The sequence below is a fragment of the Falco punctatus genome, assembly GCF_963210335.1.
Source record: "Falco punctatus genome assembly, contig: scaffold_56, whole genome shotgun sequence".
NCBI classification, from domain to species: Eukaryota; Metazoa; Chordata; class Aves; order Falconiformes; family Falconidae; genus Falco; species Falco punctatus.
The window spans coordinates 151,423-728,138 of NW_027660190.1; the positions used below are offsets into that span (position 1 = coordinate 151,423).

Genomic DNA, 576,716 nt, shown 5'->3' on the forward strand with positions numbered 1-576,716 from the left:
ATAAATGTTGTTACTGCAGCAAACTGGGTTTGGTGTACAATCAGCAGCACTCAGGGCAAGCAGCTTGGGCATCATCTCACTTGAGCAGGACTTGACAGCTGAAAGAATATTGAAACTTTATGAATACTGACTTGGTTGAGACCAGGACTTACCTCCATAAACTTATTTTCCCACATCCACACGGTCCACACAGGGTGGGCTGAACGTCATCTGGGAAAGGCCAAGTGACCAACAGGACTTTCAGTGGAATTGAAACCTTTTCCAAACCTGTACGAGTGCTTCACACGCAGGTTTCAGAAACCCTTTCAAGTACCATAATCTGATGTTAAGGTGCTGGGCAGGGATATGCTGGAGCCCAGAACATCCCAAGTCACCCTCATTTCAGTACGAGCTGGGATTTTTCACACCCAGACACATGTACACAGGTGAAAAGAAGGAGTTTAGGCATGTAAAGCACTGAAGGACAAGTTTTCATTGTAAATCATTACGCTCGTAGCAGCAAACATTTTCTCCACACTCATCCATAAATTTGTAGCAACAGAACCGCCACCACACACACAGTCTATCCAGGGGACAGTACCTGTGCTCCTAAGCAGCCCAAAGGACACACAATTTAAAGCAACCAAATCATACGCTAAGGGAAAAATTGTGACTTGTTCACATGGAAGAGCTCCATGCTTGCTTAAGCAATGCTAGGGACAGATCTGACCCAGCTTCGGCAGAAATTTAAGCAATGTTCACCTGATTCTGCGTAAGTCACCCTAAGAAGGGTGTGATCCATTGAGAACTACTGCTGCCTGCGAGCAAGTCAGTACTGATACACAGCCAAGCGAGGGAAACGCTTCCCAACACCTTAAACTGCTGTTTTGCTCTTAGCACTTCTGTTTCTTAATAAACACTCTGTTGGTGGCTCCGAAAGAGCAACCCGGCTGCTTTCTGTACGTGAGACACAGGGAGCCTGCCGTGGTGCCGGACACATTAGCCAGGGCTCGCCGCGCGAGGTCAGGGAACGCTGTCTGGTGCTCTGCACTACTCCTGCAATAAGCTCTGCACCACACCTCGAAAGACTGATTGATTAAACGTTTCTGCTTCACTTTAGCAATTAATCTCAGCAGCCTTTCACTTACCTGTGTGCTTCAAAGCTAGAGAGATAATCCCTTCATTATCCCCTTGCTCTCCTTCGCAATTCGTAGTTTATTTCAAAATAACTGCCACATTGTACTGGCAGGCAGGAATGAAATCCTGGGTTCTTCTCCCAGGGAGCTGCACATGTTCCTGGGAAATCACCCATCTCAGAGCCAGCAGAGAGTTTATCTCCGTGGCCTACCCACACAAATCACTTTTGCAAAGATTGACTACGGAGGAACCAGCTGTTTCAGTAAGAACAAGACTCTCAGGTTTTTCAAAGCAAGCCACAAAGATCCTGGCCCTAATTATTTACTCACTCTGTTCCGTCACAAAGTATAAACCCCACGGCCCTAGTCTCCACTGTCACTGCTCATCTGCCCCAGAGAAATTCTATCCCTCTCAATTTCATCCTATAGATTCTGTATAGGCATACAAATAAGGCACTTTTTTGTGCTTCCCTAGCTGATATTTCATTTATTCTTCCTAGAAACTGTTACCCAAAACAATAAGCTCCTCTGAGTGAGCATAAACCATTCTCCGTGAATATGTCAATAACTGGAAAACATTAGACAAAGCTGAAATAAGTCGTAAGGCTACATAAGCGTTTGGAAGATACAGGAGCATTTGTAACTTCCACAAACCCAAGACAACTAAAATGCTCTTTGCCGGGCTAAAGCAGCACACAGTATCACCTCGGTTAGGACACCACGCTTCCAAGGACCAACGCTGAGGAACAGGGACAAACCAAACCTCCCTCTCAGGCGAGAGGAAACACACGCCAAGTGCCTTCATGCAACTGAGGAAGCGTCTCGTTCGGCACCACAACATACCCCTGCTGAGCGAAGGCCGACAGAAGCATTTTAACATGACGCCTTTTCCTAAAGATATTCCCCACTTACTCTTGAGTGAAGCTTAAAGCTGATGGTGTTTCTGTGGCCTGATCTTGGCTTCTCCTAGCCTAATATAAATTTTACACCTATCTCAGGAGGCAGCGAGCTCTTCCTCCCATATCCCAAGAGCCCTCAAGTCCTGGCTGCATTAGTCATGATGTCGTGAGCTGTGGGATGCAGGTGGGTAGAGGGCAAAAAGAAAGAACAAGGGTCTGCGGCAAAACAATGTAGAAGCAGTGCAGGGGACAGATGTGTAAGAGACAGCGGCATTGGAGCGAGTCTGACAGAGGCACGCATTCCCACGTTGTGCTTCAAACATAGCACCGCCAAGGAATGAAGCTTCACACGTGCATATGCACACCGTAACGGAGAATCAAGGTTCCTCCCGCCTCCGACTCAGCAACTCCCAGCAAAACCGGATTCCAAAAAACCTCATTCCTGCTTGAGGGGATGCACTTTAAAAGCCCCCCTAAACACCAACTATTTGTCACTTTTCTTTGAGGCAAAGCCAGGACAGGGGAGATACACCTGGAGAGGGAGTTAAGGTGACCAGGACAACAGGGAATGATGGTAGATGACAGTCATGGGGGGGCTGGGTGGAGAGCACCCAGCCAACACAAGCATCCCCCAGGGAGAGGCCGGCACACAGCCACACAGAACAAGGGCACACTCAGCCTTTGTCCCTTACCTGCTCACTTGAAGCACCAAAACATACTGAGGTTCTGAAATACAAGGTTTTAGAAGTAGTCTGCAAAGCAAGCTTCACATTTTTCTGCTTTGAAAGGTCTCTGTTTTGAAGGACGCAGAGACTGGGCACCATGCAATGCCCAGACCTTACCTGTGTCGTAGTGTACTGTCAGGGACCTGGAATAATCACCCGTCTTCTGTGGGTGGAAGTCCACTGTTACTTGCATGGCATCGCCAATCCCAAGAGTCCCAGCAGAGCGATCAACAGAGAAAGGGCTGCAACACGGAGAGGCACATCAGGATTACTGTGGGACATTTGGGGACTACGCTCCTTCTGCCGTCTAGCTCACTCCAGCTCACCTGTATTAGCAAGGGGCCAAGAAACCACAGTCAGCAGCAGAAAAAGAGAACATACAGGGCCAGGAACTGAGCCACCGACCCAACTCCTGAAGAGCTCCAGCCTAAGCTATAAAGATCCTAAGCTATAAAATGACCTCATCTCCCCCATACCCTGCATCCAGTTCTCTGCAGCAAGGCTCAAGAGTCTGACTGCTAGCGGTACGATCGGAGGAGGGTTTTTGAAGGGCACAGAGATGGCAAGAGTTATTTGCATGCACAACTTGACACTGAGTTCCTCAGGAATCCGTCTTTTCCTGCCACCTATACACCTCAAGAGATACAAATGTCAAGGCAATGCCTGTCCCAGTGAGATTGCAGCCTGGAAATCAGACAGGGAGAAGAGAATTTCTTCTTGAAGACCAGAGAATAACTGGAGTTTAAGTTGCAGAATTCAACTCTTTTTTTTTTTTTTTTTTTTTTTTACCTTGAAAGCATCCTGGTTTTGCCTAAGAAAGGGCACATTTTATCAGTGTTTCAATGAAAGCTGCCCTAAGCCAAGAAAAATCTGTAGGAGTGCAAAGGCACATTAGAGTGATACAGAAACAAGAAAACAAGACACAAAAGGAGTATCCCATTTACAGCCTGAACAATTAAATCTCTAGCTAAATGAAGCACCATTACCAGGAGCATTTCAAGGCACCTTTAACAGGAGGTTTTCGGTGTATTCACAAGCAATGCAATCTGGGGCTCTGGGTTGTGATCCAGGCTTGGTAACTGTTTGCTTGGCCCGCTGGAGAAATTCTGTGCAATGCGTTGGAAATAATGATGAAAAGGTTTTGGTGTACTTTGGATTTAACAAGAGCAATCATGATTTGTGGCCAGGTAAACAGCTCTTGGCTGACAGACACATAATTCAGTCCTTTAATGCTCAGGGAAAAGTCAGATGCAACATGTTTCTGCACAACAGCAGCTGGGCTTTGTGGCTCTTGTACAGCCTCACTTAGAAAGCAAAAGTTATTTGGTTTAGCGCTTTGCTGGTGGTCAATTAACCTTAAAAATATGTTCTGCAGAGTTTCCCAGTGATTGGGGAATGCAGCCCACAAAAATAATGTGAAAAACTGGAGCCATGTGCAAGCTGAGCTTCGTTCATGTAAGCAGTGACAGCTGATGAAATTGCTGGAGTTCCTGCTCGTTAAGGAGATATTGCTGCAATTAGGGGCCTGACCTGCTCCCATTACAACTAGCAAGAACATCACCAGTGACTAATGGGGAAGCACTGGGCCTGCAATGTTCACGTGCTGGACCTGAGACTTTTGAGAGGGAGGAGGAAAGCCAAGGTGCCACCAGCCTCAGAACCGGACTGCTCTACATGGCCCTGCACCTGCACTGGGGGTTGTGCCTGGTTATACTGGGCAGGGCTCTGCTGGTGCTTGGCTGGCATCACTGCCTGCTGGGGGAAAGGCACAGAAAAATTCCCCCCCACCTCTTTTATTTTGTTGTTTTTACCAGAAACATTGCCGGAACAGAAAAGTTGCTGGTTAAGGGCCACACTTCAGCACTACCTCCCACCCCATCCCCTTCCTACTCCATCCCCTTGTCTGCATACCCCTGCCCTCAGATAGCTGGGATGGGAATGACACTCCCGAGGATGACTTCAGGGGATGCCCGAGAAAGTAGATACCTTCACATCTTCAAATTACCAGAGAAGAGGATCCCACCGAGGTCAGGACTCATTCTCAGGACTGAGAAACAGAGCGCAAGTCAGACGCTGCACCTCCTGCCTCCCACCCCACGCTGTACCCACAGGACAACTTGGTTCCTGCTGTAGCAGGAGCTTGTTATCCCTCACGTAGACCTGGTTCTCCAAGACCCAGAGGGATGCAAGGTCCATGCTTAACCTGAACTCTGAACTTCAGTGCACGTCACTAAGCTGTTCCCTGCAGCCTACAGATAAGAGATGCTAAGGAAACGTCCCTGGCACACTAATAGCCACATGAAAGCCACTGCCAAGAGATGAAGCTGGCAGGCTAAACTCTGGCCTTTTAGCCATTAATTGTGAGCTGCTCTTTAGGATAATTCTTGTCCTGTTAGATCTACCCTGTTAGTGAATCACTACTGCTCCTGAAACGACAGGAAAGATAAGGTTTGGAGGTTTATTAATAGCTCTTCTTCTGACATCCTTTTTAACTATGCCCATTTGTATGTTTGCTTTGTTGTACAACATCTAAACTGTCACAGGTCCAGATCTCCCAGCGGTGCCTTGCAATCCCCAGCTTGTATAAACTCATCTAGCTGCACCAATCTGAGGGAGACCTTCCCAGCACAACCTGCTGAGATCTTGCCTGTAATTGCCCTTCAGAAAGGGAACAACACCAGGTTAGTAAGCAATTTCGTTGTGATCTATCTTGGTGTTTACATCTTGCTTGCTTTCACCAGGCATCAGCTCCCCATCTTGACAAAGCCGGGCAAAAGTTAAATCCCATGAGGATACCACAGGCAAAATACTCCTGACAAGTCAGAAACACAACTGACAAGTGAACAAAGCTGACAATTCTGTGGCTCAGGATTTCCCGACTACCGCGCTGCCTTTTCTCCTGCAACCATACGTTTAGTCAGTGCAGTGTGCAAGGAGGCTGCAACATACTTCGTCCCATGGTATGTTTCTCTTCTACAACCACAACCCCTTTAGTCCACTGGTGCCTTAATTTGCATTATAAATCATCTGAGTTTGTGAGAATTGATTTCATTAAAAGCTGCCTCCAACCCCAAGACTGACAGTAAAATTACTGGTTTGAATTGCCTCATCTGTCAACTAAGACCTATTGCAGGAAAAAAACCCAAAGATCATCTAATCTTGGCATACAGAATGTTTTGGTAATGGTATAAAAGCCAAAGTCGAGCACTGTAACCATTCCAGTAAACACAGTCTGTTAGGTCAAAGCATCCAAGACTCCATCTCCATACTGAAAAAATCCTGCACAGAGCCAGCATCTGACAAGCTCTCTCTTTCCCTCTTTCCCTGCACATAGGCTCTGTTGTCACATCCCTGTACATCCCATGGTAACTCTCCAATCCCACGCCTCCATGTAGTATAATGGGCACTGCAGGGAGGGATGCAAGGCGGCTCCTAGCACTGTGCCATGTAGGATCATTTCCTGAGCTTCCAGAGCTTGATGGGACATTCCTAAATGGACCTTCTCAGACAGATCCTCTCTAACCCCGTAGCACAGCACAGCACAATGTAACATCAGGAAAAGGCAGTGCTGCACTGAGATCTGCTTCCAGGCAAGCTTGGGGGAGTACAGTCGAGATACCGGACTGCTGGGCTGCTATTCAGGGGACACAGCAGAACTGCATGCAGCCGAGGGATGGGAAATGCAAACACCTGTATTTGGGGTGGAAGAATCCCTGGCAGTACAGGCTGGTGGGCACGAAAACCTTTCTACGGAAAGGGAGCTTAGGGGCTGCAGCACAGGACGTACAGGGAGATGCTGGGATAAATGGCTTTGCACAGCCTTGAGAAGGAAAGACGAAGGTTGGTATCACTTGGTCTTACTTTTCGTGTTGTGTGCACACCTGATCAAACTTTGACACTTGCTTTGAGCAGTGTGTTTGCTCAGATGATCTCCAGAGGTCTCTTCCAAAGTTATTCTATGATTTTATCTTCTCCATCAGCCCAATTCCATTTCACATGTTCCCCAAATTTCCAATATTTCCTATACACCTGTGCATATATATAGGCAGATGGTAGACAGACAGGCATTAGAGGAACTCAACCTTTAAGAAAGTTCCCAATGAGGAATTCATTATGACATTTTGCTGAACACTTAAAGCCAAAAAAAAAAAAAAAAAAAAAACCAAACCAAAAAAAACTGAGCAAAAAGACAGGAACCTCAGAGTATTTAAAAAGAAATCTGAAGGAAAGTGGGGGTGACCTAATTAGAATAAAAAAGTAAAACGCTGCTTATATTCAAAGATCATCAGTTTGAAATTTCAAACTGGCTTTCAAAAGTTCATAACGAAATGGAAGAGATGACTGATGCCTTTGGCTGACATGGGAAATCTTACCAGCTTTTGATCTCTGCGCACATGCAATCCAGTTATTCAGAATTGTACTTACTTGTGTAGTTTGAAATAAAGCTTTCGTAACGCTTCCCATCCCTTTGTTGCAAATCAGGACTGAAACATTCAATTGCTGAAGTTCAGCATAAAAATCGTATCAAGCAGGATTCAACATACGCTGGATCACTCAATAGAAGAGTTGGCAAGGACGTTGCCAAGAGATGCTACACACGACTGGGTACTTGTTTTGGTGGTGACGACTAGATCTGGAAATCTCAGAGGGAAGCTGTACAGGGATTTACAAGGTCCTGCCTACGTATTTCCACAGTGACAAGCAGCAGCCTGCTTGAATAGCATCCTGGAAGCCTGCTTCAACAGCCTTGCCAGGCTTTGGTAGGAGCCTCTTGGACCCTCACGCTTCCCAGGAGAAAGAGCAAAGAGCCTTCTCTTGACCCCTGTTTTCCTGGGGAAGAAACTGAAGCAACTCAGGTGCACTAAGGCAGATGGCACGTCTTTGCTGCATTCTGGATGTCAGCTCCTGCACCAAGACCTCTGGGACCAAGCAACTCGGAGCTAACTACCAGCCAGCTGAACTGGTTTCCTTGCAGGTGCAGTGTCAAAAATGCATTACCTTCTCCAGTCCAGCAAACTGGAAAAACAGTGACTGTCTTCTGAGACCAACAGGAACAGTACAGGCTGTCCACAACACCGCACATGTCAGGCACCTGACCAGGAGACTGCCCAAATACCACGTGCTTGTGGCCTCCCAAGGAACGTGTATATTTGGCCAACAGGGCCACATACCCATTTCAGAAGGCACTGAAGATCAAGGAGCTTGCCAGTAGCTACTACAAAGTGCTAGAGCACTTTCCAGGAGATCTGAGAGAGACAAAGCTCTACAAGAGGCTCCCAACCCACGCACCAGGTATTTGCTGCATCTTTGGCCTGTGCCCCCGCTGTAAGGCATTCCTCTTTGGGGCTGTAGTGCAGCTTTGAAGCCACTGCCAGCTCATCTCCGCTTAAGAGCTCATTCTAATGAAGAATATTGGATCCCAGGGACCAGATCAAACCTACTGGAAAACCAGGTTCTGGACCCCACAGGGTTTTTGTCAGGGTCTCAATACCAATTGCTTTGATCTATCATCTCTGATTGCACTTGCTACTCTAGACAAACTGCTGATAAATTCTTAAATGTCTCTTCCACCAGCTCAGAGCTTGCCCATTTCTTAACACTGCCCTTGGTCTGCAGGAACTGAGCTCCTAGAGCTGTCGTCTGCCCTGCAGGATCTTCCACAGCCCAAGGGCAGTCCAGCTGCTTTCTTACAATTGCTCTTTCAGTCTAACAGAATCAGCCTTGCACGACTGTGCACTGAAGACACCGTTGCACTATAAAACTCCACTCTGCAGCTTGCAGAGTTTAAGCAGAGGTTGCGCCATGCTTCAAACACTATAATCAACAGCAAACCCCACGTGCCCTGCCCATCTCCAGCCACGGCAGCAGCACAGCAGCTCACATGCTCTGGTTCCTTTTTGTCGCTGTTTCCCAACTATATTATCACACCACAGTGTTTTGCGCAAAAAGAGATGAGCTCCCTACCTCTGCGTGCTGATGCAGTAGCGGGCCACCCGGTTACCAACGTTGCGAACCAGCAGTGTTTTCTGGGTGCTGTACTTGACGGGACAGGCTGAGAAGTTCACCTGGTCGGAGAAGTCCAGGATAGCTCGGGCACCTATAGCTCGGATAGGCACAACAAACTTCTCCCTTTCTGTGATGCAGATGAGCTTGTGGAAATAATCCTGCAGGGAAAGAAACAATCTCAGCACAATGCATTTAGCACCATTCCCATGGCAGAAGAAAAACTGCTGTTTTCTAGGACTGTAGCAGTATCATTCAGTAACGCAACAGTAGCTTTTACCTTCATGACCTTTCATTCCAGTAGCATGACTTGCACAGGGTCGTTAACTTGCAAAGAAACAAGCTCACTGATTCACCCGCTTTCGCAGCAAGCTGACAGCACCACAATTATCTGATGCTTTGATTCTGAGACACCAGAACAGTCTCTTCGTGCAAGGGATCACAGCACTAATGGAACCTGCTTCAATCGCCACCGCAGACTATTGGAAGCACCACTGAGAACCCAGCTGTGCCACAGCACTAACTCCAATGCCAGCAATGCGGCGACCTCGTTGAAGCTCGGCAGGGGATGCTCAGGTACGTTTTCAAAAGGACTTCACCACATACGTGAGCAACGGTCAGTCGCTGGGGAAATGCTTCACAAGCTGGTGACGTACGGAATTAGACAATTGCGGCAGTGTCAGGGCAGTGTAGGGTACGGGTGTATTTCCTGCCCCTTCTCACAGCGTTATAGGGCCAAGGCTGGGGACACGCACCCTTCAAAAGCCACCTGGTCCATCTCCCCACACCAGAGCTGGCTCAGCTCCAGACCCAAACTGTTTTTGCAAGAGGTTTCACAAGTACTTAAAAGCACTAACAGTTCCACCCCTGCCCTCAGCAGCCTACGCCAGCTCTGCGCTAGAGTTAAAGGGTGTTAGTTCTTCCTGTGTCTGAACTCCGTTTCCCTTTACATCTCACCCAGCCCCAGGGGACACAGAGACAGCTCTGGCTGATGCCTTAATCACACCCCTCTGTAAGGTCTGTTCTAGAGGAGTAAGTGACGGGGTGCCTGGTTAGCACACCCACCCCAGGCAGGCGGCATCGGGAGCTGCACACGGGGGACACTCAGACACCCCACCAGAGCAAAGCCGGCTGTGCAGTCCCAGCCACTGCCTTCTGCAGAACAGAGCCAGGCAATCCCCCCCCCATCCCGGCTGTCTGGCGTTTAGCAGCAGGAAGGCAAATCAAATTACCAAAATCATGTTACTGTAGAGATGAGCAGAGCAGTCTCCAGATGTATGGCGTGGCGTCGCTGCGCTGGAACTATCACCTTGCCCCCACTGAAATCAGTGGTAAAACTGCTGCCATAGGGCCAGGAGCCATTACCCCCAGCAGCGCTCTTGTTGATGAGCTGATAAAAGCTCTGCTTCTCATCACTCACTGGCTGCCCTGATGTTTTCCTCAGTGCTTTTAATTAATTTGATATTTTTATCATTGTTGAAGCAGCAAGCACTTTGATTTAGGAATTGCATACAGCAGCAAACTCCCTTCAGCAGAACTGATCCAGACTCCCCCACAGCTGGGATTTCTGCTCCCATCCCCACCCCCTCCTGGAAGGGCCCTAAGGCAGCCAGCCCAGGCACAGACACGTACCTATTGCTCTAACACAGGCGCTGACAGCCAGCGCCTCACCCACCACCCAGCACCTCGCCTACCACCTGCTCAGCTGGGGTTTAAGGTTGTCAACACAGATGCTGCCCCATCCAAGACAAAAAGAATAATCTCTTTTTCTAGACATCTCAAATATTAACCCTAGAATCTGCAGAAGGGCTTTTGCTTTTCCTATTTGGAAGGTAAAATACTAGGAAGGGAACTGCAGCAAGCAACCTGCATGATTTAATAGCGCATTTCAGGAAAGCGTTTCACCTTCAGCAAGCCATTCTGAATTGGCAATTTTGTACTCAATCTTGCAGCTAAGCCCTCTAAAATAAAAGCTATGGGCAGCCCATATGAATTTAAAGCACCTGTTATCTGGGTACTTCACGTCCTGCACTGTTTCGATCCTCAGAAACTCATTAGCAAATGAAGAATGTTATTTGCTTTTGTTGTTGTTGTTCTTTTGGCCACACTACTGTAACAAAGGCATTGCAAAGCCAATTGAAAGCTACCTGCCTTATTAAGTCTTGGCATGCCATATTTACTTAGCTCCCTCTTTCAGGTGCCGGGTAGGCAGGGGAGGATGCAAGTTCAGATCAGCAGGAGGATAAAGAAAAAAGGAACTTCAACAACTGGAGCTACTTGAAGGAAGTAAAAGGAAGTAATTGTCAAGTCGTTGTCATTGCTAAGGAGCAAATGGATCAACAGCAATGCAATTAAGAGCCCAAGAAATAAATCCCCCCCAAAAGCAAGCACTGGCAGCCTTCCCAGCTCCCTTGCTGGTGAGGGGCACTGGGACCACCTGCACAGCAATGCACAAGGGATTTCTCCATGGACCTGAGGGCAAGGCTAAAGCAGCAAGGATTTGGTTTCACAGAGACAACCACGAGCTTGGGAGAGAAAGCTGCCTCTCGCCATTCACGCAGATGCACATTATGCTCCAAGCCCCCTCTCCAGGGACACCGTGGGACATGGCATCCCGTGCAAGGCTTGACTCAGCACTTCAGAGCGGGCTGACCCTTCAGCCACGCTCTACCACCCCACCAAAGTGGGACCTTGCACCAGGCTGAATGCAGCATCAGCCCAAACAGGGGGAAAGCCAAGGCAGACGGGTGCTAGGCAGAAGCTGGCTGCTTGTGTCGCTGTGGACCCATGGTCCCTTAAGCTTTTGAAAGCTGAATTGCCCTCCCTTGGGGGTAAGAGGTTGCAAAGTCTCTACTGCAGCACTGCCTCGTGTTACCAGGGCGCTAACTCTGCTACGCACTTGCTTGTAGCCTAGGGGCACAGTTGAGACCAGTGCAAAATCTCGTTCTGCTTTGCAACTGCAAACCCTTAGCAGACTGTTTAAGACCAGGTTTCTAAATAAACGTGCCCGGATGACAGAGGGGTTGCATCCCATCTATGCTTTAAAGTTTGTTGTGTTTAGACACAGCTTCAGGCTATAGGTTTTCATGCAAATACGACTTCATCCTTCATACAACTCCCCTCTCAATTTCAAGGAAGATACAGACAGTTGTACAATGGTTCCCCTTCTCGTGCTCCCCTGTGACAAGCAGTAAATTACAAGCTCTGGCCTTCCCGGTATCACCACTGGCACCTGAACTGGCACCCACTGAGACTGAAGCAGCTGCTCGTCTTTGGTGCTGTTTCAGGCTCTTTGTAAACTCAGGCTAACAGTAATTACTGTCACACCAATATCAACCCTAACTGCCCAGAACCCCAAACTCAGATGTCAGTTTCCCTGCATAACCTATCCCAAACGCTTCACTGAACTCCTTGCAGCAGCCAACTTGCACAGAAAAGATCCTTGTAGCATGAGGTAACACGGCAAGCCAAGCAGGGAAAGCTCCCGCTGAAACCCTGATATCAGAAAGGCTGGAAAATAAGGGCCATCACAAGAGAGGAGAGACCGGAGGATGAAGATCTGTTCGCAGCAGAGGGGGTGCCCCTGCGCCTGCCCCCCTCACCTGCCGGTTCGCAGGAGTCTTTGAAATGAGTCACTTGGCTTCACGTTCATGTGGCGCCGCGCCATTTGCCTTGGTCTTCTGCCCCTTTCCTCCTCACAAGAGTCATCTTAAAAGTATTTGTGGAATAGCTTCTGTGCACAACAAAACATCTAACAGGGCTGGGCTGAATTTTAAAGGACTTCATTTCAGTAATGCAATAACTCGCTGTCCTGTCGTATTCCATAGTAATCAATGTGCATTAATTCAGTCTCCACCGAGCATTAGCAATGAATTTCACAAACCTCACAGAATGAACTTGCATTGCCTGAAAACAGTGCGCTGCTACAGTGGAAAGAGCAAGAGGACAACACAGAATAAGCTCTGCTATGTTTTTATGTGCTTCTTACTTCCTTCTTCCTTTACAATAAACTATTAATAAGCCTGTAGGACGCACAAATGGAAGTATTTCTGTCTGTTGTTTATCTGCCGGTCAGTGCCACAATGGTTTCCAATTCAGCAGAGGCTGTCAGACCATAACGCAAGAACACACGGGAACAGGGGCTGGCACGAGAACACCCACGCTGTACAACTGGAGCCACAAAACAGAAACGTGCAAATCAGAAGCAGCAAGAGTAACAAGTTGGAAATGTTGCCCAGCAGAAAAATTAGCAGTTCATTTATAACACAAGTGCCAATAAACCAAGAGGCACACCAGCTATTTCTTTACTGACAGTCCAACCACGTGGCACGTTCCCAAATGACTGCGAGACAGTAGGAAACTGCTCATTTTCCAAGAAAGGGCTACGTGGCATTTCAGCCACTAACAACTCACATGGCCCTATTACTTAGGGCTTAGCCACAATTTTACTCCTTTCAATCAGGAGTGACTTCGCTGAAGTCAGACTTACCCCAGGGAAGAACAGATTCAAAGCAAGAGAATTATACAAACCAACTCCCAATCAGGAAGACCCGCATCCCAGTTCACTGGGTTACCCACAGTCCCTGTGGATCGTGCAACATCAGGGATGTAGGGGTTGTTCAAAGGCAGCACTCCTGAGCCTTCCACAACTAACACAGATACTCTGCAGGCAAGCAACTGCAAGCCCAGCGCAGGTGGCTTTACAGAACCATTTCCAAAAGCCTGCCTCTTGGCCAAGGGCTTTGCAAGGTGCTCTGCACATCCTGACCATGCTACTGATGCATTTCTAGCTGAGCGACAGCACTGCGGGACTTTGCTGACTCACACTCCATCAAGTATGAGACAAAATTCTAATTTGTACAACATTCTGGTTCTGCTGTATAATCCCCATGTGCTCCTCACCAAGCAGCCCACATCCCTCTGCCAGTGCCCTGCAAGGAGCACAAAACCCAGTTCGGCAGAAACCGCCGTGGTGTCTCTGAAGCTGTGCAGAGGACCTTGCTGGCACAGCTCCCTAATGCCACACACTCACCAGTTCAAGGGCAAGACAAGGGACAAAGTACTGGACATGAGTGCTCCTGGGGGTTCTCTCACCCTACTTCTATTTGGGGTGATGTTCATCTGTTGCTCTGCTGCTTCTCTCTAGTTGAAGAGCAGCAATTTGCCCTTCATGGGAACCAATTTACTTCCACACCCAAAATGAATGCTAATTCATACTAATAAATCGCATTTTAAAGGAAACAGAGTCCTCTGCAAAGCCTACCTCGGTGAGATTAAGGTCTTGTGTCACTTGGGCAGTATGGAGAACTGCCCTAGGCCAACATCATTTTTACCTTCCATACGAATGACGTAAAACCATTTCTCAGTCCCTCCCCAAAGCAACAGATCATTTCACAAGCTCAGGGAGCCAGGGACCGCAGGGCATTTCCTCTCTAGTTTGCTACAGCCACGCTGTTTGAGGATAGGACAGGGCATTAAACTAAATCTAAGCAGCGAACGCAAGATGAGAGAACAGCTGTGCCCAAAGGGATCCTGCGCCTCTGGCCTGGTGCGGAAACGCCAGCTGGCTCAGAGCGACCCCCTCACCTTGCATCACCCACAAAGTCACACAAAGAACCCTGCCAAGAGGCAGCAGAGTGCTGGTGCAAAGAATCAGCCTGTCTGTCTGTGTTCCCCTGTAGGACAAGGCCTCAAGGACAAGAGTCCAAGTACTGATAGCCTGATGAATAGAGACTTGTTAGAACTTGCAGGGCACAAGCCCTGGGAACCAAGGAACAAGCTAACTGCAGACCCCTGAGCCGTTACAGCTGAGGAGGCAGCCAGGCGGACAGAGAAACAAGTAGCCAGATAAGGGAACGGATGGCGCCGATATGTAACTTTGTTAATCAAGAAAGCCGCCTAGAAAGAAACCCCCTAATTTTGGAATAGAAACTGTTGCTATGTCAAGGTAAACTAATAAGTTCCTATTGTTTTAACGGTGTGCCTTAAATGTCAACCAATCAGTGTTTTTTACGCTTAAGATTTAACCAATCAGTGTGTAATATGTAGAAGGTAGAAACGCATACAAGTGTAAGAAAATCACTAATAAACCGACAACTTGCTTGCATCAAGCTGCATCCCGTCTCTTCATTCACCGCAAATTGGTGACCCCGACATGATCCGGTGAAGGATCTGACGTGGACGGACTCTCGAATCGCCTAACTGAGCGACATGCAACGGATCCCACAGAACTTTGAATGATCCACTGAAAGGAAGCAGGAGCCGGCCTGAAATCCCTCCGGAGTTGAGAGGTGAGCTGTGGGAAATCCGTAATGGGGAATCAGGTTTCATCCCCGGAAAGAGACGTATATGAGCTTATGAAAGGTCTCCCTAACAAACATGAGAAAAGTATTTCTGGGCATGACCTTAAAGCAATGCTTAAGTGGGTGCAAGTAAATATGCCTGCAGTGACCGCAACTACAATTTTCACGCGGGAACTTTGGGACGACACAGGGGTGAAATTGTGGGATTCTGCGACAAAAGGCAATACTGAGTCCCACCGTCTGCTCTCTTCGTGGAGAGTTATTTTTGAGACTCTGAAAGCACAAAAAGAAAAGGCAGAGGAAGGAGAGGAGGAGGAGGAGTCGCAAGCTCCTATAGCCCTGTCCTTATCAGCCTCTAAATCACAGTGCTCTAAACCCCTGGGTGTCAATGCAGTGGAGTATCTGCCAGAAGAAGATCCCTTTGACCCAGGACTGGTAGAGCCTGAACAAGAACCTGATTTATACCCTCCTGATCTACGTGATGTGTGGGCAAAAATAAAGAAACAAGCCTTAAAGGAGGGGGATCTAGAAATGGCTAAAACTATAGTTGCTCCGGTCTTGTATTCTCAGGGTCGGGCAGGGGGAGCACGATGGGAGGCTCTTTCTTTTTCGGTTGTTAAAGAACTGCGCCGCACGGTTACGGAACGTGGTATTTCTTCTCCCTGTTTTATAAGTCTGTTATCTTCTGTGTTTGATGCTTATGTCATGACTCCTCATGATTTGAAATCTTTAGCACTATTGCTGCTAACCCCGACTCAGTACACGTTATGGGAGTCGCACTGGAGAGGGGGACTGCAAGCACTCCTGCTCACGTACGTTAACCATAATGATGCTGCATCAGCTGCGCTGGCAATAGAGCATCTTACGGGCACCGGTGCACGTGCTGATCCGGTAGCGCAGGCTCAACACTGCCCCCGTGCGGCTCTCGAGGCAATTAGAGAAGAGGCGAAAAAGGCTTTTTTCCAGGTCCCTGACGTACAAACGCCACAAAAAGCCTTTACTAACATCACTCAGGAGTCTCGAGAACCTTATATGCAGTTTATTGGTAGACTAAAACAGACTTTGGAACGTCAAGTAGATAATGCGGAAGCTCGGGATATATTGTTAACAAAACTAGCTGTTGAAAATGCTAATGTTGATTGTAAAAGGCTACTGAAGTCTCTTCCCAACCTGAACCCCGCTCTGGTGGAAATGGTGGAAGCATGTAACCGAATCGGTACGGTTGACCACAAGTTTGAAGCTATGGCTGCTGCTTTTGCGTGGTGTGGGGAATTGCTATGGTTGTGGTAAGCCTGGTCATCTAAAGAGAAATTGTCTTGCTCGGGCTGCGGGGAATAAACAACAACCTCCTGGTCCTGGAGTTTGTCCGAAATGTCAGAAAGGGTGTGATTATGCTAATCGATGTTGACCTAAGTATGACTTCCAGGGACAACCGATACAGGGAAACCGACCGCGGAGCGCGGGGCAGCGATGCGCACAGACACAAGTGCCACAGCTGACATTTCAACAAGCTCGGAGAGAAGCACCGACACCTCAAGTCTCTGTCCAGCAACCTCAGGCAGCGCTGGATTGGACCTGGCAACCTCACACACAGTAACACTGCATGATTCCTCGGTTCATTTATTATCAACAAATGTCAAAGGACCATTACCCCCCGATACACAAGCTCTGTTAATTGGTAGGTCTTCCACAACATTGTCTGGTCTCTTTGTTTTACCGGGTGTTGTTGACTCTGACAGTGTGGACGAAATCAAAATCATGGCATGGACTCCATTTCCACCTTGTACGATACCTCAAGGTAGTAGAATAGCGCAATTGATTTTGATCCCGGCAGGGGTAAGCTCTCTTACCACTGATCACCCTCTGCAGAGGAGAGGAGGTTTTGGTTCTACAGGGTTGCCTCACATTTTGTGGGCACAATCTATTTTTCCACAGCGACCTATGTATCAGTGTACCCTTATTTACAATGACCAACAAATAGCACTAAATGGGATCACTGACACTGGAGCTGATGTAACAGTAATTTCTCAAGCCAAATGGCCTCCACAATGGCCACTGACTAATGTCTCTCAGACACTGGCTGGGATAGGGGGCACCGGTAACAGTCGTCAGAGTTTGGAACTAATTCGAATTCAAGGACCAGAGGGACATGTGGCTTCTGTTAAACCTTTTGTGCTGCCTGTCCCTATGGTTTTGTGGGGAAGTGATGTATTGTCACAATGGGGAATGTCCATCCGTACACATTTTTAGATGGGGCCATTGAAGTGCGCGACACCCTGAAAATAACTTGGAAGACTGATGTTCCTATTTGGGTGGATCAATGGCCCCTTCCTTTGGAAAAACTTCACGCACTTCAAAACTTAGTCTCAGAACAACTGTCCCAAGGACACATTGTACCTTCTACTAGCCCATGGAATTCACCTGTTTTCGTTATTAAAAAACAAACTGGCAAGTGGTTCTTGCTCCATGATCTTAGAAAAATTAATGATGCTATGGAAGATATGGGAGCCCTCCAACCCGGGCTCCCGTCCCCGACTATGATCCCTTGACATTGGCATCTAACTGTCATAGATCTTAAAGATTGTTTTTTCAGTATCCCGTTACATCCAGATGATGCCCCGAAATTTGCCTTTTCATTTCCAAGCATCACCATGCAAGCTCCATTGCAGAGATATCAGTGGGTTGGACTGCCACAAGGTATGAAAAATAGCCCTACAATGTGTCAATGGTACGTTGCAAAAATACTCAGTCCTGTCCGAAATGCTATGCCTACTGTGTTATTGTATCATTATATGGATGACCTTTTAGTGGCAGCACAACATCACGAAGTCATGGAGAAAGCTGTAGCCCTTGTCACAGATGCCGTGAATTCGGCAGGTCTCTCTATAGCACCAGAAAAGGTCCAGAAGTTTCCCCCTTGGAAATATCTGGGTTGGCGAATAAGGAAAAGGTGACAAAAGGAACTAGTTGTTAGGCCATGTCCAGATATTTTCAGCACCATATTGTCTTCTGAATGTGGTGCCGTTTGCTCTATACCTGTCACTATGGCTATCACCAAGTGTTATTAGAAGCGAGTCAGGGACTGCACATGTGCTAGTGCAGATCCACCTTCACCGTTCCAAAGGAAACAACTCCATAACGACAGATTAGTGAGAAAGCAGGAATAAAGGCATTTTTATTTTGTATAGATATATCTGTTTTCAGAAAGGAATTCAGTTTATTAATAAAACTATTTTTGTTGAAGTTTAGCAGCAGATAGATAAAATTAGCTGGAGGGTTACTTACTTTCAAGTAGATCCAGTGTTCCACTCCTCTCCTGGCAGAAAAGAAAAGTACCTTCAGGTTTTCAAGGCACAGATTGTGTATTTCGTGTGGTATGAACTAATTTCTTTTAACATTCAGCTGTGCAACTCACCAGTTCCAAGAACTGCGTGTTATAGTTTGCATTCTGAACAAAGCTAAGTACCTTCCCTTCCAGGGCTCTTTTGTCTTCTAAATGCATCCTCCTTGGTTGTATTTCATCTTACTGTGTTCTCACTGCTTCTCTATAAATGGACATATTAATCCTTAATTTTCTAGGTTTCTTGCTCCATTTGCCAAAGAAGCATTTTCCTTCTCTCAGGAGCTGCAGATGCAGATTACCACTGTGCCAGCTTCTTCCTGTCTGGAGTGGTTTGGCAAAAGGAATTAGTTCAGGAAAGTTCATAAACGCCTATTTTTTTTTCACTTCTACTACACTTCACAGCTGTCTCACTGTGCTCTTGTCACTTTTCTTTCGAGTATACTTATGAAAACCCATCACAGCAGCTGAGGTCTGCAGGGTTGGAAAGCTGACCTTCCAACACAAGGGGCAGAAATACGGGAGGCAATCTTTCTCCCATCAAATAACAGTTCCTCCACAACTCTTTCACTGTTTGGGATATCCCTGAGAAAATGCAAAACCTCAATTTTGGCTTGTTGCAGCATTCACAACGATGGAGAAAAAGCTGTCAGGATTCACTTGTCAGCAGCTTAGGAGCTGTGGAACTTGAGGTCCATTTGAAAATGCTTCAGTTATTTGTATGCAGTAGACCTAGATGCAAGGGCATTAAAATCTGGCATGAAAGCCTATATGAGCAGGATATGCTCTAGTCTGAAAGAAGACAGGTTTGGATTGAGATAAAATGAAACACAGACAACTAGAAAGAAGTACAAGTGCAATACTGCTGGTTGACTTCATGTTTAAAAACATGGCCCATCAGTGCAGAGAAAAACTAGTCTGTAGCATCCAATTAGAGCTGCTGCATTTTTCTAAGCTGTCCGGCTTATTCTGCATCCAGGCAAAACTGTTCACAGAAATAGTATATTCCCTTTTTTATGTATCACTTCAGGAGAAAAGGAAAAAAAAAAACCAAACAACAAAACACGCAAAACCCCAAAACTGTTGCTATAGAGGTATCATCTATAGAGATAAAGAAGGCCTAAAATGAAGCAAGAATTCATAGAATCACCTTTCTAAATCTTCAGCTGCTCAGTCTTGAAAATATGGGGGAAGAAAGCTGAAATGCATGTGAGTTAGCATGCGGTTGCATAAAGCTATCCATGAGATCAACTAGGACTCTAGGAATTTCCAAAGAAGTTGATCCCACCACATCTGCTTTCTCCCTACCTGTGAGAAAGGACATTGTGAAAATCAACCTTCAGACAGATAAGATTCCTTCCCCCTTTGAGTACTGCATCGCCACAGAGAGCCCAGCACCCCCAGAACAGCAAGAGAGATGAAGGAACCGGCACTTACTGCCACAGAGCATTTCCAGTCGGTTTGATTCTGCAGGTCAGCTACAAGCAACAGGATCCAACTCATGTTCAAAGAGCTCCAGCTCTAAGTCTTATTGAACAATGGAAGTGGTGCACTCTGGAAACTCTAATTTAGATGTCCCACTATATATGCTGGTAAAAGCATATAGATAGATAGATAGATAGATAGATAGATAGATAGATAGATAGATAGATACACACACACACTGATTATTCAGACATAATCTGGGGTTTGCCTCACACCTCCTGCAATGAAGCCACTGATACTTACCTATCGTCACACATACAGGGCATTGCAAACCATCCTTGAAACAACTCATCAGCAACTAGTAGACTCTGTATTAAAACTGTAGCAGTATTAATATTTGATGTCTTCACAGCAGTAAAGATTTATTTATTTTTTAAAAAGCAGAAAAGTCTGAGAAAGCCATTATTTGTCACGGGATGATCCAAAGGCTGTTAATCTCCTGTCTACACCTTAAAGAAAGAAAAAAGGAGAAAAATCTAATTTAAACAAGTGTTATTAGGGATAAAAATTCAGACTGATGTTACATTAAATTATTTGGGAGGCTGAGGTATCCAGCCATGGTCTTCAGTATAAAAGAAAATTATAGGGTCTATCAACTAGAGAAGCGGTGCTCTGAGCCTATGTGCTGGCATGCTTACAGTTTTTTTAATGTCTGGCAGGATGTTTTACAAACTAAACTCAGCAAGGTGACGATTCCACCACAAGGTGCTTCAGATGGTTTTGCTAATAATTTCGATCAGCTGAAATGGAGAAAAACGTAACTTCATTTATTTGGCTTTTCCAGAACCTGTCAAGTCTGAGCACAACCATTCATTTCTCCCTTCTGCATCTCTCCCACCTTCTTCCAGAAAAGACGCACTTCAATTTTATTTTTTTTCTACAAGTATTCTGCATAATCAGCCTTTGTTCCCAAAACAAATTTCGGTCATTCTTTGTTCTTTTCCTTTGCTAGAAGGAAGTGCCATTTCTTGAGAATGTTCATTGGAGGCTGGTACTGCTACTGCTGCAAACATGGTTTGCTAACCACCATCTATTGGCTTTTCTTTTAAGAGCCTTTTAACCAACTTTGTTAATGGACTGAATGCAATTTAGGTATGGAACTTGGCTAAAATGTAGCTTCAATTGGCTATTAAAATTTAAGAGCCAACTAAGACAGCTAATTACAAAAAAAGCTCCAGTGATAATCTTAAGCAGAATTAGTAATAGCAAATGACAGGCTGTCTAGTCTTATTCCCAAAGGGAAAGAAACTCTTAACTAAGAAGTCAACCAGACAACGTGCAGAAAACCTAATTGCATTACTCTTATTATGGCATCCCAAATCTGGCAGCTCACTAGGATAAAACAGTGAGTAAAGTCTGTCAAACTACTCAGGAAAGCAACTGACCCTTCTTAATGCTAGCTGTAACAGACATCGGGAATTACGTTAATATTTTGTATTAACTTATTCCTGTAAAAATTAGCAAAGCAGCACCATCTAAAAAATATCTTATACCCATCCTGAATTTGATTCAAAACATATGTTTTCAAAACATAACCTTGGCGTTCATTCAACATTTTATGCTATAACATATTTATTTCAGTAGCGATTCAGCCATAAAATCAAGCAAGCATAGCACTGGGCATCCACACAAATACACCACCCACTGGCTCATATGCATTCGTTTTGGTTTGCCGAACTTCATAAAGCAGTCTCCCTGATAAGAATAATGTTCATGCCCTAACAATTTTTGGTTGGTTTTTTTTTTTTTTTTTTTTTTTTTCAGTATCTAAATGTAAAGTAGTGGTATTTCACACCAAAATTAAACACTGCATTTTTTTACTTACAACTCTGAAAACAAGACTCAAAGCCAGGCAAGGAAGTACTTTTAAGAAAGGTTTTGGAAGGTTACATGCTTCTCAACTATGAAAAAAAGGTAAACCATTATTTTGTTATGAGAAGCACATGCAAGTCAAGCTTTCACTGGAACTAGACACTTTACAAAATTATTAATGATTACAACTTTTCACTAACATAAAAAGAAAACCTGAGGGGGCAGTTGAGAATGGACCTTGGATTTTGGTTTGTTCTTTTCTTTGCCCTGGGCTCTATGTCTGAAATGCTGGTCTCCTCCTTTCCAGAGAAAATCTGAATAATTAGAAAAGTGACACAAACACAAATACTATGAAAAAAATAACTAACATTCACTACCTGTTCTCCAAATAATTGTTTAAACTTATTTTGTAACAAACTGGAATGCAAGGACGTGATTTTTGTCTTACGTTCTCTTTTTTCAATTCAAACACTCGAAAAATATTTAAAAGGTGTCTCTACCATTTCAGACTTCCTCTTGGTGTACATCTAAGTGTCCCTCAATAGGACTTACTCAAAATTAGAAGAAATCAGATGCAACACCACTGTTCTTTGTAAAGTACCCACAACAAAAGTAAATAAAGCTTTATTTCTACATTATAAAGCAGAAAAAAACACTTTAGTTTGCCTTTAAGATATGGATTTGTGTGTATAAAGAAAACACATCCTCACTTCAAAGTTGGCAAAACTTTGCATTCGTATTGAAGTATTCGTAAATTATGCAAATATTTTAATAAAAAATCTAATTAATAAACATCTATTTTAATAAAACATCTATTCTTCAAAACAGGTACAAACAACATTAATGTTTTCAGGATTCATCACTTTAAAAGGAAAGAAATAGATTCCAGTGCTACGGTAACCAAAAAAAAAGACAACCCAGAGGTAAGCCAAAGAGCAGCTTAATTTGTTGTTCCATCTATAATTTACTTCTGGACTCCCCTTCTGGATGCTGTGCCTTTCTTGGCTTTGGTGAGGTCATCTTCCGCCTTCTGGTAGCTACTGCATCAGCAATTCAAACAACAACAACTAAAAAAGACAAGCCTTTCTAAAAAATAACAGAAACAGATCAGAAGAAAATACGTATAGTCTTAAAGAGGACAGATCGACTCAAATCATGCATTTAGTTTTGACGGGGGGGGCAGGTGGACACATGATAGGGACTCAGAAGAATTTACCACAACTTCTGGGCACAACATTTTTTCCTGAAAAACATGTTGTACAATTCAGCTTCTCAAAGGGTAGCATTGCATACCTTGGAGCCAACTCAATAGCTCAGGTCCACTAAAGGATGAAGAATCAGATCCTCTTCAAAACCTGAACCCCTCCTTCCTCCCCATGCACCAACTTTTAGTTCCGCATTAAGCCATTTTTGGTGCTCTTTAGCCCTTGTGCTAAGCTGATCCAGCTCCACAATCTGGCAAAGAACTGTTCTTTTGTCTAATAGTTTAGCGAGCTGCAGCATCTTAGAGCATTCGGAATGAAGCTTATACAAGGGGAGGTGGAAGGCACACCGGCAGAAAAGAGGAAGATTTTTGTTTGGCACTGTTGAGCTGTTAAATCAGCTCAGCTATCAGTGCAACTTCACCCACACATTTCAAGCTACTATTTATTAACAATTTAATATATATATATAACTATTATAACAATTTATTAACAAGTGTAACAAACAGTGCCATCTAAGTAAGATTCCTAACAAACTCGGCAGGCAGGTTGTTCAAAAAGACCATACTCAAATGCAGCAATAAAAAACTCCCTGCACTTTGATTCTTTCCTGCCCACTAACAGGGAAAAGGGGGAAAAACCCAACAAAACACCACAGCTCATTTCTGTAAATCACATTCAACTGTAGTACTTTGAGAAAAAAAATATTACTTACCATAAAAATTGCTGCCATTTTCACAAATGCAGTAACAGTAATATGTTTTTCATCTCTTAGCCACAGTATTATTTGGTTTACATTTTTTTTTATCCTGACTTCCCCCTTGAAGTCAGTATGCCTAACTATTTAAGTTCTTGCTTGTAAAGCTATATGTAACTCTACAGTTCCTGTTAACCTTTTAATCTGGATTACTGACAAAGAAAAAAAGATAAAATTGAGTTTCACGGAAGTCTGTAAGAAAGAAGCTGCTTGCGTAAGACAACAGCCTTTGAGCCCCCTCCCCACAAACGTTTCGTGTGGGAGAAACGCCAGCTCTATTCCTGAAAACAGGAGAAGTCTTGTGTGGGCAGCACCGAATGAGGACACAAAGCTATTACAAGGAAAGGAGAGAGTTTGTATAAAGCAGCTTAAACTGAATTAGGTTGAAACAGCAATTTAAATGCGGAAGAACTCTATAGGCAAAACCAAACCAGATGGTGTCACTGCACAGCTTGCTTTGAGACTGGAACAAAGTTCAGCAGAGGCATAGAGTCTCACAGGCTCTAGAGGAATTACTAGGCAAGTTGACCATGATATCTGTGTAAACATTATTGTAAAGCAACTTTAGAAAAGAAGCCCAGCAGTACCATGTATAGTTTTGGGCTCTATCCTTCAAGAAAGTTCTGAGAAAAATGGAGGTAGGGGAAATACCAGGAGTGGTGATCATGGTTTCTAGCTTTAGGAAAAGATAGATAAATTGAATTTAACCATTTATCTGAAGAAAGGAAAAAATTGGAGAGAGATGTGATGTGCAAATGTGTACCACACGTGCAAAAGGTTGCTGCATAAAGCGAGAGCAATTTTCATGTCCACAGTGGATAGGACAACTAATAAGCTTAAGGGAAATTTGTATTAGCTACTAAAGATATCAAAACAAGATACTCAGCCTTATGAAATCCTTTTTAGTAGTAAGGACAGTAAAGTATTACAAGTGGTGTTGACCGGGGCTGTTTTAAAACCTTAATCATAGAGGTTTTAACAGAAAATATTGGCACCCGTGTAGAGAGATAAGCCTGTCCTTAGGCTGGTGTATAGAGCAGGTGACCTCTTGTCGTCCCTTCTCCTCCTGTTCTCCAAATCTACATACACTGTTCTAGAAACACACATAAGTGTTATAAGTAAAAGAAATAAAACTGTACCTGAATCAAAAAATGAGAGTTTTTATGAAATGACAGAAGTTCCTTTGGTAAAAATAAGCAGACACAGGAGTCCCCAAGTTTCCCACTCAGCTGCCTGTTTTGGTGGAAATGAAGACAGTGAGAGATTCTGAGCAAGAAAACGCAGCTAATGAGCAGATGAAATCAGGTATGATTTAGGTGATAATGGTGACTTCTAGGTTACATCATAGGCTAGCATATTTGAAAACATACATTTTTAGTCATACAGATTTTTAGACTCTAGGCAAACATCAGCAAGTGAAAAATCTCTATTGCAGGCGTGCTGGAGGTTAGCAGCTGCATCACTTGCATATGCTGAATTTACACCTGACAGAGACTGAGTACATGCCAGTCTCTGTGTAATGGCTGAAGAGTTCCAGGAATTCTAGTTAATACAAGCTCTTGAACTGATCATCATTAAAAAGCACACCTAATACCTTTCACCCTCAAAAGAAGCATATGCATCCAAGTGCATTGATCACACACCACCAGGTTTCCTTTCTTTAAAAAAAATAACCTAATGTGTGTTTACACATGTGTATAATCTGACGCATACACTCTGCTGTATGTTTATCTCTTTAAGAAATAAAGGTCAACAGATTGGGAGTGTTGGACCAGGCGCTGAAGAATTCTCAAGTGGTTTCTGGAAGAGATGTTCTCTAGACTCCACATAGATGGAGATAGATCATCATTTCTGTATAGATACCCAGTGTGCTACAGCAGGACACCTACGACAGAACCGACGTTTCTTTAATGCTGGTAACTTCATGCCACGTACACTGAACTGCCACAGTTAAGCTGAGAAGCGATGAAGTAGGAATGAGAGGATCGCTATGACCTAACACAACTCTCCCCAGTCAACTAGATATGATCTTACATATGTCACTAGATCAGATAAATTAATCCAAGAATATGTTTTGTTCATAGTGTAAGTAACTAGTTGTGGACTTGTAACCTCCAGAGGAGACAAATTTAGGACACTGTTCTTCAAAATTCCTCCATTGACCACAGCGTCACTTTTTACTTGCAAAATGTGTTTCAGTCATATTTCAGTTGTCTCTGATGGTACCAAATAACCAAGTCATGTTGCTGGATGGCTCCATAAGAGACTCTTTTCCTTCAACAGCCCCTTAAAAGGGTTCTACAATCATCAAACTGAAAAGGGAAAGCAAGAGAATAGAACCCATACAACTGCTATTTACATACGGAAGGAGTAAGGAAATGAGTAGCATTGGAAGCTGAAAGACTACACTCAGCGTCCAGCTGCAGACATCAAATGGGAACAGAAGCCAGGCTGTGCAGCATTTGAGGAGAGTTAAGCATCACACTAGTCTACCATTCCCAAACCAGTTTGGGCAGTTTGAATACGGTACCAAGGAAGAGCTACTTTTCTTTTAAGATAAAATAAGGCAGAGTATGTAGTCCTCTGACAAACCCTTTCCCAACTTGGCCAGGGAACACTGCACAGCTGATAAACCTTGTCGTGTAACACTTCTTAACCAAGAAATCTTCAGTACTTTGAAGGCTGTTGAAGGAACTGCAAGGGCAACAAACAGTAGTTGTGCTTATTTGGCATTCTCTCAGCAGTTCTTTTCCTCTACAAAAACCCCCAGAAGTATGATTCAGAAAAAAAGAACAGAGAGACCAGAAGAATGCAAATATGGATGGGAACTCCAGGAAATATGATTGCGGGGTGGGGATGAGAGAGGGAAAAGTAAGTTTGAAGAGTTATGGGATGGGATTTGGCTTTCGGTGCTCTGTTCCTTCAAGCCCTCTGTTTCCTGCAACAAATGAAGCTGACATGTTTCAGTATTATCATATGGAAAAACATCAGGACACAAGAACATACTGTTTGATGACTTTATGCCTGTGTATTTCCTAAAGATAACATCGAATCTATGAGTGCTGTTTTAAAAATTTTAATATAGAATTGTTCCAGATAAAACTGACTTACTTCCATTTGTAAAAATTGCTTTACTGAAGACATTCCAAAACACAATTGTACATACACATATAAATCAGCAGTCCCACACAGCATGCGTTTAAAATATCCCTCTTCACCTCCACAAAGCAATCTGAAGGAGGAACAAAATTTTAATTCAAATATATTGCTTGCAATCTTGAAAAAGGTTAGTACCCTGTAAAAATCTGAGTCACTGCAGTACAATTTTTCTTTCTTTACTGTAGAAAAATTTCACTTGCAAATTTTATATCCGAGTCTGAATTGCAACACTTGTTCAACATACTGCAACACATCTTCAGGTTACATACAAACAACAAAAAAGCAGACATCACATTCATGCTTAAATGATTTAGTTCTACATGTAAAGTCATTATACAAAACCTTAATCCATGAAAAAATTTCCTCAGAAGGTTTTTTGTTTTGTTTCTTTTGTTTTAACACTTTTTTATTAGCAGCAAACACAAGACAATCCTGTGAAGTGTAACAAGGAACTTAAATGTATTTACATTTTAAATGTGTTTAAATGCTAGAAGCATTCTGAAGACATTGTATAGAAAGAAACTTAAAATACAAAGGAAGACTAAGTACAAAACTGTTCTAAGCAGAGACAGGAGTAAACAGGAACACTCTCATACTTTACACCTTGGACATTAATGTTGCCCCTTTATTATGAGTGGCACACGTTCAAGGTGCTTTTCAGCGAATGTGCCACTTGCAAATTGTCATGGAAAACCATTATTCAGGAAGAACCACAAAGATACATTTGTTCTGTACCTAATTTACTTTAACCTTCCTACCCACAATACTTCAGGAGCTTTATACTTTAAAAGCACTTTCTACCACCCCTCTTCTACTTTAAATAGCTTTTGAAGATCCTCAAACAATTTTGGGGCGGGCCATAAAAAGACAGATCACTTCATATCACGTTTGAATATACTTAATGAAAAATACAGAAGCAAGTTTGTCGATATTTCTGAGAACTAAGCACAGTATTTCTCTGCTTTAAAACCTAAATCTTGCTGTTAATTTCTAGATACAACATAGCAGCACATGCTTTTAATTTTAACTTCTAAAACCAGATCAGGTAACTCTCATACTAGAACATTTAACCTGCAGCGTTCCTGAGGCAGGGAAGGGCAGGCTAAGAATGGCACAGAAAGGGACAGAACTTTAGGTGACTAGTCAGAGAAACAGATACGCTGTTGTAAAACTGCTATCCACTTACTCCTGGAGCCTGTTACTGATAATAGTCAGTATCAACTCCTTCACAAGAAGGAAAAGATGAATAACAGACAATTAGAACTACTGTACAGCTACAGGTTTTGTTGGAAATGTCTGTATTAGGGTATAAAATTAAGAGGTAAAAAAAATCTACCTATAACGTGAGCATTGGTGTGGAGTAGAAAGACAAGTAACAAGCGGCGCCATAAACAAGCTCAGAAAACCCGTATGATTTGCCTTCTCCTAAAGCTTGATGATAAGGCCAATAATTCTTTAAATATAAAAATGAGCCTAAGTGTAGATTTAATCCAACCTTAAGGAATAAATCTTGCTTGAATAAAGAAGCCATGCAATGTAAATAAACAAAGCTAAGTGCCTGTTAGTTGAGTAATACTAATAAACCTCCCTTTTGGAATGCCTTCTAACCAACCCATCAGTATAACCGTTTTGACATTGGAGCTTTTTACATAGTTTTTATTTAGACTGCAAGAGTAACCACAGACCCCAGTTAAGGCCTTACCATGCTACATGCTATTCAGCAATGCAGACATGCACAATTCCTACCCTGAGAAGCACTGACTATTAAAAAAAAGTCGTTTAAAGAAATACGGTACTTTCGTTGTCATGATTACTTTAGTATTTCTCTATACTGCAAAATTGCTTTAAAAAAATGCACAACAGAAAATAAAACAGGCTGGTATTAAAAAAATCCTATTCTAAAAAAATTCTGTATTTCTATAACCCAATCTCCATCAACCCCGAGACTGAAAAAAAAAAAAAAAAAAAGACTAGGCTTTGGACCTAGGATTATTTAAAAATTCCCATTAAACTCTTCCAGCATTTATGCCATTTTCACCAAAGCTCCCTACACTAGCTTCCTATTCCATGCAAACTGATTAAAAATAAGCATATGAGTCTCATTAATATTACACAGTACAACCCTGCAGAAGTGTTGCTGGGTATGTACAGTGTATATCAAAATCTGGTATTCTGCTTTAACAGTATCATCACTTATAAGCCTGTATTATTTTTACTATTATACATGAAGGCAGCTGATACAGAAAATAGAGCTGTGACAGCATGAAAAAAACTTCATTTAAATAAGAATAATTTCTTCTGATAGCATTTTTCCTGGTGGACAAACAGTGACTAATATAATACTTCAACATCATCCATATTACCTTAAAAAGATACCTCTTAAAATTCCACCTTCAGGAAAGAATATGGGTTCCAGTTATCACGGGGGGGGGGGGGGGGGGGGGGGGGGGGGAAGAGGAAACTGATAACATGCTAATTTAAACAAAAAACAGTATCAGAATTCCACAAAATGTTGTGCATCTTAGTTTGGAAGCACAATAGAGCTTGTTTCTTGAGAGCTTTCTAGAATTCTGTGTCTAGAGAGTCTAACACTCTTGCTCGACAGCTCCAGAAACACTGATGGCCAACAGGACTGAAGAAGGTGGCCTTCAGGGGACGCATCTGTGCGGCCACCATTAGGCTGAGAGCAACCGGGGGAGCAGAAGGAAGAAGCAAGAATTCCCAGCTGCCTGTCCTTTCTTTTCTCAGTGCCATTCTTCCTCGCTCCTCCACCAAGCCTGGGGGCTCCCCCGCCTCAGCAGTAGCAGGTTTCATCGCTGGCAGAGTCCCTGGAGCCACTGAGCACCCTGGTGTACTCCAAGTGCTGCACAGCTGAGTAGGGTCTGTTTGGGGCAATTGACCTTTTGACTGGGTTAGACAAACTGCACGGTCAGATGCGGTTCGTACTGAGCAGCTGAGCAGCAAGAGGCTGCGTGGCCGGCTCTTCTCGCCAGCGCTGGCAAGTCCAATAACTAAATAACTACCCTTCAAGTTCTGCAATTAATAGGTATCCAGAACTTATCCGTTTCACTGGACAGTAAATTTCAGGCTATTTTTTTAGTCACAGAACTAATTACATAACAGAGGAACAAGTCGATGGTAACAGAAACTAGCCAGATTTGGAAACGGAGTTTTAAATATTTCTATAATAGTCATTTTCAAATTATCAAAAGCATCAGAATCATAAGAGTATGAAACAGTTGCATTTCCCTTCAACAAAGATTTATGGATCATGTAATAAGTGGTAAAGTTTTTAATTCCAAATCTGGAGAGAACCAAATGAGTAAGTGCATGTATCACTTTTCACCTGAAATAATTTGATATACTTCCCCCACCTTGGTATTCATTCAATTGGATAGTATAAAAAGGTGAAATTAGAACCATTTCACCTGTAATTCTATTGAACTGGCAAGAGGAGGTTTAAATTTAAGGTTATGTCCCCCACTCCCTTTAAGCACTGGATGCTGAAAATAGATATATAACCTCCCAAATACCTTTGCTTAGTCTGAAAAAACCTTAGCATTTACAAAAAGCTGACACCACCACTTGGATTGCAATTCCTCAAGTTCTTCTTCATCTCTATCCATGACAATTTCAATCTACCATCCCAGGAAAAGAGAAGTCTAATATATAATACATAATATAAAATGAAAGTACATTCTGCTCATGTGTATCAAATCACAACCCGAATATAGTCAGCCATATCTAGTAATTTGTTATAAAGTCTTAAATAAAATCAAAAATGCTAAAACTATGAAAAAGCATCGGCCTCTTCTCAAATAATTCATTTTTCCTTGAAAGAAAGCATAATCTAATTAACACTTTTTCAGTCACTGGTAGACTAGAAAATTCATAATAAATGGAAGTCAACAATACAAAAGGCATTCAAGTAAAAGAAATAATCACTGATTATAATGATCAGAATTCTATAATGTGAACAGCTGAAAATGACCAGAGCAGTGTCACCTCCTGGAACATTAGCTTAATTACTTGTACTTTGTACTATACTGTTTGAATAAATACATTAGCGTAAATCCATAACTCACCGATATTATTACTGTCTTTGAAATGCTACATCTTCCTGTATAATGCCATACTCCTTCATCAAACCTTTTTTAAACAAGTGGGTTTGTTTTGGGGTAGACTCCAGTGCTACTGCTTTACTATTTTTAGACTACTTGATCATGGACAACACCTGGTCTTGTACTTAATAGTCTGAATCAAAAGCCTAACGCTAACCCCGGGTGGAGGGGGTGGGGGGGTGAAGGGTGCAGTTCCTGCTAACACAGGTTTAATTACCTTAAAAGGTCCCCTTAAAATTAGAGGCTGTTGGTGTATGGTTCGCTCCGCTTCTCTGAGAGCAACACTCACTACAAACAACCCTTTTTCCCAATTAGAGTACCGTTTCTCAGCATCCCTAAAGCTCCTGGAGAAAATCTGATCGGGCGGGCAGGACCTTCTGGTCCTTTTTGCCAAAGATGAACGGACAATCCTGAGTGTGCAAACCCCCACTCAATCTGGACAGGTCAGTGGGGTGAACAGGACCCAAAGCCCGGTGGGTGTTTGCTTCAGACACCAAAAGCTGTAACGCTTCATCGTGGGCCGGAGCCCATTCCCAAGCTGCTCCTTTTCGCAGCAGGTCATATAAGAGTCGTGCAATTATTGCAAAGTCTGGGATGTGTCTTCTCCAGAAGAACAATAAGCGTGAGGCATGCTGCAGCTCCTTTTTATTTTCTGGAATTTTTACCTGCTCTAGTGTTGAGAGGGTGTCCTGAGGAATACAGGCTGAACCTCCTCTCCACCATATCCCTCAAAATTTCACTTCATTTGCAGCAGTTTGTGTCTTTCCCTCTGGTACCTGGAGTCCCAGAGACTCTAAGTGCTGTACAATCTTTCCTTGTGTCACCTGTACTGGAATAATTTCATCCCCTCCTATCAAAACATCATCGATGTATTGATAAACTCTAACTCCCAGGTCTGGGAGAATTTGGGCTCATTCTCGTGCCGAAGCATGACGTGCTAAGGTGGGAGAATGTTTATATCCCTGAGGGAGGCGAGTGAAGCTGTACTGCTGTCCCTCCCATGTGAAAGCAAAACGATCACGGTCCTCCTCTTGCTGGGGACCCATGACAAACATCTCTTTCGCATCAGCTGTGGCCATCACCGCATGAGCCTGCTCCTGAACGAGTGAGATGCGCTCAGCTCCGTTAGGCACCGCTGCTGCCAAGGGAACAGTGTCTGCATTAAGTCGACGATCATCTACAGCCAGTCTCCACCTCCCATTTGATTTACCAACTGGCCACACTGGGGAATTGTATGGGGAGCGGGTGAATGTTAAAATGCCCTGGTGTTTAAGATCCTCAGTCACAGGAGCTATCCCCTCCGGGCCCCTAATGGCAAGGGACAGGCTGTCACATCAGTCATCCTGGAAGGGGGGAGCGTAGGTGCTGCTTGCAACAGGCGCACTTCTGCCCAGGACGTTTCAGCTAATTCTCTGATCTGAGGAGTGCCAAAGGACCATGCATTCCCCTGGGTATCATACCACTGCCTGCCCTTCAGCACATCTATGCCCAAAAGATTTGTTGGGAAAGGGCCTTTTGCAGCCTGGGTGTTACCTGGGTCTGCCTCCCCAGGCATCCATAATGTTACCAAGGCCACAGGGACCGACTGAGTTTTCCCTAAAGCATTTAGGACAATTGGGGTTTTAGGCAAAGTCAGAATTCCACATTGCTCTGCCTCACTCTGCGTCAGTGCAGTGATTTGTGCTCCTGTGTCAGTACTGGTTTTTTCTGTGTTCCAACGGCCACTGTAATCATTAAATCTCCTCTCAAATTTAAGGTGAGTTGCCTAATAAACATTCACCCTCCCTTCCCCCCCCACCTTTGGGGGATGGAGGATAGTTTCTTTACTTCATCAGCTTTTTCCCTGATGCCTATTGATGGTGGGGCACTAGGGGGTGGCTTGAAACTAACTTTGTGCCCTGACCATGTCTGTACAGATTTCTCCAGTCTCTGGGTCGGGAGCCCATCCATTAGATCCCAGTGAATACCTCTCTGGAGCCCCAGCTGCCACCATTCCTGCCGACTTAGGGGTCTCCCTCCCCCAGGATCAGTACATCGGACCGATTTAGAATTCTGACTTCCCTGAGCCTGTGCTAAGCGTCCCTCAGCTTTTCCCGCAGTTCTGCGGCTCTCGTTTCAGGTCTTTGCCAGGACCTACCAACGGGACCGTATTTTGTCCCAGAGTTAATTAGCTGTTGAGTGCAGGAGCGGTCTGGAAACTAGGACCATGCATGGCAATCAGTTAGCTGAGGGGAATGTGCTCGAGCTTGTCTAGACAACAATTAACATGATGAGGCATGTTTGCAGAGCACAGGGGAGTGGGAGACGGATTCGAATTCGTGTAAGAGCTAATGGCAAAGACTGGGGCCAAGTTAGATTTGTTTCTTGGCCTAGCTTGACGATCTGTTGTTTGATTAGATGATTCATCTTTTCCACCTGGCCCCTCGATTGTGGTCGGTATGGGGTATGTAATTGCCAATCTATTCCTAGATGGTGGCTGATCTGTTGCATTATTCTGGACACAAAATGTGGTCCTCTATCCGAGGACATTACCGCTGGGACTCCAAACCTAGGTATTATCTCTTGGAGTAGTATTTTGGTCACTTCCCGGGCTTTAGCAGTTCTGCACGGGAAGGCTTCTGGCCAACCTGAAAAGGTATCTGTTAGTACCAATAAATATCGATACCCCCCTTTTTTAGGAAGTTCCGAGAAATCAATCTGCCAATGTTGCCCTGGAACATTTCCTTTCCCAATTTTTCCCAACTTTGGCCCCTTGGTAATCTTAGGATTAGTCTGGAGACAAAGATCACATTGTTGGGTTACTTGTCTAATAGTAGTATACGAGTTTCGTGCTATTATGTTTTTAGTGAGAGCTTCTGCCCCCCAGTGCCTTTTTCTATGTTCTTCCCGAACTACTGACCATACCACGTAGGAAGGAATCACTATTCTCCCATGTGAGATTACAGCCCACCCTTCCTCATTATATGATCCCTCTAGGTCAGAAATCAGTTTGCGATCTTCTTTAGTATAGTCTGGTTTACCTTCTAGAGATATTTGTCCATCGGGTATTAGCGCACCCTCTACCTTGATTGCTTTTCTGGCTGCCTGTTTTGCTTCCCTGTCCGCCAGTTCATTTCCTCTTTCTAATTCTGTGCTCACTTTCTGGTGTGCCTTGATGTGCATAATTGCCACCCTTTCAGGAAGCTGGACCGCATTTAGGAGTTTCAAAATTTCTTCCGCATGTTTGATGATTTTTCCTTGGGAGTTTAACAGTCCCCTTTCTTTCCATATTGCTCCATGAGCATGTACCACTCCAAAGGCATATTTAGAATCAGTCCAAATATTTATAGGTTTTCCCTGAGCTCTCTCCAGAGCTCGAGTAAGGGTTATGATTTCAGCCTTCTGTGCCAAAGTGTCCGCTGGTAGCGGTCCCGATTCTATCACTTCTTCAGAGGTTGTAACAGCATATCCGGAATGTCGCTTTCCATTCAGCATATAGCTGCTCCCATCCGTGAACTAATGTTCAGCTCCATTAATAGGAACATCCTTGAGATCTGTCCTACTAGAATAAGTGGCTTCGATTGTTTCTAGACAGTCATGATCGACTGATTCGCCAACATTCCCATTAAGAAACGAGGCCGGATTGTCGATGTTTGTAGTCACGATCTCAACATCATCTTGTTCCACCATTATGGCCTGGTATTTTAGGAATCTCTGTGGGGAGAGCCAATGCCCCCCTTTTGTTTCAAGGACTGCAGACCCTGTGTGGGATACTAAGACAGTCATTTTCTGGCCCAAGGTAAACTTCCGGGCCTCCTGGATGTTTAGGACGACAGCTGCTACTGCTCTCAGGCAACCAGGCCACCCTTTTGCAGTGGCATCCAGCTGTTTAGATAAGTATGCCACTGCCCGTCTGTATGGTCCCAAATCTTGTGCCAGTATTCCTAATGCCATTCCCTGTTTCTCACGGGAAAATAGGAAAAATGGCTTACTCACATCAGGAAGTTCTAGTGCTGGTGCCGACATCAAGGCTTTCTTCAGTTCATGGAAAGCTCTGTCTGATTCAGCATCCCACTGAAGATCCTTCTGATTAGCTGCTATCAGGGAATATAATGGTTTAACAAGCAAGCCATAATTACATATCCAAAGCCTGCACCATCCTGTCATTCCCAGAAATGTCTGCAGTTCCTTTACAGTTCGTGGTCGGGGGGCTTGGCATATGGCTTCTTTTCGGGCCTTCCCTAGGACCCGTTGTCCGGCACTGATCTCGTACCTTAGGTATGTGACTTGTTGTAACACCACCTGTGCCTTCTTCTTAGAAACCCGATATCCTTGTAGTCCCAGAAAGTTCAGCAGGCTCACAGTCCAAATAATACAAGATTCTTCGGTTCTGGTTGCAATAAGAAGATCGTCTACATATTGTAACACTTTCCCTTCTCCTGACGGTGGTTCCCATAACTCCAAATCCTTTGCTAATTGGTTTCCAAAAATTGTGGGGCTATTTTAAACCCCTGTGGCAACACCGTCCATGTGAGCTGGGTCTTTTGACCGCTTCTGGGATTTTCCCATTCAAAAGCAAAAATTCTTTGGCTGGCTTCGTGGAGAGGGAGGCAAAAGAAGGCATCTTTTAAGTCTAAAACTGTGAACCAAGCTAGGTCAGGTGTCAGGGTGGTTAGTAAGGTATAGGGGTTAGCTACTACAGGATACAGATCCTCTGTTATTTTGTTAATGGCCCTTAAATCTTGAACTATCCTATAAGACCCATCAGGTTTTTTAACTGGGAGGATAGGTGTGTTAAATTCTGACTCACATTCTTTTAGTAGTTTTAATTCTATGAATCGCTCTATATTTGGACGAATTCCTTCCCTATCTTCCCTTTTCAGTGGGTATTGTTTAATTCTTATCGCACTCTGTCCTTCCTTTAATTTTACTATAACAGGTGATGCATTCTTGGCACGTCCCGGCATGTCAATTGCCCATACTCCGGGATATACCTGATCAATAATTCTGGTATCAATTTCCCTTTTTATAGGAGTACTGGCCAAAGATAGGCTCATAACCTGTATGTATTGGTGATCATTTACTTCCAGAGTAACTTCCCCTTTTTTTAAATTTGATTGTTGCCTCCAATTGTTCTAATAAGTCCCTGCCAAGAAGGGCCTTTGGGGAATTTGGCATTCTTGTTTGTTTTCTTAGTTTGTACTTTAAAGGTTTCAGGATGTTTTCCTGGTGGCCAGCAGCTCCCACAACTGTAACAAATAATTATTTTTTTTTTACTGAAGTTCAACAAATAAGTTGGTTTCGTATTCACTAAAATTCCACCTCATACCCATTCCCTGCCCTAAAGGGCAGTTAGGGGTCCTGTTGTACTGCAAATGCTGCAGCAATCGGGGTGACATTGTCAGGTCCTTCTGCTCAATCGTCAGCAACAGCAACCCCCTCCTCCCCACCAGCAGAAGGGTTCGGGGCAGGAGATGCTCTTCCTGCTCTGCAGGTTACACAAGCCTGCCTCTGCAGCAGCATTTCTGTTTTAACCCTTTCTTACCCTGAATGCAAATCTGCTCCTTGTTGCTTTAAGTCTGTGTTACTACATATCAGCCTTCGCAGGCAAATAGCAAACACCCTGCCATGCGTCCCGCAGGACTCAGCCGCACCTTCGAGGGGGTACGGGGGTTTGTACAAACTCACCCCAATACTTTAACACTTTCACAAGGTCTTTGATTCTCCACCACCCCCCACCCCCCTCAGGTTTTACATACATTAGTACAAATTTTTATCTTACAACGTGTTTCATTCTGGTTGCTCCACAGAAGGAACCGCAACCTGAGCTTTTAAACACAAAAATTTCAACAAGAACATCTTTCTAGTTTAGGTCTCAGTTGTTGGTTTTTTGGTTTTTTGGTTTTTTGTTTTTTTTTTTTTTTATCCTTTTCTAGAGCCATAATCAAAGATCAGGTGATGTTAATCCCGCACTCTTTCTAGTGTTAGTACCATAGGATCCCGAGGGGGTACTAATCCACAGTCCTTTTGCCACTCAGGTTTGTCCTGGAGGACAAAGAACATGTCTGCATATGATACTTTGTCCCATTTTCCCTCTCTCCTCAGAAACAATATTAATTGCAGGAGAGTGTTATAATCTAACGTTCCTCCCTCCTGAGGCCATTTCGCATCACTCCAATTTATACAAAAGCCACCACTGATTACAATATTTAATCAATTTCCTTCTATTTTCGGTACCACCATGTCCTACGATATCACTCCAATGTTTTAATATACAACCCAAGGGCGATTTTTCACAGGGCTTACTCTTTCCATTTCCCATTTTACAATTTTAATTACTTTGTTTTTCTCCGGCTGCCTTAGCCACCCAAGGTCGGAAACGCGGATAGAGCTCCTTACTCGTATTGCACTCAAACGCGTGTCTCAAGCACTCTTGTACTCACACTCAGTCAAAATAATTAAGCTATACACGGAAAATCAAAATGCGCATCTCAATCACACCATTCACACTCTCTGGGCAGCCCGCAGTCACACAAGCAGTATGTTATACGGTACCGTGCACTTATGTACAACTTTTAGGAACACTGACAGTTCACAAAGTATGCATTTCAATGAACAATTGCCAAAAAACAAACCACAAACAAAAAACCACATTTTTCCTGGTCTTAAGCAGAGTGTTAAGTTTTCCGCTATTTGCCACGAATTACCAGAATATTTTCAACATACATTTCATAACTCCAAGTTTTGAACATGTAACAAGACAACACATAGAACAAACAAGACACAGAGCGCTATTTCAGTTGTTATATTCTAGGAATTCCCCAATTCTTAAGACAACCCAATGGAAGTTTTTAGCTTCCCCCTTTTTCTTTTTTTTTTTTTTTTTTTTTTTTCCTACGCAAAAGTTTCCCTTTTACTTTTGCTATGAGGTCCCTCTTGTTCCTGTGAGATTCCGCCTTATTCCGTCCCGCCCCCCGCTTTCCATCACGAGGCCTCCGGGCTTTTAGGAATGGCAGTAACCTCGGGTTTGCTCGATCTGCCCTCAAGATCGCTAGCGGCCACCCCTTGGTCAGCAAACCCCCTCCCAAGGTACCTTTCCTCCTGGGGACTGCGCTGCGCGCCGGACGTCTCCGTGCGTCTCACCAGCCGCCCCGTTTCTAAACATACCATTTTATCCGCGGATCCAGGGGTTCTCTTCTGCTCCCGGGTGAACAGCTGAGAAGAGGAGGCTCCTCCGAGGAAATCTCCCGGGGCGCGCCTAGGAGTGTCCGCTCCGCAGCTGGCCCCTCAGCCGAGCAGAAATCCTCCTGCCTGGCTCGCCAAACTGACGTGCGGAATTTGACTCTATAACTCGAAAGTTATAAAGTAGGTATGTTTATTGCGCGCAGATGCACGGGGGATCGCTCCTCCACAAGCGTGCATACCCGAAGTGACAAACCATCCCACATTTATACAATGAAACAAATGAATATTCAATTAACGCCTATACATATTCGTTACCTAAACCCCGCTTCGTATGTTAATTAGCTTATCAGTCCATTTCCTGGAATGTGGTGGTCTTGCAGGTTTGTAGGTGATTCATGTTCTTGTGACCATCCAATCTTCTCCAGCAAGGAGACTTAGCACTCCCTCCCTCTAGATAGCATTTGAATGTCATCTTCTCTCATTCTCTTTTAAATAGCCCCTTTTGTTAGAGAAAGAAGGGCAGGCGTCTCCCCGTCTCCCCTTTGTTAGAGGAAGAAGGGCAGGCGTCTCCCCGTCTCCCCTTTGTTAGAGGAAGAGGGGCAGGCGTCTCCTCAAAAACTGTAGTTGTCTCCTCAGAGCTGTGTGCCTATGTGACCAGACACGCACCCATGACCAGTCACCATACCCACATTCCTGGGCAGACATATACAATCACAGTCGGTGTTAAGCGTCCCCATTTCACACTATTTCTCCATATCAATAGAGTCTAATTCCGCACATCACAAGGACATGGCTGTGAGGATTTTGATGGTATGCGCTGCATGGATTTTAGGCGCCCCATTGCAGCAACATGTTATCAAAATCTGAGAAGATGTCAGCCTTTTGGGCATCCATTCACTCAACTGGCAGTATTGTTTGTTTGCTGTTACCTTGGTTGCTGTCATGTTTGCAAGGGCCCTGCAGAACATGCCAAACCTGGTACCAGCTGTTCAAAAACAAAAAGGGGAAATTGTAAAATTGTATGGAACAGAGACAGTGGGTTATTTTGACACTGATAATATGTCTCAGTTAGTTTTTTATTTGTTCTATTACTTATACATTGTTTTTACTCGTTCGGTTTCAAAGGTTCTTTTTGTGCAACAGGAAGGGGGAGATGCAGGAGCGGGCTGGAAACTAGGACCATGCGTGGCAATCCGTTTGCTGAGGGGAATGTGCTCGAGCTTGTCTGGACAAGGATTAACATGATGAGATGTTTACAGAGCACAGGGGAGGGGGGGCGGATGGCGCCAAGGAAAGGTAACACCTTGCTGTTAATTGATGGCAGCTAACCACCAATCGGGGATTGCCTAGTATGCAAGGCTTAGCTTCAAGAACCAATTAGTTTCAAACGCGCAGCTTCTGAAAGTGTCTAAAACCTCGTGCTTCTGTACAATAAATTGACATTTGCTTGCATCAAGCTGCGTCCCGTCTCTTCATTCGCCGCAGTTGAGCAATTTCCCCTCACATAACTCTGCCTGATATGGGGGTATTTTGTATTTTCCCCTGTAGCTGGATCCCAGCGGGTTTTAAAGAATCAGGAAGTCCTGGAATTAGAGGAGTCATCCCTTCTGGGTCCACAGGCACCATCATGGGGGAGCCCTGGCGAGATTCAAGCCTCCTGTCATACATCATCTGCAGACAAGCTGCCTTTTGTACACTTCCTACCAGCTGATCCACCGCACCTGTTACGGCTAGGGGGTCTCCCCTTCCAGAGGGTTCACTCCCCCGGCCCAATACGCTGCCCTCTGCGTTAATGACCATGGGGCCTGATGGTTGCCAGCAGTTAAAAACACACCTGGGCCCCAGGATCCTTCTGCTTCCTTCTCTGACAACAAAATCCCATCCCCTCCTGACAAGGACACTTTCCAAACATATTCTGTTTCAGATTCTTTTGGAGTCTTTGCAAAATCCTTCCTTAATTTTACTAACTCAGTTGCTGTAAACGGAGCCTCTTTAATAACCATTTGGGCACAATTTGGGCACAAGTGTCATTGTCTGTCTCATACAAACACTCAGTCTTAACCAGGGGATACATGTGAGGAGGGTTTTCTGCTGCCTCTTTTTCCCCCTGGGCGTGTATTTGTCTAATCCCTTTCTCTGTTAACTTCAACTCCACCTCCCCAAACGAGTCACTTTGTTTCCACAATTCTTCTCTTAATGTGTCTTTTAACAAAGCATTCTGGTTTCTCTCCTGCTCTAATAGCTGTTTGGACTTTTCTAACTGCTCTGGCAGTGTTTTAACTGCCATTTTCAAGGAATCTACCATGGCATCATCTTGACACAATGTTTGGCTCCTATCTTCTATGGCTGCTGCAGGAGCGGTCTGCAAACTAGGACCATGCGCGGCAATCAGTTAGCTGAGGGGAATGTGCTCGAGCTTGTAGGTCACGAACCCTGGGAGAACGAGGAGTGTGAATAGACACAACAATTAACATGATGAGGCATGTTTGCAGAGCACAGGGGAGTGGGAGACGGATGGCGCCAAGGAAAGGTAACACCTTGCTGTTGATTGCTGGTAGTTAACCACCAATCAGGGATTGCCTGGTATGCAGTGCTTAGCTTCAAGAACCAATTAGTTTGAAATGCGCAGCTTTTGAAAGTGTTTATAAACTCGTGTTTCTGTACAATAAACTGACATTTGCTTGCATCAAGCTGCGTCCCGTCTCTTCATTCGCCGCAGGCTGCTGCAAACTTGCCCCTAAAACTGGACAAATTACGGATTTTTCCCTTGCCAGGCCTAACTTTAGCTTCCTTCTGCAATATCGTGATCCTATCCACTATACTCTGCGGTTGGAACCACTGATTTTTTGCCCATTCTCGCCCTCAGGCAGCTGGGCGAGCATGATAGCTTCCCAAAAGTCATCCAGTTTATAGAAATCTTCGCCCCATACTTCAGTGGGGGAAACATCATGAACATCTGTAGAAGTGTGGGCACACGCTTCACCAAAGAGGGGTTATTTCATCCTGAGAGGGCCTCACTGTAAATTCTCTTACCACTTCCCACCCCTGCCGCCGCCCTTCACTCTCAGGAGGTCACACTTGTAAACTTCTGTAGAGACTCATCTCTTGTTCAATTCGATCGCTTTGTCCTTCGGCTGTTTTCCTCACGGGCAAACAGAACCGCGGATCCAGACTCCGCACTCACTTCGCACCAAGGCACATCTCAGGCGCACACACACAGACACGCACACACACAGACACATACACATGCAGACACACACACACACAGATACACACAGACACACAGACACAGACACACATGCGTGCGCACGCACACAGAGACACAGACACAGAGACACACACACAGAGATACACAGACACAGACACACACGGATACACACACACAGACACACACACACACAGATACACACAGACACACAGAGACACAGACACACACACGTGTGCGCACGCGCGCACACACACACACACACACACACACACACAGAGTCAAGAGCCAAGGAACTTTATTTGCCTAACAATAAATCTGCAAATGCAAAGGGAGAGAGCGCGAGAGCTAAAGTGAGAGAAAGGAAGGAAAGAAATAAGGGAAGAAAAAGAAAGAGTTCAAGGCAATAGCCACCACCCCGGAGCTGCAGCGTCCCAACGGTCTGATTCGTTCCCCAGTCCGGTGGGGGAACGTTCCGTCCCATGTTACTTGGTTCTGGTTTTTTTATGGAGTTGCTACAAGCTGTTCTGCTACACCACACCTTCCACCCGGCAATGGTGTACGTGCCCAACACTCCTCAGGGGCCTCTGGGCACCCTGACCCCCTGACCCCAAGTCTGGGCACGTGCACAGGGGTTTGGTTGGGTTGTGCAGGATCAGCCTCCCCCGTTGCTCCATGGCGTCCGTCGGTTTACTCCTTTAACAATGTATAGACCGATCTCTGCGGTGGCAGCGGTGTTACCCTCCTGCCTTAAATCCCTTCTGTGCCGGTGGTGTTATCTTCCTGCCTTAACAATGTACAGATCGTTCCCCGTGGGGATGGCATGAGTTTCCTGCCACAGCAATGCTGAGACAACACATCTGCTGTGGCGATGGTGGGTCTCAGCAGCACAGTCTCTTACACCCAGTCAGAAGGGGTATCTTGAAATTTAATCTACGGCCCAATATGCTTTTAAAAATTATGACATTAAATTATAGTCTTGTGAATTTACAGTAACTTTTAATCTATAGTGGATAGCTAGATCCCTGTATGTATGTGGTGGAAAGAAAGCACTCAGGAAAAGTAGCTGATGCATTATTGAATTATAACCACCCTGAAACTATTTTCATTGAATCAAACCTGTAGTGCAGTCCAGCTAAAAAATAGGTCATCCCTGAAAGTCAATATTTTTTATGTCATTAATTTACTTTGATTCATTTCAATAAAGCAGGAAAAATAAATGGGATTGAAACCAGAATGTGGACATAGAGTGATGGCCTTGTATTAGTGATACTAAAACAGAAAGCTAGAGGATGTCAGTCCCCGGAGGAGGAAGAGCCTAGGGTGGAAGCTCAGCAGGTGTGAAGGCTGCGGATGTATCTTGACTCCAGGTGAACCCACACTGCAGCCAGCGTAGCAAAAGTGTTGAAAGTGGTGAAAAGGTAAAACAGAGAGGAAATGAAGTAGAGCTGAATTTGGGGGAGGAAAAGTTATTTCTGATGCTGAGGAGGTACGAAAGAGGACTGGAATGGAAAAAGAGCACCACAGATTACCGTTGTGTGCTGAGCGGGGGAATGCCAGTCAGTGGGTGTCAGCTGGCTGGGGCAAAGGATCTCTGCTGATTCCCACTGGTTGTAGAGACGTAGCAAAGCAAATGTCTCCTGGGAGATGAGGAGTAGTATTGTCTACAAAAAGCCTGTGCTTTACTCTTTCTGACGGAAAAGTACCCTCAACAAAAAAAAAAGTAACTCCCTTTTCAGACTTGAAGGCATTTACAGTGGTTCTGCCCACTGTGGCTGGATGGCTGAGCTGGTTCCTTGCGGCACGTGAAGAGCCCTGCTGAGATAGGAAAAGGGTCATCATAGTCCATAGTGCTCTTGGAAACTGTCTTTTCTGTGACGAGCGAGGGGAAGCAAGCGGCCGACTCAGTGTGAGTGATAAAGCAAGCTTCAATTTATTACGGCGCGATTATGTCTTATATACAGTTCCAGTTAATTTTATGCCTACAAATCATCTGCTAATTGGCTAAGCTCTAAAGGGTTACATTTTCATACGTCCTCCTATTTGCGGTTACAGCGGATAGCTAGCTACATATATTTTTTTCTCTCTTGTCTACGCGAATTCCTCAAAGTTATTTACAACATTAGGCACAAGGTCAGTGTTTTTCTCAGCTTCCTTATCAGCATGCCTCAGCACAGCTGCAAGGCCTGCTTCAGCTAACTTACGCTAACTTTGTTTCACAAAGATCTTTAAGGGAGTCATGGCCGTGATCACACAGCCATTCTGCAACACTTTTCCTGCAAAAAGCCTAGATTAAAGATTCAATAAATAACAGGCGATGTTCCCTAAAATCCAGTGAGTCCTTGCAGAGTCATAAACCAATTTTCCCAAAATGAGTAGGGCAGAGAAAGGTGATGCTAAGGACAAGAAGAAGTAATGCTGAATTGGAGGTAATTGTCATATTCCATTAAGTTTCCTGCATTGCCCTAGGCTGATCACTTCTTCCTTTTGTTTGTTTAATAGAGATCATGGAGTGAAAGGACAAGTCTTGATGAGTACTGGAAAAGGATGCCTCCAGTGAAATGACTGACTTGTCTTATAAAAAGATGAGTTACATTCATTTGTTGTGCATGAAGCAATGCAGGAGCCATCTTCTGTGGTCCAAGGGCAATGTCCCTAGTTGCAGTCCATGTGAAGTGCCTCCATGTCCACGTATTTGCAACCAAAGTTCTTCAAATACTGCATGGCCTATTCATTGAAAGAACATGGATTCTGTTTTGAGGACTTACTCCAACAGTGGAGAATTTCTGTATGACTCAGCCTTTGCTATCAACTATAGCCTGTCATCCTTAGTTCCTGGAGCATTTATTCTTCAATCCGTTTTATAAGTAAAGCAGCTGAGAGACACATTAAACACACTGTGCTAGAGCTGAAGGTACAGTACAGGTGGTTCGTATGATTTCTCATGGCCACTGCTGTACTACTTTCATAGCAAATGTGGTAACATAATTCCACCTCTCAGTCTCTGCTGCAGGAATCTGCGCTCTGCTAAGAATTTTATTCTGCAGATTCACACAGAAATGATCCTAAATGCCAGGGTTGAGTTCTCTGTGCATTGTTAAGAAAGAATTTAATTAATTCCACAGTTAATATGACAAATACCAAGCCATGAGCTGTTGTTCCTTTAGGAATTAAATGACAACAACGATGAAGGCACTTCTGAAGAAGGTAGAAGCCTTGATTGAAGAGACTTGGAAACTACGAATGTGAGTCACGCCAGTGAAACGTCAGGATGGTTTGTGCTTGCCAGTTATATTTGGTCTGTGGTGCATTTTGGCACCTGTGCATGCAACTCCACTAATTTTTACTAATTGTGTCCTTATTTCTGCTTTCTAGCTGGGGAAACAGCAGTTCCTTGATTAGAATCACAAAAGTAAATCTGTGGATTGTTCTTATTTTAAGTGGAAGAGAGTTCTTCAGTCACGGTAAAGATCCAGTAAAGCTGTGTCACGTAAATCAGTCTTTGCTTCCCTGTTGCTTAAATAATAAGACATACTTCATATATCGGGTGTGCACAGACAAACCGCAAAACCTAGATGTGCCAGAAGGTGCTATCTGTGTGGGCCAAGCCTTGAGGGAGGGAGGGAAGACTTGTACCAGGCTTAGGTTAAAAACATATGACAGAAGAGAGCAAAGAGCCGGGCATTTGTCCTGGAAGTCCTGTTCTAACAGCCTCTTCCAGTGTGCTATATTCTGTCTTGGGGACCTTTTCTGGGGCCTTTTTTTTTATAGTAGTGTTTAGTTATGGCAGAAATGCTGACATTTCTTCCAGTAGCAATGTTGTCCCTGAAGAAAATAAAAGCTTCACTGACAAAGGTGGAAATCAAAGCTGAAAACACAATAGCATTCAGACTTTTGCCAAGAATTACTTGCTAGCACTAAGGGCCTGACCTCACCCAGGCGGTAATACCTTCCTTCCTGGAGCCTTGCAGAACGTTCCAGAAACTCTGGAACTTGAGTGGAACAACGTGCTGCTGCCGTTCAGCTTTACATCAGGCACGGTGCTGCTGAACGCCGAGAAATTTCACTCAGTGCTGAACTCCTTGTCTGCTACTTGCACTTTTTGATAAAAGGTGTTCATTACTCAAGGGAGCACAAGGGCATGTGCATACGCTGGTTTTGTCCACCAAAACAGATTTACTGGCTGTCCCACCATCATCTTTTTGTTTTGTACTTCAGTTTTATCTTTAGTGCCAATTTTCTCAGCAGTGATTACAGTGCTCTGCATAGAAACAAGCGGAGATTATACAGGCGGAGAAATGAAAGAAGCTGGATTTGAAGTAGTGAAATCCACAAAAAGCAGAAGCAAGCAGAACACAAACCTGTTGAATGTGGACAAAGTCAGGTTTTAGAGCAGTGCCCATTATAGGGAAGTTTTCTCTAACACAGATACAATTCTTGTGCATGTCATTCATATTACAAGAAATACTGAGTAATTGTGAGAAAACATTCCCTACCAAGAAATATTTGAGGGCACTAGAATTTCATATGGAAGCTTTCTATCATAAAATGTTATTTTAAAATGTTGGTTCTTGCTTTGGATTTTTGCGCTTAAGTCTTTCGGAACTCTCACTTGTATAATTTCAGACTTCAGCTCTGCTTATGATGCAGATGGAAAACTACCTGTGTGCAGATGAATGCTGTGACGTTTCTGTGAAGTGGCCAGAGTTGCAGGTGGCATATGGCAAGAATCTGCAGTATTTGCACTGACGGAACATGCAGGTGACGTAGTGCCCTCAGATACAGGGGACAGATTGTCAAAATTGCATTTAAAGCAACGTGCATGCAGAAGACCAGGAAAAAACATGCAACAGTGAAAACCTATTTACAACCATTTCAAACCCATTCACAGCATTTCCAATGAATATAACCGGTTCTTGCCAAGTGCCACTTAAATACCACTTCATCTATACCATTTCATGCACACAGACCAGGTTTGGGGGGGTTCTGTTCTGCAGCAAGTTGCAGTGCCGAGCAGAAGCCAGGGCAGGAAGCGATTATGGCTAAAGAGCCGATGCTGATTGGAAGTGTGTGATGCTGCAGAGGAAATGTAACACCGTAGAACCTCAGCTAGTCTGGACATCGATTTCAAAACCAGGGCACATTAAGATGTAAACAGTCAATAGGACCGGGGCCCACCTTTCTCCTAACAATCAGGTCATTAGCAGTAGGAGTGTGCAGAATGATTTCCATGATTAAACTGCAAGTGCAAAATGCATGGAAGTGCGTGCTCATCAACGCTGAGCGGAAACAGCCTTGCTTTTTGCCATGTTTCTTCTCCTGCTTGTTCTAATTCATCCTGGATACAAGAGTCAGGCGTAAGGGCAGCTTATGTCTAGCAAGTGCAAAGAGGCCTTTGAAAAGGCTTAAGATTCTTCTGTGTAACTATACTGGGGAAGCATTGTGAAGAATTGTGCTTCTGATTTTCAAGGTTGCTTCCCCGAAAAGTCATCAGCTCATATTCAATTAAAATTGCCAGGATCTGAGTGGAAAGTGTCTCTGATGAGAAATGGAAGAGAATTCAAATATTTGGTAGAGTTAGCTATTGTTATAATGTAAGTGATGATTGTTATATGGGTGAAGGGGACAGCTTCCTTTTTATCTAGAGGTTAACATCTGGCGTAGTTTATAGTATCCATTCAGTAATTTTGAGTGTTATCTAACTTCTGATTCCACCATTTTTTAGAAGTCTGGTCAGTGTAGAAAGCAGTAAGAAAGACAAACTTTAACCTGGGACCCCTTTTTTTTTTTTTTTTTTTTTTTTTGGTAAGATGTGTATGATGCTCTACAATCACATTGTGTATGTCAGCAGTTTTGCTTTTCTGCAAAGTGCACGTGCCAGCAGAATTACTCATAGCTGAAAGGGAATTGCCAGGCTACCCTACTGCTAATGCCATGCTTCAACACACAGATGTACCCAGGGCAATGCCCTTCATCACCCTGGGCCTTTGAGCAGCTGAGCGTTATTTATGAAAGCACTGAAGTTTCCCTGCACTCTTCCATGTACCATCTGAGCCATAGTAACTTATTAAAGTGAAAAACTTCTAGAATGACAAAGGTTCTACTACAGCACCAAGAAAGGCTTAATCAGTGAAGACAATCTAGACATAAGGACGTTTAGGTAAATTGCAAAAGCCAGTGATCCATCGTTTTACCCCTGCACTTCTGGTGCATACTTTTCTCTTGTTTGCTCCTGTCTGTATGCCCGTAACATCGACACATCTTGTCTTCCATGTGCAAAATGAAAGCTGGTCTTTCTCACAGTGGCTCGGGCCCCTCATAGGACAGATGGCAAAATACAGGTGCAGGATTTTGTTGCAGGGATGAAGCTGGAATGCAATACAGCCAGTCATTTATAAGGCGAAGATTAAATTCAGCCCATGTTCAAAGTAATTTCTTCCTTGCCCCAAAATAGATGAGTCAAAAAATCCCCAAAGTATGTCCTTTTCTTGATGGGAGAAAGCTCAGCGCCATTGTGGATGCCAAGAAACAAGCCAGGTTTTAAATCCCAGCTTCTCTGAGATATTGATGTATTTCTGGGAAGCAGCCCTGCAACTCCTGAAAATTAGAGGGCAGCACAAAACAGAGTTTATGAACAGTAAATACAAAGACACATTGTTGATGAGATTGCTCTGAAGAATTATGTGGAAAAGGGAGCTGGAATGGGCCTGTGTGATTTAGGATTCCTTGGTAAATAATTTCTACTGTGGCTACCTAGTTGCTGTGAAAGGACTGTTAGCTTTGTACAGGGTTATTTTTGCCTTGATGCTCCAGAAATAGGTAAGCATGATGCTGTTTCATGAAGAGCCATTAAAGAGGAGCATTTGAGCTGGGTAATAACTGTCTATTCATTCCTGCAACAGGGAACGCAGGTTTATGCACAGGATTTTGATAATACAGCCGGAGGTTAAAAGGGAACTTTCTCTAAGGCTATGGCCAATTGGCACTTCACCAGCAAGAAGGTGACTGGCAGTAGTATTTGTGTAGATGCCACGGGTGTTTATAGATGTGAAGGAAGCTTGCTTGTTTGTTTGTTTGTAAAGGTGCCTGGAACTCCATTCTACATGAAGGTATTGCCGTAGACATCTGGGGGTGGGCCTGTGAGGTGGGAGCAGAACTTGTACTCAGTTTCTACAAATAGAACAGAATTTGCAAGGAAGATAAAAAGTGAATATTGTCCTTGTTGTTTGTGATACACAGCTGTGCTCAAAAGGCCCAACTAGTGTGTGGTCCAGATTATCCTGAATAAAACATGGACTGTGCTGCTTGTCTTCCTAACAGTCACTGTCCTTGTTGTGCTTATAGCAGTGATTAATAGTAATAACTGATCATTAATAATTCATCATAGTTAATAGGTAGTACAATGATCAGCTATCACAGTAACCTCAGTTAAAGTAGCGCTTATGCTTAGGGAGAGGCGGTACTATCAATGAAAAGCAATTTGCAAATTCAAGGTTGACTGTGTCAAGAAAGACAATTATAAAATCAACTTCATTTGCAGGTGCAAAGAGCCAACACCATCTGCTACTGGCAATATGTAACCAGTGGGCGAGAGGAGGGATAAATCAAACCGATGGTACAGTAAAAGCTGAACAACTGGTTGCCCACCCCTTGTCCTAGGGGCCTTCTCTAGGTACCCTGATACCTCCCAGCACCTGCACCTTGTGCTGCCATGCTGCTGGCTGTCACGTAGAGGAGCTCTGTTTGATGGTGGTTTCCATAGTCTTCTCAAACTAGCTGTGCTAGGAAAAGGCATGCAAAGACGTTATAATTATAAGCAGATCAAGAAGTTGTCTTTCACACTGCTATTTCTTTAAGCATTCTGTGATGTTAACCTGCTTTAGAAGTGAAAAGAAATCAGTTAGCCAACAGCAATGTTAAGTTAACAGACACTGGTATGAGGAGAGATTGGGACAGCCAAAGGTTGTCTTGCCAATTTCTTGGGGGTTTATGGGTAAATAACGGGTACAAGTGACACAGTGTGAGAAATCTGACCCACATGCATGCTGGAAGGTGTTGAGGCACTGAGGAGTTAAGTCTTGTGTTACGTGAGAAAAGCTGTTCTGCTTGCCTTCACAAAAGAGACAGGGAGACCGTGGTGCAGGTGGGGTGGGACACGGAATAATACCCTGCTCCAGCTGACCCAGGCCCATCAGAGGAGCTGCCAGCTCTTCACAGGCCCATCTGCACCAGCTCAGGGGAGCAGAGAGGCCCAAGGGTGGGCGGGAACCCAAACTAAGGACTCAGAGGAAGGGGCTTGCCAAATCCAGTAGGCTGCTAGAGAGATCCACGCTGTGTGTGCCTGTATCTAGCTAGGTATCTCCGTCTGCAGACACATCTGCATGCACGTATCTTTGTATACAGAGCTATACGTGTTTCTGCACTGTCACATCCTCAACAGCCTGCTGGATTTAGCAGTAGAATGCCTGACACTGTGGTCTGGAGCTGAAGGTGTGATGGATAGGAAAGAAACCAAAGCTCACGTTAGAGAAAAAGCTCCACTAATAGGCATAGTTGAAGAGATGTGGTTTGGTAGTGGGAAACATCTCTTGGCATGCTGGTTGTTCAAAGTCTCATACATTTCTGCCTTGCTTAAGAAAGGCATCCTTTGTCTGAACTCCTTGCTCTGGAGTGCAAGGAACACTGGCAGTGGGGTGGAGGAAGAAGCTGAAATTCCCTTGGTCACATGCAATTTGCCTGCACTGTTTGCGTTGTACAGACAAAATGAAAAAAAACCCAAAACAACCAACCCTCAGCATGCCCTCGCTGTGTGCGAATAGCGCGTGGTCAGGTACTACGACGCTAGGTAACTGGTCCAGACGCTTAGACAGAAATTATGCAAGATAGACACCTGCACAGAAGATCAGTTTCCTGTTTTATGGAACAGGATACAGCTCTGCTTCAGCATAGTGAGCTCGGGTATTGCCAGATGTGTTAGCAGCACGTCCTGGTTTCAGCTGGGATGGCGTTAATTACCTTCTTAGGGGCTAGCGCAGTGCTGTCTTTTGGCTTTGGTGTGAGGCACTGCAGTTCCTCAGGCCTCGCTAGCAAAAAGGCTGGAGGGGCGCAAGGGCTGGGGAGGGGAGACTGCCAGGTCCGCTGACCCGAACCAACCGCAGAGGTGTTCCATGCCATGGGACGGCACGCCTGCTCTCTGTGTACCTGGGGGCTGGCTGGGCAGGGGGCTTGTTGCCTGGGGACTGGCTGGGCATCAGCCGGTGGGCGGCCAGCAGCTGCGTTGTGCACCACGTGCTCCTTTCTTCCTTTCCCTCTCCCTTTTCATTATAACTATTATTGTCACTGTTGTTGCTATTCTTCCATTTTTATTCTGTTTCAATTATTAAATTGTTCTTACCTCAGCCTTTGAGTTTTGCGTTCCTTTCCAGCTCTCCCCATCCCTCTGGCTGAGGGGGGAGCGAGCGAGCGGCTGCGTGGCACTGGGTTACCAGCCGGGGTTAAACCACGACACCGCACCACTTGCAGGGTAGCGGGGGCTGTTTCCAACAAGCAGCAAGGAGCAGCCACCCACATTTGAGAGCAGGTTTCTCACTGGCAACCAGAAAACAGACACGTCATCGCTGCAGTGAATGACTGGACCGGGCTTTCCCTCGCTGCTGTGCTCGATGTTAACGCTGCTTTGCCCAGCAGCCAGTAACCTCCGCTTCTCGCTGGGAGCCAGCAGTAAAGCAGCATTTACCACTGGCTTTTCTAGGCACACAGAACGTGCAGCTGCTTTGTTTTTAGTCACAAGTGCTTTATCTCTATACCCAGGGAAGTGTGGTAGTTTACTCTGAGGTAAAGGCAGGATGAAAACAGGACACAGGCGGTCAGCATGCTTATAGGGTACCAGAGTTATGTTCCCTCTGCAGAGCATCAGTGGAGCGGAGTGGCAGCGATCAGCAATGAATTATAAGCAAAAGCCTGGATGTTTCAGAGGTCAGGACTCACTGGGAAGACATACTAGTGCTGCAGCAGCACTACTCAACCACTACTCTGCCAATGAGTAACTGAAAAACTAATGTTTTGTAGCAACAATTCAACATGGTATTTGGAAGACAGCAAAACCTGGGAAACTCCTGACACATTTGCTCATGAGGAAAAAGCAACTGGCATAATAAGATTTTCTGAAACAGAGTTGTTTATTCCATACAACTGATTGCAAAGATCTGCAACCTGCTTGTAGCTACTGACCCCAAAGGGTTTCTAATGTACCTGAGCAAAGAAATCAAGAAACACGCTTGCTTTCTTCTTTGGAAAGAGATCAGGAAGTTCCTGAACCTGAACTTGACTGTTCGGGCACAAGCCAGAGAAAGCCTTGCTAAAGTCAAGGTAAGCAACACGCACTGCTCTTCCTCTGTCCACTCAGTTACTCACACATCGCTAGAAAGGTACCAGGTCAGTGCGGCATGATTTCACCCTTTGCAAACCCATGCTGACTCCTCCCTACCAACTTCTTGTCCCCAGCATCTTTGGAAACAGCTCCCAGAGTACGTGCTCCGCCACCTTCCCAGGCAGCACGGTGAGGCTGCAGTTCCCAGCTCCTCGGTCTTGCCCTTCTTGAAGATGGGACAGACATTCCCTGTCTTCCAGGCCTCAGAGCCTCCCCTAAGTGCCATGCCCTCTCCTGCTTCATCAGGAGTGTCCCCACAGTGACACTGGGGATGGACTTTCGGGTGCAGGAATTGCCTGGACTTCTCTGTACCCCCTCACGCCTCATCATAACTGCTATCAATGCCGGTTATGGCAGATGCCAACACCGAATTTCTGTTCTGCTGCTCCACCAGCCAAGAGCTCTCCCCTCTCACTAAGAGCTGGCGGCAGAGAGCGGTGAGGAAACTTGAGCACAGGTCACGTCTGAGTTTATCACAGTGACTGACAACACAACGTGAATGTCAAGATGTTCTGTCCCTGTTTCCTCTGTGGAGAGACACTAGAAAGTGGCAAAAGCTGAACTTCTTTTTGACCACTCCGGTGCAGGCTGGAGAAATTTCGTTACACCTTTTTCCTTTGCAGGGGATCAAAACCTGTGGGATTTCCCAGCGTTTCACGGCCACCAGAAGCTCACCTGCTACCTTCTGCCCAAACCACAAGGAGGATTGCTCTAAAATACAGGGAAAGTCTGGGAACTGATCATGAGTACCGTAACACCAGCCTGTGGTCTTAACACAATTGTGGAGAAGGACATACACACATGCTGGCCTTTTGCCTGGCCTCCAGGACAGGCTGAAGGTGCAGCGGTGAACAGAGCTGAAAGGAGCAGAGCGCTCTGGAGAGCTGTACGGTTAGGGAAAGGGGTAGAAAGCGATGTCAAGAAGGGAAACGATAAAACAAAGACATATATTAGATGACAAAGTTTATTAAATTTCAAGCTGAAACAGAATATCTGGAATTAAATACAGTATTTTAACTTCACAAATATGTATTCATATAAAAAGGAACAGCGTCACAGCAACATTCATTGCTTTCCTCACTGCCTGTTAACTCAAGTCCTTGAATTAGTGGGTAAAACCCCCAGATTTTTCCAGTCTTAATTGATCTCGGGACAACCATTCTTCCTTTCCCAGAACTGGGACTTTGTTCTGTCATCTTCTGATCACTACTGACTTCTGTGGACAGGAAATGACAATGTAGATCTTCAGTAACAGGTAACTCCCTGAAATAAGTAAAACTGCTTCTTTTATTGACACAAATGTCCCAGAACACTGGCTACCATCTGGGCTACAGCCACCACATCATCAGCTGCTAGCAGCAACAAAAAGATTGGCTGTCCTATCATACAAGGTTTGGAAAGTACTGAGGAGACTGGAAGTTAATATTTTAATATTCATTTTTCCCGCACATGAAGTGTTTCAGGTACAGCACAGCTGCTGATGTAGTAACTGGGAATGTCTACAGCTGCAGCGACCTTTAATACAAACCCCAAGATGAATACCGTGAGGGGCCATGGGCACAAACTGAAACACAGAGGGTTGGGGCTGAACATCAGGAAATGCTTCTTTCCGATCAGGGTGACTGGGCACTGGCACAGGCTGCCCATGGAGGCTCCATCCTGGGAGATACTCAAAAGCCAGCATGGTCCTGGGCAACCAGCTCTGGGTGGTCTTCCCTGAGCAGGGGAGCTAGAACGGATGACCTCCAGAGGTCCCTTCCAACCTCACCCATTCTGTGGTTCTGTGATCCAAAACAAACATACCAAACCCACCACATAACTCTCTTGGCACTGCTACACACTCACAGTAATGTTAAACCTAAGGCGCATAAGGTGACAGCAACATAAAGTGCCCTGTCCTCCAGCATGACCACTGGTAAAGATTTCACTTTATCGGCAGAAACAGTCACGGCATCTGGACTGAAGCAGCAGACTCAAGTCACATCAAACGATGTCCTAAGCATTAAAGTAACACTGGAAACATTAAAAACACATAGGGTGAAAGGATTAAGCAGAACAAAGGGAATGCTTTTGTTAAAACACAGAACATCAGTGGAGAAAAAATAATGCATCTACCTTAATAAGAAACATTCTGACAATTCTGTCACGCTCAAGAATCAAGGTGAGTCATTCTGCTAGTCAGAAAAAAACAGGTGTGCTTCTTATGGTGAGTGCAAAATAAAACACCTATGCATCAATAAACCAACAGGCAAGTGCAATGTGCTTGACATCCATTTAATAGAATTCACATTCGGACTGCAATAAACACATTTTCACATCTGAACTGTGGGATGAGAAACTATAGACGCGCTATGTAAACAAAATCCTTTCCGGAGCTTTTTTCCCAGCATTTTGTTCAAATCAGGTAATTTTTGGTTAAAACATCGCGGTACTCCTGTACTGCCCTGCAAAGGGGATCCTGGTCCAACGTGGATACTTTTTGAAGATCTATCAGAAAATACCATGGGAGAAGCTCCAGCAGATCCAGCTTCAAGTTCAGCAGTGGCTAGGGAGAAGAGAAACAAGATTCCGGTGTTGCTTTTACACTAGACAGGGCCAAATCAGTCACTATGAAAACATCATGGATAACTGGAGAGACTATAATCCAGAAAGAGATTTAAAAACTTCCAAGGGATCGTAACAATCAAAGGGCTACGCACAAAGGAAGAAACAATCTTTTTCCACATTTGCTTACCAGTCAACAGTATTTCTAAAGCCAGTGAAAGAAATTCTATAGGCTACACAGCGAACATCTTCAGGGAATCCACAAATGACTCCGGCTTACACCAGTGCTAAACTGAGCCCCCCTGCAGATCTCTCGAACCTCCAGTATCTGTTTTCCTTGAATGTTCAAAGCAGTGATTTATTGGAACTCTACTCCTAAAAACCAGCTTCTGCCTTCTCTGTGACAAACTTAAAAAGAATCCGCCGGTGAAAACGCAAACACCTTTGCAATGCAGTCAGGCCAGGACAAGTCTCCTAGCCTGGCACTTTCTTTGAGGGGCGTCTTTGTAACTCACCCTGGCAAAACCCTCTTTCCTCCACAAAAACACATACTCAATGACAGCAAGCCCACCTTTACTGTTCTTCTCCAGCCACATTTTTCAGACAAGGTCCTGAAACCAAACACACTCTATGACACCTAGCAGATGCACAGTCAGGTTCAAAATGCACACGGATGAAATGCAACGGCTTTGTGTCCATTCAGACACACGGAACGAGCTGTGAAGCTACAGCTGAACACTCTCTGTATTACCAAAAGCATGCAGGAACAGAAGGAAATTCTCGCAGGGGCCACCTGCTTTGAAATAGCACCAGTCACTGCAAAGCAAAGCAGTGACTCTGGAGGAACGACTACCCTGAAACAGGTGGAATTCTGCTTTCGACACCTGGCCTCATATTATAGAGCATGTTTCATGCTATGTGTTAAAAGCATTCAACTCATCTTATGTTTGCCTAAGTGCTACTAAATCATTTTTTCCTAAAGAAAGGGTATCTTTCATCACTGATTATATTTTTCTTGCTTATTCAAAAAAGACTGCAACATAAGCTACAAATACAAGCAATGAATAAGAAATAGCAAAAAACCAAGGTCCAACAGCAGAGAATGTGCACGGTATGATTTAGTGCGGAATGCAACTGATGCACATGGAAGAAGCAGTGACGGCTGAAGTCTATAAACATCTTCTCTCAGGGCTTCTTTTATGTTTGATGTTTGTGCTCAAGGATTCACTCTAGAAAAACGTGACTTCAGCTTAAGCCAAGTGCACCCGTGTAGAGGAAGTGGGTTAGTTTTCTCTGCACTTGTCTTTTTCAGGCAACTGCATAACATTCTACACAATCTTTTGGTAAGCTGGAAGTTTTCACATTCAAGTCTAAACTGGAAAGCTAGCAGAAAAACCTCCCTGTGCTTAGCACAGGAACTTCACAGCTTTCAAGCCATTATGTTCAAGAGTTAGGAACACTCCTCTTTTTCCTTAAAAATGCCCCTAACATAGTGACACATTACCTTGTTTAAGTTCTTTAGCGATTTTTTCATCTAGTTCCTGCCATACCTAGAATTATACAGAAAATACAGTTAATATTTTAAGTTACGTTTTTCTAATATTAAACTTCTAAAACATTCTTAAAATCCACACATAATGAGAGAAAACCTAAAAATATAATTCCAAGTAGACACATCTTGGTTTGGGGTTTGATTTCTACTGAAGAGAAACTTTTGGTCCGTCGGGCTGCAGCTGCCTCATTGCTCAGCAACGTTAACAAAACAATTTGTAACTCACCAGCTGGATTATTACTGGGCATTTAACAAAATACACAGGAAGAAAGCAAGAAAGCCTAGCGCAGTTATTGCAGTGAAGGTATGGCTGAAGTTTATCATCAAACACACGAACAGAATGTCAGCTACATGCCGAGATAGGTACAAATGCCACCCACAGGGACAAATCAGCCAGTTGAGGCTGGCTTCTGCAACTTCACAGAGAGAAGAGCTGCACCAGCAGCTGCTGCAGGATTGACATACACCATTTGTATAGAAAAAAGCGTGTGCCAATATTCTTCTTTTCTCCACCTTAAGATGGGAAATTGAAAGAGCTCCTACAGATGATGCCAAAACTTCTTTATTGTTATTGCAAATACCACGACACGCATTTATAAAAACATAAAATCACACACAATTTTTTCTTGCAAACTGTGTACTAAGAAAAGATAACCACAGCTACAGCTTCTACGCAGCGAGTGCTGTGGGGTTTATTATGTAGCTGGAATCAGCCTGGATCACTACAAAGGAGCACTTACGCCTCTTCTCCCCTAGAATGTGGGTATTGTTACCAATTAAGTTATTCTCACTTATGATTCTGCCTTCAGAAGCCTTCACAAGAAGGAATCACATCTCTTAATTTAAGAGTCACAGTCCAAGCGCTATATGCTGCTGTTTACATTTGATGATACCTGCTACTCCTACATTTTTTCCATCAAATTTGTGACACACAGAAGTGAATTTCCAAACAGATATCATACAGCTTCCAGGGCTACGATGGCCATGAAGATGCTGCAGGGCTTGGACCTCGTGAGCTATATGGAGAGGCTGAGAGCTGCAACTGTTTCTTTACTGGAGAACAGGAAAACTCAGAGGGACCTTATCTATGTGTATAAATACCTGGTGGGGGGAGTACAGAAGATGGAGCCAGACTCTTCTCAGCCGTGCCACGCAAAAGAACAAGAGGAATAGGCACAAATCCAGATAGAGGAAATTTTAACACAAGGATTTTTACAATTATTATTTTTAAAAAAATTGTAAGCATGGACAGACACTGGAACAAGTTGCCAGAAAAGGTTGTGGAGTGTCCATCCTTGGAGATGTATAACACTTGGCTGACAGAACAGTGACAAAACCTGCTGTGGCTGACCCTGCTTTGAGCAGGGGTGACGTTGGACTAGATCATCTCTAGAGGCCCCTTCCCCTCACTCATTCTGCGACTCTCTTGATTTTAGTACTGAATTCCTGGGGGAAGGAGCATTTATTTTATGAAATGAGCAGACCCACCTAGCAGCATAACAACAACAAGAAGAACGGAAACACTGCACAGGGTACTCAACAGGACACAGAGAGCAAGAGCCTCAGGAAGGAAACCACTCTGCTTACCCTCACAAAAGGAGCAGTAACAGGCAGTAACTGCAAGGGTCAAAGGAGCAGGGCTGTAAACCAGCGAAGCGGAGGGAAGGGCTCTCTCTCCAGGAACACAGGGAAAGCTGGGACCAAAATCACCAGATCCTGCAGGAGAAGCACCACTCCGTGATACTTCATTGAAATACTCTGTGCCAACAGAGCTGCATGAACAATGGAAAAGGACCCCCCAAATCTCTAATTGTTTTCCAGCAGGTACAAGCAGAAGCAAAATTCCGGGGAGAAAGGACCCCCTAACTCCTGAGATGAGACACAGGTAACAGAAAGAAGCAGGAAAACTAATGCCTAGACCAAAATACGGCCCAAACCCAGGACCAATCCCAAGCAAAGTCGTAGTAGTTAGTGGTGTTAGAAGAAACCACCTTCCCTGGTTTCCTGAGTCTTCACAATGACTAGAAGGTCCACAGGACCCTCCGCAACATGTACAAATCAATCAAGAGAAGAAAAAGGTCTTGTTTTCCTCTTATTCATTCCATCAATGTCTTTGTGATTCTCATCCATGTCTGAGGGAAGAGAAATAGGTGGAAATAAAGCCAACACACTGATTTCTGAAAAGGGAATGAATGAAGAGCCAGGCAAAATACACCTTCGAGGACCTTAACTTGCCTCCACTTTTCTCCTTCCCCCCAAACCCCTGGGAAAGGCATCACAGCTGAGTGTCCCAAACCTCCTGAGCAGGTACTTCTCACCTCACTGCACATCTCTTCAGGCGGTAACACACCAGGTGTTCATTTGCAGCAGGCACCTTCTCAACAGTTCTTTTTCACAAAGTGGTGTTGACTTACTACTTATCCACACAGGCTGCTTTAGCACAGAGTAAGCTGGATCCTGTAAGACTCCGTGAAATGATGCTCCGAGTCTGGAGTACCGTACTGTTCTGAAGTTGAGTTCCTAGACACAACTGCTGCGACCACCAAGAACTTTTTGTATATCAGAAGTGGCAAGGAGGGTAAACCAGCCTACTCCTAGAGCTCAAAGTTCCATTATAACAGATTAAATCCATAGACTATCATCTCACAGATGGTTAACTACCACAGAAGCCATTGCATTACATCTCACAGATGGTTAACTACCACAGAAGCCATTGCATTACAAATACATAAAGCAGAGAAGTCCCCTGCAGCAGTCATTCTTTCACTTGGACAAACTAAAGTTCAAAATATGTGCAGTGTTAGGAAAATGTGAATACATCAGTAAGTTTTAATCAAAACCTAACAGCATAAACAACATTTCCAGTATAAAATACCATCCCAACATTAAACAATGCTGGCTGCAAACCTTGCCATGTATCTGGCTGCAGAGAAGAGAGACGGACAGATTTTTGATGAAGGAGCTGAAGAAGAAAGAAAAACGGCCTGAAGTTCACAGGTCTTCAGTGAGAAACAAGAACGTTGGCCTACATGTAAATGAAGCAAGTAAAAAAGCTAACAACAAAGACTGCTACAAGAGTGCAGAAAGCCAAATCAGAAATGGAACAGAAATTGGAAGATGAAGTAGGAAGCAGACATTTCCCTTCCCACATTAAACTGGTTTCATTTATCCACTGATTCACCCTGGTTGCAGAGTTCACTGTTCTTGTCTGTCAAGACACCCATGTTCATTTTCACCAGCCTTTGGCACAGCTCTGAGGATTTAAGCTTGACATTTGTTAAACCTAACAACAGGACTCCAGTCCCAAAACCTCCTTGCAGCACTTGCAGGAGACATTCCTTGCCTTAGTCTATGGACTAAGGGAGCAGGTCTGAAATACTGAATTGCTAGTTGCTACAGTCACTGTCTAATTACATGCACAGAATTTGTCAAGTACTTGTAATTTATTCCACATTACTGAAGCTCTAATACAAATAAAAACCACCAAAAAACCCCAAAGACATTGCATGTGATTGGGATTCTACTGGTTAATAAGCTTGTGCCAATATGAACTTTTTTTGTATTTTTAAAGATCCTTTTGCACTTCAAGGTTATTCATTTCTGTAGCGTATATATTTGATAAAGGGGAAGGGGCTATACTGTAATGGAACACATTTCTTTATGCTTTTTTAAGAATAACACGCTCATTTTTTTGCTGAACTTGTGATATGACCATCTTCAACATGTACGGCTCTATGTGTAATCACTGATAGTCATGCCTCATGTTTAGGAAAACGGTGCAATCTTTCAAGCCTTTAAACACCAAATTCCTTAGTTAAGTCTAAAGGAGAAACTGTGTCCACTTGCTACTGGAGCACTTCTTCCTCTTGTCAGCATCATTTACCAGGTTTTCTTCCAACAGCTGCAGGACCAATGATTACCATCATTTTGAATAATAGCAGTGTGAACTATTTTCACCTCTTTGCCCCTGAAGCTATTTCAAAGCTTCTGCACAAACAAAATTTACACAAACATCTTCCTCTTCAGAATGGCTGGCATGTTCCCTACTTCCAATAGCCTTTCTCACCTTGAGGAAGCTACTACAAGGAACACCAAATCTGCAGAGAGCTTTGACTAAAAAAAGAAGCCTCAAAGGACTGCCTGAGGCACACTGCAATTTCAGCTTCTTAACTCCCCATCATTTAGAGCTTCAGTGGCAGAAGCATTTGTCATCTCCAGCCAAGGCAGCACTGCGCATCCTGAATTTAAAGGCAAGGCAAATTCTGTAGAAAGGAACCAGGTTAGTGGGAAAACAAAACTGAGGCATAACTGAAGTAAACAGTGAAGTGAAGAAAAGGCTTAGAGTCAGAGAAATTCTTCTGTTTTGAAACAGTCTGGTGAACAGACAGAATACCAGGCAGCACAACCAGCAAAGCATTTCAAAATAGACTAAAACTATAATCTCTGATTTCTTCCCTCATGCTCCAACTTGCCTCCTGAATGGCACGGGACTCCTGCGGAAATGACAGCACAGACTGTGCATCTGGTGATTTTGCACTTGGAAACTGATTGAGATTTGCCACCCATTATTGTATGCAGAGGGATACATGCAGTTTTTCCCTTTTGTTACTTCCTGACTTCAAAGTCTTACGTTCCAATTCAGTCCTCTTTTCTCAGATGCATGTTATGCACATGACATACTGCACCCGACTGAGAACAATTAAACCCGCAGTTCTAAGTGAAATACTCACCTAGTCCTCCAGCAACTACTGCACCTCTGAGAACTCAGTTCCTTTCTTCTGAAGGACTCCAGAGAAGATCAGGTTTTAAGACTTCCCTGAATACACTGAACGTCAGGTGACTTGAGGCTACAAGCAGTGCCACTACAACTAGTCTCAGTTGTTCCCTAACTGGTGATTACAGGAAGAAATATCATAAAGAGATGTGCAGCTGGATTTAGTAACAGGGAGGTTATTCTTTTTTTCCTGTTTCTTCTTCAAAAAAAGAAACCACAACTGTTAAACCCTTTTCTTTTAAACTAGGACAGCTTTTTTCCTAGAAGTGGGATGGTTTCCTCCTTTGCCTTTTTCTTCTTGTAACATCTCGCTCCCATCTCTCTCTCTTTTCCCCCTGCCCTCACGTGCTCCCTGCTCCCTGTCCCTCTTGTTCCCTTGTCCTGGCTTTCTCCTTACTTCAGTTTTGCAGTGGATCCCTGAATTTCGCCTCCTTTCTGCTGCTTGCGTGCAGAATAATCCCTGCAGGTGGTACAGTACTAATTGCCTCCCACGTTCTTTAGGTAGTGTTTTGTCCGCCCCTCTGACACAAAAAACACATTCACAATGATACAGAAAAGTTCATCTCTTAACTGCCGCTGCTACGCATTACCTACACACTGCTTTGTCTATTTTTGTTTTGTTGTTTGGTTTGGTTTTTTTCTTTTTCTTAAACCAGGTGCAGTATGTAGACACGTTATTTTAAATGGATTCTTTCCAGTGTAGGTGGGACCACTGAACCAGGGTAAGACTTAAAAGTGAGCGAATGCTTCTCACATTCATTCAACAACAGAATATGCGAGGGACAGACACTGACTGAACAGGCAAGCTTGCCCATGCCTCAGTCCTATGCTAGGTGGGAAACGGATAACAACGACTGACATCTGTTTCCAACTCTCATGATATCACGTTTACCATTCTGTAAGGGATGTGCTATCATGCTGACTGCTAATTACAGGGCATATTTTGACCAGAGGTACGCAGAGGTTGCAGCTTTTTACCAAATTAGAAAGCTCTGTAGACTTCCTGAGGAGCAGTTACATATAACACCACATAGCAGGACCCACAAAATCAAATGCCTCCTAGGCATAGCATACGTCCCGCACTCAAGTGAGAAGTTACATGTCCTGTTCATACCATCCTTTTGTTGAAGCATCCCTTTGTTGGTATTGTACTAAAACAAGTTCTGGTGAAGAAACTGCTAGCATGAACATCAGTGAAGGAGGAAAAGGTGTCTCAAACAAAGATGTCTGATGGGATTTTGCACTCATCATAAAGTTAGGTGTTTTAAAAAAGGTCATCCACAGAATGGCTTGGGTTGGAAGGGACCTTAAAGATCATCCAGTTCCAAGCCCCCTGCCATGGGCAGGGACACCTTCCACTAGACCGGGTTGCTCCAAGCCCCACCCAGCCTGGCCTTGAGCACTGCCAGGGATGGGGCATCCGCATTAAATTTTACTGAAGAGCTTATTTGGGAGCTTCCTATGCCACAGTATTCTTCATCACAGTTTCTCTTGCAAAAGAGAACTTGCAAAAAAAACCAAAACTGTTACGCAGTTCATCATTTAGAACTCAGTATTTTTTGGTCTTTGAGCACTTCTGGAGATTTGTATAACCCTGATGACCAGAAGTCTTCGTTTCTACCACCTAGCTGTGTACTGTTTTGATGAGCAATTTGGTTTAGCATATTAGAGCATATGGTTTGGAACTAGAAATGGATTCTAACTTTAGACTGAAAAGCACAACCTTGCTTACAGATACTCTTCAACACTAGTTGAGAACAGTATTTAAAAACGCTTACCTTAGCCACATAGGCTTCAACTCTGTTTCTTGATGGTAACGTATTCACGGTTGGGGTTAGGAAGCTTCCTCCTAGATTTAGACTTCTATTCAGTGCCAGATCGTTGCTAGTATGTCCCAGTTCAGTTGAATACAGAACTGGACCACTGACAGCGCTGCTTGCAATTAAAGGTTTGCTTCTATGGCACTCCTGAAGGAGCTTAGCGTTGGCTTCTGCTCGTCTCTCATTAGCTCTGAAACATTCAGAAGCATACAAAGAATTATCTTTGGTAATAACACCTCCGCAAAGTTACCCTCCAGGTCTTTGACTATTATTTGACTTCTGAAAGTGGAAGGGATTAAGAGAGTCCAAAAAAACCGTCCATAATTTGATCTGAGGTTTTTTGAAGAGCCTATTTCTAGGTAGCCACACTACCTGCAAGAAGCAGCAAGAGTTAACCAATACTTTGGACTTCTCAGCATTAAGGCCTCAAAGCAGTCTGTGCACACCGTGTGTTTACATAGCTCTTCCTGAAAGGTACATCACCTGCATAAGAACTCTGGGCTACCCTTCCTTTCCCAAAGAAAGCTGAAACCTATGACATGCGGCTAAAATGGAAGCCAAAAGATTTTTGTTGTTCTTCTTCACAGCACCAAATGCCGTTCTCTGAAGGGCCTATCCTTATTCAAGCAGTAAAGGACATGACATTATCTTTTCTGCCATACTTAGAGTAAGAAGAGGAGATTAGAGACTGGCAAAAAGGCTGCCTGTTAAAACAAACTCAACTTCAAAAATATCCTATTAACACCCATGATCGGTGGTGTTACTGCTGGAACACTGAAGAGAAATGAAGATAGTTCCAATGAACAGGGGGGAGCCTTAAGGTACTTTCATCACAAATATGCTATCTTACGCATAATGCTGACCAGATGTAGAAAAGGTATTTAACGAAGAAAACTGCTTGAGGAAGAAGTAGTATCTTATTATCACCCCAAAAATGCATGGACTTACCCTTCCAGTTTATTTCCTAGGCATCTTCCATTTTTAACTTCCTCCAGGTACAGGTCTTTGTACTTTTCCGCTTCTGCCTGTGCGGATTCTTTTTGAAAAATACTGTCTCGTTGGGTATTTTTTATCCTGTCCAATTCACGTTCGAGGTCTCCAATTCTGTGTTCTAGCTGGTTTGTCAGCAAAGCATGACGACTGGCTCTGATTTGTTCTAATCTGTCCTGGGAGGCTGCCTGCATCTGAAGTAGACACACACTTTCAACCACCGCAAAGAAAAAGAGAACTCTCCTCGCCAGTCAATTGCGTGCACCCAATTTCAAGGGCCCAGCTCTATTCAGCGAGGCAACTGTGCCTCCTCACTGCCATCAGCGACCAGGGCAGAACCCTGGAACTACCACACCAAATGATTCTTTTCATTCAGAAAGAACTCCCATCTTAGCACTATTACTCATCAAAGCTACTGATGGAAGAACACTATCTCTGTAGGACAGGGCATAGCATTCCTCAAAGAAATTATGGAGATGCGGCACCCCCAGCCCCCACCCTGCAGCTTTGGTGACTTCTTTTCTGAGCGTTGCCCCTTGTGCAATGACTAAGGAAGATGTGTATGCCTGGCTGTGACAACTCTAAGTTGCAATACCCATTCAAGGATAAACAATGAGAACAGACCAGTGGACAGTGATACCCCTCCAAGAACTGCAAAATGAAAATCTACCTTGGCAAGTTTTTGATTCAGGGCCTGCAGGCACACTGCACGCACATGAAAGCATCTTGCCCAACCATATTCCCTTCTCCCACTGCCCTTCAGGAAAAACAGAAGTACAGCGTAACACATGGAATCAGGCACCACCCCCCGCCCCTATAAAATGACAACCAAAACAGAAGTCTATAACAGACACACATAAGAAATTAACTTACCTGCAAAATCAGATTGACTTCTTGCAGTTTTTGTCTTATTTCTTGTTCAGCTCACTCTTCCACCTCTCTTTTGTATTGTTCTATTTGGCTGCGATCCACCATGTTAGTCTCCATATGGTGTTTGAGGTTAGCCACCTCTTCTTTCAGCTGGCTTTTGCTCTTTTCCAGTTTTTCATGGCTCCCACATGGTGGACAACTCTCGCAAATCATGATTTTGTGCTTCTAGCTGCATGCCTTTTTTAGACTATCTCCAGCTGCTGGGAAAGTTCATCGACCTGTAGACAGGAAAGGGAAAAAAACAGGGAACTCAGAGGGATCTAAAAAGTCAAATCTGTGAAAATTGGTAAAGGAGGTAAAGTCTTGGCCATCAAGACTATTTATCATCTGCTGATTCACTTTTGTTTTAACACTGAAACCAGGCTCTTCTTTTAAAACAAGAACAGCTTTCACATCATTTCTGACAGCATTCCTCAGGTTCCCATCCTTCCTCAGTTCTGCAGTGGGTCACAGACCAAGAGGTACCAAACCAGCGGCATTACACCCGCAGGGCTAGGCTGAAAAGCACTAGGGCTATTCTTCTGCGAGATGTTCATACGATCATAGGAAATCAAACACACCCATACCCAGTTACATCGCAGCCACATTCTGGTTTCATCAGAAAAAAACCCATGTATCATGCTTCAGAGGAACTGTCACATGCTGTCACACGGTCAAAGCTTCGTCACAGAACTGACAAGGCAAGAAACAGATACCCTTTCCTTCCATTACGCTAATAGATCTGGAAGTAGTAGTTCAGAACACCACTTTTGCAGCAGTGGTGGCAGAAGACAGTCTCTTTAGGTCAAAGCTACGGTTTGTTTTCAAAAGATTTCCAGGAAATAATCAGAGTTCCCATAGGTCCCAATGGTCAACTACAGCTTCTATCCCTTTCTTTCCCCCTCCAGAAACATCCATCGTCTATACCTATTAACCATAAAACATGATATCCCATCATCTTTTATTTTTTAAAAAGAGGGGGAAACCACCAGAGTCAACACTTGAAAGTCTCTAAAATACGTAGAAACTTTACACTTATTTAAAATTGCCCAAACGTAATTCCATTCCCTGTCATTCAAAATAACTCTTCCAACAGGAAAAAAAAAATGCTGCTAACCTGTGAACTACAAATGAGCCACTCTCAAGGCAGTTGACTCGTTCTACAATAATATCTTCTAAAAAGGAGCATAACTTTGAAACACAGCTATCTCAGTAATGAGCGGAGAAGCAGCTAAAAGGTTCCACGCTACCGAACAGCCAGAGCAACCTCAAAAGCATTTGTGGGTCTCCATGACAAGGGAAAGACGGACCGAGTCAGCTACTAGTAAGCAACAAGTTACAGGGTTTTTTCCGCATCACCTCACACTGCATTGTGCCCTGCGAAGCAAAGACACCATTCCGAAAAGCAAACCCCCACCTGCCTCCTGCTCAACTCGTGCCCGAGACAGGCTTCAGGGGGTGACCTTGGGCAAGGCCAACTGCACAGAGTTGTTCCGAGTGATGGCTGCGTTACTCCCCTCTCTTCCGAGAGGGAATGCATCCATCGGAGCCCGACGATGCTGCCACGGCCTCAAGCTGCAGCCAGGCCTGTGCTGGGCCTTCACTGCTCTCAGCCCTGGCCCTCACCCATGGACGTGACGTCCCAGTAGGACTGCAGACCTGCCCATCCCTATGGACCGGCCTGGTGATCTGCACTCTTGGAGGACTCTGCTCACTGTCCCCAGAACTGTCCCCAGAACTCTTCTGCTCTTCTTGGTGAGGGCCTGTGGGGCTGATCCCTGGCCTGTGTGGTCACAGACCCTGCCAGCCTTGCTGTGGCTCTTGCTTTGCCCTTCCTCTGCAGGACAGCCTACCCCTGATGCGCCCTCGCAGATACTGCTGTGTACGTAACACTTCCATCTTTACCCCTAAGAGCTACATCAGTATTACAGTCGCCTACTACTGTGACCATAGAAGGAACATCAAAAACCAGCCAAATAATTTCAGAAATACAGCCAAGAAAAAAGTAGTCAAAATCAACAACATGAAAAGAAGTATAAAGAAAGAACAAAGGTTACAAAAGAAAAACCACCACAATAACCCAAACAAAATAAAGCTCACCTTTGTTCTTAATCTGCCAATTTCATTGACCATTTTCTTCACTTCTCCCTGCAAATTAAGCTGGGACAGTCCCCCTCTCGCCTCATACACCCTTAGCTCCTTCGTAGCTTTGCTCAGCAGCCTCTTCAACCTGCACAGCAAACTAGTCATGAAAACAATGAAGCAAAGGAACAAAACTGGACTTTTTCACATACTCTCATGTAAACAGCACAGACACAGCTTGCTTTATCTTTAATGTACTTGACACACCAGGAATTACCAGGAAAAAACAGTATTCCTGCGCCACATACACTTGGAGAGTCCAGATTTCACCTGAAAAGAGGAATGAAAGACTCCCTTTTTCCCAGGAGAACTGCAGGGCAACCTGCATCTGCAGTTGTTTTGGCAGCTATTGAAAACTAGGGGCTGGTGTACAGAAGTACCTTGCAAGAACTAACGCGAGGCTGGCATCTGCTCACAGTTAGGTACACCTATTTTTACACTAAAGTTTAATAAAACATGACTTCTACGCAGGGATACCTCTTCACCACGCTAAAAAGCCGTACCTCTTACAGTCTTTCTGCAGATCGAGGTTTCTTTTCATTTCTTGGGCCAGACGTAGTTCAACTGGGCGTTTCAACTCTACCAGCTTCTTTACTTCCTTTCTTTCACTCTCGCACTTTCAAAAGAGAAAAGAAAGATGTATCACGCACACAGAGCACAGGAAAAATACCTACGTACAGTCTGTGCATCTAGCGCTCTCCACAGAGAAGCTGCCGGACGTCTCTATCCGTTAGCCACGTTCCACAGAATGCCATGGGACGGAATTCCCGAGGCTATTCCATCCATCCCTTCAGGTTTCACATCAAATAGACCAATATGTAACTACAGAAACAGATGCCCTCGCCTGAAGCAAAGGCCATCCTCTTCTAGACATAACAGGTGGAAAAGATGCTGGAGAACACTTTTGGCAGTGCCTCTGCTAACAGTAGGGATTACGTAGGTATGCACTTCATGGGAGAACATCGATCCATCCAAAGCTTTCATGGGATCTTCCACCAACCAGCAGGCAGGGGCTTGTGGAGGAATCTGATCTTTTGGAGTTCTTCAACATTTTATTCCCCTCGGCCATTACCTCCACCTCTTCTGTGTGGGCTTTTACTTAGCCACATGCTGGTTTTCCTCCTCTTGGTGTTTTCTCAGCCACACCAGAGGAGAGCTGGCAGCTGTTTTGACTTTGTACTTCCATTTTCCCTCTACAGAAAAGGAGAAAAGGGGAAGGCCGCCCCTTGGCAACTGGCAGGCGCTGCTTGTTTCCCAAGCACTCGTTCATTTACCCAGCATTCCTTCAGTATGTTTTTCTGCAAGGCTTTTAAGCTCCCGCTACGCTGAAAACATACAGCAGCTCCTCCATACACGCACTGGAAACATCAAGCATTTTAAACCTGCCTAGAAACCAAGGGGTCAGAAGATGACCACACAAAATCCAAGGAAGAACTGGGAACTGTGGCCTTGCTCAATGTGCTCAACTGATAGCAAACCACACTGGGAACTCTTCCCAACAGAGCCACTCCAGAACTTACACAAAGATACCCATCTAGCTTTTATTTGCTTCCTCCGTGACCCCCAAATGATAAGGTACTCGCAGCCTGAATGGCAGGGATAACAGAAAGCAATGATATGTAAGAACCTGACCAGAAGGTGCATGTGGTTCTCCTGGTGGTTCTCCTGGGTATTGGCTCAGTGCCTGGAGAATTTTCTGGGCTCACCTGTTGCAACAGTTCAGCCTTCTCCTCGTCCAGCTGAGCAACGCGCTCTTCAAGGTGGGATCTTGACTTCAAGTGCTCCTCCCACGTGCTGTGCAAGTCCTTGGATGTCAGAGCCAGCATGTTCTGCTTCTGTGTCTGTGAAGGCAACAGTGGCAGAAGAAAAAGTAAGGTGGCCGGAAAAGACAAGAGCGCAGGAGAATGCAGTAACTTACACAGAAACAGGCCTAAGCTCTCCTCCACCCATCCAAGACCTATGGCCAAGGTTGATGTGGAGTGTAAAACACACCTTAGGAACCATAACCAAGAACAGCAGCTGGAGCTGGTAGGAAGAAGGTAGAAGCGACAGGATGAGGTTACAACTTTGGGGCATAAGATGACATGCACACACACACACAAAATCACCCTACAGCTTTCCTGCAAAGCTCCTCTGGTTCCCTCTATACTTCAGTATTTGTAAGAACACTGCAAAAGGTTGTGCAAAAGGACAACATTCGCTCCTACTTTCAACAGCTACACTCAGATTTATTCATATAGTTACGGACATTAAGTACCTTAGTTTTCAACTTTCTTTCCAACTCCTTTTGCAAGCGCAGCTTGTCTCTCTCCAGGTCACTGTGGTAGCGTGTAGTAACTTCAAGTGAAGCTGCTGGCATAGATTGCTTTTTAGGTGCATCAGCAAGCTCCTGCTGCAGTTGTCCAAACATGCCCTAACAAAACAGTTAAATTAGCATGAAGAAAGTTCTAAGAACATGAAATACGCCTTTAACTTATTTTATTATACAATTAGACCTGTCTAGATTGAACCCAAAAGTATGAAATTTTGCCTGCCAGCAGCAGGCATCTGCATGGATGATGACCTCTCGTCATCTTTCTCAGCTGAGAACCTTTGACTATCAGCAGCTGTTCATGAGGATTTCTGTTTCCTAACACATAAAATAGGCTCAGGTATTGTTCTTCCTTGAACAATACACAGGAACACACTGCCATCAGGTATTTTTTTCCTAACAAAACCCAAAGAAATCTGTTGTGATCTAAGAGCCACAGTTTGACTGCAAATATTACTCTGGTGACTGAAGGCAGGACTTTGTGTTAGATTGTTCTTTCTTCTGTTTCTTCACTATACAAATACAATTAAATGAATACAAATATCTGAAAGCTCCTTTGAGATACACTTTAAGGGTATGTTGAATCACATCCTCTTGTAGTCTTCTTACTCAGCTCGTTTTAGAAGTACTGATAGATTAGGTTTACAAAAATCTGCATAGCTCATATATATATATATATATAGCTATATACATATACACACACACACTCTCTCACATGATCTTCAAAAGGAACCCATTATTTTGGTAGTAAGAATACAAAGCAAGTCACAGTTTACAATGATTGACAGTACTGCTGGAGTGTGGCTACACATCATAAAAGAGAGAGCTTAAGGTCACCGTCTGACATGAACTTTGAGGAACAGGCAGGCCCCTCAGAACCCTCAAAACACAGACAGAAATCAACAGCTGGACATTACTAATACTCTTCAATCTTGATAGCAGCTTACAGAGAACCTATTTTTTCCCCTCTATAGAAGCTTCATATAAATCTATCCCCAACCACTTCACTTCTCTGTACCTTCATTTCTCAGCCCTCGTGTATTGGATGGTTCCTCCTTTTCTACCACTCTCATTCATGTCATCAGTGCAATACTTACATCAAAACCATCAAATACTTAAGACTATTCTATAGGGCATAACATGGACTAAGGAAAAGAGATGAAAAAAAGTTCTAGAGAAGAATCACCTTTCTTGATCAAAGCTTAGACTTGGATACCTTTTTTCTGTTCTCTGCTTAGATCTGAGGACTAATATCCCCGTTGCCAAAACTTTCCGCAATTCCGAGAGAAACATTACAAACCAGAACAAATTAGTATTCTTTGGTCCCATGCATATAACTTACACCGGATACATTAGGAACAAACTAATTTCAAGAATGGACAAACTTTAAATTGTTCTTTCTACGCATATACTTTACCTGTCTTTCTACTACGTCAGTCTCATATTTAAAGACTTGTTCCCTTAAATCAGTGCACTTGGCATTTAAATCCTTGTTTCGCTCTTCTATTAGATAAACTTGCTTTTCCCTATCAGCTCTAAGTTTGCTGAAAATGTCATTAAAACAGTGCTGCACATAATCCACCATTTTTTCTTTCATGATCCTCTTGTTCTGCATCTCTTCCCATTGCTGATGGAGTAAAAAGGTTTTTCACTCTGGAGCTGGGCCAATCGCTCCTGCAAGGACTCCTGTTTTATTACAAGTTTGCTTACTGGATCTTTCTCAAGTTGTCGAGCATGATCACATTCCTTTGCCCGACACTGGCCTTGACTTAATTCTTTTTTGCCATTTCTAAAAGCAAAGCTTTTTCTCTGAGCATTTGCTTCAACTGGTGAAGCTCATTTTCTAGCCTATTAGCTTTGCTTTTAGCTTTACACAGCTGCAGAGACAAGCTCTTGTTGGTTTCTTGCACGTCAGAGAGGTCACGATGGAGCTCGACTTGCAAGCAAAGGCATTCATCACGTTCTCTGTGAAATCTTCGTTCAGCATTGCTTTTTGATGACAAATGAAGTTCAAGTTCTTGAACTGCAGCGTTCAGGGAGGAACGAAATGATTCAATTTCTGTCTCTAGTCTGTCTTTGCTTTTGTTTGTCTGCTCAAGTTTGGAAGTCAGCGCTGCAGATTCTGTCTTTAGTAAGTCCAGCTCCGTGTTGAACTGAAAAAACATTTGTCTTAACGCTTCCTTGTTCAGTTTAAGTTCCTTTTTGAGAGCTTCATTTTTTTCTTTCAAGGTCTCATTTTCCTTTAAATATTTTCCTTCTTCCTCCTGGTGCCTAAGTCTTACTTGAGTGACTTCTAGCCTTAGCATAGCAATCTCATCTTGTGGTAACTGATTCTTGTACAACAGATCCTGTTCTCTGTCAGTGCTGGATTCCTGAAGGACAGGGAACATGAATAAAGAGCCAATTGGGAAATGAATCTACAAAAAACCTGCAGCAATAAACTGCATTTTAACATTTCTAGTACTAAAGCATGACTTCAAAGATGAAGTTTCAGGCAATAAGCTACTCTGTGAACCCATGCACATGTACAACGTACGTACACAACGGAAGTGCAACATATCCTTAAAACCTAAATGAACATCCCAAATATACAGTTACGTTTTTTTCCCCCCTTAAACCAGCAACCAAAGCTTTTAAAATGACAGCGCTTTCTTGTATGTGCATGCCTTTATAATACTGCCTTTAAGGTTGAATTAGTTGTGCTACAGATCTGGTAAAAACAAGGCTAGAAAGGGTATTTTCCTTCTCAAATGTCTTCTCTGAACACTTATCCTTTTGTGTTACTGGAAGTTAGCTATAAAACTCAATCACCCCCGGAATGCAATAGTCCTGTATATTGCCTCTTTATTGTATGTATAACTTTTTTCCACTTAAACACATTCACTCTACATTTATTGGGCAGCACAGCCAAGAACAAAAAGGCTTCCAGGCACTGCACATTCTTTAGGAAATTCAGTAAACTCTTTTCAAGATCTTCCAGGCACTGCACATTCTTTAGGAAATTCTGTAAACTCTTTTCAAGATCTTTTTTAATACAGTGCTTATGATTGCTTTTTCTCCTCCAGTTACTCTAACTCTTACAGAGAGTTGAATTCATTGCTGATATTCGATCATAAAATTTTAGTTATGTGGAGGTGGAAAAGAAAGGCATACTTGAAGTAAGTTCAATAAGGGAATAACTAATTTAAAAAAAAAAAAAAAAAGCAATGGAAACACAAACACTGTCAAACAACTTTCTTCCTGGTCAACCTTGCCATAGGTAGCTAGGTGTTTCACTGCTAGAAAGCCTAAAAAGTGATGACAAAATGTCTATGAAATGGAAAATAACAGATAGGTTAAGAAACGGTGTAAACAGTGTCTTCTATTAGTTTCCTACTTGCACAAGTAATTCAGGTACATACAGGAGTGATGCTGCTTTCCAGAACTTTTAGACATAAGAGAAAACAAGAAAGGTATTTACCCAGATAAGTTACACTGGTAAACAGTAAATAAACCATCAAGAAACAGAAAAAGTTATGTAAGATTTATTATGACTTTAAAACAAACATGGTGAAATTTAATTTATTATTAGAAAAAAAAATCTGCTTACCTCTGATTTTTTTCCTATAGATCTTCTTGTCTCTTCTTCTAGTTCCATTTGTCTCCCAAGGTGGTTGTTCAAAATTCCTTCTTGAAGGGCTCTGGCCCTCTTTTCCTGAGAGAGCTGTCTCTGTGTTTCATCACGTTCCTCTTCAACCTACAGTAATACAATAAAACTGCTTGCATCTGAAGAAAAAACAGAGCTAGCAATACATCTTCCCATTCTCCCTTGCATACTTGAAAACATTTTTGATTCCCCACCGTTATGATAATCCACCTATAAATAAATAAATTTAAATTTTCTTATGAAAATTTAAGAAGGCGAAATACAGGATGTTTTGTAGTAATTCAAAAAAAGGTAAGGCTTTGCCTGAAATACAAATGAAACCTTAATTTTGAAAAAGGAAAAAAGGAATAATAAACTGCAAAGCAAAAAAAAAAAAAAAAAACAGCCCAATTGTGAACCAACTGTACCCTACTGTTCTCAAAACCTGACAATTGTTATCCAACGCCTCTTCCGTGAACAAAGCGCCTCCTTCTCTAGGCATACTGGAATACAATTGAAAAGAAGCAGAAAATAAGACAAAGAGTTTAATTCATTATTTAATATACCTGTTTCAAGAGCTTTCTCAGTGTTCTTAACTCCATTTCTAAATTCCTAGAGTGTAACTCAAGTTTCTGTTTCTCCTCCATCTCTTTACAATATTGATCTTCTTTCCTTCGGAGGTCTTCTCTCATTTTCTCACACAGCACTTCTACTCTGAGCCTCTTTTCTTCTTGTTGTTTCAAAGAACATCTGGGATTTAACGGAGGATTTGAGAAACAAAAGCACTGATATAAAAGTAGATATTCCAACATGATGAACTTGCAGAGACAACTCAAACCATAAAAAATGTTAAATGTTTTCAGAGTTCATATTTTTACTGTACTTTTCAACTTTTTAAAGAATTCTAACTTCATTCCGTTGTGCATGGTATCAGTTGTACAAGATAGAGAAAAAAAACTTTGAGTGATTTATCCGTTATTTGTAAGTTTGTATAGGGAAACACACACCAGTGTGCACACTAGAAAAATAAAATTAAAAAAACCCATCTTCATATTACAGCCATTTTGTTGAAAAAGGAGTTTGTTGTCTCATCAGATCAAAGCATCGTAAACTTACTATGGTTAGTATACATTTTCTTAGTATACTGAGCATTGCCTACATATTACGGATTCAGTGACCAGAAGTAATACTGGTGAATCAGCACGCCACTTACCTATGGCAGACCCGACAATTTTTCAGCAGCCTTCTGTAAGTCTAAAACAACTGCTGCCCACAGGCAGAACAAGCAGCTTCTGTTTACTCAAGAAGGATGTCAGTGTTCAAAACCAGATTCAGAAATGCATGGGGTTTAAGCTGAATACGATTAAAAACAGTTTTAAACCTCAGCTGGATCTACCTCTGGGAGAAACTACAGCAATTTCATTTTGAAGCTGACTTACAAGGAAAGCCTTATGGAAGGTCAGCTTCTTTACCAACTGAAACAATCAGCAATGAGCACTGACATGGTAAAAAACGGTCCATGGTGTGCCCACGGTACCCAAACAAGAAAGCAGCTTTGTGTTTGATCATTATTTTGACTACTTTTTCCCATATATTCACAACAGTGAACAAGAAAAAAAAAAAAATCAAGTGTCAATGTAAGGAAAGAACTGCCAATTGAAAGCCTGCTTTAGAAATTCTGCAAGACAAGAATCAACCACCACTAAAATTACTTGAAAGACTGACAGAAACATTTGTATTTGAATGGCGTATATTGCAAGGAGAAAGCTTTACATGTAGTTTCTAGTGTAATTTCGCAAAAAGTGTAACTTTTGAAAGTATAAATTTAACGCTGCTTGGAGAATTCACTTAGAATGAAAATACTACTTCTTTATACTTGACAGATGTTTGAGGATTTTGAACACCTGCTGAAGTCAAACCCAGGCCAAGCTGGGACCGGCCTCTCTTCCTCGCACCCCCCTCCCCCGCGCTGGGAGGCCCAACTCCCCCAGGCCCAGCTCCTGCAGCCTCCCCTCACAGGGCTGGTGCTCCTGCCCCCGGGCCAGCCCGGCATCTCCCTGCCGACCTCACACGGACTGGGCAAGATCTCCTGGGCTGGGCGGCCAAACACCGGGCCCCGGGCTCGAGACACAGCTCAGCAAGCCCTGCGGAGGGGTGGGCACTCACTGCCCCCAGGGCCCTGGCACTGCTGCCCTCCATACAGCCCAGGCCGCTGCGGGCCGCCCCAGCTGCCAGCTCACGGTGGCTCCTGCTGAGCTCGCTCTCTGCCTGGGCCGCTCCCCAGCCACGCCGTCCCACCGGGGATCACCACAAGGAGATCTCCCCTCCCAGGCCAGGGCTCTGCAGTTGTCCTTGCTGAACTGCCTACGGCCTGCTGGCCACCCCTGTCTGACGTGATGTCAGCAGCGATGAGAAACCTCACGCCTCCGGGTCTAGCTCAGGAGTGTGGGGAAAGGGGCAATCCCAAACTTGACCTTTCCAACAAACAAACAGGTAAGCAAACAAATGCTCTAAGCTCTGGTCTGACTTGCACTGGGTGGAGTTAACAGAAACCCTAGTATTATAGGCCCACTGAAGCTGCAAGGACAAAATGAAAAAAAAAAACCACCACCCAACCATCTCTCAAATCTCTCTTATAAATCTGATTTCCCCATACACACTCTCTTGTTCTCTTTTCTTGCTAGAAAACAAAGTTAGAACAACATCCAGAAGACTGTACATGGAGCTGGTATCCGGACGTTTTTCCCCTCTCCTTCATAGCATAACTGGCCCACGGGATTCAAAAAACCCAAACCCAAAAGACTGGAAACTTCTCATCCTGTTGCCTGCACCATCAGTGTCTTTCGGAACAAAACCACTGACAAGATAATACATTATCAGACCACAATTTACATACTTAAGGCTTTGGATATCCCTTTTCCATTCTGCTTCTTGGTGAGCCAATACGGATTTCAAATCTTGAGTCTTCTCCGCTCTGAACCGTGACTCCCTCTTTTCATCTCCCAATTCCCTTACTTCGAGTGAGAGAGCTGTATACCGATTTGTCCCACGTTCTAGTCTCTGTTCATATTCAAGAAGTATGTTTTGCATTTTCAACAAAGTAGCAGAACCTGGTTTGAGACAGAAAAGACACAAAGCTGCACAAATACTGCCCAATGTACAAGCTGTTCAATGCTTTGCTGCATTAGGTGAAGGTGGCAGGTCTCGGTAGCGGGAAGGTCCCTGTGAGAAGGAGCCAGGGGTCGTCCCGTGCTGGACATGGACGGTTTCGATGGACCCACCGCAGGGCACAGCTGAGCCTCTCAGCCGTGCTGGCAGCTCCTCAGGAAAAACAAACGTAGGAAAGGGCAAAACCACCACACGGGCAGAGAAGGGGAAAAGCATGTGAAAACCAGCCCCGCAAACGAACACCCAGGTCAGCGAAGGAGGAGGGAGAGGTGCTGCTCCAGGTGCCAGAGCAGAGATTCCCCTGCAGCCCCTGAGAGAACCATGCTGGAGCAGATACCCACAGCGCAGTGCTGCGCAGGACCCCGTGCCAGAGCAGGCGGATCCTTCCCGAAGGACCTGCGACCCATGGAGGGCCCAGGCTGGAGGAGATTCTCCCCAAAGGACTGCAGCCTGGGGGAGGACTCACACTGGAGCAGGGAAAAGGGACGAGGAAGGAGCAGCAGAGAGAAACTGCTACGTCCCGACTGCAGACCGCAGCCTCCCCGTGCTGCCTGGGGAGGTGGCAGGGAAGGAGCGCAGCAGAGCTTGAGCGGGGGGGGTGCCGACGTGTCCTTCTCAGGTTTTGGGTCTTTGTTTCTCACTATCCAAATGTATTTTAATCGGTGGAGTCTGTTTGGCCAGTGACAGTCACTGGGAAGTGACAGCCCTGCCTTCACACTGACCCACAAGCTTTTTCACCCCGTTTCGTCAAGGAGGGGCAGTGGCAGCACTGGGCGGGGAGTTTGGCCTTCGGCCAAGGTTAACACTTGCCTGATGAAATTTTAGCATAGTTTAAGAGCCCTAGTAAGTGATGCTTATGTTTATATAATGCCTTGTGCATATATGCAAGCATCTCATGACAGTTGAAATTTGTTATATATATGTACTTACTATTTTTAAGCAAAGCCATTATTTTGCTGTACTCTTTGTCATTAGCTGTTGAGGGGTGTGCTGGTTGTGGCTGGGATAGTGTTAATTTTCTTCACAGTCGCTGGTACGGGGCCATGTTTTACAGTTGTGCCGCAAACAGGGTTGGTAGCACGGGGATGTGTTCCTTATGGCCCAGCAGCGCTCACACAGAGCCAAGGCCTTTTCTGCTCCTCACCCCACCCCACCAGCGAGCAGGCTGGGGGTACGCAAAGAGCCGGGCTGGGACACAGCTGGGACAGCTGACCCCAGCTGACCCAAGGGACGAGCCATGCCACGCGGCATCATGCTCAGCATATAAAGCTGGGGGAGGACGAAGGAAGGGAGGGACATCCAGAGTGATGGCACTTTGTCTTCCCAAGTATTTGTTATGCGTGACGGAGCCCTGCTGTCCTGGAGATGGCTGAACACCCGCCTGCCCATGGGACGTGCTGGATGAATTCCTTGCTTTGCTTTGCTTGCGTGCGTGGCTTTTGCTATTAAACTGTTTTCATGCCGACCCGTGAGTTTTCTCACTTTTCCCTTTCCGATGCTCTCCCCCACCCCACTGGGGTGGAACAAGTGAGTGGCTGGAGTGGCTGTGTGGTGCTTAGGTGTTTAGGTGTGGCTGGGCTTAAACCACATCAAGGGGATATAAAGAAGAAAAAGCTCTTGCTGACTTTTGATGACCGCATTAGAAGGAGCTGAACTGTACTTTGCAAGAAACTGCTTCTCCAGCTCTGACTAGACAGAGAACCAATGATAACGTAAGGCACGTCGGCTGGCAATGCAGGCAACATCTCAGGTCAGGTGACAGTTTCACAGCTTTTGAGGGGGATCTCTAGTCACAAAGAGATACTATATCAAAATATGAAATTAACATACTTAGGAGTGCATACAAAGAAATCATGTTTTAAGGGGAACTTGTAACAGCTGAAGACAGAGACTTGAAAACATACCCATATGAACCACACTAAGCTCTTCCAACAGCAGCATAGTCTCCTTGTAGGTTGAAGCTTGTAACCGGACATCCTCTGAAGGTGGGTCAGATGAGTGACTTAAACCAGGGTCATCAGTTACTTCCACTGGTATGCTGACCTACAAAAAATACAGTACTTTCTGTAATTCCACTGTCTAGTATTACAGACCATTACAAATGCATGAATGATTCATTCTCTCCTTCACAGCCCACAGATTTGTCTCAAATACAATAAAGCTGCATACCAGCAGCAATTTGTACATCTGGTTGATCACTACATAAACACTGCTCCCACCTAAGTGATTAAAAGCTGATAGAGACTGTTTATCAAGAAACTAGTTTTACAGTACCTCGTTCCTTTCACTCCTGGTTGTTGCTGCAGGTCTAGAAAACAAGAAATATATTTCAGTACTGAAATGCTTACTTTGCATTATGAATAATACCTACAGTTGCTTTGAAAACTTAATTGCAGAACTGAATTAAACTAAAATCTGGTATAGTAACTTTGCTAGATATAGTTCAAGACTGAAACAATTATTGTGTGCTATTAATGTCTACTGGAAGGCTAATTTTTCCTCAAGATATTAAGCAAATAGTTGAAATAACTGTTCCCTAAACTTCACGCAAAGTGACAGAAATCTTACAGCTACAGACATGTAGCTATACGCTTACGTGCATTCCCTGTTTAATACCAGGGGTTTAGCTCTCTTCAGTACCGAGAATCCTTCTCCTACAGGTCAAAGAACTGTAATTTTGGATTCTCTGGTGTCCTGGGTCTGACTGGGACGCAGTTTATTTTCTTCACAGCAGCCCACACAGGGCTGTGTGTTAGATTTCTGACCAAAACGGCATTGATAACACACCAGATTTTTAGCTAGGGCTGAACAGTGTCAACAACTTCTCTTTCTCACTTTGCCACAACCCACACAAGTAAGTTCAGGGTGGGCAAGAAGTCAGGAGGGTACACAGCTGCAAGAGAAAAGGTGGAGCGGGGAGCAGGGCAAAAAATCCTGAGATACCTGCAGTGAAAAAACTGAGATACCTCGCCCTTTTTAAACACATGAAATACTTCTATGCCTGTGCACACACAGTCATGTAATTAATCAGAATTTGTGCACGTGACCTTATTGTTGACTTGGCCAGCATGTTCAAAAGCACTCTAAACAGAAGTGAAGTGTTTGTCAACACAAAGCGCATCAGGTAGTCACAGGAAAGAACAAGAAAGAACAAGAAAGAACATCAGGTGGTCACACGAAAGAACAAGAATCTTCATATGCATCAGGTTTACAAAAAACCTTAAACACACAACAAAACCCCAAACTTGCCTCTAGCTCTCAGGCCAATTTTTATCATTAAGTGAGTTTTATTTTCAACATACCTTATATGCATACCTTCCTTCATCCTCAGATGTTTCACTGGAAGTGCTATCATCCGGTACTTGACCATGATTGCCACTGGAAGAGCTCATCTGCTGATGAGCCTTCTGCTTTGAAGGCTGTCTTTTACTTTCCTTTGCACCTTTGGCATTCAGGGCAATTTTACTGCATTACACAGAAAGAAAGAAAAAAAAAAAAACCACCAAGTGAGTAGGTTTATAAAAAAATATTTCTGTGAAACAGACATACTTAAGATGATGTCCAGAAACAACCGAGACAAAAAATAGCTATGATAAAATCACAGACTTGACTGTAAAGATCGTGGAATATGCCCAAGTATTTAAAACCCTTCCCCTAGAGTGAGGGGGACACGTGGAATCTGAGCTAGATCCAGGTTAAGCTGGACTATATCCAACAGCCACGTTACAGAAAGCATCTAGAGCAGAGATTCCTTTGAAGGACAGACAGAAAAAGCTCCTGCTTAGGTCTGCATAAAAATACGTGTGCCTTCTTTAGACTTTTGAGATTGGTTTGGTAATATCATCTTTTCCCCTCTCCCGACAAAGGGCATATTAACTTAATGAAAAGGAAAACACCAACTGCACGGAGATCACTAAAATCACCTAGAAAAGGGAGTAGTAGCAAACCCCAAGTTCCTACTTTTCTTTTCTAGGTGGCCATTTCCTACAAAAATAACTGCTTTTTCCAGTCTTCAGTTCTGGTTTTGAAGATGCATTTTACCTCAGTGTTGACATGGAAATCACAGGAATTTAGGTGGGCGTTTTCTTTTGTTTTCCCCTTTTCTTTTTTTAGAGCAGGCAATAAATTTGAACCTCCATCGTGCGCTTCATTTTGTCTAAAAAGAATTTTTCTTCATTTTTTGAGAAGCAGTGGACTACTCACTATGGCTTTCACCACTGAGGAAACTACTTCAACTACCACAGTATCAGAAAACCTAAAACACTTACATAGTACTACAAATAAGAGCTAGAGATTATTTCCTTAGCTTACCCTTTCATTGGCATTTTAATCAATTTTGAGCTCTCCCCAGATGAAAAACTCTTTTTGTCTTTTTCTTCTATCGTGTTTTCATTCACCATTTTCAAACAGTCATTCTTCCTTACAGTAATCTTTTGTTTCATTTGCCGATTAGTGATGTTATTTAATTTATCCACACATTCCTGTTTTGCCACGGCCTGCACTTTTGAACATCTTTGTTTGCTTTTTTCCTTCTTAACCTATAAAAATAAAGTTAAGCTTCACGTATTTCTAGAAGACAGAAACACCACATCCAAGATTGATTAATTCAGGGTTTACCCATGAAATAATATAAAATGATCTTTTTTTTAATTCATAGAGAAGCATTTTCACAAAACTACACTACAAAGTGTATTATGCCATTGAAAGTACTTTGAATTCACTCATGATGCAAGACATAACAAAAATACAGCCCTTAGAAAGAAAACAATAGTGTCTCTTAAAACATGAACAAGAAAAAAGTGAAAACAGTACTGATGGACAAAGCGTTAGGAGGACTGCACAATGTTCGTTGTAACACCACCAGAAAAAAATCAAGCAGTTCGCGAACAAGGGGAGGAAAGAAAAAAAGATCCCAAACCCACAAACACAACTGGTTTCACAGGAAAGAGGAATTTTAGTGAAAGGCAATGAAGAAACACCATGCAGATATCACAGCACATGAATTATTAGTCAGGACCCTGTTCAGAAGCTATTTTCATTCTTTGATTCAGAATCAGAACCGATAGAGTTCTATGGATTTCTTTTTATGGCAATGAAGAGATAACTACTTGCACTGGAACCAAGTGCCACCTACTGTTAAACTGGAACAATAATGCATTCTGTTTTCCAAAAATGGGGAAAAAAGACAACTCTGCACTGCCCTCTTTATTCACAAGTCACCTATTTCCATTAGAACAAACCCCAATTTGTAGGAAGCATCTTCCCTTCGTGACCAATAGCTAAAGTGAACAGGAAATACTCTGCCTGGCTCCAGAAGGCTGCAGGTCTCCCTAGGCTCTTTTACACACGCTCCATCGCTGCTATCGCTTCAGCAGCGGTTTTACCTACCAACAAGAGACTTCCTTAAAAACATATTCTGACTTTCCTGAACAGTGGATTGTATCTCACAGTTTCATTGATTTGGACAGCAGGATCCTGCAGTTTCCATTGAAGCTAACGAACACTGCGTGCTTTCAAAACCAAGCACATTCAGCACCTCCATCATAACTCTGAATTAGAGCTATTGCCTAAACAACTACATGTTGCACACGCTGCCCGTGCCAACCCTGGCTAGCCCAGCCCTGTTTTACCCATTCATCCAGGCACTTGCATCAGTGCATCTGACTTGGTGAATTTACACATGAGAAACCAGGCATTTCTGACCAACATCCATGCTCTTTAACTGCACCGGTTATTTTTAAATTAATGACACATTACTAATTAAAGTGACCAAGACAAGTCAGAACTACAGCTTGGTTGTAGTCAAAATCCCATGCGCCGCAGATTTTCCCTGAATTTCTTCACAGCATCACCTATGATTGCTGTTGTCAAACACATGACTGCTTCTTTCTTTACCTGCAGAAAGCTTGGCACAACACGTACAATATTGTACAACATACAGCTCCATCTGACAGTCAGACCAGAATGACCTTCCTGCAGTGCAGGCGGGCTGCGTATCTCCAGTAGCACCCACAGCCCCAGCCTGCACTGCTTTAGAGACAGCAAAGATCCGCGCTGATGAGAAACGCTCTCATGCACATGGCATTTCACCTTGTCCACGGATTTGAAACACGGGTTGCTTCGCGAAATTTAGTTGTATGGTTTCGTTCCAAGGCAAACCAGACTGTCCAACAACTTTTGACTTACACTAAAAACCATAAATATTCACCTTCCATATGAACGGATACATGCCAGGATATGTACTGCTGATGAATTTTTTCGCATGTTGCTGGGGAGCAATACCTGCACGTGTTCATCTTTTTGTCCACCTCTACTGGGATTCCTTCTAGCTGGGTACGTTGCATCTCAGGGTTGTATGGAGGGGATTACCTCCAAGCAGCAGGACAGACCACCCCTGTCGCTCCTAAACTGCCTCTGCTGAGCATCTCAGTGCCTCCCACAGTGGTGGCTTGCTCAGGAAGAGGTGGCCTGTGATGGCTCCTCTCCAGTGCACACGCCCACAGGACCACTGAGCAAAGGACTATCCCACACCATCCTTCCCCTCTTTGAGAAAGAAAGCACGTACCTATCTATGGCTAATCTCCCTTCTGAAGCAGTACAGCTCAGCTGAGACCTCAGACTGCTTTTCTGCAGCACCTGGGACTCTTACCAAAACTGTCTCCGTGGACTCTACCCGGACTCAGTTTTGTGCAGAGGAGGTATTTACTGCCGCATGCGCAAGAGCAATGGCAAGGGCAGGCAGTGCAGCGATCTCCTGGTACCGAACGTGCTGCTCTGGGACTCCCAAACAGGCGGTCAGTTATAGTTCTCCAGCAAAGCCACCCCCGATTTGTATCCACCTCAGCTGTACAAACACGGTGTAAACAGACGCGCAGCGGCTCTTTACCTCCAGCACTGTATGTCCCTTTCCTTCCCATGTCACCACCACCTGCAAAAGCGCCCATGGAAACGAGCAAACCCCACCCGCCAGAAAGAGGCAGGGCTTTCAAAGGAAAGGAGGGTATTCAATGGAAGCTGCAGATTGCCCTGCCTGAAGAAGGCACCACTGGCAACCCCTCCTCTGTGAGAGCTGGGGAGATGCAGAGGGGGAGGAATGCAGGCGTCGGGGAGTAACTAGAAGCCCTGGTTTGCTACTGCTGCAGTAGCCCTGGCTGCGGGGACAATAGAGCTCTCCATGAAATGACGATCAACCAAAACATTTCAGAGGGGCACAGCAGGGAGCACAAGCTGCTGGGCGTCAGCAAAGGGCTGTGCTCAGCTTTTCTGTGGCACGTTGTCATAGGCAAGGTGAACACGAAGCACAGGGAGGATCTGCAGTTCTACCTGCCTGGCAGGGGTTTGGCCTGAGCTCCCCCTTTGCAAACCAAGTCACCCTCCCACCACACCGCACAACCTCTGCTTAATGTATGTCCCAGCAACTGGGGTACCACATGCAGAGAAATCTGAGAGGTCCCCCCTGGTCACAGCTCTAGTCATCAGTGGTTCCAACAACTTCTGATGCTCAGGGTGTCCCCTGAGCCAGTGGTCCTCCCTCCAGGCGCCCCTCCTCCTCTCCATTTGCCCTGGAGTAGACAACTCAACATCACACCCATTCTGGGAGATTTAAGCCCCAAAGAGCTCAGAACTGCCTGAAGCCAGCACAAAAGCCAATCTTCTGGAGAGAGAGTTGCAGTGTCCTTACACCCTCCCTGTCCTTCCCGTCTAGATCAGAAACCAAACAGGGGAAGCGGTGCACGCAGATACACAGAGAACACTGAATGGGACACACTGGCTCCTCTTCCAACTCCTTTATTGTCTCAAAGGTGATTTCATTCTGTTGGAGGAAAAAGAGAGAAATATGTAGAGTCCCCAGGTTTATCCCTGGTAAGCATTTTCATACGTTTATTTAGTAAAGCAGATTAGATTGATTCCTCAGATTTTTTTTTTATTTTTTTTTTTGGGGGGGGAGGGGATTATAATGAACTCATTCAGTTTTTAAATCAGGCTTAGGAGCCACGACTCACTGGCTACGAATACATGTACACACATGCGTGTGCAGGACAGCACAGAATACTCTATTTACTCATATGCATCTGAAAATACATTTTTTTTCTATCATTTGTTGTTCTGTGCATCATTTATGGCTGGACTGCATGGACAAGATGGTTTTCTTAATTCTGTGAAAACACTTGCATCTATTGATGCCTGCACCTCTAAACATAGTGATATGGTCATACAGCCAAATTTGCAAAGCGGATTACTGTTCTTACACCATTCTGGGCATAGCAGACATACCCATAGAAACACCCCTAATGGCCTAATGGTCATGCCTATTTACACATTTATTTCTGCTACTTCATCCTCTGTAAAGAACAAGTGCTCTTTTCCTCGACCTGTCAGAGAGAAGGGGGTTAAGAGATAGAGTAAAGTTTAACGATTTTTATGATAGTCTGCTTAGCTGTTTAGGGTAATGATAGTCTGCTTGGCCGTTTAGGGTAAAATTTTAACGATTATAATAGTCTGCTTAGCTGTTTGCCAGATCTTACATGGTTTGTTTGGGTGTTGTGATAAGGTATACGGGAGTAAAGAGCCTTATGACCTTATAAGTCCAGCTTTATGACCATATAAGTCAAAAGAACAATTACAACCTTGCAAGAACAAGCTAAAGCCAGTTCTGCGGTTTGGACAAAAACCAGGACGCTACTGAGCCTGCGCCAGATGTGGGGGTAACTAGCAAGACTCGCCTGCCTTCATCCTCAGGACCCCTGACGACCACCACCAGGGGACACTGCGCAAACTCAGTCGAGAAAAAAATACGGAAATGGCTCGCAGAACTAATTTTAATACGAAGCGGGGATAGGTAATGCATATGTATAGGCGCATTACAACACATTATGAATATGTAATGAGATGCCTTATAAAAACAGAGCAAGTTTTCATGTCAGGCGCACACGGTTTTGGCGGGACTACCCCCCCCCCCCCCTCCCCGTGCTGCCCAGCGCTGAATAAACATACCTACTTTACAATCTTACTGATTGTGGAGTCTGCTTTCCGCATGTCAGTTCTGGCGAGCCAGCCAGGAGGATCTCCACTCGGCTGCGGGACCGACTGCGGAGCGGACGCTCCTAGGCGCGCCCCGAGCATTTTACTCGGAGGAGTCTCCGCTGCCGGCCGATCACCGCGGGAGTGGACAACAGCCTCTTGAAGCTGCAGATTTAACGGTATGTTTAACGAAGGGACTTGAGCGTACGCACATTCGGGGCTGCTGATAAATTGCGCAGAGACGTCTGGCGTGCAGCATAGTGCCCGTGGGTTGGGTACCTATAGGGTTTGGGACTGCAATTGGGAAACTCGCTGGCCGATAGAGCGGCCGGTAGCGATCTCGGGGATAGATCGACTGAGTTCGAGGTAACCAGGAGAAGCAGGAGAGGGGTAAGCGGACCTCTGGTAATTCACAAAATATTTACAGCTGCTAAAAGGTTGTTAACTGGAGCGATGCTATGTTAGATTTCTTTTGGTATTGATTTTGGTTATGGCAATAAAGGCATTTGGAATAGACTACCAATTTGAATTTGTCGAACCATAGTGTTTGTGTGAAGTGATGTGTGTGTGATTTTCTCTGAGTGCATGGACGTCCGTGAGAGTGGAATTGAGTGAGAATAAGTGAGACTGTGGCTGACAGGCGTGAAAAGAGAATTTAAAAGTCAGTTTAAATTCCTTAAGAGTATATTGAAAATGGGTAACACCCAAGGAGGGATACTAAAAAAGAGTCCTCTGGGTTGTATACTCGCCCATTGGAAGGATATTGTTGGGAAGGGAAGCACAGAAAGTAAAAAGACCCTCATTAAATATTGTAATCAGTGGTGGCCATTGTATAAGTTAGAGGGCGAAGTTAAGTGGCCATTTAATGGAACATTGGATTATAATACTTTGTTACATGCAGGAGCGGTCTGGAAACTAGGACCATGCGTGGCAATCGGTTAGCTGAGGGGAATGTGCTCGAGCTTGTCTAGACAACAATTAACATGATGAGGCACGTTTGCAGAGCACAGGGGGGTGGGAGATGGATGGCGCCAAGGAAAGATAACAGCTTGCTGTTAATTGATGGCAGCTAACCACCAATCAGGGATTGCCTAGTCTGCAAAGCTTAGCTTCAAGAACCAATCTGTTTAAAACGCGCAGCTTCTGAAAGTGTATAAAACCTCGTGCTTCTGTACAATAAATTGACATTTGCTTGCATCAAGCTGCGTCCCGTCTCTTCATTCGCCGCAAATTGGTGACCCCGACATGATGCGTTTAAGGATCTGACGTGAAGGGCTCTCGAATCGCCTATCTGAGCGACATGCAGCAAATCCCACAGAACTTTGAATGATCCGCTGAAAGGAAGCGGGAGCCGGCCTGAAATCCCTCCGGAGTTGAGAGGTGAGCTGTGGGAAATCCGTAACGGGGAATCAGGCTTCGTCCCCAGAAAGAGACGTATATGGACTCATGAAGGGTCTTCTAGTCAGATCCGGGAGTCCGTGCCTCAGTCTCCTCAAATGGTGACCCCTATGGTGGTGTTCCGAAGCCTTGGAAGAATACGGACGGAAAAAAGACAGCTCGTGGAAGAGGGCTGCGTTCCGGAGGAGACGGCTTGGCTGAACGATCGTCTGGCTGTCTGGACCAGGCGGACAACCTAAACCCCGAGGATAACACCTGTACTCATCGAGACAGGTGAGCAGCCAAGAAACTTTAGAGACTTTGAAAGAATGAAAGTGTGTACATACAGCAGCCAATTGTATGATGCTGCCGCGGAGGGGAGCTCCGTGTCGGGAATGCATTTAGCATCTTGGTGGCAAATTCTGACTACTCTTTGCCAAGTGTGGACTAATTCTACTAACGGTGCTAAACCAGAGGAAGCTGTAAATTCCACCGACAGCACGACTCTTCTCAAGACACCGTCAGTGATGGCGATTCCGTCCACACCTCCTCTGCCCCCAAAGCTTCTGTCACTGATTGCAGCGACCCTCACAACACAGGAGCAAGCACGGGAACAGGACAACTTGGACAATGATTCCATTGACACTGATAAACCTTTTGATCCAGGTCCTATAGATCTGGAAAAGGAGCTAGACCTTTCCCCCACCCCCTTGTCTCTCCTGATGCATTGATTGTATTTTTGGGGAGGGTGAAAGGGAGTCTGAGGGATTGGTGACAGGAATGCAAGCGGGAAACACTTCAGTGATGGGTTTTGGGAGTCGCTATGGCATGTTCAGTATTTTGTCAGACAAATCAACCTGCAGAGTGGCAGCCTGTGCAATACGAGGCTGTTAAAGAGTTAAGCAAAGCAGTGCGGGAAGGGAGGATTCATAATACATTTGCTATGTCCCTTCTTGAAGTGATGGCAGAGCCTTATACGCTCACACTGCATGATTGGAAGTCATTGCTTTGTATGGTACTAACTGATACAGTATATGATGTGGTTATTTGATTTTTGTGAGCTACGTGTAGTGGCCTTGACTGAAAACCTTAATCGGGGAATTGCTGTTAACTATGAGCAGTTGGCTGGAGAAATTAATTGTGCCGATTCTGTGACTCAGGCAAGGTATCCCAGGGACAACTGTTTGCAAATGAAGGAATGGCTATTAAGGCAGTCCGGATGCGGGAGTCTTGCCACAGTCTTGCAGGGTCCTAGAGAGTCACTAACTTTAATACTAACTTGATTGATTGGCTTCAGAATATTTTGCAACAAGTCGAACATCAGGAAGCTCAAGGGTTGCTTTTAAAACAACTAGCTGTGATAATGCCAATGAAAATTGTAAATGGGCAACTTTCACAATCGCAACCCCAACATGTGTCAAATGATTGTAACGCAGAACTCACAGCAGACTGCAATTCTCAGGCTGAGTTCTGGAATGCAGCATAACAGATTTTTGCTTCTCTAATCTCTTCTGTAAGAATAGTACACGCTTTTAACTTGCTTAGCAAATTAGGCTGCTAGCTTGCTAAACAAAGTAATACTACAAATACTATTTTTTTTCTGGCTTATTAACAGATGTTGATTCTGTCCATCATATGTTGCTTCAGAACCGAGTTGCTATTGATTTTTATTATTAGCACAGGGACACAAGTGTGAAGACTTTGATAGGATGTATTACGTGAATCTGAGTGACCACTGTGAATTAATTTACAAAAGTATACAAAACTCAAAAGCCTTAAAACAAAGATCTGCAACAGAGCCAGGGGTGGGATGCCTTTGGTCTCTTCTCACGGCTGGGAAACTTTGGGCCATGACTCAAAAGTATTACAGGATTTATTATAATTATCTTTAACCACCTTATTGATGTTTGCCTTATGTCTCCCATGCCTTTTTTTTCCTGTATTCAGTGTTTAGTTGATTGTAACATAAAGCAGGTCATGGTCACCCAGCTACACACCCTCTTTGCCTCGTCGCAATTAACAAGCAAAAAAGAGGATAGAGAATGTCTGAAGAGAGAGATAGGAGAGGAAGCTGGAGAATATGTGACCTAACAAGAGATGAGAGAACAGCTAGGTATTATGAAGGAGAAGAGGAAAGATAAACATGATTATCTAGTGTTTAATAGGTGTCTGCATGCTTGTAGAGATATATAGCTATGTAACTACATGAATGATTTCTGCCCTGAGCCTGGTGGATCATACAGCTGCGGTCTGTGTCCGGGCTCAGAGATGTAAATAGGGGCTTCTCTGTTACGGTAAAAGTGTTTCTCTTTGCATAAAAAAAGAGGGAACGAAGGGAATGACCCCAGAGGTATGTTCAGAGAAGGCACACTATGTTTCGAATTTTTTGACTGAACCAGTTCTTGTTTGGTGTGCCCTTTCACCTATGTATAATGTTAATCCAAAAGGAGATGATACTGTTTACACTTTGAATGTCGATCATTGTCTTTCTGTAGATGCTAATGTAGTAGGAGGCTATGATGGGAACGTGTCGCAGCGGTTCTTCTCTTATCCAGAGTAACAGCAGGGAAAGCATTAAAGAGTTAAATCACCTTGTTTGGTAGGCAGTTAAGAATGTGAGTCAAAATTGCCACTGCTTTTTGTTGTTGGTTCAAGGACATGGCTGTGAGGATTTGGATGGTATGTGCTGCGTGGATTTTAGGTGCCCCACTGCATTAACATGTTATGAAAATCTTTGAAAATGTCAGCCTTTTTGGCATCCATTCACTCAATTGGCAGTATTGTTTGTTTGCTATTACCTTGGTTGCTGTCATGTTTGCAAGGGCCCTGCAGAACATGGCAAACCTGGTCCTAGCTGTTCAAAAACAAAAAGGGGAAATTGTAAAATTGTACGGAACAGAGACAGCAGGTTATTTTGACATTGATAATATGTCTTAGTTGCTTTTTTATTTGTTCTATTACTTATACCTTGTTTTTACTCATTCGGTTTCAAAGGTTCTTTTTATGCAACAGGAAGGGGGAGATGCAGGAGCGGTCTCGAAACCAGGACCACGCGTGGCAATCAGTTAGCTGAGGGGAATGTGCTCGAGCTTGTCTAGACAACAATTAACATGATGAGGCATGTTTGCAGAGCACAGGGGAGTGGGAGATGGATGGCGCCAAGGAAAGATAACACCTTGCTGTTAATTGCTGGCAGCTAACCACCAATCAGGGATTGCCTAGTATGCAAGGCTTAGCTTCAAAACCAATTAGTTTAAAAGCGCAGCTTCTGAAAGTCTATAAAACCTCGTGCTTCTGTACAATAAATTGACATTTGCTTGCATCAAGCTGCGTCCCGTCTCTTCATTCGCCGCAGTTACAGCTTATGCTGTTCTTGAGAAGAGAAGGGAAATGGGATGAAGTGTCATATGCAGATATGTTTTTCACGCTGCGAAACCATCCGGAGTGGCAAAGGGACTGTGGGATAACACCCCCACAGGACCCTATGGTACTCGCATTGGAGCGAGAAAATAAAGGGGGTAGAAGTAAACTAAAAAGATGCTGTTCTTCCTGCAGCATTGGGCAGAGGTGTACAAAGGCAGACAAAGTTCACCAAGCCCCAGAACAAGACTTAAATGACTTGTTTAAACCTCCCCCCCGGGCACGGGACCAGGATGCGGACTCGGAAGGAGCTTCAAATCCTCCTGATAGCCCTGTATCTTCCCACACTCGGCAGAAGTCTGCCCTGACTATTTTACAAGCACCCCTCCGAGAGGCGGTGGGGCCAGATGGTGGAACAATGCTAATTAAAGTGCCTTTCTCCACTGCTGATTTGGGAGAGTGGAGAAAGATTGCAAAGGATTATAGAAGTGACCTGATAAGTGTAGCCAGGCATTTCCAATTTATCGTAAAACAACACAATCCCGATTGGAATGATATACAATTAGTATTGGAATATTTGACTGAAACTGAAAAACAGCTAGTTTTGAAAACAGCAGGAAATTTGGCCGAAGACCATTATAAAATTACAGGAGGGGATGTTAAGGAACATTTCCCCCTCCAAGACCCAAAGTGGGATGCTAATAGATCGGCACATATGCAAAGATTACAGGAATATCAGGAATGGATTTCGAAGGGAATGGAGAGAGCAATTCCCAAAACTATAAACTGGTCAGCTTTATATGCAGTTAAGCAAACTCCTTCTGAGTCCCCGTCTGAGTTCCTGGATCGGCTGAGGGATGTGATGCGCCGTAACACGCCGCTGGACCCTGGGTCTGAGGTAGGGATCCAGCAATTAGTTTCTTTATTCCTGGGTCAATCTGCAGGGGACATAAGGCGAAAACTTCAAAAGCTGCGTTCTACAGAAGGTAGAAATTTGGAAATATTGTTGGATGAAGCATGGAGGGTGTTTAGTAATAGAGAAGAAGAATATCGGCGGGGACAAAGGAAATTGATAGCTGCCATTCAAGAAAAAGGGGAACGGAGAGGTGGTAGGCGAGATTCGTCTCGATTAGAAAAGGATCAGTGCGCTATATGCAGGGGCTTTGGTCATTGGAAAAGGGAATGTCCTAGAAACAGGGAAGGGGGTCGGAAAACCTCGGCAAACGTGAAGATAGCCAATGTAATAGAAGACTGACGGGAATCTGGGGAATCTACTCTAGCGGATCCACTGGTTATAATTAAGCTAGGGGAAAAGCAGCAACAAGTGGAGTTTTTGATAGATACAGGAGCAACATATTCGGTTTTGAATCAAGCCTTAATGCCTTTAGGAGATGATTACGTTGTAGTACAGGGAGCAACTGGTCAAAGTGAAAAGGCGTATTTTTGCGAACCTTTAAAGTATAAATTGGGAAAACAATGGGGTATCCACAAGTTCTTATACATGCCCAACTCCCCAAAGGCACTTTTGGGGAGAGATTTGTTGGAACAATTAGGAGCAAAGATCACGTTTGAAAAAGGGGAAATTACTCTGGAGGTAAAGGATCGACAATATACACAGGCATTAAGTCTAGTCCTAACTAGTCTCCCCTCGGAAGGGAAAATTGATGAGGAAATTCTGAACCAAGTGTATCCAGGAGTCTGGGCTACTGATGTGCCTGGAAGAGCGAAAAATGCTCCACCTGTTGAAGTTAAGATAAAGGAAGGTCAACGACCGGTAAGGATTAAACAATATCCTCTAAAGAAAGAGGACAGGGAGGGAATCCGGCCGGTGATAGAAAAATTTTTGCAGCTAGGACTATTAAAGGAATGTGAGTCTGAATTCAATACCCCTATATTACCTATTCAGAAGTCCGATGGGTCATATAGGGTGGTTCAAGACTTGCGCGCAGTGAACAGGATTACTGAGGATCTCTACCCAGTCGTGGCAAACCCGTATACCCTACTGACTGCATTGGCACCTGAATTAATCTGGTTTACTGTTCTAGATTTAAGGGATGCTTTCTTTTGCCTCCCTCTCCACGAAGCCAGTCAAAAGTTGTTTGCATTCGAGTGGGAAAATCCTAAAAGTGGTCGAAAGACCCAGCTCACTTGGACGGTGTTGCCGCAAGGATTTAAGAATAGTCCTACCATCTTCGGCAATCAGCTTGCGAGAGACCTGGAATCCTGGGAAGCCCCGTCCGAGAAAGGAAAATCGTTACAGTATGTGGATGACATTCTGATCGCTACCAACACAGAGGAAGATTGTATGGTGTGGACGGTGAGTCTGTTGAATTTCTTAGGGCTTCAAGGATACAGGGTGTCCAAGAAGAAGGCCCAGGTAATGCAGCGTAAAGTGAATTATTTGGGCTATGAGATCAGTGCGGGACAGAGAACTTTGGGGCAGGCCCGCAAAGAGGTGATATGCCAAACTAAAAAACCCCAGACGGTAAAGGAATTGCGAACCTTTCTGGGAATGACAGGGTGGTGTCGATTGTGGATCTACAATTATGGACTGCTTGTTAAACCATTATATGCGCTGACAGCGACTGAGCAGAAACACCTCGAATGGAATAAAGAGGCTGAACAAGCTTTTGAACAACTAAAGAAGGCTCTGATGTCAGCCCCGGCTTTAGGACTCCCGGATGTGGGTAAGCCGTTCCTCCTTTTTTCTCACGAGAAACAGGGCATTGCCCTAGGAATATTGGCACAGGAGCTAGGTCCGTATCGTTGGGCAGTTGGCTACCTCTCTAAACAGTTAGACGCGACTGCAAAGGGCTGGCCTGGATGCCTAAGGGCAGTTGCGGCTGTGATACTAAATATACAGGAAGCCCGAAAATTCACCCTGGGCCAGAAAATGACTGTTTTTGTGTCCCATGCAGTGTCGGCAGTATTGGAAGCAAAGGGTGGACACTGGCTATCTCCACAAAGATTCCTGCGATATCAAGCTGTAATAGTGGAACAGGATGATGTGGAAATCGTGGTTACTAACATTGTCAACCCAGCTTCTTTTCTCAGCGGAAACACAGGAGAACCAGTGCATCATGACTGCTTGGAAACTATTGAAGCGACATACGCAAGTCGCCCAGACTTAAAGGATAGCCCCATAGAAAACGGAGAAAACTGGTTCACAGACGGGAGCAGCTATGTCCTGAATGGCAATCGACACGCAGGATACGCCATCACCACCAGTCAAGAGGTAATAGAGTCAGGACCTTTGCCCATGAACACCTCCGCACAAAAGGCAGAAATAATTGCCCTAACTCGAGCCCTGGAGTTGGCTCAGAGCAAAACTGTAAACATTTACACAGACACAAAATATGCCTTTGGAGTTGTACACGCACATGGAGCAATTTGAAAAGAAAGACGTTTATTGAACTCCCAAGGAAAGAATATCAAACATGCAGAAGAAATTCTGAAGTTACTAGAAGCTGTCCAACTCCCTGAGAAAGTGGCAATTATGCATATTAAGGCACACCAGAAAGTGAGCTCAGATTTGGAAAAAGGGAATGAACTGGCGGACAGAGAGGCAAAACAAGTAGCCAAAACAAAAATAAAAGTAGCAGGGGCTTTAATCCCCGATAGGCATATTTCCCTACAAGATAAACCAAAATACACTAGGGAAGATCAGAAACTTATTTCAGACTTAGAAGGATCATATAATAAAGAGGGATGGGCTTATACCCCACAGGGAAAGTTAATTGTCCCCTCATATTTACTGTGGCACTTAATACGGGAAGAACATAGGAAGAGACATTGGGGAATGGAGGCTCTGTATAAACATCTGATAAAAGATATTGTAGCTAGAAACTTATATACCACAGTGAGACAGGTGACTCAACAGTGTGACCTTTGCCTCCAGACTAATCCAAAGAATACTCCCAAATTAGAAATGGGCCAGATTGGAAAGGGTAATGGGCCTGGACAACAATGGCAGGTTGATTTCACAGAACTTCCAAGAAAAGGGGGGTACCGATATTTGCTGGTATTAACTGATACCTTTTCAGGTTGGCCAGAAGCGTTCCCAACCAGAACTGCCAAGGCTCGGGAGGTAACTAAAATACTAATACAAGAAATAATACCGCGTTTTGGGGTTCCAGCAACCATATCCTCTGACAGAGGACCACACTTTGTTTCAAAAATAGTGCAACAAACCAGCCACCATTTAGTTATAGATTGGCAACTTCACACCCCATATCACCCTCAGTCGAGTGGCCAAGTGGAGAAAATGAACCACTTAATCAAACAGCAAATTGTAAAGTTGGGACAAGAAGCAAACTTGCCATGGCCTCAGTCTCTCCCTTTAGCCCTTTTGCGTATACGGACAAGACCGAGGGCGAGGGAAGGACTGAGCCCTTTTGAAATTCTGTATGGACGCCCCTATGGAATACAAAAGGGGACATCAATGCAAATTGGGGATGAAATTATGACTTCCTATATGGTGGCATTGAGCAAGCAGCTCAATACAACTGGAAAACATGTAACTGGGACCCGAGGAAGGGGTCTGGATGGGCCTGTACATGATATCCAACCTGGAGATTATGTATATGTAAAGTCTCTTGCAGAAAAAACCTTGAAACCACAGTGGGAAGGACCATACCAAGTACTCCTCACCTCCTTCACAGCAGTCAAAATTAAAGAACAGAATGCCTGGATTCATCATACCCGTGTGAAGAAGTCGCCACAAAAGCTTTGGACATCAGAAATTCAAGGGCCGTTAAAGCTCAAGCTAAAAAGATAGGATGTGGGTTAAATTTAATATGATTCTGATAATTTCACAGGTGATAGACACAGCGGCCTGGCGAGAGAACTGGTATGTTCAGGCGATTCAAAACATCACCAAAATTTTAAATAAGACAGATTGTTGGATCTGTACCCAAATGCCAAGACATTCTGGTTATGAGATACCGTTAATAGGCATCCCACTGCCAGTTCCCCTGACGAACCGCCAAGACGGCTCCTTTTGGGGAAATACAATCTGGAGCACAGACCCTCAGGTTAAGTGGGGACGAGAATTAAAAATCACTGTCGAAGAGACCAGCACACTGGGGGATAACTGCCTGGTAAGTTCGGGAAAAGGACTGTTCGTGGGAGAACACCCAAATTGTAACCGAAGTCATACATTAAATATGACAGGTAGAGATTTGGGATTTTTGAAATTGAACTATACCGGTCTCCCGACCCCACGAGGGACAGGGTGGTATTGGTTGTGCGGCACAATGGCTCGTAAAGTCTTGCCCATAGGATGGCGAGGAGCATGCACTCTGGGAGGTCTGGTCCCCAATATTACTATCATTGACGGGTCAACACGACCCCCCATAAGGAAAAAACAGAACATCGTAAATAACCCCCTCATAAACAGACCAACGAGTTTCCACAGTTTTGCGCAATGGTTCATTCCGTTTTTAGGGGTTAGTGAGTTGGAAAAGGCAATAATAAACATCTCAGCTATAATAGAAACAGTGGAAAATAGGACAGTTGATGCTCTCCTGGCACTTCAGAAGGAAGTTACTGACTTATCAAAAATAGTGTCACAGAATCGTATGGCTTTAGATTTGCTATTAGCCTTCCAAGGGGGGGTATGCACTGTGATCAATGTAGATTGTTGCATGTATGCAGATCAAAGCGGGCGAATTACAGAGGACCTCCAAGAAATTAGGAAACAAGTAAATATTCTACATAAAGTGACACAAGATAACACTTCTTGGGGCTTTTCTGAATTATGGGAGAAATTGACATCCTGGTTGCCCAATCTAACATGGTTAAAACAATTATTTGTAATGATCATTGTGATTGTCTTTCTACTTTTAATTATTGGTATAGCTATCCGTTGTGGATTTTGGTGGCTTAAGGGAACTGGAAATTCCTATAGTGAATGGAAGAGAAATCAACTGCGACAAAAATTAGAATCTAATCAATACTTCGAGTCTGAGTAAAAGAATTTACTAATTTCTTTGAAAAGGGGGGACTGAGAGAGAAGGGGTTAAGAGACAGAGTAAAGTTTAACGATTATTATGATAGTCTGCTTAGCTGTTTAGGGTAATGATAGTCTGCTTGGCCGTTTAGGGTAAAGTTTTAACGATTATAATAGTCTGCTTAGCTGTTTGCCAGATCTTACATGGTTTGTTTGGGTGTTGTGATAAGGTATACGGGAGTAAAGAGCCTTATGACCTTATAAGTCCAGCTTTATGACCATATAAGTCAAAAGAACAATTACAACCTTGCAAGAACAAGCTAAAGCCAGTTCTGCGGTTTGGACAAAAACCAGGACGCTACTGAGCCTGCGCCAGATGTGGGGGTAACTAGCAAGACTCGCCTGCCTTCATCCTCAGGACCCCTGACGACCACCACCAGGGGACACTGCGCAAACTCAGTCGAGAAAAAAATATGGAAATAGCTCGCAGAACTAATTTTAATACGAAGCGGGGATAGGTAATGCATATGTATAGGTGCATTACAACACATTATGAATATGTAATGAGATGCCTTATAAAAACACAGCAAGTTTTCGTGTCAGGCGCACACGGTTTTGGCAGGACTAACCCACCCACCCCCACCCCACCCCCCCGTGCTGCCCAGCGCTGAATAAACATACCTACTTTACAATCTTACAGATTGTGGAGTCTGCTTTCCGCGCGTCAGTCTCAGAACAAATCTGAATACTTAAGGAATTAAAACAGATGAGTCGGCCAAAGGAAAATTTAAACATACTTACTTTAACAATGCCAAGGTGTTATTACTAAAGTGCAAGCACTTTGACAGCGGGTATCTTATGAGTGCTGTGCAAAGTGACACAGAAGAGCCTCAAGAAAAATCTACTAGAGTTTGGGTCAATACACTAAATCCCAGCACAATGGTTCAAGGGTAAGGGCACTTTAAAACAGAATGTGTCCTGAATCACGTTAGGAAGAAGACAAAGAACATATCCTGCTGGGAAGATCATTCATGATTAGGAAAACTCGATCAGGCTACTATAAATTTGTCCCGGGTTAGAAAAGGCCAAGAATCTTTCAAAGGACACTACAAAAAAATAACATTTAAGACAAAAGGCAGTGTAGGAGCAAATGGAATTAAAAGGAGTCCTAGAAAGTAAATCTTTCAGTAATAAGCAAGCAAGGCTAATAACAATCTAGGGCATAGAAAAGATTAGCTCAGCACCAGGATGCACAGCAGACAGGAGAGCAAATTAGTTCCCTCTTACCAAAATGTAAAGGGGGGGGGGGGGGGGGGGAGGAATTCAGTACTTAGTGTTTCTCTTTATTTTTCCTGCATCTAATTTTTAACTGTTAAGAGAAATAACACAAAAGCTTTATTTTTGCTAATGCCAGGCAACCAGAATCTGGAATTTAAATTAATCCTTTACACACTGCCATCTGGGGATCATTTCTACCAGATCCAACAAGGATACAAGGGATAGGACAAGAGGAAATGGCCTCAGGTTGCCCCAGGGGAGGTTTAGATTGGACATTAGGAAAAAATTCTTCACTGAAAGGGTTGTCAAGGACTGGAACCAGCTGCCCAGGGAAGTTTCAGGGTGGCCTCACCATCCCTGGAGGCATTTCAAAGATGTGTAGATGTGGTGCTCAAGGACACAGTTTAGTGATGGACTTGGCAGTGTCAGGTTAATGGCTGGACTCAATGATCTTAAAGGACTTTTCCAACCTAAATGATTCTATGCTGTTCAAAACGACCTACAGTCTTCCTTCAAAAAAGAGGGGGTATACTGCTGTTTCAATTGTACTGGTTATCGGGTAATCCAGCCTCACAGCACTCTTTAAATTAAAGTTTACAAGCACCGAGATATTCCCCAGTGACTGCACTTTAGCTAGTTTGATATTAAGCTATACATTTTTCTTAACGTGATTAGAGCATATCTCAAGCTATGTTTGAACATATTCTTAGGTGAACGGGAGATACTACCAGCTTTTCATTAGACAGAACATATGAATATTTTAAAAAGCCAAGCTCTAACAGAATACACAGCACAAGCATGTGTTTCTGCCAAGATATTTTCTATTAAGCAAATCAAATGCATATGTTCGTTCTCTCCCTCTTCTGTCCATACTTAAAATCCAGGCAAATTTGCAGAACAGCGCAAAGAGCAAGGTGTTAGAACTTACAGAGAAGTCCCACAACCGCTCTCGCACACACAAAGCTACGTGCTTACCTTTGCACTCCCATTTGTTACACAACACACTTTGGTGCCTGGGAATTTGATTGATTTAGATTCGCCCTGACAGAAGGAAACCTTTTTTTTTAACCGTTTGACCTTGTTTCACTTCTAACTGGAAGATCAGTCCGGCCAGGAAGGAGAGGTGAAACCTCACGACAGCTAGAGGGTGAATAATCGCTCTTCAAACTCTCAAACTCTGCGTATGAAGTTTCCTTTACGATTTGTACTCCACCGGGCTATTAAAGATGTACGAAAAGCACAGCAAGAAATCAAGCCACCCGTCAGTACAGAAGGTGCCAGCAGCTCCTCCTCGTTTCGCGAAAATCCAGCCCTCACACTGAGGCTGCGGGACCAAATCCTGTGCAGCTGGAAGCGGCAGCGAGCCCTGGCCCCGGGGAAGGGCAGCTCAGCACCCTGCAAGGACGAGGCGCATCGCTCCGCTCCCCACCACCCCGGGATGCCACACAGCCCCGACACCGGGCAGCGGCGGCAGCACGGGCTCGCTGACGGTAACGGCGACCCTCCTGCCTCCCCCGAACGCGTAACGAGAGGCGAAAGCACCGTCCGGGCCGGCGGGCAAAGCACCTGGAGCCGCATCTCCCACCCCGGCAGGCCCGCCACCCGCCGGGCCGCCACCCCCCTCGCACCCAGACGGGGGGCGAGCCCCGGGAAGGGACATGTCGCACCGGGACGTCGCGCAGCCCCGCCGAGCGCCGAGCCCGGCCGGGGCTGGCAGCGACCGTCTCCTCGGGACCTGATGCTGCCGTCGAACGGCCGGATCCCATCGCCCGCCGTGCAACCGATCGAGCACCCGCACGGCCGAGGGACCAGGCACGCGTCTCTGCGGGGATGGGAGCTGGGGGGCAAACCCACAAAGCTAGCACAGCTCGTCGCGACAGGAAAATACTTTATACACCTGGAAAAACCGTTTACGATGACCTTTAGTCCCACTTAATCCTCACTGGGTCTTACGAGCCTCGTCCCCATTTAAAGGCACAGCGGTCTTAACTTTCACTCAAGTGTTCATGCACAGTTCAAGTCATTTCTGTTTGGTCCCATTAACCAACTGGTTCTCCTTGACCTTACCTTATGCCCCAGCTTGACCCATGGCGTCTGTTCCCCCTCCCGAGGCCGTGTGCTGCCAAGCGCCTGCAACACGCTCTGTCCTCCGGACCCTCTCCTGTGCTTCGCTGCAGACACATCTTTTCTCTACGTCGCCACTTAAGGCGCAGAGCTGCCTTCTGCTGACCACCGATGTGCAAGCCGTCGGTCCGCAGCGCCTCCCGGGGCGCCGGGGGCTGCCTGCGGCGCGGCGCGGCGCGGGGCCGGGGGCGGCTCTGCGGGGGCTGCCTGCGGCTGAGGCGGAGCCGCGAGTGCGGAGCCGCAGCGCAGCCCCCGGGCTCGCCCCCTGCGGAGGGCTGCCCGCTCCCTTCCCTGCGCGCTCCCCGGCGCTCGCCGCCTCGCTCCGGCCTCTCCCGGAAAAGGGGTCCGGTCTCCGGCTGGCAAACGCCTGCCCCGAGCCGGGCACGGCCAGCGCCGCCGTCGCAGGAGCGTGCCGGGGCGAGGGGCGGCGGCGAAACGTCTCGAACCTCGGCAGCGACAGCCCCGACCGCACGGAGACCCGGCAGCGAGCCCGGGCCCCCCGCGGGAGGCGGCTCCGGCTGACCGGCACCTTCACGCCGCACTCGCGGCCTCTGCCGCGGCCGTTCCCGTCCTCCGCAACCGCTCGGGGGGCGCCCGTCACCCGCAGCTCCCCCGGCTCGCCCGCGCCGCTCCCGCAGCCGCCCCCGGGCAGGGCGGGGGGGGACGGCGGAGCCCTTCCCGGCTGCCGTGCGGGGTCTGCGGCCCGGGCACAGCGGCCCCGCCGGCGCACCCCGCAGCGAGCGCACCGCGGCGCGGGGGGGGCGGGGGGCGGCCACCGGGTTCCAGCCGCCGGCTGTCCCCGAGGGAGGGGCGGGCGGGGTCGCTCCAGCCCGCGGCACCGCCTGCCGGACCGCCCGCCGGCCGGGAGGGGTGTCCCCCCGCCCCGGGTGGCCCCCCGCCCCCCGAGCCGCCCCCCTCTCGCAGCCCGGGCTGCTGCCGAGCTCCTCTGCCGAGAGCCCGAGGGAGATCGCCGCCCCCCGGGCCCCGGTGCCCACCCGGGGCTGGAAAAGCGCAGCCCCCTGCAGCGTGCTTACAGGCACCGGGGGCTGGGGGCTGCCTCTGCCTGCCTGTGCGGGTATGCACACCGCATAACCTAGCGCTGACCCGAACTGCATGCACACGTGTGTGCGGTGGGCATGCCCGCTCGGCACGCCTGTGCCCACTGGAACACACTTCCTTGGCCGCAGCCGGGGCGGGGGCTGCAGCAGCCTCCCCTCTCTCCTGGGCTGGTACTGTAATAAGTAACTAAAGGTAATTCGCTGATCAACCAAGGTAAGCAAGAGGAACGAACCCGTTGTGGTGGTCTTAAGAACTTCCTGTTTAACAAGAAGAGACATGTCCACAATGTGATCTTGCTACACCAAACATGGGAACGTCCTGTCTGGCAAGAAACCACCACAACAGAAGCAGCAGAGGGGCTACTGAGGGTGTCAGAAGCGACCTCGGGGAAGAGAAAAAGAGCTGCTCAGCTTGCTTGAATTTGCGCGCCGTTGGTGGAGCAGGAGACTCCCCGGCCGCCCAGCGCTGTTTTGCTTACTTGTCGCTTGCTTTAATAAATCACATTTTCTAATTGGCCAGTCTCTGGCATTTCATTGGACAGGTAAACTATAACAATTTTGGTGCCGTGACTCGGATAAGGGCAATCTGGCCTGAGGTCCGTGGCAGGGGAGGCGCCCCGCTGGATAAGCGGCCCTTGTCGGGGTGCTTCTACGCCAAATCCTTTACCGACGAACCTCAAATGTGACAGTGAGCAAATAAAACCGGTTACCCCGTAATCTTTGTGCACGAAGCCCGAATGAAGACGCAGGACGCGTGAGTATAGGCCGGTGAACCGTTCGGTTGGGGTTGGGTATCCTGAAGCGTGCTTGTGTGAGACGCCCAGGGAGGGCGAAGTGAGTGCGGACCCTCAGTAGTGCGGTTTCCAGACCCCGCGAGGGGCTGCGCCACGAACCAGGGGAAGCGAGTGCGTGAGTGAAAGAAGGCGCCTCGGAAGACGGGACAGAGGAAAAGCAAAGCCCTGTGATCCCATGGGTGGTTCTGGGGTCCAGATTAGGCTCCCACAGATACCACCGGAGAGTCCGCTAGGACTAACGATAAAATTTTGGGATGCGTACCCTTCTAGGCAGGGTAAGAGTAAAGTAAGATTGATACACTACTGTATGGAAGTTTGGGGTGGGAAACAAATTAGGGGCGACCACCTCTACTGACCGGTCTTCGGGGCATCTGAAGACTGGATATGCCAGGCTTTGAATATATATGTGAATTCAAAAGACCCGTTTGCCTGGAGGAAAGTGAGTATGCTTCCTTATGGGTAGGGTCTGAAACTAGGGCCCTCGTGTTCCCGTTAAAAGAAAACAAGGGGGGAAAAAGAAGAAGAATAGAAGTGAGGATGAGATCCCTGCCTCTCCCCCTCCGTATACACCTCCACCGCCCTCCTCCCCCCCAGCTCTTACCACCTCCCTCACTCCCCTCCCGCTGCTATCTAGACCCTGTGAAAGTGTTAAAGTATTGGGGTGAGTTTGTACAAAGCCCCGTATCCCCTCGAAGGTGCGGCTGAGTCACGCTGGATGCATGGCAGGGTGTTTGCTGTTTGCCTGCGAAGGCTGATATGTAATAACACAGACTTAAAGCAACAAGTAGCAGATGTGCATTCAGGGTAAGAAAGAGTTAAAACAGAAGTGCTGCTGCAGAGGCAGGCTTGTGTAACCTGCAGAGCAGGAAGAGCATCTCCTGCCCCGAACCCTTCTGCTGGTGGGGAGGAGGGGGTTGCTGTTGCTGACGATTGAGCAGAAGGACCTGACAATGTCACCCCGATTGCTGCAGCATTTGCAGCACAACAGGACCGGTAACGGCCCCTCTAGGGCAGGCAGCGGGTCTGAGGAGAGTAAAGGTGAATCTCTGATGGGGAAATTTAGATGTTTGAAAGTCAGTTGTGAATAGGACTGGATAAAGGTTCGAGTTGATTTTTACTAAGGTAATCGTGATGTAGAAAAGTTGGTGAATACAAAACCAACTTATTTGGTGTTAAACTTCAGTGAAAAGAATTTGTTACAGTTGTGAGAGCTGCTGGCCACCAGGAAAATATCCTGAAACCTTTAAAGTACAAACTAAGAAAACAAATAAGAATGCCAAATTCACCAAAATCTTTGTTGGGAAGAGATTTATTAGAACATCTAGACGTTTAAAGAAGGGGAAATGAAACCAAAAGTTAAAAATGATCAATTAACTAAGATGTTGAGCTTATCTTTAATTCAACAGAAAAGTGGAAGAGAGGACCTCCCTGAAGTAAAAGAAATCTTTAACCAGGTATATCTGAAAGTAAATTCCAAGTAAAGGGAAAAATGCTTTCCCTGTTACAGTAAAAATGATAAACAGGAGGCCTGCCTAGTTCAGGTAAAACAATATCCCTTGGTCAGCAAGGCTGTGGGGAATATTGCATAAAAACTAAAATAAAATACACTCTGTAGTAGTTCTACTAATGTAAATCTGTGTTTTACCATGACTGTGACTTGTTATGGGATGCGCAGATGAAACTCTGCATTGACAACGAAGTACAAGGAATAAGGTTGGTCAAGTGCCTCCTACCACAATCAAGGGCAAGACTGGGTTGGCCTCTGTGTTTGCCACCAAGAAGGATCTTGAGCTCTGCTGCTGGCTGCAACCCAGTAGGCGTTGAGCGGTGGGGACATATGCCATGCCAGACCTTGATGTGAGGAATGGCCCCCTCTGTTATAAGAGGGTCGTCCAGGAAGGAAGAACATAAGATGGCCCATTAAGGCACTGATTTGGAAATTGGAAACCGCCTGGCCGACCATGAAGCCATACAAGTAGCAGAAGAGGTAGGAAAGAAGGAATTATCCTTAATACCAGATGGTAAAATCCAAACTGTAAGTACAGATCAGGAGCCAAATTATTCTAAAGAAAACTTAAAGGTCATTCAGGACATGAATGATAAAATAAATAAGTGGACTTATTTGAGGGATGGTCGTATAGTGGTACCATCCAATTTAATATGGACCACAGCCGTAATAGAACATAATAGGATGCATTGGGGAGCTGATAATTTATATAAAAGTCTAAATCAGAAATTGATAGGGCAGAACTTGTATACTGTAATAAAACAGGTGACTCAGCGATGTGAAATGTGTTTGAAAATTAGCCAGGGCAACAATGGCAAGTTGATTTTTCCAGACTCCCAAGAATTGAGGGGGTACCAATATTTATTAAATGAATGGACACCCCAACGTATCATACAGTATTATAAACCTGCAACTTGGAATCCTAATGAACTTATTAACGGTGCTCGAGAACCTATCTACAACCTGAATCATATCATTCGACTACAGGCTGTCTTGGAAATTATTACTAATCAAACAGCTAAAGCTTTTGACGTGAAATGCAACTTATCAACACAGGATGGTTCTCGATTACCTGCTAGCCGAAGAAAGAGGTGTTTGTGATAAAGTAAATGTTTCCAATTGTTGTTTGAAAATTGATGACAATGGTGAGGTAGTTAAACAAATCACATCAGAGATAGGGAAGTTAGCCCATGTTCCCGTCGGAGTTTTCCTGGCTTCTCGGGAGCCCCTGGGTAAAACGAATCCTATTTTATTTGTTATGTGGATTAGCCACCTTATTGTTTTTGCCATGTGCTGTTCCATGTTTTATAAGATTAATTCAACACGTTATAACTAACATGCAATTTGCTATTATGGTTTCACCCGATGGCGTTAAACAAATGCGAGTAGTATGACAAAATGTACACACAAAATAACATTTTAATAGCCAACAAGAATTTGGAAACAATTGACTCTTAACAATTCAGATAACAATGTAAGCTGAGTAAAAAAAAAAAATAGAATAGCAACAAAAACAAGCGCCAGGAACGCAAAGACGAGGATATGGAAACGCCTTTTATACTTTTTCACCTCCGCCATAAGTTCTTGACGTGAGACAACAGAAAAACGCACCCTCTGCCTAAACAGCAACAGGAAAAAAAAAAAAAATATATATATAAAATTTTGATCTTCTTTCTAATGAACCATATAGGTTAAACGTTTTGAGAACACTCACCTTACAGAATGTTCAGAGGGCGAAATGTCCACTCTAGACCCTTCTTCTCTGGCAGGTGACGTGGTGGTCTGGTGGTAAGAAAACCTTACATTGAAAACAGGGACCTGTCATTTGGCCATAGTGCCATAAATGTTACCATTAACAGACTTACCGGAGTGGTAAGCTCGGGAAATGGGTTTGGGACTTCATCTGGGCACGCAGTAGCCATTGTTGATCACGCGAATGGTCCGTGTATACCTTTGAACATGCGCATGCGCGATTTTAAAGCCCCACAGAATGTGTTGGAAAAATCTGGAAAGACCGCGCATGCGAAATCCCTATAGTTTTTAAGTTTTGGTTTTGTATGTTATTATTATATGTATTACCCAACTATGCCTATTGTAATTGTGACGTATTACCTTGTGAGTGTTATGATAAATGTTGGGATTGTGGAAAAAGGTTTACTTGCAGTGCCGAGAATGAAAGTAGCGTCTAATAAACAATAGGATAAAAAGAAAAAGGGGGGATTGTGAGAAACTATGGACTAGGGTATTGTTTATTAAGATTTATGTTAAGCTCAATGTAAAGTTTAGGCAACAAAATATATGAAAACGCTTATGCAAACAGCTACCAGACACTGCTTGTGAAAGATAAGATAACCGCCAGATGTCCAGGAACCGACAGAAACAAGACAGACAACCCCACATAAGGATATATGAGTGAAGGGTCAATACCTCCACTACTTCATGAACACGGGTAAAGATGTATAAAAAGGGACTGTTTGAACTGCTCAGGGCGGCAGTTGGTGGAGCGCAGACTCCCCTGCCGTCCAGCGCTGTTTTTGCTCATATTCTACTTGCTATAATTAATAAAATTTTAATTGGATTATGATCCGTTGTGGTCTCAATTTATAACAACGGGGGGGCTGCCGGGGTCTCCTGCGCCCAGCCTGCTGTGCTCCACAGGGGGCTGGGCGCTGGGTGCCCCATGGCGGGGCTGGGGGCTGTAATCCCCCGGTGCCTGGCCTGGGGCTGGCTCCTTGTGCTCCCGCTGGTGCCCGGGGGTCTCGAAAGGAGGGCTGGCGTTGCTCCTTGTTGGCGCCAATTAACAACAATTAAACACCAGGCCAGGGCGTTAAAGCCCCGCTTTGTGCCAGGGCACGTGCTGGGGGTGGCCGGGGGCACCGCAGCCGCTCTCAGCCCCTCGTGCGGGGGGTGCAGCGCTGGGGGCACCCCCAGCTCCGGGGGCCCGGCGGGGACTACACATCCCATCGTCCCGCGGGGGGGAGGGGCCGGGCCGGGCCGGGCCGTGCCGGGCCGTGCCGGGCCGTGCCGGGTGAGCCGCGGCCTTCCGGGGGCGGGTGTCCGGCGTGCTACCGGTGCGGGCTGGGGGGCTGCGGGCTCGGGGGGCTGGGGGTGAGGGGGCTGCGGGTTCGGGGGGCTGCGGGCTCGGCCCTGGGGGGCTGCGGGCTCGGGGTCTGGCGGGCGCTGGCGCGGGGCGCCGGGGTCAGGGGGCAGCGGGCGCCATGGCAACGGGATGCGCAGAGGCGGAGCCGGGGGGCGGTTGAGCGGTAAGTGGGGGGCTCCGCGCCTCCGGGCCGCGCACCCCTCGCCTCCAGCAGCGCTTTGCTTGTCCCAGGTCCCCGCGGGTGCCCCGGACCCAAGGGGGGGTGGGTGGGGGGGTTTCCCTCCCTCTGCCCCTGGCTGCTCCGCAGGCTCTGGGCTAAGCGGGACCCCCCGGGCTGTGCTGGGGTCGGGGGCGGCCGGAACCTTCACCCTCCCTGGTTCCCTGGGGGGGGTGTGATGTCCCCCCCGGGCTGCAGGAGCACGAAGCCGGTTTGGGGAGCGGGGGGGGGGTGTTTTTCAGACTCAAATGGAGCCTTGTTGAGAGGGGCTCGGGGGGTGGGCGCGGCGCGGAGCCAGCCTGGCAGGCTGCAGCCCCCCGAGCCGGAGAGGGACATCTCTGTGGGAGAGGTGCCTCCGGCCGTGGTGGCACATCGGGGAACCCTCCTCTCCCTTCAGGCAGGAGGTTGGTGTGGATGTGACCAGTGGTGCCGGGTCCCCCTGCAACGTGGAAGAAGAATCCGTAAACGGACGCTGATGGTGAGCGTGGCCCTGCGGTGCGGGGCTGAGGCGGGGCTGGGAAATCCGGATCTGATGCTCTGGCAGCTCTGCCTGGAGGCAGAAGTGGTCCCAAGGGCTGGAGGGTCCTGCCCAGCTGGCAGTCGGGAGGGGCTGTGCTCACCCGTGTCTCTGAAGTTGGAAATACCTTTGTAGTTCTGCATTTCACGTGTCATTTCCCAAACAGCACGGGCAGGAGGAGGGCCTCGCTGCTGTTTATGGGATGCTCTGGAGAAACCTGCCTCTGGCTTTAGTGTGTTTTGAGAAAGTCCAGGACAGACTTGCTTCATTTTCTAATGAGGGAATTTTTCTTTCTCCCCAGGCTACAAAACCCAAGAAAAGTTTAAGAGGTACGTACATATGCTGCAGGCTTTCCTTTTGCTGTCCGTAGGTGCTTCGATCTGCTGGGAATGCCTGGGGCAGGGGGGGGACGACACACTCTCAGGTGGCAGTCCTGGCTACTGAAATGTTTCATGATCCTTGTCTGAAAGCTGCAGATGGTTGAGTGCATCATCATGTCGTTCCTGAACCAGAAATTTTCACCTGCCTCTCACATCAAGCGGATTTGTTTATTGAGGTCCCACATTCCTTTCTTGTGGGCTTTCCCAAATTCAGGGGAGAATATAAGCATTTGTTTCAGTTTTTCCCATCACCTTATCCCTGTTTGGAGGGATACTGTTTGGAGGCCTCTTGCAGCCCCTGATACTGAAGCAGTGCTTTTGGGGTTGCCCAGGGACTCGAGATCCTGCGGGGTGAGAGCTCACAGGTTAAGTGCTGCTTGTGGCCAGTGACTAACTGAATACAAAGCAGCTGGTTCATTTGATAAAGATACCCCATTTCTGGCTAAGTGAAGCTAAATTTTTTATCCACAAAATACTGATCAGGTCCTGGCAGTTCTCTCTAGACTGACAAGGAAGGCCTGACGCTGATGATGCTTAAGACCAAAACTTTATTCTAGCAGATTTCCAAAGAGCAAGCCATACTGAAACTGGGAGCTTTCCTATGCCTGCTTGGTGAGCTCACCTGCCTCAACAGCTTAATTTGTCTCATTTCAGGCTCCATCGATGATGTGCTTGGTGACCTCCTGGGCTATGATGGTAAAACGAACCTTCTTCTCAGCTGAAAGGGCAGCGTCCTTCTATTCTTACTCCCCTCCTGGGAGCAGGAGGTGCTGGTGCAACAGCCATTGATCTGCAAGGGGGCTCCAGCTGTGAGGAGGGGATGGAGCAGGGAGCAGGGCTTCTCGGAGTCAGAGGCCATTGAATAGGCTGGACATCAGCTTTTGGGGAGGCAAAGTGAAGTTCACCTCTGATTAAAAGCCTCTGTGGCCCCGGGGTAGACAGCAGATCCCCCTTTGGAGTGCCTAGGTCAGGAATATGCCCGTGTCCATCATCCCCATCTCTCCCTGTCTTGTTTCCAGATGAAACCTCTGTTAAATCTGCCAAAGCTTCCCAGCCGGCTGTGGGCAGCAGTAGGAGAGCCCAGGACACTGGCTTGCAGGCCAGAAAGAAGTGAGTGCCTTTCAGACACAGCCTCTCCTGTGAGAGATCTCACTTGAAGATCTCTTTGTCCTCCCCAAATCCTTCTGATCTGCCCCATCCTTGGCTTTTCCACCTCCCTCCCTGCCCCAACAGTGATTGCCTGGGAAGGCGAGTTATCTTCTGCGATGCCTTTGGGAACTGGGAGCCCAGAGCCCGAAGCTTTCCAGCAAGAGTTGGGTGTCCCCCAGCCTTGTACATCTTCTGTAAATCTGCTTTGTAACAGTTGCTTAAATAGAGCAGTCCCAGCACTGCCGTCCTTTATCCCAGTGCTATTTTAGCCTCATTTTCTGCGTTGTACGATGCGGCTGGTGTGGCAGCCCTGTGTGGTCTCCTCTGCCTCCCGCTGCCTGGCCTGGCTTGGCTGTCCCTGGACACACTGGCCGAGCTCACGTGTGGTGCTGCTAACCCCCGGGCTTGTGTCATAGGTCCATTTTAGAAGATGATTTCTTCGACAGACTCCCTGCGAAGGACATAAATTCTGCAGAGGTGAGTCCAAGGTTCAGGAAAGAGCCTGGGAGTCCCGAGGGCTGGGGCTGAGCCGGGCCAAGGTTGCGGCGGTATCACCCCGGCCAGGTCAGCAGTGGCGTGCCAGCGATGAGCTGTGATGTCTGGCTGAAGAGGTAACCCCTCTCCAGCATCCCAGTGGGGTGGGGAAGACAGGACAGGGCGGGGGTGGTGGTGGAAGAAGGGCTTCCTGGTGCCTTGGGTGAGATGGAGCAAAGCTGGGGGGCACGTGCTGCTGCAGCCCAGCCTTCCTGCGTGCACTTTGGGTAAAGTGTTGTAGGAAGGACCTTCACCCAGAGCAACGGCCTTGGGTTTTCCTGATGCTTCTCCTAGAGGCAGCAGGATCTCAGCAAAGGAATTGGGGCACAGGGGGTTTCCAGAGAGGAGGACACCAGGAGGAGTTGGGCATGTATTCTTCTATCTCATAAAACGGATATCAAGGGATATGGGGTAAGGGGTGAGGAGTTTCCAAAAATCTCTTCCCCTCTGATGTCTCCCCTCCCTGGCATGCAGGGATCCAGTGTCTCCGACACAGACCCACAAGCTGTGCTGCAGACCCTGAAGGCAAGTCCTTAAATCCCCTCCATCTCCATCCATCCCCTCCATCTCCATCCATCCCCTCCATCTCCATCCATCCCCTCCATCTCCGCCCCAGCGCGCTGCCATGGCCTCCAGCACCAGCCTCCGAAGGGAGAAGCAGCTCTCACCCTGCTCCCCATCCTTGTCCTCTTGCTTTCCAGGATATGGACGACATGGAAGCTGATCTCCTGGGAATCCCGAAACCCAGTTCTGGGCCAGGGAAGGCAACTGTGAAAGGTCCTGGGAAATGTGACTTCTTGGGAGGAGGAGTAAAAAACACAGGGAAGCTGGTAGCTCCTGAGGAAGGTAAAAAGGAGATTCTGCTATTCTTTTCACACCCTGATTGTAAACGAGCAGGGATATTTTCCTATCCTTATCTGGGATACGGAGCAAAAAGTGGATTTGTTCCCTAAAATGCTTTTCCTGGTTGCTTTTTGCAGGAGTGTTATTCTGGCCATGTGTTATCCCTTAGGAGATCCCTGGACGTCACTCACACCAGCAGCCGCTGCCACCTCCCACCAAACACCACTCGGCTGTTCCCTGGGGCGGTGCAAAGTGTTTCTGGTGGGGAGCCCCCTGCTCTGGGGGCAAGGAGAGCCAGAGGAGCTGCATTTCAGATCTGCCAGCCCCTAAAGTGCCCTGATCTTCCCCTGGCCCTTTTCTCCTCTGCTTGCAAGGAGACCCCTCCGGAGAGATGTGCACCTGGCAGGGCTGTGGGGGGGTCTGTCCATCACAGCGGGTGCTTTTAGGGGGCTGCCACCCAAAAAGCGACCCTTAGCTAGGGTGGGACTGGGGCATTTCTGCAGTACCTTGTCTCTGAGAGCCGTGGCCTCTCTTTCTAGGAGAGAAAGTGCCTGCGATGGAAAAGAAGGCGCTCTCATCCCCTGCCGCTCCCCGACACAACAAGAAATTTAACTTTGAAGGTGGGATCTCACTTCACGCGGCTGCGGGGGGGCGCTGGGGGCTCTGCCCGTGCTCTTTGCCTCCTCGGTTAGCTGGAGGCTTGACTGGTTAATAAGATACGGAGTCCTTCACCCCTATGATGCTAGTGCAAATGTAATCCTTCAGAGGTGACCAAAGGGAAAAAAACCTCTGCATTCGAGGCCCTCCCCAGGACAGGACTGGGGGGTGATTCCTGGGGGCATTTGCATTTTTATATGTGCTTTGGTTTTTAATGATTGTAACACTTGGGAGCCCCTGTGTCAGGGGGGGTTCTGTCCAGCTTCTGAACAGGGGAGTGGTTTCCTGGCACAGCTGAAATCTGGTTCTCAAAGCCTGTGCTTTAACAAAGATCAGGATCTGTTAAAATCTGTTAAAAAAAAAACAAAACCAAAAACCCTAATGGGCTTTAGGTGATTTAGGTGGCCTTTCTCCCCTTTTTCTTTGCCTAAGCTGTGTTCAGGCATTAAAGCACCCACATTTTTGAGTTATTTTCTTCCGGGAGGATGAAAACGTGGAAAAACTGAACGGAAATCTAAGTCTTTGAGTGTTTGAAGTTCAGGGAGACTCAAGGGTATCCCAGGTCCCTGCAGGACCCGCGCTCATGGCTTTGGGCAGATACACTCTGCTGTCCCCACGTGCACGTTGTGGGGAACAGTGGCTGGCGTAGTGCAGAGCTCTTCTTCTAAATAACGTTGCGTTTGTTTGTTTGTTTTGTTATTCTCTTTTCCTGTACCTGCTGGGTAATTCCCAGATTTAGATGATCCTTTGGCAGGACTTTTGTCTGATGAGGAGCAGGATGCTCCCAAGAAACCAGCTCCAACAGGCGCTAAAAGCAGCTCTGAGGAAAAACCAGAACAGAGCAAAGAGAAAGGTAAGTGGGGTTGCTCAGTGCATCCTCTTTGTATTACATAAATCAGCAGCATGGATTAGTCTGTGTGAGATCCAAAATGATTACATTGAAAGCCACCTAGTCCTACCTCTTATTAGCCAGTAACGTAATTTATAGAGCAGCTTGGTAACGGGGTTAATTGTGCCACAGCTCACCAAGTGCTTGATACTTGCAGTGCGCCGCAGATTATGGAGCTGAGCTTTCCTTTCCAGGAATGGAGGCTCTGATCTTACCTTTGACCTCATCCAGCCCGTTCTGCACGCATTGCCAAATGAGAACAAATTTTCTGGGTCAGGATTTGCGTGTCTGAGAGCAGCACCAGTCCGTGCCACACCACAACTGGGGCACCTCTGGGTGGGATCCAGCTGTGGCTGTGTTACAGGCACTTGTCCCTCTTGTTCCTGCAGCAGGGATGCTAATGGGTCTGAGGGTCCCCTAAAATCACCTTTCACCCTGATAAATCTACTCTGGATGCAAGTAGCAGCTGGTGGGTTAGGGCAAGGTCTAAGGTGTGTTGGTAGAGAGGGACTTTAGGCAAAAGGGGACAGGAATTATCTGACTGGAAACTTTCAAAGCTAAAGAAGCTCCTGGCGTTATCCAGAGCTGGAAACCCCAGTGTCAGTGGCACCCAGCAGTGTCCCAGCAGTGGATGCATGGCTGCAGACCAGGCAGTAGTGCATTGCCGCTGTGTTACTTGCTGTGAGATCTGTTCGCTGATCTTAAAAATTACTTTTTAAATGGTCCTGAGAGATAAGAGCAGGCAGGGATGCTTTGATCTCCTGTTTAAAAAAAAAAAAAGCCCTGATCAAACCTTTACCATGTGTGATCCCATCCACAGAGCCACCTCCACCCCAGACGCCCCTGCACACCGTGGCCCCGGTCCAGAGGAGGGCTGAGCTCACTTTTGAAGATACTGATGACGACCTGATGCATGCGCTGGGACTTGGCAGTGGCTCAAAAGGAGCTGAGAAGCAGGGAAAGAAGGCAGAAAAGTAAGGGCAATGAAGAGGCAGTGAGAGTAAAGCAGGGGATGGCTTGTGCGTTGGGATGGTGCCAGCATGCTGTGGGCGGGGGGATGCTGGAGCTTCTGCCTGTGGGTCCCAGAAAGGGGCAAGAGCAGCCTCGTTTCACAGAGAAGAGCCAGAGCACCCTGGCAAGGCTGTGTGACAAGAAACAGCCCTGCCTCCCAGGGAAACCTATCTGCCACTGTGTCACCAACAGAGAGGTGCTCCGGCCAGCCCGCTCCAAGCTGGATGAGTTGCTGGGACAAAATTCCGTGGCCAAAATCCTGGAACAGCCAGGCACAGGAGAGCGCAGAGAGTTCAAACTGGATAAGAAGTACCAAAAGCAGCCAGGTGAGCGTGGCCAGGGATGCTGGGAAGGTCTGCAGAGGTGATGGCGTTGGCTTGGGAGGGCGAGATTGATTTCTAATGTCCTTGAAGGGGAAATACCCTTTCTGTAGTGGTCAGCAGGGTGGCTAATGGGCTCCCAGTCAGCTCTGGGGCAAAGGTGACTGATGCAAAAGTGTTGTACCCTGCCTTCGAGGCAGCCTGGGGGCATTTGCACAGCAGCTGTAACTCAGTTGCCTTTGGACATGGACTGATTCTCAGCAAAGCAACTTTTCCCAGCCACGTGGAGGAGACACGTTGCTTGCAGGTTTCCAGGGAAGATGTTTCCAGCTGTGTCTTCCCAGAGGCAGCAATCGCAGTGGGAATTGCAGGGGAGGAGGAGGAGGGCTGGTGTCTTTGCAAACAGCCACTCCTCTAGGCGCTGACTCAAGGCTGCTTGTCTGAACAGAGAAGGAAGACGGCTGGGACAAGGAGGATTTTGTCTTTGGAGCGTACCAGCCGACGGTGGCCTCCATGCCCAAGGGCCAGCCGGCGAGGAGGCAGCCTGTGAGGTATTGTGCTCTGCGTGTGGAGCTCCAGCCAGCAGCCACGCTGCCCCCGCGGCAGAGCGGGCAGGGTCCCCGGGCAGGGTCCCCGGGCAGGGTCCCCGGGCAGGGTCCCCGGGGTCCTCTCACAGGCACGTATGTGACTGCTTCTCCTTGCAGCAGGTTTCCAGCCGAGAACAGCAGCGAACCAAAACCAGAACCCCGCTCCAAATCTCCTCCTTCAGCCAGGCACAGCCCTGTGCGGAGCAGCCGGACTCGAGGTGACTGGCTGGGCTTGAAAGATGAGGATTTTATGGATGCGAAGCCAACATCTGCAGCAAAAGCCAATCCTGCAGTGAGCTACCCCAGCCCTGGCACAGCCCAGCAGCCCGGCCCCACCAGCCAGCTCCCGGCTGCAGAGGCAGCGCTGGCTAAACCTGACCCGCTGGAGGAAGACAACTGGCTGAGCGCTGCCTTGTCTCGCAAGAAAGCCCAAGCACAGGCGAAGGCTCAGGAGCAAAGTGCCAAGCCCTTGGAGTCCCCAGAAGGAGGGCTGGATCCCCACGCTCCTGTGAGGTAAAAGCACAGCTGGTGGCCACAGGGCTCCCATCATGCAGCTGCTCCAACAGGACGTCTCAGAAATCCTCTGCTCGGATTTAAGAAATCCATTTTAAGTGCTCGCTTGCCTCGGGTTGGGTTAATAACGCAGAGGTTTCTCCCACTGGTGCAGCCTGCAGGGCCATCGCACCTCTGGGCTCTCCTTCTAGTCATGGCTGAGATTGCATGTGCTGCCCCAGGTCCTGTGGGATTGTCCTGGATCAGCATACCCCCACGAGCTCCACGCATGCTCCTCATTCCTGCCTTCTTTCCCCTTCGTTCCTCCTAGTTCCAGGAAAACCACCTCCTCCAGCTGAGTTGGCACAGACAGGTTCAGGCTTGTGCCATTGGGATGGGACTCAGAAGTGAATTGCAGAGAAGCAGCCGCGTGTGTCGTGGGCAGGGGCATGTTGCCCAGGGGAAGGGGGTGGATGCAGCAAGGAGGAACTGGTGTTCCTCCAGAGATGGAGGTTCTGAGGTGTCTTTGCTCCCTCTGAAGCCAACAGGTTGAATCCTGCCGCAGCTGAGTGGGATAGGTTTTCACCTGCAAGGCAGGAACTGGTGTTGAGGGAAAGGATCTTGTCTTTCCTTGCCTCCTGGGCTCTCCCCCATGGGATGTTTTTTGCTTGCAGCCAGCCAGCCAGCCCCACAGGAGCACCGCAGCAGGCAGCTGTCCCGCAGGACCAGGCAGCGAGTGCAGATGGCTCCAGGTGAGGCCTCCTTCACCTTTCAGACACCTCCACAAGGGAGAATTCCTGTGGGAAGCAGCTGCATGTGTAGGTGGGGGAGCGGGGAGGGCTGGTAGCCAGCCGTGACCACTTTGGTCTGGGACCTGTGTAACCGGGAAGGAAGGCAGCGCTGAAGGATCGTCGGGCCCTTGCCTGTTCGATCACAGTGCGACAGCCAAGCTTTAAACTTGCAAAAATGCCAAGCGGGATAATGTCTGCGTGCCTCTCCCTGCGCTGTGACACTGCTGTGCGTCACTTGTGTCTCTGTGCCCACGCAGGCAGCCGGTCCCCTGGCTCAGCACCACGAAACAAGCCTCGGTTCAACCATCGGATCCTGCGAAGGGGCATCCCTCCAGAAATGCCGGTGCCTTGGGTGCGTTTCCTGTGGTTGTACGGTTCGGGCAGCAGAGATTTGTACAGTTTGGTATGCGGAGAAGGGTCTCCCTGCCCTGAAAAAAAACCAAAACCAACCCCCCAAAAAAAGGCAGGAACCACAGCACTTCCCTTGGCCACATGAATGCTGCCCAGGCTTTGACCAGCCATTGTCGGAGCAGGTTGCTGAGCTGCAGGATCCCACCATCCCCATGTCAGCTGGTGTGCTGGGGCACACTGAGCTCCGCAGTGCTGCCTTTGGGGTTTCGGAAGGCTGTGAGGGACTCGCTTTGCCAGAGCAATGGGTGTGCATAAGTTCACGCTGCCCCATCTGTCTTCCCTTTGCTGCCCCCACACTTGTCCCACCAGTGCTATGTGCTGGAAAGACCCCCTTCTGCTCTGGGCTGTGGCTGTGCGCCGGTTCAGAGGCCGCTGAAAGTGGCTTAGGGGACCCAGTCTCTTCCCTAGGTGATGGAGATGGAGGAGGAGCTGTGCTTTGTCCCTTGATTTACTCTGCAGAGCAGAGTCCCACCGTTGTGTGTGGAGTGGGGATGCAGACACGGACAAGCCTGTCTGACCCTCTGCCCTCATTGCCAGCTCCCAGAGCGGAGCGCGACCCTCATCGCTGTGCCCAGGAGACCCAGGCCCTCATCCTGCTGGGAGGGGATGGTTCCCATTGCTATATTCAAATCATGGACTTGTCCAATTTTCAGCCTCTACAGGCTCATTCCCAGGAAAGCAGGAGGCACCAGGACCTGCCCCGCTCACTCAGGTAGGTGTGCTGGGTCCGTGCCCCGAGCGGTGCAGGATCAGGGCAGCGATCGCGAGCCCTCCGCTGCCGACTCACCGCCATCCCGCTCTGTCCGTGCTCCCTCGGCCTGAGGAAGGATGTGCCCCACTTTGCATCTCTGGGAAGCCGTGTCCATGGAGGCAAAGAGTTTGGAGCTCCCCGAGGTGCCACAAGTTGCGTTTATCAGGCCAAAGCATGGGTGCTATGGATGCTTTGTAAATCATGTGTGTTTATAGCCCTGCATGGCCTGAGCAGCATTTACACAGTTCCCCAGGCATATATACATATTATATTAACTAGACAACAGAGGCTCCAGGTGATAAAGGACTTTTTCTTCAGTTGATTTTCCCCAGTATAGTGTTGAAGATGCTCTGAGATTATTTCTAGACAACTGAAGGAGAATTGAAGCCTTTCACAGAGAAGGCAGCTCTTGCTTGGTCTTTGAAGCCTCTCCTTCTCATCCAGCTGGGCTCCTCGCCCTGCCCTGGTGGTGGGACACATGTTGTCTCCCAGAGGGCTTGTGGTCTCAGCCTTGATTCTGCCCCCAGAGAAGGAAGAGCGCAGCATGCTTGTGTCTGGGGTGGGGGCTGCCGAGTGTCACCTGGGGAGAAGGGACCCACGCCAGCACGGGGATTGGGCTGGGGAGGGGGTGGGGGTGGTACTGCAGTAGGCTGGAGATGGATCGCCGTTTCCAGGCTAGGAGGAGATGTTCTCCCCAGGGCTTTACCTCCCTGAGAGCATCCCTGTGTCTCCGCAGGTTCCTGCACCCAGGGCACATGTCCAGGCTGCCCCGCAGCTGCAGGTAAGGCAGGTGCCTTCTTTTGGAGGCTGATGGCCGCACCACAAAGCCACTGATCCTGAAGGGCCTCGATCTTCTCTCTCCATCCTTGTAGGCAGAGTTCTCAGCCCCGGGCTTGCAGCATGAGACGAGGCAGGGGGCTCCCGCAGCCCAGCTCCATGAGGATGCATCAGGCTGCCAGGCAGCGCTGCTGAGCGCCCAGGCCCGTGTGGCAGAGCTGGAGAGCCAGGTGAGCCCCATTGCCTGCTGAATGGGGGACCACGGGTGACCCAGAGGGAGGAGAAGGAGCCATATCCTGTCCCAATAGCATCAGGGTGACAGGGGAGAGAGGTGAAACCTCCCTGTCCAGAGACGCCTATGGCCACCAAGTGCTGCTGTGGGAGTTCTGTCCCCAGGGCAGCACAAGGACTTTCTCTCCGGGTGCCTGGCAGGTCCGAATGCTGGAGCTGGAGCGGACACAGCACAAACTGTTGCTGGAAAATCTCCAGCAGTGGCACCAGGAGGAACTGAATCTCCTTGAGAGCACCCACAGGTACCAGCCTCTCACCTGTGCTTCCCTCCTCGCCTACAGCTCTGTCTCTCCTGGGGTGGGAGTGCTGGGATGCTTCCCAAATCCGCCCCTGGGGCAGGTGGGCGCAGAGCCATGTCGATGTGGACGTGGTGGGGGCAGAGAGCAGCCCCACAGGTGAGCCAACATGGGAGTCCACTCTCACCACCACTGTCCCCTGGGTGACAAGGAGGAGGGGCTGGTCCCATTGCCAGCGCACCCCCAACCAGGCAGCACAGTGGGCAGTAGCAGGAGGGTTCAAGGCTCAGGTCTGCGTGTTTCGCCATGCACACAGCAACACTGATCTGCTCGCAAACCCCTGTGTGCGCTCTGCGGGGGCGGGGGGAGTGCTGGGTATTGCTGTGGAAGCAACACTTCTTCCTGGCTGTGACCTCTCGGGGCAGGAACCAGGTGAAGGTGGTGGAGGACACCTACGGGCAGCGGGAGGAGAGGCTGCGGCTGGAGAAGGAGCAGCTGATGGCTCAGCTCCTGCTGCAGAGCCAGGATGCGGAGCGGGCACGGGCAGAGCTGCTGGCGCAGCACCAGCAGCGCCTGGCCACGCTGGAGCAGCAGAACAAGCTGGAGATGGAGCGTCTGCAAGAGCTGCAGAGGTGAGAGTGGCACGAGTGGCACACACGTGTGGCTGGTACCCACAGTCTCAGCGAAGGAACCAGGGAGTGGTTTGGGGACATGGTGAAAGGAGAAACCAGACTCCAGAAGCACTGGGTTGTGGGCAGCTTGGTGCCTTTTGGAACGGGGATTTGCTTTGTAGGTGGACACAGGGAGATCTGACTGGAGACGTGGTTTCAGAGTGAATGCATTGTATTTTGAAAGATGCTGAACCCAATGTTTTATCTTCCCCCAAATCTCTTTTATTCAGGTCAGTGAGTTCAGTGAGTCACTGATGTCCACATAGTTTGGGTCAATGACAAATCAGTTTTTGGTAGAGGAGCTCATAACCCCAAAATTGGGCCCATCCCAAATGTGGATGCCTGTCGGTGGAATGCCCCAGGACAGACCCCCATGCCAGCTCAGCTCCTGGCACCTGATTCTCAGCCCCACAACCAAGCCTCTCCCACAATGCCTATCATGGGGAGCACTGGTTTGTGCCAGCCTGTGGCAGGCTCCTTCCCCGTGTCCCGCAGGGTGTCTGTCCAGGAGATGCGCAAAGACCACGAAGAGCAGCTCCAGCGGCTGAAGCGGCTGAAAGACCAGGAGATCGATGCAGTGACCAGCGCCACATCGTACACCAGGTACTGACAGTTGTGTTCCCACATTGGTCCCTGGCCACAGCATTCCCTGTCCTACACGAACCAGGCTTGGACCATGGCAACAGGGGCCATCCCCTCTCCCACCCCCTGCCTGCGGGGATGCTGAGCTGTGTAATACCCGTCAGTGCCCCCCGGAAGCAGGAGCTGCATCTTCCTACTGCTCTGCTGTGACCCAGAGAGGTTCAGGGCAGGGCTGCCCGGCCTTTGGGCCACCAAATATCCCCCTCTCCATTGCGGTGAGATGAAGTGTGTCCCACAGGGGTGACCCTCCCCTCACTTCTCTCTGCAGGTCTCTGAATGGCATCATCGAGCGGATGGAGAAGTTCTCCAGCAACTTGCATGACCTCTCGCGAAAGGTGGAGGCCACACACCACACCACCTCCCAGGAGCTGGCCATGGGGGTACGGCAGCGGGACGAGCAGCTCAAGGGTATGTCTGCTGTTCCTCTGTGCCGGAACGGCTGCGGGGTCTCCACCGGAGCTGGGGGTACCCAGAAAACAAGGAGAAGTTGCTCTGAGTCAGCCAGAGGCTGGGAGCTGAGGCTGGCAAAGCCTTGCCTGCCTTGGTCACTGGACATCTCGGGGTCTTCCCTTTACAAAGCAGTGTCCTGGGGATGTGCCAGGGGTGATGAGCACAAACACACACAGTTTTTCTGTGAACATGGTGTGGATAGAAGGGAAGAACTTCCCGCCTCATGCTGCTCGTGCCTCTCCCCAAGTGCTCCAGGACAGGCTATCGCAGCAGCAGAGGGACATGGAGGAGGAGCGGAGCCGACTCCAGGAGGTGATCGCTAAAATGGAGGCCAGGCTGAGTGAGCAGACTCGGCTGCTGGAGCAGGTGAGCCCACACTGTGTCCTCTGCCGGGGTCGGCCCTCCTGTCTGGGTATGGGGTATGTGTCTCACCAACTGGAGGTTCCTGGCCTGGAGGTTGTGAATAGCATCTGTCACCTCTGTGTCTGAATGCAGGAGCGATGGAGGGCAACGGCAGAGCAATCCAAAGTGGAATTACTGCAGCACTCACTGGAGGAGCAGCGGCGAGTCATGACCCAGCAGCTGTCCATGGAGCGAGCAGAGCTGGAGAGGGCGAAGGTGAGGTGGGGCAGACATCTCCAGGGCTGCACTGCATTGTGTGGTGGAGGCAAGAGCTGGGTGCTGGGCTGCAGCATCCTTCTGCAGCTCTCTGCCTCCTCAGCCTCACACAGGGGGAATCGCAGTCAGGCCAGCCCTCTGGCTCACGGATGCAGGAGGCCGCGGTGTGTGCGCATGGCACGTGCTGGTTCTTGAGGAACACGGGACCAGAGCTCACGGTGACAGGGTTCACACCAGGCACCGTGGGCTTGAACCAGCCCCTAGGTGTTGCACGGCAGAGATGGGTTAAAGGAGAAAAATCCTGTGGCGAATGGGACTTAGTGCTTCTTCTCTCCCTCTCTGGCAACGCTCCCCAGAGTGCTCTGCTGGAAGAGCAGAAGTCCGTGATGCAGAAGTGCTCGCAGGAGCAACGGAAGCTGGCAGCCGAGTGGGCTGAATTTCACACCCAGCAGCAGCTGAGGAAGGAGCAGATGGAGCGCAACATGGACCGAGCCCTGAAGATGGACTCACAGAGAGAGGGCACCATCATGAGCCTGGCCAAGGTACCACAGTAGAGCCCCTCTCCATGGCCTCCAGCACCACCTGGCAGCTCACGGATGGGTCCTGCCCACCGGGGAGATGTTCAGCCCTGCCTTCAGGTGTTTAAAACAAGTTTTAAGAGACATCACTGCGGTGGTGAGAATCGGGCTGTTCCAGGAGCAGCCTCCACCAGCCTGTTTTAGATGTTGACTGAAGCATCAGTCACCTCTGTCTCTCCCCTTTGCCTGTGAGGAGTTTGGGCAGCCAGACCAGGCACAGCCGCCTCCATTGTAAGTCTGGTGAGAGGAAACCCCCATGGTGGGTTAAACAGAACCTCCCCATGCCATGGGGACATGTTTGGAGCCAGTTCTCCCCCCTGGAGCTGTCCAGAGGAGATGTGTGGCACAGACTGTGGCAGGGCTGCATTTCTGAGGGCTACCAGGGTGGAAAATAACCATTCAGGCTGGGTGTTTCCACTGCTGACAAACTGCCAAGCCTTGAGCATGTTTTAGAGTGTGTAGCGTGGGTGAGGGGCTCCGTCCTTTCTGGGGAAGGAGTGTGTGTGTGTGTGTGTGCCTGTACAATCCCAGCTCTGCCAACCCTGGTGCCCAAGGGTGGGTGGATGAGAGCATTGGTTGGGTACCTGGTGGTGTTGCTCTGCACCCCAAACTGGCAAACACAAGAAGGAAAACAGGGGCAGATCTCTCCCATCACTTGGGGGGACATGAGATAGTGTCCAGGATAGGGCAGGTAGTGCATTGATTTTCCCCATGCCCATCCTAGGAGCAGGCAGAGCTGAAGATCTGGAGCCATGAGCTGAAAACCAGGGAGGAGCAGCTGGTGAGGGACAGGGAGCTGCTGGACAAGTCCTGGCAGGAGCTGAGGCTGGAGAAGGAGAAGGTGGACAGGGCCACACTGCGCATCCAGCAGCAGGAGGAGCAGATTAAAAGCACGACCAAGGTAAGTGAAGCATCTGCGCTGCAATTCACAGCTGGGGTTTCACATCCCTCCTTGAGTGCTGAATCCCAGCGCTGTCCTGGGAGGGGAACAGGGGGTGCACAAAGGAGCCCTGCCCCAGGGCAGCGAGGGTCCCTGTCCCCAGCCTCCTCAGCTGCTCTGCCTTGCAGCTCTCGTCCCAGAAGTACAAGGAAGGGGAGCAAGCCCTGCAAGAGGCGTGCAGGATAGAGTCCGAGCACCAGAGGAGGCTGCAGGTCATGGAGCAGCAGCTGGAGCAGCTGAAGCAGCAGGAACAGCGTCTTCACGAGGCAAATACTCCCTTGCCTTTCCTTCTTGGCCTGGGGCCGCTGTGCCAAGGGCCTGAACCTTTGCCAACAGTTTCTCTCTCTTTCTCCCGGGGATGGGGCAGGAGCGGCTGAGCATGGCTCGCCAGAGGAGACAGCTCGAACAGATACGTGAGGAACTGCCCACCAACTCTGCGATGCTGCTGAACACAAACCAGGGCCTCAGTGCCCCTAGGAGAGGCCTCTCCAGCACACCGTGTAAGGCTTCCTGCACGCTGCTGGGGGAGGGGGGGGACGGGACATGCTGGGGGCCAGTTGCACTTGTATTCCACTTCTCAGGAGGCTTGGGATGTTCCTGGGGGCTCATCACACACTCAGATGTGAGTTGGCCTCCTCACATCCTCTGAAGGAGCTCAGCAGAGACCTCTGAGCCAGGGCAGTGCCAGGAGGGGGCAGAGGGGGCAGGAAGGGAGAGGCAGGTGGATTAAAGGCCGTTTGCAGTGGGAGGTTGGGGAGGACCCTGCTGCAGGGACATGCAGGCAGCAAAAAAAGGGACACTTGTCCGTCTGCTGTTCCTCTAACGGCAGTGGTACCACACGGTTGGGCTCTTGTTCCAGGTTTTCCACTTCCCACCAGCGCGCTCCCTTGGCATAGCCCAGGCGGTAGCAGGGACACTGGGGCTGGCCCCACCGAGCTCTACGCCACATTGTTGCTGCTGAAGCACAGGGCCCAGCAGGTGAGGTGGTGGGAAACCAGGGCTGGAAAGGGCTTCAGACCAGCTGGGTGGGAGCAGGGCTGGGTGAAGCCTGGGTTGAGCCTGACGGCCACAGGGTGGGTGTGAGATCGTTGCTGGGCTGGGTGGGCTCGCAGAAGCCGTGGGCACCTAGAAGAGTGATACCAGCAGCAAGGGTTGGTGCGTCCTCACGGCTTGTTTCAGGCTGGTTGATAACATCCTTGGCTTGATGGCGTTGCCCCATCCCTGGGTGGCAGAAGCCAGCTCTGCTGGGCTCTGGCTTCATGATGTCCCCATCCTCAGCCCCCTCCTTCCCTGCTGGGTCCTTCCCCAGGCAGGGATGCTCTTTGAGCCTTCCTCTGTGGGCCTCACTCGGTGTGAGGTTATGGGCTCTGTGGGGAGCCCATACACCCCGGGGGCTACCACAGATGGGTACCTGCCCGCTGCTCGCCGCACGGAGGAGGGTTTGGGATACTCCCATCACTCGTGAGCAGCACCCTGGCCTGTGACCCCATTTCTGTGGCACTCTGATATCCGTGCCATCTATCCCTCTCTTAGGACCATGATTTCTTAGAGAAGGAGCAGTTCTTCCTGGACACCCTGAAGAAAGCAACCTACAACACTTCATCTCTGTCAGGCTGAGGAGGTGGCATCCCCACGCACCCCAAGGGATGGCTGTGCCTGTCCCCGCAGGAGGCTGCTGTGGAGGAAAACAAACAATAAATAATCCCAGTTCTCTGCTGAGGAAGTGTCCTCTTTAAAAGCAACCTCGGAGTGTTCAGAGCGTGAAATCCATCCCTGGGCTGGGAAGTCTGGCCTCCATCCCTCAGGGCCAGTGTCCCTGGCCACCTGGCAGGCACTGCTAGGAGGCAGTGGCCACCGTGGGTGTGAGAAACTATGGACTAGGGTATTGTTTATTAAGATTTATGTTAAGCTCAATGTAAAGTTTAGGCAACAAAATATATGAAAACGCTTATGCAAACAGCTACCAGACACTGCTTGTGAAAGATAAGATAACCGCCAGATGTTCAGGAACCGACAGAAACAAGACAGACAACCCCACATAAGGATATATGGGTGAAGGGTCAATACCTCCACTACTTCATGAACACGGGTAAAGATGTATAAAAAGGGACTGTTTGAACTGCTCAGGGCGGCAGTTGGTGGAGCGCAGACTCCCCTGCTGTCCAGCGCTGTCTTTGCTCATATTCTACTTGCTATAATTAATAAAATTTTAATTGGATTATGATCCGTTGTGGTCTCAATTTATAACAATTTCTGGTGCCGTGACTCGGATAAGGAACAGTGGGCTTTGGTCCTCCGGGGAGGCGCCCCGCGACATTTCGCGGCCCCGCGACCAACAGCTTACTCCAACCTTACCGACGAACCTAAATTCTAGAATAATGAGCAAAGGAGAAACCGGTAAAATCCCATAAAAATTCTGTGCACGGGAGTCCGGACGAAGACGCAGGACGCGTAAGTATATTGCGAAGTTGTTCGCAAGGTTTGCCGTTCGGGCGGGATTGGGTTTCCTGGAATATAACGAGTGAGAGGTTCGATATACTGAACCAAGCGAGTGTGGACTCTTAAGTACTGCGTCTCCCATCTCCCGCGAGGGACTGGGCCAGGAACAAGGGGAGCGAGTGAGTGTATGTTTGTGGATATTCCAGAAGATGGGGGCGAAGGGCAGCAAGCCTTCGACTCCCATGGGAAGGGTACCCACTGTACCTAAGAATACCCCTCTGGCATATATCTTGGACAATTGGAGATATTTCCCTGGAACCCTAGGGAAAGATAAGCAGAAAGTGATAGAATATTGTACTAAGATATGGGGAGGGAAGAAGATTTCTAAAAATGTCTTTTGGCCAGTCTGTGGGTCAGAAGAAGATTGGGTAAGACAGCAATTAAACCTCTGGGTTAATAATAAAAAACCCCTTAACCCGGAGGAGAGTCAATATGCGGAGGTGTGGCTAAAAAACCGGGAGCTAGACTTTACCCGCTGAATGAAATAAAAAAACTAAACAAAAGAAAAAGAAGGGAGAGTTAGACGAAACCCTTCTAACCCCCCCTCCTTACATTCCTCCTCCTGCTCCTGCAGAGGTCCCCAGAGCGCCCACTCCCCCACCAGAGTCGGAACAAGGGTCTCCCCCTCTTCCTAAACGCGTAACTAGAAGTCAAAAAGGGGCAGCTCAAATATACCCCCTAAGAGAAAAGCCCATGGGGGGACCTCAACCTGTGATCGGATATATTTCTGTGCCTCTAAATTCGGCTGACCTACGAGATTTTAAAAGGACCGAGATGGGACACTTAATTGAGGACCCACTCGGAGTGGCAGAAAGATTAGATCAATTTCTGGGACCAAATCTTTATACTTGGGATAAGATGCAATCTATCCTTTGTCAATTATTTACTACCGAGGAAACCCAGGGACCTCAAGCAGATATTAAATGGCCACTCCAAAGACCTAACTGGGATAATCAGGATCCGGCGCATAGAAGTCATATGCAGGACCTGAGAACTATAGTAATTCAGGGGATTAGAGAAGCAGTACCCCGTGGCCAGAATATCAATAAAGCATTTAATGAAATGCAAAAGAAAGATGAGAGCCCCACTGAGTGGCTGGAACGACTGAGGAAAGCCCTTCAGCTGTACTCTGGGGTAAATCCAGACAACCCTTTAGGGCAAGCGCTCCTCAAAACTCAGTTTGTGGCAAAATCATGGGAAAAACTTTAGCGGAACACTTCACCAGGAGAGGACAGATAAGGGTAAAAGAAATAATTAAGCAAGAAAAGCAGATGGCCAGCAAGGGCATAAATTACCTTAGACTGATAAGAACACTGCAAATGAGCAAAAGGTGAAAAGTACACCATGAGGAAGACCTACAGCCTTCCTCCCATAGACCACTGCCCACATTCTAAAGACCCCGGCCCACAATTTTTGGAAGAATCTGCGCAAGCGTGAAAGACTGATAAGCTAATTAGCATACGAAGCGAGGGTAGGCGGGTTCAGGTAATGAATATGTATAGGCGTTAATGGAATATTCATTGTTTCAAGCTTATTTGCTGCAGTGTTGCTTATTTTGGTTACCGGATTTATGGAATGTGGAATTTGACTTTGATAATTGTTACTGTGATTTTGGCTATATTTTTGATAATAATAGTGAGCTCTTGGTGTTGCTGTAGAAAGATACCTGTGTGTTGCATTTTGTAAGTAGTAATTCTGTAAGTGATAAGTGTGTTCTGTGAGTGTAAGCTGGGAAAAATGGGAGGAAAGCAGAGTGGTGGGATTTTAAAGAAAAATCCGCTAGGGTGTGTTTTGAGTCATTGGAAGGATATTGGAGGATCCGCTGGTGGAAATGTGAATAGGAAAACATTGATAAAATATTGTAATCAATGGTGGCCGCTTTATAAGCTGGAATGTGGAGAAAAGTGGCCTTTTAATTAATAATTACAAGGTTATTAATAATTGTTATACTCATTTATGCTGGAAATGTGAGAACATTTCTGTATTCAGTATATTACAAATGTTGGTATGTGGTTATTGTCTTGAACATCCGAGGGGTGAATGTGAACCTCTGTATGTTTTAAAGTGTATATGGTGTAAAGAATTATTATATGTATGGTGGCGACAAGAAATTGAATGCCCTGACTGTAAGGTTTGGACGCCTTGGGATAAGAGAGAGAGCTGTAAGTGAAATTAGAGTCTCTGTGGCTGGGATAGCGATTGAGATAATAGTAAGAAAGGTCACTGGAAGGAAATGGGGGGGGCAGCTGGGGGAAGCGTGAATAAGAGAACTTTGGCTAAGTACTGCAATCAGTGGTGGCCCCTGTATAAGTTAGGGGACAGAGAAAATGGCCCTTAAACGGCACACTGAATTATAATGTTTTGCTAAAATTAATGTTATTTTTAAGGCGAGAGGAAAAATGGGATGAAGTAATGTATGCTGGTATGTTTTTCACTCTGAGGAATCACCCAGAGTGGCAAAAGAGTGTGGTATTAACCTAGCTCCACAAGATCCCTTAATATTAGCAATGGAAAAGGATCAGAGGGGAGGTTGTGGTTCCTTCTATGGAGCAACCAGAATGAAACACGTTGTAAGATAAAAAACTTGTGCTAATGTATGTAAGATCTGAAGCCGGGGGGGTGGAGAGTCAAAAAACCCTGTGAAAGTGTTAAAGTATTGGGGTGAGTTTGTACAAAGCCCCGTATCCCCTCGAAGGTGCGGCTGAGTCACGCTGGATGCATGGCAGGGTGTTTGCTGTTTGCCTGCGAAGGCTGATATGTAATAACACAGACTTAAAGCAACAAATAGCAGATGTGCATTCAGGGTAAGAAAGAGTTAAAACAGAAGTGCTGCTGCAGAGACAGGCTTGTGTAACCTGCAGAGCAGGAAGAGCATCTCCTGCCCCGAACCCTTCTGCTGGTGGGGAGGAGGGGGTTGCTGTTGCTGACGATTGAGCAGAAGGACCTGACAATGTCACCCCGATTGCTGCAGCATTTGCAGCACAACAGGACCGGTAACGGCCCCTCTAGGGCAGGCAGCGGGTCTGAGGAGAGTAAAGGTGAATCTCTGATGGGGAAATTTAGATGTTTGAAAGTCAGTTGTGAATAGGACTGGATAAAGGTTCGAGTTGATTTTTACTAAGGTAATCGTGATGTAGAAAAGTTGGTGAATACAAAACCAACTTATTTGGTGTTAAACTTCAGTGAAAAGAATTTGTTACAGTTGTGGGAGCTGCTGGCCACCAGGAAAACATCCTGAAACCTTTAAAGTACAAACTAAGAAAACAAATAAGAATGCCAAATTCACCAAAATCTTTAAGTGGAAAAGAAATCTTTAACCAGGCATATCTGGAAATAAATTCCAGGTAAGGAAAAAATGCTTTACCTGTTACAGTAGAAATGATAAGGGGAAGGTCTGCCTAGTTCAGGTAAAACAATATCCCTTGCTCAGCAAGGCTATGGGGAATATTGGCAGAAAAACTGAAATAAAATACACTCTGTAGCAGTTCTACTAATGTAAATCTGTGTGTTTTACCATGACGGTGACTTGTTATGGGATGTGCAGATGACACTCTGCAGCAGCAGAGGAGGTAGGAAAGGAGGAATTATCCTTAATACCAGATGGTAAAATCCAAACTGTAAGTACAGATCAGGAGCCAAACTATTCTAATGATTCTCGATTACCTGCTAGCCGAAGAAGGAAATGTTTGTGGTAAATTAAATGTTTCCAATTGTTATTTGAAAATTGATGGCAATGGTGAGGGAGTTAAACAAATCACATCAGAGACAGGGAAGTTAGCCCATGTTCCGTCCGAACTCGGAAAGACTGGAATATTGACTTGTTTTCCTGGCTTCTCGGGAGCCCCTGGGTAAAACGAATCCTATTTTGTTATGTGGTTTAGCCACCTTATTGTTTTTGCCATGTGCTGTTCCATGTTTTATAAGATTAATTCAACACGTTGTAACTAACATGCAATTTGCTATTATGATTTCACCCAATGGCATTAAACAAATTCGAGTAGTACGCCGAAATGTACAGTCGACAATACAGATTATATAGTTAACACAATAACAATTTAACAGCAAACAGGAATCTGGGAATAATTAACTATTAACAATTCATACAACAATGTAGGCTGATGAAGAATACAAGTAGAATAGCAGAGAAAACAACCATCAGGAACGCACAGACGGGGATGTGGTAACATCTTTTATACTTTTCCACCTCCGCCATAAGTTCTTGACGTGTGACAGCAGAAAAACGCACCCTCTGCCTAAACAACAAGGAAAAAAAAAAGGGGGGGGGTTTGATTCCCCTTTATAATGAACCATACAGGTTAGACGTTTAAAAAACACTCACCTTACGGGATGTTCAGAGGGGGAAATGCGCACTCCAGACCCTTCCTCCCTGGCAGGTGACGTGGCGGTCTGATGGTGAGAAAAAATTGCATTGAAAGCAAGGACCTGTCATTTGGCCATAGTGCCATAAATGTTACCATTAACAAACTTACCGGAGTGGTAAGCTCGGGAAATGGGTCCAGGACTTCATCTGGACACTCAGCAGCCATCTTTTATCGTGTATGCCTTTGAACATGCGCATGCGCAATTTTAAACCCCACAGAATGTACTGGAACAATCTGGAAAGACCGCGCATGCGAAATCCCTGTAGTCTAGCCATGGTAGTGACGCATATATGTATATATATATATATATATATATAAAAAATGCTTAAAGAAACTATAGTATTTATAGTTCATTTATTACTTAAGTGGAATGTATAGTTATAAGTGTTGTTTTTAGGTTTTGTTTTTGTAGGTTATTATTATATGTATTACCCAACCCTTTTGATTTATTTTGAAAACCGTGTGTTAGATGTAAAGTAAATTCAATGAATCATTTGACAACCAGCAAACAACAAATAACAATTTCTTAACAAACATGAACTAGAAGTTGAATAACAGAATAACAGTCCAGCAAAGTCTCATGTGAGGTGGAAAACAGGCTTCTTCACTCGTGAGTCCAGCACGGTCCTGAATAATGTCGGGGTGGTAACTCCATCTGTTCCCTCCACGATAGTCTGTGTCTGGTCCTTGGTATTTTTCTTCACGAGGTAACGAAAATGAACAGAAACAAATAACAAGTCACATGGTAACTGCTGGAGGTCAACAGTTTTCTTTTGTTTATATAACAGTCTCTCGCACTCTGCTTTGGTATCCCACGGGTTCCACTTCTCGGGGCGGATTGCGAGGAAGAGATCGCACTCTTCTGTACCGGCGTGACCAAAAACACTCACAAAAGCACATACTGATGGGTACTGTAGTCACGATGGGACAAAGGCTGAACAGCAAAACCGTACAGACTGTGTCATCTCCTGCTCCCATCTTTTCCAAAATGATAAGGATTGTTTGTGGCAAGACAAACGAATTGGTCCGTGACCCTCCTGGTCAAGATTCAGGCTAACGCCCTGACCAAAACTGCACAATGAAAATGCACGCGCAGCCTAACCTTAAAGGGGCATGAAAATTTACCCCTTTAAATGCCCACCTCTTGGCTCTTGATTCTTAACCCCCACAAACAAACCTTATATATGCTAAGAAATGTTTTATTGTGCTTTGTTATGTCATCCTGTTATGATAATGTTTTGAAATTAGCTTATGACATGTTTGAGTTTTGAGTTGTTAGCTAACGTTTGTTAGGGATTTATAGTTCTTGTTAGTCATTTGTAGTTATTGCCTGTTATTGTTTATTGATAATGGTAAATGGGTTTAATGCTTAGATAAAGATTGTTAACCTCCTTTGTATAGTTGGCAGAATCTTTTCTCTCTCTCTATCTATGCCACCCACGGAGCAGCAATGTTGAGCCACGGGACGGTGTGAAGGACGTTATTGGGACATCGCTATCTGTCTCACCATTGCTGGCTGACCGCAAAACAACACAGAGACAGAGATACCCAAATCACCCAGAATAGGAGATGTCCGGGGAATACCCTGCTTAAAACACCCCACTTCCAGACATTTATGTTGGGTTGTTTGCCGATGTCTAAATTGTAATAGAGATTGGTCCTGTGTTTCATTTAAGAGACAACCTTACTGTATGAAATGTCACAATGATTCGATACGTACCAGGGGACCAGAGGATCAAGTGGAAATTCGTAAATTATTTTGTGGATGGGAACTGTCAGTACCTGAACTTTGGGAAGTACATGAAACAGACTGGTACAGAGTTTTAAGAAGTGTACTATAAGATTCGCCTGGAAACGGACACAACAACCAAACAGGTGGAAATATATTTAAGAGATAACTAACTCTTTAGACCTTGGAAATTATTGACAGGATAACAGCAAAATTCCCCTCAAGACTACCTGCTGCTGCCGAGAAGATATTGATGTCCTGTTGCTCTCTGCAAAAGAGTAGACGAGGAAGGCAGAGATGTACTGAACAGTGGGGAAATGAAAGCTAGTATCCTATTAATGGTATTGATTACCATGACTTTAAAAAAAAACAAAAAAAATGAGCATTACTCTTCAATTGGACCTTAGGTTGATGGGAAGATTCAATAGAAGTTCGGTACAACGTGACAGCCGGATCCCCAAAATTCCAAGTTAAATTGGAAGATTTAGTCTTTTATGAACTAGACCCACCCGGTCGATGAGAAAGAACAATAAAACCTTTTTATCTCTGCCCCAGTTCGAATCCAGGGAAAAGCTATTGCAATTTCCCTAATCACTATTACTGTGCATACTGGGGATGTGAAACCATAGCTTCAAACTGGGACGTAGCCATTAAAAATAGATTCTTAACTATAACATGGGGACCCGGAGGATGCAATCCGCCAGCTCCTAGCTGGGATAGACACGTAGAGGACCCCCATCTTGGCAACTGTAAGCGTGTTATATACTAGAAATCCTGCAGCCTAATGACCACGGATGGCTATTAGGACGAACCTGGGGAATAAGATATTGGGAACCTGGAGCTGCTAGAGGGGTCTCTTCTATCTAGTTCCCCCAGTCTCTCCCCAAAAGGCAAGTAGTCCTGCTCCTGGCAAAGTTTGATGGCCCTCCACTGAACTCGCTCACGGATGAAAGACCACTCTCTCTTGCACTGGGGCCTCAAAATTATACCCAGGGAGCTGGACACAACCCAGGGACTGCCAGGTAGCAGCGTACAATCCCCTTCCTCAGTCCCCTGGCTATGCTGCTCTTCATACAGCCCAGGACACCGTTAACCTTCTCAGCCGGCAGGGCACCCTGCTGGCTCATTCTCAGCTCACTTTCTGCCAAGACCCTCTGGCTATTCCCAGCAAAGCAGCTCTCCAGCCAGGCAGCTCCAGCACGTGCTGTAGCAAACGGTTGTTCCTCCTACTCTCCTTCCATGAAGGTACGCTTACCAGACTTCTTCTGTCACTTCACCAATGTTCACTCAGGTCACAAACAGAAAAATGCAGGCAGCTTCCTACCATGCAATTTGATATGCGCCATCACTCCCATCATGTAACATGGACACCACAATTTTGCTTAGAAGATAAGACTTAGATGTGGATGCAGGAGAGCTGTGACACCTCCCCTGTGCACAGCACAGGCTGAATGACCAGCTTTTCTGGTCAACTGTATCTGCCTGAAAACTGGATATTTACTGCAGGTCGATACTTGAGCGTATTCAGGCGAGGGAACAGCTGGGGAAATGGTAGGTGAAGAACTAATTGCTTAGTGAAAAGGCTGCTTATTCCGTCTGACGTGCGGAATTAAACTCTGTAACTCGGGGTAAGTTATAAAGCGGGGTGTTTATTGCGGTGCCGGGTGCAAGGGGGGTCGCTCCTCCTAACTTGCACACGTAGTTTTACTCACGATACTTATTTACACAGTGAAGTTGGTTAGTTCTGCCCAAAGCCTACACCTACGAGATAATTATGGGTTAGTTGCCTTCTCGCTGCAGTTTAAAGGTAGAGTTCATTTTAAATTTCCTCCCCATGCTCCCCGGGCGGGGGGGTTCACTCTCTTCGGGGGGCCATTTGAGTAGGAGGTCGGGATCTCCCCCACCACAGTGATTGTACCCCGGTGTCCTTGAGCCTTACCCCTTCAGCAGCCCGTTTTCTTCCAGCAGCTCGCAGGCCCCTGCCAGAGGCTCCGTATTCACAGGCCAGTGGGGCTCAGCTCCCCCTGCCCTGGCTGCCCCCCGAGGCGCTGAGCGGGCGAGCCCCAGCCCCTCTCTGCAGGCAGGGAGGCTCCTGCCCGCCTGCTGGTGGCTGCTGGCCCCGGGGCGGCTCCTGCCTGCAGCCCGGCTTTCGGGGGGCACCGCGCTGTCTGGGGTCAGGGGGGCACAGCCCTGAGCGCTACAGCTTGCCTACCGGCAGGCAGAGCCGCTCGGCGTTAAGGCCAGCGTAGTTTTTGCGTGTGTTTGGTCGTGATTTGGCTTCCGGAGAATAATGCTTTTGAGGTATGATGGCATGAAATCATGATTGAAACAGAGCAGGCATCTGCAGGGGAAATACCAGCTTGGGTGTAAGTCGGTGAACTGTATTGCCTCTCCCCAGCATTACCGTTGTTCGTTGTTGGAGGGAAATCGGTCGTGCCAGAGGTATTGTTAGAGTTTACCTGTCCAATGAAATGCCAGAGACTGGCCAATTAGAAAATGTGATTTATTAAAGCAAGCGACAAGTAAGCAAAACAGCGCTGGGCGGCCGGGGAGTCTCCTGCTCCACCAACGGCGCGCAAATTCAAGCAAGCTGAGCAAATTCAAGCAAGCTCTTTCACTCACTCTTTGTTGCGGATGTCTTCAGTGAGCTGAAGGCTCTCCCTGTCATGGGCACTGTTGTTATGCTCCAAGGACACCGTGATTGTGGTGTTGATTGGTTCCGGCCCAAGCTCAACTATAAAGTGCCAACTCGAGGGAGGAAACTAGCTGTTAACTTGTCCTGCGATGGAGACATCAACAGAAGTGCCTCGGCTCCTCAGCATGTGACCTCTACTTGGGAGGACTATGTCTGGTTTCAAGCACCAGCGGCGCTCAAAGGCTTTCACGAATGACCCACACTCTGTAGAACTTCAATGGAATATCGAATAACCTTTGGTGCCGCTTTAAGCGATAACTTTATCAAATACAACTGTGTATTCTTGTCTGTCTGGATCCTTTATTCAGGGCGTCTACTACCTTCCTGTAGTTCAACCGTGTCCATCTGTTTTCATCTCCTGAATGGCTGTTGAAAGCAATTACCCTTTAAGGCACAGCTGCACAAAGATACAGTGATTCTTTGGGGACCTGAGTTATGGTACAGGAGACTAATTGGCGCGTTGGGAGTAAAACTTTCCTGCTGTGTACTTGCTGAACTGGCAAATACTGGATAAACCTTTTCCCTCCCGAGTTTTAATGTGGCCATTACTAAATTAGCTGATTGCTTGGGACTCTCTCTGGGTAATGTACATGACTATTAATACACTTGGCCTTTACTAAAAAGGCTATAGCCATTCTTACCCGTAAAAGGAGACCTTTGTAGTCTGATCAGGCTTGAGTGAGTACTCGAGTGTTTGCCTATCTATTTGATAAAATTAGACTTCTCTATAACTCAATTTCAGTTACTTAATAATCCAAACAAAGAGTGGGACTTCTGAGTAATTGGGAGGTCTTGTACTGGTGACAAAAAGAGATTGATTGGCCCTGTGGAAGTGGGGAAGCATGTCTTCCTATTTTTTTACTAACCTTTAGCCCAACAGCCTTGACGGTCAGTTAGATATACAGTTAGAACTAAAAGCAAGCGGTTTCTGCTCTAACCCTCTTCAGAGGAAGTAGGACTGCGGCGAATGAAGAGACGGGACGCAGCTTGATGCAAGCAAATGTCAATTTATTGTACAGAAGCACGAGGTTTTATACACTTTCAGAAGCTGCGCGTTTGAAACAGATTGGTTCTTGAAGCTAAGCCTTGCAGACTAGGCAATCCCTGATTGGTGGTTAGCTGCCATCAATTAACAGCAAGGTGTTACCTTTCCTTGGCGCCATCCGTCTCCCACTCCCCTGTGCTCTGCAAACATGCCTCATCATGTTAATCCTTGTCCAGACAAGCTGGAGCACATTCCCCTCAGCAAACGGATTGCCACGCATGGTCCTAGTTTCCAGCCAGCTCCTGCATCTCCCCCTTCCTGTTGCACAAAAAGAACCTTTGAAACCGAACGAGTAAAAACAAGGTATAAGTAATAGAACAAATAAAAAACCAACTGAGACATATTATCAGTGTCAAAATAACCCGCTGTCTCTGTTCCGTACAATTTGACAATTGCCCCTTTTTGTTTTTGAACAGCTAGGACCAGGTTTGCCATGTTCTGCAGGGCCCTTGCAAACATGACAGCAACCAAGGTAACAGCAAACAAACAATACTGCCAGTTGAGTGAATGGATGCCAAAAAAGACTGAAATTTTCTCAGATTTTGATACCATGTTGCTGCAATGGGGCGCCTAAAATCCCCGCAGCACATACCATCCAAATCCTCACAGCCATGTCCTTGAACCAACAACAAAAAGCAGTGGCAATTTTGACTCACATGCTTAACTGCCTACCAAACAAGGTGATTTAACTCTTTAATGCTTTCCCTGCTGTTACTCCGGATAAGAGAAGAACCGCTGCGACACGTTCCCATCACAGCCTCCTACTACATTAGCATCTACAGAAAGACAATGATCGACATTCAAAGTGTAAACAGTATCATCTTCTTTTGGATTAACATTATACATAGGTGGAAGGGCACACCAAAAAAGAACTGGTTCAGTCAAAAAGTTCGAAACATAGTGTGCCTTCTCTGAACATACCTCTGGGGTCATTCCCTTCAGTTCCCTCTTTTTTTATGCAAAGAGAAACACTTCCACCAAAACAGAGAAGCCCCTATTTACATCTCTGAGCCCGGACACAAACCGCAGCTGTATGCGCCACCAGGCTCAGGGCAGGAATCATTCATGCCGTTGCACAGCTATATATCTCTACAAGCGTGCAGACACCTATTAAACACTAGATAACCATGTTTATCTTTCCTATTCTCCTTCACAATACCTAGCTGTTTCTTCCATTAGTTTCCAGCCCGCTCCTGCATAGGACTCCTGCCCCAATATGCTAGCTTGTTCTCACTTAAGACAACAACAATAAAAGTTAGTTTCTTGCTTGCTTTTACTTCTAAGTCTTAGACTCTTCAATGTTTATGAAATGTGAAGAGGCGGTGAGGCGAGTGTGATCAAGTTCAGCACTATCTTTACTTGTCAAACTCCTGTTCAAAGTCAGAAGGTATTACTTGGGAGCAGAACTTGAGCCCTTTCTTCTGGCCTGGTGTCTAGTGCAGAATGGGAGAAGGAGGGAGGGTGAGAAACACTTGAGAGCTTTGAACAGTGTGTCAAAACTAGGTGTCTGCTGGACTTAACCTTCAGTCAGCTACTTAGAAGTGTCTGTAATGTAGTGAGCTTAACAGCTCCAAACAGCCCTATCCCATTTGAAGAGAAACTCGAGCCTACTGGTAGCAAGGTTGCTTGCAGCTTCTTGCTAGCAAAAATTGCACGATGGTGTGATAAGAATCGTTTGAAATGAGGGTAAAGGTTGAAGTAACCTGCTACGCTTGGTGCATATTTTAACTTTACCATTTGGAATGGAATGATAAAGAACGAAGAGGAAATTAAGTTGGTATTTTTGAGCTTGGAGCACACTAGGAACGCTGTCTCTGCCTTGTTATCCATTAAACATCTGTTTACATAGTGTAGTAGCTGCTAAAGCTAGCCGTAGGGGGAAAACCTGTTAGAATGAAGAAAGCTGCCTTGTGTGCAGCTGCCCACTTGAATATGTAATTCCTGGTCTCTTGAATGAAACATAACTTGAACGTAGGAGTGTTTGTGCTCAGGAGATCAAAACCCTTTACACTTCCACCAAAGCTGCTTGTGATGCATATTTCAGACGCTAGCACTCGAGTGTTTAAAGAAGCTTTTAAACAGAAGCCTTCGTTCTAAGGATCAAGGGGCTGGTTTCTTTCTACTCTCTTCCCCAGATGAGTGCAGTGTTACTGCAGTAAACCGTTCATGTATTCTGTTACACTTGAACTATGAGTGCAGCAATGATACGGTGCCGGGAGTGAAAGAAGACAAGTTGCTTACTTTGGGGTTTTTTCTTTTATTCTTCAGAAAAGCTTTAGAGCTTCATTAACAATTTTAGTACTGTAATGATTATCAAAATGAAATGTTGTTTTCTCTATGTGATTACATTGGATTTATTTGATCCCTCAAAGTGAAGGTTCTGCTGGTGGCAGAACAACTTGCTTCTGTTCTATATATGTATCTAAAGTGCATGTTCACAGCTGTTCCACCTTTCTGACAAAGTGCATGATGTCTTGTGCCAGAAGCTTTGGTTCCTCAAAGGCAGCAAAATGCCCTCCACGTGGCATGTAAGAGTAAGTGATGATGTTCTTGAAGACCTCCTTTGCCCAGACCCGTGGTGTATGTACTAGCTCCTGAGGAAAAAGCTGCAGTCCCTGTGGGAACATACACTGCAAACCTAGAGGACATTAACTAAGTGCCTTTTTGAAAAAAGTCCTGGGGAAATTCTATAAAAACCTCCTGACTCTAGTAATTGCCACAGTCAGCTGGCAGAGCTTCACCGCAGCGACACATTTTGTGGTTTGTACTCTGCTGAAAAGCTTTGCTTGTATTTGAGTCTCCTTGAGTATGAGAATATTATACCCAAAACCGTAAAGTAGAGCCAACTTCGCACACGGTTCAATCTTGAAACGTTTCCTATTTTTAAACTTACCTTGTTTTACAGTTTTGCGATAAATGGCAAGACGCATCACCTCTTTGTGACAGTCAGAAATGAGCCTGCTCAAGTTTACTTTAGAATTTATAGTACCAGCGTAACGAATGAGTTGAGGAAAGGTAAGCTGGCTCGGTCTACAAAGGAAAAGACTCTTCTATTTGTTTGTGTGATCAATCACATGGAATTCCGTTCTGCAGCATTTTCTGGTCAGCCTCTCTTATAGTCATCTTAAAGTCAGTGGCTGTTAGAAGGTGCTTGGTTTGTTAGAAGGTACTGCTCTCCAGATTGCTTCCCCAAGTTTGTGCTTAACACTTGTAGTTGTTAGTTTTATCCACCACTAAGCCGTATGCTTCCTAATTCAGTTTAAACGTCTCTCTTGGAAATGCTCCTGATTTTCTGTTTTGTTTTAACTGAACTGAGCCAGAGATCACATTTGTTTGGTGACTAAGTATATAGACCTGTATTTTGAACACAAGACTGAATATAGTTTGATATGTCCGCTGCATTGTCTTGGCTACAAGCTACTTTGTGTGAATTACAGGTTCAAAAGAAAAATGACTCAACTATTTTTATCAAAAGAAAATAAGAACTTAGATTATTTTTTTTAACAACTTAAGTTTGCTGTTTTAAAGTAATCTAAATGTTTATACAGGCAAACGTGGTTCAATCTCATTTGCAAATCTTTCTTACACCTACCACTTCATTACCTGGCATCACCTGTTAGACCAGGGTCCTTGGAGATGTTCTCCTTGTAGAATCGCATTGAGGACACAATGGAGGATGTCACCCAATAAATCATCACATTGCCCAAAAGCTCATCAAGAGTGTATTTGTTATTGATAGAAAAAGATGAAGACGTTTCATTGGAAGCTGTTTCTCAATACGCTATATTGGGCTCATGCCCTGAAGAACAGTTGTTCTTGTTCTCCACTTGTTTTCAAGCAGCAAATTAATTGGCACCCATGTGCCCAGAGCAAAACTGCCCGGTGCTGAAGCAGTAGTTTGCAGGCAGTCTGCTGTGAGTTTACACTACTACTTGTCATGTGTAACCTTTCATGCTCAAAATTCAGCTTTGGCCAGTCTTTTACCTATCTCCTCATTAGTTACCATCGCTCATTCTTTTAATGAGTCCTCTCATGGAAGAGCACCTGTTTTCTTACCTTTCCAAGCCTCCATCATCTTTATGCAGAAATGATTTATCTCTCCAGGTAGAGAATTTTTCCAATATATATGCAGCAAGCCCCACAGGGGAGTCATTCAGTCCACAACCTAATTCAAGAGAAGAAGAGAACCATTGCAGTTGCCTGGCATTGCAAATACTTCAGTGGGAGTTAAACTGGACTTACATCAATTCTTCAGAGTTTTCTATGAGAATTCAGTAAAGAGTGCGTTTTACTAGCCCTGGTAGTACTTTATTCTTGAAAAGTTCACCCCGATGGAATTTTGGCTATAACTGACAGCACTATAAAGTTGAGCAATTCCTATACAAAAGAAAATAGGAGTTAAGAAAATCCTCTGGGCTTCTTGGTAATGTGTGGCAGAAAGAGCAAATTCAGATGTAAAGGGATTACACTCTGAAAAGAAATTTCAGATAAACTGTTTGGGAGCACTGTCCTGCTTAGGATGGCTAACTGGGACCCTGAGTGCTGTTCACTTTCTATGTAATTTAAACAACAGTGGAGTGGTGTGTATCTGCTATCTGCTCCTGCCTTTGGGGAATGCTAACAAACATTATAAACACAGCATATTATATCTGTGTTTTAACCTGTAAAACGGGTGGGGATTACTTCAGCAGTGGTAGAGCTTGCCTTGGGAAAATTCCTGTACCACACTCCAGGCTGTAGTTTTACAGTATCCTTAGAATTGCCTACTCTCAAGTGTATTTTAGTGTGACTTTAGCACTGAATGACTGCGTAGAAGATGATGCACAATGTGATTTCAATTTAATAGTGGACATAGTTAATGCAAAGTAAGTTTGTGCATTGGCACAACAGTTTCCCTGTGCTGTCAGGCCTAAAGTGATTTGCTACACATCAAAGTCATGTAAATGCTTTGACCAGCAAAGGTAGGGCAGGCTAAAATGTGCCAGCTAACATATGACCCGTCTGGAGGTGAGCATTTTCTGAGCTGAAAGCTGTCCCCGAATCACTGTATTCAACTTTCATGGACTGGATGCTCAGAAATACCAGTCTTGTTTGCAGCTTACTAATGATTCAACCTGTACACATCTTAGGTACCACAGCTTCTGGTGAGTGAAAATACTGTAGCGTTGCTTTAAACCTGCCTAATGAGAACTAAACTGATAATATAGATATTTTTTGAGACTAAGCAGGGAATATGCATTTTTTCCCCCTATTTATTTTCTACCTTTCACAATTTTAGTGTGCTACAAAATCCCTGCTCTTCTTTTTTTCCAGGTTAAAGAGTCCTAGACTATGTACAGTGCTTGTAGGGAAGCTGCTTGGTCACTTTAGGGTTCTTTTTCTCCCCTTCTTGTATTCTTTTGATTATAAAATATATTAATGAAACAGGGGTGGAACAGATTCTAAATATCATGGATTTAGTGTTTTGTCTTACTCTCTTTTTGCTTTCTTTAAGAGTTTGTAAGATTCTCTTAAAGTCTGAGCTGGCTGACGTTTCAAAGCACTGTCCTTGACTCTTGGATTCTCTCACATAGCAGCAACCAAACTAGAGCCCATTGTGATTTTCTTCCTCTGCTTAAATTGCTTTGGACTTTGTTGACATCAGTTTTTATTGGCCAGTTTAATCAACCAGTCACTTAACTGCAGAGAGTTACAAAACCATTTATCTTTAGATTAAACCAAACCCTGGATAGGTGTCAGATTTTCACTTAACCATTAACTTTTATCTGTAGAGAAATTAAGATCATATTGAAAGGTACAGGTGCCAGCACAGATTTTTGTGATACTCTCTCTCCCCTGGAACTTGCTTACTTATTTATATTCATGAATTCTCATGTCAACTAGTTATTAACCCATGAACTTAATCTTTTTCTTAAGGCAGTTTAATGTCTTTAAGAACACTGGGAGAAGGAACCTCAACAAAACTTTTCTTGGAAAATAAATATGTTCCATTACTAGGTCCACAGCTTCTTGATCCTGCCAGAGCTCTGATATCTGAAGCGTGATTTCCCTGTGATATTATCACCTGTAAATGAATTCTCCTTTTAAAAACATTTCTGCTAGTTTTCTGATCAGACACTAGACATACTGGTCTTTGTTTTTCTGGGGGCTGTCTTCATTGTTTGGCTTTTGAAAAGAAAACCCATAAAACCCCAACCTGGTATCTGGTTTGTCTCCTTTTATTTCTCTGATATTGCAATCAGTTCAAGCAACAGACTAGGCATTAGCTGACGTTTCACTTTGAGTTTCCTCTTTTCCAGTTAAATGCCAGGATGGGGTGCTATTCCTTCTATGGTCTCCGTACCTGATGCCAGTCTGAGACAGCTCTGCTGTCTTTCCTGATGAGGGTTTATTTCAATAAAGGAATACCCCATAATCTTTGATAATATTATACAAATAAATCATGTAACTTTTCTGAGATGGCCATACCTTTCTTCAGACTCCTTATCTACTGGTCCCACTACATCATGCTTCTGGATTCAGGTATTATGGCTGTGTCTACCTTTCTGCAAGTTTCACATTGCACTTGCTTATGGTATTTTTCTTGTTTTCACCCACATTTATTTCTAGAAGCTTCAATGTCAGGGTCCTGTGCTTTACTTTAAGAGGCTTTTTGCAAAGGGTTTCTTTGCCATAGAGAAGTGGTATGCCATTTAACAGACCTTGAAAAGTGATATTTGTAGTCTCCGTCTTTTTTTAAGCGGTTCCTTTTCACTTCCTTTTACACAGCTCTTGTCCCCATGTCTTGCATTCAGTCACCAGAATTCATTGCTTCTCAAACATGGTTGGCTTTTGTTCAACTATGTGTTTATACGCCTTAAGCAGTCAGTATACAAAGTTCATAGTGATATAGAGAAGGTTCATTACCTGCAGTGTCTGGTTTGGTGGCTTGGATGTGTAAGTATCCAGACTCTCGCAATAGTTCATGTATATTCTTCTGGATGAAAGGATACATACGTCGAACATCTTCCCTAGTAAAGCCTATGAGCCATGGTATATAAGCCCCAAGCATCACGGAAATCATCCTTCTCAAACCTTCTCTGCCAGCAAAGATAAGATTCACAGATCTGAAATCAAGTTAATGAATAGAAGGTTAAATCAAGCAATTTTCTGTTTCCAAATTTTCTAGAAAATAAGTCTGACGGGAGCTGTAATAGAAGCATTTCACTAAGCCAAATACATAAGCCCTTCACATTTATCGTGATTTCCAAAAAAATTTGGGAGAGTTAAAAATGGTACAGCTGGTGCCATCTCCATCCAGGAAAGTCCTATGCTTCGTGGTACTGATCAGCTGCTGAAAGGCTGAGCTCCTTCCTTTTCTCCCTGCCAATTTTAAATTTATCTCCTTCCTGATTTAGAATGATGATCCTTGAGGTCTCAAATCAAAATGCAGCAGAGCTTACTTCCATGCCTAGTGAAAGAGAAGCCAAACAGCACTCCATTTTTCTCTGTACAACTCTTCCCTAGATAAGGGAGGCCAACAGCATCCTGGCTTGTGTCAGAAATTGCGTGGCCAGCAGGACAAGGGCAGTGATGCTGTACCCAGCACTGGTGTGGCTGCACCTCGAATACTGTGTTCGGTTTTGGGCCTCTCACTACAAGAAAGATGTGTCCAAAGAAGAGCAACGGAGCTGGTGAAGGGTCTAGAGAACAAGTCCTATGAGAAACAGCTGAGGCAACTGGGCTTGTTTAGTCTGGAGGAAAGGGGGCTTGGGGGAGACCTTCTTGCTCTCTAAAACTACAGGAAAGGAGGTTGTAACAAGGTGGGTGTTGGTCACTTTTTCCCAGGTAACAAGTGATAGGATGAGAGGAAATGGCCTCAAGTCGTGCCAGGGGAGGTTCAGATGGGATATCAGGAAAAATTTCTTCACTAAAAGGTTTGTCAAGCATTGGAACAGGCTGCCCAGGGAAGTGGTAGAGGTATTTAAAAGGTGTGTAGATGTGGCACTTAGGGACCTGGTTTAGCAGTGGACTTGGCAGTGTTAGGTTTATGGTTGGACTCAATGATCTTCAAGGTCTTTTCCAACCTAAATGCTTCTATGATTCTATGAAATTTAGAAAGCGTGAGAATGCAAATACCACTGTCAATGCAAAGCACGTGAATATGACTGAATGCACAGGGGTGGGGATACCCCTGGAGAAAACAAAGCAGAAGGCGATGAGAGGCAGGGCAAACAGAAGGCAGGACCCGGACCGTGGAGCCAGAAGGTAGGGTAAGAACTGGAGAAACCTTCTCTGCACTGATTCCCTTTGCTACTCACTGTGGCAGCATCTGGGCCATGTTTGTGGTAATAAGAGATCCCCAGTCTTCTCCCTGTAGGTAGTATTCTTTGGAGCCCAATCTATTCATCAGCTTATGAAATTTCCGAGCAGTTGCTTTGCTGACCTTTCTGTGCTCTAGGATATGGGTACTGCTGCGCTGCGTGCTAGGAGTGTTAATCCTGGAACGTAATGTGAAGGATAGCCCTTTTGGGCTTGGACACACTGTGGAGTTTTGGTAGGTGAGTGTGGTGGAGGCTTGCAGGCTTGGCTTAGCTAACCCAGGTGCCCAGCAGACGTGAGGAATTTCTTATACAGAAGGGAACTTCATACAGTCAGTACAGATATAACTTTCAACTCTGCTCAGTTATCCCATTTTTGTTGTTTTACAATCTTAGGATTGCATTGCATATCTCCTGCAACCATTGCTCCAAGCCATGTAAAATTATCATCTTGCAAAGAAAGCAAGAATCATTTTTTTAAAAAAAGGATGCAGCTGACCAAAGGTACTTGAGAGAGGGACTAGTCTTAAGATTTGTGGGACGATATAGATATAAATGTCTTATGGAAAAGAATATGCTGGGTGATTTGTCATTAATGTAGTGAAGAAGCATTGGTGGCAGAAACAAAGGCCTTATCTTCAACAAAGGGCTGCATATAAATTAGTATGTGTAGAGGGTCTATACTCAATGATTTATTTAGTTTAACAAAAAATCTCTAAAAAAGCAGTTAACAGCAAGTATTTGGCTGAGGCAGAAAGAAATGCTAGAGAACGATCTCCATCCTTCTCAATAACAATGATTGCTGCTGAGGATCCTGTAACAGCAGCTATTACGACAGGCCAGATCCCAAGCTGCTTTTCTCCATCCTTACCCTGGAAAACTCCTGTTCTTGCTTTCGGTGGGCATGAGTGCTCAGTGGCTGCGAGGGGTAGCTGTGTTGCAGAGTGGGGCGGGTTGTCTCTGTCCCACCGCTCTGCTGGAGCTCTGCACAGCCACCTTCCTGAAACTAGCTCTTACAACGAAGGGCTTCGGAGGGAAAAGGAGAAGCCCAAATCTAAGCATGGGTTTTGCAGTGCCATCAGCTGAGCATTAGGCGCTCACGGAGCTCCCACAGTCGGTATGGCAGGCAGCTGAAGGGCTGCTGGAGTGTGTGAGCTCCCCTTTGCAGGCCTGAAGAAACATGCAAGAAGAGATCTGTTTTTGAGACGTTGGTCTCATGATGTATTCAGTTCACTGGAAATTTTGGAGAGTTTTCTGCAATGATCCTGTGCGTTATTACCTCCCTTTTGGGGAACTGTGTTAGCTGTTTGGAAGTATTTGTGGCCTTCTTCCCAAATTATTTATTTCTCTATGGTTTTTCCTACTGTCCATTATTAGTTGTTATGCCTACATTGTATAACAACAACAACAACAGTAATATGAGGAGACTCATCAGGTCCAGAGGCATTAAGAGAATGAAGACTGAATCAGCTGAACTTCTGACATAAGGATATGATTTTCATTTTTCATTAAAAACATCTAGTCTGGAAAACGAGGGACGTTTGAGTATAATGTAATAACAGCACTGCAGATATCTCACCTAAAGAAAGCAGCACTATGGACCTTGAGCATTATATCAGGACCCACAAATACAATTGGGAAAATAATTAGGTATTGTATTTTAAGATATTGGTCTGAATATGGTAAACAAGATTCTATCAACAAATCTGTAAGTGTAATTTTTTTTTCTCCTCCAGCTTTTCAGCATTCTTGGAAAGACTTCTCTAAGCAAAATCCCAGATACGTAACTGACTGGCCCTTCCCAAAGGTACAAGGATAAAGCCCTTTGCAAGTGGCTGTTAAGAAAACTGGGCAGCAACAGCTGCAGGATTAATCCTTGCCTAAGATTAATAAGCAGTTCCACAAGCAGTGTAACTAATGAAGCCTTGTTTCCTACATGTATTTGCAAAATACAGCTACTATTTGCAAATACAAAGAATTTGTATTTTGCAAGTACAAACACAAAAACTTTCTAACAATTGAATTGTTCTAAGATTTTGTTTCCTTTAGGTATGTTTATAAAATCACTCCTGCACTTCCAAAGAAATCACTTTTCGTGAAATGTGTAGAAACACCTTTCAGAACTAATTTTGAAATGTCTGCTTGCCGAAGTTGGTGAAATCAGCAAACAGATCAAAAAGTTACTGAGAGGACACATCTATAGACATACCCAGTGATTGCACCAGCACTGGTTCTGCAGGAAGCAAGGAACAAAAATGAAGTTGTGAAAGAAAACATAGGAGAAAGCACCTATTTTTTAGCAGTGTTGCAGTGAGAGGAGTTGCAAGGCTCACAGAAGGAACATCCCCCATGATCAGTGCTGAGACATATGGTAGCCAAGAATGATCGAGTCCAGCTCATTTGGTTTTAATGGTGAAATCTTCAGTGCCATTGACGAGACCACCGCTTGCTTTTGCACCACATCCAGAGGATGAAGTGTTTAGTGAGGCAGCCAAATCTATGTAAGATAGAGAACGACTGGGAAAAACTTTAAAAGGCCCTAGTAAAGGCTGCTGCTCTGAAATCTAATTCATGTTTTGGCATTTGCCTTCAGTGGGAGCAGGAATGAACCAAAAGTTGGGTAAGTGGCACAAAGTGATTGCAGATGGAACTCTCTGTATGCCAATATAAGTTAAGGGAAGCTGGAAAAAATATTTCACTGACCTAATATTTAAATGAAATATTCTGAGTTAGAGCTGATTTCAGGGAAAAACTCCAGGCACCTCTGTGGACAGCACAGTGCTGAGAGAGAAAACTCAGTGCAGAGCAAAGCAAAGCCAAAATAAGATGTCGTGTATTAAATAGGTCAGGAATGTATATATCACCGTAACAATTCCAAAATAAATCAGCTATGCATCCCCACTTTGAAATCAGTGTTAAGTAGGGTCACTTCCATAACAAAAGGGCAGAGAGGAATAGAAAAGGCAGAAAAAAACCTGGCACCATAATCACTGGGACAGTGGAGGCTGTAACAGGAGAAAGGAATGAGTGAGCAGGACAGTTTAGCTTTATGAAGAGTTGAGTCAGGGGAGAGACTAACATTATGAATATCTAATTTGACCTTTAATAAAGTCTCTTGTCACCTGCTGAACGCCCTTCGTGACTTGACATGGATTATAATCTGGGAGTTACACAACACCTGATGTAATAAGGAAAGGAAATGTAATTTTATGATGCATAGAATTCTGAGATAAAAAGAATTGCTGAAAAATGTCACCAAGGCAAGTAGCTGTAATCATAAAATTAGTATTAATAAAGTTGGTGATGGTGAAAATCCGTCAGTTCTTGTGCCTCTTGTTTTAGGATTTCCATTCAGGTTTGTGTGGCTCACTGAAGCTGAGATTATTCCTGCTGCTCTTTAAGCACAGCAGCATCCACATGGTGAAATACACTTTAAACACGGAGAGTTAGAGCTCAGGATGGAGAGCCAGAAAAAGCCAGTGTAATCCTGGTTTCTGGCACAAAGGCATCACTTAAAAGAGTGCAGAGTTATCCATTCCACAGCTCTCATGCGGTTGCAAATCTCTGTCCTGAAGACACTGGATGGTTTCTTTAAAGCTGCATCTTCTCTCTGGAGTAACCACCTGAGGGCAACATCACAGACGCAACGGGACACACAGAGTTCCTGTGCCTGGAATATTGCACTCACTTTGAGTAACCCCATTACCAGAAAAATTGTGATGACTGGGAAACAGCTCAAAGAACAGCAACAAAGATGATTAGGAGGCTGGAGCTACTATGCAGAAAAAAACGTTACAAAAGCAAAATCTAGTTTGCCTAAGGGATGACTGACTAGGAGCAGGATCCTGGCCTTCAAATGTTTGAGGAGTGAAGAGAAATTATGTAGCGTAATAAAGGGAGATAGAACTACCAGTAACTGGTGGAAATGAGGCAAGGAAAATGTGCCTGCTCTTCCTCTTACATTTTTCCTACCTGTGAGATACTGGGTTGTGAATTGGAAGTATTCATATTCTAACTCTCTAATGAAAGATCAGGGTGAGGACAGTGCGGGCCAGGAGCACAGACCCTTGCTCATGGAGATCAGCTCACAGTCTACGTGACAGTCAGGAGATGACTAGTGAGTAAAGCAGACCACTGTTGGGTGGGCAGGAAGATAGGGATACCACGAAGTAAGAAATGATTTACAAAAGAGAAGTCATTCCTTCAAGAAAGTCCCAAGAAATCCAAGCTGTTCTCCCCCATCCACAACTTTCAAAATACATATGGCCCCAAGAAGGATCTTTCTTCTTTGCCAGCCTGCGACGTATTTGTGGGGGTGCTCTAGAGCAATACTGATTTCAGGACAGGGATACTTCACCTTCTCATGCCTTTCCAAGGAGGCAGGTGTTGGGGCCCTTGATCAGGCATGACAGTGGTTGGAGGCAGCCAGTGGGACACATCACCATACGCTCTGATTCTGGACAATTATTTTTCTGGTGGAGAGGGTAGTGGAGGCATCCTGCCCTGTGCAAACGCTGAGCTGGTGCTTAGAAGACGGAGTGGAAGGGAGCGCTGAATTTATAGTACCGATGTGAAATGCCACCTACGTGTGCAGAGAGGTCTAGAGAGGAGACAGAGAAGTCCTGCCTGCCCTGCAGTCCAGGTTTGGCTTCTTCACTGCATGGGTTTGTGTACCATGGCACAGCACTGGCAGAGCCTCATGGCAGTGGCTGATGAGGTGTCCAGGTGAACCAGGAGCAAGCTGTGGGCTGGAAGGGCTTTGCTGGAGGGACCCAAGGGGACTGGGAACTGGGCACTGTGCAGCGTGCACACAGCTGAGCACCTCCAATGGTCCACAGGATGGCCATGATGGAAGTCGTCCAGCCTGGTCCCTCCTCGGGGCAAGCAGCCCTCCCCAGCTGCCTGACCAGGTGGGAGGGAGGCACAAGGAGTCACAGCAAGGGGCTGAGAGGGATAAGGCAGGGTGAGCTGGATGCACTGGGCAAGCTAGCAGAGCTGTGACACTGCAAGCCCTGGTGCTGCCTGAGCCTCTTCAAAGAGCGGCTTTAGCAACCTGAGAACATACATAGTCGGCAGGATCATGCTGTGCCAGGGCTGAAGGCAGAGCTGAGCTGCAGAGCTAAAGCTGTGGCACTTGGGCATAGGTTAGTATCCGTTCTTTGCTCGGGAAGGGAAAAGCTTAACGCGGTGTTCAGGGGGAGGGGAGGCTCTGGGTGTTCCTGTAAGCACAACGCGAGGAAATGGTGCTAAGACAGAGGCATGACCCATCATTTGGTAGGAGGTGCCAGCCTGCCCAGGTTAGCAGTGCTCAGTAAAGCAAGTGTGACAAACCAGGGCAGTACAGGGGTGGCACCTCCTGTCTGCTCGTCCAAGCCCAGCCCGTACTTCTGCCATATCCTTCTCCCTTGTGGCACCAAGTGGGTGTTTTTGTGCAGGTTTTGCAGTTACTAACTCTTACCGCACCAGCTTTCCTGCTCTGTTCCCCTCTCAGTATCCCTTGCCGGTGAGGTCTGAGGGACACTGGTATAGCTGAGAGACATCTCTTCCCCTACTTTTCCCTCTGCCAGCTGTCAATCACCCACCTGGCACTCAAATTCAAACCTCCCCATATCAGGCTCTCCTTTTCTTCCCTTTCTGTCCCTCCATCTACCTCCTTTAGCCAGTGATGGGACCACACCAGGCCCTGGAACATGCCAGCATAAAAATGAGCTTTTTGTGCAGAGCTCCCTGCGTGGGTTTGGGTTTCATTTGCTTAAAAAGCACAGAGCCAAAAACTTCAGGGTGATCTGGGGCCACTGGAGAGCCCTGGAAAAGGAGCAGTTCTGGACCTGTCCAGCCTGTGGAGTGCCCTGTTATACATCAGGAATTTGCAGAAGGATCCACAAGATGTTTCTTATTTAAAATGCAATTGGAGAAGGGAATGCTACACCAGCAGACTCATCTAGCTCCAAGTCATTGGGATGCCAGCTGCAGTGTGGTCTAACAAGCTTGCTCAAGCCCCTGACTAGACTTGACTGGCCTTCCTGAAGTCTGTCTTGCTGTTACTTCATCCTTGTTAAGAGTTTAAATACAGTTGCTACGCTGCAGTTAAACACTGATGCTGTGGTAGGCATGCCCTAAGTGTGATGGAGCCTGAAAATTTGGGAAGCAAACCAAGCTCAAGTAACTACTCCAAACGGAAAGCAATAAAAGACAGCAACTCCTCCTTCCCTTCACAGATCCCCTACTTAAGAAAGAAAATCCTAATTCTTCTAACAGTCCCATTATAGGACTGAACTGCACCAATGATGACAGGCCTTTAAAAAAAAAAAAAAAAAAGATTGGCAAATCTATTGTCTCCTCTTAGAAGGCTTATTTGTAAATATGGCTAACCAGATCCTTTTCCTACAGTCTGCAGCAATATTTTTCCCTGAGATCGAGGAGTTAACGCTCAAATACATCAGCCTATCTCAGACCCTGGAGGCAGACTAATGCACCATCTCTGCTAGAGCATTATCCCTACCATCCACTGTTTTCAGGTTCCTGTTCAAGATTAATGATCAAAGAGCAAACAGCTTTTGCTTTGACTAATTCTGATTCAAGCCTGGATCTCTGTTTAAGCAAAAGCAAACCAAGCGAGTGTTCATTTGTTTTGAGAACCACTGGTTCCCAGGAAAGAGGAAAAATTTCTCTTTCTGTCTTCTGGGTAGTTGGTGCGGGCAGCTCTGTGCCTCAAAGGCTTTCCTGCCTCCGTGGCACAGCAGCTGGGAGCCGGCGGAGCACATAAACCCGTAAGACAGGTCCCTATCCTGCAAAGTGAGAAGATGTTAGGAAAAAAAAAAAAGTGATTTTCCAATAGAGGGCACTAACTCATGGCTTTTGTGGCAACATAAAGCCCTATCTGTTCTTTACCAGCACCCTCTGCAGGCTCCCAAACGGGGTATGTCTGAGTTGGGGATGAGAAGGGGAAAGGAGACCAGTTGGTTTCTAGTATCTTCTACTCATAGGTTCCACTGTTGCAAAGCAACATACAAAGGGTATCTGGCAATGCATTCAAGTACCTGACCTGTGCAGTGACATGAAGAGGGAGATACAAACTATTTTGTTATGGAAGGCATGGCAGAGGCTTCCCTAGCTGGAGGGGAAGTCACTGCTAGGAGACTGTTTTGTTTTTTCCTGGCAGTTCCTTCCTGGCTTTGTAGGGTCCTTGCCCATAGGCTGTTTTCCTGGGAGAAGCAGTCAGTGAGGTTCGTTTGATTTCATCACATCCTGTTTTCAGGGCTTCTGGAAAATAAAGCTGTTGTGAGGCTGAAAGAAAAAAAAGGATCGCGTCCTTGAACAATGACCTGTGGAACAGCAATAGCTTCCACACCTGTATGTGCTCCCCAGCCATAATAACCCCCCCTGCTGCACAGACCCTGAGGGAGGAGGTGTGAGAAAGTCCAGAATCCTCCCTCTAGCACAGAGATGGGGACAGGAAAAGGTGTCCAAATATCCACTGGTGCATCACCAACAGGTCACGGCCATTGCTGCCTCCTGCCTCTTGGACGCATGAGCAGGTGCCGTGGTTTAACCTCTGCTGGCAGCTCAGCCCCACACAGCTGCTCGCTCACTCTCCCGGCATCAGGATGGGAGAGAGAACTGGAAGAGTAAAAGTGAGAAAACTCGTGGCCTGATATAAAGACAGCTTAACAGGTGAAGCAAAAGCCACACACGCAGGCAAAGCAAACCAAGGAATTCATTCACCAGTTCCCACCGCAGGCAGGTGTTCGGCCATCCCCAGGAAAGCTGGGCTCCATCACCCGTAACGGCTACTTGGGAAGATAAATGCCATAACTCCAAACATCCCCCCTTCCTTCTTCTTCCCCCAGCTTTACATGCTGAGCATGATGTCACACAGTATGGAGTATCCCTTTGGCCAGTTGGGGTCAACTGTCCTGCCTGCGTCCCCCCCCAGCTTCTTGTGCACTCCCAGCCTGCTCGCTGGTGGAGCAGTGTGAGGAGCGGAACAGCCCCCGACGCTGTGTACGCCCTGCTCAGCAGTAACGAACACACCTCTGTATTGTCAACACCGTTTCAGCACAAATACAAAACATAGCCCATGCTAGCTACTATGAAGAAAATTAACCCTATCCCAGCCAGAATCAGCACAGGAGGGCAGCAGCACAGCTTTCCAGGTGTTTTTTCACTCTTTTACTTTAGCTGCAGAGTGCTGTTGTCCCACACTACCCCTTTTTGACTTCAAGAGGAGGAGAATGCGTCCACCAAAGCAAAGACACTTGCCAGTGTGAAATTATGTTGGTCTAGGAAATCTGAAAGAGCAGATTTCCTCTTAGGCTTGGAGGCCTCATGCTTCATTCATCCTCCCTTGCTCTGAGTTTTGGGAATATAGATCCAGCCAGTTTGTCTTACAGCTGGACATGGAAAAGGGTCATTTCACAATCCTTTGGAGCTGCTCTGGGGTTGCTAGCCTCCATTATCTGTCCCATTGTGTATTCCTGACATCCCTTTTCCATCTGAACTGCTCTTCCATGCGCAATATTGCCATCATTACTGCTTCTGAGTGCGGCACGCTGTCGTGCAGAAGCTGGTGCCTCACTGCTTCAGCTAAGTTCAGTTCTGTGTACGTTCCTCTGGCTGGTGATTTCCTGGATGACAGGCATTTGCATGGATCCTGGCCCTCATGTTTTGAAAGGCCCAGAGGTGGAAGACAGTTAATACTATCCTCCTATGCTTCCTGACCTGCAGGAGTTGCAGGACACCATCAAACACCAAGGCAGAAGGAAGTTATCTAGAGTTTCATGCATTCTTTGCAGAGAAAAGCACCTCCCCTCCTGAAGTCTGTCTAAATCCTTTGTATCACAAGCCTTCACACTCCAGGCTGCTGCCCTGGATGCTGCTTTGTGAGTTCCTTCAGCGGGGGGTTAAATGGAGAAAGATGCCAGAGAGTATCTGTGACTGCTTTTCTCAGCGGGAGAATGTCTTTGGCTCCCTTCCCAGGGTCACAGTGAACTTCTGGAGGCAGTAGTGGAAGCAAGACCTTTGTGGAAGACTGTTAGTATATTATTCCCCTCTTTCCATTTCTCCTAACACAACTGAGTATGTTCAGTTCAATGCATAAGCCTGAGGTTAAAAGTGTCAGTAGCTCCAGGCGAGCAGACCCTGCAGGCGCAGACACTAACTGCATAATGGGGTGTGAGTGAAAGGAAGCCCTGGAGGTTGTCCTGACACAAACCCCTTGTAATCAAAACAGCTGGAAGCCGTGACATGAAGGGGAGCTGACTTACACAGTTCAGCCTCTTCCTCATGGGGTCTGGTAAGCCCTGGGACTCCTGCTGGATCTGGTGGGGCAGGAGGAGCTGGGCCATCAGGAACACACTTGAGTCTGTAGCCTGCGCTGTCTCCTGACGCATCCCAGCCTCCGAGAGCTCTTCACTCCCAGCAGCACTGCGTGCCGGAGGAACCACTGTCCAGGAGAGTGGCTGGGGATGTGCCAGAGCATGCAATTCATTTCATTACACACAAAAGTGCTACAGCAAAACGTAAAGGAACAAGAGATTAAAGGGGAACCCATGTTGGCTGATCTTGCCCACCCTACTCCTGGGAGGCAGCCCTGGGCAGCTGCTGTCTGACTCAGGCTCTGCTAGCTCAGGGTAGCAAGGCTGGGATCTTTGCAGTCTTGCATTGCTCTTCAGAGGACAGTACCAAGTATGGCACTGCGGGTACCCTTTTCTGCTGTGGCAGCTTGTTTCATGGGGTGCCCTTTCTGTAAAAACTCATTTAAATGAATCCTTGTCATCATAAGGCATGAGCATTTAACTGTGGAATGCTGGGCCCCGCTGAGGTGAACCATCCAATCCATAATGAGAAAGGAGATCTGAACCACTGGATCATTAGTCCCAAACCAGGTTAAACCTCCCGTGGTGCAAAGCTTGCCCATCAGAAAAGCCAGAATGGGTTACTGACACTGCCTGATTCTATACACAGTTCAGCTGCCAAAACTCATTTTTTTCACTTAGTGCATAAGCCACATTATTCCCCATTTTTGTATCTTTTTCCTGCCTTCCTTTCATTGTCCGTAGCCTTCCTTTCAATACTCTCTCTATCCCTGCCTCCCTTACTCTGCGCTCTGCTGTATCAAGCCACAACTTACTCATATAATGGCTGGACTCCCTCTCCTCATATCCTCCTTGCCCAGCCTCTCTTTTTTTCTGAATCTGCACAGAAATGCTGCCACTCACACTGACATCTCTAATAGATGTTTAAAGGTACGTCAGCCAACTTCTGAGGAACTTGTGCTCCTGTGTCACTTAGTACAAAAAGGCCCAGTCTTCAGTCATTTAAATTTCTTTCTCTAGAGGGATGAAAAAAACCACTAACCAAGAAGAAACAGCCCAAATTGAACAGTTTATTCTCTTTTTAAATATTCTCCCTCAATATTTCTAAGCCCTTTTCACTGTTTAGTGATCCCTTACTTCTGCCAGTGCCTACCACTGGGAGCTATTGTCCGCCTAATGCAGAGCAGAACATGCCAGCAAGCTCCAGCCAAATTCAAACAATTAATTGTAATGTACCCACCACTACAGTATCTGCAAATAGCTGTGAAATCCCAGAGAATTAAGCTTGAAGACTTAATGGGTGAAACTGGCCTCTTGATTTTTGTTTGCATGTAATGGCTCACTCATACATGTTTGGTAACTGAGGAACTGCAGCTGTAACCGTGCAGTGGAGCTCATTGCCTTCCAGCATTATTTTTTTTTTCCTTAAATTGCCTTGCAGCTTTTCCTGCAAGTGTGTCCTGTGTCCTGCCTTCCCCATCTCCTATATAGTCAGAAACAGGAGAGGGGGTCAACCTTGCTGGTGCACCTCTTGGACTGTCTGTCCCCTCTCCTTGCTGCACGCTCCAGGCTTCTGCGCTCACAGGGCTATGCTGAAAGCCCAGCGACACGGCTACAGCTCTGAGAGTGCACCGTGCCTTCCCTGCAGGGCCACCTTAATAGCTCACTGCGTACCCCTGCTCACAGATGGGACTTCCCCAGCACCCAACACCACCAACAGCACCTTTCTGTGTCTCTCCTGATACAACAGCATATGCTACCTGATCCTTGCAAAAAAGAACATCTTTCTCAGCAGATGTCCTGAGCCCCCCAGGAAGTGTTTGCTCTTCTCTGTTTGCAGATCTCTTCTCATTTGTCAGGCCAGCCTGGTCACTCATCACCTCCTGATGTTAATGCTGGGAGATAGGGCCACTGAGTGCAAGAGTGGCAAAGCTGTCATGCTCCAGCTGGGCAAAAGTGGAGCCTCACTCAGTAAATATTGACAGGTCTGCAAGCAAACAGAAGGCAGCTTTCAGCAAGCAGCTCTCTGGCTCCCTGAGCTGATGCTGGACCAGAGACACTTGGTGCTCTGTGGTTATGAGCTGCTGTTTACAGAGGGCAGGATACAGGAATGGATCTCCAGCAGCTGTGATGACAGTGGCAAATTGATGGGCTCACAGGAGCCACCAGCTGCATGCCCGCTGCCCACCTGCAACACAAGAAGTGGCTGCAACCACTTCAGCCCGTGGAAAAACAAGCTGTCTTTTTCATTCCCCAGCAGCTTCCAGATGGGATTTCTTCAAGAGGATATTCAGGACAATCTCCATTGAAAATAGATAGGATAGCACAAACCAGATTTTTGTTCCAAGTCTTTAGTTCTCTGGTTTTCCTGTTCCAAAACAATGTCCTTAGCATTTAGGTGGTTATTGCACCTCCTGTAAGTTGTTAGATTTAGGCAAGTCACAAATGCAAGTGAGTATAAACATAGAGATAATCTGATTGAGTCCTTCTTATGGGTCCATGGAATTGAGTAGCCAGTCATTAGCAGCATCAGTTCTTACAGAAATCCCAAAGTTTAGTTCTTATACCTTATTAAAACTAACTTGCATCCTAAAATGGGAGATCTATGCCCCTTTCAGACTATTGCCTGTTAGCTAAGTGACCACATTCCCTACACAGGTGGAGCAGAGTTCTTATGCAAAGAGATGGGATTGCAAGCGAGGGCTCATGACGGATTGGGTTCACTTCCTGGCTCACCCTTCCTATGACTTTGGGCAGGTTATTTGATCTCTTAATGCTCTAGTTCCTATCCATGAAAAGGAGGTGATAATGCTTTCCAGCTCTTTCTTTCATCTACTTAGACTGAAAGGGACTTTGCTTTTTCTGTGCTTCAGTGTTTTCTGTTTGTATTATTCCTAGAACAGTTAGATTCTGATCCGCTGCAGAAGTTCCCCGGTACTGCAGTAAATGCAAGTAATTATCTGTTCTCATTTAGAGCCTGTGGGCACCATCAACAGCCAATAAACAAGAGGATGACTCAGGTCCTTAACTGACACTGTGTGGGTCTTAGATAGAGAACTAAGGAGTGGGACAGTAATTTCAGCAGTAGATCCCAGGAGTCACCATGCCGTTAGTCCCTAGTCCCTTTCGCTTCCTTTTCTGAATGTCCAAGCTGTTTCTTTACATTTGTTTTCCACTCTCTGGTTTGTTTCTACTACCTGCCTCTCACTTGCAGAGTGAAGACAACAGTTAATCTCCATTTCCTTTCCCCTGCATGAAATAAACACTAAGTAATGTGTGTGCTTTGGAGACAGGGCAGATCCCTGCCATGAAGGACATCTCTCTTCTTCCTTACTCTCTATTGCCATTTTTCATTTCTAAATCAGACTGACAGTTTCTTAGAGCAGGGACATTGTCTGTGTCAGGGAGTAAGCACAGCATGCCTAACGCACTGCAGTATGCTTGACAGGCCGTTGGTGTAGACCGTGCTAGGAAGGGTTTCTTATGTATTAATTTCCTAGAGTAAATCAGTCACTGGGAGTTTTCTGTCAGACAGCTCCTTTGCTGAACCAGGTGTTGGGTGATGACAGGTACCAGAAGTGTGAAAGAGGATGGCGGAACTGCAGCCTAGGGACAGTGGAAGAGCGACCAAGGATTTGGTTGGTGCAAGACCAAATGTCTCTGCTACAACTACAGCCCAAGCGCCATGCAGGGCCAGAAAGCACCTAGGCACTGCTTCAACAGCACTGGTCATCTGATCCAAACCTCAGCTTGTACAAAGCAACTGTTTGATAGTAAATCGTTTCAGCTGTTCCTCCCCTTCGGCCATCCCTGCTCTGTGGGGCCTCTGCAAAGCCCCATAAGGAAACCCACAGCTCCGGGATGGGGTCAGCTCTTTTGTCAAGATCACTGGAGATCATGCCAAAGCCAGTGCCAAAACTGCTGTGGGCCTCCAGCACTGGCAAGTCTACCAGTACAAATGAATTACAGGGAATGAACGTAACAAGACACGTCGATGGAGATCCAGGGGAGGGACAGAGAGAGGGGAGGGAAACATGGCAAAGGATGAAAAGAAAAAGAAGGGACATAGCAGACACAAAATGGACCTAAGGGTAAATGAGAAAGGCAAACTAGTGATACCTTTTGTTAAATATTCATTGAATAATAGTTTGCACAATTACAGCCAGAAGCAACATTAACAGCAGGCAGCGAAACTTCACTGTGCTGGCAAGCTGCATTCCTCTTCCAGAAGTCACTCATTCCGACCACTGCAACACTATCAGTGTAGGGCTGTCAGTACATGCGATGCCGGAAATTTTCTCAGGCAAGTTTTTCCTACAAACTCCTTCCAGTATAAGAACATACAGGTGGAGAAACTACACTGTATGTCACCTATGCATGGAAGACAAAATGAAGAATCCTGTTATTTGTGGCTGGTCTCCCCACTCAATGCTGGGAAAAGCTGGATTGGACTGCACCTCTGCCTTCCATGCTTAGAAGAGCACGAGCAGTAAATAATGTATCTGGAAGCTTTTTCTGGCACGGACAGATGTGTATAGACACAGAAAGGAAACACTGCTTGTTAGAAGGTCGGCATATATTGGTTATGAGCACAGGAATGTTCTCACAGGAAACACTGAAGGCTGTGCAGAAGTAAACGTACCTCCAGTGTGGAGTGGCACGGTGACCCAGCTGAGACCCTCTCTGGGGACTAGATTCCCAGGGATGATGCACAAGGCCCTTGGGGTATTTACACAGCCTGTTCTCTAAAAACCAGCTGCCACTCAGAACAGTTTATCTTCTTTTCCTGATTATTCAGTCTGTGTTCTCTTTGCTCCTCCTGGCTGCTTTTCCTCCAGTTCCTGGAACTGTGAGGAGCACAGAGGAGCCTCTATAGCACCTGTGTGTGCATGCCAGACACAGCAGCTGCCGCATCCCCCGATGCTCAGTGCTGCCTGTCCACCACACACATTTCCACACCACTGGGCAACAGGCTACTTCCAGATCCTTCCCATGCAGGTTTGTTCCTAAGACCAGAAACTTTGTATTTTCCTTGAGCATGAAAACTCTGTTCTTAGCCCTAGGCACCTCTGCATTTTGTGTTTCATTAGATCAAGAGGGCTACCCAAAAAGATCCACCTTCTTGCTGCCAAAATTAGGAGAGACAGTTCCAGCTTGTGACAAGCCTGGACGAACTCCAGTAGAGGCAGAGGGAATAAAAAGAGCGAGGGCCTCACTGGATTCCTGCATTTAGGTCCTGCAAAAGGCTCCAAATTCCAAGAGTCTTTCAGCAGAAACAGCATTTAAAGTGGACACAGTTCTAGTGCTTCTACAGAGGGTCAAAGCCCTTCTTTGTCTCTGCTGGCAAAGGCTTGTGTGTCCATATCTGCTAGATCTCCCTGCAGGGACACAAAAGATGCTCAGATACTTGTTGTGGTCTCCACTTGGGCTGGAGGAGCCCTGACTTCCACAGGATTTCCAAACACACAAAGATTAAGCAGGCCAGGCTAAACGGCTGGCATCTCTTCAAATTTTGCTTACTTCTTGCAACAGCAAGGCTCAGAGGGGTGCATTATTCTTTGTGGAACAAAGAGGGTACTATCTACCAAGCTTCTGCTGTATAAAATCAGTTCAGTTCAGTGAAATTCACGTTTGCTGCTTGCATGCTCCCTACTTCCACAGGCTTGCTGTCTCAACTGCCTTCATTAGTCCCATTATTTTTTGACCCAACTGCTGTAACAATAAAAAAATCAACATGAATTGGCCACAGAACACAATTCACATCTGTTTCTGGAACCCAGCACCTAAAAGGGAGATAGATTTCTTTATCCACCCAGGCCTTCTCTAGAGTCATAAGAAAAATGCACAGAAAGAATCCTTATAAAATATGATCTTCAAAAAGAGAAGTACTTATTAAATGTGCAAACAAAAGCTTCCCTTGCTACCTTCAAGTTCTATTAGCATCGAATATCTCCATTTAAGAACAGTGGAGGAGAGGAGAAATGATAATGTTACGATTCACGAGTTGTTCATAGCACCCAAGGATGTGCTGTTTAAACAGAAAAAAGATTTCTTGCCTGCTGCCTTCTGCCGAACCAGTTCTTACAGGGTAGGAATGTGTGCCTTGATGTTCTTACTACTGAGGGACCAGGGGGGCTGCCTTGGTGGGTACGAAGTCTACGGATGTTTACAAGGTAGGATTTCTACAGCATACAAGGGAGCTAGTCATCAGCCAAGGTTACTTCTGGCTTAAGCAATCAGTTCAATGGACTTTAGCACTGTTATAGAACTGTAACCTGAAGTCCTCTGGGAGTTTGAACCATGCTGTTGTGCTCTCACAACAAGTAATTTGTGAGGCATCTCTCCCCTTAGGAGTCCGTATCAGTCAGTAACGTGAAGCAGCTGTGAGCTCTCTGTGGGAGAGAGGTACTCCCAATGGCCAGAACCTAGGTCATACTCTCATCAACTCCCATGATGTTATCTCACAGCTTTTCAACAAAGCATGTAGCCACCTCTTGACCACTTTAACTTTCTCATCAAGTTCATATTGTAGATTTATAATTTTGTTTCTCCACACAAAACATCCAGCATCATACCCAACTTCACCACAACTCTTTTACTGCCATTTCTGCTACTGCCGTCCCATTGGCTCCTCATTTGCACTCCACAGATGAAATCCCGTTCCAGCAAAATCAATGAAAGCTTTGCTACTGACTTCTGCCAGACCTAGCTTTCAACTGGTAGCCTCTGGCTGTCACAAAACCTGTATCTTAACCCAGATACTGTTTCTGGTTTCAGATATTTTCACAGCACAATTCTTCTAACCATTCAGCAATACACACATCTAACAGCCCACTTGAGCTCCTATTTCTGCTTACATCAAGTAGATAATGTTTTGAAATAGGCTGCAGCTTTCACCTGCCCTCAGCCAAGTTCATACAGCTGTGGCCCATCAGTTCAAAGATAAATGAACTCAAGCTGCCAAGATGTGATTCTGGGTTAACAGGGGCAAAAATAAAGCTATGGCCAAATGAGAAGGAAACATTAAGTTGTTTCGTATTTTGAAACTGATTAGGCATTTGTACAGAGAGACCCACTTAAGTCCTAGAACTAGGCATCCAGATCAGTCAGTACTGGCCCAAACAGCTCTCTCTCTCTCCCAAAATAATTACACCTTAACTCATCCCTGCTGGTAGTGTAAAAGTAGCTGTAAAACAAATGGTGCTTGAAGTTGCCTCGTGGTGGTTCTCTGGGAAAGGAAATTTGGTTCACAAGCACCACCGTAGTCCAAGTCTGCATGTCCCAGGTGCTCAGAAGTTGGCAACAGCCCATCCCACAGCGATTCTACTGTGCCAGGCCAAGCTTTGCAATGTGTTGTTATTAGTCTGAGGTGAACCGTAAGACACACTATGGCTGTCTAAACCAGTAGTCCACCACAACACCCACTCCCCTGCCCTCAGTCCCAGTTTTCTTTTGAATGGAAAGCTGGAAGCATGGCAGGGAAGAGAAGGCAGACCATTACACATCCAGGCTGCATCCTGTCAAGCAACCAGGATGTGACTGCAGTGCGCATCTGGGCCTCTGAGCTGGAAAACGGTCCCAGGACTCACAGTTCCGGTGTGCCTCTGTGCCTCAAAGGTTGCTGTGAGCATGGAATTGCCCTGTGGCTGGCTATAAAGCCCGAACAACTGACTGTGTGAGACCCACCCCATTTTCCATTGGCACAGTGCTGTGCTGCTGCATTGACAAACTCACGGTGGGGGCTTGGCCATGTGATTTCTCCTATTGTTGTTGAGGAAACTTCCCTAGTTCAGACCTACAATGACCTCCAGCCCTTGCTGGCCAAGCTCAAGGTTACTGTGTTGCAGGAAATCCAGAGGTAGAGGCCAGCAGAACTAAAGGCACATCTAACAGCAGGAAAGCAAACTGGTAGTCATGATGTGTGACACCACTTGTATTCTCATACAGACTAAAGGCCACAAGTGAGACTGGGGGGAGGATTAATTCTCCTAGGTGCTGAACAAACCCAGAGTGACCCTCCACCCTTGCAGTTTACAGGTGTAAACCAGGCTTATGTAAAGGAAAATTTCTAAGTTGCAGCATTTACTTGCTCGCTTTTTTTGCTCTGAATACTTTCACTTACTTAAAGACCAGAAAACTTGAAAAGAGATCAAACCAAGAAAGGCTGGAGTCTGCAAGGAGCTGTGTGGCTCAAGCCTACAAATTATGATTTTATAGAGTTAATCTGGTTTTGGGAGCAATGCAGACAATTATAAACAAATCAAGGCAAGAAGGAGAGAGGTAGGAAATAAATGTCAAAAGATCGTAACTTATTAAGAGAAGTCTTCATGCATGCCCATGAAACCACAGACTGCATTCTCTCTTTAGATCAAGTAGGAGTCTCTAAGCAGACAAGAAAGAAAAATTTCTCCTACCGGAGCTCTGTCAATAAAGAAATGTCAATAAAGGTTCAGCTGATTAAAACAATTGCCCAACACAGAGGATAAAATAAATTTGACAGGGTGGTCTATTACTTCTTTCAGTGACAACCCTTCTCCTCTCAGTTACAAATAATTACTTAGCTTTTCATTAGCTATGTTGGAGGCACGCATCCATTTAGTATTTGGAATTTTTCACATATAATTCCCTTCTGAATGATCAGTGTGTGTTTAAGATTTTACTAAAGGAATAGGGACAAATTCTGCTCTTTGAAAATTTGATGTAAATCTGAAGTATCTGCCCTAATATAGACTTACACTTGTCGTTAAATCAGAGTAAATGAGAGGACACTTTGGCCTCGTGATACCTAGCACAGGGCCAGGAATATAATACAAGAAAGGGTTACTTTCTAACTGCTTGTAAGATTTAAGTCAGACAAATACATGATAATAGTAAGTCTTTGTTTCTGAAAGGAGATATTCAGTCTACCCAAAGCACCATCCAAGTCATTAAAGGATTCCCAGGTGCCAGTATTTGGAAAGGGTATTAGCTATTCAAACAGTTTAGGCAGAGGTCTCTGCTGTTCTCTCTCCTGGGTCATCTCAGATGTCCTCAATCTCTGCCCAGAACTGAGTACAGGCAGCAAAGAAAGGCTGGAAATTTCAGAGGAGTAACATTTTCTCCAGAACTAGACAGAACATATTTTTCAGTCTTGCGGTAAAAAGGAGGAAACCCCTCCTTTATTAGCGCTAAGCAACTCCAAGGCTGGCAGGGTGAGGGCCATACAGTGCATGTGGAGGGACAGACTCTGCAGCAGATGCTGTGCAGGGAGCCCTCTTTTCCTCCCCTTTTCAGATATAATTTACCTGGTTCCACTCCATTACTGGGAAAAGAAACCACATGAAAGTATCAGCATGATGCAGCTGGGTTGCTCAAACAAAGCAATTCAGCAGCAGATTGGAGGAGTGAATCCACACAAAGGCAAAAGGCTTGCTGAGGAGATGAGTGAGCTCCGCTGACAAAAGTCAGTGCCTCAGAGACAGGGATGCAAACACAGCAGAGAGGTCTCTGCGTGTTTGATGCTTGGAGGGTGCAGACAGTCATCTGAAGCCACCCACCCCACCTCAGCTGGTGTCTGGCTCCTGCACATTTTTAAAGATTAATAGTTCTAAGCAGGTGCCTGAGACTGAGCAGAAATTTCAGACTGGGAACTATTTTCCTGAGGAGGAAAAAAAAAAAAAGGTGTTGGAAATGGCAATCGCTATAGAAAGTGACATGAAAAAAGGCCAGTGGTCTCTGACTATCTGGCAAAGGGAGGGATGCAGATATCTCCAACGGGAATAACCTCTGCCTAGATAAAAGCAAAGCTAACTAGAAGGAGCATGTTTTCTGAAAACGTCATCTTTAATTAATGAGATCTGCCTTGTTGATTACTCTGATCCCAGAGCTCCCCTGGATTCGCTTCCTTACTTCTGCTCTGGGCTCTCAGGCAGTAGGCCAGAAACGCTTATCCCATCATCAGCTTGCTGCATGCTTTTCTCACGCATCACCCAGGTCTTCGTTGCCCCTGTGCTTAAATGGTTTACAGAGGTTCTGCCTGGAGCCATCTGCAAGCTGCAAACTTGTTGGGCTTTCTTCCAAGGACAAGTTGACGCAACCTTGTTATACCAAGACTGTGCTTACTGATGGCTGCCGATTCATTCCTCTCTGTCATATGTAATCTTGGTCATGGCTCTGAAAAACCTAAATCGTTCAGGTCCCTGCCACTATAAGACATGCTCTTCCACCACTTTGCTGTAGCAACTGCAGCTTGTAGAGACAAGATGAGTGTCAGTCATAAAAACTGAACTTGCAAAGACCAGGGATCATTGTCAGCAAGCTGCTTCCAGGGAATCACTAAAACAATTTGGCAGTATTTCATGCAGTGCCTGTCCTTGCTTAGGATGTCTAAAACCCCCTTTATTATATTGGAGTATATATTTGTGTATATATTAACTGCTAGTGCCAAGACACTAGGATGATGGGCAGCCTGAAATGCGGCTAATACCTATACCAATGCATTAAATCCTCCTGAAGCCTAATCACAGCCAGGACTACACTTACATAGCAGTTTCTCACCGTCCTGTTTTGTCTTTCCCAGGGTTCCTCAACAGCATCCTCCTACTCAGACTGCTGGCAGTTTGACTGGCAGTATGGTGGCTGCAAGGTCAGAGGGCTGCATCTCACCCCTCTGGGTACCTGAAAAACACAAAGACGGACGTGTGTGTTCAGCTGCCAGCTAGAAGAATCACAGCTGCTCATGTGATGCCTGGGCAAGATGATATAATCAGCACATTAGTACTTCTTACCCCAGTAAACTCTACCTGTCCCCTGTGCCAAGAGCAGTCAGGAAGACAGAGGCTATTAGGGGAGGGATGAAAAATACAAAATGAACCTTAAAGACATAGAAAACTTCATGTCACAAAATGACAAAGCTCTTTGGCTCTTGTGCCTTCTTCCTGAGTAGGGCAGTATAACACATAATGTCTGCCCCGGATTACGCCAAAGAGAATCTCCAGGGAAGACTTGTCACAGTCATCCCACAGATTCCTCTTTTATCTCAGCACAGCTGTTCCCATCCTGACCTACTAGCCTGATTTCTTGCTGCCTTCTTACTGAGAATGCTACTGCAGGGATTCGATTCCAGATGTGGAGGAACCCAGCCCACAGCACACGTTGTACCTTCACCCCTTCCTTTCCGAGTCTCCCAGTGACTGCACACAGCTAGCTCCGGTCTCAGTAATGGAGACAATGGCACTGGTCCCAGACAAGCCAAAAGACCCACATTCTTTGGACAGCTTGCAGTCAAAGTATTCCCAGAGTTTTTCTGTATTCAGTACGATCTCCAAACCAGAGGAAAGCGTCTATATTATACCAGGTAGGGACACCCCTGGTCCCTTCCATTCCTGTTAAACTGTTACTTGGCTGCAGTTCCTTACTTCATGCTCAGCACAGCTCAAGGCTTCATTTTGCAGCTCTTGAAGTTTGTCCAACTGTTCGTCACCCACAATCTCCTCCCCTTCTGTCAAGCAGCCACCTATCATGCCTTCCTTATTGAGAAAAACTGTACTTTTCTTTCTTGTTTCCTATCTTTTACTATCCTTACACAGTAATGACTTACACGCAGGAAAATGATTCAAAACCACACTGTTTCTGAAGCCAGACAGTCCGAACTTTTGAGATAACTGGAAGGAAAACGAGACCTTATATTCAACACACCTGGGAGGAATAACCCCAATCTATTTCTTGGTGCATCAGAACCAACTGCAGCCTGTCCCCACCACACTGAAGTGACCTGGATGGTGGATACCAGTATAACTCGTGAGCAGTGTCAGTCTAATGGGTGCCCAGGACAGTGAAACAGTTTGTCCTGCAAGAGTATTTTGAGGGTAGCCTTCTTAATCTGTACCAGCAGAAATGCTGACATGGATTAATAACTATTTTTCTTTCTCTTGAGATCAGTATACTACAGAATGCAAAGGAAGGTGAGCTAGCTTCCTCCTAAATCACTGAAAGTTTTTTCAAATGTTTTATAAAGCTGTGCAAGCATACAGGAGTCACTGTGCACTCAGCATTAACTTACAGGTACTTCAGGATTTTTAACTCTGATGCTGTAAACAGTTCTGTGAGCTTCATTCAGTACCTTGCTCAAGACGAGCGGAAGGGAACCTGAGTTTGATTTCTCACCCAAAATGATGCCAGCTCTAAATGAGTGGAGCTGGGAGGAGCTAAAGCTGTTTGGCACACAGGTACACACACGTTCTGTGCAAAGGCAGGAGAGCTCAGTCCTCTGACTGGAGCTGCTGGGCATTGCTGGAGCATGGCACCTTCCCTCCCTGAAGCAGGTGTCCACGCAAAGCCGCCTAGCCAGCAGCCGGCTGAATGATGCCTGGTGCCTCTCTCCCCTCCTGGCTGCCCGAGTGCTGCTCCAGCCTGGGATGGCAACGGATGGGAGAAACTGCTTTCAAACTGTTTAATAACAGTGATGGTAACCTCTGACCTTAGTGAATAGCAGCGCTTTTGACCTTTCATTTGTTAAATAATGCAACCACTTACTTCCCGATCCTTATCAGTGTTCAGTAATTGGGGTCAAGACAAAGCAAAGCAGAGTACAGTTACCCACCAGACCTCACTGAACCAGGAAGAATTTCCTTAAGCTATAGATTTCCTTTTTGATAATCTTCAATCAGGACTGGCAAAAACTAGACACTGGGTGGCTTAGAAGATCCATAACAGGCTAAAGAGCCTCTCAGCTGTTAGCATCTGGTTTGAATCCAGCTGTGGTTGACAGTGGCAGAAATTCACTTCAGATCTCAGGTTGACTCTGACTGGTTTGCAGTTCTGTTTACTAGCCAGAGAGCCATAGCATATTAACATGTGATTCTAGAGACATCAGTGATTGAATGAGCTCACAAAGCCTGAAAATGCCTATTCCCATAGAGAGAATCAGACTATGGCACAGTGGTAGGTGACAGCATGGACAGAAAGTTTGCAGTCACTCCTACATGTTCTGCCTGATTCGTGTCTAGGAGAGGTGGTTCATCTTCAGGAATCTGAGTCGCTTTTTGTGTGGCGTACATAAAACTAATGGGTCAGATTGTGTGCTGCACAGCTCCTTAAAGATTTCACGTGACAGATCAGCAGGTGATGATTGTTACAGGCAGCAGTTCCAGGATCACTGTTTTCCTTAGAAATGAACAGGAAACATATGAAAAAGAAACCCAAGAATTTATGATGTGACAATGGATTTAAATGTAAGTGCATACACATATATTTATTTATATAATGCACACATATAAAAGCTTCAACTTCCTGAAGATGTCAAACAAATTCTGTTTGTTTAAACAGCCACACAATCTCATTATTTATTGCATTTTGTACTAAGTCAGGTTGCAAGGGCAGGGACTGTTTCATGGCTGTCTGTATGGGATTCAGCAAAATGAGCTCCCAAAGAGTGACTTGCACAAAGAGTGAAAGCACAAAGAGTGCTGTCGTTTATAAACGAGCCAATTGATTATAGATGTACACGAGCTAGGTAAGAACTGTAAAAAAGACACTGCAAGTAATGAGATTCAGAGGTTTGGATTTTTTTAATTTTTTTTTTTTTTTTTTTGCTGCCGTTCATGTAACAAATGAGGAAGGTGGAGCCCTTTGTGGTATCCTTTGTGGTGTAATCGTATGCCCTCCTGCTTTTGGACGTACATTTGGATTTGGGCCTCTTGAAATGGAGGCCATTGACCTAGGCAGGGCAGCCACCCCTAACCGCATTCCGAGCGGGCTGCTGCCCCTCAGGGCCGGGGCTGGCTCCCCACAGGCCCGGCACAGCCTGCCCTGCCTGCCCAGGCTCTCCAGGGCCCTGCTTTCTCCGCCGTTGCCCCGAAGCCCGCGGTGCCCCAGGCCTGCACACGGCCTCCGGGCCGCGGCCACCCCGCTCCCCTCAGCCCCGCACCGCGCGGGAACGGCCGCCGCCTCGCGCCAGGCACTGAGGTACACCGGCCCCGCGCGGCTCCCGGCGCGCCCGGGCCCTCAGCCCCGGCACACCGGCCGCCTGCGCCCGCCGGCACCACCGGGAAGGTGGGACCCGCCATTGCCGTGCATAGTTTATGTCAGCGGTTAGCACTTATAGCTGCAGCGAGTTCTCTAGATATAGGGTGTAACCAAACGGGCACAGAGGGTTGGTCTCAACTCAGTGCCCATTGCTCATCTAGGACTGCAGTTAGCATGGCGTGCAATGCACATCATTGATGACTGATGTCACCCATTTCCGGCAAGTCTTTGGTCTTCTGTGGAGTCCACTGAAGAAAGACTGTGATTCTTTCCTATGTTGTGGGCATTAGAGAAACGATATGATACTCTATGGTGTGACGAACGTTAGCCTAGCTCACTCTGTTAATGGTCATCAGTGGCTGTTTGCAGGTCTTTCTTTGATGGAGGCAAAAAAGTTAAGTTCCTATTTCCATTTCACTGAGCCTGTTAACCTGAAGGATAAAACCCTGCTGGAAAAGGCTGACCTCGACCCATCCACTGACTTTCTAGACTCTCTGGAGCATGATATCCCACAAGGTAAAGGTAGAAGAATCGACAGATGCAATGAAAGGGAAGGCAGCCTTGAGTAGTCTGGGAAATGCTGAGGTGACAGGATGCAGGTTACTATGGAGTTTGGTATGCTTGTGAGGAGCTCCTGCAAATCTGTAAAGGAATTGTATCCTTTACTAACTGTTGTACTTAGTTCCCTTCTTTAGCAAATCTAAATGCTTACAGTGGTAGATGTAAGTGTACCAGAGCTGTTACATCCTCACAACAGATCTGACCACATCAGCAGTTAATAACCCCTCTGCCTGAGTGGCATATTGTCTCTTGGCTTGGGTAAAGCCTGTGACAGCTGGTGTCCCTGTGGGGAGAGATAACTCCGCCAGTGACAGAGGGAATTTATGTGGTTTGAAGTATTGAAGAGACCTCTTGTCTCACCCGGTATTGCTGCTCTTTATCTAAATGGGCTCTCATTAACACTAAGCTGGTATCTCTGAGAGGCTGAATTCAAATGTTCCTTTGATAAACTGTGTTAGATGCTGCAGTGTGGAATAATCTGTATTCTAGTGGGATTACACCGGAAGCAGAAAGGAAGATGTGCCTACTGGAATGTATTTTCAGTTCACATCTCTATTGTTCTGCTGGACAACTGTTAAGTATATTTAAAGCTTCTTCCCCTGGCAGGCTATTTCTCTAAAGAGATGGGCATGATTTTTATTTGCTTCTAACTACCTTTTGCTGATTTGTTGCATTTTTTTGGATTGGGCCAAGTGTTTTCATGGCCTGCTGTCTAGAAAGAACAGAAAGAAAGATTCTTGGGTCATAGTCAGAACTTAAGTTTGCTATTTTATTCCTACCCTGGAGTAGCAGGATAGGATAGTAGGTGACCTGTGCCTGATGGATTTGGCTGGAAGGACAGTGAATTACCAGTGCTCTGACTTTCAGACTTTACGTGTCTGTGATTAGACAAGATATATATATATATATCTTGTCCAATCTTTCCTTTGACTGAGAAGGAACCTAGTGAGCTCCTGCCTGAATTGTGAACATTTCTGACTGTTCAGAGCATAAACAGTGCTAAAATGTAAACCATTGTTCAACTTACTGGGAGTGTCCTTGCTGCAGTCGTTTTACAAAGGTGTAGTCTGGAGGGACTGCACATTTTTATGTATGCTGGCCCATTGAGCTGGCCCTTTTGACTCAAAAAGGAGTATTGCAAGGGAGATTAGGTCCTAGATACCTCCTAAGAAAATTTTAGCTGCAGTTTTGTATGGTAGTTCAGGCATTGCTACTGTTTGCATTCCCTGCCCACCCTTTTTTTCCTAGGGTTTGTGGTAGGGAGACTTTTTAATTTTGTGAGGCCTGAAACCATAGAGCCACTGCAACAGGCGATAAATCTGGGGTGCTTTCTATGTTTCCACTAGAAAACAGGCACCAAGGGCTGAGAGCCTGGAGACTAATTTGCATCACAGAGCTGGTTTTAGCCCCCTTCAGCTGTGGTGAAGAATGGCACCTTTGAAAGATTACAGATACAATTCTGTAGTGTTTCACATCTAGTTCAAGGGACCAGGCAACTGGCAGGTCATGCTGTGTGTTAGACATGAAGATGGCGGTTTTACTGAAGTCTTTAAATCAAATTTGACTTGTAGTCAAATTTTACACAGTGGCAGATAGAAAGCGAGGCTCAGCTGTGCCACTGTCGTGTTTGTCTTCCTGTCGCAACCTGCGGTCTGAGTAAGTGTGAACCTTTGCCCCGTTCCTGGGAGGTTGTTGCTGTTAGTGCAGATCTCTGTCTCCTCAAAAAAGTTAATTCTCAAAGACTACCTGAGCTCAAGTGCAGCTGAGCGCTTCTTAATGGAAGAAAAGAAGATTCATCATGGTGCCTGTGCAGCTCTGGCTGCTCTGTTCTGCTCCTTTTTGGACTGAACCTGAGGATTGATGGAATGAGCTGGTCAGGCGAAGGAAGTAAGACAGGAACTGGTTACAGGATCAGCAAGGCATGTAGCCTCTCTAATTGCACTCTATCACATGCAGATAGGAGCTCTGACATTAAAGAAAGATCAATCCACCCCCCTTTAACAAGCATACAGGTTGCCTGAAGTACTGGTTGCTTGTGAAAATGTAGGGGGAAAAAAAAGAACAGGAGGTAGACAGAGGCTTTCTGCTGACTTTATCTGCACGGCTCTGCCGAAGTCCCTCACTCCAGGTTGCAAGGTACTCAAACTCCGGGTCTTGAATTACCCTCTTTCAATTCTGCCAGTTCATGTTGGTCCTGACCCAGCGCAGACAGTGCTTTTTCTATTTCCTGACATGTTGTTCATAGCTCTGGCAAATCCCCTCATTTTGACCCGAAGCTTTTCTTGTCTTTCTTGGCTAGATCCACTCTTGAACAGTTATTGTCAGAGCAGAAGTAGGAATTCCCAAATCTATTGACTCTAGAATTGTGACCGAAGCCAAAATCATCTCTGCCCTCAATAAATACACAAAAAGTTGACCGGGTTGTGTAACATGTGAGTGACGCTCCCAGCGTGCATTAGGATTCTCCCTTAAAAGACCTAAAGAACAGGACTGAGAGATTAAGGGCTGATTTTAACCTGTCTAAAAGTAACAACTCTTTTGGAATAGTTTTCTTGATTAATTGGAAACTGAACATCTGTGGTGGCTGTCAAGGGTGTAACTGTCATCAAATGTATGGGGTGTCATAATAGGAGAGCAGAGGTGTCTTACAGAATGGAAAATTGGAGGCAGAGACAATATTTTATATGACAGCTGAGAGGTGGGAAGAAAGGAAGTTAAACCAGATTGAATAAAGGAAACAACAGTAAAAGAGAGTTTAGTGCAAGATTTGGGGAACCTGGAGTTTTGTAACAAAACTGTCTGCCACCCTCATCTTTATCAGTGATATCTGTGGTGATTGCAGGTTCCAGATTCTGTCCGCGTGTCTGTCTATTGGGTTATCTGTGCACTTCAGGAGTTCAGACTATGTTGCTGCTCCTCCCCTAATCATACTGTGTGTCTGTCTGGTTTTTCTTGGTGTCTCAGCTCCCAGAGACAAGTGACTGTGTAACTTAGATTTTACTTTAAAAATACATTTTTGTAAATGATTGTAGAGAAAAGTGGGAGAATGCAAACCCTGTCTCAAAAGCAAATTCAATTGGCTTATCCCCTCTAAAGTCGCCAGCTCTCTGAGCCAAACTCATGAATTTGAGTGGCCCGACTCATGATTTTTGAACATGGAGGGGTTGTGATACTGATCTTCTGTCACCACAGTATCAGATCATGTAATGCTTCTTTCTGATCCAAGTGGCCAGCTGGCCATCATGTTGCATGCTGGGATCTGTAGGTTTTGCTGGCCGTATGTCTGCATTAAAGGTAAGCTTGTTTGCTCTAGTCTAAGCAGACAATCTGCTCAACTTTATGCACAATTAGATATAGCCTTTCAGCTGCTGGCAGATTGCCACACTCTGTTGCATGGAGTTTGGCACCCTGGGTGATAGCATCTCAGGATCTAGAGTTGTGGCAGTTTTACATGTGCTTGTAGGTAATGGAATGGTGAAAAAAATAGCAGAAATTCCTAGCATGCCTACAGCATTTTCACTTGATGACCTAATGTGGCATAGGTATGAAATAACGGTCACCTGTCAAGCATTGACATGATGGGAAAAGTGAAAATGGAGGGGGAAGGATGATTTTACTGTCACCATAGTATCAGATCAGGCTATGCTACATTCTGCAAGGACGAATGAAAGGGAATGGGAGAAAGCCTAAGGTACTAGCATGGACTGGAAAGCTTGGGAGGAAGTAAAACAGGGGATGCAGAATTCAGGTCTTTGGTGCTTTCAAAGTACAGTTCAGAAAAGCAATAAATTGACTCTGAGTTTTGTTACAGATTGCTGACTCAGATCACTTTGATATGGAGATAAGGGACACCAACAGGTTAAAAACCTGATGCAGTTAAAAACTGATGCGGGAGGGGAGGTATGTTGGAGGCAAAGGAAAAGAAAAATGTGGATAGGAAAAGATATGAGTGGGAATAGGATTTATAAAAGAAGACTTTATTCACAAGTCATGACTGCCAGTCAATGAAGAGCTGCTTCTGGCTGAAAGCCTACCACAGTTCACAGGTGGAATAAGGGTAGGAATTAGAATTTAAAAAGCAATATAAAAGAAATACAGAAAGTTGGGAACAATTAATGATTGATATAATTTGGAATTTATATTGAGTAGAAAATGACAAGGAAGCCAGGATAACCTGCAGTAGTCCCTGACAACTATAGGGAGGACTTTTTCAACTATATTGATAGGAGAAGAAAGCATAGTAATGGTACTGGAAACTGTCACTAAATGGTGAAGGTAAAAAGGCTGATAAGAAATGTGGAAGAGCAGAAATGCTCGAATTTTTTTTCTGGTTTGTTTTGGGGAAGAATAAGGACTCACATGAAATGAAGACAATAAAATACTCTTTCAGACAGTTTTCAGACTGTTTGCTATGGGAGGGTAGTTAGACAACCTTTACTGTGTGTCAAAAAATGAAAATGGCTGAGCCAGATAAGTTACTGCTGAAATCATTATCTCAGGAGACTTGTGGCATACTTACGATGTTAACCTTTAATAAATTCCAGCATTGCAGAAATATTCCCCTAAACTTATCTTAATTGGTAGTTGTGATTTAGAAATCACTGAATGGGCGTATTTCTGGAGAGGGTCAGAAGGGGATTCAGCTGGGACTAGTGCCAGTACTGGTATTCTTCAACTTATTTATAAATGATCTAGGAGTAAAGAATTGGTGGAGAGGCAAATAATGACAAGGGCAGGACAGCTACAGAGATCTGGCGAACTGGGCTTGCTTAAAGAAAGTACATTTTGATGTAGCTACTTGCAAAGTCACAGACCTAAGAGCAGGGACTGGAAGCCAGACTGTGAGCTGTATTCTGGAAGCTGTGGCTCTGAAAGGAAATCCAGGCACAACCCACTGAACATCAGCTCCCAGTCGGATCCTGAAACTTAAAAGGCTAATTTGATCTGTAGATTTATAAACAAGGGGGTAGCAAATAGGAACAGGGAGGTGATTTTTTTTCTGTGCATGCTGTTAGTGGAATCAGGACTGGATTACTGCACATTGCAAAACTGGAGAGTTACAGAAAAGAGCCACAAAAGGATTCAAGGGCTGGTGAGAGACATAAACAGTTCAATCTGTTTACCTTGCAGGAAAGAACATGAGAATGACTGTATCACACTGTGTAAATACTCCATGGAGTTTAAGTATTGATTATCGAAGATCTATTTAGTATAGCAGAGACAGGCGTATCAGGAATCAGCAGCTGAATATTATAGCCAGAAAAATGAAAATGAGAAACTAGGTACAAATTTTAACAGTAAAATTACTACCGTCTAACAAGGATAATGGAGGAATTTGTGTCTCTTGGTATCTTAGCATCATTCTGGATGTCTTCCTGGGAATTGTGTTTTAGCCAAAGGCAAATCTAAGTTGCTAGTCCCAGACATGAGTAACTGAGTTAAGTTTAATGTAGGAGTACAGAACAGGTGATTTCCTGATATGCCTGGCGGTAAACTTGATGACAGCCATGGAGGGTGATTTTTAGTTTGGGCTTCTTCATTGTCAGTGACATTAACGCAAAGGTGGCAATGTGCTCCTGAGACAGCGACTCTAAGCACAGGACTCTCCGTACAGCTGGCTTTACGCTCTGAACTATGACGCATGAGGGCTCAAAAGAGGACTGAGGAGATTCCTGACTTATTGCCATGCATTGTGTAGGGTAGACCGGGGAGCTGAGACCCCTCAGATGTGATTGCTCTGGCTCTGTAATGCTGGGATTTCGTAGCGTCATTCTAAACGGGTATACAGCGGCAGGGTGGATCATAGTGAGTCTTGTCTAGTTGCTGTTTCATGATTCAGCCAGAGAAGTGCCTAGAGAGAAGATCGTTTCAGCTCCTTTACCATTTTGACTGCGGAAGAAGTGACAGCCACTCAGTCTGTAGCTCCGTTTCTTCACCTGAAAGTGCAGTGATTTTGAGGCATTCCTTACACAGCATTGCAGACAATGGGATTTGTGGCTGTTTCCTTGGCTGAATACTTTGGGCACCAGCCTTTCTGCAAATTTGCTGAATAGTAGCCTGGGTTAGAACACTCATAACCTCCTGTTCTCTGAGCTTCATTGGCACGCTTTTTACCGGTTTAGCAACAGCTGGTGCTTAGTGGGCCCTTGAAGATAGAGAGGCTGCGTTTCTAAGTGGGAGATAATTTCCTTTGGCCACTCTCAAGGCCCATTTTGGTAGCTCCATCTTGGTTGCCCCAAAAGTCCAGGTGCTGGAAGTAAGGCGGCCAGGAGGCATGAACCTGCTTTATCTCCATGCATTAACACAGCTAATTAACTCCCTTTCGACCCACCCTCCAGGCGATTAATCCTCTATCAGCCTAGTCTCCAGCCATTTGAAGAGTCTGTGTCTGCAGAGGTATTTACAACCCCCAGCTAGCGAGCAGAGAGCAAGCCTGCCCGTTATCAGGGCTCTAAGACAAATGGCTATCTCCCCAGTGGCCTTGCAAAATCCAGCAGTGCTATGCTGTGCTGGCCACCTACTTTCACCCAGCCTCCCTTCTCCGCTAACATTTCACTGATGTGACCTGAGCCCTCCCCTTTCATTGCTTAACAAGAAGCAGCACCTCCCCAGCTCTGTGAAAACTGAGAGCAAAAGCACTTTACCTCTTAGCCTGCCAAGAGCCACACGGGGACAAGGCTTTTCAAGCTGTCTTGCTGAAATTCAAACTAAAAGACCCATAATGAATGAGAGGGCAGTGCTTCATATTAGCAAGGATAAAAAGAGGTAGCCAAAACATAGAACAAAACTCCTAGTGTGGCTCACAGCTATCCTCATTCCTGGTTCGGAGAGGTGATCTGTAGGTCTGGCAAATGTGTGAAACTGAGCTACAGCATCCCATGGAGTTACCTGACATTTATAGAAGTGTTTTTGACAAACTTCATAACACAGTAGTGCAGAAGGAGTAAAACAGATTAGCGTGCATCAGAACAGTCGGCTTTCGGATGTAAGAATCGAACCAAACAGTTAGCTCAGTGGGCTATTACTTAAAGCGTTGGTACCTGAAGTTCTCTGTTAAAACTGAAGTCATCCATCCCTAGAAATAGTTCCAGGCTGGCCGTAGCTGCTGCTTTCCAGCAGGGCGCACTGTGGTCCAGGCGTTGTCAGTGCTGCGCACAGAAAAGGAGACTATAGAAAAGCAAAACGAGAAAGAAAAGCACCGAGAGCAGCATCAAATTGAGGAGAAGGTATGGCCTGAGTTTCCAGGCTGTATGTGGTATATTGACCTTCTGAACTGTAGGTATGGAGAAGCTACTCTGTCCCTTCCAAGCTTAGGCAATTTCTGGAATGGTCCTGGGGCTTTTCAATAGCTCTCTTCGCACCCTTAGTGATTACAGGCATGCAATGGATGTACGCAAATACATAAGCATGTCTCCTACATCCTTCAAAAGTAGAGACACTCTTCATGTTTTTGGACTGAGGAGCCTTTAAAGGCTGTTAAGGCTACGCCTGCAGCGACCCAAGAGCATTGCCTGGGAGCAATACAAGATGTTGTCCCCCTTACAAGCTGGGGTGCTGCCAGCTCGGGAGTTCAAGATCAGACTGGAACCTCTCCTGCTATGTTGCCACGTGAGGACTCCAGAGCCAGCTAGTATTAGAGCTTTTGACTGGCCGTCTGTGGTCTGCTTTGATTTCTGGAAAGGAGTCTGCTTTCCTTGGGCTTTGTGTCTATGGGTAATAAAGCAGTGCATTCACTGCTTTTGGGTCCTCGGTCTGTATCACCTCAGGGGTCTTGTTTAGTCAGAGACCTTGGATGAGTTTATACTGGAGCAGGGCTGCCCATCAACCGAGAGCCGTGGTGGAATCCTTCACTCTCCTGACTGCTGCAGTGAAAGGAGGAGGACAGAAGCAGAGTCTTCCGTAGCAACTTTCCAGGGATTATATTTGAAGTTTTTTCCTTCTCAGTAAAAGAAATCATGGTCCACCCTGTCTCCGTTTCAGCTCCTGGTTCATTGGACATGAAAAGGAGATGAACTTCTTGATGAACTGATGGGAAATGCGGGTGAAGCCTCTTAGGACCAGAAGTTGTAGTTTTATCACCACATCGGTCAGCCTTGGCCTAGCCCTTTCTCTAGGGCATGATGAAAAATCACTTGCAGGGGAAAGCCCAGGGCAGTCTGTATGTCACTGAAGTCACAACAAGGTCAGCTTTTGCTAGGAGTGATCTATTTCTGAGTGGCAGCTCCTGCCTGTGCAGCAGCTGGCATTGGTGCCAGCCCTGTTTATAGCTTTGCTTTGCTGTTTGCTGCCCCTTTGGCCATAGAACATTAGCAGGGAGGAAGTAATGGGCGTTGTCTTGCTTTACTGTATGCAAATGTCATATAGATTGAAATTCTGCAGGCTGAATGGGTGCGTGGCTGTGTGTAGAGGGAAAAGCATGAGACAGTTCATCTATGGGTATATTTGTATGGCAGTTGTGCTGTGCAGGTTGTGCTGTGCAGAGACAGCTAAGATATCCCAGGCATTAGAAGATGCTTAGCCATCTTTAGTGTTCAGAATCAGCTTGAATATCAACACAACTGCACCATGCTGTGTGGATACGCTCAGTGTGACAGTCTTCTCAGAAACTGGTAAGCTCTTCAGGTAATTCGGGCTAGATTTCAGTATCTAGTTTAGTATGAGAACATCAACAGTTAATAATCCATGCCATCTGTTCCTCACCCTAAGCCCTTTTAACTAGCCCTGCTAATCTGATGATGAGGTAAGAAGTACAACTGGGGGACTGACAGGGCTTGTAGCCTTGCCCCTCCTGCAGGAGAGCGAATTGGATGTCCTCTAAGCATTCGATGGGTTTTGAATCCCAGCATCGACTGCTTTGTGTTCTCTCAGAATTCGGAGATCGATGTGAGGCTCTTTGCCCCTAATCCAGCCCCTGTTCATCATTATCACCTCCTCAAAGTGGCCAGTGCTTTGTTATCAGGAGAGGCAAAATCTTACAGGGCGGCCATAATCTCCTCTGAGAGTCAGACAGATATTCTCCGTGGGTAAGAAAGTGACAGTGACCGAAAGCTCTAGGGGGAAGCAGGCTAGAACAAAGCTGTCCATTGCATCCTTTCATCAAGCTGTTAATCTTTCTTTCAAAGACATCACATTTGTTTGGTGACAAAAGCCCCAAAGAAGCTGAATTGAGCCTGAAATCCTGTAGCAAGATTTAGAGGAAGCGTCTTTCATTCAGAGCAGGGAGGGGCGAGAGACTCCTTCTTTTTCTTCCTACCAACCAATGGGCTCTCAGAAGCCCACGAAGGTGACGGATTAATGCAGGGGCTCCCCAGGTAGATGCTACGTGACTCCTGGCACGCTCCACACAGCGACCAGCTGAACAAGAAATATGGAGTGTGACAAGATCCAGCATAAACTTGTGCTTTGGAAGGAGGGTGCTTTGCCTCTCTGAGAGATTTGTAAATTTACTACAGAAGACCCAAGATACAATGATCAGTATTACAGTTGTCAGAATCCAAATAGCACAGATTTTAACCAGTTTTTCTACTCCTAAATTTTGATTGTATATTGTCTTGCTGTTTCCTCTAGTGCACAGCCCTGTTCCAAATCTCTGTTCTGGATGCTTTCTGTGCAAAGTCTGCATCTTTTTCTCAAGAACAACAACAAAAGTTAAAAGGATCCTAGCTCTATTCTAATTATCAGGCGGATTTAGGACTTAAGGGCAAACTAACTGGGCTATAAGGAGGCTGCAATTTGATGTGTGTTACTTCTGTGCTAGCTTTTTCAGTCTTTCCCATCCTTTACTGCTCATTTATGTCTGTGTATTGTCCCTTCTTTTGTGTTGGCATTACTGGCTGTGCAGCCAGATTTCAGCTGGAAAAATAATTTTATTTTTGGCTAAACTATTTTTCAGCCAGATCGTTTCCCTGACCTGGTTCACTGAGCAGTAAATAAACACTTTTGTGGTCTCTGTGATGGAAGAGTGATGAGGAGGGGAATAAGGGTTTGGGGGCAGAGCCTGCTTCAACTGGATTAAGCCGCACTGTTGTCAGATGTCTAAGTACGGCCTCATTTCAGCCAGTACTTGGAGGCTTCTGAATACTGTGCTCCTGGGACAACATTGCAATGCCTGGGTCTTCCTTGTCAGCAGGAAACAGGTACTTTGTGCGTAAATGGAAGGCCCAGGGCTGTCTTAATCATTTGTGCTGCAGAGGCATCCCCAGTGGGAGAGGATAATGGAGAGAAAAACCCTCTGAAGCAAGACCATTTTACTTTGAGGTTTGGGCATGGTTGTATTTGTGTGTCAAAGATGTGGCAGGCATTAGGACCACGCAAGAGCCACTTGGAAGCATCTGACTGTTTGTAAACTGTGCTTTCCTGGCTCTGGAGGCTTTTAAAAATAGTACCGAACCTGCAACCAGTCTGTGTTTTTATTTAATTATTATTAAATAGTTATATGGGGAATTGGAAATATTGACAGCAGTGTTAACGTATGGGGTGCAAGTGGTGTGTCAAGCAAATGAAAGAGATTTAGTTTGTAGCCAGTAAATGGCGTGATAGAGTCTGAGCCCCACATATAAGAGCGTTTGGATGTGTGTCCTTATGGCTGGTAGGCTGTGCCTCAAATGTCCGTGCAGCAAAATTTCCTTACAGCTGCTCTGCTGTGCAATTTGTCTTTGTTTCCTATCGACAGCAAATTAGAAGTAGGAAGCTCTTTGCAGTGCTAGATTTTCTGTTGGAGGGAAATGGAAGCTAAATCCCATGGGTGCAGTGTAGCTTTGTCAGAGCTAAGTGCCTGGGGTCGCGCAGCCAAGCAGTGGCTGCTTTTGCAAAGGGAAGCGGTTATGTTACCCCTCTGCGGGTTAATATTTGTGCTATAACTCCATACTTCACCCTCACTCAGAACTGAACTGCAGCAAGGTAGGTTACAACCTGCTCATGTGGCAGCGTATTGTGTTAATGGTAAGAGCAACCATGCTGACGCTGCTTTTCACTTGAGACATTTCCTCCTTTGAAGAGGAATTGATAATGTCACTTTTATGACCCTCTGTGAGCTTTTGCAACATGGAGCCTCTCTATCAGCCTGTCTAGCTCTTAAAGCTGTTTCTTCTCAAGCTTGTACTGAAACGAGGCATTGCTGAATCACCTCCGAAGCAGCAATGTTATGAGAGGTCATACTGAAAGTGGACCAGTTCCCACAGGAAAGTTCTGCAAACAGCCTTCTTAAAAGGCTCTTGTTTAAAAGCTAATGTCTCACGCACCCTGTTGCCTCTGTGAATTAGAAGATTCAGCCCATAGCTGAGACAGACATGGGGATGAGACAGGGATTTCTATTGGCAACTGGAAAGGAAGAAGAAGCTGAGAAGTAGGTTGACTTTTGAAATTCAGCTCTGGTGTCCTGGCAGCTGTTGAAGTGCCATAAAAAAGGCAGTGGTTTAACACTGGGTGAGCATCAGAATCTTCAAAGCACTTTCCTGTTTGGGAAAGATGTAAGGAACTCCTCAGAATTCCTGTCTGCGTTTGGAGGGGTGGAGGCTGCAGCCTGCTCTAAAGAGGGAATAGGAAGCTCCAGATCTTCATCCAGCGGATATTTTTCCCATGCTTTTTCCTCCCACACAGCAGCTCCCTCCCTTCCCTTCTGGAGCAGCAACAGGCAATAGTTTCAACACAGACAGTGCTTGGCTTCCTTAGGTTTGCTGGGTGCAGCTTCAGAACTAATTTGCTCTTTTAAAAAAATGGATTTTGAAGAATGGAAATCTTACCAGAGCGGTGTTACTGTTAGAAATCTCTGGCGTGAGAGCAATGACCTCTGGTTCCCTGTACCTCAGCAAGCATGATGAGTGAAGTTAACTCTGCTGCCTGATTTAGGGATAACATAGGCTACAGCTCACACGTAGATGCAAGTAAAAATCAGTATTTAACTCTAGGAAAGCCAGCTTTTACTTGCTGTCTCTTAGTTCTATTTGTATTCCCTCCAATGCAAATAATAGTTCGTAAATTTTTTTTCCTGACAACTTTTATCTAGGAGTCTTGGCGTACCTTACAGACTGATGCTCTGAGTTTCTCAGCCTCCCAGCAAGAGACATGTTGTCTGACACAGGGGCAATGAACAGTACGGGGACTGCCCTGGGATATTCTGAGCCAATATTAGAAAGGATTTGAACCCAGCATCCCACTCCTGCATTTTTATAGTAATAGAGACCTACAGCTACCTATGCAATGATTTTACTCCAAGAACCATTTGTAATAGCAGGGAGGTTTAAAAGAAAAGAAAAAGGATAAAAGAAAAAAAAAAGGATAAACGCAGCATTTCATTTTTGCAGTTCTCAGCCCTTTTTATATTTTATTATGAAATGCATTTCTAAGGCATTTTCTTGAAGGAGGAAAGAAGGCATATTCATTTTAAGCTATTATTTCATGCTGTTCATTAGCTTCTGATTAAAGTACATTTAGAGTGGTTTATGACATCATTATTTCAAACTCCTACAAGAAAGGTGGGCCTGAAAAAGCATTTTTTATTAATATAGTGAGGTTTGAGCTGTGATGGAAGAGAACACAATTGTCTTGAAGCTTTCAAGGAGAATAACTTGCTCCGTGTCTCATGAGTTCAAATAATTTTGTCTTCTGGACCATCTCCTCAAATGCTGCTAATGTGGTGAGGTATGGGAAAAAACAGACTGAGATAATGGGCTCTAAAAGGACCAAAATAAGTGGTTAGGTTTCACACCTTTAATGTGCTGCCTCCTTAGAAGGCAAACACCAGCACTGTGTATCAGTGCGGTTTCTGAATTGATTTTGTGTGTTGCAAAGGTCCAGCCTGGAAAAGTATACTGAATAGATCACCTTTGATTGCTGTGTTAGAAATATGTCCCCAGTGATCTGGTTAGTAAAAGGTAGAAGGTGGCACGGCTGCTGCTGTTTTGGCTCTGCAGAATAAAGAGCAGCTCTATGACTAATTCTTGCTGAAAACAGGATCTGAGTGAAAATGACATTACAGTTTCAGACAGTTTCATGTAATTTTTTTCCTGTCTTCAACGAGTGTTGTGTCAGTCCAGGTGGGATTGCCCTGAAGTAACCTGCTTGTTTTGTTCAGGTCCTTATTTCACAGGAAGACTTATGCAGCATCAGCAAAACTTTATTGTCCCTATTTGCATAGAATTAGATGCAGAGCCAAGCATCAGAGAAGAGCTAGAAAGCTGCAACAATGTAATATTCCCCAAAGGTCTCACATTTGTGAAATGACAAATCTGAGCCCTTTGGGAGTTTGCAGCTTGGACAGACAGTAGGGAAATGAAACAGCTGCACATCACAGCCTTCAGAGATCAAGCATAAAAGTGAATGGAGCTGTCTTCAATTACATCTGTCCATTTCTGCCAGGTGTGAAGGTACATGGGAAGTTCCTTTGATCAGCAGAGTTAACTGCTGATGAATCCTCTGCAGAGATAGATAAGCACACTGGGTAAATGTTGTGAGGAGATCATGGATCCATGTACTGTATTGCCCCAGGGCATAGATAAGGGGATTAAATCAAGTTGAACTCTATTTACTCTACCTTCTCTGTGAATTTGTCCAGCAAAAAGAAGTCTGAATCCAGATATAGTTCATGAGAGCATTAATATACCTGTTTTCCTTCTCAACTTTCCCATTTGTCATGCTCCAGGCATTTCTTTTCGTTCTTTGTAAATAGTTTTGGGCAGAGGATTCATCTGTGTACATGAACATATATACACACACACAAGCTATCACATGTACCCAGGCTGCTGGATGCTTCCAGTATGTTGGGAGACATTTAGCAAACCAGATAATCCCTAGAGGCTCTCACCACCCAGCAAGGCAAGGCACAGTCCTATTCTTGACAGACTTGCTTCTCAGAGGACTGGTCCTAAATCAAAGACAATGAGAGGTCCTCATTCCATTAGCTTTTTGTCAGAGAAACTCTTTCAAAAGTTTACAGTCACCCCCCTGCAAACCAATGTGTAAAGCCACAGCAAGAACCACCAGTACGTGATAAAGGGCTTGCAGATCATTTCTGCAAGCGCAAGCTGCAAGAACCCTGCACTGAAAGCAGAGTCGGTGTTCAAAGGAGAAATGGAAAAAGTTATTTGTCACATATTCAGACCTATTTGCTTGCCACTTGTTGCTCAACTCTCCTATGCATAGTCTAGCTACCGCCACGAGCAAATGGTGAAAATTTTTAGAGGCAAAGTTCAATAAACTGTTTGAAAGCTTGTCCTTTGACAGCAGATGGCTGTAGTGCTTCAGCCACTGGATGATCTGCCTCGTCATGAAATGTTCTTCACCTGGGATTCCACGCTATCCAAGTAGTGAAGTTTCTTAAGAACATGCAGATTTTGTCAGAGACCCAGTCAGTTAGAATTTGTAATCCCAGTGGCTGAACCATTAATATGTGGTTTTACTCCAGCTATGACCAAGGTCCAGTCCAGTTTGTGTCCATATGAGTAGCACTGGAGAGACTGCATGGGAGACTGGGGTTGCCTGGTCTGTGAAACCACTGTGTGTGAAGACACTAGCTCATGCTTTAACTAGGATGTGTGCAAGGAATGTTACAGTGCAAGGAAGATGGCACACACCTGTACTGATCCTGCTCTGTATTAAGTAGCGCTTTGCTTTACTGAGATTCCAGCTGTTTCTCTTTAGTGGCAACATGGAGCTGAGTGAGTCAGAAGTAAGCTCTCCGGTATGGAAATCTCCCAAGTCCTTAAAAGATTGTGAATGTCTCTTTTGTACTTCTATCCTGCAGCCAGAGTCACTTTGTTAGAAAGTTCAGTGACTGCCATGGAAGGCAGGTGTTGCTGTCCATTTAGTTCCATGTTTGCATGTAACTGAAGAGGGTGCTTTGGAAGGTAACAGATCAAAGACGACACGGTGCATATTATGATATAACCAACCTGTGGAACTTGCTACTGAAGGAGACAGGGGAAACAGTGGTGCCCAAGAAACTTCTGAAAAGTACAGAAATACAAAGAGAAGAGGGAGGTAACAGGTGAGCAGCAGAACTCACGACACCTGGTTTTACAGGGCTTTGAATTGTGGTGTTCCTTTCTGATTCTGCAGCCACCATATATACTGTTTCCTCTCAACTTCCCCCCCCCCCCATCGAGCCCTCAACTACTGCAGTTTGCCATGAACTGCTTCAGAGACTACATGTACTGCAAGTGAGTGTGCAAGAGCCCAAAGCTACAAGCACTGATTGCCCAGATAGCTGCTGCCGGGCAAGCCAAACAGCCTGTGCTGCCCCACAGCTGCTGGCAGATAAACAAATAGCTTCAGGAGCTGCAGTCAACCCTTGGGCCGTGTCCTGTGGAGACCTGTTGTAGGAACCTGTGGTGTTAAAACACTTCAACCCTTTGTCGGATGCCACTAAAATTGGCCAAGAGTCAGAAGTGAGTGGGAAGGGGAGGACTGGCAGCTGACAGCAATCACAGAAGCCCTTCCCCAGGCTAACCGTGACGTAAGTAAGCATGAGTCACAGCATAAACTGATGAGCCTAAAATTATCTACAAGGATGAATACTGTCTAACTGTCCCAAGGCATTATGGGCTTTCTGCTTACTCTGGAATTGGCACATTTTGACTTTGGGTGCAGACAGCCTGACCGCTTGACTCCAGGCCCGTAGTAGTATGACAGCTCCAACTGCACTTTTTTATTTGGGCCTGCTGCTTTTGCTTTTAGATGAAGATTCAGCAGGAACCTTCTTCCTTACATTGTAGCCTCTAGGCATTACTGATTTGGTGCTGAAGCTGGTATTTTCTTCTTTTGGCAGCTCCTTGCCCTCTGGCATTGAATCCAGGCTGATGCTCCAGCCCCCTCCCCTCCTGTGTTGTTCCCAGGCTGTCAGATGCAAAACAAACACTCAGTGGCTCAGAGCTCCTTGCATCCAGGAGAAATTGCATTTTCACACTGGCTCTGAACCTCCTCCGCAGAGCCAAAGCAAAATTAATGTGGAAACTAATCCCTTTGCCCCTACCACGCACATCCTCTTCAATGATGGAGCCAGGAAAGACTGAAGAGAATTAACCTTTTCTGCAAAATTCTTTGAGCTAAGAAATACCCTGCTTTTCATGCTCTCTTCCTCTTTCCCAGTTGCTGCATCAGGGAAACCAGTCTTCTCTGGAGCTGAAGTGTCTTCTTCCTCTTCTCACTACTAAAGCTACAAGTTTATTTTAAAAATAAATTCCATACTATGCAGGATTGCTATAGCTAGTCTTGGCTCTCTATAGCTAGTAGCTAGACCAAGTAGGTGGCAGCTTGGTAGAGTAACTGCTGCCCGCTCAGAAGCATCCAAGAATAGCTCTAGCCTCTCCTAGGGATCAAGTATACAAGTCTGGAGCTCCAGGGGTCCCTTCCTGTGACACATATGGCGTTACTATCATAGCCATGGAATATGCTACCGTGTGAAGCTAGACACAGACATCTGGAATTGAGGGCAGCCTGTAACACTGAACTGACAAAAGAAAAAAGGTATCAAGGTTTCTGGTCTCCCTCACTTCCCTTTTCTCAGGTGTCACAAACTCCAGTGCAGCCTTGTGCACTGTTAACTGGCCAGGCAGAACGCACTGCAGTCCCCCTCTCAGCTTAGGGACAGCTTGCTCCAGGAACGCTGCCTCTTTCTCCTTTCCAGGGACTGCACTTGTGACATACTGACAAATGGCATTTTCTTGCACAGGCTCCTGGACTGTCCAGCTAGAGAAGGGAGGCACTGTGGTGGTGCTGCGGAGCCTGCTGCGGCTGGGACTGATGTTCTACCATGTCCCAATGACCGAGCGATACGGCTATGTCTGCTTCGGCACTGGCGAGAAGAACTTGGATCTGCCCTTCATGCTGTGACTCGCCTGTCTGGGATGAGGGCTCGAGAACATTTAGATTTTATACTTAGGAGACTTTTGTTTACTGCTTGTTCTAATAAATGTGTGAAACCTCTGCACTTTGAGCAAGATTCTTTTGTGCCTGGATTCTGGCCCCAGTTCTTTTCTTAGGACTTTGCTGTGTGCGATCCTCCTTCAGCTCCAGGTTGAATTCCCTGTTATGTGTCACTGAAGATCCTTTAGATACTGATAGATGGCATTTTCTTCCACGATGGGTGAAGCCCCAGGTTAGAAATCAAACCTAGGCCATCTAGTTACACATGCTTACACAACCATGACACTTCCTTGACACCATGCTTACACAAAAACTAATTTGGAGACAGCATGAATGAATGCCTACTATCACCCATGAACGACAAACAGAACAGGGCTGCACTCAAGAGTAGAAAGCTCATGCATACTGTAAGGGATCTGTACTAAACCCTGAACTCGAGAAAGGCATATTGAAGAAAGTATTTTGTTTTTCAAATGTTAGGTTTCATGAAAATTAGAGAGGTCCTTCCAGCTCATGGCATTAAACTGTAGAAAACATTAACTGTGGGCATCACCTGGTCTTTTGCAAAATGTGCTCATTCAGGTTCATCTCAAGGCAGTGGTTTAATCCAGTGACTTTTCCATTAGTAAAGCTCATTGAGCAGAGCTACCTAGGCTAGAAGACGTAGTAACTTCTGTACGCAGGAGAAGAAAGAAAAATCTTTTCCCTTCTGAAGGGCTGTAGGTTTCAAAGCTTCATAAAATAGACGGTCAGCCAGAGATTTTATCTCAGTATAGTTAATGAAGTCTTAGCTCTGCCTCCCAAAGCAAAAAGATCTTGGCCAGCTCAAGGGGCTGAATGTAGGGCTTCCATTTCACAAAGTAAGGCTAAGAAGAACCATTATAACTTGGTTTCCTGGGTAAAACGTGTTTATCCTTACTCTCTGTTCCTGTCCATGCTGATAGGTATTAGCAGATGATTCTGATGAAAGCAGTACAAGGTTAAGTGGCATAGTAGTATATAAATAAGCTGTGTTGATCTGTAGCCCCCAGACAAATATCAAAGAAACGGAGCCAAAGCCATAATGACCCTGATAAATGTAATGACCTTTTCATACCAGGCCCATAAGTAGCACGTCTCAAGTAGCAGTGGTCAGTAGGTGCAAGGTACACGCACGTACTACTATACAAGGAGAGAAATGGTGCCACCTTTTAGTTAGAGCGTGGAAAATTATGCGCATCCATCAGGCCCAAACTATCCCAAGAAGCAGCCATACCACCAATACGGACAACTTAAGGCAAATGTATTTCCATGGGGAAAAAATCACAGGCCAAGTCATCAAGGATGTCAACATTCTGTATTTCCTAGATCCAGGAGTGAAGCACAAGCCAGAAATCCTTAAGGGGACGTGTAAGATACACACGTCTGTTTACCACTGCCATAGGTGTTCTGCTGCAAATTATGGATAGTACAGATAATTAAAAAAATTAATTTTGGTAGTCATAACAATTTCTGTTACTGCCAAGGAAATACAGTTCTGCAGGAGACTTTTTCTTCCATTAGTGTCACAGGTATAAAAGCCCAAATGAGGCAGATCTGAGCTGAAACACAGGTTAATGGGGAATCACCATTCATTGTTGGAAAAAGCGGGAAACATGCTTTTCCAAACCCAGTCGTGAACCACGATGAAACAAAAGCCTTCAGATCCTTTCCAGCTTTGAGGTAAAAGTCTTTGCCCCTCCTTTCTCCAAATCATTCTGCACACTGGACTTTGCTTTGCTAAATCTTGTATTCTGCTAGAGGAGCAGGTTGCAGCTCATTCACTGGAGACAGTATAGAGTACTAATGACAGTTTTGGCATAAGAAAATCGGGGATACTGACAACCTTGCAAAAAAAGCAGAGCAGTGGGAAACAGCTGTGCTTACTGACTATGCCAGTTCTGTCCATTAGTGGTTTAAACAGAGAGGCTCGTGTGTATGTTTGACATTATCCTTCAGCAAAGGGTGTCCCACTGGCAGAGGTTTTTTGCACCACTTAGGGCCCCTCTTCCAGATAAGCTTTGCAGATCTGACGGACCAGCGGGTCAGATACCTGTCAAAAAAACACAAATGCATTTCAGCTTGAGAGTGATCACAGAGAAGAGGTTCCAACTGAAGCAGGAGCAGGCACTGTAGCCTTTGCCTCCACACATGCCTCTTTATAAAAGGAATAACCATGAGCAGAGCCCCCTCAATTCAGAAGGGGCCACTGGAAAGGAATCTTTCTTTGTTTTGGAACTTCTGAGCTGCACCTCTGCACTGAACCCCCTGGCACCTGCTTGACTTCCAGTCTTACAAATCAGGCGTAGTCTCCAGGCTGCTGGCAAGTTGTCCACCTGTAGTGAAACTGGAGTGCCAAACCCCGTCATTGCAACCAAGTCCAAGACTGAATGCATCCAGCCTCTATGGGAGGTGTTATTTCAACAGCTGGCCTCAATAAGGTAAACGAATTACAAAGGCTAAACTCTGTGAGAAATAAAGTCTCTAAAAAGGGGTTAGTTTACTTCTGGTGGATAATCGGTTATTTCTTCTGCATGTGATGGGTTTCTGGCCTAGTCTTGTATTTTCATACATTCAGCTTTGCTTTAGTGTTCTCTGTACAATACTACTGCAGCTTGGTGGTGCGGGAAGTCAGAACCTACAGTGTAAGAGGTACTAGAATGGAATTATCATCACAAAACTACAAATCTCTGTGAAGAGCAATGTCTGGCAAATATCCTCTGTTTTTTACCATTTGAAGTTTTAGGCTTGGCTTTGCAAACAGGCAGGGGATTTCAGATCCAGAATCAGTTACTGGAAATCTTACCCTGCGGCTGGGTGGCCTAGAGTTTTGTTAGACTTTAAATCTTTTGCTACCAGTAGAGAGGGGAATAGAGGTCCTCAGAGAAAGAGGAGTCTTTTCGGACAATAAAGATCCAAAGTAAAACCCTAGCATAATCTGCAAAAATAATGTTCTAACAAATTAGAATTTGGAACAGACTGATAAACTTTGTCCAGCGATGTTTGCATGCCTCTGGTTGAGTAATCCCATGGTCTTAATGTAACCTCAATCAGTTATCCTCTCCCCAGACAGCTTTGTTACCTTCTATTTTGCATCGTGCAAATTTGAGATATTAGGAACTTTGGACAGAGACCATGTAGTGCATTTGTTTGAAGGCATTTGGCACATTCCTGAGAACTACAAAGCAAGCTTGCTATGCCAGGCAGCCACAGACTATGTAACAGCAAGCCCATTTTCCAAGCACTTTTCTTCCTCAGCAATTCTGAACAGCACAAATTGAAAAAAGAATCATATTTGGAAGTACCTGCTACTGAAACGAAGCCACTTCAAAAGGCTTTGCTTTTGCTTTGAGAAGTTTATGTTAGTTAACTAAACACCTAGAAGCAACAGCAGGAGGGATCTGGGAAAAGGTATCAAGCAAGATACAGCCACTTCTTCTCCTATGCATGCATTATATTAGTCTCTTTTGACCTTCAGAGTTATGCTAGTGCATTAGTGGAATCCTTTACATAACAACATCAGGACAGGACTCTTAATTTCTCTTGCCTTTAATTTCCCATGCAAGGGGAGTTCAGCGAGACCAAACACAGGTCCCCAGTTTGGAATCTGGCAAAGAACCATGGCAAGGCAGCTCCTTCGGGAGAAGCTGCAGGGGTATTAGATGGGCATGTGGGGCTTGGCCCTTCTTTTCATATTCCCCTTGCTGCAGGGGGAGGTCTGTAGCACAAGTTTTGGTATCGCAAGACGGCACTTACAGTGAAAGTGGAAAAAAAATCCCCAATTGTTTTAATGCATCAGCGTGCCAAGTGCACTTCTGGTCACGTGTCCACATGCTTATGGGAAAGTGCTCCCGTGATAATAAATGATCTCAGTGGGAGAGAAGTGAATGTGTGAATGTGAGATAGATACACATCAATGCTGTGTGCAGGTTTAGACAGACAGTGGCTTTTTAAGAAACCCCTCTGTTTCTGTGTGGGGGCTGGAAGTGCACACCCCAATTCTGCATAGGAAGGAGGATTTAGTAATGGCCTGATTTTAAAGCTTTTGTTATTTCTCTTTTGAGCAGGTCTAATGATTCAAGATTTGGCACTTTCTCTTGCTGAACCCAATGTCACGTCCTAGTGCCAGGAGAAACTGTAGGCTGTAGGAAGTGCTATCTTCCGGCAGAGATAACAGACCTGTCATCTTCCTCTTCATCAATGAAGAGTCCAGTGGTATGTTTTGTGAGAAAGTAAACCCCTGTTTATAGTATCCTGACCAAGACTGTGTGTGGAAGTCTTGTGTGTGTGTGTGTGTGTGTTTGTGTGTGTAAGAAACCATCTCAGTTTCCAAACTGCAGTGGAATCTCTCCTCATTTCAGACACATCTTGCTTTGTGCACATACATTGATTTGTTAGTGTATCTGAGGAGCTTGTTCTCTTGCTCACTAGGACAAGATGTGTTTATTCTTTTTGTTATAATTCTTACAGCCTTTTTTTTTCCTCTCTTTGAAGTGCTGAGGTGCAGTCACTCTTATTGGCTGTTTGTGGACAGCGCCGTGGTTTGGTTTGTGCATTTTGCTCCAGATGAAGTCAATTTCCTTTTGGAGAAAAATATTACTAGGAGGAAGCTTCTTGTGACACTTTATGGATGCTGTGGACCTCAACTGTTGGGATGTAATGATGTTAAATAATAACAGCAACCATTATTCTTCCTCTGCTGATCAGTTTTGGAGCAGTGCTCTGCTATTGTGCTTCTCCAGCTGTCCCTCCTCCTCTCCCGTTCCCCTCTGCCCATCCCTTGGCTTGCACCTGTACGTCCCACTTGCCCACTGTCCAGGTACCTTTGGGGAAGCACAGATATGTCTGTAGTCCAAAATCCTACTGTGACTTGTTGGAAGTGTTCCAGCAGTGGTAAAAATGCTACATTTCATAGCCAACTCAACAAAAAGAAAGGGCTTTGCATGGATGACTCAGTTAATTTCCCTTTGCCTACAGCAGAAGCAGCTGAAGGATTTCCAGTTGGTTGCGCCATTAGCCAGGGTGTCTCACTGCGGGTCTATTGAAATTGCATACACAGCAGCAGCCATGGCTGTTGCACCGGTGAGCTAAAGAGGGCACTTGAGGCTTTCGAGCAGCAAAGACAGAGTCCTGAGAATAACATATGGAAACCATGCAAACCATCCCTGGCCTGCTGGTCTTAAGTCTTAAGGTTAAGTCTTAGGGTTCAGTCTTAAGGTTAATTCTTAAGGTTAAGTCTTAGGGTTAGGTCTTTAGGTTAAGACTTATGGTTAAGTCTCAGGGATAAGTCTTAAGGGTAAGTCTTAATGTTAAGTCTAAAGGTTGAGTCTCAGGGTTAAGTCTTCACGTTAATTCTTAAGGTTGAGTCTTAGGGTTAAGTCTTAAGGATGAGTCTTAGAGTTAAGTCTCTAGGCTCAGCCTTAGGGTTAAGTCTTAAGGTTAAGTCCTAGGGTTAAGTCTTAAGGCTGAGTCTTAAGGTTGAGTCTTAGGGTTGAGTCTTAGGATTAGGTTATTTGGTTAAGACTTAGGGTTACGTCTCAAGGTTAAGACTTAGGGTTAAATCTCCCCCAGCCCGGAGAGCCTCCCCCAGCCCTCAGCAGCACAGGGGTGTGGGGGCAGGAGAGGAGAGGAGGGTCTCCCTGAAACCCCCATCTCAGCTGCTTGCCTCGCCCTGGCCTTCAGGACAGCAGGCACTGGCCCCTTTGGGGATCTGCTGGCAAGAGTCCCAGGGCACTCCCCCTTCCCCTTCTGGGGATGCATCCCATCCCCGCAGCAATGAGCAAAGCAGCAGAGAAGAAGCCAGTAGTGGCCCCTCTCCCCCAGTTCCGACACACACATTCCTCCCTCCCTCCCAGTTCTTGAGCCATATGCCAGCCTCTTCCCCAGTTCCCAGGGCCATACCCCTCTCACTCCCCGACTTGTGCAGCAATGAGCAACCAGACACAGAAGAAACCAGGTGTGGCCCCTCTCAGCATCCCCAGTGTTTTTATTTCAGGGGGGCCCTGGGGGGCCCGGCCGCCTCACTCGGTAGCAGGGCAAGGGGAGGCGGCGCGCATGGTCCCCTGAGCCCGGCTCATCCTCCAACAACCTGCGCAGCCATTGCAGATCTTCGCTGATGTCCGGCAAGCGGCGGAGGGGGCTGCGGTCTCTGTCCTGCGGGCTGGACATGCTGCGGACGCGCTGGCGGGGCATGGGGACTCTGCGCTCCCCAGCGTTGTCAGAGAGCCGCCGGCGCCGGGGACCTCTGGGGCCCCACTGCTGCTGCCACTGCCGCCACCCCTGCCACCGCCACAGCTCTACTTGAGGATGGAGCCGGCCGTGATGATGGCGGGCTGCCCCATTGTGGTCCACCTGTCCCTGCAGGTGGCAGATGGCCACGATGCGCCCCCGGCAGATGGGGCAGGTGGCAGCGACGGTGGTGTCAGCCCAGTGCTGGATGCAAGCGTGGCAGAATGCATGCCAGCACGGATCCACAGCAGCGGGGCCCTCAAGGGGACCCAAGCAGATGGGGCAGGTGTCCTCCCGCTGGGAGATCCTGGCGGCTCCCAGTGCTGCTGGCTCATGCCTGGACGCCTCCATCGCTGGTGCTGGAAGTTGGTGCCCTGTCAGCTGCTGGTGGCACTTGCTATCTCACCTGCCACTGGCAGGGCTGGATGGGTGCCGCCAGCAGGACTCGAAGGCTCGGGTGCTGCTGGTGGGTCGTGAAGGCTCGGGTTCCACGGGCAGGACTCTGGCTCCTCAGCTGCTGGCAGCTCTCAACGTCCGGCGTGCTGTGGCAGGACTCGATGGTTTGGGTGCTGCCCACAGGACACTCTGACGCTGGCAGTACCTGATGCTGGCAGTGTTGCTGTGCAGCCCAAGTGAAGTCAAGGGGTGACTGTGACCCTCTGGTGACATCACAGTGGTCTCAGGGGTGCACCTGCAGGCGCACCCAGGCGCTCGCCCAGCCTCAGAGACAGACCCTGCGATGCAAAGCCCCTCCGGCAGCGTTGCTTCACACCTCCGTGTCTGCTCAGGCCCCTTTCAGGCGGTCCCTGCTGCCGCTGGTAGTTGTGCCAGCATCACACGCTGTTGGAGCGGTTGGGGCTGGCAGAGCCCTCCGGGGGCCACCTGGTGCCAGCCCCTGTTGAAGGAGGGCCACCCTGAGCCGCATGGATGCTGGGCACCACTGGAAAGAGCCAGGCTCCAGCTTCTTTGCACCCTGCCTTCAGATAGTGACCTACATGGAGAAGGTGCCCTGGGCCTTCTCTTCTGCAGGCTGAAGAGTCCCATCTCTCTCAGCCCCTTCTCACCGGAGAGATGTGTTGTCCAGATGGTTGGCATCAGAAAGTTTGTGAAAAAGAAATATCACGGCCCAGGCCTTCCCTAGAGCCACACACCCACCACAGAAAGCCTTTGGAGACAATTGATGGAGAGACACGTCCAGAACTCTCTCCTACCTCTGCCGTGGGCCAAAGGCAGTGCTAGACCTTTGCCTCCCTCACTGGGGAGGGACTCCAGGACACATTTCACAAAGGTCAGAGGCTGCATCATCACTCCCATGCTAGAAAAAGAGCTGCCGAGATCAATCCCACTGTTGGCAGTTTCTCTTCTGTCTGTTGGCTCGCAGTTCTCACCCAAACTCTCGTGTTGCTCTGCACTGAAGCTAGGCAAGGTCTGGTCCTGACTTTCAGGACTGCCCCAAGTCCTCTCAAGTCAGCTGGACGGCACCATCAGAACTGGGTCCTGTGACAGGTCTCCCGGTCCCACAGCAAGATGTAGGTGCTCCCTCCAAACATTTGAGCCGAGTTTCATTAGGCAGGAGCTGCAGTTTTCAGGGTATGTCCCTGCCACGCAAATCCATTCCTGACCCTGCTGCTTCTTGCAGCGTTATTCAGGTGGCGGAGAAGGGTCCGGGAGCTTGGATTGCAACCCAATGCCTACTAATGAACAGGCACCAAACCGCCCCTCTCTAACCCCTGCCAGAGCAGAGGGATGCACAGACCACTCTGCAATCACACCCAAGGACACAGCCAGAAAAAGTAAAGTTTTTTATTTCCTTTTTTTGGGTTGGGTTTTTTTTTCTGTAAATATACAATTACAGAAACCTTTGCGTAACATTCTCAACAGGACAGGCAGCTCCGCGGCCCTGGGGGCGAGCACAGGCTGCCAGTTCCTGGCTCTGCCGTGCTGTGCTCCGGAGCTGCCCCTGCTCTCGGTGCAAGATGCCCGGCTCCTCGCCCTCCGCAGGGAAAACTGGCCCTCCTGGTGTCAGGGTGTTGCCTTTTTGTAGGTGATGTGGAGGTGCTGAGCCACGGGCTGCATACCATTACAGAAACAGCAGGGAATAACTGCTGCATCCATCATCGCATCTTTACAAATGGGACGTAACAACTCCTCTGGAGTGGGATCGTCTGAGGAGGAGGAGGAGGAAGGCTCCTCTGGTAAAAAGGGAGGCTTTCCTTCTTCCCTCTAGCATAAGCTTCCCTGGAGGAGGGGGGGGGGAGGAAAAAGACAAAATTGAAAGATGGGTAAAGGAAAACTGTTACAAGCTTTGGATTTTATCAAACGAAGGTGATAGATGGAAGCCTTCTCACGCCACTTTGGCCTTCTACAATGTAGGCATTTAGGTTAAATGACTTTCCTAGAGCCACAATATCAAAAGAAGGAGGGAGGAACAGTTTTCCTTCTGCAGAGCTCTCCTATCCATTGGATCAACTACAAAGCAATCTCAGACTGGAAAAATGATTGCTCTGCAGCTAGAGAGCAGGGGAAAGGAATCCACCCGCTCCTTTGCCAGAGGGTAAATGTAAATTGCTGGATCAGGGTAAAGTTCGTCCCCAGGTAATTTCATTTTGTAAATTAAAGAAGTCTGTGCTACAGCTTCTACAACAGGAGATCCACGATAGAAAAAGGGAAGTGCTACCGAGTGCACTTTCCAACAGCCACTCTTGAGAGCACACAGTAGGCATTTCTTAGTTTATAGCTACAGGAAAACTTCACTAAAAGTTAGAGGGGGAGGAAATCTCAGTCCAACGGCTATTTATTAAATTTTGCAAGAAGCCTTTGAAACATAAACCAGAAGCAAAACGAGTTTTCAAAGAGAATGATGCCAACTGTAAATGCTACTGAAATGCCTTGCCTAAATACAGGTTCTTAGCATATCCCAAGGTCAGCCAGCTTCCAGGGGCATGAACATTAAGACCACCCTATTTTAATATTGTAAAGTATTGCAGGTCTTAATGTTAAGATACGATTATAATGTTTCCTCCCTCGTAATGGCAGAGGCTGGCCACCTTGGCTACGTTGCCACTCAGACATTTTTACATGGTTTATCTCATTCACTTTTTGGTCAGGCCAATGAATTCCACACTTACACATTAATAGTTGGTATTGCATTTTTCCTAGCCTTTGTCAGCATGGCACCCTTTGTGTTGGGATCTTCCACCTCCATCATGAAACTTGTTGGAATTCCTGTGCTTCTTTTAATCCTGGGAAGAGACTCAACATTTTTGCCCTGTTAAGAATGGAAATGCAGACATCTCTCATCTTAAGACCCACACTTAATATGACATTGCAGTAATTATTTTAAGCACTGAAAGCCTTTAATCCTCCCCTTTTACCTAGCATAAGGGCTGTTCGACTGAAATATCTACTTTCCTCAGTGAATATAGCCAGGACCTACCAGAGCTTTGAGCAGTGTTTTGGACTCAGTCAACATTCTTTGGCTTAACTTCAGGACCCTTCAGGGTGAAACAGCCCTTTGCTCACCATCTGTTCGGAGCAGAGACACAAACCCGCTGCCCCTCCAAAACGCTTTGCAGAGTGAGAGCTTCATTCAGGGCTCTGAATCAGTCCCTGTGGCTTATTGATGCACGGACTCTGAGAGCAGATTGAAGACTCGAAGACAATCAAAGACACTTTACTAAAATCAAGCAAGCCTTTTTACCTTTACAGCAGGCTGACGTATCAGCCTGTGATTGTGCTCAGTAATTTTCCACTGTAGCTCTTTTTTCTGTTGCAGACACAGCAACTTAGCAACTGCCTTTACCTACAAGGCCACGAGCTCTGCAGACAACTCCGTATCTTAAAGTTTCTCTTCTTGCTCCCATGACTTCCTTCCAACAAGCATAACTGTGTCTCTCTCCCAAGGTCAGTTTTTGCTCACTGATGCTGTCGAGCTAGCTCGAGAAATATCCACAAGTCCCTGGGGAAACTTATATTCACCATCTATGTTCAAGGTTAATCGTAGATTAATAGCAGTATTGTCTAGGTTAAACTAGCAAGATTAGTTGTTAGCAGCAGTGAAAACACAGGTGCAGCAATAACAATATAACCACGTCCGTTGTACAATTCTTTCTGTGATTGATTTAGCCTTCAACTGAGTTAATCAGTAGATAAAAATAAATGGGTATGTTAAACAGTAAGTAATAATCAAATAAGCCTGTCAGATGATTATGATTAGATATAAATGACTTTTATGATTTTGAGTCAAGAAGACAACAGCATGACCTACACCGTCAACAACTGGATTGAATGACGAGGATCAGTTGATGGATGAGAATTCAAAGTACTTTCCGGCTGACCAAGAAGAACAGAACAATCGAAAAGATGATGAAACTTTAAGTGGACTGGACTTCAGGGATTATGTAATTGCTTTAAGAAATCTATGTAAGATGCAAAATGAAAAATTTCAAGTTGCCACTCACTGAGGTGATGCCCAACTCTGTATTGTGATTAAAAGCAAACCTAGAGAAACCCATTCAGCTTGTGGAAATTCTTTAATAATCCATCTATGAAAGCTGAATTCATACCTCTTGCATATACATTCAGTGGCTGATGTTAAACGGCATGAATACTCAGCCAGAGGCTTCTGGTAGTTAAAACTCACAGATATTCAATAGAGGGGGTCAACAGAAACATCTTGTTTTTATAGGAAATACTAAAAACTTTGAATGGTCATTGAACAGAGTTAGAAGCAGAAAAATTTCCAGTCCTACTGAAACAGACAAAAATAGGTGTGAAATTTCACTGAGAAAGATCTATGGACATCTTTAATGTCTGTGACCTAGAGAAAAGAAAATTTCACATTCAGAATTCCAGGCTTCCCTTGGATATGGAAGGGCTTTGCAACATTGCCATGTAACCTCTGTATTTCACCCCGAGAGAAACAATTCTTACTAGGAGCGTTCATGTCTTTGTCACATAAATGCCAAGGTAAAAACCCTAAAAGGTTCAGTAACACCAGAAGCACCCCACAACCTTACCCATTTTGTTGGGCAGTTCTTTCTATCGTGGCCAGGTTTTCCACAACGCAAGCAAATGTTCGATGGTGGAGGTGAATCCCAGGGGTCTTTCATGTAACTAGAAGTTTTTTGAAAAAGAAAAAAAAAAAGGAAAACGTATGCATGTATCTTTCCTCTTAAAACAAACATCTCTACAATGTTCCCATAACCTTCAAAGAACATACCTGACACTCACTTGACTGGGTTGTATTCACAGCAAGACTGTATCATCATAGCCTGTACCTTATCCTCTTTGGTAGCATTGTCTTCAGCCAGGTTGTCAGTCTGTTTAACAGGTAATGATTATTTGACACGCACGTTAGGCTACAAATAGGCTCTCTTTGTACCTTACATAAAGACTTGTGTAACCAATCCAATTTTCTTCCAAGTGGACTGAAGCTATGTTTAGAAAAAAGCCCACCAGCCAGCATTTTGAAGCTGAACTTTAAGCTCCAGACTGGTTGAAGAAGCGAGCCACGGTACATTTAACTGAGATGCATGCAAGTAGCATTATTTATGTTTTGCAGCATTAAAAGGACGCACAACTTAAGAGTTGTTGCAGATGCTTTTGCTTGCTGAAATTCAGCTTCAGACCCAGAAGCACTAAAAGGAAATCAGCTTTTGATAATCCCTTAGCAAGGGATTTAAGAATTTTCTGTTGGTTTTTGTCTGCCCACAAGCTCTGCTTCTGGCCAGGAAAAGGACTCCTTAACAGCGGCTATTGCCAAGTGCAATGGAACTGCAGGTCCAACACGTACTCAGAAGCTGCTCTTTGTTGATCTTCAATGTTTCCAAAACCATCCTCAGCACTCCTTTTCAAAACAATCGCCCTTTGACACCCAAAAGGAAACCTTTGGGATCAATGTGTCCCCGGGGAGGGCTCGACACAAAACCTCTGCCCAGACCTGCTGCCCTGTGATGCCTGCCAGCAGAGCTGGTGACGCGAGTGCTCCTTCCCTGTCTCTGCTGAGGATACTAAGGTTAGCAAAGCCCTCCTGTTTGTCTTGTTGACAGGTGTGCTCAGCCTGAAACGCAGTGAGGGAGCACTAACAGGCGGCCCTGCCAGCCGGCCTGAAGGGCAGGGGGGATGTGAAAAGCAGCTTGGGGCTGCCTGAGAACTAGCACAGGCATCGAGGGAGGGAACGCGCGGGAGCAGGGTGTTCTCTCGCTTTCACTCGCTGGGAATGTGCAATCCATTCCTTCCCTCGGAATCTCTCATCTCTAAGTGAGAGACAGTCAACGTTTTAACTAATGTTTTACAAAATGCCTCTTTGTAAATACCTACACATACCTACACATACACGTTCTGTTAAAGTAGCAAAGAGTATGTTTCCCAGAAAAGAAGTACCTGAATTTTGAGAAATTTTGAAGACTCTTTGATGGCCATCTGAATTGTGGACCGCATCATCTGATTTGTGGACCCCATCTTAAACTCTATTTAAGGAAAAGGAGGATTGGGAATGATACCACTATGGAAATAGACAGTTAGGCATTTCACAGGAGTCAGAAAATGGTGCGTCAGCCACAGCTGGTGACTACCAGCTCCAATATTTTGAAGATTAGGAAACTATTTCAAAAACTTGTTGACAAGTCTTTCCTAGAAGTGTAATGCTCTTTCTAAGAAATCATTCGCGCAGTGCATTGCAAGAGTTGAAAAGCCCCTCGTTCTTCTTCCTTGCAAAAAAAAAGAAAAAAACTGTTTACAGTTCTCTTCCTCTTCATTGTACTCCTCATTGTCATCTTCACCACTGTAGATGACAGTGGTGAAGACGTTAATCAGTGCAGAGCGTGTTGGTCTTAAAATATTCTCTTGAATTCTGCGTGATTATTTATGATGGGCTGGATGCAGAATCCCTTCCTGGAGACCCCGTTGCAATGGGGCATCTACAGCAAAGAACATTCTATTTATTTTGTTAGGAGGGAACTAGAACATGAAATCCAGGTTCAGACCAGCAGGCACAGTTTTTAAATCATTTTCAGGCTGAAGGAACACTTAAATGGACAGATTATGCCTTTTAGGAAAACTTGTCTGTGGTGGCTGGCAAAAACACTTCTTCCAGCTACAGAAAATCTGAAAAAAGATGGACATGACCTCCTCTGAACGGACAGGGGAGGCACTGCTGATTAAAGCCTTTAGATAGCATACAAAGCATGATAACCCCTGATTTCTCATTTTTATAAAAAAAGGAGTAATCTAAGGAGGTCTATAAAAAAGAAAGAAATGTTGTGGTTTATCTGTTTTTAAGCTTTTTGTGAGCTTTCCCAATCTTAATGGCTGTCCATTGCACGTTTAGTTAGAGCTCACAAAACAGAAGCCACTCTGTGCAGCTGTACCCTCAGCCCTCTGCACTACTGGCTTCTGCAGAAGCAGCAAAGGTACAAAGAAAAAAACCAAAACTCCACTGGTGAGGGGTGTATGTATTTACTTGACACAATGTTATTATTGCCAAAGGAATTGCATTTTAAAGACTGATCTTCAGTTTCTGAAAATCACAGGCCATCTTTACACTGCAGAACAGTGAAAATGTCACAGAGGTACCTTGGTGCCAAGAACCCAGCTCAGCAGAGTGGTGGGCTTCTCCTCTGCCTCATTTAACCTGCTACCTAATAGACCTTGTGCTGGCCAAGTTCCGTGGTTCCCAGTGATGATCCCAGATTGACCAAAGCCAGATCAGGAGCTTCTACCCTTTAGGTCTTAGGGCTGAATCTTAGGGTTAGATCTTAAGGGTAGGTCTTTAGGTTAAGACTTATGGTTATCTCTCAAGGATAAGTCTTAGAGATAAATCTTAGAGACACACTGAAACTCGCCGGTATACTTTATTTATTGAGAACTAACATTAGAAAGACACGGCAAAACCACAGGTCAATAATATCTACTAATGGTGGAGGAGAGGTCTGTCTTGAAGAAGCCTTGAAAACATGACCATTCAAACCATGCTGATGCAGCTGATACAGAACTGGACTGTACGAATACATCGATGACAGCGATAATGCTGTAGTCAGGCTTACATTTGAGTATCTGCAATTGTAATCAGATTCTCTGTCCTCCATAAATCTGAGGAATACAGCAGTAATACCTGGAGCACAGAGAGCAGCTTAGGGTGAAATCAAACTTAGAAAGGTAACTACTAACATTTGGGAAAGTGCCCAACTGCTTTCTGAGCTTCAGGTTTGGAAAAGATCAACTGTTCCTTCACCGTCCTGGCACAAAAGGCAATACGCTTTAGGATGTTGTTCTTTTTCTCTTGCCCGACATAGACATTGTCTTTAGGAATCTAATAGGAAGCACTTAAGAATGAAACTTCTTGTTTGCACGGTTTGCCAGCTGGCCACTCTCAGTCTTTCCTCTGGAGACAGTATGCAGCCCACACACACACCCCCCTTTGGGGTGTAAGAATACCCTGCCCCCCTCCCCCAAACAAAGGAAGCAGTCAAACACGGAGACTCGGACTGCTGGCAGATGGGAACAAATCACCAGTTCACACTGCAATGTGTCTCTCCGTTTACTCTAAAAGCAATACAAGCAAAAGCATACAATAAGGGATCTCTCTGCATAGAGGAAACAGGATGGAGAACTTGACTCTAAGAAAAATCAAGCCCAAGAACAAACCCAATTCAAACATCTCAACAGTTACCACTGTTGGAGCTTGAATGCCACGTCCCAGCGGGCTGAAAAATCTAAGTCTGCTTTGGGACAGATACCTTCAAATCTGCCCTGTCACAACACAATTTAACAGCAGCTTTAACAAGAAAGATACAACCTGAATGCCTCCGTAAACTAACAGCCACAAAGAAGGTGAACACACTGAAACCCCTCCCACAGGACACAACGCGTTACGGCTACTTACCCAAGGTCTGTTTTGCCGGTAGCTTTAACTCCTCTAACAGGGACTCCCCTAACAGTTACCGATGAGTGCCTTGGAATCAGGGCATTGTCATCTGTGTATTCTGGAAACAACATCAATACAGAGAAAGCATCAGTCAGTTTGTAAGAGTGATATTAACATGTCGTGACGTAGCACTTCAGGGAATCCCTTTACAGATAGAAAAGCAACATTTTACACACAGCGTCATGCTTTCATCATCTCACGGTACCTTTCCAGAAATCTTCAGGTCTGATAGTCAAACACAAGCAGCAAAATCTTTTCCATTTGTTTTGAATCGTTTCAATGCCAACAGCAAAATGGTCTCTAAAGTCACTAAAGCAGAGTCTGCTACAACATGAGGCTCTTTCCTGATCTAACTTCCATTGCTTTTGCTCCTGTTAGCTTACAAAACCCTAGAACATGTCTCTAGAATAGCGAGCACGGAAGAGGACACCCCCACCCCGCCTCCCACCTTTTCAAACACATCCCAACCATCCATTTTGCCTTCCCACCATCTTCAAAAAGAGTCCACCATCTCTTTTTTTTTCCCCCCAGTGATGTTTAAAATCCTGTTTACTTTTAGCTTCTATTAGCATTGCTTCTATTACGAGATTTCCGTGATCACGCGGCTCGGAAAAATCTGAACAAGTTGGCCATCTTCACTCAGGGTTCACTGAAGGGTCTTTCCAAGATCATGTCACCATTTAGTCAGGACTCCTGCACCAAGTTATAAAACCCACGACCATATCTCCACAGGGAAGATCTCCAAGAACCCCCTTTAGGCAGGACATCCAGGCCTAGTTCTTTCCTTCATCTTCTGAAGGTGACTTTAGGCACGCAGATGCTGTTCAATAAAAACGGAAATTCACGGTTATGTATAAAACCCCAAAATCTGGCATACATGTGTATGACACTGAATTGTATTCCTTAGCTTTGCTCTGACAACCGCTGGGGGATTTTTGCATTTCCACAGGGAAGACACCCTTACAGAAGTTCCAGTAAGCATCTGTGTCACAACCTGTACGTCTGCCTCTACCTGCATGTCTGTCTCTACTGCTGTATATGACACGCGACCCCGTAACACCCCCAAGACCCCTAACACCGTGCTGTTAAGTCTCCTCACAGATACTCTCCTGAACATACTTTACCTATCTGTAGGTAAACAGCGTGTTTAGGTCCAACCACTGGAAAGGCTGGGGCCAAAGTTACAGTTACCACAGCAGGCATGTCATTCTGTTTCAGTTTTAATACATCAAACAGGAAGAGGGAAAGCACCTATGAGAACACATTGTAAAGAAAAGACTGTTGTGAGAATGTCACAGAACCACAGGAAAAAAAGAAAAAAAACAAAACAAAAACCCGGTAAAATTTGAATGTTTAAGGAATGGAGACGGTTTCCAAGTCTTTGTATTTCTGTCATATTCCAAAGTCTTTAATCACATGCAAGCTTTGCCAGACGGTAGATTACCAAACTGAAACAGCACACTAAGTAATTCAAAACCATTACCGTCTCTGAGAATCAAGCACCATTTCTGAGATTCAAAAGAACTTAGGGCTTCTCGAAGAACATTTTTAGGTATATTCACCATAACTGATCTGCCATAAAACTTCAGTACTGCCCTGACACCGTCTAACACGCAGTACCACGACAAAAATGCACCGTTTGAAAGAAATGAAGAAATGATGCTCAATAGCATCTGAATGAACATGTCTTTGGTGCAGCAAAGAAGCTGTATTGGCAAGAAATGCCAAGTATACTTTAGACAGAACGCTCGTCTACAAGATGGCTTTCCAGGGTCTGCATACATTCTCACTCACAGATACACTCTTGATCCCAAATGTTGCTACTGAGCAGTTTCTGCAGCAGCAAAGCACCACTTTTCCAATGCGGTGGAGTAAAAGTAGCTGAAGACAAATTTCAGTCACCAAACCCACTTTTTTTTCCCCTTCAAATTAGCCACCCACTCCTTTTCTATCACGTTCAGCCTTCTCTGCCGGCTTTCAAAGAAATCTGGCAGGTTTGTGATGACAAGGCATTGTCCCACATTCCCTTCTCGTTTTACCTAGAAGGGTTCCCAGAAACCAAACCTCTTCCACGCGCGGTGTCGCACACGGACCCCGTACGCTGCTGTGCCTGGCTGCGCACACAGCCCTGACGCCAGCTGCCAGCGCACAACCACGGAAGAGCAGCTCTGAGGCCCCAGCACAAGTCACCGCTGCCGGCCACGGCCCAACCGCCTCACTGGGCGCCTGCGCCGCCGCCAGCCGGCCGGTCCCCGGTCCCCGGTCCCGCCGCCCCCACGCACCTTCCATGGTCTGGGCACTGGTGACCTGCAGGTCGCAGCGGGTCGCCTTCAGCCTCTCGCGGCCCATGATCTGGCGCCTGAGGTCCTGTCACCGCCAGGCTGCCACTGCCTGCTGTCCCCTCCTGTCACCCCCCAGGCTGCCACTGCCTGCTGTCCCCTCCTGTCACCCCCAGGCTTTCCCCAGCCACTGACCCTTCCCACCACCCCCAGGCTGTCCCCAACAGTTATCCCCTCCTGTCACCCATCAGGCTGTCCCCACCAGCTGTCTCTCCTGTCACCCCCCAGGCCTGTTACTACCAGCTGTCCCCTCTTGTCACCCCCGGGCTGTCCCCACCTGCTGTCCCCTCCTGTCCCAAGGCAGCCTGGGGGAGATGCTGGGGCTCTGCCGGGTGGCACTTGGCTGCCCGCACCGCAGGGACAGCGCGGGGAGGGGACATCTCAGGGTGTCGCAGTGTTGTCCTTGTTGTACTCCTCCATGGTATTAACGATGGTTCCTTTTGTAACTGGCTTTTATTCACTGTCTGACGGGGCTTTCTCTGGTAGAACCAGTGCCAAGAGGAAAAAAGGGCACAGTCCAGTCGTAATGGGTGAGGTGCACACTGTCATCTTTTGTAATGTTTCATAAAACAGCTTTTATTTAAATTCTGTATCAGCAGTATTTTTTCCAAAAATGTTCAGTTAAGGGAAGACGAGAGAAAGGGTGAGTCCACTAGCACGAGCGGGGAGAGCCATGTGACCTTGACCTCGAGCGGGGATAACCACGTGACCTTGACCTAGAATGACAGCCTCGACTCTTCTCTCTGCCTCTTCTTGGATACGGTGGTGATCGTGGGTAGGAATGAGAGGGGTCACGGCTAGATGATTGAGAGCAGCAGCGAGGGTGGGAAGGACCTGATCTTGACTTGGAGTAGGCATGCGAACTTCTAGAGTGAGAGGAAGTGGCACAGGGAGACCTGGACCTTAAAAAACAAAACACAACACAAAGGAAATTAATGAAGTTAATTCAAAACAGTCACTCACACCATTTTTTTTTCTCCCAAATTTGTTTGGGTTTGGGTTTTTTACCTCTCCATACGCTTATGTCAAAGTTCCTTTCAGCTGCTGATATACTGCTCCTGCAAACCGAAGAGCATGACGGCATGTAAAGGTTTCTGCTTACGAGCCAGAACAGCTGCTGCTGTGGTAGTGTAAAAACACGCAGGAAGGGTAAGTCTGCTCCTACTCACTTCTATCGCATGGACTACCCTAGCTATGGATGGATTTCAGGGGTGTCTACTGGTCTCTGCTGGTACATGGACATGCAGATGTCTCACTACCCAGCATCCACCTGCAGCGCAAATCACTCTTGTGCTTTGTAAGATGCAAAACAAGTGAGTCTTAATGGCCACAGCGCAGTATCAACTGTCAGGAAAGCAGGGTTTAGCCTGGAGGCAGTAAAGCTCCATTTGAAAATGCCAGCTTAGTCTATTTAACTTCACTACTGGCAATTTGTACAGGATGCAAAATGCCCCACTTCTAGCCAGTGGTAGCCAAATTCTGCACATACCTCTAGCTCCAACCAAGGCCAGTGACTGCATTTCAAGAAAAATCCTAGCTAAAAGCTTCTAAACTCAGTCTCCAGTAAGCTGACGGAATGCCACTACTCTGGGAAAGATACTGACAGCATTACTACAGAGAGCTCTTCAGATTCCTGCCCAAGGGCTTTTTAAGGACAGAAGACAGCAGCTATCTTTAGATTTTTCTTCACAAGTTATTCCACGTATGTTCATTCCTCCTCCAACTGAAGATTTCCTTACGCAAGTCTGATCTTTTAATTTGTAAGAAAAATTTAAGGATGTCAGCAGAATCTGAGCAAAAGGCACCAGTTTGCAGTCCAGGTTGCAATCCGTCTGTGCGAGATTAGATGACAGAGGCAACAAAGGCAATTCCTCTCACGTATCTCCTCCAAAGTGCTTTGAGGTAACAGTTACAGTCAGAGCACGGAGGCGCAGGAATCCACACCTGTCCAGTTTCTAGCCTCCTCAGGGCTGTCAGGAGGCGAAGGATGTCACTACAGAGAAGCTCTGGCAAAAGACACCCGTTCCTTCTCAACTGCTGCCCAGTTATAACTATCAGTCGCCTGTAATCCCTGCCATCTTTGAGCTAGGGGCCTACATGTGGAGCTCCCATCACTGCTCGTCCCTTGAACCATCCAATCCACCTAAGGATAGAGAGGTGGACTGGAACTCCTCCTGATTCTTCTAGACAATCTGCTTCTCCGTCAGGGACATGCAACGCAATTCCCTGGGAAATGAATGCCTGCACTCCTCCTGAAACTCCTCACGTGCCACCAATTCCATAGAAGAAGTGTTTGTGAACACTTTGGGTCTGGACTTTTTCTTTTCCCTGTTAAAATCAGTTTGACCATTATTATAATTATAGTTGGATATTTATTCCAAACAGACACCAAAATACAAAACACGGCCAAGATGAGAAAATGTCTACTGCATGTAATGCCAAACATGAACATCCTAGTCAAGCAAAACGAGTTTAGAATTCCCCCAGGATTTAGGGAAAGTTCTACAATTCCATTTGTCTTGCTTGAGTTTTGCACATTTACCATCTGCAATGAAAAGGTCTGTTGGATAAAACACGATGCCATTTTTGCTTCTGCCAGATGCGCTTTAGTGTAACTGCAGTCCAAGGTGCTAACGAAATACCAAAGCGCAAACCCGTGCAACTTCCTGGAGCCAAACACCTACTCCTTTTGAAGTCTCCGTTGTTCCCGTAAAACTCCTCCCTAGACAAGGGAGGCCAACAGCATCCTGGCTTCTGCCTGAAAGACGGTGGCCAGCAGGACCAGGGGAGGGATTGTCCCTCTGCACTCAGCCCTGGTGAGGCTGCACCTCCAACACTGGGTTCGGTTTTGGGCCCCTCACTACAAGAAAGACACCGAGGTGCTGCAGCGTGTCCAGAGAAGAGCAACAAAGCTGCTGAAGGCTCTGGAGCACAAGTCCTGTGAGGAGCAGCTGCGGGAACTGGGGTTGGTTAACCTGGGGAAAAGGAGGCTGAGGGGAGACCTCACTGCTCCCTGCAACTACCTGAGAGGCAGCTGTGGTGAGGTGGGGGTCGGTCTCTTTTTTTCCCAGGTAACAACTGATAGGAGGAAAGGAAGTGGCCTCAAGTCGCACCACAGGAGCTTGAGATGGGATATTTGGGAAAATTCCTTCACCAAAAGGTTTGTCAAGCGTTGGAACAGGCTGCCCAAGGAAGCGGTTGGGTCACCATCCCTGGGTGTATTAAAAGAAATGTAGAGGTGGCGCTTAGGGACCTGCTGTAATGGCGGACTGTGTAGGTTTAGGTTAACTGCTGGACTCAACGATCTTTAAGGTCTTTTCCAACTAAACCTAAATGACCCTGTGATCCTATAAAGAAAGTGCTGGTGTCGCTGGGAGGGTATTTGAATGAGTCGCTGGCCGTGCTGTTGGCTGATGACATGTTTGCAGGAGCTGGGGGATATTCTGGAGCGGGGTGGGGGTATACCCAGCAGATGGAGGCTGACCAGGTGGAAACTGAGGAGGTAGTGGTGGTGGTGGTACCGCCAGCGGGAAAGGAAGCACCTGGGGTGGGGGAGGATGCAAGGGAGGTGGAGGCACAGGTGCAAAGGCTGCTGTTGATGATGGCAGTGTCAGGGCCCGAGTCCTCTGGGTACGTGTGCTACGTGGATGTCCTCCATTTGAACTTCCAGAGAAACCCAAACCCGCGTGTCACTGTCACACTCTGCCCTGATTTTAAAGAGGAATGTGAATGAAGCGGGAGCACGGTGGCGAGCCCTTCTGGTTCTCAACCTGAGCATTTTTCTGGCAGCTTCCTGTCCATTTGAGCCTACCCTCATTTCTGGACCCTCACACTTGCCTTCCACATCCTCACCCCAAGTAGTTGCCTCAGGCTTCTCCCCCTCCATTCAGCTTTGTGACTGTGGGCAGAGGCTGCCCACGCTTAAAGGAGACTCCCATCTCCCAGGTGCCAGGTGCCCACGGCTCCTCTGCCACTCCTCCATACACTTCCTACTTCACACTTCCGAGCTTCAAAGTACTGCACAGATATTAACCAAGCTTCTCTCAAACTTCCTTTCAATTCTTCCCCATAAACTTCCTAGGTTGTTGCCTCGTGATGATCTGTTTGGCCTGGTCTTGCCCCTGAACTGTTCTTTCCTTGCTTACTGAACCTGAGAATTTTAGGTATCTCTGGGACGGATGCTGTGTTTTCTTTTGATTTATCTTTAAGATTTTATAAACACGACGCACACTTATAATCTATCCATAACAAATACATACCAAAAGGAAGAACTAACTGGTATGGCAATAACAGCAAAACCAGATTCCTCTCTCTCCAACAGAGAGAAAGCAGCTTGGCTATTTGAGATGACTAGACTAAAGAAATTCAAAATGGTCACAAAAAACCAGCACTGACTCTTCCAACAATTTGCTCCATCACTAAGTCATTAAAAATCAAATGTTGGAGGCTGACTTCAATTGGGAAATCAATTTCTTCAGCCCTATCCAGCCAGTAATTCGAAAGGGTGGCTTTGCACCTCATCCTGTCATTATGTTTAATTTTGATATATACTTACGGTTTCCTCCAAAAGCGTTTGTTTTTCAGAGTCTACTTTTGGGTCACATACTGGAGTTTGATTTGTAATCGTTTTACTGCAAGCACAGATCCCCTTTGTTAGAGCCAACTCAAGCTGAGCCACTTAAAAATGAATTGCCACTTGTATTCTCCACAGCTATCTGTGCACAGGCATTTCATTATAAATCAGCTACTGTAGAAGTAATGTAGGTGTTACAGCCTGGTTTAACAGGTTACAAGTCGTCATAGACTGAATTTCTGTGAAATACTTACAGTCCCCAGCCTGGTCTGCCACCTGCTGAGCGAACTGCACTGGCTCTCATCGGATGACCTTTTGGAGTGGGGAGAGGAAAAAGAAATAAATCCCATTCAGTTCATCTGAAGATAATTTTTTTAGAAGAAATTCTAAAGTTACGGTCACTCACCAGGTGTGGGTATTTTTTACTCTTGGGGGCCCAGAAGACATGGTACTGCCGGTTGTCTTGCTACAGGGACCGGAAAGCCCTTGTGAATAAATGCAAACAGTTGGAAAATAAGCTCTAATAAATACTGTATTTCAAAAGCATATGTTGAAATAAAACTTAACAGACCGCTGACTGACAGAGAGGAAGATTTAGAAAGTTTGGTGGCAGTCACCTGAGCAGCAGGTGTCACAGTCACAAGTGGTCGTGCAGGCGGTGACGGCGGCTGTCGCTGCTGCTGCTGAGTCTCCTTATGGAGCCCTGTTGTGTGGCCGGTTCCACTGTGGAAGTTGTTCACAGCCTAGAGGCAGAAGAACATTGACAAAAAGATCAAAGTGTCAGATTATGACGACAATAGATGAAGAAAAGCCTCCACAGGGTAAAATGACTTGTATAATCCCATACATGCTATCAAGCCTAGAGTAAAGCAGCACACAGAGATAGGAACACATCACAGGAAACACTGCTGTTAAGGACTGGTAGCTCAGAGTATCTGTAGTTAAAGGACTTCGGTGTTAACAGCGAATCTGAGAGGCAGGCAAGCATGTTTAGACAAAAGTTTGACCTGAGTTTGCCTGATTATCTCTAAAGAGTTGTCAGCTTCTGTAACAACAGACAACGCATTTGAAAAGAAAATGCAGCCTTATTCAGTTTATCCTTCTTTAAGGAGATGTCAACAATTTCCTCCCTTTCAGCTTTTTACAAACAGACTTTCCTTACAAACAGTTGATGAAAAAGTCACCACGTTACCTGGCGCAGGAAGTTGTTGGCAACTAAAGCGTCAGGAGAAACACCTGTCTGATGACACGCCGGGCAAGTATGTTCCTCTGACTCCAGTAAAGCTGTTCTAATACCTGTGTGTAATTAGAAGCGTCAAAATAGGTTTCAGCCAAAGTAGGGAAATCTTTGGGGTTCTCATCAATTATAAGAACACACAGACGATTAATGGGTGGATACGGTCTTGAATGGAGAGCATGAAGCTATAAATGGTCAGTAGTGTAAAAAATGCCCAGTACGCAGCAAATCGCTCTACAGTTTTGACATTCCCCCGCTGTAACAGCTGAAGACATAGAGTGGGCTGTGTCCTGATGTTTGGACTAGTCTTTTTTCCACTACCGAGTACAGCAAGAAGCCACCAACATCAAGGCTAATGAACAAAGCACATCTCAAAAAGCCGTGAGTCGGTTCGAGTTTTGAAGGTTTAACCAACTCCTGTGGCAAAGAATGTAGATTAAATGCCCGACTGCCTGTTTGTGGCGGACCAGAGTCAGTCACCAGAGCTGGCTCTATAGTTGTGTATGAGAGAAAGAGCTGTGGACAAACTACGTGCATTCCACATCTAATACTGTAATCACCTGCACAATTATGCACTCTTCTCATACTCGACCTTCCGCATGTGAAGAAGATTTGACTAGATACACAGAAAGGGAAAAAAGCTCTTTGGCCTTTGGGTTTGTTTTTTTTTTTCCCCCCGTTACGGAGAAGAGGCCTTTCCTACTCCGGGCATACTGAAGTATGAAATAGACCGCGTAGCACAGGTGATCTCCTATTCCTGCTTTCAGAAGATCCGATGTGGTGTTTTGGATTAAAAAACACGGGAGGGGAGTTTACTCCTTACATGACATTACTCACTTACATTCGTCACAGTAACTTGCTCCACAGCAGGGAATAAGCGCTGCATCCGTCGCTGGATCTTTACAAATGGGACATAACAACTCGTTTGGAACAGGCCTGTCTGCAGAGGAGGAGGAGGGCTCCTCTGGTAAAAAGGGTGGCTTTTCCTTTTTCTCTCTAGCATAAGCTTCCCTGGAGGGCAGGTGGGGAAGGAAAAAGAAAAAAGTGAAAGATGGGAAAGGAAAAATTTTCCAAGCTTTGGATTTTATCAAACGAAGGTAATAGGTGGAAGTCTTCTCACTCCACATTGGCTTTCTACAACGTAGGCATTTACGCTAAATGACTTCTCTAGGGCCACACTATCAGAAGAAGAAGGAGGGGGGAACATTTTTCCTTCTGCAGAACTCTCCCATCCGTTGGATCAACTACAAAATTAGCTCAGACTAGAAAAATAATTGCTTGACAGCTAGAGAGCAGGGGAAAGGAACCCCACCTCTCCTTTGCCAGAGGGTAAATGCAAATTGCTGGATCAGGGTAAAGTTCGTCCCCCAAGTAATTTCATTTTGTAAATGAAAGAAGTCTGTGCTACAGCTTCTACAACAGGAGACCCATGACAGAAAAAGAGAAGTGCTACCGAGTGCACTTTCCAACAGCCACTCTTGTCAGCACACAGCAGTAATTTCTTAGTTTATAGCAACAGGAACACTTCAGCCCGTTTCACACATGAGATTTGCTAAAAGTCAGAGGAGGAGGAAATCTCAGTCCAAGGGCTATTTGTTAAATTTTGCAAGAAGCCTTTGAAACGTAAACCAGAAGCAAAACGAGCATTCAGAGAGAATGATGCCAGCTGGAAACACTACTGAAATGCCTTGCAGAAATACAGGTTCTTAGCATACCCCAAGGTCAGCCAGCTTCCCGAGGCATGAACAGTAGGACTACTCTATTTCAATATGGGAAAGTATTGCAGATTTTAAGGTTAAGATACGACGGTAGTGCTTCCTCCCTCGTAATTAGAGGCTGGCCACCTCGGCTGCATTGCCACTCAGACATTTACGCATGGTTGCTCTCATTCGCATTTTGGTCGGTCCGATTAATTCCATACTTACGCATTAATAGTTGGTATCGCGTATTTCCCAGCCTTTGTCAGCATGGCACCTTTTGTGTTGGGATCCTTCACCTCCATCAGGAAACTCCTTGGAATTCCGGTGCTCCTTTTAATTCTGCGAACAGGCTCCACATTTTTGTCCTGTTGAGAACAGAAATGCAGACATCTCTCCTCTTCAGACGCACACTTAAAATGACGTTTCAGAGATAATTTTAAGCAGCGAAAGCCTTTAATCCCCTCCTTTTACCTAACATAATGGCTGCTCGACTCATACTCCTGCTTTCCCCAACGAGCATAGCCAGGACGTACCACAGGCTTGAGCAGAGTTTTGAACCCAGTCGTCATTCTTTGGCTTAACTTCAGGACCCTTCAGGGTGAAATAGCCCTTTGCTCACCATCCGCTCAGAGCAGAGACACAAACCTGTTCCCCCTCCAAAGCCCTTGGGCAACGTGTGAGAGCTTAATTCAGGGCTCCAAATCAGCCCCCATGGAAACTTACATTCACTTCTATATAGGAAGGCTGAATTCATCCCTCCTGCATGTACATTCAGGGACTGATGTTAAACGGCATGAATATTCAGCCAGAGGCTTCTGTAGTTAAAACTGACAGATACTCAATAGACGGGGTCAACAGAAACCTCTTGTTTTTAGAGGAAATACCAACAACTTTGAACTGTCATTAGAAAGAGTTAGAACCAGGAAAATTTCCAGTACTATTGAAATAGATACAAATATGTATGAAAGTTCACTGAGAAAGATCTATGGACATCTTTAATGTCTGTGAGCTAGAGAAAAAAAAAGTTTCACATGTAGAATTCCGGGTTTCCCTTGAATTTGGAACATGGCTTTGCAACATTGCCATGTAACATTTCGCCCCCAGAGAAACAATTCTTACTGGGAGTGTTCATGTCTTTGTCACATAAATGCCAAGGTAAAAAACCCTAAAAGCTCGGTAACACCAGAGGCCTGCCCCAATCTTACCCTATTTACCGGGCAGTTCTTGGCAAAGTGGCCAGGTTTTCCACAGCAAAAGCAACTGGATGATGGTGGAGGCAGATCCAAGGGTTCCCTCAAGTAACTAGAAGGTTTGGGGAAAAAAAGGAAAAGGTATGCATGTGTCTCTCTTCTTAAAAGAAACATCTCCATACTTTTTCCATAACCTTTGAAGACCACATTTGATACTTACTTGGATGGATCGTATTCATGGCAGGACTGTATCATCATCGCCTTTATCTTATCCTCTTCGGAAGCATTGGCTTCAGCCAGGTTGGCAGTCTGTTTAACAGGTAATGGTTATTTGACACACACATTAGGCTACAAATAGGCTCTCTTTGTACCTTACATAAAGACTTGTGAAGCCAATCCAAGTTTTGTCCAAGCGGACTGAAGCTATGTGTAGAAAAAAGCACACCAGCCAGCATTTTGAAGCTGGTCTTTAAGCTCCAGACTAGTCAAAGAAGCGAGCCACGGTACATTTAACCAAGAAAGATGTGTGCAAGTAGCATTATTTACATTCTGCAGCGTCAAAAGGACACACAACTTCAGAGTCGTGGCAGTTGGTTTTGCTTGCTGAAATTCAGCTTCAGACCCAGAAGCATTAAAAGGAATCAAGCTTTCTGGAATCCCTCAGCAAGACAAAAGATTCTTTTCAGCAGACATCTGACCATCATGTGCTGTAGGCAGTCCAAACCGCACGGTTCCGCCCCCTCCCCCGCTGCCACTCGCTTCTTCATAGGAAGTGACTGAACTACAATTTTTTTCCAGTTGGCACTGTCCTTTTAACACGCAAATTGTAATATAAACCTTACGCAGAACTAGATCTTCGAACTATGGAAGCCAGATGGTTTTTTTTTACACAGTACTTCTTCAAATGTTTCTATTCCACACTAGTCCAGATACAAGCAGGGTCAAAGGGGGTGACTGTAAATTATTTGGAACTTCAAGCACCTATCCTACAGACCAACTGCTCATGTTTTCCTTTTTACATGCATTCACTCACAAAAGCAACCAACTAGTTTCCACATGTGATTTCATCTAGCTGTTCCATATACGCAGGAACATAATCCAGATCGCCATCTATGAAATCATTTCCAGTAACATTTGCAGAGAACTTTTATAGACACTTGACTGATTTGTCTGAACCCAAATGGTTTACAAAACACACCCAAAACCCACAACACATTTCTAGGAACAGGCCGACATTAACTATGGCATTCAATACATAGTCATAGCAAAGCAGAAAAGTTCTTACTACACATTGCCTCCTGTGCCAGCCTGCACTAAAGAGGTTAGGGTAACAGTTCGGAGCTGCTTTGTTACCTATCTCCGTATTTCTGAAATCTTTGAATTTCTCAAAAGCTTGGACAGTTTAGAGTAAATTTCACATGCCTTTACAGAACCAAGGGACAGCCCTGAGGGAGACCAATGTCTTTTGGTGGCTGCTTCCCAAACTAATTCTGCACACACCCCCACCCCCACCCTGCCGCAAAATGTTAATTAACACAATTAAATTTCTGCAGTGAGCGAGGGAAGACGTTCCCAGTGGGAAGAGATTTCTTTCTCGTGGAAATGAGCTCTGGCCTTCATTTTCAGAGGAAAGAACTAGCTCCTCTGCGTTAGGCCCTGCCTTCTCTACTCTTTGTAACTTTAAAGACTATGTTTTTAATCACTTCTGTGGCTAGCACTACGCCTCTTCACCAAGTGCAATCACTAGTGTTTCCCCAGACAACGTTACACGTTGCTGAGCACAAAATACCAGCAGTTCCATTACAAAACATGCTTTCAGGCGGTCACGTCTGCTGATGTGCCTCGCATAAACACTGGCACAGTCCTATCAACAATTAGGTGCACTTGCACAGTTTGCACAGTCTGCATGTAAACAAATTAGGTTGCGTCGTCCTCTGCCTGTATGCCACAATTCAGGCAGTCCCGCACCATTCAAAGAATGGACCTGTAACTGTAATGACTAGAAATTCAAAAACAGCCATGCAATTGTCCATGTTCCAGAAACACGTCTGTTCTGGCTGTTGCAAAGGCCCTAGAAATGTCCATAACTTACAGCCAATTAAATCCTGCTGTAAAAATTGTGTTAGTTTCCAATGAACAATGAGCGGGACGTATGAAAAATGGTAAACAGCTTCTGAAGTGCTGCTTCTTTGTGTCTTGCAGATGGGTAACACTGCAGCATTACACTGAGGCCAGTAAGGTGCTCCCCTTCCCTCTTCCCAAGCTGGGAACTACTCTCTACAGGATAGTATCAAAGTAACATTTCAAAGTTAGGAGAAACACTCTGAATTATTAACAATTAATGTTTTGCTCATATTACAGCAGTTATCCAGCTAGAGAGCACAGTGTAAGGTTTACAAACACTATTTCACAAGCAAGTACATCTAAGCATACCTTAATAAGCTGGGCCAGAGAAAGAGGTGCAGAAGGGTCGCCAACCTATTCAGAAAAATTAAACACATGTTCAAGTTCTACAATCAAAACAGAGCAATAGTTCACCCCTACTGCTGTATGAAAGCCTGCGCTATATCCTCTGAGCGTCACCGGAAGAGCCATCTCCAAGCCAGTGGAATTTATACTTGTTCAAAACAAAGTCCAAACCTTAAACAGCTTAAGTATGCCTACGTTGTTAATGAGAAGAAACTAAAGCAACCAACCCCTCCTGAGATCAACCGATTGCTCAGAATACCTCAGAGGGGGACCCTTGTCAAATGCTCACAACTGCTTAAAAGACGGAGGGTCAAGGAAGCTGTCCATTTGCAGCTCGAAAGGATCTAAAAAAATTATTTCCGTTTATTTGAGAAGGAAGTGTCACTACAGGAAACATTGTCAGCGCAGTTTATAAATTAATCAGTTAATAGCTCATCATTTACTAAATGCACACAGGTGTGATACATGAACGCAGTATAGTTTTTGCGCTGTCTTTTGTTTCCTTTAATTAGACCCCAAGTTCACGAATTTCTAGATGAAGTTATCCTAAGAGCTTACAAAGTGATCAGATCCAGTGACCTAGAGCTCGTGTAATGCCTCACTCCATTCTAGTGAAGAACAAGCAGTTATACTTACAGATGAAAACCAAACACCACCACAAAGTAATGTTTGTACTATGAGGGCTATTTTGAAATGCATCGTTGCACGTAGCATTCCCCCCAAGGGCCAAATGGAGATTTAGGCCATTACTAGTCAAGTATCTCCTCGAGTTACTTATTCATGTCTTAGCAGCAGAACAACAGTGTTTTCTGACCGGAAGAAAAAGGCTGCCCCTTTTCCAAATGTGAATTCAAAGTGGTGGTGTACCAAGTTCAGTGGTGCAAACCTTGAACCTACAAGCTCTACAAATGAGCATACATTACTGGTACAACACACAGTCGTACAAGAAATAGTCTAGCCTAGTCAATACGAAATGCAATGCGTTACTAGGCACAAATACCATTATTCACATTAGAACCGTGCAAATGCTGGCATTGCTCAGTTTTCACTATGCTGAATCAAATACATTGGATTTACAGCATACACTGTGTTTCACTGGAAAATATGTTTTATATATATATTATAAATATTATAGATAAAACATATATATTTTATATATTTTTATATATATAAAAAGAATTAGCACAAGGCTACATTTCTTAGACTTAGATGCAGCATGTAGAAAAAAGTTTCAGCTTGTGTTTTTACATACCTCTTTTGATGTTCTACTCGCTGGCTCAGTTCGACTTCTAGAAGAAGAAAGAAAGATGATCAGAACTTAAAATAAAGCACTTGAAACCAACATAAAGCAGTGAAAAAAGTTTATAAACCTGAACATCAAAACATTGTGTTCTGGTAGTCTTATGAATACGGAAATTTATTTCTGTACATAAAGTGTGCTCTCCTGGTACATTCAGTGCAACTGAAATAAAGCCCAAAATCCCATTCCTTCTTTGTCCCCAATGACTCTAAGATACAGAATACAGCAGTGCAAGAAGAAGTCCTCACATATTTTCTTTCTGCCCTCTAAGTACCAAAACTGTGAAGACTGTGCTACAGTTTTCTGTTCTTGAATAGTCAGCCATCCAAATACGAAGGCACCTTCAGGCAATCTGTATAGCCCCACTATCACAAATAGGTACCAGATAGAGCACCTTGGTTTCTACACTCCTCTGACAAAACAAGAACAGTTGTCTGTAGAAAAGTGTTTCTTGGTGGAAGCCCCAGCACTGTGTTCAGGTACCTACCATACTTAGCCTAAAGTGACTACAAATAGCAGTAGAAACATCACCTGAAAGCAGTTCCAAGGATTTTCTGTGATCGAGGAGGCCTGTGTTAAAAAAATAAGAAAAAAAGTCTTGATTACCAGAACTTGCTTTAAGATCATCTTGAACATGCTACAATATTTTAGGAAACGCTTATGACACACAAGCCCTTGCCGAGATTCCACATACTCATTGGTCTGTACCTGCACGCTACTCATGAATCAAACATGCAACCGTCCATCAGTTAACAAACAATTCATACCTCATCCAAAGCGTCCCACGAGCAGAGGCAACCCAAAGGCTGCTGTGCAGGTCCTGCACAAATAGAAAGGCTCATACTTCCTGCCACTGCTACACCACCACCAGGCTCGCAAGTACAGCCACGTACCTCCTGAACATGAGGAAGCGCGAGGAAAAGCTTTAGATTACCACACCACGGTTTCTTCCATCCACTTGCCTTGAAGAAGTTACTACAAGGTGGCTAACGCATTCCTGAAGGCCTCTCCACCGTGACAGCATGCATTCACCATTCCCAAACACTAACGACTCTACCAGTTGTTTCCACAATGGCTCCAGCTGAAGGAATAGAAAGCTGACCTGTCCGATCCATTTGCAACTTTAGGAGAGCAGCGGCGTTCATCCCTTATCCCCACGTGCAGGTATTTCTTGGATCTTTGATGCTAGTGGCACCTAGCCTCTCATTTTAGGGCAGCATGCCAACACCAGGAGAGGGTGCCATCCAACCAGAAATGGAGGCTATATTGACAAGACAGCACTAAGCATCCCCATCTAAATTAACCCCCCAAACAAGGCCATGCTTAGCAGCACAGTGCTGTGGCATCCAGAAACTCTTGGTAGTGCTGGGAAGCACTAATATGCCCAAAGCTTACAGGAGAGCCACATAAATTCAGGGGGGTTTGCTTGCAGATGCTTCATGGGTACTAGGATGCTGCTGTACTGTTTGTTTGAGACACGCTGAAACTCGCCGGTATACTTTATTTATTGAGAACTAACATTAGAAAGACACAGCAAAACCACAAGTCAGTAATATCTACTCATGGTGGAGGAGAGGTCTATCTTGAAGAAGGCTGGAAAACATGACTATTCAAACCATGCTGATGCAGCTGATACAGAACTGGACTGTACGAATACATCGGTGACAGCAACAATGCTGTAGTCAGGCTTACATTTGAATATCTGCAATTGTAATCAGATTCTCTGTCCTCCATAAATCTGAGGAATACAGCAGTAATACCTGGAGCACAGAGAGCAGCTTAGGGTGAAATCAAACTTAGAAAGGTAACTACCAACATTTGGGAATGTGCCCAACTGCTTTCTGAGCTTCAGGTTTGGAAAAGATCAACTGTTCCTTCACCGTCCTGGCACAAAAGGCAATACGCTTTAGGACGTTGCTCTTTTTCTCTTGCCCGACACAGGCATTGTCTTTAGGAAACTAATAGGAATCACTTAAGAATGAAACTTCTTGTTCGCACAGTTTGCCAGCTGGCCACTCTCAGTCTTTCCTCTGGAGATAGCATGCAGCCCACACACACACACCCCTTTGGGGTGTAAGAATACCCTGCCCCCCTCCCCCAAACAAAGGAAGCAGTCAAACACGGAGACTCGGACTGCTGGCAGATGGGAACCAATTACCAGTTCACACTGCAATGTGTCTCTCCGTTTACTCTAAAAGCAATACAAGCAAAAGCATAAAATAAGGGATCTCTCTGCTTAGAGGAAACAGGATGGAGAACTTGACTCTCGGAAAAAACAACCCCAAGAACAAACCCAATTCAAACATCAGAACAGCTACCACTGTTGGAGTTTGAATGCCACGTCCCAGCGGGCTGAAAAATCTAAGTCTGCTTTGGGACAGATACCTTCAAATCTGCCCTGTCACAACACAATTTAACAGCAGCTTTAACAAGAAAGATACAACCAGAATGCCTCCGTAAACCAACAGCCACAAAGAAGGTGAACACACTGAAACCCCTCCCACAGGACACAACGCGTTACGGCTACTTACCCAAGGTCTGTTTTGCCGGTAGCTTTAACTCCTCTAACAGGGACTCTCCTAACAGTTACCGATGAGTTCCCCGGAATCAGGGCATTGTCATCTGTGTATTCTGGAAACAACATCAATACAGAGAAAGCATCAGTCAGTTTGTAAGAGTGATATTAATATGTCATGACATAGCACTTCAGGGAACCCCTTTACAGATAGAAAAGCAACGTTTTACACACAGCGTCATGCTTTTATCATCTCCACACACTCACGGCACCTTTCCAGAAATCTTCAGGTCTGATAGTCAAACACAAGCAGCAAAATCTTTTCCATTTGTTTTGAATCGTTTCAATGCCAACAGCAAAATGGTCTCTAAAGTCACTAAAGCCGAGTCTGCTACAACATGAGGCTCTTTCCTGATCTAACTTTCATTGCTTTGGCTCCTGTTAGCTTACAAAACCCTAGAACATGTCTCTAGAATAGCGAGCACGGAAGAGGACACCCCCACCCCGCCTCCCACCCTTTAAAACACATCCCAACCATCCATTTTGCCTTCCCACCATCTTCAAAAAGAGTCCACCATCTCTTTTTTCCCCCCCCCAGTGATGTTTAAAATCCTGTTTACTTTTAGCTTCTATTAGCATTGCTTCTATTACGAGATTTCCGTGATCACGCGGCTCGGAAAAATCTGAACAAGTTGGCCATCTTCACTCAAGGTTCACTGAAGGGTCTTTCCAAGATCATGCCAACATTTAGTCAGGACTCCTGCACAAAGTTATAAAACCCACGACCATATCTCCACAGGGAAGATCTCCAAGAACCCCCTTTAGGCAGGACATCCAGGCCTAGTTCTTTCCTTCATCTTCTGAAGGTGACTTTAAGCACGTAGATGCTGTTCAATAAAAACGGAAATTCACGGTTATGTATAAAACCCCAAAATCTGGCATACACATAAATGACACTGAAATGTATTCCTTAGCTTTGCTCTGACAACCACTGGGGGATTTTTTGCATTTTCACAGGGAAAACACCCTTACAGAAGTTCCAGTAAGCATCTGTGTCACAACCTGTACCTCTACCTGCATGTCTGTCTCTACTGCCGTATATGACACGCGATCCCGTAACACCCCCAAGACCCCTAACACTGTGCTGTTAAGTCTGCTCACAGATACTCTCCTGAACATACTTTACCCATCTGTAGGTAAACAGCGTGTTTAGGCCCAACCACTTGAAAGGCTGGGGCCAAAGTTACAGTTACCGCAGCAGGCATGTCATTCTGTTTCAGTTTTAATACATCAAACAGGGAGAGGAAAAAATCCTATGAGTACACATTGTAAAGAAAAGACTGTTGTGGGAATGTCACAGAACCACAGGAAAAAAGAAAAAAAACCCCAACCGATAAAATTTGAATGTTTAAGGAATGGAGACGGTTTCCAAGTCTTTGTATTTCTGACAACTCATATTCCAAAGTCTTCAAAGTCACATGCAAGCTTTGCCAGACGGTAGGTTACCAAACTGAAACAGCACACTAAGTAATTCAAAACCATTACCGTCTCTGAGAATCAAGCACCATTTCTGAGATTCAAAAGAACTTAGGGTTTCTCTAAGAATATTTTTAGGTATATTCACCATAAGTGATCTGCCATAAAACTTCAGTACTGCCCTGACACCGTTTAACACGCAGTACCACGACAAAAATGCACCGTTTGAAAGAAACGAAGAAATGATGCTCAATAGCATCTGAATGAACATGTCTTTGGTGCAGCAAAGAAGCTGTATTGGCAAGAAATGCCAAGTATACTTTAGACAGAACGCTCGTCTACAAGATGGCTTTCCAGGGTCTGCATACATTCTCACTCACAGATACACTCTTGATCCCAAACGTTGCTACTGAGCAGTTTCTGCAGCAGCCAAGCACCACTTTTCCAATGCGGTGGAGTAAAAGTGGCTGAAGACAAATTTCAGTCACCAAACCCACTCTTTTTTCCCCTTTAAATTGGCCACCCACTCCTTTTCTATCACGTTCAGCCTTCTCTGCCGGCTTTCAAAGAAATCTGGCAGGTTTGTGATGACAAGGCATTGTCCCACATTCCCTTCTCGTTTTACCTAGAAGGGTCCCAGAAACCAAACCTCTTCCACGCGCGGTGTCGCACACAGACCCCGTACGCTGCTGTGCCTGGCTGCGCACACAGCCCTGACGCCAGCTGCCAGCGCACAACCACGGAAGAGCAGCTCTGAGGCCCCAGCACAAGTCACCGCTGCCGGCCGCGGCCCAACCGCCTCACTGGGCGCCTGCGCCGCCGCCAGCCGGCCAGTCCCCAGTCCCGCCGCCCCCACGCACCTTCCATGGTCTGGGCATTGGTGACCTGCAGGTCGCAGCGGGTCGCCTTCAGCCTCTCGCGGCCCATGATCTGGCGCCTGAGGTCGCGCAGGGAGATGTGGGGGCCGTGAAAGGTGACCACATCAGAGCTCAGCCTGGAGGAGAACTTGTAGTGGACACATGACATGGCCGGGGCCAGGCGGTGCCCGCTCCGCGATGGCACCTCACGCAGCAGCTGGCCTCGCGGCCCCCACAGCAGGTCAGGGCCCACCGAGGGGCTGGGGCCAGCAGCGCGGGCTGAGCCCGCCGGCTCCTCCTCGCAGCCCTGGTGGGAGGACGATATCGACAGGCCCTGGCTCGGCCTCCGCTCCCTCCTCGCACCAGCGCTGCCAGGCCAAGCTGCTCGCTATGGCAACCCGGGCGGCTCCGCATTGTGACAGAGGGGCTCAGGGGGCCACTCAGCGCCCCTGGGGGAGGGGCCTTCATCAGCCCCGCCTGGGCCGCCGGTGTCCCTGCTGTCCCCCAGCCTGTCACCGCCCCGTGCCCTGCCACCCCCCAGGGCTGCGGTGTCCCTCCTGTCACCCCCTGGGGCCTTCACCACCCAGCGTCACCTGTCAGCCCCTGCGCCTCTGGTGGCTCTCCCAACGGCCCTGGGCACATCACCGCCCCGTGCCCTGTCACCCCCCAGGCTGTCACGGCTTGCTGTCCCCTCCTGTCACCCCCCAGGCTGTCACGGCCTGCTGTCCCCTCCTGTCACCCCCCAGGCTGTCACAGCCTGCTGTCCCCTCCTGTCACCCCCAGGCTGTCACAGCCTGCTGTCCCCTCCTGTCACCCCCCAGGCTGTCACAGCCTGCTTCCCCTCCTGTCACCCCCCAGGCTGTCACGGCCTGCTGTCCCCTCCTGTCACCCCCATGCTGTCCCAATCTGCTGTCCCCTCCTGTCATCCCCAGGTTGTCACAGCCTGCTGTCCCCTCCTGTCACCCCCAGGCTGTCATGGCCTGCTGTCCCCTCCTGTCACCCCTAGGCTGCCACTGCCTGCTGTCCCCTCCCGTCACCCCCCAGGCTGCCACTGTCTGCTGTCCCCTCCTGTCACCCCCATGCTGTCCCAATCTGCTGTCCCCTCCTGTCACCTCCCAGGCTGTCATGGCCTGCTGTCCCCTCCTTTCACCCCTAGGCTGCCACTGCCTGCTGTCCCCTCCTGTCACCACCCAGGCTGTCACTGCTTGCTGTCCCCTCCTGTCACCCCCCAGGCTGTCCCAATCTGCTGTCCCTTCCTGTCACCCCTAGGCTGCCACTGCCTGCTGTCCCCTCCCGTCACCACCCAGGCTGTCACTGCCTACTGTTCCCTCCTGTCACCACCCAGGCTGTCACTGCCTGCTGTCCCCTCCTGTCACCCCCCAGGCTGTCACGGCCTGCTGTCCCCTCCTGTCACCACCCAGGCTGCCACTGCCTGCTGTCCCCTCCTGTCACCCCCCAGGCTGTCACGGCCTGCTGTCCCCTCCTGTCACCACGCAGGCTGTCACCGCTTGCTGTCCCCTCCTGTCACCCCCCAGGCTGTCCCAATCTTCTGTCCCTTCCTGTCACCCTTAGGCTGCCACTGCTTGCTGTCCCCTCCTGTCACCACCCAGGCCTGTCCCCGCCTACTGTCCCCTCTGGTCACCCTCCACACTGCCACTGCCTGCTGTCCCCTCCTGTCATCCCCAGGCTGTCACTACCTGGTGACATAAGCTACATAAGAGAAAAAAGAAAAAAGAAAAAAAACAAAATGAAAACCTGCTTTGGTGAACACCAAAACACCCGTGACTTTCTCAGACTCTTCACTACCCCACATGTGAGTCAAGGGACAGGGTCTCCTAAAGGCTCTTTTGCGGGCACTTCCTGAAGACACCCCCAGCCCCCACCCCCCACCCCACCCTGCTTTTCTACAAGTGCACAAAGAGGTTAAGAAGAGTTTCATGTCTAAGTTAAAGGAGGCAGTTTCTGAAATTAGCTTAGGTGAATAAACCAAGGTGGTGTACTCATGGATTTTCTCCTCTGCAGAGCCATGAAGAAAACATGAAACGCACTCCCCAAAGGCAAAGGAGCAAACTGAGGGAGAGCAGCTCATTGGCGCCTTTCAGAGCTTCAACAGTCTGGAGAAACGGGGAAAAACCCATACAAAGATAAAGAGCAGCCAAGATGCACTTTTATAAAATGCACATTGGGGCCTCTTCCAGATCTCAGAATGACTTTCAATATTGCTTTGCATGACTATTAGACCAAGGCCTAAAGTGGAGTGATAGCTTCTGCTTGCCGGGGCATGGTAAGATCACTCAAACGAGCGACAAGGTAACAAGTAAACACCAAAGGCAATAGCGGAGCTTACCGTTTCCCTCCACTGGCGACCAGCTGTGCAGTAAACCAGCTTAACCAGCCTCCCTAAGGATGGCTCTAAAGCCGCTGAAAAGGAAAAAAAGAAGGTAAGTCCTTAGCCTGGAATGTAAAGGCACCCTCTTGGCTCCCAGGCAGGTGGCACTGATGGCCCAGCAGGGTCATGTCCCCACGTTCCAAGAAAGATAAAAAAAGTGCAGGACATGTTTGTGGGGTGGGTTTGATGCATCCTTTCCGTTTGCTGAAAGCCTGAGGAAGGATGTATTCCACGGCAGGACCGGTGGCACTTTAGACCTGAGGTTAAAATAGTGCTGCACTTCAGTGACGCTCCCCAAGCTGCTTTCACCACCAAAGAGAAAAAGATTTGCTCTCTCCAGTATGGTGGGAATGATACCATAAAGTCGGTCAGGGAGAAAAACCCTCTAAGCCTTGCTTGCAAGTTTCAGAGGGCCGGCATTCTTTATGGCAGTGCTGGGAGCACGGGGGAATGTTTCCTCTGAGCGTGCTCACCCAGTTCCTCGAGGGTACGCACTACGGACAGCAGAGCACTTGCACACTCATAGCGCATTACACACGCATTTTCAGTCAGGCACGGGATGGGTTACAAGTTGCTTGCTTTAATGCAAACGAGCACACACCCTCAGACAGCGCTGCTGAGGTTTTTTACTAGCTCCCCGTGCTCCCCAAGCGGGGCCTTGCCCTCTCTCGGGGGGCTATCTGAGTCAGAGGTCACGATCTCCCCCCACAACAATTACCTTTGTCCAAATTCCAACCAACATTCTGCGGATCGCAGCACTCTATCGGCTTGTCTCCTCCTGCGACCACAACGTCCTCACCCGCAGGCTCTTTCTGCATCACTGAAGAGAACGCAGATCTTTTCCCCATCCTTCCCAAGGCTGACTCCCTGGATGAGAGGTCCCTTAATTTGTCACTTCTAACAGCTTTAGAGAGTCAGCTTGGCCTAACCTTTGTGCGCAGGTGTGTTTAACGTAGAGCTACACACCAAATCAGTGTGGTAACTGGGGAGCTCAGACATCTTGTCCCTTTGCCGAGCCAGCAGCCTTCCCTTAACAGAATCCCTGGACACAAACGTATATACAGTGGAATCTATACGGTGGCATCAAAGGTCCCCCCAGACACCACATCCGTCCCTAAAATCCTTCCCCCCAAACAACCCTGAAAGATTTCCCTTGACCCCCTCCTCCACCCTGGCTGTTCCTAAAATCGTCCCCCACCTCCACCTCCCCGCCCTGGCCCTAAAACCTTTCCCTCAGACCCTGGTCCAGCCCTCAAGTCCCTCCCCCACCCTTGGTCCATCCCTAAAGGCCTTCCCCCAACTACCCAGTCCTTCCCTAAAGGTCTCCATTAACTCCCTGTCCGTCCCTAAAACCCTTCCCCCAGGCTTCCCAATCTGTTCTCTAAATAACACACACACCCTCAACGCCCCCCCCCCCCGCCCCCCCCCCCCCCCCCCGGTTTAGCAATACACACACCTCCACCTCCCCCCACCCCCCACCCCCCCCACACCCACTCCCACAAACACACATCCTTGCCCCACCCCCCACCCCCACACACCCCGCTCCATCCCTAAACACCTTCATCCATTCCCACCCGTCCCTCCCTAAACCCCTTCCCCCCCTCCCCTGCCCCCGTCCCTCTGTCCCTGGCATGGCCCAACTGCCCAGCACCACCAGACCACTCTGGCCCAAACACCATAAGGCAATGGTTCCCACCTGACAATAGCAAGTCGAGGAACTTTTTCGTTTTCCTAAGTAGAGAGAGTTTTACTTCGCACGATGCCGACTACGCCGAATTATGTTTTGCTCACTGACTGGATACACAGCAAAGCTGAACTCCAGATCAAATATAGTCAAATCTATCAAATATATCAAATAATGGAATATATCACATGCAGTTTCTTATATTACAATAAAAGAAAATAGCATGCAATATGATAAAAGGAACCAGTAGCAGTTACTGTGAGCAATATGATAAAAGAGCAATAGGAGCGAAGCATCCAATTGTTATTCCAAAGTGTTAACATGACCAAGGAAGGGAGACATCACCAATTCCCACCCCAATTCCCTTCGGCTGGGAGCCCCCTTGCAGCTGCTGCCACTCGGGAACTGGGAAATTCCCCTGGAGAAGGTACCAGGAAGGAATTCTCTTGCTGCTTCCCACTGTGCATGGCAGCCATGTGAGGCACAGCGCAAGGGTTCTGCTCCCTGCTTTCTGTGGTGAGAATATTGACACAGCACTTTAGAACTCATACAGAAGCAAAAAACATGGCCTGGGAAAGTGCAGCACGGCTCCCCTGGAGAGAGTTCCAGGCAGGAATTCTCTTGCTGCTTCTCACCCTGCCCGGGCAGCCATGTGAGGCACAGCACAAAAGTTCTGCTCCCTGCTTTCCGTGGTGAGAACATTGACCAAAACCTTCTGCACTCATGCAGAACCAGAGCTCACCTTGTGAAAGTGCAGCAGTGCTCCCTGGAGAAGGTGACAAGAAGGAATTCTCTTGCTGTTTCTCACTCTGTCCTTGCAGCCATGTGAGGCACAGCACAAATGTTCTGCTCCCTAATATCTGTGTTTTGAAAATTAACCCCTAACATTTGCAAACTTATAGAGCCAAAAAACCCCTCACCTTGACAAGTGCAGCACGGCTCCCCTGGAGAAGGTTCCAGGAAGGAATTCTCTTGCTCTTTCTCTCCCTGCCCTGGCATCCATGTGAGGCACAGCAGAAAAGTGCTGCTCCCTGCTTCCTGTGGTGAGCAAAATTAACCCTTCAGAGTTGCAGTTGTTAAGAGCCCAAAAAAGTCACCTTGGGAAAGTACAGCACTCCTCCCATAAAGAAGGTACCAGGAAAAATTTCTCTGGCTGTTCTCACCCTGCACTGGCAGCCATGTGAGGAACAGCACAAAAGTTCTTCTCCCTGCTTTCTGTGCTGAGAACATTGATCCAAAACTTTTGCACTAATGCAGAGCTAAAAGAAAAAAGAAAGTCTTGGGAAAGTGCAGCACTGCTTCCCTGGAGAAGGTGCCAGGCAGGAATTCTCTTGCTGCTTCTCACCCTGCCCTGGCAGCCATGTGAGGCACAGCACAAAAGTGCTACTCCCTGCTTTCTAAAGTTAGCAAAATTGACTGTCCACAGTTGCACTCATGTAGAGATAAGACTTTCTTACTCAAAAGCAAAACCCAAGAAGCCACGTAGCCTTGGGAACTCCCTTGTCCTTCCGTGTGGCTGGTGACTTCCCATGGCTCTTCCACAAGGCAGGACAAACAACCATGAATTTGGAAGCCCACGTAAATTCAAGTACACTTAGTCCTCTGACAGTCACTGCTTATGGGCCAGCGGTCCTCTCACCCCTCCACAGATCTGCCTCTTAGTCCTCTAGCAGTCATTCTCCATGGAGGGACCACAAGTCCTCCATACCTACCCACCAGCTCACCAGAAATGAGTCAGACCACGCCAGAAGTGACACTGCCTGACCTGCAGGAGATATATTAGACCAGTAACGATGGTTTCAAGACAGAAAAAACACCACCATCCAGCAGCACAGCAGAAAAACAACCAGAAGAAACTTCGTACACAAACCAAAGGCACCCATCCATACTTTACAAAGGAAAAAAAAGCTGAAAAAGGCACTCTCCACAAAAAAACCCACCACACAGATCACAAGATAAGATAAAAATGCCATAACCCCAGGAACGCAGGGCCAACAAACACAGATTCTGTCCATAACAATAACACACTTTGACACTGACTCGCTTGACCTCTGGCATGCTTGACCTTGTTGCCCCCAAACCCCAGCACATTGTAGCCCTAAGGCAACACAAAATGGAGCACAAAGTCCATGAAGATCTCTGCCAGGGCAAAAGCAAAGCACAGAGCCACACGGGAGGGGGGGTTGGAAGGGACCCATGGAGGTCCTCTGGGCCAAGCCCTCTGCTCCAGCACGCTCACCTCGAGCAGGTCGCAGAGAACTGTGTGCCCTTGGCCTTTGAAGATCTCCAAGGACAGAGAATCCACAACCTCCTTGGACAACCTCTGCCAGCATTTGACCGCTCCGAGGGGGAAAATTTGCCATTTCTCTCTCTCCTTTCACTGTACCACATTCCAGAACAGCCATGACATGACAAGCTCAGGCTTGAAAGCCAGTGCTGTGGCTGGCCTGAAATTCTGTCCCCCTATTTTTCATCCACTGGTAGCTAAAGGAGGACAAAGAAGGATTTCTTTCAAAGGAGAACTTCTCTTTTCCTCTGTCCTTCTTCTCTACCAGTGATCTGGATTCTGAGTGCTGTGCCACTGTCCTAATGGCTGGGACAGGGATACTTCTCGTAGGGCAGGGAGGAGGTGACAGTGGAGATCATCAGGCTGGGGAAGCTGAAGGAAAACGCAAGCAACTGGAGTTGCCTGGAGCAAGAGTGGCCAGCTTCAGAGCTAGGTCACCTCGTGTCCTCAGCTCCCATGCAGGAGCTGAACCACACACATGGACTGCAAAGCAGTGTGGCCCATAGAAAAAAACCTGCTTTTGGCTCGGGATCGCCCAGGGGCATTTAACTGCAATTCTGCCCTTGTCAGCAGGAAGGAAACATGCCCTGCAAGCACACACTGAGGCACGACACCTTGCCCGGGGCTAAAGGGTACCTCAGGAGACCTACATGGGACCCCCCAGCACCTGGATTGCTGGCTGGAGGACGGGTAGGTCAAAGGACCCTGACGGGAGCCCTGCAGGCTCCATACATTGGACCAACGGGCACCTTCCCTTGTCACACAGAGCATCCTCTCGGATGCTCTGCACAGTTTCTGGTAGATCTCTGGAGAAGAGCTTCTCCCCAGCCCTCTCCCGTGGGCTTGCTCACCCCCGGAGCCCTTCCCAAGCACAGCCCCAGCAGGTGGATGCAGCCGGCGATGCAGGGAAGAACAAGCAGCAGGCACCACAGTCAGCACTGCGGGAAAGCTGGGACCCCAGACACCCACCCAGGCTCTCCAATCCCAGCCTGGCCCACAAGAGTGCCTTTCTCTCCCTTTCCCAGAAGTGCTGAATTCCCCTTCCAGCATTAGCCACTGGACCCACGCTGCTTCTTGCTGCAGTGTACAACAGCCAACAGAGAACTTGCTACATGTCTCTGATTTCCTGCATTTTTCCCGAAAAGGGCGGGTGTGTAACTCTCTGAATGGCTTCTATTTGAAGCAAGGCATTGCTTAGGGTCAACAGTGAAACGAGACACGGGCCATCAAAAGCCGACTACGGGTCCCTTCTTTGCCATGGTCATGGCCTACCCCACAGACTCGCCCCTGGCCGTGTTGGCCACCGGCTGGGTGAAGGTCATGGCTAACAGGGCAGGGGCTCCTGGGTGCTGCTCATCCAGCCCTGATTGCCAAGGGGGAAGCCTTAGCACCCAGGTGGGATAAGGCCTTCCCAAGCAAGGGTGGTGCTCCAGGGGCACCACAATCCCTGCCGAAGCTCACCACACATTTCATTTACCTGTGGCGCCTGGCAGGACACGAGCGGCTCTTGACTGCTGCTAGACCCCCCGCCTTTTGGTAAAAATGGAAGTTTTTCCTCCCGGTGGGCCTGCTCCAATTCCAGCGCCTTGGGGCCTGAGGCCTAGCACGGCCTGGTTGCCAGAGGCCTTCTGACCGCTAGGCCGGCCTCCACCAAGAGGAGTCTGCCTCTAGCCACAATGGCCATCTCTAGGAAAAACAGCTTCTTTTATTGAGCAGGACCCTGTCAAAAAGCCAGGTGAAAGCGTTGGCCGCAGGCGCAGGGAGGTGGTCCTTGCCCCCTGCCCTGTCCTGCTCGGGGCTCCCCCGGGCAAGGCAGGGCCGGCCATACTGGAGAGGGCCCCGGCCCCGCCCCCCCAGGCTCCGCCCACTTTCCGTTGGGCTCAGACCGTTGGTCACGGGGAGCCCACGGCCACCACAGGCAGCACGGCAGAGCTGTGCTGGCACGCAGCGGCGCTGGCAGGAGGCAGCCTCTGGCCCAGGAGCGCTGCCACAGCACCAGCACCCCGCTTCCCAGCCTCCCCGTCGCCGGCTGGGCCCCCTCCTCGGTGCACGGCCAGGGCCCTCCTCTCCCGGGCAGGATGGGCCAGGCCTGCTGCTGCTGCGGCTCCAGGTGGGCTCCCCCCGGGCTCGGGGACACGCGGGCACAGCTGGGCCACGCAGCACTGACGTTGCTCATGCCCGCCGCGCTCTGCTCTGCAGGGAGGCTCTCAGCGACGCCAAGCCGGTGCTGAGCACGGACGTGCGGCTGACCCGGGGCCGCAAGAGGAGCGAGAGGCGCCTGCTCCTCCTCCACGAGGAACTGGTGGTCGCCAAGTTGCGGTAAGACCCTCAGAGCCCAGATCCTTGCCCCCAGCCCCGGCCCAGGGACACCCTGGCACCAGCCCCAGGCCCCGGCCCCTCGGTGCTGGAGGCACCAATGTCCGTCCCAAGGGCAGGTGGGGGACAGGGCTCTGCGCGTGGGGACCCAGCCCAAGGAGCCCCCCTCCAGCTCAGTGCCCGCCTCTGCTCTCTGCAGACATGGCACCAGCCTGCGCCCACAGCTCTGCCTGGCCCTGGACCAGCTGTGGGTGCTCAGCAGCGGGAAGGAGGCTGCGGGGCAGGATGGACAGGAGGAGGAGGAGCAAGGCACCGATGAGGACAGCACCTCTGTCATCCTCGCCTGGCCCACCGGCTCCTGCATCGCCACTTTTGGGTGAGTCGTGGTCGGGCAGCAGAGGTTCCCAGCCGTGCCCACGCCATCCCATGAACACAGGCCTCTGCCTTGCGTGCAGAGCTGAGCAGGGAGCAGGCAGCTCGGTGGCAGGGAGGGAGGGATGGGGGATGTTTCCCCATCCTGCATCCCCTGGTCACCTTTTGGTCCCCAGAAGGGAAGGGCAAACGCAGCCGCTCAGGCAGGACAGAGCGACCCAGGGCTTGGACAGCGCCTCTGTCCTGCCCCACGGGGCAGGGCTGTGCAGGCACCCACCTTTGCCCAGGGCTGGGGGCAGCAGGGCCTGACGCTCTCTCTCCTCTCTACCTGCAGATCCCAGGCACTGAAGGAGCTGTGGGTGGCCACACTGCTGGGGTAAGCCGGGGGGATGCTCCAGGAGAAGCTGGACGGACGGGGGAACACAGCCCCCAGCTGGGGAAGGTGCCCCCGTGGCTGCGAGCAGCTCTCGGGCACAGCTGCCTGACAAGAGACAAGAGACGGCTTGGGGCTCACCCAGCTCTCTCCCTCTCCCTTCCCGGTGCACAGGACACCAGAAGGACGCAAGGGAGCCCGCGTCACCCGTCTGACATCCATCAAGCTCCTGGAGAAGGAGCTGAGCCGCCGCCACGCCGTGAGTGTCTCTCTGCTCTGGGCCCTGTCCCTGAGCACTGCTCCTGCAGCCGAGCAGCAGACCCATGGCTGCTCACCTTCTTCCCCTCCTTCTCTCCTGCCCAGTGGAGGACACTGCGCGCCAGGAGCCTGGAGAGGCTGATGGAGGCACAGGCAGAGGTGAGAATGGCTGCCTTGCACCTGCCTCTGGCTGCGCCGGGATGCACAGGGACTGGGGTGACCTTGTGTGGGAGGGACAGAGGGTCTGACGGTGCCACTCAGGGAGCAGAGAGTTTTGGGGAGTCAGCAGCACGCCAGCATGTTCTGACTGGTGACACTGGGAGGAACCCTGCCACATGGGGAAGAGAGCCTGGGAGGGCAGAGTGTCCCAGCTCTGCCGCGCTCAGGCTGCTGGTGGCCCTTTCTGCTGCAGGGCTGCTCTGCAAGCACAGCCTGATTCTTGGTTCTTGCAGGCTCATCCCAAGCAAGGGCCTGCGACGGCCCCATCTGCAAACGCAGGGGGACTTTGCCCCACACCAGGTGAGTTTGGGAAAGCAAGGCAACCTCCTGCAATGCTGTGCTCACTTGTCCCGAGTGTCGCCATGCAGGTTGGGCAGCCCACGGAAGGATGTCACCTGGACGGACAAGGACAACTGCTGGGCCACGGCTGCTGGACGTGCTTCTGCGGGGACACGGAGCCTCTGCTGCAGCCCGCAGCTTGCAGGAGGGCAGGGCGAAGGCTGGCACAGGCTGACCCCGTGGCACAATGGCTCTCAAGAGCTTCTAAGTCAACACCTCCGAGCCACAGCCGTGGTTCCAGCTGCTGCCTCCCTGCCCATCCTGCCGCACCACACAGCACCGTGCTGCAGGCGGGGCAGCGCAGGGCAGGGCAGGCGCTGGGACCGCTGGCCTGGGGTCTCCATTGGTGGTGTCTTACTCTGTTTTCCTTTGCAGCAGGAGGGAGCAGCAGTGGGAGCAGCACCAGCAGCAGGAGGATGGGGCTGCCCTGGCCCTTCGCCCTGCGGCGCACCCCGGCCGCTGCCCAGGCGCCAGGGCAGGCGGCCTCCAGCTGCAGCAGGGCGCTCTTTGGGCAGCCCCTGGCAGCCCTCTGTGGGGAGGACAACACGCTGCCCCGGCCCATCCAGGTAAGCCAGCCTGCACACGGGGTCCCCAGCCCTCCCTCTGGCTGCTCTGGAGAGGGCCTGCGTGTCCCCAGCAGCTGCGGGGACAGGGTACTGGACTCTGCACCCCCAGAACCTGCTTCTGGTCCCAGAGCCTTTGTGGCGCTTAGGCAACCACGTCTGGGGCAGAGCTCTGGTCCTTGCCACCGCTTGGTTCTTCAGCCAAGCAAGTGGCCTCCTGCCTCTCCTGCAGGAGCTGCTGGCTGTCCTGCGCCAGCGAGGACCGACGACGGAGGGGATATTCCGCAGAGCTGCCGGCGGCACAGAACTTCGGCAGCTACGCGAGGCCCTGGACCGCGGCAAGGACATTGACATGGGAAGCCAGCCTGCGCTGCTGCTGGCCGTCATCTTGAAGGTGAGCGCTTCTGACCTGCAGCTGGAGGAGCTGCTGGCTGGCCTGCAGCGTTCAAAGGCTCACCTGCAGCCCTTGGCATTGCAGGACTTCCTGCGAAGCATCCCCACCAAGCTCCTCCTCATCGACCTCTACGAGGACTGGATGGCAGCCATGGAGAGGGCCAGCAAGCAGGCCAAGGTGGAGGAGCTGAAAGCGTAAGTGTGGGCAGCAGCCTGCCTGGTGAGCAGGGACCGGGAGAGTTCTGGGACCTGCCTGCCAAGGCACGGGCTCCTCAGAAAGCTGTCTTTTCGGGCAGCTGCAAAGCTGTGCAACACGGCTGCTGGCTCCCACCCGCCTGGGGCCAGCTGCGGGGACGGCTGTGGGCACCCTCTGCTTCATCAGCCTTGTCTTCCTCTTCCCTCAGGGTGGCCGACAAGTTGCCTGCGGCCAACCTCCTCCTCCTGAAGCGGCTGATGGCCCTGCTGCAGCACATTGGCCACAACGCAGCCACCAGCAGAATGAGCTGCAGCAACCTGGCCATCTGCGTCGGGCCCAACCTGCTGAGCCCACCCAACGAGGACCTGCTCCCGCTGCAGGCCATGCTGGCGGTGACCGAGAAGGTACGCCCTACCCAGCAGCCAGTGCTGCCTTCCCGGCCCATCGGAGCTTGGCTGTTGAGAGGTCCCTGGCTGCCTCCTCCCTTGAGCCAGGGCTGGTGGGCTGCGTGCCTGAAAGAGCAACCCCCAGCCGCAGCCGCCTGCGCAGACCAAGGGCCAGCAGTGGGAAAGGCTGCTTGACACGTCTGCAGGCACCTGGCTTGAGACCAAGGCTTTCATGTCTGAAGGTGAACGTGCTGGTGGAGTTCCTGATTGAAAACTGCGGGGACATCTTTGGGGAGGAGATGGCCAGCCTCTCCCCTCCATCAGCCGAGGAGGTGCCAGCACCCATGGACAGGCGCACAGGTAGGAGGCGGGACTGAGGCTTGTCACAGACACTGGGGCTTGGGATGCCAGAAACCTCAACGTTGAGGAGACAAGTGGTGTAGGGCTCGGCTGGGCTTTGCTTAGGTGTTCTTGACTTCCAAGAAGTCACGCTGCTGCACGTGCTTTTGCTTTCCAGAGCTGCAGTGCGAAGAGCAAAGTGGCCCTGCAGGCACAGCAGAGACCCAGCGTCCAGCAAAAGCCTTTTTGGATGCAGCCGCCTCTCTGCTGGACATCGAAAGAGGAGCTGGGGGAGACACAGGGGCAGGGCCCAAAGCGGCAGAGGTACGGCAGCTCCACAGACACTGGGGCAACATGTCTCAAGTGGGACAGAAATTTCCCAGGAGGCCAAGCAGCCGCTGGGGCTCCTCCTGGCAGCCGCTCTCTTGTGCCTTTGGGGTTCCTCCTCTCCCCCCAGAGTGGTGCGTGTTAAGGAAAACTGGAAAGGCTGTTTCTGGAATGCACTTCATTAAGTATGATCTGCTTCATCAAACAAAACATACCTACAAAATACCCACAGAAGGACAGAAAGGAGTAGCTGCCACCTTGAGAGGGCTTTTGCTCAAATCCTACTCCGTCGCAGCTTCATCAAGTCTAGGCTGCGTTGGCTGGACTGTGCAAAATGTGCACGATGCAAACCAGCATCTCCTCTGTAGAGCTCATACAGCAATTTGGCAGTCAGGCCCTCACTACCCCAGGCTGTCACTTGCCACCCCTTACCTCCCAAATTTCTGGTTTAGGCACCTCCAGATTTGCCTCCAGGCACCCCCGAGGGCACGGCAGAGTCCCTGGCACGCCTGCCACAACTGACCAGCCTGCCCCAGGAAACCAGGTAGGAAGAGCTCCCCTTGCCTGACCTGAGAGCTCACTGCAGGGGCTTGGGGCTTTCCCCATCTCATCACCCTGTGGGATGGAAAGGTTTGCAGGCTCCCACCAGGAGAAGGAAACGTCAAGGAAAAGGAAGAGAAAAGAAGCCTGGGCAGAGGAGAGGGACAGCCAAGCACAAATAAAAAGGAGAAGAGGGGAAATGATTTCGTGGACCCAAACCTGAGAAAATGCAGGAAGCTGCAGCACGTCAGGAAGGCCAGGTGCGTACCACGCGCTGCTGCCCATCTTTCCCAGCTCTGAACACGGCCCTAAGTCAGCCCAGCTGGCTGGCAAGGGCCGGCGAGGGCTGGTGCTGAGCAGGGTTTGGGATGAGCCCCACGGCTGCTCCCCAGGGGCTCCCCGTCAAGCCCTGCTGCGCGGCACAGGGGCACTGTCAGCATCCCTGCGCACGCACAGCTCCCTAGGGACATCACCCCTGGGGAGAAGGCCCCTAGTGGAGGCCAGCAAGAGCTCTCCCTTCTGGGTCATGAGGAATTCCTCAGAAACAGCGTCCCCCAAAGAGGGCGGAACCAAATCCTGCCTCTTCCTGCCTCTGGGGGTTTAGCAGAGCTTTCTGACTCTGTCCTTGCAGGTGCTGACTGATTTTCACCGGCTGAACAGCTGTGACTTCTGGGCCCCCGCAGCTGCTGTTGACAATAAAAGAATCTTTTCCCTCTCCTGACTGTGTCTGCCATAGGGTCTCGTGGAGTGGGGAGCGCTTGTGCTGGGGTGGACCCTCGGGGAGGAGATTGGGATCGTCCCTTGCCCCAGCACCCTTTCCAGCGGGCATCGGAGCTGAGCTGAGGGGCTTTAGGAGGAAAAGCAAAGCACAGAGCCACACGGGAGGGTGGGGTTGGAAGGGACCCGTGGAGGTCCTCTGGGCCAAGCCCTCTGCTCCAGCACGCTCACCTCGAGCAGGTTGCAGAGAACTGTGTGCCCTTGGCCTTTGAAGATCTCCAAGGACAGAGACTCCACAACCTCCTTGGACAACCTCTGCCAGCATTTGACCGCCCCGAGGGGGAAAATTTGCCATTTCTATCTCTCCTTTCACTGTACCGCATTCCAGAACAGCCATGACATGACCAGCTCCCTACAGCTCTGGCAAAACCAAACTGGGTGGAAATCAGAAACCGGTACTGCTGTGTAAGCAGCACAGCCTTTAAACCCAAACCAAGGGTTTCATTCTAAAGGTCAGCTGTTGGAGCACCATGAGGCTCTGGTGGGACAGCTCTGGAAAGAGTTAAGCCTACGCATCTTCAGAAGTTCTGCTCACCTTGGAAGAGGCCACATATGCAGGGCTAGCGCTGCCCGTACCCTGGAAGGTTAATTTAACCCTAATTTCTATATAGCACTGCAGATACCATTTGAAGGGCACATCACTGTCTGCCTCTGTCTCACTATGAGCAAACACTGACCTGCTGGCTAATTATTCAGCTGCTTTGGGGGGGCGGGGTGGTGGTGGTGGTAGTGGTGGTAATTTGCAGTAGATTTAAAAACCACCCTCTTGCCAATTCAAGTCTGCTCCGACTTCAGTGAGAGCAGCTGGGGAGAACTGCAGCCAATGCTGACATGCTCTTCAAAGCCTTCACTGCCTGCAGCCTGCACGGTTTGCTCAGAGAGCAGCAGAATCGCCCGTCAGCCAGAACAAGGAACAGAATCACTAAAGCAGCATCCCCTCATCAGAACTGTTTTTAAGTTTATCTCCTCCGTGTTTTGCTGTCTCTCCATATGGCCGTTTTGTTAATAAAGGCAGTGTCGCCAAAGGATTGAGGTAATAAACAATTAAATTAGTAAATGAAAAAAATTGTGTGCTAGAGGGGAGAAGCCAGTATGGGAATGGGAACTGCGTGTTCTGCCCTTGCTTACACCACACCTGACCAAGAGCCTTTATACATTGCCTGAAAAATCAGTTATCTGCAGTGAATCCCAGTGACAAGACAAATAGTTACGGCTTTTTTTCTTTTCTAAAAAAACACACAAAACTTGGTCTCTTCTGCAAGGTCAGCTCCAGTTGAATGTGACAGCAGCGCATCCCTGGGAACGCCGAAGGGGATCTGCATTGAGCCACCAGGCACCCTCCTGAAGACGACGCAGCTGGCTGTACGACCGCTGCTGGAAACCAGGCAGCAGCGAGCTTCACCTGGAGCACAGGGCTCTGGATCAGGGAGCTCAGGGCTCAGGCTGAAGGAGACAGCACCCCGCATTACGACTGTCATGAGAAGAGGAAATCCCAAGGAAGGTCTTCTGCCTCCTCCCTCGTTACAAGGCGCTGGGAAACCATTTGCGCCCTGTGGCAGCACATAACAGACCCAGCACGGGGGTTATGCAGGCAGAAAAAAGCTGCCACTGACTAAGAAACCTTACACCCTAGGCCTATCTTTTCTTTCCTGATCACAGAGACGTGACATGCAGCTGCCTTCTGTGATGCCAAGAGATGTCAGCCTTAGCAGCCACACAAAAGATCCCCGAGAAGACAGCATGACAAAGAACAAGTAGGAAATGATCTAAGAATGATGCTTTTTCCTTTCTGCAGGGAGAGCAAACACTTCCATCAGTCCATAACAAGCCTTTGGCACTTGTCAATATGGCAAAAATCAGGCACTTAGGGAGGCAGGAAAAGAAGATGACAGTGGAGCAAGGAGGAGAAACAGCCACTTTTGTCAGCAGGTTACATCAGCCCCCCGCTAAGCTGCAACAGCTCCATCATGTTGACCCATTCCTCCAGTCTTTTTTTACCCAAGACAGACACAAATCCTCCCCTTGCTGGATCCAGAGGATTCCCTAGCAGGCTGGGCTGCCTGGCAGCTGGGAAAGCAATCTGACAGGGAAAAGCACACCCGACAGACACAGGATTCGCTGGGTGAGCACAGGACGACACACTGGTCCCAAGGGTCGCAGATCTGCAGACACCCTGGCAAGCAGGGATAAGCCAACCGAGGACGCAGGTATGCAGTCCCTACACCCCTCTTCCCACCCAAAAAGCCCCATCTCAACGCACAGATTTGGCGGGGTTTTATTTATCTTCATTGGGTGGCAGAGATGCTCCCTGCTGCTCCCTGCAACTGAGAACAGAACAGACACAACTCACCCAGCAGAGAGGAGAGGGGTACAGGGAAGCTGGTGCCTGAGGGGAACTGCAAGTAATTCCTGAAGTCACTATCCCAAAGTGAAGCTCACCACAAATCATCCTGGCTTGCTCAGGTAATGCTCTTGTCTCCCCCAAAGCAAGCAGCAAGCTTGCCTTAACAGGAAGAGCAATGTATGCTCGACGGTTAAGAGTACCATTGAGGTGGCAGCACGGCCACCATCATTACAGCATTTTCCTTTTCTGTTTCCAACAAGACACCAGCCTTTCATTTGCCCTGTGGCTGCCTCTTCAGTTAGCCTCATTCAGTTTGTCAAGCTGCCCGTCAGTCTGCATAACATTCCCGATGCAACGCTCCTGTGAAAATTTCAGTCAATAACTCGCTCCTTCGAGTGGAGACCATGACCTCTGAGCCTCACAGCCACCGTTTGCAGATTGGCCAACAAATGGGAGACAGGGAAATGACGGCTCACCACCCTGCAGCAACCTCCAAGCAGGAATCAGAGCAGCGGCTTTGGCGCTTTAGAGGACACAAGGCTTGGGTTCAGGGACACGGGGGAATGAAGGATGCCTGTGTCACCCATCAGCTAGGCTAAGGCACAGCCCAGCCTGCTCCGCTCTCAGATGGACACGTGCACGTCACCCTGACACCCGACTGCATCCCAGGCTTTATCTCCACAATTATTCAGTCCCCTCTGCTTCCCGTCAAGGAGCTGCCAGGCAGCGTAAGGCAGCCAAGGGCAAAACTTCAACTGGGGCAGCAAAAGAGCAGCAGAGCAGGCAGCTGCTGAGGGCCAGGGCGCAGCTCGGGCACATCTCGCCCACGCCCGCGCTGCTCCCATCAGGCAGCCTCAGCAGCACCGTGCCCGGAGTCTGGCTGAAGAGCCCTTGGTGAAGCGGCTGACGGAGCAGGTTCCCAGGACCTGCCTCCTGGCACATCTCCATGAGAGCAGCAGCTGCCCTGAAAAGCAGAGATGCTCACCATGGGGGAACTCGGCCCCGTGGAGTCAGCAGGGGGGAGCATCACACACACACAGTCACAGGGCGGCTGGGGCTGGCGAGACCTCTGGAGATCATCTGGCCCCAGCCACTGCTCAAGTTTCTTTATTGCAGGGAAAGAAACCGTCCCTGAGCCGCCGCGTATTACTGCTCTAGTGATCGATCAGCCCCAGGATTGGCAGGGATGGCGGTGAAGCACGACAGGCTTTATTGCCCAGTCCCATGGGTTAGGGCCCTGAGGCAACGGAGGGGCAGATGTACCCTGCAAGCCCCCCGGCGACACCGCGAGCTGCCCGGGGAGGAGGGAAGGCATTGCACCGGGGCAGCAGGACCCGAACAGCTCTGCGGGTCACTGCCTGCGACAGGCATGCAAACCCATCATTTCAACACCAGTACCAGCCATCCCTGGTGGCTTGCTCTCGCCACAGATGGCAAGCGGGTTTTCATGGTGGATTCAAAGAAAGCTGCCCTGGGAATCCCTCCCCCACTTGGAGGTTACCGTTGTCCCCCAAACAGCTGGAAAAGCAGCAAGGAGGAAATTCGCCCCCCTCCTGCTTGGCCCAGGAGGCTGAGCCTGGCCTCTCACACGCTGCCTGATGCTTTACCCGCAGACCCAGCCAAGCCCACAGAGCCAGGCCTGGGTGAACCAGCTCCACAAATCCCACCCACCTAGCGTGGAGCAGAACAAACCTCCTCCCAACCCTGTTTTTAAGCCCCTCACAGATCCCACCTCCAGTGAGCGGCACATCCCACCCAGCCTCTGCACAGAGCCCTCCCTGGCTGCACCAGCCCTGCCCCCCCTGCCAGGGCAGCGACCCAACCTCCTCCTGCCACCTGCCACGCAGCTTGTCAGCTGCAGCATCCATCAGTTCAACGGCCTTTCCCTGCGGCTGGCCCCCGGAGATGCTCTGCAACGCGACGGAGCCCACAGACTCTGTAGCTACACAACCCTTACCGTTCTGTGTTTGTGCAACACCACAGCTGGTCGGGCCCCCAGCAGGTGTGAAACTCACCTCACCACAAGCAGGCCGAGGACAAACTTCACACCCCAGACTCTGTCACAAACAGCAGTCTGACACAAAGCAAACGCAGACCTAATGGGGAAAGCGTCGGGAAATCCATGCCCTTCCAGGAGCAAAGGGCCACAGGGGCCTCTTGATCTCAGAGCTCCAAAGACATGACTCTCCGTTAAATACCGTCCAGAAAACAAAGGGAAAACTTGTAAAGATGATCCAGACTCATTTCTGTGCAAACGACTATGCAAGCTGTCTATTTTACTGAGGGGTGCCCCAGCTAAAACTGCCCCCAGAGCCAGGCTCCTCTCGCTGCGTTGGGACGGAATATCTTGCTTTCTCTCCGAGACAGCAATACGGAAACGTTGCATGTAAAAATCAGGCCACGGGCTGCTACAGACCAGTCAATTTTCATTGGGAAATAGCCCCACAGATACTTACCATCTCTACACAGAAGGATGCAGGGATAACAGCCTGATTGGAGAGGTGGAGAGTTTTGGACGCATCTTGTAGAACTTCAATACTGTCAGAATTGATCTCACTTAGATGCACGTAGACAACCCGTCCTTCTCCAACACTCACTAAACAGATATTCTGCTCCAGGAAGCAGGTAGGAAAGAAAAAAGAAAAGCAGGGGAAGTTAAAAAATATGTGACAGCTCTAAGGGTCCTCCTCGACGGGGTGATAAGTACGGCTGTTGGAAGTTTTCAGTGTTCAAGGCTGAAACTGAAGGCCTGGGGCAAGTGCAGGCTCGGGAGCGATCCCATCCAAAAGCCTCAAGCTCCCGTTCTCAGGGGACAGAGAAACCCTGGGTCCCACGCTTTCCTTTCCAGACCTCCTCCACAGTTAGCTCTCCTTTCTCTGCCTTGTGCCTGCTCCTGCTCCTTCTGCCGCTCAGCCTTGTCCCAAACCTCCCTGACCGCTGCTGCTGCACAGCGACACTTGGACAGTTACTTCTCTGACATTCCCAAAAATGCACCTCTGCAAACCAGCAGAAGCCAGAAGCGAAGCAGGCTCTTCAGAGCAGAGATCGTGCAAGTTACGGCCTCTGATGTGTGCTTATGTGTATTCCCGGTATGACATGAATAACAGGCATTAATTATTCATTACATCATTCAAGCGGTGTTTTTTCTCTTGACAGTCAGACCCAAAAGCTTTCTCCTTGCAGAACTGGCACAGACTACTGGAGGAGGAACACAGACCCCTTTGCTAAACCACCTTCCCACATCATTAAAAACAACGAGAATTTGTCCACTCTTGCGGTAGATTTCGCTGGTTCCAAACACCTCAACACTTCAACTGGATCTGAATGCATAGAACTCCCAACACTGACCAGACGCCGTATGATTCACTGGAGGGCACAGAGTACGATTTAACTGAAAAAGAAACCAGCTTCCACAATGTAAAACCTTTAATGATGCCTGGCTCAAGGAAGTGGTATTGACAGCTGTCAGAATCACCAGCCCAACTCAGCCAGAAGCAGCAGCATCCAGAAATGCTCATCCCTTGACAGGGCACTGCTGCGTGCAACTAAGAGCCAAAAAACTCACCTACCAAGGCTGGGGCCTCAAAAATAAGGAACTGAAGCCATGCACGACGATGCATGTCTGGGCGATGCTGCCCAAAGCTCCCGGGAAGGAGGAGCTGCAGGGAAGAGCTGCGCCTCGCCAGCCAGCTCAGCTTCCCAGTGACAGCGGGACAGCAGCAGCAAAGGCAGGGCAGAGCCCTTTGGAGATGAGCGCAACAACATCTGGAGGATGCCCAGGAGAGCTGCCTTCTGTCAGCCTGTGTACTAACACCACGCATCCTCACCACCAAGGAGAGGGCTTCAAAAACCCCAACCCCTTCATCTACAGGGTTCTAAAAGGGACAAGGAAAATGCCATTCAACAGCCTTACAGGCAACATGGCACAGGGAAAGGCAGCAAGAAGTGATGGCAGCTCTGCCACCAGTAACGCCAGCGCTGGGATTTACCAGCTCCTTCATGCAGATGACACATGCCAGACTGGAGCTGGCACGCGGTCACCTGCAAACAAAATACCCAACAACAGAGCTGTGGAGGGACTCTGCACAACCTGGATGAAAGATCTGTACCACGTTCCGCCTGAAACGGTGGTAAAGACCAGGCATCGACACTGGGCACCGCAGCCTAAGGCAAGAACGAGCTTTGAAGTTCTATTGGAACACGCAGCCATTCCCAAGGTCAGACTTGCAGCCGTACGGGTAGGATCTGCCACCAGTGCAGGACACGTAACAAGACAGCCAGCTCTTCTGCCAGCCCAGAAAGCTTTGGGTGCGTCAGCTAGCAGGGAACTGCTGGAACTGCACTGCAACCAGAAGACAGACCTATAGAAAATGCAACGCATCTAGTCCTTTCTTTAGGGACAGCTACGCTTCTCCAGCTGAAACGCTCGCCCTTTGGGCAAAACATTGACACGCTCACGTCCAAATAGAAAACATTAAGGTAAGGTCAACTTTCAATTTATAAATTGTTAGCCCAAGGGTAAAAGCTTTTCAAGGTACCTGTAGTTCAAAATCCAGCTGACACATAAACAACTGGTTATTCCAGTGGGGAGAAACCCTCCTCTTTCGGGGAAGCATGCCTTCTGTTTGCAAGCAACTGTTTTGTCAGACTTGAGACTTCCCTGCAAAGCCTGCATTGCCTGGCCTTGCTGTTGACAGGTTTACATGCACATCCCCAGCAGCCAGGGTTGAGATGATCAGTGGCATCCAGGGGATTTGGCATCATCGTTTCAATTCGGTTTATAAAAAGTTTATATCCCTGCAATTGTTTTCAAAATGTCAGCCTTCCGTTCTGTTACAGAAAGCTTCAGGTTCTCGGGAATCCTCTGATATCCCCTTCCGTGCTCAGAGAGAGGACAAGACATTTTAAAACAGCTGCTTCAAAAGTTAGTATCCTTTTAAATTAAAGTTTAATTAACTATATTTGTTCTTGATTTCAGCCAGTGGAAGCCAGGACACCACATACAACATTCTCTTGCCTACACTTTGTTGTTGCTGCTGTATATGCCTGAATGCAAATGTCTTGTAGGAGCCTTTAGTCCAGGAATGCTTTGCCTCACCCCTTTTCAAGCTTGGTAGGGAAAAAAAAAAAAAAAAAAAAGAGAAAAAAGCCTTTGCCCCAGATGCAAGCAGTGTGGAGTCTCATGCGTCTTTGGCTGGGGCTTTTGGCAAAGAGATACGATGGTTATTTCTCAGGCGGGATGGACCTGACTTTCAGGAAAGCTTAAATCCAGCTTTAACAGAAACCATCATTTCAGCACGGTCTCTTACACCGCTCCTGCTTTTAGCGGCATTCAGCGATGTCCCCGTGAGCTCCTGAACAAGAGTTCTAATGAAGCAGCAGTTGCTGCTCATCTCGTAACGCACGAGAGTGAGAGACCCAGGAATTGCTCTGGGTTTCAGACTGGGCTTGTTATCCCGCCTCACACGTCCGTAATTAAACACCATCTCAGACACTTAGATTTCCACCTAAGAGGACACCACCCTTCTCTAGGCATTAGCTGCTACTTATGCCATGAATCCCTTCTTTCTGTGTCTGCACCAGCCACATATTATGACATTCTCCTTTTCCCTGGCAGAACCCCTGTACACTTTATGCCCACCAAGATGAGTCACACAAAGGCACGCATCTCGCCTGGCACTCACCAGCAGGGATCTTTCATTCCCAAACACTGAGACACTAGCCATAGTGTCCTGCCTTCCTATCGCCTGGGCTTCCAGCGTAAACGGGATCTCCACCGAGCTGTGAGGCTGGATAATCCCACACGGCACAGGGCTGGAGTACCACACAGCAGCATCTTCCTTGTGCTCTATAAGGGACAGAATCAAAGACAACTTCAGAGTGACCTCTGAGGAAACTTCAAGCTCCTTAACACCTACCACAACGGCAATTCACCCACATTTTTAAAAATCCCTAAGAGAAAGCAGAAAGGCGCAACACAAGGTGCAAGATTTATATAGGCCTAATTAGCATCCTCGCAGGGTCCAAAAGCTGCTGCACCCACAAACACCCACTCCGGTGCTGGTGGCCTCCTTGCAGCAGCTTTTCACAACCCTCAAAGTTCTCCTGCATGAAAGCACCCCAAAGACTAGAACCGAAACTGCTTCCTGAAGAGTTCAAACCGCTCCTGAAGTTCATATTCAGGTGGCTTCCCGTTCTCTCCAAAACTTTAGGTTTGAATATGAAACAGCAAGGTCTTATCCAAACCCCATTTTTTTCCTAATAAACTCCTCAATAACGACGTTTGAGGGCAGGAGGCGAACACGACGCCAAGCCTGAGGAAGGACTCCACAGCAGCCTGGAAGATCGCTGTCGTTCACAAGGGTCAGCATCCACTCGTAAGGGAACTTCAGACAGCACCATCCAAATGTCAGAACAGGGCTGAGCACGTGCAGCAGAGGAACGACACATCCGGGTGAAGAGATGACCAAAGGGAATTAGAGACACTGAGAGAATGTAGAAGTTGTTTACTCCCCAAACAGCATGAAACAGACACAACGCATTTGTCTCTGCCAGATAGACATTTCCTACCTCTACGGCAATCGATCACCTCTAACTTCTTCTTACTCAACAGCCTCTTGTAAAGGAGGGGCAGCCCCAGACTCCCGTGGCAGAGGCTGCCCAGTGCCCTGCCCCAGTGCTCTCTCATCAAGCTCTGCCCCTCCTTTGCCCCGGGAGGCCGGCAAGGACCCTCCCACAGTCCCAGCAAGGCACGAGCTCTGCGGGAGCCTTCCCGCTGGGGACCAGCGCTCCCCAAAGCTCAAGGAAAACAAGACTCCAGCATCTCAGTAAAAGCAACTCCCTCCTCTCCCGTACCGCTCTCGCCCTGCCTGAAACCTCAGCCGCTTGCCCCCGCGATGGAGGGCACCAGCACCGCCTGCCTCTCGCACTGGGTGACCAGCCTCTCCCAGCTCCTGCAGCTGCCTGGGTCCTCCACCCACCAGCCCACACACTGACTCTTCCCATTCCCACTCGTTTTACAAAATTGCAGCCCAGGCACCCAGTGGGTGACTCTGCCGGGGAGAGGGAACAGCGCCAGCGAACTGCGTCCCTCTCGTCATTAAACTGGCACCCGCTGTGGCGCAACGGCATTGAACGTGGCTGCAGCAAGAGCAGCTTTTGGCTTAAGTCTGGGAACGTTCATGCTCAAGAGAACCAGAGAAACCTGAGCTCACCTGCCACACCAAGAACTAGTTTCCCCTCACCACTCCTGCCGTAAGCCCCTTTCCCATTTGCACACGCCTTCACTAACTGAGCCAGACCCCAGCTTTCAGCAGGCTGCTCGCCGCCTTCCAAACAAATGCTGCATTTTGGGCCAACCCAGCACAAGCCCACCGCTTGCAGGGAGAAGCAGGGGCAGCCCTTTGGAGATTCGTTTCTCCTCAAGTCCCAGACAACAGGCCAATAGTGAATATAATCACTGCTCCCTTAAAAAAATATAAAATAAAAATAAGACACAGACATGGCCCTGAGCACTGAGCACATCTCATCATGGGCTGCTTTCAAAGCACGGCTGTGCTCACAGCGAGCTGGGCAGAACTAGCTCGTTAAGCAACATTTCTCATTTGGAGCTGAAGCCAGGACACCCCACGCCGGGCAGCGCGCTGGGCATGGGTACGCGGGGAAAGGTGGCCAGCTGCAAGGAAAGCGCCGGTACCTGGCTGTGAGAGGCAGCGCCAACACCTCCTGGCCAACACCACCCACGTCCACCACCAGCACCAGCTCGTATCGCCTCACCGTGTTGGAACACAGGGTGACTTGGTAGAGGAGAAGAGCGTCAAATACTTAATCACTGCCAGAAGCCATCAGCCACGCGTGGTGTCCTCTGGCTCTCACCCACGGTCAGGAAAGGGAGCGGTATTTTGCCTTACTTCTTCTGCTGGTCCACGTGTAGACCACTGTCTTTCCGAGTAACAAAACTCTTCTGGCGATATCCGATTTATTAAGTACGCCTTGCGTACCAGGGCATATGTAAGCTAAATTAAAGCACAATTAATGTTCTACTTGCCACTGGGACCAATTTTTACTCTCGACTACAACAGCATAAATCCAGAGGAAATCTGTTGACTTTCACAGAATGAGTCCAGTTTTACAGTGGGAAGCTGAGGGCAAAACGTGGCCCAGCAGCAGCTGTGCAGCTCACGGCTGCTGGAGCTTTTCCAGTCCTCGCTGCAGTGGATGCAACCATTCTGCTCAACACGAGAGGAAAGATAAGAGCGGGAAGAATAGCAAACTGCTTTATGCAATGACATCTTCCTTTCAACAGTCACCTTCTGCCCTCATCCTTCCTCGGCCCGCTTTAAATCAAATTGCTCTAAGCAGCTCAGACACACACGCATGGCTTCTGTGCTTGACCGTAGGGTACATGATCCTTGGCTTACAACTTTGGAAACAAAATGGTGCTCTGCCCCAGAGTACCCCAGCTCACAAAAACCTAACACGAACACCGATCTCTTACTTGCGTTATGCCCAAAGCCAGCAGCACTACAGCCCTCCTGCGCACCAGTGAAGCTTCAGCTCCACTGTTGAAGCACGTATGGCCGGGCTCGTGCCATACCTGGATATGCAGGGCTCCTTGGGAGCGGATGGTCCCCTTGCAGGGCATTATGGTGAATTCAGTTGGCTTGATGTGATGTTGGGCTCCCTTTCTCCAGGACGGGCAAGTGTTGTCTGATATCTGAGCAAAACTGGTGACGCTGCGCTGTCCTGAGCCATCGCCAGGGATGCGAAGGTTGAAAGTCATGGGAACCAAGGAGGTGTTAGTGAGGCGACACGGCAGGGTGCGAGGAAAGCCTGGGAAGGTGAGACAAATATCAGTTAAGTCCCCAGTTATCCCGTGATTCCTGGTGTGACTCTCCTGTTAGGACAGACCGGTGCTTGTTGTTTATCTCTTTTCAGTGTGAATGAGAGGTAATGGAGAAGCTCAGGGAGGAGTGAGTTGTGACTGGAGTTGCTTTTTCCATGGATGGCACAGCTTGCTTCCTTGGCAATGGGCAGTGCCGTTGGTGCTGAAGAGCTGTCTCTACCTGTGAGGAGCTCTCTCACCTGCCCCCAAACCAGCCCCAACTCTTTCTCACTGATCAGTGTGCATCCAGACAGAGCATTTATTCTGAAAATTCAGCCTGTAAAATCTCCCATTAACTCCATGAACATTCCCCCAGTTTTCAATATATGAAAGTAGGGCATTGTCATGTAAGGAAAAGAAAGGATGAAACTGGGCACTACAACATGATGCATTGCACTCTAATGCAGTTTCTCTAGGCAGGACCCTTAAGGCATCTCCTGTTTTGGGGCAACCAGACTGAGCACATGACAACTCAGCCCACCTCACTGCAGGCAAACCTGATGCTTCCTTAGAAATGAGCAGGAACTGTGTCTCACCTTACCTAACACACGGGGACATCACATCCACACTGCCTTTGATTACTGCCCACAAAGCCTGACATCACTTCAGCTCTGACACTTGCTTTCCACAACGGAAAACCAGTGGTACAACCACACTGGGTGAGGGGGTGGCTGTTCTGCAGAGGCAGGACACCAGCCCGCAGCTTGGTCTGGAACGGACACCAGCTCTGCCAGAAGACACCTCCCATGCCCTGCTTACCGAGTGCTATTTGAATAAAGACAGGGAGGAAAACCACCTGCAGACACAGCAGATAGTTTCTCTGTGCCCAGCAGCAGTGACCATTGCCCACCGCCAGCAATTACTCCGGCAGGGAGGCGGGGGTGGGGCACAGAAAGGACATGCACCGACTGACCCACTGCACAGCCCCAAATGGGACCGAAGTCACCAGATGCAGACAACAGCCAGCAGCACAGTGACAAGAAGCAAAAATACAATAGCTGCCTTCAGCTGAAAAGGCCTTGTTAATGAAATCAGATTAAGTAGGATGAATCTCCTATTACACAACCGCATTTCTGCCGGTGCGTTTCTTGTGGGTTTATTTATTCCAAAGGAAGCAGAGAAGTGGCCGAGTGGTGATGCAGGGAGAGGGGGCAGTGGCTCAGGGAAAGTATCGAGTTTTCCTAGAAAGTCCATGAACAGCATGAAACCACAGAGGCATCCTGGGCACAGAATGATCATGGCCCTTCAATCAATCCACAATTGATTCCACATGTAAACTTTAGATCATCTCAGTACAAAGCCTTTTCTCTGAGACTCGAGATGGAGAATCAGAATCTGCGTTTCAGTGGAGATGCTCTGGGTGCTCAGCCACCGGCTCCGTCAGTGGAGCAGTGCTTCAGCTGGGCAAGGAGGAGGAGCCCACATCTCTGGAGACATCACTGCCCAATCCAATGCCGAGCTACTGCCTGGGCTTATTACCGGGCAGGTGATAACGAGGAGCCCTCACAGCACAAATTAACAGCTCACACTAAAGGTCAAGTGGGTAAGTGGTGTCCTCGCCTTGCAACAGGAACGTTCGCCCTGAGCAGCCACAGGCTAGCGTGTGGCTCCAACTCCCTTCTCCTGCAGCCCCATCCCCTGGGCCCTTCTGGGACAAGGGCTTTCACCATCATTCTGCCGCCAAGGATTGGGAGGTTGGGGCTGAGCAGGCTCTGAGGGCACCAGAAAAATACTGACTTTCTATTCCTTTGGTCCTGTTGGATCTCACGGCAGCAAAATACCACCTGAGCAAGCGGCAGCCCTGGTTCTAACACCCTGAAGGCTGCTGTGGAGGAACACAAGCGACAGACGCTCCCAAAGCGCTTCATTTCAGTAAGGCACAGACCTCCCCACCGGCGGTCCAAGCCCAGGGCACACTCACCAAAGGAGACGTCGCTGAATGGAGGGAAGGTACATTCAAAGGGAAAGTCGGTCCGATGACACAGCCCCCGTAAGGACAAAGGCAGAGGAGGAACTGGCTTGGTCAAAAAGAACTGCAAAGCGTTCAGCTTTCGTTACCACCGGGACGGATAGAAGCTGGTCTCAGCAGCACAGTGGGCTTCAAATCAAGCCGTCACCCCTGCGCTCGGCACAGCATCCCTGTGCACAGGAGGCAGCCAAAGAAACGTGGTCAGCAGGTGGCAGCTGCTGAGGTGGCTCAGGGCACCAGGGCAGGCAGGGTACACCCCCAGGTTGCTGCTGGCCCAGTGAAGGACCCTGAACAAGTGATGGCTCTGTGCCTCAGTTTCCCCATCTGTCATGTGACGGGCAGAGCTGTCCATGCAGAAGCAGGTTCATTGTAACTAGCCCTCTCAGCCACAGGTTCCCTGCTTTGGTATCTCTTTGCTGGAACTGGCCTTTCCATGGGCTACATGGACATCTTCCTCAGACCTTATTCAACACTATCATTACACGTGCAGGAATTTGAGGCACGAATCCACAGGAGCCCCAGACATCTACTGAGAAACGCAGCACAAGTTCTACACAGTGGATGGTTGAATCTTGGAGGAAAGTATCAGCTTGTCACCAGTGCACCGGCTGACACATCCAAGAGCAAGACTGTTTGCACCACCCAACACGAGTGTCCTGAAGCCACCACACCAGCTCGCCCATCCCTAAATTCAGAGAGGTTCCAAACTCCAAAACTCACCAACATCCACTGAAATCAGCACTTGAAGCTGCACAACATTCATTCATTTCATGGTTGATGCCAATCAATGCCAGCTCTGCCTCTTGGTGAAAAAAACAAATACAAATCAAGGAGCACAGTGACCCGTGCCTCCTAGTTTATTCACAGGACTGCCACCGGGTCTCTCGTACACATGAACAGACCCCAGCCTCCCGCAGGAGGGACCTGCACTCACCCGTGGTGTCCCAGTTCCAGCATCCCTTTCTAAACAGCAAAAGAACAAGTGTTCAGGACCTCGTCAGGTCTGTTTCCAAGTAAAGAGTAATCACCTATGGCTTGGGCATCTTCTGACTGCACAATCAAAAAGCACTCAAAATCTGACTTTCAGGAGTTTCAGTCCCATGCTAATTCTTGATTCCTGGAGCTGAATTAGTTCCTGAGAACAAGTTAGGTAGCAAATCCCTTCTGACAATGAGGTTCCCTCTCCAAGGACCTCACGTAATCAGACTTAACCTGCCAAGCCCCAGCATCCTACTCTGGATGGAGCAAAGGGAGCAGACATGCTTTCCGTAATAGCACTTGCCAAAAGATGATAGAAAACTGCCTCCAAACCAGCCACACCTGGGTCTCACACTGGGAAACTGCCAAGGGTGAGCCTTGCAGCGAGGGGGGAAATAACTGCCGTTTCTGCTGAGCACACAGGAGCTGTGCTCAAGGAAGTCAGACCTGAAGGACTGCCCAGAGGGCTCGGCCAAGCAGCCAGCCCAGAGCCCTGTGCGCTACAGCCGGTAACAGCACAGCTTGCAAGAGAACGGGGGAAGAGGGCAGTCTTTATGGCAACAGCCACATCTTCCAATAGTGCTTCTGAAGGGAGATCGGGGTCCTCGCAGAGCAGGAAGGAGCACAAGGTAGGAGAGGAACCACCTGCGCTCCCACCGCTGTTCCTTCCTCTGCAGCCCCGTGTCCCACCAGCCAGCTCACCTCCACTCAAAAGATCTGGGAGTTTTTCCTCTCTGGAGAACTAAATCCAGTGCACAACCCCCCCTGAAGAGGGAGGCTCGGCTTGCCCCGGTGGGTGGGCATCTCAAAAGCATTTGAAACAAACAGCTTGAGTTGTGGGGCTGGAGAATGAGAGATAAGGGCTGGACAGGGATCCTTGAAACAAAGGCAAGACAGAAAGCAAGGAGACAGATGCCATCTCGAGGAGAGGAGTCTGCAGTGGGAATTACTGTGGAGGCACCCCCCAGGCTCCTGTAACCCTCCTCACCTGACGGTCAAGGTTACAGGTGCAGGGGACCCATCCACACTGAACCGGAATTCTTCTGTGAACTGCCCCAGGGCGGTGGAACTGAAGGAGATCTGGATGACTTGGAGGCCATCTGGTAAAACGATGCCCTCCTGGGGGAGAAAGGAGAAGCAGGAGCCCTGAGCGGTCGCTGGAGGGACCAACTTGAAGGGGGCATCGATGACTCCTTTGTTAAACAGGACCACCTGCAGCAGCAAGAAATCAAAATGGAAATACATGAGGAATTTTCTTTCCTTACAGAAGGCTGATTTGTTTTCTAATTAAACTTCCACAAAAGGCAGAAGATGCTGTGTGCTGCTGCTTGGCTGAAGCCGAAGAAAACACAACAGGACAGTTTCTGCCTTTGGGGGTTTGCATGCAAAAAAACCCAGTGATGACTTCACATAAAGAGAGTCACTCTGGGTTTATTCCACTGGCACAGAGCAGTCCGCTTGGACTTGCAGGGCTGAGGATGTGCTCAGCATCACCAAGGCGATGCAGACCTGCCCCAAAGAGCAGCAAAGGGCGGTCGCAGCATTACTAGCGAATCGTCACCTAACTGCTCCCGCTCCAGATGAGGCCAGTCCTGCCAAGGGCAAAACACATTCAGCTCCCATTACAGCCAGCAAGTTTACTGGATGTAGAAAATACCTCGGGACAGCCCCATAACCAGCTTCAGCAGCACTCCCCGACTCTGCTAGGGTACGTCAGTGAGGCGCATTTTATTCTTTTCTTTAATCTGAGAGTCTCTTTGTCTCTGCTCAACCAGACATGTCAAGAAAGGATGAGAGTGAGGGGCATAGCAGCTCCACCCGCTCTAAAGAATCTCTTTCATAAATATTCACAGCCATCATCTACTAATTTACCGTTATTTACTGTTCCAACAAGCTACACAATCCTGCAGCATTTGCTGAGATTCAGCAAGAAATGCCCACGCCTGCCTGTGAGTATCAGCACACTGGTGGTCACCAAACCTACCCAAAGCAAAGCTCTACAGTTTCCGAAGGCTGCAGGTGAAATCCTGCCATTTCTGTGGACTTATCTACCTGCTTGGCAGTTATTTTCCCTAAGTTTTGTCCTCACAAAACCTGTCAGAAAAACCGAGACAGAAGCAGAGGTACAGCCCTTTTTTTTTTTAATTTTGTAGCCGCTGTTGAAAACATTCATGTATTCAAATTCTGCACTGGTAACTTGGAAACTACTCATATGTTTTACACCTTCATTACAAATTGCACTTAGGGATCCTACACTGAGGTTTACCTCCAGTCTGGCTACTAATACAGCACTTACAGTATCATCTACTTATGCACATTTTCTCCAGTAATGAAACCAATAAATGGATATATATAGAATCAATAAAGAATCAGCATTCAAAAATGCATACAGCGCACAGTATTTTGGTAAGAAAACACCTTAACGTGTCCTTCCCTGTAAAAGTCAAGCTTTTGAAAGTGTCTGGCATGATGTATTGCCTCATTTTCTACCTCTTTCAGTCGCTGTATCTTTTTGTTTGCGGTTTTTATTTTGAGAAAACTTGCCACAATCGGCGGGGGGAGGCAAATACGCAGAAAGCTCCTTTGCTTCATTTCCAGAACTGCCCTGCTCTGTTCATAGAGCCAGAGGGGCACCAGGTCTGAAGGGTGGCAGGAGGCTGCTCAGCAGGGACAGCGCTCCCGGTGCCTGCGCGGGCAGCTCTGCGCGGGGAGGCTGCCCGGCTTCCCTCCGGCGCCAGGAACCAGCTGGATGCGCTTCACTGAAAGGTGTTTGCAACGGACTCGAGTCGGAACACAACACGTTTGTTCCAGCTGCTTTTTAACCGCCAGGGTACCAGGGTGCTGAAACCTGGGTGCATCATCTAGGGCTGAAACAAAAGCCCCTGACCTTTTTGACCCGGTGTTGCTTTCATGTGTCAAGGGCTGGATTTTCTGCACGAAGCCTCCCAGCTGATCTCAAGGGGAGGTTGCCAAAACGCAGGGATCGGGGCTTTGTGGACAACATACGCACCTTTCAGACCCCATCAAAACTATCCAGATTCTGCAAAAACTCCCACATTTAACTTACATCAAATAATCCATGCACATAACTGCCTGTGTTGCCAGAAATCCAGCAGGTCCACAAAGCTCACTGCTGCCAGGGGCCATCAGGATCCACCCCAACCCCAGCAAGCCCCACTGCTCACCTCATAGCTGTGGGCTGATCCAACAGAAACCTTCCCGATGTCCAGCTGGTCAAAGCTGAAGCGGAGCTGGGGCCCTATGCCGCTCCCTTCGATGTGCAGGGGCAGCCTGGTCTCACGGCCTGGGGAGAGGTTGCCATGTCAGTACAGAATTCCTTCGGTTCGCCTGGATTTTCCAGGCAGCCTCAGTGCTAGTCCCTGACTCCGGGCTGGGTGGCACCAGCACTAGGTGCTCTGTGAGAAGATAAACTTTGCGGCTGGTTTCTAACTTCTGACGGAGCCCTTGGGCTGGTTTGTAACTTAGCAATCAGTTTGCACCCTCAGAAAGTGATGCTGCATATAAAACATGATTTCTGAATTCCTTCCCATGCACTTAAACGAGCTTTGAAATCCATTCAGAGAAGGCACAAAGCTCACAAAACAGAGCCGGAGAGAAAAACCTGCTGTCTGTATCGCTGCAATCGGAGACGACCGCACAGGAGCTGAGAAGTATGAGCCCAAGCAAGGCAAAGCAGCCTGCTGACAGCGATACCCCAGCAGCCTGCTGACAGCGACGCGCGCACCCGAGCGCTGCCTCAAGCAGGCAGAGCATCTCAGCCACCACCTGCGCCTAACGCAGGGCTCCGTACCGGGGCGCTCCAGGGCTCACCACCTGCAGCAGCGCCTTGTTAAGACAGGGCTTTACGGTCTCCAGCGAGCAGCACTCACCTGTTCCCACCATCAAACCAAGAGCTCAGCTTTGTAAAGACGCCCCACCTGAAGCATGCCGAGCAGTTACGGAAAACCAGCCTCCTCGCTACTGAAACCAGATAAGCTCTAAGTGTACTGCTAACACACATACCCCTTGCTGCAAAGGCAACTGAGACCACAAGGCTTACAGCTGAACTCCAAGATGCTCATTTTCTTCCTTAAGTCTGCTAAGATGGCATAGTGCAGGATCTTTCAGTCTGAAGGCTTTCCTGAACCACTGGAGCAGCCTAAAGTGCCTGAATTCTAGCTCAGATTTTGGCTTAGGTCACCCTGCCATCCCATTCTACTCTTGTACGGAAAGCGAGTAGCACAAGGAGCAGAAGAAAGCCCCAGAAGTTGTACACAACCGTCACTGTGGCTTTTGTGCAAAACTATGCCTCTACCCTTTGAGCTCCTTTTGTGTGACACCCACCATTAACTAAAGCTTAGGGACTGAAAGTTGGTTTCTTTTTTTATAAAAGTCTGCTGCTTAGTCATTCCAGAATGTCCAAACCAGCCTCTTATTGCAAAGAGCAGCCCACGTGTGACTAGATCACGACTCGGAAAAAACCCTCCTGGAACAGCCTTTTCAGTGATCCCTGACTTTGGGCTTGCAACCGTGGCACGGGGATGTTTGATCACGTCCAAAGCCAGAAAGGAAGAGCTAGGGAGCTTTTGCTGAATTCGGTGGGTTTTAAGTGGATCCAGCCGAAGGCCAGCTGACAGCAGAGATGAGTTACACTTCACAGCTCAGGCACGCATCAGAGGGCTGTGTACTTCTATTGCACAGACACCCGAAAAGAGGCAGTACTGGGTGCTTGCTGTTCAGAAGATTTTTCCATCTTGCATCATATGTGGCTTAATTTTCATTAAAAACTTGACATTCTAAACCATCAGAGCTCTTAGAAAATGACAAAGATTTCCAAGGGACAAGTTTTGTCCATAATCATGGGTGAGGCATGTCCCATGGCCACTATCATCAAAAAAAATCAGGGGCCATTCTTTCCCTTCTGCAGCAGGCCCTCAGCCTCTCCTGGAAGGTCTGCGGAAGCTATCCTTTCTTCTGCCCCTACACTGATGCTGGAACTTTAGGAAACCCTGGGAGTTTTACGCTCTCTCCTTCCAGGTGAACCTCAGAGAGCGCTCTCCTGAAAGGAGGAGGAGCAGAGTAAAATACAGACCATTCAGGACAGCCGAGAGAAAAAGAAAGAAAAAAGAGAGTATGTCCTGCTCCTCGCTAGCAGCTGGGGCTTCCAGGAGCACCCAGCCGCTGCCCAAGGCCTGGGTACCCCGGGCTGGGACCGTGTGATGCTCCCACCACAGCATGTCCCAGAGCACATGGACCAGGGCATGGAGGGGCCGCAGCCTCCTTGTCCTCAGTCCCAAAGCCACACCTGGTTCTGTGGAGTGAGAATTCGGATCTCAGTCGGGTTAACGCCTTGGCACGTCATGGAGGGATTACAACTCGGCATTCAAAGAAATAGGGGTGTGGGTGGCCCAACAGCACAGAACTGTTTCCCAGGTCCCTAACTTCTGCTGCTTTCTGGCACTCATTTTTTTGCCCACAGAACGTCCCCAGGTTTTGAGATTGGTTTTGAATGTGATTCTCATCCAACCACATCAACACAGAGATCCAGTTTTACACGATGTAGGACACGGCAAGGTGAAGGAGTGATCAGCTTTTAGGATTTTGATTCTCCCTGCAAAAGTGGCTTAGAAATGGGTTTTGGAAGAAATCAGACGAATTCCATATCCAGAAAAACACAACAAAAAAAAGAATTTTAGGTGACTGAGCCCCCCCACCATGTGCTTCCTTCCAGCACTCAAGAGCCATGGCTTTATTTGCATGAATAACTAAGAAAGTTCATTTTGAGCTTAAACAAAACAGATTTCAAACCACTTCTTAACTGCTGGCTTTGCAAGTTGCACAGTGCTGATGAGTTCTGTAAATCACCTGATCCAGAAGTGTTCGGCTAAGCAATTTATGGAGGCAACTGCAAAAAAACGTGGAGGCCAGCCACTTCCCCGTGGGGCTTGAGATCCAGCTGCACATTTCACAGTGCTGCACTAGGGCAAAGCTTCTAAATATTCCCTGCAAGGGGCACACACTGTCTGCAAATCGTCCTCCAAAGGGATCTGTGACTGGCATGCAAATGCACGAGGAAGGCAGTCACACTGCTCAGAGTCGTCAAGAAGCAAAATTAATGACTCCCTAGTTAAAGATCACTGGTTTCTTCTTTAAACTCTTTTTGCACCCTGGGACAGTTTCCACCCTGACGATACAGCGGCTCAGCTCTGTTTTGTGAGGGATGGGGGGTAGGTGACCTCCTTGAGGTCCTCTCCCAAGGGGCCCATGGAAGAGTTCAGATCTCCTGAGGGACCACGAGGGTTTTTCCAGAGCAGGCTCCTCTTTCTAAACACCGATCGCTTGCCCAGCTCTGTTTCCTGTAACTCCCAGGTTGCATGTAAGTAATTTTCCTATTTCTCTGCCACAACAACAACAACAGCTCTCCAGGCACAACCCTTGGAGATCCCTACAGCAAAGTGATGGACAGCCCCACCACCAGAGCAAAAATCCCAGGGCCAGGAGCACAGCGCTGAGCCAGGATTCCCTTGGGAGCAACTTTTTAAATCAATCCTTTCCTTCCACAGCTCTAACAACTGCAGCTGGCGGCCAGGAAGGCGGTTTGTTAACACGAGCCCTGGTTAATTACTGTAGGTGGCATTTGCCAAGTAAACCCTGCGCAATTACCGTATAAATAAAAAGCTGTTTCATGGCCTTTGTATCTGTCAGCTTGGAGCAGTAAGGAATGGCTCGAAGCAGCTGGGTTAGTGATCTCAGCACCCTCCAGAACGGGAGCCTGGCTGCTGGGGACCACGGGCCTCGCACCTCCTTCCTCTTAGATGGGGAAACCCAGAGTGTTCCCTGGATGGAAATCTGACAGGGACCTCCCACTCTTGAAAAACACCTCAAGCAGCACCACACGGACGGAGAGGAAGGACAAGGTAACCTGAACCACGGAGCTTGCTGCAAGCATTCCCTGCCCCGTGCCAGCACAGCAAGGCCATCACCTCTGTAAGGGCAAAGGCGGCGTAACTCGGTGGGTCAGTGATAACCGCTCCCAGAAAAAGACCTGACAGCACTCCTGTAAGTCGGGAGGAGCATAAAGCTTGTCTAGCAGACTGCTCGCACTCTGACTTCTGGGGAGGGTGCTCACCCTGCTGAGGACAGCGAGCCCTGTAACACGCGACCCAGATGAAGCATAGACTTGAGCCACGAGGTGACGATTCCCACGCAGGGACAGCAGCACACGTGTGGCACTTTCACAGACACCCTGCGCTCAGCAGGGCTCAGCCACCTACGGTCTGGCAGTGCCTGGAGAGCGGGAGGTGACCCAGGGGCAGGGAGCACGATTCACTCAGCTCCTACCGCCTCAGGAGCCCAGTGGTGCATCCACGTAATAAAGGCTCCTCCTGGAGGTCTGTAGGGGCTTAGTGCCCATCCACCAAAGCTCTTCTGCTGTGTACCTCTCTGCCTTTACAAACACCTTGCAGCACAACGAATGCATGGTATGAAAGCTCGCTGCTTTGGCTGCTCTGGGATCAGCGGTCGGAGCCAGGCGCGCTAAGCCCTGGCTCTGCACAGACCAGCTGGGAGCCACAGGGACAGCAGGAAGGTGCCGGCACTGCCCTGCTGACCACCGGCCCTGACTAGAAATTCCGTGGGAACCAACTGGGCTGGAAGAGTATTTGTGCCTCGCCTTTGCTGTGGGTAGCAGGAGGAGGAGAAAGGAGCTGCACCTGAGATGTCGCAGTAGACTGTTGATACACTCTGGCTTCTCGGGGTTTGAAGATCACGTAAATTTCAACTGAAGAATTTGGCCAGACATCTCCCTCCTAAGACAGGAGACAACAAACCATTTATCTTCAAACGTTACATTTCTTGTTTTCAACCACAGCCCTGTAAGCCTTTATTTAGAGCATCAATGACGAGCAAGGAGCAAACAACACTTACAAAATGTGTAAGACTTTGGAAGCAGCTGTGAAAAAAATTAAGTCCCTTACCTTTACTAGCACCTGATAAAGGCTTGGTTTTTGGGTTTGGTTTTTTTTTTTTTTGTTTTTTTTTTTTTTTTTTAATTAGGGCTATAATAAAGGACCTAAACTGGCTGGCTTCAGCATATCAAGGCTCTCTTCAGAAGTGCCAGCTGACCTGAAGAAAAGATACGGTTTCCCTCCAAACCTTCCCTTATACCCCTGTGTCACTACAGCCATGTGAACACCTTTTCTCAGGTCAGAAGAGATTTAGCAAGTCAAATGGATTTCTCCATTCTTAGTTACAAAGATAGAAAGAAAGAAAACCAAGCCTGCCTTCATCATCGCAGAAGAGATCTGTAAACCAGCTCACAAACAAAGGCAAGGTCCCGTCAGAGCTGGCTACCCCGGCCAGGGCTCACTGTCCAAGCCTCCCTCTGCTTGCAGGCAACAACTGGCAGAAGAGGAATATCAGGGCTTTGCAATCTGCTCCGGCTGCCTGCGGGTCTCCACAGGGGGTATGAGACATCGCCCATGACACAAAGCCCTAGTTGCCCTGGCCTCCTCCCGTTCCTGCATCACCGCTGCTGTCGGAAGCAGAACTGGAGCTGGGTCAGTGCCCACGTGGCATTTCTCTGACACTAGAATGTGATCCTGGCTCAAAATAACCCAAACCGAACACCAAAATGGTGAACTTCCACTACACAAAAAAAATCCAGCTTCAGCAAGAACCTGGGAGAACCCTGCAAGCGTAAATCTTCAAACAGCGAGGGAGTGGCGATGGGTCCCGGCAGGTGTTATTCCCAGCGGCCGAGGCCCCAGCGGGATGATTTGCCCAACACCACCGAGACCACGGTGATTGCTGCAGTGTTGCTGGGATCTCTCTGTACGCTGTATAATTCACCAGATGTCCTGCCATGCTCCAGGAAGCCAGTCAGTGATGCAATAAGATCCTGGCAAGGGACATATCTCCCTACATCCAGGGTGCTGCTGGATCCCAAGGCACAGTCAGAGGAGACTGCTCTAAGGCATCAGAGGAAACGAGCCTACGGACGAGCAACACAACCCACCCATTCACATGCATCCGCACAGCTCTCTGCAACAATCCTAACGCAGCATTATTGATGGAGCCTTGCACTCATATCCTCGCTCCCAAGAAAACCTGCACCAGCAGTTAATAGACTCAAATCTCTGACATGAAATCACCGTTCTCCAGGATTCAATGTATTTGGACAGAAACTTTGGTCAGTACATCCACAATCAGCTTCCCTGTATTGTCAGTGAAGCTACACGCCAGACTGACTCAAAGGGAGAGGGCAAGAAGAAATCATCAGTTACACATTATTCTACTATTCTGCGGCTAAAAAAAAATTGCTAAGGCCATGACTATTTTGGGAAACCTTTGTCATTTCTCCCTTCATTACTGCTGTATGTCAGACCATAAAACTGGAAAATATTGCGAGTTATTTCTCCTGGGAAATGAAAATAGGCTGTTGGAAAGGTTCCTCACATTCCTGCTAGCCCATGGGAAGAAAGAATTGCTGGTTAAAAGGATACACTTCACTACTCACCCTTGGGGCTACTGCTACATAGGCGTACCAGCCCTGGGACACGGCAGGAGCCAGCGGTCTGCCGCGGCTGGCATATTCTCCATAAGATGGCAGTTGAGTCAGATCATGGAAAACTACCGTGGATGCCTGCCAGGACAGAAATGCAACTATGCAGTGCTGTGAACACGATATTGCAACACTTCTGGCTTAATGTCAGCCTCAGGCAGGCTGCAGCTGGCAGGTGGCATAAAATACAGACGGTGGATGTATGATGACCCAGCACAAAAACTCCTGCTGTTGCGCCCTGGCTTTGCTACAGCATACGGCAACGTGATACCCGAGGGGATGGCACACCATGACTCACCACTACAGAAGTGATCTCAATAAGGAGACCAACCGTAAACAGATGCAGATCCTATTTCCCCTCCCTCAGCCCCTAGAATAATGAGAATCTCCTCCATCTCCACCAGCCTGAAAAGGAAAAAGCTGGTCTTGGAAAGTGGGGCACCACCAACTGTCGGCCTGCTTTGTTTGGTGGAGGGAGAAGGTGATCCATGGAAAGGAAATCACTGCTCAAAGCACACCAGACCCCCAAAGACAGAGCTGGCAACACAAGTGCTGAAGTGACTCCCCAAAGTGCATCCTGTTAGTTCAGGGCACTCAGGGAAAAGGCAACGCCAAAGCCAGTATCTGCCCCTTCCCATAAATAACCGAACCCACAGCGAGCGGTGGGATGGACCACTGCTCCCACTGGAGATGGCGCCTTCTGCCAAAAACCAAAGTGCTCTGCAGTCCCCTCTCATTTGGATGGGGACCAGCTGGGCACCTCAGCTGAGGTGGAGGTTTGCAGGAACAAATATCGCTGTTATCTCCTGGCCCAACCTCTGCACCACCAGCAGCAGCACTTGCGTAACCTGCACATCTTGAAGACCACCTCCATCGGCTCAGAGCTGACACGTGGCACTGAGGAGTCGCTACCAGGCAATGACAAGACAGTGATAACTTGTCAAGGTAAGAGCAATGATTACAAATCCTTTTCCTCCCTTTCCTCTGGTTTCCATTTCCAAGGAGTCAGCTCCCATGTGTCTGTACTGTGACTTACAGCTAAGCTGTGGTGGGGAAGGTGCAGCAAAGGACTTTGTCCTTTGAGAGCCACCTGGGCTTCTACCACAGATGCTTCTGCTGACATACCATGCGTCTTTGCAAAAATAAATCAAATTTGAGACGCACTCAGAAAGTCAGAGAAACAGCTTGTTTCCCACAGGCTTGGATGGCTGCTCAAAATGTTCATGGTCACAGGCTGACTGCAAAACCACTCCTCCTCTTTTTTCTTATTATTTTCATCAGCAAGTTAACCTTATACAGGCTGAAACAGCCTGCTGCAGCTTCCACTGAGAGCAACACCTGGCAGCTAACAGCCCGCTTACACAGCAAAGCTGCTGCACAAACCCTGCAAAGCCACCCTGCCCAGAGAGCCTTTCCAAGGCTATCGTCCCTCCAGCAGCCTCCTAACCTCTGGAAACCTCCAGCCACTTGTTCCAAGGGTTTGATTCTTTCTGTAGGGTGCTCCCAGGCACCACAGGTGATAGGTGGGAAGAGCAGCCGCCGCTTTTGGCCAGGAGGTCCGAGGCAGCAAGGTCCCAGCTCTGGTGGGGCCCCTCCAGCAGATTTACACGGCGCTGCAAGAAGGGTCTCTGTCCATGCTAGAAGTTATGGGACTCTCACCGGGGAGAAGGTTGTGGAAGTCAGCAGCAGTGGATTTTTAGATTTTACATTTGATAGGAAAAAAGACTAACATTTGATGTGAAGACACCCGTACGCCAGGGGGGAAGACAGACATCAGCAAAACTATGAATGTGAAACCCATTGTTCCATAAATCATGGATTTAATGGAAATCTAAAGACTGATAATGCTGAACAGGACAGGAGGGGAACGACTCCTGTAGTATCCCACTTACACCCAGTCCTAAGCAAACTGTAACATCAACACAGCCATTCAGGAAAGGTTTCCACTCAAGACTTGAGGCCAGGCTACACTCTGGGTCCGTACAGCTCCACACGGAGCACCAGGACTCAGCGGGCAGCCAGGCTGCTGGACCTCACCCTAATGCACTTCAGGAGCCCAAGAGCAGGTTAAGCTCGTTATGGAGACCTAGCCCAGTTGTAATGAAGCAGGAGCCCTGGGACATGCTCCAAAACCAGCTGGCACAGCTCAGGTGATCTCTCTGCAATACCCCTGCTGCTCTGACACAGGCTCTTGGTCCCATCATGCTGCTCTCAGCTGCAGTGGTGTGAAACTGCAGCTGTGCTGACACGGGGGGCTCTCAGCCTCATTCCGGCTATAGAAGAGAACAAGATCCCCTTCCTTAAAAAAAAAAAAAATTGTTTCACCTACTATAAAAGAAAGAAGAGGCTCGGATTATTCTAGGGTTTGCTCCAAGATGAGAAGGGATTTTGCATTGCTCAGGCAGCAGGCATTCTTCATCTCAGACCACGCAAATACTCAGAGTCAGGGCTCTGTTTCATTGAAGGACATGAGGTTTTGATTGCGCAAACACAAAAGCAAAAAGTTTTCTCCAAGTCTGCAATGAAACTCAAAAAGCCCGTTTAAACCTGCCAGCCTTGTGTGCAGGCTCACAGACAATGCTGGCAGGGAGAGTCACACATGGTATAAATCCAGATTATAAGAAGGGATTGGTCTTTCCGTGATTAAACTTGGGCTGAACTTGGCCTCCTTTCCATAGAGGACCTTTTCATTCTTCAATAGGTGAACTAATGCCCATGGTTAATCCCCATACGCTACGTGTAAGGCCTGCCCTTCTATATAATAATCAGTACCCCTGAACACTGTAAGGACACTTATGAAGTGCCCTTAATTTACAGCTCTTGCAGCAGAGCTCAGCTTTAGGCAGGCTCTCGCCGCCTGCCAGGAGCTCACTGTTTAGAAACGCTTTTTTGCAACAACCTCTCCCAGCCTCACTAGAAACCTCATGTCTTCCCTCTCGGCACATCAAGATGCTGATGCGGGTATCTGCCAAGTGACCTCATCCAGGGAGGAGGAGGAGGAGGAAGAGAGGTTCTCAGCTATCACTTACCACCGGCTCAATGGCAAAAATATCACTGGAGAAAAGCACAGAGTCTTCTTGCACCTTTGCCCTCTGGTTCTGGAAGGCACAGGAGAGAAGGGAAAGGCGTTCTTGGAGCGTGGGGTCCATTGCACACTGCTTGAGAAAAGAATTCCTCTCATTCTCCTCCTGCTTCTGCAGCCTGCGACAGCGCCTGCAGCCATGGAGAGACACAAACCAAGCAGATCATTTAATAAAATTTGCAGAGACTGTTGCGTAAGCGCAGGAGCAGCAACGCCCTGGGGGAGGAACAGCAGGAGCAGCTCAGCAAGGGGCTGACCCCACGCCACGGGGTCCCAAGCAGATCAGGTTATCACTTGTTCGCTGGCATGGCAGGTAGTTTTACGCCACACTCACGAGCTAAGAGGAGGTTTTTGAAAGCTAGCAGCCCTCCGGAGAGCCTCCTGGCTCAAAGCTACTGCCACGACTAATGGACAACCCACCAACACCCTCAGATGGCTTTTCCTCCCGTAGAGGTGCTCGGGGGAGATGGATGAAGATGAAGGAGCACACACTGCAGTGCTTCGCTGGCAAGGGGAGAGCAGCTGGGATTCAGCTGCAGGTTACCAGCACCACTCTTTTTTACCTTCCCTTTTGGACTGGCAGGGATAAGCAAACTAGATCTGCTCCACTGCCTACACTGCCATCCAGCAGAGGATCCCAGAGCATTTGATAAGCAAACTCACGGACTTTCAGGCATTGCATCACTTCAGTGAAATTAACGGGTTTATATGCATGAAGACAGAGGCCCCGAGAGGTGAAGGGACTTTGCCTAGCATCACCCAATAACGAAGGCAGGACCAGCATCTCTGAATCCAAACCCTTACATCCAGCCTTGAACCACTTCAACATTTTTCTCTTTTTGGCCTTCTCCACAGAGCTTTGACACAGGTCACCTCTCCCTTGCTCGGTAGTTGTAGCAGCAATCATTCTAGTGTTTAAAGCTGCTCGCAACCGAGAGGTGAGAAGGCAGCACTGCTGCAGAGCACTTGCTTCCCAGCTGGCACATGGATGTGCCCCCTTCACGCTCCAGTCCCCTGGCCACCAAGGACCAGCAGGTGACTACTCGAGGGGGATGAGGGGAAGGCTCCATACACAGCACATCAGGGCAACGTGGTATAAACAGGACCGCAATCACCACCCAGCTAAATTCCAATACATTTAGAAAGGAAACACAGCCATGGGCATTACTAGCAGCACGCAGACAGAGCCTCGGGCAAATGCTGTCACCAGTGCCAAAAATACTTTCTTTGGCTTGCTCCCTGTGGAGTGACATGAGAAATGTTTTTCCACGGCTGACCTACAGCGTTGTGCATGAGGGGGGCTTCCAGGCACCGAGATGAGCAACCCTCAACTAAGCCTTCATCAACAGACAATAATTCCATTGTTGAATCCCAGAAAGTCCTGCAGGAGGGAGACAGAGCAAACCCCTGGGTAGACCTTGTGATGATCCAGGTCTTTTGGGGTGACAGCCAAGCGCAGGGTGCTGAACTGCCTCCTCCCATTGGAAAGGTCCTCTCTGCTCTGAGATCTCAAAAGCTTCTGCTACAGCAGCACAGTGGCCTCGGAGCTATGACCACCTCTAAGACTGCAAGTAAGGAAGAACAAAGCACTCTGCTCAGAGTGTAGAACACGAGCTGGCATAAGATCAAGTGCCATTGGAAAAACATTGGGTTGAAGTTAACTGTGGGGAAACCTGGTTGCTTCTGAGGGGAGAGAGGATCACTCAGGGTCCCATCTGAGATAGGCAGGTGGGAAGAGATGCTAAAAGAATGGTGCAGGGACGTACTAAGAGAAGGTCATGAGACTTTTTCTGTTAACACACTGATCTTGCACAGATGGCCTCAACGTTCGGGGCCAGCAAAGCACCCTGCCCTGTGCACTACTGGACAGGAAGGCTGAAGAAGGTTGCCATCTTATCAAAGGTGGAGTGGAAGTAACTGCAGTGAATATCACAGCAGGTACGCTGCCTGCAGCTGTTAGGTGCTACCGCTCAACGCCGTCCCAGGTAAGGAGTGCCGACACCTTCCTCAGCCTCACAGACCCTCTGCGAGCCCAGGGACCTGGCCTCACTGACTTAGGGCTCCCACAGATGGGAATTTGCTCTCCGGGGAAATGCAACCTTTCCCCCAAAAAACATCAGCTGGAACATGGATGGAACCGGAATGGGAAGCACTGAGCTCCATTACCCTGAAGCCCAGGGGGGGACACCCTGGTGTCGTGGATGGTTTACTTGCCCTATGCCACTCAAAAAAGCACCAACATCCCTCTGAGGCCGTACGTTAGTTTTACCCTTGGGCCGTGTATCTTACTGAAATGAATCTTCCCAGTGAACCTCAGCTTCTCCTGATCCTCCTCTTCTTGACTAACAAAAGCCTTCCACTGGAGTGGGCTATGACTTTACTCCGATTGTGGATGACGATGGATCTGTGGTTTGACAGCGTGATGTAGGTCTTCCCAGCTGTCAAGGAGTTCCTGCCTAGCCTGATGTTGACATCTTCAGCGGCTCCATGAAGGCTTGTGTGAATATCTTCACCTGGAACAAAGCAAAAGGGAGACTTTGCTCATCGCCCTTGCTGATGGGAGTACAAGGAATGGAGGAAGCCACAGGGAACAGAAGTGTCACAGCCTTTAGCTGTATTAGCAGTTCCACAGATCAATACCTTTGTCACATCCTGATAGCTGCACGTGTACAGCACGAGGATGTCCTGGACACCACCTTAAGCACCTTATTTCTGGGTGGGCTTGTAAAGATTTAACCCCAAGGTGACCCTGTCTACAGGGGGACTTTTTCAGATGTGCCCAGGTGGCCTTTGGGTTGCCATCCCACTCGGGTCACAGGGAATTCTGCATCTGAGTCGTTCAGGTGACTCTCAGGAGTCGCACCTCGGTCACGGCTCGCCCAGAGTCTCCTGCAAGCATACCACCGGGGTTGTGTCTCTCCTGATCCCTTGTTGCCAACAAGCGAAGGTGCCTGGGGCATGCAGGCAGAAGAGGGAGGCAAGCAAAGTGACAGCCCCCGGCAGGATGGGACGCAGATGAGAACTTCACCGTGTTGGAGCAGCAGGGCCCTCACTTGCTGTGGGTCTGTGCAGACAGGTCGGAACGAGACTGGTGGGGCACGGCCCACGCCAACCTGCCCATCACAGCCCTGCAAGCCCATTTCTTCTGCCTGGAGCCTGTCGGTGCCTGTGCCCGAGCGTGCAAGCCTGCACCGAGCATTCCCAAGCTGTCCCACAACCCGAGCGAGCACACCTTTGCCTTCCACCTCAGACCGAAGAGGAGAGAGCCCCTGGCTGCGCACAGCAGCCGATGAACGCCTGGAGTCTTGCTGGAGCACCTGCCAGCCCTTCACCCTCCAGAAGAGACCCCCACCAAAGCGCCCTCGCTGCCAGAGCTTCCAAACTTTCATTCTTCCCAACCAAGCAGCTCCTGGGAGTCAACCATCTCAAACTTGAGCACCGAGCCTACTCTGCCTGTTGCAGGTGAGGGTTTCCAGGTGAGAAGCAAACCACAAACACGAGACATTCTCCATCGAAATGGCACTTCTATGGAGCGTGTTTAAAGCCTCAGAGCCAGCCCCAGCTGAGAAGGGCAGCGACCCGGCCAGCCCTGGAGAGCATCCCCCTGCCGAGGCAGAGCCTTCTCCTCGCTGCACGGGTTACAGCAAGGCAGCAGGGGATGGACCTGCCTTTCCAAGGCTGCCACACAACAGCACGGGGGAGAGCTGGCGGTGTCCTACACGGACTCCTTAAACCCTAAGCCGGACACAATGCGGCGAATCACAGCCGTGCCAGGAGAAAGAGAGCCCCTCTCTTGGAGGGAGGTTGGGAATGAATCACCCTTCAAACAGATCTCTGCAGCCATTGCCTCACCTCCACACATGGAGAGTTCGGCCTTTGTGCCTGTATAACCTCAACCTCTCTGCTCTTAAGGGGGCCCAGGAGGAGCGGGAGGGATTCGTGGCCAGAGATGAGTTATGTTGCGAGAGAAACAGCAACGTCTCCATGACTGGACAGCCTGCTTTCTGGAATGGACAACTTAGCGTAGAAAAATAACTGAGGTTCAGAAGCGTTACAGAGGCAGGTGTGCTTTATAAGCGCTGCCTTCCCCCTCCGCTGAATCCTCAGCGTACGTTGGCAAGCAGAGGAAGCAGGACCCAAGAAATGGGAGACATGCACAGTGCTTTGAGCATGTACAACTCAGGTTCATGGAAACATGACATGAAAAATGCTCTACGAGACAACAAACTACTGCAAAATAAACTCCACGAAAACTATCATGATCTCGCTGTCTAAACCCATGGCCAGGTGGGTCTTGAAATAATGGGTATACTTCTGATCTTAAAAACCAAGCTGAAGCCTTTGAAATTTCATCTTTCTTTCTGCCCTTCTCTGAAGTACAGAGCAGCTTCTATACGAAGACTGAACAGGATTCCTCAACCTAGAAACCACATAGGAGATAGGTAGGTTTGTAGAAATATGAATGGCCTGGGAAAAACTTAACGCGGAAAAAATTGTCACAATTTGTTGTAAAACAGGAACCCGAGGGCCTGAAATAGTATTAGTCAAAATTAGAGAAAAGTAGTACTAGTACTTTTCCAAGGAATATTCCTTCCTTTGGAACGTACTGCCATAGCTGCCTACAGACGCTCACTGCTATAAATCCACAAAGCAACTGGACAAAGGCTTGGAAGGTAAAACCATCAGCAGCGATTAAACAAAGACGTGAATAAAGCCTCCAGCACAGAAAAATGCTGCCTCCAAGGCCCACGAGGGAGAAAGCATACGCACTGCCTGCTTCTACACGCTTTGCTGAGCATCCCCTACTGCTGCTCTCCTGGAGAGCACTTACACTCCCGGCTGCAGGCACCGAGGACGCTTCTGAAGGCTGGAGGGCTTTGCCGGAGCACCTTCTACCACAGAGAGAAGGATCTGGCATCGTGCTGACTGTGTAAACCCACAAACCTCCCGGTACAGACGAGAGCGTGCGGATGCCAGCGAGTCAGGAGGGAGCAGCAGGTCTTTCTGCCAGGCAGATAAACTGGCACAGAGCAGAGCTGTCAGGGTTGGCTCAGGGCAGCTGCAGGCTTCATGTCCTGGGTGCCAAATGAGATGTGACATTTATTTAAGACTCTTGGTTATTTAATATATAAGTCTGGAGGAAAAAAAAACCAACCCAACCACAAAACAATCTCTGTACTGTAACAGCAATGTAGCCCTAGGTGTTTCACTTGATGGGGTGATGTCCGTGGGTCTGTGCTTTGGGACGCTTTGCTGCCATGAAAGCACATTTACTGAATCCAGACGTACCTGCCCTATCGTTACTTACACAACACGATGACCTTATTACAGGCTGTCAGCTCTCTCATTCTTACATGCTTTTGACGTATTTCCCAGAGACAGCAGGACACAGCTCACTCTGCAACCTGAACAAAGCAACACCTGAACTTGAAATTAAAAGAGAGGCTTCTTATACAGCAGTAGAGCAGATGCTTTGGGCTGTGCACTCCTGAACGATGCTCTCTGAGACAGCAGGAACACCACCGTGTTTTATTCCAGCATCCATCTGCATGGCTATGGACACCGGTATCTTAGCACATCACGGTAACTTTTAACTATCTGAAAGTAAGAAACCCAGCACTGGGACATCCTCTGTGGGGCCTGTTGTGCAGGAGGAGAGGGAATTTACAGAAGAGCTAAAATATCTTTCCGAATATTAAGCAAACCCTTGAACAAGATTTCAAAACAAATTTCAGGTTTTATGAAGAATGCGTTCCCAGCATTCAACAGCCAGTACCTTCCTCTATCGATTACTGCTCTAAATATTAGGAAGCTGGTAGCCAGATGGATTAGACTGAAGAGAAACAAAACAGCACTCTGCTGCCTTTCGTCCTCACCGTAATATTCTCCCTCTATCCCTGTAACTCCCGCCTCGCTGCATTTGGATTTTAAACCTTTTTAGGACTGCATGACAGTCCGGTTCAGAATATTTGGGTAACAGGGAAAGCAAGTTTAAATTAATTTGCCCAGTTTGTCAGAAAACTATGCCTGGCTCTCACCTCTTCTAAAAGAGACAGGTCCTGCTGCTTTTTCACTGAAAATACAAGCAAGCAACAAAAGCCGAGCTCTTCACTCAGAAGGGTGTCATTGTACCTCCACATCGACCCTCTGAGCAGTTCTTTTGCTCCTGCTGCTATCACGATACCCAACTGCCTCACCATCACCAGCATATTCTGGGTTTTCAAACAGCGTGCAAAGGTCTGCTGGCACCACTTCACCACCGGAGAAGGGAGTCACTTCACCAGGCTAACGATCTCTGGAAAGCGAGAGGAGTCCCCTGCGGCTGGATCCAGCCCTCCCCACCATATGCTTTTTGCTGCACCTCCCATAGAGCTACCTCGATCAGAGTCAGGAGCGCTGCTCTGAGCTGTTTTGCTGTCAGGAAGCTAATGGCATCACCTACAAAATGTGCTGGGTCTCTGACAAAGGCCACCTGTCAGTCCCCACGCTCGTATTTCCAGCACTAGAGCAAAACACAGGGCAGTGACAGTCATTTTTAAGTGTTTCTCTGAGGCAGTGCTCATGAGCTACCTTCAGACATCATTAAAACCATCGTGCTGGTTACTCCAGCCCTAGGAGCAGCTTGTTTATAAACCTCACCATTAAATAACTGCTGCCAACACAGGGGTTTCTGCAGGACCATTGCCCAGGCTACAACAAAGCTCAGGGCACCCTAATCATCACTGCTGCCACAGCTGATGCTGTCAACAGCTAAAGTCCCCAGCAAAGCCCCCTCTGAGCCCATGCAGCCCATCGCAAGGAAAGGATCTGCTACCCCAGAGCACTGCAAGCCACCGTGAGACAACAAATGGGCAGGAAAAGGGAGATGGAGAGCAATGACCAGCCACAGCATCTACGGGACAGGTCGCAGGCTCTTCAGACGGCTCTCCTGCACTTAGGAGTCACTTTGCTTTCCACCAGGCTCCTTGCTGTGCATCCTCCTGTAATGGAGCACCCAAAGTATTCCCCATTACCTCCTCCGCACCGTGCTTAGGAAGGGCTGTTGGCTTTGTTACGGGATGAAATACTCCAGCGCAGGAATATCTGGCAGCCAGCACAGAGGCTTTGTGCTGCCCAGCGCGAAGGAGACTCGCAGAATGGATTGAAAGGACAATGAAACTGTTGGATAACGCAAGACAGCGCTGCCGCATATCCAGGATGCCGTGGGCTATTTTTAATCGTTATTGCCACTACAGCCATGAAACGCTGCGGTCCCTGATCAGCTGAAACACTGCTTTTGGCCCACGGGGAAAAACAGGGCAGGAACCTTCATTCTGATTGCCTGGCAAAGGCATGCTCAATACGCCACTTCATAAATCAATCACCCTTCAAGCTACTCTTCTGCTTCTCAGCAGACGTTGATTGATCCATGAGGAAAGGAGACTAATGAATGGTCAGTTCTGCCCCGAAATGCATCCGGGGTTCATGGCACCTAAGAACATACTAGTGATCTCCACTGATGATAGAAGAGACAAGCTGCAGTCCAGGATGCCCTGCAAAGAGCTGAAAACTACGTTCTTCCAGAAATCCTTCACAGGCTAAGAACGGGAGAGGCGGCGTCACATGGAAGTCTGCTTCTGGGGATGAACAAAACAGCCAAAAAGAGACTTTTAACCTCCAAATAACCCTCCTAGCACCCACCCCCCAGCCGTGCTCATGCAGTCAACTCCACGGGTTGCTTTAGCAGCATTTTTGTCAGAAGGGGTGACACATAGTTTTGGAGATATAAAGCCATGAATAACAAAAAAAAAAAGATCAAGCAAATGAAGCACAAACTTAATTTCTTTTCTTCTACCCTCAAAGCGACAGACCATCGGCTTTGAAACACAAGGCCCTAGAGAGGGGCGAAGGCCATACTCTGTTTGCAAGAAATTTAACAACCTTATCTAAAACAGTATATATAAAGAAAAATCATTGTTACAAGCAGTTGTGGAAAAGGGGAACAAAGACAGGAAACGGTTGTTAACTGTTAGCTGATCTGACATGAAGGAACACTTTGGAGACCAATTATACTCACCCATCAGTCTAATTGATTTGAACTATAAAAGCCTATATAACCAATTATTTGTATAAAGTATTAGTTACCAATCCTCAGTCCGTTGCAGCCCTGCTACGATTCACATGCAAAGTCAACATATAATCGCACAAAGTCCTATTTACGCCTCTTTTTGCCTACAGTATATGCCACCCTGCACTCGCTTTGAAGCAGACGTACAAGAACATAAAAGTCCAACAGAAACTAGCCAATCCTGCTGGGAATTCTCACAAGTGAAGGAAGAAAAGTACAACATGCACTCACGACCTGAGGCAAGCAGAAAGGAAAATCCCTTTGCAAAGTTCTTAAATGCCTGGCTGTCCAAGGAAAAGCTAGAGCAGCCTCTTGTAATAACCACGGCATCAGAGCCTGGCTTACACCTTTGGATAACATGGGAAACAAGATCTTTAAAAACTCACCAAACAAAACAAGTTTGTCTGCATCTGCTAGCACTAAACACAAACGGAAATAATTACATCACTTCACGCACTACAGTAAAGCTCTGGAGCCAAGAGGCTGCTGCTTAGGGAAGCAGAAGGTTTCCCCACCTCTCAGCACTGGTAAGAAGCCACTACCAGCCTGCCTGGTGTTGAAGGGTCGGAGAATTGCGCGGCGATGAAGAGCTACAGACCTGACCAGCAGTGGCACACAGCGGTGGCCACCAGAAGCTATGGGGCTGTTGCCGTGAATTTAGCTCGATAGGAACCGAACACACTGCGACATCAGAGCCCCTGTGAACGCTCACACCAGAGTAAGGTTAAAACCAGAAATGGTTTTGGCATTCCCACCCTGGTATCCCGCACGACACAGGCACAGCTCAGGTCAAGATGCAGCGAGGCAGAGGGTTTGCTCAGGCAAGTCCTGAGCCTCCTCCGCTCCGGCTGGAGTCGGTACAAACCGCGAGGGCTCAGCAACCTGAGTGATCTCAGGAACGTGAAACACAACAGAGCGAGGGCTGAACCTCAGTTAAACCCTGCTGCCTATCCACATCCATCAGTGGGTTTGCAGAGAAAAAAGACAAAGGAAAAGGCTTGATCTAGAGGCTAAGTCAATAGGATTTTCATTTTGTTTTCAGACAAGTTCCTGGAAGCTACCGATGGCAGTGCCAGCCTGGCAAGATGACAGGACCTTCGGTAGAAAGGGGGTTCTTAAAGGAAAGAGAAGAGAGGCATGCAGAGGTGGTTGTCTTCTCCAAAGTCTGCACAAAACCACAGACTAATATCACAGCAAGGTACTGTTTTACTCTTGCGAGTAGCTGAGATGCCCAGAGGTGATGGCACATCCGTGCTGCCGTTACTTGTTCAGCCTCAAACATCAACAAACACGTAGGGCTGGGATTTAATGAGCTTCCTGCGTGTGTACAGTGGCCACTAACACACCGCCAAGCCCTTGCAGAGGTGGCCTCATTTACCAAAGTAAGCCGATTCAGCTAAGCCCAGCATCAATTTCAGCTGAAGAAAGGGATTCAGCACCCCAACACATCGACATTCCCGGCTGGGAACCCCATGCTGATCTGTGCAGGAGCTGAGCAGTCAGTAACGCCCCTGACAATTCCCCTCGGCCCATAGGCAACGCGATGCAGCCCCTACCACAGTTTCCCACCGCGGCCGAGATGCAGAGGCTGCGCTTGCCCTCCTGCCAGCCGAGCACACCTGGTTCTGTAGTTACCGTCATCTTCACCAAACCCAAATGGCTCTAACACACCACATCAAACTCTCTGTCGTGCCACAGGTGACTGAAGAGCTCCACATCAGCTCCCTAATTAATCGTGTTTCATATGCCTTGATTTTTCCTGTGATCTCATGCCTCCTTTTCCCCCATTTGTGATGAAACCTCGGTGTTTTCTCAAGCTGGCGGTTATCACTCACAGCTCCAGAGGCTGCTGCAGCACAGAGAAGCTGCCTGTGGTTGGACCGAGAAGGGCAGAGGCACCTCAGGGCAGTGGCTCAGGCCATCCTGCGTAGGGCAGAAGACCCAGATCCTCTTCTGACATCCCCTGCCACCCTGAGCACTGCTGCCACACTAAATACAGTGATCCCCAGCCAGTTCTCCCAGATCTACCCAAGATGCTTACGTTGCCCTAAGGAGATCTTGTCTATCGTGCAAGTGTTGGTGCTGGCTTAGAGGAAGGGGAAGATCTGAGGCCAGCTCATCACGCTTACTGACCAACCCAAACCACACATCCCAGTAGCTCTCCAGTGCTCAGTACCAAACCCCCCTGCAGCAGCCCCCCGCGTGCGGACAGCCTAAGCAGCAGCTGCTGGCCAGCCTTCGGGACTGGGGGGCTGGCGGGACCCTGCCAGGGAGGAGACGGCTCCGGCAGGGCTTGCTTCTCCACGCTGCAGGCTGGAATCACCACCCCTGACGTGTTTGACAAACACACAGATGTGGTGCTTCGGGACACGGTTTAGTGGTGGGCTTGGCAATCCGGGGTTAAGTTGGACTTGGTCATCTTCAAGGTCTTTTCCAACCTCCATCATTCTATGATTCTACGAGGCTGATGGCATTTGCCCCACGCCTAGCAAGCAGCAATGGGGAGGAAACGGTGCTGGGGACCCCCTGCTGTCAGGGCCAGGCAGCAAAGCTCAGCGGCGGGGGAACAAGGCAGCCAGAGCCCTCCCTGACCCAGGGCAAGGCAAGCTCTGCTCCACATCATCTCCAGCTCCCAGCGTGCTGCACTGAAGAAGCCTATTTAGCTGCTCTCTCCTGCCATACAGGAATAACCTGAATCTGGCACAGAGCAAGTCTTGCCGCCCAGGGCTCAGGAGGGGAGACATGACTTCACCCACTTCCTATGGGGACAGGAACTGAGCCAGCGCAGGAAAACTCACCCTGATTAACAACCACGGAGCCAGAATCAGACCCTGCTCGCACCTTCTACCTGCCCTTGAAGTAAGCAATTGAGGAGCCGAGGCTGAACTCCCCCAGCTGTGCCCTGGGCGTGCAGAACCACAAAGGATGCTCTGAGCCTGGGTCTGCCATCCACAGCAAACAAGCCAAGATTTGCTTTAGCACAGCTCCTGCTCAGCAGCTGTCAGCCCTCCTGCAAGCTGTGTGGGAAGTTGAGGGAAAACAGGGTATTCATCTGCCAAACACCTAGATGGTTCCTCAGCAGGCTTTTAGCACAAGGCTGGAGGCTTCCAGCAGGACTAAAACCACCGAGAACTACTCCTGAGCCACACACGTTACCTCTCTTCTGGGGAAACTGCTTTTTGGGGCTCCGAACCAAGGGGAGAGAGAAGAGTAATGGAATAGGCAGTTCTGCTTGAGGGCTGCCTCCTCTTGGGTATGCTGTCTCCTAAAATACTCCTATGGGTATGGGTTCTGATCCTCCCCTCAAAGAGGGTGAGATCCTGCCCCCAGGCTTTTGCTTCTGCGTTAGGCTCACAGAACTACTGAAAGAGAGCCATCTGCATCGTTACTTTTATTACTGACAGCAATAAAAGCATCTCAGTATATAGCGCCTCTCAGCCATGCACAAGCTCAGTGGTGCTTTGCTAATTACTGAAGTTTTCTGTGCTGACAAAGAGATGCCAAGGGATGCAGCAACCAATGGGGAAAAACTGCACAGAGGAATTTCAGTGCCGCACCACAGATCCCTTGGGCTAGAAGCGTGTTGTAGCGCCTTGCCACAAGAGCCAGTGGGCACTGGAGGCACCCACATACAGGCACAGGATCTGGTCCTACACCTTGAAGACCACCCATCATACTATACTAGTACTCGTTGGAGACAGGAGCCTACTGTGAGTCAGCATTTAGGGAGCTCTGAGTAGAGAAGCAATTCTCCTTCCACAACTCCAAGCATCTCTCTGGCACCTCCTGTCTCTGGCAGCCTTCTCCACCTGCATGGAGCACCTGCCGTAGACGTTATTGTTTCTGGATGGCATTGGACTGGTGGATTTGCTTTGCACCTCTGGCACACCTCTGGAAACCCGTCATGCATCTCCTCAGCCACGTGTCCCTGAGCAAAGCTCACCTTCCCACACCAAGCTGGTGCTACGCTGCCAGGTTGCAATAAATGTTGTTACTGCAGCAAACTGGGTTTGGTGTACAATCAGCAGCACTCAGGGCAAGCAGCTTGGGCATCATCTCACTTGAGCAGGACTTGACAGCTGAAAGAATATCGAAACTTTATGAATACTGGCTTGGTTGAGACTAGGACTTACCTCCATAAACTTATTTTCCCACATCCACACGGTCCACACAGGGTGGGCTGAACGTCATCTGGGAAAGGCCAAGTGACCGACAGGACTTTCAGTGGAATTGAAACCTTTTCCAAAGCTGTACGAGTGCTTCGCACGCAGGTTTCAGAAACCCTTTCAAGTACCATGATCTGATGTTAAGGTGCTGGACAGGGATACGCTGGAACCCTGAACATCCCAAGTCACCCTCATTTCAGTACGAGCTGGGATTTTTCACACCCAGACACATGTACACAGGCGAAAAGGAGGAGTTTAGGCACGTAAAGCACTGAAGGACAAGTTTTCATTGTAAATCATTACGCTCATAGCAGCAAACATTTTCTCCACGCTCATCCATAAATTTGTAGCAACAGAACTGCCACCACACACACAGTCTATCCAGGGGACAGTACCTGTGCTCCTAACCAGCCCAAAGGACACACAATTTAAATCAACCAAATCATACGCTAAGGGAAAAATTGTGACTTGTTCACATGGAAGAGCTCCATGCTTGCTTAAGCAATGCTAGGGACAGATCTGACCCAGCTTCAGCAGAAATTTAAGCAATGTTCACCTGATCCTGCGTAAGTCACCCTAAGAAGGGTGTGATCCATTGAGAACTACTGCTGCCTGCGAGCAAGTCAGTACCGATACACAGCCAAGCGAGGGAAACGCCTCCCAACACAAACTGCTGTTTTGCTCTTAGCACTTCTGTTTCTTAATAAACACTCTGTTGGTGGCTCCAAAAGAGCAACCCGGCTGCTTTCTGTACGCGCGTCACAGGGAGCCTGCCGTGGTGCCGGACACATTAGCCAGGGCTCGCCGCGCGAGGTCAGGGAACGCTGTCTGGTGCTCTGCACTACTCCTGCAATAAGCTCTGCACCACACCTCGAAAGACTGATTGATTAAACGTTTCTGCTTCACTTTAGCAATTAATCTCAGCAGCCTTTCACTTACCTGTATGCTTCAAAGCTAGAGAGATAATCCCTTCATTATCCCCTTGCTCTCCTTCGCAATTCGTAGTTTATTTCAAAATAACTGCCACATTGTACTGGCAGGCAGGAATGAAATCCTGGGTTCATCTCCCAGGGAGCTGCACGTGTTCCTGGGAAAACACCCATCTCAGAGCCGGCAGAGAGTTTATCCCCGTGGCCTACCCACACAAATCACTTTTGCAAAGATCGACTATGGAGGAACCAGCTGTTTCAGTAAGAACAAGACTCTCAGGTTTTTCAAAGCAAGCCACAAAGATCCTGGCCCTAATTATTCGCTCACTCTGTTCCGTCACAAAGTATAAACCCTACGGCCCTAATCTCCACTGTCACTGCTCATCTGCCCCAGAGAAATTCTAGCCCTCTGAATTTTATCCTATAGATTCTGTATAGGCGTACAAATAAGGCACTTTTTTGTGCTTCCCTAGCTGATATTTCAGTCACTCTTCCTAGAAACTGTTACCCAAAACAATAAGCTCCTCTGAGTGAGCATCAACCATTCTCCGTGAATATGTCAATAACTGAAAAACGTTAGACAAAGCTGAAATAAGTCGTAAGGCTACATAAGCATTTGGAAGATACAGGAGCATTTGTAACTCCACAAACCCAAGACAACTAAAATGCTCTTTGCCGGGCTAAAGCAGCACACAGTATCACCTCGGTTAGGACACCACACTTTCAAGGACCAACGCTGAGGAACAGGGACAAACCAAACCTCCCTCTCAGGCGAGAGGAAACACACGCCAAGTGCCTTCATGCAACTGAGGAAGCGTCTCGTTCGGCACCACAACATACCCCTGCTGAGCCAAGGCCGACAGAAGCATTTTAACATGACGCCTTTTCCTAAAGATATTCCCCACTTACTCTTGAGTGAAGCTTAAAGCTGATGGTGTTTCTGTGGCCTGATCTCAGCTTCTCCTAGCCTAACATAAATTTTACACCTATCTCGGGAGGCAGCGAGCTCTTCCTGCCAAATCCCAAGAGCCCTCAAGTCCTGGCTGCATTAGTCATGATGTCGTGAGCTGTGGGACGCAGGTGGGAGAGGGCAAAAAGAAAGAACAAGGGTCTGTGGCAAAACAACGTAGAAGCAGTGCAGGGGACAGATGTGTAAGAGACAGCGGCATTGGAGCGAGTCTGACAGAGGCACGCATTCCCACGTTGTGCTTCAAACGTAGCACCGCCAAGGAATGAAGCTTCACACGTGCGTATGCACACTGTAACGGAGAATCAAGGTTCCTCCCGCCTCCGAATCAGCAACTCCCAGCAAAACCCGATTCCAAAAAAACTCATTCCTGCTTGAGGGGATGCACTTTAAAAGTCCCCTAAGCACCAACTATTTGTCACTTTTCTTTGAGGCAAAGCCGGGACAGGGGAGATACACCTGGAGAGGGAATTAAGGTGACTGGGACAACAGGGAATGATGGCAGATGACAGTCACGGGAGGTGCTGGGTGGAGAGCACCCAGCCGACGCCAGCATCCTCCAGGGAGAGACCGGCACACAGCCACACAGAACAAGGGCACACTCAGCCTTTGCCCCTTACCTGCTCACTCAAGCACCGAAACATACAGAGGTTTTGAAATAAAAGGTCGTAGAAGTAGTCTGCAAAGCACTTAACATTTTTCTGCTTTGAAAGGTCTCTGTTTCTCTGTTCTGAAGGACGCAGAGACTGGGCACCATGCAGCGCCCAGACCTTACCTGTGTCATAGTGAACTGTCAGGGGTCTGGAATAATCACCAGTCTTCTCTGGGTGGAAGTCCACCGTTACTTGCATGGCATCGCCAATCCCAAGAGTCCCAACGGAGGGATCAACAGAGAAAGGGCTGCAACACGGAGAGGCACATCAGGATTACTGTGGGACATTTGGGGACTACGTTCCTTCTGCCGTCTAGCTCACTCCAGCTCACCTGTATTAGCAAGGGGCCAAGAAACCACAGTCAGCAGCAGAAAAAGAGAACATACAGGGCCAGGAACTGAGCCACCGACCCAACTCCTGAAGAGCTCCAGCCCTCAGAAGATCCTAAGCTATAAAATGACCTCGTCTCCCCCATACCCTGCATCCAGTTTTCTGCAGCAAGGCTCAAGAGTCTGACTGCTAGCGATACGATCGGAGGAGGGTTTTTGAAGGGCACGGAGATGGCAAGAGTTATTTGCATGCACAACTTGACACTGAGTTGAATCCGTCTTTTCCTGCCACCTATAAACCTCAAGAGATGCAAATGTCAAGGCGATACCTGTCCCAGTGAGAGTACACCCTGGAAATCAGACAGGGAGAACAGAAGTTTATTCTTGAATGGCCAGAGAATAATTAGAGTTTAATTGGCAGAATTAATCTATCTATCTTTTTTTTTTTTTTTTTTTTTACCTTGAAAGCATCCTGGTTTTGCCTCAGAAAGGGCACATTTTATCAGCATTTCAATGAAAGCTGTTCTAAGCAAAGAAAAATCTGTACGAGTGCAAAGGCAGATTAGAGTGATACAGAAACAAGAAAAGAAGACACAAAAGGAGTATCCCGTTTACAGCCTGAACAATTAAATCTCTAGCTAAATGAAGCACCATTACCAGGAGCATTTCAAGGCACCTTTAACAGGAGGTTTTCTGCGTATTCACAAGCAATGCAGTCTGGGGCTCTGGGCTGTAATCCAGGCTTGGTAACTGTTTGCTTGGCCTACTAGAGAAATTCTGTGCAATGTGTGGGAAATATTATGAAAACGTGTCGGTGTACTTTAGATTTAACAAGAGCAATTATGATTTGTCACCAGGGAAACAGCTCTCAGCTGACAGACATAATTCAGTCCTTTAATGCTCAGGGAAAAGTCAGATGCAACATGTTTCTGCACAACAGCAGCTGGGCTTTGCGGCTCTTGTACAGCCTCACTTGGAAAGCAAAAGTTATTGCATTTAGTGCTTTGCTGCTGGTCAATTTGTCACCTTAAAAATATGTTCTGCAGAGTTTTTCAGTGATTGGGGAATGCAGCCCACAAAAATAATGAGAAAAATCGGAGCCATGCGCAAGCTGAGCTTCGTTCATGTAAGCAGTGACAGCTGATGAAATTGCTGGAGTTCCTGCTCGTTAAGGAGACACTGATGCAATTGGGGGCCTGACCTGCTCCCATCACGACTAGCAAGAACATCGCCAGTGACTAATGGGGAAGCATTGGGCCTGCAATGTTCACGTGCTGGACCTGAGACTTTTGAGAGGGAGGAGGAAAGCCAAGGCGCCGCCAGCCTCAGAACCGGGCTGCTCTGCATGGCCCTGCACCTGCACTGGGGGTTGTGCCTGGTTATACTGGGCAGGGCTCTGCTGGTGCTTGGCTGGGATCACTGCCTGCTGTGGGAAAGGCACAGAAAAATCGCCCCCCCCCCCCTTTTTATTTTATTATTTTTACCAGAAACATTGCTGGAACAGAAAAGCTGCTGGTTAAAGGCCACACTTCAGCCCTGCCTCCCACCCCATCCCCTTCCTACTCCGTCCCCATGTCTGCATACCCCTGCCCTCAGATAGCTGGGATGGGAATGACACTCCTGAGGATGACTTCAGGGGATGCCCGAGAAAGTAGATACCTTCGTATCTTCAAATTACCAGAGAAGAGGATCCCACCGAGGTCAGGACTCATTCTCAGGACTGAGAAACTGAGCGCAAGTCAGACACCGCACCTCCTGCCTCCCACCCCACGCTGTACCCACAGGACAACTTGGTTCCTGCTGTAGCAGGAGCTTGGTAACCCTCACGTAGACCTGGTTCTCCAAGACCCAGAGGGATGCAAGGTCCATGCTTCACCTGAACTCCGAACTTCAGTCCACATCACTAAGCTGTTCCCTGCAGCCTACAGATAAGAGATGCTAAGGAAACGTCCCTGACACACTAATAGCCACACGAAAACCACTGCCAACAGACGAAGCTGGCAGGCTAAACTTTGGCCTTTTAGCCATTAATTGTGAGCTGTTCTTTATGGTAATTCTTGTCCTGTTAGATCTACCCTTGTAATGAGTAACTACTGCTCCTGACAAAACAGGAAAGATAAGGTTTGGAGGTTTATTAATAGCTCTTCTTCTGACATGCTTTTTAACTATGTCCATTTGTACGTTTGCTTTGTTGTACAACATCTAAACTGTCACAGGTCCAGATCTCCCAGCGGTGCTTTGCAATCCCCAGCTTGTATAAACTCATCTAGCCGCACCAATCTGAGGGAGACCTTCCCAGCAGAACCTGCTGAGCTCTTGCCCGTAATTGCCCTTCAGAAAAGGAACAACACCAGATTAGTAAGCAATTTCATTGTGATCTGTCTTGGTGTTTACATCTTGCTTGCTTTCACCAGGCATCAGCTCCCCATCTTGACAAAGCTGGGCAAAAGTTAAATCCCATGAGGACACCACGGGCAAAATACTCCTGGCAATTTAGCAACCAACTGACAAGTGAACAACGCTGACAGTTCTGTGGCTCAGGCTTTCCCGAAACCGCGCTGCCTTTTCTCTTGCAACCGTACGTTTAGTCAGTGCAGCGTGCAACGAGGCTGCAACATCCTTCGTCCCATGGTATGTTTCTCTTCTACAACCAAAACCCCTTTACTCCACTGGTGCCTTAATTTGCATTATAAAATCATCTGAGTTTGTGAGAATTGATTTCATTAAAAGCTGCCTCCAACCCCAAGACCGACAGTAAAATTACTGGTGATTGAATTGCCTCGTCTGTCAACTAAGACCTATTGCAGGAGAAAAACCCAAAGATCATCTAATCTTGGCATACATAATGTTTTGGTAATGGTATAAAAGCCAAAGTCAAGCACTGTAACCACTCCGGTAAAGACAGCCTGTTAGGTCAAAGCATCCAAGACTCCATCTCCATACTGAAAAAATCCTGCACAGAGCCAGCATCTCACAAGCTCTCTCTTTCCCTCTTTCCCTGCACGTAGGCTCTGTTGTCACATCCCTGTACACCCCATGGTAACTCTCCAATCCCACACCTCCATGTAGTATAATGGTACTGCAGGGAGGGATGCAAGGCGGCTCCTAGCACTGCGCCATGTAGGATCATTTCCTGAGCTTCCAGAGCCTGATGGGACATTCCTAAATGGACCTTCTCAGACAGATCCTCTCTAACCCATAGCACAGCACAGCACAATGTAACGTCAGGAAAAGGCAGTGCTGCACCGAGAGCTGCTTCCAGGCACCATTTTCAACTGAAATGTACTGGAATGACATTTATCTCCGTGAATGCCGTGGAGAAGAAACTCACTATCCAGCCTTAACAATGAGAACGGCAGGAAGAGATTTTTTATATTTATACTATTTTTGTTATTACTACGCTATGCAGTGAAGAGCTGGGTATGGACATGCAGGGGGAGGACAGGCACAAAGACAAGCTGCATAATGGGCAGTGCTTCGGTGTTAGGGTCCCTGCGCCCCCCCGCCCTTATTAAAGAGGAGTCAAAACGTGGCCATGTTTTCTGGTAGATCCCATGGCAAGGGAGAGTTCTGAACAAGCAACAGCAGAAGGATGCTGAATTGGCCCCGTGGATTCATTTGAGAGCTCTGCCGTGGAGTGAAATACACCACACAAGTCCTTAGATAAAGTTGTAAGAGGCAAGGAATGTCCTTATGAAGTGACCCGCTGCAAGAGCAGAGCTCGCAGTACTGACCGAGAGGAAAGGTTAGCATTGGAGATGGGCTGAAAAATGCACTGAAGGTGAAAGCTGGTAGGTTACGCTTGATGCCATAGAGAAGGGAATCTTGAGAAAGGAGGCAGAGAGAAGTGACAGGAGCAGCACATTGGACTAGGAAACTGTGGCGCCTGCAGCTGCCTTGCAAAGGGGCAAGAGCCTGAATTCGCCCACGCCAGATGACAGAAGTTGCAGCAACTAAGAAGTCTCAGTTGTGCAGAGAGAGAATAAAGGACACCGAGGCCAGCTGATGGTCTACAAACTTTGATCTCTCATTCCCTTCTACTCCACTAAGCCTCCTCCCCCTCTCACGTGCACGCACGCTTACACATAGCGGCACACAAAACTATTATGTGATATTAATGTTGGCTTTAACACAACACTACATCCGTACTCAGCAGAAGTTAAGCACACACTAAAGCTGCTTCAGTTCTCCACTAACTAGGAAGAAGCTAAAACAGTCCTGAATTTAAGTCTGTAAGGCTGGCACTCCTACCACCTATGCCATAACTCTTAAATACTGCGTCTCGTATCTACACATTAAGCTCTCCAGGACAGGAAACATCACGCATTAATGTCCAAAGCACAGGTTTAAGTGTTTGTGATGCTGAACAACCATTACGGGAGTCATTCAAACGAATGCATGACATTAAACGAAAAACTTCCCCTGTCATTAATAATGATGCAGCCTTGGTCACAGCCTCTAACGCAGGGAAATTAATCCCCTGACATGAGGAGGAAAGCGGTCTCTCCCATGAAAGCCTCTGTAAGTAGAGTTGTTCAAAGACAATTAACAGCTAATGACCTAATCGCCTGTGGAGCAGTGTATTGGTGTGACTCTCCAGCCAACTTGTCATGCCAGCCGGGAGGCCAGTTCTTTTCTGCTGGGGTTGCTGGAGCCACTGAGCTCACCTGGGACGTCGGGGCAGGCACAGCACAAGCAGCAGGGAACCCACTGTCACCCGGTGCAGTCCCCAGCACTGGCTGGAAAAACCACTCCTGGCCCACCATGGCCTCATCGCACAGGGAGAACGTGGTTGTTCTGCTCCCAGGCTGCAAGGGGACGTGGTGACCTGGTCAAGAGTGGGCAGCACTCAGATTTTGAGTGGAGGATACAAGCTTGGGGGAGTACAGTCGAGATACTGGAGGGCTGGGCTGCTATTCAGGGGACACAGCAGAACCGCATGCAGCCGAGGGATGGAAAATGCAAAAACCTGTATTTGGGATGGAAGAATCCCTGGCAGTACAGGCTGGTGGGCACGAAAGCCTTTCTACAGAAGAGGAGCTTAGGGGCTGGAGCACAGCACATACAGGGAGATGCTGGGATAAATGGCTTTGCACAGCCTTGAGAAGGAAAGACGAAGGCTGGTATCACTTGGTCTTACTTTTCGTGTTGAGTGCACACCTGATCAAACTTTGACACCGGTCTTGCTTTGAGCACTGTGTTTGCTCAGATGATCTCCAGAGGTCTCTTCCAAAGTTATTCTATGATTTCATCTTCTCCAGCAGCCCAATTCCATTTCACATGTTCCCCAAATTTCTCATATTATTTCCTATACATCTGTGCATATATATAGGCAGATGGTAGACAGACAGGCATTAGAGGAACTCAACCTTTAAGAACGTTCCCAATGAGGAATTCATTATGACATTTTGCTGAACACTTAAAGCAAAAAAAAAAAAAAAAAAAAGAGCAAAAAGACAGGAACCTCAGAGTGTTTAAAAAGAAATCTGAATGAACGTGGGGGCGACCTAATTAGAATAAAACGCTGCTTATATTCAAAGATCATCAGCTTGAAATTTCAAACTGGCTTTCAAAAGTTCATAACGAAATGGAAGAGATGACTGATGCCTTTGGCTGACATGGGAAATCTTACCAGCTTTTGATCTCTGCGCACATGCAATCCAGTCATTCAGAATTGTACTTTCTTGTGTAGTTTGAAATAAAGCTTTCGTAACGCTTCCCATCCCTTTGTTGCAAATCAGGATTGAAACATTCAATCGATGAAGTTCAGCATAAAATCCGTATCAAGCAGGATTCAACATACGCTGTATCACTCAATAGAACAGTTGGCAAGGGCATTGCCAAGAGATGCTACGCACGACTGGGTACTTGTTTTGGTGGTGACGACTAGATCTGGAAATCCCAGAGGGAAGCTGTACAGGGATTTACAAGTTCCTGCCTGTGTATTTCCACAGTGAAAAGAAGCAGCCTGCTTGAATAGCATCCTGGAAGCCTGCTTCAACAGCCTTGCCAGGCTTTGGTAGAAGCCTCTTGGACCTTCGCATTTCCCAGGAGAAAGAGCAAAGAGCCTTCTCTTGACCCCTGTTTTCCTGGGGAAGAAACCGAAGCAACTCAGGTGCACTAAGGCAGACAGCAGGTCTTTGCTGCATTCTGGACCTCAGCTCCTACACCAAAACCTCTGGGACCAAGCAACTCGGAGCTAACTACCAGCCAGCTGAAGTGGTTTCCTTGCAGGTGCAGTTTCCAGAACGCATTACCCTCTCCAGTTCAGCAAACTGGAAAACCACTGACTGTCTTCTCAGACCAAGAGGAACAGTACAGGCTGTCCACGACACAGCACGCATCAGGCGCTTGACCAGGAGACTGCCGAAATGCCACGTGCTTGTGGCCTCCCAGGGAATGGGTATATTTGGCCAACAGGGCCACATAACCATTTCAGAAGGTACTGGAGATCAAGGAGGTTGCTGGTAGCTACTACAGCATGCTAGAGCACTTTCCAGGAGATCTGAGAGAGACAAAGCTCTAGAAAAGGCTCCCAACCCACACACCAGGTATTTGCTGCACCTTTTGCCTGTGCGCCCTTTGGCATTCTGCTTTGGGGCTAAAGTGCAGGTTTGTAGCCGCTGCCAGCTCATCTCCGCTTAAGAGCTCATTCTAATGAAGAATATTGGATCCCAGGGACCGGATCAAACCTACTGGAAAACCAGGTTCTGGACCCCACAGGGTTTTTGTCAGGGTCTCAATACCAGTTGCTTTGATCTATCATCTCTGATTGCACTTGCTACTATAGACAAACTGCTGGTAAAGCTGACGATAAATTCTTAAATGTCCCTTCCACCAGCTCAGAGCTTGCCCATTTCTTAACACTGCCTTTGGTCTTCAGGAGCTGAGCTCCTCGAGCTGTCGTCTGCCACGCAGGATCTTATACAGCCCAAGGGCAGTCCAGCTGCCTTCCTACATTTGCTCGTTCCATCTAACAGAATCAGTCTTGCGCGACTGTGCTCTGAAGACACCGTTGCACTATAAAACTCCACTCTGCAGCTTGCAGAGTTTTAGCAGAGGCTGCGCCATGCTTCAAACACTATAATCAACAGCAAACCCCACGTGCCCTGCCCATTTCCAGCCACGGCAGCAGTACGGCAGCTCACATGCTCTGGCTCCTTTTTGTCGCTGTTTACCAACTATACTATCACACAACAGTGTTTTGCGCAAAAAGAGATGAGCTCCCTACCTCTGAGTGCTGATGCAGTAGCGGGCCGCCCCGTTACCGATGTTGCGAACCAGCAGTGTTTTCTGGGTGCTGTACTTGACTGGACAGGCTGAGAAATTCACCTGGTCGGGGAAGTCCAGGATAGCTCGGGCACCTATAGCTCGGAGAGGCACAACAAACTTCTCCCTTTCTGTGATGCAGATGAGCTCGTGGAAATAAACCTGCAGGGAAAGAAACAATCTCAGCACAATGTTTTTAGTACTTTCCCCACGGCAGAAGGAAAACTCCTGTTTTCTATGACTGTAGCAGTATCATTCCGTAACGCAACAGTACTTTTTACCTTCATGAGCTTTCATTCCAGTAGCATGACTTGCACAGGGTCGTTAACTTGCAAAGAAGAAACAACCCCATTGACTCACCTGCTTTTGCAGCAAGCTGGCAGCACCACAATTATCTGATGCTTTGATTCTGAGACACCAGAACAGTCTCTTCATGCAAGGGATCACAGCACTAACGCAACCTGCTTCGATCGCCACTGCAGACTATTGGAAGCACCACTGAGAACCCAGCTGTGCCACAGCACTAACTCCAGTGCCAGCAACGCGGCGACCTCGTTGAAGCTTGGCAGGGGATGCTCAGGTACACTTTCAAAAGGACTTCACCACATGCATAGTCAACGGTCAGTCTTTGGTGAAATACTTCACAAGCTGGGCACGGTAACTGCGGCAGCGTCAGGGCAGTGTAGGGTACGGCTGTATTTCCTGCCCCTTCTCACAGCGTTACAGGGCCAAGGCTGGGGACACGCACCCTTCAAAAGCCACCTGATCCACCTCCCCACACCAGAGCTGGCTCAGCTCCAGACCCAAACTGTTTTTGCGAGAGGTTTCACAAGTACCTAAAAGCGCTAACAGTTCCACCCCTGCCCTCAGCAGCCTACGCCAGCTCTGCGCTAGAGTTAAAGGGTGTTAGTTCTTCCTGTGTCTGAACTCCGTTTCCCTTTACATCTCACCCCAGCCTCAGGGGACACAGGAGACAGCTCTGGCTGATGCCTTAATCACACCCCTCTGTAAGGTCTGTTCTAGAGGAGTAAGTGACGGGGTGCCTGGTTAGCACACCCACCCCAGGCAGGCGGCATCGGGAGCTGCACACGGGGGACACTCAGACACCCCGCCAGAGCAAAGCCGGCTGTGCAGTCCCAGCCACTGCCTTCTGCAGAACAGAGCCAGGCAATCCCCCCCGTGCCCCGGCTGTCTGGCGTTTAGCAGCAGGAAGGCAAATCAAATTACCAAAATCATGTTACTGCAGAGATGAGCAGAGCAGTCTCCAGATGTATGGCGTGGCATCGCTGCGCTGGAACTATCACCTTGCCCCCACTGAAATCAGTGGTAAATCTGCTGCCATAGGGCCAGGAGCCATCACGCCCAGCAGCGCTCTTATTGATGAGCTGATAAAAACTCTGCTTCTCGTCACTCACTGGCTGCCCTGATTTTTTCCTCAGTGCTTTTAATTAATTTGATATTTTTATCACTGTTGAAGCAGCAAGTGCTTTAGGATTGTAATGGTTTAGGAATTGCATACAGCAGCAAACTCCCTTCAGCAGAACCGATCCAGACTCCCCCACAGCTGGGATTTCCTGCTCCCGTCCCCATCCCCTCCTGGAAGGGCCCTAAGGCAGCCAGCCCAGGCACAGACACGTACCTATTGCTCTAACGCAAGCACTGACAGCCAGCGCCTCACCCACCACCCAGCACCTCGCCTACCACCTGCTCAGCTGGGGTTTAAGCTTGTCAATACAGATGCTGCCCCATCCAAGACAAAAAGGAATAATCTCTTTTTCTAGACATCTCAAATATTCACCCTAGAAACTGCAGAAGGGCTTTTGCTTTCCCTATTTGGAAGGTAAAATACTAGGAAGGGAACTGCAGCAAGCAACCTGCATGATTTAATACCGCATTTCAGGAAAGCGTTTCATCTTCAGCAAGTCGTTCTGAATTGGCAATTTTGTACTCAATCTTGCAGCCTAAGCCTTCTAAAATAAAAGCTATGGGCAGCCCATATGAATTTAAAGCACCTGTTATCTGGCTACTTCACGTCCTGCACTGTTTCGGTCCTCAGAAACTCATTAGCAAATGAAGAATGTTATTTGCTTTTGTTGTTGTTGTTCTTTTGGCCACACTACTGTAACAAAGGCATTGCAAAGCCAGCTGAAAGCTACCTGCCTTATTAAGTCTTGGCATGCCATATTTACTTAGCTCCCTCTTTCAGGTGCCAGGTAGGCAGAGGAGGATGCAAGTTCAGATCAGCAGGAGGATAAAGAAAAAAGGAACTTCAACAACTGGAGCTACTTGAAGGAAGTAAAAGGAAGTAATTGTCAAGGCGTTGTCATTGCTAAGGAGCAAATGGATCAACAGCAATGCAATTAAGAGCCCAAGAAATAAATACCCCCCAAAAGCAAGCACAGGCAGCCTTCCCAGCTCCGTTGCTGCTGAGGGGCGCTGGGACCACCTGCACAGCAATGCACAAGGGATTTCTCCAGGGACCCGAGGGCAAGGCTAAAGCCGCAAGGATTTGGTTTCACAGAGACAACCACGACCTTGAGAGAGAAAGATGCCTCTCGCCAGTCATGCAGATGCACATTATGCTACAAGCCCCCTCTCCAGGGACACCGTGGGACATGGCATCCCGTGCAAGGCTTGACTCAGCACTTCAGAGCGGGCTGACCCTTCAGCCACGCTCTACCACCCCCACCAAAGTGGGACCTTGCACCAAGCTGAATGCAGCATCAGCCCAAACAGGGGGAAACCCAAGGCAAGAGGGGTGCTAGGCAGAAGCTGGCTGTTTGTGCCACTGTGAACCTACGGTCCCTTAAGCTTCTGAAAGCTGAATTGCCCTCCCTTGGGGGCCACAGGTTGCAAAGTCTCTACTGCAGCACTGCCTCGTGTTACCAGGGCACTAACTCTGCTACGCACTCGCTTGCAGCCTAGGGGCACAGTTGAGACCAGTGCAAAATGTTGTTCTACTTTGCAACTGCAAACCCTTAGCAGACTGTTTAAGACCAGGTTTCTAAATAAACGTGCCTGGATGACAGAGGGGTTGCATCCCATCTATGCGTTAAAGTTTGCTGTGTTTAGACACAGCTTCAGGCTATAGGTTTTCATGAAAATACGACTCCATCCTGCATACAACTCCCCTCAGTTTCAAGGAAGATACAGACAGTTGTACGATGGTTCCCCTTCTCGTGCTCCCCTGTGACAAGCAGTAAATTACAAGCTCTGGCCTTCCAGGTATCACCACTGGCACCTGAACTGGCACCCACTGAGACTGAAGCAGCTGCTCGTCTTGGGTGTTGTTTCAGGCTCTTTGTAAACTCAGGCTAACAGTAATTACTGTCACAGCAATATCAACCCTAACTGCCCAGAACCCCAAACTCAGATGTCAGTTTCCCTGCATAACCTATCCCAAATGCTTCACTGAAGCCCTTGCAGCAGCCAACTTGCAAAGAAAAGATCCTTGTAGCATGAGGTAACACGGCAAGCCAAGCAGGGAAAGCTCCCGCTGAAACCCTGATATCAGAAAGGCTGGAAAATAAGGGCCGTGACAACAGAGGAGAGACCAGAGGATGAAGATCCGTTCGCAGCAGAGGGGGTGCCCCTGTGCCTGCCCCCCTCAGCCGCTGGTTCGCAGGAGTCTTTGAAATGAGTCACTTGGCTTCAGGTTCCTGTGGCGCCGCGCCATTTGCCTTGGTCTTCCGCCCCTTTCCTCCTCACAAGAGTCATCTTAAAAGTATTCTTGGAATAGCTTCTGTGCACAACAGAACATCTAACAGGGCTGGGCTGAATTTTAAAGGACTTCATTTCAGTAACGCAATAACTCACTGTCCTGTCATATTTCAGAGTAATCAATGTGCATTAATTCAGTCTCCACTGAGCATCAGCAATGAATTTCACAAACCTCACAGACTGAACTTGCATTGCCTGAAAACAGTGCGCTGCTACAGTGGAAAGAGCAAGAGGACAACACAGAATAAGCTGTGCTATGTTTTTATGTGCTTCTTACTTCCTTCTTCCTTTACAATAAACTATTAATAAGCCTGAAGGACGCACAAATGGAAGTATTTCTGTCTGTTGTTTATCGGCCAGTCAGTGCCACAATGGTTCCCAATTCAGCAGAGGCCGTCAGACCATAACGCAAGAACGCACGGGAACAGGGGCTGGCACGAGAACACCCACGCTGTACAACTGGAGCCATAAAACAGAAACGTGCAAATCAGAAGCAGCAAGAGTAACAAACTGGAAATGTTGCCCAGCAGAAAAATTAGCAGTTCATTTATAACACAAGTGCCAATAAACCAAAAGGCACACCAGCTATTCCTTTTCTGACAGTCCGAGCACGTGGCACATTCCCAAATGACTGCGAGACAGTAGGAAACTGCTCATTTTCCAAGAAAGGGCTACGTGGCATTTCAGCCACTAACAACTCACATGGCCCTATTACTTAGGGCCGAGGCACAATTTTACTCCTTTCAATCAGGACTGACTTCACTGAAGTCAGACTTACTCCAGGGAAGAACAGATTCAAAGCAAGAGAATGACACAAACCAGCTCCTCATCAGGAAGGTCCGGACCCCACTTCACTGGGTTACCCACAGTCCCTGTGGATCATGCAGTATCAGAGACGTAGGGGTTATTCAAAGGTAGCACTCCTGAGCCTTCCACAACTAACACACAGATACTCTGCAGGCAAGCAACTGCAAGCCCAACACAGGTGGCTTTACAGAACCATCTCCCAAAGCCTGCCTCTTGGCTAAGGGCTTTTCAAGGTGCTCTGCACATCCTGACCATGCTACTGATGCATTTCTAGCTGAGCAACAGCACTGCGGGACTTTGCTGACTCACACTCCACCAAGTATGAGACAAAAAGTCCGATTTGTACAACGTTCTGGTTCTGCTGTAGAGTCCTCATGTGCTCCTCACCAAGCAGCCCACATGCCTCTGCCAGTGCCCTGCAAGGAGCACAAAACCCAGGTCGGCAGAAACCGCCAGGGTGTCGCTCAAGCTGTGCAGAGGACCTCGCTGGCACAGCTCCCTAATGCCACACACTCACCAGTTCAAGGGCAAGACAAGGGACAAAGTACTGGACATGAGTGCTCCTGGGGGTTCTCTCACCCTACTTCTATTCGGGGTGATGTTCATGTGTTGCTCTGCTGCTTCTCTGTAGTTGAAGAGCGGCTCTTTGCCCTTCATGGGAACCGATTTACTTCCATCCCAAAAATGAATGCTCATGAATACTAATAAATCACATTTTAAAGGAAGCAGCGTCCCCTGCAAAGCCCATCTCGGTGAGATTAAGCTCTTATGTCACTTGGGCAGTATGGAGAACTGCCCTAGGCCAACATCATTTTAACCTTCCATACGAATGACGTAAAACAATTTCTCAGTCCCTCCCCAAAGCAACCGATCATTTCACAAGCATGGGGAGCCAGGCACCACAGGGCATCTCCTCTCTAGTTTGCCACAGCCATGCTGTTTGAGGATAGGACAGGGTGTTAAACTAAGTGTAAGCAGCAAACGGAAGATGAGAGAATAGCTGTGCCCAAAGAGAGCCTGCACCTCTGGCCTGGTGCAGAAACACCAGCTGGCTCAGAGCGACCCCCTCACCTTGCATCACCCACAAAGTCACACAAAGAACTGTGCCAAGAGGCAGCAGAGTGCTGGTGCAAAGAGTCAGCCTGCCTGTCTGTGTTCCCCTGCAGGGCTTCCTCCCTTCCATGCCAGGTACCAAACCCTTTGGCGTTAAGAAGCCTCCAGGTAACACCGCCGCCCCTTCACATCACGGCACAGTGCCAGACTTGCCAGGGCCACAGCACCGATGCTCCAACCTCTGAGCAAAAGCATGGCACACGGGGCAGGGAATAGGTGCCAGCTGACACAGCAACCACAGCCCCATGCACGCAGGCACAGCCACACCAGCGTGACTGCCCAAAGGCTCCAGGCTAACACTCTGCCTGCAGATTCTACCTGCCCCTTCATTCCTGTGTGCGCTCCAGATGCCTCTGCAGCACACCAGCCTCCTGCTGGTTAAAGACATCTGGAGCTCAGCGTGTCTGTGCCAGGCTGGCTCCCTGCCACGAGCACAGCGCATCTTCTCCCCTAGAATCACAGCTGGAGCACAGGTGGGCAAGTATCCTCAGGGGCAGCACAGCGGCAAGGCTGGAACACAGAGGGTATGAAAAAGCATCACCTTCGCTCCAGCCCAGGCTGAGGCAGGGAACTGGTTGCCAGATGGGAAAGGGGAAAGCTCTCGGGATCTAGCCATTCCCCTAGCGTTTTCCATCATAATTAAGCCCCTAACATCGAGTAGAGAGGTGCGATGGCTAAACACCTTATCAGCACCCCTCCCTGCCGTTTCCCTACTGTCCCACGTGCACCTTCCCCTGAAAACGCCCAGGAAAGCACAGGGAGGGAACGCACAGCTCGTCAGTCCCTGCTGCGGTGGCATCGCATGGTGCTGCCAGCCAGGATGTGACCAGCTGCAGGCTGCCTGACCACAGCCTAGAGCAAACCTCGCAGCACGGCATGGGCTATAACCGGTGTGCAAGAAAAGTGCCGGCTTCAGACAGAGCGTTCTGCCGTCTCACTACTGCGGCCAACACGATACGCATTCAAGAAGCGGCTCCAGTTTTCAAAGGTGGTGGTCCTCACTCTGATCAGGCTCAGCTTTGGGTCCAACAAACAACACGTTTGTATTTATGCAAACAGGCTTTTGTATTTATAATTATCAGAGCAAACCCCTAATTATGCAGCAATGGTCAGATACTAGAAACCAACACCATGAGAGGCCACCCCACCACACAGTGCACTCTTATCCCTGAAGCCAACAGACATGGCATTAAACGTTCCAGCACCGAAGGATAATCACAGTCTGAAGCATAGAAGAGCCTCCAGCCTATGACAGCATCATCTTCACCACAGGAAAAGTTTCCCCCAGCTGTAGATCCAGTGCAATGCCACTGAAACCAGGACAGCGCCTCAAAACCCACAGCAGATGCCCTGTTCTGAACCCAGCCCCGCAGGTTCACCTCCCACTGAAGGCACACATCTCTCGGGACCTCCAGTCTCACCTTGTTCTCATCAGGGGAGAAAACGATGCGGAAAGTCGCAAGCATGCCAGGCAGTACCTTGCGGCACACAGCATGGTGGCTGATCAGCTTGAAATAAGGTGAGCTCTCCAAGATGACCTTCACCAGCCCAGGAACCTGCAGAAAAGAGAGGGAAGTACGATCTTGCAGCTTGTGGAAACAGGAGGAGAAGAGACCTGGTGACACCACCTTCGCAAAGCACTTTTAGCTCTGGAGGTACATGCACGTAACACATAAGAGTGAACATTAATCCCTTCTGCCTGGGCAAAACAGCTCGAGGCCAGAGGCAGCAGGGCGATGAAGGAAGCGCCAAGCAGGGAAGACACCAGCAGCACGGAGGTATAATATCTGAATCAAGTCACCCGTGTATTCAATAAGCCCAGAGAATCTGCTGGCTTCTGCCCGTACGCATCCAGGCAGACATGCCCCTAGAAGGGGCATGTATTATCTGAAGGCCAAACAGTACGTGTTAATCCTGGGGGAAGGAAGAAATCCACTTTAACGTGCTGGGTTTGAGCGGGGCAGTCTAGCTGCGGTGCTACAGCCATGTAGGCAGACCAGCAAGAGGGGACCACAGATACTGTGGCCTTACTGGGAATAAAAGCAGCAAATGAAGAGCAAAAGGAGGAGACACAGGAAGACAAAGAGACAACCCCAGAAACAGAGAGATGGCTGGGAAAATCCAAAGGGAGCTGGAAAGAAGCAAGGGAGAAGCACAATAGGCTACAAGGAAAGGCTGATGCAGAGGATGAGAGCCAGCAACCTGGCACAGTGATGGAAAGCCAGGCGACCCCCCAGGCTGTGCCTATCAACTAGGGGCTTCAAAGGCATTTTCTGCCCCGAGATACATGACTGGCACTGGCTGGTGGTGGTTTCATTATTAAAAGCCAACCTCTGCTCTCCGGAGGCTCCTGCTGCCTGTGACTGCAGCCAGGCAGCTGCCAGCGCAGGCAAGCCAGATCCCCGGGGACCCCTGCCCACCCCCAGCAGTCCCTGCAGGCACCCTGCTGCACGGTTCTGACCTCTGGGGCACCACCAGCACACAGACGGCACACAGGCATTTTGCTAGCACACAGACAGCAACCCCTGAGCGCCAAATCTCAAAGTCTGAAGCAGGTGATTTGGACTGGTGGGCAGCTTCACGGATCAACAACAACCCCACATGAGGCTTGGAAAAAATGGAGGCTCATTCTGCACCACCCACCCGAGCCTGGTAACCCACGGCCAAGGCAGTCCTGAACTCTCCAAAGGCCCTTGGAACCCAGCAATGTCCGGGGGCAGCGAGTTCCAGGAGCCAACTTCACAGTGCAGACAAGCATTTTGGTCACCATGTCCCTTGGAAGAGGAACACGTGTGGCTCAGACCTTCAGCAAAAGCCACCCAGAACATCTGAGGGTGCTGAGGAACAGCCTGAAGATAGAAAAGCAATTTTACAACACGGGTAAGAGCAGGAAGTATATAGTACAGCACTTCTGTAGTTGCATGATTACAGAGCCTCTATGCGGAATATATTTTGCTGTCAGCTGGATTTTTATGGGGCAGACAACTTCAGGCTACCATGCAGTGTAACTCAGTATGATTCAGAGGAATGGGGGAAACTGGCACGAAAAACTTGAGACAGAGCACAACGTTGCTTTTCTCCAGGACATCGCCAAAAGCCAACCGATTTAGAGTATAACACCCTCGCAGGATTATCCTGTCCGTCTTTCTGTATTTAAAACATACCAAAGATTTTCCTGGAGCTTATCTTACTTTTACACCCATGCTCTCCAATGGTTGAGCTCTTACTAGCTTCAAAACTACATTGTTTTGGGAAAAAAAACACAGTTCACACATTGCCTCCCCCTTCACAGGGCACGTAAATCCCAAGGTGCAGCTTTACACAGTACAAGTTTATTATCTTTTACTGGGAATGGCAGAAATGTTAATGCAGATGATCTTTTCCACTTGAGGAAGCACGAATAGAGCAAATTAACTGTTTGCCTGTTGGCTGGTACTTGGCAAAGATAAACATTTTTAAGTGCTGCATGGATAATGGAGCAGGTGAAGCCAAAGACTCAGTGGGAATGAAGCAGAGAGTAGGAAGAGAGAAACCGAGGCACATTTTAATCAGGGACGAGGATACCTACAGCAAAGACTGCCCAAAACTCAGCGCAGATCACACCAGTGGCATCCCCCGGGTGCAGGCGCCCATGCTGCATCTTAGCAATGTTCCCAAGTTAAATGCCAGACCAGGAATGGTGCAGTACTCTCCCGGAATAACTGAGGGAGCACACCTGCATCCTTCCTTGCCAAAGGGTCTTCCATTTTCACCCATATCCCTGTCACAACCTGTTATCTCAGGAGATACTTGGACTTCTCTTGCTGTTCTTCCACCTGCAATATGCCTCGACAGCTTTTTTTTGTTGCCCACCTGTTTGTCCTCCCCAACAGGGACATTTGGAAAGGAGGCGAATTCACCGTCTCTTGTGCACACTTCCATCTTCCCATCCCACCCTGCCCTCACGCATACCTCTTCCTCTCCATTACAGAAGAGTATCCTTAATTACACCCCTCCTTCTCACCTGTCTCTACTGCCCGTGCACTTACTGCTGCGTATCAAGAGAAACCCTTGCGTGTAGGAAAGCGCGCAGGGAGAGAACACCGAGCTCAGCTCCTTTCCTCCCTCCTGCCTTTTCCCACCAGCTTGCCCTTGGCACATGCCTCATTCCAGCAAACGTTTCCCCAGCTGAAGTTCAAAAGGTCCCAATTTCCCTCTTGACAGTGGAACAAAACCGCTGACATTTTTCGACTTTTCCATTCTCAACTTTCTTGGGAAGTCTCAAAATGATCGTTTTTTTTCAAGTAAAGGTGGAGACCTTTGAGGGCACTTTACTCCGAACATGCTGTGGCTCTCCAAAGGGGAAGCAGAGCATCACGTTGTCTCAGGAAAACCTGAGCAGAACCCAACTAAGCTTAGCAGGAGCCTGAAGGGGCACCTAAAGGCCTCCCGCTGCTGATGCTAAATCAGCCTGCTTCCACTGCTGTTTCAAAACACCTTTCCTGAAGCGCTGTTACCGCTAATTATAACTTACTCCAGCATAAAGTGGAGAAGACCCCACCCCGAGCTCTGACAGCCCGTTCAGCTCTCTGTGCAGCTCACCCAGAGGCAGAGGTGCCCTGTGGAAACTGAGATTAACCACGGAGCCACCAGGACGCGGTGCACACTCGAGGGAAAGCACGAGGGCAGGGAAGAACTGTACAGCCCCCAACATTCCCAGCCGTGCAGGGCTTCCACGGGGAAAGGTCCTGACTAGAAAAGCTCCTTCCAGCGAGGTACTACCAACACACAGCCAAAACCAGGGGGAGAAACCTCAGCATGGGAAGATTTCCACCGTCTTGCAAAATAAAGGCGGTGAGACGTTTTATTCTGGATGCGCTGTGCTGCAGCAGGCGACTGGCTACGCTGTGCACCGCGCAGATGACACTGCTCTCCAGTTCCAGCACAGGGTTAAACTTCCACGTCCCAGCACTTACCTTGTCCACGTTCCTCAGAATCAGTGGCACTTCATAGACCTCATCGGGGACGTAGCTCTGAAATACCACCTCTGATGGGAAAGGCTGGAAGAAGCTCTGTTCCGGGGCAACTGCCGAGAACTGGAGATGCAAAAGAGAGCAGAGAGTTTCAGCCGCGGGGAGAAAGACTCATCGGTGAGAGAATACAACACCGGCCTCCAGCGAAGGACAGTCCCTTGGTGAGTACGCCTGCCCAGCTCACGCTAGGGGAACAGCAGCTCACCCACCTGTGTTCTGAGCAGACCAAAAGTTTCTGGGCCACACCGAGCAGGCTCAAGCGAGCAGCTCTTTTGGCAGGCGTTTCTCCAGGTCTCCTTCTCCAACAGGCAAGGCAGCACTTACCTCCGGCAGAGCCCTGGGCTAACACGGTCACACAGCTCCAGAGCACTCACTGCAAGAGCTGTAAGCACTCGTGGAGCAAGGGAAAGCCAAGAATTTACAGGAGACCCCATGGGAAACAATTTGGGGATCATCTTTACTTTGAGACACAGAGACCAAGCCCAACACATCCTCAAATCGCTTTTTTGACACACAGCCCAGAAACCAGGAAGAAGAGAAGACAGGCCAGAAAGGAACACCGCCGTTAAGAAAGCGACAGATGAGGTGGTAAGTTCCAGGTACTTTCCCAGCATCACTGGGCAATCTGAGTAAGGCTGGACTTGGCATCTCCTTTTCCCACGAGCTTTAAGTGGATGCTTCATTATATTCTATTACTGCCATTTTATTTAATACCACTACAGAAGCAGGTCTGAAAACATACAGAAACAGCAAATGCTTACAGCGCCCGGGCGTTACTTTGAGAAAACTCCTCCCTGCTCTGCCTCCCCCCTTCCAGCTGAACTCTTCACACCCACAAGACACAGGCACATCTCCTGCTTCTCCACAGCAGTCAGGGTCGTGCTGAAGCCAGCGGCCACAGCACACGGCCAGTTCTGTGTGTGCTCGTCCGAGGCGTTCCCAACCTCACGCGCTGTCTAGGGCAATCCTTAACCAATTTGCTACAGGTCTCTCGCTGGCAGTTTTCCACTCAACAGCCTACCTCAGTCATCTACCCCTTTGGAACGTGTGTTATACTAAGCCGATCTGTAAGAAAAGCAGCTTTAAACACACGTGTAAATAAACATTGATCCAGATAAAGCACACCCACTGCCCTCTGCCCAGGGCCATTCCCCTGTGTACCTGGCAGCCTGAAAAATCTAACACCCTGTATGGGTCCCACTCGATGTTCCAACCCAAAGCATTCATGCAATTGCTTTAGCTACACCTTGAGTAGTTACCGTAGGCCCTCAGCCCTCAAAGACCAACACAGCCACCACTGAGGGCATCCTATGACCCCAAGCGTTTGACAGAGACTACACCCAACCAAGGGCTGGCTATTTCAGCAGGAAGGTGGGAAATTGCAAGCTTGCATCCTTGTGGCCCGCCCCAGCCTTCCCCCAGTAGCATGCTTTAGCCACAGTAGCTCATCTCCAGCAAAAGCCACCAACTTCAACAGAGGTTGTTTATATGGGCTTAGCGCAGGTCAGGACTTCGACGTCTCACTGGGGAAAAATGTTTTACCTTTCCCCCAGCAGAAGGAACTCCACACCGGCAGCAGTTTGAAACAACAACAGGACTTAGTCACCAAGGCATTTAGATAAGCTGGAGGCAAGCCTGTCACAAGCACGCGCTCTCTTCAAATGTCACATCAAACAGCAAGGAAAAGGGCAAGAAAAGGCTACCTTATGATGGGACGCTTCGCTCATGTCTAGAATCTGGATAATCTGGGGTCGCCGCATCTCCCGAGTGCTGGCCAGCCTCTGCCTGGTGGTAAGAGACGTCTCCTTCAGGAGGGCAGAGGGAGTCAGCTGAAATGCAAAACACCAGCAAGAGCTACAGAACTGCCTTTATTCAGAAAGGCTTTTCTTCTTCAAGAGCCACCGATGAATAATTTGTGATCATAGCCGCTAGGATAGTCCTGGAAGTCCCATAATTACCTGTTGAAATATTTACCATTAGTAAAGTAATGATAGCGCAATACACATGCTCCAAACAAGTAGCTTTGTCCCGTTAGCTTCTCCTTCGTGATTTGATGTGACATGTTGGGGGATTTTGCTCTTCGGGCATTTGTTTCCTTTCCAGTTTGGCTGGAGTGAGCCAGTGACCTTTGAAAAAGGTTGGGAGGAGTCATCAGAAATCCCTTAACTCCATCCTTGCACAACGCTCACAACCACCACACATGTGCAGATGTCACTGCTGGGTGAGTCAGGAAAGCAGAAAATCAGTGTTGTGCCAAGACTGAGGTGGAGAGGAATGGCTCCAAGTTTTAGTTATCTCTTTTTAATTAGCACTTGTTTTCTCTGTTTGGGCCTCCGAGACTCCTCCACAGCAGTATGCAAAGGTATCTCCTCGACAGAGCTTCAGCACCAGGTCATCTTCAGCCAGGTGAGCTCTGGTCCGCAAAAGGGCCGTCTGAGGATGGGGAGGAGGAATTGCCCTGGCTCCGCTGCTGTCTGCAGCGCTGGATCTGTGCTCCACACGGGATACGGGACAGAACAACTGTTTTGGAACCTGTTCCATCTGGGACCAGCCACACCTCTCGAAACCTTCAGGCAGAGTTTGAGCAGCCCACCACATGCCCAGCTACCTGGAGGGCAGGTATGGTCAGAGCAGCGCTGGCAAGCATCCCGACGTGACAAAACGTTACTGCCCACACAAAGCGGGCGGAAAGAAACACACGCTCATGCTTCAGCTATTCCGGTGCAATGCCCGGTACGTTCATTTAAACTGGCTCCAGTGGCACATCCAGACACAACTCTGGACTTCCCCTGAAGCAGCACACAGTCCATCCCCTACTGCACCATGGTCACCACCTCCGACAGAAGCATGGCAGCAGAGAGACGGGGAGGTGGTGTCCAGCTTCACAGTGCTGCCAGGCAACAGGAGGGGCAGGTAGAGGAAGGACGCGGGGGCAGTTTCCAGCCTTACACAGCTCCTACCTGGCCGCAGCAGGTACTTACAGTTGCGGGCTTCTCTGTCCCTCTGGCTAGCTTCGGACTACGAGGCACTACCACTTGGCTCGGGAATCTAGTGGCCATCCTGGAGGACCCCGTGAACCAGCGGGGCTTTCCGGTGGCCATGCCTCAGTTGACCTGCAAGGAACAGCAACGGGACTTGGAAAATCCAGCATCCCCTTCCATGGCAGACCCAAAGGAGACAGCTGTGTCTCCGGGCTGTGGCATCCTTCATAACTGGAGAGCAGCCGGCATCCCCACCCTGTCTCATAACTAGACCATATTTCAGTGGCAGAGTTAAGACTGATAGAAGTAAAAGCCCAGAACAAACACTCCAAAACAGCCCTTTGCTGTGGGCGCAGTCCCACAAGCCACAAACACACATCAAAGACTGCTGGCACTTCTCATCTTCTCCCCCTCTTCCATGTATTTTGCAACTATTTGCTGGAATTATTATCCAAATCTCTATTAATACCCAAACTGTCCTTTATTACTCTTTAAAAGTTTTTTGGTGGGAACAAAGGATAAATGTCACTTCACTGCTTCATTTTGCAAAAACAGCTGACCCCATGTGACTTTGTGCCTGACCCTACTAAGTGCTCAGAGTATTATGAACAACCTTAAACCCAGGGATCGCTGCTGCCCCAAGCATCAAAATCAGACCGCTCTCCTACTTTGCAAACCAAACGCCCATCCTTTGTGCAAGGAGGTTGGTGATGTTTTTAACTAAGGGACCATAGAGTTCAATACTCTGATTAACAACTATGGTTTCTCAAAGCTAATTTGGTTAGGTTACAAAAATTATCCAGCAAATATGACTCCTTCCAGGCATGAAATTACCATGCCCAAGAGCCTTTCTCCATGGAGAATGAGGGCCTTATTTTTCACTTACTAACACCCAAACTCTAGGCTCCCTACAGGCATTAAAAGCTGTAGCAGCAGAAATAAAAGCATGAAACCATTAAAGTCGCATGAGCAATTAGCTCAAATATAAATACAACAGATGTGACAGCTCGGCCACTTCAGGCTATCCTAATGGCAGTTCCTCTCAAGCATCCTTATCCTGCAGGCAGCATGGCTTAACAGGTCCCTGGGCCATCCTTCTTCTATCACCAGCCTGCTGACAACCTCCCCATCTGTCTCTCAAAAAGTGGGTGTGCAAGAAAGGGAAAGAAAACACCCCCAGAAAGTGGGTCTCAAGCACCGACAAAAGTCAAAGGTAAGTATGTACAGCATTTACTAAGCACTACTTTGGACGAGAAATCATTTCCCCTCCCTTTCTGGCTAACTGGACCAAGGAACAGATGGATGTCCCCACCTCTTTTTTTCTGGGACTTGAAAGACCAGTGGCCTCAAACCCAGCTCTACCCTAAAATTATTTTACATCCTGACATTAAGTAAAAAATCACAGATCCTACCCCCTCCTGCTTCCTCCTGTTCCGCATCACTTTTCTTCACGTGGACTTGCTGTACACGGCTAGACACCATTCTGTGCAAAGACCACCATTCCCTTCCCCTCAGGTTTGACCCACATCCTGCAAACAAGGCAATACTTTCAGCTCATTACTCCCGAAACAGCCACAGCATTGCGCATGTTCACGGTACCAGGCCCTTCATAGTTTCAGGGAACAACAGGGTTGCCATTTCCTTTTGTCCTTGCCAGGAACATGAGAGAACAGCACGGTCCTACGGACACAAGGGCATGCTGCAGCTGGAGCTCGGATTGAAAGCTAGAAGTAACTATTCGTTAAGAGAGAAATCTAATGGGGATGATACAACACTAATCTGGGTATCAGTGCTTTATTACTGGGTCTTGAGAGCAACTGGATTATTTGTTTCAACTTTCTAACTATAATTTCACTTCACTTGAAACTAATCCTGCTCATCATGCCCACACCAGTTATTTCCAGAGGGCTTCCAGTCTGCATGCCCCCATACCAGTCCAGCAGCTTCCCCTACCCTCCAGCCCCAGAGTTAGGCACTTCCAGAGCCCCGCTTCCCTGGAGCCTGCAGGGACCAGCCTCCTGCATCAGGAGGAAAGCAGCAGAACTAAGAAAGCAGCCACATTCTCCTGCAGGGGCAGGACAAAACAGCAACCGCAACACAGCCCACCTCCAGCCACCACCCCTGGCTGCTGCACGGGGAGCTCCATCTTCCCCACCTCAGAGAGCCCTTTACCACCCCCCCCACCCCCCCCCCCCGAAATTAAGGACAGACTGCAACTGCCCCTCTGCTCCAGGCTCAGGGCACAGACAGCTCGGGCACCTCGACTGTGGGTTCAGAGCATGAACGCCCCAAACCTGGGCAGGGGAACCAGCTGCGCCAGGACACAACAGCTACCATCGCCTCAGAAAAGCAATGAGGAAATATACCCAGGGCTGGGGTACAATTCCTGACGTGTCTCAGGAAACCCAGATGTGCCAGAGCAGGGTGCCAAGCTCCAGCCTCCTCCCCCACGCTCCCTTTACTCCAGTACCTACTACTACCTACTGCTGTGCTTTTGTGCTGTGCCTCACATGGCTGCCAGGGCAGGGTGAGAAGCAGCAAGAGAATTCCTGCCTGGCACCTTCTCCAGGGGAGCCGTGCTGCACTTTGCCGAGGTGAGGTTTTTTGGCTCTGCATGATTTCAAATGTGAGGGGTCTGTTTTCTCACCACAGAAAGCAGGGAGCAGAAATTTTGTGCTGTACCTCGTATGGCTGCCAGAGCACGGTGAGAAGCAGCAAAAGAATTCCTTCCTAGCATCTTCTCCAGGGGAGCAGCGCTGCGCTTTCCCAAGGTGATTTTTTTGTTCTGTGAATGATTCCAAGTACGAGAGGTCAAATTTCTCAGAAGAGAATGCACGGAGCAGAACTTTTGTGCTGTTCCTCTCATGGCTGCCAGGGCACGGTGGGAAACAGCAAGAGAATTCCTACCTGGAACCTTCTCACCATGTCCTTGCAGCCACATCAGGCACAGCAGAAAAGTTCGGCACCCTTCTCTCTGTGGTGAGAAATTGGACGCCTATACATTGGCAATCATGCAGAGCCCCAAAGAGTCACCTTGGCAAAGTGCTGCACTGTCCCCCTGGAGAAGGTGCCAGGCAGGAATTCTCTTGCTGCTTCTCACCCTGCCCTGGCAGCCATGTGAGGCACAGCACAAAAGTTCTGCTCCCTGCTTTCCGTGATGATAAAACTGACCCCAAAATTTTGCACTCATGCAGAACCAGAGCTGACCTTGACATAAGTGCAGCACTGTTCCCCCCTGGAGAAGGTTCCAGGCAGGAATTCTCTTGCTGTTCTGTACCCTGCCCTGGCAGCCATGTGAGGCACAGCAGAAAAGTGCTGCTCCCTGCTTTCTGTGGTGAGAAAATGGAACCAAAGTTTTTGCACTCCTGTAGAGCCAAAAGAAAAAAATCTATCTTGAGAATGTGCAGCACTGCCCCCCTGGAGAAGGTGCCAGGAAAAAATTCTCTTGCTGTTCTGTACCCTGCCCTGGCAGCCATGTGAGGCACAGCAGAAAAGTTCTGCTCCCTGCTTTCTGTGGTGAGAAAACTCACCCCTTCTCATTGGCAATCATGCACAGAAACAAAAAAAAATCACCTTAGAGCGCAGCGCTGCTCCCCTGGAGAAGGTGCCAGGCAGGAATTCTCTTGCTGCTTCTCACCCTGCCCTGGCAGCCATGTGAGGCACAGCACAAAAGTTCTGATCTCTGCTTTCTGAGGTGAGAAAATTGATCCTTCAGAGTTGCAATGGTTAAAAGCCCAAAAAATCACCTTGGGAAAGTACAGCACTCCTCCCATAAAGAAGGTACCAGGAAAAAATTCTCTTGCTGTTCTGTACCCTGCACTTGCAGCCATGTGAGGAACAGCACAAAAGTTCTGCTCCCTGCTTTCTGTGGTGAGAAAATGGAACCAAAGTTTCTGCACTCCTGCAGAGCCAAAAGAAAAAATATATCTTGGGAAAGTGCAGCAGTGCTCCCCTGGAGAAGGTGCCAGGAAGGAATTCTCCGGCTGCTTCTCACCCTGCCCTGGCAGCCATGTGAGGCACAGCAGTAAAGTGCTGCTCCCTGCTTTCTGTGGTGAGAAAACTCACCCCTTTTCATTGGCAATCATGCACAGAAACAAAAAAAAATTACCTTAGAGCGCAGCGCTGCTCCCCTGGAGAAGGTGCCAGGAAGGAATTCTCTTGCTGCTTCTCACCCTGCCCTGGCAGCCATGTGAGGCACAGCACAAAAGTTCTGCTCCCCGCTTTCAGTGGTAAGAAATTTCACCCAAGCATTTTGCATTCATACAGAACCAGAGCTCACCTCGGCAAAGTGCAGCAGTGCTCCCCTGGAGAAGGTGCCAGGAAGGAATTCTCTGGCTGCTTCTCACCCTGCCCTCGCAGCCACGTGAGTCAGCACTAAAGTTCTGCTCCCCGCTGTCTGTGGTAAGAAATTTGACCCAAGCATTTTGCACTCATGCAGAACCAGAGCTCACCTCGGCAAAGTGCAGCACTGCCCCCCTGGAGAAGGTGCCAGGCAGGAATTCTCTTGCTGTTTCTCACCCTGCCCGGGCAGCCATGTGAGGCACAGCACAAAAGTGCTACTCCCTGCTTTCTAAAGTTAGCAAAATTGACTGTCCACAGTTGCACTCATGTAGAGATAAGACTTTCTTACTCAAAAGCAAAACCCAAGAAGCCACGTAGCCTTGGGAACCCCCTTGTCCTTCCGTGTGGCTGGTGACTTCCCATGGCTCTTCCACAAGGCAGGACAAATAACCATGTATTTGGAAGCCCACGTTAATTCAAGTACACTTAGTCCTCTGGCAGTCACCACTTATGGGCCAGCGGTCCTCTCACCCCTCCACAGATCTGCCTGTTAGTCCTCTAGCAGTCATTCTCCATGGAGGGACCACAAGTCCTCCATACCTACCCACCAGCTCACCAGAAATGAGTCAGACCACGCCAGAAGTGACACTGCCTGACCTGCACGAGATATATTAGATCAGTAACGATGGTTTCAAGACAGAAAAAACACCACCATCCAGCAGCACAGCAGAAAAACAACCAGAAGAAACATCATACACAAACCAAAGGCCCACATCCAAACCCCACAAAGGCAAAATAGCTGAAAAAAGGCACTCTCCACAAAAAAAACCCACCACACATATCACAAGATAAGATAAAAATGCCATAACCCTAGGAACGCAGGGCCAACAAACACAGGTTCTGTCCATAACAGTAACACACTTTGACACTAACTCGCCTGACCTCTGGCATACCATAACCTTGTTACCCCCAAACCCCAGCACATTGTAGCCCTAAGGCAACACAAAATGGAACACAAAGTCCCTCGAGATCTTCGCCAGGGCCTTCAGGTGGTCCCTGACCTCACAAGTGAGAACAAGATGGAGGCACCGGGACAACACCGGCATGCGTCTTCACACCCTGGAAAAGGGCCTGAGATAAACGCTCCTGGGCAGAGAGGCTGAGGCACTCGGAGGCTTTGAGCCAGCCCTCCACCATCACAGGACTTCAGCTCATCATTTCTGTGTCAGAGCCACCAGGCAGGTGGCCCCATCCTCCCTGAGAGCCCGCTCAGGGCACCTGTACCCAGCTCCAGGGGGCTGGACACACAGCCTCGGATCCATGGGGGGAGGGGTGCTTTAATCCTGGGAGCAGGATTTCTAACAGTGCCCCTGGGGAGGAAAGCCTCCTCAGGCCTGGAAGCCTGAGAGACATCCCTGCGCTGCTCCACATGTCACCAAAAGCAGGGGCTGAGGAAGGCTGCTTTGGGGCCCGTCGAGGGAACCAGCTCCCCTGGGCTGCTCTGCAGCCACCGGCTGCTGTTGCTGTCGCGCGGGTCTCAGTGCTGCTCTGCAGTCGGCCGTCACCTCCCCGGGGACACTCTCCAGCGCAGCACACGTCTGCACTGGCTCTCCCTGGGGACAAAGATCACAAGCGAGGGATGGGCTTGGCTTTGCCCCCAGTCCCAGGCTGCCAGCAGAGAGACCTGCCACCCCCGCCCCAGCTGTGCGATGTGGGCACCACGTACAGCTGCAGACGTGGGTCAGGGCAGCTGTGGGCAGGGGGCAAGCCCCATGGTGGTACCCCGGCACTGGCAGCAGGCAGAGCTGGGGAGAGCGAGGGGCAGCCCAGGGCAGCCGGCAGCTGGTGGCGGGGCCCGTCAGGGTGCAGCACCCTCAGCAATGCCCGGCTCCGTGCGCCTCGGCCCCAGGGCTGCAGCGCAGGGCTGGCCCCAGCTGGGGCTGGGCTGGGAACAGGCAGGCAGGGCCCCTGGCAGCCCCGGCACGCACCTGCTCCCTGCATGGGGCAGCCTGCTCCTTTGCAACCGACCCCGTGGCATCCAGAGAAGAGCCCTGCCCTGGGCCTGAGCCATCGCTGCAGGGATGAGGCCTTCCTCGGCGTCCGTCCCTCAAATCCCTCCCTCCGGCCCCCACGGTCCGTCCCTAAAACACTTCCCCTCTGGCCCCCAGTCCCTGCTGGCCCTGAAGGCCGGCCACAGCACTTGGTTTCAAGCCTGAGCTGGTCATGTCATGGCTGTTCTGGAATGTGGTACAGTGAAAGGAGAGATAGAAATGGCAAATCTTCCCCCTCGGGGTGGTCAAATGCTGGCAGAGGTTGTCCAAGGAGGTTGTGGAGTCTCTGTCCTTGCAGATCTTCAAAGGCCAAGGGCACACAGTTCTCTGCGACCTGCTCGAGGTGAGCGTGCTGGAGCAGAGGGCTTGGCCCAGAGGACCTCCACGGGTCCCTTCCAACCCCACCCTCCCGTGTGGCTCTGTGCTTTGCTTTTCCTCCTAAAGCCCCTCAACTCAGCCCCGATGCCCGCTGGAAAGGGTGCTGGGGAAGGGACGATCCCAGTCTCCTCCCCTTCCCAGGGTCCTTCCCAGCACAAGAGCTCCCCACTCCACGAGACCCTATGGCAGACACAGTCAGGAGAGGGAAAAGATTCTTTTATTGTCAACAGCAGCTGCGGGGGCCCAGGAGTCACAGCTGTTCAGCCGGTGAAAATCAGTCAGCACCTGCAAGGACAGAGTCAGAAAGCTCTGATAAGCCCCCAGAGGCAGGAAGAGGCAGGATTTGGTTCCCCCCTCTTTGGAGGACGCTGTTTCCGAGGAATTCCTCATGGCCCAGAAGGGACAGCTCTTGCTGGCCTCCACTCGAGGCCGGCTCCGGTGCCTTCTCCCCAGGGGTGATGTCCCTAGGGCGCTGTGCGTGCGCAGGGATGCTGACAGTGCCCCTGTGCCGTGCAGCAGGGCTCGACGGGGAGCCCCCGGGGAGCTGCCGTGGGGCTCATCCCAAACCCTGCTCAGCACCAGCCCTCGCCGGCCCTTGCCAGCCAGCTGGGCTGACTTAGGGCCGTGTTCAGAGCTGGGAAAGATGGGCAGCAGCGCGTGGTACGCACCTGGCCTTCCTGACGTGCTGCAGCTTCCTGCATTTTCTCAGGTTTGGGTCCACGAAATCATTTCCCCTCTTCTCCTTTTTATTTGTGCTTGACTGTCCCTCTCCTCTGCCCAGGCTTCTTTTCTCTTCCTTTTCCTTGACGTTTCCTTCTCCTGGTGGGAGCCTGCAAACCTTTCCATCCCACAGCGTGATGAGATGGGGAAAGCCCCAAGCCCCTGCAGTGAGCTCTCAGGTCAGGCAAGGGGAGCTCTTCTTACCTGGTTTCCTGGGGCAGGCTGGTCAGTTGTGGCAGGCGTGCCAGGGACTCTGCCGTGCCCTCGGGGGTGCCTGGAGGCAAATCTGGAGGTGCCTAAACCAGAAATTTGGGCAGTAGCGGGTGGCAAGTAACGGCCTGGGGTAGTGAGGGCCTGACTGCCAAATTGCCATCTTAGCTCTAGAGAGGAGATGCTGTTTTGCATCGTGCACATTTTGCACAGCCCAGCCAACGCAGCCTAGACTTGATGAAGCTGCGACGGAGTAGGATTTGAGCAAAAGCCCTCTCAAGGTGGCAGCTACTCCTTTCTGTCCTTCTGTGGGTATTTTGTAGGTATGTTTTGTTTGATGAAGCAGATCATACTTAATGAAGTGCATTCCAGAAACAGCCTTTCCAGTTTTCCTTAACACGCACCACTCTGGGGGGAGAGGAGGAGCCCCAAAGGCACAAGAGAGCGGCTGCCAGGAGGAGCCCCAGCAGCTGCTTGGCCTCCTGGGAAATTACTGTCCCACTTGAGACATGTTGCCCCAGTGTCTGTGGAGCTGCCGTACCTCTGCCGCTTTGGGCCCTGACCCTGTGTCTCCCCCAGCTCCTCTGTCGATGTCCAGCAGAGAGGCGGCTGCATCCAGAAAGGCTTTTGCTGGACGCTGGGTGTCTGCTGTGCCTGCAGGGCCACTTTGCTCTTCGCACCGCAGCTCTGGAAAGCAAAAGCACGTGCAGCAGCGTGACTTCTTGGAAGTCAAGAACACCTAAGCAAAGCCCAGCCGAGCCCTACACCACTTGTCTCCTCAACGTTGAGGTTTCTGGCATCCCAAGCCCCAGTGTCTGTGACAAGCCTCAGTCCCGCCTCCTACCTGTGCGCCTGTCCATGGGTGCTGGCACCTCCTCGGCTGATGGAGGGGAGAGGCTGGCCATCTCCTCCCCAAAGATGTCCCCGCAGTTTTCAATCAGGAACTCCACCAGCACGTTCACCTGCAGACATGAAAGCCTTGGTCTCAAGCCAGGTGCCTGCAGACGTGTCAAGCAGCCTTTCCCGCTGCTGACCCTTTGTCTGCGCAGGTGGCTGCGGCTGGGGGTTGCTCTTCCAGGCACCCAGCCCACCAGCCCTGGCTCAAGGGAGGAGGCAGCCAGGGACCTCTCAACAGCCAAGCTCCGATGGGCCGGGAAGGCAGCACTGGCTGCTGGGTAGGGCGTACCTTCTCGGTCACCGCCAGCATGGCCTGCAGCGGGAGCAGGTCCTCGTTGGGTGGGCTCAGCAGGTTGGGCCCGATGCAGATGGCCAGGTTGCTGCAGCTCATTCTGCTGGTGGCTGCGTTGTGGCCAATGTGCTGCAGCAGGGCCATCAGCCGCTTCAGGAGGAGGAGGTTGGCCGCAGGCAACTTGTCGGCCACCCTGAGGGAAGAGGAAGACAAGGCTGATGAAGCAGAGGGTGCCCACAGCCGTCCCCGCAGCTGGCCCCAGGCGGGTGGGAGCCAGCAGCTGTGTTGCACAGCTTTGCAGCTGCCCGAAAAGACAGCTTTCTGAGGAGCCCGTGCCTTGGCAGGCAGGTCCCAGAACTCTCCCGGTCCCTGCTCAACAGGCAGGCTGCTGCCCACACTTACGCTTTCAGCTCCTCCACCTTGGCCTGCTTGCTGGCCCTCTCCATGGCTGCCATCCAGTCCTCGTAGAGGTCGATGAGGAGGAGCTTGGTTGGGATGCTTCGCAGGAAGTCCTGCAATGCCAAGGGCTGCAGGTGAGCCTTTGAACGCTGCAGGCCAGCCAGGAGCTCCTCCAGCTGCAGGTCAGAAGCGCTCACCTTCAAGATGACGGCCAGCAGCAGCGCAGGCTGGCTTCCCATGTCAATGTCCTTGCCGCGGTCCAGGGCCTCGCGTAGCTGCCGAAGTTCTGTGCCGCCGGCAGCTCTGCGGAATATCCCCTCCGTCGTCGGTCCTCGCTGGCGCAGGACAGCCAGCAGCTCCTGCAGGAGAGGCAGGAGGCCACTTGCTTGGCTGAAGAACCAAGCGGTGGCAAGGACCAGAGCTCTGCCCCAGACGTGGTTGCCTAAGCGCCACAAAGGCTCTGGGACCAGAAGCAGGTTCTGGGGGTGCAGAGTCCAGTACCCTGTCCCCGCAGCTGCTGGGGACACGCAGGCCCTCTCCAGAGCAGCCAGAGGGAGGGCTGGGGACCCCGTCTGTCCAGGCTGGCTTACCTGGATGGGCCGGGGCAGCGTGTTGTCCTCCCCACAGAGGGCTGCCAGTGGCTGCCCAAAAAGCGCCCTGCTGCAGCTGGAGCCCGCCTGCCCTGGCGCCTGGGCAGCGGCCGGGGTGCGCCGCAGGGCGAAGGGCCAGGGCAGCCCCATCCTCCTGCTGCTGGTGCTGCTCCCGCTGCTGCTCCCTCCTGCTGCAAAGGAAAACAGAGTAAGACACCACCAATGGAGACCCCAGGCCAGCGGTCCCAGCGCCTGCCCTGCCCTGCGCTGCCCCGCCTGCAGCACGGTGCTGTGTGGTGCGGCAGGATGGGCAGGGAGGCAGCAGCTGGAACCGCGGCTGTGGCTCGGAGGTGTTGACTTAGAGGCTCTTGAGAGCCATCGTGCCACGGGGTCAGCCTGTGCCAGCCTTCGCCCTGCCCTCCTGCAAGCTGCGGGCTGCAGCAGAGGCTCCGTGTCCCCGCAGAAGCACGTCCAGCAGCCGCGGCCCAGCAGTTGTCCTTGTCCGTCCAGGTGACATCCTTCCGTGGGCTGCCCAACCTGCATGGCGACACTCGGGACAAGTGAGCACAGCATTGCAGGAGGTTGCCTTGCTTTCCCAAACTCACCTGGTGCGGGGCAAAGTCCCCCTGCGTTTGCAGATGGGGCCGTCGCAGGCCCTTGCTTGGGATGAGCCTGCAAGAACCAAGAATCAGGCTGTGCTTGCAGAGCAGCCCCGCAGCAGAAAGGGCCACCAGCAGCCTGAGCGCGGCAGAGCTGGGACCCTCTGCCCTCCCGGGCTCTCTTCCCCATGTGGCAGGGTTCCTCCCAGTGTCACCAGTCAGAACGTGCTGGCGTGCTGCTGGCTTCCCAAAACCCTCTGCTCCCTGAGTGGCACCGTCAGACCCTCTGTCCCTCCCACACAAGGTCACCCCAGTCCCTGCGCATCCCGGCGCAGCCACAGGCAGGTGCAAGGCAGCCATTCTCACCTCTGCCTGTGCCTCCATCAGCCTCTCCAGGCTCCTGGCACGCAGTGTCCTCCACTGGGCAGGAGAGAAGGAGGGGAAGAAGGTGAGCAGCCATGGCTCTGCTGCTCGGCTGCAGGAGCAGTGCTCGGGGACAGGGCCCAGAGCAGAGAGACACTCACGGCGTGGCGGCGGCTCAGCTCCTTCTCCAGGAGCTTGATGGATGTCAGCTGGGTGACGCGGGCTCCCTTGCGTCCTTCTGGTGTCCTGTGCACCGGGAAGGGAGAGGGAGAGAGCTGGGTGAGCCCCAAGCCGTCTCTTGTCTCTTGTCAGGCAGCTGTGCCTGAGAGCTGCTCGCAGCCACGGGGGCACCTTCCCCAGCTGGGGGCTGTGTTCCCCCGTCCGTCCAGCTTCTCCTGGAGCATCCCCCCGGCTTACCCCAGCAGTGTGGCCACCCACAGCTCCTTCAGTGCCTGGCATCTGCAGGTAGAGAGGAGAGAGCGTCAGGCCCTGCTGCCCCCAGCCCTGGGCAAAGGTGGGTGCCTGCACAGCCCTGCCCCGTGGGGCAGGACAGAGGCGCTGTCCAAGCCCTGGGTCGCTCTGTCCTGCCTGAGCGGCTGCATTTGCCCTTCCCTTCTGGGGACCAAAAGGTGACCAGGGGATGCAGGATGGGGAAACATCTCCCGTCCCTCCCTCCCTGCCACCGAGCTGCCTGCTCCCTGCCCAGCTCTGCACGCAAGGCAGAGGCCAGTATTCACGGGATGGCGTGGGCACGGCTGGGAAGCTCTCCTGCCCGACCACGACTCACCCAAAAGTGGCGATGCAGGAGCCGGTGGGCCAGGCGAGGATGACAGAGGTGCTGTCCTCATCGGTGCTTTCCTCCTCCTCCTGTCCATCCTGCCCCGCAGCCTCCTTCCCGCTGCTGAGCACCCACAGCTGGTCCAGCGCCAGGCGGAGCTGTGGGCGCAGGCTGGTGCCATGTCTGCAGAGAGCAGAGGCGGGCACTGAGCTGGAGGGGGGCTCCTTGGGCTGGGTCCCCACGCGCAGAGCCCTGTCCCCCACCTGCCCTTGGGACGGACATTGGTGCCTCCAGCACCGAGGGGCCGGGGCCTGGGGCTGGTGCCAGGGTGTCCCTGGGCCGGGGCTGGGGGCAAGGATCTGGGCTCTGAGGGTCTTACCGCAACCTGGCGACCACCAGTTCCTCGTGGAGGAGGAGCAGGCGCCTCTCGCTCCTCTTGCGGCCCCGGGTCAGCCGCACGTCTGCGCTCAGCACCGGCTCGGCGTCGCTGAGAGCCTCCCTGCAGAGCAGAGTGCGGCGGGCATGAGCAACGTCAGTGCTGCGTGGCCCAGCTGTGCCCACGTGTCCCTGAACCCGGGGGGAGCCCACCTGGAGCTGCAGCAGCAGCAGGCCTGGCCCATCCTGCCCGGGAGAGGAGGGCCCTGGCCGTGCACCGAGGAGGGGGCCCAGCCGGCGACGGGGAGGCTGGGAAGCGGGGTGCTGGTGCTGTGGCAGCGCTCCTGGGCCAGAGGCTGCCTCCTGCCAGCGCCGCTGCGTGCCAGCACAGCTCTGCCCTGCTGCCTGTGGTGGCCGTGGGCTCCCCGTGACCAACGGTCTGAGCCCAACGGAAAGTGGGCGGAGCCTGGGGGGGGGCGGGGCCGGGGCCCTCTCCAGTATGGCCGGCCCTGCCTTGCCCGGGGGAGCCCCGAGCAGGACAGGGCAGGGGGCGAGGGCCACCTCCCTGCGCCTGCGGCCAGCGCTTTGACCTGGGGTTTTGACAGGGTCCTGGTCGATAAAAGAAGCTGTTTTTCCTAGAGATGGCCGTTGTGGCCTGAGGCAGACTCCTCTTGGTGGAGGCCGGCCTAGCGGTCGGAAGGCCTCTGGCACACAGGCCGCGCTAGGCCTCAGGCCCCAAGGCGCTGGAACTGGAGCAGGCCCACCGGGAGGAAAAACTTCCATTTTTACCAAAAGGCGGGGGGTCTAGCAGCAGTCAAGAGCCGCTCGTGTCCTGCCAGGCGCCACAGGTAAATGAAATGTGTGGTGAGCTTCGGCAGGGATTGTGGTGCCCCTGGAGCACCACCCTTGCTTGGGAAGGCCTTATCCCACCTGGGTGCTAAGGCTTCCCCCTTGGCAATCAGGGCTGGATGAGCAGCACCCAGGAGCCCCTGCCCTGTTAGCCATGACCTTCACCCAGCCGGTGGCCAACACGGCCAGGGGCGAGTCTGTGGGGTAGGCCATGACCATGGCAAAGAAGGGACCCGTAGTCGGCTTTTGATGGCCCGTGTCTCGTTTCACTGTTGACCCTAAGCAATGCCTTGCTTCAAATAGATGCCATTCAGAGAGTTACACACCCGCCCTTTTCGGGAAAAATGCAGGAAATCAGAGACATGTAGCAAATCCTCTTGTGGCTGTTGTACACAGCAGCAAGAAGCGGCGTGGGTCCAGTGGCTAATGCTGGAAGGGGAATTCAGCACTTCTGGGAAAGGGAGATAAAGGCACTCTTGTGGGCCAGGCTGGGACTGGGGAGCCTGGGTGGGTGTCTGGGGTCCCAGCTTTCCCGCAGTGCTGACTGTGGTGCCTGCTGCTTGTTCTTCCCTGCATCGCCAGCTGCATCCACCTGCTGGGGCTGTGCTTGGGAAGGGCTCCGGGGGTGAGCAAGCCCACGGGAGAGGGCTGGGGAGAAGCTCTTCTCCAGAGATCTACCAGAAACTGTGCAGAGCATCCGAGAGGATGCTCTGTGTGACAAGGGAAGGTGCCCGTTGGTCCAATGTATGGAGCCTGCAGGGCTCCCGTCAGGGTCCTTTGACCTACCCGTCCTCCAGCCAGCAATCCAGGTGCTGGGGGGTCCCATGTAGGTCTCCTGAGGTACCCTTTAGCCCCGGGCAAGGTGTCGTGCCTCAGTGTGTGCTTGCAGGGCATGTTTCCTTCCTGCTGACAAGGGCAGAATTGCAGTTAAATGCCCCTGGGCGATCCCGAGCCAAGCAAACTTTTTTCTATGGGTCACACTGCTTTGCAGTCCATGTGTGTGGTTCAGCTCCTGTATAGGAGCTGAGGACACGAGGTGACCTAGCTTGGAAGCTGGCCACTCTTGCTCCAGGCAACTCCAGTCGCTTGCGTTTTCCTTCAGCTTCCCCAGCCTGATCATCTCCACTGTCACCTCCTCCCTGTCCTACAAGAAGTATCCCTCTCCCAGCCATTAGGACAGTGGCACAGCACTCAGAATCCAGATCACTGGTAGAGAAGAAGGACAGAGGAAAAGAGAAGTTCTCCTTTGAAAGAAATCCTTCTTTGTCCTCCTTTAGCTACCAGTGGATGAAAAAAAGGGGAACAGAATTTCAGGCCAGCCACAGCACTGGCTTTCAAGCCTGAGCTTGTCATGTCATGGCTGTTCTGGAATGTGGTACAGTGAAAGGAGAGAGAGAAATGGCAAATTTTCCCCCTCGGAGAGGTCAAATGCTGGCAGAGGTTGTCCAAGGAGGTTGTGGCGTCTCTGTCCTTGGAGATCTTCAAAGGCCAAGGGCACACAGTTCTCTGCGACCTGCTCGAGGTGAGCGTGCTGGAGCAGAGGGCTTGGCCCAGAGGACCTCCACGGGTCCCTTCCAACCCCACCCTCCCGTGTGGCTCTGTGCTTTGCTTTTGCCCTGGCAGAGATCTTCATGGACTTTGTGCTCCATTTTGTGTTGCCTTAGGGCTACAATGTGCTGGGGTTTGGGGGCAACAAGGTCAAGCATGCCAGAGGTCAAGCGAGTCAGTGTCAAAGTGTGTTACTGTTATGGGCAGAATCTGTGTTTGTTGGCCCTGCGTTCCTGGGGTTATGGCATTTTTATCTTATCTTGTGATCTGTGTGGTGGGTTTTTTTTGAGGAGTGTGCCTTTTTCAGCTATTTTGCCTTTGTGGGGTTTGGATGTGGGCCTTTGGTTTGTGTACGATGTTTCTTCTGGTTGTTTTTCTGCTGTGCTGGTGGATGGTGGTGTTTTTTCTGTCTTGAAACCATCGTTACTGATCTAATATATCTCGTGCAGGTCAGGCAGTGTCACTTCTGGCGTGGTCTGACTCATTTCTGGTGAGCTGGTGGGTAGGTATGGAGGACTTGTGGTCCCTCCATGGAGAATGACTGCTAGAGGACTAACAGGCAGATCTGTGGAGGGGTGAGAGGACCGCTGGCCCATAAGTGGTGACTGCCAGAGGACTAAGTGTACTTGAATTAACGTGGGCTTCCAAATACATGGTTATTTGTCCTGCCTTGTGGAAGAGCCATGGGAAGTCACCAGCCACACGGAAGGACAAGGGGGTTCCCAAGGCTACGTGGCTTCTTGGGTTTTGCTTTTGAGTAAGAAAGTCTTATCTCTACATGAGTGCAACTGTGGACAGTCAATTTTGCTAACTTTAGAAAGCAGGGAGTAGCACTTTTGTGCTGTGCCTCACATGGCTGCCCGGGCAGGGTGAGAAACAGCAAGAGAATTCCTGCCTGGCACCTTCTCCAGGGGGGCAGTGCTGCACTTTGCCGAGGTGAGCTCTGGTTCTGCATGAGTGCAAAATGCTTGGGTCAAATTTCTTACCACAGACAGCGGGGAGCAGAACTTTAGTGCTGACTCACGTGGCTGCGAGGGCAGGGTGAGAAGCAGCCAGAGAATTCCTTCCTGGCACCTTCTCCAGGGGAGCACTGCTGCACTTTGCCGAGGTGAGCTCTGGTTCTGTATGAATGCAAAATGCTTGGGTGAAATTTCTTACCACTGAAAGCGGGGAGCAGAACTTTTGTGCTGTGCCTCACATGGCTGCCAGGGCAGGGTGAGAAGCAGCAAGAGAATTCCTTCCTGGCACCTTCTCCAGGGGAGCAGCACTGCGCTCTAAGGTAATTTTTTTTTGTTTCTGTGCATGATTGCCAATGAAAAGGGGTGAGTTTTCTCACCACAGAAAGCAGGGAGCAGCACTTTACTGCTGTGCCTCACATGGCTGCCAGGGCAGGGTGAGAAGCAGCCGGAGAATTCCTTCCTGGCACCTTCTCCAGGGGAGCACTGCTGCACTTTCCCAAGATATATTTTTTCTTTTGGCTCTGCAGGAGTGCAGAAACTTTGGTTCCATTTTCTCACCACAGAAAGCAGGGAGCAGAACTTTTGTGCTGTTCCTCACATGGCTGCAAGTGCAGGGTACAGAACAGCAAGAGAATTTTTTCCTGGTACCTTCTTTATGGGAGGAGTGCTGTACTTTCCCAAGGTGATTTTTTGGGCTTTTAACCATTGCAACTCTGAAGGATCAATTTTCTCACCTCAGAAAGCAGAGATCAGAACTTTTGTGCTGTGCCTCACATGGCTGCCAGGGCAGGGTGAGAAGCAGCAAGAGAATTCCTGCCTGGCACCTTCTCCAGGGGAGCAGCGCTGCGCTCTAAGGTGATTTTTTTTTGTTTCTGTGCATGATTGCCAATGAGAAGGGGTGAGTTTTCTCACCACAGAAAGCAGGGAGCAGAACTTTTCTGCTGTGCCTCACATGGCTGCCAGGGCAGGGTACAGAACAGCAAGAGAATTTTTTCCTGGCACCTTCTCCAGGGGGGCAGTGCTGCACATTCTCAAGATAGATTTTTTTCTTTTGGCTCTACAGGAGTGCAAAAACTTTGGTTCCATTTTCTCACCACAGAAAGCAGGGAGCAGCACTTTTCTGCTGTGCCTCACATGGCTGCCAGGGCAGGGTACAGAACAGCAAGAGAATTCCTGCCTGGAACCTTCTCCAGGGGGGAACAGTGCTGCACTTATGTCAAGGTCAGCTCTGGTTCTGCATGAGTGCAAAATTTTGGGGTCAGTTTTATCATCACGGAAAGCAGGGAGCAGAACTTTTGTGCTGTGCCTCACATGGCTGCCAGGGCAGGGTGAGAAGCAGCAAGAGAATTCCTGCCTGGCACCTTCTCCAGGGGGACAGTGCAGCACTTTGCCAAGGTGACTCTTTGGGGCTCTGCATGATTGCCAATGTATAGGCGTCCAATTTCTCACCACAGAGAGAAGGGTGCCGAACTTTTCTGCTGTGCCTGATGTGGCTGCAAGGACATGGTGAGAAGGTTCCAGGTAGGAATTCTCTTGCTGTTTCCCACCGTGCCCTGGCAGCCATGAGAGGAACAGCACAAAAGTTCTGCTCCGTGCATTCTCTTCTGAGAAATTTGACCTCTCGTACTTGGAATCATTCACAGAACAAAAAAATCACCTTGGGAAAGCGCAGCGCTGCTCCCCTGGAGAAGATGCTAGGAAGGAATTCTTTTGCTGCTTCTCACCGTGCTCTGGCAGCCATACGAGGTACAGCACAAAATTTCTGCTCCCTGCTTTCTGTGGTGAGAAAACAGACCCCTCACATTTGAAATCATGCAGAGCCAAAAAACCTCACCTCGGCAAAGTGCAGCACGGCTCCCCTGGAGAAGGTGCCAGGCAGGAATTCTCTTGCTGCTTCTCACCCTGCCCTGGCAGCCATGTGAGGCACAGCACAAAAGCACAGCAGTAGGTAGTAGTAGGTACTGGAGTAAAGGGAGCGTGGGGGAGGAGGCTGGAGCTTGGCACCCTGCTCTGGCACATCTGGGTTTCCTGAGACACGTCAGGAATTGTACCCCAGCCCTGGGTATATTTCCTCATTGCTTTTCTGAGGCGATGGTAGCTGTTGTGTCCTGGCGCAGCTGGTTCCCCTGCCCAGGTTTGGGGCGTTCATGCTCTGAACCCACAGTCGAGGTGCCCGAGCTGTCTGTGCCCTGAGCCTGGAGCAGAGGGGCAGTTGCAGTCTGTCCTTAATTTCGGGGGGGGGGGTGGGGGGGGTGGTAAAGGGCTCTCTGAGGTGGGGAAGATGGAGCTCCCCGTGCAGCAGCCAGGGGTGGTGGCTGGAGGTGGGCTGTGTTGCGGTTGCTGTTTTGTCCTGCCCCTGCAGGAGAATGTGGCTGCTTTCTTAGTTCTGCTGCTTTCCTCCTGATGCAGGAGGCTGGTCCCTGCAGGCTCCAGGGAAGCGGGGCTCTGGAAGTGCCTAACTCTGGGGCTGGAGGGTAGGGGAAGCTGCTGGACTGGTATGGGGGCATGCAGACTGGAAGCCCTCTGGAAATAACTGGTGTGGGCATGATGAGCAGGATTAGTTTCAAGTGAAGTGAAATTATAGTTAGAAAGTTGAAACAAATAATCCAGTTGCTCTCAAGACCCAGTAATAAAGCACTGATACCCAGATTAGTGTTGTATCATCCCCATTAGATTTCTCTTTTAACGAATAGTTACTTCTAGCTTTCAATCCGAGCTCCAGCTGCAGCATGCCCTTGTGTCCGTAGGACCGTGCTGTTCTCTCATGTTCCTGGCAAGGACAAAAGGAAATGGCAACCCTGTTGTTCCCTGAAACTATGAAGGGCCTGGTACCGTGAACATGCGCAATGCTGTGGCTGTTTCGGGAGTAATGAGCTGAAAGTATTGCCTTGTTTGCAGGATGTGGGTCAAACCTGAGGGGAAGGGAATGGTGGTCTTTGCACAGAATGGTGTCTAGCCGTGTACAGCAAGTCCACGTGAAGAAAAGTGATGCGGAACAGGAGGAAGCAGGAGGGGGTAGGATCTGTGATTTTTTACTTAATGTCAGGATGTAAAATAATTTTAGGGTAGAGCTGGGTTTGAGGCCACTGGTCTTTCAAGTCCCAGAAAAAAAGAGGTGGGGACATCCATCTGTTCCTTGGTCCAGTTAGCCAGAAAGGGAGGGGAAATGATTTCTCGTCCAAAGTAGTGCTTAGTAAATGCTGTACATACTTACCTTTGACTTTTGTCGGTGCTTGAGACCCACTTTCTGGGGGTGTTTTCTTTCCCTTTCTTGCACACCCACTTTTTGAGAGACAGATGGGGAGGTTGTCAGCAGGCTGGTGATAGAAGAAGGATGGCCCAGGGACCTGTTAAGCCATGCTGCCTGCAGGATAAGGATGCTTGAGAGGAACTGCCATTAGGATAGCCTGAAGTGGCCGAGCTGTCACATCTGTTGTATTTATATTTGAGCTAATTGCTCATGCGACTTTAATGGTTTCATGCTTTTATTTCTGCTGCTACAGCTTTTAATGCCTGTAGGGAGCCTAGAGTTTGGGTGTTAGTAAGTGAAAAATAAGGCCCTCATTCTCCATGGAGAAAGGCTCTTGGGCATGGTAATTTCATGCCTGGAAGGAGTCATATTTGCTGGATAATTTTTGTAACCTAACCAAATTAGCTTTGAGAAACCATAGTTGTTAATCAGAGTATTGAACTCTATGGTCCCTTAGTTAAAAACATCACCAACCTCCTTGCACAAAGGATGGGCGTTTGGTTTGCAAAGTAGGAGAGCGGTCTGATTTTGATGCTTGGGGCAGCAGCGATCCCTGGGTTTAAGGTTGTTCATAATACTCTGAGCACTTAGTAGGGTCAGGCACAAAGTCACATGGGGTCAGCTGTTTTTGCAAAATGAAGCAGTGAAGTGACATTTATCCTTTGTTCCCACCAAAAAACTTTTAAAGAGTAATAAAGGACAGTTTGGGTATTAATAGAGATTTGGATAATAATTCCAGCAAATAGTTGCAAAATACATGGAAGAGGGGGAGAAGATGAGAAGTGCCAGCAGTCTTTGATGTGTGTTTGTGGCTTGTGGGACTGCGCCCACAGCAAAGGGCTGTTTTGGAGTGTTTGTTCTGGGCTTTTACTTCTATCAGTCTTAACTCTGCCACTGAAATATGGTCTAGTTATGAGACAGGGTGGGGATGCCGGCTGCTCTCCAGTTATGAAGGATGCCACAGCCCGGAGACACAGCTGTCTCCTTTGGGTCTGCCATGGAAGGGGATGCTGGATTTTCCAAGTCCCGTTGCTGTTCCTTGCAGGTCAACTGAGGCATGGCCACCGGAAAGCCCCGCTGGTTCACGGGGTCCTCCAGGATGGCCACTAGATTCCCGAGCCAAGTGGTAGTGCCTCGTAGTCCGAAGCTAGCCAGAGGGACAGAGAAGCCCGCAACTGTAAGTACCTGCTGCGGCCAGGTAGGAGCTGTGTAAGGCTGGAAACTGCCCCCGCGTCCTTCCTCTACCTGCCCCTCCTGTTGCCTGGCAGCACTGTGAAGCTGGACACCACCTCCCCGTCTCTCTGCTGCCATGCTTCTGTCGGAGGTGGTGACCATGGTGCAGTAGGGGATGGACTGTGTGCTGCTTCAGGGGAAGTCCAGAGTTGTGTCTGGATGTGCCACTGGAGCCAGTTTAAATGAACGTACCGGGCATTGCACCGGAATAGCTGAAGCATGAGCGTGTGTTTCTTTCCGCCCGCTTTGTGTGGGCAGTAACGTTTTGTCACGTCGGGATGCTTGCCAGCGCTGCTCTGACCATACCTGCCCTCCAGGTAGCTGGGCATGTGGTGGGCTGCTCAAACTCTGCCTGAAGGTTTCGAGAGGTGTGGCTGGTCCCAGATGGAACAGGTTCCAAAACAGTTGTTCTGTCCCGTATCCCGTGTGGAGCACAGATCCAGCGCTGCAGACAGCAGCGGAGCCAGGGCAATTCCTCCTCCCCATCCTCAGACGGCCCTTTTGCGGACCAGAGCTCACCTGGCTGAAGATGACCTGGTGCTGAAGCTCTGTCGAGGAGATACCTTTGCATACTGCTGTGGAGGAGTCTCGGAGGCCCAAACAGAGAAAACAAGTGCTAATTAAAAAGAGATAACTAAAACTTGGAGCCATTCCTCTCCACCTCAGTCTTGGCACAACACTGATTTTCTGCTTTCCTGACTCACCCAGCAGTGACATCTGCACATGTGTGGTGGTTGTGAGCGTTGTGCAAGGATGGAGTTAAGGGATTTCTGATGACTCCTCCCAACCTTTTTCAAAGGTCACTGGCTCACTCCAGCCAAACTGGAAAGGAAACAAATGCCCGAAGAGCAAAATCCCCCAACATGTCACATCAAATCACGAAGGAGAAGCTAACGGGACAAAGCTACTTGTTTGGAGCATGTGTATTGCGCTATCATTACTTTACTAATGGTAAATATTTCAACAGGTAATTATGGGACTTCCAGGACTATCCTAGCGGCTATGATCACAAATTATTCATCGGTGGCTCTTGAAGAAGAAAAGCCTTTCTGAATAAAGGCAGTTCTGTAGCTCTTGCTGGTGTTTTGCATTTCAGCTGACTCCCTCTGCCCTCCTGAAGGAGACGTCTCTTACCACCAGGCAGAGGCTGGCCAGCACTCGGGAGATGCGGCGACCCCAGATTATCCAGATTCTAGACATGAGCGAAGCGTCCCATCATAAGGTAGCCTTTTCTTGCCCTTTTCCTTGCTGTTTGATGTGACATTTGAAGAGAGCGCGTGCTTGTGACAGGCTTGCCTCCAGCTTATCTAAATGCCTTGGTGACTAAGTCCTGTTGTTGTTTCAAACTGCTGCCGGTGTGGAGTTCCTTCTGCTGGGGGAAAGGTAAAACATTTTTCCCCAGTGAGACGTCGAAGTCCTGACCTGCGCTAAGCCCATATAAACAACCTCTGTTGAAGTTGGTGGCTTTTGCTGGAGATGAGCTACTGTGGCTAAAGCATGCTACTGGGGGAAGGCTGGGGCGGGCCACAAGGATGCAAGCTTGCAATTTCCCACCTTCCTGCTGAAATAGCCAGCCCTTGGTTGGGTGTAGTCTCTGTCAAACGCTTGGGGTCATAGGATGCCCTCAGTGGTGGCTGTGTTGGTCTTTGAGGGCTGAGGGCCTACGGTAACTACTCAAGGTGTAGCTAAAGCAATTGCATGAATGCTTTGGGTTGGAACATCGAGTGGGACCCATACAGGGTGTTAGATTTTTCAGGCTGCCAGGTACACAGGGGAATGGCCCTGGGCAGAGGGCAGTGGGTGTGCTTTATCTGGATCAATGTTTATTTACACGTGTGTTTAAAGCTGCTTTTCTTACAGATCGGCTTAGTATAACACACGTTCCAAAGGGGTAGATGACTGAGGTAGGCTGTTGAGTGGAAAACTGCCAGCGAGAGACCTGTAGCAAATTGGTTAAGGATTGCCCTAGACAGCGCGTGAGGTTGGGAACGCCTCGGACGAGCACACACAGAACTGGCCGTGTGCTGTGGCCGCTGGCTTCAGCACGACCCTGACTGCTGTGGAGAAGCAGGAGATGTGCCTGTGTCTTGTGGGTGTGAAGAGTTCAGCTGGAAGGGGGGAGGCAGAGCAGGGAGGAGTTTTCTCAAAGTAACGCCCGGGCGCTGTAAGCATTTGCTGTTTCTGTATGTTTTCAGACCTGCTTCTGTAGTGGTATTAAATAAAATGGCAATAATAGAATATAATGAAGCATCCACTTAAAGCTCGTGGGAAAAGGAGATGCCAAGTCCAGCCTTACTCAGATTGCCCAGTGATGCTGGGAAAGTACCTGGAACTTACCACCTCATCTGTCGCTTTCTTAACGGCGGTGTTCCTTTCTGGCCTGTCTTCTCTTCTTCCTGGTTTCTGGGCTGTGTGTCAAAAAAGCGATTTGAGGATGTGTTGGGCTTGGTCTCTGTGTCTCAAAGTAAAGATGATCCCCAAATTGTTTCCATGGGGTCTCCTGTAAATTCTTGGCTTTCCCTTGCTCCACGAGTGCTTACAGCTCTTGCAGTGAGTGCTCTGGAGCTGTGTGACCGTGTTAGCCCAGGGCTCTGCCGGAGGTAAGTGCTGCCTTGCCTGTTGGAGAAGGAGACCTGGAGAAACGCCTGCCAAAAGAGCTGCTCGCTTGAGCCTGCTCGGTGTGGCCCAGAAACTTTTGGTCTGCTCAGAACACAGGTGGGTGAGCTGCTGTTCCCCTAGCGTGAGCTGGGCAGGCGTACTCACCAAGGGACTGTCCTTCGCTGGAGGCCGGTGTTGTATTCTCTCACCGATGAGTCTTTCTCCCCGCAGCTGAAACTCTCTGCTCTCTTTTGCATCTCCAGTTCTCGGCAGTTGCCCCGGAACAGAGCTTCTTCCAGCCTTTCCCATCAGAGGTGGTATTTCAGAGCTACGTCCCCGATGAGGTCTATGAAGTGCCACTGATTCTGAGGAACGTGGACAAGGTAAGTGCTGGGACGTGGAAGTTTAACCCTGTGCTGGAACTGGAGAGCAGTGTCATCTGCGCGGTGCACAGCGTAGCCAGTCGCCTGCTGCAGCACAGCGCATCCAGAATAAAACGTCTCACCGCCTTTATTTTGCAAGACGGTGGAAATCTTCCCATGCTGAGGTTTCTCCCCCTGGTTTTGGCTGTGTGTTGGTAGTACCTCGCTGGAAGGAGCTTTTCTAGTCAGGACCTTTCCCCGTGGAAGCCCTGCACGGCTGGGAATGTTGGGGGCTGTACAGTTCTTCCCTGCCCTCGTGCTTTCCCTCGAGTGTGCACCGCGTCCTGGTGGCTCCGTGGTTAATCTCAGTTTCCACAGGGCACCTCTGCCTCTGGGTGAGCTGCACAGAGAGCTGAACGGGCTGTCAGAGCTCGGGGTGGGGTCTTCTCCACTTTATGCTGGAGTAAGTTATAATTAGCGGTAACAGCGCTTCAGGAAAGGTGTTTTGAAACAGCAGTGGAAGCAGGCTGATTTAGCATCAGCAGCGGGAGGCCTTTAGGTGCCCCTTCAGGCTCCTGCTAAGCTTAGTTGGGTTCTGCTCAGGTTTTCCTGAGACAACGTGATGCTCTGCTTCCCCTTTGGAGAGCCACAGCATGTTCGGAGTAAAGTGCCCTCAAAGGTCTCCACCTTTACTTGAAAAAAAACGATCATTTTGAGACTTCCCAAGAAAGTTGAGAATGGAAAAGTCGAAAAATGTCAGCGGTTTTGTTCCACTGTCAAGAGGGAAATTGGGACCTTTTGAACTTCAGCTGGGGAAACGTTTGCTGGAATGAGGCATGTGCCAAGGGCAAGCTGGTGGGAAAAGGCAGGAGGGAGGAAAGGAGCTGAGCTCGGTGTTCTCTCCCTGCGCGCTTTCCTACACGCAAGGGTTTCTCTTGATACGCAGCAGTAAGTGCACGGGCAGTAGAGACAGGTGAGAAGGAGGGGTGTAATTAAGGATACTCTTCTGTAATGGAGAGGAAGAGGTATGCGTGAGGGCAGGGTGGGATGGGAAGATGGAAGTGTGCACAAGAGACGGTGAATTCGCCTCCTTTCCAAATGTCCCTGTTGGGGAGGACAAACAGGTGGGCAACAAAAAAAAGCTGTCGAGGCATATTGCAGGTGGAAGAACAGCAAGAGAAGTCCAAGTATCTCCTGAGATAACAGGTTGTGACAGGGATATGGGTGAAAATGGAAGACCCTTTGGCAAGGAAGGATGCAGGTGTGCTCCCTCAGTTATTCCGGGAGAGTACTGCACCATTCCTGGTCTGGCATTTAACTTGGGAACATTGCTAAGATGCAGCATGGGCGCCTGCACCCGGGGGATGCCACTGGTGTGATCTGCGCTGAGTTTTGGGCAGTCTTTGCTGTAGGTATCCTCGTCCCTGATTAAAATGTGCCTCGGTTTCTCTCTTCCTACTCTCTGCTTCATTCCCACTGAGTCTTTGGCTTCACCTGCTCCATTATCCATGCAGCACTTAAAAATGTTTATCTTTGCCAAGTACCAGCCAACAGGCAAACAGTTAATTTGCTCTATTCGTGCTTCCTCAAGTGGAAAAGATCATCTGCATTAACATTTCTGCCATTCCCAGTAAAAGATAATAAACTTGTACTGTGTAAAGCTGCACCTTGGGATTTACGTGCCCTGTGAAGGGGGAGGCAATGTGTGAACTGTGTTTTTTTTCCCAAAACAATGTAGTTTTGAAGCTAGTAAGAGCTCAACCATTGGAGAGCATGGGTGTAAAAGTAAGATAAGCTCCAGGAAAATCTTTGGTATGTTTTAAATACAGAAAGACGGACAGGATAATCCTGCGAGGGTGTTATACTCTAAATCGGTTGGCTTTTGGCGATGTCCTGGAGAAAAGCAACGTTGTGCTCTGTCTCAAGTTTTTCGTGCCAGTTTCCCCCATTCCTCTGAATCATACTGAGTTACACTGCATGGTAGCCTGAAGTTGTCTGCCCCATAAAAATCCAGCTGACAGCAAAATATATTCCGCATAGAGGCTCTGTAATCATGCAACTACAGAAGTGCTGTACTATATACTTCCTGCTCTTACCCGTGTTGTAAAATTGCTTTTCTATCTTCAGGCTGTTCCTCAGCACCCTCAGATGTTCTGGGTGGCTTTTGCTGAAGGTCTGAGCCACACGTGTTCCTCTTCCAAGGGACATGGTGACCAAAATGCTTGTCTGCACTGTGAAGTTGGCTCCTGGAACTCGCTGCCCCCGGACATTGCTGGGTTCCAAGGGCCTTTGGAGAGTTCAGGACTGCCTTGGCCGTGGGTTACCAGGCTCGGGTGGGTGGTGCAGAATGAGCCTCCATTTTTTCCAAGCCTCATGTGGGGTTGTTGTTGATCCGTGAAGCTGCCCACCAGTCCAAATCACCTGCTTCAGACTTTGAGATTTGGCGCTCAGGGGTTGCTGTCTGTGTGCTAGCAAAATGCCTGTGTGCCGTCTGTGTGCTGGTGGTGCCCCAGAGGTCAGAACCGTGCAGCAGGGTGCCTGCAGGGACTGCTGGGGGTGGGCAGGGGTCCCCGGGGATCTGGCTTGCCTGCGCTGGCAGCTGCCTGGCTGCAGTCACAGGCAGCAGGAGCCTCCGGAGAGCAGAGGTTGGCTTTTAATAATGAAACCACCACCAGCCAGTGCCAGTCATGTATCTCGGGGCAGAAAATGCCTTTGAAGCCCCTAGTTGATAGGCACAGCCTGGGGGGTCGCCTGGCTTTCCATCACTGTGCCAGGTTGCTGGCTCTCATCCTCTGCATCAGCCTTTCCTTGTAGCCTATTGTGCTTCTCCCTTGCTTCTTTCCAGCTCCCTTTGGATTTTCCCAGCCATCTCTCTGTTTCTGGGGTTGTCTCTTTGTCTTCCTGTGTCTCCTCCTTTTGCTCTTCATTTGCTGCTTTTATTCCCAGTAAGGCCACAGTATCTGTGGTCCCCTCTTGCTGGTCTGCCTACATGGCTGTAGCACCGCAGCTAGACTGCCCCGCTCAAACCCAGCACGTTAAAGTGGATTTCTTCCTTCCCCCAGGATTAACACGTACTGTTTGGCCTTCAGATAATACATGCCCCTTCTAGGGGCATGTCTGCCTGGATGCGTACGGGCAGAAGCCAGCAGATTCTCTGGGCTTATTGAATACACGGGTGACTTGATTCAGATATTATACCTCCGTGCTGCTGGTGTCTTCCCTGCTTGGCGCTTCCTTCATCGCCCTGCTGCCTCTGGCCTCGAGCTGTTTTGCCCAGGCAGAAGGGATTAATGTTCACTCTTATGTGTTACGTGCATGTACCTCCAGAGCTAAAAGTGCTTTGCGAAGGTGGTGTCACCAGGTCTCTTCTCCTCCTGTTTCCACAAGCTGCAAGATCGTACTTCCCTCTCTTTTCTGCAGGTTCCTGGGCTGGTGAAGGTCATCTTGGAGAGCTCACCTTATTTCAAGCTGATCAGCCACCATGCTGTGTGCCGCAAGGTACTGCCTGGCATGCTTGCGACTTTCCGCATTGTTTTCTCCCCTGATGAGAACAAGGTGAGACTGGAGGTCCCGAGAGATGTGTGCCTTCAGTGGGAGGTGAACCTGCGGGGCTGGGTTCAGAACAGGGCATCTGCTGTGGGTTTTGAGGCGCTGTCCTGGTTTCAGTGGCATTGCACTGGATCTACAGCTGGGGGAAACTTTTCCTGTGGTGAAGATGATGCTGTCATAGGCTGGAGGCTCTTCTATGCTTCAGACTGTGATTATCCTTCGGTGCTGGAACGTTTAATGCCATGTCTGTTGGCTTCAGGGATAAGAGTGCACTGTGTGGTGGGGTGGCCTCTCATGGTGTTGGTTTCTAGTATCTGACCATTGCTGCATAATTAGGGGTTTGCTCTGATAATTATAAATACAAAAGCCTGTTTGCATAAATACAAACGTGTTGTTTGTTGGACCCAAAGCTGAGCCTGATCAGAGTGAGGACCACCACCTTTGAAAACTGGAGCCGCTTCTTGAATGCGTATCGTGTTGGCCGCAGTAGTGAGACGGCAGAACGCTCTGTCTGAAGCCGGCACTTTTCTTGCACACCGGTTATAGCCCATGCCGTGCTGCGAGGTTTGCTCTAGGCTGTGGTCAGGCAGCCTGCAGCTGGTCACATCCTGGCTGGCAGCACCATGCGATGCCACCGCAGCAGGGACTGACGAGCTGTGCGTTCCCTCCCTGTGCTTTCCTGGGCGTTTTCAGGGGAAGGTGCACGTGGGACAGTAGGGAAACGGCAGGGAGGGGTGCTGATAAGGTGTTTAGCCATCGCACCTCTCTACTCGATGTTAGGGGCTTAATTATGATGGAAAACGCTAGGGGAATGGCTAGATCCCGAGAGCTTTCCCCTTTCCCATCTGGCAACCAGTTCCCTGCCTCAGCCTGGGCTGGAGCGAAGGTGATGCTTTTTCATACCCTCTGTGTTCCAGCCTTGCCGCTGTGCTGCCCCTGAGGATACTTGCCCACCTGTGCTCCAGCTGTGATTCTAGGGGAGAAGATGCGCTGTGCTCGTGGCAGGGAGCCAGCCTGGCACAGACACGCTGAGCTCCAGATGTCTTTAACCAGCAGGAGGCTGGTGTGCTGCAGAGGCATCTGGAGCGCACACAGGAATGAAGGGGCAGGTAGAATCTGCAGGCAGAGTGTTAGCCTGGAGCCTTTGGGCAGTCACGCTGGTGTGGCTGTGCCTGCGTGCATGGGGCTGTGGTTGCTGTGTCAGCTGGCACCTATTCCCTGCCCCGTGTGCCATGCTTTTGCTCAGAGGTTGGAGCATCGGTGCTGTGGCCCTGGCAAGTCTGGCACTGTGCCGTGATGTGAAGGGGCGGCGGTGTTACCTGGAGGCTTCTTAACGCCAAAGGGTTTGGTACCTGGCATGGAAGGGAGGAAGCCCTGCAGGGGAACACAGACAGGCAGGCTGACTCTTTGCACCAGCACTCTGCTGCCTCTTGGCACAGTTCTTTGTGTGACTTTGTGGGTGATGCAAGGTGAGGGGGTCGCTCTGAGCCAGCTGGTGTTTCTGCACCAGGCCAGAGGTGCAGGCTCTCTTTGGGCACAGCTATTCTCTCATCTTCCGTTTGCTGCTTACACTTAGTTTAACACCCTGTCCTATCCTCAAACAGCATGGCTGTGGCAAACTAGAGAGGAGATGCCCTGTGGTGCCTGGCTCCCCATGCTTGTGAAATGATCGGTTGCTTTGGGGAGGGACTGAGAAATTGTTTTACGTCATTCGTATGGAAGGTTAAAATGATGTTGGCCTAGGGCAGTTCTCCATACTGCCCAAGTGACATAAGAGCTTAATCTCACCGAGATGGGCTTTGCAGGGGACGCTGCTTCCTTTAAAATGTGATTTATTAGTATTCATGAGCATTCATTTTTGGGATGGAAGTAAATCGGTTCCCATGAAGGGCAAAGAGCCGCTCTTCAACTACAGAGAAGCAGCAGAGCAACACATGAACATCACCCCGAATAGAAGTAGGGTGAGAGAACCCCCAGGAGCACTCATGTCCAGTACTTTGTCCCTTGTCTTGCCCTTGAACTGGTGAGTGTGTGGCATTAGGGAGCTGTGCCAGCGAGGTCCTCTGCACAGCTTGAGCGACACCCTGGCGGTTTCTGCCGACCTGGGTTTTGTGCTCCTTGCAGGGCACTGGCAGAGGCATGTGGGCTGCTTGGTGAGGAGCACATGAGGACTCTACAGCAGAACCAGAACGTTGTACAAATCGGACTTTTTGTCTCATACTTGGTGGAGTGTGAGTCAGCAAAGTCCCGCAGTGCTGTTGCTCAGCTAGAAATGCATCAGTAGCATGGTCAGGATGTGCAGAGCACCTTGAAAAGCCCTTAGCCAAGAGGCAGGCTTTGGGAGATGGTTCTGTAAAGCCACCTGTGTTGGGCTTGCAGTTGCTTGCCTGCAGAGTATCTGTGTGTTAGTTGTGGAAGGCTCAGGAGTGCTACCTTTGAATAACCCCTACGTCTCTGATACTGCATGATCCACAGGGACTGTGGGTAACCCAGTGAAGTGGGGTCCGGACCTTCCTGATGAGGAGCTGGTTTGTGTCATTCTCTTGCTTTGAATCTGTTCTTCCCTGGAGTAAGTCTGACTTCAGTGAAGTCAGTCCTGATTGAAAGGAGTAAAATTGTGCCTCGGCCCTAAGTAATAGGGCCATGTGAGTTGTTAGTGGCTGAAATGCCACGTAGCCCTTTCTTGGAAAATGAGCAGTTTCCTACTGTCTCGCAGTCATTTGGGAATGTGCCACGTGCTCGGACTGTCAGAAAAGGAATAGCTGGTGTGCCTTTTGGTTTATTGGCACTTGTGTTATAAATGAACTGCTAATTTTTCTGCTGGGCAACATTTCCAGTTTGTTACTCTTGCTGCTTCTGATTTGCACGTTTCTGTTTTATGGCTCCAGTTGTACAGCGTGGGTGTTCTCGTGCCAGCCCCTGTTCCCGTGCGTTCTTGCGTTATGGTCTGACGGCCTCTGCTGAATTGGGAACCATTGTGGCACTGACTGGCCGATAAACAACAGACAGAAATACTTCCATTTGTGCGTCCTTCAGGCTTATTAATAGTTTATTGTAAAGGAAGAAGGAAGTAAGAAGCACATAAAAACATAGCACAGCTTATTCTGTGTTGTCCTCTTGCTCTTTCCACTGTAGCAGCGCACTGTTTTCAGGCAATGCAAGTTCAGTCTGTGAGGTTTGTGAAATTCATTGCTGATGCTCAGTGGAGACTGAATTAATGCACATTGATTACTCTGAAATATGACAGGACAGTGAGTTATTGCGTTACTGAAATGAAGTCCTTTAAAATTCAGCCCAGCCCTGTTAGATGTTCTGTTGTGCACAGAAGCTATTCCAAGAATACTTTTAAGATGACTCTTGTGAGGAGGAAAGGGGCGGAAGACCAAGGCAAATGGCGCGGCGCCACAGGAACCTGAAGCCAAGTGACTCATTTCAAAGACTCCTGCGAACCAGCGGCTGAGGGGGGCAGGCACAGGGGCACCCCCTCTGCTGCGAACGGATCTTCATCCTCTGGTCTCTCCTCTGTTGTCACGGCCCTTATTTTCCAGCCTTTCTGATATCAGGGTTTCAGCGGGAGCTTTCCCTGCTTGGCTTGCCGTGTTACCTCATGCTACAAGGATCTTTTCTTTGCAAGTTGGCTGCTGCAAGGGCTTCAGTGAAGCATTTGGGATAGGTTATGCAGGGAAACTGACATCTGAGTTTGGGGTTCTGGGCAGTTAGGGTTGATATTGCTGTGACAGTAATTACTGTTAGCCTGAGTTTACAAAGAGCCTGAAACAACACCCAAGACGAGCAGCTGCTTCAGTCTCAGTGGGTGCCAGTTCAGGTGCCAGTGGTGATACCTGGAAGGCCAGAGCTTGTAATTTACTGCTTGTCACAGGGGAGCACGAGAAGGGGAACCATCGTACAACTGTCTGTATCTTCCTTGAAACTGAGGGGAGTTGTATGCAGGATGGAGTCGTATTTTCATGAAAACCTATAGCCTGAAGCTGTGTCTAAACACAGCAAACTTTAACGCATAGATGGGATGCAACCCCTCTGTCATCCAGGCACGTTTATTTAGAAACCTGGTCTTAAACAGTCTGCTAAGGGTTTGCAGTTGCAAAGTAGAACAACATTTTGCACTGGTCTCAACTGTGCCCCTAGGCTGCAAGCGAGTGCGTAGCAGAGTTAGTGCCCTGGTAACACGAGGCAGTGCTGCAGTAGAGACTTTGCAACCTGTGGCCCCCAAGGGAGGGCAATTCAGCTTTCAGAAGCTTAAGGGACCGTAGGTTCACAGTGGCACAAACAGCCAGCTTCTGCCTAGCACCCCTCTTGCCTTGGGTTTCCCCCTGTTTGGGCTGATGCTGCATTCAGCTTGGTGCAAGGTCCCACTTTGGTGGGGGTGGTAGAGCGTGGCTGAAGGGTCAGCCCGCTCTGAAGTGCTGAGTCAAGCCTTGCACGGGATGCCATGTCCCACGGTGTCCCTGGAGAGGGGGCTTGTAGCATAATGTGCATCTGCATGACTGGCGAGAGGCATCTTTCTCTCTCAAGGTCGTGGTTGTCTCTGTGAAACCAAATCCTTGCGGCTTTAGCCTTGCCCTCGGGTCCCTGGAGAAATCCCTTGTGCATTGCTGTGCAGGTGGTCCCAGCGCCCCTCAGCAGCAACGGAGCTGGGAAGGCTGCCTGTGCTTGCTTTTGGGGGGTATTTATTTCTTGGGCTCTTAATTGCATTGCTGTTGATCCATTTGCTCCTTAGCAATGACAACGCCTTGACAATTACTTCCTTTTACTTCCTTCAAGTAGCTCCAGTTGTTGAAGTTCCTTTTTTCTTTATCCTCCTGCTGATCTGAACTTGCATCCTCCTCTGCCTACCTGGCACCTGAAAGAGGGAGCTAAGTAAATATGGCATGCCAAGACTTAATAAGGCAGGTAGCTTTCAGCTGGCTTTGCAATGCCTTTGTTACAGTAGTGTGGCCAAAAGAACAACAACAACAAAAGCAAATAACATTCTTCATTTGCTAATGAGTTTCTGAGGACCGAAACAGTGCAGGACGTGAAGTAGCCAGATAACAGGTGCTTTAAATTCATATGGGCTGCCCATAGCTTTTATTTTAGAAGGCTTAGGCTGCAAGATTGAGTACAAAATTGCCAATTCAGAACGACTTGCTGAAGATGAAACGCTTTCCTGAAATGCGGTATTAAATCATGCAGGTTGCTTGCTGCAGTTCCCTTCCTAGTATTTTACCTTCCAAATAGGGAAAGCAAAAGCCCTTCTGCAGTTTCTAGGGTGAATATTTGAGATGTCTAGAAAAAGAGATTATTCCTTTTTGTCTTGGATGGGGCAGCATCTGTATTGACAAGCTTAAACCCCAGCTGAGCAGGTGGTAGGCGAGGTGCTGGGTGGTGGGTGAGGCGCTGGCTGTCAGTGCTTGCGTTAGAGCAATAGGTACGTGTCTGTGCCTGGGCTGGCTGCCTTAGGGCCCTTCCAGGAGGGGATGGGGACGGGAGCAGGAAATCCCAGCTGTGGGGGAGTCTGGATCGGTTCTGCTGAAGGGAGTTTGCTGCTGTATGCAATTCCTAAACCATTACAATCCTAAAGCACTTGCTGCTTCAACAGTGATAAAAATATCAAATTAATTAAAAGCACTGAGGAAAAAATCAGGGCAGCCAGTGAGTGACGAGAAGCAGAGTTTTTATCAGCTCATCAATAAGAGCGCTGCTGGGCGTGATGGCTCCTGGCCCTATGGCAGCAGATTTACCACTGATTTCAGTGGGGGCAAGGTGATAGTTCCAGCGCAGCGATGCCACGCCATACATCTGGAGACTGCTCTGCTCATCTCTGCAGTAACATGATTTTGGTAATTTGATTTGCCTTCCTGCTGCTAAACGCCAGACAGCCGGGGCACGGGGGGGATTGCCTGGCTCTGTTCTGCAGAAGGCAGTGGCTGGGACTGCACAGCCGGCTTTGCTCTGGCGGGGTGTCTGAGTGTCCCCCGTGTGCAGCTCCCGATGCCGCCTGCCTGGGGTGGGTGTGCTAACCAGGCACCCCGTCACTTACTCCTCTAGAACAGACCTTACAGAGGGGTGTGATTAAGGCATCAGCCAGAGCTGTCTCCTGTGTCCCCTGAGGCTGGGGTGAGATGTAAAGGGAAACGGAGTTCAGACACAGGAAGAACTAACACCCTTTAACTCTAGCGCAGAGCTGGCGTAGGCTGCTGAGGGCAGGGGTGGAACTGTTAGCGCTTTTAGGTACTTGTGAAACCTCTCGCAAAAACAGTTTGGGTCTGGAGCTGAGCCAGCTCTGGTGTGGGGAGGTGGATCAGGTGGCTTTTGAAGGGTGCGTGTCCCCAGCCTTGGCCCTGTAACGCTGTGAGAAGGGGCAGGAAATACAGCCGTACCCTACACTGCCCTGACGCTGCCGCAGTTACCGTGCCCAGCTTGTGAAGTATTTCACCAAAGACTGACCGTTGACTATGCATGTGGTGAAGTCCTTTTGAAAGTGTACCTGAGCATCCCCTGCCAAGCTTCAACGAGGTCGCCGCGTTGCTGGCACTGGAGTTAGTGCTGTGGCACAGCTGGGTTCTCAGTGGTGCTTCCAATAGTCTGCAGTGGCGATCGAAGCAGGTTGCGTTAGTGCTGTGATCCCTTGCATGAAGAGACTGTTCTGGTGTCTCAGAATCAAAGCATCAGATAATTGTGGTGCTGCCAGCTTGCTGCAAAAGCAGGTGAGTCAATGGGGTTGTTTCTTCTTTGCAAGTTAACGACCCTGTGCAAGTCATGCTACTGGAATGAAAGCTCATGAAGGTAAAAAGTACTGTTGCGTTACGGAATGATACTGCTACAGTCATAGAAAACAGGAGTTTTCCTTCTGCCGTGGGGAAAGTACTAAAAACATTGTGCTGAGATTGTTTCTTTCCCTGCAGGTTTATTTCCACGAGCTCATCTGCATCACAGAAAGGGAGAAGTTTGTTGTGCCTCTCCGAGCTATAGGTGCCCGAGCTATCCTGGACTTCCCCGACCAGGTGAATTTCTCAGCCTGTCCAGTCAAGTACAGCACCCAGAAAACACTGCTGGTTCGCAACATCGGTAACGGGGCGGCCCGCTACTGCATCAGCACTCAGAGGTAGGGAGCTCATCTCTTTTTGCGCAAAACACTGTTGTGTGATAGTATAGTTGGTAAACAGCGACAAAAAGGAGCCAGAGCATGTGAGCTGCCGTACTGCTGCGGTGGCTGGAAATGGGCAGGGCACGTGGGGTTTGCTGTTGATTATAGTGTTTGAAGCATGGCGCAGCCTCTGCTAAAACTCTGCAAGCTGCAGAGTGGAGTTTTATAGTGCAACGGTGTCTTCAGTGCACAGTCGCGCAAGACTGATTCTGTTAGATGGAACGAGCAAATGTAGGAAGGCAGCTGGACTGCCCTTGGGCTGTATAAGATCCTGCGTGGCAGACGACAGCTCGAGGAGCTCAGCTCCTGAAGACCAAAGGCAGTGTTAAGAAATGGGCAAGCTCTGAGCTGGTGGAAGGGACATTTAAGAATTTATCGTCAGCTTTACCAGCAGTTTGTCTATAGTAGCAAGTGCAATCAGAGATGATAGATCAAAGCAACTGGTATTGAGACCCTGACAAAAACCCTGTGGGGTCCAGAACCTGGTTTTCCAGTAGGTTTGATCCGGTCCCTGGGATCCAATATTCTTCATTAGAATGAGCTCTTAAGCGGAGATGAGCTGGCAGCGGCTACAAACCTGCACTTTAGCCCCAAAGCAGAATGCCAAAGGGCGCACAGGCAAAAGGTGCAGCAAATACCTGGTGTGTGGGTTGGGAGCCTTTTCTAGAGCTTTGTCTCTCTCAGATCTCCTGGAAAGTGCTCTAGCATGCTGTAGTAGCTACCAGCAACCTCCTTGATCTCCAGTACCTTCTGAAATGGTTATGTGGCCCTGTTGGCCAAATATACCCATTCCCTGGGAGGCCACAAGCACGTGGCATTTCGGCAGTCTCCTGGTCAAGCGCCTGATGCGTGCTGTGTCGTGGACAGCCTGTACTGTTCCTCTTGGTCTGAGAAGACAGTCAGTGGTTTTCCAGTTTGCTGAACTGGAGAGGGTAATGCGTTCTGGAAACTGCACCTGCAAGGAAACCACTTCAGCTGGCTGGTAGTTAGCTCCGAGTTGCTTGGTCCCAGAGGTTTTGGTGTAGGAGCTGAGGTCCAGAATGCAGCAAAGACCTGCTGTCTGCCTTAGTGCACCTGAGTTGCTTCGGTTTCTTCCCCAGGAAAACAGGGGTCAAGAGAAGGCTCTTTGCTCTTTCTCCTGGGAAATGCGAAGGTCCAAGAGGCTTCTACCAAAGCCTGGCAAGGCTGTTGAAGCAGGCTTCCAGGATGCTATTCAAGCAGGCTGCTTCTTTTCACTGTGGAAATACACAGGCAGGAACTTGTAAATCTCTGTACAGCTTCCCTCTGGGATTTCCAGATCTAGTCGTCACCACCAAAACAAGTACCCAGTCGTGCGTAGCATCTCTTGGCAATGCCCTTGCCAACTGTTCTATTGAGTGATACAGCGTATGTTGAATCCTGCTTGATACGGATTTTATGCTGAACTTCATCGATTGAATGTTTCAATCCTGATTTGCAACAAAGGGATGGGAAGCGTTACGAAAGCTTTATTTCAAACTACACAAGAAAGTACAATTCTGAATGACTGGATTGCATGTGCGCAGAGATCAAAAGCTGGTAAGATTTCCCATGTCAGCCAAAGGCATCAGTCATCTCTTCCATTTCGTTATGAACTTTTGAAAGCCAGTTTGAAATTTCAAGCTGATGATCTTTGAATATAAGCAGCGTTTTATTCTAATTAGGTCGCCCCCACGTTCATTCAGATTTCTTTTTAAACACTCTGAGGTTCCTGTCTTTTTGCTCTTTTTTTTTTTTTTTTTTTTGCTTTAAGTGTTCAGCAAAATGTCATAATGAATTCCTCATTGGGAACGTTCTTAAAGGTTGAGTTCCTCTAATGCCTGTCTGTCTACCATCTGCCTATATATATGCACAGATGTATAGGAAATAATATGAGAAATTTGGGGAACATGTGAAATGGAATTGGGCTGCTGGAGAAGATGAAATCATAGAATAACTTTGGAAGAGACCTCTGGAGATCATCTGAGCAAACACAGTGCTCAAAGCAAGACCGGTGTCAAAGTTTGATCAGGTGTGCACTCAACACGAAAAGTAAGACCAAGTGATACCAGCCTTCGTCTTTCCTTCTCAAGGCTGTGCAAAGCCATTTATCCCAGCATCTCCCTGTATGTGCTGTGCTCCAGCCCCTAAGCTCCTCTTCTGTAGAAAGGCTTTCGTGCCCACCAGCCTGTACTGCCAGGGATTCTTCCATCCCAAATACAGGTTTTTGCATTTTCCATCCCTCGGCTGCATGCGGTTCTGCTGTGTCCCCTGAATAGCAGCCCAGCCCTCCAGTATCTCGACTGTACTCCCCCAAGCTTGTATCCTCCACTCAAAATCTGAGTGCTGCCCACTCTTGACCAGGTCACCACGTCCCCTTGCAGCCTGGGAGCAGAACAACCACGTTCTCCCTGTGCGATGAGGCCATGGTGGGCCAGGAGTGGTTTTTCCAGCCAGTGCTGGGGACTGCACCGGGTGACAGTGGGTTCCCTGCTGCTTGTGCTGTGCCTGCCCCGACGTCCCAGGTGAGCTCAGTGGCTCCAGCAACCCCAGCAGAAAAGAACTGGCCTCCCGGCTGGCATGACAAGTTGGCTGGAGAGTCACACCAATACACTGCTCCACAGGCGATTAGGTCATTAGCTGTTAATTGTCTTTGAACAACTCTACTTACAGAGGCTTTCATGGGAGAGACCGCTTTCCTCCTCATGTCAGGGGATTAATTTCCCTGCGTTAGAGGCTGTGACCAAGGCTGCATCATTATTAATGACAGGGGAAGTTTTTCGTTTAATGTCATGCATTCGTTTGAATGACTCCCGTAATGGTTGTTCAGCATCACAAACACTTAAACCTGTGCTTTGGACATTAATGCGTGATGTTTCCTGTCCTGGAGAGCTTAATGTGTAGATACGAGACGCAGTATTTAAGAGTTATGGCATAGGTGGTAGGAGTGCCAGCCTTACAGACTTAAATTCAGGACTGTTTTAGCTTCTTCCTAGTTAGTGGAGAACTGAAGCAGCTTTAGTGTGTGCTTAACTTCTGCTGAGTACGGATGTAGTGTTGTGTTAAAGCCAACATTAATATCACATAATAGTTTTGTGTGCCGCTATGTGTAAGCGTGCGTGCACGTGAGAGGGGGAGGAGGCTTAGTGGAGTAGAAGGGAATGAGAGATCAAAGTTTGTAGACCATCAGCTGGCCTCGGTGTCCTTTATTCTCTCTCTGCACAACTGAGACTTCTTAGTTGCTGCAACTTCTGTCATCTGGCGTGGGCGAATTCAGGCTCTTGCCCCTTTGCAAGGCAGCTGCAGGCGCCACAGTTTCCTAGTCCAATGTGCTGCTCCTGTCACTTCTCTCTGCCTCCTTTCTCAAGATTCCCTTCTCTATGGCATCAAGCGTAACCTACCAGCTTTCACCTTCAGTGCATTTTTCAGCCCATCTCCAATGCTAACCTTTCCTCTCGGTCAGTACTGCGAGCTCTGCTCTTGCAGCGGGTCACTTCATAAGGACATTCCTTGCCTCTTACAACTTTATCTAAGGACTTGTGTGGTGTATTTCACTCCACGGCAGAGCTCTCAAATGAATCCACGGGGCCAATTCAGCATCCTTCTGCTGTTGCTTGTTCAGAACTCTCCCTTGCCATGGGATCTACCAGAAAACATGGCCACGTTTTGACTCCTCTTTAATAAGGGCGGGGGGGCGCAGGGACCCTAACACCGAAGCACTGCCCATTATGCAGCTTGTCTTTGTGCCTGTCCTCCCCCTGCATGTCCATACCCAGCTCTTCACTGCATAGCGTAGTAATAACAAAAATAGTATAAATATAAAAAATCTCTTCCTGCCGTTCTCATTGTTAAGGCTGGATAGTGAGTTTCTTCTCCACGGCATTCACGGAGATAAATGTCATTCCAGTACATTTCAGTTGAAAATGGTGCCTGGAAGCAGCTCTCGGTGCAGCACTGCCTTTTCCTGACGTTACATTGTGCTGTGCTGTGCTATGGGTTAGAGAGGATCTGTCTGAGAAGGTCCATTTAGGAATGTCCCATCAGGCTCTGGAAGCTCAGGAAATGATCCTACATGGCGCAGTGCTAGGAGCCGCCTTGCATCCCTCCCTGCAGTACCATTATACTACATGGAGGTGTGGGATTGGAGAGTTACCATGGGGTGTACAGGGATGTGACAACAGAGCCTACGTGCAGGGAAAGAGGGAAAGAGAGAGCTTGTGAGATGCTGGCTCTGTGCAGGATTTTTTCAGTATGGAGATGGAGTCTTGGATGCTTTGACCTAACAGGCTGTCTTTACCGGAGTGGTTACAGTGCTTGACTTTGGCTTTTATACCATTACCAAAACATTATGTATGCCAAGATTAGATGATCTTTGGGTTTTTCTCCTGCAATAGGTCTTAGTTGACAGACGAGGCAATTCAATCACCAGTAATTTTACTGTCGGTCTTGGGGTTGGAGGCAGCTTTTAATGAAATCAATTCTCACAAACTCAGAAGATTTTATAATACAAATTAAGGCACCAGTGGAGTAAAGGGGTTTTGGTTGTAGAAGAGAAACATACCATGGGACGAAGGATGTTGCAGCCTCGTTGCACGCTGCACTGACTAAACGTACGGTTGCAAGAGAAAAGGCAGCGCGGTTTCGGGAAAGCCTGAGCCACAGAACTGTCAGCGTTGTTCACTTGTCAGTTGGTTGCTAAATTGCCAGGAGTATTTTGCCCGTGGTGTCCTCATGGGATTTAACTTTTGCCCAGCTTTGTCAAGATGGGGAGCTGATGCCTGGTGAAAGCAAGCAAGATGTAAACACCAAGACAGATCACAATGAAATTGCTTACTAATCTGGTGTTGTTCCTTTTCTGAAGGGCAATTACGGGCAAGAGCTCAGCAGGTTCTGCTGGGAAGGTCTCCCTCAGATTGGTGCGGCTAGATGTGTTTATACAAGCTGGGGATTGCAAAGCACCGCTGGGAGATCTGGACCTGTGACAGTTTAGATGTTGTACAACAAAGCAAACGTACAAATGGACATAGTTAAAAAGCATGTCAGAAGAAGAGCTATTAATAAACCTCCAAACCTTATCTTTCCTGTTTTGTCAGGAGCAGTAGTTACTCATTACAAGGGTAGATCTAACAGGACAAGAATTACCATAAAGAACAGCTCACAATTAATGGCTAAAAGGCCAAAGTTTAGCCTGCCAGCTTCGTCTGTTGGCAGTGGTTTTCGTGTGGCTATTAGTGTGTCAGGGACGTTTCCTTAGCATCTCTTATCTGTAGGCTGCAGGGAACAGCTTAGTGATGTGGACTGAAGTTCGGAGTTCAGGTGAAGCATGGACCTTGCATCCCTCTGGGTCTTGGAGAACCAGGTCTACGTGAGGGTTACCAAGCTCCTGCTACAGCAGGAACCAAGTTGTCCTGTGGGTACAGCGTGGGGTGGGAGGCAGGAGGTGCGGTGTCTGACTTGCGCTCAGTTTCTCAGTCCTGAGAATGAGTCCTGACCTCGGTGGGATCCTCTTCTCTGGTAATTTGAAGATACGAAGGTATCTACTTTCTCGGGCATCCCCTGAAGTCATCCTCAGGAGTGTCATTCCCATCCCAGCTATCTGAGGGCAGGGGTATGCAGACATGGGGACGGAGTAGGAAGGGGATGGGGTGGGAGGCAGGGCTGAAGTGTGGCCTTTAACCAGCAGCTTTTCTGTTCCAGCAATGTTTCTGGTAAAAATAATAAAATAAAAAGGGGGGGGGGGGCGATTTTTCTGTGCCTTTCCCACAGCAGGCAGTGATCCCAGCCAAGCACCAGCAGAGCCCTGCCCAGTATAACCAGGCACAACCCCCAGTGCAGGTGCAGGGCCATGCAGAGCAGCCCGGTTCTGAGGCTGGCGGCGCCTTGGCTTTCCTCCTCCCTCTCAAAAGTCTCAGGTCCAGCACGTGAACATTGCAGGCCCAATGCTTCCCCATTAGTCACTGGCGATGTTCTTGCTAGTCGTGATGGGAGCAGGTCAGGCCCCCAATTGCATCAGTGTCTCCTTAACGAGCAGGAACTCCAGCAATTTCATCAGCTGTCACTGCTTACATGAACGAAGCTCAGCTTGCGCATGGCTCCGATTTTTCTCATTATTTTTGTGGGCTGCATTCCCCAATCACTGAAAAACTCTGCAGAACATATTTTTAAGGTGACAAATTGACCAGCAGCAAAGCACTAAATGCAATAACTTTTGCTTTCCAAGTGAGGCTGTACAAGAGCCGCAAAGCCCAGCTGCTGTTGTGCAGAAACATGTTGCATCTGACTTTTCCCTGAGCATTAAAGGACTGAATTATGTCTGTCAGCTGAGAGCTGTTTCCCTGGTGACAAATCATAATTGCTCTTGTTAAATCTAAAGTACACCGACACGTTTTCATAATATTTCCCACACATTGCACAGAATTTCTCTAGTAGGCCAAGCAAACAGTTACCAAGCCTGGATTACAGCCCAGAGCCCCAGACTGCATTGCTTGTGAATACGCAGAAAACCTCCTGTTAAAGGTGCCTTGAAATGCTCCTGGTAATGGTGCTTCATTTAGCTAGAGATTTAATTGTTCAGGCTGTAAACGGGATACTCCTTTTGTGTCTTCTTTTCTTGTTTCTGTATCACTCTAATCTGCCTTTGCACTCGTACAGATTTTTCTTTGCTTAGAACAGCTTTCATTGAAATGCTGATAAAATGTGCCCTTTCTGAGGCAAAACCAGGATGCTTTCAAGGTAAAAAAAAAAAAAAAAAAAAAGATAGATAGATTAATTCTGCCAATTAAACTCTAATTATTCTCTGGCCATTCAAGAATAAACTTCTGTTCTCCCTGTCTGATTTCCAGGGTGTACTCTCACTGGGACAGGTATCGCCTTGACATTTGCATCTCTTGAGGTTTATAGGTGGCAGGAAAAGACGGATTCAACTCAGTGTCAAGTTGTGCATGCAAATAACTCTTGCCATCTCCGTGCCCTTCAAAAACCCTCCTCCGATCGTATCGCTAGCAGTCAGACTCTTGAGCCTTGCTGCAGAAAACTGGATGCAGGGTATGGGGGAGACGAGGTCATTTTATAGCTTAGGATCTTCTGAGGGCTGGAGCTCTTCAGGAGTTGGGTCGGTGGCTCAGTTCCTGGCCCTGTATGTTCTCTTTTTCTGCTGCTGACTGTGGTTTCTTGGCCCCTTGCTAATACAGGTGAGCTGGAGTGAGCTAGACGGCAGAAGGAACGTAGTCCCCAAATGTCCCACAGTAATCCTGATGTGCCTCTCCGTGTTGCAGCCCTTTCTCTGTTGATCCCTCCGTTGGGACTCTTGGGATTGGCGATGCCATGCAAGTAACGGTGGACTTCCACCCAGAGAAGACTGGTGATTATTCCAGACCCCTGACAGTTCACTATGACACAGGTAAGGTCTGGGCGCTGCATGGTGCCCAGTCTCTGCGTCCTTCAGAACAGAGAAACAGAGACCTTTCAAAGCAGAAAAATGTTAAGTGCTTTGCAGACTACTTCTACGACCTTTTATTTCAAAACCTCTGTATGTTTCGGTGCTTGAGTGAGCAGGTAAGGGGCAAAGGCTGAGTGTGCCCTTGTTCTGTGTGGCTGTGTGCCGGTCTCTCCCTGGAGGATGCTGGCGTCGGCTGGGTGCTCTCCACCCAGCACCTCCCGTGACTGTCATCTGCCATCATTCCCTGTTGTCCCAGTCACCTTAATTCCCTCTCCAGGTGTATCTCCCCTGTCCCGGCTTTGCCTCAAAGAAAAGTGACAAATAGTTGGTGCTTAGGGGACTTTTAAAGTGCATCCCCTCAAGCAGGAATGAGTTTTTTTGGAATCGGGTTTTGCTGGGAGTTGCTGATTCGGAGGCGGGAGGAACCTTGATTCTCCGTTACAGTGTGCATACGCACGTGTGAAGCTTCATTCCTTGGCGGTGCTACGTTTGAAGCACAACGTGGGAATGCGTGCCTCTGTCAGACTCGCTCCAATGCCGCTGTCTCTTACACATCTGTCCCCTGCACTGCTTCTACGTTGTTTTGCCACAGACCCTTGTTCTTTCTTTTTGCCCTCTCCCACCTGCGTCCCACAGCTCACGACATCATGACTAATGCAGCCAGGACTTGAGGGCTCTTGGGATTTGGCAGGAAGAGCTCGCTGCCTCCCGAGATAGGTGTAAAATTTATGTTAGGCTAGGAGAAGCTGAGATCAGGCCACAGAAACACCATCAGCTTTAAGCTTCACTCAAGAGTAAGTGGGGAATATCTTTAGGAAAAGGCGTCATGTTAAAATGCTTCTGTCGGCCTTGGCTCAGCAGGGGTATGTTGTGGTGCCGAACGAGACGCTTCCTCAGTTGCATGAAGGCACTTGGCGTGTGTTTCCTCTCGCCTGAGAGGGAGGTTTGGTTTGTCCCTGTTCCTCAGCGTTGGTCCTTGAAAGTGTGGTGTCCTAACCGAGGTGATACTGTGTGCTGCTTTAGCCCGGCAAAGAGCATTTTAGTTGTCTTGGGTTTGTGGAGTTACAAATGCTCCTGTATCTTCCAAATGCTTATGTAGCCTTACGACTTATTTCAGCTTTGTCTAACGTTTTTCAGTTATTGACATATTCACGGAGAATGGTTGATGCTCACTCAGAGGAGCTTATTGTTTTGGGTAACAGTTTCTAGGAAGAGTGACTGAAATATCAGCTAGGGAAGCACAAAAAAGTGCCTTATTTGTACGCCTATACAGAATCTATAGGATAAAATTCAGAGGGCTAGAATTTCTCTGGGGCAGATGAGCAGTGACAGTGGAGATTAGGGCCGTAGGGTTTATACTTTGTGACGGAACAGAGTGAGCGAATAATTAGGGCCAGGATCTTTGTGGCTTGCTTTGAAAAACCTGAGAGTCTTGTTCTTACTGAAACAGCTGGTTCCTCCATAGTCGATCTTTGCAAAAGTGATTTGTGTGGGTAGGCCACGGGGATAAACTCTCTGCCGGCTCTGAGATGGGTGTTTTCCCAGGAACACGTGCAGCTCCCTGGGAGATGAACCCAGGATTTCATTCCTGCCTGCCAGTACAATGTGGCAGTTATTTTGAAATAAACTACGAATTGCGAAGGAGAGCAAGGGGATAATGAAGGGATTATCTCTCTAGCTTTGAAGCATACAGGTAAGTGAAAGGCTGCTGAGATTAATTGCTAAAGTGAAGCAGAAACGTTTAATCAATCAGTCTTTCGAGGTGTGGTGCAGAGCTTATTGCAGGAGTAGTGCAGAGCACCAGACAGCGTTCCCTGACCTCGCGCGGCGAGCCCTGGCTAATGTGTCCGGCACCACGGCAGGCTCCCTGTGACGCGCGTACAGAAAGCAGCCGGGTTGCTCTTTTGGAGCCACCAACAGAGTGTTTATTAAGAAACAGAAGTGCTAAGAGCAAAACAGCAGTTTGTGTTGGGAGGCGTTTCCCTCGCTTGGCTGTGTATCGGTACTGACTTGCTCGCAGGCAGCAGTAGTTCTCAATGGATCACACCCTTCTTAGGGTGACTTACGCAGGATCAGGTGAACATTGCTTAAATTTCTGCTGAAGCTGGGTCAGATCTGTCCCTAGCATTGCTTAAGCAAGCATGGAGCTCTTCCATGTGAACAAGTCACAATTTTTCCCTTAGCGTATGATTTGGTTGATTTAAATTGTGTGTCCTTTGGGCTGGTTAGGAGCACAGGTACTGTCCCCTGGATAGACTGTGTGTGTGGTGGCAGTTCTGTTGCTACAAATTTATGGATGAGCGTGGAGAAAATGTTTGCTGCTATGAGCGTAATGATTTACAATGAAAACTTGTCCTTCAGTGCTTTACGTGCCTAAACTCCTCCTTTTCGCCTGTGTACATGTGTCTGGGTGTGAAAAATCCCAGCTCGTACTGAAATGAGGGTGACTTGGGATGTTCAGGGTTCCAGCGTATCCCTGTCCAGCACCTTAACATCAGATCATGGTACTTGAAAGGGTTTCTGAAACCTGCGTGCGAAGCACTCGTACAGCTTTGGAAAAGGTTTCAATTCCACTGAAAGTCCTGTCGGTCACTTGGCCTTTCCCAGATGACGTTCAGCCCACCCTGTGTGGACCGTGTGGATGTGGGAAAATAAGTTTATGGAGGTAAGTCCTAGTCTCAACCAAGCCAGTATTCATAAAGTTTCGATATTCTTTCAGCTGTCAAGTCCTGCTCAAGTGAGATGATGCCCAAGCTGCTTGCCCTGAGTGCTGCTGATTGTACACCAAACCCAGTTTGCTGCAGTAACAACATTTATTGCAACCTGGCAGCGTAGCACCAGCTTGGTGTGGGAAGGTGAGCTTTGCTCAGGGACACGTGGCTGAGGAGATGCATGACGGGTTTCCAGAGGTGTGCCAGAGGTGCAAAGCAAATCCACCAGTCCAATGCCATCCAGAAACAATAACGTCTACGGCAGGTGCTCCATGCAGGTGGAGAAGGCTGCCAGAGACAGGAGGTGCCAGAGAGATGCTTGGAGTTGTGGAAGGAGAATTGCTTCTCTACTCAGAGCTCCCTAAATGCTGACTCACAGTAGGCTCCTGTCTCCAACGAGTACTAGTATAGTATGATGGGTGGTCTTCAAGGTGTAGGACCAGATCCTGTGCCTGTATGTGGGTGCCTCCAGTGCCCACTGGCTCTTGTGGCAAGGCGCTACAACACGCTTCTAGCCCAAGGGATCTGTGGTGCGGCACTGAAATTCCTCTGTGCAGTTTTTCCCCATTGGTTGCTGCATCCCTTGGCATCTCTTTGTCAGCACAGAAAACTTCAGTAATTAGCAAAGCACCACTGAGCTTGTGCATGGCTGAGAGGCGCTATATACTGAGATGCTTTTATTGCTGTCAGTAATAAAAGTAACGATGCAGATGGCTCTCTTTCAGTAGTTCTGTGAGCCTAACGCAGAAGCAAAAGCCTGGGGGCAGGATCTCACCCTCTTTGAGGGGAGGATCAGAACCCATACCCATAGGAGTATTTTAGGAGACAGCATACCCAAGAGGAGGCAGCCCTCAAGCAGAACTGCCTATTCCATTACTCTTCTCTCTCCCCTTGGTTCGGAGCCCCAAAAAGCAGTTTCCCCAGAAGAGAGGTAACGTGTGTGGCTCAGGAGTAGTTCTCGGTGGTTTTAGTCCTGCTGGAAGCCTCCAGCCTTGTGCTAAAAGCCTGCTGAGGAACCATCTAGGTGTTTGGCAGATGAATACCCTGTTTTCCCTCAACTTCCCACACAGCTTGCAGGAGGGCTGACAGCTGCTGAGCAGGAGCTGTGCTAAAGCAAATCTTGGCTTGTTTGCTGTGGATGGCAGACCCAGGCTCAGAGCATCCTTTGTGGTTCTGCACGCCCAGGGCACAGCTGGGGGAGTTCAGCCTCGGCTCCTCAATTGCTTACTTCAAGGGCAGGTAGAAGGTGCGAGCAGGGTCTGATTCTGGCTCCGTGGTTGTTAATCAGGGTGAGTTTTCCTGCGCTGGCTCAGTTCCTGTCCCCATAGGAAGTGGGTGAAGTCATGTCTCCCCTCCTGAGCCCTGGGCGGCAAGACTTGCTCTGTGCCAGATTCAGGTTATTCCTGTATGGCAGGAGAGAGCAGCTAAATAGGCTTCTTCAGTGCAGCACGCTGGGAGCTGGAGATGATGTGGAGCAGAGCTTGCCTTGCCCTGGGTCAGGGAGGGCTCTGGCTGCCTTGTTCCCCCGCCGCTGAGCTTTGCTGCCTGGCCCTGACAGCAGGGGGTCCCCAGCACCGTTTCCTCCCCATTGCTGCTTGCTAGGCGTGGGGCAAATGCCATCAGCCTCGTAGAATCATAGAATGATGGAGGTTGGAAAAGACCTTGAAGATGACCAAGTCCAACTTAACCCCGGATTGCCAAGCCCACCACTAAACCGTGTCCCGAAGCACCACATCTGTGTGTTTGTCAAACACGTCAGGGGTGGTGATTCCAGCCTGCAGCGTGGAGAAGCAAGCCCTGCCGGAGCCGTCTCCTCCCTGGCAGGGTTCCGCCAGCCCCCCAGTCCCGAAGGCTGGCCAGCAGCTGCTGCTTAGGCTGTCCGCACGCGGGGGGCTGCTGCAGGGGGGTTTGGTACTGAGCACTGGAGAGCTACTGGGATGTGTGGTTTGGGTTGGTCAGTAAGCGTGATGAGCTGGCCTCAGATCTTCCCCTTCCTCTAAGCCAGCACCAACACTTGCACGATAGACAAGATCTCCTTAGGGCAACGTAAGCATCTTGGGTAGATCTGGGAGAACTGGCTGGGGATCACTGTATTTAGTGTGGCAGCAGTGCTCAGGGTGGCAGGGGATGTCAGAAGAGGATCTGGGTCTTCTGCCCTACGCAGGATGGCCTGAGCCACTGCCCTGAGGTGCCTCTGCCCTTCTCGGTCCAACCACAGGCAGCTTCTCTGTGCTGCAGCAGCCTCTGGAGCTGTGAGTGATAACCGCCAGCTTGAGAAAACACCGAGGTTTCATCACAAATGGGGGAAAAGGAGGCATGAGATCACAGGAAAAATCAAGGCATATGAAACACGATTAATTAGGGAGCTGATGTGGAGCTCTTCAGTCACCTGTGGCACGACAGAGAGTTTGATGTGGTGTGTTAGAGCCATTTGGGTTTGGTGAAGATGACGGTAACTACAGAACCAGGTGTGCTCGGCTGGCAGGAGGGCAAGCGCAGCCTCTGCATCTCGGCCGCGGTGGGAAACTGTGGTAGGGGCTGCATCGCGTTGCCTATGGGCCGAGGGGAATTGTCAGGGGCGTTACTGACTGCTCAGCTCCTGCACAGATCAGCATGGGGTTCCCAGCCGGGAATGTCGATGTGTTGGGGTGCTGAATCCCTTTCTTCAGCTGAAATTGATGCTGGGCTTAGCTGAATCGGCTTACTTTGGTAAATGAGGCCACCTCTGCAAGGGCTTGGCGGTGTGTTAGTGGCCACTGTACACACGCAGGAAGCTCATTAAATCCCAGCCCTACGTGTTTGTTGATGTTTGAGGCTGAACAAGTAACGGCAGCACGGATGTGCCATCACCTCTGGGCATCTCAGCTACTCGCAAGAGTAAAACAGTACCTTGCTGTGATATTAGTCTGTGGTTTTGTGCAGACTTTGGAGAAGACAACCACCTCTGCGTGCCTCTCTTCTCTTTCCTTTAAGAACCCCCTTTCTACCGAAGGTCCTGTCATCTTGCCAGGCTGGCACTGCCATCGGTAGCTTCCAGGAACTTGTCTGAAAACAAAATGAAAATCCTATTGACTTAGCCTCTAGATCAAGCCTTTTCCTTTGTCTTTTTTCTCTGCAAACCCACTGATGGATGTGGATAGGCAGCAGGGTTTAACTGAGGTTCAGCCCTCGCTCTGTTGTGTTTCACGTTCCTGAGATCACTCAGGTTGCTGAGCCCTCGCGGTTTGTACCGACTCCAGCCGGAGCGGAGGAGGCTCAGGACTTGCCTGAGCAAACCCTCTGCCTCGCTGCATCTTGACCTGAGCTGTGCCTGTGTCGTGCGGGATACCAGGGTGGGAATGCCAAAACCATTTCTGGTTTTAACCTTACTCTGGTGTGAGCGTTCACAGGGGCTCTGATGTCGCAGTGTGTTCGGTTCCTATCGAGCTAAATTCACGGCAACAGCCCCATAGCTTCTGGTGGCCACCGCTGTGTGCCACTGCTGGTCAGGTCTGTAGCTCTTCATCGCCGCGCAATTCTCCGACCCTTCAACACCAGGCAGGCTGGTAGTGGCTTCTTACCAGTGCTGAGAGGTGGGGAAACCTTCTGCTTCCCTAAGCAGCAGCCTCTTGGCTCCAGAGCTTTACTGTAGTGCGTGAAGTGATGTAATTATTTCCGTTTGTGTTTAGTGCTAGCAGATGCAGACAAACTTGTTTTGTTTGGTGAGTTTTTAAAGATCTTGTTTCCCATGTTATCCAAAGGTGTAAGCCAGGCTCTGATGCCGTGGTTATTACAAGAGGCTGCTCTAGCTTTTCCTTGGACAGCCAGGCATTTAAGAACTTTGCAAAGGGATTTTCCTTTCTGCTTGCCTCAGGTCGTGAGTGCATGTTGTACTTTTCTTCCTTCACTTGTGAGAATTCCCAGCAGGATTGGCTAGTTTCTGTTGGACTTTTATGTTCTTGTACGTCTGCTTCAAAGCGAGTGCAGGGTGGCATATACTGTAGGCAAAAAGAGGCGTAAATAGGACTTTGTGCGATTATATGTTGACTTTGCATGTGAATCGTAGCAGGGCTGCAACGGACTGAGGATTGGTAACTAATACTTTATACAAATAATTGGTTATATAGGCTTTTATAGTTCAAATCAATTAGACTGATGGGTGAGTATAATTGGTCTCCAAAGTGTTCCTTCATGTCAGATCAGCTAACAGTTAACAACCGTTTCCTGTCTTTGTTCCCCTTTTCCACAACTGCTTGTAACAATGATTTTTCTTTATATATACTGTTTTAGATAAGGTTGTTAAATTTCTTGCAAACAGAGTATGGCCTTCGCCCCTCTCTAGGGCCTTGTGTTTCAAAGCCGATGGTCTGTCGCTTTGAGGGTAGAAGAAAAGAAATTAAGTTTGTGCTTCATTTGCTTGATCTTTTTTTTTTTGTTATTCATGGCTTTATATCTCCAAAACTATGTGTCACCCCTTCTGACAAAAATGCTGCTAAAGCAACCCGTGGAGTTGACTGCATGAGCACGGCTGGGGGGTGGGTGCTAGGAGGGTTATTTGGAGGTTAAAAGTCTCTTTTTGGCTGTTTTGTTCATCCCCAGAAGCAGACTTCCATGTGACGCCGCCTCTCCCGTTCTTAGCCTGTGAAGGATTTCTGGAAGAACGTAGTTTTCAGCTCTTTGCAGGGCATCCTGGACTGCAGCTTGTCTCTTCTATCATCAGTGGAGATCACTAGTATGTTCTTAGGTGCCATGAACCCTGGATGCATTTCGGGGCAGAACTGACCATTCATTAGTCTCCTTTCCTCATGGATCAATCAACGTCTGCTGAGAAGCAGAAGAGTAGCTTGAAGGGTGATTGATTTATGAAGTGGCGTATTGAGCATGCCTTTGCCAGGCAATCAGAATGAAGGTTCCTGCCCTGTTTTTCCCCGTGGGCCAAAAGCAGTGTTTCAGCTGATCAGGGACCGCAGCGTTTCATGGCTGTAGTGGCAATAACGATTAAAAATAGCCCACGGCATCCTGGATATGCGGCAGCGCTGTCTTGCGTTATCCAACAGTTTCATTGTCCTTTCAATCCATTCTGCGAGGGTCCTTCACGCTGGGCAGCACAAAGCCTCTGTGCTGGCTGCCAGATATTCCTGCGCTGGAGTATTTCATCCCGTAACAAAGCCAACAGCCCTTCCTAAGCACGGTGCGGAGGAGGTAATGGGGAATACTTTGGGTGCTCCATTACAGGAGGATGCACAGCAAGGAGCCTGGTGGAAAGCAAAGTGACTCCTAAGTGCAGGAGAGCCGTCTGAAGAGCCTGCGACCTGTCCCGTAGATGCTGTGGCTGGTCATTGCTCTCCATCTCCCTTTTCCTGCCCATTTGTTGTCTCACGGTGGCTTGCAGTGCTCTGGGGTAGCAGATCCTTTCCTTGCGATGGGCTGCATGGGCTCAGAGGGGGCTTTGCTGGGGACTTTAGCTGTTGACAGCATCAGCTGTGGCAGCAGTGATGATTAGGGTGCCCTGAGCTTTGTTGTAGCCTGGGCAATGGTCCTGCAGAAACCCCTGTGTTGGCAGCAGTTATTTAATGGTGAGGTTTATAAACAAGCTGCTCCTAGGGCTGGAGTAACCAGCACGATGGTTTTAATGATGTCTGAAGGTAGCTCATGAGCACTGCCTCAGAGAAACACTTAAAAATGACTGTCACTGCCCTGTGTTTTGCTCTAGTGCTGGAAATACGAGCGTGGGGACTGACAGGTGGCCTTTGTCAGAGACCCAGCACACTTTGTAGGTGATGCCATTAGCTTCCTGACAGCAAAACAGCTCAGAGCAGCGCTCCTGACTCTGATCGAGGTAGCTCTATGGGAGGTGCAGCAAAAAGCATATGGTGGGGAGGGCTGGATCCAGCCGCAGGGGACTCCTCTCGCTTTCCAGAGATCGTTAGCCTGGTGAAGTGACTCCCTTCTCCGGTGGTGAAGTGGTGCCAGCAGACCTTTGCACGCTGTTTGAAAACCCAGAATATGCTGGTGATGGTGAGGCAGTTGGGTATCGTGATAGCAGCAGGAGCAAAAGAACTGCTCAGAGGGTCGATGTGGAGGTACAATGACACCCTTCTGAGTGAAGAGCTCGGCTTTTGTTGCTTGCTTGTATTTTCAGTGAAAAAGCAGCAGGACCTGTCTCTTTTAGAAGAGGTGAGAGCCAGGCATAGTTTTCTGACAAACTGGGCAAATTAATTTAAACTTGCTTTCCCTGTTACCCAAATATTCTGAACCGGACTGTCATGCAGTCCTAAAAAGGTTTAAAATCCAAATGCAGCGAGGCGGGAGTTACAGGGATAGAGGGAGAATATTACGGTGAGGACGAAAGGCAGCAGAGTGCTGTTTTGTTTCTCTTCAGTCTAATCCATCTGGCTACCAGCTTCCTAATATTTAGAGCAGTAATCGATAGAGGAAGGTACTGGCTGTTGAATGCTGGGAACGCATTCTTCATAAAACCTGAAATTTGTTTTGAAATCTTGTTCAAGGGTTTGCTTAATATTCGGAAAGATATTTTAGCTCTTCTGTAAATTCCCTCTCCTCCTGCACAACAGGCCCCACAGAGGATGTCCCAGTGCTGGGTTTCTTACTTTCAGATAGTTAAAAGTTACCGTGATGTGCTAAGATACCGGTGGCCATAGCCGTGCAGGTGGATGCTGGAATAAAACACGGTGGTGTTCCTGCTGTCTCAGAGAGCATCGTTCAGGAGTGCACAGCCCAAAGCATCTGCTCTACTGCTGTATAAGAAGCCTCTCTTTTAATTTCAAGTTCAGGTGTTGCTTTGTTCAGGTTGCAGAGTGAGCTGTGTCCTGCTGTCTCTGGGAAATACGTCAAAAGCATGTAAGAATGAGAGAGCTGACAGCCTGTAATAAGGTCATCGTGTTGTGTAAGTAACGATAGGGCAGGTACGTCTGGATTCAGTAAATGTGCTTTCATGGCAGCAAAGCGTCCCAAAGCACAGACCCACGGACATCACCCCATCAAGTGAAACACCTAGGGCTACATTGCTGTTACAGTACAGAGATTGTTTTGTGGTTGGGTTGGTTTTTTTTTCCTCCAGACTTATATATTAAATAACCAAGAGTCTTAAATAAATGTCACATCTCATTTGGCACCCAGGACATGAAGCCTGCAGCTGCCCTGAGCCAACCCTGACAGCTCTGCTCTGTGCCAGTTTATCTGCCTGGCAGAAAGACCTGCTGCTCCCTCCTGACTCGCTGGCATCCGCACGCTCTCGTCTGTACCGGGAGGTTTGTGGGTTTACACAGTCAGCACGATGCCAGATCCTTCTCTCTGTGGTAGAAGGTGCTCCGGCAAAGCCCTCCAGCCTTCAGAAGCGTCCTCGGTGCCTGCAGCCGGGAGTGTAAGTGCTCTCCAGGAGAGCAGCAGTAGGGGATGCTCAGCAAAGCGTGTAGAAGCAGGCAGTGCGTATGCTTTCTCCCTCGTGGGCCTTGGAGGCAGCATTTTTCTGTGCTGGAGGCTTTATTCACGTCTTTGTTTAATCGCTGCTGATGGTTTTACCTTCCAAGCCTTTGTCCAGTTGCTTTGTGGATTTATAGCAGTGAGCGTCTGTAGGCAGCTATGGCAGTACGTTCCAAAGGAAGGAATATTCCTTGGAAAAGTACTAGTACTACTTTTCTCTAATTTTGACTAATACTATTTCAGGCCCTCGGGTTCCTGTTTTACAACAAATTGTGACAATTTTTTCCGCGTTAAGTTTTTCCCAGGCCATTCATATTTCTACAAACCTACCTATCTCCTATGTGGTTTCTAGGTTGAGGAATCCTGTTCAGTCTTCGTATAGAAGCTGCTCTGTACTTCAGAGAAGGGCAGAAAGAAAGATGAAATTTCAAAGGCTTCAGCTTGGTTTTTAAGATCAGAAGTATACCCATTATTTCAAGACCCACCTGGCCATGGGTTTAGACAGCGAGATCATGATAGTTTTCGTGGAGTTTATTTTGCAGTAGTTTGTTGTCTCGTAGAGCATTTTTCATGTCATGTTTCCATGAACCTGAGTTGTACATGCTCAAAGCACTGTGCATGTCTCCCATTTCTTGGGTCCTGCTTCCTCTGCTTGCCAACGTACGCTGAGGATTCAGCGGAGGGGGAAGGCAGCGCTTATAAAGCACACCTGCCTCTGTAACGCTTCTGAACCTCAGTTATTTTTCTACGCTAAGTTGTCCATTCCAGAAAGCAGGCTGTCCAGTCATGGAGACGTTGCTGTTTCTCTCGCAACATAACTCATCTCTGGCCACGAATCCCTCCCGCTCCTCCTGGGCCCCCTTAAGAGCAGAGAGGTTGAGGTTATACAGGCACGAAGGCCGAACTCTCCATGTGTGGAGGTGAGGCAATGGCTGCAGAGATCTGTTTGAAGGGTGATTCATTCCCAACCTCCCTCCAAGAGAGGGGCTCTCTTTCTCCTGGCACGGCTGTGATTCGCCGCATTGTGTCCGGCTTAGGGTTTAAGGAGTCCGTGTAGGACACCGCCAGCTCTCCCCCGTGCTGTTGCGTGGCAGCCTTGGAAAGGCAGGTCCATCCCCTGCTGCCTTGCTGTAACCCGTGCAGCGAGGAGAAGGCTCTGCCTCGGCAGGGGGATGCTCTCCAGGGCTGGCCGGGTCGCTGCCCTTCTCAGCTGGGGCTGGCTCTGAGGCTTTAAACACGCTCCATAGAAGTGCCATTTCGATGGAGAATGTCTCGTGTTTGTGGTTTGCTTCTCACCTGGAAACCCTCACCTGCAACAGGCAGAGTAGGCTCGGTGCTCAAGTTTGAGATGGTTGACTCCCAGGAGCTGCTTGGTTGGGAAGAATGAAAGTTTGGAAGCTCTGGCAGCGAGGGCGCTTTGGTGGGGGTCTCTTCTGGAGGGTGAAGGGCTGGCAGGTGCTCCAGCAAGACTCCAGGCGTTCATCGGCTGCTGTGCGCAGCCAGGGGCTCTCTCCTCTTCGGTCTGAGGTGGAAGGCAAAGGTGTGCTCGCTCGGGTTGTGGGACAGCTTGGGAATGCTCGGTGCAGGCTTGCACGCTCGGGCACAGGCACCGACAGGCTCCAGGCAGAAGAAATGGGCTTGCAGGGCTGTGATGGGCAGGTTGGCGTGGGCCGTGCCCCACCAGTCTCGTTCCGACCTGTCTGCACAGACCCACAGCAAGTGAGGGCCCTGCTGCTCCAACACGGTGAAGTTCTCATCTGCGTCCCATCCTGCCGGGGGCTGTCACTTTGCTTGCCTCCCTCTTCTGCCTGCATGCCCCAGGCACCTTCGCTTGTTGGCAACAAGGGATCAGGAGAGACACAACCCCGGTGGTATGCTTGCAGGAGACTCTGGGCGAGCCGTGACCGAGGTGCGACTCCTGAGAGTCACCTGAACGACTCAGATGCAGAATTCCCTGTGACCCGAGTGGGATGGCAACCCAAAGGCCACCTGGGCACATCTGAAAAAGTCCCCCTGTAGACAGGGTCACCTTGGGGTTAAATCTTTACAAGCCCACCCAGAAATAAGGTGCTTAAGGTGGTGTCCAGGACATCCTCGTGCTGTACACGTGCAGCTATCAGGATGTGACAAAGGTATTGATCTGTGGAACTGCTAATACAGCTAAAGGCTGTGACACTTCTGTTCCCTGTGGCTTCCTCCATTCCTTGTACTCCCATCAGCAAGGGCGATGAGCAAAGTCTCCCTTTTGCTTTGTTCCAGGTGAAGATATTCACACAAGCCTTCATGGAGCCGCTGAAGATGTCAACATCAGGCTAGGCAGGAACTCCTTGACAGCTGGGAAGACCTACATCACGCTGTCAAACCACAGATCCATCGTCATCCACAATCGGAGTAAAGTCATAGCCCACTCCAGTGGAAGGCTTTTGTTAGTCAAGAAGAGGAGGATCAGGAGAAGCTGAGGTTCACTGGGAAGATTCATTTCAGTAAGATACACGGCCCAAGGGTAAAACTAACGTACGGCCTCAGAGGGATGTTGGTGCTTTTTTGAGTGGCATAGGGCAAGTAAACCATCCACGACACCAGGGTGTCCCCCCCTGGGCTTCAGGGTAATGGAGCTCAGTGCTTCCCATTCCGGTTCCATCCATGTTCCAGCTGATGTTTTTTGGGGGAAAGGTTGCATTTCCCCGGAGAGCAAATTCCCATCTGTGGGAGCCCTAAGTCAGTGAGGCCAGGTCCCTGGGCTCGCAGAGGGTCTGTGAGGCTGAGGAAGGTGTCGGCACTCCTTACCTGGGACGGCGTTGAGCGGTAGCACCTAACAGCTGCAGGCAGCGTACCTGCTGTGATATTCACTGCAGTTACTTCCACTCCACCTTTGATAAGATGGCAACCTTCTTCAGCCTTCCTGTCCAGTAGTGCACAGGGCAGGGTGCTTTGCTGGCCCCGAACGTTGAGGCCATCTGTGCAAGATCAGTGTGTTAACAGAAAAAGTCTCATGACCTTCTCTTAGTACGTCCCTGCACCATTCTTTTAGCATCTCTTCCCACCTGCCTATCTCAGATGGGACCCTGAGTGATCCTCTCTCCCCTCAGAAGCAACCAGGTTTCCCCACAGTTAACTTCAACCCAATGTTTTTCCAATGGCACTTGATCTTATGCCAGCTCGTGTTCTACACTCTGAGCAGAGTGCTTTGTTCTTCCTTACTTGCAGTCTTAGAGGTGGTCATAGCTCCGAGGCCACTGTGCTGCTGTAGCAGAAGCTTTTGAGATCTCAGAGCAGAGAGGACCTTTCCAATGGGAGGAGGCAGTTCAGCACCCTGCGCTTGGCTGTCACCCCAAAAGACCTGGATCATCACAAGGTCTACCCAGGGGTTTGCTCTGTCTCCCTCCTGCAGGACTTTCTGGGATTCAACAATGGAATTATTGTCTGTTGATGAAGGCTTAGTTGAGGGTTGCTCATCTCGGTGCCTGGAAGCCCCCCTCATGCACAACGCTGTAGGTCAGCCGTGGAAAAACATTTCTCATGTCACTCCACAGGGAGCAAGCCAAAGAAAGTATTTTTGGCACTGGTGACAGCATTTGCCCGAGGCTCTGTCTGCGTGCTGCTAGTAATGCCCATGGCTGTGTTTCCTTTCTAAATGTATTGGAATTTAGCTGGGTGGTGATTGCGGTCCTGTTTATACCACGTTGCCCTGATGTGCTGTGTATGGAGCCTTCCCCTCATCCCCCTCGAGTAGTCACCTGCTGGTCCTTGGTGGCCAGGGGACTGGAGCGTGAAGGGGGCACATCCATGTGCCAGCTGGGAAGCAAGTGCTCTGCAGCAGTGCTGCCTTCTCACCTCTCGGTTGCGAGCAGCTTTAAACACTAGAATGATTGCTGCTACAACTACCGAGCAAGGGAGAGGTGACCTGTGTCAAAGCTCTGTGGAGAAGGCCAAAAAGAGAAAAATGTTGAAGTGGTTCAAGGCTGGATGTAAGGGTTTGGATTCAGAGATGCTGGTCCTGCCTTCGTTATTGGGTGATGCTAGGCAAAGTCCCTTCACCTCTCGGGGCCTCTGTCTTCATGCATATAAACCCGTTAATTTCACTGAAGTGATGCAATGCCTGAAAGTCCGTGAGTTTGCTTATCAAATGCTCTGGGATCCTCTGCTGGATGGCAGTGTAGGCAGTGGAGCAGATCTAGTTTGCTTATCCCTGCCAGTCCAAAAGGGAAGGTAAAAAAGAGTGGTGCTGGTAACCTGCAGCTGAATCCCAGCTGCTCTCCCCTTGCCAGCGAAGCACTGCAGTGTGTGCTCCTTCATCTTCATCCATCTCCCCCGAGCACCTCTACGGGAGGAAAAGCCATCTGAGGGTGTTGGTGGGTTGTCCATTAGTCGTGGCAGTAGCTTTGAGCCAGGAGGCTCTCCGGAGGGCTGCTAGCTTTCAAAAACCTCCTCTTAGCTCGTGAGTGTGGCGTAAAACTACCTGCCATGCCAGCGAACAAGTGATAACCTGATCTGCTTGGGACCCCGTGGCGTGGGGTCAGCCCCTTGCTGAGCTGCTCCTGCTGTTCCTCCCCCAGGGCGTTGCTGCTCCTGCGCTTACGCAACAGTCTCTGCAAATTTTATTAAATGATCTGCTTGGTTTGTGTCTCTCCATGGCTGCAGGCGCTGTCGCAGGCTGCAGAAGCAGGAGGAGAATGAGAGGAATTCTTTTCTCAAGCAGTGTGCAATGGACCCCACGCTCCAAGAACGCCTTTCCCTTCTCTCCTGTGCCTTCCAGAACCAGAGGGCAAAGGTGCAAGAAGACTCTGTGCTTTTCTCCAGTGATATTTTTGCCATTGAGCCGGTGGTAAGTGATAGCTGAGAACCTCTCTTCCTCCTCCTCCTCCTCCCTGGATGAGGTCACTTGGCAGATACCCGCATCAGCATCTTGATGTGCCGAGAGGGAAGACATGAGGTTTCTAGTGAGGCTGGGAGAGGTTGTTGCAAAAAAGCGTTTCTAAACAGTGAGCTCCTGGCAGGCGGCGAGAGCCTGCCTAAAGCTGAGCTCTGCTGCAAGAGCTGTAAATTAAGGGCACTTCATAAGTGTCCTTACAGTGTTCAGGGGTACTGATTATTATATAGAAGGGCAGGCCTTACACGTAGCGTATGGGGATTAACCATGGGCATTAGTTCACCTATTGAAGAATGAAAAGGTCCTCTATGGAAAGGAGGCCAAGTTCAGCCCAAGTTTAATCACGGAAAGACCAATCCCTTCTTATAATCTGGATTTATACCATGTGTGACTCTCCCTGCCAGCATTGTCTGTGAGCCTGCACACAAGGCTGGCAGGTTTAAACGGGCTTTTTGAGTTTCATTGCAGACTTGGAGAAAACTTTTTGCTTTTGTGTTTGCGCAATCAAAACCTCATGTCCTTCAATGAAACAGAGCCCTGACTCTGAGTATTTGCGTGGTCTGAGATGAAGAATGCCTGCTGCCTGAGCAATGCAAAATCCCTTCTCATCTTGGAGCAAACCCTAGAATAATCCGAGCCTCTTCTTTCTTTTATAGTAGGTGAAACAATTTTTTTTTTTTTTAAGGAAGGGGATCTTGTTCTCTTCTATAGCCGGAATGAGGCTGAGAGCCCCCCGTGTCAGCACAGCTGCAGTTTCACACCACTGCAGCTGAGAGCAGCATGATGGGACCAAGAGCCTGTGTCAGAGCAGCAGGGGTATTGCAGAGAGATCACCTGAGCTGTGCCAGCTGGTTTTGGAGCATGTCCCAGGGCTCCTGCTTCATTACAACTGGGCTAGGTCTCCATAACGAGCTTAACCTGCTCTTGGGCTCCTGAAGTGCATTAGGGTGAGGTCCAGCAGCCTGGCTGCCCGCTGAGTCCTGGTGCTCCGTGTGGAGCTGTACGGACCCAGAGTGTAGCCTGGCCTCAAGTCTTGAGTGGAAACCTTTCCTGAATGGCTGTGTTGATGTTACAGTTTGCTTAGGACTGGGTGTAAGTGGGATACTACAGGAGTCGTTCCCCTCCTGTCCTGTTCAGCATTATCAGTCTTTAGATTTCCATTAAATCCATGATTTATGGAACAATGGGTTTCACATTCATAGTTTTGCTGATGTCTGTCTTCCCCCCTGGCGTACGGGTGTCTTCACATCAAATGTTAGTCTTTTTTCCTATCAAATGTAAAATCTAAAAATCCACTGCTGCTGACTTCCACAACCTTCTCCCCGGTGAGAGTCCCATAACTTCTAGCATGGACAGAGACCCTTCTTGCAGCGCCGTGTAAATCTGCTGGAGGGGCCCCACCAGAGCTGGGACCTTGCTGCCTCGGACCTCCTGGCCAAAAGCGGCGGCTGCTCTTCCCACCTATCACCTGTGGTGCCTGGGAGCACCCTACAGAAAGAATCAAACCCTTGGAACAAGTGGCTGGAGGTTTCCAGAGGTTAGGAGGCTGCTGGAGGGACGATAGCCTTGGAAAGGCTCTCTGGGCAGGGTGGCTTTGCAGGGTTTGTGCAGCAGCTTTGCTGTGTAAGCGGGCTGTTAGCTGCCAGGTGTTGCTCTCAGTGGAAGCTGCAGCAGGCTGTTTCAGCCTGTATAAGGTTAACTTGCTGATGAAAATAATAAGAAAAAAGAGGAGGAGTGGTTTTGCAGTCAGCCTGTGACCATGAACATTTTGAGCAGCCATCCAAGCCTGTGGGAAACAAGCTGTTTCTCTGACTTTCTGAGTGCGTCTCAAATTTGATTTATTTTTGCAAAGACGCATGGTATGTCAGCAGAAGCATCTGTGGTAGAAGCCCAGGTGGCTCTCAAAGGACAAAGTCCTTTGCTGCACCTTCCCCACCACAGCTTAGCTGTAAGTCACAGTACAGACACATGGGAGCTGACTCCTTGGAAATGGAAACCAGAGGAAAGGGAGGAAAAGGATTTGTAATCATTGCTCTTACCTTGACAAGTCATCACTGTCTTGTCATTGCCTGGTAGCGACTCCTCAGTGCCACGTGTCAGCTCTGAGCCGATGGAGGTGGTCTTCAAGATGTGCAGGTTACGCAAGTGCTGCTGCTGGTGGTGCAGAGGTTGGGCCAGGAGATAACAGCGATATTTGTTCCTGCAAACCTCCACCTCAGCTGAGGTGCCCAGCTGGTCCCCATCCAAATGAGAGGGGACTGCAGAGCACTTTGGTTTTTGGCAGAAGGCGCCATCTCCAGTGGGAGCAATGGTCCATCCCACCGCTCGCTGTGGGTTCGGTTATTTATGGGAAGGGGCAGATACTGGCTTTGGCGTTGCCTTTTCCCTGAGTGCCCTGAACTAACAGGATGCACTTTGGGGAGTCACTTCAGCACTTGTGTTGCCAGCTCTGTCTTTGGGGGTCTGGTGTGCTTTGAGCAGTGATTTCCTTTCCATGGATCACCTTCTCCCTCCACCAAACAAAGCAGGCCGACAGTTGGTGGTGCCCCACTTTCCAAGACCAGCTTTTTCCTTTTCAGGCTGGTGGAGATGGAGGAGATTCTCATTATTCTAGGGGCTGAGGGAGGGGAAATAGGATCTGCATCTGTTTACGGTTGGTCTCCTTATTGAGATCACTTCTGTAGTGGTGAGTCATGGTGTGCCATCCCCTCGGGTATCACGTTGCCGTATGCTGTAGCAAAGCCAGGGCGCAACAGCAGGAGTTTTTGTGCTGGGTCATCATACATCCACCGTCTGTATTTTATGCCACCTGCCAGCTGCAGCCTGCCTGAGGCTGACATTAAGCCAGAAGTGTTGCAATATCGTGTTCACAGCACTGCATAGTTGCATTTCTGTCCTGGCAAGCATCCACGGTAGTTTTCCATGATCTGACTCAACTGCCATCTTATGGAGAATATGCCAGCCGCGGCAGACCGCTGGCTCCTGCCGTGTCCCAGGGCTGGTACGCCTATGTAGCAGTAGCCCCAAGGGTGAGTAGTGAAGTGTATCCTTTTAACCAGCAATTCTTTCTTCCCATGGGCTAGCAGGAATGTGAGGAACCTTTCCAACAGCCTATTTTCATTTCCCAGGAGAAATAACTCGCAATATTTTCCAGTTTTATGGTCTGACATACAGCAGTAATGAAGGGAGAAATGACAAAGGTTTCCCAAAATAGTCATGGCCTTAGCAATTTTTTTTTAGCCGCAGAATAGTAGAATAATGTGTAACTGATGATTTCTTCTTGCCCTCTCCCTTTGAGTCAGTCTGGCGTGTAGCTTCACTGACAATACAGGGAAGCTGATTGTGGATGTACTGACCAAAGTTTCTGTCCAAATACATTGAATCCTGGAGAACGGTGATTTCATGTCAGAGATTTGAGTCTATTAACTGCTGGTGCAGGTTTTCTTGGGAGCGAGGATATGAGTGCAAGGCTCCATCAATAATGCTGCGTTAGGATTGTTGCAGAGAGCTGTGCGGATGCATGTGAATGGGTGGGTTGTGTTGCTCGTCCGTAGGCTCGTTTCCTCTGATGCCTTAGAGCAGTCTCCTCTGACTGTGCCTTGGGATCCAGCAGCACCCTGGATGTAGGGAGATATGTCCCTTGCCAGGATCTTATTGCATCACTGACTGGCTTCCTGGAGCATGGCAGGACATCTGGTGAATTATACAGCGTACAGAGAGATCCCAGCAACACTGCAGCAATCACCGTGGTCTCGGTGGTGTTGGGCAAATCATCCCGCTGGGGCCTCGGCCGCTGGGAATAACACCTGCCGGGACCCATCGCCACTCCCTCGCTGTTTGAAGATTTACGCTTGCAGGGTTCTCCCAGGTTCTTGCTGAAGCTGGATTTTTTTTGTGTAGTGGAAGTTCACCATTTTGGTGTTCGGTTTGGGTTATTTTGAGCCAGGATCACATTCTAGTGTCAGAGAAATGCCACGTGGGCACTGACCCAGCTCCAGTTCTGCTTCCGACAGCAGCGGTGATGCAGGAACGGGAGGAGGCCAGGGCAACTAGGGCTTTGTGTCATGGGCGATGTCTCATACCCCCTGTGGAGACCCGCAGGCAGCCGGAGCAGATTGCAAAGCCCTGATATTCCTCTTCTGCCAGTTGTTGCCTGCAAGCAGAGGGAGGCTTGGACAGTGAGCCCTGGCCGGGGTAGCCAGCTCTGACGGGACCTTGCCTTTGTTTGTGAGCTGGTTTACAGATCTCTTCTGCGATGATGAAGGCAGGCTTGGTTTTCTTTCTTTCTATCTTTGTAACTAAGAATGGAGAAATCCATTTGACTTGCTAAATCTCTTCTGACCTGAGAAAAGGTGTTCACATGGCTGTAGTGACACAGGGGTATAAGGGAAGGTTTGGAGGGAAACCGTATCTTTTCTTCAGGTCAGCTGGCACTTCTGAAGAGAGCCTTGATATGCTGAAGCCAGCCAGTTTAGGTCCTTTATTATAGCCCTAATTAAAAAAAAAAAAAAAAAAAAAAAAAAAAAAAAAACAAACCCAAAAACCAAGCCTTTATCAGGTGCTAGTAAAGGTAAGGGACTTAATTTTTTTCACAGCTGCTTCCAAAGTCTTACACATTTTGTAAGTGTTGTTTGCTCCTTGCTCGTCATTGATGCTCTAAATAAAGGCTTACAGGGCTGTGGTTGAAAACAAGAAATGTAACGTTTGAAGATAAATGGTTTGTTGTCTCCTGTCTTAGGAGGGAGATGTCTGGCCAAATTCTTCAGTTGAAATTTACGTGATCTTCAAACCCCGAGAAGCCAGAGTGTATCAACAGTCTACTGCGACATCTCAGGTGCAGCTCCTTTCTCCTCCTCCTGCTACCCACAGCAAAGGCGAGGCACAAATACTCTTCCAGCCCAGTTGGTTCCCACGGAATTTCTAGTCAGGGCCGGTGGTCAGCAGGGCAGTGCCGGCACCTTCCTGCTGTCCCTGTGGCTCCCAGCTGGTCTGTGCAGAGCCAGGGCTTAGCGCGCCTGGCTCCGACCGCTGATCCCAGAGCAGCCAAAGCAGCGAGCTTTCATACCATGCATTCGTTGTGCTGCAAGGTGTTTGTAAAGGCAGAGAGGTACACAGCAGAAGAGCTTTGGTGGATGGGCACTAAGCCCCTACAGACCTCCAGGAGGAGCCTTTATTACGTGGATGCACCACTGGGCTCCTGAGGCGGTAGGAGCTGAGTGAATCGTGCTCCCTGCCCCTGGGTCACCTCCCGCTCTCCAGGCACTGCCAGACCGTAGGTGGCTGAGCCCTGCTGAGCGCAGGGTGTCTGTGAAAGTGCCACACGTGTGCTGCTGTCCCTGCGTGGGAATCGTCACCTCGTGGCTCAAGTCTATGCTTCATCTGGGTCGCGTGTTACAGGGCTCGCTGTCCTCAGCAGGGTGAGCACCCTCCCCAGAAGTCAGAGTGCGAGCAGTCTGCTAGACAAGCTTTATGCTCCTCCCGACTTACAGGAGTGCTGTCAGGTCTTTTTCTGGGAGCGGTTATCACTGACCCACCGAGTTACGCCGCCTTTGCCCTTACAGAGGTGATGGCCTTGCTGTGCTGGCACGGGGCAGGGAATGCTTGCAGCAAGCTCCGTGGTTCAGGTTACCTTGTCCTTCCTCTCCGTCCGTGTGGTGCTGCTTGAGGTGTTTTTCAAGAGTGGGAGGTCCCTGTCAGATTTCCATCCAGGGAACACTCTGGGTTTCCCCATCTAAGAGGAAGGAGGTGCGAGGCCCGTGGTCCCCAGCAGCCAGGCTCCCGTTCTGGAGGGTGCTGAGATCACTAACCCAGCTGCTTCGAGCCATTCCTTACTGCTCCAAGCTGACAGATACAAAGGCCATGAAACAGCTTTTTATTTATACGGTAATTGCGCAGGGTTTACTTGGCAAATGCCACCTACAGTAATTAACCAGGGCTCGTGTTAACAAACCGCCTTCCTGGCCGCCAGCTGCAGTTGTTAGAGCTGTGGAAGGAAAGGATTGATTTAAAAAGTTGCTCCCAAGGGAATCCTGGCTCAGCGCTGTGCTCCTGGCCCTGGGATTTTTGCTCTGGTGGTGGGGCTGTCCATCACTTTGCTGTAGGGATCTCCAAGGGTTGTGCCTGGAGAGCTGTTGTTGTTGTTGTGGCAGAGAAATAGGAAAATTACTTACATGCAACCTGGGAGTTACAGGAAACAGAGCTGGGCAAGCGATCGGTGTTTAGAAAGAGGAGCCTGCTCTGGAAAAACCCTCGTGGTCCCTCAGGAGATCTGAACTCTTCCATGGGCCCCTTGGGAGAGGACCTCAAGGAGGTCACCTACCCCCCATCCCTCACAAAACAGAGCTGAGCCGCTGTATCGTCAGGGTGGAAACTGTCCCAGGGTGCAAAAAGAGTTTAAAGAAGAAACCAGTGATCTTTAACTAGGGAGTCATTAATTTTGCTTCTTGACGACTCTGAGCAGTGTGACTGCCTTCCTCGTGCATTTGCATGCCAGTCACAGATCCCTTTGGAGGACGATTTGCAGACAGTGTGTGCCCCTTGCAGGGAATATTTAGAAGCTTTGCCCTAGTGCAGCACTGTGAAATGTGCAGCTGGATCTCAAGCCCCACGGGGAAGTGGCTGGCCTCCACGTTTTTTTGCAGTTGCCTCCATAAATTGCTTAGCCGAACACTTCTGGATCAGGTGATTTACAGAACTCATCAGCACTGTGCAACTTGCAAAGCCAGCAGTTAAGAAGTGGTTTGAAATCTGTTTTGTTTAAGCTCAAAATGAACTTTCTTAGTTATTCATGCAAATAAAGCCATGGCTCTTGAGTGCTGGAAGGAAGCACATGGTGGGGGGGCTCAGTCACCTAAAATTCTTTTTTTTGTTGTGTTTTTCTGGATATGGAATTCGTCTGATTTCTTCCAAAACCCATTTCTAAGCCACTTTTGCAGGGAGAATCAAAATCCTAAAAGCTGATCACTCCTTCACCTTGCCGTGTCCTACATCGTGTAAAACTGGATCTCTGTGTTGATGTGGTTGGATGAGAATCACATTCAAAACCAATCTCAAAACCTGGGGACGTTCTGTGGGCAAAAAAATGAGTGCCAGAAAGCAGCAGAAGTTAGGGACCTGGGAAACAGTTCTGTGCTGTTGGGCCACCCACACCCCTATTTCTTTGAATGCCGAGTTGTAATCCCTCCATGACGTGCCAAGGCGTTAACCCGACTGAGATCCGAATTCTCACTCCACAGAACCAGGTGTGGCTTTGGGACTGAGGACAAGGAGGCTGCGGCCCCTCCATGCCCTGGTCCATGTGCTCTGGGACATGCTGTGGTGGGAGCATCACACGGTCCCAGCCCGGGGTACCCAGGCCTTGGGCAGCGGCTGGGTGCTCCTGGAAGCCCCAGCTGCTAGCGAGGAGCAGGACATACTCTCTTTTTTCTTTCTTTTTCTCTCGGCTGTCCTGAATGGTCTGTATTTTACTCTGCTCCTCCTCCTTTCAGGAGAGCGCTCTCTGAGGTTCACCTGGAAGGAGAGAGCGTAAAACTCCCAGGGTTTCCTAAAGTTCCAGCATCAGTGTAGGGGCAGAAGAAAGGATAGCTTCCGCAGACCTTCCAGGAGAGGCTGAGGGCCTGCTGCAGAAGGGAAAGAATGGCCCCTGATTTTTTTTGATGATAGTGGCCATGGGACATGCCTCACCCATGATTATGGACAAAACTTGTCCCTTGGAAATCTTTGTCATTTTCTAAGAGCTCTGATGGTTTAGAATGTCAAGTTTTTAATGAAAATTAAGCCACATATGATGCAAGATGGAAAAATCTTCTGAACAGCAAGCACCCAGTACTGCCTCTTTTCGGGTGTCTGTGCAATAGAAGTACACAGCCCTCTGATGCGTGCCTGAGCTGTGAAGTGTAACTCATCTCTGCTGTCAGCTGGCCTTCGGCTGGATCCACTTAAAACCCACCGAATTCAGCAAAAGCTCCCTAGCTCTTCCTTTCTGGCTTTGGACGTGATCAAACATCCCCGTGCCACGGTTGCAAGCCCAAAGTCAGGGATCACTGAAAAGGCTGTTCCAGGAGGGTTTTTTCCGAGTCGTGATCTAGTCACACGTGGGCTGCTCTTTGCAATAAGAGGCTGGTTTGGACATTCTGGAATGACTAAGCAGCAGACTTTTATAAAAAAAGAAACCAACTTTCAGTCCCTAAGCTTTAGTTAATGGTGGGTGTCACACAAAAGGAGCTCAAAGGGTAGAGGCATAGTTTTGCACAAAAGCCACAGTGACGGTTGTGTACAACTTCTGGGGCTTTCTTCTGCTCCTTGTGCTACTCGCTTTCCGTACAAGAGTAGAATGGGATGGCAGGGTGACCTAAGCCAAAATCTGAGCTAGAATTCAGGCACTTTAGGCTGCTCCAGTGGTTCAGGAAAGCCTTCAGACTGAAAGATCCTGCACTATGCCATCTTAGCAGACTTAAGGAAGAAAATGAGCATCTTGGAGTTCAGCTGTAAGCCTTGTGGTCTCAGTTGCCTTTGCAGCAAGGGGTATGTGTGTTAGCAGTACACTTAGAGCTTATCTGGTTTCAGTAGCGAGGAGGCTGGTTTTCCGTAACTGCTCGGCATGCTTCAGGTGGGGCGTCTTTACAAAGCTGAGCTCTTGGTTTGATGGTGGGAACAGGTGAGTGCTGCTCGCTGGAGACCGTAAAGCCCTGTCTTAACAAGGCGCTGCTGCAGGCGGTGAGCCCTGGAGCGCCCCGGTACGGAGCCCTGCGTTAGGCGCAGGTGGTGGCTGAGATGCTCTGCCTGCTTGAGGCAGCGCTCGGGTGCGCGCGTCGCTGTCAGCAGGCTGCTGGGGTATCGCTGTCAGCAGGCTGCTTTGCCTTGCTTGGGCTCATACTTCTCAGCTCCTGTGCGGTCGTCTCCGATTGCAGCGATACAGACAGCAGGTTTTTCTCTCCGGCTCTGTTTTGTGAGCTTTGTGCCTTCTCTGAATGGATTTCAAAGCTCGTTTAAGTGCATGGGAAGGAATTCAGAAATCATGTTTTATATGCAGCATCACTTTCTGAGGGTGCAAACTGATTGCTAAGTTACAAACCAGCCCAAGGGCTCCGTCAGAAGTTAGAAACCAGCCGCAAAGTTTATCTTCTCACAGAGCACCTAGTGCTGGTGCCACCCAGCCCGGAGTCAGGGACTAGCACTGAGGCTGCCTGGAAAATCCAGGCGAACCGAAGGAATTCTGTACTGACATGGCAACCTCTCCCCAGGCCGTGAGACCAGGCTGCCCCTGCACATCGAAGGGAGCGGCATAGGGCCCCAGCTCCGCTTCAGCTTTGACCAGCTGGACATCGGGAAGGTTTCTGTTGGATCAGCCCACAGCTATGAGGTGAGCAGTGGGGCTTGCTGGGGTTGGGGTGGATCCTGATGGCCCCTGGCAGCAGTGAGCTTTGTGGACCTGCTGGATTTCTGGCAACACAGGCAGTTATGTGCATGGATTATTTGATGTAAGTTAAATGTGGGAGTTTTTGCAGAATCTGGATAGTTTTGATGGGGTCTGAAAGGTGCGTATGTTGTCCACAAAGCCCCGATCCCTGCGTTTTGGCAACCTCCCCTTGAGATCAGCTGGGAGGCTTCGTGCAGAAAATCCAGCCCTTGACACATGAAAGCAACACCGGGTCAAAAAGGTCAGGGGCTTTTGTTTCAGCCCTAGATGATGCACCCAGGTTTCAGCACCCTGGTACCCTGGCGGTTAAAAAGCAGCTGGAACAAACGTGTTGTGTTCCGACTCGAGTCCGTTGCAAACACCTTTCAGTGAAGCGCATCCAGCTGGTTCCTGGCGCCGGAGGGAAGCCGGGCAGCCTCCCCGCGCAGAGCTGCCCGCGCAGGCACCGGGAGCGCTGTCCCTGCTGAGCAGCCTCCTGCCACCCTTCAGACCTGGTGCCCCTCTGGCTCTATGAACAGAGCAGGGCAGTTCTGGAAATGAAGCAAAGGAGCTTTCTGCGTATTTGCCTCCCCCCGCCGATTGTGGCAAGTTTTCTCAAAATAAAAACCGCAAACAAAAAGATACAGCGACTGAAAGAGGTAGAAAATGAGGCAATACATCATGCCAGACACTTTCAAAAGCTTGACTTTTACAGGGAAGGACACGTTAAGGTGTTTTCTTACCAAAATACTGTGCGCTGTATGCATTTTTGAATGCTGATTCTTTATTGATTCTATATATATCCATTTATTGGTTTCATTACTGGAGAAAATGTGCATAAGTAGATGATACTGTAAGTGCTGTATTAGTAGCCAGACTGGAGGTAAACCTCAGTGTAGGATCCCTAAGTGCAATTTGTAATGAAGGTGTAAAACATATGAGTAGTTTCCAAGTTACCAGTGCAGAATTTGAATACATGAATGTTTTCAACAGCGGCTACAAAATTAAAAAAAAAAAGGGCTGTACCTCTGCTTCTGTCTCGGTTTTTCTGACAGGTTTTGTGAGGACAAAACTTAGGGAAAATAACTGCCAAGCAGGTAGATAAGTCCACAGAAATGGCAGGATTTCACCTGCAGCCTTCGGAAACTGTAGAGCTTTGCTTTGGGTAGGTTTGGTGACCACCAGTGTGCTGATACTCACAGGCAGGCGTGGGCATTTCTTGCTGAATCTCAGCAAATGCTGCAGGATTGTGTAGCTTGTTGGAACAGTAAATAACGGTAAATTAGTAGATGATGGCTGTGAATATTTATGAAAGAGATTCTTTAGAGCGGGTGGAGCTGCTATGCCCCTCACTCTCATCCTTTCTTGACATGTCTGGTTGAGCAGAGACAAAGAGACTCTCAGATTAAAGAAAAGAATAAAATGCGCCTCACTGACGTACCCTAGCAGAGTCGGGGAGTGCTGCTGAAGCTGGTTATGGGGCTGTCCCGAGGTATTTTCTACATCCAGTAAACTTGCTGGCTGTAATGGGAGCTGAATGTGTTTTGCCCTTGGCAGGACTGGGCTCATCTGGAGCGGGAGCAGTTAGGTGACGATTCGCTAGTAATGCTGCGACCGCCCTTTGCTGCTCTTTGGGGCAGGTCTGCATCGCCTTGGTGATGCTGAGCACATCCTCAGCCCTGCAAGTCCAAGCGGACTGCTCTGTGCCAGTGGAATAAACCCAGAGTGACTCTCTTTATGTGAAGTCATCACTGGGTTTTTTTGCATGCAAACCCCCAAAGGCAGAAACTGTCCTGTTGTGTTTTCTTCGGCTTCAGCCAAGCAGCAGCACACAGCATCTTCTGCCTTTTGTGGAAGTTTAATTAGAAAACAAATCAGCCTTCTGTAAGGAAAGAAAATTCCTCATGTATTTCCATTTTGATTTCTTGCTGCTGCAGGTGGTCCTGTTTAACAAAGGAGTCATCGATGCCCCCTTCAAGTTGGTCCCTCCAGCGACCGCTCAGGGCTCCTGCTTCTCCTTTCTCCCCCAGGAGGGCATCGTTTTACCAGATGGCCTCCAAGTCATCCAGATCTCCTTCAGTTCCACCGCCCTGGGGCAGTTCACAGAAGAATTCCGGTTCAGTGTGGATGGGTCCCCTGCACCTGTGACCTTGACCGTCAGGTGAGGAGGGTTACAGGAGCCTGGGGGGTGCCTCCACAGTAATTCCCACTGCAGACTCCTCTCCTCGAGATGGCATCTGTCTCCTTGCTTTCTGTCTTGCCTTTGTTTCAAGGATCCCTGTCCAGCCCTTATCTCTCATTCTCCAGCCCCACAACTCAAGCTGTTTGTTTCAAATGCTTTTGAGATGCCCACCCACCGGGGCAAGCCGAGCCTCCCTCTTCAGGGGGGGTTGTGCACTGGATTTAGTTCTCCAGAGAGGAAAAACTCCCAGATCTTTTGAGTGGAGGTGAGCTGGCTGGTGGGACACGGGGCTGCAGAGGAAGGAACAGCGGTGGGAGCGCAGGTGGTTCCTCTCCTACCTTGTGCTCCTTCCTGCTCTGCGAGGACCCCGATCTCCCTTCAGAAGCACTATTGGAAGATGTGGCTGTTGCCATAAAGACTGCCCTCTTCCCCCGTTCTCTTGCAAGCTGTGCTGTTACCGGCTGTAGCGCACAGGGCTCTGGGCTGGCTGCTTGGCCGAGCCCTCTGGGCAGTCCTTCAGGTCTGACTTCCTTGAGCACAGCTCCTGTGTGCTCAGCAGAAACGGCAGTTATTTCCCCCCTCGCTGCAAGGCTCACCCTTGGCAGTTTCCCAGTGTGAGACCCAGGTGTGGCTGGTTTGGAGGCAGTTTTCTATCATCTTTTGGCAAGTGCTATTACGGAAAGCATGTCTGCTCCCTTTGCTCCATCCAGAGTAGGATGCTGGGGCTTGGCAGGTTAAGTCTGATTACGTGAGGTCCTTGGAGAGGGAACCTCATTGTCAGAAGGGATTTGCTACCTAACTTGTTCTCAGGAACTAATTCAGCTCCAGGAATCAAGAATTAGCATGGGACTGAAACTCCTGAAAGTCAGATTTTGAGTGCTTTTTGATTGTGCAGTCAGAAGATGCCCAAGCCATAGGTGATTACTCTTTACTTGGAAACAGACCTGACGAGGTCCTGAACACTTGTTCTTTTGCTGTTTAGAAAGGGATGCTGGAACTGGGACACCACGGGTGAGTGCAGGTCCCTCCTGCGGGAGGCTGGGGTCTGTTCATGTGTACGAGAGACCCGGTGGCAGTCCTGTGAATAAACTAGGAGGCACGGGTCACTGTGCTCCTTGATTTGTATTTGTTTTTTTCACCAAGAGGCAGAGCTGGCATTGATTGGCATCAACCATGAAATGAATGAATGTTGTGCAGCTTCAAGTGCTGATTTCAGTGGATGTTGGTGAGTTTTGGAGTTTGGAACCTCTCTGAATTTAGGGATGGGCGAGCTGGTGTGGTGGCTTCAGGACACTCGTGTTGGGTGGTGCAAACAGTCTTGCTCTTGGATGTGTCAGCCGGTGCACTGGTGACAAGCTGATACTTTCCTCCAAGATTCAACCATCCACTGTGTAGAACTTGTGCTGCGTTTCTCAGTAGATGTCTGGGGCTCCTGTGGATTCGTGCCTCAAATTCCTGCACGTGTAATGATAGTGTTGAATAAGGTCTGAGGAAGATGTCCATGTAGCCCATGGAAAGGCCAGTTCCAGCAAAGAGATACCAAAGCAGGGAACCTGTGGCTGAGAGGGCTAGTTACAATGAACCTGCTTCTGCATGGACAGCTCTGCCCGTCACATGACAGATGGGGAAACTGAGGCACAGAGCCATCACTTGTTCAGGGTCCTTCACTGGGCCAGCAGCAACCTGGGGGTGTACCCTGCCTGCCCTGGTGCCCTGAGCCACCTCAGCAGCTGCCACCTGCTGACCACGTTTCTTTGGCTGCCTCCTGTGCACAGGGATGCTGTGCCGAGCGCAGGGGTGACGGCTTGATTTGAAGCCCACTGTGCTGCTGAGACCAGCTTCTATCCGTCCCGGTGGTAACGAAAGCTGAACGCTTTGCAGTTCTTTTTGACCAAGCCAGTTCCTCCTCTGCCTTTGTCCTTACGGGGGCTGTGTCATCGGACCGACTTTCCCTTTGAATGTACCTTCCCTCCATTCAGCGACGTCTCCTTTGGTGAGTGTGCCCTGGGCTTGGACCGCCGGTGGGGAGGTCTGTGCCTTACTGAAATGAAGCGCTTTGGGAGCGTCTGTCGCTTGTGTTCCTCCACAGCAGCCTTCAGGGTGTTAGAACCAGGGCTGCCGCTTGCTCAGGTGGTATTTTGCTGCCGTGAGATCCAACAGGACCAAAGGAATAGAAAGTCAGTATTTTTCTGGTGCCCTCAGAGCCTGCTCAGCCCCAACCTCCCAATCCTTGGCGGCAGAATGATGGTGAAAGCCCTTGTCCCAGAAGGGCCCAGGGGATGGGGCTGCAGGAGAAGGGAGTTGGAGCCACACGCTAGCCTGTGGCTGCTCAGGGCGAACGTTCCTGTTGCAAGGCGAGGACACCACTTACCCACTTGACCTTTAGTGTGAGCTGTTAATTTGTGCTGTGAGGGCTCCTCGTTATCACCTGCCCGGTAATAAGCCCAGGCAGTAGCTCGGCATTGGATTGGGCAGTGATGTCTCCAGAGATGTGGGCTCCTCCTCCTTGCCCAGCTGAAGCACTGCTCCACTGACGGAGCCGGTGGCTGAGCACCCAGAGCATCTCCACTGAAACGCAGATTCTGATTCTCCATCTCGAGTCTCAGAGAAAAGGCTTTGTACTGAGATGATCTAAAGTTTACATGTGGAATCAATTGTGGATTGATTGAAGGGCCATGATCATTCTGTGCCCAGGATGCCTCTGTGGTTTCATGCTGTTCATGGACTTTCTAGGAAAACTCGATACTTTCCCTGAGCCACTGCCCCCTCTCCCTGCATCACCACTCGGCCACTTCTCTGCTTCCTTTGGAATAAATAAACCCACAAGAAACGCACCGGCAGAAATGCGGTTGTGTAATAGGAGATTCATCCTACTTAATCTGATTTCATTAACAAGGCCTTTTCAGCTGAAGGCAGCTATTGTATTTTTGCTTCTTGTCACTGTGCTGCTGGCTGTTGTCTGCATCTGGTGACTTCGGTCCCATTTGGGGCTGTGCAGTGGGTCAGTCGGTGCATGTCCTTTCTGTGCCCCACCCCCGCCTCCCTGCCGGAGTAATTGCTGGCGGTGGGCAATGGTCACTGCTGCTGGGCACAGAGAAACTATCTGCTGTGTCTGCAGGTGGTTTTCCTCCCTGTCTTTATTCAAATAGCACTCGGTAAGCAGGGCATGGGAGGTGTCTTCTGGCAGAGCTGGTGTCCGTTCCAGACCAAGCTGCGGGCTGGTGTCCTGCCTCTGCAGAACAGCCACCCCCTCACCCAGTGTGGTTGTACCACTGGTTTTCCGTTGTGGAAAGCAAGTGTCAGAGCTGAAGTGATGTCAGGCTTTGTGGGCAGTAATCAAAGGCAGTGTGGATGTGATGTCCCCGTGTGTTAGGTAAGGTGAGACACAGTTCCTGCTCATTTCTAAGGAAGCATCAGGTTTGCCTGCAGTGAGGTGGGCTGAGTTGTCATGTGCTCAGTCTGGTTGCCCCAAAACAGGAGATGCCTTAAGGGTCCTGCCTAGAGAAACTGCATTAGAGTGCAATGCATCATGTTGTAGTGCCCAGTTTCATCCTTTCTTTTCCTTACATGACAATGCCCTACTTTCATATATTGAAAACTGGGGGAATGTTCATGGAGTTAATGGGAGATTTTACAGGCTGAATTTTCAGAATAAATGCTCTGTCTGGATGCACACTGATCAGTGAGAAAGAGTTGGGGCTGGTTTGGGGGCAGGTGAGAGAGCTCCTCACAGGTAGAGACAGCTCTTCAGCACCAACGGCACTGCCCATTGCCAAGGAAGCAAGCTGTGCCATCCATGGAAAAAGCAACTCCAGTCACAACTCACTCCTCCCTGAGCTTCTCCATTACCTCTCATTCACACTGAAAAGAGATAAACAACAAGCACCGGTCTGTCCTAACAGGAGAGTCACACCAGGAATCACGGGATAACTGGGGACTTAACTGATATTTGTCTCACCTTCCCAGGCTTTCCTCGCACCCTGCCGTGTCGCCTCACTAACACCTCCTTGGTTCCCATGACTTTCAACCTTCGCATCCCTGGCGATGGCTCAGGACAGCGCAGCGTCACCAGTTTTGCTCAGATATCAGACAACACTTGCCCGTCCTGGAGAAAGGGAGCCCAACATCACATCAAGCCAACTGAATTCACCATAATGCCCTGCAAGGGGACCATCCGCTCCCAAGGAGCCCTGCATATCCAGGTATGGCACGAGCCCGGCCATACGTGCTTCAACAGTGGAGCTGAAGCTTCACTGGTGCGCAGGAGGGCTGTAGTGCTGCTGGCTTTGGGCATAACGCAAGTAAGAGATCGGTGTTCGTGTTAGGTTTTTGTGAGCTGGGGTACTCTGGGGCAGAGCACCATTTTGTTTCCAAAGTTGTAAGCCAAGGATCATGTACCCTACGGTCAAGCACAGAAGCCATGCGTGTGTGTCTGAGCTGCTTAGAGCAATTTGATTTAAAGCGGGCCGAGGAAGGATGAGGGCAGAAGGTGACTGTTGAAAGGAAGATGTCATTGCATAAAGCAGTTTGCTATTCTTCCCGCTCTTATCTTTCCTCTCGTGTTGAGCAGAATGGTTGCATCCACTGCAGCGAGGACTGGAAAAGCTCCAGCAGCCGTGAGCTGCACAGCTGCTGCTGGGCCACGTTTTGCCCTCAGCTTCCCACTGTAAAACTGGACTCATTCTGTGAAAGTCAACAGATTTCCTCTGGATTTATGCTGTTGTAGTCGAGAGTAAAAATTGGTCCCAGTGGCAAGTAGAACATTAATTGTGCTTTAATTTAGCTTACATATGCCCTGGTACGCAAGGCGTACTTAATAAATCGGATATCGCCAGAAGAGTTTTGTTACTCGGAAAGACAGTGGTCTACACGTGGACCAGCAGAAGAAGTAAGGCAAAATACCGCTCCCTTTCCTGACCGTGGGTGAGAGCCAGAGGACACCACGCGTGGCTGATGGCTTCTGGCAGTGATTAAGTATTTGACGCTCTTCTCCTCTACCAGGTCACCCTGTGTTCCAACACGGTGAGGCGATACGAGCTGGCGCTGGTGGTGGACGTGGGTGGTGTTGGCCAGGAGGTGTTGGCGCTGCCTCTCACAGCCAGGTACCGGCGCTTTCCTTGCAGCTGGCCACCTTTCCCCGCGTACCCATGCCCAGCGCGCTGCCCGGCGTGGGGTGTCCTGGCTTCAGCTCCAAATGAGAAATGTTGCTTAACGAGCTAGTTCTGCCCAGCTCGCTGTGAGCACAGCCGTGCTTTGAAAGCAGCCCATGATGAGATGTGCTCAGTGCTCAGGGCCATGTCTCTGTCTTATTTTTATTTTATATTTTTTTAAGGGAGCAGTGATTATATTCACTATTGGCCTGTTGTCTGGGACTTGAGGAGAAACGAATCTCCAAAGGGCTGCCCCTGCTTCTCCCTGCAAGCGGTGGGCTTGTGCTGGGTTGGCCCAAAATGCAGCATTTGTTTGGAAGGCGGCGAGCAGCCTGCTGAAAGCTGGGGTCTGGCTCAGTTAGTGAAGGCGTGTGCAAATGGGAAAGGGGCTTACGGCAGGAGTGGTGAGGGGAAACTAGTTCTTGGTGTGGCAGGTGAGCTCAGGTTTCTCTGGTTCTCTTGAGCATGAACGTTCCCAGACTTAAGCCAAAAGCTGCTCTTGCTGCAGCCACGTTCAATGCCGTTGCGCCGCAGCGGGTGCCAGTTTAATGACGAGAGGGACGCAGTTCGCTGGCGCTGTTCCCTCTCCCCGGCAGAGTCACCCACTGGGTGCCTGGGCTGCAATTTTGTAAAACGAGTGGGAATGGGAAGAGTCAGTGTGTGGGCTGGTGGCTGGAGGACCCAGGCAGCTGCAGGAGCTGGGAGAGGCTGGTCACCCAGTGCGAGAGGCAGGCGGTGCTGGTGCCCTCCATCGCGGGGGCAAGCGGCTGAGGTTTCAGGCAGGGCGAGAGCGGTACGGGAGAGGAGGGAGTTGCTTTTACTGAGATGCTGGAGTCTTGTTTTCCTTGAGCTTTGGGGAGCGCTGGTCCCCAGCGGGAAGGCTCCCGCAGAGCTCGTGCCTTGCTGGGACTGTGGGAGGGTCCTTGCCGGCCTCCCGGGGCAAAGGAGGGGCAGAGCTTGATGAGAGAGCACTGGGGCAGGGCACTGGGCAGCCTCTGCCACGGGAGTCTGGGGCTGCCCCTCCTTTACAAGAGGCTGTTGAGTAAGAAGAAGTTAGAGGTGATCGATTGCCGTAGAGGTAGGAAATGTCTATCTGGCAGAGACAAATGCGTTGTGTCTGTTTCATGCTGTTTGGGGAGTAAACAACTTCTACATTCTCTCAGTGTCTCTAATTCCCTTTGGTCATCTCTTCACCCGGATGTGTCGTTCCTCTGCTGCACGTGCTCAGCCCTGTTCTGACATTTGGATGGTGCTGTCTGAAGTTCCCTTACGAGTGGATGCTGACCCTTGTGAACGACAGCGATCTTCCAGGCTGCTGTGGAGTCCTTCCTCAGGCTTGGCATCGTGTTCGCCTCCTGCCCTCAAACGTCGTTATTGAGGAGTTTATTAGGAAAAAAATGGGGTTTGGATAAGACCTTGCTGTTTCATATTCAAACCTAAAGTTTTGGAGAGAACGGGAAGCCACCTGAATATGAACTTCAGGAGCGGTTTGAACTCTTCAGGAAGCAGTTTCGGTTCTAGTCTTTGGGGTGCTTTCATGCAGGAGAACTTTGAGGGTTGTGAAAAGCTGCTGCAAGGAGGCCACCAGCACCGGAGTGGGTGTTTGTGGGTGCAGCAGCTTTTGGACCCTGCGAGGATGCTAATTAGGCCTATATAAATCTTGCACCTTGTGTTGCGCCTTTCTGCTTTCTCTTAGGGATTTTTAAAAATGTGGGTGAATTGCCGTTGTGGTAGGTGTTAAGGAGCTTGAAGTTTCCTCAGAGGTCACTCTGAAGTTGTCTTTGATTCTGTCCCTTATAGAGCACAAGGAAGATGCTGCTGTGTGGTACTCCAGCCCTGTGCCGTGTGGGATTATCCAGCCTCACAGCTCGGTGGAGATCCCGTTTACGCTGGAAGCCCAGGCGATAGGAAGGCAGGACACTATGGCTAGTGTCTCAGTGTTTGGGAATGAAAGATCCCTGCTGGTGAGTGCCAGGCGAGATGCGTGCCTTTGTGTGACTCATCTTGGTGGGCATAAAGTGTACAGGGGTTCTGCCAGGGAAAAGGAGAATGTCATAATATGTGGCTGGTGCGGACACAGAAAGAAGGGATTCATGGCATAAGTAGCAGCTAATGCCTAGAGAAGGGTGGTGTCCTCTTAGGTGGAAATCTAAGTGTCTGAGATGGTGTTTAATTACGGACGTGTGAGGCGGGATAACAAGCCCAGTCTGAAACCCAGAGCAATTCCTGGGTCTCTCACTCTCGTGCGTTACGAGATGAGCAGCAACTGCTGCTTCATTAGAACTCTTGTTCAGGAGCTCACGGGGACATCGCTGAATGCCGCTAAAAGCAGGAGCGGTGTAAGAGACCGTGCTGAAATGATGGTTTCTGTTAAAGCTGGATTTAAGCTTTCCTGAAAGTCAGGTCCATCCCGCCTGAGAAATAACCATCGTATCTCTTTGCCAAAAGCCCCAGCCAAAGACGCATGAGACTCCACACTGCTTGCATCTGGGGCAAAGGCTTTTTTCTCTTTTTTTTTTTTTTTTTTTTTTCCCTACCAAGCTTGAAAAGGGGTGAGGCAAAGCATTCCTGGACTAAAGGCTCCTACAAGACATTTGCATTCAGGCATATACAGCAGCAACAACAAAGTGTAGGCAAGAGAATGTTGTATGTGGTGTCCTGGCTTCCACTGGCTGAAATCAAGAACAAATATAGTTAATTAAACTTTAATTTAAAAGGATACTAACTTTTGAAGCAGCTGTTTTAAAATGTCTTGTCCTCTCTCTGAGCACGGAAGGGGATATCAGAGGATTCCCGAGAACCTGAAGCTTTCTGTAACAGAACGGAAGGCTGACATTTTGAAAACAATTGCAGGGATATAAACTTTTTATAAACCGAATTGAAACGATGATGCCAAATCCCCTGGATGCCACTGATCATCTCAACCCTGGCTGCTGGGGATGTGCATGTAAACCTGTCAACAGCAAGGCCAGGCAATGCAGGCTTTGCAGGGAAGTCTCAAGTCTGACAAAACAGTTGCTTGCAAACAGAAGGCATGCTTCCCCGAAAGAGGAGGGTTTCTCCCCACTGGAATAACCAGTTGTTTATGTGTCAGCTGGATTTTGAACTACAGGTACCTTGAAAAGCTTTTACCCTTGGGCTAACAATTTATAAATTGAAAGTTGACCTTACCTTAATGTTTTCTATTTGGACGTGAGCGTGTCAATGTTTTGCCCAAAGGGCGAGCGTTTCAGCTGGAGAAGCGTAGCTGTCCCTAAAGAAAGGACTAGATGCGTTGCATTTTCTATAGGTCTGTCTTCTGGTTGCAGTGCAGTTCCAGCAGTTCCCTGCTAGCTGACGCACCCAAAGCTTTCTGGGCTGGCAGAAGAGCTGGCTGTCTTGTTACGTGTCCTGCACTGGTGGCAGATCCTACCCGTACGGCTGCAAGTCTGACCTTGGGAATGGCTGCGTGTTCCAATAGAACTTCAAAGCTCGTTCTTGCCTTAGGCTGCGGTGCCCAGTGTCGATGCCTGGTCTTTACCACCGTTTCAGGCGGAACGTGGTACAGATCTTTCATCCAGGTTGTGCAGAGTCCCTCCACAGCTCTGTTGTTGGGTATTTTGTTTGCAGGTGACCGCGTGCCAGCTCCAGTCTGGCATGTGTCATCTGCATGAAGGAGCTGGTAAATCCCAGCGCTGGCGTTACTGGTGGCAGAGCTGCCATCACTTCTTGCTGCCTTTCCCTGTGCCATGTTGCCTGTAAGGCTGTTGAATGGCATTTTCCTTGTCCCTTTTAGAACCCTGTAGATGAAGGGGTTGGGGTTTTTGAAGCCCTCTCCTTGGTGGTGAGGATGCGTGGTGTTAGTACACAGGCTGACAGAAGGCAGCTCTCCTGGGCATCCTCCAGATGTTGTTGCGCTCATCTCCAAAGGGCTCTGCCCTGCCTTTGCTGCTGCTGTCCCGCTGTCACCGGGAAGCTGAGCTGGCTGGCGAGGCGCAGCTCTTCCCTGCAGCTCCTCCTTCCCGGGAGCTTTGGGCAGCATCGCCCAGACATGCATCGTCGTGCATGGCTTCAGTTCCTTATTTTTGAGGCCCCAGCCTTGGTAGGTGATTTTTTTTGGTGCTTAGTTGCACGCAGCAGTGCCCTGTCAAGGGATGAGCATTTCTGGATGCTGCTGCTGCTTCTGGCTGAGTTGGGCTGGTGATTCTGACAGCTGTCAATACCACTTCCTTGAGCCAGGCATCATTAAAGGTTGTACACGGTGGAGGCTGGTTTCTTTTTCGGTTAAATCGTACTCTGTGCCCTCCAGTGAATCATACGGCGTCTGGTCAGTGTTGGGAGTTCTATGCATTCAGATCCAGTTGAAGTGTTGAGGTGTTTGGAACCAGCGAAATCTACCGCAAGAGTGGACAAATTCTCGTTTTTTTTAATGATGTGGGAAGGTGGTTTAGCAAAGGGATCTGTGTTCCTCGTCCAGTAGTCTGTGCCAGTTCTGCAAGGAGAAAGCTTTTGGGTCTGACTGTCAAGAGAAAAAACACCGCTTGAATGATGTAATGAATAATTAATGCCTGTTATTCATGTCATACCAGGAATACACATAAGCACACATCAGAGGCCATAACTTGCACGATCTCTGCTCTGAAGAGCCTGCTTCGCTTCTGGCTTGTGCTGGTTTGCAGAGGTGCATTTTTGGGAATGTCAGAGAAGTAACTGTCCAAGTGTCGCTGTGCAGCAGCAGCGGTCAGGGAGGTTTGGGACAAGGCTGAGCGGCAGAAGGAGCAGGAGCAGGCACAAGGCAGAGAAAGGAGGCTAACTGTGGAGGAGGTCTGGAAAGGAAAGCGTGGGACCCAGGGTTTCTCTGTCCCCTGAGAACGGGAGCTTGAGGCTTTTGGATGGGATCGCTCCCGAGCCTGCACTTGCCCCAGGCCTTCAGTTTCAGCCTTGAACACTGAAAACTTCCAACAGCCGTACTTATCACCCCGTCGAGGAGGACCCTTAGAGCTGTCACATATTTTTTAACTTCCCCTGCTTTTCTTTTTTCTTTCCTACCTGCTTCCTGGAGCAGAATATCTGTTTAGTGAGTGTTGGAGAAGGACGGGTTGTCTACGTGCATCTAAGTGAGATCAATTCCGACAGTATTGAAGTTCTACAAGATGCGTCCAAAACTCTCCACCTCTCCAATCAGGCTGTCATCCCTGCATCCTTCTGTGTAGAGATGGTAAGTATCTGTGGGGCTATTTCCCAATGAAAATTGACTGGTCTGTAGCAGCCCATGGCCTGATTTTTACATGCAACGTTTCCGTATTGCTGTCTCGGAGAGAAAGCAAGATATTCCGTCCCAACGCAGTGAGAGGAGCCTGGCTCTGGGGGCAGTTTTAGCTGAGGCACCCCTCAGTAAAATAGACAGCTTGCATAGTCGTTTGCACAGAAATGAGTCTGGATCATCTTTACAAGTTTTCCCTTTGTTTTCTGGACGGTATTTAACGGAGAGTCATGTCTTTGGAGCTCTGAGATCAAGAGGCCCCTGTGGCCCTTTGCTCCTGGAAGGGCATGGATTTCCCGACGCTTTCCCCATTAGGTCTGCGTTTGCTTTGTGTCAGACTGCTGTTTGTGACAGAGTCTGGGGTGTGAAGTTTGTCCTCAACCTGCCTGTGGTGAGGTGAGTTTCACACCTGCTGGGGGCCCGACCAGCTGTGGTGTTGCACAAACACAGAACGGTAAGGGTTGTGTAGCTACAGAGTCTGTGGGCTCCGTCACGTTGCAGAGCATCTCCGGGGGCCAGCCGCAGGGAAAGGCCGTTGAACTGATGGAGGCTGCAGCTGACAAGCTGCGTGGCAGGTGGCAGGAGGAGGTTGGGTCGCTGCCCTGGCAGGGGGGGCAGGGCTGGTGCAGCCAGGGAGGGCTCTGTGCAGAGGCTGGGTGGGATGTGCCGCTCACTGGAGGTGGGATCTGTGAGGGGCTTAAAAACAGGGTTGGGAGGAGGTTTGTTCTGCTCCACGCTAGGTGGGTGGGATTTGTGGAGCTGGTTCACCCAGGCCTGGCTCTGTGGGCTTGGCTGGGTCTGCGGGTAAAGCATCAGGCAGCGTGTGAGAGGCCAGGCTCAGCCTCCTGGGCCAAGGAGGAGGGGGGCGAATTTCCTCCTTGCTGCTTTTCCAGCTGTTTGGGGGACAACGGTAACCTCCAAGTGGGGGAGGGATTCCCAGGGCAGCTTTCTTTGAATCCACCATGAAAACCCGCTTGCCATCTGTGGCGAGAGCAAGCCACCAGGGATGGCTGGTACTGGTGTTGAAATGATGGGTTTGCATGCCTGTCGCAGGCAGTGACCCGCAGAGCTGTTCGGGTCCTGCTGCCCCGGTGCAATGCCTTCCCTCCTCCCCGGGCAGCTCGCGGTGTCGCCGGGGGGCTTGCAGGGTACATCTGCCCCTCCGTTGCCTCAGGGCCCTAACCCATGGGACTGGGCAATAAAGCCTGTCGTGCTTCACCGCCATCCCTGCCAATCCTGGGGCTGATCGATCACTAGAGCAGTAATACGCGGCGGCTCAGGGACGGTTTCTTTCCCTGCAATAAAGAAACTTGAGCAGTGGCTGGGGCCAGATGATCTCCAGAGGTCTCGCCAGCCCCAGCCGCCCTGTGACTGTGTGTGTGTGATGCTCCCCCCTGCTGACTCCACGGGGCCGAGTTCCCCCATGGTGAGCATCTCTGCTTTTCAGGGCAGCTGCTGCTCTCATGGAGATGTGCCAGGAGGCAGGTCCTGGGAACCTGCTCCGTCAGCCGCTTCACCAAGGGCTCTTCAGCCAGACTCCGGGCACGGTGCTGCTGAGGCTGCCTGATGGGAGCAGCGCGGGCGTGGGCGAGATGTGCCCGAGCTGCGCCCTGGCCCTCAGCAGCTGCCTGCTCTGCTGCTCTTTTGCTGCCCCAGTTGAAGTTTTGCCCTTGGCTGCCTTACGCTGCCTGGCAGCTCCTTGACGGGAAGCAGAGGGGACTGAATAATTGTGGAGATAAAGCCTGGGATGCAGTCGGGTGTCAGGGTGACGTGCACGTGTCCATCTGAGAGCGGAGCAGGCTGGGCTGTGCCTTAGCCCAGCTGATGGGTGACACAGGCATCCTTCATTCCCCCGTGTCCCTGAACCCAAGCCTTGTGTCCTCTAAAGCGCCAAAGCCGCTGCTCTGATTCCTGCTTGGAGGTTGCTGCAGGGTGGTGAGCCGTCATTTCCCTGTCTCCCATTTGTTGGCCAATCTGCAAACGGTGGCTGTGAGGCTCAGAGGTCATGGTCTCCACTCGAAGGAGCGAGTTATTGACTGAAATTTTCACAGGAGCGTTGCATCGGGAATGTTATGCAGACTGACGGGCAGCTTGACAAACTGAATGAGGCTAACTGAAGAGGCAGCCACAGGGCAAATGAAAGGCTGGTGTCTTGTTGGAAACAGAAAAGGAAAATGCTGTAATGCAGATGGCCGTGCTGCCACCTCGATGGTACTCTTAACCGTCGAGTGAAAATTGCTCTTCCTGTTAAGGCAAGCTTGCTGCTTGCTTTGGGGGAGACAAGAGCATTACCTGAGCAAGCCAGGATGATTTGTGGTGAGCTTCACTTTGGGATAGTGACTTCAGGAATCACTTGCAGTACCCCTCAGGCACCAGCTTCCCTGTACCCCTCTCCTCTCTGCTGGGTGAGTTGTGTCTGTTCTGTTCTCAGTTGCAGGGAGCAGCAGGGAGCATCTCTGCCACCCAATGAAGATAAATAAAACCCCGCCAAATCTGTGCGTTGAGATGGGGCTTTTTGGGTGGGAAGAGGGGTGTAGGGACTGCATACCTGCGTCCTCGGTTGGCTTATCCCTGCTTGCCAGGGTGTCTGCAGATCTGCGACCCTTGGGACCAGTGTGTCGTCCTGTGCTCACCCAGCGAATCCTGTGTCTGTCGGGTGTGCTTTTCCCTGTCAGATTGCTTTCCCAGCTGCCAGGCAGCCCAGCCTGCTAGGGAATCCTCTGGATCCAGCAAGGGGAGGATTTGTGTCTGTCTTGGGTAAAAAAAGACTGGAGGAATGGGTCAACATGATGGAGCTGTTGCAGCTTAGCGGGGGGCTGATGTAACCTGCTGACAAAAGTGGCTGTTTCTCCTCCTTGCTCCACTGTCATCTTCTTTTCCTGCCTCCCTAAGTGCCTGATTTTTGCCATATTGACAAGTGCCAAAGGCTTGTTATGGACTGATGGAAGTGTTTGCTCTCCCTGCAGAAAGGAAAAAGCATCATTCTTAGATCATTTCCTACTTGTTCTTTGTCATGCTGTCTTCTCGGGGATCTTTTGTGTGGCTGCTAAGGCTGACATCTCTTGGCATCACAGAAGGCAGCTGCATGTCACGTCTCTGTGATCAGGAAAGAAAAGATAGGCCTAGGGTGTAAGGTTTCTTAGTCAGTGGCAGCTTTTTTCTGCCTGCATAACCCCCGTGCTGGGTCTGTTATGTGCTGCCACAGGGCGCAAATGGTTTCCCAGCGCCTTGTAACGAGGGAGGAGGCAGAAGACCTTCCTTGGGATTTCCTCTTCTCATGACAGTCGTAATGCGGGGTGCTGTCTCCTTCAGCCTGAGCCCTGAGCTCCCTGATCCAGAGCCCTGTGCTCCAGGTGAAGCTCGCTGCTGCCTGGTTTCCAGCAGCGGTCGTACAGCCAGCTGCGTCGTCTTCAGGAGGGTGCCTGGTGGCTCAATGCAGATCCCCTTCGGCGTTCCCAGGGATGCGCTGCTGTCACATTCAACTGGAGCTGACCTTGCAGAAGAGACCAAGTTTTGTGTGTTTTTTTAGAAAAGAAAAAAAGCCGTAACTATTTGTCTTGTCACTGGGATTCACTGCAGATAACTGATTTTTCAGGCAATGTATAAAGGCTCTTGGTCAGGTGTGGTGTAAGCAAGGGCAGAACACGCAGTTCCCATTCCCATACTGGCTTCTCCCCTCTAGCACACAATTTTTTTCATTTACTAATTTAATTGTTTATTACCTCAATCCTTTGGCGACACTGCCTTTATTAACAAAACGGCCATATGGAGAGACAGCAAAACACGGAGGAGATAAACTTAAAAACAGTTCTGATGAGGGGATGCTGCTTTAGTGATTCTGTTCCTTGTTCTGGCTGACGGGCGATTCTGCTGCTCTCTGAGCAAACCATGCAGGCTGCAGGCAGTGAAGGCTTTGAAGAGCATGTCAGCATTGGCTGCAGTTCTCCCCAGCTGCTCTCACTGAAGTCGGAGCAGACTTGAATTGGCAAGAGGGTGGTTTTTAAATCTACTGCAAATTACCACCACTACCACCACCACCACCCCGCCCCCCCAAAGCAGCTGAATAATTAGCCAGCAGGTCAGTGTTTGCTCATAGTGAGACAGAGGCAGACAGCGATGTGCCCTTCAAATGGTATCTGCAGTGCTATATAGAAATTAGGGTTAAATTAACCTTCCAGGGTACGGGCAGCGCTAGCCCTGCATATGTGGCCTCTTCCAAGGTGAGCAGAACTTCTGAAGATGCGTAGGCTTAACTCTTTCCAGAGCTGTCCCACCAGAGCCTCATGGTGCTCCAACAGCTGACCTTTAGAATGAAACCCTTGGTTTGGGTTTAAAGGCTGTGCTGCTTACACAGCAGTACCGGTTTCTGATTTCCACCCAGTTTGGTTTTGCCAGAGCTGTAGGGAGCTGGTCATGTCATGGCTGTTCTGGAATGTGGTACAGTGAAAGGAGAGATAGAAATGGCAAATCTTCCCCCTCGGGGCGGTCAAATGCTGGCAGAGGTTGTCCAAGGAGGTTGTGGAGTCTCTGTCCTTGGAGATCTTCAAAGGCCAAGGGCACACAGTTCTCTGCGACCTGCTCGAGGTGAGCGTGCTGGAGCAGAGGGCTTGGCCCAGAGGACCTCCACGGGTCCCTTCCAACCCCACCCTCCCGTGTGGCTCTGTGCTTTGCTTTTCCTCCTAAAGCCCCTCAGCTCAGCCCCGATGCCCGCTGGAAAGGGTGCTGGGGAAGGGACGATCCCAATCTCCTCCCCGAGGGTCCACCCCAGCACAAGCGCTCCCCACTCCACGAGACCCTATGGCAGACACAGTCAGGAGAGGGAAAAGATTCTTTTATTGTCAACAGCAGCTGCGGGGGCCCAGAAGTCACAGCTGTTCAGCCGGTGAAAATCAGTCAGCACCTGCAAGGACAGAGTCAGAAAGCTCTGCTAAACCCCCAGAGGCAGGAAGAGGCAGGATTTGGTTCCCCCCTCTTTGGAGGACACTGTTTCTGAGGAATTCCTCATGACCCAGAAGGGAGAGCTCTTGCTGGCCTCCACTAGGGGCCTTCTCCCCAGGGGTGATGTCCCTAGGGAGCTGTGCGTGCGCAGGGATGCTGACAGTGCCCCTGTGCCGCGCAGCAGGGCTTGACGGGGAGCCCCTGGGGAGCAGCCGTGGGGCTCATCCCAAACCCTGCTCAGCACCAGCCCTCGCCGGCCCTTGCCAGCCAGCTGGGCTGACTTAGGGCCGTGTTCAGAGCTGGGAAAGATGGGCAGCAGCGCGTGGTACGCACCTGGTCTTCCTGACGTGCTGCAGCTTCCTGCATTTTCTCAGGTTTGGGTCCACGAAATCATTTCCCCTCTTCTCCTTTTTATTTGTGCTTGGCTGTCCCTCTCCTCTGCCCAGGCTTCTTTTCTCTTCCTTTTCCTTGACGTTTCCTTCTCCTGGTGGGAGCCTGCAAACCTTTCCATCCCACAGCGTGATGAGATGGGGAAAGCCCCAAGCCCCTGCAGTGAGCTCTCAGGTCAGGCAAGGGGAGCTCTTCCTACCTGGTTTCCTGGGGCAGGCTGGTCAGTTGTGGCAGGCGTGCCAGGGACTCTGCTGTGCCCTCGGGGGTGCCTGGAGGCAAATCTGGAGGTGCCTAAACCAGAAATTTGGGAGGTAAGGGGTGGCAAGTGACAGCCTGGGGTAGTGAGGGCCTGACTGCCAAATTGCCATCTTAGCTCTACAGAGGAGATGCTGTTTTGCATCGTGCACATTTTGTACAGCCCAGCCAACGCAGCCTAGACTTGATGAAGCTGCGACGGAGTAGGATTTGAGCAAAAGCCCTCTCAAGGTGGCAGCTACTCCTTTCTGTCCTTCTGTGGGTATTTTGTAGGTATGTTTTGTTTGATGAAGCAGATCATACTTAATGAAGTGCATTCCAGAAACAGCCTTTCCAGTTTTCCTTAACACGCACCACTCTGGGGGGAGAGGAGGAGCCCCAAAGGCACAAGAGAGCGGCTGCCAGGAGGAGCCCCAGCAGCTGCTTGGCCTCCTGGGAAATTACTGTCCCACTTGAGACATGTTGCCCCAGTGTCTGTGGAGCTGCCGTACCTCTGCCGCTTTGGGCCCTGACCCTGTGTCTCCCCCAGCTCCTCTGTCGATGTCCAGCAGAGAGGCGGCTGCATCCAGAAAGGCTTTTGCTGGGCGCTGGGTGTCTGCTGTGCCTGCAGGGCCACTTTGCTCTTCGCACCGCAGCTCTGGAAAGCAAAAGCACGTGCAGCAGCGTGACTTCTTGGAAGTCAAGAACACCTAAGCAAAGCCCAGCCGAGCCCTACACCACTTGTCTCCTCAACGTTGAGGTTTCTGGCATCCCAAGCCCCAGTGTCTGTGACAAGCCTCAGTCCCGCCTCCTACCTGTGCGCCTGTCCATGGGTGCTGGCACCTCCTCGGCTGATGGAGGGGAGAGGCTGGCCATCTCCTCCCCAAAGATGTCCCCGCAGTTTTCAATCAGGAACTCCACCAGCACGTTCACCTGCAGACATGAAAGCCTTGGTCTCAAGCCAGGTGCCTGCAGACGTGTCAAGCAGCCTTTCCCACTGCTGGCCCTTGGTCTGCGCAGGCGGCTGCGGCTGGGGGTTGCTCTTCCAGGCACGCAGCCCACCAGCCCTGGCTCAAGGGAGGAGGCAGCCAGGGACCTCTCAACAGCCAAGCTCCGATGGGCCGGGAAGGCAGCACTGGCTGCTGGGTAGGGCGTACCTTCTCGGTCACCGCCAGCATGGCCTGCAGCGGGAGCAGGTCCTCGTTGGGTGGGCTCAGCAGGTTGGGCCCGACGCAGATGGCCAGGTTGCTGCAGCTCATTCTGCTGGTGGCTGCGTTGTGGCCAATGTGCTGCAGCAGGGCCATCAGCCGCTTCAGGAGGAGGAGGTTGGCCGCAGGCAACTTGTCGGCCACCCTGAGGGAAGAGGAAGACAAGGCTGATGAAGCAGAGGGTGCCCACAGCCGTCCCCGCAGCTGGCCCCAGGCGGGTGGGAGCCAGCAGCCGTGTTGCACAGCTTTGCAGCTGCCCGAAAAGACAGCTTTCTGAGGAGCCTGTGCCTTGGCAGGCAGGTCCCAGAACTCTCCCGGTCCCTGCTCACCAGGCAGGCTGCTGCCCACACTTACGCTTTCAGCTCCTCCACCTTGGCCTGCTTGCTGGCCCTCTCCATGGCTGCCATCCAGTCCTCGTAGAGGTCGATGAGGAGGAGGTTGGTGGGGATGCTTCGCAGGAAGTCCTGCAATGCCAAGGGCTGCAGGTGAGCCTTTGAACGCTGCAGGCCAGCCAGGAGCTCCTCCAGCTGCAGGTCAGAAGCGCTCACCTTCAAGATGACGGCCAGCAGCAGCGCAGGCTGGCTTCCCATGTCAATGTCCTTGCCGCGGTCCAGGGCCTCACGTAGCTGCCGAAGTTCTGTGCCGCCGGCAGCTCTGCGGAATATCCCCTCCGTCGTCGGTCCTCGCTGGCGCAGGACAGCCAGCAGCTCCTGCAGGAGAGGCAGGAGGCCACTTGCTTGGCTGAAGAACCAAGCGGTGGCAAGGACCAGAGCTCTGCCCCAGACGTGGTTGCCTAAGCGCCACAAAGGCTCTGGGACCAGAAGCAGGTTCTGGGGGTGCAGAGTCCAGTACCCTGTCCCCGCAGCTGCTGGGGACACGCAGGCCCTCTCCAGAGCAGCCAGAGGGAGGGCTGGGGACCCCGTGTGCAGGCTGGCTTACCTGGATGGGCCGGGGCAGCGTGTTGTCCTCCCCACAGAGGGCTGCCAGGGGCTGCCCAAAGAGCGCCCTGCTGCAGCTGGAGGCCGCCTGCCCTGGCGCCTGGGCAGCGGCCGGGGTGCGCCGCAGGGCGAAGGGCCAGGGCAGCCCCATCCTCCTGCTGCTGGTGCTGCTCCCACTGCCGCTCCCTCCTGCTGCAAAGGAAAACAGAGTAAGACACCACCAATGGAGACCCCAGGCCAGCGGTCCCAGCGCCTGCCCTGCCCTGCGCTGCCCCGCCTGCAGCACGGTGCTGTGTGGTGCGGCAGGATGGGCAGGGAGGCAGCAGCTGGAACCACGGCTGTGGCTCGGAGGTGTTGACTTAGAAGCTCTTGAGAGCCATTGTGCCACGGGGTCAGCCTGTGCCAGCCTTCGCCCTGCCCTCCTGCAAGCTGCGGGCTGCAGCAGAGGCTCCGTGTCCCCGCAGAAGCACGTCCAGCAGCCGCGGCCCAGCAGTTGTCCTTGTCCGTCCAGGTGACATCCTTCCGTGGGCTGCCCAACCTGCATGGCGACACTCGGGACAAGTGAGCACAGCATTGCAGGAGGTTGCCTTGCTTTCCCAAACTCACCTGGTGTGGGGCAAAGTCCCCCTGCGTTTGCAGATGGGGCCGTCGCAGGCCCTTGCTTGGGATGAGCCTGCAAGAACCAAGAATCAGGCTGTGCTTGCAGAGCAGCCCCGCAGCAGAAAGGGCCACCAGCAGCCTGAGCGCGGCAGAGCTGGGACACTCTGCCCTCCCAGGCTCTCTTCCCCATGTGGCAGGGTTCCTCCCAGTGTCACCAGTCAGAACGTGCTGGCGTGCTGCTGGCTCCCCAAAACTCTCTGCTCCCTGAGTGGCACCGTCAGACCCTCTGTCCCTCCCACACAAGGTCACCCCAGTCCCTGTGCATCCCGGCGCAGCCAGAGGCAGGTGCAAGGCAGCCATTCTCACCTCTGCCTGTGCCTCCATCAGCCTCTCCAGGCTCCTGGCGCGCAGTGTCCTCCACTGGGCAGGAGAGAAGGAGGGGAAGAAGGTGAGCAGCCATGGGTCTGCTGCTCGGCTGCAGGAGCAGTGCTCAGGGACAGGGCCCAGAGCAGAGAGACACTCACGGCGTGGCGGCGGCTCAGCTCCTTCTCCAGGAGCTTGATGGATGTCAGACGGGTGACACGGGCTCCCTTGCGTCCTTCTGGTGTCCTGTGCACCGGGAAGGGAGAGGGAGAGAGCTGGGTGAGCCCCAAGCCGTCTCTTGTCTCTTGTCAGGCAGCTGTGCCCGAGAGCTGCCTGCAGCCCCAGGGGCACCTTCCCCAGCTGGGGGCTATGTTCCCCCGTGGGCCCAGCTTCTCCTGGAGCACGCCCCCGGCTTACCCCAGCAGCGTGGCCACCCACAGCTCCTTCAGTGCCTGGGAGCTGCAGAAAGAGGGGAGACAGCGTCAGGCCCTGCTGCCCCCAGCCCTGGGCAAAGGTGGGTGCCTGCACAGCCCTGCCCCGTGGGGCAGGACAGAGGCGCTGTCCAAGCCCTGGGTCGCTCTGTCCTGCCTGAGCGGCTGCGTTTGCCCTTCCCTTCTGGGGACCAAAAGGTGACCAGGGGATGCAGGATGGGGAAACATCCCCCATCCCTCCCTCCCTGCCACCGAGCTGCCTGCTCCCTGCTCAGCTCTGCACGCAAGGCAGAGGCCTGTGTTCATGGGATGGCGCGGGCATGGCTGGGAACCTCTGCTGCCCGACCACGACTCACCCAAAAGTGGCGATGCAGGAGCCGGTGGGCCAGGCGAGGATGACAGAGGTGCTGTCCTCATCGGTGCCTTGCTCCTCCTCCTCCTGTCCATCCTGCCCCGCAGCCTCCTTCCCGCTGCTGAGCACCCACAGCTGGTCCAGGGCCAGGCAGAGCTGTGGGCGCAGGCTGGTGCCATGTCTGCAGAGAGCAGAGGCGGGCACTGAGCTGGAGGGGGGCTCCTTGGGCTGGGTCCCCACGCGCAGAGCCCTGTCCCCCACCTGCCCTTGGGACGGACATTGGTGCCTCCAGCACCGAGGGGCTGGGGCCTGGGGCTGGTGCCAGGGTGTCCCTGGGCCGGGGCTGGGGGCAAGGATCTGGGCTCTGAGGGTCTTACCGCAACTTGGCGACCACCAGTTCCTCGTGGAGGAGGAGCAGGCGCCTCTCGCTCCTCTTGCGGCCCCGGGTCAGCCGCACGTCCGTGCTCAGCACCGGCTCGGCGTCGCTGAGAGCCTCCCTGCAGAGCAGAGCGCGGCGGGCATGAGCAACGTCAGTGCTGCGTGGCCCAGCTGTGCCCGCGTGTCCCCGAGCCCGGGGGGAGCCCACCTGGAGCTGCAGCAGCAGCAGGCCTGGCCCATCCTGCCCGGGAGAGGAGGGCCCTGGCCGTGCACCGAGGAGGGGGCCCAGCCGGCGACGGGGAGGCTGGGGAGCAGGGTGCTGGTGCTGTGGCAGTGCTCCTGGGCCAGAGGCTGCCTCCTGCCAGCGCCGCTGCGTGCCAGCACAGCTCTGCCCTGCTGCCTGTGGTGGCCGTGGGCTCCCTGTGACCAACGGTCTGAGCCCAACGGAAAGTGGGCGGAGCCTGGGGGGGCGGGGCTGGGGCCCTCTCCAGTATGGCCGGCCCTGCCTTGCCCGGGGGAGCCCCGAGCAGGACAGGGCAGGGGGCGAGGGCCACCTCCCTGCGCCTGCGGCCAGCGCTTTGACCTGGGGTTTTGACAGGGTCCTGGTCGATAAAAGAAGCTGTTTTTCCTAGAGATGGCCGTTGTGGCCTGAGGCAGACTCCTCTTGGTGGAGGCCGGCCTAGCGGTTGGAAGGCCTCTGGCAACCAGGCCGTGCTAGGCCTCAGGCCCCAAGGCGCTGGAACTGGAGCAGGCCCACCGGGAGGAAAAACTTCCATTTTTACCAAAAGATGGGGGGTCTAGCAGCAGTCAAGAGCCGCTCGTGTCCTGCCGGGCGCCACAGGGAAATGAAATGTGTGGTGAGCTTCGGCAGGGATTGTGGTGCCCCTGGAGCACCACCCTTGCTTGGGAAGGCCTTATCCCACCTGGGTGCTAAGGCTTCCCCCTTGGCAATCAGGGCTGGATGAGCAGCACCCAGGAGCCCCTGCCCTGTTAGCCATGACCTTCACCCAGCCGGTGGCCAACACGGCCAGGGGCGAGTCTGTGGGGTAGGCCATGACCATGGCAAAGAAGGGACCCGTAGTCGGCTTTTGATGGCCCGTGTCTCGTTTCACTGTTGACCCTAAGCAATGCCTTGCTTCAAATAGAAGCCATTCAGAGAGTTACACACCCGCCCTTTTCAGGAAAAATGCAGGAAATCAGAGACATGTAGCAAATCCTCTTGTGGCTGTTGTACACAGCAGCAAGAAGCGGCGTGGGTCCAGTGGCTAATGCTGGAAGGGGAATTCAGCACTTCTGGGAAAGGGAGATAAAGGCACTCTTGTGGGCCAGGCTGGGACTGGGGAGCCTGGGTGGGTGTCTGGGGTCCCAGCTTTCCCGCAGTGCTGACTGTGGTGCCTGCTGCTTGTTCTTCCCTGCATCGCCGGCTGCATCCACCTGATGGGGCTGTGCTTGGGAAGGGCACCGGGGGTGAGCAAGCCCACGGGAGAGGGCTGGGGAGAAGCTCTTCTCCAGAGATCTACCAGAAACTGTGCAGAGCATCCGAGAGGATGCTCTGTGTGACAAGGGAAGGTGCCCGTTGGTCCAATGTATGGAGCCTGCAGGGCTCCCGTCAGGGTCCTTTGACCTACCCGTCCTCCAGCCAGCAATCCAGGTGCTGGGGGGTCCCATGTAGGTCTCCTGAGGTAGCCTTTAGCCCCGGGCAAGGTGTCGTGCCTCAGTGTGTGCTTGCAGGGCATGTTTCCTTCCTGCTGACAAGGGCAGAATTGCAGTTAAATGCCCCTGGGCGATCCCGAGCCAAGCAAACTTTTTTCTATGGGTCACACTGCTTTGCAGTCCATGTGTGTGGTTCAGCTCCTGTATAGGAGCTGAGGACACGAGGTGACCTAGCTTGGAAGCTGGCCACTCTTGCTCCAGGCAACTCCAGTCGCTTGCGTTTTCCTTCAGCTTCCCCAGCCTGATCATCTCCACTGTCACCTCCTCCCTGTCCTACAAGAAGTATCCCTGTCCCAGCCATTAGGACAGTGGCACAGCACTCAGAATCCAGATCACTGGTAGAGAAGAAGGACAGAGGAAAAGAGAAGTTCTCCTTTGAAAGAAATCCTTCTTTGTCCTCCTTTAGCTACCAGTGGATGAAAAATAGGGGGACAGAATTTCAGGCCAGCCACAGCACTGGCTTTCAAGCCTGAGCTTGTCATGTCATGGCTGTTCTGGAATGTGGTACAGTGAAAGGAGAGAGAGAAATGGCAAATTTTCCCCCTCAGAGCGGTCAAATGCTGGCAGAGGTTGTCCAAGGAGGTTGTGGATTCTCTGTCCTTGGAGATCTTCAAAGGCCAAGGGCACACAGTTCTCTGCGACCTGCTCGAGGTGAGCGTGCTGGAGCAGAGGGCTTTGCCCAGAGGACCTCCATGGGTCCCTTCCAACCCCACCCTCCCGTGTGGCTCTGTGCTTTGCTTTTGCCCTGGCAGAGATCTCCAGGGACTTTGTGCTCCATTTTGTGTTGCCTTAGGGCTACAATGTGCTGGGGTTTGGGGGCAACAAGGTCAAGCATGCCAGAGGTCAAGCGAGTCAGTGTCAAAGTGTGTTAATGTTATGGGCAGAATCTGTGTTTGTTGGCCCTGCGTTCCTGGGGTTATGGCATTTTTATCTTATCTTGTGATCTGTGTGGTGGGTTTTTTTGTGGAGAGTGCCTTTTTCAGCTTTTTTTTCCTTTGTAAAGTATGGATGGGTGCCTTTGGTTTGTGTACGAAGTTTCTTCTGGTTGTTTTTCTGCTGTGCTGCTGGATGGTGGTGTTTTTTCTGTCTTGAAACCATCGTTACTGGTCTAATATATCTCGTGCAGGTCAGGCAGTGTCACTTCTGGCGTGGTCTGACTCATTTCTGGTGAGCTGGTGGGTAGGTATGGAGGACTTGTGGTCCCTCCATGGAGAATGACTGCTAGAGGACTAACAGGCAGATCTGTGGAGGGGTGAGAGGACCGCTGGCCCATAAGCAGTGACTGTCAGAGGACTAAGTGTACTTGAATTTACGTGGGCTTCCAAATTCATGGTTGTTTGTCCTGCCTTGTGGAAGAGCCATGGGAAGTCACCAGCCACACGGAAGGACAAGGGAGTTCCCAAGGCTACGTGGCTTCTTGGGTTTTGCTTTTGAGTAAGAAAGTCTTATCTCTACATGAGTGCAACTGTGGACAGTCAATTTTGCTAACTTTAGAAAGCAGGGAGTAGCACTTTTGTGCTGTGCCTCACATGGCTGCCTGGGCAGGGTGAGAAGCAGCAAGAGAATTCCTTCCTGGCACCTTCTCCAGGGAAGCAGTGCTGCACTTTCCCAAGACTTTCTTTTTTCTTTTAGCTCTGCATTAGTGCAAAAGTTTTGGATCAATGTTCTCAGCACAGAAAGCAGGGAGAAGAACTTTTGTGCTGTTCCTCACATGGCTGCCAGTGCAGGGTGAGAACAGCCAGAGAAATTTTTCCTGGTACCTTCTTTATGGGAGGAGTGCTGTACTTTCCCAAGGTGACTTTTTTGGGCTCTTAACAACTGCAACTCTGAAGGGTTAATTTTGCTCACCACAGGAAGCAGGGAGCAGCACTTTTCTGCTGTGCCTCACATGGATGCCAGGGCAGGGAGAGAAAGAGCAAGAGAATTCCTTCCTGGAACCTTCTCCAGGGGAGCCGTGCTGCACTTGTCAAGGTGAGGGGTTTTTTGGCTCTATAAGTTTGCAAATGTTAGGGGTTAATTTTCAAAACACAGATATTAGGGAGCAGAACATTTGTGCTGTGCCTCACATGGCTGCAAGGACAGAGTGAGAAACAGCAAGAGAATTCCTTCTTGTCACCTTCTCCAGGGAGCACTGCTGCACTTTCACAAGGTGAGCTCTGGTTCTGCATGAGTGCAGAAGGTTTTGGTCAATGTTCTCACCACGGAAAGCAGGGAGCAGAACTTTTGTGCTGTGCCTCACATGGCTGCCCGGGCAGGGTGAGAAGCAGCAAGAGAATTCCTGCCTGGAACTCTCTCCAGGGGAGCCGTGCTGCACTTTCCCAGGCCATGTTTTTTGCTTCTGTATGAGTTCTAAAGTGCTGTGTCAATATTCTCACCACAGAAAGCAGGGAGCAGAACCCTTGCGCTGTGCCTCACATGGCTGCCATGCACAGTGGGAAGCAGCAAGAGAATTCCTTCCTGGTACCTTCTCCAGGGGAATTTCCCAGTTCCCGAGAGACTCCTGGCAGCAGCTGCAAGGGGGCTCCCAGCCGAAGGGAATTGGGGTGGGAATTGGTGATGTCTCCCTTCCTTGGTCATGTTAACACTTTGGGATAACAAATGGATGCTTCGCTCCTATTGCTCTTTTATCATATTGCTCACAGTAACTGCTACTGGTTCCTTTTATCATATTGCATGCTATTTTCTTTTATTGTAATATAAGAAACTGCATGTGATATATTCCATTATTTGATATATTTGATAGATTTGACTATATTTGATCTGGAGTTCAGCTTTGCTGTGTATCCAGTCAGTGAGCAAAACATAATTCGGCGTAGTCGGCATCGTGCGAAGTAAAACTCTCTCTATTTAGGAAAACGAAAAAGTTCCTCGACTTGCTATTGTCAGGTGGGAACCATTGCCTTATGGTGTTTGGGCCAGAGTGGTCTGGTGGTGCTGGGCAGTTGGGCCATGCCAGGGACAGAGGGACGGGGGCAGGGGAGGGGGGGAAGGGGTTTAGGGAGGGACGGGTGGGAATCGATGAAGGTGTTTAGGGATGGAGCGGGGTGTGTGGGGGTGGGGGGTGGGGCAAGGATGTGTGTTTGTGGGAGTGGGTGTGGGGGGGGTGGGGGGTGGGGGGAGGTGGAGGTGTGTGTATTGCTAAACCGGGGGGGGGGGGGGGGGGGGCGGGGGGGGGGGGGCGTTGAGGGTGTGTGTGTTATTTAGAGAACAGATTGGGAAGCCTGGGGGAAGGGTTTTAGGGACGGACAGGGAGTTAATGGAGACCTTTAGGGAAGGACTGGGTAGTTGGGGGAAGGCCTTTAGGGATGGACCAAGGGTGGGGGAGGGACTTGAGGGCTGGACCAGGGTCTGAGGGAAAGGTTTTAGGGCCAGGGCAGGGAGGTGGAGGTGGGGGACGATTTTAGGAACAGCCAGGGTGGAGGAGGGGGTCAAGGGAAATCTTTCAGGGTTGTTTGGGGGGAAGGATTTTAGGGACGGATGTGGTGTCTGGGGGGACCTTTGATGCCACCGTATAGATTCCACTGTATATACGTTTGTGTCCAGGGATTCTGTTAAGGGGAAGCTGCTGGCTCGGCAAAGGGACAAGATGTCTGAGCTCCCCAGTTACCACACTGATTTGCTGTGTAGCTCTACGTTAAACACACCTGCGCACAAAGGTTAGGCCAAGCTGACTCTCTAAAGCTGTTAGAAGTGACGAAGTAAGGGACCTCTCATCCAGGGAGTCAGCCTTGGGAAGGATGGGGAAAAGATCTGTGTTCTCTTCAGTGATGCAGAAAGAGCCTCTGGGTGAGGACGTTGTGGTCGCAGGAGGAGACAAGCCGATAGAGTGCTGCGATCCGCAGAATGTTGGTTGGAATTCGGACAAAGGTAATTGTTGTGGGGGGAGATCGTGACCTCTGACTCAGATAGCCCCCCGAGAGAGGGCAAGGCCCCGCTTGGGGAGCACGGGGAGCTAGTAAAAAACCTCAGCAGTGCTGTCTGAGGGTGTGTGCTCGTTTGTATTAAAGCAAGCAACTTGTAACCCATCCCGTGCCTGACTGAAAATGCATGTGTAATGCGCTATGAGTGTGCAAGTGCTCTGCTGTCCGTAGTGCGTACCCTCGAGGAACTGGGTGAGCACGCTCAGAGGAAACATTCCCCCGTGCTCCCAGCACTGCCATAAAGAATGCCGGCCCTCTGAAACTTGCAAGCAAGGCTTAGAGGGTTTTTCTCCCTGACCGACTTTATGGTATCATTCCCACCATACTGGAGAGAGCAAATCTTTTTCTCTTTGGTGGTGAAAGCAGCTTGGGGAGCGTCACTGAAGTGCAGCACTATTTTAACCTCAGGTCTAAAGTGCCACCGGTCCTACCGTGGAATACATCCTTCCTCAGGCTTTCAGCAAACGGAAAGGATGCATCAAACCCACCCCACAAACATGTCCTGCACTTTTTTTATCTTTCTTGGAACGTGGGGACATGACCCTGCTGGGCCATCAGTGCCACCTGCCTGGGAGCCAAGATGGTGCCTTTACATTCCAGGCTAAGGACTTACCTTCTTTTTTTCCTTTTCAGTGGCTTTAGAGCCATCCTTAGGGAGGCTGGTTAAGCTGGTTTACTGCACAGCTGGTCGCCAGTGGAGGGAAACGGTAAGCTCCGCTATTGCCTTTGGTGTTTACTTGTTACCTTGTCGCTCGTTTGAGTGATCTTACCATGCCCCGGCAAGCAGAAGCTATCACTCCACTTTAGGCCTTGGTCTAATAGTCATGCAAAGCAATATTGAAAGTCATTCTGAGATCTGGAAGAGGCCCCAATGTGCATTTTATAAAAGTGCATCTTGGCTGCTCGTTATCTTTGTATGGGTTTTTCCCCGTTTCTCCAGACTGTTGAAGCTCTGAAAGGCGCCGATGAGCTGCTCTCCCTCAGTTTGCTCCTTTGCCTTTGGGGAGTGCGTTTCATGTTTTCTTCATGGCTCTGCAGAGGAGAAAATCCATGAGTACACCACCTTGGTTTATTCACCTAAGCTAATTTCAGAAACTGCCTCCTTTAACTTAAACATGAAATTCTTCTTCACCTCTTTGTGCACTTGTAGAAAAGCAGGGTGGGGTGGGGGGTGGGGGCTGGGGGTGTCTTCAGGAAGTGCCCACAAAAGAGCCTTTAGGAGACCCTGTCCCTTGACTCACATGTGGGGTAGTGAAGAGTCTGAGAAAGTCACGGGTGTTTTGGTGTTCACCAAAGCAGGTTTTCATTTTGGTTTTTTTCTTTTTTCTTTTTTCTCTTATGTAGCTTATGTCACCAGGTAGTGACAGCCTGGGGATGACAGGAGGGGACAGCAGGCAGTGGCAGTGTGGAGGGTGACCAGAGGGGACAGTAGGCGGGGACAGGCCTGGGTGGTGACAGGAGGGGACAGCAAGCAGTGGCAGCCTAAGGGTGACAGGAAGGGACAGAAGATTGGGACAGCCTGGGGGGTGACAGGAGGGGACAGCAAGCGGTGACAGCCTGCGTGGTGACAGGAGGGGACAGCAGGCCGTGACAGCCTGGGGGGTGACAGGAGGGGACAGCAGGCAGTGGCAGCCTGGGTGGTGACAGGAGGGGACAGCAGGCCGTGACAGCCTGGGGGGTGACAGGAGGGGACAGCAGGCAGTGACAGCCTGGGTGGTGACAGGAGGGAACAGTAGGCAGTGACAGCCTGGGTGGTGACGGGAGGGGACAGCAGGCAGTGGCAGCCTAGGGGTGACAGGAAGGGACAGCAGATTGGGACAGCCTGGGGGGTGACAGGAGGGGACAGCAAGCAGTGACAGCCTGGGTGGTGACAGGAGGGGACAGCAGGCAGTGGCAGCCTAGGGGTGAAAGGAGGGGACAGCAGGCCATGACAGCCTGGGAGGTGACAGGAGGGGACAGCAGATTGGGACAGCATGGGGGTGACAGGAGGGGACAGCAGGCAGTGGCAGCCTGGGGGGTGACGGGAGGGGACAGCAGGCAGTGGCAGCCTAGGGGTGACAGGAGGGGACAGCAGGCCATGACAGCCTGGGAGGTGACAGGAGGGGACAGCAGGCCGTGACAACCTGGGGATGACAGGAGGGGACAGCAGATTGGGACAGCATGGGGGTGACAAGAGGGGACAGCAGGCCGTGACAGCCTGGGGGGTGACAGGAGGGGAAGTAGGCTGTGACAGCCTGGGGGGTGACAGGAGGGGACAGCAGGCCGTGACAGCCTGGGGGGTGACAGGAGGGGACAGCAAGCCGTGACAGCCTGGGGGGTGACAGGGCACGGGGCGGTTATGTGCCCAGGGCCATTGGGAGAGCCACCAGAGGCGCAGGGGCTGACAGGTGACGCTGAGTGGTGAAGGCCCCAGGGGGTGACAGGAGGGACACCGCAGCCCTGGGGGGTGGCAGGGCACGGGGCGGTGACAGGCTGGGGGACAGCAGGGACACCGGCGGCCCAGGCGGGGCTGATGAAGGCCCCTCCCCCAGGGGCGCTGAGTGGCCCCCTGAGCCCCTCTGTCACAATGCGGAGCCGCCCGGGTTGCCATAGCGAGCAGCTTGGCCTGGCAGCGCTGGTGCGAGGAGGGAGCGGAGGCCGAGCCAGGGCCTGTCGCCATCGTCCTCCCACCAGGGCTGTGAGGAGGAGCCGGCGGGCTCAGCCCGCGCTGCTGGCCCCAGCCCCTCGGTGGGCCCTGACCTGCTGTGGGGGCCGCGAGGCCAGCTGCTGCGTGAGGTGCCATCGCGGAGCGGGCACCGCCTGGCCCCGGCCATGTCGTGTGTCCACTACAAGTTCTCCTCCAGGCTGAGCTCTGATGTGGTCACCTTTCACGGCCCCCACATCTCCCTGCGCGACCTCAGGCGCCAGATCATGGGCCGCGAGAGGCTGAAGGCGACCCGCTGCGACCTGCAGGTCACCAACGCCCAGACCATGGAAGGTGCGTGGGGGCGGCGGGACCGGGGACCGGGGACCGGCCGGCTGGCGGCGGCGCAGGCGGCCAGTGAGGCGGTTGGGCCGTGGCCGGCAGCGGTGACTTGTGCTGGGGCCTCAGAGCTGCTCTTCCGTGGTTGTGCGCTGGCAGCTGGCGTCAGGGCTGTGTGCGCAGCCAGGCACAGCAGCGTACGGGGTCCGTGTGCGACACCGCACGTGGAAGAGGTTTGGTTTCTGGGAACCCTTCTAGGTAAAACGAGAAGGGAATGTGGGACAATGCCTTGTCATCACAATCCTGCCAGATTTCTTTGAAAGCCGGCAGAGAAGGCTGAACGTGATAGAAAAGGAGTGGGTGGCTAATTTGAAGGGGAAAAAAGTGGGTTTGGTGACTGAAATTTGTCTTCAGCTACTTTTACTCCACCGCATTGGAAAAGTGGTGCTTGGCTGTTGCAGAAACTGCTCAGTAGCAACATTTGGGATCAAGAGTGTATCTGTGAGTGAGAATGTATGCAGACCCTGGAAAGCCATCTTGTAGACGAGCGTTCTGTCTAAAGTATACTTGGCATTTCTTGCCAATACAGCTTCTTTGCTGCACCAAAGACATGTTCATTCAGATGCTATTGAGCATCATTTCTTCATTTCTTTCAAACGGTGCATTTTTGTCGTGGTACTGCGTGTTAGACGGTGTCAGGGCAGTACTGAAGTTTTATGGCAGATCAGTTATGGTGAATATACCTAAAAATGTTCTTCGAGAAGCCCTAAGTTCTTTTGAATCTCAGAAATGGTGCTTGATTCTCAGAGACGGTAATGGTTTCGTATTACTTAGCGTGCTGTTACAGTTTGGTAATCTACCGTCTGGCAAAGCTTGCATGTGATTAAAGACTTTGGAATATGACTTGTCAGAAATACAAAGACTTGGAAACCGTCTCCATTCCTTAAACATTCAAATTTTATCGGTTGGGTTTTTTTTTCTTTTTTCCTGTGGTTCTGTGACATTCTCTCAACAGTCTTGTCTTTACAATGTGTACTCATAGGATTTTTTCCTCTTCCTGTTTGATGTATTAAAACTGAAACAGAATGACATGCCTGCTGTGGTAACTGTAACTTTGGCCCCAGCCTTTCCAGTGGTTGGACCTAAACACGCTGTTTACCTACAGATAGGTAAAGTATGTTCAGGAGAGTATCTGTGAGCAGACTTAACAGCACGGTGTTAGGGGTCTTGGGGGTGTTACGGGGTCGCGTGTCATATACAGCAGTAGAGACAGACATGCAGGTAGAGGCAGACGTACAGGTTGTGACACAGATGCTTACTGGAACTTCTGTAAGAGTGTCTTCCCTGTGGAAATGCAAAAATCCCCCAGCGGTTGTCAGAGCAAAGCTAAGGAATACAATTCAGTGTCATACACGTGTATGCCAGATTTTGGGGTTTTATACATAACCGTGAATTTCCGTTTTTATTGAACAGCATCTGCGTGCCTAAAGTCACCTTCAGAAGATGAAGGAAAGAACTAGGCCTGGATGTCCTGCCTAAAGGGGGTTCTTGGAGATCTTCCCTGTGGAGATATGGTCGTGGGTTTTATAACTTGGTGCAGGAGTCCTGACTAAATGGTGACATGATCTTGGAAAGACCCTTCAGTGAACCCTGAGTGAAGATGGCCAACTTGTTCAGATTTTTCCGAGCCCCGTGATCACGGAAATCTCGTAATAGAAGCAATGCTAATAGAAGCTAAAAGTAAACAGGATTTTAAACATCACTGGGGGGGGGGAAAAAGAGATGGTGGACTCTTTTTGAAGATGGTGGGAAGGCAAAATGGATGGTTGGGATGTGTTTGAAAAGGTGGGAGGCAGGGTGGGGGTGTCCTCTTCCGTGCTCGCTATTCTAGAGACATGTTCTAGGGTTTTGTAAGCTAACAGAAGCAAAAGCAATGGAAGTTAGATCAGGAAAGAGCCTCATGTTGTAGCAGACTCTGCTTTAGTGACTTTAGAGACCATTTTGCTGTTGGCATTGAAACGATTCAAAACAAATGGAAAAGATTTTGCTGCTTGTGTTTGACTATCAGACCTGAAGATTTCTGGAATGGTACCGTGAGATGATGAAAGCATGACGCTGTGTGTAAAATGTTGCTTTTCTATCTGTAAAGGGATTCCCTGAAGTGCTGCGTCACATGTTAATATCACTCTTACAAACTGACTGATGCTTTCTCTGTATTGATGTTGTTTCCAGAATACACAGATGACAATGCCCTGATTCCAAGGAACTCATCGGTAACTGTTAGGAGAGTCCCTGTTAGAGGAGTTAAAGCTACCGGCAAAACAGACCTTGGGTAAGTAGCCATAACGCGTTGTGTTCTTTGGGAGGGGTTTCAGTGTGTTCACCTTCTTTGTGGCTGTTAGTTTACGGAGGCATTCAGGTTGTATCTTTCTTGTTAAAGCTGCTGTTAACTTTTGTTGTGACAGGGCAGATTTGAATGTATCTGTCCCAAAGCAGACTTAGATTTTTCAGCCCGCTGGGATGTGGCATTCAAGCTCCAACAGTGGTAACTGTTGAGATGTTTGAATTGGGTTTGTTCTTGGGCTTGATTTTTCTTAGAGTCAAGTTCTCCATCCTGTTTCCTCTATGCAGAGAGATCCCTTATTGTATGCTTTTGCTTGTATTGCTTTTAGAGTAAACGGAGAGACACATTGCAGTGTGAACTGGTGATTTGTTCCCATCTGCTAGCAGTCCGAGTCTCCGTGTTTGCCTGCTTCCTTTGTTTGGGGGAGGGGGGCAGGGTATTCTTACACCCCAAAGGGGTGTGTGTGTGTGGGCTGCATGCTATCTCCAGAGGAAAGACTGAGTGGCCAGCTGGCAAACCGTGCGAACAAGAAGTTTCATTCTTAAGTGATTCCTATTAGTTTCCTAAAGACAATGCCTGTGTCGGGCAAGAGAAAAAGAGCAACATCCTAAAGCATATTGCCTTTTGTGCCAGGACGGTGAAGGAACAGTTGATCTTTTCCAAACCTGAAGCTCAGAAAGCAGTTGAGCACATTCCCAAATGTTGGTAGTTACCTTTCTAAGTTTGATTTCAGCCTAAGCTGCTCTCTGTGCTCCAGGTATTACTGCTGCATTCCTCAGATTTATGGAGGACAGAGAATCTGATTACAATTGCAGATATTCGAATGTAAGCCTGACTACAGCATTGTCGCTGTCATCGATGTATTCGTACAGTCCAGTTCTGTATCAGCTGCATCAGCATGGTTTGAATGGTCATGTTTTCAAGGCTTCTTCAAGATAGACCTCTCCTCCACCATGAGTAGATATTACTGACTTGTGGTTTTGCCGTGTCTTTCTAATGTTAGTTCTCAATAAATAAAGTATACCGGCGAGTTACAGCGTGTCTCAAACAAACAGTACAGCAGCATCCTAGTACCCATGAAGCATCTGCAAGCAAACCCCCCTGAATTTATGTGGCTCTCCTGTAAGCTTTGGGCATATTAGTGCTTCCCAGCACTACCAAGAGTTTCTGGATGCCACAGCACTGTGCTGCTAAGCATGGCCTTGTTTGGGGGGTTAATTTAGATGGGGATGCTTAGTGCTGTCTTGTCAATATAGCCTCCATTTCTGGTTGGATGGCACCCTCTCCTGGTGTTGGCATGCTGCCCTAAAATGAGAGGCTAGGTGCCACTAGCATCAAAGATCCAAGAAATACCTGCACGTGGGGATAAGGGATGAACGCCGCTGCTCTCCTAAAGTTGCAAATGGATCAGGCAGGTCAGCTTTCTATTCCTTCAGCTGGAACCATTGTGGAAACAACTGGTAGAGTCGTTAGTGTTTGGGAATGGTGAATGCATGCTGTCACGGTGGAGAGGCCTTCAGGAATGCGTTAGTCACCTTGTAGTATCTTCCTCAAGGCAAATGGATGGAGAAACCATGGTGTGGTAATCTAAAGCACTTCCTCATGTTCAGGAGGTACGTGGCTGTACTTGCGAGCCTGGTGGTGGTGTAGCAGTGGCAGGAAGTATGAGCCTTTCTATTTGTGCAGGACCTGCACAGCAGCCTTTGGGTTGCCTCTGCTCGTGGGACGCTTTGGATGATGTATGAATTGTTTGTTAACTGATGGACGGTTGCATGTTTGATTCATGAGTAGCATGCAGGTACAGACCAATGAGTATGTGGGATCTCGGCAAGGGCTTGTGTGTCATAAGCGTTTCCTAAAATATTGTAGCATGTTCAAGATGATCTTAAAGCAAGTTCTGGTAATCAAGACTTTTTTTCTTATTTTTTTAACACAGGCCTCCTCGATCACAGAAAATCCTAGGAACTGCTTTCAGGTGATGTTTCTACTGCTATTTGTAGTCACTTTAGGCTAAGTATGGTAGGTACCTGAACACAGTGCTGGGGCTTCCACCAAGAAACACTTTTCTACAGACAACTGTTCTTGTTTTGTCAGAGGAGTGTAGAAACCAAAGTGCTCTATCTGGTACCTATTTGTGATAGTGGGGCTATACAGATTGCCTGAAGGTGCCTTCGTATTTGGATGGCTGACTATTCAAGAACAGAAAACTGTAGCACAGTCTTCACAGTTTTGGTACTTAGAGGGCAGAAAGAAAATATGTGAGGACTTCTTCTTGCACTGCTGTATTCTGTATCTTAGAGTCATTGGGGACAAAGAAGGAATGGGATTTTGGGCTTTATTTCAGTTGCACTGAATGTACCAGGAGAGCGCACTTTATGTATAGAAATAAATTTCCGTATTCATAAGACTACCAGAACACAATGTTTTGATGTTCAGGTTTTATAAACTGTTTTCACGGCTTTATGTTGGTTTCAAGTGCTTTATTTTAAGTTCTGATCATCTTTCTTTCTTCTTCTAGAAGTCGAACTGAGCCAGCGAGTAGAACATCAAAAGAGGTATGTAAAAACACAAGCTGAAACTTTTTTCTACATGCTGCACCTAAGTCTAAGAAATGTAGCCTTGTACTAATTCTTTTTATATATACAAAAATATATAAAATATATATGTTTTATATATAACATTTATAATATATATATATCAAACATATTTTCCAGTGAAACATAATGTATGCTGTAAATCCAATGTATTTGATTCAGCATAGTGAAAACTGAGCAATGCCAACATTTGCGCGGTTCTAATGTGAATAATGGTATTTGTGCCTAGTAACGCATTGCATTTCGTACTGACTAGGCTAGAATATTTCTTGTATGACTGTGTGTTGTACAGATAATGTAGGCTCATTTGTAGAGCTTGTAGGTTCAAGGTTTGCACCACTGAACTTGGTACACCACCACTTTGAATTTACATTTGGAAAAGGGGCAGCATTTTTCTTCTGGTCAGAAAACACTGTTGTTCTGCTGCTAAGACATGAATAAGTAACTCGAGGAGATACTTGACTCGTAATGGCCTAGATCTCCATTTGGCCCTTGGGGGGAATGCTACGTGCAACGATGCATTTCAAAATAGCCCTCATAGTACAAACCTTACTTTGCGGTGGTGTTTGGTTTTCATCTGTAAGTATAACTGCTTGTTCTTCACTAGAATGGAGTGAGGCATTACACGAGCTCTAGGTCACTTGATCTGATCACTTTGTAAGCTCTTAGGATAACTTCATCTAGAAATTTGTGAACTTGGAGTCTAATTAAAGTAAACGAAAGACAGCGCAAAAACTATACTGCGTTCATGTATCACACCTGTGTGCATTTAGTAAATGATGAGCTATTAACTGATTAATTTATAAACTGCGCTGACAATGTTTCCTGTAGTGACACTTCCTTCTCAAATAAACGGAAATAATTTTTTTAGATCCTTTCGAGCTGCAAATGGACAGCTTCCTTGACCCTCCATCTTTTACGCAGTTGTGAGCATTTGACAAGGGTCCCCCTCTGAGGTATTCTGAGCAATCGGTTGATCTCAGGAGGGGTTGGTTGCTTTAGTTTCTTCTCATTAACAACGTAGGCATACTTAAGCTGTTTAAGGTTTGGACTTTGTTTTGAACAAGTATAAATTCCACTGGCTTGGAGATGGCTCTTCCGGTGACGCTCAGAGGATATAGCGCAGGCTTTCATACAGCAGTAGGGGTGAACTATTGCTCTGTTTTGATTGTAGAACTTGAACATGTGTTTAATTTTTCTGAATAGGTTGGCGACCCTTCTGCACCTCTTTCTCTGGCCCAGCTTATTAAGGTATGCTTAGATGTACTTGCTTGTGAAATAGTGTTTGTAAACCTTACACTGTGCTCTCTAGCTGGATAACTGCTGTAATATGAGCAAAACATTAATTGTTAATAATTCAGAGTGTTTCTCCTAACTTTGAAATGTTACTTTGATACTATCCTGTAGAGAGTAGTTCCCAGCTTGGGAAGAGGGAAGGGGAGCACCTTACTGGCCTCAGTGTAATGCTGCAGTGTTACTCATCTGCAAGACACAAAGAAGCAGCACTTCAGAAGCTGTTTACCATTTTTCATACGTCCTGCTCATTGTTCATTGGAAACTAACACAATTTTTACAGCAGGATTTAATTGGCTGTAAGTTATGGACATTTCTAGGGCCTTTGCAACAGCCAGAACAGACGTGTTTCTGGAACATGGACAATTGCATGGCTGTTTTTGAATTTCTAGTCATTACAGTTACAGGTCCATTCTTTGAATGGTGCGGGACTGCCTGAATTGTGGCATACAGGCAGAGGACGACGCAACCTAATTTGTTTACATGCAGACTGTGCAAACTGTGCAAGTGCACCTAATTGTTGATAGGACTGTGCCAGTGTTTATGCGAGGCACATCAGCAGACGTGACCGCCTGAAAGCATGTTTTGTAATGGAACTGCTGGTATTTTGTGCTCAGCAACGTGTAACGTTGTCTGGGGAAACACTAGTGATTGCACTTGGTGAAGAGGCGTAGTGCTAGCCACAGAAGTGATTAAAAACATAGTCTTTAAAGTTACAAAGAGTAGAGAAGGCAGGGCCTAACGCAGAGGAGCTAGTTCTTTCCTCTGAAAATGAAGGCCAGAGCTCATTTCCACGAGAAAGAAATCTCTTCCCACTGGGAACGTCTTCCCTCGCTCACTGCAGAAATTTAATTGTGTTAATTAACATTTTGCGGCAGGGTGGGGGTGGGGGTGTGTGCAGAATTAGTTTGGGAAGCAGCCACCAAAAGACATTGGCCTCCCTCAGGGCTGTCCCTTGGTTCTCTAAAGGCATGTGAAATTTACTCTAAAATGTGGAAAACTGTCCAAGCTTTTGAGAAATTCAAAGATTTCAGAAATACGGAGATAGGTAACAAAGCAGCTCCGAACTGTTACCCTAACCTCTTTAGTGCAGGCTGGCACAGGAGGCAATGTGTAGTAAGAACTTTTCTGCTTTGCTATGACTATGTATTGAATGCCATAGTTGAATGTCGGCCTGTTCCTAGGAATGTGTTGTGGGTTTTGGGTGTGTTTTGTAAACCATTTGGGTTCAGACAAATCAGTCAAGTGTCTATAAAAGTTCTCTGCAAATGTTACTGGAAATGATTTCATAGATGGCGATCTGGATTATGTTCCTGCGTATATGGAACAGCTAGATGAAATCACATGTGGAAACTAGTTGGTTGCTTTTGTGAGTGAATGCATGTAAAAAGGAAAACATGAGCAGTTGGTCTGTAGGATAGGTGCTTGAAGTTCCAAATAATTTACAGTCACCCCCTTTGACCCTGCTTGTATCTGGACTAGTGTGTAATAGAAACATTTGAAGAAGTACTGTGTAAAAAAAAACCATCTGGCTTCCATAGTTCGAAGATCTAGTTCTGCGTAAGGTTTATATTACAATTTGCGTGTTAAAAGGACAGTGCCAACTGGAAAAAAATTGTAGTTCAGTCACTTCCTATGAAGAAGCGAGTGGCAGCGGGGGAGGGGGCGGAACCGTGCGGTTTGGACTGCCTACAGCACATGATGGTCAGATGTCTGCTGAAAAGAATCTTTTGTCTTGCTGAGGGATTCCAGAAAGCTTGATTCCTTTTAATGCTTCTGGGTCTGAAGCTGAATTTCAGCAAGCAAAACCAACTGCCACGACTCTGAAGTTGTGTGTCCTTTTGACGCTGCAGAATGTAAATAATGCTACTTGCACACATCTTTCTCGGTTAAATGTACCGTGGCTCGCTTCTTTGACTAGTCTGGAGCTTAAAGACCAGCTTCAAAATGCTGGCTGGTGTGCTTTTTTCTACACATAGCTTCAGTCCGCTTGGACAAAACTTGGATTGGCTTCACAAGTCTTTATGTAAGGTACAAAGAGAGCCTATTTGTAGCCTAATGTGTGTGTCAAATAACCATTACCTGTTAAACAGACTGCCAACCTGGCTGAAGCCAATGCTTCCGAAGAGGATAAGATAAAGGCGATGATGATACAGTCCTGCCATGAATACGATCCATCCAAGTAAGTATCAAATGTGGTCTTCAAAGGTTATGGAAAAAGTATGGAGATGTTTCTTTTAAGAAGAGAGACACATGCATACCTTTTCCTTTTTTTCCCCAAACCTTCTAGTTACTTGAGGGAACCCTTGGATCTGCCTCCACCATCATCCAGTTGCTTTTGCTGTGGAAAACCTGGCCACTTTGCCAAGAACTGCCCGGTAAATAGGGTAAGATTGGGGCAGGCCTCTGGTGTTACCGAGCTTTTAGGGTTTTTTACCTTGGCATTTATGTGACAAAGACATGAACACTCCCAGTAAGAATTGTTTCTCTGGGGGCGAAATGTTACATGGCAATGTTGCAAAGCCATGTTCCAAATTCAAGGGAAACCCGGAATTCTACATGTGAAACTTTTTTTTTCTCTAGCTCACAGACATTAAAGATGTCCATAGATCTTTCTCAGTGAACTTTCATACATATTTGTATCTATTTCAATAGTACTGGAAATTTTCCTGGTTCTAACTCTTTCTAATGACAGTTCAAAGTTGTTGGTATTTCCTCTAAAAACAAGAGGTTTCTGTTGACCCCGTCTATTGAGTATCTGTCAGTTTTAACTACAGAAGCCTCTGGCTGAATATTCATGCCGTTTAACATCAGTCCCTGAATGTACATGCAGGAGGGATGAATTCAGCCTTCCTATATAGAAGTGAATGTAAGTTTCCATGGGGGCTGATTTGGAGCCCTGAATTAAGCTCTCACACGTTGCCCAAGGGCTTTGGAGGGGGAACAGGTTTGTGTCTCTGCTCTGAGCGGATGGTGAGCAAAGGGCTATTTCACCCTGAAGGGTCCTGAAGTTAAGCCAAAGAATGACGACTGGGTTCAAAACTCTGCTCAAGCCTGTGGTACGTCCTGGCTATGCTCGTTGGGGAAAGCAGGAGTATGAGTCGAGCAGCCATTATGTTAGGTAAAAGGAGGGGATTAAAGGCTTTCGCTGCTTAAAATTATCTCTGAAACGTCATTTTAAGTGTGCGTCTGAAGAGGAGAGATGTCTGCATTTCTGTTCTCAACAGGACAAAAATGTGGAGCCTGTTCGCAGAATTAAAAGGAGCACCGGAATTCCAAGGAGTTTCCTGATGGAGGTGAAGGATCCCAACACAAAAGGTGCCATGCTGACAAAGGCTGGGAAATACGCGATACCAACTATTAATGCGTAAGTATGGAATTAATCGGACCGACCAAAATGCGAATGAGAGCAACCATGCGTAAATGTCTGAGTGGCAATGCAGCCGAGGTGGCCAGCCTCTAATTACGAGGGAGGAAGCACTACCGTCGTATCTTAACCTTAAAATCTGCAATACTTTCCCATATTGAAATAGAGTAGTCCTACTGTTCATGCCTCGGGAAGCTGGCTGACCTTGGGGTATGCTAAGAACCTGTATTTCTGCAAGGCATTTCAGTAGTGTTTCCAGCTGGCATCATTCTCTCTGAATGCTCGTTTTGCTTCTGGTTTACGTTTCAAAGGCTTCTTGCAAAATTTAACAAATAGCCCTTGGACTGAGATTTCCTCCTCCTCTGACTTTTAGCAAATCTCATGTGTGAAACGGGCTGAAGTGTTCCTGTTGCTATAAACTAAGAAATTACTGCTGTGTGCTGACAAGAGTGGCTGTTGGAAAGTGCACTCGGTAGCACTTCTCTTTTTCTGTCATGGGTCTCCTGTTGTAGAAGCTGTAGCACAGACTTCTTTCATTTACAAAATGAAATTACTTGGGGGACGAACTTTACCCTGATCCAGCAATTTGCATTTACCCTCTGGCAAAGGAGAGGTGGGGTTCCTTTCCCCTGCTCTCTAGCTGTCAAGCAATTATTTTTCTAGTCTGAGCTAATTTTGTAGTTGATCCAACGGATGGGAGAGTTCTGCAGAAGGAAAAATGTTCCCCCCTCCTTCTTCTTCTGATAGTGTGGCCCTAGAGAAGTCATTTAGCGTAAATGCCTACGTTGTAGAAAGCCAATGTGGAGTGAGAAGACTTCCACCTATTACCTTCGTTTGATAAAATCCAAAGCTTGGAAAATTTTTCCTTTCCCATCTTTCACTTTTTTCTTTTTCCTTCCCCACCTGCCCTCCAGGGAAGCTTATGCTAGAGAGAAAAAGGAAAAGCCACCCTTTTTACCAGAGGAGCCCTCCTCCTCCTCTGCAGACAGGCCTGTTCCAAACGAGTTGTTATGTCCCATTTGTAAAGATCCAGCGACGGATGCAGCGCTTATTCCCTGCTGTGGAGCAAGTTACTGTGACGAATGTAAGTGAGTAATGTCATGTAAGGAGTAAACTCCCCTCCCGTGTTTTTTAATCCAAAACACCACATCGGATCTTCTGAAAGCAGGAATAGGAGATCACCTGTGCTACGCGGTCTATTTCATACTTCAGTATGCCCGGAGTAGGAAAGGCCTCTTCTCCGTAACGGGGGGAAAAAAAAAAACAAACCCAAAGGCCAAAGAGCTTTTTTCCCTTTCTGTGTATCTAGTCAAATCTTCTTCACATGCGGAAGGTCGAGTACGAGAAGAGTGCATAATTGTGCAGGTGATTACAGTATTAGATGTGGAATGCACGTAGTTTGTCCACAGCTCTTTCTCTCATACACAACTATAGAGCCAGCTCTGGTGACTGACTCTGGTCCGCCACAAACAGGCAGTCGGGCATTTAATCTACATTCTTTGCCACAGGAGTTGGTTAAACCTTCAAAACTCGAACCGACTCACGGCTTTTTGAGATGTGCTTTGTTCATTAGCCTTGATGTTGGTGGCTTCTTGCTGTACTCGGTAGTGGAAAAAAGACTAGTCCAAACATCAGGACACAGCCCACTCTATGTCTTCAGCTGTTACAGCGGGGGAATGTCAAAACTGTAGAGCGATTTGCTGCGTACTGGGCATTTTTTACACTACTGACCATTTATAGCTTCATGCTCTCCATTCAAGACCGTATCCACCCATTAATCGTCTGTGTGTTCTTATAATTGATGAGAACCCCAAAGATTTCCCTACTTTGGCTGAAACCTATTTTGACGCTTCTAATTACACACAGGTATTAGAACAGCTTTACTGGAGTCAGAGGAACATACTTGCCCGGCGTGTCATCAGACAGGTGTTTCTCCTGACGCTTTAGTTGCCAACAACTTCCTGCGCCAGGTAACGTGGTGACTTTTTCATCAACTGTTTGTAAGGAAAGTCTGTTTGTAAAAAGCTGAAAGGGAGGAAATTGTTGACATCTCCTTAAAGAAGGATAAACTGAATAAGGCTGCATTTTCTTTTCAAATGCGTTGTCTGTTGTTACAGAAGCTGACAACTCTTTAGAGATAATCAGGCAAACTCAGGTCAAACTTTTGTCTAAACATGCTTGCCTGCCTCTCAGATTCGCTGTTAACACCGAAGTCCTTTAACTACAGATACTCTGAGCTACCAGTCCTTAACAGCAGTGTTTCCTGTGATGTGTTCCTATCTCTGTGTGCTGCTTTACTCTAGGCTTGATAGCATGTATGGGATTATACAAGTCATTTTACCCTGTGGAGGCTTTTCTTCATCTATTGTCATCATAATCTGACACTTTGATCTTTTTGTCAATGTTCTTCTGCCTCTAGGCTGTGAACAACTTCCACAGTGGAACCGGCCACACAACAGGGCTCCATAAGGAGACTCAGCAGCAGCAGCGACAGCCGCCGTCACCGCCTGCACGACCACTTGTGACTGTGACACCTGCTGCTCAGGTGACTGCCACCAAACTTTCTAAATCTTCCTCTCTGTCAGTCAGCGGTCTGTTAAGTTTTATTTCAACATATGCTTTTGAAATACAGTATTTATTAGAGCTTATTTTCCAACTGTTTGCATTTATTCACAAGGGCTTTCCGGTCCCTGTAGCAAGACAACCGGCAGTACCATGTCTTCTGGGCCCCCAAGAGCAAAAAATACCCACACCTGGTGAGTGACCGTAACTTTAGAATTTCTTCTAAAAAAATTATCTTCAGATGAACTGAATGGGATTTATTTCTTTTTCCTCTCCCCACTCCAAAAGGTCATCCGATGAGAGCCAGTGCAGTTTGCTCAGCAGGTGGCAGACCAGGCTGGGGACTGTAAGTATTTCACAGAAATTCAGTCTATGACGACTTGTAACCTGTTAAACCAGGCTGTAACACCTACATTACTTCTACAGTAGCTGATTTATAATGAAATGCCTGTGCACAGATAGCTGTGGAGAATACAAGTGGCAATTCATTTTTAAGTGGCTCAGCTTGAGTTGGCTCTAACAAAGGGGATCTGTGCTTGCAGTAAAACGATTACAAATCAAACTCCAGTATGTGACCCAAAAGTAGACTCTGAAAAACAAACGCTTTTGGAGGAAACCGTAAGTATATATCAAAATTAAACATAATGACAGGATGAGGTGCAAAGCCACCCTTTCGAATTACTGGCTGGATAGGGCTGAAGAAATTGATTTCCCAATTGAAGTCAGCCTCCAACATTTGATTTTTAATGACTTAGTGATGGAGCAAATTGTTGGAAGAGTCAGTGCTGTTTTTTTGTGACCATTTTGAATTTCTTTAGTCTAGTCATCTCAAATAGCCAAGCTGCTTTCTCTCTGTTGGAGAGAGAGGAATCTGGTTTTGCTGTTATTGCCATATCAGTTAGTTCTTCCTTTTGGTATGTATTTGTTATGGATAGATTATAAGTGTGCGTCGTGTTTATAAAATCTTAAAGATAAATCAAAAGAAAACACAGCATCCGTCCCAGAGATACCTAAAATTCTCAGGTTCAGTAAGCAAGGAAAGAACAGTTCAGGGGCAAGACCGGGCCAAACAGATCATCACGAGGCAACAACCTAGGAAGTTTATGGGGAAGAATTGAAAGGAAGTTTGAGAGAAGCTTGGTTAATATCTATGCAGTACTTTGAAGCTCGGAAGTGTGAAGTAGGAAGTGTATGGAGGAGTGGCAGAGGAGCCGTGGGCACCTGGCACCTGGGAGATGGGAGTCTCCTTTAAGCGTGGGCAGCCTCTGCCCACAGTCACAAAGCTGAATGGAGGGGGAGAAGCCTGAGGCAACTGCTTGGGGTGAGGATGTGGAAGGCAAGTGTGAGGGTCCAGAAATGAGGGTAGGCTCAAATGGACAGGAAGCTGCCAGAAAAATGCTCAGGTTGAGAACCAGAAGGGCTCGCCACCGTGCTCCCGCTTCATTCACATTCCTCTTTAAAATCAGGGCAGAGTGTGACAGTGACACGCGGGTTTGGGTTTCTCTGGAAGTTCAAATGGAGGACATCCACATAGCACACGTACCCAGAGGACTCGGGCCCTGACACTGCCATCATCAACAGCAGCCTTTGCACCTGTGCCTCCACCTCCCTTGCATCCTCCCCCACCCCAGGTGCTTCCTTTCCCGCTGGCGGTACCACCACCACCACTACCTCCTCAGTTTCCACCTGGTCAGCCTCCATCTGCTGGGTATACCCCCGCCCCGCTCCAGAATATCCCCCAGCTCCTGCAAACATGTCATCAGCCAACAGCACGGCCAGCGACTCATTCAAATACCCTCCCAGCGACACCAGCACTTTCTTTATAGGATCACAGGGTCATTTAGGTTTAGTTGGAAAAGACCTTAAAGATCGTTGAGTCCAGCAGTTAACCTAAACCTACACAGTCCGCCATTACAGCAGGTCCCTAAGCGCCACCTCTACATTTCTTTTAATACACCCAGGGATGGTGACCCAACCGCTTCCTTGGGCAGCCTGTTCCAACGCTTGACAAACCTTTTGGTGAAGGAATTTTCCCAAATATCCCATCTCAAGCTCCTGTGGCGCAACTTGAGGCCACTTCCTTTCCTCCTATCAGTTGTTACCTGGGAAAAAAAGAGACCGACCCCCACCTTACCACAGCTGCCTCTCAGGTAGTTGCAGGGAGCAGTGAGGTCTCCCCTCAGCCTCCTTTTCCCCAGGTTAACCAACCCCAGTTCCCGCAGCTGCTCCTCACAGGACTTGTGCTCCAGAGCCTTCAGCAGCTTTGTTGCTCTTCTCTGGACACGCTGCAGCACCTCGGTGTCTTTCTTGTAGTGAGGGGCCCAAAACCGAACCCAGTGTTGGAGGTGCAGCCTCACCAGGGCTGAGTGCAGAGGGACAATCCCTCCCCTGGTCCTGCTGGCCACCGTCTTTCAGGCAGAAGCCAGGATGCTGTTGGCCTCCCTTGTCTAGGGAGGAGTTTTACGGGAACAACGGAGACTTCAAAAGGAGTAAGTGTTTGGCTCCAGGAAGTTGCACGGGTTTGCGCTTTGGTATTTCGTTAGCACCTTGGACTGCAGTTACACTAAAGCGCATCTGGCAGAAGCAAAAATGGCATCATGTTTTATCCAACAGACCTTTTCATTGCAGATGGTAAATGCGCAAAACTCAAGCAAGACAAATGGAATTGTAGAACTTTCCCTAAATCCTGGGGGAATTCTAAACTCGTTTTGCTTGACTAGGATGTTCATGTTTGGCATTACATGCAGTAGACATTTTCTCATCTTGGCCGTGTTTTGTATTTTGGTGTCTGTTTGGAATAAATATCCAACTATAATTATAATAATGGTCAAACTGATTTTAACAGGGAAAAGAAAAAGTCCAGACCCAAAGTGTTCACAAACACTTCTTCTATGGAATTGGTGGCACGTGAGGAGTTTCAGGAGGAGTGCAGGCATTCATTTCCCAGGGAATTGCGTTGCATGTCCCTGACGGAGAAGCAGATTGTCTAGAAGAATCAGGAGGAGTTCCAGTCCACCTCTCTATCCTTAGGTGGGTTGGATGGTTCAAGGGACGAGCAGTGATGGGAGCTCAACATGTAGGTCACTAGCTCAAAGATGGCAGGGATTACAGGCGACTGATAGTTATAACTGGGCAGCAGTTGAGAAGGAACGGGTGTCTTTTGCCAGAGCTTCTCTGTAGTGACATCCTTCGCCTCCTGACAGCCCTGAGGAGGCTAGAAACTGGACAGGTGTGGATTCCTGCGCCTCCGTGCTCTGACTGTAACTGTTACCTCAAAGCACTTTGGAGGAGATACGTGAGAGGAATTGCCTTTGTTGCCTCTGTCATCTAATCTTGCACAGACGGATTGCAACCTGGACTGCAAACTGGTGCCTTTTGCTCAGATTCTGCTGACATCCTTAAATTTTTCTTACAAATTAAAAGATCAGACTTGCGTAAGGAAATCTTCAGTTGGAGGAGGAATGAACATACGTGGAATAACTTGTGAAGAAAAATCTAAAGATAGCTGCTGTCTTCTGTCCTTAAAAAGCCCTTGGGCAGGAATCTGAAGAGCTCTCTGTAGTAATGCTGTCAGTATCTTTCCCAGAGTAGTGGCATTCCGTCAGCTTACTGGAGACTGAGTTTAGAAGCTTTTAGCTAGGATTTTTCTTGAAATGCAGTCACTGGCCTTGGTTGGAGCTAGAGGTATGTGCAGAATTTGGCTACCACTGGCTAGAAGTGGGGCATTTTGCATCCTGTACAAATTGCCAGTAGTGAAGTTAAATAGACTAAGCTGGCATTTTCAAATGGAGCTTTACTGCCTCCAGGCTAAACCCTGCTTTCCTGACAGTTGATACTGCGCTGTGGCCATTAAGGCTCACTTGTTTTGCATCTTACAAAGCACAAGAGTGATTTGCGCTGCAGGTGGATGCTGGGTAGTGAGACATCTGCATGTCCATGTACCAGCAGAGACCAGTAGACACCCCTGAAATCCATCCATAGCTAGGGTAGTCCATGCGATAGAAGTGAGTAGGAGCAGACTTACCCTTCCTGCGTGTTTTTACACTACCACAGCAGCAGCTGTTCTGGCTCGTAAGCAGAAACCTTTACATGCCGTCATGCTCTTCGGTTTGCAGGAGCAGTATATCAGCAGCTGAAAGGAACTTTGACATAAGCGTATGGAGAGGTAAAAAACCCAAACCCAAACAAATTTGGGAGAAAAAAAAATGGTGTGAGTGACTGTTTTGAATTAACTTCATTAATTTCCTTTGTGTTGTGTTTTGTTTTTTAAGGTCCAGGTCTCCCTGTGCCACTTCCTCTCACTCTAGAAGTTCGCATGCCTACTCCAAGTCAAGATCAGGTCCTTCCCACCCTCGCTGCTGCTCTCAATCATCTAGCCGTGACCCCTCTCATTCCTACCCACGATCACCACCGTATCCAAGAAGAGGCAGAGAGAAGAGTCGAGGCTGTCATTCTAGGTCAAGGTCACGTGGTTATCCCCGCTCGAGGTCAAGGTCACATGGCTCTCCCCGCTCGTGCTAGTGGACTCACCCTTTCTCTCGTCTTCCCTTAACTGAACATTTTTGGAAAAAATACTGCTGATACAGAATTTAAATAAAAGCTGTTTTATGAAACATTACAAAAGATGACAGTGTGCACCTCACCCATTACGACTGGACTGCGCCCTTTTTTCCTCTTGGCACTGGTTCTACCAGAGAAAGCCCCGTCAGACAGTGAATAAAAGCCAGTTACAAAAGGAACCATCGTTAATACCATGGAGGAGTACAACAAGGACAACACTGCGACACCCTGAGATGTCCCCTCCCCGCGCTGTCCCTGCGGTGCGGGCAGCCAAGTGCCACCCGGCAGAGCCCCAGCATCTCCCCCAGGCTGCCTTGGGACAGGAGGGGACAGCAGGTGGGGACAGCCCGGGGGTGACAAGAGGGGACAGCTGGTAGTAACAGGCCTGGGGGGTGACAGGAGAGACAGCTGGTGGGGACAGCCTGATGGGTGACAGGAGGGGATAACTGTTGGGGACAGCCTGGGGGTGGTGGGAAGGGTCAGTGGCTGGGGAAAGCCTGGGGGTGACAGGAGGGGACAGCAGGCAGTGGCAGCCTGGGGGGTGACAGGAGGGGACAGCAGGCAGTGGCAGCCTGGCGGTGACAGGACCTCAGGCGCCAGATCATGGGCCGCGAGAGGCTGAAGGCGACCCGCTGCGACCTGCAGGTCACCAGTGCCCAGACCATGGAAGGTGCGTGGGGGCGGCGGGACCGGGGACCGGGGACCGGCCGGCTGGCGGCGGCGCAGGCGCCCAGTGAGGCGGTTGGGCCGCGGCCGGCAGCGGTGACTTGTGCTGGGGCCTCAGAGCTGCTCTTCCGTGGTTGTGCGCTGGCAGCTGGCGTCAGGGCTGTGTGTGCAGCCAGGCACAGCAGCGTACGGGGTCCGTGTGCGACACCACGCGTGGAAGAGGTTTGGTTTCTGGGACCCTTCTAGGTAAAACGAGAAGGGAATGTGGGACAATGCCTTGTCATCACAAACCTGCCAGATTTCTTTGAAAGCCGGCAGAGAAGGCTGAACGTGATAGAAAAGGAGTGGGTGGCCAATTTAAAGGGGAAAAAAGAGTGGGTTTGGTGACTGAAATTTGTCTTCAGCCACTTTTACTCCACCGCATTGGAAAAGTGGTGCTTGGCTGCTGCAGAAACTGCTCAGTAGCAACATTTGGGATCAAGAGTGTATCTGTGAGTGAGAATGTATGCAGACCCTGGAAAGCCATCTTGTAGACGAGCGTTCTGTCTAAAGTATACTTGGCATTTCTTGCCAATACAGCTTCTTTGCTGCACCAAAGACATGTTCATTCAGATGCTATTGAGCATCATTTCTTCATTTCTTTCAAACGGTGCATTTTTGTCGTGGTACTGCGTGTTAGACGGTGTCAGGGCAGTACTGAAGTTTTATGGCAGATCAGTTATGGTGAATATACCTAAAAATGTTCTTCGAGAAGCCCTAAGTTCTTTTGAATCTCAGAAATGGTGCTTGATTCTCAGAGACGGTAATGGTTTCGTATTACTTAGCGTGCTGTTACAGTTTGGTAATCTACCGTCTGGCAAAGCTTGCATGTGATTAAAGACTTTGGAATATGACTTGTCAGAAATACAAAGACTTGGAAACCGTCTCCATTCCTTAAACATTCAAATTTTATCGGTTGGGTTTTTTTTCTTTTTTTCCTGTGGTTCTGTGACATTCTCTCAACAGTCTTGTCTTTACAATGTGTACTCATAGGATTTTTCCCTCTTCCTGTTTGATGTATTAAAACTGAAACAGAATGACATGCCTGCTGCGGTAACTGTAACTTTGGCCCCAGCCTTTCCAGTGGTTGGACCTAAACACGCTGTTTACCTACAGATAGGTAAAGTATGTTCAGGAGAGTATCTGTGAGCAGACTTAACAGCACGGTGTTAGGGGTCTTGGGGGTGTTACGGGGTCGCGTGTCATATACAGCAGTAGAGACAGACATGCAGGTAGAGGCAGACGTACAGGTTGTGACACAGATGCTTACTGGAACTTCTGTAAGGGTGTCTTCCCTGTGGAAATGCAAAAATCCCCCAGCGGTTGTCAGAGCAAAGCTAAGGAATACATTTCAGTGTCATACACATGTATGCCAGATTTTGGGGTTTTATACATAACCGTGAATTTCCGTTTTTATTGAACAGCATCTGCGTGCCTAAAGTCACCTTCAGAAGATGAAGGAAAGAACTAGGCCTGGATGTCCTGCCTAAAGGGGGTTCTTGGAGATCTTCCCTGTGGAGATATGGTCGTGGGTTTTATAACTTGGTGCAGGAGTCCTGACTAAATGGTGACATGATCTTGGAAAGACCCTTCAGTGAACCCTGAGTGAAGATGGCCAACTTGTTCAGATTTTTCCGAGCCCCGTGATCACGGAAATCTCGTAATAGAAGCAATGCTAATAGAAGCTAAAAGTAAACAGGATTTTAAACATCACTGGGGGGGGGGAAAAAGAGATGGTGGACTCTTTTTGAAGATGGTGGGAAGGCAAAATGGATGGTTGGGATGTGTTTGAAAAGGTGGGAGGCGGGGTGGGGGTGTCCTCTTCCGTGCTCGCTATTCTAGAGACATGTTCTAGGGTTTTGTAAGCTAACAGGAGCAAAAGCAATGGAAGTTAGATCAGGAAAGAGCCTCATGTTGTAGCAGACTCTGCTTTAGTGACTTTAGAGACCATTTTGCTGTTGGCATTGAAACGATTCAAAACAAATGGAAAAGATTTTGCTGCTTGTGTTTGACTATCAGACCTGAAGATTTCTGGAATGGTACCGTGAGATGATGAAAGCATGACGCTGTGTGTAAAATGTTGCTTTTCTATCTGTAAAGGGATTCCCTGAAGTGCTACGTCACGACATGTTAATATCACTCTTACAAACTGACTGATGCTTTCTCTGTATTGATGTTGTTTCCAGAATACACAGATGACAATGCCCTGATTCCGGGGAACTCATCGGTAACTGTTAGGGGAGTCCCTGTTAGAGGAGTTAAAGCTACCGGCAAAACAGACCTTGGGTAAGTAGCCATAACGCGTTGTGTTCTTTGGGAGGGGTTTCAGTGTGTTCACCTTCTTTGTGGCTGTTAGTTTACGGAGGCATTCAGGTTGTATCTTTCTTGTTAAAGCTGCTGTTAACTTTTGTTGTGACAGGGCAGATTTGAATGTATCTGTCCCAAAGCAGACTTAGATTTTTCAGCCCGCTGGGACGTGGCATTCAAGCTCCAACAGTGGTAACTGTTGAGATGTTTGAATTGGGTTTGTTCTTGGGCTTGATTTTTCTTAGAGTCAAGTTCTCCATCCTGTTTCCTCTATGCAGAGAGATCCCTTATTGTATGCTTTTGCTTGTATTGCTTTTAGAGTAAACGGAGAGACACATTGCAGTGTGAACTGGTGATTTGTTCCCATCTGCCAGCAGTCCGAGTCTCCGTGTTTGACTGCTTCCTTTGTTTGGGGGAGGGGGGCAGGGTATTCTTACACCCCAAAGGGGGGTGCGTGTGTGGGCTGCATACTGTCTCCAGAGGAAAGACTGAGAGTGGCCAGCTGGCAAACCGTGCAAACAAGAAGTTTCATTCTTAAGTGCTTCCTATTAGATTCCTAAAGACAATGTCTATGTCGGGCAAGAGAAAAAGAACAACATCCTAAAGCATATTGCCTTTTGTGCCAGGACGGTGAAGGAACAGTTGATCTTTTCCAAACCTGAAGCTCAGAAAGCAGTTGAGCACTTTCCCAAATGTTAGTAGTTACCTTTCTAAGTCTGATTTCACCCTAAGCTGCTCTCTGTGCTCCAGGTATTACTGCTGTATTCCTCAGATTTATGGAGGACAGAGAATCTGATTACAATTGCAGATACTCAAATGTAAGCCTGACTACAGCATTATCGCTGTCATCGATGTATTCGTACAGTCCAGTTCTGTATCAGCTGCATCAGCATGGTTTGAATGGTCATGTTTTCAAGGCTTCTTCAAGACAGACCTCTCCTCCACCATTAGTAGATATTATTGACCTGTGGTTTTGCCGTGTCTTTCTAATGTTAGTTCTCAATAAATAAAGTATACCGGCGAGTTTCAGTGTGTCTCTAAGATTTATCTCTAAGACTTATCCTTGAGAGATAACCATAAGTCTTAACCTAAAGACCTACCCTTAAGATCTAACCCTAAGATTCAGCCCTAAGACCTAAAGGGTAGAAGCTCCTGATCTGGCTTTGGTCAATCTGGGATCATCACTGGGAACCACGGAACTTGGCCAGCACAAGGTCTATTAGGTAGCAGGTTAAATGAGGCAGAGGAGAAGCCCACCACTCTGCTGAGCTGGGTTCTTGGCACCAAGGTACCTCTGTGACATTTTCACTGTTCTGCAGTGTAAAGACGGCCTGTGATTTTCAGAAACTGAAGATCAGTCTTTAAAATGCAATTCCTTGGGCAATAATAACATTGTGTCAAGTAAATACATACACCCCTCACCAGTGGAGTTTTGGTTTTTTTCTTTGTACCTTTGCTGCTTCTGCAGAAGCCAGTAGTGCAGAGGGCTGAGGGTACAGCTGCACAGAGTGGCTTCTGTTTTGTGAGCTCTAACTAAACGTGCAATGGACAGCCATTAAGATTGGGAAAGCTCACAAAAAGCTTAAAAACAGATAAACCACAACATTTCTTTCTTTTTTATAGACCTCCTTAGATTACTCCTTTTTTTATAAAAATGAGAAATCAGGGGTTATCATGCTTTGTATGCTATCTAAAGGCTTTAATCAGCAGTGCCTCCCCTGTCCGTTCAGAGGAGGTCATGTCCATCTTTTTTCAGATTTTCTGTAGCTGGAAGAAGTGTTTTTGCCAGCCACCACAGACAAGTTTTCCTAAAAGGCATAATCTGTCCATTTAAGTGTTCCTTCAGCCTGAAAATGATTTAAAAACTGTGCCTGCTGGTCTGAACCTGGATTTCATGTTCTAGTTCCCTCCTAACAAAATAAATAGAATGTTCTTTGCTGTAGATGCCCCATTGCAACGGGGTCTCCAGGAAGGGATTCTGCATCCAGCCCATCATAAATAATCACGCAGAATTCAAGAGAATATTTTAAGACCAACACGCTCTGCACTGATTAACGTCTTCACCACTGTCATCTACAGTGGTGAAGATGACAATGAGGAGTACAATGAAGAGGAAGAGAACTGTAAACAGTTTTTTTCTTTTTTTTTGCAAGGAAGAAGAACGAGGGGCTTTTCAACTCTTGCAATGCACTGCGCGAATGATTTCTTAGAAAGAGCATTACACTTCTAGGAAAGACTTGTCAACAAGTTTTTGAAATAGTTTCCTAATCTTCAAAATATTGGAGCTGGTAGTCACCAGCTGTGGCTGACGCACCATTTTCTGACTCCTGTGAAATGCCTAACTGTCTATTTCCATAGTGGTATCATTCCCAATCCTCCTTTTCCTTAAATAGAGTTTAAGATGGGGTCCACAAATCAGATGATGCGGTCCACAATTCAGATGGCCATCAAAGAGTCTTCAAAATTTCTCAAAATTCAGGTACTTCTTTTCTGGGAAACATACTCTTTGCTACTTTAACAGAACGTGTATGTGTAGGTATGTGTAGGTATTTACAAAGAGGCATTTTGTAAAACATTAGTTAAAACGTTGACTGTCTCTCACTTAGAGATGAGAGATTCCGAGGGAAGGAATGGATTGCACATTCCCAGCGAGTGAAAGCGAGAGAACACCCTGCTCCCGCGCGTTCCCTCCCTCGATGCCTGTGCTAGTTCTCAGGCGGCCCCAAGCTGCTTTTCACATCCCCCCTGCCCTTCAGGCCGGCTGGCAGGGCCGCCTGTTAGTGCTCCCTCACTGCGTTTCAGGCTGAGCACACCTGTCAACAAGACAAACAGGAGGGCTTTGCTAACCTTAGTATCCTCAGCAGAGACAGGGAAGGAGCACTCGCGTCACCAGCTCTGCTGGCAGGCATCACAGGGCAGCAGGTCTGCACAGACGTTTTGTGTCGAGCCCTCCCCGGGGACACATTGATCCCAAAGGTTTCCTTTTGGGTGTCAAAGGGCGATTGTTTTGAAAAGGAGTGCTGAGGATGGTTTTGGAAACATTGAAGATCAACAAAGAGCAGCTTCTGAGTACGTGTTGGACCTGCAGTTCCATTGCACTTGGCAATAGCCGCTGTTAAGGAGTCCTTTTCCTGGCCAGAAGCAGAGCTTGTGGGCAGACAAAAACCAACAGAAAATCCAGTACCAACAGAAAATTCTTAAATCCCTTGCTAAGGGATTATCAAAAGCTGATTTCCTTTTAGTGCTTCTGGGTCTGAAGCTGAATTTCAGCAAGCAAAAGCATCTGCAACAACTCTTAAGTTGTGCATCCTTTTAATGCTGCAAAACATAAATAATGCTACTTGCATGCATCTCAGTTAAATGTACCGTGGCTAGCTTCTTCAACCAGTCTGGAGCTTAAAGTTCAGCTTCAAAATGCTGGCTGGTGGGCTTTTTTCTAAACATAGCTTCAGTCCACTTGGAAGAAAATTGGATTGGTTACACAAGTCTTTATGTAAGGTACAAAGAGAGCCTATTTGTAGCCTAACGTGCGTGTCAAATAATCATTACCTGTTAAACAGACTGACAACCTGGCTGAAGACAATGCTACCAAAGAGGATAAGGTACAGGCTATGATGATACAGTCTTGCTGTGAATACAACCCAGTCAAGTGAGTGTCAGGTATGTTCTTTGAAGGTTATGGGAACATTGTAGAGATGTTTGTTTTAAGAGGAAAGATACATGCATACGTTTTCCTTTTTTTTTTTCTTTTTCAAAAAACTTCTAGTTACATGAAAGACCCCTGGGATTCACCTCCACCATCGAACATTTGCTTGCGTTGTGGAAAACCTGGCCACGATAGAAAGAACTGCCCAACAAAATGGGTAAGGTTGTGGGGTGCTTCTGGTGTTACTGAACCTTTTAGGGTTTTTACCTTGGCATTTATGTGACAAAGACATGAACGCTCCTAGTAAGAATTGTTTCTCTCGGGGTGAAATACAGAGGTTACATGGCAATGTTGCAAAGCCCTTCCATATCCAAGGGAAGCCTGGAATTCTGAATGTGAAATTTTCTTTTCTCTAGGTCACAGACATTAAAGATGTCCATAGATCTTTCTCAGTGAAATTTCACACCTATTTTTGTCTGTTTCAGTAGGACTGGAAATTTTTCTGCTTCTAACTCTGTTCAATGACCATTCAAAGTTTTTAGTATTTCCTATAAAAACAAGATGTTTCTGTTGACCCCCTCTATTGAATATCTGTGAGTTTTAACTACCAGAAGCCTCTGGCTGAGTATTCATGCCGTTTAACATCAGCCACTGAATGTATATGCAAGAGGTATGAATTCAGCTTTCATAGATGGATTATTAAAGAATTTCCACAAGCTGAATGGGTTTCTCTAGGTTTGCTTTTAATCACAATACAGAGTTGGGCATCACCTCAGTGAGTGGCAACTTGAAATTTTTCATTTTGCATCTTACATAGATTTCTTAAAGCAATTACATAATCCCTGAAGTCCAGTCCACTTAAAGTTTCATCATCTTTTCGATTGTTCTGTTCTTCTTGGTCAGCCGGAAAGTACTTTGAATTCTCATCCATCAACTGATCCTCGTCATTCAATCCAGTTGTTGACGGTGTAGGTCATGCTGTTGTCTTCTTGACTCAAAATCATAAAAGTCATTTATATCTAATCATAATCATCTGACAGGCTTATTTGATTATTACTTACTGTTTAACATACCCATTTATTTTTATCTACTGATTAACTCAGTTGAAGGCTAAATCAATCACAGAAAGAATTGTACAACGGACGTGGTTATATTGTTATTGCTGCACCTGTGTTTTCACTGCTGCTAACAACTAATCTTGCTAGTTTAACCTAGACAATACTGCTATTAATCTACGATTAACCTTGAACATAGATGGTGAATATAAGTTTCCCCAGGGACTTGTGGATATTTCTCGAGCTAGCTCGACAGCATCAGTGAGCAAAAACTGACCTTGGGAGAGAGACACAGTTATGCTTGTTGGAAGGAAGTCATGGGAGCAAGAAGAGAAACTTTAAGATACGGAGTTGTCTGCAGAGCTCGTGGCCTTGTAGGTAAAGGCAGTTGCTAAGTTGCTGTGTCTGCAACAGAAAAAAGAGCTACAGTGGAAAATTACTGAGCACAATCACAGGCTGATACGTCAGCCTGCTGTAAAGGTAAAAAGGCTTGCTTGATTTTAGTAAAGTGTCTTTGATTGTCTTCGAGTCTTCAATCTGCTCTCAGAGTCCGTGCATCAATAAGCCACAGGGACTGATTCAGAGCCCTGAATGAAGCTCTCACTCTGCAAAGCGTTTTGGAGGGGCAGCGGGTTTGTGTCTCTGCTCCGAACAGATGGTGAGCAAAGGGCTGTTTCACCCTGAAGGGTCCTGAAGTTAAGCCAAAGAATGTTGACTGAGTCCAAAACACTGCTCAAAGCTCTGGTAGGTCCTGGCTATATTCACTGAGGAAAGTAGATATTTCAGTCGAACAGCCCTTATGCTAGGTAAAAGGGGAGGATTAAAGGCTTTCAGTGCTTAAAATAATCACTGCAATGTCATATTAAGTGTGGGTCTTAAGATGAGAGATGTCTGCATTTCCATTCTTAACAGGGCAAAAATGTTGAGTCTCTTCCCAGGATTAAAAGAAGCACAGGAATTCCAACAAGTTTCATGATGGAGGTGGAAGATCCCAACACAAAGGGTGCCATGCTGACAAAGGCTAGGAAAAATGCAATACCAACTATTAATGTGTAAGTGTGGAATTCATTGGCCTGACCAAAAAGTGAATGAGATAAACCATGTAAAAATGTCTGAGTGGCAACGTAGCCAAGGTGGCCAGCCTCTGCCATTACGAGGGAGGAAACATTATAATCGTATCTTAACATTAAGACCTGCAATACTTTACAATATTAAAATAGGGTGGTCTTAATGTTCATGCCCCTGGAAGCTGGCTGACCTTGGGATATGCTAAGAACCTGTATTTAGGCAAGGCATTTCAGTAGCATTTACAGTTGGCATCATTCTCTTTGAAAACTCGTTTTGCTTCTGGTTTATGTTTCAAAGGCTTCTTGCAAAATTTAATAAATAGCCGTTGGACTGAGATTTCCTCCCCCTCTAACTTTTAGTGAAGTTTTCCTGTAGCTATAAACTAAGAAATGCCTACTGTGTGCTCTCAAGAGTGGCTGTTGGAAAGTGCACTCGGTAGCACTTCCCTTTTTCTATCGTGGATCTCCTGTTGTAGAAGCTGTAGCACAGACTTCTTTAATTTACAAAATGAAATTACCTGGGGACGAACTTTACCCTGATCCAGCAATTTACATTTACCCTCTGGCAAAGGAGCGGGTGGATTCCTTTCCCCTGCTCTCTAGCTGCAGAGCAATCATTTTTCCAGTCTGAGATTGCTTTGTAGTTGATCCAATGGATAGGAGAGCTCTGCAGAAGGAAAACTGTTCCTCCCTCCTTCTTTTGATATTGTGGCTCTAGGAAAGTCATTTAACCTAAATGCCTACATTGTAGAAGGCCAAAGTGGCGTGAGAAGGCTTCCATCTATCACCTTCGTTTGATAAAATCCAAAGCTTGTAACAGTTTTCCTTTACCCATCTTTCAATTTTGTCTTTTTCCTCCCCCCCGCCTCCTCCAGGGAAGCTTATGCTAGAGGGAAGAAGGAAAGCCTCCCTTTTTACCAGAGGAGCCTTCCTCCTCCTCCTCCTCAGACGATCCCACTCCAGAGGAGTTGTTACATCCCATTTGTAAAGATGCGATGACGGATGCAGCAGTTATTCCCTGCTGTTTCTGTAATGGTATGCAGCCCGTGGCTCAGCACCTCCACATCACCTACAAAAAGGCAACACCCTGACACCAGGAGGGCCAGTTTTCCCTGCGGAGGGTGAGGAGCGGGGCATCGTGCACCGAGAGCAGGGGCAGCTCCGGAGCACAGCACGGCAGAGCCAGGAACTGGCAGCCTGTGCTCGCCCCCAGGGCCGCGGAGCTGCCTGTCCTGTTGAGAATGTTACGCAAAGGTTTCTGTAATTGTATATTTACAGAAAAAAAAACCCAACCCAAAAAAAGGAAATAAAAAACTTTACTTTTTCTGGCTGTGTCCTTGGGTGTGATTGCAGAGTGGTCTGTGCATCCCTCTGCTCTGGCAGGGGTTAGAGAGGGGCGGTTTGGTGCCTGTTCATTAGTAGGCATTGGGTTGCAATCCAAGCTCCCGGACCCTTCTCCGCCACCTGAATAACGCTGCAAGAAGCAGCAGGGTCAGGAATGGATTTGCGTGGCAGGGACATACCCTGAAAACTGCAGCTCCTGCCTAATGAAACTCGGCTCAAATGTTTGGAGGGAGCACCTACATCTTGCTGTGGGACCGGGAGACCTGTCACAGGACCCAGTTCTGATGGTGCCGTCCAGCTGACTTGAGAGGACTTGGGGCAGTCCTGAAAGTCAGGACCAGACCTTGCCTAGCTTCAGTGCAGAGCAACACGAGAGTTTGGGTGAGAACTGCGAGCCAACAGACAGAAGAGAAACTGCCAACAGTGGGATTGATCTCGGCAGCTCTTTTTCTAGCATGGGAGTGATGATGCAGCCTCTGACCTTTGTGAAATGTGTCCTGGAGTCCCTCCCCAGTGAGGGAGGCAAAGGTCTAGCACTGCCTTTGGCCCACGGCAGAGGTAGGAGAGAGTTCTGGACGTGTCTCTCCATCAATTGTCTCCAAAGGCTTTCTGTGGTGGGTGTGTGGCTCTAGGGAAGGCCTGGGCCGTGATATTTCTTTTTCACAAACTTTCTGATGCCAACCATCTGGACAACACATCTCTCCGGTGAGAAGGGGCTGAGAGAGATGGGACTCTTCAGCCTGCAGAAGAGAAGGCCCAGGGCACCTTCTCCATGTAGGTCACTATCTGAAGGCAGGGTGCAAAGAAGCTGGAGCCTGGCTCTTTCCAGTGGTGCCCAGCATCCATGCGGCTCAGGGTGGCCCTCCTTCAACAGGGGCTGGCACCAGGTGGCCCCCGGAGGGCTCTGCCAGCCCCAACCGCTCCAACAGCGTGTGATGCTGGCACAACTACCAGCGGCAGCAGGGACAGCCTGAAAGGGGCCTGAGCAGACACGGAGGTGTGAAGCAACGCTGCCGGAGGGGCTTTGCATCGCAGGGTCTGTCTCTGAGGCTGGGCGAGCGCCTGGGTGCGCCTGCAGGTGCACCCCTGAGACCACTGTGATGTCACCAGAGGGTCACAGTCACCCCTTGACTTCACTTGGGCTGCACAGCAACACTGCCAGCATCAGGTACTGCCAGCGTCAGAGTGTCCTGTGGGCAGCACCCAAACCATCAAGTCCTGCCACAGCACGCCGGACGTTGAGAGCTGCCAGCAGCTGAGGAGCCAGAGTCCTGCCCGTGGAACCCGAGCCTTCACGACCCACCAGCAGCACCCGAGCCTTCGAGTCCTGCTGGCGGCACCCATCCAGCCCTGCCAGTGGCAGGTGAGATAGCAAGTGCCACCAGCAGCTGACAGGGCACCAACTTCCAGCACCAGCGATGGAGGCGTCCAGGCATGAGCCAGCAGCACTGGGAGCCGCCAGGATCTCCCAGCGGGAGGACACCTGCCCCATCTGCTTGGGTCCCCTTGAGGGCCCCGCTGCTGTGGATCCGTGCTGGCATGCATTCTGCCACGCTTGCATCCAGCACTGGGCTGACACCACCGTCGCTGCCACCTGCCCCATCTGCCGGGGGCGCATCGTGGCCATCTGCCACCTGCAGGGACAGGTGGACCACAATGGGGCAGCCCGCCATCATCACGGCCGGCTCCATCCTCAAGTAGAGCTGTGGTGGTGGCAGGGGTGGCGGCAGTGGCAGCAGCAGCGGGGCCCCAGAGGTCCCCGGCGCCGGCGGCTCTCTGACAACGCTGGGGAGCGCAGACTCCCCATGCCCCGCCAGCGCGTCCGCAGCATGTCCAGCCCGCAGGACAGAGACCGCAGCCCCCTCCGCCCCTTGCGGGACATCAGCAAAGATCTGCAATGGCTGCGCAGGTCGTTGGAGGATGAGCCGGGCTCAGGGGACCATGCGCACCGCCTCCCCTTGCCCCGCTACCGAGTGAGGCGGCCGGGCCCCCCAGGGCCCCCCTGAAATAAAAACACTGGGGATGCTGAGAGGGGCCACACCTGGTTTCTTCTGTGTCTGGTTGCTCATCGCTGCACAAGTCGGGGAGTGAGAGGGGTATGGCCCTGGGAACTGGGGAAGAGGCTGGCATATGGCTCAAGAACTGGGAGGGAGGGAGGAATGTGTGTGTCGGAACTGGGGGAGAGGGGCCACTACTGGCTTCTTCTCTGCTGCTTTGCTCATCGCTGCGGGGATGGGATGCATCCCCAGAAGGGGAAGGGGGAGTGCCCTGGGACTCTTGCCAGCAGATCCCCAAAGGGGCCAGTGCCTGCTGTCCTGAAGGCCAGGGCGAGGCAAGCAGCTGAGATGGGGGTTTCAGGGAGACCCTCCTCTCCTCTCCTGCCCCCACACCCCTGTGCTGCTGAGGGCTGGGGGAGGCTCTCCGGGCTGGGGGAGATTTAACCCTAAGTCTTAACCTTGAGACGTAACCCTAAGTCTTAACCAAATAACCTAATCCTAAGACTCAACCCTAAGACTCAACCTTAAGACTCAGCCTTAAGACTTAACCCTAGGACTTAACCTTAAGACTTAACCCTAAGGATGAGCCTAGAGACTTAACTCTAAGACTCATCCTTAAGACTTAACCCTAAGACTCAACCTTAAGAATTAATGTGAAGACTTAACCCTAAGACTCAACCTTTAGACTTAACATTAAGACTTACCCTTAAGACTTATCCCTGAGACTTAACCATAAGTCTTAACCTAAAGACCTAACCCTAAGACTTAACCTTAAGAATTAACCTTAAGACTTAACCCTAAGACTTAACCTTAAGACTTAAGACCAGCAGGCCAGGGATGGTTTGCATGGTTTCCATATGTTATTCTCAGGACTCTGTCTTTGCTGCTCGAAAGCCTCAAGTGCCCTCTTTAGCTCACCGGTGCAACAGCCATGGCTGCTGCTGTGTATGCAATTTCAATAGACCCGCAGTGAGACACCCTGGCTAATGGCGCAACCAACTGGAAATCCTTCAGCTGCTTCTGCTGTAGGCAAAGGGAAATTAACTGAGTCATCCATGCAAAGCCCTTTCTTTTTGTTGAGTTGGCTATGAAATGTAGCATTTTTACCACTGCTGGAACACTTCCAACAAGTCACAGTAGGATTTTGGACTATAGACATATCTGTGCTTCCCCAAAGGTACCTGGACAGTGGGCAAGTGGGACGTACAGGTGCAAGCCAAGGGATGGGCAGAGGGGAACGGGAGAGGAGGAGGGACAGCTGGAGAAGCACAATAGCAGAGCACTGCTCCAAAACTGATCAGCAGAGGAAGAATAATGGTTGCTGTTATTATTTAACATCATTACATCCCAACAGTTGAGGTCCACAGCATCCATAAAGTGTCACAAGAAGCTTCCTCCTAGTAATATTTTTCTCCAAAAGGAAATTGACTTCATCTGGAGCAAAATGCACAAACCAAACCACGGCGCTGTCCACAAACAGCCAATAAGAGTGACTGCACCTCAGCACTTCAAAGAGAGGAAAAAAAAAGGCTATAAGAATTATAACGAAAAGAATAAACATATCTTGTCCTAGTGAGCAAGAGAACTAGCTCCTCAGATACACTAACAAATCAATGTATGTGCACAAAGCAAGATGTGTCTGAAATGAGGAGAGATTCCACTGCAGTTTGGAAACTGAGATGGTTTCTTACACACACACAAGACTTCCACACACAGTCTTGGTCAGGATACTATAAACAGGGGTTTACTTTCTCACGAAAAATACCACTGGACTCTTCATTGATGAAGAGGAAGATGACAGGTCTGTTATCTCTGCCGGAAGATAGCACTTCCTACAGCCTACAGTTTCTCCTGGCACTAGGACGTGACATTGGGTTCAGCAAGAGAAAGTGCCAAATCTTGAATCATTAGACCTGCTCAAAAGAGAAATAACAAAAGCTTTAAAATCAGGCCAGTACTAAATCCTCCTTCCTATGCAGAATTGGGGTGTGCACTTCCAGCCCCCACACAGAAACAGAGGGGTTTCTTAAAAAGCCACTGTCTGTCTAAACCTGCACACAGCATTGATGTGTATCTATCTCACATTCACACATTCACTTCTCTCCCACTGAGATCATTTATTATCACGGGAGCACTTTCCCATAAGCACGTGGACACGTGACCAGAAGTGCACTTGGCACGCTGATGCATTAAAACAATTGGGGATTTTTTTTCCACTTTCACTGTAAGTGCCGTCTTGCGATACCAAAACTTGTGCTACAGACCTCCCCCTGCAGCAAGGGGAATATGAAAAGAAGGGCCAAGCCCCACATGCCCATCTAATACCCCTGCAGCTTCTCCCGAAGGAGCTGCCTTGCCATGGTTCTTTGCCAGATTCCAAACTGGGGACCTGTGTTTGGTCTCGCTGAACTCCCCTTGCATGGGAAATTAAAGGCAAGAGAAATTAAGAGTCCTGTCCTGATGTTGTTATGTAAAGGATTCCACTAATGCACTAGCATAACTCTGAAGGTCAAAAGAGACTAATATAATGCATGCATAGGAGAAGAAGTGGCTGTATCTTGCTTGATACCTTTTCCCAGATCCCTCCTGCTGTTGCTTCTAGGTGTTTAGTTAACTAACATAAACTTCTCAAAGCAAAAGCAAAGCCTTTTGAAGTGGCTTCGTTTCAGTAGCAGGTACTTCCAAATATGATTCTTTTTTCAATTTGTGCTGTTCAGGATAGCTGAGGAAGAAAAGTGCTTGGAAAATGGGCTTGCTGTTACATAGTCTGTGGCTGCCTGGCATAGCAAGCTTGCTTTGTAGTTCTCAGGAATGTGCCAAATGCCTTCAAACAAATGCACTACATGGTCTCTGTCCAAAGTTCCTAATATCTCAAATTTGCACGATGCAAAATAGAAGGTAACAAAGCTGTCTGGGGAGAGGATAACTGATTGAGGTTACATTAAGACCATGGGATTACTCAACCAGAGGCATGCAAACATCGCTGGACAAAGTTTATCAGTCTGTGCCAAATTCTAATTTGTTAGAACATTATTTTTGCAGATTATGCTAGGGTTTTACTTTGGATCTTTATTGTCCGAAAAGACTCCTCTTTCTCTGAGGACCTCTATTCCCCTCTCTACTGGTAGCAAAAGATTTAAAGTCTAACAAAACTCTAGGCCACCCAGCCGCAGGGTAAGATTTCCAGTAACTGATTCTGGATCTGAAATCCCCTGCCTGTTTGCAAAGCCAAGCCTAAAACTTCAAATGGTAAAAAACAGAGGATATTTGCCAGACATTGCTCTTCACAGAGATTTGTAGTTTTGTGATGATAATTCCATTCTAGTACCTCTTACACTGTAGGTTCTGACTTCCCGCACCACCAAGCTGCAGTAGTATTGTACAGAGAACACTAAAGCAAAGCTGAATGTATGAAAATACAAGACTAGGCCAGAAACCCATCACATGCAGAAGAAATAACCGATTATCCACCAGAAGTAAACTAACCCCTTTTTAGAGACTTTATTTCTCACAGAGTTTAGCCTTTGTAATTCGTTTACCTTATTGAGGCCAGCTGTTGAAATAACACCTCCCATAGAGGCTGGATGCATTCAGTCTTGGACTTGGTTGCAATGACGGGGTTTGGCACTCCAGTTTCACTACAGGTGGACAACTTGCCAGCAGCCTGGAGACTACGCCTGATTTGTAAGACTGGAAGTCAAGCAGGTGCCAGGGGGTTCAGTGCAGAGGTGCAGCTCAGAAGTTCCAAAACAAAGAAAGATTCCTTTCCAGTGGCCCCTTCTGAATTGAGGGGGCTCTGCTCATGGTTATTCCTTTTATAAAGAGGCATGTGTGGAGGCAAAGGCTACAGTGCCTGCTCCTGCTTCAGTTGGAACCTCTTCTCTGTGATCACTCTCAAGCTGAAATGCATTTGTGTTTTTTTGACAGGTATCTGACCCGCTGGTCCGTCAGATCTGCAAAGCTTATCTGGAAGAGGGGCCCTAAGTGGTGCAAAAAACCTCTGCCAGTGGGACACCCTTTGCTGAAGGATAATGTCAAACATACACACGAGCCTCTCTGTTTAAACCACTAATGGACAGAACTGGCATAGTCAGTAAGCACAGCTGTTTCCCACTGCTCTGCTTTTTTTGCAAGGTTGTCAGTATCCCCGATTTTCTTATGCCAAAACTGTCATTAGTACTCTATACTGTCTCCAGTGAATGAGCTGCAACCTGCTCCTCTAGCAGAATACAAGATTTAGCAAAGCAAAGTCCAGTGTGCAGAATGATTTGGAGAAAGGAGGGGCAAAGACTTTTACCTCAAAGCTGGAAAGGATCTGAAGGCTTTTGTTTCATCGTGGTTCACGACTGGGTTTGGAAAAGCATGTTTCCCGCTTTTTCCAACAATGAATGGTGATTCCCCATTAACCTGTGTTTCAGCTCAGATCTGCCTCATTTGGGCTTTTATACCTGTGACACTAATGGAAGAAAAAGTCTCCTGCAGAACTGTATTTCCTTGGCAGTAACAGAAATTGTTATGACTACCAAAATTAATTTTTTTAATTATCTGTACTATCCATAATTTGCAGCAGAACACCTATGGCAGTGGTAAACAGACGTGTGTATCTTACACGTCCCCTTAAGGATTTCTGGCTTGTGCTTCACTCCTGGATCTAGGAAATACAGAATGTTGACATCCTTGATGACTTGGCCTGTGATTTTTTCCCCATGGAAATACATTTGCCTTAAGTTGTCCGTATTGGTGGTACGGCTGCTTCCTGGGATAGTTTGGGCCTGATGGATGCGCATAATTTTCCACGCTCTAACTAAAAGGTGGCACCATTTCTCTCCTTGTATAGTAGTACGTGCGTGTACCTTGCACCTACTGACCACTGCTACTTGAGACGTGCTACTTATGGGCCTGGTATGAAAAGGTCATTACATTTATCAGGGTCATTATGGCTTTGGCTCCGTTTCTTTGATATTTGTCTGGGGGCTACAGATCAACACAGCTTATTTATATACTACTATGCCACTTAACCTTGTACTGCTTTCATCAGAATCATCTGCTAATACCTATCAGCATGGACAGGAACAGAGTGTAAGGATAAACACGTTTTACCCAGGAAACCAAGTTATAATGGTTCTTCTTAGCCTTACTTTGTGAAATGGAAGCCCTACATTCAGCCCCTTGAGCTGGCCAAGATCTTTTTGCTTTGGGAGGCAGAGCTAAGACTTCATTAACTATACTGAGATAAAATCTCTGGCTGACCGTCTATTTTATGAAGCTTTGAAACCTACAGCCCTTCAGAAGGGAAAAGATTTTTCTTTCTTCTCCTGCGTACAGAAGTTACTACGTCTTCTAGCCTAGGTAGCTCTGCTCAATGAGCTTTACTAATGGAAAAGTCACTGGATTAAACCACTGCCTTGAGATGAACCTGAATGAGCACATTTTGCAAAAGACCAGGTGATGCCCACAGTTAATGTTTTCTACAGTTTAATGCCATGAGCTGGAAGGACCTCTCTAATTTTCATGAAACCTAACATTTGAAAAACAAAATACTTTCTTCAATATGCCTTTCTCGAGTTCAGGGTTTAGTACAGATCCCTTACAGTATGCATGAGCTTTCTACTCTTGAGTGCAGCCCTGTTCTGTTTGTCGTTCATGGGTGATAGTAGGCATTCATTCATGCTGTCTCCAAATTAGTTTTTGTGTAAGCATGGTGTCAAGGAAGTGTCATGGTTGTGTAAGCATGTGTAACTAGATGGCCTAGGTTTGATTTCTAACCTGGGGCTTCACCCATCGTGGAAGAAAATGCCATCTATCAATATCTAAAGGATCTTCAGTGACACATAACAGGGAATTCAACCTGGAGCTGAAGGAGGATCGCACACAGCAAAGTCCTAAGAAAAGAACTGGGGCCAGAATCCAGGCACAAAAGAATCTTGCTCAGAGTGCAGAGGTTTCACACATTTATTAGAACAAGCAGTAAACAAAAGTCTCCTAAGTATAAAATCTAAATGTTCTCGAGCCCTCATCCCAGACAGGCGAGTCACAGCATGAAGGGCAGATCCAAGTTCTTCTCGCCAGTGCCGAAGCAGACATAGCCGTATCGCTCGGTCATTGGGACATGGTAGAACATCAGTCCCAGCCGCAGCAGGCTCCGCAGCACCACCACAGTGCCTCCCTTCTCTAGCTGGACAGTCCAGGAGCCTGTGCAAGAAAATGCCATTTGTCAGTATGTCACAAGTGCAGTCCCTGGAAAGGAGAAAGAGGCAGCGTTCCTGGAGCAAGCTGTCCCTAAGCTGAGAGGGGGACTGCAGTGCGTTCTGCCTGGCCAGTTAACAGTGCACAAGGCTGCACTGGAGTTTGTGACACCTGAGAAAAGGGAAGTGAGGGAGACCAGAAACCTTGATACCTTTTTTTCTTTTGTCAGTTCAGTGTTACAGGCTGCCCTCAATTCCAGATGTCTGTGTCTAGCTTCACACGGTAGCGTATTCCATGGCTATGATAGTAACGCCATATGCGTCACAGGAAGGGACCCCTGGAGCTCCAGACTTGTATACTTGATCCCTAGGAGAGGCTAGAGCTATTCTTGGATGCTTCTGAGCGGGCAGCAGTTACTCTACCAAGCTGCCACCTACTTGGTCTAGCTACTAGCTATAGAGAGCCAAGACTAGCTATGGCAATCCTGCATAGTATGGAATTTATTTTTAAAATAAACTTGTAGCTTTAGTAGTGAGAAGAGGAAGAAGACACTTCAGCTCCAGAGAAGACTGGTTTCCCTGATGCAGCAACTGGGAAAGAGGAAGAGAGCATGAAAAGCAGGGTATTTCTTAGCTCAGAGAATTTTGCAGAAAAGGTTAATTCTCTTCAGTCTTTCCTGGCTCCATCATTGAAGAGGATGTGCGTGGTAGGGGCAAAGGGATTAGTTTCCGCATTAATTTTGCTTTGGCTCTGCGGAGGAGGTTCAGAGCCAGTGTGAAAATGCAATTTCTCCTGGATGCAAGGAGCTCTGAGCCACTGAGTGTTTGTTTTGCATCTGACAGCCTGGGAACAACACAGGAGGGGAGGGGGCTGGAGCATCAGCCTGGATTCAATGCCAGAGGGCAAGGAGCTGCCAAAAGAAGAAAATACCAGCTTCAGCACCAAATCAGTAATGCCTAGAGGCTACAATGTAAGGAAGAAGGTTCCTGCTGAATCTTCATCTAAAAGCAAAAGCAGCAGGCCCAAATAAAAAAGTGCAGTTGGAGCTGTCATACTACTACGGGCCTGGAGTCAAGCGGTCAGGCTGTCTGCACCCAAAGTCAAAATGTGCCAATTCCAGAGTAAGCAGAAAGCCCATAATGCGTTGGGACAGTTAGACAGTATTCATCCTTGTAGATAATTTTAGGCTCATCAGTTTATGCTGTGACTCATGCTTACTTACGTCACGGTTAGCCTGGGGAAGGGCTTCTGTGATTGCTGTCAGCTGCCAGTCCTCCCCTTCCCACTCACTTCTGACTCTTGGCCAATTTTAGTGGCATCCGACAAAGGGTTGAAGTGTTTTAACACCACAGGTTCCTACAACAGGTCTCCACAGGACACGGCCCAAGGGTTGACTGCAGCTCCTGAAGCTATTTGTTTATCTGCCAGCAGCTGTGGGGCAGCACAGGCTGTTTGGCTTGCCCGGCAGCAGCTATCTGGGCAATCAGTGCTTGTAGCTTTGGGCTCTTGCACACTCACTTGCAGTACGTGTAGTCTCTGAAGCAGTTCATGGCAAACTGCAGTAGTTGAGGGCTCGATGGGGGGGGGGGGGGGGGGGAAGTTGAGAGGAAACAGTATATATGGTGGCTGCAGAATCAGAAAGGAACACCACAATTCAAAGCCCTGTAAAACCAGGTGTCGTGAGTTCTGCTGCTCACCTGTTACCTCCCTCTTCTCTTTGTATTTCTGTACTTTTCAGAAGTTTCTTGGGCACCACTGTTTCCCCTGTCTCCTTCAGTAGCAAGTTCCACAGGTTGGTTATATCATAATATGCACCGTGTCGTCTTTGATCTGTTACCTTCCAAAGCACCCTCTTCAGTTACATGCAAACATGGAACTAAATGGACAGCAACACCTGCCTTCCATGGCAGTCACTGAACTTTCTAACAAAGTGACTCTGGCTGCAGGATAGAAGTACAAAAGAGACATTCACAATCTTTTAAGGACTCGGGAGATTTCCATACCGGAGAGCTTACTTCTGACTCACTCAGCTCCATGTTGCCACTAAAGAGAAACAGCTGGAATCTCAGTAAAGCAAAGCGCTACTTAATACAGAGCAGGATCAGTACAGGTGTGTGCCATCTTCCTTGCACTGTAACATTCCTTGCACACATCCTAGTTAAAGCATGAGCTAGTGTCTTCACACACAGTGGTTTCACAGACCAGGCAACCCCAGTCTCCCATGCAGTCTCTCCAGTGCTACTCATATGGACACAAACTGGACTGGACCTTGGTCATAGCTGGAGTAAAACCACATATTAATGGTTCAGCCACTGGGATTACAAATTCTAACTGACTGGGTCTCTGACAAAATCTGCATGTTCTTAAGAAACTTCACTACTTGGCTAGCGTGGAATCCCAGGTGAAGAACATTTCATGACGAGGCAGATCATCCAGTGGCTGAAGCACTACAGCCATCTGCTGTCAAAGGACAAGCTTTCAAACAGTTTATTGAACTTTGCCTCTAAAAATTTTCACCATTTGCTCGTGGCGGTAGCTAGACTATGCATAGGGGAGTTGAGCAACAAGTGGCAAGCAAATAGGTCTGAATATGTGACAAATGACTTTTTCCATTTCTCCTTTGAACACCGACTCTGCTTTCAGTGCAGGGTTCTTGCAGCTTGCGCTTGCAGAAATGATCTGCAAGCCCTTTATCACGTACTGGTGGTTCTTGCTGTGGCTTTACACATTGGTTTGCAGGGGGGTGACTGTAAACTTTTGAAAGAGTTTCTCTGACAAAAAGCTAATGGAATGAGGACCTCTCATTGTCTTTGATTTAGGACCAGTCCTCTGAGAAGCAAGTCTGTCAAGAATAGGACTGTGCCTTGCCTTGCTGGGTGGTGAGAGCCTCTAGGGATTATCTGGTTTGCTAAATGTCTCCCAACATACTGGAAGCATCCAGCAGCCTGGGTACATGTGATAGCTTGTGTGTGTGTGTATATGTTCATGTACACAGATGAATCCTCTGCCCAAAACTATTTACAAAGAACGAAAAGAAATGCCTGGAGCATGACAAATGGGAAAGTTGAGAAGGAAAACAGGTATATTAATGCTCTCATGAACTATATCTGGATTCAGACTTCTTTTTGCTGGACAAATTCACAGAGAAGGTAGAGTAAATAGAGTTCAACTTGATTTAATCCCCTTATCTATGCCCTGGGGCAATACAGTACATGGATCCATGATCTCCTCACAACATTTACCCAGTGTGCTTATCTATCTCTGCAGAGGATTCATCAGCAGTTAACTCTGCTGATCAAAGGAACTTCCCATGTACCTTCACACCTGGCAGAAATGGACAGATGTAATTGAAGACAGCTCCATTCACTTTTATGCTTGATCTCTGAAGGCTGTGATGTGCAGCTGTTTCATTTCCCTACTGTCTGTCCAAGCTGCAAACTCCCAAAGGGCTCAGATTTGTCATTTCACAAATGTGAGACCTTTGGGGAATATTACATTGTTGCAGCTTTCTAGCTCTTCTCTGATGCTTGGCTCTGCATCTAATTCTATGCAAATAGGGACAATAAAGTTTTGCTGATGCTGCATAAGTCTTCCTGTGAAATAAGGACCTGAACAAAACAAGCAGGTTACTTCAGGGCAATCCCACCTGGACTGACACAACACTCGTTGAAGACAGGAAAAAAATTACATGAAACTGTCTGAAACTGTAATGTCATTTTCACTCAGATCCTGTTTTCAGCAAGAATTAGTCATAGAGCTGCTCTTTATTCTGCAGAGCCAAAACAGCAGCAGCCGTGCCACCTTCTACCTTTTACTAACCAGATCACTGGGGACATATTTCTAACACAGCAATCAAAGGTGATCTATTCAGTATACTTTTCCAGGCTGGACCTTTGCAACACACAAAATCAATTCAGAAACCGCACTGATACACAGTGCTGGTGTTTGCCTTCTAAGGAGGCAGCACATTAAAGGTGTGAAACCTAACCACTTATTTTGGTCCTTTTAGAGCCCATTATCTCAGTCTGTTTTTTCCCATACCTCACCACATTAGCAGCATTTGAGGAGATGGTCCAGAAGACAAAATTATTTGAACTCATGAGACACGGAGCAAGTTATTCTCCTTGAAAGCTTCAAGACAATTGTGTTCTCTTCCATCACAGCTCAAATCTCACTATATTAATAAAAAATGCTTTTTCAGGCCCACCTTTCTTGTAGGAGTTTGAAATAACGATGTCATAAACCACTCTAAATGTACTTTAATCAGAAGCTAATGAACAGCATGAAATAATAGCTTAAAATGAATATGCCTTCTTTCCTCCTTCAAGAAAATGCCTTAGAAATGCATTTCATAATAAAATATAAAAAGGGCTGAGAACTGCAAAAATGAAATGCTGCTTTTATCCTTTTTTTTTTTTTCTTTTATCCTTTTTCTTTTCTTTTAAACCTCCCTGCTATTACAAATGGTTCTTGGAGTAAAATCATTGCATAGGTAGCTGTAGGTCTCTATTACTATAAAAATGCAGGAGTGGGATGCTGGGTTCAAATCCTTTCTAATATTGGCTCAGAATATCCCAGGGCAGTCCCCGTACTGTTCATTGTCCCTGTGTCAGACAACATGTCTCTTGCTGGGAGGCTGAGAAACTCAGAGCATCAGTCTGTAAGGTACGCCAAGACTCCTAGATAAAAGTTGTCAGGAAAAAAAATTTACGAACTATTATTTGCATTGGAGGGAATACAAATAGAACTAAGAGACAGCAAGTAAAAGCTGGCTTTCCTAGAGTTAAATACTGATTTTTACTTGCATCTACGTGTGAGCTGTACCTAGCCTACGTTATCCCTAAATCAGGCAGCAGAGTTAACTTCACTCATCATGCTTGCTGAGGTACAGGGAACCAGAGGTCATTGCTCTCATGCCAGAGATTTCTAACAGTAACACCGCTCTGGTAAGATTTCCATTCTTCAAAATCCATTTTTTTAAAAGAGCAAATTAGTTCTGAAGCTGCACCCAGCAAACCTAAGGAAGCCAAGCACTGTCTGTGTTGAAACTATTGCCTGTTGCTGCTCCAGAAGGGAAGGGAGGGAGCTGCTGTGTGGGAGGAAAGAGCATGGGAAAAATATCCGCTGGATGAAGATCTGGAGCTTCCTATTCCCTCTTTAGAGCAGGCTGCAGCCTCCACCCCTCCAAACGCAGACAGGAATTCTGAGGAGTTCCTTACATCTTTCCCAAACAGGAAAGTGCTTTGAAGATTCTGATGCTCACCCAGTGTTAAACCACTGCCTTTTTTATGGCACTTCAACAGCTGCCAGGACACCAGAGCTGAATTTCAAAAGTCAACCTACTTCTCAGCTTCTTCTTCCTTTCCAGTTGCCAATAGAAATCCCTGTCTCATCCCCATGTCTGTCTCAGCTATGGGCTGAATCTTCTAATTCACAGAGGCAACAGGGTGCGTGAGACATTAGCTTTTAAACAAGAGCCTTTTAAGAAGGCTGTTTGCAGAACTTTCCTGTGGGAACTGGTCCACTTTCAGTATGACCTCTCATAACATTGCTGCTTCGGAGGTGATTCAGCAATGCCTCGTTTCAGTACAAGCTTGAGAAGAAACAGCTTTAAGAGCTAGACAGGCTGATAGAGAGGCTCCATGTTGCAAAAGCTCACAGAGGGTCATAAAAGTGACATTATCAATTCCTCTTCAAAGGAGGAAATGTCTCAAGTGAAAAGCAGCGTCAGCATGGTTGCTCTTACCATTAACACAATACGCTGCCACATGAGCAGGTTGTAACCTACCTTGCTGCAGTTCAGTTCTGAGTGAGGGTGAAGTATGGAGTTATAGCACAAATATTAACCCACAGAGGGGTAACATAACCGCTTCCCTTTGCAAAAGCAGCCACTGCTTGGCTGCGCGACCCCAGGCACTTAGCTCTGACAAAGCTACACTGCACCCATGGGATTTAGCTTCCATTTCCCTCCAACAGAAAATCTAGCACTGCAAAGAGCTTCCTACTTCTAATTTGCTGTCGATAGGAAACAAAGACAAATTGCACAGCAGAGCAGCTGTAAGGAAATTTTGCTGCACGGACATTTGAGGCACAGCCTACCAGCCATAAGGACACACATCCGAACGCTCTTATATGTGGGGCTCAGACTCTATCACGCCATTTACTGGCTACAAACTAAATCTCTTTCATTTGCTTGACACACCACTTGCACCCCATATGTTAACACTGCTGTCAATATTTCCAATTCCCCATATAACTATTTAATAATAATTAAATAAAAACACAGACTGGTTGCAGGTTTGGTACTATTTTTAAAAGCCTCCAGAGCCAGGAAAGCACAGTTTACAAACAGTCAGATGCTTCCAAGTGGCTCTTGCGTGGTCCTAATGCCTGCCACATCTTTGACACACAAATACAACCATGCCCAAACCTCAAAGTAAAATGGTCTTGCTTCAGAGGGTTTTTCTCTCCATTATCCTCTCCCACTGGGGATGCCTCTGCAGCACAAATGATTAAGACAGCCCTGGGCCTTCCATTTACACACAAAGTACCTGTTTCCTGCTGACAAGGAAGACCCAGGCATTGCAATGTTGTCCCAGGAGCACAGTATTCAGAAGCCTCCAAGTACTGGCTGAAATGAGGCCGTACTTAGACATCTGACAACAGTGCGGCTTAATCCAGTTGAAGCAGGCTCTGCCCCCAAACCCTTATTCCCCTCCTCATCACTCTTCCATCACAGAGACCACAAAAGTGTTTATTTACTGCTCAGTGAACCAGGTCAGGGAAACGATCTGGCTGAAAAATAGTTTAGCCAAAAATAAAATTATTTTTCCAGCTGAAATCTGGCTGCACAGCCAGCAATGCCAACACAAAAGAAGGGACAATACACAGACATAAATGAGCAGCAAAGGATGGGAAAGACTGAAAAAGCTAGCACAGAAGTAACACACATCAAATTGCAGCCTCCTTATAGCCCAGTTAGTTTGCCCTTAAGTCCTAAATCCACCTGATAATTAGAATAGAGCTAGGATCCTTTTAACTTTTGTTGTTGTTCTTGAGAAAAAGATGCAGACTTTGCACAGAAAGCATCCAGAACAGAGATTTGGAACAGGGCTGTGCACTGGAGGAAACAGCAAGACAATATACAATCAAAATTTAGGAGTAGAAAAACTGGTTAAAATCTGTGCTATTTGGATTCTGACAACTGTAATACTGATCATTGTATCTTGGGTCTTCTGTAGTAAATTTACAAATCTCTCAGAGAGGCAAAGCACCCTCCTTCCAAAGCACAAGTTTATGCTGGATCTTGTCACACTCCATATTTCTTGTTCAGCTGGTCGCTGTGTGGAGCGTGCCAGGAGTCACGTAGCATCTACCTGGGGAGCCCCTGCATTAATCCGTCACCTTCGTGGGCTTCTGAGAGCCCATTGGTTGGTAGGAAGAAAAAGAAGGAGTCTCTCGCCCCTCCCTGCTCTGAATGAAAGATGCTTCCTCTAAATCTTGCTACAGGATTTCAGGCTCAATTCAGCTTCTTTGGGGCTTTTGTCACCAAACAAATGTGATGTCTTTGAAAGAAAGATTAACAGTTTGATGAAAGGATGCAATGGACAGCTTTGTTCTAGCCTGCTTCCCCCTAGAGCTTTCGGTCACTGTCACTTTCTTACCCACAGAGAATATCTGTCTGACTCTCAGAGGAGATTATGGCCACCCTGTAAGATTTTGCCTCTCCTGATAACAAAGCACTGGCCACTTTGAGGAAGTGATAATGATGAACAGGGGCTGGATTAGGGGCAAAGAGCCTCACATCGATCTCCGAATTCTGAGAGAACACAAAGCAGTCGATGCTGGGATTCAAAACCCATCGAATGCTTAGAGGACATCCAATTCGCTCTCCTGCAGGAGGGGCAAGGCTACAAGCCCTGTCAGTCCCCCAGTTGTACTTCTTACCTCATCATCAAATTAGCAGGGCTAGTTAAAAGGGCTTAGGGTGAGGAACAGATGGCTTGGATTATTAACTGTTGATGTTCTCATACTAAACTAGATACTGAAATCTAGCCCGAATTACCTGAAGAGCTTACCAGTTTCTGAGAAGACTGTCACACTGAGCGTATCCACACAGCACGGTGCAGTTGTGTTGATATTCAAGCTGATTCTGAACACTAAAGATGGCTAAGCATCTTCTAATGCCTGGGATATCTTAGCTGTCTCTGCACAGCACAACCTGCACAGCACAACTGCCATACAAATATACCCATAGATGAACTGTCTCATGCTTTTCCCTCTACACACAGCCACGCACCCATTCAGCCTGCAGAATTTCAATCTATACGACATTTGCATACAGTAAAGCAAGACAACGCCCATTACTTCCTCCCTGCAAATGTTCTATGGCCAAAGCGGCAGCAAACAGCAAAGCAAAGCTATAAAGAGGGCTGGCACCAATGCCAGCTGCTGCACAGGCAGGAGCTGCCACTCAGAAATAGATCACTCCTAGCAAAAGCTGACCTTGTTGTGACTTCAGTGACATACAGACTGCCCTGGGCTTTCCCCTGCAAGTGATTTTTCATCATGCCCTAGAGAAAGGGCTAGGCCAAGGCTGACCGATGTGGTGATAAAACTATAACTTCTGGTTCTAAGAGGCTTCACCCGCATTTCCCATCAGTTCATCAAGAAGTTCATCTCCTTTTCATGTCCAATGAACCAGGAGCTGAAACGGAGACAGGGTGGGCCATGATTTCTTTTACTGAGAAGGAAAAAACTTCAAATATAATCCCTGGAAAGTTGCTACGGAAGACTCTGCTTCTGTCCTCCTTTCACTGCAGCAGTCAGGAGAGTGAAGGATTCCACCACAGCTCTTGGTTGATGGGCAGCCCTGCTCCAGTATAAACTCATCCAAGGTCTCTGACTAAACAAGACCCCTGAGGTGATACAGACCGAGGACCCAAAAGCAGTGAATGCACTGCTTTATTACCCATAGACACAAAGCCCAAGGAAAGCAGACTCCTTTCCAGAAATCAAAGCAGACCACAGACGGCCAGTCAAAAGCTCTAATACTAGCTGGCTCTGGAGTCCTCACGTGGCAACATAGCAGGAGAGGTTCCAGTCTGATCTTGAACTCCTGAGCTGGCAGCACCCCAGCTTGTAAGAGGACAACATCTTGTATTGCTCCCAGGCAATGCTCTTGGGTCGCTGCAGGCGTAGCCTTAACAGCCTTTAAAGGCTCCTCAGTCCAAAAACATGAAAAGTGTCTCTACTTTTGAAGGATGTAGGAGACATGCTTATGTATTTGCGTACATCCATTGCATGCCTGTAATCACTAAAGGTGCGAAGAAAGCTATTGAAAAGCCCCAGGACCATTCCAGAAATTGCCTAAGCTTGGAAGGGACAGAGTAGCTTCTCCATACCTACAGTTCAGAAGGTCAATATACCACACACAGCCTGGAAACTCAGGCCATACCTTCTCCTCAATTTGATGCTGCTCTCGGTGCTTTTCTTTCTCGTTTTGCTTTTCTATAGTCTCCTTTTCTGTGCGCAGCACTGACAACGCCTGGACCACAGTGCGCCCTGCTGGAAAGCAGCAGCTACGGCCAGCCTGGAACTATTTCTAGGAATGGATGACTTCAGTTTTAACAGAGAACTTCAGGTACCAACGCTTTAAGTAATAGCCCACTGAGCTAACTGTTTGGTTCGATTCTTACATCCGAAAGCCGACTGTTCTGATGCACGCTAATCTGTTTTACTCCTTCTGTACTACTGTGTTATGAAGTTTGTCAAAAACACTTCTATAAACGTCAGGTAACTCCATGGGATGCTGTAGCTCAGTTTCACACATTTGCCAGACCTACAGATCACCTCTCCGAACCAGGAATGAGGATAGCTGTGAGGCACACTAGGAGTTTTGTTCTATGTTTTGGCTACCTCTTTTTATCCTTGCTAATATGAAGCACTGCCCTCTCATTCATTATGGGTCTTTTAGTTTGAATTTCAGCAAGACAGCTTGAAAAGCCTTGTCCCCGTGTGGCTCTTGGCAGGCTAAGAGGTAAAGTGCTTTTGCTCTCAGTTTTCACAGAGCTGGGGAGGTGCTGCTTCTTGTTAAGCAATGAAAGGGGAGGGCTCAGGTCACATCAGTGAAATGTTAGTGGAGAAGGGAGGCTGGGTGAAAGTAGGTGGCCAGCACAGCATAGCACTGCTGGATTTTGCAAGGCCACTGGGGAGATAGCCATTTGTCTTAGAGCCCTGATAACGGGCAGGCTTGCTCTCTGCTCGCTAGCTGGGGGTTGTAAATACCTCTGCAGACACAGACTCTTCAAATGGCTGGAGACTAGGCTGATAGAGGATTAATCGCCTGGAGGGTGGGTCGAAAGGGAGTTAATTAGCTGTGTTAATGCATGGAGATAAAGCAGGTTCATGCCTCCTGGCCGCCTTACTTCCAGCACCTGGACTTTTGGGGCAACCAAGATGGAGCTACCAAAATGGGCCTTGAGAGTGGCCAAAGGAAATTATCTCCCACTTAGAAACGCAGCCTCTCTATCTTCAAGGGCCCATTAAGCACCAGCTGTTGCTAAACCGGTAAAAAGCGTGCCAATGAAGCTCAGAGAACAGGAGGTTATGAGTGTTCTAACCCAGGCTACTATTCAGCAAATTTGCAGAAAGGCTGGTGCCCAAAGTATTCAGCCAAGGAAACAGCCACAAATCCCATTGTCTGCAATGCTGTGTAAGGAATGCCTCAAAATCACTGCACTTTCAGGTGAAGAAACGGAGCTACAGACTGAGTGGCTGTCACTTCTTCCGCAGTCAAAATGGTAAAGGAGCTGAAACGATCTTCTCTCTAGGCACTTCTCTGGCTGAATCATGAAACAGCAACTAGACAAGACTCACTATGATCCACCCTGCCGCTGTATACCCGTTTAGAATGACGCTACGAAATCCCAGCATTACAGAGCCAGAGCAATCACATCTGAGGGGTCTCAGCTCCCCGGTCTACCCTACACAATGCATGGCAATAAGTCAGGAATCTCCTCAGTCCTCTTTTGAGCCCTCATGCGTCATAGTTCAGAGCGTAAAGCCAGCTGTACGGAGAGTCCTGTGCTTAGAGTCGCTGTCTCAGGAGCACATTGCCACCTTTGCGTTAATGTCACTGACAATGAAGAAGCCCAAACTAAAAATCACCCTCCATGGCTGTCATCAAGTTTACCGCCAGGCATATCAGGAAATCACCTGTTCTGTACTCCTACATTAAACTTAACTCAGTTACTCATGTCTGGGACTAGCAACTTAGATTTGCCTTTGGCTAAAACACAATTCCCAGGAAGACATCCAGAATGATGCTAAGATACCAAGAGACACAAATTCCTCCATTATCCTTGTTAGACGGTAGTAATTTTACTGTTAAAATTTGTACCTAGTTTCTCATTTTCATTTTTCTGGCTATAATATTCAGCTGCTGATTCCTGATACGCCTGTCTCTGCTATACTAAATAGATCTTCGATAATCAATACTTAAACTCCATGGAGTATTTACACAGTGTGATACAGTCATTCTCATGTTCTTTCCTGCAAGGTAAACAGATTGAACTGTTTATGTCTCTCACCAGCCCTTGAATCCTTTTGTGGCTCTTTTCTGTAACTCTCCAGTTTTGCAATGTGCAGTAATCCAGTCCTGATTCCACTAACAGCATGCACAGAAAAAAAATCACCTCCCTGTTCCTATTTGCTACCCCCTTGTTTATAAATCTACAGATCAAATTAGCCTTTTAAGTTTCAGGATCCGACTGGGAGCTGATGTTCAGTGGGTTGTGCCTGGATTTCCTTTCAGAGCCACAGCTTCCAGAATACAGCTCACAGTCTGGCTTCCAGTCCCTGCTCTTAGGTCTGTGACTTTGCAAGTAGCTACATCAAAATGTACTTTCTTTAAGCAAGCCCAGTTCGCCAGATCTCTGTAGCTGTCCTGCCCTTGTCATTATTTGCCTCTCCACCAATTCTTTACTCCTAGATCATTTATAAATAAGTTGAAGAATACCAGTACTGGCACTAGTCCCAGCTGAATCCCCTTCTGACCCTCTCCAGAAATACACCCATTCAGTGATTTCTAAATCACAACTACCAATTAAGATAAGTTTAGGGGAATATTTCTGCAATGCTGGAATTTATTAAAGGTTAACATCGTAAGTATGCCACAAGTCTCCTGAGATAATGATTTCAGCAGTAACTTATCTGGCTCAGCCATTTTCATTTTTTGACACACAGTAAAGGTTGTCTAACTACCCTCCCATAGCAAACAGTCTGAAAACTGTCTGAAAGAGTATTTTATTGTCTTCATTTCATGTGAGTCCTTATTCTTCCCCAAAACAAACCAGAAAAAAAATTCGAGCATTTCTGCTCTTCCACATTTCTTATCAGCCTTTTTACCTTCACCATTTAGTGACAGTTTCCAGTACCATTACTATGCTTTCTTCTCCTATCAATATAGTTGAAAAAGTCCTCCCTATAGTTGTCAGGGACTACTGCAGGTTATCCTGGCTTCCTTGTCATTTTCTACTCAATATAAATTCCAAATTATATCAATCATTAATTGTTCCCAACTTTCTGTATTTCTTTTATATTGCTTTTTAAATTCTAATTCCTACCCTTATTCCACCTGTGAACTGTGGTAGGCTTTCAGCCAGAAGCAGCTCTTCATTGACTGGGAGTCATGACTTGTGAATAAAGTCTTCTTTTATAAATCCTTTTCCCACTCATATCTTTTCCTATCCACATTTTTCTTTTCCTTTGCCTCCAACATACCTCCCCTCCCGCATCAGTTTTTAACTGCATCAGGTTTTTAACCTGTTGGTGTCCCTTATCTCCATATCAAAGTGATCTGAGTCAGCAATCTGTAACAAAACTCAGTCAATTTATTGCTTTTCTGAACTGTACTTTGAAAGCACCAAAGACCTGAATTCTGCATCCCCTGTTTTACTTCCTCCCAAGCTTTCCAGTCCATGCTAGTACCTTAGGCTTTCTCCCATTCCCTTTCATTCGTCCTTGCAGAATGTAGCACAGCCTGATCTGATACTATGGTGACAGTAAAATCATCCTTCCCCCTCCATTTTCACTTTTCCCATCATGTCAATGCTTGACAGGTGACCGTTATTTCATACCTATGCCACATTAGGTCATCAAGTGAAAATGCTGTAGGCATGCTAGGAATTTCTGCTATTTTTTTCACCATTCCATTACCTACAAGCACATGTAAAACTGCCACAACTCTAGATCCCGAGATGCTATCACCCAGGGTGCCAAACTCCATGCAACAGAAAGGGCCACGCTGGCAATCTGCCAGCAGCTGAAAGGCTATATCTAATTGTGCATAAAGTTGAGCAGATTGTCTGCTTAGACTAGAGCAAACAAGCTTACCTTTAATGCAGACATACGGCCAGCAAAACCTACAGATCCCAGCATGCAACATGATGGCCAGCTGGCCACTTGGATCAGAAAGAAGCATTACATGATCTGATACTGTGGTGACAGAAGATCAGTATCACAACCCCTCCATGTTCAAAAATCATGAGTCGGGCCACTCAAATTCATGAGTTTGGCTCAGAGAGCTGGCGACTTTAGAGGGGATAAGCCAACTGAATTTGCTTTTGAGACAGGGTTTGCATTCTCCCACTTTTCTCTACAATCATTTACAAAAATGTATTTTTAAAGTAAAATCTAAGTTACACAGTCACTTGTCTCTGGGAGCTGAGACACCAAGAAAAACCAGACAGACTCACAGTATGATTAGGGGAGGAGCAGCAACATAGTCTGAACTCTTGAAGTGCACAGATAACCCAATAGACAGACACGCGGACAGAATCTGGAACCTGCAATCACCACAGATATCACTGATAAAGATGAGGGTGGCAGACAGTTTTGTTACAAAACTCCAGGTTCCCCAAATCTTGCACTAAACTCTCTTTTACTGTTGTTTCCTTTATTCAATCTGGTTTAACTTCCTTTCTTCCCACCTCTCAGCTGTCATATAAAATATTGTCTCTGCCTCCAATTTTCCATTCTGTAAGACACCTCTGCTCTCCTATTATGACACCCCATACATTTGATGACAGTTACACCCTTGACAGCCACCACAGATGTTCAGTTTCCAATTAATCAAGAAAACTATTCCAAAAGAGTTGTTACTTTTAGACAGGTTAAAATCAGCCCTTAATCTCTCAGTCCTGTTCTTTAGGTCTTTTAAGGGAGAATCCTAATGCACGCTGGGAGCGTCACTCACATGTTACTCAACCCGGTCAACTTTTTGTGTATTTATTGAGGGCAGAGATGATTTTGGCTTCGGTCACAATTCTAGAGTCAATAGATTTGGGAATTCCTACTTCTGCTCTGACAATAACTGTTCAAGAGTGGATCTAGCCAAGAAAGACAAGAAAAGCTTCGGGTCAAAATGAGGGGATTTGCCAGAGCTATGAACAACATGTCAGGAAATAGAAAAAGCACTGTCTGCGCTGGGTCAGGACCAACATGAACTGGCAGAATTGAAAGAGGGTAATTCAAGACCCAGAGTTTGAGTACCTTTCAACCTGGAGTGAGGGACTTCGGCAGAGCCGTGCAGATAAAGTCAGCAGAAAGCCTCTGTCTACCTCCTGTTTTTTCCCCCCCCCCTACATTTTCACAAGCAACCAGTACTTCAGGCAACCTGAATGCTTGTTAAAGGGGGGTGGATTGATCTTTCTTTAATGTCAGAGCTCCTATCTGCATGTGATAGAGTGCAATTAGAGAGGCTACATGCCTTGTTGATCCTGTAACCAGTTCCTGTCTTACTTCCTTCGCCTGACCAGCTCATTCCATCAATCCTCAGGTTCAGTCCAAAAAGGAGCAGAACAGAGCAGCCAGAGCTGCACAGGCACCATGATGAATCTTCTTTTCTTCCATTAAGAAGCGCTCAGCTGCACTTGAGCTCAGGTAGTCTTTGAGAATTAACTTTTTTGAGGAGACAGAGATCTGCACTAACAGCAACAACCTCCCAGGAACGGGGCAAAGGTTCACACTTACTCAGACCGCAGGTTGCGACAGGAAGACAAACACGACAGTGGCACAGCTGAGCCTCGCTTTCTATCTGCCACTGTGTAAAATTTGACTACAAGTCAAATTTGATTTAAAGACTTCAATAAAACCGCCATCTTCATGTCTAACACACAGCATGACCTGCCAGTTGCCTGGTCCCTTGAACTAGATGTGAAACACTACAGAATTGTATCTGTAATCTTTCAAAGGTGCCATTCTTCACCACAGCTGAAGGGGGCTAAAACCAGCTCTGTGATGCAAATTAGTCTCCAGGCTCTTAGCCCTTGGTGCCTGTTTTCTAGTGGAAACATAGAAAGCACCCCAGATTTATCGCCTGTTGCAGTGGCTCTATGGTTTCAGGCCTCACAAAATTAAAAAGTCTCCCTACCACAAACCCTAGGAAAAAAAGGGTGGGCAGGGAATGCAAACAGTAGCAATGCCTGAACTACCATACAAAACTGCAGCTAAAATTTTCTTAGGAGGTATCTAGGACCTAATCTCCCTTGCAATACTCCAAAAGGGCCAGCTCAATGGGCCAGCATACATAAAAATGTGCAGTCCCTCCAGACTACACCTTTGTAAAACGACTGCAGCAAGGACACTCCCAGTAAGTTGAACAATGGTTTACATTTTAGCACTTTTTATGCTCTGAACAGTCAGAAATGTTCACAATTCAGGCAGGAGCTCACTAGGTTCCTTCTCAGTCAAAGGAAAGATTGGACAAGATATATATATATATGTATCTTGTCTAATCACACACACGTAAAGTCTGAAAGTCAGAGCACTGGTAATTCACTGTCCTTCCAGCCAAATCCATCAGGCACAGGTCACCTACTATCCTATCCTGCTACTCCAGGGTAGGAATAAAATAGCAAACTTAAGTTCTGACTATGACCCAAGAATCTTTCTTTCTGTTCTTTCTAGACAGCAGGCCATGAAAACACTTGGCCCAATCCAAAAAAAATGCAACAAATCAGCAAAAGGTAGTTAGAAGCAAATAAAAATCATGCCCATCTCTTTAGAGAAATAGCCTGCCAGGGGAAGAAGCTTTAAATATACTTAACAGTTGTCCAGCAGAACAATAGAGATGTGAACTGAAAATACATTCCAGTAGGCACATCTTCCTTTCTGCTTCCAGTGTAATCCCACTAGAATACAGATTATTCCACACTGCAGCATCTAACACAGTTTATCAAAGGAACATTTGAATTCAGCCTCTCAGAGATACCAGCTTAGTGTTAATGAGAGCCCATTTAGATAAAGAGCAGCAATACCGGGTGAGACAAGAGGTCTCTTCAATACTTCAAACCACATAAATTCCCTCTGTCACTGGCGGAGTTATCTCTCCCCACAGGGACACCAGCTGTCACAGGCTTTACCCAAGCCAAGAGACAATATGCCACTCAGGCAGAGGGGTTATTAACTGCTGATGTGGTCAGATCTGTTGTGAGGATGTAACAGCTCTGGTACACTTACATCTACCACTGTAAGCATTTAGATTTGCTAAAGAAGGGAACTAAGTACAATAGTTAGTAAAGGATACAATTCCTTTACAGATTTGCAGGAGCTCCTCACAAGCATACCAAACTCCATAGTAACCTGCATCCTGTCACCTCAGCATTTCCCAGACTACTCAAGGCTGCCTTCCCTTTCATTGCATCTGTCGATTCTTCTACCTTTACCTTGTGGGATATCGTGCTCCAGAGAGTCTAGAAAGTCAGTGGATGGGTCGAGGTCAGCCTTTTCCAGCAGGGTTTTATTCTTCAGCTTAACAGGCTCAGTGAAATGGAAATAGGAACTTAACTTTTTTGCCTCCATCAAAGAAAGACCTGCAAACAGCCACTGATGACCATTAACAGAGTGAGCTAGGCTAACGTTCGTCACACCATAGAGTATCATATCCTTTCTCTAATGCCCACAACATAGGAAAGAATCACAATCTTTCTTCAGTGGACTCCACAGAAGACCAAAGACTTGCCGGAAATGGGTGACATCAGTCATCAATGATGTGCATTGCACGCCATGCTAACTGCAGTCCTAGATGAGCAATGGGCGCTGAGTTGAGACCAACCCTCTGTGCCCGTTTGGTTACAAATCTATGTCTAGAGAACTCGCTGCAGCTATAAGTGCTAACCGCTGACATAAACTATGCACGGCAATGGCGGGTCCCACCTTCCCGGTGGCGCCGGCGGGCGCAGGCGGCCGGAGTGCCGGGGCTGAGGGCCCGGGCGCGCCGGGAGCCGCGCGGGGCCGGTGTACCTCAGTGCCTGGCGCGAGGCGGCGGCCGTTCCCGCGCGGTGCGGGGCTGAGGGGAGCGGGGTGGCCGCAGCCCAGAGGCCGTGCGCAGGCCTGGGGCACCGCGGGCTTCGGGGCAACGGCGGAGAAAGCAGGGCCCTGGAGAGCCTGGGCAGGCAGGGCAGGCTGTGCCGGGCCTGTGGGCAGCCTGCCTCGGCCCTGAGGGGCAGCAGCCCGCTCGAAATGCGGTTAGGGGTGGCTGCCCTGCCTAGGTCAATGGCCTCCATTTCAAGAGGCCCAAATCCAAATGTACGTCCAAAAGCAGGAGGGCATACAATTACACCACAAAGGATACCACAAAGGGCTCCACCTTCCTCATTTGTTACATGAACGGCAGCAAAAAAAAAAAAAAAATTAAAAAAATCTAAACCTCTGAATCTCATTACTTGCAGTGTCTTTTTTACAGTTCTTACCTAGCTCGTGTACATCTATAATCAATTGGCTCATTTATAAACGACAGCACTCTTTGTGCTTTCACTCTTTGTGCAAGTCACTCTTTGGGAGCTCATTTTGCTGAATCCCATACAGACAGCCATGAAACAGTCCCTGCCCTTGCAACCTGACTTAGTACAAAATGCAATAAATAATGAGATTGTGTGGCTGTTTAAACAAACAGAATTTGTTTGACATCTTCAGGAAGTTGAAGCTTTTATATGTGTGCATTATATAAATAAATATATGTGTATGCACTTACATTTAAATCCATTGTCACATCATAAATTCTTGGGTTTCTTTTTCATATGTTTCCTGTTCATTTCTAAGGAAAACAGTGATCCTGGAACTGCTGCCTGTAACAATCATCACCTGCTGATCTGTCACGTGAAATCTTTAAGGAGCTGTGCAGCACACAATCTGACCCATTAGTTTTATGTACGCCACACAAAAAGCGACTCAGATTCCTGAAGATGAACCACCTCTCCTAGACACGAATCAGGCAGAACATGTAGGAGTGACTGCAAACTTTCTGTCCATGCTGTCACCTACCACTGTGCCATAGTCTGATTCTCTCTATGGGAATAGGCATTTTCAGGCTTTGTGAGCTCATTCAATCACTGATGTCTCTAGAATCACATGTTAATATGCTATGGCTCTCTGGCTAGTAAACAGAACTGCAAACCAGTCAGAGTCAACCTGAGATCTGAAGTGAATTTCTGCCACTGTCAACCACAGCTGGATTCAAACCAGATGCTAACAGCTGAGAGGCTCTTTAGCCTGTTATGGATCTTCTAAGCCACCCAGTGTCTAGTTTTTGCCAGTCCTGATTGAAGATTATCAAAAAGGAAATCTATAGCTTAAGGAAATTCTTCCTGGTTCAGTGAGGTCTGGTGGGTAACTGTACTCTGCTTTGCTTTGTCTTGACCCCAATTACTGAACACTGATAAGGATCGGGAAGTAAGTGGTTGCATTATTTAACAAATGAAAGGTCAAAAGCGCTGCTATTCACTAAGGTCAGAGGTTACCATCACTGTTATTAAACAGTTTGAAAGCAGTTTCTCCCATCCGTTGCCATCCCAGGCTGGAGCAGCACTCGGGCAGCCAGGAGGGGAGAGAGGCACCAGGCATCATTCAGCCGGCTGCTGGCTAGGCGGCTTTGCGTGGACACCTGCTTCAGGGAGGGAAGGTGCCATGCTCCAGCAATGCCCAGCAGCTCCAGTCAGAGGACTGAGCTCTCCTGCCTTTGCACAGAACGTGTGTGTACCTGTGTGCCAAACAGCTTTAGCTCCTCCCAGCTCCACTCATTTAGAGCTGGCATCATTTTGGGTGAGAAATCAAACTCAGGTTCCCTTCCGCTCGTCTTGAGCAAGGTACTGAATGAAGCTCACAGAACTGTTTACAGCATCAGAGTTAAAAATCCTGAAGTACCTGTAAGTTAATGCTGAGTGCACAGTGACTCCTGTATGCTTGCACAGCTTTATAAAACATTTGAAAAAACTTTCAGTGATTTAGGAGGAAGCTAGCTCACCTTCCTTTGCATTCTGTAGTATACTGATCTCAAGAGAAAGAAAAATAGTTATTAATCCATGTCAGCATTTCTGCTGGTACAGATTAAGAAGGCTACCCTCAAAATACTCTTGCAGGACAAACTGTTTCACTGTCCTGGGCACCCATTAGACTGACACTGCTCACGAGTTATACTGGTATCCACCATCCAGGTCACTTCAGTGTGGTGGGGACAGGCTGCAGTTGGTTCTGATGCACCAAGAAATAGATTGGGGTTATTCCTCCCAGGTGTGTTGAATATAAGGTCTCGTTTTCCTTCCAGTTATCTCAAAAGTTCGGACTGTCTGGCTTCAGAAACAGTGTGGTTTTGAATCATTTTCCTGCGTGTAAGTCATTACTGTGTAAGGATAGTAAAAGATAGGAAACAAGAAAGAAAAGTACAGTTTTTCTCAATAAGGAAGGCATGATAGGTGGCTGCTTGACAGAAGGGGAGGAGATTGTGGGTGACGAACAGTTGGACAAACTTCAAGAGCTGCAAAATGAAGCCTTGAGCTGTGCTGAGCATGAAGTAAGGAACTGCAGCCAAGTAACAGTTTAACAGGAATGGAAGGGACCAGGGGTGTCCCTACCTGGTATAATATAGACGCTTTCCTCTGGTTTGGAGATCGTACTGAATACAGAAAAACTCTGGGAATACTTTGACTGCAAGCTGTCCAAAGAATGTGGGTCTTTTGGCTTGTCTGGGACCAGTGCCATTGTCTCCATTACTGAGACCGGAGCTAGCTGTGTGCAGTCACTGGGAGACTCGGAAAGGAAGGGGTGAAGGTACAACGTGTGCTGTGGGCTGGGTTCCTCCACATCTGGAATCGAATCCCTGCAGTAGCATTCTCAGTAAGAAGGCAGCAAGAAATCAGGCTAGTAGGTCAGGATGGGAACAGCTGTGCTGAGATAAAAGAGGAATCTGTGGGATGACTGTGACAAGTCTTCCCTGGAGATTCTCTTTGGCGTAATCCGGGGCAGACATTATGTGTTATACTGCCCTACTCAGGAAGAAGGCACAAGAGCCAAAGAGCTTTGTCATTTTGTGACATGAAGTTTTCTATGTCTTTAAGGTTCATTTTGTATTTTTCATCCCTCCCCTAATAGCCTCTGTCTTCCTGACTGCTCTTGGCACAGGGGACAGGTAGAGTTTACTGGGGTAAGAAGTACTAATGTGCTGATTATATCATCTTGCCCAGGCATCACATGAGCAGCTGTGATTCTTCTAGCTGGCAGCTGAACACACACGTCCGTCTTTGTGTTTTTCAGGTACCCAGAGGGGTGAGATGCAGCCCTCTGACCTTGCAGCCACCATACTGCCAGTCAAACTGCCAGCAGTCTGAGTAGGAGGATGCTGTTGAGGAACCCTGGGAAAGACAAAACAGGACGGTGAGAAACTGCTATGTAAGTGTAGTCCTGGCTGTGATTAGGCTTCAGGAGGATTTAATGCATTGGTATAGGTATTAGCCGCATTTCAGGCTGCCCATCATCCTAGTGTCTTGGCACTAGCAGTTAATATATACACAAATATATACTCCAATATAATAAAGGGGGTTTTAGACATCCTAAGCAAGGACAGGCACTGCATGAAATACTGCCAAATTGTTTTAGTGATTCCCTGGAAGCAGCTTGCTGACAATGATCCCTGGTCTTTGCAAGTTCAGTTTTTATGACTGACACTCATCTTGTCTCTACAAGCTGCAGTTGCTACAGCAAAGTGGTGGAAGAGCATGTCTTATAGTGGCAGGGACCTGAACGATTTAGGTTTTTCAGAGCCATGACCAAGATTACATATGACAGAGAGGAATGAATCGGCAGCCATCAGTAAGCACAGTCTTGGTATAACAAGGTTGCGTCAACTTGTCCTTGGAAGAAAGCCCAACAAGTTTGCAGCTTGCAGATGGCTCCAGGCAGAACCTCTGTAAACCATTTAAGCACAGGGGCAACGAAGACCTGGGTGATGCGTGAGAAAAGCATGCAGCAAGCTGATGATGGGATAAGCGTTTCTGGCCTACTGCCTGAGAGCCCAGAGCAGAAGTAAGGAAGCGAATCCAGGGGAGCTCTGGGATCAGAGTAATCAACAAGGCAGATCTCATTAATTAAAGATGACGTTTTCAGAAAACATGCTCCTTCTAGTTAGCTTTGCTTTTATCTAGGCAGAGGTTATTCCCGTTGGAGATATCTGCATCCCTCCCTTTGCCAGATAGTCAGAGACCACTGGCCTTTTTTCATGTCACTTTCTATAGCGATTGCCATTTCCAACACCTTTTTTTTTTTTTCCTCCTCAGGAAAATAGTTCCCAGTCTGAAATTTCTGCTCAGTCTCAGGCACCTGCTTAGAACTATTAATCTTTAAAAATGTGCAGGAGCCAGACACCAGCTGAGGTGGGGTGGGTGGCTTCAGATGACTGTCTGCACCCTCCAAGCATCAAACACGCAGAGACCTCTCTGCTGTGTTTGCATCCCTGTCTCTGAGGCACTGACTTTTGTCAGCGGAGCTCACTCATCTCCTCAGCAAGCCTTTTGCCTTTGTGTGGATTCACTCCTCCAATCTGCTGCTGAATTGCTTTGTTTGAGCAACCCAGCTGCATCATGCTGATACTTTCATGTGGTTTCTTTTCCCAGTAATGGAGTGGAACCAGGTAAATTATATCTGAAAAGGGGAGGAAAAGAGGGCTCCCTGCACAGCATCTGCTGCAGAGTCTGTCCCTCCACATGCACTGTATGGCCCTCACCCTGCCAGCCTTGGAGTTGCTTAGCGCTAATAAAGGAGGGGTTTCCTCCTTTTTACCGCAAGACTGAAAAATATGTTCTGTCTAGTTCTGGAGAAAATGTTACTCCTCTGAAATTTCCAGCCTTTCTTTGCTGCCTGTACTCAGTTCTGGGCAGAGATTGAGGACATCTGAGATGACCCAGGAGAGAGAACAGCAGAGACCTCTGCCTAAACTGTTTGAATAGCTAATACCCTTTCCAAATACTGGCACCTGGGAATCCTTTAATGACTTGGATGGTGCTTTGGGTAGACTGAATATCTCCTTTCAGAAACAAAGACTTACTATTATCATGTATTTGTCTGACTTAAATCTTACAAGCAGTTAGAAAGTAACCCTTTCTTGTATTATATTCCTGGCCCTGTGCTAGGTATCACGAGGCCAAAGTGTCCTCTCATTTACTCTGATTTAACGACAAGTGTAAGTCTATATTAGGGCAGATACTTCAGATTTACATCAAATTTTCAAAGAGCAGAATTTGTCCCTATTCCTTTAGTAAAATCTTAAACACACACTGATCATTCAGAAGGGAATTATATGTGAAAAATTCCAAATACTAAATGGATGCGTGCCTCCAACATAGCTAATGAAAAGCTAAGTAATTATTTGTAACTGAGAGGAGAAGGGTTGTCACTGAAAGAAGTAATAGACCACCCTGTCAAATTTATTTTATCCTCTGTGTTGGGCAATTGTTTTAATCAGCTGAACCTTTATTGACATTTCTTTATTGACAGAGCTCCGGTAGGAGAAATTTTTCTTTCTTGTCTGCTTAGAGACTCCTACTTGATCTAAAGAGAGAATGCAGTCTGTGGTTTCATGGGCATGCATGAAGACTTCTCTTAATAAGTTACGATCTTTTGACATTTATTTCCTACCTCTCTCCTTCTTGCCTTGATTTGTTTATAATTGTCTGCATTGCTCCCAAAACCAGATTAACTCTATAAAATCATAATTTGTAGGCTTGAGCCACACAGCTCCTTGCAGACTCCAGCCTTTCTTGGTTTGATCTCTTTTCAAGTTTTCTGGTCTTTAAGTAAGTGAAAGTATTCAGAGCAAAAAAAGCGAGCAAGTAAATGCTGCAACTTAGAAATTTTCCTTTACATAAGCCTGGTTTACACCTGTAAACTGCAAGGGTGGAGGGTCACTCTGGGTTTGTTCAGCACCTAGGAGAATTAATCCTCCCCCCAGTCTCACTTGTGGCCTTTAGTCTGTATGAGAATACAAGTGGTGTCACACATCATGACTACCAGTTTGCTTTCCTGCTGTTAGATGTGCCTTTAGTTCTGCTGGCCTCTACCTCTGGATTTCCTGCAACACAGTAACCTTGAGCTTGGCCAGCAAGGGCTGGAGGTCATTGTAGGTCTGAACTAGGGAAGTTTCCTCAACAACAATAGGAGAAATCACATGGCCAAGCCCCCACCGTGAGTTTGTCAATGCAGCAGCACAGCACTGTGCCAATGGAAAATGGGGTGGGTCTCACACAGTCAGTTGTTCGGGCTTTATAGCCAGCCACAGGGCAATTCCATGCTCACAGCAACCTTTGAGGCACAGAGGCACACCGGAACTGTGAGTCCTGGGACCGTTTTCCAGCTCAGAGGCCCAGATGCGCACTGCAGTCACATCCTGGTTGCTTGACAGGATGCAGCCTGGATGTGTAATGGTCTGCCTTCTCTTCCCTGCCATGCTTCCAGCTTTCCATTCAAAAGAAAACTGGGACTGAGGGCAGGGGAGTGGGTGTTGTGGTGGACTACTGGTTTAGACAGCCATAGTGTGTCTTACAGTTCACCTCAGACTAATAACAACACATTGCAAAGCTTGGCCTGGCACAGTAGAATCGCTGTGGGATGGGCTGTTGCCAACTTCTGAGCACCTGGGACATGCAGACTTGGACTACGGTGGTGCTTGTGAACCAAATTTCCTTTCCCAGAGAACCACCACGAGGCAACTTCAAGCACCATTTGTTTTACAGCTACTTTTACACTACCAGCAGGGATGAGTTAAGGTGTAATTATTTTGGGAGAGAGAGAGAGCTGTTTGGGCCAGTACTGACTGATCTGGATGCCTAGTTCTAGGACTTAAGTGGGTCTCTCTGTACAAATGCCTAATCAGTTTCAAAATACGAAACAACTTAATGTTTCCTTCTCATTTGGCCATAGCTTTATTTTTGCCCCTGTTAACCCAGAATCACATCTTGGCAGCTTGAGTTCATTTATCTTTGAACTGATGGGCCACAGCTGTATGAACTTGGCTGAGGGCAGGTGAAAGCTGCAGCCTATTTCAAAACATTATCTACTTGATGTAAGCAGAAATAGGAGCTCAAGTGGGCTGTTAGATGTGTGTATTGCTGAATGGTTAGAAGAATTGTGCTGTGAAAATATCTGAAACCAGAAACAGTATCTGGGTTAAGATACAGGTTTTGTGACAGCCAGAGGCTACCAGTTGAAAGCTAGGTCTGGCAGAAGTCAGTAGCAAAGCTTTCATTGATTTTGCTGGAACAGGATTTCATCTGTGGAGTGCAAATGAGGAGCCAATGGGACGGCAGTAGCAGAAATGGCAGTAAAAGAGTTGTGGTGAAGTTGGGTATGATGCTGGATGTTTTGTGTGGAGAAACAAAATTATAAATCTACAATATGAACTTGATGAGAAAGTTAAAGTGGTCAAGAGGTGGCTACATGCTTTGTTGAAAAGCTGTGAGATAACATCATGGGAGTTGATGAGAGTATGACCTAGGTTCTGGCCATTGGGAGTACCTCTCTCCCACAGAGAGCTCACAGCTGCTTCACGTTACTGACTGATACAGACTCCTAAGGGGAGAGATGCCTCACAAATTACTTGTTGTGAGAGCACAACAGCATGGTTCAAACTCCCAGAGGACTTCAGGTTACAGTTCTATAACAGTGCTAAAGTCCATTGAACTGATTGCTTAAGCCAGAAGTAACCTTGGCTGATGACTAGCTCCCTTGTATGCTGTAGAAATCCTACCTTGTAAACATCCGTAGACTTCGTACCCACCAAGGCAGCCCCTCTGGTCCCTCAGTAGTAAGAACATCAAGGCACACATTCCTACCCTGTAAGAACTGGTTCGGGAGAAGGCAGCACGCAAGAAATCTTTTTTCTGTTTAAACAGCACATCCTTGGGTGCTATGAACAACTCGTGAATCGTAACATTATCATTTCTCCTCTCCTCCACTGTTCTTAAATGGAGATCTTCAATGCTAATAGAACTTGAAAGTAGCAAGGGAAGCTTTTGTTTGCACATTTAATAAGTACTTCTCTTTTTGAAGATCGTATTTTATAAGGATTCTTTCTGTGCATTTTTCTTATGACTCTAGAGAAGGCCTGGGTGGATAAAGAAATCTATCTCCCTTTTAGGTGCTGGGTTCCAGAAACAGATGTGAATTGTGTTCTGTGGCCAATTCATGTTGATTTTTTTATTGTTACAGCAGTTGGGTCAAAAAATAATGGGACTAATGAAGGCAGTTGAGACAGCAAGCCTGTGGAAGTAGGGAGCATGCAAGCAGCAAACGTGAATTTCACTGAACTGAACTGATTTTATACAGCAAAAGCTTGGTAGATAGTACCCTCTTTGTTCCACAAAGAATAATGCACCCCTCTGAGCCTTGCTGTTGCAAGAAGTAAGCAAAATTTGAAGAGATGCCAGCCGTTTAGCCTGGCCTGCTTAATCTTTGTGTGTTTGGAAATCCTGTGGAAGTCAGGGCTCCTCCAGCCCAAGTGGAGACCACAACAAGTATCTGAGCATCTTTTGTGTCCCTGCAGGGAGATCTAGCAGATATGGACACACAAGCCTTTGCGAGCAGAGACAAAGAAGGGCTTTGACCCTCTGTAGAAGCACTAGAACTGTGTCCACTTTAAATGCTGTTTCTGCTGAAAGACTCTTGGAATTTGGAGCCTTTTGCAGGACCTAAATGCAGGAATCCAGTGAGGCCCTCGCTCTTTTTATTCCCTCTGCCTCTACTGGAGTTCGTCCAGGCTTGTCACAAGCTGGAACTGTCTCTCCTAATTTTGGCAGCAAGAAGGTGGAACTTTTTGGGTAGCCCTCTTGATCTAAAGAAACACAAAATGCAGAGGTGCCTAGGGCTAAGAACAGAGTTTTCATGCTCAAGGAAAATACAAAGTTTCTGGTCTTAGGAACAAACCTGCATGGGAAGGATCTGGAAGTAGCCTGTTGCCCAGTGGTGTGGAAATGTGTGTGGTGGACAGGCAGCACTGAGCATCGGGGGATGCGGCAGCTGCTGTGTCTGGCATGCACACACAGGTGCTATAGAGGCTCCTCTGTGCTCCTCACAGTTCCAGGAACTGGAGGAAAAGCAGCCAGGAGGAGCAAAGAGAACACAGACTGAATAATCAGGAAAAGAAGATAAACTGTTCTGAGTGGCAGCTGGTTTTTAGAGAACAGGCTGTGTAAATACCCCAAGGGCCTTGTGCATCATCCTTGGGAATCTAGTCCCCAGAGAGGGTCTCAGCTGGGTCACCGTGCCACTCCACACTGGAGGTATGTTTACTTCTGCACAGCCTTCAGTGTTTCCTGTGAGAACATTCCTGTGCTCATAACCAATATATGCCGACCTTCTAACAAGCAGTGTTTCCTTTCTGTGTCTATACACATCTGTCCGTGCCAGAAAAAGCTTCCAGATACATTATTTACTGCTCATGCTCTTCTAAGCATGGAAGGCAGAGGTGCAGTCCAATCCAGCTTTTCCCAGCATTGAGTGGGGAGACCAGCCACAAATAACAGGATTCTTCATTTTGTCTTCCATGCATAGGTGACATACAGTGTAGTTTCTCCACCTGTATGTTCTTATACTGGAAGGAGTTTGTAGGAAAAACTTGCCTGAGAAAATTTCCGGCATCGCATGTACCGACAGCCCTACACTGATAGTGTTGCAGTGGTCGGAATGAGTGACTTCTGGAAGAGGAATGCAGCTTGCCAGCACAGTGAAGTTTCGCTGCCTGCTGTTAATGTTGCTTCTGGCTGTAATTGTGCAAACCATTATTCAATGAATATTTAACAAAAGGTATCACTAGTTTGCCTTTCTCATTTACCCTTAGGTCCATTTTGTGTCTGCTATGTCCCTTCTTTTTCTTTTCATCCTTTGCCATGTTTCCCTCCCCTCTCTCTGTCCCTCCCCTGGATCTCCATCGACGTGTCTTGTTACGTTCATTCCCTGTAATTCATTTGTACTGGTAGACTTGCCAGTGCTGGAGGCCCACCGCAGTTTTGGCACTGGCTTTGGCATGATCTCCAGTGATCTTGACAAAAGAGCTGACCCCATCCCGGAGCTGTGGGTTTCCTTATGGGGCTTTGCAGAGGCCCCACAGAGCAGGGATGGCCGAAGGGGAGGAACAGCTGAAACGATTTACTATCAAACCGTTGCTTTGTACAAGCTGAGGTTTGGATCAGATGACCAGTGCTGTTGAAGCAGTGCCTAGGTGCTTTCTGGCCCTGCATGGCGCTTGGGCTGTAGTTGTAGCAGAGACATTTGGTCTTGCACCAACCAAATCCTTGGTCGCTCTTCCACTGTCCCTAGGCTGCAGTTCCGCCATCCTCTTTCACACTTCTGGTACCTGTCATCACCCAACACCTGGTTCAGCAAAGGAGCTGTCTGACAGAAAACTCCCAGTGACTGATTTACTCTAGGAAATTAATACATAAGAAACCCTTCCTAGCACGGTCTACACCAACGGCCTGTCAAGCATACTGCAGTGCGTTAGGCATGCTGTGCTTACTCCCTGACACAGACAATGTCCCTGCTCTAAGAAACTGTCAGTCTGATTTAGAAATGAAAAATGGCAATAGAGAGTAAGGAAGAAGAGAGATGTCCTTCATGGCAGGGATCTGCCCTGTCTCCAAAGCACACACATTACTTAGTGTTTATTTCACGCAGGGGAAAGGAAATGGAGATTAACTGTTGTCTTCACTCTGCAAGTGAGAGGCAGGTAGTAGAAACAAACCAGAGAGTGGAAAACAAATGTAAAGAAACAGCTTGGACATTCAGAAAAGGAAGCGAAAGGGACTAGGGACTAACAGCATGGTGACTCGTGGGATCTACTGCTGAAATTACTGTCCCACTCCTTAGTTCTCTATCTAAGACCCACACAGTGTCAGTTAAGGACCTGAGTCATCCTCTTGTTTATTGGCTGTTGATGGTGCCCACAGGCTCTAAATGAGAACAGATAATTACTTGCATTTACTGCAGTACCGGGGAACTTCTGCAGCGGATCAGAATCTAACTGTTCTAGGAATAATACAAACAGAAAACACTGAAGCACAGAAAAAGCAAAGTCCCTTTCAGTCTAAGTAGATGAAAGAAAGAGCTGGAAAGCATTATCACCTCCTTTTCATGGATAGGAACTAGAGCATTAAGAGATCAAATAACCTGCCCAAAGTCATAGGAAGGGTGAGCCAGGAAGTGAACCCAATCCGTCATGAGCCCTCGCTTGCAATCCCATCTCTTTGCATAAGAACTCTGCTCCACCTGTGTAGGGAATGTGGTCACTTAGCTAACAGGCAATAGTCTGAAAGGGGCATAGATCTCCCATTTTAGGATGCAAGTTAGTTTTAATAAGGTATAAGAACTAAACTTTGGGATTTCTGTAAGAACTGATGCTGCTAATGACTGGCTACTCAGTTCCATGGACCCATAAGAAGGACTCAATCAGATTATCTCTATGTTTATACTCACTTGCATCTGTGACTTGCCTAAATCTAACAACTTACAGGAGGTGCAATAACCACCTAAATGCTAAGGACATTGCTTTGGAACAGGAAAACCAGAGAACTAAAGACTTGGAACAAAAATCTGGTTTGTGCTATCCTATCTATTTTCAATGGAGATTGTCCTGAATATCCTCTTGAAGAAATCCCATCTGGAAGCTGCTGGGGAATGAAAAAGACAGCTTGTTTTTCCACGGGCTGAAGTGGTTGCAGCCACTTCTTGTGTTGCAGGTGGGCAGCGGGCATGCAGCTGGTGGCTCCTGTGAGCCCATCAATTTGCCACTGTCATCACAGCTGCTGGAGATCCATTCCTGTATCCTGCCCTCTGTAAACAGCAGCTCATAACCACAGAGCACCAAGTGTCTCTGGTCCAGCATCAGCTCAGGGAGCCAGAGAGCTGCTTGCTGAAAGCTGCCTTCTGTTTGCTTGCAGACCTGTCAATATTTACTGAGTGAGGCTCCACTTTTGCCCAGCTGGAGCATGACAGCTTTGCCACTCTTGCACTCAGTGGCCCTATCTCCCAGCATTAACATCAGGAGGTGATGAGTGACCAGGCTGGCCTGACAAATGAGAAGAGATCTGCAAACAGAGAAGAGCAAACACTTCCTGGGGGGCTCAGGACACCTGCTGAGAAAGATGTTCTTTTTTGCAAGGATCAGGTAGCATATGATGTTGTATCAGGGGAGACACAGAAAGGTGCTGTTGGTGGTGTTGGGTGCTGGGGAAGTCCCATCTGTGAGCAGGGGTACGCAGTGAGCTATTAAGGTGGCCCTGCAGGGAAGGCACGGTGCACTCTCAGAGCTGTAGCCGTGTCACTGGGCTTTCAGCATAGCCCTGTGAGCGCAGAAGCCTGGAGCGTGCAGCAAGGAGAGGGGACAGACAGTCCAAGAGGTGCACCGGCAAGGTTGACCCCCTCTCCTGTTTCTGACTATATAGGAGATGGGGAAGGCAGGACACAGGACACACTTGCAGGAAAAGCTGCAAGGCAATTTAAGGAAAAAAAAAATAATGCTGGAAGGCAATGAGCTCCACTGCACGGTTACAGCTGCAGTTCCTCAGTTACCAAACATGTATGAGTGAGCCATTACATGCAAACAAAAATCAAGAGGCCAGTTTCACCCATTAAGTCTTCAAGCTTAATTCTCTGGGATTTCACAGCTATTTGCAGATACTATAGTGGTGGGCACATTACAATTAATTGTTTGAATTTGGCTGGAGCTTGCTGGCATGTTCTGCTCTGCATTAGGCGGACAATAGCTCCCAGTGGTGGGTACTGGCAGAAGTAAGGGATCACTAAACAGTGAAAAGGGCTTAGAAATATTGAGGGAGAATATTTAAAAAAAGAATAAACTGTTCAATTTGGGCTGTTTCTTCTTGGTTAGTGGTTTTTTTCATCCCTCTAGGGAAAAAAATTTAAATGACTGAAGACTGGGCCTTTTTGTACTAAGTGACACAGGAGCACAAGTTCCTCAGAAGTTGGCTGACGTACCTTTAAACATCTATTAGAGATGTCAGTGTGAGTGGCAGCATTTCTGTGCAGATTCAGAAAAAAAGAGAGGCTGGGCAAGGAGAATATGAGGAGAGGGAGTCCAGCCATTATATGAGTAAGTGGTGGCTTGATACAGCAGAGTGCAGAGTAAGGGAGGCAGGGATAGAGAGAGTATTGAAAGGAAGGCTACGGACAATGAAAGAAAGGCAGGAAAAAGATACAAAAATGGGGAATAATGTGGCTTATGCACTAAGTGAAAAAAATGAGTTTTGGCAGCTGAACTGTGTATAGAATCAGGCAGTGTCAGTAACCCATTCTGGCTTTTCTGATGGGCAAGCTTTGCACCACGGGAGGTTTAACCTGGTTTGGGACTAATGATCCAGTGGTTCAGATCTCCTTTCTCATTATGGATTGGATGGTTCACCTCAGCGGGGCCCAGCATTCCACAGTTAAATGCTCATGCCTTATGATGACAAGGATTCATTTAAATGAGTTTTTACAGAAAGGGCACCCCATGAAACAAGCTGCCACAGCAGAAAAGGGTACCCGCAGTGCCATACTTGGTACTGTCCTCTGAAGAGCAATGCAAAACTGCAAAGATCCCAGCCTTGCTACCCTGAGCTAGCAGAGCCTGAGTCAGACAGCAGCTGCCCAGGGCTGCCTCCCAGCAGTAGGGTGGGCAAGATCAGCCAACATGGGTTCCCCTTTAATCTCTTGTTCCTTTACGTTTTGCTGTAGCACTTTTGTGTGTAATGAAATGAATTGCATGCTCTGGCACATCCCCAGCCACTCTCCTGGACAGTGGTTCCTCCGGCACGCAGTGCTGCTGGGAGTGAAGAGCTCTCGGAGGCTGGGATGCGTCAGGAGACAGCGCAGGCTACAGACTCAAGTGTGTTCATGATGGCCCAGCTCCTCCTGCCCCACCAGATCCAGCAGAAGTCCCAGGGCTTACCAGACCCCATGAGGAAGAGGCTGAACTGTGTAAGTCAGCTCCCCTTCATGTCACGGCTTCCAGCTGTTTTGATTACAAGGGGTTTGTGTCAGGACAACCTCCAGGGCTTCCTTTCACTCACACCCCATTATGCAGTTAGTGTCTGCGCCTGCAGGGTCTGCTCGCCTGGAGCTACTGACACTTTTAACCTCAGGCTTATGCATTGAACTGAACATACTCAGTTGTGTTAGGAGAAATGGAAAGAGGGGAATAATATACTAACAGTCTTCCACAAAGGTCTTGCTTCCACTACTGCCTCCAGAAGTTCACTGTGACCCTGGGAAGGGAGCCAAAGACATTCTCCCGCTGAGAAAAGCAGTCACAGATACTCTGTGGCATCTTTCTCCATTTAACCCCCCGCTGAAGGAACTCACAAAGCAGTATCCAGGGCAGCAGCCTGGAGTGTGAAGGCTTGTGATACAAAGGATTTAGACAGACTTCAGGAGGGGAGGTGCTTTTCTCTGCAAAGAATGCATGAAACTCTAGATAACTTCCTTCTGCCTTGGTGTTTGATGGTGTCCTGCAACTCCTGCAGGTCAGGAAGCATAGGAGGATAGTATTAACTGTCTTCCACCTCTGGGCCTTTCAAAACATGAGGGCCAGGATCCATGCAAATGCCTGTCATCCAGGAAATCACCAGCAAGAGGAACGTACACAGAACTGAACTTAGCTGAAGCAGTGAGGCACCAGCTTCTGCACGACAGCGTGCCGCACTCAGAAGCAGTAATGATGGCAATATTGCGCATGGAAGAGCAGTTCAGATGGAAAAGGGATGTCAGGAATACACAATGGGACAGATAATGGAGGCTAGCAACCCCAGAGCAGCTCCAAAGGATTGTGAAATGACCCTTTTCCATGTCCAGCTGTAAGACAAACTGGCTGGGTCTATATTCCCAAAACTCAGAGCAAGGGAGGATGAATGAAGCATGAGGCCTCCAAGCCTAAGAGGAAATCTGCTCTTTCAGATTTCCTAGACCAACATAATTTCACACTGGCAAGTGTCTTTGCTTTGGTGGACGCATTCTCCTCCTCTTGAAGTCAAAAAGGGGTAGTGTGGGACAACAGCACTCTGCAGCTAAAGTAAAAGAGTGAAAAAACACCTGGAAAGCTGTGCTGCTGCCCTCCTGTGCTGATTCTGGCTGGGATAGGGTTAATTTTCTTCATAGTAGCTAGCATGGGCTATGTTTTGTATTTGTGCTGAAAACAGTGTTGACAATACAGAGGTGTGTTCGTTACTGCTGAGCAGGGCGTACACAGCGTCGGGGGCTGTTCCGCTCCTCACACTGCTCCACCAGCGAGCAGGCTGGGAGTGCACAAGAAGCTGGGGGGGGACGCAGGCAGGACAGTTGACCCCAACTGGCCAAAGGGATACTCCATACCGTGTGACATCATGCTCAGCATGTAAAGCTGGGGGAAGAAGAAGGAAGGGGGGATGTTTGGAGTTACGGCATTTATCTTCCCAAGTAGCCATTACGGGTGATGGAGCCCAGCTTTCCTGGGGATGGCCAAACACCTGCCTGCGGTGGGAACTGGTGAATGAATTCCTTGGTTTGCTTTGCCTGCGTGTGTGGCTTTTGCTTCACCTGTTAAGCTGTCTTTATATCAGGCCACGAGTTTTCTCACTTTTACTCTTCCAGTTCTCTCTCCCATCCTGATGCCGGGAGAGTGAGCGAGCAGCTGTGTGGGGCTGAGCTGCCAGCAGAGGTTAAACCACGGCACCTGCTCATGCGTCCAAGAGGCAGGAGCCAGCAATGGCCGTGACCTGTTGGTGATGCACCAGTGGATATTTGGACACTTTTTCCTGTCCCCATCTCTGTGCTAGAGGGAGGATTCTGGACTTTCTCACACCTCCTCCCTCAGGGTCTGTGCAGCGGGGGGGGGGGGTTGTTATGGCTGGGGAGCACATACAGGTGTGGAAGCTATTGCTGTTCCACAGGTCATTGTTCAAGGACGCGATCCTTTTTTTTCTTTCAGCCTCACAACAGCTTTATTTTCCAGAAGCCCTGAAAACAGGATGTGATGAAATCAAACGAACCTCACTGACTGCTTCTCCCAGGAAAACAGCCTATGGGCAAGGACCCTACAAAGCCAGGAAGGAACTGCCAGGAAAAAACAAAACAGTCTCCTAGCAGTGACTTCCCCTCCAGCTAGGGAAGCCTCTGCCATGCCTTCCATAACAAAATAGTTTGTATCTCCCTCTTCATGTCACTGCACAGGTCAGGTACTTGAATGCATTGCCAGATACCCTTTGTATGTTGCTTTGCAACAGTGGAACCTATGAGTAGAAGATACTAGAAACCAACACGGCGCCATAAGCACTTCAGTACTGGTCTCCTTTCCCCTTCTCATCCCCAACTCAGACATACCCCGTTTGGGAGCCTGCAGAGGGTGCTGGTAAAGAACAGATAGGGCTTTATGTTGCCACAAAAGCCATGAGTTAGTGCCCTCTATTGGAAAATCACTTTTTTTTTTTTTCCTAACATCTCACTTTGCAGGATAGGGACCTGTCTTACGGGTTTATGTGCTCCGCCGGCTCCCAGCTGCTGTGCCACGGAGGCAGGAAAGCCTTTGAGGCACAGAGCTGCCCGCACCAACTACCCAGAAGACAGAAAGAGAAATTTGTCCTCTTTCCTGGGAACCAGTGGTTCTCAAAACAAATGAACACTCGCTTGGTTTGCTTTTGCTTAAACAGAGATCCAGGCTTGAATCAGAATTAGTCAAAGCAAAAGCTGTTTGCTCTTTGATCATTAATCTTTAACAGGAACCTGAAAACAGTGGATGGTAGGGATAATGCTCTAGCAGAGATGGTGCATTAGTCTGCCTCCAGGGTCTGAGATAGGCTGATGTATTTGAGTGTTAACTCCTCGATCTCAGGGAAAAATATTGCTGCAGACTGTAGGAAAAGGATCTGGTTAGCCATATTTACAAATAAGCCTTCTAAGAGGAGACAATAGATTTGCCAATCTTTTTTTTTTTTTTTTTTAAAGGCCTGTCATCATTGGTGCAGTTCAGTCCTATAATGGGACTGTTAGAAGAATTAGGATTTTCTTTCTTAAGTAGGGGATCTGTGAAGGGAAGGAGGAGTTGCTGTCTTTTATTGCTTTCCGTTTGGAGTAGTTACTTGAGCTTGGTTTGCTTCCCAAATTTTCAGGCTCCATCACACTTAGGGCATGCCTACCACAGCATCAGTGTTTAACTGCAGCGTAGCAACTGTATTTAAACTCTTAACAAGGATGAAGTAACAGCAAGACAGACTTCAGGAAGGCCAGTCAAGTCTAGTCAGGGGCTTGAGCAAGCTTGTTAGACCACACTGCAGCTGGCATCCCAATGACTTGGAGCTAGATGAGTCTGCTGGTGTAGCATTCCCTTCTCCAATTGCATTTTAAATAAGAAACATCTTGTGGATCCTTCTGCAAATTCCTGATGTATAACAGGGCACTCCACAGGCTGGACAGGTCCAGAACTGCTCCTTTTCCAGGGCTCTCCAGTGGCCCCAGATCACCCTGAAGTTTTTGGCTCTGTGCTTTTTAAGCAAATGAAACCCAAACCCACGCAGGGAGCTCTGCACAAAAAGCTCATTTTTATGCTGGCATGTTCCAGGGCCTGGTGTGGTCCCATCACTGGCTAAAGGAGGTAGATGGAGGGACAGAAAGGGAAGAAAAGGAGAGCCTGATATGGGGAGGTTTGAATTTGAGTGCCAGGTGGGTGATTGACAGCTGGCAGAGGGAAAAGTAGGGGAAGAGATGTCTCTCAGCTATACCAGTGTCCCTCAGACCTCACCGGCAAGGGATACTGAGAGGGGAACAGAGCAGGAAAGCTGGTGCGGTAAGAGTTAGTAACTGCAAAACCTGCACAAAAACACCCACTTGGTGCCACACGGGAGAAGGATATGGCAGAAGTACTGGCTGGGCTTGGACGAGCAGACAGGAGGTGCCACCCCTGTACTGCCCTGGTTTGTCACACTTGCTTTACTGAGCACTGCTAACCTGGGCAGGCTGGCACCTCCTACCAAATGATGGGTCATGCCTCTGTCTTAGCACCATTTCCTCGCGTTGTGTTTACAGGAACACCCAGAGCCTCCCCTCCCCCTGAACACTGTGTTAAGCTTTTCCCTTCCCGAGCAAAGAACGGATACTAACCTATGCCCAAGTGCCACAGCTTTAGCTCTGCCTTCAGCCCTGGCACAGCATGATCCTGCTGACTATGTATGTTCTCAGGTTGCTAAAGCCGCTCTTTGAAGAGGCTCAGGCAGCACCAGGGCTTGCAGTGTCACAGCTCTGCTAGCTTGCCCAGTGCATCCAGCTCACCCTGCCTTATCCCTCTCAGCCCCTTGCTGTGACTCCTTGTGCCTCCCTCCCACCTGGTCAGGCAGCTGGGGAGGGCTGCTTGCCCCGAGGAGGGACCAGGCTGGACGACTTCCATCATGGCCATCCTGTGGACCATTGGAGGTGCTCAGCTGTGTGCACGCTGCACAGTGCCCAGTTCCCAGTCCCCTTGGGTCCCTCCAGCAAAGCCCTTCCAGCCCACAGCTTGCTCCTGGTTCACCTGGACACCTCATCAGCCACTGCCATGAGGCTCTGCCAGTGCTGTGCCATGGTACACAAACCCATGCAGTGAAGAAGCCAAACCTGGACTGCAGGGCAGGCAGGACTTCTCTGTCTCCTCTCTAGACCTCTCTGCACACGTAGGTGGCATTTCACATCGGTACTATAAATTCAGCGCTCCCTTCCACTCCGTCTTCTAAGCACCAGCTCAGCGTTTGCACAGGGCAGGATGCCTCCACTACCCTCTCCACCAGAAAAATAATTGTCCAGAATCAGAGCGTATGGTGATGTGTCCCACTGGCTGCCTCCAACCACTGTCATGCCTGATCAAGGGCCCCAACACCTGCCTCCTTGGAAAGGCATGAGAAGGTGAAGTATCCCTGTCCTGAAATCAGTATTGCTCTAGAGCACCCCCACAAATACGTCGCAGGCTGGCAAAGAAGAAAGATCCTTCTTGGGGCCATATGTATTTTGAAAGTTGTGGATGGGGGAGAACAGCTTGGATTTCTTGGGACTTTCTTGAAGGAATGACTTCTCTTTTGTAAATCATTTCTTACTTCGTGGTATCCCTATCTTCCTGCCCACCCAACAGTGGTCTGCTTTACTCACTAGTCATCTCCTGACTGTCACGTAGACTGTGAGCTGATCTCCATGAGCAAGGGTCTGTGCTCCTGGCCCGCACTGTCCTCACCCTGATCTTTCATTAGAGAGTCAGAATATGAATACTTCCAATTCACAACCCAGTATCTCACCCGTAGGAAAAATGTAAGAGGAAGAGCAGGCACATTTTCCTTGCCTCATTTCCACCAGTTACTGGTAGTTCTATCTCCCTTTATTACGCTACATAATTTCTCTTCACTCTTCAAACATTTGAAGGCCAGGATCCTGCTCCTAGTCAGTCATCCCTTAGGCAAACTAGATTTTGCTTTTGTAACGTTTTTTTCTGCATAGTAGCTCCAGCCTCCTAATCATCTTTGTTGCTGTTCTTTGAGCTGTTTCCCAGTCATCACAATTTTTCTGGTAATGGGGTTACTCAAAGTGAGCGCAATATTCCAGGCACAGGAACCCTGTGTGTCCCGTTGCGTCTGTGATGTTGCCCTCAGGTGGTTACTCCAGAGAGAAGATGCAGCTTTAAAGAAACCATCCAGTGTCTTCAGGACAGAGATTTGCAACCGCATGAGAGCTGTGGAATGGATAACTCTGCACTCTTTTAAGTGATGCCTTTGTGCCAGAAACCAGGATTACACTGGCTTTTTCTGGCTCTCCATCCTGAGCTCTAACTCTCCGTGTTTAAAGTGTGTTTCACCATGTGGATGCTGCTGTGCTTAAAGAGCAGCAGGAATAATCTCAGCTTCAGTGAGCCACACAAACCTGAATGGAAATCCTAAAACAAGAGGCACAAGAACTGACGGATTTTCACCATCACCAACTTTATTAATACTAATTTTATGATTACAGCTACTTGCCTTGGTGACATTTTTCAGCAATTCTTTTTATCTCAGAATTCTATGCATCATAAAATTACATTTCCTTTCCTTATTACATCAGGTGTTGTGTAACTCCCAGATTATAATCCATGTCAAGTCATGAAGGGCGTTCAGCAGGTGACAAGAGACTTTATTAAAGGTCAAATTAGATATTCATAATGTTAGTCTCTCCCCTGACTCAACTCTTCATAAAGCTAAACTGTCCTGCTCACTCATTCCTTTCTCCTGTTACAGCCTCCACTGTCCCAGTGATTATGGTGCCAGGTTTTTTTCTGCCTTTTCTATTCCTCTCTGCCCTTTTGTTATGGAAGTGACCCTACTTAACACTGATTTCAAAGTGGGGATGCATAGCTGATTTATTTTGGAATTGTTACGGTGATATATACATTCCTGACCTATTTAATACACGACATCTTATTTTGGCTTTGCTTTGCTCTGCACTGAGTTTTCTCTCTCAGCACTGTGCTGTCCACAGAGGTGCCTGGAGTTTTTCCCTGAAATCAGCTCTAACTCAGAATATTTCATTTAAATATTAGGTCAGTGAAATATTTTTTCCAGCTTCCCTTAACTTATATTGGCATACAGAGAGTTCCATCTGCAATCACTTTGTGCCACTTACCCAACTTTTGGTTCATTCCTGCTCCCACTGAAGGCAAATGCCAAAACATGAATTAGATTTCAGAGCAGCAGCCTTTACTAGGGCCTTTTAAAGTTTTTCCCAGTCGTTCTCTATCTTACATAGATTTGGCTGCCTCACTAAACACTTCATCCTCTGGATGTGGTGCAAAAGCAAGCGGTGGTCTCGTCAATGGCACTGAAGATTTCACCATTAAAACCAAATGAGCTGGACTCGATCATTCTTGGCTACCATATGTCTCAGCACTGATCATGGGGGATGTTCCTTCTGTGAGCCTTGCAACTCCTCTCACTGCAACACTGCTAAAAAATAGGTGCTTTCTCCTATGTTTTCTTTCACAACTTCATTTTTGTTCCTTGCTTCCTGCAGAACCAGTGCTGGTGCAATCACTGGGTATGTCTATAGATGTGTCCTCTCAGTAACTTTTTGATCTGTTTGCTGATTTCACCAACTTCGGCAAGCAGACATTTCAAAATTAGTTCTGAAAGGTGTTTCTACACATTTCATGAAAAGTGATTTCTTTGGAAGTGCAGGAGTGATTTTATAAACATACCTAAAGGAAACAAAATCTTAGAACAATTCAATTGTTAGAAAGTTTTTGTGTTTGTACTTGCAAAATACAAATTCTTTGTATTTGCAAATAGTAGCTGTATTTTGCAAATACATGTAGGAAACAAGGCTTCATTAGTTACACTGCTTGTGGAACTGCTTATTAATCTTAGGCAAGGATTAATCCTGCAGCTGTTGCTGCCCAGTTTTCTTAACAGCCACTTGCAAAGGGCTTTATCCTTGTACCTTTGGGAAGGGCCAGTCAGTTACGTATCTGGGATTTTGCTTAGAGAAGTCTTTCCAAGAATGCTGAAAAGCTGGAGGAGAAAAAAAAATTACACTTACAGATTTGTTGATAGAATCTTGTTTACCATATTCAGACCAATATCTTAAAATACAATACCTAATTATTTTCCCAATTGTATTTGTGGGTCCTGATATAATGCTCAAGGTCCATAGTGCTGCTTTCTTTAGGTGAGATATCTGCAGTGCTGTTATTACATTATACTCAAACGTCCCTCGTTTTCCAGACTAGATGTTTTTAATGAAAAATGAAAATCATATCCTTATGTCAGAAGTTCAGCTGATTCAGTCTTCATTCTCTTAATGCCTCTGGACCTGATGAGTCTCCTCATATTACTGTTGTTGTTGTTATACAATGTAGGCATAACAACTAATAATGGACAGTAGGAAAAACCATAGAGAAATAAATAATTTGGGAAGAAGGCCACAAATACTTCCAAACAGCTAACACAGTTCCCCAAAAGGGAGGTAATAACGCACAGGATCATTGCAGAAAACTCTCCAAAATTTCCAGTGAACTGAATACATCATGAGACCAACGTCTCAAAAACAGATCTCTTCTTGCATGTTTCTTCAGGCCTGCAAAGGGGAGCTCACACACTCCAGCAGCCCTTCAGCTGCCTGCCATACCGACTGTGGGAGCTCCGTGAGCGCCTAATGCTCAGCTGATGGCACTGCAAAACCCATGCTTAGATTTGGGCTTCTCCTTTTCCCTCTGAAGCCCTTCGTTGTAAGAGCTAGTTTCAGGAAGGTGGCTGTGCAGAGCTCCAGCAGAGTGGTGGGACAGAGACAACCCGCCCCACTCTGCAACACAGCTACCCCTCGCAGCCACTGAGCACTCATGCCCACCGAAAGCAAGAACAGGAGTTTTCCAGGGTAAGGATGGAGAAAAGCAGCTTGGGATCTGGCCTGTCGTAATAGCTGCTGTTACAGGATCCTCAGCAGCAATCATTGTTATTGAGAAGGATGGAGATCGTTCTCTAGCATTTCTTTCTGCCTCAGCCAAATACTTGCTGTTAACTGCTTTTTTAGAGATTTTTTGTTAAACTAAATACATCATTGAGTATAGACCCTCTACACATACTAATTTATATGCAGCCCTTTGTTGAAGATAAGGCCTTTGTTTCTGCCACCAATGCTTCTTCACTACATTAATGACAAATCACCCAGCATATTCTTTTCCATAAGACATTTATATCTATATTGTCCTACAAATCTTAAGACTAGTCCCTCTCTCAAGTACCTTTGGTCAGCTGCATCCTTTTTTTAAAAAAATGATTCTTGCTTTCTTTGCAAGATGATAATTTTACATGGCTTGGAGCAATGGTTGCAGGAGATATGCAATGCAATCCTAAGATTGTAAAACAACAAAAATGGGATAACTGAGCAGAGTTGAAAGTTATATCTGTACTGATTGTATGAAGTTCCCTTCTGTATAAGAAATTCCTCACGTCTGCTGGGCACCTGGGTTAGCTAAGCCAAGCCTGCAAGCCTCCACCACACTCACCTACCAAAACTCCACAGTGTGTCCAAGCCCAAAAGGGCTATCCTTCACATTACGTTCCAGGATTAACACTCCTAGCACGCAGTACAGCAGTACCCATATCCTAGAGCACAGAAAGGTCTTGTACACCCGACTTTCAGTCCATGGCCTGGCACACATGCAGGAGCTATCACATTTTGTGCATCCAGGCTCTGAGCACAAGCTTCCAGAGCCTGCTGCCTGCCTCCCATCACCAATATCCCCAAGATTATCCCTGGGGTATCAGTGACCTAAATACACTGGTTTGGATTTGAAAGTTGCTTTTGTTTTTAATGTTGCTGAGTCTCTAAAACCAGCACGCGTAACAAACTGCCTATTTCCAAGCAGCGGTTGTGTAATTTTGCTCCCCACCCCCAGAGATGTTGCCTGCCATTCATTTAATGGGCTCAGTTTCACTGGGAAGTGCCTGGAGGAACCTCTTAGCTCCCTAATTAGCAACAGAAGGGGCCAGTCCTTGCCGGAGGTAGCAGTGAAACATTTGTGAGGCCTTCCGACAATAAGGGAGACAGAGAAGGGGCCATTTCCAGCTGGGAAAACAGTAACTTCTCTTCAGCATACAGTGCAGAGCAGAGGACTAAAGAGATGTTAGGGGGAAGGTATATTCAGCAATGAGAATGGGCTTTCTGCGCAAGAAAGGAGCATTTGTGGAGGGGGAGGAAGAGGTTGGAGAGATTGTCCTGGGCTCTCCCAAGCTGTTCATTGCTCCTGCAATCCGACTTTTATGTAATATACCATGGAGCAGCACAGAGGCCTCATGGACTGGCTACCGGTGAGGGCAGGAGCAAGGTGTTGCTGCCGTCGGCTCTCAGATGTTTGAGCTGGCTCTTGTTAGTAAGATTCAGGAATTAACAGCTTGGAGGTGCTTAGGAGCTCAGTGTTTCCTCCAGGGATGGGATCACTGAGGCTGAGCACAGAGCCTGCCATTCAGTGCCAGAGTAGACTTTGGTACCAAACAAATCTCCCACCAACCAGCTGAATGTCCTGAGACCTCACTGGAAAGGTGAAAACTTTGCTTGTCCATTGCAAGTAGGGTGATGTGCTGGGGGCTTTCCCTTAACCCCAAGGACACAGCCACACGTGGTAAGATCTCCAATTTTTCCCATCTAATCCCATCTCTGGGCATGGCTTTTTTCATACAATACCAGTTGGAAAGAGTTGCATGTGCATGGACAGTCCCAGCTTGGACCTGTTGGACCACGGGGACCATTTTCCTTCAGAAGTCATGCAGGGAAATACAGCATTCAGTGTCTTTGGCCTGTAGGAGCAAAGATCCGGCATAACACATGAAATCCTTGTTAGCCTTAGGACCTTCCTTAAAAGCAAAGGAAGAACATAACGTTCAAAGACAGAGTGATGCCATGGGGCAAGCAGGGTTTCGGGAACCTGGAAGAGCACAGGAGAGATCTGAAGCTTCCAGTTGTCCTGCCCTGCAACATCACTGGCCAGCAGCTCACTGGTAGTGGCCACCGACCAGAAAAAAAGAAGAGAGCTGGTCCCTGGTATAAGTCAGGAGACCATATTCACAAAGATCCCCTGTTAATGAGCACCATTTGCTTTCTAGTAATGCTTAAGACAGTGAACCTGATCTTGTGCATGCAAAAGGAAAATTACGCAGCAATGCCTTCATGCTGTAAGATGATGGCTTGATGATCTTAAAAGGTCTTTTCCAACCTCAACAATTCCATGAATCTATGATTCTGTGAAGGGCAGTGCATTACAGTTGGGGCCATAAATCCCAGCAAGGGCCTTGCAACGGCTCTAAAGGTCAGAATAATAATTTCCAAGTTGCCACAGCATCTCAAGCTATAAAAGAGCTACGTTCAAAGGTTTTGTGCTCCATTCTTACCCCTGTTCAATAGCCCATTTCATAATGAGAAGTCACCAGCTTTCCTCCCTGTGTTTCAGGTTTCAGTATTAATGGCATTGATGAGGCTTGGATTATGATTACGTGAAACTGGCAACGAGAAACACATAAAGTCCAAAATAGAAAAAAGCCCAAATACACAAAAAAAAAGTGTTATTACTGGTGCTGCGAGCTCCTCTTTCCCACAAGAGGGCACCCAGTGTTTGCAGAACTACTGCTTGGCCTTTGGGTGCTTTCTCCAGCAGCAGGTCACACTGTACCAGCAGTAGCGAACGGGTCTGGGAGAGCTGGCAGGTTGTGTTGTGTTTGGCTCCTCCTGCTTGTATCCAGCTGTTAAACCAGCTGAAAAAATACATTACGGTAACATTTCCATGTCTGTATTTTCTATCATTGCTGCAGGGGTGATCCTGCAGATCAGTGACAAGAGCAAGAGAAAAGCATAGGAAACAAGCTTTCTGTTAGTATGTGATTTGTGCAATGGGAACATATGAAATCCCTTTATAAAATGATGCCTGTCGCACAGGGACTGTGGGAATTTTAGACATTTGGAAGTTTAGACAGAGGTGCAATAGTGAGATTCAGTGTATCAAATTTTATTCTCTCTCCTTTTGGGTTGGTTTGTGTTTTTTTTTCCCATGCCAGAGTAGCAGCTGAACCAGCAAAAGCACAGCACTGGGACAGAGGCAGAATTTTTTCTAATAGTGCTCCGAAGGGGCTTTTTAAAAATGGGTTTGCTAAGACGTCTGTCATTAAGAATAAGGGATCCTGCCCCAATGCAGGGAGATGCTCTGAGACATTTTTGCAGGTCCTTTCCTGTGGGATTCCCCTTTCCATTTATGAGACATGCATCAAAATCTCGTGGGAGGCAGCCTTGCTGTCTCCAGCAAGCAGTTTCTGCCTGAATTTGTGCATTTTGGCCTCGAGAGGTTGTAAGAGAGGAGGGGAAAAACCCCTTGCTTTCCACTGCTGCTGCATCCCAGGACGGAATTTCCTCTGGGAACCCGTTGATCTCTGCTCACCAGCACTCACACAAAACTCCTGCACATCCCCTGCATTTCAGTAGATGGGATCCTGGCATCCCAGCTGTTCCAGATTTATCGGGGGTGAAGGTGGCGGTGAGGTGTTGCCTTTTAGCCCCAGGGTATTAGTGGCCTTGGTGTGTCACCTTGTATCTTAAGTAAAAGCCATTCTGACTTTCCCAAGCTTTTTATACAGAAAGCAGCAACTTCTGTCTTTTCTTTGTAGCTGTAACTAGCTCTGCTGGCTCTTCTCCCACATTCCTGGTATAGATAAATTCACTCACAGCTGTTTAAGCCAGTCCTTCCTCCACCAGCCTTTATGCTTTTTCCCAGTGCTAAGTAAGAAACAGAATTTCCTCGAGGTCTCTTTTGTCTACTGACGACATCACAGCCTGCAGTACCTCAACCTGGCTCTTTACAGGGTCCTCAGCTACCTTCCACATGGGTTGTAGTTCTTTCCCCTTGTTGCTAATAATTCTCTTGTCTGCTGACTATAGTCCCTCTGCAATCAGGGATATCATCTTCCAAGAGGCCTCAAAAGAGCTGGTTTTGTTTGGGAAATAGAACCTTAAAGCTAAGTAATCCCAGACGGATGTAACCAGAAATAGCTGTGGTGTAGCAATAAACTGAACTTTGACCAAATGAAGGATTTACAAGCTTTTCTTCCTGATGACTCTTTTTTGATGGCACAGTGGCTGCATATGAAGTCACGGTATGAGACCTAACCATCACAGAGCTCACTGGTGATGGTACTTCGCTTAGAGCGTTGCATGGAGATAGGAATCATTTTCTCTCACAGTAAGATGTAGTTATTCCTGGACTGAAGCACAGCAAGGACACAATTTAGGAAAGAGAAGCCTTTACCTAGTAAGATTTTACTAACCATGAAGGAAATGAAGTCTAAAAATGAGCTAAAACAAAGCATTGATTTCTGTGGAAAATGAAAAGCAACTTTTCCTTTTTTGTTTGGGCTGCTGCCGATCACAGGTGCACATGGAATAGAGCCACACGATGCACAGGTCAGAAGGGGCACATGGAGGTCAGCTCATCGCAGCTTCTGCTCAGAGCAGGTTCAGGTAGATCAGGTTGCTCAGTGCCTTGTTCCTGTCAAATTTTGATTGCCTCTAAGGATGGAGATCCCACATCCTCTCTGGGCCCCTGTCCCAGAGTCTGAATACCTCCATGGTGAACTAATTTTTCCTCACATCTAACCAGAATTTCCCTTCTTGCAATTTGCGTCCATTGCCTTTTGTTCTTGGTCCATTTTTCCTACACTCTCCACTAGGTAGATGCAGACAGCAGTAAGACCCCACCCTTTGCCTTCTCTCCTCCAGGCTGAACAAGCCCAGGTCTCTCTGTCTCTCCTGGTACACCACATGGCTCCAGCCCCCCAGCAGCCTGGTGGCCCTGACCACCGAGGGTGGGCAGCCTCACTCCAGCCCTTCCTCTGCCAGCAAGGCCAGCACTGGACATGGCACTCCAGATGTGGCCCCACAAGTGCTGAAGAGAGCGAAGGATCACCTCGCTCAGCCTGCTGGCTAACACGCTTGCTATCTAGCCCTGTACGCACCGGCCTTTGCTGCACCTTGTTGACTCAGGCTCAGCTGAGGACCTCAGGCCAGGCTCTGCAGAGCTGCTTTCTATGCATCTGGCGTCCAGCCTGTGCTGATGCACGGAGCTGTTCCCTCCCCGTGCAGGACCTGGCATTTGTCTCTTGCTGAACTTGATTTGCAAGCGCACGTTTAGGCAATAGGTGGCACTGACGGTTGATGTAGCTTGCATTGTCACCAGGAGAGTGTCGCTGCGGAAGAGAAAGCCAGCAGAGGAGACACCTGGGTTGTTTCGCTGGGAGCTGTGGCTAGGCGAGGAGGAGCGGACATGTGGCAGGAGATGCTTCCAAACGCCTGGTGAGATCTCTTTGGCACAGGGAGGAGGGACTCTAAACAGGGGTCCCCAGGGTTGGGGCAGGAGAAAGGCCCGGTGGGGTCCACCAGGCCATCGGTGGGTGGGAGCATGCAGCTGAGCTTTCCTGAGCATGGGTAGGGAGGAGGTTTTATAAGACTGAGCCTTGTTCTGTGCCACTCAGAGAGCTGTTTCTGGGACATGCTTGCTTTGTTAGCAGTGCCGAGTTTGTGCTGTTGCCGTGCTAACTGGTTTCGTGCCTCTGACTCACTAAACTCCAGGATGTAAGTGCAGGGGGTTGTTATTACTTGTTGCATAAGCTACTCAGCCTCCAGGGAGGTGGAGGCTGACACTGTTTACTCTTAGGAGCTCTTGGTCTTCTTTGTCTGGGAGTGGTTTCAGGAGATACTTCCTTAAAAATCACATAGACTGTCTCAGAGATCAATTACCCAATTGCCTTCACTACTGCTGGGGTGTCCAGTACAGGCACTGTGTTCTGCATCACAGGTAGCAGTGGGAAAGGGTACCAGGCAACAGGAAACACCCAGTGGACTTGGTTTTTCATGGAGTTTCCTGTCCTTTTTAATTTTTTTTTGTCTCAAGGCATCGTAATTATGACACCAAACAGCTTCCTCATCTAGCTGCAGAGTAACAAGACTTTCTCTGTTGCTTCTAACTTTTTGGTAGATTTTAGATTCTGCTTTTCTTGCAAGAGAATCTACCAGGCTAAAAGAGAACCAACGAGGATGTTTCCTTTTTCTTGCGGGCAGATGAGACCTAAAAGCTTGGTATCCAGTCAGGAGTAGCTGGAAGTAGCAAAGGTACAGCAGCTCACTGAACCTGAACAGGGAAGGGTCCCACAAGCTGCTCCTCATGCCAGCCCTGGGCAGGATGAGTACCACGTGGCTGGCAGCAGAGTAACCCTTGAGCTTGGAAGTCCCCTGCCAAGGCTGGGCACCTATCGCTACACAGCTGCCAAAATAAACTATTTACTTGGCTGAAGTAACACAGCCCTCTGTAGGATGAAACACCGCAAGGACACCTACCCAGTTGTTCAGTGCCTTTTATCTAAATTGTGCTGAAGGCGGGAATATTATGGTGACAAACTATCTAGCTAAAACACAGCCCAGAAACACTGTCTCTGTTGCCAGCCAGCTGAACAGCTTGTGATCCCATGGCTGCACGGTAAATGGTGCTGGCAGGGGATGTTCCTTACACCATCCCCAAGGGATGGTACCATTCAGACAACACTATCAGACCAAGAATCTTTCCCACCCCACCCCCACCCCCATTTTCTAGGGATGGCACCTTGTCCTGGATCAGGTAAGTGAAATAGCTGCTCTGTGCTGAGGAGTTCACTTTTTATTAGCACCTGGGCTGGGGCACAGCATAGTCCCTTCCATACCCTGTATGACAAAAAATCTTCATTCACAGTCTTCTTTGAGCCCCCTGCAATAGCCCCAGACAGCTCTGCTAATCCCCAAGGGAAGCTGGAGAGCTTGAGGCACAGGTCAGGGGGATGGGAAGGGACACTACATTTAGGACTGATTGCTGAAGGGTTTGAACGGTTTTAAAACATTGCTGTCTGTCTGTTAAATCCAGCTCTGGCGCCTTAGCTCCCACACCTCAAGAAAGTCTGAAACTTTGCTGTCTAGGTAAGAAAAAGAGGCACCAGACAGACAAGTTGAGACCTTTACCTATGGACAGCTATGGTGGAGGGCTAGCGTTGCCCTAAAAGATGACTGAATCTGTAGGGGAGCTATGTATGTAGCACAGTCAAGGGGCATGTCTAGCACATCCAGCTGTCTCCAGCAGCTGAAAACTCTTGTCTCTGCTCCTCAGCCCACTCTGTGCAGTTTTTATTCCTGAAGCTGTCCAGGTGCTACTATCCCATTCACTTCAGTACCTGCCTTAAAACAGATAGATCCAGATCCTACTGATCCTTGTCTCCCAGGGCACACCTGGTACATAAGGAGAGGGACAGAGAAGCCTTGTGATTAACAAGTCCTGATCAGCAAAGGCTTAAGGTCCCTAAGAAACACTGGTAGATGTAACCCTGCCACAAATCCTGCCTGCGATCTTCAAAAATAACAGAAACACCCAGCCCCTGCTGACTGCATGGGGTTTGTTACTCACGTCCAACCAATGTGACTACAAGCCTCAGCATAGTCCCTTTACCCTTGACACTTCTGTTGGGCGCAAACAATTTTATGCCTCCCCAGGTCATTCAAATGTTCTCAGAGGAATGCAGTCCTGGTCCCTGTGGCCGCTCTGGGCGTTGGAGGGATGCTGGTTTACTGGCTGAGGTCTAGACACAAGATCAAGACTATTGAAATGGGCAATGGACGGTGGGGCTCAGATGAAAGACCTCTAAAAGGGAAAGAAGATGAAAGTATCTGTCCCTTCAAGACTGAAACATCTGACAAAGAAATTGAGGTGCCCGTGCCTGGGAGGTAAGGAGGGGCAGAAAGCTTCGAGGTGGAGCCAGTTCATCACCCACCTTACTGCTTTGAGGTGATGCCTTGGGGGCAATAGCCAGCGCAGGTCCGTTAGATGATGCTCTGGCTCACTGCCCTTTATGAATGGGATTTGAGCTCAGATTCACTGCAATGTCTTTACGCTTTCTGAGACCACAGACTCTCAATGCAACCTGGGGCTGCTCCTGCAGAAAGGCCATGCTTTGAGCAGCAGAATTTGACAGCAGGTCTGCAGTGGTGGAATGGGGTGGGAGGGCACCGGGATAGCAAAGGCACCAGTAGGGCAGGACTGAGGGGCTTCCGCAGAGGACAGGGTTGGAAGGGTGAAGAAGGATGGGGTCCTTCCTTCTGTCCCTACAAGCCTGTCACTAATTATCTGGCCAACTAGCAGTCGGTAGCACAGGCTGAGCTGCTTATTCTTCTCTCAGCTGGCAGTGCTGGCAAGTTCCTAGTGCCCAAAACCCTAAAGCGAGTTAGCAGTAAGGCAAGCGTAGAACCCACTACTCCTGGGTGCCCTAGGGGAACTGCTAACCTGTAGAGAAATATATTCTCCATATAAATGATTCAGGAAGTTATACAGAGTATGGCACTGCTTCAGGAGGGCTTGTGGTGTCCCAGAGAGAGACACAGAAGCCGGTGGAGCCAGGAGAGCCTGTTCATGCCTGCCTTAGCATAGGGCACATGCAGGCATCTGGCCAGCCTTGCAAGAGCTCCTGTCCGCAGGACCTGCATCGCCGCCTGGAGCAGGCCCGCTACACACCGCAGCTGGAAGGGGCTGCCTTCCGCTACGGCTTCACCTCCAGCTACCTGCAGAAGGTGGTGGCCTACTGGAGGAACCCGTTTGACCGACGCAAGCAAGTGGAAATCCTGAACAAATATCCCCATTTCCGAACCACCATTGAAGGTGAGGGGGTCTCTGTGGCTTGAGCAGGTCTCACTCTGAAATGCACAGAGAGAATGGGGGGCTTTAAGAGGTTACTCTATTAAGACAACAGTGTGCATAACAGCTTAATGAAGGATCAGTAGTGGAGGCTATGTTATTAGTAACCCTCTATAGATTAAGATCATTGCACAGTGGTGATAAGATTAGATCTGCTTGAAGATGGGCTTCATCTGGCTCTGAACCTGCACTAAATAACAACGAGGTTTTCTTCTGCTATTGCCTTGAAGCCACCTTTGAAAACTGTAAAATTTACCCAGGCCCTGAGGTTGGAATATCCACCACCACCACCCAGTTTAGCCAGGTGAGGTTAGCCAGACTTTAGATAAGTGATCTGCAGGTTAAACTTATATCCTGCGCTTACTTTTTCCATGTTTCTCTTTTTATCACCCACACATTTTGTAATTTAGTCATGTTTTTGCACGTGTCTTAGTTGCATTATGCTATTCATTGAAGTGCAGCTGTACTTATATACTGTAAGACCAATTTCTCAGGAGGTGGATGCTCAGTCTCCTGTGACCCCAGTAACTGGGACTGGGATCAATACCTCTGTCTGTAAGTAAAAGATGAGACACAGGTAAAATACCAGGCATGTCCTTTCAGCTAGGCATCTTCTTGCCATGGGTTGATTGTGTACCTTCTGCTGTGAATGCTAATCACAGTTTTGCCACCCTCCTTCTTCAGAGTTTGGAACAGAAACTGTGATGGAACTAAGGCTTTAATTTATCTGTCTGGATGTGTGGCAGGGATTGATATCCATTTTATCCACGTGAAGCCCTCCTATGTCCCTCACAGTTGAGCTGCTCAACCTCTGCTGATGGTCCACGGCTGGCCTGGCTCCTTCTACGAGTTCTACAAGACCATCGCTCTACTCACAGAGCCAGCTGAGCATGGCCTGAATGAGGGTGACATGGTGTTTGAGGTCATCTGCCCATCCATCCCAGGATATGGCTTCTCTGAGGCACCACACCAGAAAGGTGAGCGATGAAAAGGCGCTGTTGGAATTGCCAGGTTCTTGGAGCCTCAGTCATCCCTGGCCCTCACCAGGGAATGCAGTTTGTGAATGCAGATGCTTGGCTCTGCACTAACACCCATGTGGCTGAGGCTCTGGGGCTGGCTGTGGAGATCTGGAAGGTAATGGTAGCTGGAAACCAGGTCTGCTTTCCACTTTATCCACTTTCCACTGAATTTCCATCTTGTGTTCACTGTATTGCCAAGGAGCAAGGCAGAGCAGCATAGCACACTGTGCCTTTACACAGCAGCATACTCATGTGCCTCTGTCAGACCATGATCTTTGGCCAGGGGATGATACACCAAGACAAACAGGTTTCCTCTGTTTCTCTTTACCTACAGGCTTTGACAGCAAAGCAACTGCTCGGAAATTTCATAAGCTGATGAATAGATTGGGCTCCAAAGAATACTACCTACAGGGAGAAGACTGGGGATCTCTTATTACCACAAACATGGCCCAGATGCTGCCACAGTGAGTAGCAAAGGGAATCAGTGCAGAGAAGGTTTCTCCAGTTCTTACCCTACCTTCTGGCTCCACGGTCCGGGTCCTGCCTTCTGTTTGCCCTGCCTCTCATCGCCTTCTGCTTTGTTTTCTCCAGGGGTATCCCCACCCCTGTGCATTCAGTCATATTCACGTGCTTTGCATTGACAGTGGTATTTGCATTCTCACGCTTTCTAAATTTCATAGAATCATAGAAGCATTTAGGTTGGAAAAGACCTTGAAGATCATTGAGTCCAACCATAAACCTAACACTGCCAAGTCCACTGCTAAACCAGGTCCCTAAGTGCCACATCTACACACCTTTTAAATACCTCAACCACCTCCCTGGGCAGCCTGTTCCAATGCTTGGCAACCCTTTTAGTGAAGAAATTTTTCCTAATATCCCATCTGAACCTCCCCTGGCACGACTTGAGGCCATTTCCTCTCATCCTCTCACTTGTTACCTGGGAAAAAGTGACCAACACCCACCTTGTTACAACCTCCTTTCCTGTAGTTTTAGAGAGCAAGAAGGTCTCCCCCAAGCCCCCTTTCCTCCAGACTAAACAAGCCCGGTTGCCTCAGCTGTTTCTCATAGGACTTGTTCTCTAGACCCTTCACCAGCTCCGTTGCTCTTCTTTGGACACATCTTTCTTGTAGTGAGAGGCCCAAAACCGAACACAGTATTCGAGGTGCAGCCACACCAGTGCTGGGTACAGCATCACTGCCCTTGTCCTGCTGGCCACGCAATTTCTGACACAAGCCAGGATGCTGTTGGCCTCCCTTATCTAGGGAAGAGTTGTACAGAGAAAAATGGAGTGCTGTTTGGCTTCTCTTTCACTAGGCATGGAAGTAAGCTCTGCTGCATTTTGATTTGAGACCTCAAGGATCATCATTCTAAATCAGGAAGGAGATAAATTTAAAATTGGCAGGGAGAAAAGGAAGGAGCTCAGCCTTTCAGCAGCTGATCAGTACCACGAAGCATAGGACTTTCCTGGATGGAGATGGCACCAGCTGTACCATTTTTAACTCTCCCAAATTTTTTTGGAAATCACGATAAATGTGAAGGGCTTATGTATTTGGCTTAGTGAAATGCTTCTATTACAGCTCCCGTCAGACTTATTTTCTAGAAAATTTGGAAACAGAAAATTGCTTGATTTAACCTTCTATTCATTAACTTGATTTCAGATCTGTGAATCTTATCTTTGCTGGCAGAGAAGGTTTGAGAAGGATGATTTCCGTGATGCTTGGGGCTTATATACCATGGCTCATAGGCTTTACTAGGGAAGATGTTCGACGTATGTATCCTTTCATCCAGAAGAATATACATGAACTATTGCAAGAGTCTGGATACTTACACATCCAAGCCACCAAACCAGACACTGCAGGTAATGAACCTTCTCTATATCACTATGAACTTTGTATACTGACTGCTTAAGGCGTATAAACACATAGTTGAACAAAAGCCAACCATGTTTGAGAAGCAATGAATTCTGGTGACTGAATGCAAGACATGGGGACAAGAGCTGTGTAAAAGGAAGTGAAAAGGAACCGCTTAAAAAAAGACGGAGACTACAAATATCACTTTTCAAGGTCTGTTAAATGGCATACCACTTCTCTATGGCAAAGAAACCCTTTGCAAAAAGCCTCTTAAAGTAAAGCACAGGACCCTGACATTGAAGCTTCTAGAAATAAATGTGGGTGAAAACAAGAAAAATACCATAAGCAAGTGCAATGTGAAACTTGCAGAAAGGTAGACACAGCCATAATACCTGAATCCAGAAGCATGATGTAGTGGGACCAGTAGATAAGGAGTCTGAAGAAAGGTATGGCCATCTCAGAAAAGTTACATGATTTATTTGTATAATATTATCAAAGATTATGGGGTATTCCTTTATTGAAATAAACCCTCATCAGGAAAGACAGCAGAGCTGTCTCAGACTGGCATCAGGTACGGAGACCATAGAAGGAATAGCACCCCATCCTGGCATTTAACTGGAAAAGAGGAAACTCAAAGTGAAACGTCAGCTAATGCCTAGTCTGTTGCTTGAACTGATTGCAATATCAGAGAAATAAAAGGAGACAAACCAGATACCAGGTTGGGGTTTTATGGGTTTTCTTTTCAAAAGCCAAACAATGAAGACAGCCCCCAGAAAAACAAAGACCAGTATGTCTAGTGTCTGATCAGAAAACTAGCAGAAATGTTTTTAAAAGGAGAATTCATTTACAGGTGATAATATCACAGGGAAATCACGCTTCAGATATCAGAGCTCTGGCAGGATCAAGAAGCTGTGGACCTAGTAATGGAACATATTTATTTTCCAAGAAAAGTTTTGTTGAGGTTCCTTCTCCCAGTGTTCTTAAAGACATTAAACTGCCTTAAGAAAAAGATTAAGTTCATGGGTTAATAACTAGTTGACATGAGAATTCATGAATATAAATAAGTAAGCAAGTTCCAGGGGAGAGAGAGTATCACAAAAATCTGTGCTGGCACCTGTACCTTTCAATATGATCTTAATTTCTCTACAGATAAAAGTTAATGGTTAAGTGAAAATCTGACACCTATCCAGGGTTTGGTTTAATCTAAAGATAAATGGTTTTGTAACTCTCTGCAGTTAAGTGACTGGTTGATTAAACTGGCCAATAAAAACTGATGTCAACAAAGTCCAAAGCAATTTAAGCAGAGGAAGAAAATCACAATGGGCTCTAGTTTGGTTGCTGCTATGTGAGAGAATCCAAGAGTCAAGGACAGTGCTTTGAAACGTCAGCCAGCTCAGACTTTAAGAGAATCTTACAAACTCTTAAAGAAAGCAAAAAGAGAGTAAGACAAAACACTAAATCCATGATATTTAGAATCTGTTCCACCCCTGTTTCATTAATATATTTTATAATCAAAAGAATACAAGAAGGGGAGAAAAAGAACCCTAAAGTGACCAAGCAGCTTCCCTACAAGCACTGTACATAGTCTAGGACTCTTTAACCTGGAAAAAAAGAAGAGCAGGGATTTTGTAGCACACTAAAATTGTGAAAGGTAGAAAATAAATAGGGGGAAAAAATGCATATTCCCTGCTTAGTCTCAAAAAATATCTATATTATCAGTTTAGTTCTCATTAGGCAGGTTTAAAGCAACGCTACAGTATTTTCACTCACCAGAAGCTGTGGTACCTAAGATGTGTACAGGTTGAATCATTAGTAAGCTGCAAACAAGACTGGTATTTCTGAGCATCCAGTCCATGAAAGTTGAATACAGTGATTCGGGGACAGCTTTCAGCTCAGAAAATGCTCACCTCCAGACGGGTCATATGTTAGCTGGCACATTTTAGCCTGCCCTACCTTTGCTGGTCAAAGCATTTACATGACTTTGATGTGTAGCAAATCACTTTAGGCCTGACAGCACAGGGAAACTGTTGTGCCAATGCACAAACTTACTTTGCATTAACTATGTCCACTATTAAATTGAAATCACATTGTGCATCATCTTCTACGCAGTCATTCAGTGCTAAAGTCACACTAAAATACACTTGAGAGTAGGCAATTCTAAGGATACTGTAAAACTACAGCCTGGAGTGTGGTACAGGAATTTTCCCAAGGCAAGCTCTACCACTGCTGAAGTAATCCCCACCCGTTTTACAGGTTAAAACACAGATATAATATGCTGTGTTTATAATGTTTGTTAGCATTCCCCAAAGGCAGGAGCAGATAGCAGATACACACCACTCCACTGTTGTTTAAATTACATAGAAAGTGAACAGCACTCAGGGTCCCAGTTAGCCATCCTAAGCAGGACAGTGCTCCCAAACAGTTTATCTGAAATTTCTTTTCAGAGTGTAATCCCTTTACATCTGAATTTGCTCTTTCTGCCACACATTACCAAGAAGCCCAGAGGATTTTCTTAACTCCTATTTTCTTTTGTATAGGAATTGCTCAACTTTATAGTGCTGTCAGTTATAGCCAAAATTCCATCGGGGTGAACTTTTCAAGAATAAAGTACTCCAGGGCTAGTAAAACGCACTCTTTACTGAATTCTCATAGAAAACTCTGAAGAATTGATGTAAGTCCAGTTTAACTCCCACTGAAGTATTTGCAATGCCAGGCAACTGCAATGGTTCTCTTCTTCTCTTGAATTAGGTTGTGGACTGAATGACTCCCCTGTGGGGCTTGCTGCATATATATTGGAAAAATTCTCTACCTGGAGAGATAAATCATTTCTGCATAAAGATGATGGAGGCTTGGAAAGGTAAGAAAACAGGTGCTCTTCCATGAGAGGACTCATTAAAAGAATGAGCAATGGTAACTAATGAGGAGATAGGTAAAAGACTGGCCAAAGCTGAATTTTGAGCATGAAAGGTTACACATGACAAGTAGTAGTGTAAACTTACAGCAGACTGCCTGCAAACTACTGCTTCAGCACCGGGCAGTTTTGCTCTGGGCACATGGGTGCCAATTAATTTGCTGCTTGAAAACAAGTGGAGAACAAGAACAACTGTTCTTCAGGGCATGAGCCCAATATAGCGTATTGAGAAACAGCTTCCAATGAAACGTCTTCATCTTTTTCTATCAATAGCAAATACACTCTTGATGAGCTTTTGGGCAATGTGATGATTTATTGGGTGACATCCTCCATTGTGTCCTCAAAGCGATTCTACAAGGAGAACATCTCCAAGAACCCTGGTCTAACAGGTGATGCCAGGTAATGAAGTGGTAGGTGTAAGAAAGATTTGCAAATGAGATTGAACCACGTTTGCCTGTATAAACATTTAGATTACTTTAAAACAGCAAACTTAAGTTGTTAAAAAAAATAATCTAAGTTCTTATTTTCTTTTGATAAAAATAGTTGAGTCATTTTTCTTTTGAACCTGTAATTCACACAAAGTAGCTTGTAGCCAAGACAATGCAGCGGACATATCAAACTATATTCAGTCTTGTGTTCAAAATACAGGTCTATATACTTAGTCACCAAACAAATGTGATCTCTGGCTCAGTTCAGTTAAAACAAAACAGAAAATCAGGAGCATTTCCAAGAGAGACGTTTAAACTGAATTAGGAAGCATACGGCTTAGTGGTGGATAAAACTAACGACTACAAGTGTTAAGCACAAACTTGGGGAAGCAATCTGGAGAGCAGTACCTTCTAACAAACCAAGCACCTTCTAACAGCCACTGACTTTAAGATGACTATAAGAGAGGCTGACCAGAAAATGCTGCAGAACGGAATTCCATGTGATTGATCACACAAACAAATAGAAGAGTCTTTTCCTTTGTAGACCGAGCCAGCTTACCTTTCCTCAACTCATTCGTTACGCTGGTACTATAAATTCTAAAGTAAACTTGAGCAGGCTCATTTCTGACTGTCACAAAGAGGTGATGCGTCTTGCCATTTATCGCAAAACTGTAAAACAAGGTAAGTTTAAAAATAGGAAACGTTTCAAGATTGAACCGTGTGCGAAGTTGGCTCTACTTTACGGTTTTGGGTATAATATTCTCATACTCAAGGAGACTCAAATACAAGCAAAGCTTTTCAGCAGAGTACAAACCACAAAGTGTGTCGCTGCGGTGAAGCTCTGCCAGCTGACTGTGGCAATTACTAGAGTCAGGAGGTTTTTATAGAATTTCCCCAGGACTTTTTTCAAAAAGGCACTTAGTTAATGTCCTCTAGGTTTGCAGTGTATGTTCCCACAGGGACTGCAGCTTTTTCCTCAGGAGCTAGTACATACACCACGGGTCGGGGCAAAGGAGGTCTTCAAGAACATCATCACTTACTCTTACATGCCACGTGGAGGGCATTTTGCTGCCTTTGAGGAACCAAAGCTTCTGGCACAAGACATCATGCACTTTGTCAGAAAGGTGGAACAGCTGTGAACATGCACTTTAGATACATATACAGAACAGAAGCAAGTTGTTCTGCCACCAGCAGAACCTTCACTTTGAGGGATCAAATAAATCCAATGTAATCACATAGAGAAAACAACATTTCATTTTGATAATCATTACAGTACTAAAATTGTTAATGAAGCTCTAAAGCTTTTCTGAAGAATAAAAGAAAAAACCCCAAAGTAAGCAACTTGTCTTCTTTCACTCCCGGCACCGTATCATTGCTGCACTCATAGTTCAAGTGTAACAGAATACATGAACGGTTTACTGCAGTAACACTGCACTCATCTGGGGAAGAGAGTAGAAAGAAACCAGCCCCTTGATCCTTAGAACGAAGGCTTCTGTTTAAAAGCTTCTTTAAACACTCGAGTGCTAGCGTCTGAAATATGCATCACAAGCAGCTTTGGTGGAAGTGTAAAGGGTTTTGATCTCCTGAGCACAAACACTCCTACGTTCAAGTTATGTTTCATTCAAGAGACCAGGAATTACATATTCAAGTGGGCAGCTGCACACAAGGCAGCTTTCTTCATTCTAACAGGTTTTCCCCCTACGGCTAGCTTTAGCAGCTACTACACTATGTAAACAGATGTTTAATGGATAACAAGGCAGAGACAGCGTTCCTAGTGTGCTCCAAGCTCAAAAATACCAACTTAATTTCCTCTTCGTTCTTTATCATTCCATTCCAAATGGTAAAGTTAAAATATGCACCAAGCGTAGCAGGTTACTTCAACCTTTACCCTCATTTCAAACGATTCTTATCACACCATCGTGCAATTTTTGCTAGCAAGAAGCTGCAAGCAACCTTGCTACCAGTAGGCTCGAGTTTCTCTTCAAATGGGATAGAGCTGTTTGGAGCTGTTAAGCTCACTACATTACAGACACTTCTAAGTAGCTGACTGAAGGTTAAGTCCAGCAGACACCTAGTTTTGACACACTGTTCAAAGCTCTCAAGTGTTTCTCACCCTCCCTCCTTCTCCCATTCTGCACTAGACACCAGGCCAGAAGAAAGGGCTCAAGTTCTGCTCCCAAGTAATACCTTCTGACTTTGAACAGGAGTTTGACAAGTAAAGATAGTGCTGAACTTGATCACACTCGCCTCACCGCCTCTTCACATTTCATAAACATTGAAGAGTCTAAGACTTAGAAGTAAAAGCAAGCAAGAAACTAACTTTTATTGTTGTTGTCTTAAGTGAGAACAAGCTAGCATATTGGGACAGGAGTCCTATGCAGGAGCGGGCTGGAAACTAATGGGAGAAACAGCTAGGTATTGTGAAGGAGAATAGGAAAGATAAACATGGTTATCTAGTGTTTAATAGGTGTCTGCACGCTTGTAGAGATACATAGCTGTGTAACGGCATGAATGATTCCTGCCCTGAGCCTGGTGGCGCATACAGCTGTGGTTTGTGTCCGGGCTCAGAGATGTAAATAGGGGCTTCTCTGTTTTGGTGGAAGTGTTTCTCTTTGCATAAAAAAAGAGGGAATGAAGGGAATGACCCCAGAGGTATGTTCAGAGAAGGCATGCTGTTTCGAACTTTTTGACTGAACCAGTTCTTGTTTGGTGTGCCCTTCCACCTATGTATAATGTTAATCCAAAAGAAGATGATACTGTTTACACTTTGAATGTCGATCATTGTCTTTCTGTAGATGCTAATGTAGTAGGAGGCTGTGATGGGAACGTGTCGCAGCGGTTCTTCTCTTATCCGGAATAACAGCAGGGAAAGCATTAAAGAGTTAAATCACCTTGTTTGGTAGGCAGTTAAGCATGTGAGTCAAAATTGCCACTGCTTTTTGTTGTTGGTTCAAGGACATGGCTGTGAGGATTTGGATGGTATGTGCTGCGGGGATTTTAGGCGCCCCATTGCAGCAACATGGTATCAAAATCTGAGAAGATGTCAGCCTTTTGGGGCATCCATTCACTCAACTGGCAGTATTGTTTGTTTGCTGTTACCTTGGTTGCTGTCATGTTTGCAAGGGCCCTGCAGAACATGGCAAACCTGGTACTAGCTGCTCAAAAACAAAAAGGGGAAATTGTAAAATTGTACGGAACAGAGACAGTGGGTTATTCTGACGTTGATAATATGTCTTAGTTGCTTTTTTATTTGTTCTATTACTTATACCTTGTTTTTACTCGTTCGGTTTCAAAGGTTCTTTTTGTGCAACAGGAAGGGGGAGATGCAGGAGCGGGCTGGAAACTAGGACTGTGCGTGGCGGTCAGTTTGCTGAGGGGAATGTGCTCGAGCTTGTCTGGACAACAATTAACATGATGAGATGTTTACAGAGCACAGGGGAGTGGGGGACAGATGGCGCCAAGGAAAAGTAACAGCTTGTTGTTAATTGATGGCAGCTAACCACCAATCGGGGATTGCCTAGTATGCAAGGCTTAGCTTCAAGAACCAATCTGTTTCAAACGCGCAGCTTCTGAAAGTGTATAGAAACTCGTGCTTCTGTACAATAAACTGACATTTGCTTGCATCAAGCTGCGTCCCGTCTCTTCATTCGCCGCAGTCCTAACTTCCTCTGAAGAGGGTTAGAGCAGAAACTGCTTGCTTTTAGTTCTAACTGTATATCTAACTGACCGTCAAGGCTGTTGGGCTAAAGGTTAGTAAAAAAATAGGAAGACATGCTTCCCCACTTCCACAGGGCCAATCAATCTCTTTTTGTCACCAGTACAAGACCTCCCAATTACTCAGAAGTCCCACTCTTTGTTTGGATTATTAAGTAACTGAAATTGAGTTATAGAGAAGTCTAATTTTATCAAATAGATAGGCAAACACTCGAGTACTCACTCAAGCCTGATCAGACTACAAAGGTCTCCTTTTATGGGTAAGAATGGCTATAGCCTTTTTAGTAAAGGCCAAGTGTATTAATAGTCATGTACATTACCCAGAGAGAGTCCCAAGCAATCAGCTAATTTAGTAATGGCCGCATTAAAACTCGGGAGGGAAAAGGTTTATCCAGTATTTGCCAGTTCAGCAAGTACACAGCAGGAAAGTTTTACTCCCAACGCGCCAATTAGTCTCCTGTACCATAACTCAGGTCCCCAAAGAATCACTGTATCTTTGTGCAGCTGTGCCTTAAAGGGTAATTGCTTTCAACAGCCATTCAGGAGATGAAAACAGATGGACACGGTTGAACTACAGGAAGGTAGTAGACGCCCTGAATAAAGGATCCAGACAGACAAGAATACACAGTTGTATTTGATAAAGTTATCGCTTAAAGCGGCACCAAAGGTTATTCGATATTCCATTAAAGTTCTACAGAGTGTGGGTCATTCGTGAAAGCCTTTGAGCGCCGCTGGTGCTTGAAACCAGACATAGTCCTCCCAAGTAGAGGTCACATGCTGAGGAGCCGAGGCACTTCTGTTGATGTCTCCATCGCAGGACAAGTTAACAGCTAGTTTCCTCCCTCGAGTTGGCACTTTATAGTTGAGCTTGGGCCGGAACCAATCAACACCACAATCACGGTGTCCTTGGAGCATAACAACAGTGCCCATGACAGGGAGAGCCTTCAGCTCACTGAAGACATCCGCAACAAAGAGCGAGTGAAAGAGCTTGCGAACGCAGGATGCAGTTTTCAGGCTCTCCTCAGCACCGCCCTCACAGATACCCTCCAAGCTGAGCTCATAGAGCTCCTTGGGGCTCATGACATTGCCTCCAAGTAGAATAAGAACTCGAGGAACCAGTGTCAAACTAAACATTATTTCCAAGCGCTGGAACATTTCCTCCAGTTCTGTCAGCACCTGCTGGCACTTCTTGCTTGCCAGGTCCATGGAGGGTGGCTTCTTAATCACATCTCCATCCTGGAAAGCAAAGCAAAGAAAGATCACCACATTTCATTATTAGGAAACATTAGTACCAACACACCCTTCAGAAAGCGTGGCCCATCCCATCCCTGAAAGTTAAGGAAGGTTCAAGGGTTTATGTGCCTTTTAAGAGATACAGGTACCCACATACGGAATCAGGAGACCCAAGATGAACACAAATGGCTGCCCTATAGCTACTCAGTTTAAATCTGAACCCCACTACTGAGGAATGTCCACGAGAATTACAAACTCCATCTTTTAAAGATCAGCTATCACTCCAAAAAACACCTACCAGCCTTTTTTCTTCAAGTTGTTTGAGTAACAAACAAAGCAGTGGCATGCTTTGAGCACAAAGTGGAACAACAAGAGATAAACAGCAACTTTTTGAGACCTTTAGCCACCTAACCTAAAGGTTTTTTTAGTTGTTTGTGGGTTGGTTTTGTTTGGTTTTTTTTAATGAAGTTGTGGTAACACTTAAGGATACAGCCACAACTGCACTTCACTTTACAAGTGTTTGGCACATGTGAGAAACTATGGACTAGGGTATTGTTTATTAAGATTTATGTTAAGCCCAATGTAAAGGTCAGACAGCAAAAGATATGAAATCGCTTATGCAAACAGCCACCAGACACCGCTTGTGTAAGGTAGGATAACCGCAATCGCTTACACAAACTAAACCAGATACCGCTTGTGCAAGATAAGATAACCACCAGATGTCCAGGAACCGACAGAAACAGGACAAACAACCCCATATAAGGACATATGAGTGAGGGGTCAACTATGGGACGAAGGAGGAGGACTTCTTACTTCGGCCTCAACGACCACCAGGAGGCAGAAAACGACCCCCTGACAACAACTGAAGCATGCGCAGAGTACCTCCACTACTTCATGAACACGGAAGTAAAGATGTATAAAAAGGGACTGTTTGAACTGCTCAGCACGGCAGTTGGTGGAGCGCAGACTCCCCTGCCGTCCAGCGCTGTTTTTGCTCATATTCTACTTGCTATAATTAATAAAATTTTAATTGGATTATGATCCGTTCTGGTCTCAATTTATAACAACATTTATATTTTACATATATAAAAGAATTAGTACAAGGCTACATTTCTTAGACTTAGGTGCAGCATGTAGAAAAAAGTTTCAGCTTGTGTCTTTACATACCTCTTTTGATGTTCTACTCGCTGGCTCAGTTTGACTTCTAGAAGAAGAAAAAAAGATGATCAGAACTTAAAATAAAGCACTCGTAACCGACATAAAGCTGTGAAAACAGTTTATAAAACCTGAACACCAAAACACTGTGTTCTGATAGTCTTATGAATATGGAAATTTATTTCTATACTTAAAGTGTGCTCTCCTGGTACATTCAGTGCAACTGAAATAAAACCCCAAATCCCATTCCTTCTTTGTCCCCAACTACTCTAAGATACAGAATACAGCAGTGCAAGAAGAAGCTCTCACATATTTTCTTTCTGCTCTCTAAGTCTCAAAACTATGAAGACTGTGCTACAGTTTTCTGTTCTTAAATAGTCAGCCATCCAAATATGAAGGCACCTTCAGGCAATCTGTATAGCCCCACTATCACAAACAGGTACCAGATAGAGCACCTTGGTTTCTACACTCCCCTGACAAAACAAGAACAGTTGTCTGTAGAAAAGTGTTTCTTTGTGGAAGCCCAAGCACTGTGTTCAGGTACCTACCATCCTCTAGCCTAAAGTGACTACCAATAGCAGTAGAAACATCACCTGAAAGCAGTTCCAAGGATTTTCTGTGGTCGAGGAGGCCTGTGTTAAAAAAATAAGAAAAAAAGCCTGGATTACCAGAATTTGCTTTAGGATCATCTTGAACATGCTACAATATTTTAGGAAACACTTATGACACACAAGCCCTTGCCGAGATTCCACATACTCATTGGTCTGTACCTGCATGCTACTCATGAATCAAACATGCAACCGTCCATCAGTTAACAAACAATTCATACCTCATCCAAAGCGTCCCACGAGCAGAGGCAACCCAAAGGCTGCTGTGCAGGTCCTGCACAAATAGAAAGGCTCATTCTTCCTGCCACTGCTACACCACCACCAGGCTCACAAGTACAGCCACGTACCTCCTGAACATGAGGAAGTGCTTTAGATTACCGCACCATGGTTTCTCCATCCACTTGCCTTGAGGAAGATACTACAAGGTGACTAACGCATTTCTGAAGGCCTCTCCACCGTGACACCATGCGTTCACCATTCCCAAACACTAACGACTCTACCAGTTGTTTCCACAAGGTTTCCAGCTGAAGGAATAGAAAGCTAACCTGCCCGATCCATTGGCAACTTTAGGAGAGCAGCGGCATTCATCCCTTACCCCCACGTGCAGCTATTTCTTGGATCTTTGATGCTAGTGGCACCTAGCCTCTCATTTTAGGGCAGCATTCCAACACCAGGAGAGGGTGCCATCCAACCAGAAATGGAGGCTATATTGACAAGACAGCACTAAGCATCCCCATCTAAATTAACCCCCCAAACCAGGCCATGTTTAGAAGCACAGTGCTGTGGCATCCAGAAAGTCTTGGTAGCGCCTGAAAGCACTGCAACACCTACTGCAGTAATATGCCCAAAGCTTACAGGGGAGCCACATAAATTCAGGGGGTTTTGCTTGCAGATGCTTCATGGGTACTAGGATGCTGCTGTACTGTTTGTTTAAGACACGCTGTAACTCGCCAGTACACTCTATTTATTGAGAACTAACATTAGAAAGACATGGCAAAACCACAAGTCAATAATATCTACTAACGGTGGAGGAGAGGTCTGTCTTGAAGAAGGCTGGAAAACATGACCATTCAAACCATGCTGATGCAGCTGATACAGAACTGGACTGTACGAATACATCGATGACAGCGACAATGCTGTAGTCAGGCTTACATTTGAGTATCTGCAATTGTAATCAGATTCTCTGTCCTCCATAAATCTGAGGAATACAGCAGTAATACCTGGAGCACAGAGAGCAGCTTAGGGTGAAATCAGACTTAGAAAGGTAACTACTAACATTTGGGAAAGTGCCCAACTGCTTTCTGAGCTTCAGGTTTGGAAAAGATCAACTGTTCCTTCACCGTCCTGGCACAAAAGGCAATATGCTTTAGGATGTTGTTCTTTTTCTCTTGCCCGACATAGACATTGTCTTTAGGAATCTAATAGGAAGCACTTAAGAATGAAACTTCTTGTTTGCACGGTTTGCCAGCTGGCCACTCTCAGTCTTTCCTCTGGAGACAGTATGCAGCCCACACACACACACCCCTTTGGGGTGTAAGAATACCCTGCCCCCCTCCCCCAAACAAAGGAAGCAGTCAAACACGGAGACTCGGACTGCTGGCAGATGGGAACAAATCACCAGTTCACACTGCAATGTGTCTCTCCGTTTACTCTAAAAGCAATACAAGCAAAAGCATACAATAAGGGATCTCTCTGCATAGAGGAAACAGGATGGAGAACTTGACTCTAAGAAAAATCAAGCCCAAGAACAAACCCAATTCAAACATCTCAACAGTTACCACTGTTGGAGCTTGAATGCCACATCCCAGCGGGCTGAAAAATCTAAGTCTGCTTTGGGACAGATACATTCAAATCTGCCCTGTCACAACAAAAGTTAACAGCAGCTTTAACAAGAAAGATACAACCTGAATGCCTCCGTAAACTAACAGCCACAAAGAAGGTGAACACACTGAAACCCCTCCCAAAGAACACAACGCGTTATGGCTACTTACCCAAGGTCTGTTTTGCCGGTAGCTTTAACTCCTCTAACAGGGACTCCCCTAACAGTTACCGATGAGTTCCCCGGAATCAGGGCATTATCATCTGTGTATTCTGGAAACAACATCAATACAGAGAAAGCATCAGTCAGTTTGTAAGAGTGATATTAACATGTCGTGACGTAGCACTTCAGGGAATCCCTTTACAGATAGAAAAGCAACATTTTACACACAGCGTCATGCTTTCATCATCTCACGGTACCTTTCCAGAAATCTTCAGGTCTGATAGTCAAACACAAGCAGCAAAATCTTTTCCATTTGTTTTGAATCGTTTCAATGCCAACAGCAAAATGGTCTCTAAAGTCACTAAAGCAGTGTCTGCTAAAGCATGAGGTTCTTTCCTGATGTAACTTTCATTGCTTTTGCTCCTGTTAGCTTACAAAACCCTAGAACATGTCTCTATAATAGCGAGCACGGAAGAGGACACCCCCACCCTGCCTCCCACCTTTTCAAACACATCCCAACCATCCATTTTGCCTTCCCACCATCTTCAAAAAGAGTCCACCATCTCTTTTTTCCCCCCCCCAGTGATGTTTAAAATCCTGTTTACTTTCAGCTTCTATTAGCATTGCTTCTATTACGAGATTTCTGTGATCACGCGGCTCGGAAAAATCTGAACAATTGGCCATCTTCACTCAAGGTTCACTGAAGGGTCTTTCCAAGATCATGTCACCATTTAGTCAGGACTCCTGCACCAAGTTATAAAACCCACGACCGTATCTCCACAGGGAAGATCTCCAAGAACCCCCTTTAGGCAGAACATCCTGGCCGAGTTCTTTCCTTCATCTTCTGAAGGTGACTTTAGGCACGCAGATGCTGTTCAACAAAAACGGAAATTCACGGTTATGTATAAAGCCCCAAAATCTGGCATACACGTGTATGACACTGAAATGTATTCCTTAGCTTTGCTCTGACAACCACTGGGGGATTTTTGCATTTCCACAGGGAAGACACTCTTACAGAAGTTCCAGTAAGCATCTGTGTCACAACCTGTACATCTGCCTCTACCTGCATGTCTATCTCTACTGCCGTGTGACACGCGACCCCGTAACACCCCCAAGACCCCTAACACCGTGCTGTTAAGTCTCCTCACAGATACTCTCCTGAACATACTTTACCTATCTGTAGGTAAACAGCGTGTTTAGGTCCAACCACTGGAAAGGCTGGGGCCAAAGTTACAATTACCACAGCAGGCATGTCATTCTGTTTAAGTTTTAATACAACAAACAGGAAGAGGGAAAAAACCTATGAGTACACATTGTAAAGACAAGACTGTTGAGAGAATGTCACAGAACCACAGGAAAAAAAGAAAAAAAAACCCAACCGATAAAATTTGAATGTTTAAGGAATGGAGACAGTTTCCAAGTCTTTGTATTTCTGACAAGTCATATTCAAAAGTCTTTAATCACATGCAAGCTTTGCCAGATGGTAGATTACCAAACTGAAACAGCACACTAAGTAATACGAAACCATTACCGTCTCTGAGAATCAAGCACCATTTCTGAGATTCAAAAGAACTTAGGGCTTCTCAAAGAACATTTTTAGGTATATTCACCATAAGTGATCTGCCATAAAACTTCAGTATTGCCCTGACACCGTCTAACACGCAGTACCAGGAAAAAAATGCACCGTTTGAAAGAAAAGAAGAAATGATGCCCAATAGCATCTGAATGAAAATGTCTTTGGTGTAGCAAAGAAGCTGTATTGGCAAGAAATGCCAAGTATACTTTAGACAGAACGCTCGTCTACAAGATGGCTTTCCAGGGTCTGCATAGATTCTCACTCACAGATACACTCTTGATCCCAAACGTTGCTACTGAGCAGTTTCTGCAACAGCCAAGCACCACTTTTCCAATGCGGTGGAGTAAAAGTAGCTGAAGACAAATTTCAGTCACCAAACCCACTTTTTTCCCCTTCAAATTAGCCACCCACTCCTTTTCTATCACGTTCAGCCTTCTCTGCCGGCTTTCAAAGAAATCTGGCAGGTTTGTGATTACAAGGCATTGTCCCACATTTCCTTATCGTTTTACCTAGAAGGGTCCCAGAAACCAAACCTCTTCCACGCGCGGTGTCGCACACGGACCCCGTACGCTGCTGTGCCTGGCTGCGCACACAGCCCTGACGCCAGCTGCCAGCGCACAACCACGGAAGAGCAGCTCTGAGGCCCCAGCACAAGTCACCGCTGCCGGCCGCGGCCCAATCGCCTCACTGGCCACCTGCGCCGCCGCCAGCCGGCTGGTCCCAGCATCCCGCGCCCGCCGCCCCCACGCACCTTCCATGGTCTGGGCGTTGGTGACCTGCAGGTCGCAGTGAGTCGCCTTCAGCCTCTCGTGGCCCATGATCTGGCGCCTGAGGTCCTGTCACCGCCAGGCTTTCAACACCTGCTCTCCCCTCCTGTCACCTCCCAGGTTGTCCCCAACAGCTGTCCTCTCCTGTACCCCCCAGGCCTGTCCCCCCCTACTGTCCCCTCCTGTCACCCTCCAGGCTGCCATTGCCTGCTGTCCCCTCCCGTCACCCCCGGGCTGTCACTACCTGGTGACATAAGCTACATAAGTTAAAAAAGAAAATAAGAAAAAAAAAAAAAACAAAACGAAAACCTGCTTTGGTGAACACCAAAACACCCGTGACTTTCTCAGACTCTTCACTACCCCACATGTGAGTCAAGGGACAGGGTCTCCTAAAGGCTCTTTTGCGGGCACTTCCTGAAGACACCCCCATCCCCCACCCCCCACCCCAACCTGCTTTTCTACAAGGGCATAAAGAGGTTAAGAAGAGTTTCATGTCTAAGTTAAAGGAGGCAGTTTCTGAAATTAGCTTAGGTGAAAAAAACAAGGTGGTGTATTCATGGATTTCCTCCTCTGCAAAGCCATGAAGAAAACATGAAACGCACTCCCCAAAGGCAAAGGAGCAAACTGAGGGAGAGCAGCTCATTGGCACCTTTCAGAGCTTCAACAGTCTGGAGAAACGGGAAAAAAAACCATACAAAGATAAAGAGCAGCCAAGATGCACTTTTATAAAATGCACATTGGGGCCTGTTCCAGATCTCCGAATGACTTTCAATATTGCTTTGCTTGACTATTAGACCAAGGCCTAAAGTGCCGTGATAGCTTCTGCTTGCCGGGGCATGGTAAGATCACTCAAACGAGCGACAAGGTAACAAGTAAACACCAAAGGCAATAGCGGAGCTTACCGTTTCCCTCCACTGGCGACCAGCTGTGCAGTAAACCAGCTTAACCAGCCTCCCTAAGGATGGCTCTAAAGCCGCTGAAAAGGAAAAAAAGAAGGTAAGTCCTTAGCCTGAAATGTAAAGGCACCATCTTGGCTCCCAGGCAGGTGGCACTGATGGCCCAGCAGGGTCATGTCCCCACGTTCCAGGAGAGATAAAAAAAGTGCAGGACATGTTTGTGGGGTGGGTTTGATGCATCCTTTCTGTTTGCTGAAAGCCTGAGGAAGGATGTATTCCACGGTAGGACCGGTGGCACTTTAGACCTGAGGTTAAAATAGTGCTGCACTTCAGTGACGCTCCCCAAGCTGCTTTCACCACCAAAGAGAAAAAGATTTGCTCTCTCCAGTATGGTGGGAATGATACCATAAAGTCGGTCAGGGAGAAAAACCCTCTAAGACTTGCTTGCAAGTTTCAGAAGGCCGGCATTCTTTATGGCAGTGCTGGGAGCACGGGGGAATGTTTCCTCTGAGCGTGCTCACCCAGTTCCTCGAGGGTACGCACTATGGACAGCAGAGCACTTGCACACTCATAGCGCATTACACATGCATTTTCAGTCAGGCACGGGATGGGTTACAAGTTGCTTGCTTTAATGCAAACGAGCACACACCCTCAGACAGCACTGCTGAGGTTTTTTACTAGCTCCCCGTGCTCCCCAGGCGGGGCCTTGCCCTCTCTCGGGGGGCTATCTGAGTCAGAGGTCACGATCTCCCCCACAACAATTACCTTTTGTCCGAATTCCAACCAACATTCTGCGGATCGCAGCGCTCTATCGGCTTGTCTCCTCCTGCGACCACAACGTCCTCACCCAGAGGCTCTTTCTGCATCACCAAAGAGAACGCAGATCTTTCCCCCACCCATTCTTTCTTCCCCATCCTTCCCAAGGCTGACTCCCTGGATGAGAGGTCCCTTAATTCGTCACTTCTAACAGCTTTAGAGAGTCAGCTTGGCCTAACCTTTGTGCGCAGGTGTGTTTAACGTAGAGCTACACAGCAAATCAGAGCGTGGCAACTGGGGAGCTCAGACATCTTGTCCCTTTGCCGAGCCAGCAGCTTCCCCTTAGCAGAATCCCTGGACATAAATGTATATACAGTGGAATCTATACAGTGGCATCAAACGTCCCGCCAGACACCACATCCGTCCCTAAAATCCTTCCCCCCAAACAACCCTGAAAGACTTCCCTTGACACCCTCCTCCACCCCAGGCTGTTCCTGAAATCATCCTCCACCTCCCCGCCCTGGCCCTAAAACCTGTTCCCCCAGACCCTGGTGCAGCCCTCCCCCACCCTCGGTCCGTCCCTAAAATCCTTCCCCCAGCTCCCCGGTCCTTCCCTAAAGGCCTTCATCAAACCTCCCGTCCGTCCCTAAAACCCTTCCCCCAGGCTCCCCACTCTGTTCTCTAAATAACACACACACCCTCCACCCTTCCCCACCCCCACCACCCCCCACCCCCCCCACCCCCATACCCAGGTTTACCAATACACACACACCCGCCTCCTCAAACCTCCCCCACCCCCCATACACCCACTCCCACAAACACACATCCTTGCCCCACCCCCCACCCCCACACACCCCGCTCCATCCCTAAACACCTTCATCGATTCCCACCCGTCCCTCCCTAAACCCCTTCCCCCCCGCCCCCTCCCCTGCCCCTGTCCCTCTGTCCCTGGCATGGCCCAACTGCCCAGCACCACCAGACCACTCTGGCCCAAACACCATAAGGCAATGGTTCCCACCTGACAATAGCAAGTCGAGGAACATTTTTTTTTTCCTAAATAGAGAGAGTTTTACTTCGTACGCTGCCGACTACGCCGAATTATGTTTTGCTGGCTGACTGGATACACAGCAAAGCTGAACTCCACATCAAATATAATCAAATCTATCAAGTATATCAAATAATGGAATATATCAAATGCAGTTTCTTATATTGCAATAAAAGAAAATAGCATGCAGTATGATAAAAGGAACCAGTAGCAGTTACTGTGAGCGATATGATAAAAGAGCAATAGGAGCGAAGCATCCATTTGTTATCCCAAAGTGTTAACGTGACTAAGGAAAGGAGACATCACCAATTCCCACCCCAACAACACCCAGGCCCACCCTTCGGCTGGGAGCCCCCTTGCAGCCAGTGCCAGGAGTCTCTCGGGAACTGGGAAATTCCCCTGGAGAAGGTACCAGGAAGGAATTCTCTCGCTGCTTCCCACCGTGCATGGTAGCCATGTGAGGCACAGCACAAGAGTTCTGCTCCCTGCTTTCTCTGGTGAGGAAATTGACACAGCACTTTTGAACTCACACAGAACCAAAAAACATGGCCTGGGAAAGTGCAGGGCTGCTCCCCTGGAGAGGGTTCGAGGAAGGAATTCTCTTGCTGCTTCTCACCCTGCCCTGGCAGCCGTGTCAGGCACAGCAGAAAAGTTCTGCTCCCTGCTTTCTGTGGTCAGAAAACGGACCTCTTTTCCTTGGCAATAATGCACAGCCCAAAAAACTCACCTTGGCAAAGTGCAGCAGTGCTCCCCTGGAGAAGGTTCCAGGAAGGAATTCTCTGGCTGCTTCTCACCCTGCCCTGGCAGCCATGTCAGGCACAGCACAAAAGTTCTGCTCCCTGCTTTCCGTGGTGAGCAAAATTAATCCTTCAGCGTTGCAGTCGTTAAGAGCCCAAAAAAGTCACTTTGGGAAAGTACAGCACTCCTCCCATAAAGAAGGTACCAGGAAAAAATTCTCTTGTTGTTCTCACCCTGCCCTGGAAGCCATGTGAGGAAGAGCACCAAACTTCTTCTCCCTGCTTTCTGTGCTGAGAACATTGACACAAACCTTGTGCACTCATGCAGAGCTAAAAGAAAAAGTATCTCTTAAGAAAGTGCAGCACAGCTCCCCTGGAGAAGGTTCCAGAAACGAATTCTCTTGCTGCTTCTCACCCTGCCCTGGCACCCATGTGAGGCACAGCACAAAAGTGCTGCTTCCTGCTTCCTGTGGTGAGAAAATTGACCAAAACCTTGTGCACTCATGCTGAACCAGAGCTCACTTTGTGAAAGTGCAGCACTATTCCCCTGCAGAAGGTGCCAGGCAGGAATTCTCTTGCTGTTTCTCACTCTGTCCTTGCAGCCATGTGAGGCACAGCACAAATGTTCTGCTCCCTAGTATCTGTGTTCTGAAAATTAACCCCTCACATTTGCAATCGCATAGAGCCAAAAAACCCCTCACCTTGACAAGTGCAGCACTGCTCCCCTGGAGAAGGTTCCAGGAAGAAACTCACTTGCTGTTTCTCACCATGCCCTGGCCGCCATGTGAGGCACAGCACAAAAGTGCTGCTCCCTGCTTTCTAAAGTTGGCAAAATTGACCGTTTATAGTTCTACTCATGTAGAGACAGGACTTTCTTATTCAAAAGCAAAACCCCAAAAGCCACGTAGCCGTGGGAAACCCTTTATCCTTCCGTGTGGCTGGTGACTTCCCATGGCTCTTCCGCAAGGCAGGAGAAACAACCATGAATTTGGAAGCCCACGTAAATTCAAGTACACTTAGTCCTCTGACAGTCACTGCTTACGGGCCAGCAGTCCTCTCACCCCTCCACAGATCTGCCTCTTAGTCCTCTAGCAGTCATCCTCCATGGAGGGACCACAAGTCCTCCATACCTACCTACCAACTCACCAGAAATGAGTCAGACCACGCCAGAAGTGACACTGCCTGACCTGCAGGAGATATATTAGGCCTGTAACGATGGTTTCAAGACAGAAAAAAACACCACCATCCACCAGCACAGCAGAAAAACAACCAGAAGAAACATCATACACAAACCAAAGGCCCCCATGCAAACCCCACAAAGGCAAAATAGCTGAAAAAAGGCACTCTCCACAAAAAAAAAAACCACCACACAGAACACATGATAAAAATGCCATAACCCCAGGAACACAGGGACAACAAACACAGGTTCTGTCCATAACAATAACACACTTTGACACTAACTCGCCTGGCCTCTGGCATACCATAACCTTGTTGCCCCAAAACCACAGCACATTGTAGCCCTAAGGCAACACAAAATGGAACGCAAAGTCCCTGAAGATCTCCACCAGGGCAAAAGCAAAGCACAGAGCCACACGGGAGGGTGGGGTTGGAAGGGACCCATGGAGGTCCTCTGGGCAAAGCCCTCTGCTCCAGCACGCTCACCTAGAGCAGGTCGCAGAGAACTGTGTGCCCTTGGCCTTTGAAGATCTCCAAGGACAGAGGCTGCACAACCTGCTTGGACAACCTCTGCCAGCATTTGACCGCTCTGAGGGGGAAAATTTGCCATTTCTATCTCTCATTTCACTGTACCACATTCCAGAACAGCCATGACATTACAAGCTCAGGCTTGAAAGCCAGTGCTGTGGCTGGCCTGAAATTCTGTCCCCCTATTTTTCATCCACTGGTAGCTAAAGGAGGACAAAGAAGGATTTCTTTCAAAGGAGAACTTCTCTTTTCCTCTGTCCTACTTCTCTGCCAGTGATCTGGATTCTGAGTGCTGCGCCACTGTCCTAATGGCTGGGAGAGGGGTACTTCTTGTAGGACAGGGAGGAGGTGACAGTGGAGATCATCAGGCTGGGGAAGCTGAAGGAAAACGCAAGCAACTGGAGTTGCCTGGAGCAAGAGTGGCCAGCTTCAGAGCTAAGTCACCTCGTGTCCTCAGCTCCCATGCAGGAGCTGAACCACACACATGGACTGCAAAGCAGTGTGGCCCATTGAAAAAAAACTGCTTTTGGCTCGGGATCGCCCAGGGGCATTTAACTGCAATTCCACCCTTGTCAGCAGGAAGGAAACATGCCCTGCAAGCACACACTGAGGCATGACACCTTCACCGGGGCTAAAGGGTACCTCAGGAGACCTGCATGGGACCCCCCAGCACCTGGATTGCTGGCTGGAGGATGGGTCGGTCAAAGGACCCTGATGGGAGCCCTGCAGGCTCCATACATTGGACCAACGGGCACCTTCCCTTGTCACACAGAGCATCCTCTCGGATGCTCTGCACAGTTTCTGGTAGATCTCTGGAGAAGAGCTTCTCCGCAGCCCTCTCCCGTGGGCTTGCTCACCCCCGGTGCCCTTCCCAAGCACAGCCCCATCAGGTGGATGCAGCCGGCGATGCAGGGAAGAACAAGCAGCAGGCACCACAGTCAGCACTGCGGGAAAGCTGGGACCCCAGACACCCACTCAGGCTCCCCAATCCCAGCCTGGCCCACAAGAGTGCCTTTATATCCCTTTCCCAGAAGTGCTAAATTCCCCTTCCAGCATTAGCCAATGGACCCACGCTGCTTCTTGCTGCGGTGTACAACAGCCAACAGAGAACTTGCTACACGTCTCTGATTTCCTGCATTTTTCCTGAAAAGGGCGGGTGTGTAACTCTCTGAATGGCTTCTATTTGAAGCAAGGCATTGCTTAGGGTCAACAGTGAAACGAGACACGGGCCGTCAAAAGCCGACTACGGGTCCCTTCTTTGCCATGGTCCTGGCCTACCCCACAGACTCGCCCCTGGCCGTGTTGGCCACCGGCTGGGTGAAGGTCATGGCTAACAGGGCAGGGGCTCCTGGGTGGTGCTCATCCAGCCCTGATTGCCAAGGGTGAAGCCTTAACACCCAGGTGGGATAAAGCCTTCCCAAGCAAGGGTGGTGCTCCAGGGGCACCACAATTCCTGCTGAAGCTCACCACACATTTCATTTCCCTGTGGCGCCTGGCAGGACACGAGCGGCTCTTGACTGCTGCTAGTCCCCCCGTCTTTTGGTAAAAATGGGAGTTTTTCCTCCCGGTGGGCCTGCTCCAGTTCCAGCGCCTTGGGGCCTGAGGCCTAGCACGGCCTGGTTGCCAGAGGCCTTCCAACCGCTAGGCCGGCCTCCACCAAGAGGAGTCTGCCTCAGGCCACAATGGCCATCTCTAGGAAAAACAGCTTCTTTTATTGAGCAGGACCCTGTCAAAAAGCCAGGTGAAAGCGTTGGCCGCAGGCGCAGGGAGGTGGTCCTTGCCCCCTGCCCTGTCCTGCTCGGGGCTCCCCCGGGCAAGGCAGGGCCGGCCATACTGGAGAGGGCCCCAGCCCCGCCCCCCCAGGCTCCGCCCACTTTCCGTTGGGCTCAGACCGTTGGTCACGGGGAGCCCACGGCCACCACAGGCAGCAGGGCAGAGCTGTGCTGGCACGCAGCGGCGCTGGCAGGAGGCAGCCTCTGGCCCAGGAGCGCTGCCACAGCACCAGCACCCCGCTTCCCAGCCTCCCCGTCGCCGGCTGGGCCCCCTCCTCGGTGCACGGCCAGGGCCCTCCTCTCCCGGGCAGGATGGGCCAGGCCTGCTGCTGCTGCAGCTCCAGGTGGGCTCCCCCCGGGCTCGGGGACACGTGGGCACAGCTGGGCCACGCAGCACTGACGTTGCTCATGCCCGCCGCGCTCTGCTCTGCAGGGAGGCTCTCAGCGACGCCGAGCCGGTGCTGAGCGCAGACGTGCGGCTGACCCGGGGCCGCAAGAGGAGCGAGAGGCGCCTGCTCCTCCTCCACAAGGAACTGGTGGTCGCCAAGTTGCGGTAAGACCCTCAGAGCCCAGATCCTTCCCCCCAGCCCCGGCCCAGGGACACCCTGGCACCAGCCCCAGGCCCCGGCCCCTTGGTGCTGGAGGCACCAATGTCCGTCCCATGGGCAGGTGGGGGACAGGGCTCTGCGCGTGGGGACCCAGCCCAAGGAGCCCCCCTCCAGCTCAGTGCCCGCCTCTGCTCTCTGCAGACATGGCACCAGCCTGCGCCCACAGCTCTGCCTGGCCCTGGACCAGCTGTGGGTGCTCAGCAGCGGGAAGGAGGCTGCGGGGCAGGATGGACAGGAGGAGGAGGAGCAAGGCACTGATGAGGACAGCACCTCTGTCATCCTCGCCTGGCCCACCGGCTCCTGCATTGCCACTTTTGGGTGAGTCATGGTCGGGCAGGAGAGCTTCCCAGCCGTGCCCACGCCATCCCATGAATACTGGCCTCTGCCTTGCGTGCAGAGCCTGGGCAGGGAGCAGGCAGCTCGGTGGCAGGGAGGGAGGGATGGGGGATGTTTCCCCATCCTGCATCCCCTGGTCACCTTTTGGTCCCCAGAAGGGAAGGGCAAATACAGCTGCTCGGGCAGGACAGAGCGACCCAGGGCTTGGACAGCGCCTCTGTCCTGCCCCACGGGGCAGGGCTGTGCAGGCACCCACCTTTGCCCAGGGCTGGGGGCAGCAGGGCCTGACGCTGTCTCCCCTCTTTCTGCAGCTCCCAGGCACTGAAGGAGCTGTGGGTGGCCACGCTGCTGGGGTAAGCCGGGGGCGTGCTCCAGGAGAAGCTGGGCCCACGGGGGAACATAGCCCCCAGCTGGGGAAGGTGCCCCTGGGGCTGCAGGCAGCTCTCGGGCACAGCTGCCTGACAAGAGACAAGAGACGGCTTGGGGCTCACCCAGCTCTCTCCCTCTCCCTTCCTGGTGCACAGGACACCAGAAAGACACACAGGAGCCCGCGTCACCCGCCTAACATCCATCAAGCTCCTGGAGAAGGAGCTGAGCCGCCGCCACGCCGTGAGTGTCTCTCTGCTCTGGGCCCTGTCCCCAAGCACTGCTCCTGCAGCCGAGCAGCAGACCCATGGCTGCTCACCTTCTTCCCCTCCTTCTCTCCCGCCCAGTGGAGGACAGTGCGCGCCAGGAGCCTGGAGAGGCTGATGGAGGCACAGGCAGAGGTGAGAATGGCTGCCTTTCACCCATCTCTGGCTGTGCTGGGATGTGCAGCGAGTGGGGTGACCATGTGCAGGAGGGCGGGGGTTCCCACAGTACCGCTCCGCAGCAGAGGGGGTTGGGGAGACACCAGGAACGCTGGTACGTACTGGCTGGCTGGCGGAGCTGGGACGAAACCTGCCGCACGGGGCAGAGAGCCTGGGAGGGCAGAGGGTCCCAGCTCTGCCATGCTCAGGCTGCTGGCTCCGGGGGACAGCTCGCCGCTGGCCCTTTCTGCTGCGGGGCTGCTGTCCAAGCGTAGCCTCATTCTTGGTTCTTGCAGGCTCATCCCAAGCAAGGGCCTGCGACGGCCCCATCTGCAAACGCAGGGGGACTTTGCCACGAGCCAGGTGAGTTTGGGAAAGAAAGGCAACCTCCTGCAATGGATTGAACTGTGCTCACTTGTCCCCTGAGTGTCGCCATGCAGGTTGGGCACCGCACGGGAGGACAACACCTGGACTGGCAAGGACACCTGCTGGAGAGCGGCCGCTGCATGAGCTTCTGCAGGACACAGAGCCTCGGTGGCTGCCCACAGCTTGCAGGAGGGCAGGGCAAGGGCTGGGACAGGCTGTCCTGGTGGCACACCAGCTCTCGGCAGCCTCCAAGCCACAGCTGCTGAGCCAAAGCCACGGTTCCAGCTGCTGGCTCCCTGCCTGTCCTGCCGCACTACACAGCATCACGCTGCGGGCAGGACAGAGCAGGGCAGGGCAGGCTCTGGGACCGCTGGCCTGGGGTTCTCCGTTGATGGCGTCTTACTCTGTTTTCCTTTGCAGCAGGAGGGAGCAGCAGCAGCAGCAGGAGGAGGATGGGGCTGCCCTGGCCCTTTTGTCTACGGCGCACCCCGGCCGCTGCCCAGGCACCAGGGCAGGCGGGCTCCGGCTGCAGCAGGGCGCTCTTTGGGCAGCCCCTGGCAGCCCTCTGTGGGGAGGACAACACGCTGCCCCGGCCCATCCAGGTAAGCCAGCCTGCACACGGGGTCCCCAGCCCCCCACTCAGTCCACAGGCAGCGTCCCCTGGCTCCAGGTACTGGGGAATTGGGCTCTCTGCCCATGGCTCACGCTTCTCTGCTCCCAGCCCCTTTGCAGGGGGACAGAGCCCAGTCTGGGGAAGAGCTCTGGCCACGGCCACCGCTGCTGCAGGGCAGCTCCTCAGCCAAGCCACTGTCCTGCATCTCTTGCAGGAGCTGCTGGCTGTCCTGCACCAGGAAGGACCGACGACGGAGGGGATATTCCGCACAGCTGCCGGCGGCACGGAACTTCGGCAGCTACGCGAGGCCCTGGACCACGGCACGGAAGTCGATGTGGGAAGCCAGCCTGCACTGCTGCTGGCCGTCATCTTGAAGGTGAGCGCTTCTGAGCTGCAGCTGGAGGAGCTCCTGGCTGGCCTGCAGCGTTCAAAGGCTCACCTGCAGCTCTTGGCATTGCAGGAATTCCTGCGAAGCATCCCCACCAAGCTCCTCGTCATCGACCTCTACGAGGACTGGATGGCAGCCATGGAGAGGGCCAGCAAGCAGGCCAAGGTGGAGGAGCTGAAAGCGTAAGTGTGGGCAGCAGCCTGCCTGTTGAGCAGGGACCGGGAGAGTTCTGGGACCTGCCTGCCAAGGCACGGGCTCCTCAGAAAGCTGTCTTTTCGGGCAGCTGCAAAGCTGTGCAACACGGCTGCTGGCTCCCACCCGCCTGGGGCCAGCTGCAGGGACGGCTGTGGGCACCCTCTGCTTCATCAGCCTTGTCTTCCTCTTCCCTCAGGGTGGCTGACAAGTTGCCTGTGGCCAATCTCCTCCTCCTGAAGCGGCTGACGGCCCTGCTGCAGCACATCGCCAACAACGCAGCCACCAGCAGAATGAGCTGCAGCAACCTGGCCATCTGCATCGGGCCCAACCTGCTGAGCCCACCCAACGAGGACCTGCTCCCGCTGCAGGCCATGCTGGCAGTGACCGAGAAGGTACGCCCTACCCAGCAGCCGGCTGCTGCCTTCCGGGCCCATCGGAGCCTGGCTGTTGAGAGGTCCCTGGCTGCCTCCTCCCTTGAGCCAGGGCTGGTGGGCTGGGTGCCTGGAAGAGCAACCCCCAGCCGCAGCCACCTGCGCAGACGAAGGGTCAGCAGTGGGAAAGGCTGCTTGACACGTCTGCAGGCACCTGGCTTGAGACCAAGGCTTTCATGTCTGAAGGTGAACGTGCTGGTGGAGTTCCTGATTGAAAACTGCGGGGACATCTTGGGGGGGAGGTGGCCGGCCTCTCCCCTCCATCAGCCAAGGAGGTGCCAGCACCCATGGACAGGCGCACAGGTAGGAGGAGGGGCTGAGGCTTGTCACAGACACTGGGGCTTGGGATGCCAGAAACCTCAACGTTGAGGAGACAAGCGGTGTAGGGCTTGGCTGGGCTTTGCTTGAGATGTTCTTGACTTCCAAGAAGTCACGCTGCTGCACGTGCTTTTGCTTTCCAGAGCTGCAGTGCGAAGAGCAAAGTGGCCCTGCAGGCACAGCAGACACCCAGCGTCCAGCAAAAGCCTTTCTGGATGCAGACGCCTCTCTGCTGGACATCGAAAGAGGAGCTGGGGGAGACACAGGGTCAGGGCCCAAAGCGGCAGAGGTACGGCAGCTCCACAGACACTGGGACAACATGTCTCAAGTGGGACAGTAATTTCCCAGGAGGCCAAGCAGCTGCTGGGCCTCCTCCTGGCAGCCGCTCTCTTGTGCCTTTGGGGCTCCTCCTCTCCCCCCAGAGTGGTATGTGTTAAGGAAAACTGGAAAGGCTGTTTCTGGAATGCATTTCATTAAGTATGATCTGCTTCATCAAACAAAACATATCTACAAAATACCCACAAAAGGACAGAAGGGAGTAGCTGTCACCTTGAGAGGGCTTTTGCTCAAATCCTACTCCATCACAGCTTCATCAAGTCTAGGCTGCATTGGCTGGACTGTGCAAAATGTGCATGATGCAAAACAGCATCTCCTCTGTAGAGCTAAGATGGCAATTTGGCAGTCAGGCCCTCACTACCCCAGGCCGTTACTTGCCACCCGTTACCTCCCAAATTTCTGGTTTAGGCACCTCCAGATTTGCCTCCAGCCACCCCCGAGGGCACGGAAGAGTCCCCGGCATGCCTGCAACAACTGACCAGCCTGCCCCAGGAAACCAGGTAGGAAGAGCTCCCCTTGCCTGACCTGAGAGCTCACTGCAGGGGCCTGGGGCTTTCCCCATCTCATCACGCTGTGGGATGGAAAGTTTTTCAGGATCCCACCAGGAGAAGGAAAACTCGAGGAAAAGAAAGAGAAAAGAAATCTGGGCAGAGGAGAGGGACAGCACAGCAGAAATAAAACGAAGAAGAGAGGAAGTCATTTTGCTGACCCAAACCTGAGAAAATGCAGGAAGGTGCAGCACGTCAGGAAGGCCAGGTGCGTACCAGGCGCTGCTGCCCATCTTTCCCGAGTCTGAACACGGCCCTAAGTCAGCCCAGCTGGCTGGCAAGGGCCGGCGAGGGCTGGTGCTGAGCAGGGTTTGGGATGAGCCCCACGGCAGCTCCCCAGGGGCTCCCCGTCGAGCCCTGCTGTGTGGCACAGGGGCACTGTCAGCATCCCTGCGCACGCACAGCTCCCTAGGGACATCACCCCTGGGGAGAAGGCCCCTAGTGGAGGCCAGCAAGAGCTCTCCCTTCTGGGTCATGAGGAATTCCTCAGAAACAGTGTCCTCCAAAGAGGGGGGAACCAAATCCTGCCTCTTCCTGCCTCTGGGGGCTTATCAGAGCTTTCTGACTCTGTCGTTGCAGGTGCTGACTGATTTTCACCGGCTGAACAGCTGTGACTCCTGGGCCCTCGCAGCTGGTGTTGACAATAAAAGAATCTTTTCCCTCTCCTGACTGTGTCTGCCATCGTGTCTTCCGGAGTGGGGAGCTCTTGTGCTGGGAAGGACCCTGGGAAGGGGAGGAGTTTGGGATCGTCCCTTGCCCCAGCACCCTTTCCAGCGGGCATCGGGGCTGAGTTGAGGGGCTTTAGGAGGAAAAGCAAAGCACAGAGCCACACGGGAGGGTGGGGTTGGAAGGGACCCATGGAGGTCCTCTGGGCAAAGCCCTCTGCTCCAGCACGCTCACCTACAGCAGGTTGCAGAGGACTGTGTGCCCTTGGCCTTTGAAGATCTGCAAGGACAGAGAGCCCACAACCTCCTCGGACAACCTTTGCCAGCATGGGACCACCCTGAGAGGGAACATTTGCCATTTCAATCTCTTCTTTCACTGTACACATTCCAGAACAGCCATGACATGACCAGCTCAGGCTTGAAACCAAGTGCTGTGGCCGGCCTTCAGGGCCAGCAGGGACTGGGGGCCAGAGGGGAAGTGTTTTAGGGACGGACCGTGGGGGCCGGAGGGAGGGATTTGAGGGACGGACGTTGAGGAAGGCCTCATCCCTGCAGCGATGGCTCAGGCCCAGGGCAGGGCTCTTCTCTGGATGCCACGGGGTCGACTGCAAAGGACCAGGCTGCCCCATGCAGGGAGCAGGTGCGTGCCGGGGCTGCCAGGGGCCCTGCCTGCCTGTTCCCAGCCCAGCCCCAGCTGGGGCCAGCCCTGCACTGCAGCCCTGGGGCCGAGGCGCAAGGAGCCGGGCATTGCTGAGGGTGCTGCACCCTGACGGGCCCCGCCACCAGCTGCCGGCTGCCCTGGGCTGCCCCTCGCTCTCCCCAGCTCTGCCTGCTGCCAGTGCCGGGGTACCACCATGGGGCTTGCCCCCTGCCCACAGCTGCCCTGACCCACGTCTGCAGCTGTACGTGGTGCCCACATCGCACAGCTGGGGCGGGGGTGGCAGGTCTCTCTGGTGGCAGCCTGGGACTGGGGCCAAAGCCAAGCCCATCCCTCGCTTGTGATCTTTGTCCCCAGGGAGAGCCAGTGCAGACATGTGCTGCGCTGGGGAGTGTCCCACGGGGAGGTGACGGCCGACTGCAGAGCAGCACTGAGACCCGCGCGACAGCAACAGCAGCCGGTGGCTGCAGAGCAGCCCAGGGGAGCTGGTTCCCTCGACGGGCCCCAAAGCAGCCTTCCTCAGCCCCAGCTTTTGGTGACATGTGGAGCAGCGCAGAGATGTCTCTCAGGCTTCCAGGCCTGAGGAGGCTTTCCTCCCCAGGGGCACTGTTAGAAATCCTGCTCCCAGGATTAAAGCACCCCTCCCCCCCATGGATCCAAGGCTGTGTATCCAGCCCCCTGGAGCTGGGTACAGGTGCCCTGAGCAGTCTCTCAGGGAGGATGGGGCCACCTGCCTGGTGGCTCTGACACAGAAATGATGAGCTGAAGCCCTGTGATGGTGGCTGGCCGGCTCAAAGCCTCCGAGTGCCTCAGCCTCTGTCCCCAGGAGCGTTTATCCCAGGCCCTGTTTCAGGGTGTGAAGATGGGTGCCAGTAATGTTCTGGGGCCTCCATCTGGCTTCCACTTCAAGGTTGTGATGCCTGAGGTCAGGGTCCCCCTGAAGGCCCTGGCGGAGATCTTCAGGGACTTTGCGTTCCATTTTGTGTTGCCTTAGGGCTACAATGTGCTGTGGTTTGGGGGCAACAAGGTTATGGTATGCCAGAGGTCAGGCGAGTTAGTGTCAAAGTGTGTTACTGTTATGGACAGAACCTGTGTTTGTTGTCCCTGTGTTCCTGGGGTTATGGCATTTTTATCATGTGTTCTGTGTGGTTGTTTTTTTTTGTGGAGAGTGCCTTTTTTCAGCTATTTTGCCTTTGTGGGGTTTGCATGGGGGCCTTTGGTTTGTGTATGATGTTTCTTCTGGTTGTTTTTCTGCTGTGCTGGTGGATGGTGGTGTTTTTTTCTGTCTTGAAACCATCGTTACAGGCCTAATATATCTCCTGCAGGTCAGGCAGTGTCACTTCTGGCGTGGTCTGACTCATTTCTGGTGAGTTGGTAGGTAGGTATGGAGGACTTGTGGTCCCTCCATGGAGGATGACTGCTAGAGGACTAAGAGGCAGATCTGTGGAGGGGTGAGAGGACTGCTGGCCCGTAAGCAGTGACTGTCAGAGGACTAAGTGTACTTGAATTTACGTGGGCTTCCAAATTCATGGTTGTTTCTCCTGCCTTGCGGAAGAGCCATGGGAAGTCACCAGCCACACGGAAGGATAAAGGGTTTCCCACGGCTACGTGGCTTTTGGGGTTTTGCTTTTGAATAAGAAAGTCCTGTCTCTACATGAGTAGAACTATAAACGGTCAATTTTGCCAACTTTAGAAAGCAGGGAGCAGCACTTTTGTGCTGTGCCTCACATGGCGGCCAGGGCATGGTGAGAAACAGCAAGTGAGTTTCTTCCTGGAACCTTCTCCAGGGGAGCAGTGCTGCACTTGTCAAGGTGAGGGGTTTTTTGGCTCTATGCGATTGCAAATGTGAGGGGTTAATTTTCAGAACACAGATACTAGGGAGCAGAACATTTGTGCTGTGCCTCACATGGCTGCAAGGACAGAGTGAGAAACAGCAAGAGAATTCCTGCCTGGCACCTTCTGCAGGGGAATAGTGCTGCACTTTCACAAAGTGAGCTCTGGTTCAGCATGAGTGCACAAGGTTTTGGTCAATTTTCTCACCACAGGAAGCAGGAAGCAGCACTTTTGTGCTGTGCCTCACATGGGTGCCAGGGCAGGGTGAGAAGCAGCAAGAGAATTCGTTTCTGGAACCTTCTCCAGGGGAGCTGTGCTGCACTTTCTTAAGAGATACTTTTTCTTTTAGCTCTGCATGAGTGCACAAGGTTTGTGTCAATGTTCTCAGCACAGAAAGCAGGGAGAAGAAGTTTGGTGCTCTTCCTCACATGGCTTCCAGGGCAGGGTGAGAACAACAAGAGAATTTTTTCCTGGTACCTTCTTTATGGGAGGAGTGCTGTACTTTCCCAAAGTGACTTTTTTGGGCTCTTAACGACTGCAACGCTGAAGGATTAATTTTGCTCACCACGGAAAGCAGGGAGCAGAACTTTTGTGCTGTGCCTGACATGGCTGCCAGGGCAGGGTGAGAAGCAGCCAGAGAATTCCTTCCTGGAACCTTCTCCAGGGGAGCACTGCTGCACTTTGCCAAGGTGAGTTTTTTGGGCTGTGCATTATTGCCAAGGAAAAGAGGTCCGTTTTCTGACCACAGAAAGCAGGGAGCAGAACTTTTCTGCTGTGCCTGACACGGCTGCCAGGGCAGGGTGAGAAGCAGCAAGAGAATTCCTTCCTCGAACCCTCTCCAGGGGAGCAGCCCTGCACTTTCCCAGGCCATGTTTTTTGGTTCTGTGTGAGTTCAAAAGTGCTGTGTCAATTTCCTCACCAGAGAAAGCAGGGAGCAGAACTCTTGTGCTGTGCCTCACATGGCTACCATGCACGGTGGGAAGCAGCGAGAGAATTCCTTCCTGGTACCTTCTCCAGGGGAATTTCCCAGTTCCCGAGAGACTCCTGGCACTGGCTGCAAGGGGGCTCCCAGCCGAAGGGTGGGCCTGGGTGTTGTTGGGGTGGGAATTGGTGATGTCTCCTTTCCTTAGTCACGTTAACACTTTGGGATAACAAATGGATGCTTCGCTCCTATTGCTCTTTTATCATATCGCTCACAGTAACTGCTACTGGTTCCTTTTATCATACTGCATGCTATTTTCTTTTATTGCAATATAAGAAACTGCATTTGATATATTCCATTATTTGATATACTTGATAGATTTGATTATATTTGATGTGGAGTTCAGCTTTGCTGTGTATCCAGTCAGCCAGCAAAACATAATTCGGCGTAGTCGGCAGCGTACGAAGTAAAACTCTCTCTATTTAGGAAAAAAAAAATGTTCCTCGACTTGCTATTGTCAGGTGGGAACCATTGCCTTATGGTGTTTGGGCCAGAGTGGTCTGGTGGTGCTGGGCAGTTGGGCCATGCCAGGGACAGAGGGACAGGGGCAGGGGAGGGGGCGGGGGGGAAGGGGTTTAGGGAGGGACGGGTGGGAATCGATGAAGGTGTTTAGGGATGGAGCGGGGTGTGTGGGGGTGGGGGGTGGGGCAAGGATGTGTGTTTGTGGGAGTGGGTGTATGGGGGGTGGGGGAGGTTTGAGGAGGCGGGTGTGTGTGTATTGGTAAACCTGGGTATGGGGGTGGGGGGGGTGGGGGGTGGTGGGGGTGGGGAAGGGTGGAGGGTGTGTGTGTTATTTAGAGAACAGAGTGGGGAGCCTGGGGGAAGGGTTTTAGGGACGGACGGGAGGTTTGATGAAGGCCTTTAGGGAAGGACCGGGGAGCTGGGGGAAGGATTTTAGGGACGGACCGAGGGTGGGGGAGGGCTGCACCAGGGTCTGGGGGAACAGGTTTTAGGGCCAGGGCGGGGAGGTGGAGGATGATTTCAGGAACAGCCTGGGGTGGAGGAGGGTGTCAAGGGAAGTCTTTCAGGGTTGTTTGGGGGGAAGGATTTTAGGGACGGATGTGGTGTCTGGCGGGACGTTTGATGCCACTGTATAGATTCCACTGTATATACATTTATGTCCAGGGATTCTGCTAAGGGGAAGCTGCTGGCTCGGCAAAGGGACAAGATGTCTGAGCTCCCCAGTTGCCACGCTCTGATTTGCTGTGTAGCTCTACGTTAAACACACCTGCGCACAAAGGTTAGGCCAAGCTGACTCTCTAAAGCTGTTAGAAGTGACGAATTAAGGGACCTCTCATCCAGGGAGTCAGCCTTGGGAAGGATGGGGAAGAAAGAATGCATGGGGGAAAGATCTGCGTTCTCTTCGGTGATGCAGAAAGAGCCTCTGGGTGAGGACGTTGTGGTCGCAGGAGGAGACAAGCCGATAGAGCGCTGCGATCCGCAGAATGTTGGTTGGAATTCGGACAAAAGGTAATTGTTGTGGGGGAGATCGTGACCTCTGACTCAGATAGCCCCCCGAGAGAGGGCAAGGCCCCGCCTGGGGAGCACGGGGAGCTAGTAAAAAACCTCAGCAGTGCTGTCTGAGGGTGTGTGCTCGTTTGCATTAAAGCAAGCAACTTGTAACCCATCCCGTGCCTGACTGAAAATGCATGTGTAATGCGCTATGAGTGTGCAAGTGCTCTGCTGTCCATAGTGCGTACCCTCGAGGAACTGGGTGAGCACGCTCAGAGGAAACATTCCCCCGTGCTCCCAGCACTGCCATAAAGAATGCCGGCCTTCTGAAACTTGCAAGCAAGTCTTAGAGGGTTTTTCTCCCTGACCGACTTTATGGTATCATTCCCACCATACTGGAGAGAGCAAATCTTTTTCTCTTTGGTGGTGAAAGCAGCTTGGGGAGCGTCACTGAAGTGCAGCACTATTTTAACCTCAGGTCTAAAGTGCCACCGGTCCTACCGTGGAATACATCCTTCCTCAGGCTTTCAGCAAACAGAAAGGATGCATCAAACCCACCCCACAAACATGTCCTGCACTTTTTTTATCTCTCCTGGAACGTGGGGACATGACCCTGCTGGGCCATCAGTGCCACCTGCCTGGGAGCCAAGATGGTGCCTTTACATTTCAGGCTAAGGACTTACCTTCTTTTTTTCCTTTTCAGCGGCTTTAGAGCCATCCTTAGGGAGGCTGGTTAAGCTGGTTTACTGCACAGCTGGTCGCCAGTGGAGGGAAACGGTAAGCTCCGCTATTGCCTTTGGTGTTTACTTGTTACCTTGTCGCTCGTTTGAGTGATCTTACCATGCCCCGGCAAGCAGAAGCTATCACGGCACTTTAGGCCTTGGTCTAATAGTCAAGCAAAGCAATATTGAAAGTCATTCTGAGATCTGGAACAGGCCCCAATGTGCATTTTATAAAAGTGCATCTTGGCTGCTCTTTATCTTTGTATGGTTTTTTTTCCCGTTTCTCCAGACTGTTGAAGCTCTGAAAGGTGCCAATGAGCTGCTCTCCCTCAGTTTGCTCCTTTGCCTTTGGGGAGTGCGTTTCATGTTTTCTTCATGGCTTTGCAGAGGAGGAAATCCATGAATACACCACCTTGTTTTTTTCACCTAAGCTAATTTCAGAAACTGCCTCCTTTAACTTAGACATGAAACTCTTCTTAACCTCTTTATGCCCTTGTAGAAAAGCAGGTTGGGGTGGGGGGTGGGGGATGGGGGTGTCTTCAGGAAGTGCCCGCAAAAGAGCCTTTAGGAGACCCTGTCCCTTGACTCACATGTGGGGTAGTGAAGAGTCTGAGAAAGTCACGGGTGTTTTGGTGTTCACCAAAGCAGGTTTTCGTTTTGTTTTTTTTTTTTTTCTTATTTTCTTTTTTAACTTATGTAGCTTATGTCACCAGGTAGTGACAGCCCGGGGGTGACGGGAGGGGACAGCAGGCAATGGCAGCCTGGAGGGTGACAGGAGGGGACAGTAGGGGGGGACAGGCCTGGGGGGTACAGGAGAGGACAGCTGTTGGGGACAACCTGGGAGGTGACAGGAGGGGAGAGCAGGTGTTGAAAGCCTGGCGGTGACAGGACCTCAGGCGCCAGATCATGGGCCACGAGAGGCTGAAGGCGACTCACTGCGACCTGCAGGTCACCAACGCCCAGACCATGGAAGGTGCGTGGGGGCGGCGGGCGCGGGATGCTGGGACCGGCCGGCTGGCGGCGGCGCAGGTGGCCAGTGAGGCGATTGGGCCGCGGCCGGCAGCGGTGACTTGTGCTGGGGCCTCAGAGCTGCTCTTCCGTGGTTGTGCGCTGGCAGCTGGCGTCAGGGCTGTGTGCGCAGCCAGGCACAGCAGCGTACGGGGTCCGTGTGCGACACCGCGCGTGGAAGAGGTTTGGTTTCTGGGACCCTTCTAGGTAAAACGATAAGGAAATGTGGGACAATGCCTTGTAATCACAAACCTGCCAGATTTCTTTGAAAGCCGGCAGAGAAGGCTGAACGTGATAGAAAAGGAGTGGGTGGCTAATTTGAAGGGGAAAAAAGTGGGTTTGGTGACTGAAATTTGTCTTCAGCTACTTTTACTCCACCGCATTGGAAAAGTGGTGCTTGGCTGTTGCAGAAACTGCTCAGTAGCAACGTTTGGGATCAAGAGTGTATCTGTGAGTGAGAATCTATGCAGACCCTGGAAAGCCATCTTGTAGACGAGCGTTCTGTCTAAAGTATACTTGGCATTTCTTGCCAATACAGCTTCTTTGCTACACCAAAGACATTTTCATTCAGATGCTATTGGGCATCATTTCTTCTTTTCTTTCAAACGGTGCATTTTTTTCCTGGTACTGCGTGTTAGACGGTGTCAGGGCAATACTGAAGTTTTATGGCAGATCACTTATGGTGAATATACCTAAAAATGTTCTTTGAGAAGCCCTAAGTTCTTTTGAATCTCAGAAATGGTGCTTGATTCTCAGAGACGGTAATGGTTTCGTATTACTTAGTGTGCTGTTTCAGTTTGGTAATCTACCATCTGGCAAAGCTTGCATGTGATTAAAGACTTTTGAATATGACTTGTCAGAAATACAAAGACTTGGAAACTGTCTCCATTCCTTAAACATTCAAATTTTATCGGTTGGGTTTTTTTTTCTTTTTTTCCTGTGGTTCTGTGACATTCTCTCAACAGTCTTGTCTTTACAATGTGTACTCATAGGTTTTTTCCCTCTTCCTGTTTGTTGTATTAAAACTTAAACAGAATGACATGCCTGCTGTGGTAATTGTAACTTTGGCCCCAGCCTTTCCAGTGGTTGGACCTAAACACGCTGTTTACCTACAGATAGGTAAAGTATGTTCAGGAGAGTATCTGTGAGGAGACTTAACAGCACGGTGTTAGGGGTCTTGGGGGTGTTACGGGGTCGCGTGTCACACGGCAGTAGAGATAGACATGCAGGTAGAGGCAGATGTACAGGTTGTGACACAGATGCTTACTGGAACTTCTGTAAGAGTGTCTTCCCTGTGGAAATGCAAAAATCCCCCAGTGGTTGTCAGAGCAAAGCTAAGGAATACATTTCAGTGTCATACACGTGTATGCCAGATTTTGGGGCTTTATACATAACCGTGAATTTCCGTTTTTGTTGAACAGCATCTGCGTGCCTAAAGTCACCTTCAGAAGATGAAGGAAAGAACTCGGCCAGGATGTTCTGCCTAAAGGGGGTTCTTGGAGATCTTCCCTGTGGAGATACGGTCGTGGGTTTTATAACTTGGTGCAGGAGTCCTGACTAAATGGTGACATGATCTTGGAAAGACCCTTCAGTGAACCTTGAGTGAAGATGGCCAATTGTTCAGATTTTTCCGAGCCGCGTGATCACAGAAATCTCGTAATAGAAGCAATGCTAATAGAAGCTGAAAGTAAACAGGATTTTAAACATCACTGGGGGGGGGAAAAAAGAGATGGTGGACTCTTTTTGAAGATGGTGGGAAGGCAAAATGGATGGTTGGGATGTGTTTGAAAAGGTGGGAGGCAGGGTGGGGGTGTCCTCTTCCGTGCTCGCTATTATAGAGACATGTTCTAGGGTTTTGTAAGCTAACAGGAGCAAAAGCAATGAAAGTTACATCAGGAAAGAACCTCATGCTTTAGCAGACACTGCTTTAGTGACTTTAGAGACCATTTTGCTGTTGGCATTGAAACGATTCAAAACAAATGGAAAAGATTTTGCTGCTTGTGTTTGACTATCAGACCTGAAGATTTCTGGAAAGGTACCGTGAGATGATGAAAGCATGACGCTGTGTGTAAAATGTTGCTTTTCTATCTGTAAAGGGATTCCCTGAAGTGCTACGTCACGACATGTTAATATCACTCTTACAAACTGACTGATGCTTTCTCTGTATTGATGTTGTTTCCAGAATACACAGATAATAATGCCCTGATTCCGGGGAACTCATCGGTAACTGTTAGGGGAGTCCCTGTTAGAGGAGTTAAAGCTACCGGCAAAACAGACCTTGGGTAAGTAGCCATAACGCGTTGTGTTCTTTGGGAGGGGTTTCAGTGTGTTCACCTTCTTTGTGGCTGTTAGTTTACGGAGGCATTCAGGTTGTATCTTTCTTGTTAAAGCTGCTGTTAACTTTTGTTGTGACAGGGCAGATTTGAATGTATCTGTCCCAAAGCAGACTTAGATTTTTCAGCCCGCTGGGATGTGGCATTCAAGCTCCAACAGTGGTAACTGTTGAGATGTTTGAATTGGGTTTGTTCTTGGGCTTGATTTTTCTTAGAGTCAAGTTCTCCATCCTGTTTCCTCTATGCAGAGAGATCCCTTATTGTATGCTTTTGCTTGTATTGCTTTTAGAGTAAACGGAGAGACACATTGCAGTGTGAACTGGTGATTTGTTCCCATCTGCCAGCAGTCCGAGTCTCCGTGTTTGACTGCTTCCTTTGTTTGGGGGAGGGGGGCAGGGTATTCTTACACCCCAAAGGGGTGTGTGTGTGTGGGCTGCATACTGTCTCCAGAGGAAAGACTGAGAGTGGCCAGCTGGCAAACCGTGCAAACAAGAAGTTTCATTCTTAAGTGCTTCCTATTAGATTCCTAAAGACAATGTCTATGTCGGGCAAGAGAAAAAGAACAACATCCTAAAGCATATTGCCTTTTGTGCCAGGACGGTGAAGGAACAGTTGATCTTTTCCAAACCTGAAGCTCAGAAAGCAGTTGGGCACTTTCCCAAATGTTAGTAGTTACCTTTCTAAGTCTGATTTCACCCTAAGCTGCTCTCTGTGCTCCAGGTATTACTGCTGTATTCCTCAGATTTATGGAGGACAGAGAATCTGATTACAATTGCAGATACTCAAATGTAAGCCTGACTACAGCATTGTCGCTGTCATCGATGTATTCGTACAGTCCAGTTCTGTATCAGCTGCATCAGCATGGTTTGAATGGTCATGTTTTCCAGCCTTCTTCAAGACAGACCTCTCCTCCACCGTTAGTAGATATTATTGACTTGTGGTTTTGCCATGTCTTTCTAATGTTAGTTCTCAATAAATAGAGTGTACTGGCGAGTTACAGCGTGTCTTAAACAAACAGTACAGCAGCATCCTAGTACCCATGAAGCATCTGCAAGCAAAACCCCCTGAATTTATGTGGCTCCCCTGTAAGCTTTGGGCATATTACTGCAGTAGGTGTTGCAGTGCTTTCAGGCGCTACCAAGACTTTCTGGATGCCACAGCACTGTGCTTCTAAACATGGCCTGGTTTGGGGGGTTAATTTAGATGGGGATGCTTAGTGCTGTCTTGTCAATATAGCCTCCATTTCTGGTTGGATGGCACCCTCTCCTGGTGTTGGAATGCTGCCCTAAAATGAGAGGCTAGGTGCCACTAGCATCAAAGATCCAAGAAATAGCTGCACGTGGGGGTAAGGGATGAATGCCGCTGCTCTCCTAAAGTTGCCAATGGATCGGGCAGGTTAGCTTTCTATTCCTTCAGCTGGAAACCTTGTGGAAACAACTGGTAGAGTCGTTAGTGTTTGGGAATGGTGAACGCATGGTGTCACGGTGGAGAGGCCTTCAGAAATGCGTTAGTCACCTTGTAGTATCTTCCTCAAGGCAAGTGGATGGAGAAACCATGGTGCGGTAATCTAAAGCACTTCCTCATGTTCAGGAGGTACGTGGCTGTACTTGTGAGCCTGGTGGTGGTGTAGCAGTGGCAGGAAGAATGAGCCTTTCTATTTGTGCAGGACCTGCACAGCAGCCTTTGGGTTGCCTCTGCTCGTGGGACGCTTTGGATGATGTATGAATTGTTTGTTAACTGATGGACGGTTGCATGTTTGATTCATGAGTAGCATGCAGGTACAGACCAATGAGTATGTGGAATCTCGGCAAGGGCTTGTGTGTCATAAGTGTTTCCTAAAATATTGTAGCATGTTCAAGATGATCCTAAAGCAAATTCTGGTAATCCAGGCTTTTTTTCTTATTTTTTTAACACAGGCCTCCTCGACCACAGAAAATCCTTGGAACTGCTTTCAGGTGATGTTTCTACTGCTATTGGTAGTCACTTTAGGCTAGAGGATGGTAGGTACCTGAACACAGTGCTTGGGCTTCCACAAAGAAACACTTTTCTACAGACAACTGTTCTTGTTTTGTCAGGGGAGTGTAGAAACCAAGGTGCTCTATCTGGTACCTGTTTGTGATAGTGGGGCTATACAGATTGCCTGAAGGTGCCTTCATATTTGGATGGCTGACTATTTAAGAACAGAAAACTGTAGCACAGTCTTCATAGTTTTGAGACTTAGAGAGCAGAAAGAAAATATGTGAGAGCTTCTTCTTGCACTGCTGTATTCTGTATCTTAGAGTAGTTGGGGACAAAGAAGGAATGGGATTTGGGGTTTTATTTCAGTTGCACTGAATGTACCAGGAGAGCACACTTTAAGTATAGAAATAAATTTCCATATTCATAAGACTATCAGAACACAGTGTTTTGGTGTTCAGGTTTTATAAACTGTTTTCACGGCTTTATGTCGGTTACGAGTGCTTTATTTTAAGTTCTGATCATCTTTTTTTCTTCTTCTAGAAGTCAAACTGAGCCAGCGAGTAGAACATCAAAAGAGGTATGTAAAGACACAAGCTGAAACTTTTTTCTGCATGCTGCACCTAAGTCTAAGAAATGTAGCCTTGTACTAATTCTTTTATATATATAAAATAGAAATGTTTTATATATAATATTTGTAAGATATATATATAGAAACATATTTTCCAGTGAAACACAGTGTATGCCGTAAATCCAATGTATTTGATTCAGCATAGTGAAAACTGAGCAATGCCAACATTTGCGCGGTTCTAATGTGAATAATGGTATTTGTGCCTAGTAAGGCATTGCATTTCGTACTGACTAGGCTAGAATATTTCTTGTATGACTGTGTGTTGTACAGATAATGTAGGCTCATTTTTAGAGCTTGCAGGTTCAAGGTTTGCACCACTGAACTTGGTGCCACTCTTCAGTACACCACCACTGTGAATTTACATTTGGAAAAGGGGCAGCATTTTTCTTCAGTTCAGAAAACACTGTCGTTCTGCTGCTAAGACATGAATAAGTAACTCGAGGAGATACTTGACCGGTAATGGCCTAGATCTCCATTTGGCCCTTGGGTGGAATGCTACGTGCAACGATGCATTTCAAAATAGCCCTCATAGTACAAACATTACTTTGCGGTGGTGTTTGGTTTTCATCTGTAAGTATAACTGCTTTTTCTTCACTCGAATGGTGTGATGCATTACACGAGCTCTAGGTCACGGGATCTGATCACTTTGTAAGCTCTTAGGATAACTTCATCTAGAAATTCATGAACTTGGGGTCTAATGAAAGTAAATGAAAGACAGCGCAAAAACTATACTGCGTTCATGAACCATACCTGTGTGCATTTAGAAAATGTTGAGCTATTAACTGATTAATTTATAAACTGCACTGACAATGTTTCCTGTAGTGACACTTCCTTCTCAAATAAACGGAAATATTTTTTTTAGATCCTTTTGAGCTGAAAATGGACAGCTTCCTTGACCCTCCGTCTTTTAAGCAGTTGTGAGCATTTGACCAGGGTCCCCCTCTGAGGTATCCTGAGCGATAGATTGATCTCAAGAGGGGTTGGTTACTTTAGTTTCTTCTCATTAACAACGCAGGCATACTTCAGCCCTTTAAGGTTTGTACTTTGTTCTGAACAAATCCAAATTCCACTGGCTTGGAGGTGGCTCTTTAAGTGGCACTCAGAGGATATAGTGCGGGCTTTCATACAGCAGTAGGCGTGTATGTAGAACTTGAATATGTGTTTAATTTTTCTGAATAGATTGGCGACTCTTCCGCACCTCTTTCTCTGGCCCAGCTTATTAAGGTATGTTTAGATGTACTTTCTTGTGAAATAGTGGTTTTAAACCTTACACTGTGCTCTCTAGCTGGATAACTGCTGTAATATGAGCAAAACATTAGTTGTTAATAACTCAGAGTGTTTCTCCTAACTTTAAAATGTGCGTATACTTTGATACTATCCTGTAGAGAGTAGTTCCCAGCTTGGGAAGATGGAAGGGGAGCACCTTATTGGCCTCAGTGTAATGCTGCAGTATTACTCATCCGCAAGACACAAAGAAGCAGCACTTCAGAAGCTGTTTACCATTTTTCATACGACCCGTTAATTCTTCATTGGAAACTAACACAAATTTTACAGAAGAATTTAATTGGCTGTAAGTTATGGACATTGCTGGGGCCTTTGCAACAGCCAGAACAGACGTGTTTCTGGAACATGGACAATTGCATGGCTGTTTTTGAATTTCTAGTCATTACCTAGCCCTATGGTAGGTATGACCTAACCCTAAGTCTGAATTTTAAGACATAACCTTAAGACTTCACCCTATGACGTATCCCTATGCCTTAAGCCTAAGACCTATCTCTAAGACTTATGACTCAACCTTAAGATTTAACCCTGAGAGTTAACCCTAAGACTTAAGCTTAAGATTTAAACTTGGGCCTTAACCTTAAGACTTAAATTTAAAATATTAAGACTTACACCCTAAGACTTAAACTTCAGATTTAACATTAAGATTGAACCATTCGACTTAAGGTTAAGTTTTAATCTTAAGACTTAACCTTAAGTCTCAACCCTTAGACTTAACCGTGAAACTTATCCATAAGACTTATCCCTAAGATTTAAAACTGAGACTTAAACCTAAGATTTAACCTTAAGACCTAACCCTAAAACGTAGCCCTGAGACTTATCCTTGAGACTTAATCCTGAGACTTAGCCCTATGACTTATCCCCAAGACATACTTCTAAGGCTTAACCTTAAGGCTCAACCTTAAGAGTTAACATTAAGACTTAACCCTGAGATTTAACCATAAGACTCAACTTTAAAACAAAACCTTAAGATTTAAACCTAAGACATAACCCTGAGACTTATCCTTGAGACTTAACCTTGAGACTTAACCCTGAGACTTAACCCTAAGACTTATCCTCAAGACTTAACACTTCAGACTTAACCCTAAGACTTAAAGTTAAGATTTAACCCTAAGACTCAGTCTATAAGATGTAAACTTAAGACTTAACCTGAAGACTTAAATTTAAGACTTAACATTAAGACTTAACTCTAGACTTTACCCTAAGACATAATCCTGAGACTTAACCCTGAGACTTAATCCTAAGACTTAACCTAAAGTTTAACTTTAAAACTTAACCCTAAGACTGAACCCTAAGACACAACCAGACGACTTAACCCTGAGACTTAACCTTGAGACTTTACCGTGAGATTTAACCCTGGGATTTAACCCTAAGTCTTAATGCTCAGACTTAACTTTAAAATGTACCATTAAGACTTAACCTCAAGACTTAACCTTAAGACTTAACCTTAAAACGTATCCTTAAGATTTACACTAAAAACTTAACCCTAAGACTTAACCCTATGACTTATACTTAAGGCTCAACCTTAAGACTAAACTTTAAGACTTAACCTTAGAATTAACTGTAAGAGTTAAATTTTAAGACTTAACCCAAAGATGTAACCCTTAGTCTTAACACTGAGACTTAACCCTAAGATTTAACCTTAAGACTTGACCTTAAGACTTAACCCTAAGAGTTAACCTTAGACTTAAATATTGAGACTTAACCCAGTGAATTATCCTTAAGATAAATTTTAAGACTTAACCTGAAGACTTAACCTTAAAACTTAACCCTAAGACTGAACCCTAAGATTTAACCTTAAAACTTAACCTTAAGATTTACACTCATGATTTAAGCCTAAGACTTCACCGTAAGACTTAACCCTATGACTTAAACTTAAGGATCAACCTTGTGACTTAACTTAAAGATTTAACTCTGAGAATTAACCCTAAGACATAACCTTAAAACTTACCCCTAAGTCATAACCCTAAGACTTATCCTTGAGACTTAACCTTAAGACTTAACATTAAGACTTGACTTAACCTTAAGACTTAACCATAAGACTGAACCTTAAAGACACAACCTTACGAATTAACCCTGAGACTTAACCTTGAGACATAACCCTGAGATTTAACCCTAAGACTTAATGGTAAGATTAACTTTAAGATGTACCATTAAGACTTAACCCCAAGACTTAACCTTAAGACTTCACCTTAAAACTTAACCTTAACATTTACACTAAAGACTTAACCTTAAGACTTAAGCCTATGACTTAAACTTAAGGTTAAACCTTAAGACTTAACCCTGAGAATTAACCCTGGCATAACCATAAGAGTTAACCCTATGTCGTAACCCTAAGACTTAAACGTAAGAAATAATCCTAAGACTTAACCTGAAAACTCAACCTTAAGACTCAACCCTGAGACTTAACCCTAATATTTTACCTTAAGACTTCACCATAAAAATTAACCCTAAGACTGAACCCTAAGATTTAACCTTAAGACTTAACATTAAGACTGAACCTTAAGACACAACCTTAGGACTTAACCCAAGACTTATGCCCAAGACTTAACTCTAAGAGTTAACCCTGAGACTTAAACTTAAGAATTAAACTTTATACTTAACCCTAAGACTCAATCCATAAGTCTTAAACTTAAAAGAGTTAACTTTAAGACTTAACCTTAAGACTTGACCTAAAGACTTAACCCTAAGGCTTAGCCTTAACACTTAAATATTAAGACTTAACCCAAAGACTTATCCCTAAGATAAATTTTAAGACTTAACCTGAAGACTTAACCTTAAAACCTAACCCTAAGAATGAAGCCTAAGACTTAACCCTAAGATATAACCTTAAGACCTAACACTAAGACTGAACCTTAAGACAGGCCCGGGGCCTGAGCCATCTCGGCAGGGATGAGGCCTTCCTTGGCGTCCGTCCGTCAAACCCTCCCTCCGGCCCCCACGGTCCGTCCCTAAAACACTTCCCCTCTGGCCCCCAGTCCCTGCTGGCCCTGAAGGCCGGCCACAGCACTTGGTTTCAAGCCTGAGCTGGTCATGTCATGGCTGTTCTGGAATGTGTACAGTGAAAGAAGAGATTGAAATGGCAAATGTTCCCTCTCAGGGTGGTCCCATGCTGGCAAAGGTTGTCCGAGGAGGTTGTGGGCTCTCTGTCCTTGCAGATCTTCAAAGGCCAAGGGCACACAGTCCTCTGCAACCTGCTGTAGGTGAGCGTGCTGGAGCAGAGGGCTTTGCCCAGAGGACCTCCATGGGTCCCTTCCAACCCCACCCTCCCGTGTGGCTCTGTGCTTTGCTTTTCCTCCTAAAGCCCCTCAACTCAGCCCCGATGCCCGCTGGAAAGGGTGCTGGGGCAAGGGACGATCCCAAACTCCTCCCCTTCCCAGGGTCCTTCCCAGCACAAGAGCTCCCCACTCCGGAAGACACGATGGCAGACACAGTCAGGAGAGGGAAAAGATTCTTTTATTGTCAACACCAGCTGCGAGGGCCCAGGAGTCACAGCGGTTCAGCCGGTGAAAATCAGTCAGCACCTGCAACGACAGAGTCAGAAAGCTCTGATAAGCCCCCAGAGGCAGGAAGAGGCAGGATTTGGTTCCCCCTTCTTTGGAGGACACTGTTTCTGAGGAATTCCTCATGACCCAGAAGGGAGAGCTCTTGCTGGCCTCCACTAGGGGCCTTCTCCCCAGGGGTGATGTCCCTAGGGAGCTGTGCGTGCGCAGGGATGCTGACAGTGCCCCTGTGCCACACAGCAGGGCTCGACGGGGAGCCCCTGGGGAGCTGCCGTGGGGCTCATCCCAAACCCTGCTCAGCACCAGCCCTCGCCGGCCCTTGCCAGCCAGCTGGGCTGACTTAGGGCCATGTTCAGACTCGGGAAAGATGGGCAGCAGCGCCTGGTACGCACCTGGCCTTCCTGACGTGCTGCACCTTCCTGCATTTTCTCAGGTTTGGGTCAGCAAAATGACTTCCTCTGCTGTCCCTCTCCTCTGCCCAGATTTCTTTTCTCTTTCTTTTCCTCGAGTTTTCCTTCTCCTGGTGGGATCCTGAAAAACTTTCCATCCCACAGCGTGATGAGATGGGGAAAGCCCCAGGCCCCTGCAGTGAGCTCTCAGGTCAGGCAAGGGGAGCTCTTCCTACCTGGTTTCCTGGGGCAGGCTGGTCAGTTGTTGCAGGCATGCCGGGGACTCTTCCGTGCCCTCGGGGGTGGCTGGAGGCAAATCTGGAGGTGCCTAAACCAGAAATTTGGGAGGTAACGGGTGGCAAGTAACGGCCTGGGGTAGTGAGGGCCTGACTGCCAAATTGCCATCTTAGCTCTACAGAGGAGATGCTGTTTTGCATCATGCACATTTTGCACAGTCCAGCCAATGCAGCCTAGACTTGATGAAGCTGTGATGGAGTAGGATTTGAGCAAAAGCCCTCTCAAGGTGACAGCTACTCCCTTCTGTCCTTTTGTGGGTATTTTGTAGATATGTTTTGTTTGATGAAGCAGATCATACTTAATGAAATGCATTCCAGAAACAGCCTTTCCAGTTTTCCTTAACACATACCACTCTGGGGGGAGAGGAGGAGCCCCAAAGGCACAAGAGAGCGGCTGCCAGGAGGAGGCCCAGCAGCTGCTTGGCCTCCTGGGAAATTACTGTCCCACTTGAGACATGTTGTCCCAGTGTCTGTGGAGCTGCCGTACCTCTGCCGCTTTGGGCCCTGACCCTGTGTCTCCCCCAGCTCCTCTTTCGATGTCCAGCAGAGAGGCGTCTGCATCCAGAAAGGCTTTTGCTGGACGCTGGGTGTCTGCTGTGCCTGCAGGGCCACTTTGCTCTTCGCACTGCAGCTCTGGAAAGCAAAAGCACGTGCAGCAGCGTGACTTCTTGGAAGTCAAGAACATCTCAAGCAAAGCCCAGCCAAGCCCTACACCGCTTGTCTCCTCAACGTTGAGGTTTCTGGCATCCCAAGCCCCAGTGTCTGTGACAAGCCTCAGCCCCTCCTCCTACCTGTGCGCCTGTCCATGGGTGCTGGCACCTCCTTGGCTGATGGAGGGGAGAGGCCGGCCACCTCCCCCCCAAGATGTCCCCGCAGTTTTCAATCAGGAACTCCACCAGCACGTTCACCTTCAGACATGAAAGCCTTGGTCTCAAGCCAGGTGCCTGCAGACGTGTCAAGCAGCCTTTCCCACTGCTGACCCTTCGTCTGCGCAGGTGGCTGCGGCTGGGGGTTGCTCTTCCAGGCACCCAGCCCACCAGCCCTGGCTCAAGGGAGGAGGCAGCCAGGGACCTCTCAACAGCCAGGCTCCGATGGGCCCGGAAGGCAGCAGCCGGCTGCTGGGTAGGGCGTACCTTCTCGGTCACTGCCAGCATGGCCTGCAGCGGGAGCAGGTCCTCGTTGGGTGGGCTCAGCAGGTTGGGCCCGATGCAGATGGCCAGGTTGCTGCAGCTCATTCTGCTGGTGGCTGCGTTGTTGGCGATGTGCTGCAGCAGGGCCGTCAGCCGCTTCAGGAGGAGGAGATTGGCCACAGGCAACTTGTCAGCCACCCTGAGGGAAGAGGAAGACAAGGCTGATGAAGCAGAGGGTGCCCACAGCCGTCCCTGCAGCTGGCCCCAGGCGGGTGGGAGCCAGCAGCCGTGTTGCACAGCTTTGCAGCTGCCCGAAAAGACAGCTTTCTGAGGAGCCCGTGCCTTGGCAGGCAGGTCCCAGAACTCTCCCGGTCCCTGCTCAACAGGCAGGCTGCTGCCCACACTTACGCTTTCAGCTCCTCCACCTTGGCCTGCTTGCTGGCCCTCTCCATGGCTGCCATCCAGTCCTCGTAGAGGTCGATGACGAGGAGCTTGGTGGGGATGCTTCGCAGGAATTCCTGCAATGCCAAGAGCTGCAGGTGAGCCTTTGAACGCTGCAGGCCAGCCAGGAGCTCCTCCAGCTGCAGCTCAGAAGCGCTCACCTTCAAGATGACGGCCAGCAGCAGTGCAGGCTGGCTTCCCACATCGACTTCCGTGCCGTGGTCCAGGGCCTCGCGTAGCTGCCGAAGTTCCGTGCCGCCGGCAGCTGTGCGGAATATCCCCTCCGTCGTCGGTCCTTCCTGGTGCAGGACAGCCAGCAGCTCCTGCAAGAGATGCAGGACAGTGGCTTGGCTGAGGAGCTGCCCTGCAGCAGCGGTGGCCGTGGCCAGAGCTCTTCCCCAGACTGGGCTCTGTCCCCCTGCAAAGGGGCTGGGAGCAGAGAAGCGTGAGCCATGGGCAGAGAGCCCAATTCCCCAGTACCTGGAGCCAGGGGACGCTGCCTGTGGACTGAGTGGGGGGCTGGGGACCCCGTGTGCAGGCTGGCTTACCTGGATGGGCCGGGGCAGCGTGTTGTCCTCCCCACAGAGGGCTGCCAGGGGCTGCCCAAAGAGCGCCCTGCTGCAGCCGGAGCCCGCCTGCCCTGGTGCCTGGGCAGCGGCCGGGGTGCGCCGTAGACAAAAGGGCCAGGGCAGCCCCATCCTCCTCCTGCTGCTGCTGCTGCTCCCTCCTGCTGCAAAGGAAAACAGAGTAAGACGCCATCAACGGAGAACCCCAGGCCAGCGGTCCCAGAGCCTGCCCTGCCCTGCTCTGTCCTGCCCGCAGCGTGATGCTGTGTAGTGCGGCAGGACAGGCAGGGAGCCAGCAGCTGGAACCGTGGCTTTGGCTCAGCAGCTGTGGCTTGGAGGCTGCCGAGAGCTGGTGTGCCACCAGGACAGCCTGTCCCAGCCCTTGCCCTGCCCTCCTGCAAGCTGTGGGCAGCCACCGAGGCTCTGTGTCCTGCAGAAGCTCATGCAGCGGCCGCTCTCCAGCAGGTGTCCTTGCCAGTCCAGGTGTTGTCCTCCCGTGCGGTGCCCAACCTGCATGGCGACACTCAGGGGACAAGTGAGCACAGTTCAATCCATTGCAGGAGGTTGCCTTTCTTTCCCAAACTCACCTGGCTCGTGGCAAAGTCCCCCTGCGTTTGCAGATGGGGCCGTCGCAGGCCCTTGCTTGGGATGAGCCTGCAAGAACCAAGAATGAGGCTACGCTTGGACAGCAGCCCCGCAGCAGAAAGGGCCAGCGGCGAGCTGTCCCCCGGAGCCAGCAGCCTGAGCATGGCAGAGCTGGGACCCTCTGCCCTCCCAGGCTCTCTGCCCCGTGCGGCAGGTTTCGTCCCAGCTCCGCCAGCCAGCCAGTACGTACCAGCGTTCCTGGTGTCTCCCCAACCCCCTCTGCTGCGGAGCGGTACTGTGGGAACCCCCGCCCTCCTGCACATGGTCACCCCACTCGCTGCACATCCCAGCACAGCCAGAGATGGGTGAAAGGCAGCCATTCTCACCTCTGCCTGTGCCTCCATCAGCCTCTCCAGGCTCCTGGCGCGCACTGTCCTCCACTGGGCGGGAGAGAAGGAGGGGAAGAAGGTGAGCAGCCATGGGTCTGCTGCTCGGCTGCAGGAGCAGTGCTTGGGGACAGGGCCCAGAGCAGAGAGACACTCACGGCGTGGCGGCGGCTCAGCTCCTTCTCCAGGAGCTTGATGGATGTTAGGCGGGTGACGCGGGCTCCTGTGTGTCTTTCTGGTGTCCTGTGCACCAGGAAGGGAGAGGGAGAGAGCTGGGTGAGCCCCAAGCCGTCTCTTGTCTCTTGTCAGGCAGCTGTGCCCGAGAGCTGCCTGCAGCCCCAGGGGCACCTTCCCCAGCTGGGGGCTATGTTCCCCCGTGGGCCCAGCTTCTCCTGGAGCACGCCCCCGGCTTACCCCAGCAGCGTGGCCACCCACAGCTCCTTCAGTGCCTGGGAGCTGCAGAAAGAGGGGAGACAGCGTCAGGCCCTGCTGCCCCCAGCCCTGGGCAAAGGTGGGTGCCTGCACAGCCCTGCCCCGTGGGGCAGGACAGAGGCGCTGTCCAAGCCCTGGGTCGCTCTGTCCTGCCCGAGCAGCTGTATTTGCCCTTCCCTTCTGGGGACCAAAAGGTGACCAGGGGATGCAGGATGGGGAAACATCCCCCATCCCTCCCTCCCTGCCACCGAGCTGCCTGCTCCCTGCCCAGGCTCTGCACGCAAGGCAGAGGCCAGTATTCATGGGATGGCGTGGGCACGGCTGGGAAGCTCTCCTGCCCGACCATGACTCACCCAAAAGTGGCAATGCAGGAGCCGGTGGGCCAGGCGAGGATGACAGAGGTGCTGTCCTCATCAGTGCCTTGCTCCTCCTCCTCCTGTCCATCCTGCCCCGCAGCCTCCTTCCCGCTGCTGAGCACCCACAGCTGGTCCAGGGCCAGGCAGAGCTGTGGGCGCAGGCTGGTGCCATGTCTGCAGAGAGCAGAGGCGGGCACTGAGCTGGAGGGGGGCTCCTTGGGCTGGGTCCCCACGCGCAGAGCCCTGTCCCCCACCTGCCCATGGGACGGACATTGGTGCCTCCAGCACCAAGGGGCCGGGGCCTGGGGCTGGTGCCAGGGTGTCCCTGGGCCGGGGCTGGGGGGAAGGATCTGGGCTCTGAGGGTCTTACCGCAACTTGGCGACCACCAGTTCCTTGTGGAGGAGGAGCAGGCGCCTCTCGCTCCTCTTGCGGCCCCGGGTCAGCCGCACGTCTGCGCTCAGCACCGGCTCGGCGTCGCTGAGAGCCTCCCTGCAGAGCAGAGCGCGGCGGGCATGAGCAACGTCAGTGCTGCGTGGCCCAGCTGTGCCCACGTGTCCCCGAGCCCGGGGGGAGCCCACCTGGAGCTGCAGCAGCAGCAGGCCTGGCCCATCCTGCCCGGGAGAGGAGGGCCCTGGCCGTGCACCGAGGAGGGGGCCCAGCCGGCGACGGGGAGGCTGGGAAGCGGGGTGCTGGTGCTGTGGCAGCGCTCCTGGGCCAGAGGCTGCCTCCTGCCAGCGCCGCTGCGTGCCAGCACAGCTCTGCCCTGCTGCCTGTGGTGGCCGTGGGCTCCCCGTGACCAACGGTCTGAGCCCAACGGAAAGTGGGCGGAGCCTGGGGGGGCGGGGCTGGGGCCCTCTCCAGTATGGCCGGCCCTGCCTTGCCCGGGGGAGCCCCGAGCAGGACAGGGCAGGGGGCAAGGACCACCTCCCTGCGCCTGCGGCCAACGCTTTCACCTGGCTTTTTGACAGGGTCCTGCTCAATAAAAGAAGCTGTTTTTCCTAGAGATGGCCATTGTGGCCTGAGGCAGACTCCTCTTGGTGGAGGCCGGCCTAGCGGTTGGAAGGCCTCTGGCAACCAGGCCGTGCTAGGCCTCAGGCCCCAAGGCGCTGGAATTGGAGCAGGCCCACCGGGAGGAAAAACTCCCATTTTTACCAAAAGACGGGGGGACTAGCAGCAGTCAAGAGCCGCTCGTGTCCTGCCAGGCGCCACAGGGAAATGAAATGTGTGGTGAGCTTCAGCAGGAATTGTGGTGCCCCTGGAGCACCACCCTTGCTTGGGAAGGCTTTATCCCACCTGGGTGTTAAGGCTTCACCCTTGGCAATCAGGGCTGGATGAGCACCACCCAGGAGCCCCTGCCCTGTTAGCCATGACCTTCACCCAGCCGGTGGCCAACACGGCCAGGGGCGAGTCTGTGGGGTAGGCCAGGACCATGGCAAAGAAGGGACCCGTAGTCGGCTTTTGACGGCCCGTGTCTCGTTTCACTGTTGACCCTAAGCAATGCCTTGCTTCAAATAGAAGCCATTCAGAGAGTTACACACCCGCCCTTTTCAGGAAAAATGCAGGAAATCAGAGACGTGTAGCAAGTTCTCTGTTGGCTGTTGTACACCGCAGCAAGAAGCAGCGTGGGTCCATTGGCTAATGCTGGAAGGGGAATTTAGCACTTCTGGGAAAGGGATATAAAGGCACTCTTGTGGGCCAGGCTGGGATTGGGGAGCCTGAGTGGGTGTCTGGGGTCCCAGCTTTCCCGCAGTGCTGACTGTGGTGCCTGCTGCTTGTTCTTCCCTGCATCGCCGGCTGCATCCACCTGATGGGGCTGTGCTTGGGAAGGGCACCGGGGGTGAGCAAGCCCACGGGAGAGGGCTGCGGAGAAGCTCTTCTCCAGAGATCTACCAGAAACTGTGCAGAGCATCCGAGAGGATGCTCTGTGTGACAAGGGAAGGTGCCCGTTGGTCCAATGTATGGAGCCTGCAGGGCTCCCATCAGGGTCCTTTGACCGACCCATCCTCCAGCCAGCAATCCAGGTGCTGGGGGGTCCCATGCAGGTCTCCTGAGGTACCCTTTAGCCCCGGTGAAGGTGTCATGCCTCAGTGTGTGCTTGCAGGGCATGTTTCCTTCCTGCTGACAAGGGTGGAATTGCAGTTAAATGCCCCTGGGCGATCCCGAGCCAAAAGCAGTTTTTTTTCAATGGGCCACACTGCTTTGCAGTCCATGTGTGTGGTTCAGCTCCTGCATGGGAGCTGAGGACACGAGGTGACTTAGCTCTGAAGCTGGCCACTCTTGCTCCAGGCAACTCCAGTTGCTTGCGTTTTCCTTCAGCTTCCCCAGCCTGATGATCTCCACTGTCACCTCCTCCCTGTCCTACAAGAAGTACCCCTCTCCCAGCCATTAGGACAGTGGCGCAGCACTCAGAATCCAGATCACTGGCAGAGAAGTAGGACAGAGGAAAAGAGAAGTTCTCCTTTGAAAGAAATCCTTCTTTGTCCTCCTTTAGCTACCAGTGGATGAAAAATAGGGGGACAGAATTTCAGGCCAGCCACAGCACTGGCTTTCAAGCCTGAGCTTGTAATGTCATGGCTGTTCTGGAATGTGGTACAGTGAAAGGAGAGAGAGAAATGGCAAATTTTCCCCCTCAGAGCGGTCAAATGCTGGCAGAGGTTGTCCAAGCAGGTTGTGCAGCCTCTGTCCTTGGAGATCTTCAAAGGCCAAGGGCACACAGTTCTCTGCGACCTGCTCTAGGTGAGCGTGCTGGAGCAGAGGGCTTTGCCCAGAGGACCTCCATGGGTCCCTTCCAACCCCACCCTCCCGTGTGGCTCTGTGCTTTGCTTTTGCCCTGGTGGAGATCTTCAGGGACTTTGCGTTCCATTTTGTGTTGCCTTAGGGCTACAATGTGCTGTGGTTTTGGGGCAACAAGGTTATGGTATGCCAGAGGCCAGGCGAGTTAGTGTCAAAGTGTGTTATTGTTATGGACAGAACCTGTGTTTGTTGTCCCTGTGTTCCTGGGGTTATGGCATTTTTATCATGTGTTCTGTGTGGTGGTTTTTTTTTTTGTGGAGAGTGCCTTTTTTCAGCTATTTTGCCTTTGTGGGGTTTGCATGGGGGCCTTTGGTTTGTGTATGATGTTTCTTCTGGTTGTTTTTCTGCTGTGCTGGTGGATGGTGGTGTTTTTTTCTGTCTTGAAACCATCGTTACAGGCCTAATATATCTCCTGCAGGTCAGGCAGTGTCACTTCTGGCGTGGTCTGACTCATTTCTGGTGAGTTGGTAGGTAGGTATGGAGGACTTGTGGTCCCTCCATGGAGGATGACTGCTAGAGGACTAAGAGGCAGATCTGTGGAGGGGTGAGAGGACTGCTGGCCCGTAAGCAGTGACTGTCAGAGGACTAAGTGTACTTGAATTTACGTGGGCTTCCAAATTCATGGTTGTTTCTCCTGCCTTGCGGAAGAGCCATGGGAAGTCACCAGCCACACGGAAGGATAAAGGGTTTCCCACGGCTACGTGGCTTTTGGGGTTTTGCTTTTGAATAAGAAAGTCCTGTCTCTACATGAGTAGAACTATAAACGGTCAATTTTGCCAACTTTAGAAAGCAGGGAGCAGCACTTTTGTGCTGTGCCTCACATGGCGGCCAGGGCAGGGTGAGAAGCAGCAAGAGAATTCCTTCCTCGAACCCTCTCCAGGGGAGCAGCCCTGCACTTTCCCAGGCCATGTTTTTTGGTTCTGTATGGGTGTAAATGTGCTGTGTCAATTTCCTCACCAGAGAAAGCAGGGAGCAGAACTCTTGTGCTGTGCCTCACATGGCTACCATGCACGGTGGGAAGCAGCGAGAGAATTCCTGCCTGGTACCTTCTCCAGGGGAATTTCCCAGTTCCCGAGAGACTCCTGGCACTGGCTGCAAGGGGGCTCCCAGCCGAAGGGTGGGCCTGGGTGTTGTTGGGGTGGGAATTGGTGATGTCTCCTTTCCTTAGTCACGTTAACACTTTGGGATAACAAATGGATGCTTCGCTCCTATTGCTCTTTTATCATATCGCTCACAGTAACTGCTACTGGTTCCTTTTATCATATTGCATGCTATTTTCTTTTATTGCAATATAAGAAACTGCATTTGATATATTCCATTATTTGATATACTTGATAGATTTGATTATATTTGATGTGGAGTTCAGCTTTGCTGTGTATCCAGTCAGCCAGCAAAACATAATTCGGCGTAGTCGGCAGCGTACGAAGTAAAACTCTCTCTATTTAGGAAAAAAAAAAATGTTCCTCGACTTGCTATTGTCAGGTGGGAACCATTGCCTTATGGTGTTTGGGCCAGAGTGGTCTGGTGGTGCTGGGCAGTTGGGCCATGCCAGGGACAGAGGGACGGGGGCAGGGGAGGGGGCGGGGGGAAGGGGTTTAGGGAGGGACGGGTGGGAATCGATGAAGGTGTTTAGGGATGGAGCGGGGTGTGTGGGGGTGGGGGGTGGGGCAAGGATGTGTGTTTGTGGGAGTGGGTGTATGGGGGGTGGGGGAGGTTTGAGGAGGTGGGTGTGTGTGTATTGGTAAACCTGGGTATGGGGGTGGGGAGGGTGGGGGTGGGGGGGGTGGAGGGTGTGTGTGTTATTTAGAGAATAGAGTGGGGAATCTGGGGGAAGGGTTTTAGGGACGGACAGGGGGGTTGATGGAGGCCTTTAGGGAAGGACGGGGGGGGGGGGGGGGGGGCGGTTTTGGGGAAGGACTTTAGGGCTGGACCGAGGGTGGGGGAGGGACTTCAGGGCTGGACCAGGCTCTGGGGGAAATGTTTTAGGGCCAGGGCGGGGAGGTGGAGGTGAGGGATGATTTCAGGAACAGCCAGGGGTGGAGGAGGGTGTCAAGGGAAGTCTTTCAGGGTTGTTTGGGGGGAAGGATTTTAGGGACGGATGTGGTGTCTGGCGGGACGTTTGATGCCACTGTATAGATTCCACTGTATATACATTTATGTCCAGGGATTCTGCTAAGGGGAAGCTGCTGGCTCGGCAAAGGGACAAGATGTCTGAGCTCCCCAGTTGCCATGCTCTGATTTGCTGTGTAGCTCTACGTTAAACACACCTGCGCACAAAGGTTAGGCCAAGCTGACTCTCTAAAGCTGTTAGAAGTGACGAATTAAGGGACCTCTCATCCAGGGAGTCAGCCTTGGGAAGGATGGGGAACAAAGAATGGGTGGGGAAAAAAAGAGCCTCCGGGTGAGGACGTTGTGGTCGCAGGAGGAGACAAGCCGATAGAGTGCTGCGATCCGCAGAATGTTGGTTGGAATTCGGACAAAGGTAATTGTTGTGGGGGGAGATCGTGACCTCTGACTCAGATAGCCCCCCGAGAGAGGGCAAGGCCCCGCCTGGGGAGCACGGGGAGCTAGTAAAAAACCTCAGCAGTGCTGTCTGAGGGTGTGTGCTCGTTTGCATTAAAGCAAGCAACTTGTAACCCATCCCGTGCCAGACTGAAAATGCATGTGTAATGTGCTATGAGTGTGCAAGTGCTCTGCTGTCCATAGTGCGTACCCTCGAGGAACTGGGTGAGCACGCTCAGAGGAAACATTCCCCCGTGCTCCCAGCACTGCCATAAAGAATGCCGGCCTTCTGAAACTTGCAAGCAAGTCTTAGAGGGTTTTTCTCCCTGACCGACTTTATCATTCCCACCATACTGGAGAAAGCAAATCTTTTTTTGTTTGATGGTGAATCAGCTTGGGGAGTGTCACTGAAGTGGAGCACTTTTTTAACCTCAGGTCACTCGTTTGAGTGATGTTACCGTGCCCCAGCAAGCAGAAGCTATCACTCCACTTTAGGCCTTGGTCTAATAGTCATGCAAAGCAATATTGAAAGTCATTCTGAGATCTGGAACAGGCCCCAATATAAATTTTATAAAAGTGCATCTTGGCTGCTGTTTATCTTTGTATGGGTGTTTTTCCCGTTTCTCCAGACTGTTGAAGCTCTGAAAGGTGCCGATGAGCTGCTCTCCCTCAGTTTGCTCCTTTGCCTTTGGGGAGTGCGGTTCATGTTTTCTTCATGGCTCTGCAGAGGAGAAGATCCATGAATACACAACCTTGCTTGAATTGATCTTGCTGGAAAGTGGTTGAAAGCTTATTGCTGCCCCATCTTGCAAATGGCATACATTCTGGTTCTTATTTGATGGGCAGTGTGTCAGCTTGTCGGATAACTGTCGAACAATTCAGTTGCTCAAAGCAGCAATGCTGATAGGGAGAGTTTACGTACTTCCTTGCACAAAGCAGTTCTGGGCTTTTTTCCCTCTGCGTGTGTTTCTGTGCAGACATGTGTATGAAACACAGGTGTCTCTCTGTGCCACAGGTGGGACTGATGACAGCTTTTCATTTCATTTCAACTAGAATTTAAACAAAGATTCTGCCTGCAAAAGAATTTGAGCAGCTGTCCTTGTTTCCCAGAGCAAGCATCCAAGCACTGGGGAGCAGTTTGCAGGATCAGAACCTGAGCCTGCTCTGGGTGGTAAATCCTCAGGAGAGGAAAGAGAAACCCCAATTTTTTCAATACAGATCTAGTTCCCTTAATATTCCGAGCAGCAGAGTGGGGTTGAGATGGGGTGGTGTGGTGACAGGAGAGGGACAGAGGAATGAAGAGAACAGGGGTGGATCTGGCCAGGGAGTGGAGGAAGGAAACCCCTGCTGAAGAGCCAGCAAACCATGAAGTATTCCTATGTGCTAAATTTCATCACACTAGCCTGTTTCCACAGCCAGGACTCCAAAGTTACCCAAAGAAGCAAGGAACAGAGCAACTGCTAGCAGTGATGGCAAACACGATGGAGTTCTTAGCAGCATGAGGAAGTAGATAGCCACTGTAGGAAGTTCTGCAACCTACCCTGATTGAAACAAATCCCTGAACCATTTAGGGCACCTATTGCGTAATTTTTATGTCTGTCTGAATATCTGTCTATCGATCAATCTTGCAGAAGACTAAGTTGCAAGATTTTGAGAAATATACCTCTGTTCACAGTAATAAGACTCAATCTTAAGTCTTAACCCTAAGACTTAAGCCTAAGACTGAACTCTAAGACTTAACCCAAAGAATTAACCGTAAGACAAAACCTTAAGACATAACCCTAAGACATAAACTTAAGACTTAAGCTCAGACTAAACCCTAAGACTTAATCCTAATACCTAACCCTAAGACTTAAACTTAAGACTTAACCCTTAGAGATAACCCCAAAACTCCATCTGTAAGACTTTAAACTTAAGACTTAACCTTCAGATATAACCCTGAGACTTAACCCTAAGACTTAACTTTAATATTAACCCTAAGACCTAAGGCTAAGAAATAACCCTGAGACTGAACCCTGAGACTGAACCCTGAGACCGAACCCTGAGACCGAACCCTGAGACTGAACCCTGAGACTGAACCCTGAGTCTTAACCTTAAGATTTAACACTAAGACTTAACTCAAAGACTCGGCATTAAGACTTAACCTAAAGGTTTAAGCATAAAACTTAACACTAAGAGTTATCATTGACACATAACCCTGTCTTAACCTAAAGACCTAACCCTGAGACTTAACACTAAGACTTTACCTTAAGCCTTAACCTTAAGACTTAACTTTAAGACTTAACCCTAAGACTTAACTCTAAGACTCAACCTCTAAGACTTAACCCTAAGACTCAACCTTAAGAATTAACCATAGGGTTTAACCCTAAGACTTAACCCTAAGATTCATCCATAAGATTTAACCCTAAGACGTAACTCTAAGACTTAACCATATGACTTAACTCAAGACTCAACATTAAAACTTTAGGTAAGGGCTTAACCGTAAAACTTAACCCTAAGACTTAACTTTAAGACTTAACCCTAAGACTTATCATTGATACTTAACCCTGTCTTAACCTAAAGACCTAACCCTGAGACTTAACCCTAAGACTCTACCTTAAGCCTTAATCTTAAGTCTTAACTCTAAGACTTAAGCCTAAGACTTAACTCTAAGACTCAACCTTAAGACTTAAACTTAAGACAACTCTAAAACTTAATCTAAAGTCTTATCCCTAAAACTTAACACTAAAACTTAAACCTAAGACTCAACCTTTAGACTTAACCATAAGCCTTAACCCTAAGACTCAGCTTTAAGACTCAACCTTGAGACATATCTAAGGATTTAACCCTAAGACTTAACCCTAAATCTTAATCTTGAGACTTCACGCTAAGTCTTAACTAAACGACATAACCCTAAGACTTAACCCTAAGAATCAACCGTAAGACTTAACCCTAGGACTTTACCCTAAGACTTAACCCTAAGTCTTAACCCTAAGACTCAACTTTGAGACTTAACTCTAAGACTCATCCTTAAGAGTTAACCTTAAGAATTAACCTTAAGACTGAACCCTAAGACTTAACCTTAAGACCAGCAGGCCAGGGATAGTTTGCATGGTTTCCGTATGTTATTCTCAGGACTCTGTCTTTGCTGCTCGAAAGCCTCAAGTGCCCTCTTTAGCTCACCGGTGCAACAGCCACGGCAATTTCAAAAGACCCGCAGTGAGACACCCTGGCTAATGGGGCAACCAACTGGAAATCCTTCAGCTGCTTCTGCTGTAGGCAAAGGGAAATTAACTGAGTCATCCATGCAAAGCCCTTTCTTTTTGTTGAGTTGGCTATGAAATGTAGCATTTTCACCACTGCTGGAACACTTTCAACAAGTCACAGTAGGATTTTGGACTATAGACATATTGTGCTTCCCCAAAGGTACCTGGACAGTGGGCAAGTGGGACGTACTTAAGTAAGTATTTAAGTGGTGCAAGCCAAGGGATGGGCAGAGGGGAACGGGAGAGGAGGAGGGACAGCTGGAGAAGCACAATAGCAGAGCACTGCTCCAAAAATTATCAGCAGAGGAAGAATAATGGTTGCTGTTATTATTAAACATCTTTACATCCCAACAGTTGAGGTCCACAGCATCCACACACACACACACACACACACACACAGACTTCCACACATAGTCTTGGTCAGGATACTATAAACAGGGGTTTACTTTCTCACGAAAAATACCACTGGACTCTTCATTGATGAAGAGGAAGATGACAGGTCTGTTATCTCTGCCGGAAGATAGCCCTTCCTACAGCCTACAGTTTCTCCTGGCACTAGGACGTGACATTGGGTTCAGCAAGAGAAAGTGCCAAATCTTGAATCATTAGACCTGCTCAAAAGAGAAATAACAAAAGCTTTAAAATCAGGCCAGTACTAAATCCTCCTTCCTATGCAGAATTGGGGTGTGCACTTCCAGCCCCCACACAGAAACAGAGGGGTTTCTTAAAAAGCCACTGTCTGTCTAAACCTGCACACAGCATTGATGTGTATCTATCTCACATTCACACATTCACTTCTCTCCCACTGAGATCATTTATTATCACGGGAGCACTTTCCCATAAGCACGTGGACACGTGACCAGAAGTGCACTTGGCACGCTGATGCATTAAAACAATTGGGGATTTTTTTTCCACTTTCACTGTAAGTGCCGTCTTGCGATACCAAAACTTGTGCTACAGACCTCCCCCTGCAGCAAGGGGAATATGAAAAGAAGGGCCAAGCCCCACATGCCCATCTAATACCCCTGCAGCTTCTCCCGAAGGAGCTGCCTTGCCATGGTTCTTTGCCAGATTCCAAACTGGGGACCTGTGTTTGGTCTCGCTGAACTCCCCTTGCATGGGAAATTAAAGGCAAGAGAAATTAAGAGTCCTGTCCTGATGTTGTTATGTAAAGGATTCCACTAATGCACTAGCATAACTCTGAAGGTCAAAAGAGGCTAATATAATGCATGCATAGGAGAAGAAGTGGCTGTATCTTGCTTGATACCTTTTCCCAGATCCCTCCTGCTGTTGCTTCTAGGTGTTTAGTTAACTAACATAAACTTCTCAAAGCAAAAGAAAAGCCTTTTGAAGTGGCTTCGTTTCAGTAGCAGGTACTTCCAAATATGATTCTTTTTTCAATTTGTGCTGTTCAGGATAGCTGAGGAAGAAAAGTGCTTGGAAAATGGGCTTGCTGTTACATAGTCTGTGGCTGCCTGGCATAGCAAGCTTGCTTTGTAGTTCTCAGGAATGTGCCAAATGCCTTCAAACAAATGCACTACATGGTCTCTGTCCAAAGTTCCTAATATCTCAAATTTGCACGATGCAAAATAGAAGGTAACAAAGCTGTCTGGGGAGAGGATAACTGATTGAGGTTACATTAAGACCATGGGATTACTCAACCAGAGGCATGCAAACATCGCTGGACAAAGTTTATCAGTCTGTGCCAAATTCTAATTTGTTAGAACATTATTTTTGCAGATTATGCTAGGGTTTTACTTTGGATCTTTATTGTCCGAAAAGACTCCTCTTTCTCTGAGGACCTCTATTCCCCTCTCTACTGGTAGCAAAAGATTTAAAGTCTAACAAAACTCTAGGCCACCCAGCCGCAGGGTAAGATTTCCAGTAACTGATTCTGGATCTGAAATCCCCTGCCTGTTTGCAAAGCCAAGCCTAAAACTTCAAATGGTAAAAAACAGAGGATATTTGCCAGACATTGCTCTTCACAGAGATTTGTAGTTTTGTGATGATAATTCCATTCTAGTACCTCTTACACTGTAGGTTCTGACTTCCCGCACCACCAAGCTGCAGTAGTATTGTACAGAGAACACTAAAGCAAAGCTGAATGTATGAAAATACAAGACTAGGCCAGAAACCCATCACATGCAGAAGAAATAACCGATTATCCACCAGAAGTAAACTAACCCCTTTTTAGAGACTTTATTTCTCACAGAGTTTAGCCTTTGTAATTCGTTTACCTTATTGAGGCCAGCTGTTGAAATAACACCTCCCATAGAGGCTGGATGCATTCAGTCTTGGACTTGGTTGCAATGACGGGGTTTGGCACTCCAGTTTCACTACAGGTGGACAACTTGCCAGCAGCCTGGAGACTACGCCTGATTTGTAAGACTGGAAGTCAAGCAGGTGCCAGGGGGTTCAGTGCAGAGGTGCAGCTCAGAAGTTCCAAAACAAAGAAAGATTCCTTTCCAGTGGCCCCTTCTGAATTGAGGGGGCTCTGCTCATGGTTATTCCTTTTATAAAGAGGCATGTGTGGAGGCAAAGGCTACAGTGCCTGCTCCTGCTTCAGTTGGAACCTCTTCTCTGTGATCACTCTCAAGCTGAAATGCATTTGTGTTTTTTTGACAGGTATCTGACCCGCTGGTCCGTCAGATCTGCAAAGCTTATCTGGAAGAGGGGCCCTAAGTGGTGCAAAAAACCTCTGCCAGTGGGACACCCTTTGCTGAAGGATAATGTCAAACATACACACGAGCCTCTCTGTTTAAACCACTAATGGACAGAACTGGCATAGTCAGTAAGCACAGCTGTTTCCCACTGCTCTGCTTTTTTTGCAAGGTTGTCAGTATCCCCGATTTTCTTATGCCAAAACTGTCATTAGTACTCTATACTGTCTCCAGTGAATGAGCTGCAACCTGCTCCTCTAGCAGAATACAAGATTTAGCAAAGCAAAGTCCAGTGTGCAGAATGATTTGGAGAAAGGAGGGGCAAAGACTTTTACCTCAAAGCTGGAAAGGATCTGAAGGCTTTTGTTTCATCGTGGTTCACGACTGGGTTTGGAAAAGCATGTTTCCCGCTTTTTCCAACAATGAATGGTGATTCCCCATTAACCTGTGTTTCAGCTCAGATCTGCCTCATTTGGGCTTTTATACCTGTGACACTAATGGAAGAAAAAGTCTCCTGCAGAACTGTATTTCCTTGGCAGTAACAGAAATTGTTATGACTACCAAAATTAATTTTTTTAATTATCTGTACTATCCATAATTTGCAGCAGAACACCTATGGCAGTGGTAAACAGACGTGTGTATCTTACACGTCCCCTTAAGGATTTCTGGCTTGTGCTTCACTCCTGGATCTAGGAAATACGGAATGTTGACATCCTTGATGACTTGGCCTGTGATTTTTTCCCCATGGAAATACATTTGCCTTAAGTTGTCCGTATTGGTGGTATGGCTGCTTCCTGGGATAGTTTGGGCCTGATGGATGCGCATAATTTTCCACGCTCTAACTAAAAGGTGGCACCATTTCTCTCCTTGTATAGTAGTACGTGCGTGTACCTTGCACCTACTGACCACTGCTACTTGAGACGTGCTACTTATGGGCCTGGTATGAAAAGGTCATTACATTTATCAGGGTCATTATGGCTTTGGCTCCGTTTCTTTGATATTTGTCTGGGGGCTACAGATCAACACAGCTTATTTATATACTACTATGCCACTTAACCTTGTACTGCTTTCATCAGAATCATCTGCTAATACCTATCAGCATGGACAGGAACAGAGTGTAAGGATAAACACGTTTTACCCAGGAAACCAAGTTATAATCGTTCTTCTTAGCCTTACTTTGTGAAATGGAAGCCCTACATTCAGCCCCTTGAGCTGGCCAAGATCTTTTTGCTTTGGGAGGCAGAGCTAAGACTTCATTAACTATACTGAGATAAAATCTCTGGCTGACCGTCTATTTTATGAAGCTTTGAAACCTACAGCCCTTCAGAAGGGAAAAGATTTTTCTTTCTTCTCCTGCGTACAGAAGTTACTACGTCTTCTAGCCTAGGTAGCTCTGCTCAATGAGCTTTACTAATGGAAAAGTCACTGGATTAAACCACTGCCTTGAGATGAACCTGAATGAGCACATTTTGCAAAAGACCAGGTGATGCCCACAGTTAATGTTTTCTACAGTTTAATGCCATGAGCTGGAAGGACCTCTCTAATTTTCATGAAACCTAACATTTGAAAAACAAAATACTTTCTTCAATATGCCTTTCTCGAGTTCAGGGTTTAGTACAGATCCCTTACAGTATGCATGAGCTTTCTACTCTTGAGTGCAGCCCTGTTCTGTTTGTCGTTCATGGGTGATAGTAGGCATTCATTCATGCTGTCTCCAAATTAGTTTTGTGTAAGCATGGTGTCAAGGAAGTGTCATGGTTGTGTAAGCATGTGTAACTAGATGGCCTAGGTTTGATTTCTAACCTGGGGCTTCACCCATCGTGGAAGAAAATGCCATCTGTCAGTATCTAAAGGATCTTCAGTGACACATAACAGGGAATTCAACCTGGAGCTGAAGGAGGATCGCACACAGCAAAGTCCTAAGAAAAGAACTGGGGCCAGAATCCAGGCACAAAAGAATCTTGCTCAAAGTGCAGAGGTTTCACACATTTATTAGAACAAGCAGTAAACAAAAGTCTCCTAAGTATAAAATCTAAATGTTCTCGAGCCCTCATCCCAGACAGGCGAGTCACAGCATGAAGGGCAGATCCAAGTTCTTCTCGCCAGTGCCGAAGCAGACATAGCCGTATCGCTCGGTCATTGGGACATGGTAGAACATCAGTCCCAGCCGCAGCAGGCTCCGCAGCACCACCACAGTGCCTCCCTTCTCTAGCTGGACAGTCCAGGAGCCTGTGCAAGAAAATGCCATTTGTCAGTATGTCACAAGTGCAGTCCCTGGAAAGGAGAAAGAGGCAGCGTTCCTGGAGCAAGCTGTCCCTAAGCTGAGAGGGGGACTGCAGTGCGTTCTGCCTGGCCAGTTAACAGTGCACAAGGCTGCACTGGAGTTTGTGACACCTGAGAAAAGGGAAGTGAGGGAGACCAGAAACCTTGATACCTTTTTTTCTTTTGTCAGTTCAGTGTTACAGGCTGCCCTCAATTCCAGATGTCTGTGTCTAGCTTCACACGGTAGCGTATTCCATGGCTATGATAGTAACGCCATATGCGTCACAGGAAGGGACCCCTGGAGCTCCAGACTTGTATACTTGATCCCTAGGAGAGGCTAGAGCTATTCTTGGATGCTTCTGAGCGGGCAGCAGTTACTCTACCAAGCTGCCACCTACTTGGTCTAGCTACTAGCTATAGAGAGCCAAGACTAGCTATGGCAATCCTGCATAGTATGGAATTTATTTTTAAAATAAACTTGTAGCTTTAGTAGTGAGAAGAGGAAGAAGACACTTCAGCTCCAGAGAAGACTGGTTTCCCTGATGCAGCAACTGGGAAAGAGGAAGAGAGCATGAAAAGCAGGGTATTTCTTAGCTCAGAGAATTTTGCAGAAAAGGTTAATTCTCTTCAGTCTTTCCTGGCTCCATCATTGAAGAGGATGTGCGTGGTAGGGGCAAAGGGATTAGTTTCCGCATTAATTTTGCTTTGGCTCTGCGGAGGAGGTTCAGAGCCAGTGTGAAAATGCAATTTCTCCTGGATGCAAGGAGCTCTGAGCCACTGAGTGTTTGTTTTGCATCTGACAGCCTGGGAACAACACAGGAGGGGAGGGGGCTGGAGCATCAGCCTGGATTCAATGCCAGAGGGCAAGGAGCTGCCAAAAGAAGAAAATACCAGCTTCAGCACCAAATCAGTAATGCCTAGAGGCTACAATGTAAGGAAGAAGGTTCCTGCTGAATCTTCATCTAAAAGCAAAAGCAGCAGGCCCAAATAAAAAAGTGCAGTTGGAGCTGTCATACTACTACGGGCCTGGAGTCAAGCGGTCAGGCTGTCTGCACCCAAAGTCAAAATGTGCCAATTCCAGAGTAAGCAGAAAGCCCATAATGCCTTGGGACAGTTAGACAGTATTCATCCTTGTAGATAATTTTAGGATCATCAGTTTATGCTGTGACTCATGCTTACTTACGTCACGGTTAGCCTGGGGAAGGGCTTCTGTGATTGCTGTCAGCTGCCAGTCCTCCCCTTCCCACTCACTTCTGACTCTTGGCCAATTTTAGTGGCATCCGACAAAGGGTTGAAGTGTTTTAACACCACAGGTTCCTACAACAGGTCTCCACAGGACACGGCCCAAGGGTTGACTGCAGCTCCTGAAGCTATTTGTTTATCTGCCAGCAGCTGTGGGGCAGCACAGGCTGTTTGGCTTGCCCGGCAGCAGCTATCTGGGCAATCAGTGCTTGTAGCTTTGGGCTCTTGCACACTCACTTGCAGTACATGTAGTCTCTGAAGCAGTTCATGGCAAACTGCAGTAGTTGAGGGCTCGATGGGGGGGGGGGGGGGGGGGAAGTTGAGAGGAAACAGTATATATGGTGTCTGCAGAATCAGAAAGGAACACCACAATTCAAAGCCCTGTAAAACCAGGTGTCGTGAGTTCTGCTGCTCACCTGTTACCTCCCTCTTCTCTTTGTATTTCTGTACTTTTCAGAAGTTTCTTGGGCACCACTGTTTCCCCTGTCTCCTTCAGTAGCAAGTTCCACAGGTTGGTTATATCATAATATGCACCGTGTCGTCTTTGATCTGTTACCTTCCAAAGCACCCTCTTCAGTTACATGCAAACATGGAACTAAATGGACAGCAACACCTGCCTTCCATGGCAGTCACTGAACTTTCTAACAAAGTGACTCTGGCTGCAGGATAGAAGTACAAAAGAGACATTCACAATCTTTTAAGGACTCGGGAGATTTCCATACCGGAGAGCTTACTTCTGACTCACTCAGCTCCATGTTGCCACTAAAGAGAAACAGCTGGAATCTCAGTAAAGCAAAGCGCTACTTAATACAGAGCAGGATCAGTACAGGTGTGTGCCATCTTCCTTGCACTGTAACATTCCTTGCACACATCCTAGTTAAAGCATGAGCTAGTGTCTTCACACACAGTGGTTTCACAGACCAGGCAACCCCAGTCTCCCATGCAGTCTCTCCAGTGCTACTCATATGGACACAAACTGGACTGGACCTTGGTCATAGCTGGAGTAAAACCACATATTAATGGTTCAGCCACTGGGATTACAAATTCTAACTGACTGGGTCTCTGACAAAATCTGCATGTTCTTAAGAAACTTCACTACTTGGCTAGCGTGGAATCCCAGGTGAAGAACATTTCATGACGAGGCAGATCATCCAGTGGCTGAAGCACTACAGCCATCTGCTGTCAAAGGACAAGCTTTCAAACAGTTTATTGAACTTTGCCTCTAAAAATTTTCACCATTTGCTCGTGGCGGTAGCTAGACTATGCATAGGGGAGTTGAGCAACAAGTGGCAAGCAAATAGGTCTGAATATGTGACAAATGACTTTTTCCATTTCTCCTTTGAACACCGACTCTGCTTTCAGTGCAGGGTTCTTGCAGCTTGCGCTTGCAGAAATGATCTGCAAGCCCTTTATCACGTACTGGTGGTTCTTGCTGTGGCTTTACACATTGGTTTGCAGGGGGGTGACTGTAAACTTTTGAAAGAGTTTCTCTGACAAAAAGCTAATGGAATGAGGACCTCTCATTGTCTTTGATTTAGGACCAGTCCTCTGAGAAGCAAGTCTGTCAAGAATAGGACTGTGCCTTGCCTTGCTGGGTGGTGAGAGCCTCTAGGGATTATCTGGTTTGCTAAATGTCTCCCAACATACTGGAAGCATCCAGCAGCCTGGGTACATGTGATAGCTTGTGTGTGTGTATATATGTTCATGTACACAGATGAATCCTCTGCCCAAAACTATTTACAAAGAACGAAAAGAAATGCCTGGAGCATGACAAATGGGAAAGTTGAGAAGGAAAACAGGTATATTAATGCTCTCATGAACTATATCTGGATTCAGACTTCTTTTTGCTGGACAAATTCACAGAGAAGGTAGAGTAAATAGAGTTCAACTTGATTTAATCCCCTTATCTATGCCCTGGGGCAATACAGTACATGGATCCATGATCTCCTCACAACATTTACCCAGTGTGCTTATCTATCTCTGCAGAGGATTCATCAGCAGTTAACTCTGCTGATCAAAGGAACTTCCCATGTACCTTCACACCTGGCAGAAATGGACAGATGTAATTGAAGACAGCTCCATTCACTTTTATGCTTGATCTCTGAAGGCTGTGATGTGCAGCTGTTTCATTTCCCTACTGTCTGTCCAAGCTGCAAACTCCCAAAGGGCTCAGATTTGTCATTTCACAAATGTGAGACCTTTGGGGAATATTACATTGTTGCAGCTTTCTAGCTCTTCTCTGATGCTTGGCTCTGCATCTAATTCTATGCAAATAGGGACAATAAAGTTTTGCTGATGCTGCATAAGTCTTCCTGTGAAATAAGGACCTGAACAAAACAAGCAGGTTACTTCAGGGCAATCCCACCTGGACTGACACAACACTCGTTGAAGACAGGAAAAAAATTACATGAAACTGTCTGAAACTGTAATGTCATTTTCACTCAGATCCTGTTTTCAGCAAGAATTAGTCATAGAGCTGCTCTTTATTCTGCAGAGCCAAAACAGCAGCAGCCGTGCCACCTTCTACCTTTTACTAACCAGATCACTGGGGACATATTTCTAACACAGCAATCAAAGGTGATCTATTCAGTATACTTTTCCAGGCTGGACCTTTGCAACACACAAAATCAATTCAGAAACCGCACTGATACACAGTGCTGGTGTTTGCCTTCTAAGGAGGCAGCACATTAAAGGTGTGAAACCTAACCACTGATTTTGGTCCTTTTAGAGCCCATTATCTCAGTCTGTTTTTTCCCATACCTCACCACATTAGCAGCATTTGAGGAGATGGTCCAGAAGACAAAATTATTTGAACTCATGAGACACGGAGCAAGTTATTCTCCTTGAAAGCTTCAAGACAATTGTGTTCTCTTCCATCACAGCTCAAATCTCACTATATTAATAAAAAATGCTTTTTCAGGCCCACCTTTCTTGTAGGAGTTTGAAATAACGATGTCATAAACCACTCTAAATGTACTTTAATCAGAAGCTAATGAACAGCATGAAATAATAGCTTAAAATGAATATGCCTTCTTTCCTCCTTCAAGAAAATGCCTTAGAAATGCATTTCATAATAAAATATAAAAAGGGCTGAGAACTGCAAAAATGAAATGCTGCTTTTATCCTTTTTTTTTTTTTCTTTTATCCTTTTTCTTTTCTTTTAAACCTCCCTGCTATTACAAATGGTTCTTGGAGTAAAATCATTGCATAGGTAGCTGTAGGTCTCTATTACTATAAAAATGCAGGAGTGGGATGCTGGGTTCAAATCCTTTCTAATATTGGCTCAGAATATCCCAGGGCAGTCCCCGTACTGTTCATTGCCCCTGTGTCAGACAACATGTCTCTTGCTGGGAGGCTGAGAAACTCAGAGCATCAGTCTGTAAGGTACACCAAGACTCCTAGATAAAAGTTGTCAGGAAAAAAAAATTTATGAATTATTATTTGCATTGGAGGGAATACAAATAGAACTAAGAGACAGCAAGTAAAAGCTGGCTTTCCTAGAGTTAAATACTGATTTTTACTTGCATCTACGTGTGAGCTGTAGCCTATGTTATCCCTAAATCAGGCAGCAGAGTTAACTTCACTCATCATGCTTGCTGAGGTACAGGGAACCAGAGGTCATTGCTCTCATGCCAGAGATTTCTAACAGTAACACCGCTCTGGTAAGATTTCCATTCTTCAAAATACATTTTTTTTAAAGAGCAAATTAATTCTGAAGCTGCACCCAGCAAACCTAAGGAAGCCAAGCACTGTCTGTGTTGAAACTATTGCCTGTTGCTGCTCCAGAAGGGAAGGGAGGGAGCTGCTGTGTGGGAGGAAAAAGCATGGGAAAAATATCCGCTGGATGAAGATCTGGAGCTTCCTATTCCCTCTTTAGAGCAGGCTGCAGCCTCCACCCCTCCAAACGCAGACAGGAATTCTGAGGAGTTCCTTACATCTTTCCCAAACAGGAAAGTGCTTTGAAGATTCTGATGCTCACCCAGTGTTAAACCACTGCCTTTTTTATGGCACTTCAACAGCTGCCAGGACACCAGAGCTGAATTTCAAAAGTCAACCTACTTCTCAGCTTCTTCTTCCTTTCCAGTTGCCAATAGAAATCCCTGTCTCATCCCCATGTCTGTCTCAGCTATGGGCTGAATCTTCTAATTCACAGAGGCAACAGGGTGCGTGAGACATTAGCTTTTAAACAAGAGCCTTTTAAGAAGGCTGTTTGCAGAACTTTCCTGTGGGAACTGGTCCACTTTCAGTATGACCTCTCATAACATTGCTGCTTCGGAGGTGATTCAGCAATGCCTCGTTTCAGTACAAGCTTGAGAAGAAACAGCTTTAAGAGCTAGACAGGCTGATAGAGAGGCTCCATGTTGCAAAAGCTCACAGAGGGTCATAAAAGTGACATTATCAATTCCTCTTCAAAGGAGGAAATGTCTCAAGTGAAAAGCAGCGTCAGCATGGTTGCTCTTACCATTAACACAATACGCTGCCACATGAGCAGGTTGTAACCTACCTTGCTGCAGTTCAGTTCTGAGTGAGGGTGAAGTATGGAGTTATAGCACAAATATTAACCCACAGAGGGGTAACATAACCGCTTCCCTTTGCAAAAGCAGCCACTGCTTGGCTGCGCGACCCCAGGCACTTAGCTCTGACAAAGCTACACTGCACCCATGGGATTTAGCTTCCATTTCCCTCCAACAGAAAATCTAGCACTGCAAAGAGCTTCCTACTTCTAATTTGCTGTCGATAGGAAACAAAGACAAATTGCACAGCAGAGCAGCTGTAAGGAAATTTTGCTGCACGGACATTTGAGGCACAGCCTACCAGCCATAAGGACACACATCCGAACGCTCTTATATGTGGGGCTCAGACTCTATCACGCCATTTACTGGCTACAAACTAAATCTCTTTCATTTGCTTGACACACCACTTGCACCCCATATGTTAACACTGCTGTCAATATTTCCAATTCCCCATATAACTATTTAATAATAATTAAATAAAAACACAGACTGGTTGCAGGTTTGGTACTATTTTTAAAAGCCTCCAGAGCCAGGAAAGCACAGTTTACAAACAGTCAGATGCTTCCAAGTGGCTCTTGCGTGGTCCTAATGCCTGCCACATCTTTGACACACAAATACAACCATGCCCAAACCTCAAAGTAAAATGGTCTTGCTTCAGAGGGTTTTTCTCTCCATTATCCTCTCCCACTGGGGATGCCTCTGCAGCACAAATGATTAAGACAGCCCTGGGCCTTCCATTTACACACAAAGTACCTGTTTCCTGCTGACAAGGAAGACCCAGGCATTGCAATGTTGTCCCAGGAGCACAGTATTCAGAAGCCTCCAAGTACTGGCTGAAATGAGGCCGTACTTAGACATCTGACAACAGTGCGGCTTAATCCAGTTGAAGCAGGCTCTGCCCCCAAACCCTTATTCCCCTCCTCATCACTCTTCCATCACAGAGACCACAAAAGTGTTTATTTACTGCTCAGTGAACCAGGTCAGGGAAACGATCTGGCTGAAAAATAGTTTAGCCAAAAATAAAATTATTTTTCCAGCTGAAATCTGGCTGCACAGCCAGCAATGCCAACACAAAAGAAGGGACAATACACAGACATAAATGAGCAGCAAAGGATGGGAAAGACTGAAAAAGCTAGCACAGAAGTAACACACATCAAATTGCAGCCTCCTTATAGCCCAGTTAGTTTGCCCTTAAGTCCTAAATCCACCTGATAATTAGAATAGAGCTAGGATCCTTTTAACTTTTGTTGTTGTTCTTGAGAAAAAGATGCAGACTTTGCACAGAAAGCATCCAGAACAGAGATTTGGAACAGGGCTGTGCACTGGAGGAAACAGCAAGACAATATACAATCAAAATTTAGGAGTAGAAAAACTGGTTAAAATCTGTGCTATTTGGATTCTGACAACTGTAATACTGATCATTGTATCTTGGGTCTTCTGTAGTAAATTTACAAATCTCTCAGAGAGGCAAAGCACCCTCCTTCCAAAGCACAAGTTTATGCTGGATCTTGTCACACTCCATATTTCTTGTTCAGCTGGTCGCTGTGTGGAGCGTGCCAGGAGTCACGTAGCATCTACCTGGGGAGCCCCTGCATTAATCCGTCACCTTTGTGGGCTTCTGAGAGCCCATTGGTTGGTAGGAAGAAAAAGAAGGAGTCTCTCGCCCCTCCCTGCTCTGAATGAAAGATGCTTCCTCTAAATCTTGCTACAGGATTTCAGGCTCAATTCAGCTTCTTTGGGGCTTTTGTCACCAAACAAATGTGATGTCTTTGAAAGAAAGATTAACAGTTTGATGAAAGGATGCAATGGACAGCTTTGTTCTAGCCTGCTTCCCCCTAGAGCTTTCGGTCACTGTCACTTTCTTACCCACAGAGAATATCTGTCTGACTCTCAGAGGAGATTATGGCCACCCTGTAAGATTTTGCCTCTCCTGATAACAAAGCACTGGCCACTTTGAGGAGGTGATAATGATGAACAGGGGCTGGATTAGGGGCAAAGAGCCTCACATCGATCTCCGAATTCTGAGAGAACACAAAGCAGTCGATGCTGGGATTCAAAACCCATCGAATGCTTAGAGGACATCCAATTCGCTCTCCTGCAGGAGGGGCAAGGCTACAAGCCCTGTCAGTCCCCCAGTTGTACTTCTTACCTCATCATCAAATTAGCAGGGCTAGTTAAAAGGGCTTAGGGTGAGGAACAGATGGCTTGGATTATTAACTGTTGATGTTCTCATACTAAACTAGATACTGAAATCTAGCCCGAATTACCTGAAGAGCTTACCAGTTTCTGAGAAGACTGTCACACTGAGCGTATCCACACAGCACGGTGCAGTTGTGTTGATATTCAAGCTGATTCTGAACACTAAAGATGGCTAAGCATCTTCTAATGCCTGGGATATCTTAGCTGTCTCTGCACAGCACAACCTGCACAGCACAACTGCCATACAAATATACCCATAGATGAACTGTCTCATGCTTTTCCCTCTACACACAGCCACGCACCCATTCAGCCTGCAGAATTTCAATCTATACGACATTTGCATACAGTAAAGCAAGACAACGCCCATTACTTCCTCCCTGCAAATGTTCTATGGCCAAAGGGGCAGCAAACAGCAAAGCAAAGCTATAAAGAGGGCTGGCACCAATGCCAGCTGCTGCACAGGCAGGAGCTGCCACTCAGAAATAGATCACTCCTAGCAAAAGCTGACCTTGTTGTGACTTCAGTGACATACAGACTGCCCTGGGCTTTCCCCTGCAAGTGATTTTTCATCATGCCCTAGAGAAAGGGCTAGGCCAAGGCTGACCGATGTGGTGATAAAACTATAACTTCTGGTTCTAAGAGGCTTCACCCGCATTTCCCATCAGTTCATCAAGAAGTTCATCTCCTTTTCATGTCCAATGAACCAGGAGCTGAAACGGAGACAGGGTGGGCCATGATTTCTTTTACTGAGAAGGAAAAAACTTCAATTATAATCCCTGGAAAGTTGCTACGGAAGACTCTGCTTCTGTCCTCCTTTCACTGCAGCAGTCAGGAGAGTGAAGGATTCCACCACAGCTCTTGGTTGATGGGCAGCCCTGCTCCAGTATAAACTCATCCAAGGTCTCTGACTAAACAAGACCCCTGAGGTGATACAGACCGAGGACCCAAAAGCAGTGAATGCACTGCTTTATTACCCATAGACACAAAGCCCAAGGAAAGCAGACTCCTTTCCAGAAATCAAAGCAGACCACAGACGGCCAGTCAAAAGCTCTAATACTAGCTGGCTCTGGAGTCCTCACGTGGCAACATAGCAGGAGAGGTTCCAGTCTGATCTTGAACTCCTGAGCTGGCAGCACCCCAGCTTGTAAGAGGACAACATCTTGTATTGCTCCCAGGCAATGCTCTTGGGTCGCTGCAGGCGTAGCCTTAACAGCCTTTAAAGGCTCCTCAGTCCAAAAACATGAAAAGTGTCTCTACTTTTGAAGGATGTAGGAGACATGCTTATGTATTTGCGTACATCCATTGCATGCCTGTAATCACTAAAGGTGCGAAGAAAGCTATTGAAAAGCCCCAGGACCATTCCAGAAATTGCCTTAGCTTGGAAGGGACAGAGTAGCTTCTCCATACCTACAGTTCAGAAGGTCAATATACCACACACAGCCTGGAAACTCAGGCCATACCTTCTCCTCAATTTGATGCTGCTCTCGGTGCTTTTCTTTCTCGTTTTGCTTTTCTATAGTCTCCTTTTCTGTGCGCAGCACTGACAACGCCTGGACCACAGTGCGCCCTGCTGGAAAGCAGCAGCTACGGCCAGCCTGGAACTATTTCTAGGAATGGATGACTTCAGTTTTAACAGAGAACTTCAGGTACCAACGCTTTAAGTAATAGCCCACTGAGCTAACTGTTTGGTTCGATTCTTACATCCGAAAGCCGACTGTTCTGATGCACGCTAATCTGTTTTACTCCTTCTGTACTACTGTGTTATGAAGTTTGTCAAAAACACTTCTATAAACGTCAGGTAACTCCATGGGATGCTGTAGCTCAGTTTCACACATTTGCCAGACCTACAGATCACCTCTCCGAACCAGGAATGAGGATAGCTGTGAGCCACACTAGGAGTTTTGTTCTATGTTTTGGCTACCTCTTTTTATCCTTGCTAATATGAAGCACTGCCCTCTCATTCATTATGGGTCTTTTAGTTTGAATTTCAGCAAGACAGCTTGAAAAGCCTTGTCCCCGTGTGGCTCTTGGCAGGCTAAGAGGTAAAGTGCTTTTGCTCTCAGTTTTCACAGAGCTGGGGAGGTGCTGCTTCTTGTTAAGCAATGAAAGGGGAGGGCTCAGGTCACATCAGTGAAATGTTAGTGGAGAAGGGAGGCTGGGTGAAAGTAGGTGGCCAGCACAGCATAGCACTGCTGGATTTTGCAAGGCCACTGGGGAGATAGCCATTTGTCTTAGAGCCCTGATAACGGGCAGGCTTGCTCTCTGCTCGCTAGCTGGGGGTTGTAAATACCTCTGCAGACACAGACTCTTCAAATGGCTGGAGACTAGGCTGATAGAGGATTAATCGCCTGGAGGGTGGGTCGAAAGGGAGTTAATTAGCTGTGTTAATGCATGGAGATAAAGCAGGTTCATGCCTCCTGGCCGCCTTACTTCCAGCACCTGGACTTTTGGGGCAACCAAGATGGAGCTACCAAAATGGGCCTTGAGAGTGGCCAAAGGAAATTATCTCCCACTTAGAAACGCAGCCTCTCTATCTTCAAGGGCCCATTAAGCACCAGCTGTTGCTAAACCGGTAAAAAGCGTGCCAATGAAGCTCAGAGAACAGGAGGTTATGAGTGTTCTAACCCAGGCTACTATTCAGCAAATTTGCAGAAAGGCTGGTGCCCAAAGTATTCAGCCAAGGAAACAGCCACAAATCCCATTGTCTGCAATGCTGTGTAAGGAATGCCTCAAAATCACTGCACTTTCAGGTGAAGAAACGGAGCTACAGACTGAGTGGCTGTCACTTCTTCCGCAGTCAAAATGGTAAAGGAGCTGAAACGATCTTCTCTCTAGGCACTTCTCTGGCTGAATCATGAAACAGCAACTAGACAAGACTCACTATGATCCACCCTGCCGCTGTATACCCGTTTAGAATGACGCTACGAAATCCCAGCATTACAGAGCCAGAGCAATCACATCTGAGGGGTCTCAGCTCCCCGGTCTACCCTACACAATGCATGGCAATAAGTCAGGAATCTCCTCAGTCCTCTTTTGAGCCCTCATGCGTCATAGTTCAGAGCGTAAAGCCAGCTGTACGGAGAGTCCTGTGCTTAGAGTCGCTGTCTCAGGAGCACATTGCCACCTTTGCGTTAATGTCACTGACAATGAAGAAGCCCAAACTAAAAATCACCCTCCATGGCTGTCATCAAGTTTACAGCCAGGCATATCAGGAAATCACCTGTTCTGTACTCCTACATTAAACTTAACTCAGTTACTCATGTCTGGGACTAGCAACTTAGATTTGCCTTTGGCTAAAACACAATTCCCAGGAAGACATCCAGAATGATGCTAAGATACCAAGAGACACAAATTCCTCCATTATCCTTGTTAGACGGTAGTAATTTTACTGTTAAAATTTGTACCTAGTTTCTCATTTTCATTTTTCTGGCTATAATATTCAGCTGCTGATTCCTGATACGCCTGTCTCTGCTATACTAAATAGATCTTCGATAATCAATACTTAAACTCCATGGAGTATTTACACAGTGTGATACAGTCATTCTCATGTTCTTTCCTGCAAGGTAAACAGATTGAACTGTTTATGTCTCTCACCAGCCCTTGAATCCTTTTGTGGCTCTTTTCTGTAACTCTCCAGTTTTGCAATGTGCAGTAATCCAGTCCTGATTCCACTAACAGCATGCACAGAAAAAAAATCACCTCCCTGTTCCTATTTGCTACCCCCTTGTTTATAAATCTACAGATCAAATTAGCCTTTTAAGTTTCAGGATCCGACTGGGAGCTGATGTTCAGTGGGTTGTGCCTGGATTTCCTTTCAGAGCCACAGCTTCCAGAATACAGCTCACAGTCTGGCTTCCAGTCCCTGCTCTTAGGTCTGTGACTTTGCAAGTAGCTACATCAAAATGTACTTTCTTTAAGCAAGCCCAGTTCGCCAGATCTCTGTAGCTGTCCTGCCCTTGTCATTATTTGCCTCTCCACCAATTCTTTACTCCTAGATCATTTATAAATAAGTTGAAGAATACCAGTACTGGCACTAGTCCCAGCTGAATCCCCTTCTGACCCTCTCCAGAAATACACCCATTCAGTGATTTCTAAATCACAACTACCAATTAAGATAAGTTTAGGGGAATATTTCTGCAATGCTGGAATTTATTAAAGGTTAACATCGTAAGTATGCCACAAGTCTCCTGAGATAATGATTTCAGCAGTAACTTATCTGGCTCAGCCATTTTCATTTTTTGACACACAGTAAAGGTTGTCTAACTACCCTCCCATAGCAAACAGTCTGAAAACTGTCTGAAAGAGTATTTTATTGTCTTCATTTCATGTGAGTCCTTATTCTTCCCCAAAACAAACCAGAAAAAAAATTCGAGCATTTCTGCTCTTCCACATTTCTTATCAGCCTTTTTACCTTCACCATTTAGTGACAGTTTCCAGTACCATTACTATGCTTTCTTCTCCTATCAATATAGTTGAAAAAGTCCTCCCTATAGTTGTCAGGGACTACTGCAGGTTATCCTGGCTTCCTTGTCATTTTCTACTCAATATAAATTCCAAATTATAATAATCATTAATTGTTCCCAACTTTCTGTATTTCTTTTATATTGCTTTTTAAATTCTAATTCCTACCCTTATTCCACCAGTGAACTGTGGTAGGCTTTCAGCCAGAAGCAGCTCTTCATTGACTGGGAGTCATGACTTGTGAATAAAGTCTTCTTTTATAAATCCTTTTCCCACTCATATCTTTTCCTATCCACATTTTTCTTTTCCTTTGCCTCCAACATACCTCCCCTCCCGCATCAGTTTTTAACTGCATCAGGTTTTTAACCTGTTGGTGTCCCTTATCTCCATATCAAAGTGATCTGAGTCAGCAATCTGTAACAAAACTCAGTCAATTTATTGCTTTTCTGAACTGTACTTTGAAAGCACCAAAGACCTGAATTCTGCATCCCCTGTTTTACTTCCTCCCAAGCTTTCCAGTCCATGCTAGTACCTTAGGCTTTCTCCCATTCCCTTTCATTCGTCCTTGCAGAATGTAGCACAGCCTGATCTGATACTATGGTGACAGTAAAATCATCCTTCCCCCTCCATTTTCACTTTTCCCATCATGTCAATGCTTGACAGGTGACCGTTATTTCATACCTATGCCACATTAGGTCATCAAGTGAAAATGCTGTAGGCATGCTAGGAATTTCTGCTATTTTTTTCACCATTCCATTACCTACAAGCACATGTAAAACTGCCACAACTCTAGATCCCGAGATGCTATCACCCATCTCCATGGTGAGGGTGCCAAACTCCAGGGTGCCAAACTCCATGCAACAGAAAGGGCCACGCTGGCAATCTGCCAGCAGCTGAAAGGCTATATCTAATTGTGCATAAAGTTGAGCAGATTGTCTGCTTAGACTAGAGCAAACAAGCTTACCTTTAATGCAGACATACGGCCAGCAAAACCTACAGATCCCAGCATGCAACATGATGGCCAGCTGGCCACTTGGATCAGAAAGAAGCATTACATGATCTGATACTGTGGTGACAGAAGATCAGTATCACAACCCCTCCATGTTCAAAAATCATGAGTCGGGCCACTCAAATTCATGAGTTTGGCTCAGAGAGCTGGCGACTTTAGAGGGGATAAGCCAACTGAATTTGCTTTTGAGACAGGGTTTGCATTCTCCCACTTTTCTCTACAATCATTTACAAAAATGTATTTTTAAAGTAAAATCTAAGTTACACAGTCACTTGTCTCTGGGAGCTGAGACACCAAGAAAAACCAGACAGACTCACAGTATGATTAGGGGAGGAGCAGCAACATAGTCTGAACTCTTGAAGTGCACAGATAACCCAATAGACAGACACGCGGACAGAATCTGGAACCTGCAATCACCACAGATATCACTGATAAAGATGAGGGTGGCAGACAGTTTTGTTACAAAACTCCAGGTTCCCCAAATCTTGCACTAAACTCTCTTTTACTGTTGTTTCCTTTATTCAATCTGGTTTAACTTCCTTTCTTCCCACCTCTCAGCTGTCATATAAAATATTGTCTCTGCCTCCAATTTTCCATTCTGTAAGACACCTCTGCTCTCCTATTATGACACCCCATACATTTGATGACAGTTACACCCTTGACAGCCACCACAGATGTTCAGTTTCCAATTAATCAAGAAAACTATTCCAAAAGAGTTGTTACTTTTAGACAGGTTAAAATCAGCCCTTAATCTCTCAGTCCTGTTCTTTAGGTCTTTTAAGGGAGAATCCTAATGCACGCTGGGAGCGTCACTCACATGTTACTCAACCCGGTCAACTTTTTGTGTATTTATTGAGGGCAGAGATGATTTTGGCTTCGGTCACAATTCTAGAGTCAATAGATTTGGGAATTCCTACTTCTGCTCTGACAATAACTGTTCAAGAGTGGATCTAGCCAAGAAAGACAAGAAAAGCTTCGGGTCAAAATGAGGGGATTTGCCAGAGCTATGAACAACATGTCAGGAAATAGAAAAAGCACTGTCTGCGCTGGGTCAGGACCAACATGAACTGGCAGAATTGAAAGAGGGTAATTCAAGACCCAGAGTTTGAGTACCTTTCAACCTGGAGTGAGGGACTTCGGCAGAGCCGTGCAGATAAAGTCAGCAGAAAGCCTCTGTCTACCTCCTGTTTTTTCCCCCCCCCCTACATTTTCACAAGCAACCAGTACTTCAGGCAACCTGAATGCTTGTTAAAGGGGGGTGGATTGATCTTTCTTTAATGTCAGAGCTCCTATCTGCATGTGATAGAGTGCAATTAGAGAGGCTACATGCCTTGTTGATCCTGTAACCAGTTCCTGTCTTACTTCCTTCGCCTGACCAGCTCATTCCATCAATCCTCAGGTTCAGTCCAAAAAGGAGCAGAACAGAGCAGCCAGAGCTGCACAGGCACCATGATGAATCTTCTTTTCTTCCATTAAGAAGCGCTCAGCTGCACTTGAGCTCAGGTAGTCTTTGAGAATTAACTTTTTTGAGGAGACAGAGATCTGCACTAACAGCAACAACCTCCCAGGAACGGGGCAAAGGTTCACACTTACTCAGACCGCAGGTTGCGACAGGAAGACAAACACGACAGTGGCACAGCTGAGCCTCGCTTTCTATCTGCCACTGTGTAAAATTTGACTACAAGTCAAATTTGATTTAAAGACTTCAATAAAACCGCCATCTTCATGTCTAACACACAGCATGACCTGCCAGTTGCCTGGTCCCTTGAACTAGATGTGAAACACTACAGAATTGTATCTGTAATCTTTCAAAGGTGCCATTCTTCACCACAGCTGAAGGGGGCTAAAACCAGCTCTGTGATGCAAATTAGTCTCCAGGCTCTTAGCCCTTGGTGCCTGTTTTCTAGTGGAAACATAGAAAGCACCCCAGATTTATCGCCTGTTGCAGTGGCTCTATGGTTTCAGGCCTCACAAAATTAAAAAGTCTCCCTACCACAAACCCTAGGAAAAAAAGGGTGGGCAGGGAATGCAAACAGTAGCAATGCCTGAACTACCATACAAAACTGCAGCTAAAATTTTCTTAGGAGGTATCTAGGACCTAATCTCCCTTGCAATACTCCTTTTTGAGTCAAAAGGGCCAGCTCAATGGGCCAGCATACATAAAAATGTGCAGTCCCTCCAGACTACACCTTTGTAAAACGACTGCAGCAAGGACACTCCCAGTAAGTTGAACAATGGTTTACATTTTAGCACTTTTTATGCTCTGAACAGTCAGAAATGTTCACAATTCAGGCAGGAGCTCACTAGGTTCCTTCTCAGTCAAAGGAAAGATTGGACAAGATATATATATATATGTATCTTGTCTAATCACACACACGTAAAGTCTGAAAGTCAGAGCACTGGTAATTCACTGTCCTTCCAGCCAAATCCATCAGGCACAGGTCACCTACTATCCTATCCTGCTACTCCAGGGTAGGAATAAAATAGCAAACTTAAGTTCTGACTATGACCCAAGAATCTTTCTTTCTGTTCTTTCTAGACAGCAGGCCATGAAAACACTTGGCCCAATCCAAAAAAAATGCAACAAATCAGCAAAAGGTAGTTAGAAGCAAATAAAAATCATGCCCATCTCTTTAGAGAAATAGCCTGCCAGGGGAAGAAGCTTTAAATATACTTAACAGTTGTCCAGCAGAACAATAGAGATGTGAACTGAAAATACATTCCAGTAGGCACATCTTCCTTTCTGCTTCCAGTGTAATCCCACTAGAATACAGATTATTCCACACTGCAGCATCTAACACAGTTTATCAAAGGAACATTTGAATTCAGCCTCTCAGAGATACCAGCTTAGTGTTAATGAGAGCCCATTTAGATAAAGAGCAGCAATACCGGGTGAGACAAGAGGTCTCTTCAATACTTCAAACCACATAAATTCCCTCTGTCACTGGCGGAGTTATCTCTCCCCACAGGGACACCAGCTGTCACAGGCTTTACCCAAGCCAAGAGACAATATGCCACTCAGGCAGAGGGGTTATTAACTGCTGATGTGGTCAGATCTGTTGTGAGGATGTAACAGCTCTGGTACACTTACATCTACCACTGTAAGCATTTAGATTTGCTAAAGAAGGGAACTAAGTACAATAGTTAGTAAAGGATACAATTCCTTTACAGATTTGCAGGAGCTCCTCACAAGCATACCAAACTCCATAGTAACCTGCATCCTGTCACCTCAGCATTTCCCAGACTACTCAAGGCTGCCTTCCCTTTCATTGCATCTGTCGATTCTTCTACCTTTACCTTGTGGGATATCGTGCTCCAGAGAGTCTAGAAAGTCAGTGGATGGGTCGAGGTCAGCCTTTTCCAGCAGGGTTTTATTCTTCAGCTTAACAGGCTCAGTGAAATGGAAATAGGAACTTAACTTTTTTGCCTCCATCAAAGAAAGACCTGCAAACAGCCACTGATGACCATTAACAGAGTGAGCTAGGCTAACGTTCGTCACACCATAGAGTATCATATCCTTTCTCTAATGCCCACAACATAGGAAAGAATCACAATCTTTCTTCAGTGGACTCCACAGAAGACCAAAGACTTGCCGGAAATGGGTGACATCAGTCATCAATGATGTGCATTGCACGCCATGCTAACTGCAGTCCTAGATGAGCAATGGGCGCTGAGTTGAGACCAACCCTCTGTGCCCGTTTGGTTACAAATCTATGTCTAGAGAACTCGCTGCAGCTATAAGTGCTAACCGCTGACATAAACTATGCACGGCAATGGCGGGTCCCACCTTCCCGGTGGCGCCGGCGGGCGCAGGCGGCCGGAGTGCCGGGGCTGAGGGCCCGGGCGCGCCGGGAGCCGCGCGGGGCCGGTGTACCTCAGTGCCTGGCGCGAGGCGGCGGCCGTTCCCGCGCGGTGCGGGGCTGAGGGGAGCGGGGTGGCCGCAGCCCAGAGGCCGTGCGCAGGCCTGGGGCACCGCGGGCTTCGGGGCAACGGCGGAGAAAGCAGGGCCCTGGAGAGCCTGGGCAGGCAGGGCAGGCTGTGCCGGGCCTGTGGGCAGCCTGCCTCGGCCCTGAGGGGCAGCAGCCCGCTCGAAATGCGGTTAGGGGTGGCTGCCCTGCCTAGGTCAATGGCCTCCATTTCAAGAGGCCCAAATCCAAATGTACGTCCAAAAGCAGGAGGGCATACAATTACACCACAAAGGATACCACAAAGGGCTCCACCTTCCTCATTTGTTACATGAACGGCAGCAAAAAAAAAAAAAAAATTAAAAAAATCTAAACCTCTGAATCTCATTACTTGCAGTGTCTTTTTTACAGTTCTTACCTAGCTCGTGTACATCTATAATCAATTGGCTCATTTATAAACGACAGCACTCTTTGTGCTTTCACTCTTTGTGCAAGTCACTCTTTGGGAGCTCATTTTGCTGAATCCCATACAGACAGCCATGAAACAGTCCCTGCCCTTGCAACCTGACTTAGTACAAAATGCAATAAATAATGAGATTGTGTGGCTGTTTAAACAAACAGAATTTGTTTGACATCTTCAGGAAGTTGAAGCTTTTATATGTGTGCATTATATAAATAAATATATGTGTATGCACTTACATTTAAATCCATTGTCACATCATAAATTCTTGGGTTTCTTTTTCATATGTTTCCTGTTCATTTCTAAGGAAAACAGTGATCCTGGAACTGCTGCCTGTAACAATCATCACCTGCTGATCTGTCACGTGAAATCTTTAAGGAGCTGTGCAGCACACAATCTGACCCATTAGTTTTATGTACGCCACACAAAAAGCGACTCAGATTCCTGAAGATGAACCACCTCTCCTAGACACGAATCAGGCAGAACATGTAGGAGTGACTGCAAACTTTCTGTCCATGCTGTCACCTACCACTGTGCCATAGTCTGATTCTCTCTATGGGAATAGGCATTTTCAGGCTTTGTGAGCTCATTCAATCACTGATGTCTCTAGAATCACATGTTAATATGCTATGGCTCTCTGGCTAGTAAACAGAACTGCAAACCAGTCAGAGTCAACCTGAGATCTGAAGTGAATTTCTGCCACTGTCAACCACAGCTGGATTCAAACCAGATGCTAACAGCTGAGAGGCTCTTTAGCCTGTTATGGATCTTCTAAGCCACCCAGTGTCTAGTTTTTGCCAGTCCTGATTGAAGATTATCAAAAAGGAAATCTATAGCTTAAGGAAATTCTTCCTGGTTCAGTGAGGTCTGGTGGGTAACTGTACTCTGCTTTGCTTTGTCTTGACCCCAATTACTGAACACTGATAAGGATCGGGAAGTAAGTGGTTGCATTATTTAACAAATGAAAGGTCAAAAGCGCTGCTATTCACTAAGGTCAGAGGTTACCATCACTGTTATTAAACAGTTTGAAAGCAGTTTCTCCCATCCGTTGCCATCCCAGGCTGGAGCGGCACTCGGGCAGCCAGGAGGGGAGAGAGGCACCAGGCATCATTCAGCCGGCTGCTGGCTAGGCGGCTTTGCGTGGACACCTGCTTCAGGGAGGGAAGGTGCCATGCTCCAGCAATGCCCAGCAGCTCCAGTCAGAGGACTGAGCTCTCCTGCCTTTGCACAGAACGTGTGTGTACCTGTGTGCCAAACAGCTTTAGCTCCTCCCAGCTCCACTCATTTAGAGCTGGCATCATTTTGGGTGAGAAATCAAACTCAGGTTCCCTTCCGCTCGTCTTGAGCAAGGTACTGAATGAAGCTCACAGAACTGTTTACAGCATCAGAGTTAAAAATCCTGAAGTACCTGTAAGTTAATGCTGAGTGCACAGTGACTCCTGTATGCTTGCACAGCTTTATAAAACATTTGAAAAAACTTTCAGTGATTTAGGAGGAAGCTAGCTCACCTTCCTTTGCATTCTGTAGTATACTGATCTCAAGAGAAAGAAAAATAGTTATTAATCCATGTCAGCATTTCTGCTGGTACAGATTAAGAAGGCTACCCTCAAAATACTCTTGCAGGACAAACTGTTTCACTGTCCTGGGCACCCATTAGACTGACACTGCTCACGAGTTATACTGGTATCCACCATCCAGGTCACTTCAGTGTGGTGGGGACAGGCTGCAGTTGGTTCTGATGCACCAAGAAATAGATTGGGGTTATTCCTCCCAGGTGTGTTGAATATAAGGTCTCGTTTTCCTTCCAGTTATCTCAAAAGTTCGGACTGTCTGGCTTCAGAAACAGTGTGGTTTTGAATCATTTTCCTGCGTGTAAGTCATTACTGTGTAAGGATAGTAAAAGATAGGAAACAAGAAAGAAAAGTACAGTTTTTCTCAATAAGGAAGGCATGATAGGTGGCTGCTTGACAGAAGGGGAGGAGATTGTGGGTGACGAACAGTTGGACAAACTTCAAGAGCTGCAAAATGAAGCCTTGAGCTGTGCTGAGCATGAAGTAAGGAACTGCAGCCAAGTAACAGTTTAACAGGAATGGAAGGGACCAGGGGTGTCCCTACCTGGTATAATATAGACGCTTTCCTCTGGTTTGGAGATCGTACTGAATACAGAAAAACTCTGGGAATACTTTGACTGCAAGCTGTCCAAAGAATGTGGGTCTTTTGGCTTGTCTGGGACCAGTGCCATTGTCTCCATTACTGAGACCGGAGCTAGCTGTGTGCAGTCACTGGGAGACTCGGAAAGGAAGGGGTGAAGGTACAACGTGTGCTGTGGGCTGGGTTCCTCCACATCTGGAATCGAATCCCTGCAGTAGCATTCTCAGTAAGAAGGCAGCAAGAAATCAGGCTAGTAGGTCAGGATGGGAACAGCTGTGCTGAGATAAAAGAGGAATCTGTGGGATGACTGTGACAAGTCTTCCCTGGAGATTCTCTTTGGCGTAATCCGGGGCAGACATTATGTGTTATACTGCCCTACTCAGGAAGAAGGCACAAGAGCCAAAGAGCTTTGTCATTTTGTGACATGAAGTTTTCTATGTCTTTAAGGTTCATTTTGTATTTTTCATCACTCCCCTAATAGCCTCTGTCTTCCTGACTGCTCTTGGCACAGGGGACAGGTAGAGTTTACTGGGGTAAGAAGTACTAATGTGCTGATTATATCATCTTGCCCAGGCATCACATGAGCAGCTGTGATTCTTCTAGCTGGCAGCTGAACACACACGTCTGTCTTTGTGTTTTTCAGGTACCCAGAGGGGTGAGATGCAGCCCTCTGACCTTGCAGCCACCATACTGCCAGTCAAATTGCCAGCAGTCTGAGTAGGAGGATGCTGTTGAGGAACCCTGGGAAAGACAAAACAGGACGGTGAGAAACTGCTATGTAAGTGTAGTCCTGGCTGTGATTAGGCTTCAGGAGGATTTAATGCATTGGTATAGGTATTAGCCGCATTTCAGGCTGCCCATCATCCTAGTGTCTTGGCACTAGCAGTTAATATATACACAAATATATACTCCAATATAATAAAGGGGTTCTTAGACAGCCTAAGCAAGGACAGGCACTGCATGAAATACTGCCAAATTGTTTTAGTGATTCCCTGGAAGCAGCTTGCTGACAATGATCCCTGGTCTTTGCAAGTTCAGTTTTTATGGCTGACACTCATCTTGTCTCTACAAGCTGCAGTTGCTACAGCAAAGTGGTGGAAGAGCATGTCTTATAGTGGCAGGGACCTGAACGATTTAGGTTTTTCAGAGCCATGACCAAGATTACATATGACAGAGAGGAATGAATCGGCAGCCATCAGTAAGCACAGTCTTGGTATAACAAGGTTGCGTCAACTTGTCCTTGGAAGAAAGCCCAACAAGTTTGCAGCTTGCAGATGGCTCCAGGCAGAACCTCTGTAAACCATTTAAGCACAGGGGCAACGAAGACCTGGGTGATGCGTGAGAAAAGCATGCAGCAAGCTGATGATGGGATAAGTGTGTTGCCATTTGCCGGAACGGAGGGAAGAAGCAGTCGCTCAATATGAGAGATTAGCATACTTCATTTATTAAGCTACGGTTACATATTTTATAGCAGTTATAATTCGGTCATACATATTGCAAAAGTTAAGCTCCTCATTGGCTGGCCACCTAAAAGGTCAACCTTCGTCAGCACTCTTTGTTTCTGGGCATAGTTCTCATTTCTTTAACCATAAGGTCCTTGTTCTTACTTTCACCAAAGATAACAAGAATAGAGTGTCTTTGTGAACCATTAGTCTTCACGTAAGCTGTCTTCGATACTTCTTAAGATCTTGATGACTCAACATTCCGATGTTAAAGTGCCCTTGTTCAGCTAACCAATTCTCCACAATTCCCCCGTTTTCTTTTTGGACAAGGAAGGATTGAGTAACACGTTCAAATAATTTTCGGATACAAGAAAGAATACAAGGTAACAAAAGCAATAATAAAGCAATAAACAGCAATACAGATAAACCCTGTTTTAACAAGTCTCTTAACCATCCATTTATGCCTAAAGAAGCAAACCAAGAATCTATGCCTGATGAACCTTCTTTGACATGATGCATACGATTTCTTAACTCTTCTAGCTGTCGATGAATACTTTGTGAATGATCAGAAAGATTTAGGCAACACATGCCTTCAAAATCCTGACATCCATGCCCATTTGCTAAAAGCAAAAAATCTATAGCAGCTCTATTTTGCAAGATTGCGTGGCGTAAGCTATCAACATCAGTGGCAAGACCTGATAAAATGTCAGTTGTAGAATTAAATTGTTTCACTGCCCAGCAAGCTAGAGTTTTTATTTTAGCCCAATTCGCAGCTGCTGCGCCACCAGGAAGAAAAAATGAAAGAGCTACAGTTCCAGCCACTGTGCCAAGATTTACATTATCATTACAATCTGGCTTTATATCATTAAGACTGCGTTTTGCTCTATTCGCTTGTCTTACTAAGTCACGCATGGTGGGTGCAAACATGGTTAACTTGCCTATATAACAGGGTCCTCCCACGGGACGAAATGGTATGGCAGGCCACGCTCTGTCTCCACATATTAGAAAATATCCTTCCGGTAATAATTTCGCCGTAACACTTTCCACATCAAATTCACCGGCATATTTTGAGGTGTTCCAATGGTTAGAATTCCCTGATACATTCTGATATCCTAAGTAAAATTGTATTACATTATCACGGTGCATGATGCGTTTCCATTCATCTCCAAACATGATAGCACCTGAGCCATTGATAGGTCGAAATAGGGGGTAAACTCTGGTACAATTAAGCTTTTGACTAACATTTACTAAAGGCCCAGCAGCTGGAAAAGAACCCCATAGGTCTAATTCTTGCTGAGGTAAATGGATTGATTTATTTAAATGGTAAATCAACTGTTGTAAAAAATACGTATTCTTAACAAGTGTACTATTCCACCAGGTACAGTTATCACCAAAGCCAAAATTCATGTCATTATACTTTCGGTTTAACCAGGTTAAGTATGATTGATCTATGGTTGTATAATTTACTCCCAAAGGTTCAAAATCAGGCCAATGTATATAAGGGTAACCAATGAGACATGTTCGGAAAGGATCACTTGCTTTCTGCAGGGAAAGACAAAAATCTGTAACTCCTGATTGATTTGCCCATGTAACCCACATATTTTGTCTAGGGTCTATTCTATGTAAAGCAAAAACAACAACCACATTTAATAGACTAATCCCCAAAAACAGTGCCATCATCTATGTTTACACTAATGTTGTATGATATGAGACTCAAAACTTTTCTTAATAATGTGGACCTAAAAGATAAATCACTGTTTCAAAGATGTTTTTCACTTGGTCTTACTTAATTTTCAAACAAACCGTTGATCTTCTTTGGAGACAGGCCAAATATCCAGCATTAGATTAGTCTTACTGTACTCGAGACCGCCAACCAATAATCTTTTTGTCAGCTCAATTATCAATTCGACCCAGTGGGTTTGGTAGTAGAAATATTAGTCACTGTTTAACAATTCATGCCCTGTAGCAAGCAACAGCTTAGTTAATATAAACTGTTCGTTTAAGCAACTCTCACACTAGCAATTTGCAAGCTTTTTACAACACCACTACTCTTTACCGTAAGTGTAACATCTACATAAAACCTAAGGATCATAATAATAGCATATAATACAAATTATTACGGTAGCAGATAGTTCTTTCAGTTCGCTCACACGTGAGCCTTCCCCTGTGATAGCATCTGACGTGGTACTACGTCTCGTCACGGACGGAAGCAGTATTTCGTACTGTTTTTTGCTGCTCTTCGGGATTATTTTTATTATTCTCTTCTACTACCGGCTTCACCCATCGGCTAGGGACCCAGAGTGTACCTGCAGGGGTAGAGACACAGACATAACCGCGACCGATATAGATCACATCAACTGGACCTTTCCAGAGCCCTGTTTTTGAATCCTTATACAGCACTTTCATTTGTGGGGTCTCTACATTGGTTTTGGGCAAATGATGCCTAAGAGCAGGTGGAACATCACTATCCCCAAAAACACATAGATAGTTAAGTACAAAGAGTGTTTTGTTAACTCGCTCACGAACATCAGGAATATCTTTAAATTTGTCCAAATATTTCTTAATTGTCCCGTTAGCCCTTTCAACTATCGCCTGCCCCGTAGGAGAGTAGGGAATGCCAGTAACATGAGTGATGTCCCAAAGCTGCAAGAAGCGCTTGAAAGGTCCACTACTATAGGCTGGACCATTGTCTGTTTTAATAGTGGCAGGCACTCCCATTACTGCAAAACAACTAGTCAAATGTCGCCGGACATCGCGAACCTTCTCCCCTGGCTGTGGAGTGGCCCATAACATATGGCTGTACGTGTCTATTGTTACATGTAAGTATTTTAAACGACCCAAAGAAGATACATGTGTGACGTCCATTTGCCAAATTGCATTGGCCTTTAAGCCTCTGGGGTTTACTCCACAGCCAAGTCCTATTCCCGAATTATGGTAACTGCAAATAGTACACGCTTTCACAATAGCACGGGCTTCTTCTAAAGAAATGTTGTAGGATTGCGCTAATCCTCTGGCGTTTTGGTGGAATACAGCATGAGATTCCCGGGCACGGCAATGCGGTGACAATGGAGGTTCTATGCTTGTCGCGACGAGACGATCAGCTCTAGCATTCCCCTCACCAAGACCTTCATTCCACTGATGACTTCTGATATGGAGTACCGCATAAGGCTCCGTTCTTTGATTGATTGCTAACTGAAAGCTAATCAGCAGGCTAGACAGCCGACGATTTTTCAGTTCGCGGAGGCTGGCGTCCTCGATACGATTGGCTATTCCCACCACATATAGAGAGTCTGACACAATATTCAACGGTATATGTTGCCACTTTAGGAATGCCCATACTACCGCGAACAACTCCAAAGTTTGTAAGGAGTCCTCTGGTTGAGCCTGCAAGATCTGGTGCTTCCATTGTGTGTTTTCTTTCCATGTAACTGCAGCAGTTTGTGATCGTCGTCCGGCATCTGTGAAAGCGGTGAGGGCTTCTGGGAGGGGCTGAGCCGACCGCTTAGGTTTGACAATCCAGCTCCGGTTCTCCATCCAAGAAAGGGTAGTCGATGTCAATGGTTTAGCTATCAGGGTTGCCCCATCAGTAAATAAAGCCGCTTGCAGTTCTTCTGAGTTTTGAATATACCATTCAAAGTCTGTCTGTTTTATTGGCACCCAAATTGTTTTAGGAGGGGCACCGTCTATCTGGAGGATACGGCGGCGGCCCTTCTTTATTAATTCAGCCAGCGTACTGATCTTTTCTTGTACTGTGCGGCGAGGTTGCAGCGGGGGTGCTATCCATTCCAGCACAATGGTGTCCGTCTCCCCCGTTTTCTTTTTATTTTGTGTTAAAGCAGCCATAAGGTGTTGTTCGCCACACAAAATAGTTAAGTCAATAGGTACATCAGCGAGACGGCGTTGCGTAGACCGCTCAGCTACTAAAGACGCAATCTGTTGTAACACTTGGCATTGTTTGTCTGATAGATGAATTGGCGCTGCGGGGTCCGTTCCTTTTAATAAAGGGCGGAGTTGATTTAACAACTCATTCGGAATTCCCACAACTGGGCGCAACCACTGAAGATCTCCTAAGAGTTTTTGAGCATCATGCAGAGTACGGAGCTCTAAATGTATTGTTAGTTTTTGAGGTCGGATGGCAGCATCCGTTATGTGCCAACCTAAATATTTCCAGGGGCTTGTTTCCTGTATCTTTTCAGGTGCAATTATCAAGCCCCTGCATGCGAGGCGCTGTTTTAACTCCTCCTTTTGTGTGGTAGAAAAAGGGGACACTTGAGCTAACAGAATGTCATCCATGTAATGGTAGATGAGTGTCTCTTTCCACTGCTGGCGCAAAGGCTGCAGAGCATCATCGACGTAGATTTGGCAGAGGGTGGGCGAATTTCGCATACCCTGCGGCAGTACAGTCCATTCAAACCGCTGATCGGGCCTTTCGCGATTGAGCGAAGGTAGAGTAAATGCGAAGCGCTGTTTATCTTTTTCATGTAGTGCAATGGTGAAGAAACAGTCTTTCAAATCTACAATGAGAATATGCCATCCTTCAGGGATCATGGCTGGATTGGGCAATCCCGGCTGCAATGCACCCATGTCGTGCATCTGTTTGTTAACTGCACGAAGATCATGGAGCAACCGGTACTTTCCAGATTTTTTCTTGATGACAAAGATTGGCGTATTCCATGGACTGGTCGAGAGTCGCAAGTGTCCTTGTGAAAACTGTTCTTGTATTAATTTGTGGGCCTGTTCTAGACTTTCCTTTTTTAACGGCCACTGCTCAATCCACACAGGTGTATTAGTCTTCCATTTCAACTGGATTGGGAAAGTCCAAACAATGGCCGTCCCTAAAAAGGGGTTTCTGTAGTCAGAACCATTCCCATTTGTGCAAGTATGTCACGTCCTATTAGGGCTTGCACCCCGTCAGGTAACGGAATAATAGAGGCACAACAACTGATAACCTTTTCTCCTATAGTCCATTGGAGGAGGGGTGACTTGCGAGCTAAAGTGAGTCCTCCCACTCCGGCTACAGTAGTACCTGTAGTGTGAGAGGGCCAATCAGATGGCCAATAACGTTCACTAATAATAGAGACATCTGCCCCGGTATCCAATAGAGCGGAAAGTGTAATCATCCGATCCACATACTGTACCGAAACTGCTTTACGAGGTCGCTGTCGTAACCCAAGGGTTAATAAAGCTATTTGGTCTGTGGAACCAAAAGCTTCAGAGCCTCGTGGAGCAGTCTGTACAGGGGCAATGGTTTCAGTTAGGTGAGGTAAAGGTATAAGCTGTGCAATCTTTGATCCTCTTGGAACAAATAAGGGTGGAAACAATGTTTGAACCATTATCTGTATTTCACCTTGATAGTCTTTATCAATCAGGCCCGTTAACACAGTGAGACCCTCCATAGTGGCTGAGGAGCGACCTATTAATAATGCTCCAACGGCTTGGCCATTTACTCGAACAGGTCCTTGTACACCCGTAGCAATTCGCGTGGTGTTAGAGTCTATTAGGGTGCAATTTACTGCTGTTGCCAGGTCCAGCCCAAGGCTTCCGCTGGTGGCGGGTTGGAGAGAAAAGGGTTGTTGTTGGTGGATGCTGGATAAGCGGCCGCATTTTGTGTCGACGCGGGGCGGTTCCTCCCGCTGGTCGTCCCGTTTCCCGACCTTCTTTGTTTACAAGTTGTTTCAGCATGCGAGTCAGAATTGCATCGTTTACACCAGACTGGACCTGCGTTGCATTCTCTTCTCATATGTCCGATTACTCCGCAACGGTAACACCGGGGACGAACCGATCCACGGGGCGCCGGACGAGTTACCGGAGTTTGCAAAGGTGCAAGAGCTGCCATAATTTGGCTGTGCGATGAGCGGGTATGCTCTTGTAAGTTTTTCCCTAACTCTTTCACAGCTTCCACTAGCATAGCTTGTGGTCCCACTGGTACCTGTGCCATCCGCTCTAAACCCTCCTCGATTGACCAAGTAGCGGGAAGGGTGGCTAAAATGTTTCGAGTAGCAGGATTAGAGTTTTGGATTGCGCATTGCTTTAAAATGGTACCTTTCAGATAGTCGGGAACGCCTGCCGCTTGTATAGCGCTGGCCACCCTGTCAATGAACAATCCAAAAGGCTCTTCCCTTCCTTGTTTAATTCCCATGTAGGAAGGAATTCCCCCAGGCTCTTTAAGCTGATCAAAAGCTTGTCGAGCAAGTAACATTGCCTCCTTAGCTTTATCTGGACCTATTAACGCCTGAGCTTCAAGACGTAAATAGGGGCCAAGTCCCATAAGCTCATCAAGTGTAACCCCGTGCAAAGGGTCGCCTGGTTGTCTCACTTCGGCTACGGACCTCATACAGGCTGCTTGCCAGTGTGCATTAAACAATAGTTGTTGATGTTGTGTAAGAATTAACTTCATTATACTTCGTATATCCCCTGGAAGCAAGATGTTAGTTCCCCAAAGGTAGTCTAACATCTGGCGTGTAGGCTCTCCCTTAATACCTGAATCATTAACTGTGGCTCGTAACTGAGTAAGTAGTTTCCAATCTAAATTCTGAATTGTGGCCATTAGGTTACCTTGGCCATCTGGCTGGTACATGACTGGAAATGCAGATGTTTCAGTTATGAGATTAGCTGCAGCTTCTCGATCGCCTGAGCTCATAGCCGCCTCCGCGACCTTTTGCCAACATCGCTGACGTTCTGAAGCAAGGTTTGACACACCACGGCCCAAAAAGGGATTATTTCCTCGTCCAGAGGCTGGTGCGACAGTACCTAGCACCGGTTGTTCTGCCTCACTAGTGTCGATTATTGCTGTGGAGGCAGGAGGAGCCGTGAGCATCTCCCTTAGAGCTACCCCGTCAGCTTGATGTGAGCTTGTCGACCCATTTCCTAAAGTGGAACTTAAATGGGATAGATCCCAAGGTCCACTAGGGTTCTGTGGGACAACCAAGGTGCGCACGGAAGGGGGCAAAGGGCAGTCAGGCGAAGGAGTAGCACTTGCTTGCTGCACAGAGGGCACTCTGGTAGAAGCCGTACCGTCTAGCCTCTCAGCTGCAGCAGCAGCAACTTTTTGTTCAGCTTTATGCATAGTGATAGTATTTATAACTGCCCGCCACGGCTTCATTAATTTCTTTGCTGTTTTTTCCTCACTTATAACAGCATCAAATAATTTATCCCCTAGCTTTCGCCACTCGCTTTCCTCAAAAACTGTATTAGGATCTGCAAAAAATCCCCTGACCACGCCATAGCTTAATAAGTCAGGAAGTTCCTTTTTCAGATCTATCCCCTCAGTGCCCCGCTTTTCTAAAAAGCATTCGAGCAAATTATACGCCGCTTGTCTGTTCATACCTCAATTTGCGCGCAATTGCAGCCTTTGCAGACTTCGGCGGCGCGTAGCAGGCGGGACAGCCTCTATAGGTGCTCCCGGGCGCGGGGAAGATATCCCTTCCGCCTCCTGCGCTGCTTACAGGACCGCACTCAAATTCTCCGCCGACCGTGGCTCCCGGACTCCGCTATCGGGTCGCCGGGTCCGGACTCCGCTATCGGGTCGCCGGTCCTATGTCCTCTGGTCCCGTTCCTGGTCCCTGTTCGGGCGCCAATTTGTTGCCATTTGCCGGAACGGAGGGAAGAAGCAGTCGCTCAATATGAGAGATTAGCATACTTCATTTATTAAGCTACGGTTACATATTTTATAGCAGTTATAATTAGGTCATACATATTGCAAAAGTTAAGCTCCTCATTGGCTGGCCACCTAAAAGGTCAACCTTCGTCAGCACTCTTTGTTTCTGGGCATAGTTCTCATTTCTTTAACCATAAGGTCCTTGTTCTTACTTTCACCAAAGATAACAAGAATAGAGTGTCTTTGTGAACCATTAGTCTTCACATAAGCTGTCTTCGATACTTCTTAAGATCTTGATGACTCAACATTCCGATGTTAAAGTGCCCTTGTTCAGCTAACCAATTCTCCACATAAGTGTTTCTGGCCTACTGCCTGAGAGCCCAGAGCAGAAGTAAGGAAGCGAATCCAGGGGAGCTCTGGGATCAGAGTAATCAACAAGGCAGATCTCATTAATTAAAGATGACGTTTTCAGAAAACATGCTCCTTCTAGTTAGCTTTGCTTTTATCTAGGCAGAGGTTATTCCCGTTGGAGATATCTGCATCCCTCCCTTTGCCAGATAGTCAGAGACCACTGGCCTTTTTTCATGTCACTTTCTATAGCAATTGCCATTTCCAACACCTTTTTTTTTTTTCCTCCTCAGGAAAATAGTTCCCAGTCTGAAATTTCTGCTCAGTCTCAGGCACCTGCTTAGAACTATTAATCTTTAAAAATGTGCAGGAGCCAGACACCAGCTGAGGTGGGGTGGGTGGCTTCAGATGACTGTCTGCACCCTCCAAGCATCAAACACGCAGAGACCTCTCTGCTGTGTTTGCATCCCTGTCTCTGAGGCACTGACTTTTGTCAGCGGAGCTCACTCATCTCCTCAGCAAGCCTTTTGCCTTTGTGTGGATTCACTCCTCCAATCTGCTGCTGAATTGCTTTGTTTGAGCAACCCAGCTGCATCATGCTGATACTTTCATGTGGTTTCTTTTCCCAGTAATGGAGTGGAACCAGGTAAATTATATCTGAAAAGGGGAGGAAAAGAGGGCTCCCTGCACAGCATCTGCTGCAGAGTCTGTCCCTCCACATGCACTGTATGGCCCTCACCCTGCCAGCCTTGGAGTTGCTTAGCGCTAATAAAGGAGGGGTTTCCTCCTTTTTACCGCAAGACTGAAAAATATGTTCTGTCTAGTTCTGGAGAAAATGTTACTCCTCTGAAATTTCCAGCCTTTCTTTGCTGCCTGTACTCAGTTCTGGGCAGAGATTGAGGACATCTGAGATGACCCAGGAGAGAGAACAGCAGAGACCTCTGCCTAAACTGTTTGAATAGCTAATACCCTTTCCAAATACTGGCACCTGGGAATCCTTTAATGACTTGGATGGTGCTTTGGGTAGACTGAATATCTCCTTTCAGAAACAAAGACTTACTATTATCATGTATTTGTCTGACTTAAATCTTACAAGCAGTTAGAAAGTAACCCTTTCTTGTATTATATTCCTGGCCCTGTGCTAGGTATCACGAGGCCAAAGTGTCCTCTCATTTACTCTGATTTAACGACAAGTGTAAGTCTATATTAGGGCAGATACTTCAGATTTACATCAAATTTTCAAAGAGCAGAATTTGTCCCTATTCCTTTAGTAAAATCTTAAACACACACTGATCATTCAGAAGGGAATTATATGTGAAAAATTCCAAATACTAAATGGATGCGTGCCTCCAACATAGCTAATGAAAAGCTAAGTAATTATTTGTAACTGAGAGGAGAAGGGTTGTCACTGAAAGAAGTAATAGACCACCCTGTCAAATTTATTTTATCCTCTGTGTTGGGCAATTGTTTTAATCAGCTGAACCTTTATTGACATTTCTTTATTGACAGAGCTCCGGTAGGAGAAATTTTTCTTTCTTGTCTGCTTAGAGACTCCTACTTGATCTAAAGAGAGAATGCAGTCTGTGGTTTCATGGGCATGCATGAAGACTTCTCTTAATAAGTTACGATCTTTTGACATTTATTTCCTACCTCTCTCCTTCTTGCCTTGATTTGTTTATAATTGTCTGCATCACTCCCAAAACCAGATTAACTCTATAAAATCATAATTTCTAGGCTTGAGCCACACAGCTCCTTGCAGACTCCAGCCTTTCTTGGTTTGATCTCTTTTCAAGTTTTCTGGTCTTTAAGTAAGTGAAAGTATTCAGAGCAAAAAAAGCGAGCAAGTAAATGCTGCAACTTTAGAAATTTTCCTTTACATAAGCCTGGTTTACACCTGTAAACTGCAAGGGTGGAGGGTCACTCTGGGTTTGTTCAGCACCTAGGAGAATTAATCCTCCCCCCAGTCTCACTTGTGGCCTTCAGTCTGTATGAGAATACAAGTGGTGTCACACATCATAATGACTACCAGTTTGCTTTCCTGCTGTTAGATGTGCCTTTAGTTCTGCTGGCCTCTACCTCTGAATTTCCTGCAACACAGTAACCTTGAGCTTGGCCAGCAAGGGCTGGAGGTCATTGTAGGTCTGAACTAGGGAAGTTTCCTCAACAACAATAGGAGAAATCACATGGCCAAGCCCCCACCCTGAGTTTGTCAATGCAGCAGCACAGCACTATGCCAATGGAAAATGGGGTGGGTCTCACACAGTCAGTTGTTCGGGCTTTATAGCCAGCCACAGGGCAATTTCATGCTCACAGCAACCTTTGAGGCACAGAGGCACACCGGAACTGTGAGTCCTGGGACCGTTTTCCAGCTCAGAGGCCCAGATGCGCACTGCAGTCACATCCTGGTTGCTTGACAGGATGCAGCCTGGATGTGTAATGGTCTGCCTTCTCTTCCCTGCCATGCTTCCAGCTTTCCATTCAAAAGAAAACTGGGACTGAGGGCAGGGGAGTGGGTGTTGTGGTGGACTACTGGTTTAGACAGCCATAGTGTGTCTTACAGTTCACCTCAGACTAATAACAACACATTGCAAAGCTTGGCCTGGCACAGTAGAATCGCTGTGGGATGGGCTGTTGCCAACTTCTGAGCACCTGGGACATGCAGACTTGGACTACGGTGGTGCTTGTGAACCAAATTTCCTTTCCCAGAGAACCACCAACTTCAAGCACCATTTGTTTTACAGCTACTTTTATGATTCAAATGATTCAAAACCACACTGTTTCTGAAGCCAGACAGTCCGAACTTTTGAGATAACTGGAAGGAAAACGAGACCTTATATTCAACACACCTGGGAGGAATAACCCCAATCTATTTCTTGGTGCATCAGAACCAACTGCAGCCTGTCCCCACCACACTGAAGTGACCTGGATGGTGGATACCAGTATAACTCGTGAGCAGTGTCAGTCTAATGGGTGCCCAGGACAGTGAAACAGTTTGTCCTGCAAGAGTATTTTGAGGGTAGCCTTCTTAATCTGTACCAGCAGAAATGCTGACATGGATTAATAACTATTTTTCTTTCTCTTGAGATCAGTATACTACAGAATGCAAAGGAAGGTGAGCTAGCTTCCTCCTAAATCACTGAAAGTTTTTTCAAATGTTTTATAAAGCTGTGCAAGCATACAGGAGTCACTGTGCACTCAGCATTAACTTACAGGTACTTCAGGATTTTTAACTCTGATGCTGTAAACAGTTCTGTGAGCTTCATTCAGTACCTTGCTCAAGACGAGCGGAAGGGAACCTGAGTTTGATTTCTCACCCAAAATGATGCCAGCTCTAAATGAGTGGAGCTGGGAGGAGCTAAAGCTGTTTGGCACACAGGTACACACACGTTCTGTGCAAAGGCAGGAGAGCTCAGTCCTCTGACTGGAGCTGCTGGGCATTGCTGGAGCATGGCACCTTCCCTCCCTGAAGCAGGTGTCCACGCAAAGCCGCCTAGCCAGCAGCCGGCTGAATGATGCCTGGTGCCTCTCTCCCCTCCTGGCTGCCCGAGTGCCGCTCCAGCCTGGGATGGCAACGGATGGGAGAAACTGCTTTCAAACTGTTTAATAACAGTGATGGTAACCTCTGACCTTAGTGAATAGCAGCGCTTTTGACCTTTCATTTGTTAAATAATGCAACCACTTACTTCCCGATCCTTATCAGTGTTCAGTAATTGGGGTCAAGACAAAGCAAAGCAGAGTACAGTTACCCACCAGACCTCACTGAACCAGGAAGAATTTCCTTAAGCTATAGATTTCCTTTTTGATAATCTTCAATCAGGACTGGCAAAAGCTAGACACTGGGTGGCTTAGAAGATCCATAACAGGCTAAAGAGCCTCTCAGCTGTTAGCATCTGGTTTGAATCCAGCTGTGGTTGACAGTGGCAGAAATTCACTTCAGATCTCAGGTTGACTCTGACTGGTTTGCAGTTCTGTTTACTAGCCAGAGAGCCATAGCATATTAACATGTGATTCTAGAGACATCAGTGATTGAATGAGCTCACAAAGCCTGAAAATGCCTATTCCCATAGAGAGAATCAGACTATGGCACAGTGGTAGGTGACAGCATGGACAGAAAGTTTGCAGTCACTCCTACATGTTCTGCCTGATTCGTGTCTAGGAGAGGTGGTTCATCTTCAGGAATCTGAGTCGCTTTTTGTGTGGCGTACATAAAACTAATGGGTCAGATTGTGTGCTGCACAGCTCCTTAAAGATTTCACGTGACAGATCAGCAGGTGATGATTGTTACAGGCAGCAGTTCCAGGATCACTGTTTTCCTTAGAAATGAACAGGAAACATATGAAAAAGAAACCCAAGAATTTATGATGTGACAATGGATTTAAATGTAAGTGCATACACATATATTTATTTATATAATGCACACATATAAAAGCTTCAACTTCCTGAAGATGTCAAACAAATTCTGTTTGTTTAAACAGCCACACAATCTCATTATTTATTGCATTTTGTACTAAGTCAGGTTGCAAGGGCAGGGACTGTTTCATGGCTGTCTGTATGGGATTCAGCAAAATGAGCTCCCAAAGAGTGACTTTCACAAAGAGTGAAAGCACAAAGAGTGCTGTCGTTTATAAACGAGCCAATTGATTATAGATGTACACGAGCTAGGTAAGAACTGTAAAAAAGACACTGCAAGTAATGAGATTCAGAGGTTTAGATTTTTTTAATTTTTTTTTTTTTTTTGCTGCCGTTCATGTAACAAATGAGGAAGGTGGAGCCCTTTGTGGTATCCTTTGTGGTGTAATTGTATGCCCTCCTGCTTTTGGACGTACATTTGGATTTGGGCCTCTTGAAATGGAGGCCATTGACCTAGGCAGGGCAGCCACCCCTAACCGCATTTCGAGCGGGCTGCTGCCCCTCAGGGCCGAGGCAGGCTGCCCACAGGCCCGGCACAGCCTGCCCTGCCTGCCCAGGCTCTCCAGGGCCCTGCTTTCTCCGCCGTTGCCCCGAAGCCCGCGGTGCCCCAGGCCTGCGCACGGCCTCTGGGCTGCGGCCACCCCGCTCCCCTCAGCCCCGCACCGCGCGGGAACGGCCGCCGCCTCGCGCCAGGCACTGAGGTACACCGGCCCCGCGCGGCTCCCGGCGCGCCCGGGCCCTCAGCCCCGGCACTCCGGCCGCCTGCGCCCGCCGGCGCCACCGGGAAGGTGGGACCCGCCATTGCCGTGCATAGTTTATGTCAGCGGTTAGCACTTATAGCTGCAGCGAGTTCTCTAGACATAGATTTGTAACCAAACGGGCACAGAGGGTTGGTCTCAACTCAGCGCCCATTGCTCATCCAGGACTGCAGTTAGCATGGCGTGCAATGCACATCATTGATGACTGATGTCACCCATTTCCGGCAAGTCTTTGGTCTTCTGTGGAGTCCACTGAAGAAAGATTGTGATTCTTTCCTATGTTGTGGGCATTAGAGAAAGGATATGATACTCTATGGTGTGACGAACGTTAGCCTAGCTCACTCTGTTAATGGTCATCAGTGGCTGTTTGCAGGTCTTTCTTTGATGGAGGCAAAAAAGTTAAGTTCCTATTTCCATTTCACTGAGCCTGTTAAGCTGAAGAATAAAACCCTGCTGGAAAAGGCTGACCTCGACCCATCCACTGACTTTCTAGACTCTCTGGAGCACGATATCCCACAAGGTAAAGGTAGAAGAATCGACAGATGCAATGAAAGGGAAGGCAGCCTTGAGTAGTCTGGGAAATGCTGAGGTGACAGGATGCAGGTTACTATGGAGTTTGGTATGCTTGTGAGGAGCTCCTGCAAATCTGTAAAGGAATTGTATCCTTTACTAACTATTGTACTTAGTTCCCTTCTTTAGCAAATCTAAATGCTTACAGTGGTAGATGTAAGTGTACCAGAGCTGTTACATCCTCACAACAGATCTGACCACATCAGCAGTTAATAACCCCTCTGCCTGAGTGGCATATTGTCTCTTGGCTTGGGTAAAGCCTGTGACAGCTGGTGTCCCTGTGGGGAGAGATAACTCCGCCAGTGACAGAGGGAATTTATGTGGTTTGAAGTATTGAAGAGACCTCTTGTCTCACCCGGTATTGCTGCTCTTTATCTAAATGGGCTCTCATTAACACTAAGCTGGTATCTCTGAGAGGCTGAATTCAAATGTTCCTTTGATAAACTGTGTTAGATGCTGCAGTGTGGAATAATCTGTATTCTAGTGGGATTACACTGGAAGCAGAAAGGAAGATGTGCCTACTGGAATGTATTTTCAGTTCACATCTCTATTGTTCTGCTGGACAACTGTTAAGTATATTTAAAGCTTCTTCCCCTGGCAGGCTATTTCTCTAAAGAGATGGGCATGATTTTTATTTGCTTCTAACTACCTTTTGCTGATTTGTTGCATTTTTTTTGGATTGGGCCAAGTGTTTTCATGGCCTGCTGTCTAGAAAGAACAGAAAGAAAGATTCTTGGGTCATAGTCAGAACTTAAGTTTGCTATTTTATTCCTACCCTGGAGTAGCAGGATAGGATAGTAGGTGACCTGTGCCTGATGGATTTGGCTGGAAGGACAGTGAATTACCAGTGCTCTGACTTTCAGACTTTACGTGTGTGTGATTAGACAAGATACATATATATATATATCTTGTCCAATCTTTCCTTTGACTGAGAAGGAACCTAGTGAGCTCCTGCCTGAATTGTGAACATTTCTGACTGTTCAGAGCATAAAAAGTGCTAAAATGTAAACCATTGTTCAACTTACTGGGAGTGTCCTTGCTGCAGTCGTTTTACAAAGGTGTAGTCTGGAGGGACTGCACATTTTTATGTATGCTGGCCCATTGAGCTGGCCCTTTTGACTCAAAAAGGAGTATTGCAAGGGAGATTAGGTCCTAGATACCTCCTAAGAAAATTTTAGCTGCAGTTTTGTATGGTAGTTCAGGCATTGCTACTGTTTGCATTCCCTGCCCACCCTTTTTTTCCTAGGGTTTGTGGTAGGGAGACTTTTTAATTTTGTGAGGCCTGAAACCATAGAGCCACTGCAACAGGCGATAAATCTGGGGTGCTTTCTATGTTTCCACTAGAAAACAGGCACCAAGGGCTAAGAGCCTGGAGACTAATTTGCATCACAGAGCTGGTTTTAGCCCCCTTCAGCTGTGGTGAAGAATGGCACCTTTGAAAGATTACAGATACAATTCTGTAGTGTTTCACATCTAGTTCAAGGGACCAGGCAACTGGCAGGTCATGCTGTGTGTTAGACATGAAGATGGCGGTTTTATTGAAGTCTTTAAATCAAATTTGACTTGTAGTCAAATTTTACACAGTGGCAGATAGAAAGCGAGGCTCAGCTGTGCCACTGTCGTGTTTGTCTTCCTGTCGCAACCTGCGGTCTGAGTAAGTGTGAACCTTTGCCCCGTTCCTGGGAGGTTGTTGCTGTTAGTGCAGATCTCTGTCTCCTCAAAAAAGTTAATTCTCAAAGACTACCTGAGCTCAAGTGCAGCTGAGCGCTTCTTAATGGAAGAAAAGAAGATTCATCATGGTGCCTGTGCAGCTCTGGCTGCTCTGTTCTGCTCCTTTTTGGACTGAACCTGAGGATTGATGGAATGAGCTGGTCAGGCGAAGGAAGTAAGACAGGAACTGGTTACAGGATCAACAAGGCATGTAGCCTCTCTAATTGCACTCTATCACATGCAGATAGGAGCTCTGACATTAAAGAAAGATCAATCCACCCCCCTTTAACAAGCATTCAGGTTGCCTGAAGTACTGGTTGCTTGTGAAAATGTAGGGGGGGGGGAAAAAACAGGAGGTAGACAGAGGCTTTCTGCTGACTTTATCTGCACGGCTCTGCCGAAGTCCCTCACTCCAGGTTGAAAGGTACTCAAACTCTGGGTCTTGAATTACCCTCTTTCAATTCTGCCAGTTCATGTTGGTCCTGACCCAGCGCAGACAGTGCTTTTTCTATTTCCTGACATGTTGTTCATAGCTCTGGCAAATCCCCTCATTTTGACCCGAAGCTTTTCTTGTCTTTCTTGGCTAGATCCACTCTTGAACAGTTATTGTCAGAGCAGAAGTAGGAATTCCCAAATCTATTGACTCTAGAATTGTGACCGAAGCCAAAATCATCTCTGCCCTCAATAAATACACAAAAAGTTGACCGGGTTGAGTAACATGTGAGTGACGCTCCCAGCGTGCATTAGGATTCTCCCTTAAAAGACCTAAAGAACAGGACTGAGAGATTAAGGGCTGATTTTAACCTGTCTAAAAGTAACAACTCTTTTGGAATAGTTTTCTTGATTAATTGGAAACTGAACATCTGTGGTGGCTGTCAAGGGTGTAACTGTCATCAAATGTATGGGGTGTCATAATAGGAGAGCAGAGGTGTCTTACAGAATGGAAAATTGGAGGCAGAGACAATATTTTATATGACAGCTGAGAGGTGGGAAGAAAGGAAGTTAAACCAGATTGAATAAAGGAAACAACAGTAAAAGAGAGTTTAGTGCAAGATTTGGGGAACCTGGAGTTTTGTAACAAAACTGTCTGCCACCCTCATCTTTATCAGTGATATCTGTGGTGATTGCAGGTTCCAGATTCTGTCCGCGTGTCTGTCTATTGGGTTATCTGTGCACTTCAAGAGTTCAGACTATGTTGCTGCTCCTCCCCTAATCATACTGTGAGTCTGTCTGGTTTTTCTTGGTGTCTCAGCTCCCAGAGACAAGTGACTGTGTAACTTAGATTTTACTTTAAAAATACATTTTTGTAAATGATTGTAGAGAAAAGTGGGAGAATGCAAACCCTGTCTCAAAAGCAAATTCAGTTGGCTTATCCCCTCTAAAGTCGCCAGCTCTCTGAGCCAAACTCATGAATTTGAGTGGCCCGACTCATGATTTTTGAACATGGAGGGGTTGTGATACTGATCTTCTGTCACCACAGTATCAGATCATGTAATGCTTCTTTCTGATCCAAGTGGCCAGCTGGCCATCATGTTGCATGCTGGGATCTGTAGGTTTTGCTGGCCGTATGTCTGCATTAAAGGTAAGCTTGTTTGCTCTAGTCTAAGCAGACAATCTGCTCAACTTTATGCACAATTAGATATAGCCTTTCAGCTGCTGGCAGATTGCCAGCGTGGCCCTTTCTGTTGCATGGAGTTTGGCACCCTGGGTGATAGCATCTCGGGATCTAGAGTTGTGGCAGTTTTACATGTGCTTGTAGGTAATGGAATGGTGAAAAAAATAGCAGAAATTCCTAGCATGCCTACAGCATTTTCACTTGATGACCTAATGTGGCATAGGTATGAAATAACGGTCACCTGTCAAGCATTGACATGATGGGAAAAGTGAAAATGGAGGGGGAAGGATGATTTTACTGTCACCATAGTATCAGATCAGGCTGTGCTACATTCTGCAAGGACGAATGAAAGGGAATGGGAGAAAGCCTAAGGTACTAGCATGGACTGGAAAGCTTGGGAGGAAGTAAAACAGGGGATGCAGAATTCAGGTCTTTGGTGCTTTCAAAGTACAGTTCAGAAAAGCAATAAATTGACTGAGTTTTGTTACAGATTGCTGACTCAGATCACTTTGATATGGAGATAAGGGACACCAACAGGTTAAAAACCTGATGCAGTTAAAAACTGATGCGGGAGGGGAGGTATGTTGGAGGCAAAGGAAAAGAAAAATGTGGATAGGAAAAGATATGAGTGGGAAAAGGATTTATAAAAGAAGACTTTATTCACAAGTCATGACTCCCAGTCAATGAAGAGCTGCTTCTGGCTGAAAGCCTACCACAGTTCACTGGTGGAATAAGGGTAGGAATTAGAATTTAAAAAGCAATATAAAAGAAATACAGAAAGTTGGGAACAATTAATGATTATTATAATTTGGAATTTATATTGAGTAGAAAATGACAAGGAAGCCAGGATAACCTGCAGTAGTCCCTGACAACTATAGGGAGGACTTTTTCAACTATATTGATAGGAGAAGAAAGCATAGTAATGGTACTGGAAACTGTCACTAAATGGTGAAGGTAAAAAGGCTGATAAGAAATGTGGAAGAGCAGAAATGCTCGAATTTTTTTTCTGGTTTGTTTTGGGGAAGAATAAGGACTCACATGAAATGAAGACAATAAAATACTCTTTCAGACAGTTTTCAGACTGTTTGCTATGGGAGGGTAGTTAGACAACCTTTACTGTGTGTCAAAAAATGAAAATGGCTGAGCCAGATAAGTTACTGCTGAAATCATTATCTCAGGAGACTTGTGGCATACTTACGATGTTAACCTTTAATAAATTCCAGCATTGCAGAAATATTCCCCTAAACTTATCTTAATTGGTAGTTGTGATTTAGAAATCACTGAATGGGTGTATTTCTGGAGAGGGTCAGAAGGGGATTCAGCTGGGACTAGTGCCAGTACTGGTATTCTTCAACTTATTTATAAATGATCTAGGAGTAAAGAATTGGTGGAGAGGCAAATAATGACAAGGGCAGGACAGCTACAGAGATCTGGCGAACTGGGCTTGCTTAAAGAAAGTACATTTTGATGTAGCTACTTGCAAAGTCACAGACCTAAGAGCAGGGACTGGAAGCCAGACTGTGAGCTGTATTCTGGAAGCTGTGGCTCTGAAAGGAAATCCAGGCACAACCCACTGAACATCAGCTCCCAGT

At 48.2% G+C, this 576,716-nt stretch overlaps 2 protein-coding genes and 5 long non-coding RNA genes across 7 annotated transcripts; 4 read left to right on the forward strand and 3 right to left on the reverse strand.

Moving 5' to 3' along the window:
• Positions 1–71,955: 71,955 nt before the first annotated feature.
• On the reverse strand, positions 71,956–75,496 carry LOC308057671. Its single transcript, XR_013925388.1, has 2 exons — positions 75,282–75,496; positions 71,956–73,135 (listed from the first exon to the last, which is right to left on the reverse strand). It is a non-coding gene; the product is annotated as an uncharacterized lncRNA (long non-coding RNA).
• A 28,613-nt stretch (positions 75,497–104,109) lies between these two features.
• LOC308057668 lies at positions 104,110–484,782 on the forward strand. Its single transcript, XR_013925387.1, has 2 exons — positions 104,110–104,297; positions 484,429–484,782. It is a non-coding gene; the product is annotated as an uncharacterized lncRNA (long non-coding RNA).
• Positions 105,167–121,491, forward strand: LOC308057673 (fas-binding factor 1 homolog; the record flags this gene model as incomplete). The annotated part of the gene is made up of 26 exons (XM_080411728.1): positions 105,167–105,285; positions 105,737–105,817; positions 106,158–106,185; positions 106,891–106,932; positions 107,256–107,346; positions 107,802–107,862; positions 108,394–108,444; positions 108,621–108,765; positions 109,302–109,382; positions 110,153–110,272; positions 111,129–111,282; positions 111,512–111,645; positions 112,088–112,190; positions 112,344–112,739; positions 114,748–114,823; positions 115,408–115,452; positions 115,544–115,678; positions 115,881–115,981; positions 116,401–116,607; positions 117,142–117,249; positions 117,557–117,696; positions 117,986–118,104; positions 118,234–118,356; positions 118,713–118,898; positions 119,659–119,835; positions 121,408–121,491. The coding sequence occupies exons 2-26, from the start codon at positions 105,815–105,817 to the stop codon at positions 121,489–121,491; spliced, it is 2,910 nt and encodes a 969-aa protein (XP_080267854.1). The 5' UTR covers positions 105,167–105,285; positions 105,737–105,814.
• Positions 112,960–114,613, forward strand: LOC308057672. The gene is made up of 3 exons (XR_013925389.1): positions 112,960–113,470; positions 113,767–113,861; positions 114,574–114,613. It is a non-coding gene; the product is annotated as an uncharacterized lncRNA (long non-coding RNA).
• LOC308057667 lies at positions 475,414–478,664 on the forward strand. The gene is made up of 3 exons (XR_013925386.1): positions 475,414–475,463; positions 478,204–478,312; positions 478,640–478,664. It is a non-coding gene; the product is annotated as an uncharacterized lncRNA (long non-coding RNA).
• LOC308057669 (MAD2L1-binding protein-like) lies at positions 483,214–483,745 on the reverse strand (the record flags this gene model as incomplete). Its single annotated transcript, XM_080411727.1, has 1 exon — positions 483,214–483,745. Exon 1 carries the CDS (start codon positions 483,712–483,714, stop codon positions 483,214–483,216), a length of 501 nt encoding a protein of 166 aa, XP_080267853.1. The 5' UTR covers positions 483,715–483,745.
• Positions 484,783–530,348: 45,566 nt separating the features above from the next.
• On the reverse strand, positions 530,349–531,317 carry LOC308057666. The gene is made up of 3 exons (XR_013925385.1): positions 531,162–531,317; positions 530,504–530,542; positions 530,349–530,359 (listed from the first exon to the last, which is right to left on the reverse strand). It is a non-coding gene; the product is annotated as an uncharacterized lncRNA (long non-coding RNA).
• Positions 531,318–576,716: the final 45,399 nt, after the last annotated feature.